This window comes from Tiliqua scincoides, chromosome 1 (genome assembly GCF_035046505.1).
Source record: "Tiliqua scincoides isolate rTilSci1 chromosome 1, rTilSci1.hap2, whole genome shotgun sequence".
NCBI classification, from domain to species: Eukaryota; Metazoa; Chordata; class Lepidosauria; order Squamata; family Scincidae; genus Tiliqua; species Tiliqua scincoides.
Window position 1 is genome coordinate 227,422,237 of NC_089821.1, and position 576,716 is coordinate 227,998,952.

General features: G+C 43.8%; 6 protein-coding genes and 1 pseudogene across 7 annotated transcripts; 4 read left to right on the forward strand and 3 right to left on the reverse strand.

The window, feature by feature from the left end:
* Positions 1–87,660: 87,660 nt before the first annotated feature.
* On the reverse strand, positions 87,661–101,101 carry RHOU (ras homolog family member U). Its single transcript, XM_066616785.1, has 3 exons — positions 100,466–101,101; positions 95,800–95,858; positions 87,661–89,835 (listed from the first exon to the last, which is right to left on the reverse strand). The coding sequence occupies exons 1-3, from the start codon at positions 100,773–100,775 to the stop codon at positions 89,380–89,382; spliced, it is 825 nt and encodes a 274-aa protein (XP_066472882.1). The 5' UTR covers positions 100,776–101,101; the 3' UTR covers positions 87,661–89,379.
* An 18,587-nt stretch (positions 101,102–119,688) lies between these two features.
* On the reverse strand, positions 119,689–125,811 carry EXOC8 (exocyst complex component 8). Its single transcript, XM_066611432.1, has 2 exons — positions 124,278–125,811; positions 119,689–122,118 (listed from the first exon to the last, which is right to left on the reverse strand). Exons 1-2 carry the CDS (start codon positions 125,793–125,795, stop codon positions 121,510–121,512), a joined length of 2,127 nt encoding a protein of 708 aa, XP_066467529.1. The 5' UTR covers positions 125,796–125,811; the 3' UTR covers positions 119,689–121,509.
* A 510-nt stretch (positions 125,812–126,321) lies between these two features.
* SPRTN (SprT-like N-terminal domain) lies at positions 126,322–135,499 on the forward strand. 2 transcript variants are annotated; one of them, XM_066611433.1, is made up of 5 exons: positions 126,322–126,559; positions 127,495–127,594; positions 128,490–128,618; positions 130,805–131,063; positions 133,072–135,499. In XM_066611433.1, the coding sequence occupies exons 1-5, from the start codon at positions 126,336–126,338 to the stop codon at positions 133,824–133,826; spliced, it is 1,467 nt and encodes a 488-aa protein (XP_066467530.1). In that variant the 5' UTR covers positions 126,322–126,335; the 3' UTR covers positions 133,827–135,499. The 2 variants fall into 2 exon arrangements, with proteins under 2 accessions (XP_066467530.1, XP_066467531.1); XM_066611434.1 differs by having other exon boundaries at positions 126,490–126,641.
* A 13,449-nt stretch (positions 135,500–148,948) lies between these two features.
* EGLN1 (egl-9 family hypoxia inducible factor 1) lies at positions 148,949–183,838 on the reverse strand. Its single transcript, XM_066616796.1, has 5 exons — positions 182,556–183,838; positions 158,191–158,310; positions 153,169–153,305; positions 152,230–152,297; positions 148,949–151,453 (listed from the first exon to the last, which is right to left on the reverse strand). The coding sequence occupies exons 1-5, from the start codon at positions 183,465–183,467 to the stop codon at positions 151,389–151,391; spliced, it is 1,302 nt and encodes a 433-aa protein (XP_066472893.1). The 5' UTR covers positions 183,468–183,838; the 3' UTR covers positions 148,949–151,388.
* A 17,879-nt stretch (positions 183,839–201,717) lies between these two features.
* On the forward strand, positions 201,718–230,795 carry TSNAX (translin associated factor X). The gene is made up of 6 exons (XM_066616831.1): positions 201,718–202,003; positions 204,278–204,376; positions 205,184–205,298; positions 209,549–209,679; positions 219,466–219,593; positions 226,865–230,795. Exons 1-6 carry the CDS (start codon positions 201,988–201,990, stop codon positions 227,240–227,242), a joined length of 867 nt encoding a protein of 288 aa, XP_066472928.1. The 5' UTR covers positions 201,718–201,987; the 3' UTR covers positions 227,243–230,795.
* An 8,662-nt stretch (positions 230,796–239,457) lies between these two features.
* On the forward strand, positions 239,458–425,860 carry DISC1 (DISC1 scaffold protein). The gene is made up of 12 exons (XM_066623035.1): positions 239,458–239,617; positions 266,852–267,879; positions 268,691–268,760; positions 294,921–295,068; positions 297,558–297,678; positions 305,008–305,243; positions 308,596–308,650; positions 315,926–316,028; positions 324,196–324,384; positions 382,608–382,671; positions 404,231–404,501; positions 425,729–425,860. The coding sequence occupies exons 1-12, from the start codon at positions 239,458–239,460 to the stop codon at positions 425,858–425,860; spliced, it is 2,577 nt and encodes an 858-aa protein (XP_066479132.1).
* Positions 350,554–350,670, forward strand: LOC136637985 (5S ribosomal RNA; annotated as a pseudogene).
* Positions 425,861–576,716: the final 150,856 nt, after the last annotated feature.

The following is a 576,716-nucleotide window of genomic DNA, read 5'->3' on the forward strand; positions in this document are numbered from 1 at the left end:
CTGATCCCTGGAGAAGGGAAAAATGCACTCCTTTAAAATCAGTTTAAAAAACTGAACAGTCCTTTAACAATAGCCTCCTTAATGAGAGGGAGAGAGTGCAGCTGGCTGACAATCCATCAGTCCTTCTCTCTCCAGGAGACCCCTCCCTTCACCCTGAGCAAGTGAAAGAAAGGTGATCGCTTTGCATTGGTGAAGGGAGGGGCTGAGTGAAGCTTTGTAAGCTCTTGAAGGAGGACTGGTTGATGGATAGTCTTCTTAATGACTCTTATCTTAGAGTCAAAAGGTCAGCAAGGCTGTTTTTAAATCACTTTTAAACTTTTTTAAAATTGATTTGCTATAGTGCATCCACATGAGTACTTGGAATGGAACCCACCCGAATAATTAGTCTCAACCTATATATCATTTTGAAACCTTGTCATAAGCTGTCTTGTAATCTCTTAACTTAAGAGAAACTCCAAGCTTTTTTGGTTGCTTTTGATCTGAAAAAAAGAAACCAGAGCCTTGATCCTCCCCTGCCATCTTCCCTCCCTGCAGAGTCAGAAAGTGCTACCTCCAGAGATGGGCAAATCCAGCATGGCTTGACTCAAGTCAAGTCACGAACCACCACCACCACCCTTAACTCGACTTGAAAAGTCGTCACAAAAGGAAGACTTTCCAAGTCGCCCAGAGCATTTTGGTGACTCTAAAAGACTCAAGTCCTAAGTCTTTTCCATTAAAAAGTCAGCTGTGGAAAAAGATCAAATTTACTGCTGGAGTGTGTGTGTGTGTGTAAGTTTTCTTTAAACACTCCCCTGGTGTCCCCATCCCATCTGTAAACAAGGCAGGAAGGGGTGGAACAAACTGCATGAGAGTGGGGACAGAAGCAGCAGGAGGGAGGAGAGTCACACACAGCAGCTGGGTGGCTTACCAGTATGACCCAATCATTTGCAGCTCTACTCAGAAGTATTTCTATTGTGGCCAGTCAGTCGCAACCCCACCTTCTCTCCTCGCTTGTCCAGGGAAAAAATCTTCATCCAATGGTCATTGGTTCTTTCAGAGATGGACAAGAGAGCCCGTCTCCCTGCCTCCCACCTACTGCTGGATGCAAAAGCGAAGCACTGACCCTTCTCTGCCTTCTGGTTGGAACTTCTCTGCTGCTTGTCCTGTCTGAATGATGGCCCTTCAAGGTCTTTCATGCCACAAAAAAAGGAAGCAAGCACAGCCAGACACAGACAGACTCCAGTCTACATGTGTGGGGGATCAGCACTCAGTCAGTGGCCTCAGACTCGAGTCAGTGCCCAAGTCATTGACACAGATGACTTGAATGTATACGAGTCAGCAAAAAACACATTTTGTGACTTGGACTCGAGTCACCTGACTCGAGTTCCCATCCCTGGCTACCTCTTTGGCCTTCCATAATTGTCTCACAAAAGCAAGCAGCAGCCAGACCCCTATGTACAACCCATTTGAGATGCAGTTACTCTTCCCACCCCAGCTGTGGAACACTGGTTTAAAACAATACAAGATACACACACACTCACACACCCCACAATTATTTTTGTGACTAACGTGCCCTCTTTGAAGGACACAATAAAGCAAAGCAGCTGGCTAAAAACTAGAGTACAGCAGGGAAGGGGGAAACCCTCCTGAGGGACAGACGAACTAAATTGTGGTGCCAGATCATCGCGATCATTGCCGCTAAAGGGAACAGGCTTGCACGGGAAAAGAAACAGGAGAAGCGTACAAAAAAAATCTTTATTTTCTATGAATAAAACATTACTTCATTCATATTGCAACAAAAGGAGGGCTTCCCATACCAATTTTGAAGTAGGTATTTGCTTTCACGAAGAGGGCAGTTTGCTTGGGGTTTAAGGGCTGGTGTAATGAATCATTAATGCTGTGTGCATAGTTGCCATTACAGCTCTCTTCCGTGCTCAGATGGTTACAGTTGATGGTGCTTGGCCATCGTGTCTGTTCGAATCCTTGATCATCTGCGACACTCATGACTCAGTCACAAATGTTTAGGGCCTGGTCGTTTTTAGCATAGGTAATTGATTCAGCAAATGATTAATGGCCCAATTCTATTCCCCTGCCAGGCCATAGAATGTAGCGTCACAGGCAGAGCACATGCTGCCTGCTATAGTGGGGTATGTGTGTGTATGACGAGACAGCCCAGAAGAGGTAAGTAAAATCTTTCCACTTCCCTCCCCATAGGACGCCTGGCCTCCAATGGGTCTCCTCAGACCCACACCAGTTATTTAGCTGGGGTATATCTAACGAATCTCAGGAGGCATATTGGGCCAAGAAAAGTGGGATACAATCTTTGTATGTGCTACTACCACTAGGATCAACCCTCAAACCTCCCCCAAACAATCCCTGAATGGCCTGTGCCACCATTGTACCTGCTCTGGTGGGGTATCCAGGAGCCACTGGCACGACATTGTATCTGGCTTCATCTTTACTCATTGGGCCATCATGGAATTGGTTAGCCTTCGGCTCTTGGCTGGTTCCTTTGGACCTTGGTTAAGATGCCCCATAGGGCTTACCTGGGGGTAAAGGGAAAGAACTTCCACTGGCTGAGCCACCTTCGCACCCTATCTCCTGTTCCAATGAGATCCTGTAAGGTATGGGCCGTGGGGGGGCGGCTCGGGAGGGGCAACGGGGCGTGTAGGGGGCTAGGTGAGGCAGTGCGGAGTAGAGGAAGTCACAAACAGGGAGTGGTGAGGGGGCAGGCACAGGTGCCCAGAGAGGAAAGGGGAGGGGGCAGGACAGGGCAGGGGGAAAGGCCCCGGCACACTCACAGAATGGCGGCAGCTGGTGTTGCTCACAAAGTGCCCTCCCCTGGCAAGGAGCTCCCCGGCTGTGGTGGCGTTGAGTGGCCGGTGGCTCCCTGGTGGGGACTGGAGCCTTTCGCAGGGCCACAGAAAGGCGGAGGGTGAAAGCGCGGCGCTGCTGGCTGCTTGGGGAAAGGGACGAAAGTCCCCTCGAGGAGCCACCGCCAGCTGCTGTGTTGTGCACAGGATGCCACAGCAGCCATTTTGGCGCTGGGGCAGTCCCGGTGTAATGGGCAGCTCTGTATTGGGTCGCCCATCACTTATGGTCTTTACTGCAATAGCATCAGTTATCATGTATGCAAAGTGCCAACTGGACAGAGACAATTGCCTTGGAACTCCTTCTGACAAAGAATTAAGGTGATAATACCTGTGGGCGCAATTTAGTTGAAGGTAAAATACTTTCCCATCCCACTGATTTCAACATACTTAAGACAGAACATATTTAAACGTCCTATTGAAATCTGTGGCACGAATGGTGCTCAACTTTGGCTGGATTTCAGAATACTGTTTTCAGTCATGTCATGTCTTCAGTGCAACTATAAACCTGGAGGGCAGCCTCAGCCCATTTGTCCACTGTCAGTCAAGTGTTTGTTCCCTTCCTACTCATTAAGGAGAAAAGTACAACTATGTTGATTGTTTGCTTTTAATTTGATTCAGCTCAAGTAGCTCAAAGCAGAGAAACGGATGAATCGCTACCTCCCTGCCCACCACCACGGCTTCCCCTGCTTTCAGCCGCTTCAGAGTGGCCAGCTGTGGTATAGCCTTCACGATGATTCCAACTGTGGCAAATTGTCCTGAAATCATGTACGGTTTCGCAATGTGAAAGACGCAAGCAGGATTAGTGGGAGTTCTGAGCTTCCTGTAACATAAGGCCCCTGTCCTCAGAGCGAGGGGGGTATGGCTGCCACCTGCCCAGCCTTACGTAATGCTTTATTATTCTGTGCTTATTTGATAAGGGTTGCCTGTTTTCATTTGGAGCAGGGGGACAGGGAGGCTAGCCTTCACCTTCATTTTCTCCTTAGCTCCTATCTCACACAGACATCTTTCAATTCAAGAGACATATACATTTGAAAGTACACTCTCTCTCCCAGAAAACAGGCTGTTGATAAATAAACAAGGAAGCACCACAGTGCCTGAAGCTGCAATTCTATGCAAACTTTCCTTAGCCCCACTGAAGACAATGGGACTTATTTCTGAGTATGGCCCATCTGCTGTTATAGAATCACAGGGATCCCAAATTTCAGGAGGGGGCTGGATCTCAGCGGCAACAGCGTGCACCTGGATCCTATCCCCATTTTTCCAGCCTGACCTGCTCTTTTTCTTACACCAGCAAAATAGCTTGTGTGGGTCCAAGGAGACCCACTGGTAACCAGACAGCCCCCTGCGAGGTAAGTAAAAAATATCTTTGCTTATCTGTCTGATCCCCTCTCCACCTTAGAATGCAGCATGTGCTCTGGCAGTGAGGCTGTGTGGCAGAAGATGTTGGGGGATAGGATTGGGCCATTTAAGGACTAGTGATCTGGCTTCTCTTTGAATCATTCTAGTATCCTTCTGTGCATTCCGATTGTGCTATTTGCCTTTGCAATTTATTATGTGTGCCAATACACCTCTCCAGGGAAACAAACAACCCTGGATGTTTGATGGGATGACTTCTAGCCAAGCTAGACATGATGATGGAGATGTATAGGTGCATTTTGGTCTCTTACAGCGCAATTCTATGCCTGTCTACTCAGAAGTGTTTTACTATTCATTTAATTTAATGAAACTTGCTCTTATGTAAGTGTGTATGGCCTCACACTTTGTGCTGATGATGGAGTGGGAGCCAGGAAAATCTGGTTTATGATGTAGGGAGAGGGTTTAGCCCCTTCCCCCATGCAGTTTTCTCAATGAAAATCCCCCACCAGCTGCTATTTGCCCAAATACAAAAACGCATGCATGTTTTTCTTTAGAACCTTCTTTGGAGTGCGTGCATCATTTTCATTAGAAAAATTGTGCAGAGAGAAGGGCTGTATGTATGGGGACGTGAGGGTGACAGACGGAGAGAAATAAAGCAAGGGCTTTGGTCAAGCTGCTCCTCATTCTTCTCTCCCCCTCAGGTCATTCAGAATGAGGGCCGTCAGCTGGCAGGCAGATCCCCAGGTGAGTGAAGAGGCGGAAATATGATCCTTATCCTGCATTTCTGGTGGCAGTGGGAGCCTACCTCAGCCTGTGCAAGACTGTACATATATTTCTGATGTGATTGCAGGATAGGGAGAAGCACCAGATGTCCCAGAGGACATGTCCCATAACATGGTCCTTCTCAGTCCTACCCTGAAGATTGCCACATATGTGTTCTCCAATGGTTGGGGGTGGTACCTGTTGCTGTTTTGCTCATTGCTAGTGGCTGGCAGGGAGGAGCCCCTGCAGTGTTGGCCACCCAGTGGCCCTCACCCTACACCCAGCTAAATTCACCCTGGCAGTGCTTCTCTCACCATCCACGTTGGGGCTGAGTGGACGCAGTGATTGACTTCTTGGATATCACAGCAGTGACACATGGATATCACACAAGCGAGGCACCGCCATCACAGCGATGAGACACTAACATCATCGTGATGACACACCAATGTCATGGCAATGATGTGCCCGTGTCACAGCAACGATGCACTGCTGTCAGGACACCATGCCGTGGAGAACAGGCTGTGTTGGTGTTGTCATGGATGCTGGGAGTGTTACTGGGAAGGGCTATGTTGGCCCCTTGCTGCACTGACATCAGTGTGGTGTCACTTTGCAAAATTCCCTTTCTTTGTTCGTTATTCTCACACAGAAAAACATAGGCAAAAGGAAGCGCACTATCTCATCATGACTATAGAAGAGTATAATTTCTAAAGAAGAGTATAATTTTAATCACACAAACTTAAGAAATGATATCTGGGCTCTTGTAGTGACACTCATTAGCCTGCTCATAAATTTGTAATGGGTCTTTTTCATTACAAGCAATAATCTCATGTCTCGCCTTAAGATATTTGCACAGTTCCCCTCATCATAGCCTGTAGGCATCAAGGCTGATATGACTGGATAATTTAAAGAAAAATAGGCTTCACACTTTTTGCTTGGGGGCTGAAACTCCAACTGGAAATTTATATCCAGGAGTCCTTGCTTCACTTTATATGTAACCATTGGACAAGGAGATAGGCAACTAAAAAATAACAATTATCATTAATATTAATGTAATGACTTTACATAAAACTGTGCATGAGTTGAGCATTACAATATTTAGAATCTACTTAATAATAAATATGAAAATGTCTAGCCACACAACAGCAGAATGATGAACAAGTTTGTGCTCAGTACATTATAAGCAGCTTACATCTTATCAGAGTGATTATAGCTTACCCTGTAGTACAATAACTAAGTACATGAATACAGTCTTAAAATTTCTATCAGCCTGTGTCTCAAATGTAAAGACTGTTGCTTGCACTGAAAGACCTGAGAAACAGCATCTGGGGCTCTTCAGTCTAGGAAAAAGGCACCTGGGGGGGGGGCATGATTGAAACATATAAAATTATGCAAGGGATGGATAGAGTGAATAATGGGATTTTTTTAACCCTCTCACACAACACCAGAACCAGGTGACATCTACTAAAATTGAGTGTTGGGAGAGTTAGAACAGACCAAAGGAAATATTTCTTTACCCAGCATGTAATTAAATTGTGGAACTCCTTGCCACAGGATGTAGTGATGGTGTCAGGCCAAGATGCCTTTGAAAGGGGATTAGACAGATTTATAGAGGAAAAATCCATCACATGTTACAAGCCATGATGAGTATATGCAATTTCCTGGCTCTAGAAGTAGGCTATCTCTGAAAGCCAGATGTAAGGGAGTACAGGATACAGGTATCTTGTGTTCTCCCTAAGGCATCTGTGGGCCACTGTGAGATACAGAAAGCTAGACTAGATGGGTCTTTAGACTGATCCAGTCGGGCTCTTCTTATGTTCTTAGACCTGACCACAATCATAAACACACCCAGAAACATTGGGCAAGATTTTCTCTCACACAGAGAGGATGAACAAGACAAGAATTACAAAAAGTTTTGCACAGTAAAAGTACTACTTTTAAAATGTGCCATTCATAATTTCATAAGCCATGATGATACACACAGATTCGTACATTTAAAAATCAGGTTTGCAGCCCTTTGGAAGAAGATTCTGAAATATGTACAGATGCTTCCCAGTGCTAAAGAGCCACATGTGTAACTTTGCTTATGCCCAAGGCAAAGTATGTGCATGCATACAATCCACAAAACTGGCCTATGTTGTCCATTTTGACAGTGCGGATTGCCTGTTTAGGATGAGGAATAAGGAAAATGAACAATTAAACTGGAGGCACTAGGAGAATATCTGCTATTCAACCTACATCAGTTTAATTAGCAAAGCTTCCCTCCCAAGAATCCTGGGAAGTGTCGCTTGATGATGTGCTGAGAAGTAGAGAACAGGTCCCACTCCCACAGGCCTGTCATTCCCATGGCTCCCTGGAGAGAGGGTTTAGTATAGATAAGCCTTTTGTGTCCAAATGATTACAGTATTACAATTAAGGGAAACAAACTCCCACTATTTACTGTGAACTACGTAGTACTATACGTTCCAAAGCTTGACAGAGAGTGTCCAATACCTCATTCAATATCATATTTTGCCTCTGGAAGCTAGATTCTCTCTTGTGCAAATCAAGCCTTAAACCACGAACAAAAGAACGTCTCACACCTTTCTGTGTGCATTTTGTCTGCGAGTGCTGAGCTGCATAAAACGAGTGCTTTGGTTCAGGCTCCGTTCCTTGAAATGGATTTTAATTTTGTAATTAAAAGCACCCCCATGAGCTTACGAGTTTGGAAATAATTTCACAGTTGTGCCAAGAATGGAAAAGGAGGGACTTGCATTGCTAAAAGGCCACTCACCCCACTGAAGTCATTATTTACTAATTAATCTACTGGCAGAATTTAGACTTCCACTTGCAGAAAGAGTTGCCAACTTCACTTTTTCTTTTTCCAAGGAAACATAAAAGTGGGGGGGTTGGACTTCTAACAGAAATATTGTTCTGTCGGGAATCATAAACCAGCAATCTCAACACTATTTCCCGTTCAATCTTCACACTGAAAGAATTTGGAACCATTTCATTAAATTAACTTTATCCCTATCTTTTCCCCTCTGAAAAGTTACATTGAGGCCTACTAAACACAAAATCCCTGGACCGATCATGTGTGATTTCTCAGAATACGTCTCACCTCATTTCTTTCTGAGTTGCACAAACATTACAAAACCACTAGCCTAGGAATCCCTGAAGAAAAAGGAAACTCAACAAAATAGAAAGGAGTAAAGGTGGAGAAGTGAAAGCAAGTAAATGAACGAGGGCACAATCCTAACCCACTTTCCATCACTGAGGCAAGGGCAATGCAACTCTGAGGTAAGGAAGAAATATTCCTTTATTTTGAGGAGGCCTCGTGAATGCCATCCAACTGCAGGATGCAGCATACGTCCCATTCGCACAGCTATGTCGGTGCTGGAAAGTTGGTTGGGATTTGGGCCTGAATCTATGCAGGAAAGTTTTAGAGTTTGGTTCTTTACATTGTTTTGATTGATTGATATCCTGCCTTCCATTCTTACAAATGCTCAACAATTAAACAGTGGCGGAGCTGCCATTAAATGAATGGGGCAAATGCCTCAGGCGTGGAGCCTCACGCACCTCTAGGACTACATGGAAGCCTCCCTGAGGCTCCCAACGCGGTTGGAAACTGCATTTCTTTTTTGCTAGAAGCACAGATTAAAACGTTGGGGAAGCTTCAGGAATCCTGGAGTGGCATGAGGCTCCATGCGCTCCAGGTGAGTGGACAGGTGGACTTGCGTGGGGGGCCATGGCATCTCAAGGGGGCGCCATTGCTGACCTTTGCCCCGGGGCATGGGTCTGGGGAGTTCCACTACCGTATCTAAAAAAAAAAAAAATCTGATAAATGCACAAAAAGCTACAGAGCAACATACCAGGAAGTCAAATTTGTCTCAAAAACTGAAAAAGAAAGTCTTGGAAGGGTGCTAACAACAACAACAAACGTTTATGGGGGTGTATTTTGCAAATATTAAAGTAATAAGGACCTCAGCCACTAATGAGAAAGCAGCTTCTGATACCTAGATATGTGTGAGCAAAACCATGAAGACTCACCCTCCCCAAGCAGTCTGAGAGAAACTAGACTGCCACAAGACAGGGATCCACTTTGCCCCGGCCCCCATTCCACAGCCAGGCACACTAACAGCTCAATCCTATGGGCTGCTTGTACCACACAATACAGCAGTGCTGAAAGGAGCAACAGCTGGATTCTCCTCAAGATAAGGGAACATTGGTTCTGTTACTTCATGTAGAACTCTGCTGGTCCCAATGAGTTTCCTCCTGAGCTGGCACAGAACCAAGGAGGCCCATGTCAGGCTCCGTGGCTCCAGAGGGGGCATAGGATTTGTTGGCAGCTTCTGCCACTATTCCCATCCCCCTCCTAAGCCTTATCTACCTACCGGCCAGCCGGCCCACCCTCCCTGCCCAATTCCACCCCCACCCCACCTTCCCTCACCCCATAAAGCCTCCTCACCACTCAGCAAGGATCTGTACTGCTGGTGCCCTTCGGGTGCTGAGGCCCAGAGCCAGTGGGAAAGTGCCTTATAGGACTTTTGCAACACCCAGCACCAGTGCTTTGAGTGCAGCACCAGCACTGGGAAGTTCAGAATTGCGCTCTAAGGCTGAAATCTGATGCACGCACACCTGAGTTTCAGTCCCACTAAACTCAGTGGGCATTATTTTTGATTAGACACACCTTGGATTGCACAAGAACTGGGCTGCTGGCATCCTGCTGCTAGTACTGCTGTGCTGGTTCTCTCCCAACTGAGACTGCAATCCTATCTACACTTTCCTGGGAGTAAACCTCATTGGACACAATGGGACTTACATCTGAGTAGACATGCATAGGATTGGGATGTCAATCTCTGCAGCATGTTCTCCTAGCTGCCACCTTGCCTTCCTTTATTGCTGCTAGCCAGGCTCATTTCCCATCCGACAAACTGCCTCATGTTTCTCTCCTTGTCTCCTATCCTGCTCCCACCCTGTCTCCTTTGCTCAGCTTTGCTTTTCTCCCAGCCAAATGGCTGCCTGCCTGCTTCCAATCTCTGGAGCATCCTGCTGGGAAGAAGCCATCTGGGTGATAATGGGGAACAGGTTGAGTTGATGAAGGTGAGTCCAGCTCCAGCCCCAAGGAGGCTCCACCTTACCCTTCCACTGAAGAGGAAGCAGATGAGCTTTATGTTCAATTTCACAGTGAACATGGGATTTGGGATCAAGATGCTGCCACACCAAGAAGCTAATAAACATCTCAGCAGCCTTTGTGTTCTTTTACAGAGCCGTTTTACCATCCAAGATAATATACAGATATGCCAGTATTGCCACCATGAAATATCTTTCTACTACATAGAAATTAAAACAACAACAGAAGACTACATTAAGCATTGATTACATGCCATAATGTGCATATTTTTCACTCTCCAGTGACAAAATATAGGCCCTGTTTTGAGGGATGAACATAACGCTGTTAAAAATATATGCAATGTTTGGCCACTGAGAGATTTCATGCCGGCAGCACCATCAACTTCGTGGAAAGCTGAAGTATGAAATAAATCAAGACCCCTTCATCACTGAAGTCAGGCAACAAAAGCCTGAGCAGCCTTCTTTGTGTACTTGTTCCCAGCGTCCCTGTTGGTTTGCTGAATGAATGCAGTAAAACAAACTTCATGGGTGAAGCATTTCACTAAGAGAAGATTAATTTCATGCTTTCTCCCAAGTGCCTCCGATTTGCTTTTGGAGTTGTCAGAAAGATAAGCATTCCCTGTGACTTCAGTCCTGGTCTTAATTTAAAATAAAATATAAGAAATCTAAAAATTTTAAAAAATGCACCAGAGTCCAACACAAACCAGTGCTGCTTGAAGCAGGCTAGCAAATGGCATTAATTATAATATTGAAAACAGGGATTAAGGAACATGGAGCTGAATGGGGCAGGCATATGTTGCGCTATTGACCTGTTCCATATGTGCCTGCTATTGTTGAGCTCCCCTATATTGTAACCTGCTGGCTGCTTGCCGGGTGTTTCTTCTCCATGCTTTTCTTCTCCTGCGCAGTTGCTGAGATGGTGATCCTCTAAAACTTGGCATTTACACATGAATTGTGCAAAGCAGCACTGCCTATGTGACTGGGGCTGCTAAATAGCTTATATATGATTGGCCAGAAACAAGGCCAACTCTGACTGTTAGCTGGAGCCATGCTGGGGTGATAGTGGGAGTGCTTTTATTACACTAAATATTACAGTCTAGCCAGAGGGAGAGCTCTGACTTAACTCATACATTGCTGGCTTTGATCTAGCCAGTGGTACCTGGGGGATCTTCTTTCATTAAATTGCAGAAGGGGTTCTCAGATTTTATTCAAATGAGCTGTATAAATATTACTGCTATTATTATTAACAATAAAAATTAACAGCATTCAAATGTTGAAAGCACTTCACATACAGTATCTTAGCAATCTTCAATATCTTTCTATAACATCTTATTTTCTCCAGATTGCAGAAGACATAAGAAGAGCCACACTGGATCAGGCCAAAGGCCCATCTAGTTCAGCTTCCTGTATCTCATAGTGGCCCACCAAGATGAGCAGAGGCTGACAGAATTGTAGCATACCTAAGATCAACAACCTAGAGTTTGTAGCTGAGATGAGATACGAATCAAGGACTTTAGGTGGGACCTACATTTTAGGTGGGACCCACATTTTTTTTTTAAGCAGTCCCACATGTGAGTGCCTTCCAGATGAGTATGACCCAGGCCAGTAATGTTGGTATCGGGGCCAATGGCAAGAGGCCTTAGATTCACAGACCATGGAAAAGGCTATGCTTTTAACCATCAGAACCATCACCCCGCACCATCACTTGATCTGGCTGGCTTGGATGGTGTCTTGTCTGACATCATCCAAAATTTCTTGAGCAATGCACACCTTGCTGGTGATTTGTGCAAAACTTGGGCTCAGTTGGTTTGTGGCCTGTGCTTTGCATGAGCCAATAGAAAGTTTGTCTGAGTTCATCTGAGTCAATAGTTACAAAGTATTGTTAGAGCCAATAGGCTTACTGTTGTTGTGTAGAGTAACAGGTTTGCTGATACTGGGCAGAATTAAATGTCAGAATTAAATGCTGGGCAGATAGCAAATGTCACGCCTATCTTTAAAAAGGGAAAGAGGGGGGACCCGGGAAACTATAGGCTGGTCAGCCTAACATCTATACCGGGTAAGATGGTGGAATGCCTCATCAAAGATAGAATCTCAAAACACAAAGACGAACAGGCCTTGCTGAGGGAGAGTCAGCATGGCTTCTGTAAGGGTAAGTCTTGCCTCACAAACCTTATAGAATTCTTACAGGCACGTGGATGAGGGAGAACCCGTGGACATTATATATCTGGACTTTCAGAAGGCGTTTGACACGGTCCCTCACCAAAGGCTACTGAAAAAACTCCACAGGGAATTAGAGGGCAGGTCCTCTCCTGGACTGAGACCTGGTTGAAGACCAGGAAGCAGAGAGTGGGTGTCAATGGGCAATTTTCACAATGGAGAGAGGTGAAAAGCGGTGTGCCCCAAGGATCTGTCCTGGGACCGGTGCTCTTCAACCTCTTCATAAATGACCTGGAGACAGGGTTGAGCAGCGAGGTGGCAAAGTTTGCAGATGACACCAAACTTTTCCGAGTGGTGAAGACCAGAAGTGATTGTGAGGAGCTCCAGAAGGATCTCTCCAGACTTGCAGAATGGGCAGCAAAATGGCAGATGCTCTTCAATGTCAGTAAGTGTAAAGTCCTGCACATTGGGGCAAAAAATCAAAACTTCACATAGAGGCTAATGGGTTCTGAGCTGTCTGTGACAGATCAGGAGACAGATCTTGGGGTGGTGGTGGACAGGTCGATGAAAGTGTCGACCCAATGTGCAGCGGCAGTGAAGAAGGCTAGTTCTATGCTTGGGATCATTAGAAAAGGTGTTGAGAACAAAACAGCTAATACTATAATGCCGTTGTACAAATCTATGGTAAGGCAACACCTGGAGTATTGTGTCCAGTTCTGGTCGCCGCATCTCAAAAAAGACATAGTGGAAATGGAAAAGGTGCAAAAGAGAGCGACTAAGATGATTACTGGGCTGGGGCACCTTCCTTATGAGGAAAGGCTACGGCGTTTGGGCCTCTTCAGCCTAGAAAAGAGACATCTGAGGGGGGACATGATTGAGACATACAAAATTATGCACGGGAAGGACAGAGTGGATAGGGAGATGCTCTTTACACTCTCACATAACACCAGAACCAGGGGACATCCACTAAAATTGAGTGTTGGGAGAGTTAGAACAGACAAAAGAAAATATTTCTTTACTCAGCGTGTGGTTGGTCTGTGGAACTCCTTGCCACAGGATGCGGACTATGGCCTGATCCAGTGGGGCTGTTCTTATGTTCTAAAGTGAACAATGTATGACCTTGGAGATGAGCCCTTGAGAGTTGAGGCAGGAGATTTTAGTGCTGAGTGCAAAAGGACTTGAGTGCCCTGTGCAAAAAGGCTGCAGAACCATTGAAGGAAAGTTAGAGGGCTGTCTGTAAATTAGTGCTGTGTGCAGAGCCACTGAGGGCCCCAATCCTATCCAACATTCCAGTGCCGGTGCACTAACCCAAGAGATAGGCACCTGGAAGAGGCCTGTAGCCCATCTGTCGAAGCAACTGGATAAACCATCAAGGGGATGGCCCCCATGCTTGAGAGCAGTGGTAGCCGCAGCTATGATCCTAGAAGAGGCTCAGAAATTGGCTCTTAGGCACCACATCATCATCTATGGACCCCACTGTATTGTTCCTGTCTTGAACACTAAAGGTCATCAATGGATGAGCAATGCCAGGTTGGGAAGGTACCAAACCCTTTTGTGTGACAACCCTGAGGTGGAAATTGGTACCACAACCACCTTAAACCCAGCCACCCTATTGCCAGCATCCACAGATCCCAATGAGCATGATGATCTACAGGTGATGGAAGAAGTCTATGCATCCAGACCAGACCTGAAGGATGAACCCCTCTGGAATGTTGATCTAATCCTCTTTACAGATGGAAGTTCTACTATTGGAGAGAATACATGAAAGAACTCACATGAGAGGAGCAGCATCGGAAAAGAACTTGACTCCTCTAGCCAAAGAAATATCAGAGAAATGTGTAACCTATGCAAAAACAAACCCAAGATTTGTAAAGGCAGGACTCCCTGAAAAAGTGAAAGTAGGCTTTCATACAATAAACATCCTGCAAGTGGACTTTACAGAATTACTCCGAGCACAAGGTTACAAGTACATGCTTGTTTGTGTGAATACCTTAACAGAATGGCCCAATGCCTGGCCTACCAGAACTGAAAAGGCTACAGAGGTCACCAAGATGCTCCTAAAAGAACATGCAGCTTTTCATCTGCAGAGTTCTAAAAAAGGATAAATCAAAACACTGAAAGCCAGTCTTGGTACATGCTGGGAAATTGGATTATCCTAGATCACTCTGTTGCCTCTGGCCCTTTCAAAGTACGTAACTGCCCCACACATATTACTGAACTGATTCCGTTTGAAATGATGTGTGGGAGACCACCTCCCATATAGAAAGGGATAGGTAGGGGAAAAGTCACACAGAAATAGCCCAGGAACCATAGCACTAAGGTAAACTCCTTAATATCATCCACAGGTACATAGGTAGAATAGACTCCTCATAGGTAGCTTGTGCACAGCTTCCAGCCAGTAGATCAGGTATGGAACAACGATTGGAGAGAAGAAGCCCTAAAACCCAAATGACTGTTTTATTAACCTCTCCAACTGTTTTGTCATGTTCCGGAGCAAATGCAGCTACAAGCACCTGAACTGTCAGTCAAGACAAAGACAAACCCCTCCACCTAAAAGAACACCAGACTGGCACACACAGCTGCTGACAAGCCCTCCGTTCCACCTGATAACTTCACAGAGACAAAGCAGATCAGTCAACGCAGGACAGAAGCTTTGAGGATCGTCTGAAGACAACACCCTATGCGTCAGTCACACCCTGGACTGACTGACCCACGGGCTACATATGACATCTTTAGAAGGACCTTACCAACAACATTGATCACCCCACCAATGACTTTGAACTTTGTGACTACAAAACTAAAGCTACTCCATGAAGAAGCCACGTTTTTAAACATTACAAGGAACTGAACTAACAATGAACCAACAGACTATGAAATTTTGGGATTGGATGACATCATGGCTCCCAAATAACATGGTTAAAACAAGTTTTCATTATAATCTTTTGCTTTATAGTGATAAGTATATGATGCTGTTAATGCAAATGTTTGCCTTTTGTATGCTTACGTGCCTGCTTGATCTTTAGCCCTATGGCAAATGTATGAATTGATTAGAAGGGATAAAGGTATTTCTCAGACTGGATTTCTTTCGCAATCAGTCTGAAATTAAAGGGAGGAATGTTGGAAGGTATCAAGGACTGTTAGTTATGGTATAGAATGCTTACCTGAAATGTAAATAGCATGGTTTTTGATCTCCCGATCTCTCTCTGAATGTCCAAGCAAGTTCAACTTGAGTCTCACAAGCATTTGGCTGGAATTGGGCAGCCTGCCACAAGATGTTCTCTTAGAACAATGTTGATACATTTGAATGAAGTCTTCGTCTTCAGAGCACAGAAAAAAAAATCTAGCAGTTTGAATTCGGCTTGAAGTTTTAACATTGCTTTAACGTCCAGTTTGAAGACTTTTAGAGCACTAAGCTGTGCACACACATGCTAGAAAGCACATATGCACACCAGCTCTCATAGAAGAACACTAGTAAGTTTAGCTTTTTTATATTTCCTTGTTTTTCATTTTGAAATCAGTTTTGGGGTACACATAAGTGTGACTAACAAATAGTAATATTTTAACTGAGTTTTAGTGGACTAACAGCATTCTAGAGTTTAAAGAGACATGATATCAAAACACTTCCGGATTAACACATTGCAAAGGTCAGATTCCCACAGAAAATCATTTCGCAGCAGTTTTCAAATAAACACACACACCGTGACGTCAATAGCAAGTATGTTGCATTTCACAGGCTGCACATGAAGGCCACAGTGGATCATGCGATGGTTATGGATGAGGTCAGGTTTGTGTGCAGTGCCATTGGCTAACTGCTGGGGGTATATTGTATATGATGGATGTATAAGATGGCCTATTATAAAACAACGGATGTTTTGAACCCACCAATGAATTGTCTCCAAATGTGTTTCAAGGAGGGAACCCCAGATTGTAATAAAAGTCAGCTAAAGGAGGCGTTACAGGCTTCTCTTCTTCACACTTCCTATGCAAGCAGTCTCCTTTGAGGCTTCTCTTCTTCCCACTTCTGGTGCAAGCAGTCTCCCTTGGGGTTTTCTCTTCTCTCCATTTCTGATGCACACAGTCTCCTTTGGAGATGTGGATGGATTTACAATCTTTTGCTGATGGATTTACAATAAAAGCCTGGATTTGATCACTGTTGTCTACTGAGTTTGCTTTGGTACCTGGGATTACAGTGCAACATCTGAGATCTCTTGTAACATCTAGGCTCCCTTGTAACATCTTGGTTTTTGCACCTTGCAACATGTATAGTGGTGTAATTTCATTTATTTAATACAGGACAAACTAAACTCTTATTGTACAAAAGGATTCTCTTTTAGAACTCTTTTCTTATTTAAATATCATTTCCCTCTGTGTCATCTTAGAGGTTCTCATTATGTTTTGCTGGCTTATCAGGAACTCTCTCATACAGGGTGACCCAAAAAAAACAGAACACACAAACCTTTGAATAAAACTGTCAATTTCAATTTTTCATCTTTTTTCTTTTAGGGTATACAAGTCGACTTTGTGCATGAAATATTGGAACAATAATCTTCCCCAATATGACTTGGTCAACCAAGGAAAAGACATTTCGTGTCTTTTTTATGGGTTCTGTTTTTATGGGTTTTTTTATGGGTTCTGTTTTTTTTTGGGTCACCCTGTATTATCTTGTTCAGCTGTTTCTGCGGGTGTCTGTATCTTGAAAAACTCTATTTTAATTAGCAACAGATTTACTGTCTCTGCCAAGGCCTTCTTCCTCATTAAAGTGCCTCTAACCTGTATATAACCCTTCTTGGTGCCAAGAGATATCTTCCTTCCTGGCTACTTCTTATCTGTCTTTCCTGTATGTTGTAGATCTGTCTCTGAGTTGTAGTCTAATCTCACTTTAAGTTGTATATTTCTCAGTTCTAATTAAGCAGGACCTTGAGTCCTTGAGGACCTTGAGTCTTACAGAGAAGATACAGAGTTAGGAATGTTTTGACTAAGATAAGAGTCTTATCTGTGAGATGTTGTTTTTCTCACATTCCAGGTCTATGAGTTGTCTGTGAGGCAGACCCTCTAATTAATTTCTTGCTAAGGTTGCATTTTGAATTACATCTGAGACATAAGTCTTTTTTAATTTAGCTTCCACTATTCTGTGTATTTCTATACTATTATTTAACTTTCTTAACAGCTAGAATTCACTTTGAACTACCATACATTGCTACTAACATTATTTACACTCTTAAAGACACTAATCATTAAGCATTAAAAGCAAGCAGCCATCATACTCTCTTTGACATGAAATTTCGCTATATTGGCTCCTCCCAGCCTTCAATATATGCATACATGACTGTAATTTTGATTTAAAGAGAAGCCTAATAAAATAATAGTTTTAGAAATCCAAAATGCTTTTTCTTGCCATGATTTAAGGAAGCTTGAATGCAAAAATCCCTTTTCCTTTTTAATTCTCTGTTCACTTGTTTTGACATTCAAGCTTGGGAGTGTATTTTTGATTTAAAATGAAACTAATCTGTTCAGTTTAGTTTCATTTATCATATTACCAATTAGCTTGACAGATGGAAATTCCACCTTGTACTCCCTTTTTACAAACAGTGTTAACTTTATCTGATGTCCTTGACAGTTCTTAAGAAACATTCCTTAATTTACAACCTGTCTACTGGCTGCAGCTTCAGAGACCAAAAATGCTTTCTTTGTTCCAAACATTGCTAAACATAATACTTTTTCTATTTCTTGAACACAGAAATTTAATAACTAATTTTGCTGTAACACCCATAAACATAGCATAAACATTATTAACATAAGTAAACATAAATGATTAGTTTTAGCATAAATGGCTATAAACACTCATAGCATGGTATAACATTTGCTTCATTAAACATTTGGTCTGTTAGCATAAGTAAACATTTGAACATTTTCCCTGTTAAACTTCCTAATGATTTAATTTTTAATTTGTTTGTGTTTGGCTTATGGCTTTCACTAGCCTGTATCACAAGGAGTCCAAGAAGCCCCTGGGGAAAGCCTGCCTCTTGGAAGAAGAGACAACCAGGGAAGGAAACATCCAACCAGCCTCTACCTGGCTTGCCTCAAGTCCTGCTGTCTGCCTGCCTCAGGTCTTGTCTTAATTGGGGGAATTCAAAGCAAGGTCTTTTCACTGATTGGTTCAGGTTCCATTCTTCCTAATAAAAGATCTCAAGCCTGAATTGGTGTCAGTGGTCTTTCTCCTGATCCTGTACAACACTGACATAGCAAATTTCACCCTGTGACTGAAGCCATCTCCCAGTAGTTTCCTGACCCAGGAAAACAAATTGTTAGCAAAACAAAAGGAAGATCTCCCACCCTAGCTGTCCTCACCAATTCCATGCCTATACTTAATCCATCAATGGACCTCCTGAGCTAACTACCACACCCTCAGCCAGGTACTAGAACAAAAGAAGCACCAAATTTAGGTCTGAACAGATGTCCTCTTTTTCCAGGACATAATATAATAATAATAATAATATACAGTATTTATATACCGCCTTTCTTGGTCTTTATTCAAGACTTTATTCAAGGCGGTTTACATAGGCAGGATTATTAAATCTACGCAGGGATTTTTACAAATTGAAAGAAGGTTCTTTCTTTCAAGAACCACTACATTCAAGGTATTACACTCTGATCTGGTTTAACATTCTGGCCTCCATCCTCCCACGCTCCGAGCAGATGGAACAGCTCAGCTGCAGCTTGCCAGCTGCTTCAAGGTCGCACGGTGCCGGTGGCCTCGAACTGGCGACCTTGTGGTTGTTAATCTTCAGGCAATGGAGGCTCTACCCTCTAGACCAGACCTCCTGCCCATGTCCTCTTTTTTAGCCTGATGTCCTGGAAAAGAACTTAAAAGTCTTCCTTTTCTCTGTCAGTGGGCCCCTGCAGGCAGTTAACAACCTTCTTGTAATTAATAAATTTTATGTAATAAATTATATGAAATATTCAGTAGTTTTAAATTTAATAATAAGCAACATAGGCTGCAATCCTAAACCCACTTTTCTGAGAGTAAGCCCCATTGAACAAAATAGGACTTACTTCTGAGTAGACCTGGTTAGGATTGTGCCCATAGTGTTTAAATTAACCACATGGAATCAATATACAAATGTTTTTAGCTTTTATTTTGTCATGTCCTACATTTTTCTTGGATGCCCTACGTTTTGAGGTGTCTTGTCCTCTTTTGGGATTAGGACATTTGGTCACCCTGGGTCTGAGAGCCATCAAGGACTATCAACTAACAAAGAAAGGTCCGTTGTGGTTCATGCCACAAGAGTTCCCATAGGATTCTATGGGTGAAAAACGTATCAAAATCTGGGTCACTAGACTCTCATGTCTTCACTTCATCCTGTCTTTGATATTGGTCTGTTGAACCTGTGGGTGCCGCACTAAGCCACCATTAAGCCCATTCTAGCCATAACCTCACGACCACCATGCCAAGCTAGCACCTAGGAGGATAAGTCACTCCAGCTTCCCGCTCCTTTCCAGTCTTTCTCCCTGCTTCTTTCCTCAAATGCAGCTCATGACTCTGTGCAGGCCCAGGCCAGGCATCCACCCTCATGGGCTGCCTCACAGCACCCTTCCCCCTGGAAAGTAGCTCCTTCTCTTTTGCCCTGCTTTTCTTCCTCAGGTGATTCCAGGGTGAATCTGCAAGAGGGATCTGAAGGCCTTAGGAGTGGACCTCAACAAGTGGGAAACCCTGGCCTCTGAGCGGCCCACTTGGAGGCAGGCTGTGCAGCATGGCCTTTCCCAGTTTGAAGAGACACTTGGCCAAGAGTCTGAGGCTAAGAGGCAAAGAAGGAAGGCCCATAGCCAGGGAGACAGGCCAGGGACAGACTGCACTTGCTCCCGGTGTGGAAGGGATTGTCACTCCCAAATTGGCCTTTTCAGCCACACTAGATGCTGTTCCAGAACCACCTTTCAGAGCGCGATACCATAGTCTTTCGAGACTGAAGGTTGCCAACACTTGATTCCAGGGTACTGCCTAGGTTTTGGGGCTTACTTCAAGGTCCTCTTTCTACCTTTAAACCCCACTTGAATTGAAGAGATTTGTTTGCTCTTGGCGCCTTTGCCCCACAGCTCCTACAATGCCTCCTACTCCATCCAGGAGGTACTGGTAATCTTGGTCTTTGGCACAGCCTTGTCACAGACCCACAAATTCCCCCCATCTTTTCTTGTCTGCTTTGTGCACAGTCACACTGATATGCTGAGTGCTTGTTATTTTCCCCCTTTGTGCTATGTATGCATAATTTTGATCTACTACTTTATTTTTATTCCCTTTCCCTATTAGCATTAATAATCTCCACAATAACATTTACTGGGTTGCACCCTTCACACTGGTCTCTCTTTTCATTCCCTGCCAAACCATTGAACCGGGCCATTGAACACTATGCAGAATCTCAGCACACACAGTTGTTTTCCGCCCTGTGCACATGTTACACATAAGACACCCAGTAACATCATGTAGTGAGACTGGCACCTTCCTGCATTATCAAAATATGTCATGAAGCCTTGGAGCACCTGGCGGTTCCTGTGTTAAAACTACAGCAAGCTGCCCATATGACTGTAATACAGTAGCTAGAGTGCTCTAGCTAGAGTACTCTAGAAGGCACACCCTGCTTCAAGCAGCATAAAGTCAGGGCAACTTTAGCCCCTGTAAACCAGTCAAGGTTGCCCAACTTGCAAACTGGGCAGTGAGATGGTGGTGAAATCAGAGCCTGGCCACTGAATTACGGGAAATGTATAGCAACTCCTGTGATTATCCAAGAGCTGTCGGAAAATGAATGGCAGCATTGTGTGTCAGCTGCTGTGGCTTTCATGAACCCAGCCCACAATCAGTAATAAGCCCACCGAATGCCTTTCCGAGATAGCGGCACTTTAATTGCTCACTCAGTTGGTGGCTTCATTGCAAAAACTGTCGCTTTTGTGCTGCCCTTGTAGAGAGGCCCCCTTTTTTTTATTCTGCTCTTCAAAATAAGAAGAGGGAGAGAGAATGTTTAATTAGGAAGCCAGTTGGTGGTGGGGAAATGCTGATCTGGCTGTCAACACAATCCAGGAGGAACTGCTCAGGAGTGAGCCCCAAAGAAATGAATGGGGCCACTTCCCTACATATCTCACCATGTGGGAGCACTGAACATAGGAAGCCGTCAGCTCTTAAATCAGATCTTTGCCCCTCCAGACCAGGACTGTTATCTCATTGGCAGTGGCCCTGTCTCAGGCAGAAATCTTACCAGCCTTCCTGCATGAGACGGCGGCACTGAACTGAAGAATCTTCTCTGTGTTAAGCATGTGTGCTACCACTGAGCTACAACCTCTCCTCTAAAATTGCTCTAAGCAGGGCTGGCCATCCATGAGGACAACTGAAGCAGGGTGTGAAACACCTTGAGCACTTTGGGAAGATGCCATCATTGGCATCCTTCAGTCTTGGAAGACTATGGTATTGCACTCTGAAAAGTGGTTCTGGAACAGCGTCTAGTGTGGCTGAAAAGGCCAATTTGGGAGTGACAATCCCTTCCACACTGGGAGCAAATGTAGTCTGTCCCTGGTGTGTCTCCCTGGCTCCAGGCCTTCCTTCTTTGCCTCTTTACCTCAGTCTGTTGGGCAAGTGTCTCTTCAAACTGGGAGACGTCATGCTGCACAGCCTGCCTCCAAGCGGGCCACTCAGAGGCCAAGGTTTCCAACCTGTTGAGGTCCATTCCTAAGCCTTCAGGTCCCTCTAGCAGATATCCTTGTAGCGAAGTTGGAGTGTCCTCTCCAGTGCGTTAAGCCTGGGTAAAGTAGGTATGGAGGATAGGCTGTTACCCATGCAGCAAATCCCTCCTCTCCATGTTGCTGGAATGGTCCAATGAAAAGGCAGAAGCCAATATGGTTGGTTCCAGCGGCGTCGCAGAGCATGACTGTATATAGCTACGAACTGCTTCAGGGACTCCAGCTCCACTATCCGCTAAGTGCACAGGATGCAGTGGCAGCCATTTTCGGCACCGCTGCAGCCCCAGGTGCCTGGCAGCTCAGGATTGGGCTGTAAGACTTATCAACCAAAAAAAAAAATGTTAGAAAATCCTTCTGATATTATCAGCTGCCTGTCTCTGAGTAAGATGCATGCATGACACTTTGCTATAGGTGCAACTTCCCAAGAGTGTATCCATATCTTGCAGAGGTAACACAAAAAACAGATTTGAATGCTGATTTATTTTTTGAGGGGGGTGTTATTTCTGCAGACACTCTTCTGCTTAAACAGGTGTTCTCTGATCAGAGCAACCAAGAACCAAATAACAAAAAATCATAAACTCTCCAGACTCCCATAGTTAAGAGAATGGCCTTGATAAAAGGGAGGAAATGTGAGTTGCAGAGATGTAATGGGTGATAAATATAGCCACCACAAGATCATCTACTATTCCCCCAATCTACTGAGAGAAACTGAAAGTAGAAGACCTAAGGAAAATCCTGTTTCTTTGATTAGCAATATCTACCTCTGGAGTGCATTTCTCCAGTCCATAAACCTGAACCTGAGCTAAGCAGAAAACGACTCCCTTGACTTACGATCAGGCTGTACTATCAGTGGTGACTAGTAAGGTGAGATCACCGGGGGGGGGGGGGAGAGGATGTCCTTATAGGTGGATGTTATGTGGCATTTGCAGAGGCCAGGGACAGATGGAGCATAACCCAACAAGCCAATGCCCAGCACTGACCAGCATTGCCACAAGCCAAGAATTTCACTAGCCCAAGCTGGGCACTGCTGGCCTGAGTGGCGTGACCTGGGATGCCACCTGACACCAAAAAAGTATCAAACTGCAAGCTTTCAAATCCTATAGGATTCTCCTCAGGCCAGATGAAGAATTCTGTAGGATTCAAAAGCTTGCTGCTTGATACCTTAAGAACTTAAGAACAGCCGCACTGGATTAGGCCATAGGCCCATCTAGTCCAGCTTCCTGTATCTCACAGCGGCCCACCAAATGCCCCAGGGAGCACACCAGATAACAAGAGACCTGCATCCTGGTGCCCTCCCTTGCATCTGGCATTCTGACATAGCCCATTTCTAAAATCAGGAGGTCGCACATACACATCATGGCTTGTAACCCATAATGGATTTTTCCTCCAGAACAGCAGCTCCCCACTCACCCCCAAAAGTTGCTTCTTGCCAGGCAGCTCAAAAACACTCAAAGAGGTGGATGTGCAGGGGTGGACGTCAGTATGGATGTGTGTGTGTGTGTGTGTATGATATCACAGGCACTGACCAATAGCTACCCCACCCAGCTGGCCTACTCACAGTTCAAACCATTCTGAGCACTCTCAGAACTAGTTCTGCACTCTGAGGGAGACAAGGGTATGTCAATATTCTCTCTCTCTCTCTCTCTCTCTCTCTCACACACACACACACACACACACACACACAATCAGTCAATCTCTCTGGCCTTTATATTTTGTATCTTCATTCACCCTTCTTTGTCTTTCATTAGCAACATTCAAAGCTGCCTCCTTTTGCTTCTCCTCCCACACACCATGCAGCCTCTACTCTGGCAGGTGGGTGTGAGTTGCATTCTTAACTGCCCTTGATTTCCCATTAATCAGCATTCAGTGTTAGCGGCCAAGCCAATAACCAGGAAAGCAGATGGCTCAGAACAGCACTATACACCTTCAGTTATTTTAACAGCAGCATTGTGAATTATCAAAAATGACTACAAGGTGCTTTTTGAATAACAGAAAAAAGTCTTTGCCTATTTTTAATGCTAAATTAAATGAAAATGAGGAGGAGTATGAGGAAGACACTCTAACCCTTGTAGCACCAGCAAGAGCGTGAAATGTGATCCTAGCCAAGCAGTTCTGAAAAATATTATTTTCCTTTCCTGTACTTTTGCACACAGGCTTCAGTACAGCAGGAGCAATTTAAAATCTACTCTTCCCAACCAAGCCCTTACCAAATGTAAACAAAAGATTAAACCGAAAAGGTCCAGATGTGCTCAGTATCAATTGCTGGATTACTTTTTTTTTTAATGGAAACCTAATACATTTAAAATAAGCCACGTCACTGAGAAAAATAAACAAAGATCTTAGCAATTTTTAAACTGCGGATCAGAGTCACATAATAACATCAACATTTTAACAGGATAATCACCAATGAAGTGCAGGCATGTGGTCCACAAATGAAGCAAAACCAATTCCACCCTAACCTGACTGACAGACTATTACTATATGGTTAAAATATTTAATTCTTGGAATACCATGCAGTTCATGAAAAATCTATGAAAGGGAAGCAAGGGAAAAGTCAGAGCAAATGCTTATTTCAGAGACCAAACCATCCATTCAATGATACAATGGCCTCCTGTATCAAAAGCTTGCTTTTCTTCTGTAAATAGCAGATGGGGGGGGTGGCTTAACCATATCAGGACCATGGTTGAGGTGGGGGTCTAAAACCTTGCAACAGTTCAAATCCAGATCCTTTTGGGAGGGGAGAGAGCATCCTGTTCACATGGAAAGTGACTTATTGGAGCTAATGGAGAGTTTTATTTTCAGGGTAAATAGCATACATGGGGCTTGCTTCACAGCTGTCTGTAACTTGGACGTCCATAACTTGGGAATCCAATCCACTATAAAATTAGTGTGTCAGAGATATCTTAAAGATTCTTGTACAAAACACAAATAAAAAATGGCATACATTTTATGCAGGGCTGGCCCATTCACGTGGTCGACTGAAGTGTTGGCCTCAGGCAACAGATTCGTGGAAGGGACTCACCTCCATTGGTCCCGCTCCTCGCACTCCCTGAATTGGAAATGGGAAAGGGGGTTGGAATGAAAGAAGTGTGGAGAAGAAGAGCAGAAGCACTCTCCTCTCCACCCCAATTTCTTTTCTGCTCTGTCCCCTCCCCCATTTCCAATCCAGAGGGTGGGAGAGCAGTGACTGGAGTTTCACCAGGTAAGGGGGGGCAGCATTTGCCATGTTGCTTCAGGGGCCAGGAAGCCTTGGACCAGCCTTGATTTCTCTACTGTTGAGTGACCTTCCCTTTCTCAGGTTCAAAGGAACTCCTTGCCATGTGGGACAGTTTCCATATGGTTGTGTGCTTAAGATGCCCATATTGCAGATTGCATGTGTGAAATGGGCCTGAGAAACATTGAGCTGAGAGGAGGGAAAGGGTGCTCTGAAGCTACGCATGTTATGATCACACTTAGAAAGTAATTCAGATTTCCTCTGTACCCACATTAATCAGTAGGTTGACTGTGTGTTCTATACCTGTCTGGATTCAGATTTCCATTGTGAAGGCACAAGAGTCATTACAGGGTTCAAGTAATACCAATTAGGATCTTCTGTTCAGTGCCATATTTCTTTTTTATGTAGGTATTACAACATGTTTGATAGTCCTACTACCTCCAGATTCTTGCCACATCAAAACAGTTTCAGCAGGATAAAGAGGCTCAATCTCACATCTTGGACTGAGCAGAGAGGATAAGCAGCCAGGCAGCATCTGATGGCTGAATAACCAGATGTTAATAACTTCTCTTTCAAAAGGCATTTTAAAAGCAATATACTTGCAAAATGTCTTGCTCACTGGCAAATTACATCAGTGCCTGATCTACACTTTGCTGCCATCGAAATTAGGCTGCCTGTTTCAGGGTCTCACAATTACCAACCCATCCCCAGTCTCTGACAAAAGCTTTGATTCAGTCAAGTATATTTTAGCCATGCTTCCTTACAGACATCTTTGGAACATGACCCATCAAAACGCCCATTTTTTTGTAAACATTTTTGTTTCAAGGACAATTTGGAAGGGGCTTTGGCCAGGTAGGCAAGTGATGTGTTAAATACTGCTGTTTGGGTCCATGCATCACTCACCAGTGCAGGTCAACATCAGTGGGAATCTGCCAAGGGCCCACAGAAGGGTTCACTGTTAATCTGGGAGACCACTTCTGTGCCCACAACCTTCATGTAGTGGTAGCAGAGGTATTCTCTTGGCTTAGACACACTCTATTATTACCTCCTGTCTCCCATGCACTCCGTCAAGGTAAGCCCTGCCACAAACCTTGGGAGGTACCCATGTAGGAGCTTCTTATTTCATTTGGAGAGAGATACCCCGGAGCTGAATTGGACTATGGTGTGATGATGGAGCCAGGTTAACTCTTGCCTCTTGTGTCATTTTCCTGCCAAAAATAACCCCCAAAGACTATACTACTTTAGTGCATCTGGGCATCTCTCTATTTCCCCTTCTTCTGCCTGCCTGTTTGTAAATAAACGAACACTGAAAAAACAACAACACAGGTCTCCAGTATTCTCCCCTGACAAGGATCCGTAAAAGGCTGTCCTGAAATTTCCTACTTCAGAGGAAAGCAAGGTATGTGAAACAATATTTTAATCTGACTGCATCAAGATAAACAACTAGCTAATAAAGGTGGTAACTGCCCCAGTGTCTTGATGTCCTTTGTTTAGTGTTGGTGAACTGGATGTGTGCAAAAATATTGGGTCCAATTCCTGCAGTACACAAATAAAGAAAATAAAAAGGCAATTTCCTCTTGCCCAATGAGTAGGGGCACTGTCTGGCTCCAAAACATCTGTGTGTTCTTATTGCTCAAGGAAGTGTATAATCTGATCCAGAAAGTGGTTTCGTCTTTTGAAAACTTGGGCCTTATGGCTACCCCACCCTCTCCATTTATGGTATCTTGGTTGCAGTGTTCAGTCTCCTTCCAGATGCTAACAATTAGTTGTGTAAGCTGGAGGTCCATCCAGGGGGCAAGGTGGAAGAGGTAAGCTGAACCACAGCTTTGGTGCTTGTGACATGGAAAGCCTGGAAATCGTATGATGAATCATTGGCTGTGGCCAGCTCTTTGTGGGTAGGTCCAATCAAGAATAAAATGAATACTGTTGAGTGATGAAGCCACAATTCTTGGAAGTGCACTACTCACTGCATCGCACAGCTGCCTGTGTGCAATTTATGTCATTTTTAGCTAGTTAGACCCTGCTGCAGGGCCTCCTTGAAAAAGGTGTTGATGCATGACCATGCTATGTGGATCATACGGCAGCAATATTACAGGTGGGACCATTGCTTAGTGTATAGCACATGTTTGCATGCAGAGGGCTGGTTTCAATCCATGACATGTCCAGGAAGAACAGGGAAAGGCCCGTCTGAAATCCTGGAAAGCTTCTTCTAGCCCAGGGCTGCCCAAACCCCAGGCCGGGGGCCATTTGCGGCTCTCGGGGACCTGCAGTCCAACCCGCGGGGAGCCCCCAGTCTCCAATGAGCCACTGGCCTTCCGGAGATTTGCTGGAGCCCGCTCTGGCCCAATGCAATTGCTCTCAGCATGAGGGTGACTGTTTGACCTCTTGCATGAGCTGTGGGATGAGGGCTCCCTCCACTGCTTGTTGTTTCACATCTGTGAAGCAGCAGCAAAGAAAAGGCCAGCCTTGCTTTGCACAAGGTCTTTTATAGGCCTTGAGCTATTGCGAGACATAAGCACATAAGATCAGCCCCGCTGGATCCTAGGCCCATCTAGTCCAGCTTCCTGTATTTCACAGTGGCCCACCAAATGTCCCAGGGAGCACACAAGACAACAAGAAACCTGTATCCCGGTGCCCTTCCTTGCATCTGGCATTCTAATATAACCCATTTCTAAAATCAGGAAGTTGCACATACACATCATGGCTTGTAATCAGTTATGGATTTTTCCTCCATAAACTTATCCAATCCCGTTTTAAAGGCATTTAGGCCAGATGCCATCACCACATCCTGTGGCAAGGAGTTCCACAACTACACACTGAGTAAAGAAATATTTTCTTTTGTCTATCCTCTCCCAAAACTCAATTTTAGTGGCTGTCCCCTGGTTCTGGTGTTGTGTGAGAGGGAAAAAAGCACCTCTCTATCCACTCTATCCTTCCCGTGCATAATTTTGTATGTCTCGATTGTCCCCCCTCAGGTGCCTCTTTTCTAGGCTGAAGAGGTCCAAACGCTGTAGCCTTTCCTCATAAGGAAGGTGTCCCAGCCCAGTAATCATATAAGACCTTCATTCATTCATAAAAGTTCCATCCCTAATATATTCATTTATGTAAATTTATTCAAATTTTAAATGTAAATTAATTCTTTTTTTCCCCCCGGGGCCCCAACACAGTGTCAGAGAGATGATGTGGCCCTCCTGCCAAAACGTTTGGACACACCTATTCTAGCCAGTATCAACCTAGACAGATCCAACTCAATAGAAGGAAGGCTCAGTGGTGTACCTAGCCCAGGGCAGTGCGCCCAGGAGAGTGGTGTGCCCCACAGCCATGTTGGTCACTCTCATTCCTTTCCTGCCTAGAGGCCTTTGGAGGGCTGGAGGGGTGAGGTGTGGCCTCCCCAATCCTTAGAAGGCCTTGTAAGGCCTTTGGAGGGCCTTAAAACATCACTTTCAGCTTCTCCGAGAATCGGAAGTGTTTTTTAATGCCTTTAGAAAGCCTTCTGAGGGCTAGAGAGGTCTTTCCAGCCCGCAGAAGGACTTCTAAGGACATACTAAGGACCAGAAGTTACTTCTTCAGCCCTCTGAAGGCCTTACAACCCTTTCTGAGGGTTGAGGCGACACCGCCCAGACTCTCCGGCCCTACAAAGGCCTCTGGACAGAGAGGCATTGAGTGTGATGGTGAGGGGCAGCAGTCCAGCCAGTGGGGGGCAGCAATTTGTGGTCTTGGCCCTGGGCAGCACTGGAGCTAGGAACAGCAATAGGCAGGTCCACTGCTGGCCCATCCACCTGATGCCGGTTGCATCAATAGCAGATTGGGAGGGCTTTGAAGGCACAGTGGATTCAGAGTGCCATTCATTCCAAGTCTGCCGCCACCACCTCTCTCCTCACATGCTGCCATGAAACCCACTTGCAAATGCACTGTCCCCATAAGAGACCAGTGGTTCCCAGCCGTTAGGAGCCTGTGGACCACTGAGTCAAAAATTGGAATTGTTAAGAACCACACGCAGCCATAGGCAGTCTGGTCTCTGCCCTCTCTGGTGGTCTGCCTCCTGAATGCTCACCCACAGACTATCAAAGAGAATGGAGAATGGACCTGACACTTCAGTGGCTATGGCTACAGGTGGTCTGCTCCGTCCTCTCTGGTGGTCCATGGGAGATTTCTTGCTCGGTGAGACACGAGAAGTGATCAAAGGTTATTTTTTCCCCTGAGACCGCATGGACCACTTCTCAAGGTCTCACAGACCCCCTGAAGTCCACAGACCAAAGCTTGGGAACCAGTGCCATAAACGAAACTGGAAGTCCCACACTTCCATGTTTCACAACAGTACACAAGGAACACAGTAAAGGGTTTTGTTTTTTGTGGCGAAGAAATTACAGGTTTATTTTATTTCCTTAAGACTGATCCACACATACCCTCTTCCCCATTTTCATTTCCGATATAAAAATATAGTCACTACAGGAGCATGGAATGACAAATGATAGTTTGGGTGGAATGGGCTGGGCACAGGATGGCAGGGAGGCTACAAAGCAAGCTGAAAATCAAACAAACCACTCTTGTGACCTCTCTGAGTGCAGCTGTCCCCCCATATTTTTGGATCCAGTATCTGAGGTTTCACTTATCTGCAGATACTGGGGACCCCCCACACACCCCCTGCGCCCATTAACATTACTTTGTTTTCTGTTAGAAGTGCATGAAGCATAGGTGCTTCTTGTTAAGAAAGGAATATTTTTGCTTAACTGAAGAACGCAATGTGCAATCCCTCTTAACCAGAGAGGGAGACTAACCAAATATTAACAGGAAGCAGGACATTTCCTGCTTCCTGTTAACTTTCAGTTAGTCTCCTACCTGTAGCATGCAGGCAGCCTGCATGTCATGTTCTTCAGTTAAGCAAGAATTCCTTAGTTTTCATATGGGGGGAGAGGGAATGAAATCCCTACAGATATGGGGGGCACCTGTACTTTCCCTACCAATATACTCACATTAGTTCAGGTTCATGGTCTAGCCACCACACTTGGTCCTGCTTTGTATAATCTGTAGTTGTTCACTCTGCTTTACCCAGGAGACTGGATATTGGTGGAGGGAGGGGGGTCTCTTTCCTCCTCTTGAAAATCAGATGGGCTTCACAGTACTGAGCAGGCTCAAATTCAAGTTCTTCATTTACCTCTCATTTGGGAAAGAAGGCGGGGCCAACAATAACAACAATATCCAAGATTCCAGTGACTCAGCAGCTTTTCTAGAATGCTGATGCATCACAGGAGCCTCCTGGGTGACTGGAGGGTCAAACCAGATGACTAATCAACAGAAGACATGAGGGCAAGTCCAGGATTTTCACCACAAAAAGTCTCCACATCTACAAGGCAAGATGAAATGTATCCAGGAAATCTTGCATGCAGATTGCTTATGGAAATCACCTTTCTCCATTTGGCTGGGGAAGCTAATTCAGGGGAATCATATATCTGTTCTATTACATAAAGTTCAAAACTCTCCCTTTAGACACAAACAATTTTGTGGTCAGGCTCTTGCTGTATGTTTCTTGGCCAACACTTACTCATATTGCAGGGAACAACAGGTCTCCTCCGGGGTGGGTCCTCAGCTGTTTGATGGCTTCCCCCTCCCCATTCCTCCCCCATTTCTGCTAAACTGTCAATAGCACTACTTGCTTTGCAAGCAGGGCAGCTTGTTATTTGCTTTTGGGGGGGGGGGCCTTTGCAAGTCACAGCTTTCTACACAAAAGTGCTCCACCCCCCAGCATTTTGGCAGAGGTGATAAAATCACCATCCCTTCAAGCTCACACTTATCAGAAGTTTTGGGTAATGCAGGAGTCACATTTGCACTGCCAATGAGATCTGATGTGATGGAGGTCTAGTGAAGCCACAGTGACAAATTATGACCCTGGAAGGAACTTTTGTGCTCTACTTGAATAGTGTCAAGAGTGCAAAACCTGAAGCAGTGTTTCACTGGTCTTTTAATTCATGGGGCAATTGAAAGTGTCCATGTTAGCATGTCATAAGAATTCAGAAGCAAACAAAGCAGTGGTGAAATTAATGGCTGGGTAGTGCAGGGTGTTCCGTGTCTCTCTGTGTATTAGGTCCCCGTCTTTTGGGGGAGCAGGACTCCGATGCCTTTAACAGCAGTCTGTATGGTGGAAGTGCAACAGTTTCAGCTTTTCCTGAGATGTGTGATAGTGAAAGCTTCAAATGCTGAATTTCTGCCTAATTTGTGTCATATCCACTTTTAATTGTGAACCCTTGAGCAGCAACAGTGACTATTTAGTTGTTCTATGTAAACAACCTCGAGCAGCAGAAGGAGAAAAAGAAGTTATGGAATGTAAAGGTTTGTTACCTAGGGAAAGGTGGTATAAAAATCTCTAAATAAATAAATAACATTCTGGGTAGCAACCAGATTAGGCTGAAGGGACTGAAGGGACTCAGGGCCACTTCACACACAAAACAGGATTTGTTTTGCAAGTTATTTGCGTACATGCAGCAAAACAAACATGCATCTCTCATATGTAGGGCTGCAGTATTAATTCCTTACGATGGAGACTCATACCTGCATCAGCAGCTTTTTTTCACTCAAAGTATTGGTGAAGAATCCATGATTTCTTCAGAGAAAGAATTTCTTGCTCCAAAGGAAATTTCTTTCTCTGGAAGGAGGCAATCTTATCCAACCTATTGAACTGTATGCTGATTTCATCAATTAATAGACTAAGGGCCCAATCCTATCCTGGGCCCACCCAGTGCACAGCAGTGCTGATGCCGTCTCTGCTGCATATTATGGGCTGGCCAGAGACCAGGCAGTGACAGAGAAGTGATTAAAAACTTTTTTACTTACCTACTCCACTGCTGCCTTGTCCCCAATGGGCTTTCTCAGATTTGCGCTGGCATGGGCCCCGCTAGGCTGTTTTCAGCCTGAAGAAAACACAGGTCATGGTTCAGGATGTGGACTCACCTCCCTGCATTACAATCTCTGAGCATGAACTGGAGGTTGTCCATGACTTTGTGTACCTTGGCTCAACGATCTCCGACACTCTTTCTCTCGATACCGAGCTAAACAAGCGCACCGGTAAAGCAGCTACCACGTTTTCCAGACTCACAAAGAGAGTCTGGTCCAACAAGAAGCTGACGGAACATACCAAGATCCAGGTCTACAGAGCTTGCGTCCTGAGTACACTTCTGTACTGCAGCGAGTCATGGACTCTTCGCTCACAACAGGAGAGGAAACTGAGCACTTTCCACATGCGCTGCCTCCTACGCATCCTCGGCATCACCTGGCAGGACAAAGTTCCAAACAACACAGTCCTGGAACGTGCTGGAATCCCTAGCATGTATTCACTGCTGAAACAGAGACGCCTGCGTTGGCTCGGTCATGTCGTGAGAATGGATGATGGCCGGATCCCGAAGGATCTCCTCTATGGAGAACTCGTGCAAGGAAAGCGCCCTACAGGTAGACCACAGCTGCGATACAAGGACATCTGCAAGAGGGATCTGAAGGCCTTAGGGATGGACCTCAACAAGTGGGAAACCCTGGCCTCTGAGCGGCCCGCTTGGAGGCAGGCTGTGCAGCATGGCCTTTCCCAGTTTGAAGAGACACTTGGCCAACAGTCTGAGGCAAAGAGGCAAAGAAGGAAGGCCCATAGCCAGGGAGACAGACCAGGGACAGACTGCACTTGCTCCCGGTGTGGAAGGGATTGTCACTCCCGGATTGGCCTTTTCAGCCACACTAGACGCTGTGCCAGAACCACCTTTCAGAGCGCGATACCATAGTCTTTCGAGACTGAAGGTTGCCAATAAGGGCCCTGCTAAATCCTACAGGGGAGTTTCAGCCCCAGGAGGCCTCTTTGGGGTAAGGGAAGATTTGTTCCCTTCCCCTGGGGTGAGAACCTGTGAGCCTTGTGGGTCAGACTTGCACCACCTGTATAGCTGGTGCAAGTCCATGTTAAGCCGTTTCTGTTTGGTTAACCTGAGAAAGCAGATCTGGCCCAAGAAGATGGTCAGGACTTGGCAAGCACCACCACTGCCAAACCTGTTTCCCTTGCCCCCAAGGCCTGATCTGCCCTCCTCCCCACCACCTTCAATAAGGGCACTTGGCAGTTCTTTCTTTTCACTACAATAAGATTAGGACAGATTCCCACAGCATCTTGGCTAGCTGTTTGGAAGGGCACCATACAGAGACATTGATGGCAAAGGTGTGGTTAATGCCTCTGTAATGGAAGATCAGAAGATCATCAGGTGGATGATGTGGTGTTGCCAGCGATTCCATGTTTTGACAGCTGGTTGACAGCTCTGGGAAGGGCAGGGCTGGCTCCACAGCTGTAATCAATCAAGGCCAATGGAGACCTGGTTGGACACCTGAGCTTCATTTGACCTTGATGGGGCTTTGAATGAGCTAAGGAGGTAGCTCACAGCTGAGCTTCATTTGCTCTTAATGGGACACAAAGGATAAAAGGCAGCTTCAGAAGGACCAAAGGAGCAGGATGCTGGCCCAGCCGGAAGCAGGATGCTGACCCAGAGGAAGATGCTACCTGACCCGGAGGGACCCAGACCTACAGGACAAGGGGACTGCCAGGACTCTGCTGGAGGACACAGAAGACTGGGAAGACTGGACTGTGCTTTGGAGACTGGATTGGACTTGAATTGGAGGCTTCAGACCTTTAACCACTGAGTTAAGTGGAGTTTTGGGGAGGGAAAGCCTCTGGACAAGAGGACTTGCAGGGAGTGTCTGTGTTCATAGCAATAAATTTGGGTAGCTGCTATAGATAAGGAGTTCTGTGTTCATTCCTTTGCACACCACAGCGGTTGTTCTGGAGATAAAGAGGGTGTTAATTAGCCAAAAAGCAGGCATTAGAAGGGAGTTGAGATATTTGGGTGGGACAAATTGGTGTAGTTGGCAGGATTTGAAAATTAGGATAGGACAGCCTCTGAATCAGCCACTGCTGTTTATATGGATACAACAAGCCCTGTAGGAAGTTCTGTATAAAGTGGGTTCCCGCCTGCCCACCAAAGGCAACATCCTCTCTTTTTTTCCTGGGCTGATGCTAACTTTGTTAAGTACCCCAAGATATAGAGATGTGGAATCACTTTCTAGACACAGCCTCTTTTTTTAGCTGCGGTTCCTTGACACTGAAATATAAACACAGTTTTGCAATAATGATCTTAAAAACACTTTGAAATAAAGAGGAGTAGATGTATTGCTGTAAACGTATTCCTTAATAAAGGATTTTTGGTTCTGGTAGCCTGGGAATAAGCCCGTTCTTTCTGAAGGAAGTTTACTGTGGAAGATTAATGGAGAACCTTCAGCTGAAACAAATCACTTGACTGTTTATTGAAGCTTCCAGCCAGGGAGAACAAAAAGCAGCTCTTACAGAGGGCTGGGTTGGAAGATGAAATCTAGATGTCTCCAAGTGTTTCAGCTGGATCCAACCAGGTTTGCACACTTCTAGATCTCCCGCATCTCATTTCCAGCCTGGAATAAGTTAATCTCCCTCCCCACAAAATATTCCAAGCCAAGAAATTCCCTGCATAATAATAAAGCAGAGCTCCTACCCATTCTAATGAAAACAGCTTTTTGATTTATTACCTGTGGTTTGGCAAATCTGCTTTAGTAAGCTACAGGCAATTGTACATAAGAACCGTGTTAGTTATATTAATGAAGGGAGCCTATATGCACCTGATAGGAATCTCATAGACCACCATGAATTAAGCCTGGAAGAGAGAAAGCCAAATGAAACATTTGGGTGAGCTTTCCAGAAGGAGAGATTGCTTGGGTTCATCAGATTCCATTGTTGACGAAGAAGAACAATGAAAAACATGTGCTTTTCAGGATCAGGACTAAGTTTCAGGGGCTTCCACGAATTTCTCTCCGTGGGCTCCCTCCTATTTGTCCCCAAGACAGTAATTCTGTCACCACCACATGAACACTAATGACACAAAAGTGGTCTCAGGGATCCACAGTGGGTCCTTCTGAGGGGTCCTTGGCAGCTGCCTAGCCCCTGATGCCAGTTCTAGTGACCAAAAATAAACTCTGATGCATGCACCTTGAATATCAACTTTGAAATATTAAAAGGGTCTACATGGTTCGAGAGCTGGACTTAGACCTGGAAGATCCTGGTTCAAATCCCTGATCAGCTATGAAGCTTCCTGGGAGACCTTGGGCGGCCAGTGATCATCTCTCAGCCTCACCTACCTCACAGGGTTGTGAGCCCAAAAGGAGGGAAGGAACCAGTTGCGGACCTACTGTTAGGTCAGATGGGGCAAAAGCCCTGGGGACAAATCACTAGGACTCCGCAGAAGCCTCTCTGAGGCTCCCAATGGAGGAGGAAACCGTGCTTCTGGTTTTCTGGGAGCACAGTTTATACCATTGGGGAACCTCAGAGAGGCTTCCCCAACATGGGCTCAGGTCACACAAGGCTCCATGAGCCTCAGGTGAATGGGGAGGATTATTGCACGGGAGGCGGCGATAGTCTGTGGGGGGCCCCATTGCGGAGCTTTGCCACGGGCGCGGGGCTGGGGAGGTCCGCTGCTGGAAGGAACCAATGAACACCACCCTGAGCTCCTTGGAGGAAGGGTGGTATAAAAATGTGAGAAATAAATGAATTAATGAATAAAATTGGTCTCTCTCTCTTGAAGCCTTTATGTAGAGTCACAGCCACTTCTGCATCATGACACATTTAAATTTTCCAATAACAGAAACAAAAAGGGCGCCTGGAATCTTGCTTCACTTAGGGAAGTCCAAGTTCCAAATCCATGTCAGCTACGTGACCAGGATAAGACAGTGCTAAAGATACCTTTGAGAGCTACCCAGCCAAGTTGTGAACTCCTGGGGGACGTGTCCAGAGGTTGTTGCTGCCAGTTTCCCTTGTCCTCTGTCTACCCCCAATTCAGCTGTCTTCTCCTGCTAGCCAATTGGGCCAAAACCACAAGGCCATCACATCCAGTGATCATACCTTGAAAAGTTGTGCCAAAACTATTAGTTCAGCGTGGATTTTAATTTTCTCTTTACATGCCAAAATCAACAGTTTAAGATGTTCCTTTCTAGGGCACACGTTTGGGATCCTCTGCAACCTGACCTCCATGGGCCCCCTCCTATTTGTGTTTACACCTCCAGAAAGATGCTATGTACTGGCATAAAGAAAATTGATTCAGCAACTGTTAATGCACAGGTTACTACATGATAACTGCTGCCATGTGGGACAAGCAAAATCAGCAGCATTCATGGGATAGCAATCCAAAGAATAGCTGTTGGATATGGAGACATCCATATTAGTTTCCAGAATATGTTCTGAGAACAGCTAAGATAGCCCACATCACATCTCTGTAGAGTCCCACTGTCCTTGCAGGAGGACCTGTGTGATTCAGCAGCCCCTTAACCCTCCATGATTGCTCTCATAAAATAGATACCATTCACACCTGCCCACTGTCTGAACCTGGAACCTAGCCTTATTTATGAACAGCTGGCACCACCAGAGTGGATCTACTGGACTACTAAGATGCCTCCAAAAGAGGCACAAGTTTGGGGAAGAGCCATGTTAAGACCTAAAACATCCCTTGTGCCCACCTGCATTACAGCTGTCATCTTTTTTTTCTTTTTAACTGGACTTGCTCTTGTGCCTTTAGCAGCAGCCCAACACACAAAAATTAGCCAGTGAGTGTTTTCTCATCCCTTGATCTTCCTGTCAGAAAAAGGCATTGCTAAATTTCTGTGTGTTAGGTTGTTGTTAAAGGCACAGGAACAGATCAAGTGAAAAAGGTGGCAACCTTGCTAGCCTGGATTATGAAATTCCCTTGGCTCCTTCATCCCAGCAGAGTCCTCCATTAGGGTCCTAAGTTTGGAGGAGAATGCAGGGAAATGATGATTCCTCATTAAAAGGCTAGTCACTCTATAAGTCAGTAGGGTTTGCGTCACCTGGTGTGAGAGCTCCTTGAGTCACCCCCATGATGGACCTCTTTCCATACCAGACCATACAGAATAAATTACAATATCATATGCACAGCCTAAATGCAGTGGCATCACTAAGGTTGGTGGAACCCCTGAGTACTTTCTTTATTTTTAATATGAAACAGTACAGTTCATGCAACAAACGAGTAACCAACCAAAAACCAATGGCCAACTTGATGGCATTCACACAACTGAATATAAATAAGAGTTCTAGTATTCTCTCTGATACATGATATGAGAGCTGACTCATATTAACACTTCTTTGGTTTTCTGCTGTGTCATAATAACGCCTAATTGGCTCTCAGAACAATCAATCTCATGGGTTAGTTTTGAGTTTTAAAAAATCCACTTTTTGTTACACAAGGCAGTTGTGTTTTCCTTTTCTTGTTATTTGGCCATAACTCTTGATAGTATATAGATATTTAAATATGGTTTGTTTTGTGGCACTCTGCATGAAATTCCACATTTAATGATATATAGTATGATGGTATTAATCAAAAATGTCGAAGTCTCACAATTTTGGCCAGTAGTGGTGTCATCCCCCCCCAGTGTGTCACCCCACACCTCCTAGCAACACCACTGACTCACTCCCCTGCCCAAGTTGGTCCTGATACCTAGATGGATGTATGCCTTACAGAGCATCAGCAATTCAGCTTATCTACTCAGCAGGAGATGAGCCGCAGTTTCAGGTTTCAATATGAAGCAGCTTCTCCTCCTCCTGATAAATTCACTGATGGTGGATGGGCTGTAATCGGCTGTTTCATGCAGCATGCTCCTCCATTGCCAGTGGATCAAAGCAAAGTGCCAGTGTGTCATACGGTATTAAATGAACTTCACTGCAAGCTATAAGATGAGATTCCTCTGTTCACAGTGAGATTTATTCTCAGGGCTCTAGTGGGGCAATGGAAAATAGATACTGCAATTCAACAGGAAATGAAGTGTACTGGAGTAATAGAATTTCATTAGAGAGATTGGTTTAGTCCAAAGCCACATTTTTATTTATTTATCTATCTATGCAATCACTTCTACTATAAAATGAATGTCATGCTTGAACAACAAGGTTACGAAAAAGCCACTGGAGGCCCGCTCAGGTGTCTTTTTAGAATGCATCCAAAATGCATGCTGGATTAATGAAGCAAAACTGCCGTGTACGAGAGTCACAGATGTTTTTATCAGAGCCATATGGTAGGTACCTCATCAATCCTTCCATAAGGATTCCTTATCACGGTGAAATGCAAGGCTATCCTCATGTATGGGATATCAACACTCAGAAAAATATACCCATGAAAAAATAAATACCGAAGACAGGATGATATATCTGCTCAGCCGGAAAACCAGAAAAAGAGAGAGAAATAGATTTACAACATGGCAGAAAAGCAATACCATATGATCAACAGAAAAGTGTGTTTTGCTCACTCTATGGCTGTACTGCTGAGAAAGACAGACTTCTCAGCCTTTGTTTCAATGTTATGGCAATAGTCGAAACAGGCTTAATAACCATTCCCCCTTTTCAGGTAACCAAGGGAATTGAAGGTCATGAAATGGCCATGAAATGCAAGAGACGCAAGCTTTAATATATAAGCGCAAGTGACAACTCACAGTAGCAGGAATGCTAATAACCAAATCTTCCTAGTCTTCCTAAGGGTGCAATCCTAATCAACTTTCCAGCACTGACTTAGCCGCAGTGCAGCCCCCAAGGTAAGGTAACAGACATGCCCTTAGTTTGAGGAGGCCCCCTTGACTGCCTCCCCACTGCAAGATGCAATGCATACCACATTGGCACAGCTATGTCAGTGCTGGACAGTTGGTTAGGATTGCACCCTAAGTTAATTAAGGCTGCAATCTTATACACACTTTCTTGGAAGTACGCCCCATTGAACAGAATAGGACTTACTTCTGAGTAGACATGCATAGGATTGTGCCCTAAGACCTGTAAAGAAACCAGTTTCCATTCAAGCCTAAACACTTTGAATCAAACCTCCTGATAAAGTCAAGTTTAATAACAAATTTCTGAATTCTAGAGGTTTGATTTTTCCACCTTTGCCTGATGTGGAGTGTTCCTTAGAACTCCTCCTGCATTCATTAGTTCCCATCATGATTTTGATTGGGTTTCACCTTTATATGCATCAGCCACATCTATTGACCTGAGATTTCGGAGGGAGGCAAAGACAGCATGACTTAAGGGCACTTTGTGGAGATAGTGGAAGTGTGCACCACTGGCGTCGCTAGGGGGTGCAGGGGGTGTGGGCTGCACCGGGTGACACGCTGGGGGTGACGCGTCTGGGGGGAGGACACGCTAACTTTGCGGCTTTCAGAGCTACCCCATCATGCCATACATCGTTGGATACAGAATGTCCAGCAGAGTGCAATGCAAAAACAGAATTGAAATAGCTCCTTTCTTTCAGAAGTTATGGCCAAAAAAACCAGAAAGAAAAAATGCATGGAGCCCAATGGAAAGTGAAAGTGAGCCGCATCGCGCGTTTACTTGCGAGTAGGCATACTTGCCATGGAGAGGGCAGGCTGAGAGGAATCCAACGACACCAGAATGGTCCCGATCCAATGAACGCAGCTCCCAAAAACATGAGAAGGAGGTCCCTGCTCCCCTCCCACCTGCGTCTATTGAGCCGGAAACGAAGCCACGTGGCCACGTTTACTTGCAAGTAGGCGAACTTGCCTTAGTCCAGGCAAGGACTGAGAGGACTCCGGGCAGGCTGAGAGGACTCCAAGGACGTCAGAATGGTCCTGATCCAATGAATGCAGCTCCCAAAAACACAAAAGGGAGAAGGAGGTCCCTCACTCCCAGCCGTATGGAAAGCGAAGCAGCCTCACAGTCGCGTTTACTTGTGAGTAGGCAGACAAGCCTTGGCTGGTGGTCAGGCCAGGCAAAGGGGAATGTGAGGACACCAGAATGGTCCTGATCTGATGGAACTGAAGCTCAACATATGTTCCAGAAGGCAGGCCTCTTCTCCCCCCCCCCCCCCACTAAAAAGGACAAAAAAAGAGGCTTCAACTGGTAAGGGGAAAGTTTTCTATTTTGCACTTGCAAAGCCAGGTGGGTCTTTATCTGGATATGCCTGAAAGAGAAGAACTTTAAACTGGGCACTGGGAGGGCTGGAAATCTCACTGATTCTTTTTGGGGGATGTTATTGCAGGCAGACTACAGAGTAAGCTCCATTGACTACTATGGGACTTACTTCAGAGTAGACATGCATAGGCTTGGGCTCACAGGCTGCAATCCTACCCACACTTTCCTGAGAGTAAGCCCCATTGACTACAATAGAACTTACTTCAGAGTAGATTCACTTGGTGGAACAGGACTGGCTCCCCCTTATTTAATTATTTTTTTACTTTAATTATTTATAATTATTTATTTTAATTTGCTTAATGATGTCACTTCTGGCCATGACATCACTTCCAATGGGTCCTGGACAGATTGTCATTCTAAAAAGTGGGTCCCAGTGCTAAAAGTTTGAGAACTGCTGCAATAAGTTGTTAGTCAGTTGACACGGGATGTGTGTGTGTGAGACTCTACAAGTTTTCAAAATCACTAAAATCAGAATTTGGAGGAATAATACCATCATGTTATATATCAATCAATGCAGAATTTCATGCAGAATGCACTGAAACAAACCACATTGAAATATCTGTGTTCTAACAAAAGGTACAGCCAAAAAACCAGTGAGGGTGGGGCAATGGTACATCACCACACCCACCACCTGGGGCATTGCCCCGCCCACTGCATGGGGTGACACGTAGGCCTCCCTCACTGGGTGACGCAAATCCTATGACACCACTGGTGTGCACTCTCTCTTGCTTTCATCCTAGTTGACTCTCTCCTTTGCACAGGGCCCAGATCATCTGGTCTTGATAAAAGTTGGACTTCAACTGAGCTAGAACATGCAAGCATTTAGTTCTGTAACCTGCAGCCAAGAGCAGGACTCAGTCTTGGAACATGTGAAGTGCTAATAAAGAAACAATGCCTTTGAGCATGAGCAGAATGCCTTTTCCTCACCCCTGAAAAGCAATCAGACTCAATTTGGAAAGGGACGGGGGGAATTAAGCAATGTGTAAGGGGTGGTTACATATTGTTTAAGGAAAATACAGGTGATCATTAACCAAGCAGTAACTTGCCACAGTATTGATGTAAGAACAGTGAGGAAGGTTTTATCATTCTCCATCATTTGCTTCAGGGGCCTGGTAAGATTCTGCTCAAAACCTGGCAGGCAGTACATACGATCAGCTTACTACATGTTTTATGCATGCCTTAAGAAGTTCCTCTTTGGTATATGGTCAGTTGTATTTATGCTCAATGCCACTTTTGCTATCTCTGCATAGCCGTCTGGTATGTTCCTGTCTGATTGGACTCCACATTCCAGTTGTCATGTACCAAAAAAATATATAACATGTGTTGCAATGATCACATGGTTGCTTCTCTACTTGAACCCTTCTTTATTTTTCCCCTCCCCCAGCTCTGGCAGGAGACGTAACCATGTGACCCATACGACCCTGGCAGTGCAACATGCTATCCAAGCACGCTAGCATTGTCTGTAGCAGCCATGCCATGATAATATGGCGGACTCCAAAGGCAGCACATTTGCATTGCAATGGTTTCTATGTGTGATTGTATATGCAGGTCTACAATCTGATGGGGTGCTGCCTGCTAGCCAACTCATCCCCTGACAAAGAATCCTCTTCCTCTTGTACAAGTTTCTGAACGGCTGAATTCATCAGATTTATATCTCGCAATACGCTGGTCCAAATCCAGTTATTACCAACTGAATGGTCTGTTTCAGCTTGAATTCAACTGCTGTGGGTGAAGTGCAAAATAGTTTAGATGTTGTATTTTTTTTTTAGCTTAGGGCAGAGTTTCTCAGACTGGGTTGGGACCCACTAGGTGGGTTGTGAGCCAATTACAGGTGGGTCCCCATTCATTTCAATGTGTATTTTATTTTTAATCTATTAGACTTGATGCTACCATGGTATGTAACTGCATTTGAGGAAATGTTACAGATCTGTACTTATAACAGGCTACTATGTAGCTATGTGCTTTCAACAATGGGGGTACTTACTACTGGGTAAGTGTGGACAGGACTGCAACCTTTGGGATGTTTACGGAACTTTTAGTTAACAGATCAGCAACTGTTTGGCGGGGGGGTTAGGATGGTTCTAATTTATTTTAAATAAATTTTTAAACATTCTTATCACAAACTTTTAATTCACTTAATTGATTGATTTGATTTGATTTTGTCATATGGAGGTGTTAAAAATTTTCCTGCTTGATGATGTCACTTCCGGCCATGACATCACTTCCAGGGTGCTGACAGATTGTCATTCTAAAAATTGTCATTCAAAATTGTCAAAAATTGTCAAAAATTGTCAGATTGTCATTCAGTGGATCCTGCTGCTAAAAGGTTTGAGATCCACTGGCTTAGGGGAATTCACTGTCGATCCAAAAGGAGAAAATAACTGTGATACACATATTAATCCAAAACTTGATCAATGTTATGACTGCTGACAATCCTAGATGAATTTTGAAGCTGTCAAAGATTAGACATATTTTCTGCACTTTCTGGACATAAGCCAGCATATGTTGATTTAGGTGACTGTCGGCATTCACATCTATATCTCTAGTTTTTGGACATTGACCCAGTTAGTCTGGGATTGTCAAAATTCACCCGATTTCAGGCATCGAGGCACACATTGCAAAAGACGGATAAGTAGCACAAGGATTTGAACAGATCTTCATTTGGGATGACTTGCCTGGCATTTCATGCACCTTCTTTGCCATTTGGGAGAGCTGTGACCACCCAAACTCATGCTGATAAGACCTTGATCCCATACTTATCATGGATACCATTTTGTGTATACATGGACTTTTATGTATACATTTGCCAGAGCAGATTTATGCCCAGAGTCCAACTCTCCTCTCACCTCACCAGCACGAATCCCGAAGAAGCTGCTGCAAAGTCAATATATCGTTGACCTACAGTCATGTGAGTGTAAGGGTCTCCTGGTGTATTCTAACTATCTGCAGCAACTGGTACCAAGCGCCACTACATAAACAGTCAGGGCAAAGGAGAAGGTGGCGGGGCTGAGGTTAAATATCTCCTTCCCTTTACAAGACCACCTACAAAATGTTGCAAAGGCTCTGCAACAAAAATAATCTGTCACAATTCCAGTGTTAGGGAAAACATAAACAAGTTAAGTGCACTGTTAAAAAGAACATCTGGGAGGACGTCATGGGCTGCTCAGTTGTTTTCACAAGTTGCTGTTCAGGCAGGAGTATCCCTGCTGAGCTTCCTGTCTATTCCATCTTCTCTGTCTTGACTGTGTTTATCAAAGGCTGGTATAAACACATCTCGATGGCTTTAGAAGCCCTTCTCTGTGTATTATTAATTTGAGAATGAAAGCAACCCGACAGCTGATTTCAGTTTGATACACGCAGGCATATGTGCAATCAAACACATCATTGCTTTCACAATTCCCAGTAGTCTCAGCACAAAATCAACATGCTTTTGATGTTGATGAGGGTTGCGTTTTTTTCATGCAGTCGGTTGCCAAAAAGACGAACATGAGCATAACCCTTCCCATTACATTCAGAAGGAGGGACAGAAGGCACTGATTCAAAAACAGGATTCTGTATTTATGGAGCTGATGAATAATCAGGGGATAACAGGGATGATGTGGGGGAAGTGGGTGCTTGGTGAGTCATAGGGCCCACATAGGCAGTACACCGGTACTATGAAGCAGCTCTCTATCATACCAGGGGAGAGTTGCAACCACATAGTGAACCTTTGTGTACAACGGCTCCCATGCAAGCAGGGCAAGTTTCACCATGCCATTACCAATATTCACACAAAAGTCCTCTGAACAAAGGAGACATGACACAGGAGCATGAAGTATGCATGGGGTGTGAAGAAAGTGGACAGTTCGACTTTCTTTTATTGCTCTAATAACACCAAAACCAGGGATCAATCAGTTAACTTGATTGGCACAAGAGCCAGGACATACAAAAGCAAACCCTTCTTCACACAATACATGATTAATCGATGGAACGCACTGCCACAAGATATGTGATGGGCTCTTCTTAGATGGCATTAAAAGGAGATTAGGCAAATTCATGGAGGACAAATATATCAATGGCTACTATCAATAGTGTCTCACCATGGACAAAAGTGTGTCTGTCAGTGACACGCGAAAGGCCTTCTTTTGTGGTGGCACCCAGATTGTGGAACTCCATGCCACAGGACACACGGTTCTCTCAATTTTTGCCACTATTTCAGCAACAGTTGAAGACTTTTTCTGTTCTGTTCAGTTGCGGGGAGCTAACTTCTGTTTGGCGGTCTGGGCGCTTTGCTTTGCTGTTTCTATTAGTTGTTTTAATAATGTATTGCTTTTTGTGGAGATTTGGTTCGTGCTGCTTGCTACTGAATTTTTTTTAGTTTATTTTTCTGGTATCTTTTAAATGCATTGTTAGCTGCCTTGAGCTCCTCTCTCTATTGGCAGGGGAAAGGTGGAAGAGAATATTTTAATTGTTGTTGGCAACCTTCGGTCTCGAAAGACTCTGGTATCGCGCTCTGAATGGTGGTTCTGGAACAGCGTCTAGTGTGGCTGAAAAGGCCAATTCGGGAGTGAAATATTTTAATTAACAAACTTATTCATGATGGGTAGATGTTGCCTCCAGTTTCAGAGGCAACTGTTTATCACAGTAGGCTGTGGGGTGGTGGTTACCAGTAATTACCTGTAATCCCTGTTTAGAGCGGTTTGTGGAAACAATCAGAAAACTCAAACCTGCACATAATGCCGTTTCAAGCAGACTTATGCAAATCCCCCCTCAGCCACAAAGCTTCCTGGGTGACCTTGGGCCAGTCACTCTCTCTCAGCCTCACCTAACCTCACAGGGTTGTTGTGAGGACAAGGAGGGGAACAGCTGTGTACACTGCCCTGAGCTCTTTGGAAGAAGGGCGGTATAAAAATGTGAAAAATAAAATAAATAAATAAATTTCTGTATCTCCAGTTCTAGCCCATGCCAACAGAGGTCAGTCATCTGGTCTGCCACCCTCTTTTGACAAGTCATTTTGAAAGGACATTTGGCATCAGAGGCCATAGAGGGGATGTGAGCATTTCTCTGTTCAAAACTGGCTCTCTTGTCAGCTCTCATGCAATTTTTAGTTCCTTTTTTCTGGTTTGCATTGTTCATCTGAGGTGAGTGGCATCTTTCTTTATGCGATTGTACATTTTAATTATGTGTTGATGATGATGACAATAAATTCTCATTTTCAAAACACACAAAATCACATAAGCAGTCTAGGCAAAAACCCTGAGCATGAAACCACATTGTTCTCCAAGAATTTTTATTTGTCTCTCCAAAGAAACAGGGAAGCTCCAGCTGGAAAGGATCTGTATTCTTCTGATGCAGCTGGTGAGAGCAATGGAGCAGATGGCTGGTGCTGCTGCTGGCTACAGAGCTGGAGACTGCGTTGGAGGACTGGAGTGGCGTCAGGCTCTTCTTCCCCCCCCCGCCCCCTTCCACTGTGGCTGGCTGTCGGCAGGCAACCAGCATTTGCAGGCATGAAGTTGCTGATTGGTAAATGCTCACACACTTTCCTGCTGGGGCAAAGTCCTGGCAGCCACCAACAGCGTGGCACAAATTTAACATCCGTATGGGTGGAACAACACCGATGGAATGTGGCTAGCTAGAGTTTCATTTCATAGCAAATCTACCATCCAGAATCCTCCCAGATGAGGCACAGTTAAAGCCCCAAAGGATCAAACATGGGACAGCGGGCCACAGAAGTGGCTTGTAGGACTGACCCAGGAGGCACTTTTCCTTGTGGCTCCTGAACAATTGCAGCACTAGATCAAAACTAGAGGGGAAACACCCTAAGAGAAAGAAACAGTGCAAGGTCTTTAGCTCATAAAAGTTGCTATTTTGGGCTGTGTCATCCATACATAAGCCATTTAGTTATTTGATTTTTCTCTGTAAACCGCTTTGTGAACTTTTAGTTGAAAAGCGGTATATAAATACTGTTAATAATAATAATAATAATAATAATAATAATACTGATCCTGCTACACCTTCTCTTTTGGACAAGCATGGAACTTCTTAGGCAAGAGCTAAATGTCACTGGGCTTAAATGCACCTAGAGTTCGGCAAGATTGTGGTCAGTGTCTGTACAAGCCATTATTATTTAGGTTTAAAACCTTCCTTAGTTTTGTTTCATGGAATTCTTTTATGTATGCTTGAAAACATTGCTGTTTGCCTCAAGATTACAGTTGAGACAGGCTAGGAATTGAAATAATAATAAGCCTGCAATCCTATGCACACTTACCTGGGAGTAAGCCTCATTGACTATAATGGGACTTACTTCTGAGTAGACTTGCATAGGATTGGGCTGTAAATCTTCTAATGCCCAAGATCTCTAGTGCCTGGGACAATATGCAAAATGCTGCCCGCATTACCTGATGGTGTGCCAGCTTCCGCTCCTCTGACACTAGTTCACCACTCTCCTCTCCTCCACGCTTCTGTTGTGTTCCCCTCTTTCTTTTCCAATCCAGAGAGGAGGAGGAGGAGGATCAGTGGAGCCAGGCAGGTGGGCAGAAGTGGACACCCCCTGACAGTCTGCTGCTTGAGGCAACTCCTCCACTTGGCCTCATGGGTGGGCTGGCCCTGCCTAGTATGACTGGCACACCTTCCCCTTCCTTACATGGATTTCTCTATGGTGCAATTATCAGACACAAATGGGTTAGATGAGGATGGCCAAATACGCCATAACGTGCAGAGGGCAGATGTTCAGTCTACTCTAGTTTCACCGAAAAGTGCAAGTTCCACCTCCATTCAACACACATTCCCGGTTCCGTTTCAATTAGACACTAAAATTGGGCCGGGGGACGGGACGGGACAAGAGAGACTGTTCTCGCATCTCTGACAACTTACCTATCCTTAAACATTTACGGAATTTAACAGGAAAACCCACAGATATTAGATATGTCTTCGAGACTGCAGAAGCAAACATTTCCAAATCTGAAACAATTCAGTGATGGGGAAAAAAGAATAAAATTAAACAGTGGCTGCTCATGGGGCATATTTGGGCATCTATTGCAGATCCAGTCTCTTTGGTCACTGAAGAGCATTGGCTTTCAGCCCAGAAGGTGATTCACTAATATGCAAAGAGCATGGTGGGGACGTGGCAGACCACATTGCGCACTCCACACTGATATGGTGCCAGGGCCTTATGTTTGATGACCAGCTCTCGATCCTGTTTATAAACTTTTCATGGGATTTTTCTGTCTGCAAAGATTGTATCTTATCATATGCATTATATTGTTTTTTTCTGGTATTTCTGGAATCAACACAGTTGGATATTCTGGTAGGAAAAAAAAATTCAGCATCTGATACCAACAGTGAACAATGACTTTGAAAGGGAGGCCACAAAGTAAACACTATCTGATTGTGAACTTTGGTTATGAGCTGGCAGGAGCAAAATGCTAAATTAACCATCATGATATTTTCTGAGACTATAGATGTAGAATGCTGTAATTAAAACACTCGGAAACCATTCGTTTGCTTTCTCAGCCACTCTGAACTGTGATTTAATTAATTTTGACTTGCTCAAAATATGCTTTTGTTTCAGAGTAACCTTGGAATAAAGATACAGGTACAGAATGGGCAACCTCACAGCAATGCATTTCTTTGTCTTTTGCTCTGGGCTCAGACACATGCGCATGGAGAAGCCACTTGCTATTCCTTAGGCTTAACTTAGTGTTCCTGTGTCAGTCGCTACCCCTGACACCCAGCACTTGTAGTGTTAGACCCATGAAAGCAGAATGCTCAGAATTCCGGTGATTCCATTACCATCGGAGGACGCTCCCATCCACTGCCGTCTCTTGGTTAATTTTGCTCAGTATTGTCAACATGGACTGGAGGTGGCTCTCCAGGCTTTTGGGCAGGGTTTTTTTTTTCCTGCCCTACTTGGACATGCCAAGGATTGAGCTACACCAGCATATCTCAATAATTGTTCCCTGCTGTACCACTTTGCATAGTCCACCTATTGGAAGTACCACTGGAAATAACTGGTGATGATGTCATCACCAGTTCCTTCCAGTTTGGGAAGCTTGACGCAACACGACAAAAGGCTCAGAACAGACGGGAGGTCTTTTTCAAGCACACAAAAAGCAAATGCTGGAGCTCTGCCCACTGAGCTGAGCCTCCTACAGCTGCTTGTTGCACTGCAGTTCTGGTCCAGCTGCCAGGTGGTGGAGGTCTGGGGGTCCCGTGTGTACCACGGGACCTCAAGTACCACTGGTGGTACAAGCGCCACTGGTTGAGAAACACTGAGCTATGCTACAGCCCCACCCCTGCATTTCTATGTAATATCTATCAATGACAGCAGGTGTGGGAGACAGGGTGTTTTACAGCACTAAACACAGAATCCTGTGGCCGGATCTACCAACGTTTCAGTCAGAGGCTCAAGATGTGCCTCTGTGCTGATCAACAAATTCCCAAAATCTGGAAAATGAGCCCAGGAGCTGTTACTGGGGAAACTGCCATTTTTGTCCAATAACAGGAACTGAAACACCCACCACAACTGACTAACAATTCTGCATGTATATTGTACACTGAAATGATCCTCAGGAAAGCCAACAACAGCAATTAGTTAGACAGCTAGCATGGGCTTTCCAGATATCATTTCAGTGTAACCAACGAAATGTAAACTTTGAACTAATGACTTATCATTGCTGTTCAGGCAAGTGTAAAAAGACAGGAGGCCTTTGGCCCCTGGAAGGAGCAGTTCAGTCTGATTTACATGAGAATCTCACTGTCTTCCCCTCTCTGACCAGATCCATTTATTGTTTAATGGGGTGTTGTAAAAAGGGTGGCCAATTAGGTAGTGTTGTCTCTTTCCAGCAAACCTCTTTCCACTGTGTGAGTCATTCTGTATACAGCTGTTCAAGGCAGAGCATGTTTCTCTCTGAAATAAATCTGAGGTCAAAAGTTGGAAGATGCTGGCCATGTGTTAATCCCCATTACTGTTTGTAATTTGCAAGAGCAAAAAGGGGGCAGGTTGGGGTTGTTTTTTTTAATCTCTTGCTTGAAGTATCAAAGAAGATTCAGGAAGCTTGGGGGGTAACAGGAGGGTACAAGTATTAATCATATTTATAACCTATCCTTCCTCCAAGGAACTCAGGAATGGATGACTGCCCTACAAAATCACTTAGTGGTTGAGCAGGGATTTGAACCCAAGTTCTCCTGATCTCATTCCACCACCCTAACTATTATACCCTGGTGGCTCTCTGTAATATATCCTAAGAAGTTATAGTCTTTGTATGGCACTTCAAATAGGATTCAGCCCCCCCACCCGGCCTGGAGACCTGGAACCACCTTGTTCCTACTGCACCCACTAATATTAATTGACTTCATTCCTTGGCATTGCCTTCATACCACATTCCCTGCTACTGACCCCTGCTGACATGGTACCGACAGCCACTACAGCTTCAAGCCACCACTGATGCAACTTGTAAAGAAAATAAAAAATTGCAGCTGTGTCTGGTGAAGGGGCAGCAATACAGAAAGAGAGATCAGGTACCCTGTTTCCCCGAAAATAAGACCTACCCCGAAAATAAGACCTAGTTGTGATCAGGGCTGGGACAGGACGGGGGCGGAATGGATCTTTGGGCAGGGGGGTGGACCATGTGGCCGGGAATGCTGCACTCCCATGCACGCCACCTAGAAAGCGCCTGCTGTGCTACCTTGGGCAGAGGACGCTAAGGAGGAGCTGAGGTGGGAAGTAGCAAGCGAGGCAACCCTGCCTACTTGGCTCTGAGGCTCTCCACACTTTCCAGGGAGTAAGTCCCATTAACTATAAAGGGACTGACTTCTGAAAAAAAAAATAAGACCTACTCTGAAAATAAGGCCTAGTGTGTGTTTTTTGGAGCCAAAAAAAATATAAGGCAGTATCTTATTTTTGGGGAAACATGGTAGTAGTAGCAGAATGCTGGGAAACTAGTCCAGCAGAAAGCAAGTGCGTTGAATACACAAGCCCAAATTCTGAAATAACCAGTCTCAGACACAAACACCTGCCTTGAGCGGAAACCAATATTCTGCAATGATTCTTCTGAGCAGTCTGTGCGGCAGCCGCAAGATCGCAACTTTCTAACTGATCTTCACCATCCATTTCGGCACACAAAGGGTGGGATCCAATGTCTGTTTGCATCATGGTGGCTGCTTATAAACTTGCCACATGGGATCTGCCAGCCTCTGCAGACGCGTGGGGCCTCTGGGAACCCTAAGTGCCTCTGGGACCCCAAGTGCCAGGTAAACTGAGAGTTTAGCATCTGGGCGAGGAAAAGGCAAGTGGACCTCTGAGTTTTGGAGAAGGAGAGGAGGAAGACGACGAGAGGGTAAGTGTACTCTTTCTAACTCTTTGTCTTTCTAACTCCCTGTCTTCTAACCTTAACTTTAACTTTAAATCAACCTTAAAGCAAAATTGAAAGTTAGCACCTAAGGGAGGTACGTAGGTCTACTCTGAGCAGGAGCAGAGTCCTACTTGTGAGTAAGAGCCCAAGGGTCAGGCACTTAAATCAAAGTTGAAAGTTAGCTGCACCTAAAGTAGCACCTAATCGAAGGAAGGGAGGAGGATAAAGTGGAAAGCAGGTTTTTCTACTTTGTTTTAAATTAACTCTATACTTAATCCAAGTTAAACTTAATCTAAGTTAGAACATAGCCTAAACAGTTCAGTAAATTGGGACACAGGATCTAGACAGCAATAAATAATTAAAAACTCAAATAAAAACTAGCTTGAGGTTACAAAACAGTCCAGCCTAAGAGAACAGGAGGGAAAGAACCTAGTAAGGGGCAATTCCCATTCAGGAGCCTGCAGAGTAGGTTACGCCCATCAGCAGCCTTTTGTCTTCCTGAGCTTTTGTAAACTCACCTGGGAAGACCAGCCCCCCCTTTCAATCAGGAGGGAAGGAGGGAGGAGGAGCCAGCCAGGAGCATAAAGCTAGGCCTGCCATCGCGTGAGGCTCTCTGCAGATGTGTGGGGCCTCTGGGAACCCCAAGTGCCTCTGGGACCCCAAGTGCCAGGTAAACTGAGAGTTTAGCATCTGGGCGAGTTCAGCAGCAGGGCGAGGAGGCCAGGGCCCCAGACACTGCCCTTCCTCTTCCCTTGAGAAGAGGGCTGCTAACCAGTGTAGGGTTTATAAAAGTACCCCTAAATAAAACAACAACCACAGCAAAAAAACTATGCAGTCAGACAGCCAGCAGCAGGGTGGGGGCTTTCCAGTGTTCTGCATTGAGTGCCACATGTATGATTATATGCCTCTGGGGCATAAGTCATGGGTGTGTCCTCGGTGCAAGGAGCTCCAGGCTCTCAGGGAACGCGTCCGCTCCCTTGAAGCCTTGGTGGCCGATCTGGAGAAGCACAGGCAGGCAGAGGAGGACCGTGGGAAGACTTCCGGGGACGATCAGGCTTCATCCCAACCTCAGGCGTGCAGCTCCTCAGCTGCCCAGGTGGGAAGCCTCGGGACTGGAGGACGTCATCCTGGAGAGGAGGGAAACAATCCCCTAGGGGGGATCCCTTCTCCAGGGGATGGGCCCGTATCCAAACGCACTCAGGATACTCCTCGGCGGGAGGGGGGTCGGGGGCTTCTTGTAGTGGGGGATTCGATTATTAGAAACATAGAGAGGGGGGTTTGTGACGGATGTGAGGACCGCATGGTGACTTGCCTGCCTGGTGCGAAGGTTGCAGACATCACTTCTCGTCTAGACAGGCTAGTAGACAGTGCTGGGGGAGAAGTAGCGGCTGTGGTGCATGTCGGCACCAACAACGTGGGCAAGTGTAGCTGGGAGGTCCTGGAGGCCAAATTTAGGCTTTTAGGCAGGAAGCTGAAAGCCAGGACCTCAAAGGTAGCGTTCTCTGAAGTGCTACCTGTTCCACGCGCAGGGCCAGCTAGGCAGGCAGAGATCAGGGGTCTCAATGCGTGGATGAGACGGTGGTGTAGGGAGGAGGGGTTTAGATTCGTTAGGCACTGGGGAACGTTTTGGGACAAGCGGGGCCTGTACAAGAGGGACGGGCTCCACTTGAACCAGAATGGAACCAGACTGCTGGCGCATAACATTAAAAAGGTGGCAGAGCAGCTTTTAAACTGATCCCTGGGGGAAGGCCAACAGGAGCTGAGAGGCATCCGGTTCGGGACTCCTCATCCCTATGGGATGAGGATGGGGAGGTTAGAGAACAACAAGACAAAGGCAGAGTAGGAGATGAAATTGGGAAAGGTAGCGTGATGGGATGTGATAGACGGTTTGGCACACTGAGAGGATGCAGGGACAAAGGAGCAAATAAGCAGCCCATCCTAGGGCATTCCGTGTACAAATGCTTTTATGCGAATGCCCGAAGTCTACGAGCAAAGATGGGAGAACTGGAATGTCTGGTGACAAGGGAAAACATTGACATAGTGGGCATAACGGAAACCTGGTGGAATGCGGAGAATCAGTGGGATACTGCAATCCCGGGCTATAAACTCTACAAGAGGGACAGGCAGGGGCGTGTTGGAGGTGGGGTGGCCCTTTATGTTAAGGAAGGGATAGAATCCAGAAAAGTAGAGATTGAAGGTGGGTCCGACTCCACTGTAGAATCTCTGCGGGTTAAATTACCAGGCTTGTGCAGCGATGTAATACTGGGGGCGTGCTATCGTCCTCCAGACCAGAAATCGGATGGGGACCTTAAAATGAGGAAACAGATCAGGGAGGTGACAAGGAGGGACAGGGTTGTAATCATGGGGGACTTCAATTATCCTCATATTGACTGGGTCAATTTGTGTTCTGGTCACGATAAGGAAACCGGATTTCTTGACATGCTAAATGACTGTGGCTTAGATCAGCTAGTCACGGAGCCCACCAGAGGACAGGTGACTCTGGATTTAATATTGTGCAGTACGCAGGACCTGGTTAGAGATGTAAACGTTACTGAGCCATTGGGGAACAGTGATCATGCTCCCATTCGTTTTGACATGCACATTGGGGGAGAATAAAAAGGAACATAAACTGTGGCAAAAGAAATGTAAGAAGGTGATATGGGAGGCCAAGAGAGACTATGAGGAATGCATGGCCAGCAACATTAAGGGGAATAATAAAAGCTTCTTCAAATATGTTAGAAGCAGGAAACCCGCCAGAGAAGCGGTTGGCCCTCTGGATGGTGAGGGAGGGAAAGGGGAGATAAAAGGAGACTTAGAGATGGCAGAGAAATTAAATGAGTTCTTTGCATCTGTCTTCACGGCAGAAGACCTCGGGCAGATACCGCTGCCCGAACAGCCCCTCCTGACTGAGGAGTTAAGTCAGATAGAGGTTAAAAGAGAAGATGTTTCAGACCTCATTGATAAATTAAAGATCAATAAGTCACCGGGCCCTGATGGCATCCACCCAAGAGTTATTAAGGAATTGAAGAATGAAGTTGCAGATCTCTTGACTAAGGTATGCAACTTGTCCCTCAAAACGGCCACGGTGCCAGAAGATTGGAGGATAGCAAATGTCACGCCTATTTTTAAAAAGGGAAAGAGGGGGGACCCGGGAAACTATAGGCCGGTCAGCCTAACATCCATACCGGGTAAGATGGTGGAATGCCTCATCAAAGATAGGATCTCAAAACACATAGATGAACAGGCGTTGCTGAGGGAGAGTCAGCATGGCTTCTGTAAGGGTAAGTCTTGCCTCACAAACCTTATAGAATTCTTTGAAAAGGTCAATAGGCATGTGGATTTGGGAAAACCCGTGGACATTATATATCTGGACTTTCAGAAGGCGTTTGACACGGTCCCTCACCAAAGGCTACTGAAAAAACTCCACAGTCAGGGAATTAGAGGACAGGTCCTCTCATGGATTGAGAACTGGTTGGAGGCCAGGAAGCAGAGAGTGGGTGTCAATGGGCAATTTTCACAATGGAGAGAGGTGAAACGCGGTGTGCCCCAAGGATCTGTCCTGAGACCAGTGCTTTTCAACCTCTTCATAAATGACCTGGAGACAGGGTTGAGCAGTGAAGTGGCTAAGTTTGCAGACGACACCAAACTTTTCCGAGGGGTGAAGAACAGAAGTGATTGTGAGGAGCTCCAGAAGGATCTCTCCAGACTGGCAGAATGGGCAGCAAAATGGTAGATGCACTTCAATGTCAGTAAGTGTAAAGTCATGCACATTGGGGCAAAAAATCAAAACTTCACATATAGGCTAATGGGTTCTGAGCTGTCTGTGACAGATCAGGAGAGAGATCTTGGGGTGGTGGTGGACAGGTTGATGAAAGTGTCGAACCAATGTGCGGCGGCAGTGAAGAAGGCCAATTCTATGCTTGGGATCATTAAGAAGGGTATTGAGAACAAAACGGCTAGTATTATAATGCCGTTGTACAAATCTATGGTAAGGCCACACCTGGAGTATTGTGTCCAGTTATGGTCGCCGCATCTCAAAAAAGACATAGTGGAAATGGAAAAGGTGCAAAAGAGAGCGACTAAGATGATTACGGGGCTGGGGCACCTTCCTTATGAGGAAAGGCTACGGCGTTTGGGCCTCTTCAGCCTAGAAAAGAGACGCCTGAGGGGGGACATGATTGAGACATACAAAATTATGCAGGGGATGGACAGAGTGGATAGGGAGATGCTCTTTACACTCTCACATAATACCAGAACCAGGGGACATCCACTCAAATTGAGTGTTGGGCGGGTTAGGACAGACAAAAGAAAATATTTCTTTACTCAGCGTGTGGTTGGTCTGTGGAACTCCTTGCCACAGGATGTGGTGATGGTGTCTGGCCTGGACGCCTTTAAAAGGGGATTGGACAAGTTTCTGGAGGAAAAATCCATTATGGGGTACAAGCCATGATGTGTATGTGCAACCTCCTGATTTTAGAAACGGGCTATGTCAGAAGGCCAGATGCAAGGGAGGGCACCAGGATGAGGTCTCTTGTTATCTGGTGTGCTCCCTGGGGCATTTGGTGGGCCGCTGTGAGATACAGGAAGCTGGACTAGATGGGGCTATGGCCTGAACCAGTGGAGCTGTTCTTATGAGGCCAGCTCTGCACACCTCACAGCCAATGCTGCTGCCAGTCTTGTTCTCATTGCAAGAATTTGAGAGTATTGATCACACTCAGCTTTTCTGATAACCTGCACTGAGATCTGTTCCGTCAAACCCTTAAATGCCTGGGCGTTGTACCCCAGTGAGAGGGGAAAGAACACTCTGTGCACTCATGTACAATGTGCAAGTCCACATACAGTTTTGTTTTAACTTCCCTTGCGCTACTCTCTGGGAAATGCCACATCTCTAACGTGGAACTGCAGAGCTATGTCAAATATTGATCCTAAAACCTCTGCTTTTTGCATCTGCAGTTTCCATTTCACTCTGTAGCCCACGGCCTTCCATCCTCATTACAAATGTTGTCCCAAGAGATGGGAGATGCCCCAGTTGGCCATTGATCTAGGAATGAAACCCAGGGGCCTACAAATGCAATTTGTCGGAAGTGAAAGCTGGGGGGTTTTTCTCTTGAATTTTATTTTTTTTTTCCATACCAAGCAGTTCAAACTGAGATCCTGCTTTGCCAACTGTGATTATCAAGCCCCCAAAAGGAGGGGGAAAAGGCCTGTGTTGCAACATGTTCGTTTCTAATGATGTATTCACACTGAAGAAACAAGCAGGAATTAGTCATTGCAAGAATGTCATTTCAGATTAATTGCCTCAATATTTCTCCTCTGCAGAGCGACGTTGGTCAATATGTTAACTGACCAAAGGTATTCATTAAACCAATGCACTAACAAAAGCTTTCTCCACTGCAGCGAGTCTCATCTTGAATGAAGACAGATGCCAGGAGAAAATGTTGGAAACTGGACAGGGCCAAATCCCACAGCCACAGCAGAGTCACACGAGAATTTCCTGGGAGGCTTCCTTGTCCACCTTCACAGATAAAATGAATGGGCATGAGCCAACCAAAGGAGGGGTTTGTAAGCTGAACTGATTCCTATGAGAGGAATTTATGCACAAATTCAACAAAAATTCTCCTATTGAAATAAGCAAAACTCTTTTTTTTTTTTTTTGTAAAAAAAGAAAGTCTAGATGTGTCTCTCATCATAGGCCGATGCAATGTGTGCATTAATTCAACACAGATTTTAATCTCCAGCAGGCAAATAAACTACAGAATTGCATAACTAGTTCAGCATTTCACTGGTCTGCACATGTGTCCAACCTGGGCCTTGCACAGTGTACTTCCACAGTTCACATAGCAGAGACATGACCGAAAACGTGAAGCTGCCACATCCTTCCATCACTCTCCCCCAGTGATAAGAAAGGGGGAATGTCATGTCATCGTGCTGCTAATTTCCTAACTTCTGCAAACATGGTCAATGAAGCCATGGCAAACCTCAAAAACACAATGACATCACATTACATGTTCATTTTTACTACATATTATCTGGAGAAAGAGGAGGAGGAGGAGCACCACTGCTGGTTTCAGTGGTGGCCACATGACCACAGAAACAAACATTTGATAAGTCTGTCCTGGATTTGCCCCTGCACCCAATTCTGCAACGTGAAGCAACCAAACCAGCACCCCCAAGATGCAAGATGAGTAGCCCTATAACATCTCTGACAGGACCAAACTCTGAGGATGTTGCCCTACGCAAGCCTTTGAATTACACATACCTGATTATCAAGCCAAACAGGACAATGCCTAATTCCCAGGAGAGCTTAGAAAGCACAGCGTGCAAACATTTTAGTATAAGCTATTTTGTACTGTGATCTCTGAAAAACAGGCCCTGATCACTGACACTGTAAATCAGGACTAAAGCCACAGAACATTTTAAACGCAGTTTTGATTGTTTTGAATGGGCTCTGCAGTCAGCTGTGCAAATACCACTCCTTCATTCAAGCCAGATTCAAGTACAGTTTGAATGGCTGCATTTCACAAATCCTTCAACATGTGGGAGAAATTAGAAGAACAATAACAAGGATTAATTTGACTTTTGGCTAGCAGCAGGCAAATGGACTCCCGATAGGCCAATTTCTGAACGACAATTTTTGTTTGTGGATCCCAAAATACAGTACAGACATCGATAGATCACAGAGCTCATAGCATCATATGGCCCTGTGGTAAATAGTGATACTAAAATGACTTGATGGAGGCCGCACAAGATGTGTTTGTCCAGCCAGAAATTATAATTTACACATCAGCCCTGCAATGTTTCCCTATTACGTACGTAATGTGTGTTTATATAGCCCTGGATCAATGCTAATCAGATAGGCATGTCCCAAGAACATCTGTGAGAACATCATGTGGGAAGCTCAGCATGATAGTGTGTTGTCTATAGCACTGACATATCCCCCCAAGTGTTCTTGTATGCGGGGGGAGGAGCAGAGTGAGCACCCCTGCTGCCAATGTACTGAAGATCGCCCTGACTCGTACAACCATTGTTTGCCTGCTGCAACAAATGTTGAACATGGGAAAAGATGCTAGAAAATGTCTTAGCAACTGTGGAAGCCCAAACTCAACTGTGTTCATCTCTCTTTGTCCATAGATACAAAAACAGCACCTACCAAACAATGCCAGTGAAAAAGATAAATCGTTTTTTCAGGGACTTTGATGATGTGCTATTCTTTTTTACCTGGCAGCTGTAGGCAAGTGGTGTTCCATAACTTTTTCTCTGAACCGGTGTATATCAAATGATTTCTGGGTACCTATCTGGTCCTGCCCATCTGTTTCTTCACTTTCCTATGTGCATATTGTAGTTTTAAGAGTACCTGATATAAACCTTGCAGGTGGAGGTCTCTGTCTAAAACATTTCTCAGAACCTTCTTCCTGTGGGAGGCAGAGGATCAATGGATTGAAACAAAGCGGGTAGCCGATAGATCAGAGCAAGCTTGCCTTTCTGATTGATGAATAGCCCTGTGTAACTCAAAAGCTTAAGCATTCTTATTTAGCAGAAGCTGGTCCAAGAAATCAATCACTTTGCCTTTATTAGATAACAATTTAAGTTAGCCACGTTGGTCCCTTGGGAAAAAATTCAAAAAGTGACCTTTTTAAAGAACCAACTGAAACATTACAAAGTGTGCAAGGTTTTGAGTCCAACAAAATGCTTTTTCAAGCTAGATGTTAAGGAATAAAAAAAAAAATTAAAAGTGCATGGAAAGAAAAAGGATTTGGTGAACGTGATAGAAAAGCATAGTGGACATGAAGAGGCTTAAAAGAATGAAAAAGTGGCAGATTGAAAGTCTTACAATACAAGCCAAGGCATATCTACTCAGAAATAAGTCTCATTAAATTCAATGAAACTTCCTCCCAGAAAATTGTTATAGGATTGCAGCCTTAATGAAGGACGAGAGATGCTCTGTTGGCTCACAATGCAATCCCATGCATGCTTACTCAAAAGTAAGTCCCACTGTGTTCAGTGGAGTTTATGAGTATGTACAGTGGTGCAGCCTCTATCAGGTTAGTTGTGTCTAGTCAAACAGAGTTCAGGTTGCAGCTGGGCAAGTTGAGAAGAAGCTCTTCTCTTGCAAATAAAAACTAGCAGTAATTTGGCTCTGCCTCTAGCACTAGTCGCAACTCATCCGTCCTTTGTAAGGCAGATGGCAGAAGTAAAAAAATAACATGTGAGAAATAACATTGTGAGAATAACTTGAGAAATGAGCAAAACCAGAAATTAATTTTACATGGTGCACGAGGTCAAGAATCAACAGAAACTAAACTGAGTAGTAACTGAAAGGGCATAGACAAAATCCCTCTGTGAAGTGGGAAAACACCAGTGTTAGAATACCTATTGTCGGTTCCTTGATCTGTGGGACTAGCACAGCAACAGCTGCCAGTATTTACACACAGGCTTAAATTTAACTGGCATTTGCTGTCACAAACAAACATTTCACCCACAGTAGCTTTGTGTCTTCCCTGCAGTCTTTCAATCAAAGAAGTACAATTGTTCCTTTGTGGAGGGCTTAGGGATTTTTTGCCTGATTGTATGATAATACATGTAAATAATTTAACCAAATAAAAACTGCTGTGTTTGCTTTTCACAGAGAATAGTTGTGTGAGTCAGAGAAGACACAAAGTGACAACTGGATCCTTAGTTCTGTTTGTAGATTAATTAAAGTTGCAGTTCTCCAGTGATGCTAATCTAGGGTGATCCAAAGTTGCAGTTCTCCAGTGATGCTAATCTAGGGTGAATAGTTTTGGGACTATGGTGTGCCTCAAAAAAGCTAATCAGGCATCCCTTTCCCCTATCAGTAGGTAAAAATCTTAACAGCCATGTTGGTCACACACACACAAAACAAAAACACATAGTGAGTGATTCCTTTATTGAACTAATTAGTCTTCCAAATGATGGAAGCAAACTTTTGGGTTACACAGAACTCTTCTCAAGACAGGTTTCAAACCCAATAGTGACTGATGATATGACATGAACAAGCTAGTGTTAGAAATTTTTCCAATCCCCTTTTAAAAGGCATCTAGGCCAGAGGCCATGAACAATCCTGTGGCAAGGGGTTCCACAGACTAACTACATACTGAGTAAAGAAATATTTTGGGGGGGGCGGGGAGAGTTAGGGACAGACAAAAGAAAATATTTATTCACTCAGCGTGTAGTTAGTCTGTGGAACTCCTTGCTACAGGATGTGGTGTTGGCCTCTGGCCTAGATGCCTTTAAAAGGGGATTGGATAAATTTCTGGAGGAAAAGTCCATCACGGGTTACAAGCCATGATGTGTATGTGCAACCTCCTGATTTTAGAAATGGGCTACACTGGAATGCCAGATACAAGAGAGGGCACCAGGATGCAGGTCTCTTGTTGTCTTGTGTGCTCCATGGGGCATTTGGTGGACCACTGTGAGATACAGGAAGCTGGACTAGATGAGCCTATGGCCTGATCCAGTGGGACTGTTCTTATGTTCTTGTGTTTTTAAACAGATAAAGATTCATATTTTTTTTAAGTATTTAATTTGAATCAGGGCTGAGGTCTGGCACATGGGAAGACTGTTCCTTTGAGAGTGTGCATAAAGTACTTTACAGCATTGTAGAGACTAAGGGCAGGCCATCTAGGTCAGAAAATTTGGCACCACATCAGTGTTGAACTTCAGTGCCTCTTTTTCTTGAATTGTTTTATCAATTTGTTATGAAATAAATCTTTAGTAAGGAGTAGGGATGATCATGACATGATGATGCTCCCTGGCTTGTTAGTGAGCACCACTGTTAACAGAAATGCTATCCCAAATGATATGGTAGTCATAGTAACCCTGGCAAGAAAATAAAACAAAAATCAGATTGGGTATGTTAATACCCCAGATAAGAGTGAAGTGGTGTCCCTCATCAAGGTTTCATTCAAAGTCATAGCATTTGATCTGTAAAAGTTGAGCCTTATCTAGTGAAGCAGTCTGTGGAAACCCAGACAATGGCTTTTGTTTCTCTTTTGGTTATTCACATTGGGCAGGGACTTGGTCTCATCACTTGGTCTCATTCCCTGAGGCTTGTAATTGGAGTCCAGTGGCTCTCTTAACACAGCAGACAGCCAGCCCAGGCCAGCTGGGTCTGGCCTGGCCAAACAGCACGTCGCCCATGTCAGGAGCTATTTGTGTAAAACAGCTGTCTGCATTAGGAGAACACAGTTCCTGCCTCCTCAGGTCAGATGAGTCAAGCAGACCCTCTGTGGTCTGTGTGTCACTGTCCTGTAGGGTGTTTTCTTTCAGTTTCAGTAAGCCAGGAGTTTCTCACCTCTTGTGAGAAATAATCTCCCCAGGAGTGCAGCTGTTTGTTCTCCCCTCACTAACCCCCACCTCCATTTGTCCAATGAGATGGTGCTGGTAACAATTGTTATGTAGAGTCCTTGAAAGGGATGGAGTCAACATTCTGCATGACAGCAGCTTGCAAATATGGCCATTTTAAAAGGGCAAAAGTCACACTGAGCTCCACTGAGAAACAGTATAGTATAGTGGCTAACAGTATAGGCCTTATGCACACGTACTTAAGCCATTTCTACCCAACATTGCATATATGCAACAGGGATCAAATGTGTACACTTGTGGGTAAGGCAGAAATGGGTTAAGGGTAAGCTGCATTGAACACAATGGGGCTTACTTCCAAGTAGACATGCATGGAGTTGTGCTGCATAGGTTTGAACTAAGAAGTTTCTGCTTGAAATGGACTTCAGCCCCTTACCCTATGGCTGAGGTATTCAATCTGTGGGTCTGGCTCCCTAGGGAGGTGTGGCTAGCCTCCAGGGGCGTCCTGAGGCACCTTGGGGAGAGAGGTGGCTATAGCTGCTCAGCTCAGCTCAGCTCAACTGCACGTGCTGCCTCCCTACTTGCTGCTTTGCTGTGGCTGTGAACGCGGTGGGTGACGCAGTGTGAGGTGGGGAGGGCATGTGAGACATGGTGGGGGGAGGTGGGGGAGCCTCCCTGCCAAACCAAGAGTAAGCTGGCTGGGCAGCTGCGGAGGTGCTGCATCTCATCAGCACAGGGTGCACTCCTGGCAGGCTTCAAACTGGGAGGGAAGCCTGACCTAGAGAGAGCAGCATGGTGCTTTCCTCTGCTTGGGAAGGAGAGAGCCCCGCCTGCTCTTACTGGGAGGGGTGTCCAAATGCCACAGCCTGCATTCCTCCGTCTTGCTTGGGGGGAATAGGGGTGGCATCTGCATGTTGGGGTGTATGTGTGTGAGCATGCCCCCAACTACTTTGCTCTGTGTGGCTGCAATCCTATCCACACTTTCCTGGGAGTAAGCCCCATTGACTCAAATGGGACTTATTTCTGAGTAGACTAACATAGGCTTGGGGTCTGTGTCAGCTTAACCCAGGATCTTCACCTTTCTCTTTTTCCTCCCCCTTCAAAAAAGAAAAAAAGCCGCTCTTGATCAGTTAAGCTTTGTCTCCAAAAATTGATTAAAAAATAAAAATACCCATTTCTTTTCAGCCATCCCCCTTTTTCCTCCTGGCTCCTGGGGGGGGGGATACTTCCCATGTTGGCTGCTTTTGTAAGACAAAAGGCACAATCCTAGCTAGGTCTACTCAGAAGTAAGTCCTATTGTGTTCAATGGGACTTACTCCCAGGAAAGTGAGGTTAGGATTCCAGCCAAACAGTCTCTGGGTCTCAGTTTCACATCAGTTTGCGATTAGCAGATACACACAAAACAAAGTCTTCCCTTCCCCCAGCAAATTCATCACTTTCCCACCCCCCTTACAAGAAAGAAAAAAACTTTTCCAAAACCCTTCAGGTGTCCTGCTAATAAACTCAGGGTACAATCCTAACCAGGTCTACCTAGAAGTAAGTCCTATTGTGTTCAATGGGGCTTACTCTCAGGTAAGTGTGGTTAGGATTGTGTTCTCAGAGTACTAGCAGCTGTTTTTTTGTTTCAAGTGTATAATTATAACACCTTCATCCCCACTTTGGGGGTAACTGAGGTGATGTAATGGGGAGCCATGGCCAATAGCCACAAGGATCAGGGGAGCGCGGGCTGGAAAAGTTTGAGAACCACTACCCTATGGGATAACTAGTACTCTGGGATAATAGTTCCCAGTAAGGATCATCTGCTACATAAGGTTACAGGTGACAACCCTCCAGGTTCAGGCTGGAATCTCCAGAAACCTGCATCCATCTCCAAGTGACTACTGAACTGGCAACTCAGGTTGACTGGAGATTTTAAGAGGCCCACCAGGTATTTCCAACATTACAACCTATTGTAAAAATAAAAAAAAATCTCAAGAAATAGCTTCAGTGAGTGTTGGCAAAACAAGGCCATTTTTGAAATATACTATATAAATGCTAAGTATTAGTAAAACATACAACATAACTCTAACCACAATCAACCATGAATCCAGCCCAACTTTTAAAAAAAATCTATACTGCTAGTTCATCCTAAAGCCTTTCTGACTTGGAGTTTACCAGATCTGCAAGAGAAAAGAGCTCCAAAGTCAGAAAGTAAGATCCTGAACATTATCGTATATGATGTAGTGAGGAAAAGTCTGCCCAGGAAGGTGTATATGGTCATTCACATATAACACAGAAATTGGGAGAGGTGAAGCAACAGGAGCATACACTTTTACTTACTGCATCTATTAGCACTTGAATAGACTTTGAATGAAGTGTTGATGAGGGACAATACTTATCGGAATTCTGATCAGATGTGGATCAGTTGATACTACTCGTAAAAACCAAAGCTTTTAAGCCATTTCTGTCCAACGTTGCATGTATACAACAGGGACCAAATGTGTCTATGAGCTGGGCAAAAATGGGTTAACTACAGCTGAGAATAAGAAACAACTTTGAAATCCCACTCATACCAACTGCACTATAAAGGCTTCTCCTTCACTTAAGAACTTCATATATAGCTCCCATCAAGATTTACACATTTTTTCCTCTCCAGATTCTGGTATTTAAAAGTTATTAATTTTTGTGGCAGCCAGACATGAAAGTTTATTTGGATTAATAAATAAGGTTGGCTCGAATGCAGAGCACTCCACTCAAACCCCTTGCCCCACCCCTTGCTCATGTAGAAGTTTGCAGATCCAAATTTAGAGTCAAATAGTGGATCTTTTGGACCACTGCACATCCGATATCCCCTTTAGCATTACCCAGGAAGTTGCTGACATGGCCAAAAGCGCTGGCATCATAAATAACATGCTTGTTTGCCCTTTATTTGAGCTGCAGACCATGGCCTAATAAAGGTAGCAAGCACCTGTCCTATCCTTGATCTATGAAGAAGTTTATGTCTTCAGAAGTGGCCCATGTCATGCCTTGATGCTCTATTAAGGCTCTATCTCCCATGAAATCTATAGATGGAAACCCTGTGTGTTGAAAGTAACATCAGGAGAAATTGGATTAGCCAGACTCTCTCATTTAAGCTGATCGCCGGTCACCAGAAGCTGTTTTTTTTCCCAAGGGCTGAGGTAGAGTTCAGTGGGCTCTAATTGGTGCCATCAGTCTGCGGTTTGGAAGATGCACATAAAGAAGTCATGTTTCTCTGGCCAGGGTCCAAACTGAACCACACAGCGAATGAATGGCCATTGCAAAACAGTCTCCTCAGTGGGAAAACTCAGCTTTTTGTATGGTTAATCATTCATGATGCCCCTCTTCAAGCTGGAGAAATTCAAGAATTCCATTGCACTCAGTCAGGTCTCCTCAGGACTCTTTCTCCCTTTATCCAGGCTGCATTAATGGGAACTGTTTGATAATCTCCATCTGGCAGCAGCAGCAATACCTTGTCTGCACAGCTGGTCCACACCCCACTGCCAGAGGTACACGGCTTTCCAGCTGCTACACCAGTGGCTATGCAGCAGCCCCTGGAGGAGAGACTCCTGCGATAGTGAGGACATCATTCTGCTTGTGTATCAAGTGGTATGCCGGTGTTTCAGGCCCATAGGATTGGGCCAATAATGCCTTTATGACATTGCCATTCTGAACTTACAATGTCTAGTCAGTGCACTGTAACAACCATAAAGTAGATCAGCATTTGAATTCTTGAGAACTGCCATCCAATCATGATCATTAGGGCCTAACCCATGGATCAGCTTAAATTACTACAGGGGAACTTTCAGACAGCAGGCCTCAGCATTAATGTAGATCCAATATTCTGAGAGGAGATGTCCTGAGAGATGTCCTGATGATTTAAGGCAGAAGCTTGAAAGCAGCATTTCAAACTGATCTCTGTGCTTCAGAAATGTCTGTGGTTTTGTTTATTGGAAGGGAGGGGTTTTTTTCTCCATCTCTGAGCAAAAAAGAGCATCAGAGGCACACGTTTTCCCTTGGGATGAGATCAGGAGTTAAGTCTGAATGTGACAGATGTTTGTCATCTTGGCTAATTAGAATTGGGAGGCACTTACATGCCACAGCAATGAGCATAGATTAAGCATCTCAGTAAAAGTTTTCCAGAGTATTCTATTGAATTGAACATAGGCTCTTTTCTTTTTAAAATACTCGTTGCCATTTAAAAATGGTTGCTTGCTGAATGAAAAGCAAAGAATTCTGCCTGGGCTTATTTTCCATGGGTATAAAGCAGAACTTGCCACACCCCTCAGTTACAAAATGTCATAAAATGCCACCCTATCTGAATGAAATTACCTCCACCATACTCACAAGAGCACTCATCTGTTTAAACAGCCACAGTAAATGCACAGTATCCAAATTAAAAGGTCTTTATTCTACTCTGGCTTTGGGTCCAATCAAGGCAATCCTATTAAACCAACACAACAAATCTGCTGGATAGTCGGGTCTCTCTGGATCTGTTCAACCTGGGGGTGAGATTGCCCCACATCAAGATGTTGTAGAAGGCTGGATAACATCCTCACCAAGGGTGGGCTTGGCCCCCTTGAGCACTTTGACTAGGAAGCATCTGCCCTCCTTCCAGGCTGAAAAAGTATGTCTGCCCTACAGAATCTTAGATAAAACCAACAGCAATAAAAACCACCCATTTTGCACCTATAAAGCCTTAAATAACACTTTAACAAATGGCTTGACAAATCTCCTGTAGCCAAAGTCTGAAGCACTATTAATAAGAAGGGAGAGGATCAAGGTGGCAAGACCCACTCCTGGCCCTCAGCCAATGCCCAACTTGGCCCGGCCTTTGGTGCCACTCCTGCTTTTCATACAATTCTGTTGGGGTTAACTACTAAATAATAATAATAATAATAATAATAATAATAATAATAATAATAATAATAATAATAATAATAATAAAACTTTATTTTTATCCTGCCCTTCTCCCCAAAGGGACCCAGGGCAGCTAACAACATATAAAACAGATTAAAACATAATTTCACAACAGATAAAAACATATTAAAAAACACATTAGCAGAACCCATAAAAACAGCAGTCAGATAAAAGTCAGAATAAAAGAGCATAAAACAGCAGTTCTTAGAGGAATCGGGCCTGTAAAAAAGCAACTAAAAGATGTATAAAAGATGTTAAAAAGGTCATAAAGTCAGAAGGCTTGGTTAAACAACAAGGTCTTCAGGTCTCCAGAGAGGGAGCCATTCTCAAGTCAAGGGAAGGGAGTTCCATAACATTGGTGCCACTACTGAGAAGGCCCTATTTCTTGCCGCCGCCCCACGAACCTCCTTGGGTGGCGGCACTTGTAAAAAGGCCTTCTCTGATGACCTGAGAGGACGAGCCGGATTGTGCGGAAGTAGGCGATCTCTAAGATAACCTGGCCCAGAGCAGTATAGGGCTTTAAAGGTCAAAACCAGCACTTTGAATTGGGCCCGGAAACGAATGGGCAGCCAATGCAGCCCCTGGAGAAGCGGGCTGACAGAGTCAAACTGCCTAGCTCCAGTGACCACACGGGCCGCCGCATTCTGCACTAATTGCAGTTTCCGAACCGTCTTCAGGGGCAGCCCCACATAAAGCGCGTTACAATAATCTAACCTCGATGTCACCGTAGCATGGATCACCGTGCCCAGGTCTGCACGATCCAAGTACGGACACAGCTGGCGCACCAGCCAAAGCTGAGCAAAGGCCCGCCTAGCCACAGCCGCCACCTGGGAATCCAGGAGCAGCTGCGAGTCCAGGTGGACCCCCAAGCTGCGGACCTGCTCCTTCAGAGGGAGTGCAACCCCATTCAGAGCAAGCTGATAATCCAGCACCTGCATCGAGGATTTCCGAACCAGGAGAGCCTCTGTCTTATCCGGATTTAATTTCAGCTTGTTAGCCCCCATCCAGATCCTCACTGCTTCCAGACAGCGCTCCAGGCCCTCAACCGCCACCCTGGAGTCTGGAGGAAAGGAGAGATAGAGCTGGGTGTCATCAGCGTATTGATGACACCCCACTCCAAACCCCCGGATGACCTCACCCAGCGGTTTCATGTAGATATTAAATAGCATGGGGGACAGAATTGAACCCTGCGGCACCCCGCACCTCAATGGCCAGGGTGTCAAACAGGCATCCCCCAGCACCACCATCTGGGACCGACCTTCCAAGTAGGAGCGGAACCACCTCAAAACAGTGCCTCCAACTCCCAGCTCGGCCAATCGGCCCAGAAGGATACCATGGTCGATGGTATCGAAAGCCGCCGAGAGATCCAGCAGGACCAACAGGGACGCACTCCTCCTGTCCAGTCCCCGGCGTAGGTCATCCACCAAGGCGACCAAGGCAGTTTCCGTCCCAAAGCCCGGCCTGAAACCAGATTGAAAAGGATCCAGATAATCCGCTTCATTCAAGACCCTCTGGAGTTGGGCCGCCACCACCCGCTCAATTACCTTGCCCAGAAACGGGATGTTGGAGACTGGCCGATAGTTGTTCAACACAGTGGAATCCAGGGAGGGCTTCTTCAGGAGGGGGCGAACCACCGCCCGCTTCAAAGCAGGTGGCAATGTCCCCTCCCCCAAAGAAGAGTTGACCACCCTCCCCGTCCACTCAGCCAGTCCCCCCCGGGCAGCTCTTATCAGCCAAGCTGGGCAAGGGTCAAACAGGCAGGCAGACGGCCTCACACTCCAAAGGAGTCTGTCCACATCCTCAGGCTGCACAAGCTGAAAAGAATCCCACAACACTGGACAAGCAGTTGCCAGGGGGACATCATCAGACATTGTCAATGTGGCATCCAAGTCGTAACGAATGCAATCAATTTTATCTGCAAAATGTTGCGCAAACACGTCACAGCAGCTGACCGTGTATTCCTCCTGGTCCACTGGCGGGGCCTGATGGAGGAGGCCCCGCACCACACGGAACAGCTCTGCTGGACGGCTATCAGCAGACGCAATGGTAGCAGAGAAGAATGATTTCTTCGCTGCTACCACCGCCATGGAGTAGCGGAGTAAATGCTCCCTATAGCATTTGTATAGTGCTTTCAGAGTTGTCTCCCCACAACTCACACACTTTCATTATTACATGTGTAGAGAACCCTGCATGTAGAGCTATAGGTAGGAAAGAAGCCTACTGCTGCTCCCCTTCTACTTGCAATTCATTTAAAACTGATAGAATGCACCCACTTGCTGCACAGGCAGACATCCCTATAAGCAGCATAAGATTATGCCATGCAACATGAAGCTGGGATGTGAGTAAGGGATTTAAAAGAGATGTCCCAATGATTTAACGCAGAAGCTTGAAAGCAGCATTTCCAACTGATCTCTAATACTGTGCTTCGGAAATGTCTGTGGTTTTGTTTATTGGAAGGGAGGGTTTAAGCCTTTCAGGATTTGCATGAAGAATCACAGCAATTCTTGCAATGAATTCTTAATGTTCTGAGTTTCTCTTTGGAAGGCGAAAAAGCACATCACATTTCCTCTCTTGCATATCTCACTGTATCATTCTGTGAAGGCACAATAATGGCACAGATCTTTTTTGGATAAAACCTTTAGAGACATTGTATTGGCAACCTTCAGTCTCGAAAGACTATGGTATCGCGCTCTGAAAGGTGGTTCCGGCACAGCGTCTAGTGTGGCTGAAAACGCCAATCCGGGAGTGACAATCCCTTCCACACCGGGAGCAAGTGCAGTCTGTCCCTGGTCTGTCTCCCTGGCTATGGGCCTTCCTTCTTTAGAGACATATTATCCTTCTTTAGAGACATATTATCTCACAAATAATGATGTTCAGGAAAGAGTTTCCACTCTAAACCATTGATAAATGTATAGGATCATCTCTGAGGCCTCTTTTTAACCCAGAGATGTCCTTCCAATCACGTGCTCTGCAAGGTTTTGCTCTCTTAGTCTAGGTGCAGGTTAATGCCTGGGAAAATGAGCTCAAACTCTGCCCCATCCATGGCTCTATCCAAGTGATTTTTAAAATACATGGAACATTTCACTCTGGTACTTGCACCAGAGCCAGTGAAGTGGCAACAGAACATTCCATACCCACAATCCATGTAGGAGGGAGAGGTAGCCTGCTTGCTAGTTTATTCTCTAGGTGTTTTTTTAAAAAACAAAATAATCACTGCATGGACATCTTTTAATATTGAAAGGGACCCATAACCTTCGAAGTATTGCTTAGATCTAATGAAGTCTGCAACAGTAGGCTGTTCCTATCAATCCTATAGGCCAGTGCACACTATCACTAACTGACAATCTTGCGCTTAGCATTACCAGCTCCAGTGGCTTGGGCTGAATTTTTCAGCAGTTGCAACATTTCTCAGGCTCTTCAGCAGTGCAGCATGTTCTCTGATCAGATTCTGCCCCTGACACCACTGAACCACATTGTCTGTCGCCATCACCAGGTGGCTGGCCAAACTCTGGAGTCTCCAGCAGCCCACCCCCACTGTGGCACCATTGTACTAAGCATGTAGGTTGGAAAGCATCATCCCTGAGAAGTTCTGTTCAGGCATTGGTGTTTGCCCCATGTCTTCTCTAGTGAAGACAGATACAAAGAATTCATTCAGCTACCTCTGTAGTCTACCTGGCCTCTTTAAGTTCCCCTTTTTCTATCTTGTAATCTATCCAACTACTTCCCTGACAGGATTCCTACTTTTTATGTTTTTAAATAAATTTTTATTCTTTGCCTTTTCATTTTAGCCATAAGATCCTCATATTCTTTGGCCAGACTCAGGGACTACACAGATGTGATACAGCCTGGTAGATACAAGCATGGGGGAAAGTCCAGTTAAAGTTAATTTGATACATAAGAGTAGCAAGTAGGGTGGCCAGCTTGCCCCAGAATGATCCTGTTTCCTCAACTTTTTCTTTTTTTCTCAGACGGACTGCAAAGATTAGTCTGAGGCCATTTTGGGGCTGCCACTGGACTCCATCCCTTTATCACCGTGCTCCAGTCTTTACCAGATCTCCATTTTGCTAGAGCTGGCAATCTTGTGGCATCACAGCTTCAGGAATCTTCAGTTTTTTTGATGCTGCCAAACTAGCAGTTCTAGTACCGAATGTTGATATGTAAGAGTTAGTACATCAGAGTTCTTTTTGAGCCCTTTTTCATGCGGTAGTCTTGCATATACACAACATTCAATAGAGACATATAATTTTTTCCCTGGCTTGTGTTCAAGAGTCAAAATCTGCTTTGTTTCCTAACTAGGAAAAGAGGAGATTAAACCAAACCCTACTGAAGTCAGGGAAACTTCAGCTGATTGCTTTGGGCACCAGATCAAGAGCTTATTCCTTTTGATTATAAAGTAGACACAAATATCTATGCTTCCAACTCAGCCTGTGGTTATAAGGAGAAATAAGAATGATATATTAGAACTGAACATAATGGACTTTAATTTTCCTGCTATTGACATATATATCCTAGTCTTGTCTTGGGAAAAGTGAATGGCTGTAGTTTGACTGAAAGAAGCCCAGAGTATTTAAATGCAATGAAATTAAATGCATGTTGAATTAAATGGTATATCAGTGTGACACTGTTTTCAGAGAATCAGCTTCAGCTAGCAATAAATAAAATTCCCCACCTCATTCACTTGTTTGGCAACTAGGCTAGACACCTAGTCGTTAAAAGGCGATTAAATGGTGTCTTTCATTTTAAATCCCATTGCAGCCAACCTTTAAAGGCAAAATGAGCTGAGCTGATGCCTGAGTTAAACTCAGATTAAGACCTAGAATCATGTCTCAATTAAACATCTTCAGCTGAGCATTCAGCTTAGATCAGCCAATTAATAGTGATTCACTGTAGATGTGTATAACTTGCCCTTTATGGTAAAGGACAGTTGGCATCCTTCAGTCTCGGAGGACTATGGTATCGCACTCTGAATAGTGGTTCCGGAACAGTGTCCTCTCCAGTGCGCGAAGCCTGGGTAAGGTAGATATGGAGCAAATCCCCTCTCTTCATGTCACTGAAATGGTCCAATGGAAAGGCAGAAGCCAGTATGGTTGGTTCCAGCGGCGTCGCAGGAGTTGCCAGAACGTGACTGTGTTCAGCCATGAACTGCCTCAGGGACTCCGGCTCCAGATTTTGCCTCGAGGTTGACTCCTGAAGCCTTTTCCATAACTGGATGTAGCCACAAGGCAGTGGAAGTTTGGGATCAGAGTTTTCCTTCTCTCAGATGAGCTGCCTTCCCAGGCTGACGAGTCCCATCTACCCGGTGGCTGTTTAGTCGCCTCTTACGACAAGTACAGCCAAACTGAGTGAGGGCCTATTCTTATCTCATCCTTGTCTCCCAGACAAGGGGAGGCATAACACATACAAAATTGCTAAGCAGATAGGATGGAGAGACGTTTTACTTTTGGAGCACATTTTTTTTGGAAAGGGAAGATTGCTTTGGGGTTGAAAATCTTCCACTTACTGTTCCTCTCCTGCGCCTAAGCTGAAAAGTGACTTCTTGGAGGGAGAAGGGGAGACCTGAAGGTTGCTCTCCTCTACTTGCTGCTGTAGCAGCTGTGTTGGTTTGCCCAGGTGGATTTCTACTCTTGGAGCATGTTTCTTATTGTCTGCTCCTCTTCGACTGTTCACAAAATGTATCTTGGGTGCCATAGTAGTACATTGACTTTTTATGTGACCCCATTTATGGCAAGCGTAGCACCTTCTTAAAGATTGCCTTTTGCATGGGCCAGGAGTTGGTGAAAGTACTGGTGGTGCTTGCATGGAAGGTGAGAGAGTACTTGTATGGTCTATAGAGGTGACTCCTGCAACAGGGTGTGTTCCCTCACTCTCCAGCTGTGTATTAATAGGAGAGCTGGGCAATGTATCCAGAGGAGAGGTTTCCTCTGCTTTTCCTTTTGAATCAAGTTCTTGCTTCAGCTGATTTACTGATCTACTGATCTTCAGCTGATGGTAAAACCAGGGCAAATATTCAAATATCCTTTTCATTTTCAATTCTTGTAACCATTTATAGTTAAACAACAAAAATAACCCCAGCCTTTTGGTACTTCTCATATCACTGAGGGTGAGCAGAGCACCCATCAGCGCCGATCAACCACAGAATAAATCAATGTGCTTAGCCAAACAACTCTATGTTGGGTCGTGGCCATCATGTTTGCCACTCAAAAGTTAGCACGAAACGGCAGCTCCGAGGTTTTTTCCTTTACTAGAATCAATGAGACAGGCATGATAAAAATGAAAAGCCCCAAGATAATGGCATCTTTATTTCCCTTCATGAAGCAAAGAGACTTGCCTTTTATCACCCATCCCAAGGGTCTCTCCCTTCCTCTTCTTTTGTATCTGGTTTCCACACATGCCTATAACTTACTGTTACAGTAACTTGTGTTACTGTTATAGTAAGTAAATAACTTGCGTTTCAGCTGCACAACATGGTTTGTGGCATCTCAAAATGCAACACACTGTTGTGTGCTACCATACTGCTGCTGCAAACAGCAAGAGGCACCAGTTATGCTGCTGCAGCTATCTAGTTTCCCCCCCCTCCCCACACACACACGGAGGGGAAGGGGTGGGCAGGGAAAAGGAGAAACGGATGAAGAAGGAGAGGACTGAGGCCTCTGGGAGGCATGTCAGAGTGGTTTACAGAAGCAAAAGTGCAAACAATATGCTATGCCTCCACCAAGCCTTGTAACCTCCTTGGGTTCACTTGGACTTGCACCTGCCAAAGAGCTAGTGCAGATCCAAGTACATTCATAGGGCAACAGGGGGATTACCTGGAGGTTAGGGAACAAAAGTTCCCTTAATTTGAGGTGCAGGGATGTGCACTGTGGGTGCAGCAGGTGAGGCAGAACTGCTCCACCAGAGTCCTCCACTGGTGCCACTGTAAGAGGTACGCATCACTCACAACCCACAGCGGCTAGAGCACGTGGGCTGTGACTGCTTGTGCACTCACAGCGTGGCAGTGGCACTTTTTGAAGGACTAAAACATGAAGGAGAAATTATCTCTAAGAACCCACAGTAGAATGAGGTGGTGGAGTGTTGAGGTGGTAGACTGGACTGTACAGACAGCAGGTGCAAAGTGTGCAGGATCATATTTTTAAATAGTCTCCTGCAAACAAAAACTTCATGCAGCTAGAAACCTAGCACTGAAAGGAACAGACTAAGAAAGTACTAGATTTCTACTTGCATGGCGCCTTTTGTTTTGCTTTGTTTAAATTCAAGAGAGTGTTTCAAAACACCTGCACATCTGTACAACTCAGTCAACCACCTCAACGATCCACCACTTCATTCTATTGTGTGTGTATAGCAGACCTTGAATGTACAGTACTCATTTGGCCAACAAGTAACATGCTAAAATTATACAAGATGCTAAGGCCACGTGTAAATTTGCCTGTAGTGTCCAGATTAGCTACATCTGCCCTTTCCTATAGTGTGCCCCATACTGTGGTGCCTCTGTAGTATTGTACAACACCACCTCTGCACTTTCTGTTTCATCAGCTGCCCCAGCAAGCAGAGGGCTCATTTTGCCTTGCTATCTTCAATCAATTTCACCTCAACTTGCCTGACTGTACAAGTGAGCATCCCCCACTGATTGTTTAGAAGAGGAAGCAAATGGCAAATGACATCAGGGCCTTTGTTATCCAACTTGCTACTTGCAGAGCAACCCCAACTCTCCCTGCGCAATTATGGAATTGCTAATAAATGAGCCTTTTACTTAGCTAATGAGGCTGCATGTGGCCAAGAATGACCCAGCACCAACTAATCTTTATCAGCTGCAGCTAGAAGGAAGAGGGGGTGAGTGGGTACGGAATATCAAATTGCTCATTCAGAGCTTCTAATGGAAACACTAAAACGCTGGAGCCGAAGACAGAAACATCACTGCTAAGCCCACTCTCAACTCTGTTTTTCTCTCTCTTAATATTGCTCTGCATTGTTTTTTCCTTTCCCTGCTCCTGAAATCTTGCTTTGTATTTGCAAACTGACACCATATCTGACCAAAACAATAGGAGGCAGAGAGAGTGTAGTGCTTAGAAGAGTAGCATCACCTTATTCCAGCCATGCCATGTCACCAGATTAAAATGGGTTTTACTGGGAGATCGCAAAGTGGTCCAGTTTACATAAGTGAATGGCAAAGATGCTTTGGCAGTACCTGGAACAAATGGAGTGGCTTATCCCTTTTCCTAAATGAACTATATTAGTGTGGCAATGTTCTCTATTATCCAGTTCACCTGTCAAGGGTTGGCTTAGGGTGTCAATGCTTGTTGGCTGCGAAGACATGCGAGTCAATTGGATGTTCTTTCAGGCAGAAATGCCAATCTGATTGCAGTACCTGGGGAAATTATAAGCCTGCGACACTGCTCCTGGGAACAATATAGCCACAAAGCAGCATATACTCATACCCACCCCCAACACACACACACACCCTCTTGTGACCCACAGGATTTTGAAAGCCAGATTTCTGCAGCCAGATTTCACCAACCTGATAAGAACAAGCTCATCGCTATAAGAACAAGCTCATAGCTTCTTTCTCAGACGTTAAAAGCTGTCAATCAGTATGGTTCCCAAGAATCCATGCATGCACATGATGTGTGATGCATGCACACAAGTGAAATTGGATTTCTTTGCTTTAGAAAAAAAAAAAGCCCCCCAAAAGTGGCAGCTGGAAAAGGACCAGAGGTGCTGATTCTTTCTTTCTTTCTTTCTTTCTTTCTTTCTTTCTTTCTTTCTTTCTTTCTTTCTTTCTTTCTTTCTTTCTTTCTTTCTTTCTTTCTTTCTTTCTTTCTTTCTTTCTTTCTTTCTTTCTTTCTTTCTTTCTTTCTTTCTTTCTTTCTTTCTTTCTTTCTTTCTTTCTTTCTTTCTTTCTTTCTTTCTTTCTTTCTTTCTTTCTTTCTTTCTTTCTTTCTTTCTTTCTTTCTTTCTTTCTTTCTTTCTTTCTTTCTTTCTTGGGAGATGTGACTAAATTGACATACACCCACCTTCACACTTGCCAGGGCACATGTCTATTTTGTACGTGGGTCTTGGTGCCAGCTGGACGTTTTGCAGGGCCCTTGGATAAGACATCCTCCATAAGTCTCCCTCCTCCTCCCTGCCAGCTGCCAGTTCCTCCTCCCCACCACTGTTGCCTTCCCACTGGCTGAAGAGAGAGAGTTGGGGGGACAAGGGAGTGAACAGCAGCTGCTATTCTTTCCCCTTCTCGCTGCTGTTATTTGCTCTCTCTGGGTCAGAGGAAAGGGAGAAAGCACGGAGAAAGCAAACGCAGGTGTGAGGTGGTGAGGAGGTAGAGCAGCCACAGCAGCATGGGTCCAGGGGGTCTTGGTGGGGGGCCTCCTGCAGAGATGTAGGCCTCAGCAGAAGCCAGCCCCTGAAGCTGGCCTTATGGGTATATATGCCTGAGGACAAAAAGCAGGGTCACCTTGAAGATAACATCTCAACCTGCTACAGGCCTCTTGCTTTGTGCGGCCAGCATTGCGACATCACTCCTACCATGGTCACAGAGCTTGGCATACAGAATATATAGATCCTTACAACCAGGGGACATCCATGCCTCATGTCTAGAAAGATCCAGGCCTGGGAGGTCTGAATACATGATGTTGTGCTGTATTACTTCACATTTTTTGTTCTAACATTTCCTTTGCCTCCTTTGTGGGTCACACATCTGGACCTCATTTCTGCCTGGCAGCTACAGTGAAGCAGGCTCAAGAAATGTATAACAGTTTTCAGAAAGACCCGGCTCCTTCCTCTCTTTGTCATCTATTATCTTCTAAGGAAGATAATCAGAAGGTACTTCAAAGCTCTTTGAAAATGACCAGGATTCTATCTCAATTAGAGGAGGGAGCGAGGATGTCCACAATAGTAACTTGGGCTTAGGCATTGGGAGCCACCTTATCAGGGATGTGTAGCTGTAAGCAAGAACCAGATTTCACCTCCCAGTTATCTATTCCAATTGTTAATCATTGTTGGCGAAAACCCCTTTTTTATTTTAAGTCACCCCAGATCATTGCTGGATATTGGTGAGGGATATGAGAGAGAGAGAGAGAGAGAGAGAGAGAGAGAGAGAGAGAGAGAATGTGTGTGTGGCTCATTTTGCAAAGGAGAAAAAGGCAGCATGCTGAGATAGGCTAGGCCAAGCAAGAAATCCATGCGGACAGCATGAAAGCCAGGCAGTTGGGACAAAATGCCACTTCCAATTACAAATATATTAAACATAACTAGGCTCTGAAATTCTTGCAGGATGTGCTGGAGAGACTGAGACTGGGGAACCCTAATTGGGAGAAGAGAGGAAGCAGTTAGGGGTTCAAAGTGAATGCTGCTTTAAAAGCAGCAGAACCCATAGGAACCTGCCACACAACTGAAAAACAGATCATACATGAACTGGTCAGACAACTGACACATCACCTGCTGTGGCAGCCACTGCTGGGAATGGGTTGCTCTGTTCTCATTTTGTTGAATACAAAATCTGTTCTGCGTAGAAATGTCACAGACCTACTGCTGCCCATGGTATAGTATTTTGGGGCCCACTGTATGACCCTCTTTTTTCTTCTGTACCTATACTCCTGTCACTTTATCAATATCACTTTATGCCACCATATTTATTACATACACATCCCCAGGGCCAGCTCCTGTGGGGCCCAACTGGAAACAATTTTTATGGGGCCCCAGGTTTGCAGAATCTTCAAGATATGAATAAAATTTATTATAGACTTTATGTCCCTGTGATAGAATGGAAAGCAATCAAAACGTGAGCTTAAAAAGGGCATGTGAGTTAATGGACCAAATGGATCTAAGCACATTTTAATAAAAAATTGCATACATGTAAGCCTACAAGAAAACAAACAAATGTGTAGCTTATCTTCAAAAAGTAAATAGTTACAAAACCACTTGTTTTAGTGACTGTGAAGTGATTTGGTAAAAGTATTAATTTTAGGTGGCTGTTGCAATGTGTTGTTGTGTATATTTGACAAGACTAGAGGAGGTTATCCTAGCGCTGGGCCCCCCTAGGCGCGGGGTCCAGTTGGGTGCAATTGGTCCAGTTGGCTTATAGTTGATCCAGCATATCCTTTTCTTCTGTCATGGAGTGCAAGAAAGCATACATGGGAGTTCCCAAGGGATTCCCAGGTGCTGGCACTGCCTGGCCCTAGACTTACTAAGATGCAGCAAGATGGCTGTAGCATGTGCCCTCAGTTCAGATCCATAACACAGAATAAATCTGAGTTAACTAAGCAATAATTGCTTCATTCTAAGTTGAATGGTACATGGGACCCGTTAGCCTGGGAAGGCAGCTCATCTGAGAGAGGGAAAACTCTGATCCCAAACCTCCACTGCCTTGTGGCTACATCCAGTTATGGAAAAGGCTTCAGGAGTCAACCTCGAGGCAAAATCCGGAGCCGGAGTCCCTGAGGCAGTTCATGGCTGGACACAGTCACGTTCTGGCAACTCCTGCTACGTCGCTGGAACCAACCGTATTGGCCTTTCCATTGGACCATTTCAGCAACGTGGAGAGGGGGGATTTGCTGCATGGGTAACAGCCTGTCCTCCATACCTACTTTACCCAGGCTTCGCACACTGGAGTGGACACTCTGTTCCAGAACCACCATTCAGAGCGTGACACCATAGTCTTCAGAGACTGAAGGATGCCAACTGCCAACTGCTGCTAAGTTGAAGAGCTGGGGCTCAGGTCTGCCTAGAAGCCATGCAACTCTCCTGGAAGTCCTTATCCTTAAACCCAGATATCAGTTAGTCCAGCAGTAGAGGTAAAGCATTCTGTACATGTTCAAAAACACTATCTTCTTTAATATTCACAAAGAGCTGTGAGTGAAGCTTATGGGACTTCCTTTTTTTATAGAAATCCTTTTGCCCACCCCTGTATACAGTATCTGCGAATCTCTTGAGCAGCTCCTCCTGCACAGGGAAGAAGCAGAATGTTCCCATCTCTCCCTCCCGCTTGCAAAAGGAGACTTGTCCTTGCCAGCCCATAGATCCAACTAAATAGAAACCCAATAAAAGGGTTTCTATAAAAAAGATATTAATCATAAGGGTATTGGGGTTATTGGATTTGTGTGAAAAAGCAGCACACACTGGACTTCTAATAACTATTTATTGCTTACAACCTACCAGGAAGGTCTAGAAAAATCTAAATGGTAAAATAACAAGTACAGATACAACTTATCTGCCTCTAGTTACTACTTCACTGAGGCCTAGGATTGTTCATTCCTCTGAGGTTCAACCACTCACACAGCCCTCTGCTGCAAACGCTGAAACCGTTTCCTCCAGCTTCTCATATGGCCGGTCTCATTTAAGAGGCAAGCCTGGAAGGCCTCCAAAGACAAAGTATAGCTCAAGAACAAAGAGAAGCAATTTTACTCCGTGTTTTTCTGGACAACATTCCCTTGCAAGCCAACAGGGTAAATTTAAAGTACATTAGCTCATTCCCTATGGGCAGGACATGGAACAACTTCAGGTATAGACATAATAGCAGTTTCCATTAATTACCCAGGTTTTTTATTTGCATAAACTGAACATAAAAAAATAACTGATTTTTTTAATCACTTTCCATTATTCATTAGCTTATATCATTTAATGAGAACAATACATCTGTACTGCGTATTGACAAATCAAAAAGCACCAGCTCTGATTTTCCTTTCCTTGCAAAATTCAACACACCTTCAGAAAATGTAAGGGGAAATCAGGACAGCCAGTTCCTCTTGATTCTAGGAAGTGGCACACATCTCCCTCACCTTGTATTATATTGTATAGATCGAATGCAAATAACAAGAAAGTTGTTGCAATAATGCATCTGCTCTTCCATTCTTACCCAAGCAAAGAGAACAGCAAAATCAGATATACTTAGAACTGAAAAAACTGAAAAGTAAACCATAGTGGGAGGACAGAGCTTCCTGTCTACCCTGGCCTCCTGTGCACACCATCAGAGAGATTTGCTTCACTGTCTGAGAACTCTTGTGACTGATAGTTGCTTATGCCAGCCAAAAATTGGCAACCACTGGTGTAGGCAGGTTTTGTTTCTACCCCTTAAGCTGCAATCAGCAAGGAGCAAGTCCCATTGAAAGAAATGAGACTTAGTACAGAGTAGACCTGCCTAGGATTGTGCTGTAAAGTCTGTGGTTTGTGACTGTCACCTAGGTCCAGCCCAGGTGTCCTGGAATTCCTCAGGAGCAGGGGTCTCCTCATGGGTAGGGGCCTCCTCGGGAGTAAGACCTAAGCACTGTCAGGACTGGGGTCCCAGGCAAGACACCTCCCTGGGAGTAGGACCTAGTGCCTCCTGGGAGCAGCCAGCAGTCAAGTGGGCAGAAGGGGTGGGTCTGGCCCAGCCCAAGGCTGGCTTCATAAGGAGGCTGGACAGCCTAGAGAGAGGTCGCTCCTCTCCAGTTGGGAGCAGGGTCGAAGAGAAGGCCAGAGGGGGTAGCCACCCCGGCCTTATGCAGACGACCCAGGTCCCGAAGGGAACTTTGCTTACCGCGGTCCTGGAGAGAGGGGTTGGGGGCTGGGAACTCCCCGATCCTAGGCCTGCCCAGGCCCCGGGGGTGAGAGCTGGAGAGGCGAGGTTGCAGAACCAAGGACCCAGTACTGACTACCTCCATTGGAGGCAAGCTGATCAAGGGGCAAGCCCGGAGGTACCGGGGGGGGGGTTCCTCTTGAGGACAGCTAAGCTGACCCCAGACAGCAGCACTGCAGCCCTCGGGAATCCATACCTCTGGCCGACAGGCACCAGCCAGAGAGCTCTGCCTAAAACCTCAAGGGGTTGGGAAGGAGCTGGGAACGAGCCTATCGTGTGCCGATGCCACGAGTCTGTGTAAGGCAACAGGGCCTGTGACGTAACAGGCCCCATGAATGTCAAGAGTTTGACGCGAGTAAACCGTCTGTGCAAAACAGCTGTCTGCCTCCCGTCCTTCTTTCTGCCGACGACCACCTTGCCTTGACAGGTTAAGCTCCCCATGCTCGGTCGCACACCATGGGGCGGGGTCTCCACCCCCCATGGACGTTACAGTGACACACTGAGCTTGTTTGAGCCAAGTTGTAGGCATCAGGTCTTCCAAACAGCCACCATTTTTGTCAGTGGGGTGCTGACATGACAGGATCTCTCACTTCCTAGTTTCCGCTCAAGAGGCATGCAGCAGCTTATGTAAGTCTGGGAGCTCTCTCTTGATTTTATCACATGTCAAGAAGTTGCTAAATGCTGGACCCAAATGTTAGCAGTTGATCAGTCCTGTAAATATCCACTCACAAGGCCATCTGTGGTGGGCAATAATTGCCTCTAGGCAGCCATCCAGCCAGCCATTAAGCTTTTGCAAATGTCAGTCCCTATTCTTTTCCTTTTAGGCCACAGTGACTTGCTGCTTCAGACACATGTGAGCAGCAGGCTGGAAAGCAGGTCTTCGAGCTCATAACATTCATGGATTTCTTTGCAAGGCTTCAGTGCTAGGGTGGAGTGATCCCTTCTCTGAAGCAGGAAAGCTACAGCAGGAAAGGGCTATTGGCTTCAACCCCTGACTCTGGGCTTCCCAAGGGCATCTTGTTAGCCATTGTGGGAAGCTGAATGCTGGGCTAGAAGGATTTCAGTCTGATCTGACAGGACCCTTCTTACGTTCTTGATGATAGCACCACTGCCAGGTTGCTGGGACAATGGGGGAAAGCCTTGCACTGGGATCCACATGGCACCTTCTACCGGCTCCCTGAAGGCACACTGGGTGCTACCACTACTGCTGGTACTGAAGGTTCAGGGGCTAGCACAATCAATTGGGCCCTCTGATGGCCATGGACCCAGCTCCCAGTCTGGTCAACCTCTGACTCCAACCCTGCTGTCTGATCATCCTGGCCTAGACATACTCATACAGGGGTCATTCACAAATACGTAACTTCATCTAAGCATTTTCAAACTATGGCATGAATTCTGGTGGACAATCAATGGTGGCTATCTCAATGGAACCTGTTGCTATGAATGGGTTTGATATGCACTGCTACGTTCATAGGGTTTAAACATTAGGCTTTCCAGGGACTCCTGTGGAAAACAGTGGTTTGCTCCACAGCTGTTGAACTCTTCCACACACACACACAAGGTGAATGGCCACTGTATGCTTCTTTTCAGAAACCCACCTTGCAGTAAGGCATTGTCCATGCACATCAAGACCTAGGCATGTCTGTTCCTTCCTCCCAGTTACAACATTTCAAAGCACGTGGTTTCAATATAAAATTCCACCTCTGGAATGTTCATCCATCAGGAAATGACAAAGGCTTTACTGTTCCTAAGAAATCTTATTTACAGTGGACTTCAATGCTTCCAATATTCACTTCACCCAATATTTCAGGTACAGCAGCTGAAAAGGCCTTTTGATCACACCAGCATCCACATGTACAAAGTTACCACAGGGCAAAACATAGTCAGAACTCACTAATCCATACTTGGTGCTGTCCAGATGTGCGGGTGTGGATGGTAGCAGCTTTTAAAGAGCAGCAAAAAAGCATGAGTTGTATAAACTCAGTGCATTGCTTATGTTTATCCAAGCGATGCTTAATATATGAAAGGAGGTTTTGGGGGAAGTTATATTCTTAGCCTTTGGATGAGACCAGAATTTGCTGACACTTTAATCGGCAAACAGGATAGCAGGCTTCCTATCCAGCATGTCAGCATCACATCCTACAATGAACAGAGAGAGGCCTGATCGCCTTTCAAAGACTTACAGGTTTCCGCTTGTATATAATGCAAATGAACGGGCTGACCTACTGGTTCCTCAAAAGCCATGTCCAATGTGATTCAGCAGCAGGTACCTGCCAGAAATTAAAACTGCTGACAGCTCAGACATCTGCTTAGCCATATTTTCATTTGACAGTTTGCCAAGCTAAACAGCATACCTTTTGGAGGTCTTTGCGTTCCTCCACATTTGTGAAATGTGTTGTAAACCTTTATGTGTAGTAAAGGTATATTTACAGCATATTTAGTATATTTAAAGTATATTTAAAACCCAGGTCCAGAAGAAAAGTGCTTAGATCTCTCCAAACAAAACAGAACAATGACTGATCTGCCACCCTCAAGTATGTGGTGGGGGGGGGAGGAGATAATGACACTGGGACAAGTTGCAGGAAAAGAAGAGGGTCAAGGAGATGTGTAGACATTGGTAATGAAAGGAAAAAGCAGAGAAGCAGGGGATCAGAGAGACACTTTCCAGGGGCCAGCCAGGAATTGCTATTTTCCTACACAACACTCTGAAAGCAGAGGGAAAGTGGGCATAAACTGGCCCACAGTTGCATTTCTCTGTCATGTGAGAATGATCAGGCTTGTGTGTAGCAGCAAATATTTGTAGAATCAACACAAGGAATGCTGCCTGAGCTCCTGTCTCTGATAAAGAATGATATTCAACACTTTAAAGAAACTTAAAGAGGACGAGATTATGCTAGGCTCAGCAGTGGGCAGGGCTTTGTTGGTCACATGGCCCTCCTCAGCATCTTGTGGATTTTATCCACAAGAACTTTTCTTCTTTTGTTTAGGTTTTCGGTAATGCAGAGAAAATCCATTGATGCATGTTAAGAATATAAGAACAGCTCCGCTGGATCAGGCCATAGGCCCATCTAATCCAGCTTCCTGTATCTCACAGTGGCCCACCAAATGCCTCAGGGAGCACACAAGACAACAGGGAGACCTGCATCCTGGTGCCCTCCCTTGCATCTGGCATTCTGACATAGCCCATTTCTAAAATCAGGAGGTCGCACATACACATCATAGCTTGTAACCTGTAATGGATTTTTCCTCCAGAAATTGGTCCAATCCCCTTTTAAAGGCATCTAGGTCCGATACCATCACCACATGCTGTGGCAAGGAGTTCCACAGACCAACCACATGCTGAGTAAAAAAGTATTTTCTTTTGTCTGTCCCAACACTCAAATTTTACTGGATGTCCCCTGGTTCTGGTGTTATGAGAGTGGAAAGAGCATCTCTCTATCCACTCTATCCGCCCTGTGCATAATTGTGAACGTCTCAATCATGTCACCCCTTAGGCACCTCTTTTCTAGGCTGAAGAGGCCCAAACGCCATAGTCTTTCCTCATAAGGAAGGTGCCCCAGCCCAGTAATCATCTTAGTCGCTCTCTTTTGCACCTTTTCCATTTCCACTATGTCCTTTTTGAGATGTGGCGACCAGAAGTGGAAGCAATACTCCAGGTGTGGCCTTACCATCAATTTGTACAATGGCATTACAGTATTAGCTGTCTTATTCACCATGAACCCCTGGGGGCTGGGGATAAGAATAGGCCCTCAGTTTGGCTGTACTTGTCGTAAGAGGCGACTAAACAGCCACCGGGTAGATGGGACTCGTTAGCCTGGGAAGGCAGCTCATCTGAGAGAAGGAAAACTCTGATCCCAAACCTCCACTGCCTTGTGGCTACATCCAGTTATGGAAAAGGCTTCAGGAGTCAACCTCGAGGCAAAATCCGGAGCCGGAGTCCCTGAGGCAGTTCATGGCTGAATACAGTCATGTTCTGGCAACTCCTGCGACGCCGCTGGAACCAACCGTATTGGCCTCTGCCTTTCCATTGGACCATTTCAGCGACGTGGAGAGGGGGGATTTGCTGCATGGGTAACAGCCTATCCTCCATACCTACTTTACCCAGGCTTCGCGCTCTGGAGAGGACACTGTTCCAGAACCACCATTCAGAGCGTGACACCATAGTCTTTCGAGACTGAAGGATGCCAACAACATTCACCATGCCTTTCCTAATGATCCCAAGCATGGAATTAGCCCTCTTCACTGCCACTGCACATTGGGTCGACACTTTCATCAACCTGTCCACCACCACCCCAAGATCTCTCTCCTGATCTGTTACAGACAGCTCAGAACCCATTAGCCTATATGTGAAGTTTTGATTTTTTGCCCTAATGTGCATTACTTTACACTTACTTACATTGAAACACATCTGCCATTTTGCTGCCCATTCCACCAGTTTGGAGAGATCCTTCTGGAGCTCTTCACAATCTCTTCTGGTCTTCACCACTCAGAAAAGTTTGATGTCTGCATACTTGGCCACCTTGCTGCTTAGCTCTACCTCCAGGTAATTTATGAACAGGTTCAAAAGTACAGGTCCCAGGACAGATGTTACTTAGTAATGGCTTGCCATGTTAAGGTAGCAGCCATAGGAAGTAATTTAAACTGAACATATTACTTGTTTGGAACAATGAAGAAGCCAGATGCAGAGACTGACCACACTTGCAAATAAAAATATTGGTACTTGGGCAAGGTATAGAGTCAAGTCCAGGGATTTGGGGTAGGTCCAAACAGAACCAAACATAAACAGTCTTTTCATATAATGCCTTTTCAATAGCACAGTTTAATGTCTTCCTTTGGCCTAACTGGAGAGCCAGTTCAATAAATTGGTAAGTAATTCAGGTAAAAATGAATCAGTTGGGCAAGTCCTGTTATAGTCCATTATACCACCCAAAGCCTAGGCATGTTATTACTTTTCCTGGTCAGTTGGCAACCATCGTCACATAGCAGACCAGCGGTCAGTACTCTTATCAACTGTGGCTACAGCAAATATATGTCAAATATGTATCCAAAGAGGTCTACAAGCTAGTCTTTACAGTCCTGATAACTTCCACGTTCCCATTCTTGAGAATGGAATGTTCTTTCCATTCCCTTTTATCAACTGAAACCAGAATTCAGAGGCAATGTATGTATTCTGAGACCTTAGCAGAATTTGCAACAGATGACAGAGAGAAAGCAGTTGAAGAGTTAAATACTGTATCCTTAGTGAAGCCTTAATACACACATTCAAAAGCATACACAGCCTAGAAAAAAGTCTGAACTATAGCTGTAGAATCTCAAAAATAGGAACTTTGGCTTATTCCAACAAGACCCCAAGTTAGAGGGGAAAGAGTTTCTGGTTAGGCTCTACATGTAACAAATCAGAAGATGAATGGAAAATGATCAGAAAAATTTCATAGCAGTGTTACACAGTGACTCACTGAAGCCCTATGTTCAGGATTCCAAAAAAATAAAATAAAAATCTAAAAGAGCTTTCACTCCTCCCAGCCAGTTACCATTTCTCTACAACATCCTTTAGGAATGAAACTTAAACGGCAACTCTTTCAGGGCCACATCATATGTTCTGCAAACTGGACCACAGGAAATTAGGAGGTCTAGCTGGAGGCAAATCCTAGCTCTGAAGGCGATATGCCTCTCTAGTCCCAGCAACACAATCTGAACAGACCTATTTTAGGATTTTAAAAAGAGGAGGAAATGCTGCATGAGATTTAAGCACCAACAATGAAATTGACAGCAGCCCATGAAATGCACCCCTCAGGACATGCAAGTAGCCTCATGCTGACTGAAGGTTATGTAAGCAGAAATCACCCAACTTGGGGGGGGGGGGGATGATGGGTAAAACAGGCAGACCAAACACAGAGATCAGGCTTTTGGTGTTTTTTTTAAACTCAGTTTATAGTTTATAATATAGTTCTCATAGAAAGCTTCTGTTTTTAAGAACGGTATAGCCTACACTTGGAAAAAAAAATTTCATAAGGCACATCAGATTATAGAGCACAGGAGACATCTCCTACTCAAACTTGCCAATTACTGGTGATTTTTAAAAGGAACATTCCTAAGGTTAGGAAGACACAGGGTAGCTTCCAGGATGCTAGGATCAGCAAGATTATTAAGCCACTTAATTCACAAGTACCTAAAGAGCTTCTTAAAAGTTATAGCACTTTTTTTTTTACAAAACAGTAACAAGCTACATCACAAGCAATGCTTTCCCAGACCCTGTGAAACTGGCTACATGTGTATGATGTGTACTCTTTCCAGCCGCATGAGATCCCATGTGTCAGCTGTTCATGGGGATAAGTTCTATTCCTCACCAGCAAGCTCTGTGTTCCTTTCCAACTCTTGGTCAGATTGTAATTATTCATCTTTTATTCTCATTTTACAGAAGAGCAAGAAAGAGGTGGACCTCTTGGACCTTGCAGTCCAGTCAGTATCCATACACCTAAAGATCTTGCCAAAGCATCATATATAGGAATTCAGAAAACCAGATGGCAACTTCCAGCCATTAAGGATTTATTGTTGAGCAAACGCAACCAAGTGAATGTACAAACAGGTTCTGTGCAGCGGAAAGTAATTTTCCAACATATTTGGATGGGATCAGGCTCTTTTCACTCCAGGAAAGGTTTCCATTGTGCTTTGAAGCTTTTTCAATATGCACGTATCTATCGGCATCAGCTGGCAGGACAAAGTTCCTAACACCACAGTCCTGGAACGTGCTGGAATCCCTAGCATGTATGCACTACTGAAACAGAGACGCCTGCGTTGGCTCGGGCATGTCGTGAGAATGGATGATGGCCGGATCCCAAAGGATCTCCTCTATGGAGAACTCATGCAAGGAAAGCGCCCTACAGGTAGACCACAGCTGCGATACAAGGACATCTGCAAGAGGGATCTGAAGGCCTTGGGGATGGACCTCAACAAGTGGGAAACCCTGGCCTCTGAGTGGTCCGCTTGGAGGCAGGCTGTGCAGCATGGCCTTTCCCAGTTTGAAGAGACGCTTTGCCAGCAGTCTGAGGCAAAGAGGCAAAGAAGAAAGGCCCATAGCAAGGGAGACAGACCAGGGACAGACTGCACTTGCTCCCGGTGTGGAAGGGATTGTCACTCCCGGATTGGCCTTTTCAGCCACACTAGACGCTGTGCCAGAACCACCATCCAGAGCGCGATACCATAGTCTTTCGAGACTGAAGGTTGCCAATACAATACAATATATGCATTACAGCACTTAAGTCCCATACTTTCCAAAATGTATTCATATACCTCCCCTCTTCTTGCTGTGTTTAATAAAAAGTAGAAATGTCAGGGGATCTGATAATGGATCTCCTGAATCTTCTGCAGTTTTCCTTAATAATCCTACACAGGATTTTTAATACCCTAGAAAAGGAGAACACTTTCAAAAGCTGACACTTCATTTCATATTAAACTTGGCATGGATGGAGGTAATCGCTTGGAGGCATGCGACACACATGTAGTCCAAATTAAAAAGAGGCTTTAAAAACATTTTTAGAAACCAGTACAAACAAAATAAGCAGTGCACCAGATTGTGAGCTCCTTCTGCTTACCCTGACTATCCCTTACAATCGTAATTCTTTTCCTATTTTCTTTGCAACCTACAGATTTTGTTATATGAAGTGGTGGGACTGTAAAACCTAACAAATGGAGCTGAAAGGGTTCAAGATCTAAGGGCCACATGTTACATTTAATGTGTAGTTTGGTCCTCCCTTTGTATTTTTGAAAATCTAAACAGCAGCTGCAGAGGGGAACAACAGAATCAGACTGCAATTGTTATTTTGCCCAGAAGCAAAGCTCCACTGGGTGGCAGCTAAGGATTAATTGCCCAAGCACTGCACTCTCAAGCCTGAGTCTCCCCCCCCCCCACAGCTATTTAAGTTTAAAACACACCAAATTAATGTAACTTACAGTTTAAACCTAAGCTACAATATGAACTTTATAAACACTAGAAGTAAAAAGTTTCATCTATCTCCATTGTCATCTGAAAGGAACTGTGTGTACCGCTGCTTATTCTTTATTATTGTTCACATTTATTTGTTAATTGACAGGGTTTATTATAAGAATTAAAGATAAAAAATAACATTCTGGTTTAATTGAATAAGATACAGCAAGGCTTTTACTACCAAAAGAAATACATTCTAACAGGGCTAGGGTGGTGAGTCCTGTCCCCCCCCCCCCCCGACCCAGCAAATGTGAGGCATCAGAACCACTCAGTAGTTAAGAAACATTTAAGGAACCAGAACCCTGGGAATTTTCCAATCCAGCGTTGCAGTGTCATAGAGACTATGCAGTGGACTCTTACACTGATCTTGTTCATAGGCCTTGCATATCTGAAGCAGGTCCAGGTAGATTGACCTCATAGGATAAAGATGATAATGGAATAACAGAAAGGTCATTTTAAATGGCAAGAAGAAAACCCAGACAGTATAGAAGATAGATAATGAGAAAGCTTTTACACTCACTAAAATAGCCCTGTGATCATCTATTTGTGTATAGGCCCCCATTAACCAAACTTTAACATTATTAAAATTCACATAGGTAGGTTGATATGGTAAGTAGAGTTGCTCCACACCCTTTAACTTTCGTTTGTTGCAAGGGGAGACCAATTTGTTCATGCTGACCCATTTCTTTCAAAGGTTTCAAAAGCATGTCCCTAAAATTGGCTGCATGTCAACTAATGCTCATTTAGTTCAATACAATATGGAAGACTTTATACAGCAAGTAGTTTTCTTAAATCCAGGTAGTTAAAGGCACTCAAGAGTGGTGAAAAAATACAGAATTAAACTGAAAACATTTAAACTGCCACATGAAAACTGGAAGAAAAAAAACAAACTGGCATATAGTATTTATTTTGAATCAGGGCCAACTCATATGGACATGTGATTAAAACACCCCAATACCATATGGAAGAATGGTACTTACTTCCTTGGAAGTAAGTCATACTTGGAAGAAAGTCCCATCAAATTCAGGTGGATGGATTTCCAAGTGTTGAGGATTGCAACTACAAAGTTCTAACTTTAATTAATTGATGAAGTTATAATCCCATCACCTCCCACCTTATCTTGGATTGGCAGATACCATTTTTAGGTGCTAAAATGGCCCAATCTAAGATATAATTGTGGGGTAGCTGACTGTGAAAAGTGATATAGTGTTGATAGCTTGCTTTGTCACATGGAAAACATGATCACACAGACATAAGACACATACATTTTATGGGGCATTTTACAGATATTTGGTGCAGTCTACAAAAAAAAGGATTGAGATCCTATACAAATTGAATAGTGAACTGTCAAGGGTTCTCTGTATAAAGTAAAAAGAACCCATTGCTATTTAAAATATGATTTTTTTTTTAAAGATTCAGCAAGCATGCATGTTACACCATGGAAAAAGGATCTGCAAGTCAGGAGTCTACTAATAAAATGCAGTTATGCAAGCAGCTCAACATGTTAGATATCCCTACATTGTGCATGAAGTAGGCATATCTCCATTAGAAAAATATATAGGATTTACGTGCAGATTTTGCTCATTCATCAACACTGTGGCTGTTTCTGGAATGCATTTGATCATTTCCAAAGACATCAGGACTGAAAATATGGGACAAGTGGGGAGGGGAACAGCTTTTAAAGCTAAATGTTAGAAGAGGCACACAGTTTCTAATATCCGTCTGTAGGACTCTGTACTCCTATAGTCTTTATCTGCTTTCAAGTCTTAGCAAAAACCTCTAGTTTGGCTCCTCCCACTTCTGTACATAGTCAAGTCCTTTATACAACTTTCCATTTCGCAAAAATCCGGCATGCTGTACCTTGACAAGAGAGTGAGCATGAGGAAGCTCTACCATTAGTGGTGAAACCCCTCCGCAACCAGCTACTTCAAGTTTTTACATCACCTTCTCCTACACGTGGGTGACATCAACATGTACATGGGTGGAATGTCATTGGTGGCGCTCTGGAACATAGAGATTCTGAGCTAATATAGCTTCTAACCACCCTCAGTATCCGACTGCTGTTTCTTCTTCCTTTTGCAGACTTTTTGCACGGATACTATACAAAACAGCAGTACTTTTTCCACCAGGACTTGGAGAGGTTTTTCATTTTGTCCGGAGTTCTGCTTTTTGATTTTTTGGGCTGTTGTTGAGTATCCGAGTATTGAATGCCAGCAACAATGGCTGCATCAAAGACTTCTTTGAGGTTTTTCTGAGTCAAAGCTGAGCACTCGATGTAAGAAGCGGCTTTTATTTCCTCGGCACAGAGCCTCGCAGCCTCCTCTGCCACAGGCTTTTCTTTGCATTTGTCTAGCTCAATGAGGACTTTGACATCCTCCCGGAGGTCCGACTGTGTCCCAACGAGAATAATCGGTGCTTTGGGGCAGTGACATCGGATTTCGGGAACCCACTTTTCACTCACATTCTGGAATGAAGACGGGCTCACAACACTGAAGCACAGCAAAAAGATGTCTGTGTTGGTGTAGCACAGTGGCCGAAGCTTGTCAAATTCATCCTGTGCAAAAGGAAAAGCAACATGAATATTCCCAGACAGTTCATTCAGCAGCACAAATGCCCTCAAAGCCCCACATTAAAAATACTGGGAGAGAAATTCCAACTCCTGAACAGCTCAGGAATGATAACATTTAGGAAGCTAAAGATTCTGGCTTTCCCAAAGGAAACCAGTTCCAAGCCATTGCTCATATACATATGTTAATTATAACCAGATCAGATCTTTTCTTTAGGTCCAGGTGGCAAGCAGATATTCATCATTATTCCTACATAAACACAGTTGATTTACAAAGCAGAACTGCATGCTCCCAAGAATATTGTAATATAGCCCGCTCAGGACTGAGACAACTTAGGATACAGAGGCCGGGAGACGATTAAAAATTTAAATGCTTCCACGTGGTGTTTTTGTTTGTTTGTTTTTAACTGGCACCTTAGAGAAAAGACTGAGTTAGGACTCTTCTCTCTGACAGATCAGGTTTCCACAGGTACTTCCTATATTCACCTCCTATATTCTGAAGTGGTACAATCCCAGGGAGTCAGTACCATATGATTCACTGGAATGTTTAGGTCAATTAGAAGGACTGGTGCAATGAGGCAGAGTGTACAAGTAGTATCAGCCCAAACAGGATTCAGAACTGGTTCAAGGGAAGTCTACAAAGAGATCTGCACAAAGGCCATTGTCCTAGTGGAATTCTTCAGAGATTAGTAAGGGGTTTTCATTTCATTGGTGACCCTAAAAGGGAAGTAGGAGAATAGTGATGAAATGTGCAGATGACACAAAGAGGCACAGTAAATTCCAGAAGGACTGTGAAGTTAAGCAGGATGAATCAGGCAACTGCATAAACTGAAATATCAGAAGGGGAATGAAATTCGGTAAGATCAGCCTAAGTGTGCGCACACACAAACACAAGAGTTACCACCTGGGGATACAGCAGTTAGAAAAGACTGATAAGGAATACAAATTCAAGATTTTATCTACACACAAAATGATTACAAACTGTCAATGAGACTGAGTCACAATAAAGGGGAAATGCAATTCTCAAATGTCTAAGGCAGTGATAAGACCTTGTCTGACATACTGGCCACAACAGTGGCATAGCTAAGGAGGGCGGGGGGTACATTGCCACAAGTACCAGGCCTTGAGAGGGTGTCAAGAAAGCTTGATGCTGATAGCCAAACACCCGTCCCTGGGGCCTGGGGGCTGCCCCCCCTGAAGATGAGGGATACAATTCCAAGGTATGCAACATAAAACAACCCCAGAGGGGGCGCATGTGGGGATATATGTTCTGGGGGGACCAGGATCCAATCTGCGGATAAGTGAATCTGCAGATACGGGATCTGCGGATATGGCCCCCCCATCTGTCTTCTATCAAAAGTTAGAGCCAAGTTACTAGAAAAGGCCTTATGTAACAAAAAGTGATTTTCTTCACTCAAAACTGACCAGTGAGACAGATTATTCCAAAAGTCAATGAGGTGTTTTTACGATACAGCATGGAACCAATAATGTATTAGTATGAGTCGGCTCTCATTTCCATGTATTATAACACGCTTACCCCAGTAACAGGGTAAAGAGGCACTTTTTCAAGTGGTGTTCCTCTTATATTTAGTAGAGGGAGAATAACTGTCCCTCTTCACCCCAGCACAGTATCTTTTCTACAGGCTGCTTGCTGGTATTCTGCTGCTATCTTTTTAGATAGTGAGTCCTTTGGGGGCAGGAAGCCAATTAAGTTATTTGATTGTGTCTGTAAACCACTTTGTGAACTTTTTTGTTGACAAGCGGTTCATAAATTTCCTTAATAATCAGAGCTAATAATAGAATTCCTTATTCAGTTGTGTGTCATCAAATTGGTCCCTGATATGTTGGGACACCTGTGCTTTTTTCACCCTCCCCTCCTGCTTTTCAAGGGGAAAAAAGGCTAATAAGCTGTTGACCACTCAGAGCAGCATGCAGTGCACCCTTATGAGCAGTGCAGTGTAACCCAGAAGTAATTGGCAGTGACATCACCACATCACCGCAATTCCTTCCAGATTTTGTTGTATTGAGGTGTAAAAATTTTTTGTGCCCCTGCATGTGTGATGCCTTAGCTATGCCACTGGGCCATAAATCTAGCTAAGAGTTAGGTGTGCTTAATCCAGGACTACAATTTTTTTTGTTTGCCAACCTTAGAAGTCAGTGAGATTTTATAGGCACCAAACAGAAGAAACTTATTTCTTGACCTCTCTTGCAACCCAGTTGCCCCTTGCTGTAGGTTCCATTCTTTAGGTACCTGTGGCTACTAAGAGCCTGGATTTTACTCTTCTGGCTGGATTTAAGCATACCTAACTCTATGTTTAATGGTAACTAACGTGTCACTTATGTTCAAGGAGGATGAAGTCTGATTCTGCCAAGCACAAGGAACTACTAAGTACAAGACTTTGTACTCTGAGCCAAAACAAAGAGACCTTGGCCTCTTTTAGCTTTCAGTTCTATATATCACAGGTAACACAGGACAGTTATGTGATCTGACTTCCAACCTAAATTTGAACACCACCTTGCAGTCTCTTAAGAATGAATGTTCAACAAGGTTTAACTCGTGTATATGATACTGAAGTACATTGGGGAGGGGGTCAAACAGCCCATCTTAAAGGCAGTGGTGCTGCCAAGTGAAGCAATGCCAAAGCGGCTACTGCTGCATTCTGCAGCACCATGGCAGCCGCCAGTGGTCTTCTCGAAGGAAGGGACCTTAGTGCCCTTTCCCCAGGGAAAGCCCCAAGCCCTGCAATGGGGTTTCTCAAGTCTGCGCCATATTTTCCTTGCATACAACAATGTGGGTAGGATTTTTGTTCGTGTGGACTCATTATAATGAAGTACCATCTAATTCATGCCTATATCATATTGACTAGTTATATGAGTTTGGGGAGAAGGTTACCTTCTACAGCCAATGTGTAGCTTGGCACACCTGTCTGAGTTACCTCAAGCTTCTCTGTTCTGTGGAACCCTGGCCTACGTTTGGGACAAACACTGTAGGGTCACTGCATCAAGATGATCTGTGAAGAACTGGTGGGTAGATGAACTGTTTTGTAAAGATGGGTGAGAGACGGTGTTCTTCCTAAGCTGGAAGGGCATGCAGTTCAAAACCTAGCTCTGCACAGTATGGAGCTTGGCAACCTGGAAGACACATTCGCGGCACTGCACTGGAAGAGAAGGGATCGTTGCACTGGTGGTAATAGTAATAGTAATAGTAACAACTAGGTATTTATATACCGCCTTTCTGGTCATCGGATTACTCCTCTGACTTTATTCAAGGCGGTTTACATAGGCAGGCATTTCCAAATCCCTCAAGGGATTCTCTCTTTCAAGAACCAACAACATTTCAGAATGAATCTTCCTGGTTTGGTCTCACTTCTGGCCTCCCGTTTTCCCAGGCAGGCTGTCAAGCAGCTCCATCTCTCACATGGAGGGCAGCCAAGATGCTTCTTGCTCACACCAAGAGCAGGTGGAATCACTCAGCTGGGCTTGTCAGCTGCTTCAAGGTCTCGCCATTCTCAGCCGTTCAGGGGGCTGACAGTGTCCTCGAACTGGTGACCTTCTGATTTTATCTTCGGGCTAACGGAGGCTCTACCCTCTAGACCAGACCTCCTGCTCCTTACAAGGAAAATAGGTTAGGGAGGTATTGGTCCAAATTGCCTTTGGATCTCTTCCAACTCTCCACCAATTTAGCTTAACTCTTATTTAACTGACTGGCTTACTGAGGACACAGAAGGGAAAATAAAAGCGATAATTTGAATGATTGAGGGAATCAAATTACCGAGGCGCCAACCCAGGCAAATCTTGACACAGTGAGCAGGGGGGAAATGTAGCGCAAAGCAATCATATTCAGTAACCATGTTCAAGAAATCAAGATTTAATACAGCCCTTCAGAGACCTGCTATTTTAGGTTCCGATTTATTGTTGCCATCAATTTTAATGAACTATGCTTGACACACTTCATATGCCATGAATGAAGAACATATCTCATTCCCCGCTATGCGATCTCATCCTCACGCAAACTTTTGTTCTCCTCTCCACCTCATGCTACAAACTCCCTCTTGCAATTCTTTCTATAAAGCAACATTCATAATTTGCTCTGGGATCTCTTTTTCACTTTGTTCAGTCCACACACTGTCCCAAGAAAGAGTCATATTTAACAATAACAGGATTCTATTTGCCAAGTTGCCACCCCTGATGATCGGGAAGGCTTCCAGAACTGACAGCAAAGATTCCCTCCACACACTCTCCCTGTGCACACCAATAGGGGAGCACAACAATCATGACTACATACAGATAGGGTTTGCCTCAGCTGTGGTGGCATTTTAATTAAAATTCAGCATGTTCCTCAGAGGGTCTAAAATTAGCAAGTGAAAGAGCAAATGCACAGCCTGAAATGCCCTTCCAGAGCCAAAACTTTGTCCATAAACCACACTACACATGTTAATTTGTGAGGGGGTTGAGGGTCTTCTTTGGAAAGCTTTCTAAGATGGCTGGATGCACAGTTGGTACTTCAAAACACATATAAAGACATTGCCACAAGTTCCCTTCCACTTGAGTCAATTTCTTTCAGGGGCACTTGCAAAGGGCGACAGTGGTTTGTGAGGCAGGAGTCAGAAGAGCAGGCTTCATTAGTTCACTCATTTTGTAGACTGAAGCCCCTCAGGAAACAAAGCAAGAGCCAAAGACTTCTGTCACTTTGTTCAGAAGCAGGCTGGATGGCACAGCAGCTGCATGCTCCTGTATCGGCCACTGGCACAAACATTTGCACAAGGAGAGCTTGTTTGCTTGTGTGACCTCACAGCCAAAAGTAACAATTGCCACATTAATGACTCCATGCTGCTTAAAACCGGGATGGGTGTTGATGTGATCGAGGTCAAGGCAAGTTAAAAGCCTACAAGAAAGCCCCTGGATAATCAAGAACTCTCCTAATCCCTTATCTCCCACACACAGACCATACAAACAACAGCTCTAGGACAAAGATGTCATGACTCTAAAAAGGCTCTCCCCAACAAAATGGAGACCACTAGTTGACAATAACCCATATTTTGCCCACTGGTCGGGCTATCCCATAATAGTCACCAGAAAACAGGGAGGCCCCAAATGCATGATGCTTGCAGTATTCATTTCAGTAAAATATTCTCAGTTTGATCATACCAAACGAGCCACACCACAGAAGGAATAGGGCAGGGGTGTACTGCCCAGTTTAAATCAACCAGTGGGATACTTCCAAAGTCATATGTTCACAGGCGTGTAGTCCTCTCTCTCTCTCTCTCTCTCTCTCTCTCTCTCTCTCTCACACACACACAAACACACACACACACACACACACCGTACCAGCTCCACCTCCTCTCTGCAGCAGCAAAAAGAGAAAGCTGCCATGCAGACCAAAGAGCAAGTCTCCCAGCCGCCCTGGGTCCCTTTAGGGAGAAGGGCGGGATATAAATAAAGTTTATTATTATTATTATTCTCTCCTAGGAACCACCTCCTGGGGTACACTGGGAACCCCAAGGCCTTGCAGGAGGTCTATAACCCCTTCCCAGGCCAACATGAATCTTTGGGAGGCCCTGCCACCAGAGTTACTCTTGACAAGGAAAGGAGCCTCCTCATTATTCCAAGGGCCCAGGAAGGAGCACTACTGCTAAGGCTCCCATGGAACCATGGGAGCAGTAAAACCCAACCATAGACAGCCACATTCAAGAGATGGAGTCTTAGAAGAGGAGGCCGAGTTGTACGTGAAGGTGGGTGGGAGCAAGAATGAAGGCTGTAGGAGAGTTGCAAGGGGTCAAGAGCAAAGAAGTGGTGTAGGAAATCTGATCAGCCACATGACATGTATTAACACAGCAATCAGACCAATTGGTTATTATTAAATAAGAGGACTTGTTCCAAAGCAGTGCATTTTCTGTTAGGACTTCTTCCCTTTTGTTAGACCACCATTCAGATCCAAGAAGCTTTACTGACCTGGCCAGCTGTATCACAGAGTTGGAGCCTCACCGGTCGACCATCCACTGACACCACAGCTGAAAAAGAAAGGGAGAACCAATGAGACGTTTATCCATTAACGAAGGATTCTGCCTCTCCTCACAGTACTCGCTTACCTTTGAACCAATTCCAGCTTAACAGCAAGAAAGAAACTTGCCCCCAGCTCTGGGATGTGCACAAGCCCTTCAGGGCTTTTTGAATTCATTACACCACAAGGGATGAAGCCACAAATTGCTGAAAGACAACGCTGTCTTAGCACAAAAAGAGCGCTGTTCCAAAGACCCCAAGTTTGGTGGCTCCCTCCACCCCCACTGCTTGAGGATTGATTTTCTTGTCACGTTTGTGTTTTCAAAGGCCTGGTACAAAAGAAACCCCCCAGACTTCTTTGCTTGACATCACAGCCAAGACAATGCAAATATTTACATTTTTCCCTTGGGAAGCCCCTCTTTTTTTTTTGCACTCCTTTCAGTGCTGACTGGAGAATTTATCATTTGAGAAAAACTCTCTAGGTCCATCGCCACATGCAAGCACTGGCTCTGCCAACGACGCCACTATCCTCATTTCATTCTGAGGGTCTCTTCACTGCTTAAGCACAAAAATGCTGTGCTGTTCGGTTCCTGGCAATGCTGTAGATTTACTGCTTTTGTCGCTAGGCTTTGCTATATCAACTGGCAATATTGTGGAAAAATTGCGCCCTTCAGGTATTTAAAAATGATGACATTTTGCTACAAAGCAAAACTGCTTGCAGTTAAGCAATAATCTGCCTTGGGAAGGCGTGATTGGATTTCCCTCACATCAAGTTTCAAAAACTATACTACTCAATACTAGCCACAAACCACTGGACTCATTCGGGCTCTCCAGTTTAAAGCTACAATCCTATGCACACTTACTTTGGAGGAAATCCCATTGAATTCAATATAACTGACTCCAGAGAGGATACATGCACAGACTTGGGTTCCACAGCATAGGAAGCTTCCTTAGACCAAATTCAACCATCTAGGTCAGTATTGCCAAAACAGACTGGTAGTGCCTCCCCAGGATGTCAGACAGGAATTTTCTCTGCCCTGACTGGAGACAGCAGGACTTGAACCCAGGACCCTCTGCATACAAAGCATGTGCTCTCCCTTTTGGAAAGAGCCTTATTTGGCTCTTATCTCCCTTTCCCTTATTTGGAAAGAGCCACAGCCCTTTCCAAATAAATATATCGTATAGATACATGCATGTTTAAGAAGGGGTAGGCCACTTGAAGTGGTTTGTTGATCCACTACCTCCAAGGTAAGTGTGTCACTTGGCTACTTCACGCATTACAGTGAATGATGACTCCCTGTATTTCCACAGCAAGCCAATCACATTTCATATGCAATTTTGCATGTCTGAAAGACATGCAAACCACAGGAGCAGCAGATGATCGAGGCTCCCAGACAAGTGTTGACCATGTGTTTTTCAGATACACAAACGTTCCTCAAACATTATGTAAAAGTTGCACTCAAGGAAATAAGTACATGAAAATGCCCATCTTTTCTGCAGAATGGGAAGTGGAGCGGAGATTCTTTTCCTAAAGTGAGGAAAAGAATGATGACCCAGCAGTTTCCCACTTAACACACAGCAATCTAATTAAAATTGGAGGAGACTGACAGCAGCTATTTATTTACAACAATTCACAAGGCAGGCAGCAGAAAACCATCTATCCACACGCTTTCTCCACAAAATTAATGCAGATCTAAACTAATCAAGAGGGGATGGCATCTGGAAAAGGGTTTACTTCCTTCCCTTCTGAACTCAACTAAAGGATTATGAAATAATGAAAAAGATCTTCAAGATGTTAGGGAAGTGTGATATTCTGGGGAAATAAGGAATAAAATTATCAACCAGCACAGCACACTCAGCATAGCTTTTGCACCAAAGATAAATCCAACCCAGACAACCTCTTGGCCAGAAATGTACTTTGGTCTGTATACAACACTACAAGATTACCTGTAAAATGACCTTTGACCTGTAAGCTATCCCTACAAAACAGTGGACAGAATTCTGAGGATAGTTATTTCATTTGTTTTCAAGTTTCTAGCCCTCATAGTTCAAAATAGCTAAGAAAACGTACACTAGTGGCCAAAATTGTGAAACCTTTTTGGAAAAATCGTATTTATGAGGTTTGATAGCTCATATCAGCCTTTTTTAGAATACCGTAAAATTATATATATTCTGAGTGGCCATTCTACAGCAACACCATGCGCCACTTTTAATGCGTAGAATCTTTGAATGCACCTGCCTCCAGCGGCATCCCAGCTACGTGCAGCTTGGCCATGATGCCTTATGCTGTTGAGAGATGGTAGGAACTGATACTAGTTGCCTCCGGAGGTGGCCAGACCTGCATTTCATACTCCCCTGTTGTGCCAAAGGCCCTGTCAGAGACCTGGGTGAAGCCTCCATGCCTGAATACATGGACCAGCCTGGCATGAAGGCTGCCACCAAGCTGGGGCTAACATAGGCTGGTCAGCCACAAGTCACCTGTGCCAAATACTGGGCAGGGAGTTAGTGCCCCACTATCACTTGCATGTGAGTGAATGCGGCTGACCAGCCTGCACTAGCCCTGACTCAGCAGTGGCCTTCATGCTGAGCTACTCTGTTCAGTTGGCTGCAGAAGTTTCACCCAGGTAGCTGATGGGGCCTTTGGTGCAGCAGGTGTTTCGCGTGGTGGGACAAGGCAGGATGAAGTGCAGCAGGTCTGGCTGCCACCAGAGGCAAGCAGCATAGGTTCCCACCCCCCTCGCAGTAGTGTCAGGTATCCCAGCCAAGCCACACACAGCTGGGACCCCCGGAGACTCTGTCCAGGTTGCCATGCCATGGGTTGGCCACCCCATTATACATAATAAAATATATCTTTTAAAAATTATCTTGCTAAAAATATATTATTTTGTGGTATTATTCAAAAAAGACCGAAGTTATGAGTCAACAAACCTCTTAAACACAAATTTTCCAAAAGGTTTCCACAATTCTGGCCACCAGTATAATGGCAATAAGTGGTTCTGAATCCAGGAAGCAATAAAAAAATACACCCTCTATTTTTCAAAGACTAGGACAAGAGACATTTAACCTGACATTAAGTAAGATATCCCAGAGTAAGTACAGCACATTCACCATTGCATTATGCCTATACATACAGCTAAACATGCAAACAAGCTGTATATATGTTAAGCCCCAAATATATTTATGAGACTTTTTCATTTCAAGCTTGGGGTTTGCATCTCTTAAACAAAGAGGAAGGGTGGTAAGGAAAACTTTCCCCCCTCATGATCTGGATACTCGCAGACTCTCCTTTCTCCACAGAAAGCAGGGCAAGCATCAATCCTCTAAAACAGTGCTTTCCAAACTGTGGGTTAGGACCCACTGGTGGGTCGCCAAAGGAGGATGGAAAGATCAGGTAACTAATTGCCTCAAACCCCAAGGCTGTTAAAAAAAAAATCAGATTATGCAGCTGCTAATTGCTCTGCAAACAGCTCAGCTCCTGCAGTTTGCAAGATAGCTGCTAAGTGCCCTGCAAGGAGCCAAGCTCCTGCAGTTTGCAAACATGAGTAAATATAAGGAGATAAATGCCTTTTTTCTGGTTATTACTAATAAATAAATAAATCCTTCTAGATCTCCTTTAATAAGTCTGGTAAACCTAGGTGGGTCCCGATAAGAGTGTTGTTTAAAAAAGTGGGTCGCAGTGCTACAAAGTTTGGGAGATGCTCTTTCCACTCTCACATAACACCAAAACCAGGGGACATCCACTAAAATTGAGTGTTGGGAGAGTTAGAACAGACAAAAGAAAATATTTCTTTACTCAGCGTGTGGTTGGTCTGTGGAACTCCTTGCCACAGGATGTGGTGATGGCGTCTAGCCTGGACGCCTTTAAAAGGGGATTGGACAAGTTTCTGGAGGAAAAATCCATTATGGGGTACAAGCCATGATGTGTATGCGCAACCTCCTGATTTTAGAAATGGGTTATGTCAGAATGCCAGATGCAAGGGAGGGCACCAGGATGAGGTCTCTTGTTATCTGGTGTGCTCCCTGGGGCAATTGGTGGGCCGCTGAGAGATACAGGAAGCTGGACTAGATGGGCCTATGGCCTGATCCAGTGGGGCTGTTCTTATGTTCTTAACCACTGCTCTTAAGACGCTCTCTGTGGTTTGCCTGCGCCCCCTACCCGCCTTCACGAAGCCCCTCCCCAATGCAGAAGGGTGGGGGGGTTTCCATTCACAATTCCGGCAGGGTCGCCCTTGTTCGCATACACCTTTCCGAATCCCAGCCAGGCAGCGCTCCTGCCGGCTGAGCTCCAGAACGGGCGACGGGGGAGGAAGCCTCCACTGGTGCAGCTGGAAGAGTCAAAGGGGACAAGAGGCGAATCCAGGCAGGGTCTGCTGCCGCTGCCGCTGCCGCCTCCGCAGAGAGGGTCACCACTAGCTTGGGTGGCAAGCCTATACTCTCTTTCCTGAGAGTAAGCCCATTAGACACAATGGGACTTACTTCTGAGTAGACCTGCAAAGGATTGGGCGGGGGTGTGTCAAGAACTAGACCACAAGCAGGCAATCCTGCTGCGCGGACCTGGATCGAGGGCAGCCCCCAGCAGTCCCTCGGACGCCCTCCGCCTCTTCCCCGACCCCCTCACCTGAGAAATTGTCGAAGGCCGTGGGGATGTACTCCGTGGGGTAGCCGTTGGTAGTGTAACTCACCACCAGGCTGGTCTTGCCCACCGCGCCGTCTCCCACCAGCACACACTTGATGCTGCGCCGGGGATCCGCTCCGGCTCCTCCGGCGCCGCCACCCGCTCCGGCGCGGCAGCGGCTCCCCAAGGCGGCCCCCAGCGCCGCCGCCCGGCTGCTGCGGACCCGGCGCGGCGGCACCGGGGGCACTTCGCAGCCGCCCGGCAGCGGCTTGCTGATGTAGCCCGTCTCTCCCTCTTGCTGCTGCGGCGGCATCCGCCTGGCCCCGGTGAGGGAGGCGCCGGAGGACCGCGGGACCCGCCGAGGCTGAGCCACCGGGGGCAGCGGCGGGAGGCAAGGCGCGGGGGCGCAGCCGGCGCAGCTTCCCCGCTCGCAGCCAGCCCAGCCTTCCTCCCGGGCGCCTGCAGCGGCTCCAGAGTCCCTGGCGCCGTCCCTGCCTGCCGGCCACCCCGAAGCGGGAGCAGGCTCTCCGAAGGCAGAGAGGCGACTCCTCGCTCCGGCGGCCGCGCCGCCGATTCTACTGCACGCGCTGCCGCCCTCTCCGTCTCACAAAGAGCGCGCTGCTCCGGCCCGACCCAGCGCTCTCCTGGCTGCTGACATAATACAACAGAGGGAGCGGGCCGAGGAAGGCGGGGCAGACCGCCACGGGGCGGGGCAGAGCCCGGCGTGGCGCCCGGTGCCGGCAGGCGGCGCACCGATCTTTCGGCTCCGATGGGTGCCGGGCGAGCGCACCGAGGACGGGTCGCCTCGTGCAGCAGCCGCAACTTGTGCGCGGCGTGGAACGCGAGCGGCGCTTCTCATTGGCCAGTCCGCTTCCCTTTCGAATCCTGAGGACAATGCGCTGGGCACCTATTGGCTGTCCGTTTGCAGAAGGCCACTCCGCGCTGCGGGCTCCTCCAACTCGGGCATGAGGCCGCAGTCCTCTCCAAACTTACCTGGGGGTAAGCCCCATGGACCATAATGGGACCAAAAGTAGACAGGCTTAGGATTGCGCTCTGAGGCCGCAGTTCTGTCCACACTTACTTGGGAGTAAGCCCTATGGACTATAATGGAACTTACTTCTGAGTAGACCCGCATAGGAGTGGGCTCTGAGGCTGCAATCCTATGCATGTCTACTCAGAAGTAAGCCCCATTATGGTCAATGGGGGTTTACTCCCTGGTAAGTGTGGATAGAATTGTAGCCTTACAGCCCAATCCTATGCATGACTACCCAGAAGTAAGCCCCATTGAAGTCAATGGGGCTTACTCTCTGGTAAATGTGAACAGGATTGCAGCCTCAGGCGTACTCCCCCTGCTTTGGGTGAATAATACACTTTTACTTCTTCCTATGACCTCTAAAAAGAAGTCAGTGTGCTTCTTTCCTTCCTTCTCCTTATCCCTGTTCCTTCCAGCTGCCTTGCCTCTTGTAAATCCATTTCTTTATCTCCCTTCTCTATAGAGCAGCTCTTCTTCAAAGGTCCCTGTCCAGCTCTTTCCACCCTTAATCTGCCCAAAGAATATGGAAATCCAAAACACATTTCCCAGTGTTGCACTTACTAATTCAGGAGGCCCTTATGAACACAAAGAGAGAGACTGTCATGACAATATTGGACATCTGACAGCTTCCCTTGTTTTGATGTCCATTCTCCTCCCCCCCCCCACACACACACACAGCACATAAGCAAACATACTTCTTTCCTCCAGGCCATTTCCTTCTCTTATCCTTTCCCCACCCCCACCGGGTTCTTCAAGGCTTAGCTGTAAAACTGTCTAATCTTATCAAAGCTCAGCCTGTTTCACAGAGGGAAACCAAGTATCTTAGCCAATTTATCAGTATTAATGAGACAAATATATGATGCAATGTTCTTTAGTGTGGCTAAAAGGCACTATTTTTTTAAAAAAGACCACTGTGGTTTTATTTCTTCATGCACTTTGTCATATCTGGATATCACCAGAGTCCTGCCTTTTCTGCAGAACATGAATGATGTCACCTATAATAGCCAATTCCCTTTTCAGAATGTGGGGGATATTAATAATGAGTGACTTCCAGTCTGAAAGACCAATAGTTACTTTGCATCTGCTGCCTAAAAGATCCAGAAACCCCATAATAATTTTCAGACCATAATAACTAATCTATACAGTAATTCATATTAATTAGCAATCTTACTTACCTGATCCAATATCCTCTCAACCTGTCCTCTCAGGCTGTGCAGCCGCACTCATCTCCCTCGTATACTGACCACGGTTTCTTGTTGTTGCTTCTTCCTGTAACTTTTCCTTCCCAGATGAATAACTTGGGCTGCAATCCTATACACACCTGGACGTCAGTCCCATTGTAGTCAATGAAGTTTACTTCTGAATAGCACTGTATAGGATTGCACTTTTTCTCCCCCCTTGTTGGTTAAGTACATCTTTATCAAGTATTTGTTTTAGCCTTCCACAAGCAAAAATAACTGCTCATGAGTTAAAATATTCAAGAAATAATAGGTGTGTTTGTATGTGTGCATTTTTAAGTCCCCGTTACTACTCTCTGGTGCGCTAATCTGTATCTTCAGCATTTGCTCACTTTTTCAGCATTTATTTCAATTTCCCTTGTTTCATTCCTTCCTTAAGAACATAAGAAGAGCCACACTGGATCAGGCCAAAGGCCCATCTAGTCCAGCTTCCTGTATCTCACAGTGGCCCACCAAATGCTTCAGGGAACATACAAGACAACAGACACAACCTGTATCCTGGTGCCCTCCCCTGCATCTGGCAATCAGAGGCAGCCTGTCTCTCAAACCAAGAGCTTGTATGTACCTACTATGACTTGTAACCCATAATGAACTTTTCCTCCAGAAATTTGCGCAATCCCCTCTTAAAGGCATCTAGGCAAGATGCAATCACTATTTCCTGTGGCAAAGAGTTCCACAGACTAATTACACACTGGGTAAAGAGGTGTTTTCTTCTGTCAGTCCTAACTCTCCCAACACTCAACTTTAGCGTATGTCCCCTGGTTCTGGTGTTATGTGAGAGGGAAAAGAGCGTCTCTCTATCCACTCCGTCCATCCCCTGCATAATTTTGTATGTCTCAGTCATGTCCCACCTCAGGTGCCTCTTTTCTAGGCTGAAGAGGCCCAAACATTGTAGCTTTTCCTCATAGGGAAGGTGCCCCAGCCTTCTTTGAATGAAGTTAACTGCTTTAATTTCTTACTCATGTGATCCGGGCTAGCTATCATGTTTGTTTTTTATGCAGTAAACAGGAGCTGAATTGGGCCCACTGCAGATCAGTATCTTGGTGTGAGAGGAGACACAATTTCTCCTGCCATGGTCCTAATTCAGATTGCTGGACCTTGTGGATGTCCTGGGAAAACAGCTCCCCCTGGTGCCAATATAAATAGCAGCCACAGGGGAGGCAATCTGGATCCGGATCAAGATAGGGGTAGAGAATTAAACTTGCCCTCATCTTGGAGAAGGGTCCAGTTCACCTGCTTTCCTGAATGAAAGACACAATCACATTCTTTAAATTACATCATTTGACCCTTAAGGGCACAATCCTAACCCCTTATGTCAGTGCTTTCCAGCACTGGCATAGCCCTGTGCCAATGGAACGTGTGCTGCATCCTGCAGTTGAGTGTCACTCATGGGGGCTTCCTCAAAGTAAGGGAATGTTTGTTCCCTTACCTCAGAGCTGCATTGCCTTTATGTCATTTCTGGAAAGCACTGATATAAGGGGTTAGGATTGCCCCCTAAGTCTCCCTCATCTTAATGCTAACTTTTTCTCATCAACTCCTGAAGGAGTGTAGGTGTGTGACCCTCGCTGATGCTATGTGCTTTGTGAACATAGTGCTGAGTCATAGATGGTATGCACCTCCTTAACACCATCATGAAACATTATCATCAGGAGGAACAAACGACAAACCAAACTCAAGAAGCATCACTGATATGGAAAAGGAGATATGGCACACATAATGAGGGCAAAGCGATGCTGGCAACAGTGCTTTTGAATGGAATCAAAAATAATTTTGGAGGTAAAACAACAATGAAGATACTGTAGGTTTGTAAGGTGGGAGAGAACGAGAGAGAGAAGAGGTGCAGTCCTTTTCTGTTGAAGAAAAATGAACACTTGATTTGTTCAGGGTTGGGGTATGCAAATTCATTCTTCCATCGCTGTGTTGCATTGTAATGTGAACTGAACACAGTAGACTTTTGTTGGGCAAGATGATCAAGCTAGTGGTTGGGCAGCAAAAAGACACCGATTAAACAATTTGTACTCTGATGGCAAATCAAAGAGAGTTTGTTGGTGACAACTCTTTCTAGTACTGAACAAGGCCTATCTGTGTCTAGCAACTGTAGCATTTACTTCTGAAGATTTTGCGATATTTGAGCTTTTGGTTAAACACTGTGAATGAAAGACATGTCCTGTAAAGAGAAAAAGTTCATTCAAATACACAGAGTGGGATCCAAAGAACCCGCCAACTAGTTGTGTAGCCCACCAAGGCTGTGAATGTGTGTTTCTTGAACAACCACTTTTGAAACTGAGCAGGCTTCCAAAGTATCACTGGATTCTGCTGTTCAAATAAGGGGGGGGGGGGAATAAAAAAAATCCCACTAGGCATGTCCAAGTTCTTGAGCAGGCATCAGCAGAGCGCTTTGCAACTGCCATAGAGCAGCCTCTGCTGGAGCAATAGAAGTTATGCCTGGTGGAGGAGGGAGTTAGAATTGAGGCATTACTTTCTGTGACTACTTCTCATTAAAATTCTAATTCATCCTGCATAAGTTAATGACTCTTTTCTGTATTTCTAGGGCACTCCAATCTGGATGAAATCATCTTTAACATGATCCTAGTTCTTCCTCCAAGATCACTCATAAGTATTTAGTGGATGGGAAGCATTTAATCATGGAGCAATTTTTGAAGGTTGTTTTTCATTTCCACTTTATAACATCTTGCTGCATCTTGCCGTTTTAAACTATTTCCTCCCATATTTTACTCTTTCTGCAGTGAAGCCCATTACAGTGTAAACAGTGATTTCTTGGGTGATATTGTATCAGATGTTTGCAAAAACTGAAGCCATGTATTTCATTCATCTAACAAATCAGTTATCTCCTCAGACAAGAATATAAAATTAACTAGCATTGTCAGCTTCTGAGGAGCCATTTTTTTCCATGTCTCTTATTATTTGTTCTTTGAAAATAGGATTGGGGAGAGGGGTCTAGCAGCTCAATCCTATTCACACTTTCCTGGGAGTAAGCCCCATTGACTCTAATGGAACTTACTTCTGAGTAGACATGCATAGGATTGGATTCTAGCTTGCCACTGAAAGATTTAGAGCCCTAGCCTATTCACGTTTACTCAAAAGTCCCATTATAGTCAATGGGGCTTACTCCCAGGAAAGTGTGGATAAGATTGCAGCCTTATTTCTTGAGACAATTACCATATTTACATTACCTTGATTATTGCTACCATATTCTTCAGTCATTAGGTTCTGCTCCAAAGGTACTTGATTGATCAAAAAATCTTTGCTATTAGACCTGCTATTTCACATGCTAGTTTTTGTAATATTCTCAAATGGAGATTATCTGGCCCAGGCAGAAGATTTAAGTGCCTTAAGAGGTTTAAGATTTGTCTCAGCCTCTAATGTATTACCTGCAATTCCTTCACATTCTTTTACTTCAACCACCCTTTGTTTCTGGCAATGCTATATTTCTGCCTTGTAATACTTACCTTATAATAAAAATAATAATAAAACTTTATTTTTATCCCGCCCTTCTCCCTAACGGGACCCAGGGCAGCTACCCGTAAAAACCCCATAAAAACCCCATAAAAACCTTATGGGGTTGTTTCATCTAGACATGAACTGGGCCATTAGTATTTCTATGCATATCATCAATTTCTATGATAAAGTATGAGATAGGTATTAAGTCTGCAATGTGGAAGGGATCCTTTTTTTCCTTTCTCCACCCTCAGCCACTAGAAATCTGTAAGTGATCATGGAAGGCAAGGTGCTTCTCAGAGAATGTTATTCTTCCAGCCAATACTCAAAACCCAACATGTTCTGACCCAGAGTCATCTTTGACTCCCATTGCTTTAGATTTTCTACATCTGTTTTTGAACCAAAGCAGGCAAGGGGGTTGCCATTAGAATCAGGAGCCTGATGTAGGAGAGAAGGCTTAATCCATACCTCCACTTTTTAATCACCCAAAATGGCTCAAAGATGCCAATGGCAGCCCAGGCAGAAAGTAAAAATTGCTCAGATTATGTCATTATGGCTGTGCTTCTCTATACCTGCTTGGATGTACTACCTAGAATCCTGCAGTCAGGATAAAATTCAAATTTTTTTAAAATGCCCTTTTCGCTCTTGCATTTCTGGAGCTAAATTCAAGCCAAGGCTGTTGCTGAACAGGTTTGCATTTTAATTTTATTTGTGTCACATATGACTGATGGCCTTTTCCAGTGAATTTCTGTATCCCCCTATATACACTCAACCAATGTGCAAAGAAACTCTAGTTGTGCTGAAGCAAGCAAATGTGGTTTAACAGGTAAAGTTTATTGGGCAGACTCTATTTTGGTTTTATGTAGCATGTGGCTGATGAAAATGGCAGACCCATTTGAGACGTTCATTGCAGTTTGGTAGATGCAAATCTCCAGGGAACCAAGGGGTCAGAGGAAATAATGAGAAAAGCAGGCATGCCGTATCTGTTACCTATGACACAACTCATACCAGCCTGCTGAACTTCTCATATATAAATTCCAGTTCACGTTCCTGTTAAACAGTTGTAATCCTGCTATTATTTGCTATAAGTATCCTCCCCTATAAAAATATGACCACTGTATTCCCAATTTTTGTTAACGTTCTAAGGTGAAGGCTGCTTCCTTTCAGCTGGCCTATGGGGGTGGTAGGAGGATGAAGTTTCAAAATCCCTTCCTTCCTCCTTAGATTAATAGCCATTTCACACATGACAAGAGTCCTGCCTGTAACTGGTCCTTTCTGTGCAAAAATGTGTGTGAATCCCAGATGCAGGCTATCATGTGGGATGACTCTGCATGCGTGACATGCAAAACCTGTTGTTAAATTTCAAGGTGCACAGGTCTTTGCACCTGTGAAAAAACATGAATTTTGTCTTGAGAGCATGGCTATGCAAACCTGGGTATTCTGACAGCACTTTTTCATGCATCAGGAAGCAAATCCCCATAACATGTCCCAATGTGTATCAGAGCAACAAACAATATCATGTACTAAGATCAATGGAAGTAGATTGGTTTTGGGGAGACCTGCATAGTTAAAGGACTACTTTTGTTTCCATGCTTGCCCCTTTAAGATAATCTGGGGAGGCCTTCTTGTGTGTCCCATTACCTTCATCAGAACTGTTGCTTATGAGTAGGCATGAAAGGGCTTCTTTAATCATCAAGTGTCAGCTAAAGAAGTCTCTGCCCTTGAGATCCATTTGGGTCTGCCTCTACTGCAGTTCAGAGATGTCCCTTGAATACTTTCTTATGTCAGGAGACATTTGTTCTTGCTATGTTATCTTCTTGTCTCTCTGTCCCATTGTGAATCTTGTAACTACTCTCTGCATTTGTTTTTGTTATTTTCATTTGATACGTATTTAAAAAAATCCTTGATGTGAGCTGCCTTGGGAATCCTTTATAAAGATGAAAAGATGGGATAAAGGTGGTTTAATAAACAAATAAATAGGGAGTGTTGGAGTTGGGTAGCAGAGTGAAGAGGCAGGAGTGGCAAGCACAGTGCACAATGCAGCAAGCACATGAAACGTGAGCATGAAGCGGCCAGAGATTTTGGAAATTAGGAAGGTGGTTGATTTCAAAACATGTGAGACTCTGCATTTACAGGAACAGTAAAATAATATTTCTGAAATCACCACTGTTCGTATTGTGATGTGTGACACTCATGCAGTGGAAGTTTACATATGTCTACTCCATAACACTCATGCAGTGGAAGTTTACATATGTCTACTCCAAAGTAAGCCCCACTGAGTTAAATGGGGTTTACTCCCAGGTAGGTTTGTATAAGATTGCAGCTGGGCCGCTCAATCCTGAGCTGCCCGGCACACGGGGCTGCAGTGGTGCTGAAAATGGCTGCCACTGCATCCAGCGCACCCCAGGCAGCCCCTGCTGCCTGTCCCCTTCCCCGGCTAAGGCAAGTAGCCCCACAATGGAGCTACTCGATCCTATGGCGACCCAAGAATCAAGAGCTGTGTCGGGCTGGCCAGTGTCCCAACACGGAGGCTAAGGATCCAGTGTGGCAAAGCTCGACCAGTCCTTCCCACTCTGCTCCATCCCCCCCCGGCACACCTTCTTCCCCACCCTCTCCCTGCCTCCCTCTGCCTCCCCCTACGCTGGAACGCCTCCTCCCTGCCTCCTCCCACTTCCCCACCTACCTCTCCTCTGCCTGGCAGTCTGCGCAACTGCCGAGAGATGGAGCTCCACCAGCATTCAGGGCTGCAAACGTGCCTTATGGCACGTTTGCAACAGTACACACCAGCAGTGAGCCAGTGTACACTGCATAGGATGGGGCCCTTACTCAGGCTGGATTACCAGAACAAACACAATTTTAAAAAAAAAAATTCCTGTTAATCTTCTCACTCTCTTGATAACCTCTCAGCTCTCTCTTTCTGACCATTCTTTTTCCTGGAAGTGGAATTTTCCATCACAACTCTTAAAAATATTGATTTTAGGATTCAGTACACATTTTACATCTGAAGTCAGTCTTTTGAGCATATTGACCAGTCTTTGTCAGCCTCTAGAAACAAGAGAGGTGGAGTTCCCATTCTCCTTGCTGTTGTTTTGTTTTTGCTCAGCTAGTTATTTGAAAATTGTTAACTTTAGAACCATAGCCATTTGTCCTCATAAAGAGTTGTCTGAAGCAAAACACAACTTTGTTATTGTTCTAAATTTTCAAAATTAAAGATGGGAGAATATCCATTGATCATACTGGGGCTTACTTCTCAGAAAACATGCCTAGAACTGTGCTGCACTTTCTTAGGGCTGCAATCCTATATACATTTTCCTGGTAGTAAGCCCCATCGAACACTGTGGGACTTACTTCTGAGTAGATGTGCCTAAGATTGCTTAACTCCTCAGCCCTATGAGGACAAAAGTATTGGCACTGGTGTTATTCAAACTGAATGCAATGTATACACATAATAGAATGCAATGTAAATAAAATAAATATTTTAATTATTATTTTATCAACACCACAGCATTCCATGATTCACCCAAGCTACCAAACTATCATCCAAACACTTTTGATTCCAGAATCTGTGTAAAATGGAGAATGTCATTAGAATGCACTGCAGTGGCTGCCTTGTAGGTTTTTCAAAAAGTCACCCAAACCAGGCACTTATTTAAGCTATGGCCTATGTGAGCTTGATGTGCTAAGGAAATATTCAGATATTCTGCACGAACAGCAGATTGAGACATCTGCAGGGATGCTTTTTTCCCAATCAGTACTGTAAAAAGACAAGTGAATAGCCGGGAAGAAAAGTCTTATTTTGAGCTTCTGTAAATAGCAACTTAATTGCAGAAAGCCTGAAGGCATATTCCTTCAGGAACCCATACTGAAATCTTGGAGAGGAGTGTATGTGCATGCATGTGTGTGTGGACAGAGTGTCAATATTTTCACATAAGCTGACTGCTTAAAGCGCACCATTAAAGGACTTCAAAAAGTCAGAATTGCTGTTTATTTGCTTTGCTCAGTTGTGCTGTGCTTGCATGGATAACCTCTGGTTTATTGCGTTCCACGACCTGAACAAGAAAATATGGGCTATTAAAATTGTTCAGAATGCAGCTGTGATAATTACCCCACCATCTAGCCTGACTTCCTAGGAAATGGGACTCAAGGGAAACGAGGAACTCAACATTTTAAGGATGGTAGAAAGCCTTTGTGATTTCTCAATTTCTCCAAATCCGTGACCGCCCCAAAATCAGCTTGCTCTAGTTATGCCTGTGATCTTCATTGATTTTACTCATGTGGATACACTGTCCGCATTCATGCTAATTAAGAGACTGAAAAGCGATAGCTCCTGAGTTTCTTTTCTATTTTAAAGGAACAAGCTTAGACACTATAGTATAAATTGAGGGATTACTTCAACAGCTATCAACAAACAATGATTCACCATGCTGGTTTTCTATAACCCAGGGTCTCCAAACTATGGCCTAGGGGCCACATCCAGCCTGCCACAAGATTTTTTCCAGCCCTCAGCAACTTAAAACCTTTTTTCCCCAACAATACAGTTGGACAGTTAACACATGCAGTTCCATCCACCAGACTCCTTTCCACATGGCCAGAGTGGTGTCAGCCTGGCTAACCTTCATTTTTACTCCTTATATATCATTTCTCAGTTTAACTACAACATTGTTTCTTCGTAATTGTCACATTCCTCTTTTGTTCTGAATAATACCATTTTTTAATTCCAAAAAAAGATCCAAGTAAAACATATTCATACATTTAAATTTCATTAATTCATTTATAAAACAGATTTTTTCAGCCTGCAAAAGTGTGTAAAATATATGATGTGGTCCTTGTATCGAAAAGTTTGGAGACCCCTGCTATAATTGATGGGGAAAGTCTTTTATATTTAAAACCCTGCAGATTAGTACAATTTCATTCTATGAACCTTGTGTAGTCAACATTCCCAGGTACTTGAGCTTGTTGCCTGTTCTCTGTTCACCATCATTGGTGTTATCAGATGTCAACAACACCTTGTTCTATAGAAACTTTGGATTCTCCACTTCGACAGGGCTTTTTAACAGATATGTCAACTACAGTAGTAATAGTTTCCAACAATGAGGAAAGATGGGGTACAAATATTTTTAAATAAATAGATAAATTGTCACAAATTCTTTTTCCTTCACATTTTTATACCACCCTTCCTCAAGGAGCTCAGAGTGATGTACATAATGTTCCTCCTTTTGTCTTCACAACAAACCTGTGAGGTAGTTGAAACTACCCAGGAAATTGCATGGCTGAGTGGCGACTTGAACGTGGATCTTTCAGGTCTCATTCCCAAAACACCACACTGTCCTGGCTCTCAAATTAGACCCAAGGTGCCATTTAAAGAAGATGGGCAATTACCTCGCTTTCTCCTCTGCTATTGGAGATTGATCACACATGGCCTTTTGGAAATATCTTGACTATATCTAAGAGCTGGCCTTTAAAACTCCCTCTGAATTTTGTGCCCCTCAACCAACTGTCTCACATTCCCAAAGAAACTAAGATGGCAACCCTGGTCAATCCTATTTCTCCACAGAAGGAAGAGGAATCTGCCAACCTGAAAGACTAGAGGAAATCTTGTCAGTACCTTTGACAGTTTCAGTATAGTGGGAGATGTTGCAGCCACTGTACTTCCTATCCTGTTTCATTTCCTCCATCCATCCTGATCTGCCCTCCTTTCCTGTCTGCTGTGGCAAGCAGGAGGATGGGTATGATAAGCTCAGATAGCAATCTAGAAGCAGGGGGCCTGGGTGAGCCCCTGGGTTGCAATGAGGGTCAAATGCAAATGTGAGGGTTACTGTGTAAAAACAAGATGAAGAACAAGAGGAAGGGAAACAACCCCTTTTTGTCCTTCCTGGTGATTGTTCCTATGCTCACAAATGATCTCTTGATGTCTTTCATACAGAGTTAAGAGAATACCAGAAAGAACCATCTCATACAGACTGACCATTTCCTGGTTCAGATTGAAGGAGCCATTTCCTAATGTCCCCCCACACCACCTTGAGGTGGGAATGAGAGCTGCTCTTAGAAATCAGTGAAGATAGCCAGGATTTGGATGTGGGTCTAACTGAGCAATCTCCATCACCAAACAGTAGCAACCACAAGAGGAGCTCCTGCACTTTCTAAATCAGTGAAAGTGAAAAGAAATGTTTCATTATGTCGTTGATGCCCATAGAGAATTATAGGCAATAGCAACCTTCTATTTTGATCAAGAATACAGCCTGTATTATTCTAGCAACCCTAGGGTATTTTATAGCCTGATCCTATGATACCACTGTAGCAGAAAAACCCTATTAGTGACTTGATAAATAGTCTTGTCCTACCAACAACTACGACAAAATAATGGATTTATGTCCAGTTCTAGTGCAATTAATCCATGTCAACAAAAATTAAGTATAGGTTTGTACTGGCACCAAGCAAAGCTGAACACAACATTGCAAGTACTGCTATATCAGCCTCGTCCCTGCCTTGCCCCATGCGCTTTCCCCAGCGTTGCACACAAAAGGCAGCAATATGTTGCCACTCTAGCCGATGGTACAGAAATAGGATCCACTCCCAAGAGCTGTGACACTGTGTTGGCAGGAAAGTCTCTGCACCCAATTCCAGGCACTTAGCTGCAATTTATCTCTCCCTAAACTAAGATAAACTGTAGTCATTTGAAACCAGCTTAAGATCAAAGCCTAGTCAAATAAAGCGTGTTTTGTGCACCAAAGTCCAGTCATTGATAAGGCTTTTGTGACGTGTGCTGTATAAACCATCATCTGTTTGAGTAGCTAAAATGTCCATGGTGACAGAATGAAAAACAAAAGCACATACAAGGATATGACAATATTCCCCTTGGCTTAGTTCTTCCCCAGTGAATGACGATATTTAAGTTTCCCTTCATTCTTGCCTACCACTGCTCACACACTTACAAAGAACTAAATGCTATGCCGGACTGATCCTTAATAGATTGCTATTTAATGTTGCCTGTTTACCTGCTCAGTTTCTACTGCCATCACCACACCTGTGACTTATTGAATCCCATTTAAGAGTCAGAGATCAGACAGGGGGATACTCCCCAGTTATCTCCTGTTAACATACTGCTCTAATAAACAGGCTGTAGCTGCTGCATCTCGCATTCCAGTTTAACTCATCATAAATTCAGTTAAATGACTGACCATTGGGCAATGTCCAGGACTATGATTCAGAGCCCTTCTCTGCTGTTTTACAAAGCTGGTTTGAGGAACATATGCTTAAACCATCATCCTAAGCATCATCATTAATCAGCAAGGAAATTCCAAAACTCCTTTTGACTTACTTCTGAGTAAATATGTTTAAAATGGAGGTATAAGGGATTGGGGAAAGCTCCTATTAAACTACAGTACAAGATCTCTTTTCAATCAAACTCAGATGAACTAAAACTGAAATGTAGTCAACACTTTGCTCACATTCTCCTTAAACGAAGTCTTTGGGCATGTAGAAACAATCTCATGAATCTGACTGCAAAGAAGCAAAGCAGAATCCCTAAGCCATTTCTGCCCAGCGTTGCAAATACGCAACAGGGACCAAATGTGTACACCTGTGAGCCAGGCAAAAATGAGTTTTAAACAGATGCCTGTGACTTTACCATCCATCGGTGATTAGGGAGCACAGCATCCTTTACACAAGAAGGATTGGAGGGCAAAGATCTGGTCAGAGACTCTCGGGGCATGGCAGGCTTGTGCCTCGGCTTCTCTCATTTGATATATTAAGCAACTGAGTCACAGAGTTTTGGAGCAGGTCCTAGTACAAAGGGTGCATCAGCTTAAGTTAGCACATTCCACCCCTTATCTGGCTGACAACACGGGAGTGGATGAATCAGAATGAGGTCACAGCTTCAGCAGCCCAGATTTATTATTTTTAGGATTATTGATTTATTGCTATGATTGCATCTGACCTTTCTGCAATAGTGCTGCATTCAAGGTGCAAACGAAACAAGCACAGACCTGAAACACAAAAACTAAGAACTAAAATACATTAAGGGCACAATCCTAACCAGGTCTACTCAGAAGTAAGTCCTATATTGTTCAATGGGGCTTACTCTTAGGAAAGTGTGGTTAGGATTGCAGCCTAAAGCACACACCACCATTATAACACACCACACTCATGGAAAGTCATAAAAACAGCAGTGACAACTAAAGACCATGTCCATGGGAGGGTCCAGGCTGTTTCAAGCCTGCTCCAGATGTGTCCACTCAAGGAAGTCACATGGCAAACAGGACACCTGCTGCACCTGGCAGCATTATAGATCAAGGGAAGTCATAGCAATTGGTAATCATACTTCAGAACCTCTCAGCAACTTTCATTTCAGGTATAGAATCTATGGGGGGGGGGGCGAGCTATGGCAGAACCTGTCTTCATAGTCCAGGAACAGCCAAAGACTCCCCACTGTGGCAAAGAACTGAAATTGCACTGGCTTCTTTTAATTCCAAGTCTGCACAAGTTGCAACAAATCAAGGCAATGCAGGTCATTAGCGATATGTTGCAGCCCACCTTGGTAAACATCCTATTTTTGCGGCATGCCTGGGATTACAAAATGACATAAAAACACTAGTTGGGACACTACCCAGACAATCTTTTAAAAACCCAGTAAAACACAATAATCAAAAATATCAATTAAGCAATGATAAAAACAGCACTAAGAACATTTAAAGCACAATAAAACACAGAGTAAAACTACCGAGAGTTCCGTATTCAAGATGACAAGTCGTCCCTGCACTGTACAGTAGGAGAAAATGAAAGCGCCCTCTTGGCTCCGGGTTAGCGGTTTGAGACTGGTTTCTGTAACACATCCTGGTACACTGTGCTTGCCATTCTCAACAACAGCGTTTCAGATGGACAAGGCTGCCACCTGCTGCACACATGGAATCACTGCTTCCATTTCAGGCCCGCCAGATGCCCCAACCCAGAGGATGTCACATAGTAACTTTTTTTTTTTTTAATTGGGGGATATTCTACCTCTGTAATACTGGGCAAAGCTGGAACAAGGGATAACTCTGCAAAAGAAACCACTGTAAAACAAAACACCCAGTAGTCTTACCTAACCCTGTTAGTTTAGGCTTGGGTGCAGTCATTGATCCTTTCACCATAATGCATTTTTGTTATTCTTTGCAACCATCACTCCATCAAACATTTCTAGTCTCCTGTGCAGTCTTCATCTTTAGTGTTCTTGGATTTTCTTATGGAAAAATAATAAATAAGTATCTTATAAACACTGGTACAAACCCTGTCACTACATCCCTAGCAAAGATACTTTGGACCAAAATTAGCAATAGTGGGAGAGGGAGGGGAGGAGTGCATCAAATCTGAATTTCTCCTTTCCCAGCTTGTGTGTTTTTATCATCAGTTTCAGTCTTTTTTAAAATGCATAGTATTTACTACTCACTGGTAGTCAGCTTAGTGCCATGTGCTGGTCAGTTTATAGGAACAGAACTTCAAATAACAAACCACCACCACCACATTTTCCACACTTTGAGCACCTAGTCAGCCAATTCTCCTCTAGCGGAGAAACAGGAGCATTCCTTTCACAGCATTTGTTTCGGCGCACTGGTTTCCATGTTTTGCTCTGAATACAATACATGCCCATGGTTGCTCACACTCTGTGCTGACACTTCTCCATTACTTTTATTGTGTAATCACTCTTCATATTGAGCAACGGTCAAAGGAAGAATAAGGAAGGACATGCAGGTATTTTTTTAAGAGAGCACCAAGCCTCTCCAACAGTGAAAAATCCATCACCGGTAGCAGAAAGTCCAAGTTGTTCAGACCTGTGAGTAAACCTGACTTGGAAGCTTTTATGAGGGACAGAGAATATAACCTGACCTTTCCTGATCTAGAAAAGAAGAGACTTCCTTATTGATCTAGTTGGACTCTATTATTTCTTTCTTTGGCCAATCATGGACTGCTTAGTTTCTTGAGATCTCTCACATATACATATGAAATACAATGCTTTTCTTATGTCAGAAATGAACTTTGCATCCCATGCCAACAGCCAATAGTTTAAATCTGTAACCATGTTATATTGAGCAGTTCCTTTCCTTCCCTTCCCATCCCCACAGAAGATATCACAGAGATAATCTGGATGCTGTTTTTTATTGAGAGTCTGCTCTCTAACATTTCTAATATACACATTTATCCAGTCCTACAACACACACACATTCATATCAACCCAGGAGTAAAGGATAACTCATCACACAGTCAAGACTTGAATGGAAGCAAGCATGGTGCAGTGGTTTGAGAGATGGACTTAGACCTGGAAGATTCAGATTCAAATCCCCACTCAGCCATGAAGTTTCCTGGGTAACCTTAGGCCAGTCATTATCTCTTAGACTTACCTACCTCACAGGGTTGTTGTGAGGACACAAAGGAGGGGAGGAACTATGTATACCACCCTGAGCCTTGGAGGAAGAGTGGTATAAAAAATGTGAAAAATAAATGTGTAACATGTGAACAAAGTCTGGACCTAATGCAATGGGTTAAAAAGCCATAGGCCTTGTGACATCATTCTAAACACAAGAAAGTATTTAGCCAAAATACTTTCTTTTTTAAATCAACCGCCCATTTAGACCATCATGTTCTGAATCTGGATCAATTTAAGTGTAAAATATGGAACAACATGAATCAATTGCCAGCATCAGATATTTTTGACAGTGTAGTTTTTGCATGTTGCATGGTGATAAATTCAAATTTTGCCAAACAGCAAAAAAAGAGACTGGTAAAAGTCAGTAGTCTTCCTCCCACCCCCATTTATAATCCAGAGTCCTTTTCCTTTTTCAGACTGTCAGAAATATTAGAATTAATGCCCTGCCCTGAAGCAAAATGCTCAGCATGCGTTTCCTTGGAAGAGAAGGCAATTATGTGTCACTTTCCAATTAACTGTTCCTCTAAGCAATTATGCTGATCAAATAAATGAATAAATGATGGACATGTAAATGAGAGGCACAGCTACTGTCATTCATCTGGAGATTACAGCATGACTTCTATAAGCGCTTAATGTGCCATTTCAAGCTTCAATGAGAAATATAAATACATCTAATATAATCAAACAAGGGAGTTTTGTTTGTCCAATTATAAGCTGGAAATGTAATAATGAAGGTCATTTGCCTCCAGGTTGTTGAATCATCTTGACACTAGTTTGGTTTTCCCCCCCAGTATGTATTCATTCAGCACCCAAATCCCAGAGCATTCTTTTTGAAAAATACAAGAATTCCTAAGCTGAATCATATTGAGGCTCATCTAGTCCAGCAACAGTGGTTTGCCTATGGTAATTGATATATAGGGCATTGATGTTGGCTATCCTGATCTTTGTTCCCAGTATCTTATATTCAAGGATATACCATCTCTGATACTGAAGGGTTCTATTCAGCTATCATGATTAATAGCGATTGATAGATTCAACTTCCATGGATTTGTCTGATTCTTTTCTAAAAGGCACAACACAAGTGGAATTGCTACCGTCTGCGACAGTAAATTCTAGCTCTCCTGTGTCTCCACACAGCAAATGCGAGCCGGGAATATGAGCGCAGCAGGTTGTGTAAGGGCACAATCCTAACCAACTTTCCAGCACGGACATAAGGGCAATGCAACTCCTAGGTAAGGGAACAAACACTGCCTTACCTCGAGGAGGCCTCTGTGAATGCTCCCCAACTGCAGGATGCCACACATGTCCCACTGGCACAGCTATGCCAGTGCTGGAAAATTGCTTAGGATTGTGCCCTAAGTCACATAAGGAAAGAGCAAATGTCAACATACAGAACCCCACAGCCATGTTTTGCTGATAAGAGCATGAGATGTAGCAGAAAAATATGGCATCCTATTTATTGTTTGAGCAGATCAGGAGTAAGGGTAACTGGCTGAATTTGACACCTGTTCTTTCTGTTGGGGTTTTGCCTGGTAATTCAGGCAAAAGATCTAATAATCCTCCATTGCATCAACTGCTGAATGTTTGTGCAGATCAAAGCACACACAATTTGTTCAGACTGCAAATCAAGGCTTACTTGTAATGTATGAAGCCACGTCATCCCAAAACATACTACTACTCCATCTAATGCAGAAACAGCTATTCTGATTGGCCGCAGTTCTCTAAGGCTTCAGGCAGAGTTCTTTTCAGGCCACAGGAAAGGCTGTGCCTATGCAGAAGTTCAATCCAGGTAGGGCAGAGAAAAATTTCTGTAAAGCCACTACCAGTCTATGACCATCCTAAACAGCCCAGTTATTGAACACTATACAGTATAAGGCAGTCTCCTACCAAAACACTTTCTAACCAGATCTGCCAGGGATTTCATTGATGACCTTATGTGTGCAAAGCACACGCTCTGGCATAAGAACAGCCCCACTAGATCAGGCCATAGTCCCATCTAGTCCAGCTTCCTGTATCTCACAGCAGCCCAATTGCCCAGGGAGCACACCAGATAACAAGAGACCTCATTCTGGTGCCTTCCCTTGCATCTGGCATTCTGACATAGCCCATTTCTAAAATCAGGAGGTTGCACATACACATCATGGCTTGTAACCCATAATGGATTTTTCCTCCAGAAACTTGTCCAATCACCTTTTAAAGGCATCCAGGCCAGATGCCGTCACCACATCCTGCAACAAGGAGTTCCACAGACTGACCACACAGAGTAAAGAAATATTTTCTTTTGTCTGTCCTAACCCTCCCAACACTCAATTTGAGTGGATGTCCCCTGGTTCTGGTGTTATGTGAGAGTGTAAAGAGCACTTCTCTATCCACTTTATCCTTCCCATGCATAATTTTGTATGTCTCAATCATGTCCTCCCTCAGGCATCTCTTTTCTAGGTTGAAGAGGCCCAAACGCCATAGCCTTTCCTCATAAGGAAGGTGCCCCAGCCCAGTAATCATCTTAGTCACTCTCTTTTGCACCTTTTCCATTTCCACTATATCCTTTTTGAGATGTGGTGACCGGAACTGGACACAATACTCCAGGTGTGGCCTTACCATTGATTTGTACAACGGCATTACAGTATTAGTCGTTTTGTTCTCAATACCTTTTCTAAAGATCCCAAGCATAGAATTGGCCTTTTTTGCTGCCACCGCACATTGGGTCAACACTTTCATCGACCTGTCCACCACCACCCCAAGATCTCTCTCCTGATCTGTCACAGACAGTTCAGAACCCATTTCTGGCATTTAAGTATTCTTCCTTATTACATGTAGTCAGTGCATGTTGTTTTGGAAATAAGTCCCACTTTGGTCAATTGGGCTTAGGTGCTAGTAAGTGGGTTTAGGATTGCAGCTTTGGTAGCAGAGTAAAAAAGGTAGCCACCTAAAAAATGCTGTCACATCACGGCATCTGACTTCACCACCACCCTACACACACTTTCCTGGGAGTAAGCCCCACTGAACACAATGAAGTAACATGCACGCATAGGATTATACCGAAACACTTGTTCTCACAGGTACACAGGCTTAAGAAAACAAATAATTTAAAAAGAGGTTCAGGGCACACTTATTTTAATTCATAGTTATTTGTGTTAACATACAGAGACTGTCTGCAAGCTTAAGCAGAGATCATTGTTCTCACTCATGAATAATTTGGCCTCCATACATCCCCAGGCATGACATAAACAACAAATTACTGAATGTCAGGACTATTTACTATTGTTCAAATACCTAGAATGGCTCCAAAAATACAATTTGCTGAGCCCCTCCGCAGCAGTGTCCTGAACACCAGATGAGGATCTTGTCTGCTTGTTAAATTACAGCTCTATGGAGGCAGGTGGATGAGTAGTCCCAAGGGAAATCTTCTGGTGTGCAACTGCTGGAAACTGCAAAGTGGTATCACTTGCCCAACTCCACCAGTAACTAACATGATCCCCAATCACTTTGGGTGCAAATGCTCACATCACTGTCACTGCATATTAGGATGAGCCCCTCACCTCTTAAGAATTTTCCACATCAATGCTCCTTTGAAGAGCAACAAACACTGAATTCAGCAACTAACACGAACATGATTGCTATTCAGCCACTGCCAGCTAGAGGAAAGATCATCCTGCTTTCATAAAGCAACTTGCCCGAAAACAATACCCAGCATGCCAAGCAGCCATATGGACAAAACATTTTTGGAATGTGGGGTAAAGAAGAGTTGTTTCCTGTCACTTTGTTAGTACTTCAAGATTGTGTTTACTTTACAGCAGCTTTGATAGTGAAGCTGCTTCTCAAGAGCAAAGGAAACAGATTGCCAGTGTGCTTAAAGGTCACAATAGCAAATTAAGGCCTAATACATTTTGCATAAAATTCCAACATTTCATTTTATATCTTGTTGAATCGCGCTGGCTGCAAGTCTCTTTTTTATAGCCCCTCTGAATATATCCCTTGGCATTACTAGTTCTTGGTACAATGTCTCTGATACAATCACATTATTCCCATGCAATAGAGATTTCACCATATACTAGACAGGATTAGACTTGCAGACAAAGTCCTCACAGTTCTGAGAGGAGAAAAAGCAAGCTGTACCCACATTACACACAGTCACACTGTGTGCGGCACTAAACATAGGGAAAGCTACTATGGTTAGGCCTCAGCTGTTTCCACTCCCTCATCTCAAGAATGTTTCCACACCCAAACCCTACTTCCCACTTGTGGTCACCCAAAAGCTTCTTGATATTTACACAACCCAATTCTCATCTACCCCAAAACAGGCAGAAAATATATTTGATTGTAGTCCTCTATAACGACAGTAGTATTTATCATTTTTAAGCATAAATAATACAAACTGGAACCACTACTGGTCAAGCAGAGAATTTTGTGTCCAGGTCAAGTCTACATTTTCAAATGAACATTAGGCAAGGTTTTTCTGCAGTGAAGTATTTGCTTTCAGTTTTTGCAATTGTTTTTTTAAGTCTGCTTCTGTTTTCCAAACAGCTGCTACTTGGTTTGAAAGCCAGTATAACCACTGGGTGTATCCCATCATTTATACTCCTGCAAAACCAGCTAATACTTGTTAGAGGTTATTCTTTATCATACTCATTATAAACATCTTCTTGGCTTTTGGACCAATGCTCATTATGTCACCAGGTGACCTCCTTAATCTAAAATGCCACACCTCAACCTTCAAAGGGAACATGCTTCTCTAACTATAGAACTTGCATTCATTTGTCTCCCTTTTTATTTGTAGGCCATATTTAGCTAAACAGAGTGTTACTGAATTGCGTTGCTATAAGGAATTTGAAAAAGGTTGATAGGAATACACATACATACAGAGTTATTAGGAACATATACAATTTTTCAAATGAAAAAAACCCCAAGGCATTACATTTCAGACCACAGAGGTGGTACTTTCAGGATTAATGCGCATCAGTCTTGAAGCATTCCTCAGATCTTGCAGCTGCTTAGCTGGCTTGCCAACTCCTTCCTCAAACCTCTTTTCTACAACAGGAAGGACAGTTTCATAAAGGAAAGATGCATTCTGCCTGACGAAGGTTTTCTTCTCTGGGTCCTGTTCACACCGCAAACTGTAATCAACATGCTGGACAGCCACAAGGATGATCTCCACTAGGCTTTCCAGCAGAACCATATGTAGCTCTGGAAAGTACAGTTTGAGAGCTTCCTCCAAGAATGCCATGGTCTGTTTGGTGAAGGCCACCACAGTGTAGCTAAGATTCACCCAACAATCATCGCCAGTGTATTGGTCAAAGGTTGTCACGCCACAGCTCCTCATCTCTTCTCTAAGCTTTCCTAAAGCTTCTGGGGTCATCAGGTTCATTCTTCTCCACATCTCCTCAGAGTTACGGTGCTTTGTGGCCTCGATGATAATATCCTTGTAGCTCTGCAAAGCACCTTTGATATCTTTCACGAGGAGTGCATGGATGATGAAGGTCAGATCCAGACCAATTTCACTGAGCTGCTTGCAGTGTTCCTTTGCCACCTTCAACAACAAGGTATATTATGAATTATACTACGCGTTTAGTAGTTTGCATAAGATATTGCAACACCCTCAAAAGGTGAATAATTGGCAACCTATTATAAATAGCAGCAAAAACTAGATAAAAACAATCAGAATTTTAAAACAATACACTCAGAAAAGAGCGGTCAGCCTCTACTTCTCATCTACACTATTTGCATAACTTGGTAAATGTCTAGTTGTATGAACAATTTCCCCCCCTTCTTCACTGCTTAATGAAGCAATGAAATCTACTTTGCTTTTAAAATAAAACCTAGAGAGTTATTCACTCCACAAGAGACTTTCACAATTGACGTCAGGCTGATAGCTTGACACTTGTTTTCCTACCTGTTATGAGAAAAGTACCCAAGTGGCAAACAACTGCTGTTGGGGGGAGAGATCTAAAAAATAAAGCCTGAAGGCAGGAGGGAGAAAGAGAGAAATGAGTTTATGGTTTGGGGTGAAGCGAAATGCCTAGTGATGAGTGCAGCATACACTTCTGGTTCTCACTCTCTCTGAGCTGTTGGCAACCTTCAGTCTCGAAAGACTATGGTATCGCACTCTGAATGGTGGTTCTGGAACAGCGTCTAGTGTGGCTGAAAAAGCCAATTCAGGAGTGACAATCCCTTCCATACTGGGAGCAAGTGCAGTCTGTCACTCTCTCATCCTAGCATTAAAGAACTACATACTAGAACTATTCTTGTTAATCAAAATCAGAGTTAATCCCATTGAAAAAATGGAGCAAGTTAATTTATTTTTTACTATTTAATGTACTCATAACCTATCTTTCAGAAATTATTACGAGGGTGACTAATTGTAACTAACTTCATTACCATTCCTGTATCCAAAAGAGCTTACTTTCAAGTAAGTGTGTGTGGGATTACAGTCTTAGTCATAAAAAACAAGTTGGATCAGGACCAATCTCTATAATGTTCGGGAGGTCTGGACTAGAGAAGTTCGGGAGGTCTGGACTAGAGAAGTTCGGGAGGTCTGGACTAGAGAAGTTCGGGAGGTCTGGACTAGAGGGTGGAGCCTCCGTTAGCCCAAAGATAACATCTGAAGGTCGCCAGTTTGAGGCCACCAGCAGCTCCATGAAGGGCAAGACCTAGAAGCAGCTAACAAGCTGAGCTGAGTTATTCCACCTGCTCTTTGGTGTGTGTGAAGAAGCGTCTTGGCTGCCATTCAAGTGAGAGATGAAGAAGCTGCTTGTCAGCCAACGTGGGAGGCAACCGGGGGCCAGAAGTGATACCAGATCGTGAAAGATCCATCTGAAATGTTGTACAGTTCTTGAAAGATAGAACCTCTGTTATTGTAAAAATCCCCTCAAGGGTTTAGAGATAACCTCCCTATGTGAAACGCCTTAAATAAAGTCAGAGGAGTAATCTGATGACCAGAAAGGTGGTATATAAACACCAATATTATTATTTTTGGCAAACAGCTTGACAGTAAATCATATCTGGAAAACCAAGAGTACAAAACAGCAATTATCTCCTCCACTGCTGCCATTAAGGCAAGCAAAAAGGCCACCTAAAACCCATTATGCTGTGCAGGCACTGAAAGGGTATCCAGGTTGCACTTTCCTGGCAGCAGAGGCACTGTCAAGGCAGACAATTCTCCAGAAGGCGTAGTCAGATTCCTGCACAAGTGCTATGGTCCAGTTGATAAGGATAAGCCAGCAGCAACAATTCAACCACTCTCCATCCCTAGTCCCACACCACTTCCTCTTTGTGCTACAAGCAGCACACACACCACTGTGTTGTGCACAGAATAGTCTGGATACCAATGGTCAGAGTGATTGCCTTAAGAGAATCATCTCCATCCACCATCAGTCACTTGTCTTGGACAGCAAAAGATGGTGGGATAAGTGGATGGCTTATAGCCCCTACTAGTAATAATTGCCATGGCTTCCTTACATATTGGACATCCTATCTCAGACTAGGAAGCTGGACTACATGATGCACAGACTTTTTCCAACTCTATGTACAACAATGGCCTATGAAAATGTAAAGAAATTACAACAGATAGCGATTGTATCTATCTGATACAATCTATGTATCTATCTGTATCTATCACACATGCTGGAGTATGTGTGACCAAGCACAATTTAGAACCTTCATCTTTTCCCCCACTGAGTTTCCTCTTACCTTTACACACTCAGCAGCAGTAGATAAACTCTCCTTACTGTCAAACACCTGCTTGCTAAAGGCATCTACAAACATCCTCATAGCAGATCGGGCCCAGACAACAAAAGCAGAATAGCACCCACTGTTGCCGGCAAAGTCTGTCTCGAACTCCCTCGCAGTCTCTAACAGGCTTGTGAAGAAGACATGGCAGAGTTTGTGAATGTATAGCAGAGTGGCACCCTCGATGCGTAGCTGACGGATGGCTGTGTGTACAGCAGCTTCCCTGTTCCTCAGGAAAAGTTCACAGGCCTTGGTCGACTGACCCAAGCGGATGAGCTGAGAAACAGCTCGGCGGGTGGCTCTGGGCCCGCCCCGGAGAGACCTATCCGGAGAGAGCTCAAACACCAGCACCTCGGTGAGCTGCCGGATTCTTTCATCGACCTTGACTCTCAGTTCCCTGACTGGCTGAGTGACAGGCTTGTCTCCCAGATACTCGTTCAACTTATCCAACAAGTCAACGGCCCCTTCAAAGTCTCTCTGAGCAATGCAGACATCCAAGTCCTCAGGCAGCTCCTGAATCCACTCCAGGGACAGGTCCACCGTCTCTTCTGGCGGCGCCTCCTCTTCGTCCTCTTCGTCGAAAGGATTGGCTGCCTCCGGGGGGGTCGGGGGAGCGGCCCGGGCCGGGGCCTCCTGCTCCAGCCTGCGCTTCTCGCTGAGGGCCCGGTTCCTCTTGGTCTCCTCCAGCACCTCCAGCCACTCCTTCTTGATCTTGGCGTTCTCGGCCTGGAAGATGCGGCTCTCGGGGAACATGAGCAGCTTGAACATGTCCTTCATGGGTGGGTTATCCTTGACGTTGACCACGGCAAGGCCGTCAAGCGGGTAGAGGGCCTCGTAGCGGTAGGCGCCCCGCCGGTTGGGCAGCCAGGCAGCCACCAGCAGGCAGTCGTTCATGAGGAAGGCATGCACCCTCTGCACCTGCAGCATCTGGTCCGCGTCGTACTCCACCAGGTCGCCGTTGTAGACAAGGAACTTGCCGGGGCTCTCGGGGAGCAGCTCGCGACAGCCCTCCACCTTCTCCAGCAGGGTGGTGAGGCTGCGCTGCCGGCCCTCCTCGCCCGCCGCGTCCTTGGCTGAGAGGGGCAGGAAGGGGTCGGCGGCGCGGCGGGCGGCGCCCAGGGCCGGGTCGTCGCGGTCGGCCTGCTGCAGCAGGGCCTGGGCCACGGCCTCCATGATGCCCTTCTGCTCGGTGAGGATGTGGCTGAGCTGGTACATCTCGCTCTCCAGGTAGCTGATCTCGCGCGCCGTCTCGATGAACTGCCGGTAGTTCTGGTAGACGTTGCGCTTCAGGCTCTGCGCCGTCTCCTCGCTCAGCGCCTGGATGCGCTGCCGGTGCTCCTGCAGGTCGCGGTCGCCGTCCGACTGCTGCGACAGCGCCCGCACGTACTCCTCGGCCGCGTAGCTCCCCGACTCCAGCCGCCGCCGCAGCCGGCTCCCGCCGCCCGCAGCCCCCTCGCCCAGCGCCAGGGCCAGCGCCATGTCCGCGCCTCTGAGGGAGCCCAACCCGACTACGTCACAGCACCCGCGACGCTTCGGCGTCGAGCGCGACAGCCGTTGACGCCACCTACGTGGCGCGCGCTTCAGCTGTGACGCCGCCTTTCTGCGCTGAGGCGGGGTTCACCATAGACGTAGCAAAGGGGTAGACCGCCACAAAGTCAGATCTCTTAGACTGGAAGGCGGACCTTCACAAGGCTGCTGCTGAAGCGCGGCTGCGTTAAAATGCTGGATTTCTAAATGAACCCTTCTATGGGCGCTTCCTCTCCGCGGGGGACCAAAGGTGAGTGAACCCGGAAGTTCCCCATGCAGACAATGGAGGGTTATTCTGGCCTTTTCGAAAGAGTTGTATGCCGGAAGAGCGTGAAAGACGCGCGTGCGCATTGCGGAGTATGGGCGGCAGGGAAGAAAACAGAAAGCGCAGAGCGCATGCGCAGCCAATGAGGCGAGGAGCGCATGCGCGGGGGTTTGAAGAGGCCGGCCGCCGGCTGGCGTTCGTAGAGCTGCCGAGCCGCGCCAGGCGCGATGGACGGCGACTTCTTGCTGGCACTGCGGCTGCAGGCGCAGTGGGAGGCGGAGGACGAGGTCCGGGAGGTGGCGCCGCCCCCGCCGCTGTCCGTGGTGGACGAGACCTGGGAGCTGCTGGACCCGAACCCGGATGTGCGAGGCCTCTTCCTGCAGTTCAACGAGACCCTCTTCTGGGGGCGCCTGGCGGCCGTAGAAGTGAAGTGGAGCCCGCGCATGACCCTGTAAGGGTGGGCACAGGACGCAGGTCTCTTGGGTGCTGCCTGAGGCGTCTGCTGGGCCTCTGCGACACAGAAGCTGCACTAGGTGGGCCCAGCAGGGCTCTTCTTACAGCTCTTCTTACAGCTGCTGCGGTGGGTCTGTGGAACTCCCTGCCACAAGATGTGGTGGCGGCATCTGGCTTGGGTCTCTTTAAAGGGGACTGGACAAACCTCTGGTAGAAAAGTCCATCACAGGTGGACTTGTGGCGTGATGGGCATGTGCAGCCTCTGCTTTTAGAAGGCGGCTGTTCTAACATGGAAAAGTCCATTCAGTGACTATAGAAGTTCCAAGGGATAAATATGCAGTTAGTTGCAACCAAGCTGGGAATTGGGACTTGCCTGGTTTGGACCTTGTCTCTGCCATGAGCTTACTAGGTGGGCCTAAGCAAGCCATGCTCACCCAACTCCAGTTCATCAACAGTAATAGGAAGATAATACATACCTTACAAGGTCATTGTATTACCTTGATGTAGTCCTTGCGTGTGAAGCCCTTTGCCCTCTCATAGCCCAATCTTATCCACACTTTCCTGAGAGTAACCCCCATTGACTCTAATGGGGCTTCCTTCTGAATAGGCACACATTGGCTTGGGCTGTCAGATGGCACTGTACAAAGTACAAGAGTAGTATTTACTTGAGCAGTATGGTTGGTGTGGCTGCTCTGTATTCTTGACAACAGTGCATACAATCACAAACGTTGCAAGCGGCTTAGATGTGACTGTTATAAATCACTGATATTTGATGGTGCTAATTATAAACTAAATATTTTGCAGTATAAATTGCAATGGGAGAGCAGGCTCTTGGCTGCTGGCCTCCTGGGAAGAGTTTCATCCACTTGTATTCAGCAAGTCCTTGGTGTCTAAGAGGCAATGCTAAACAAACTCACGTTTGGTGTTTTCTAGGTGTGCTGGAGTTTGCAGCTATGAAGGACGGGGAGGAATGTGCTCGATTCGACTCAGCGAGCCACTGTTAAAGTTACGACCAAGGAAGGATCTCATAGAGGTATTGCAATATGAAACTGTTGCCATAGATAGGCATGCTAACACTTGTATTTTACTTGTGCGTGCATCTGTAAAACAATAAAATGGTTTAAATTGTGGCTAAAGTTTAGGCATTGCAGCTACCAAATTACTCTTAACAAAAATTTATTTGAATTTTTGAACTAATCAAGTTGTCCAGCTTCCTTATATGAGTAACCTGCTCTGTGTTCTCTGAAACTGTAACAGAATACAGCTCGTCACTGGTTATCCACTCTGTACCAGAACCCCTAGTGGATAAAAAAAATCCATGGATAAAAAAAAAGTGGGAAAATATATTTAAAGGCCCACTTCCGGGTTTCATTCCCCTCCATTGCTCCTAATGGAATAAGATTGTGCCTCGACATCTGGGACTCCCTGCTGCTGCCACATGACATGTTAAATAAAAGTTTTAAAAAATTAAAAAGTGTGTCCCTTTACAATTGTGGTTTAAAAATAGCATTTCTTAGTGTTGTAGAGAAGCAGTCAGCAGTTAGAAATGCTAAGAACCCCTTGCATTTGCCTGGCTCAGCTGAAGAATGGAATGATCGCTTGCATGACTGTCTCTACAACAGTAAGAAAAGCAGGTTTTTAAAGTGATTTTTAAAGGGATGGATTTTTCCCCTTCTCCAGGAATCTGCACATTCCTTCTCATTTGCAGTGGCCATTCATGTTGAATCAAATCCATGTATTAAAAATCTGTGTATAACAAGGTTGCACCTGTAGTTCCCGGGTTGGCACAATGGGACCAGGTGTGTCTTAACTTCAGTATTGATATCTGACTGCTTGCAGTGATGGCTAGTATTCCTCTTTGACCTGAAGCTCATAAATCAAGTTTTAATTCCTAAAAGGTAACTGATAAATGATTATTTTAATTTCAGACTCTCTTACATGAAATGATTCATGCTCTGTTGTTTGTCACCAATAATGACAAAGATCGCGATTCCCATGGTCCAGAGTTCTGCAAACACATGCATCGGATAAATCGTTTAACTGGGGCCAATGTTACCGTAAGCATTCTCTATAATGCTCAGTAATTTGCAGATTTTTGAACACCCCAAGCACAGTGTAAGAGGCCATGTGGCATGACAGGTAGTCAGAGAATAGTGGCTCTGGTTGTATCAGAGTGGCTTAAGGATAGTGTGGGGAAACGTGCAACTTTAAAAGAAAAGTAGTTGAATACCTAAATGATCCCTACTGACTGAGCTTTAAGGAAATGCATAAGCTGAATTTAAGTTGAGATTGTTTCTAGAGAGCACGTAAAATTTTAATTTTAGTTACTACGGCTTTAAAATTGTAAACTTCAGCCCTGCCCACAGTTACTAGTACTTTGACTATTGTATTTTAAATAGATGAAACTAGCTATGGAATTATAGACTATCATCATGGCCAGAATATTTAGACCACTAGTACAAGAGAGAGGGATCTTAGATGAACTCTCAATGAATCTTGGCTTTGCTCTCTTATCATACACTTGATCATTGCACTTCTGACATAGAGAGCCTGCTGTTTAAGGGCAGGGTTAGAAGAAAAGGATGCTAGCAGATATTAAATGTTCTTCATAGCGTAGGCTGAGACCTTGGTTCATACTGTCCACTTCCTGTTCTACTTTGAACCATTCTGTAATAGTTAGGGGGTGCCAGCTCTGGCCTAGTTCTTACTGAGATGACTTAGACCTCAGATGGGGACTCAAAGGATTGAATACTTCTGCATAGAAAACATTTCCTGTAAAAGCTAAATGTGGGGGGGGGGGAGAGAGAACTAGGCTGGAACCTTTTCTGTAGAGGCAGCAGGTATCATGATTCTTTTCAGCCTAAATTAGTACACCCCACTCTTATTACTACCTCCAAGGAAGCTAGACCTGATGGGGAGGGGTGGTGGCCTGCTTTTCATAAACTTGTAATTCTTAATCTCATTCATTTGCAAAGGAACTTACCTAGTAGCTATACATAAGTTGCATTTCACATCTATTAAGCTAATTTCCACTGAGAATGTGAACTGCATCTAATGGCCCAGGTTCAGAATTCTGGGTTGGCAGGGAAAGTTTGTATGTTCTGACCTGGTTCAGAGGTCACACCTAGACTATGAATTGGCTATAAAGAACTTGCTGCTTGCTCACCTCCCTCAAGGATACCAACGTACCTCTCCAATCATACCCCTTTACCCCTTCCTGGTTTCCATAGTTTGCTATGGTATCTGAATTGGGCAAACCATATCACTAACAGTAGTTTACCTCCAAACTAGAATGAGAAACCACGGTTTTAAGTGCATTTCTGATTCTAGTTTGCAGGTAAGTTATGGTTACTAATAACCATAATTTCCTTTTCTCAGATATTACAGCTACTTATGGTTACCACAAACCAGAACTTTGAGAAGGGAAACTGCAGGTCTATAGCAGGGGTGTCCAAAGTTTTTGGCACGAGGGCTACATCAGCTCTCTGACACTTTGTCGGGGGCCGGGGGAAAAAAAGAATTAATTTACATTTAAAATTTGAATAAATTTACATAAGTTTACATAAATGAATATATCAGAGATGAACTTGTATGAATGAATGAATGAAGGTCTTGCGATCGCTCAAGGCCTATAAAAGGCCTTGCACAAAGCAAGGCTGGCCTTTCCTTTGCTGCCACTGCTGCATCACAGACATGAAACAGCAAGCAATGGAGGTAGTCCTCATCCCACAGCTCACATGAGAGGTCAAATAGTCGCCCTCACGCTGAGATCAGTTGTGGCAGGCCAGAGTGGGCTCTAGCAAATCTCAGGAGGACCAGAGGCTTATTGGAGACTGGGGGCTCCCTGAGGGCCGCATTGAGAGGCCTCGAGGGCTGCAAGCAGCCCAAGGGCCAAGGTTTGGGCACCCCTGGTCTATAGGAAAAAGTCAGCACATGAGTTCTCACTGTGCACATAGTGGTCAAACAGCCGTTTGGCTGTTTTATATAAAAAAGGAGTCCTGTTATGAACAGATGTGTTCTATTTACTTCTGTGTTGGGAGAGTTCTGTGAATTGAGACTACCTGCACGGAACTCTTATATTTTGTTCCATGTAGGCAAAGTTCTTGCCAGCAAGGGAGATCTGTGGGCATGTCATTCTGTGTCTGTGAATTGAAGTGTGTGGATCAGTGTGGGTGTGTGTCTGGTTAATACACTATTGAGATGAATGTTCTACATAAAACATTTTTCTCTTGGTTAATTTTAGATCTATCATGAATTCCATGATGAGGTGGATTCTTATCGCCAACACTGGTGGCGATGTGATGGTCCTTGTAAAAGTAGAAAGCCCTATTTTGGTTACGTGAAGCGTGCAATGAATAGGGCACCATCTGCAAATGATTTCTGGTGGTCCGAGCACCAACAGACCTGTGGGGGTACATTCACCAAGGTCAAAGAGCCAGAGAACTACTCCAAGAAAGGCAAAGAAAAGAACCAGCAGGCAGAATTCCAAGCCAATGACAAAGGTACTTAAACATTGGTTGTGTTAAGGTTCCTCTTCTGCAGATTGTGATATATTTAACTGCGTACTATAAACACACATGAGTAAAACACCTTAGGAAATGAGTTATTGGACTGTTTTCATCAGCGGCTCTTGCTCCTTCTGAGAGAGAAACATGCACACAAAAATCTCTGCTAGTTTGGGTGGAAAAAGGCTAAAGGTAGTATCTAGTGCACTGTGCTCACAGAAGCCATCTTCCCCACACCCTCCTCTCTGTTGAAGCATCCCTCATGTGGAGGAGAGAGGGAGGCAACTTCTTGATAAAGGAGGCTACCAAGAAGCCAGGAGGCAGTGGTCTCTTGTGGATGTTGTTCTGCAACCTGTACTGCATCCAAGCCCCTGCTGAGATTCCCTTGACCTTCAGTGTAGGCATTTCAGGGTGCTACAATAGAGGGGTGGGGTGGGGAATATAGCTTCTACAAGAACAGCATTCTGGATGCTATCCCCATTCTGTTCTTCTGATATAATGGATGTATTATTAACAATATATCTGAATTGGAATATCCTAAGCTTTCTGGCACTGCAGGCTACAGCAGTGCTGAAATGGTCACCACTGTATCCTTCAGGGTCAAGGAAGCCACCAGAGATCCCTTTGGGGGAATGGGACATTTGTCCCCTTACCAAGTAAAGCCCAGCCCCCACAGTGGAGCTACTAAAGCACCAGCTAAATCACTGGCATAGACTTGAGAAGCCCCATGCTGGGCTTCCAAGCCCAACATGGAGCATAGGATCCAGCAGAGAAGTGCTCCGTCAGTTTCACTCTCATCCCAGGCCAGTCCAGCTCCCGACCCAGAAACACCTCCTGCCTTTCTCCCCATGCCCCTGTGCTGCCCAGTGCTTACCTGGGCACCAGCGGCAACCAGACCTTTCTCTGTGGTACTGGTGGGATGGTGCAGACCTCCCTGTTGGCACTGCTTACTAAAAGGATGCCACAAGTGTACTTTACAGCATGTTTGTGACACCCATTGTTGGCAATACAAGTTTACCCCCAGTGCAGAGGCTCTAAGATGTTGTTTAAAAAGGAGACAGAAAGCCTACGTATCATTGCACCTCAATTTTGGAGTTAGACCTCAATAATGAGCCTGTTCCTTGTTGGCAGAATGTTTGATTAGACTACTCAATTTAGTTATTTTAAATGTCATTCATTCACTTATCCACAGATTGGGTCTGGGTGCCCCCTCCCCCCCATTCGCACCCCCTACACTCATCGCCTCCAGAGGGTCCTCTGAGCCAGACAGTGGAAAAACTGGTACTTTCAGTTTCTCTGTAAAATGTTTTTAATGCCTTATAAGGCATTGGGAGGCCTGGGGAAGCCCTCTGGAGGGGGGGGGCCTGTGTTCGTGGTTTCACTTAGCTGTGGGGGATTTTGAAATGGAACCCCTGTGAATACGGGGGGCATGTCTGTACCTGAATTTAAACCCATATTTGTAGTTATCATAGCAGAGAAGGAGTCATAAGGAATTGGGGAGAGCTTGTTGTAATGTTACAGAAATTTTTTTCCACCCAATCTTAACAAGGAAGGAGAATTTAGTTGTAATTGATCAACCAACTGATGTCTTTGAAAGCTAATTGACTTGCTTTTTCCCATCAACCACATTCATTGGGCCCATTGTCTTTTGATCAAATCTTCAACTTTCTGAAATATTACGTGAGCATTTCCAAATTCCAGTGCATCCAGCTTGACAAATTGCCTCTTAAAACTCATTTTTGTCCGGCCCACAGGTATACACACACTTAGTCTGTGCTGCTTATATGCAGCGTTGGGCAGAAATAGCTTGACCTAATCAATATCTGTTCCTAAGGTTGTTTATCATCTAGTTGTACCTGTAAGTTAGTAACCCACAGTGGAGAGGCATACTATACACTGTTAACATCTGAGTGTGTGAATTGTTTAATTCATCAATGTTGCTTTTGTAAAAAAGCAGTTTGTCCCAGCTGATTATGATTTTTCATTTTTTCTGATGTTTTTGCAGGGAGAACTCGGGGAAGCAAAATACAAAGTACCATTCCTTTTAGTGGAAAAGGTTATGTGCTTGGAGGAAAACACAGTATGTTCTTATCAGAAAGAACCACAAGTCCAAGCAACAGCAAGAGCAGAGAGTTGCAGATTTCACAGCATGATTTATCTGCTGACTCGGTGAGACTAAATCGCAAAAATGAAACGGACCTTGAGCAAAATGTTCCCAATACAAACATCTTCCCTCTGTTTTCTTGGAGTGGTAATAAAAATAGCTGTGCTTCCAGTGTCACACTTCCTAAATTTTCAGTTGCTAACACAAAAGTGTACACAAATGTCAATGGCTCACCAGCTAGAAATGTTTCTTTTGATAGAGGAAAATCAAATCGAAGTTCAGCAAATGCCAAGTCGGGTTTACTGGTGACTGGGACACCAAAAAGGGATAATCCTGAACAGACTATATCCTCTCCAAGATCCTGGACTACTTCTCAAGGAAGTGATGGCATGCATACTTTTGGTGGGCCACCTAAACGGGCAAAAATGGAGGACATGGCTGCCTTTAAGGCTTACTTTACTAAGGGAATGGAGCCAGGGTGGACTAGCCCTTCTGTGAAGAAAGGAGCTGAAGTTGAACAAATATGCTTGGAAAAGTCTGCTACTTCTGAGAGCAATCAAAATAGAAAAGTTAGTTGCCCTGTTTGCCACTCTGAAGTTTTGGAAGCTAAAATTAATGAACATCTAGACTCCTGTCTCCAAGAACCTTTAAAATGATTTTAATCTTAAAGATTCTGCTCTGCTCAGGGTTCGTCCAGTCATGTTAGTCTTCCCATTTCTTAGGAGAGCGGAATTCACTGGTAACTTGACATTTTATGTGCAAAGCAAGCAGTTAGGCTTCAGGGTAAGGAAATAGTTCTTATCTTGACTCTTGTGCTAATATTGCAACCAACTCTGAACATACCTTATAGCCCTGAGAGAAATAAGTCTTTATAGGAATTTTCAAGAAACGCTTATGCATGTTTATAAGGTTTAACAGGCTCTACACATATTTTTTTAAAACACTAAGCCTGTTTTTTATCATTGTCAAAATATTTGAGCTTATGTGACTGTAAGGATCCTTTTCTGAACATGTGTTAAATATTGCACTTCAGGTCATTTTCTCACAAATGCTTACTAGTTAAAAGCTTAGTTTGTGAACCAGTTGTTCTAGGTGGGGATGGAGCAGTGCTTAGGCAGTTGATATGAATGGAATAAAGATCAGTCTGAATTCAAGCACTCCAACATTGCTTGAATTCGCATCAGACCATTCATCCCTCAGTAGCAGCACCTGTTAGTATAATAGTATCAAGATAATTCTCCTGAGAAGTTTCCCCAAAGCATTACACTGTTCAAGTGGCCCTTGGGATTATGTTGCTGACCCTAAAACTGGCCCATTTCAGTGTTATAAATACTGCTGCCATGTCTTGGGACTAGAGAAAATGTTTTAAGAAAAAGTGAGAAAATTCCAGTTAGATAAAATGGGACAGCTATCATCCCATTTTGCATCTGAGAGCCATTTGTGACATAATGGCTTGTATCCTGACTCTTGGAAAGATAGCATTCATGTGAAAATATTTTGTTTTTGCTAAGGATAGCTCATGCATCTTGAGTGAAGAAAATCCCATTTTCTGAATTTATGGGATCTAGTTAATCAGGGTGACTTGGAGCAAATTCTGTGGATAATCAGGTATATTGAATTCTTTATAATAATTGGGTCTGGTTTTCATAAAGCCACACCCAATTCTTCAGTTCCTTTTCTTGCTCTTTAACTGATGCAGTTTGCTGCTGTTAGAACAGAACTGACCTAAGAGGTAACATATTTTCTATGTATTTAAACCTTCAGTGGGAGAAAAGTCAAATTTTCATGTTGAGAACTGTGAAAAGCTGTGAAGCTTTTCTTGTCCTTTCAAGTTTGTCTACTGATAAAAGTTCCTATATCCCAATTAGTTTTTTTCTGAACCCCAAGAATTGAAAGATCATCATCTTCTAGGATGATTTATCCTAATTAAAAAATGGCTGCATTTTACCTCAAAGTCTTCTCATTTGTACTGTTAAATATTATATTTTGCACAATTAAGTACAGTCAGCTTAGACTGAAGACCGCCTGGTACTTTCCTTCATGTACTAAGCCCCTTTCACAAAGCTTTTTAGCATTTGTAATAACCAGGTGAAAAGTCCAGGTAAATGAAGCTTTCATTTGGGTACACATTCTTTGTTTCTACAAAGTGTACAGCTTCTTTCCTTCATGATGGAAAACTGTTGAGCAATGTGATAAGTAATTTCACACATTCTAGGCTAAAAGAAAGCAAGTACTATTCCAGCCCCAACACGTGAAATGGATTTGTTTTGCAAAAATGCTTTAGAAATTTACAATTTTGCCTATTCTAAATAAAGCATATTGACAACTATTTTGTGTATCTTTTGTGTGTTGTGGTATTTAATCTTATTTGTTCTTGTGTGGGACTCACTAGCTGATACGTTCAGCTATTAAGTCCTCCTGCAGATGTTGATTCATTCTCTTCTAGTGCCTTGGTGTGAAGCTGCTTTTCCGGACTTCATCTTGATTAAGTTACAAGATGGGGCCCAGGATTTGCAAGGTCATGTGTCTGCTCACACCTGCATCCCCACAGTAAGCTCAGCTGTGGCTGCTGAAACGAAGCACTGATGCCAGCCTGCTCAGTGGTGAAAAGAGTAAGGAATGAGAAGGAGCAGCAGCAGCAATGAGGAAGCTAGTAAAGCTTCTGGACAGGCAAGTGCAGTAGCTGCTGCTGGTTGAGCATATGAATGTTATAATGCTATTTGTCCCACTTTCAGCCATCTTCATTGATTACTAGTGTGTGTTTCTGGGCTCAATTCAAAGTTTTTGTTTTAACCTTGAAAGCCCTTAACTGTCTGAGACCTGGATATTTAAAGGGCTGTCACTCCCCCCATATGAATCTTTCTGCTTGCTTCATTCAATGGTGGGTGCCCTGTTGTATGTGCCCCTTTTTCTGAGGCTCACATAGGAGAACTTGTGGCAGGGCCTTTTAGTCATAGCCCCCAGGCTCTGGAGCTCCTTCCCCTTGGAGGTCTGTCTTGGTGCCATTGCTAGTGGTTTTTGTGTGTTTTTTGTTTCATCCAGCAGTTGATCTTTAATTTGTACTGCACAGCTGTAGATCTCTCTTCTTTTAATATTGGCTTTTATACAACTGGGTTGGTGGGAATTTGTGTATGTGTGTTTGTTACACTTTTAAAATGGACACTGTCCTAAGGGACCTGTCAGAGGTAGAAAAGTGAGATATAGATACAAAACTGAGATGTCAGACTTGGTAAATGACACCAGATTTTTTCCATATTTTAGATAGAACTTTGCCAGCTCTTCCTGAACAAGCCAGAGATTGAACCCAGGACCTCTTGCATGCAAAGCAAATCCTCTGTCATATTTTAAAGGGCATGAGGCCTTGAGGAAGTACTGTTCCCAAATCAGTAAAGGATATTCAAAGTGATCAGTTCTGCTGACTTGGGAAGAGCAATCTTTCTCAGACACATGGGGGGGGGGAGAAGAGATAAAACAGCTAGATCGGGGTGTCAAATATAAGGAAGCTCTTTATTGGGGCTATGTGATACTTGGGCTCTCCCAGTGCTGCCACTCCTGCCAAGGCACTGGGAGGGAGAGATGGGAGGAGGCCTCTGAAGGCAAGGAATGCTAAGAAGGAAGAGACCGAGCAAGAAGGGTGAGAGAGATGCTGCCAAGGCACTGGGACAGCTCTGTTATCATCCAGGTCACCCTTCCAGCAGCACTGCTTCTGCAGAGGCATCACTTTGTAGAGCGCACCTCAGCTGCTGAGCTGCAAAGTGATGCCTTGGCAGAAGTGGCACTGCTGAAAGGGCAGCCCATCTGTCAGTTGGACTCGCCCATCTCTTGAACATATTGACAGAGGAGAAAATATGCAAATCATAACATTTTAGCTGAGTACCTTTGTGAGAACAAATTGTTTGTTTCCAGCCATCACCTGTTTAATGGCTATAATTCCGTCCCCCGGCAGGCACCATGTATGCTATTTAACCTGCTGTATGAAATGAGTTTGACGCCTCTAAGCTAGACAAAGGTTTTTTTCTTCAGTTTTAAATAGTGGACTGTGTCCAGAAGCACATTACTTACTCATAAGGAATTTTTTTTGCTGCATCAGCATGATTGCCATTTGTATGTAGCTTGTTGCGCCGTTACAGATTTAAGGGGAACTTCCCAAATATGTAGTTTTGTCTGCCATGTCTGGTAGAAGAATTCCTCTTGTAGGCATATCTTCCTTGACAATTGAAGAACACTGTAAAAACCTCTGCCTTACCAACGAATGTAAGAGGCCTATGTCATGAGGAGAGATTCCTTTTCTGTATGTGTGAAGTCAGTTTGAATTTTAACTGCAGGCTCAGGGCCAGCTTATCCATGAGACCAACTGAAGCAATCTCCTCAGGCAGCAGATTTGTTGTGGGGGGTGGAGGGCTCCCACTTCTATCTACCTACTTTCCTCCACTACTTCTTCTTATACTCCCTGGACTGAAAAACAAAGAGGGTGACAGAGGGGGAGGAGAGTGCTAAGCTCAAATATTGAATACGGGGTGGGGTGGGGGGTGGAGCAGAGCCTGGCACATCAGGGGAATCATTTTGAATCTTGCCTTGAGTGTCTTGGGCCAGTTCCGTACAGGTGTCCCTCCAAAACCATTTTAAGTTTTGAAAAAAAAAGTGTGGGAAAAGCAGTTGCATTTGAAATTCCCTCCCAAATGGCCAACTGACAGTGAGAGGAGCTAAGCAATCCCAATGTATATACTATACATAAGGACAAGCTCATCCGAGCCATTCAGTATGAGGAGCTTGAGCTTACTGAACTGCTTGAGAGAGTGTGATTGCTACCCAAGAGTCCTTTGAAAATAAAACCAATTTTGTCAGAACTGCCTTATCTCTGCTTCAGTTCTGTCCCACATGCTGACGGTTTTAGGGTACCAGAGGGTGAGCCAGAGTTGGGGGTTCAGAATCCCTGAAAGGAGTGTTCCTAATCCCTCAAGTTCTTGTGGAAAGTGAGACCCTGGCATGCTAGGAACTGGTAGAAGCAGAGAGGTTGGCATTAGATATCTCGGGGTCCTGGGTTAGGAAAAGAACCACAGCATGAAAATAAATTTTGTGAATTCTGAGTAAGGCTCAGATTACATCTTTTAAGATTTTTCTGTTAACAAGTAAAACAATCACCTGTCAATGATCTACTCTGTCAATGACCTAAATGCAAAGCATTTGTTACAGATTTGAGGGAAACTTCCCAAATATGTAGTTTTGTCTGCCATGTCTGTAACAGAGTGCCATCTTATGCATGTCTACTGAAGTATGTCCTCTTGAATTCAGTGAGACTTACTCCTAGGTAAGTGGGTGTAGGTTTGCAGCTTTAATTACATATTAAGGAATTCGTCCACTTTGTATGTAATGCACTCAACTTGTTTTGAAAAATAGGTTATTCCAGAGGGATTTTGTTATGCAAAACTATATTTCCAAATAACAGTGTAAAGCAGGCATTTCTTGTTCAACTAGTTAGGCAGGAAACCTTCAAAGATATCAAGGAGCAGTGATCTTATGGATGCTACTAACTTTATTGGTGCTGCTACTTTATTTGAAAACATGATGAGCATGAGGATGAGTAGGGCCCATGAGAGGAGAGTAATTTGTACCTTGGCCCAGGGTCAAAAAGGGGGCCCAGGTGCCAAAGGAGGGAGGTCCAGAAATTTTCTGGATCTTATATTTTCTGATCTGACTCCCAAACTTGCGTGGGATACTAGAGTGAGACTCCTACAGAGTCAGGATGTCTGCCAGAGGTTGACTGGCAGTGCAGGAAAAGGAACTAGCATGGTTTCCACTATGATGAAAACCCTGCATTACCGAGTGTTCTTCTCTTGTTTGCTTCCTTGCCCTTTCTGAGGGGCTCCCTAACTGAAAATGTGCTGTTTCTGACACAGCTAAGGAAAGATGTGTACAGGTATTAGGGGGGTGTGGGGTGCTCAGAGTTCTTGGTTCTCAAACCCTAAAGCCCTCAAGTACCCTCTGCTTAGTAGTACTGCCACCACCCTGTAGGTGCCAGTGCCTCAGTCCAGGGACACTGAGACCCTCTAGGCTTAACTCTATCCCTTGCAGGCACTGAGCTCTTTCTCCAATTAAAGCTTCAGTCCTCAAGTTACTAGACCTCAATGAGCACTTGGTAGCTTGCTGAATGGCTAGGCAGGATTCTAAACCTTTGTGCCCAACAGACAATGAAACAACTTAGTAAAAGAGTTTAATTTATTAAGTACATAAGGTTACATAAGGCAGCAAATGCTAGAGGCATAAACATCTAGGAAACATTTCAGCAATAAAATAATAAAGCTAGCTGGCTATCTCTATTAATCCCTATCTCTCACCTGGGTCAGCTTCTCTTGTAGATCTTTTAGCTCCAGACTACCTGTGAGGCCAGGTGCCCATGGTGGACAATTGGAGCTCACAAGCATGCAGGATGTTGCACCCAAAAATTCAGTCCAAGAAGGAACACCACACCCCTTGGGGCACTCATTATTATACTTCTTATGCTAATAGTGCTGAGGTAACTTCTTACTTATTTAGACTGTCCAATCAGAAACTTTGACAGAACCTTCCCGAAGTGGGTCTGGTTGCAAGCCCCTCATAGTTCTTTACCCCTCCCAACTGGAGATCCATAGCTGCATTCCAATCAGCTTGATCAGGCGTCTCTCCGTCTACTAAGGTGTTAAACATTCCAAGTGGTTGTAATTCTTGTTTATTTACTCACATTCTTGCAGCTGGGAACTGCTAGCCACTTCTTTGTTACTGACTTAGTTTGGTTCAGGCTCCACATGCTAACCTAGGCCTAACATGTACATATTCATGACACAGGGTCAGTGCCATGATTAAGACGATTAGGCAGCTAGGGTGCAGACTTCAGGGGGCACAGGACTGACCTTTGAGGGGCACAGTTTTATACAGATTAGTTTTTTAACTCATGTAGAAATGTAACAGAAATAAATGCACTAAAATATTTTTAAATTAAGATCTATATCACAACATACACAAAACACGTAACTTTTGTGAATTCACTAGATAAGTCAATGATATTGGGAAATGGTAGTGGAACAAGAAAAAGGGGCAGGCAAAGAATGCGCTAGGACAAATACAAAGATGAATGTCCAACAATTGAAAGAAGCTATGCTTGACAGGATAGCATGGAGAGCTCTCACCTAGAAAGTTGCCAAGAGTTGGACATGACTGAATGGAACACACACTCACAGGTGCATCCCCTGATAAAATTCCTCTCAAAGGCCCTGAGGATGAGGATAGATAGCCCATGACCATTTGGCTTTATAATGTGCTTTTTAAAAAGGTTACAGAACTCAAACTAACTGTTACCTGATTCTGTGTTTAAAGCCATATCCAGTATGGGGATATGGCTGAAGGAGACATCTTTCTTTTAAGGAGGCTGAATGGCTCGGAGAGCAAGTGGGAGGGGGTGCTTATGGTCAGAAACCTGTACTTACTCATGATTTTCCTCTAGCTAGGCCACTCTAAGTATGTGGATTGCAGTTCTATTAAGTTTGGGGGCAAAGGTCTAGCATCCTTCCAGCCCTGATGCTTATACAACATTGTTCATTACAGTCAGTCTGCATCTGGCAATGAGGCTTGTGTTCCAGAATTGGCCGAAAAGCTAACATCATGTATGCTTGAAATTGCCTTGAAAATTCCTGAGAAGGCATGCTGTCTCTTTTACAGTGATGAGACATGGCAGGAACTGAGACCAAACAGCTTCACTTTCAGATCCCAGGTTCCCTCTGAGGCATGTATTTAGTAATGGTGGAATGGAATCTCCTGCTCTGTTTGAACTGTGGGTTTTTTGTTTGCTAATCCCATGAAGTTGAATTAGTGTAAGTCTATGGCACGCAACATGTAGGCTGACTGTACTTCCTTCCCCGCCTTGCCACCTCCCCTTAGGCTGATCTTAGATGGTGTTCTACTTAGTGTGAGACTTATGTTCTCAAGCAAATTAGACAAATGGGGAATTCCTATTACTTTTGCATAAAGAGTGCACTGGTAACGCACACACATGCAGAAACATGTAGATTTAAGCATCCAATAAAGTAAGACTCTAAAAACAAGGTCATCCATGACTGTCGGGAAGGTCATACATGGCTGTGTCTAGGTAACCTCTATGTCTAGAGGTGTTAACCATCCTCTAGATTCTTGTTGATAAAGGGCAGCTATTCCTAACTTATATTTTGGTGACTTGTTAGGTCTTTAGAAGCTCTTACCTATGGAAGCATATTTACCATCAAATGTTGAGGAATGTTTCTCCTGCCACAATGTCTTCTGCTTTTCATTTTGGTTCTGCTTGGGCTGGAGCAGTGGTGTACCTAGGTGGGGAGGGGATCCATGGGTGCAAGTACTCCCAGGCAGCATGGCTGGAGGAGGTGTCCCCTAGCTGTGCTGCCTGGGGGCCACCTGCACCCATTGCCACCCTGTCTGGAGGTGTTCGAAGGGCCAGGGAGGCTGCGCGTGGCCTCCCTGACCATCAGAAGGCCTTCTAAGGCCCCCAGTGGCCCTTAAAACATCACTTCCAGTTTCTGGCCTCCAGGCACAATGAATGGGTCCTAGCCCCAGCCAGCAAGGGACCAGGATCTCACTTCAGGTGTTCAAATCGGTGAAGTCTGAGATTATGGCAGTGGATATCTACCAATTATCTCCCTCCCTCAGGCTTCAGCTGCTGAGCTAGTAAATTAATAGAAAGCAGGAACGGGATATACTGGGCACTACCCGCTAAGTGCTACTCCTCTTGGTCAGCATCTGGCTTTCCTAGCTTAGTGGGGGGTACAGTACCCCAATACCCACTATATGAGTGTTGGCAATTTCTTTTTGGTTTTTTGGTTTGGGGAGAACCTGTTTCTTCCCAAAAGTAGAAAGTGTATAGTTTGGCAGCAAACAGCTAAAGTCACTATTTTTTTAAAAACATTTTTATACCACCCTTCCTCCAAAGAGCTCAGGGCGGTGTACACAGCTGCTGCCCTTGTCCTCACAACAACCCTGTGAGGTAGGTGAGGCTGAGAGGGGATTTGAACCTGAATCTTCTAAGTCCACCTCCCAAACCACTAAGCTACCCTGGTGCTCTCTCTAGAGTTAAAACCAAAAGATCTTTGTTTTTATCTCTTGGGATAAATAGGAGGTTGATGGTGATGTTATATCGTGAGATAAGGGTATTACCCAGTATACACTCTTGTGTGGGTGCAAAACAGCATTAGAACATTCTAGAACCTCCTAGAAGCTGGATTTGGGAAAGTGCCATTCCAAAACCCATCAGGAGCCATCCTAGTCTTCCTGAGGGTGCCACCTTGCCTGGCTCAGGATTCCAGGTGGCAAGCATAATGGAGGAGAAATGTCTACAGAAGGAGTGAAAGGCAACAGTAGAACTGGGGAGGAAAAAGTTGACAGCTGAAAGAGAAGAGCAGGAAAAGCACTCTCAGCTGAAGGAGCAGAAATTCTGCCTTGCCCACCAAGCCAAGATGGAGCATATCCGGCAATGACATGTTCCTTTTCCAAACACACCTACATTCCAGCTGTAGACTCAACTGTTCCCTGAGCTTTGCATGGGGGATGATGTGGAGACTTCTCTGGCCAATTTTTTAGCATGGCTGTATAGACTGCAGCATCCCTGAGGAAGATGACTTGAAACCTCAGAGACTTCATCTTGGCAGTATCATTGCAATTAGCTGAACCCATTGAAGAGGGGATAAAGAGTTGGCCCAAGTGGAATGACAGTGCAGACAGAACCAGGGCAACCAGAGTCCCTATTGAGAAAGCAGTTCACTGCCACAAGGCCTCAGTGTGTCTCCCAAACAAGTGCCATCAAGATGGAAGGAATCTTGGAGAAAGACTTCATCAGTACCTTGCACACTCACTCCACAGGCATCCAATAGGACTGATAAAGAAACAGCTGTCCAAAGGAGGTGCTTATTCTGAGCTAGAGTCACTATCCTAGCTACCAGTAAGAGGGTCATTCCTGGTTGCAATCTCTGCAGCAGCTACCCCTGTGTTACAAATGATGTCCTAGTCTCTGCAGGGCCTCTCCCACAAGCATCAATTCCCTGTGGTGGTGAATGGGGAGAAGGCACAATTTCTGGTGCCACATTCATCTCACTTCCTGGCAGCCTTATGAAAGTGTCAGCTCTTGCTTGGGGAAGTGTTTAACAGTCAGCCTTATGAGTGTGGGATCATCTCTGTCCAAAGGTAGAGGCGTGATTAAAGTTCACCAGCAAGGAAGGAAAATGGGTGCTTGCCATGCACACAAATAGTCCTGCCCCTGCCATCTTGGGTGCTGATATCTGCACTTTTGTGGGCCAGCTGAGGGCAGTGGCTACTCAGATGCCTAGTGGCTGCTGGGGGGAGGTTCCTCACTGCAGTGACCCAGATGGAATTGAATCCCCTATTCAAATGAAGCCTGTCCCCAAAGAAGTTGTGTCTCTCCTTCTGGTCTCTCCCATCTATTACAGGAACCAGATGCACAGGCTACTGAAATTGAGGCTACACAATGGCATGTGACCAAGTGAGGAGATCTAGGGAAGTTTTGGAACCACAAGCACAATCCTATGAGAATTTCCCAATGGAATTCCTTCCACGTAATTTCCCGTGTCTTCCACTAGAGGGCAGCTTGAAAATCAGTTTGCCATTTTATGTTAACGGAGGTAGAGTCCTTCATTCATGCTCTTGTGTCTACCATGTTTTGCACCAAGAAACTGTAACTGTACCTTCACAATGCTCGATTCCTTTTTAGTTCTGTATGTGTCAGTTGTAAACTGTTATGTGCCTGTAAACAGCAAAGTCTTGCTGCTCCACATTTTCTGTCTGTACCTTATATCCTCGTGATCGTAAATCTGCAACCTCTGAATAAAAGTATTGTGCCTTTTAAATCTATTCTGAATGGAGATAGCCTATGGAACGGCTTGCTACATGCCTGCTATTTTGAAATGTTTATTTCTCTTGCTTTGAAGAGCTATGAAGCTATGCTATCTATGTATGTAGATATCAGTATTTGAAGCCAGCCTGAGCTGTTCCCCCTACCTAAGCTGTGATCTAAGTAGGGGAATGTGATGAAAACCCTGTCTCTCCCCTGCCCCATTTTTGCCAATTCTTCCTTTAATTTTGTAAATTTTTAGCCCTCCAGAGGAAGTCTTTCCACGTATTTTCCCTTGACCTCCACCAGCATTTGGAATGCTGTGGCATCCCAATGAGACTGCCTGGCACCCTAGGTGCAAAAGCCATTACCCTGGGATACTCCGTGAGGTTCTTTGAAACAACTTTCCCAAAAAGCCACAAGTGCAGAGTGTGGATTAATCTGCCTGGAACCCATTGAAAACAATAACTCCTAGTCAGCCCTCCTGCATGTGCCCACTGACTGGACAGCCAAGCGCACCTGTCTAAGTAAAGGGGTGGGCTCAAGTGGTTTCCTGTCATTCAGTCAGGTACTCTTCACAAGCCTACTGGTTGCACTTCTTTCTGTCCTTCTCCATTTTATTTAATTTCTCTTTCTTTTAGGGTTTTAAAAAAACTGGTCATGTTTTCACTCCTTGCCTGACTCTCCATAGTCACTGGTTATTGTGTGGATTATCTCAACTCTACAACCACTTGGGTTCCCTATGCAATTTGGTTTTGAATGAGAACTACAAGGTTCTCTGAAGAGGAGGAGACTTTCTCAGATGGCCACCCCACCAGCCTGGGATGTTGGCAGTGGATATCTATCAATCTCCCCCCCCCCCCATTCAGTAACTGACACAGCAAAATTAATGGAGCAGAGAGCAGACAGGAATGTGCTGAAGACCACACACTAGGCATGACTCCCCTTGGTCAGTCTTTGGCTTCCCTAACACTTGTTGAGGCTGGATTGGATAATGGGCAGTGTTAACAAGTAATTTGACTTCTTTTGTTGAAGGCCTTATGTTCTAAGGCACAGCCCCATGCCTAGATAGGGCTGAAAAAGTGAGTTTGCTTGTTGTTCCAAGCCGATGGAGAGGTACATTTCCAGCAAAGCACCTTACAAAGTGAGCAAAACTTGTCTTTTAAAAATGTGAAAAGTGTCAGGAAGCATTACTGCTAAAATAATGTTCCACGTCTCTGATAAGTCATACAAAGTTATATTTGCTCTATTTATGTACCCTATGATGCAAGCAGATGATATTGGGGGACTAAGGATGTCTGATCTGATTGCATCAGATTTTGTGTGTCATTACACATTTCTAAACAAAACAGCACAGGTTTCAATCATGTACATTTTAACATGAACCAAAGTTATTTGGGAATATTGGAGAGGGGTCATTTAAATTCCACAGTGAGATCAAGTTTACATGATCAGGTTTCACTTGCATGCACATATAAAAGCTCATCGGTTGCCAAGGTCAGAATCCTGAGTATCTTCCTCAGTTTGGAAAAGTCACCCATGACACAGATTCCACCCATTCAAATGCACTACACCAACTTCCTCCCAGCTGTGAAAGTTGTTCTGTCTCAACCTGCATGGCAGCATGAGCCATTTCCTGAGTTTTCAAACAAGCGGAAGATAAAATGCAGTGCCCTTGTTGACTCTTGTCCAATTTCCAAAACTATTCATTTTACTGGGCAGTGAAAGCACCAAATTGAATCACTCCTTGTTCTCCTGGCCAGGGTGATCACTTGTCACAGGGAATACCAGTCAACTCTTATGCAGAGCACTTGTTTTTCCATGCAACGCCATGTCTGTCAATGAAGGGAAACCCCCTAATCATAACCTCCTTTGCATATTTCATGAACTGGTGTTCTGTTCTGCTTCTGAGGGCAGTTTCCAATTATAGGGAATAAAACTATTCTTTGGTATATATGTGCCTGTGCATCCCTGTGCTGCCAAGCAATAGGAAGCATGCAGATTATCACTACCGGGTAAGAGGCACATCAGTGTGCACATATCCCATAGAGGCATTCAGGTCACACTTAAGGGAAATGCTGAATTGTGATTAACAGATGTGTGAAGCTGTGTGTGTGAGAACAGACATGTAAAGATCTGCTCTCATTTCCTCTGCAGTGAAATAGCAGTCCTCCTAATCAGTCATTCCTGTTCTTATATGGCTTGCTTTGTCTGCCTGATTCAGCCCTTCCTGGAGAAGGCAGACTGGGCCACTTCAACTGACGTCCAGTGGGGATGATTACAAAGCAGGCTATGGGCTTTTCAAGATACTCTTGAAAAGTACAGTATACTTATAGTTCGTTATCCATTTTGCAGTCAATAAAAAGGTACCTACTATGGTACCTGGTTTGGCAACATGACACAGTGGGGTTAGAGACTGTTCCCCCCCCCCACACACACACACAACCATGCCAGGAAATGCTTCAGATGCAATGGAGTATGGTAAAGATGACCCACTTTCCACTCACTTTTAGAGCCAGAAGCAGACTCAGGGTGAAGGGCATTCCAAATGTGTTGCTCCTCCTGCCACCCATCCTGATACAGGTCACACCATCTGCTTTATGGAGGAACTCGCCCTGCTTTGGTCCTACCATAGAATACAGAAATTACTACACTGTTTTTCTATGATGTAACACTGGCCTGGCTTTCTCTAAAGCTGACTCACAAATATGTTCACTGCCACGCTAGTCTAAACACACTTACCTGCAAGTCCCTTTGAGTACAGTGGAAGTTTCTTCTGAGTAAACATGTTTAAAATTGCATTGTTGACTACCAAGAACCTGTTGCTCCTCAATAGGAATGGTGCGACCCAGAATACCACCTTGGGTCTGCCACCTTTCCATAACTGAAGCAGCCGCTTACCACATTCCTTCTTCAGTTGCAGAAGTACAGGGCTTCCAGTTTGATTTAAACTGATAATGTAAATCAGGGGTTTGGGGTCACCATACCCCAGCCCGGGGGCCAGATGCAGCCCACAGCGAGCCTCTATCCAGCCCGAGGTCAGCCTCCGGGCTATGTCAGAAGGCCAGATGCAAGGGAGGGCACCAGGATGAGGTCTCTTGTTATCTGGTGTGCTCCCTGGGGCATTTGGTGGGCCACTGTGAGATACAGGAAGTTGGACTAGATGGGCCTATGGCCTGATCCAGTGGGGCTGTTCTTATGTTCTCTTGTTCCCTGAAACCTCCTGGCCCACTTTGCTGAACATGACTGGAACTATGCTTTGGTTGCATTTGGAGGGTGTACTGAGGGCCAGAGGTTGAATGAATGTGCCCATTCATTCACACATTGAAGTTCCATCTCTAATTTATATAAATTTTATATTTTAAATTTTTTTCCCAGTCCTCAAAACCGTGCCAGACATTTGATGCGGCCCTCTGGCCAAAAAGTTTGGAGACCCCTGATGTAAATGAAGCCCTTAGCTGCTCAAAACCTGTCTCAAAATCCCCTGGGGAAGGCAAGGTCTAGTGGGAATTTGAAGAGAAAGGCATGCTGGCATGGAGTGCACTTGGTATGGATGCCCCCCCCCCCGTCCTTGGTACACCATGATGCAGATGATCCACTTTCCTCTCGCTTTTAGTGCACAAAAAGTGAATCAATGTGGATTGCATACATGGCAGACTGGAGGGAAGTGGCAACAGGAGGACACTCTGCAACCCTCTTGTCCCCCTCCCAAATCTCCAACTGATGCAACTTGAATCAACTAGCTTGAGGGGCAAGGTGCTCCTGCTCCTTAAGAATCAGTTTATGTGAGAAGTTTCTAATTAATTCTTCAGCTGGGAATGTCCCACTCAAGGCACATTTTACAGACTTATGCCAGTTTAAACCAGACTTAATTATTATGGCTTCTTTAAAAAAAACCCTGGGAATATTAGATTTGCAGAGAGTTTTTGGGAGACAGAGAAACACACAGCACTAGTCTTAAGCTGGCATGCAAATCAGTTCACCTGGGGAAATAATTGCAGTGGCTTCTGCATTCCAGTAGTTTAATTGCTGGAGCTAAGGTGGTGTCTGAATCCACATGGATAAAATTGCTTCCTAGTTTTCCCAAAAAGGTAGCACCTGACTGACAACCTCCATGTTTCCATGAGGAAAGTGAGAATGATAAAGCAGAGCACAGGGGATGTTGGTGCTAACAGGGGGGGAGGAGAGTTTTGGAGAACACTGTAGTGGGAGTGGGCAAAATAGTATGCAATAGTATGTATTGCTACACTACATAAAACAGTGCTAGATACTCAGCACTCTACTGCTTTTCGACAAGAAAAGTTTACAAGATGGTTACATAGCTAAATAAAATTTATTTAAAAAATCTTCCAGCAAGGAAGTATTTTCCTTGCACTACAAGCATGAGGCCAGATTAGCAATATATATAGACTGCATTAGTCTCTTGTCAGCTGTGAAGACTAGAAGACTGGTGGAGGGAGAAGCATTCTGCCATAGACAAAGTGTGAAGAAGGCTCTCTGAGCCCCTGAACTTGATCTTAGTAGAGATGTGCTCCAAAGGCCCTTCTAAAACCCAAACATTCCCTGAGCTGTATCCCAATTTACCAGAGCTGCCTGCCATAAAAGTTAGGCTACAACCCTGTTAGCAACACAGAAACACGATGCAGTCTTTCCACATGACCAGAGAATAAATGTTTATACTGGTACTGCTGACTTATAAAAGGCAACAGTTGGTTACTCCCCCCACCTCTTCTACTTTAAAAACAATCACAGCTAGATAATTAAAAACAGGGTTTTATAAATGAAACTAACAGGAGACCCTTGACTGCAGCTGCAGTGTCACTGACTGCTAAAAACAGACATGCACCATCTTATCTGATTACTAATTAGTTGCTGTGGAGTGGGTTTAAAGTTACATAATTACAAATAACCACCACATTGTTTCAAGAACCTTTATACATCCTTTTAATTAGATTAGCTTTACAAGCAACTTCAGAGCTCTTTCAGTAATGAACACTGCTTTTCAAAAGTTACATGACTTTATAGGAAATCTGTAAATAAATCCTGAATTTCTTTGCCTGCCAGATAAAAGTCTTGTTTTACAGCTGGCTAATGTCATGAAATAAAAATAGCATTATGAAGCTTTATCTTTAACCAGGACTAAACACATATACAGGCCATAAGAGTTTAAAAATAGTCCGAAACAGGTTCCTGCTTGGTGATGTCCAAGGCTGAAGATTTTAACCGACACGAACAATTTTCTAAACTGACATTAGAAGACCTGATCTGGAGACATTTTAACAAATTGAGATATTAAAAGTACATTTTAAATCTCCCCAACAAGTACACATGTAAGACATAGATACTTTGAATAGAGGAACAAACAAAAATTTGAAGGCTTATGTTGTGCATTTCTAACACATTAAACAGAATACAAAAGCAGTTGAATCAGAAATGGTGTTTCTTAGGCCTAAGGCAGTGCATTGCACTGTAGACCAGACAGTAAAGAAGATTTGCACTCCTTGGTCAGGCTTGCAGAGGCACTTACAGTAGACAAGTTTTCTTCCGATTTACCAAGATGAAGAAAAGAAACAAACAGCTAAAAAGTTTTGACAGCTAATCATTTGGGGGAAAACAACAAGCAAGAATTTTGCTACAAGTATACTTTCACAATATTGCATTCCCCCCCCCTTTTGTCAGTTGTCATTAAACACAATCCATTTTCTTCATGTTTTACATGAATAGGAAGTCTTTTTTAAATAAAAATTACTGAGCTTTCCATAGAAAAGGTCTCTAGTAAGAGTACAAACTATACAGATGCTAAAATTGTCAAAGGTGTACATTCAAAAAATGTCTGTACACTCACATTGTTTTGATTAAGTCGGGGAATCAGGGACAGATTTAATTGGGTGAGCTCATTTTGCCAACCTTGGAGAATGGGGAAGCTTCTTTTCAGGGTGATATTTTTGAGCACACCCCCATCCCTTAAAAACAAACATTTCAGAATATCTTGTGAAGTGCACTTTGTCCTCTATTGCTTCCTCATCCCATTTTTTTTAAAAAGGAGATTTTTTTTTCTTGTCAAAAACATCTTAGTATTGGTCAGAGGCCAGTGCTTTTTATTGGGAGAAAGTCTCAGCAGTAGGAAAGCCTGTAATGATGTACTTCTGTCTAAATGTGTTTAATACATCCGTGACACTATGTAAGAGATCAAGGGACCAGACTGCAAATGAGAAGAGATACTATAACTCTGAAAACTAAATACAACCTAAGATTTTAAAGGTTCAAAACCTTAACACAGTGTCAGACAGCTTTTCAAATGAGTCAAGACAGAAACTTCCCAGTAAAAAGGATCTTGGTACATCTACAAGTCTAGGAAAGCCCTTATATTAGAGGGATCCGATGGTACTTCTGGGCACAATCTATCTGGTACTTCATCTGCACAAGCCCTACTGAATGGGGAGTTGTCCATGTTGAGCTCATGTGTAATTTTTATTTGGCTTTCAGAAGTTCCCAGGGGATTGCCCCTGCAGTTCCCAACATCAAGGACAGTACAGACAGAGTCAAGTTCACTTAGTGCCAGCCAGTCACTTAGAAAACCGAAATGAAATGTACAGAGTGCTTGTTCTCTGTATTCAACATATAAAACCACAAATTTAAGAAAGTAATTGGCAGCAAGATAGGCATCTGTTTCAGTTAAAAAAAGTTTCATAGAGGACATAGTTAAACACAATACAGCAGCAATCATCTTAAAAAATTCAATTTTAGTGTAAGATATGAAAATAAAAACAATTGAATTCTTAGCTGGTAATTAAAGTGCTCCTTTTCAGACTTTAGGTGTAAAGACAAAGTGATCATCAGTTACTGGCAATTCTTATTTAAATTAGGTTTTACATGGTAGAACAGTGTGAACACAGCAGACTTACAAAAATAGATAAATGTTGTTTGAGAATAATTTTTGTTTTGCTCAATCTTGAACAGCTGTACCTAGTCATACAAAAATTATCTAAAATTCAAACTTTCACCACTTTTTTTTTTAAGGGGGAGATAAATAGTACTGAGTAGAATTACTGATCAGCAAAATATAAATGATGGAAAAATTCTATGTAGGGCACTTCATGTGTAAGCTGTTTCTTCTCAATGCTTATCTTCACATAAGCAGTCACAGAACTGAAGTCACAATCATGTAGTACAATGCTTTAGCGGAAATCCATGTGATGCAACACTGAAATCCAATATTTGTTTATTCAAAATGTTGACTTGGCGTTGATTTATCCCATTATTCACATTCAAAAGTTAATAGACAGCGCCAAAGTCTGTTGGGGGCTTGGAGGAGGGTGAAGAGATGGGACAAAAGGGAATTGCTAGAGTAAAGGCTTTATAAAATGTCTTTCCCATTTGAATCAGAAGGTTTATTAAGTTCAACCCTCACACCTTTTTCACCTGCAAACAAAGGAAAACATAATAAAGCACAGAAAAAAATATGCCATGACAGATTATAGAACTGATCTGCAGTTTTGCTGCCAGCTAGTTATTTTTTTTTTTTAATCTTAGAATGAACATCAATTTTAAATTCAGATCAAATACAAAGTTCTAGTAGAAAGGAAAATGAGACCACACCACCTCCATTACCAGAGTTATTGTTGCTGCTCAGGTAGTGCAAGAGAGAAAATGAAATTAAGGCTATTTCCACTTAACAACTTAAGGCATGTTTTCTTCAAGTTACTGTATGTACTATAGTTGTGACCCTCAGTATCTGTGGATTCCACCATCTGTGGATGCTGAGCCTGCACTTCAGAGGGCCTCCAAGATGACGCATCTGGGAGGTGTTCTGAGGCGCAGGGAAGCCCGTGGCCCACTCCATGGGCCTTCCCTGACCTCAGAACACCTCTTCAATACAACCTGAAGTTGTGTCTGAGATGTGTTCTGAGACTGGGGAAGGCCCATGGAGTGGGCTGTGGGCCTGGCACAGCCTCTAGAAGACCTGTCACAGACCTAAGGTGAGTAACTGTGGCAGTGCAGTGCTCCCCTGCAGATTCCAGCATCTGCTGATTTCGGTATGTGTGGGGAGCACTGGAATGGATGCTCTGTGGATACCAAGGGTCTACTCTATTGTATTGCAGTCTGTCAGTTTCTTTCTGAGCTACGCATAGTAGAATACAGTTCTCTGAGAGAGGCAGGAAGAGAAAACACATGCAAATATTGTTAAGTAAGTTTACCTGTTAAGTACTTTACTTTAGCGCGTGCTCTCTCATCTGCATCAAAATACCACACTGTTATTGCGTACCTATAGAAAAGTTGAAGCAGTAGCACAATGTTTTAAGTGTTTCTAGAGAACCTTATCACAGTTACATTTGACAAACTGGGCAACCTGAAGAACATATCACTTATAAGCTTTGTAAAAGCCATGCCATGATCTTGTAACACAATTACTTGTTTCCAACATTTTTCTCCATAGGTAGCATCCCAAGTGTTTCCATCATTGAGAGCTCACTATGCAAACAGAAGCTTCCTGCACAAATGGAAGGTGCATTCCAGTAAGCAGAACACTCTTTCTGGTCTCAAAGGAAGCTGAAGGCAGATGTGCTTTTCAGAATGTCACCCCATATTGTCAATATTTCCATATTCATCACTGGTGTCATTGTGATATCACTACACCAGGGTTCCCAAAGTGTGCATCATGACACCTTTAGGTGTTGCAGTGAACTCACGGGGGTGCCAAGGGATATCCCCGATGGCCTCTCCTCCCTGTTCTCCTAGGAGCCATCATCTTGGATCTCATGAGATTTTGCAAGATTCAAGATGGCAGCACCCAGCTGAGCTGGGAAGAAGAGTCTATGGGGGTGTCATGACTACAGTAGGTTTGGAACCTTTGCTCTACTATTATTCTCTTTTATACAGGGCTTTCAACATTCAAAGCACAAACTATACATACTGGTTTAACACATTTTAGGATGGGCGCTTGTTATATAGCACATGTGAACCTGCACATCCCCCAAGTCATCAGGAGAACTGGCGAATGCACAGGAAAGTTCAGTTGGCAATCATGTGTGAAAAGGCCTTCTCTATTGTGCAGACTGCCTTGTGGAACTCCCTGCTGGAGAATCTCAGTATAGCCTCCACTCTGGCTATCATTTGTATACATTCATTCACCTTACCTTGTAGCAAATGCAGGCTGCACTTCATGAGGGTTGCGGCGGTCAGACCAGAAAAACAGCAGTCTATCAAATTTAGGTTCAATATCAGCAAACTGGGCTTTGCCTTCTGGAAATATTCGAAGAATACCTCCACTCACCTTAAACAAAACACACACATATTCAAACACAGTCATTCATATTCCTAGTAGTACTAGCCATTCCAAGGTATTAATGTACAAATCACTTTCCTTACATTAAAAAAGATGAGCACCAGTAAGAACTTCTCCTTGACGTGATCCAGACAACAGCCATTATAGTAAAGGTAACTTTGATTCATAAAATGGCTCAACAAAACTTTTGAATGCTATATAACACAACAGTCTCACATTTATATATATTAAAGGCTGTACTTTAGTGCATATGCATGAAATATTTGAATTATGAAGTTTTGTAGCATCATGAGTTAGATATTTAAGGCAGAAAAAACAAATACATTACCTACTCTCATGCAAGTAAAGTTTGTACTCAATCTGCATACAAACATTACCTACTAAGTAAGTGATCCAAGGGTTTTTCTTAAGATGAAGTTCCACTTTATATATTTAAATTATTTTGATCTCCAATAAGCAATAGCGTATCTGCAATTCAATCAGACAGACTACCAGATATTAGTCTTCTCAATTTCTATCCTTTTTCTCCTCAATATTGAAAGTAAACAAAGAAAATACAGAATCAAGGTAACAAGGTAGGAATTAAATTCTAATCATTTCCACACAAGACTAGGCTTAAGAGAAATATTTATCTATCTTACACAATCTATTTTGACTATAGCAATTATTAAATACATTTCAAATGGTGTTCTACATGTCTCAAAAACTTATCAACATTTTCTCACATTTACACATTAATGTATAATGTGAGCCAGTTGACCCATGGCATCACATAAGAACATAAGAGCCCTGCTGAATCAGGCCAACAGCCTATCTAGTCCTATAACCCTATCAAGCTTCCTGTAACTCACAGTGGCCCACCAGATGCCTCAGGGAGCACTCAAGAGAACAATACCCATATCCTGTTGCCACTCCCTTGCATCTGGCATTCAGAGATAGGCTACCTCTAATACTCACAGGTTGCATACAGTCATTATGGCTTATAACCTGTGATGGACTTTTCTTCCATGCTCTGTCCCTTTTAAAGGCATCTAGGCCAGGTGCCATCACCACATCCCATGGCAAGGCATTCCACAGATTACTTAAATATTGTGAAAGAAATATTTCCTTTTGCTTGTTCTAACTCAGGGGTGCTCACACTTCTTTGGCTCGAGAGCTACTTTGAAACCCAGCAAGGCCCAGAGATCTACCAGGGGGGAAGGAAGTGTCTGACAGACACCCCCTTTAATGTATGGAGCCCCTGCTGGAGTCTAGTCAGTCTCCTCAGTTTTGTTGCTGCATGCCTGAAGAGCAGCTAAAGTGTCAGTTTCAGTTTAGTGTCAGCTAAATATGTCAGTTTCGTCTAGTCACTAGACGAAACTGACATATTAACAGTTTCGTCTAGTTAATGGGCAGAATGGGCAGCAAAATGGCAGATGCGCTTCAATGTCAGTAAGTGTAAAGTCATGCACATTGGGGCAAAAAATCAAAACTTTAGATATAGGCTGATGGGTTCTGAGCTGTCTGTGACAGATCAGGAGAGAGATCTTGGGGTGGTGGTGGACAGGTCGATGAAAGTGTCGACCCAATGTGCGGCGGCAGTGAAGAAGGCCAATTCTATGCTTGGGATCATTAGGAAGGGTATTGAGAACAAAACGGCTAATATTATAATGCCGTTGTACAAATCGATGGTAAGACCACACCTGGAGTATTGTGTCCAGTTCTGGTCGCCGCATCTCAAAAAAGACATAGTGGAAATGGAAAAGGTGCAAAAGAGAGCGACTAAGCTGATTACGGGGCTGGGGCACCTTCCTTATGAGGAAAGGCTACGGCGTTTGGGCCTCTTCAGCCTAGAAAAGCGACGCTTGAGGGGGGACATGATTGAGACATACAAAATTATGCAGGGGATGGACAGAGTGGATAGGGAGATGCTCTTTACACTCTCACATAATACCAGAACCAGGGGACATCCACTAAAATTGAGTGTTGGGCGGGTTAGGACAGACAAAAGAAAATATTTCTTTACTCAGCGTGTGGTCAGTCTGTGGAACTCCTTGCCACAGTATGTGGTGCTGGCGTCTAGCCTAGACGCCTTTAAAAGGGGATTGGACGAGTTTCTGGAGGAAAAATCCATTATGGGGTACAAGCCATGATGTGTATGCGCAACCTCCTGATTTTAGGAATGGGTTAAGTCAGAATGCCAGATGTAGGGGAGAGCACCAGGACGAGGTCTCTTGTTATCTGGTGTGCTCCCTGGGGCATTTGGTGGGCCGCTGTGAGATACAGGAAGCTGGACTAGATGGGCCTATGGCCTGATCCAGTGGGGCTGTTCTTATGTTCTTATGTTCAGTTTGGAGAGACAGGGCTCCGCGATCTACTCATTTTGCCTCGCGATCTACTGGTAGATCACGATCCACCTATTGAGCACCCCTGTTCTAACTTTTCCACCACTCCATTTTAGTGATGTCCAGTGGAGTTCTGGTGTTGTACAAGAGGGAAAAGAACTTCCCTCTATCAACCCCATGCATAATTTTATGTGTCTCAAGCATATCCCTCCTCAGGTACCTTAGATTGAAGAGCCCCAAATGCTTTGTAAGGGTATGTCTTACTGTGGCTTACTCTGAGTAAACACAATGGGCTTACTCTGAGTAAACTAAATAACACCATTTTCAAACATGTCTATAAATAAGTTGAATAGCAGTGGTCTGAAGACTAGTCCTTGGGAGCACAATGATTTTTACTTCTCTCCATTATGAAAATTGCCCATTGACACATACTCTTTGTTTCCTGGTCCTCAACCAATTCCTAATCCATAAGAAAACCTGCCTTCTTTCTCCCAGACTATGGAGTTTTCTCAGGTGCCTTTGATGAAGACCTTTGTCAAATGCCTCCTGAAAATCTAGATATATAACATCAAAGGGTTCACCCACATCCATATGTCTACTGGTCTTTTCAAAGAATTCTAAAAGATTTATGAGGCAAGAATTACCCTTATAGAAGCCATGCCAATTCTCCCTCATCATAGCTCATCCTTCTATATATTTTAAGATTTTATCTTTGATTAGGCTTTCCACCATTTTATGTGGAACAGATGGCTGACCAGACTATAGTTTCCTGGATTCCCTCTCCTTCCTTAAGGATTTGCATGACACTAACTATCCTCTAATCCTCTGGCACATTGGCGGTTTTAAGGGACAAGTTGCATATGTTAGTCAGAAGATCAGAAACTTCATTTTCTAATTCCTTAAGAACTTTTCAGCGGATGCCATCTGAGCCTGGTAACTTAACAATAGAGGTGCTTGAAAATGCTGCTACCTTTTTCAGCCACACTAGACGCTGTTCCAGAACCACCTTTCAGAGCGCGATACCATAGTCTTTCGAGACTGAAGGTTGCCAACTACTGTAACTACTACCTTAGTCAGAAGTAAGCCTATTGTGTTTGGCAAGCCAGAGTATAAACCTATCTTACTCACCAGAAACAAACACCTCTACTTATCAATCTTTATTTGTCAATAAGTTCTTACATGTCTTCTCTTTTAACCCTTATTTGCCCAGCCCACAGGTGTACACATTTGATCCCCGTTGCATATGTGCAACATCGGGCAGAAATGGCTTAACATCTATTTGACTTAATTTTTTCATTTCCTCATCATCCAGTGGGCCAACTGCTTCTCTGGCAGGTTTCCTGCTTCTAACACAGTGTTTCTCAACCAGTGGTACAGATACCACCAGTGGTACTTAAGATGATATCTGGTGGTATCATGGCAGCCTGGCAGCGAGACCAGGAACGTGACGCAACACACCAGTAGAAGCATGTTTTTCAGCTCTCAAAACAATCCTCCTATCCACCCTGAGCCTCTTACTGATGTTTGTTGTGTTGCATCTGGCCTCCCAACCCAGAAGTAACTGGCAATGATGTCATCACCAGTTACGTCAAGTAGGTGAGCCATGTGAAGTGGTACGGTGGAGGACAAACGTTGAGAAACACTGTCTAACATATCTGAAGTAGCTTTTATTATTCCCTTTAATGTTGCTAGCCACATGTTCCTCAAGGACTTCCTTGGTCTTCTGTATCACCTTTTTACATTTCTTTCTAACTAGTCTCTACCACAAGTACACACATGTTTAAATGAATAGGCATGGATTCAAAGAATTATATCTAAGGGCTTCAAAATGGCTAGTATTGACAGGCATCCAGATGAGCACTGGCAACTGATTTTGAGGATCACAACTGTACAGTGTGATGGACAAAACTGCAGCTCCAAACACCAGAGGAGGTGACATTACTTATGAACTGCAATCAGTGTTAGGGCAAATTTTTGGGAGCTCAGTGCTTTCGCAGCAGGCAGTAAAAAGAAAAAAAAACCACAACATGAAACTTTTGTGGATGCCTACAAAAGTGACAAACCACTTTCAAACCACTATTCTGCAGGAGCAGAATACCTGCAAGGGCAAGTGCTACTATATTTGTGGATGGGAGCAGCAGCCTACCAGTTTTTCCCCAGAACACATCAGGACTACAGCGCATTCTGGAATACAGAATATTGGATGGCAGTCACGATAAACAGGCACTGCTTGAAGCATTGCTGCCATTCACAAAGGTAGTGGTGTCTTTTTGTTTTAAAAGACAAAAAGAATTCAGCCAGCTACCCAGCTGTCACTTTCACATCTCCCTTCCCAGACAAAAGTAAACACTCTCCACTTTTGCTGGATGGAGGAGTCCTTGCCCAGCAATACTAAGTATGTGCTTAGCAGGTGTTCAAAAGACATATCAAGAGGTAAGTGAAAGAAAGGGTTCTTCCTGTATAATAAAATTATTCAAGTATTCAAATAAATTCCACAATCAATGCCTGCTTCCTCAAGCATGCAGAAACCTCTCTGAATTTAAAGTTACCTTGGCATCCCAGTCTTTATTAAGGTAATATATACAAGTGACACATCTTCCATCTCCGTTTGGATTATCAACATGACGCACATATCCTGTTCCATTGCCTGGGTAGCAAGCCACCATTGCCTGCAATCAAGAAAATCAAACATTTATGAATGGAAAGGAACTTTTGCTTCTATACTTTCATTTTGATTTGGATATAAGGACTATGCAATCCTTTTTTTAATATTGGGGGATGCAGGTCTATATAAAACAGCTAACAGGGTGAAAACCAAATTTAAAATGTATTTGTAAATGCACCCCTAATAAAAAGGCAATAGCATGGTAACAGTTTAGTGGATTATTAAATGCTGAAACATACATCCATGCTTCTTTAGTACACTTCTGTACTCCAGTGAGTCATGGACTCTTTGCTCACAACAGAAGAGGAAACTGAACACTTTCCACATGCGCTGCCTCCGACATATCCTCGTATCACCTGGTATCACCTGGCAGGACAAAGTTCCAAACAACAGTCCTGGAACGAGCTGGAATCCCTAGCATGTATGCACTGCTGAAACAGATGCCTACATTGGCTTCATCATGTCGTGAGAATGGGCGACGGCCAGATCCCAAAGGATCTCCTCTTTGGCCTTTTCAGCCATACTAAACGCTGTTCCAGAACCACTTTTCAGAGCGCAATACCATAGTCTTCTGAGACTGAAGGATGCCAATGCAACATCCATGCATATTATAGATATGCTAAAATCCTGTAATAAGTTTAAAGTTAAGGAAACAGAACTACAATTTTTCAGAACATATCATACACACACCTTTCAAGTAGTAGCATTTCTGTACACCTCTCTGATGTGCAAGAGATTATGTCCAGTCTTGAATACAAGATATACAATTCCATACAGCATTTATGGTTTTATATAAACATGATAAGTAAAAGGTCGCTGTCCAGAGGAGGTTACAATCTACATTTCAACAGGAAGGGACACACATTACAGCATGGTATTTGTATAATGCATATCATGAGAGCACACAGAGAGCCCCAATAATTCCATTATGAATTACCTAGTACCCTTTCCCTCTTTATATATACTTAATCTGTTGCTGAAAACAGATCTTATTGTGAAAATTTGGATAACTGTAAATTTGGATAACTGACCAAATTTGGATAACTGTACAGTGTGTGGTCGGTCTGTGGAACCCCTTGCCACAGGATATGGTGACGGCATCTGGTCTGGATGCCTTTAAAAGGGGATTGGACAAGTTTCAGGAGGAAAAATCCATTACGGGTTACAAGCCATGATGTGTATGTGCAACCTCCTGATTTTAGAAATGGGCTATTTCAAATGCAAGGGAGGGCACCAGGATGGAGGTCTCTTGTTATCTGGTGTGCTCCCTGGGGCATTTGGTGGGGCTGCTGTGAGATACAGGAAGCTGGACTAGATGGGCCTATGGCCTGATCCAGTGGGGCTGTTCTTATGTTCTTATGATTACAATAATTTCAATGAGAAAAATTCTAACTTGCTCCAGAGTCAATCCAAGTTTACCCTAAAATCACCAAGCCTAATAGCATCAGGAAAATGTCGTGTGACACACAGTAAAATAGAAGAACCAACATTATACAGCATCAACTATTCAAGTAGATGATGAAAATGTTTCACAGGTTCTAGCATCACATAATGAGGTTTAGCTCCTCAAACTTGCAAACTATGAGCAATTCTCTTATGATTCCCCTGTTTTTCCACTTTCCCCATGAGTTTTTTCATCTTCTGTTCTTTAGGACCCATATTCACAGTCATTTGTAAAAACACAGCACAAAAAGAGGCACACTGTAGAAATGGGTGAGTAATGCACATATCTTGAAAGGGTAGGGATATGATACCCGTCAGGCAGTATGTCTCCCCTGAAGGAGGCAACCTGTTCCCAAGCCACACTTTGCCCCTCTAAGGGTCCTGAAGAGAGCTTCCCCTAAAACCCACAGGAGCACAATCAAGAAAGCGGGCCCTCCTAGACCTCTGTTGTACCAGGGGGAGAAATCCAAAATTTAATCTGATCTGCTAGAACTTCTTAATGAGCAAGCAAGACAAATTCATCCTGTTCTCTGAAACTAGAGCTCAAAGAACCAAGGCCTACCTTACTGGGTAAAATGGGAAGTAAACCTTACCACCACAAGGGACTTGGTCCCTCCCCCATTTCCAGACATATCGAAAATCTTAGTATGGGTAAATAGGGATATATGCAGTATGGATAAGAGAACTTCTGTATAGTGAAAGTAATTATAAAGAAGGAAGAGTGTATTTAATTATTTCCTTTCTATATTATCCTGTGCTAGACAAAAACTACTTATTAGTCACTAAAGTTATTTGCTCTTTCAGTTTAAAAGTAACTGTTCACAATACAAGTGAATATCTGCCCAAGTGAAACTGTTCAAGAATCACCCATAAAAAAAAGGGTATTGGCTCCTACTGCCCCAAGGACCATTTCCAATTGAAATCTGCTTGGTGGACCTCCAGTAACCACATGAACTCCCCCGTTATGCACCAACTGCCAAACTGTCTTAAAGGGCAGTCCCACACAGGGAGCATTACAGTAGTCTAACCTTGATGTCACCATGGCATGGACCACTGTGGCGGGACATGACTGATGCAGGCATGGCCGCAGCTACCACACCAGCTGAAGCTGGTCAAAAGCACTCCTGGCCACAGCTGACACCTAGGCATCCAGGAGCAGCTGTGAATCCAGGAGAACTCTCAGGCTGTGGATCTTCCAACCTGATCACAAGATAGACACACTAGGAAAAACTGTTGGCATCATTTAGTTAAATATCTGTCTAGTACTTTTGGGGGAGGTTGAAGAAAAATGCTTAAATAATAATGAATAATATTCTACTTGATATTTAGAAAGCCCAGATTTGTTAAAAAAAATTCCAAAAGCTTAATCCAATGAAATGCAGTCAACATCTTCTGTAACAAGTATAACCATCCCTAGTGATATTAAAAACAAAATATCCAAACTGTACAACATGCATTTGCTTATTGCACATAAGCAGTACTTTCAGTAATGAATGAGATTCTACTTAGTGGTATCTTTAGAAAAACACACACGCACACATCACAAGATAGCAATTGGGCATTCGAACATGGGGCTAGGGAGAAGAATTGTTTTAACATTTTATCTAGCACAATGGTCAGCACACTAACCATGACTCAGCATAAAGCAGTAATATGAAAACAGAAATATCAGGCTTTGCACACACTCTGCAAAGTTATAGTTCACAAAAACAGCCACAGTACTGCAGCATCACATTTATCAAATTACCTTCCTTCAATTTGAAAACAATTATGTTCTAAATTAAGGCACAGCCCTATCACTAAATGAAAATTTGTAAGAATAAATCTTTGCATTCATGCATGAGAAGCATTATGTTCTTCTGCTTTGGGTTGTGTCATGTTTACTGAAAATGCTTTTAATGACATTTTTAATGTCAGAACACATTGTTTTTTTAATAGGCGAACACTGCACTTTGCCACCTCTCTAATTTGGAAAAATGTCAGGCAAAAAAGATTTAAAAGCTGTTTTGCCAATGCTTACTGTACTATACATTTACAATACAAAAGATAACATATAAGCGCAAACCTACCCATCACTGAGGGGATACTTTGTGTGGAAATGGTGAATTCTACCATTTAGTCAAGTTTTGGGATAAATTTTCTACTTTCAATACAACCAAACTTTCCCTCAAATTTTAAACTCCACAGTTATTTTGGTATAATATTTTTAGTTGTCCTTTAGCCAATACTCTCAAAGCCTAAACAATGAACATTATTTGGTCTCATCTGGTTAAGTGCCAGCAGCCTTTACAAATTGCTTCTCTACTTGCTACAGGGCTTCAGAGAGGTTTGTAAGTTTTGACTAAAGTGGTAGCCAATTGTTTCTAGAGGACAGAAAGGCTCCACAGAGGTAGATCGAATACAGTATATCCTTATGGACTCACTGCCCAGAAAAGGGAGGGGGACAGTTAACAAAAGAGAAGTAGTAGATGCATTGAATGTTTATAGTAGCCCTTCCCTCCAAACAATGGTACCAATTCTGCTTCCCTTTTTCTAGCAATATTACAAAGATGAGAGTTCTAATCCCCACTCAATAATTGGACAACTTTGGGGACCCCCCCCCTCATGTACACGCTCCATCAAACCAATGTCTTTGTGAAGATACACTGCAACATCCATGTTTGGCACTCTACTAATTTTACTCATGGAAGAATAAAGTATAAATGAATAATCATAATGTTTATCATTATACTTGTGATACAAATTTAGCACAGCACAAACTAATGCAATCATTTCCTTTCAAAAATGGCAATAGCCCTTATTTTCAAGCAAACATGCATAGGATCAGGCTAAAATAGATGCTTCAAATTTATTTTATTTACTGATTTTATACCGTGCCTTTCTCCCACTGAGGACACCCAAATATAGTTTAGCCCTGTTTAACTATCTACTGAATGTAGTCATGTCTGCAGCAATTATTCCTGGTAGAACCATGACCAAATTCTCAAATTTTACAGATAGCATGATTAGTGTTGCCCTAGCAAAGATACACGAACTTTGGTCCAAAGAGCCCTTTGGGTGTGCTCAGTAGAATCTCTGACTTCTTCCTTTTGAGTGGTGAATCCTTATGCAATATCACAAACTGCTTGATATGGCATGAAAAACAGTCACAAAGAAATCAAAGATGCCCTTGGACTGGTCCAGCTTTGTGGATGTGCCCAAGCAGCAATTTGGATCCAAGCCATGTTTGGGAACAGCAAGGAATTCTTCAACTAAACCAATAGAAGGATGTAGAATGCTTACATGTAAATGAATAATCACTCTTGTTGGTTTCAATAAGTAATCAGCCCAAGTTCCCAAACTGGAACAGATTTGAAATTAAAATAGTAAATAAAAATTCACATGTATTGTTCTGAATTCTAATGTAGTAGAAATCGATAGCAAACAGAAAACCAATCTCTACCACACCCTTCAGTCCAATAAGGACTGAAGATCCTATTCTCTATTTTCCTAGACAATTAAAGTCCCAGAAATTAAAAAAAACAAACCCACCATGTTATACTTGAATTTGTACTTGAATTTATTCCCTTGAAAGAATGGAAAATAGATTAGGGTTGCAGATATCAATGATGCTTCTAAAAACTGAGATTTGAGTGCACATGGTTGTATAACAGACATATACAAAAGTATTCGACTTCCTTTAAAACTCACATCTGGTACCACACCCCCTTTATGTCAAAATAACCAGGTTTCCTTCCCTGTAGAGAACAGCTAAAGGCCTTTTCCTGTCAGGCTCCAAAAAATTACAGCAGTTACTTAAACTGTATAAAAATGACTAGCAACGTGAGGCTGAGAGAGCCAACCTAATTATGAATTAGATCAATATTACACAACCCTAAAAATGTTTTTTTTTTTAAATCAGAGTTATCTAACAGTATTTATTAGTGATTAGTCAGTTATCAATTTATAGGTTCCAGAACTGAATTGTGTGTATTCTGCAATGCATGTGCAGAACCATGTTTTCTTTTAAAGATGACTTGAACTGTCCATTATTTTTTCTACACTAAAGAACAAGAGGCTTATTGGCAAGGCAACATCCCATGCAGGAGCTGGCAAACTACAAATATAATTTTCTTATATTTTTCAATTTTTAAAATTATCTATAATCTAGGAATTCCTTAAATAAATATTATTTTGTATTTTACTTTTTACTACCATGAGTAAATGGCAGTGGGGGGAAAAAGCAGATGTATCTGGCACCACCACTCTATACAAAACTACTCCCTTTGTTACAGTACAGAAGAAATAAATAAAATCTTGCCATTTGACTGAAAACCTTGTACTGTGAAATGAAGACCTTTCTCTAGATCAAACACAAAGAAAAGTAAAAAGCTTAATATGGTGGGCAACACCATATCTTACAAAGAAAAATCAGAGGCAAAATTGCAACATAAATCAGATGGCGGTCAATAAATAATTATGTACCATAACATGGCTTTTTAGAAGTACTCAATTCTGCCTTGTAAAATTGATATGTCATCTTAGAACCCAAGTCAACCACTATCACATTTATGGAAAGGGAAGACTATGCAACTTCTTGAACAGTGATATATGAAGTAGCTAGTCTAATTTTTATTCATGGCTCTTATAAAAGCAGGGAATGGGAAATGAGATGCTAAGATACCATGACCTCACAGTATACCGTTATAAAATTTTTTTAAACCAACATAATTTTAGTTCAGAAAAGTTCTAGAAATTACCACCATTTAATGGTAAGTGGTTATCCCAGACATATTCAATATTCCCCCACCCCAAGTTGTCTGCACTTAATGGAATGTCAAGTTCACCATGTATGACACACAAATTTATTAGATTTCCACTAATATATTATAGGCATTTTTTAAAGTTTCTTTCTACCATCCATGCAAACACAAGGCAGTTCTACTGATCTGGACCATAGTCAATGTAGGCCAGCAAGCTATTATCCACAGCACCAACCAAATGCCTTCAGAAAGCCCACAAGCAGGACCATAATGTACTAGTCCTCTCCCATGATTGGCCCTCCACCAACTGGCTTCAGTGGTACACTACTTCTGAACATATGTAAAGTAGATTCCATTTTTCCACACTATACATTTTTAAAAATTAAAAGTTACGGTGCTAATAGTAACACAATTGTAATTGTTTCTGGGAGCACTTAATTATTGTTGTTGGCATCCTTCAGTCTCAGAAAACTATGGTATTGTGCTCTGAATGGTGGTTCTGGAACAGTGTCCTCTCCAGTATGCGAAGCCTGGGTAAAGTAGATATGGAGGATAGACCGTTTCCCCATGCAGCAAATCCCCCCTCTCCACATCACTGAAATGGTCCAACGGAAAGGCAGAGGCCAATATGGTTGGTTCCAGCGGCATCACAGGAGTTACCAGAACGTGACTGTGTTCAGCCATGAACTGCCTCAGGGACTCCGGCTCCGGATTTTGCCTCGAGGTTGACTCCTGAAGCCTTTTCCATAACTGGATGTAGCCACAAGGCAGTAGAGGTTTGGGATCAGAGTTTTCCTTCTCTTAGACGAGCTGCCTTCCCAGGCTAACGAGTCCCATCTACCCAGTGGCTGTTTAGTCGCCTCTTAGGACAAGTACAGCCAAACTGAGGGCCTATTCTTATCCCCAGCCCCCAGGGGAGAAATAATACATACTTAATGTATACTTAATGTATAATACTTAATTTTACTTAATGTATACTTAATACATACTGCTCAAACCACTGTGTTCTACTATGCTTCATCTGGAACATGTAATGCTAACAGAAAAGGAGATAAATGACAAAAACCAAACAACATAGAAATTTAAATGTGAATCCCACCCACACCCCTATCTTTCTCCATAAGATACCCTTAATGTTTCTAGTTATTAACATGCAGGATACCATCTCTCATCCAAGGGAGACCAAGTATTTTGAAAGCTTTCAAAATAGAGCAAGCACTAATTAAGCTCTCCTATGAACTGTGTGGTAGATGAAGTCTGAGAACACAATGTTCTGGATTCTGCCCAACACTGGGAAATAAAGATACTCACACTCTTCCTCTAATCTACTCCTTCAAGAAAAAGGAGGCCTTCCAATTATTAGAAATAGCAGACTATTCTGACTTTTAAAATATACTAATACCCTAAGCAACAATATGAAGATTAAGGGTCCAATCTTATTCAATTTTCCAGAGCCAGTGCAGCCATGCAAATGGGGTGTGTGCGGCATCCTTTTGTGGGAGGCAGTCACAGAGGCCTCCTCAAGGTAAGGGAACATTTGTTCCTTTACTTTGGGGCTGCATTGCAGCTGCACTGGTACTGGAAAGTTGGATAGGATTGGGCCCTTAGAGCAGGGGTGCCCAAACCCCGGCCCTGGGGCCACTAGTGGCCCTTGAGGACTCCCAATCCTCAGGGAGACTCCAGTCTCCAATGAGCCTCTGGTCCTCCAGAGACTTGCTGGAGCCCACGCTGGCCTGATGCAACTGCTCTCAGCATGACAGCCAACTGTTCGACCTCTCACATGAGCTGTGGGACAAGGGCTCCCTCCACTGCTTGCTGTTTCACATCTGTGATGCAGCAGCAGCAGCAAAGGCCTTTTATAGGCCTTGAACTATTGCAAGACCTTCATTCATATAAGTTCCATCTCTAATATATTCATTTATGTAAATTTATTCAAATTTGAAATGTAAATTAATTCTTTTTTTCCTGGCCCCCGACACAGTGTCAGAGAGATGATATGGCCCACCTGCCAAAAAGTTTGGACACTCCTGCCTTAGAGGATTGGCCTGTGTGAATGCAGAACTAGCCACCTCTGCCAGAAAGTTGGATAGGATTGGTCCCTGAGTGATTACGAAGTAGATATCAGGTATAACAAAAAGCCCAGTGATACAATCCAGTCCACATAAGACTTGCAAAATCCATGCTTGTATTTTAATGATTCTAAGGAAAAATATTGTGCCCAACTTTGGATCACCCAAACGGAAGCCAGTCTTATTAGAACAAGAGAATCCATGACTAGCATTCTCTTATATAGAGAACGTCTAGAAACCCAGTGTAAGGAACTGGTAAAATTCTACTGATGAAACTCCAACTTAACCCATTTTTGCCTGGCTCACAGGTGTACCCATTTGGTCCCTGTTGCAGATATGCAATATGGGCAGAAATGGCTTAAAGCACTCAGGAATCCATCAAAGAGTTTAAAGTCTCCTGGTACATAGAGGCACAGAACAGCTGCTAATTGGAATGGTTCCCATCAGAAGGCATCTGCATTATCAGAAGTTGCTAGGCCTTCAAAATCTTGTGCTGAGCCTGTTAATTAGAAATTGGCACCAGCTGGATGTTTCAGGAACAGGGAGGGCAGGTTGCTCCCAGACAAGTTTTTTGGCACACCACTATCTAGGGGTGTCAAACATAAGACCTGGGGGCCGGATGTGGCCCATGGAAGGTTTTTACCCGGCCCTCAGGCTCTCATCTGCTGAGCAGTGCTGCAATGTTACGCCTAAAAGGGCAGACCACATGAAAATTGGGCTGTCCTATACTTTGAAATATTATCAAGATTTGCATATTTTCCTTTCTGTCATTTGTTCAGCTAATGAGTTCCTAAGTGAGAAAAAGTGCTTATTTTTGGTTACGACTTGTTTAATGACATCAATTCCTGCCTAATGACATCACCTCTGGCCCTCAGCAGTTATCATGAATGCTATTCAGCCCTCAGTATGAAACAAGTTTGACACCCCTGATCTAGAATGTTTAGTGGTTTCAGGCCTGTGATTGGCTGGAGCCTTCAGATAGGTACGTGGTGTAATTATCCCCTACCAACATTTTTCTAACTTTTTCAGAGGGTCCCAAGCCTCTAATTCAGCCATTTTCAACCTTTTCCAGGTCACGGCACACTGACAAGGCACTAAAGCTGTCAAGGCACACTACTAGTTTTTAATTACATTATTATGTTACAATTAATTTAATTAATATAACTAAGGGCATAATCCTAACCAGGTCTACTCAGAAGTAAATCCTATTTTGTTCAATAGGGCTTACTCTCAGGAAAGTGTGGTTAGGATTGCAGCCTTAGATTATTACATGACAATGAAAGAAATTCCCAAGAAGCTTGGAGTGGGAAGTGTATGTGGTTTCTGGAAAGGAAGAACAACATTTTGAGGTAGGTCTGTTCAAACTGTTATGATATGCTCTGATATGTCAGGAAGTGTTGGCAAAGAGAGATGAGACTGAGCATGCTGGAGAAATGTGGCGTGAGGGGCAGTGAGGAGATGTGGTTGAAACAAGTGCAGGATTCAGTGGGGTGGGGGAAGAGAGAGAGAGAGTGGGAGGCAACTGGTTCTGAACTTTGGAAGTGGGGAAGAGGGAAGGGAGGGGTAGGGCAGTAAGAGATTATGTAATAATTACACTGTAATTATGATGGGAGAATGTGTGTGCAGGAGGGGTGGGTGGGGGAGAAGAAAAGCATTACTTGCCTGCTCATTTATTCAAGAAAGAGTGCGACCAAGCCTCTGTACAGCTACTCAGAAGTAAGCCCCATTATAGTCAATGAGGCTTACTCCTAGGTAATTGTGGATAGGATTATGGCCTAGCGCCCTTAGTGGCAGAGCCTTGCCAGTGGAGGCAACGCAGGCAGGGTCACTCTGGGGCATTGCAGGCAAGGAGAAGGGTTTCTCAAGGATCCTTATCCAGCCAGCTGCTTCTGGCTCCATACCTGCTTCCACCTTCTGGCTCGGTCTCACTCCCTCCTCGCTCTCGCCACTCGCCCTCACTCCCTCCACCCTTCCGCCCACTGGGACCACTTCCAGGCTTCTCTGGCTGCCTGCCCAATCAGCACACGCAACATGCACCAACAACAGCAGGAGCATCAAAGCCCCTTCGTGGGCTGCCCCTTTTTCTCCTGCTGCCACGCAAGGCTCCAAGCAGCTGCTTCTCCCACACTTGCAGCAGCTGCTGCCGCCTGACTCCTTGGCCCTGCGGCACACCTGAGACAGCCTTGCAGCACACCAGTGTGCCGCGGCACAGTGGTTGAAAACCGCTGCTCTAATTGGCTAGTATCTTACCAAAGGTAGCCTCTCAGGTATTAAAATCCTTCCTGGGATGTGACTAGTGGCCTCACTGTGCTAGACCCAACACAGAATCCAGTCATGCTGTCGTATAGTCCTGTTGTATAATAATAGTAATATATTATAATAAGTATAGTGGCTCAACTTCCTGCACATACTCAGGAGCTATGTTCCCAGATGAGGTTAATTTATGTTAGGTTAGGAACTTAGCTTTGTTTTTGTCTGTTCTGCATTCTGAATAATTACCATAACTGCTTTATAAAAAGAGTCTTATGGTTGTTTTATGTCATGGGTGTCAAAAACAGGCCTGTGGGCTGAATACAGTCCATAGAAGCTCTTTATCCAGCCCATATGATAACTGGGCTTTCCTACCTACTGTGTCTGCCAAGGCTCTGGCAAGGAGTGATGGAAGGAGGACTCAGAAGGCAAGGAATGCTACAGGGGAGGGCAGACCAAGACAGCTATACTGCTAAGAAGCTGGAAGAGCTGCAAATGATGGAAGAGAAAAATATGCAAATATTGATAGTATTTTCAAGATACGGGAGAGCCCAATTACCATGAAGGTCACCCTTTTAGCAGTGCCACTTCTGCTAAAGCATAGCTCAGCAGCTGAGAGGTGCTCTGAAAAGTGACACCTTGGTAGAAGCAGCACTGCTGAATCAATTCCAGCTAATGAGTTCCTATGTGAGAAAAGTGCTTATTTCAGGTCATTTATTTATTTAAGAAATCTGTTCCCCACTTCTCCCATGCCAAAGCAAATGCCCAAGGTGGTTAAGGAAAAATATTGCCATCATCTGCTTAATGATGTCACTTCCAGCTCTCAGCAGGCACCATGAATGTTTGGCCTGCTGTATTAAACAAGTTTTCATACAGTAGGCCAAATATTTAAAATAAGGCAAAATTTTAAGTTTAATGTTTTAATAAATTCTTAATCTTTACAGCAATGTGTAATCCTTTATGTGGGGAAAGCCTGGTTCAACCAAATTCAGTATCAATCACAAAGCTACACCACTGAATGTCTTGCTTGTACAGTAATACCTTGACTTTCATCGCTTTCCTCTTTCAGCAGTTTTCAATTATAACCACATTTCAAATTTTGTCCATGCGCTTTCCTCTTTTATCTAATTTCATCCAACCTTCCATGTTTGTCCGTATGTTTTTTCCCCCCTTTTATTTCTGTTTATTTAGGTTTTGAATGCATTTGTACATGTTATATGGTTATTTACATTTTTCATCAGCTAAAATAAATTTGCAGGCTAAGTAAGGCTATGCTTTGACATTCATCCATTTTTTACTTTTACCCATGCTCTGGTCATGCACATTGGGGCAAAAAATCAAAACTTCACATATAGGCTAATGGGTTCTGAGCTGTCTGTGACAGATCAGGAGAGAGATCTTGGGGTGGTGGTGGACAGGTTGATGAAAGTGTCGACCCAATGTGCGGCGGCAGTGAAGAAGGCCAATTCTATGCTTGGGATCTTCAGAAAAAGTATTGAGAATAAAACGGCTAATATTATAATGCCATTGTACAAATCGATGGTAAGGCCACACCTGGAGTATTGTGTCCAGTTCTGGTCGCCACATCTCAAAAAGGACATAGTGGAAATGGAAAAGGTGCAAAAGAGAGCAACTAAGATGATTACTGGGCTGGGGCACCTTCCTTATGAGGAAAGGCTATGGCGTTTGGGCCTCTTGAGCCTAGAAAAGAGGCGCCTGGGGGACACACATGATTGAGACATACAAAATTATGCATGGGAAGGATAAAGTCGATAGAGAGATGCTCTTTAAACTCTCACATAATACCAGAACCAGGGGACATCCACTCAAATTGAGTGTTGGGAGGGTTAGGTCAGACAAAAGAAAATATTTCTTTACTCAGCATGTGGTCGGTCTGTGGAACTCCTTGCCACAGGATGTGGTGATGGCATCTGGCCTGGATGCCTTTAAAAGGGGATTGGACAAGTTTCTGGAAAAAAAATCCATTACGGGGTACAAGCCATGATGTGTATGCGCAACCTCCTGATTTTAGAAATGGGCTATGTCAGAATGCCAGATGCAAGGGAGGGCACCAGGATGAGGTCTCTTGTTATCTGGTGTGCTCCCTGGGGCATTTGGTGGGCCGCTGTGAGATACAGGAAGCTGGACTAGATGGGCCTATGGACTGATCCAGTGGGGCTGTTCTTATGTTCTGGTCCTAACCAGATGAAAATGCAAGGTATTATTGTTCTCAGGAGGAAGGGAGTTCTGGAGCACTTGAGAGTTTTGGTCTCCTCTGGACAGCTGGGACACCTAAAGGCCTCTTACCATTCCTGAGTATAATGACTGGCAGCAGTGGAGTAGCTAGTAGGAGGCGGGGGCAGTCCACCCGAGCTGGTGCTTTGGGGAGGTGACACCACAAGTGACCAAAATCACTAAAATTGCAGTGGTTAGGAATAATACCATCATGCTATATACCGTTGGATGCGAAATTTACATCAAAAAGCAATGAAAAAACCAGAGTAATCCCTCCATTCTATCAAAAGTTATGGCCAAAAAACCAGAGCCATATCATGCATTTACTCATGAGCAGGCAAATTTGCCACAGTCCTCTGGAAAGGGCAGGCTGAGAGAAACAAGGACACCAGAATGGTCCCGATCTGATGAATGGAACCCCCAGAAAATTGAGAAGGAAGTCCCTCCCTCCAAAGTTGATGAATGTATTGAGTCCTACGGAAAGCAAAACTAGATCACACAGTTGCATTTACTCACAAGTAAGCAAACATGCCTTGGCTCATGGTCAGGTCAGGCATAGGGGAATGTGAGGCCACCAGAATGGTCTCAATCTGATGAACATGGAGCTCAACAAATGCTCCACAAGGAGGCCCCCTCCCCCATAAAAAGAATAAAACAGAGGCTTGAGCAGGTAAGGATTTTTTTTTTTAATTTTAGAATTTAGAAATAGAATTTTTTTTCTATTTTAGACTTGTAAAGCTCTGATAGTGATATGCTTGAAATATAAAAATTTAATTTGAACTGGGAAGGGCTGAAAATCTCACTGATTTTTTTTGTAGGGGGGGTATTATTGCAGGCAGATTTGAGAAAATTCACTTGGTAGAACAGGACTTGCTTCCCCTTATTCAATTATTTCTCTTTAATTATTTTAATTTGCTTGATGATGTCACTTCCAGTCATGACCACTTCCGGTGGGTCCCAACAGACTGTCCTTCTAAAAAGTGGGTCCTGGTGCTAATTGACTGCCTTAACTCAAAACAGACCAATGACACAACCTCAGGTGTCAAATGACCTAGCTATCCACCGACTGGCAGTTAGGGAGTGGTTGTAGTCTACTGTTTGGGGCTTTTAGCCGGGTTGTCAATTCAAGCTAACCCATGACTGACCCCTCAGCTGGAACCTGACAGGATTCTAGAGCAGATGAAACTGGAGGGAAGAAGAGCATGAACAAGATGGAAGAGAAGCCAAAGCAGCACCTGGCACACAAAGCATATATTACACACTCAGGCAGAATTCCTTAGTCACAGTGTTTGCTTATCTGAAGATCACAAATTACTCTGGGGATTAATTCTCTTAAACAAATGTCCTACATCTGCGTTGAAGAAAAAGGCATACTTCTCCAGTATTTAATAAGTGCCCATTTTTCACAGTTATAATATTGCATCTGTTCTAATTTTGATACTAATTTTGACATTACTGCATTCTACAAACAATACTTCTGCAGTCAAATCTAGGATTTTGTCTAATTTTATGTTTCTTATGCATTCTTATAGCATCTTTAAAACTTTCTAGTATTTTACTACACAGAGGCATTCGCCAAATGTTGGCAAAAATTCCCTCATACAAACCATATGCCCAACACTGATTCTAACCAGTCCTAACCAGGTCTACTCAGAACTAAGTCCTATTTTGTTCAATGGGGCTTACTCTCAGCAAAGTGTGGTTAGCATTGAAGTCTCAAACAAACTGAGAAAGATACAGTATACTGAGCCAGACCCTTGGTCCATCTCAGCTTAGCACTGCCTATGAAGAATGGCAGCAGCTTTCCAGAATTTCAGACTGGAGTTTTTTCAACCCTGTCTAGAAATACCAGAGACTGAACTGCATGCAAAACATGTGGTCTATCACTGAGCTATGGCCTCTCTCCAAGACTTGTCCTGCTTGTTTGTTGCATGCTTTCAGTACAGGAGATACTAACTAGGGGATTTCCAAGTACAAAAATGTGTGGAAATAATTTTCAGAGGAATACTACCAAAATAAGAGTGTAAACAAGAAGCCATTCTGAAATGTATCATTCCTGTCACTGCTGCTGTTCACATTCTCAGTTTGTCAAATGTGACAGAACCATTTGGTCTTGATCCATCTGCTATTGAAACTCCACTGAAGTACCTCTACATACAAATACATACATACATACATACATACATACATACATATATATATATATATATATACACACACACACACATACATACATACATACATACATATATATATATATACACACACATACATACATACATACATACATATAACTGTACAACCCAACTGCCTTAGGATGCTTTGCGATTCCACTCCTTCCATAAGATTTTTTTCCTATGATAGGGAAGGAGATCCCCAACTTGCAATCCAATCTGCATTAACGCTTTCTACAATGCAATTGTGTCTTCTTCCCAAGCAACACAAGCAGTAAAAAGTAACCTAGGCCATTACTGCTCGCAACAGGAGGAAGCAGCCTTATGCAGGAAGCCTATTTTGTTCACTGGGCACATGTTCCATTCATCCGCTAGGAAGTTATTCTTCTAGACAAACTGGATCCACCTAATAATTTCTTGCTTTTTACCATCTAACAAACTACTCCTGGTATAATGTGACAATGTGCTATGATTTATTATGGAAGGAACCACCCTCCCCTCACCCTCACTCACTCAGTTCTTGGTAATACAAGCCAAACCAGCAACTCCTTCATTATCATATAATGGGTAACTGAAGTTTTATTGTGAACAAACCAGGAATTTAATAGCAGTAGATTAAATGATTTCTTAACCAACTAGGGCCAGTCAGACAAGGAAAAGGATTTAAAAGGGCACATTTCTGACCACTCCCCTTATCCTAGATGGGTATGCCAAGCCCCCACTGCCATATCTTCCTCTGTTCATGATACAATACCATACCCACTGCATGGAATAGACACATCACCAAAAAAAGCCAAGCGTTAAACAAGGGACATTCTCCAAGTGTAACTGGTATTTCCAGGCAAAGAGTATCATGTCCTTGCCCCCTTTCAGCACCTGAAGGAACAGACTTATTGAAACTCTGAAACTTTAAAACATTTTGTCAGATTCAACTTTGCACAATCTCTGGACACATTTAGTTCCAAAGTACCAGACACATATAGTTACCCGCTGCCAGTTTTTCCTCCAAGATTCAGCCCCACTGCACTTGTTGATTCTCCCTTACTTAATTTTGCATATATGAGAGAGAAAGAGGTCGGTCGTATCACCCACACCTGCTCTGCAACAGCTATAAATAAATCTAATTGAAAAGAACTGAACACACAACTTTTTGTAATCACTGGCAAGTCCACTTAGCTTTATTATCTAGTACCCTAAAAGAGGCTTTTCCTCTGTATCTACAGAACAAGAATGGAGGATTACTATATGGAAGTAGTAAGAAGGAAGGACATGCATCAGGTAATCTGCTCCTTGTGAATAAAACAGTTTTATAAGGTCACCGCAGATACTCAAGTATAAGTCAATCTCACAAGAAAAGTCGAGGGCAGGTTTTGAGCAAAAAAATCATTTTATACGACCCTCGGGTAAGTTGTGGGGGAGTTAAATTTAGAGAGGTGTCTGACTATAATTTCTCTGATTTCACCCAAGGCCAGATCCTGAAAAATAAATGTTTATCAGTGGCGTCACTAGGATTCGTGTCACCTGGTGCAGAATGCCAGCACATTACCCCCATGTAGTGGGCAGGGCAACACTCAGGTGGTGGGTGTGGATGTGCCATCACTCCGCCTCCACCACTCTGCCCCCATTGGTTTTTTGGCTGTATCTTTAGATAGAACAAAGATATAACACATTCTGCATGAAATTACACATTGATTGACATATAACATGATGGCTTTATTTCTCCAAACTGTGATTTTAGTCACTAGTGGTGTCACACCCTCCCCCCAGGGTGTCAACTTCCTAACACCTTATTGCAGCAGTCCTTAAACTTTTAGCACTGGGACCCACTTTTTGGAATGACAATCTGTCTAAGATCCACCAGAAGTGATGTCATGGTGGAAGTGACATCATCAGGCAAATTAAAATAAAGAAGCGTAAATAATTAAAGGAAAACAAATAATTAAATAAGCAGAAGACAGCCCTGTTCCACCAAGTGAATTTCCTCTGCAATCTGCCTGCAATAACACCCCCTCCCCCTCCAAAATCAGTAATTTTTTCAGACCTACCCAGTTCAATTTAAGAACTTTTGTTTAAACCAGATCACTGTCAGGATTCACCTGGCTTCGAAAGTCTCAAAAAAGTTCACCTTATCAGCTGAAGCCTCTGTTTTGATCCTTTTTAGTGGGGGCGGGGGGAAGTTGCCTCCTGGAGCATTTGTTGAGCTCCAGTTCCATCAGATCAGGACCATTCTGATGGATTCACATTCCCCTTTGCCTGGCCTGACCACCAGCCAAGGTACGTTTGCTTACTCACAAGTAAATACAACAGTGAGGCTTAGTTTTGCTTTCCATAGGGCTCAATACATTGGTCTGCTTGGAGTGAGGGACTTCCTTCTCAAGTGTTTTAGGGGGGTGCATTCATTGGATCAGGACCATTCTGGTGACATTGGATTCCTCTCAGCCTGCCCTTTCTGGACTAAGGCAGGTTCATCTACTAGCGAGTAAATGTGCAATACAGCTCAGTTTCAATTTCCATAAGGCTCCATGCATTTTTTGTTCTCCGGTTTTTTGGCCATAACTTTTGATTAGGAGATATTTCACTCTGGTTTTTTTACATTGCATTCTGCTAGAAACTCCACATCCAATGGTATACAACATGACAGTATTACTCCTAACCACCGTGGTTTTAGCATGTCAACCTCCCAGTGCATGTCACCCGGTGCAGCCTGCATCACCCGCAACCCCTAGCGACACCACTGTTCATTTTACTTACTTACTATATTTTTATCCCACCTTCTTCCCTGAAGTGAGCTGAAGCGACTTGTAACATAAACTCGGAATATAAAAACATAAATCACAATTAAAACAAGTCAAAACACTGGTAGTAAATACTGCCAATAATTGCTATCTAAGAACTGTACAGGCTCTATTAAAAATATAGTAAAAGATCATAAAATACATTTTTATTCATTAACTTTTTAAATTCTGGTCTTTACAACCTTTTCGTAAACATTATCAGAAAAAGTGCACTGCAAACATACCAGTAGAACCATTAATCAAATCCTTCTTTAAGGTGCCTAGTGTGTTAAGCCAGAGGCTCTACATATAACATACAACATATAACTAGAAGTGTGCAATTCAATTCACATAGCAGAGAGACAAGCAACAAAGAATGAGTGTGAGCAGGTGCAGCTACACATAGTTGCAATCCGATTTACTCAGAAATAGACCCATTGCTTTCCGTGGGTATTATTCCTAACTAAAGTTATGCTGAATTGTAGCCCTGGACTTTGTTTCAGATGGAAATGAGGACTACATCCTGGTGTTTTAAACACCAGACCTCTGCCAAACATTTGCAAAATGAAATGAGTGTGCAGAAGGGATGGGTGTAAGCCTACCAAAGAAAATGAGGAAGCACTTGAATTAATGGAAGCACTGAGCTCTGGCTTACTTTTTTCCTCAGGAAGAATGAAAATGTTAACTTTGGCTGCAGCTCGCCCAGAGCCTGGGTGTCCTGGCAACTAATTGCCCTGTAGCTTGATTGAAAGAGGGAAAAGAATCTAAGCCTTTTTGAAGAGATTAACAAAGTGTTTAAGTCAGTGTTTCTCAAACTGTGGGTCGGAACCCACTAGCTGGGTCATGAACCAATTTCAGGTGGGTATTTTATTTTTAATATATTAGACTTGCTGCTACCATGGTATGTGACTACATTTGAGGAAACGTTGCAGACCTGTACTTTCAACAAGCTACTATGTGTATTCTTTTAACAATGATAGTAAATGGAATTTACTCCTGGGTAAGTGTGGGTAGGACTGCAGCCTAGGTTTGTTAAAATTTTCCTGTTTGATGATGTCACTTCCAGTCATGACATCACTTCTGGCGCGTTCTGACAGATTCTCATTCTAAAAAGTGGATCCCTGTGCTAAATGTGTGAAAACCACTAGTTTATGCTATACTGTGAACCCTTCCCCCTTCTGTGTAATGCAACAGCCTGGGGGGAAGGAGAAGAAAACTTAGTGAACTTGTCCTCTTCCTCTCCTCTGGGTTTCTCCTGAGTGCCAAGACATCCCTGAACAGCCCTAACCCACAGATAAGACAAAGAGACAAACTATGGCAGAAATTACTTGCCTTATAGGTGAGTATCTACTTATAAGGCAATTCACATGGGGTTTCAAGAAACAAGATTGAAAAACTGAGAATTGTGCAACAGTATAATACATTGATGTTCCTAAAGCAAATTATCAGTTTTATTAGTAGAAGGTAGAAAAATATTTCTAACCAATATTTTAAAAATAATGTGGTTTTAATTACCATAAATAATTTTATTAACCCAAGGGATTGCTTGTGGGCAGTCTAACTGGCAAGCTTTTTTCAAGCTAATTTGTTCCCCTTCTCTCTCTCCTGTCACTCCCTCCCCCCTCCCCAGTTTTAGGCAACATTAACTAAACTAACAAGTTTGTGTGGTTAGGCAAGGTAAATAGTTCTGCAGTTTTATTTACAACATTGAACTAACCTAAATTCAGATCCTTTAAAATAGTAATTACCCCAGCACTATATAACTAGATGGTTGGCAACCTTCAGTCTCGAAAGACTATGGTATAAGCCTACAGCACCCGGTATTCCCAGGGGGTCTCAAGCACTATATGCCAGTACAAGTTCTCCAAATCTGTGATTCCAAGCACATGTCACAACAACAAATTGAAGATGGAGCTGTTCCTATCATCTTCCCATCACTATAAGCATTCTTGCAAGTTATGAAACACATCAACCTGAATTCTTTTGAAAATAATTATTCTTCCCCCTGTCAAATAATGTCACTCCTAGGTTGGCAACCTTCAGTCTCGAAAGACTATGGTATAAGCCTACAGCACCCGGTATTCCCAGGCAGTCTCCCATCCAAGTTAACTTTAAGCACTTGACATTTCATTAAGGAAGATTCACTGACATCTGGTTAATAAACCATTATTGTAAACTAGCAGATATGTACTGTACATGCTCAGCACATTATCTAACACTTCCCTGTCAACTACATCAAAAACACACATGTGTTCAAGTTTCTATACATATATGAGTCAAGTCTTGTAGTTCAAGATTTACTACATTTCATATTATCTACAAATATATTCACTAAGCAGTGAATATTAAATATCACCACAATATATGCATTTAGTGCCAATTGTGAGCTAAATATTGTACAAATACAGGTGCAATAAAAGTTGTACACCTACTGGATGGGGCCAAATTAAATGGTCCTGCCTATGGTAAAGGACATAGACTTAAATGAGAAATGAAATTAGGAACACTGCAAAGCAACAGAAAACAAGATAGGTTAAGACACAGAGATGCTACAAAAGAGTCGACAGAATGTAGCAACTACTTGGCTAGGGGGAGAAAAATGATACTTCAATAAATAAGACAACTTCAAGATTGCAAACCTCAGGGACCAGAGAAATGACAGTATACAACCATAGTTAATTAACAGGTGAGGAGGGAGAAAAGTGGACATAAATGGTCCTTTTATTCCCAAGTTCAATTTGAAATAATAATGGGTTATCACAGGGATAAAAAGATGCAGACTGGATAAAAAAAAAGAGGGACAGCAAGTGGAGTCCCCAGCAAAAGGTGATAGCAGAAGCCATAGAAACAAATGAGATTAATGAAGGAAAGTGAAAAGGACAAAAGTAGATCCAGACCTGCAAGATCCCTTGTTGTTATGGTAAGAATCACCATAACAGAGATCAGTGAAGGACTGCTGTCAGAGAGATAACCACCATCAGAAGGGGACAGCTGTCTTGAATGCCCAAGGAGAAGAGAAACAACAAAGCAATCAGGGTCAAGAATGATAGCTGAAAGGGGGCTCTTCAATTACAAAGCAAAAAAACAGACCATCTTTACTAGAGACATTTCAGCAGACTTGGATTACAAGCAAAATTAAAACAACCAAGATATTTGGAGGTGATGGTAAGGATGAGACTGTGGACCAAGAGTAAAGAAGGGCAGGCACCTGTGCAAGTGAAGTAGGAGACCATTATTTATGAGGCTGTAGAAGTATGGAAACAAAGTAGTACTGTTCAGATGAAGTCCAGAGAAGAGCAAAGGGGTGTACAAAAGCAGGAGTAAGCTATCAGAAAAAAAGAGTATAAGAACCCATTAACATACTAGGAAGTAGTCATTATCTGCCCTAGACTTCAAACTCTCCTACACAGACAAATGGAGTAACCTTTCACACACAAAACATACTTCTGCAATATTTTTGAAAGAACTGAATGAATAAAGTGTTCAGAATAAGATGGTCTCAAAATTTTCAACACTAAATTATGCAGCATCTTGTCTCTTGTAGTAGAGAGAGGAATGGGATGCCCTCAGAAAACTACACTAAGCCAAATCAGTGTCCGGATGACATTTTCACTAACTGCCAGCCACTCTAGCTACTAATGTCTTCCTACATAACCATACTAAGATGAAGTAGGTTTACTGCAGTACATTATCTTGCATTCCAAGAACACATGTAGGATTGTGGTAAGTTTTATGATACCATGAATATAACCAAAGATGGGGCCATGGACACAGATGCTCAGTTTTGGTCCGAGATATGGAAGCACTGGAATTGGTAGTATACAGTATTGTAGTGTACAGTTCATGAGTCCTGAATCAAAGCCACAAAAATATCAAGCTCAAACATCAGTGCCTCTTTTCCATTTACCTGTCTTTGGTTTCAATCCCATATACACTTACCTGGGAGTAAGTTCCACTAAACTCTATAGAATTTACTTGGGAGTAGACATGCATAGGATTGCACAGTTAAGCAATTAACTCGATCATGCCAACTATCAAACCAAGATATTCGATGCCAGAAACACCACAGCACTGTACAGTACTGTATTAATAATCTAACAAAACCTATGTACAGAGGTCCACAAATTTTGATTGGACTTCATAGTTAACCTGAGTTTATGTTGCTGCATGCTTTGAGCTGGGAACAGAAAGAAGGGGTGGTCTGGTGATATCTTGCTGAGTTGCAAAGAAACTTAACATAACCCCGAAGCACAAAGTGTGAAGTCAGAAACAATCTCCAGTCCTCTGCTCAGTTCCCAATTCAGTAGAAAGATGTAGATAAGGACGACTGTCACAATGAGCAATTTATGAATTTATTTTTCCAATACTAAAATTCTGGTGACTTGAGTTATTTCAGGCTTCTCTAACACTCCGGCTATGTTTTTGCCCTATAAAGCTGGCATTTGAAATGGGTCATGTTAGCTTTCATAACAGCAGTGCTGCACAATTACCTCTCTTAATTGGACAAACAATTGGCAATTTTGCTAACAGACAAGTGAAGTGATACAATTTCACAGTAAAGTATATTATTCTCAAGCAATATTTTGAGGTTTAATTGCCTCAGAATAAGGCAATTTTTATAATATTAGTTTCTATAATCCAATAGTCTTCCTAGAGCTTATATACTGAATGTTGTCTACATAAAGACCAAATCAGACCCAAATGTGTCCAAAGAAATTATTCTGTATGGAGAGACCTTTGCACAGGCTGCTGGGAGCACAGAATATCAGGTACAAGTATTCAATATGCACCTTCATTCAAGTTTTCCTTTTCCTATTCTGTTTGCCCACACTTATCATCATGTGTAGAAATGGGAAAACTGTAAAATAGTGCCAGGTCCTATGAACAGTTCTTGCACCTTCAAATAAGTCTATAAAATGTTAGCATTTGAGGAATACATATTGTTCATGTCTGTTTTTGGCCTGCAAATTACCATGAGCAGAATTGTAAAACTGCAGTACAGAATCAGACATAATTATGTTCAAACACAGTGCAGTTTAAATGAGAATGACAACAATTTGTAGTCAACAGAACTAAAACTCTCCATTCCTGAATACTAATATTCTATGAACCAATATGTAATAATCCTAAAAATAAGGTTAAGTTTTAATTTCATGCCTGCCATGAAGTCAATTGAAAATGAGGTAATTTGAGTCTGGCAACATTACACTACCAAATTATCAAGTGTCAGTGACTAGATGTAGTTGTGCAGTAGTGTTTCTGTCATCAAGACTTGCTAGTATAAAACCCAACACAACCTGTTCTGAATGCCAACTTATTGATACAGTGCAGAAACACAGCAAAGGCATGAAAGGGTTTGAGCACCTAAAGTTCTGATCATTTAAGTGTTAGCATGTTAGTGTTATGTTAAAGTATTTCTTAATGCCTAAGAAATGTAATGCTACCATGTTTCTGAGACCAAGGATACTCACAGCATGACCACATATCCTATACCTATGATAAAAAGACAGGGCCTGGGACACCAAGCCATCCTCCATGAATATTTCCGAAATGATATGCAGTAGTCTGTCACAGATCAAATAATACTGCACTGAAGTGAATAATGTGGGGAAACAAGGACCCTGAAGTGAGCAGCTTCCAGTTTTGAGCATAGCACCAGTAAAATAATGATTCAGGAGAGTTGCAAATTCAACAATACCTCATAGACAGCCCAATCCTATCCACACTTTCGTGGGAGTAAGCCCCACCGATTCAAATGGGACTGACTTCTGAATAGACATGCATAGGACTGGGGTATTAATCCATTGATAAAATAGTAGTATCTTTTTTTAATCACACAAGATCCAGGCCTTTAACATTCTAGCATTTTACAAAATGTACACACTTCTCTGCTTTGGCAGACTACTAAAAATTGTTAGTAATACTATTGTCAGAGCAGTGATTCTAAAACGTATTTGACTGATGGCTCCCTTGACCTACTGGGCCACTGGCTGTGGCTCCCCATTAGGGCTACAATCCTATCCTGGTATAGGGAGGTGTGTTTTTCAAGAGGATTCCAGCTCCCCGGCTGGTTTCTGCAGTTTCCCAGGGAGCCACGGCTCACAGTTTGAAAACCACTGCTGTTAGAGCTTCACAGCACGATTTCCCAACAAGACTGCAAGCTATAATTGCAGCTGACAGCTTGACAGGAGAACAGAAATTCATCATGAATGAAATGACAGTACAGTACAGCACACTACTTCCTCCTGACCACACCCACTTTGACTGCCTGGATTTAACTACAAGGCATTGTCAACTTTAAAAGGGCCTCCCTCCCCATTGCTTCAACAAAGAGGTAGCACAGCCTGGGCATTAACTTGCTGAACTGGAAGAACCAAGTGAGTAGACACAACTGAACGCTAACTACACACAGCCCGCCCTTATTGTTTCCCTCAAGAAGGGGTTCAAAAAGAGAAGGCTGGCAGTAATCATGGATGAGTAAAGGGCCAGTACAGCCACAGGTGCGTTTAGTGCCACCAGGAGATGGAGAGAAAGAAAGACTGGAAGAGGGGGAGCCACTCACTTTCGTCCTGCCATTGATTTTGTAGTCGCCCAGCTTGCCGTTACAGTGGCGAATGAGATCGTCCATACTGTTCATGAGCTTCCCGATGGTCCTGCAGCCGGGCTCCTTGCCTTCCACCCAGGTGATCTTGTCCCCGCGGATGTCCCTGGAGGAGTCGCTCTTCTGGCTGACCAACTGCCCGTCGGTGAAGCGGCCGGTGTGGTGCAGGGCGCGCACCTCCTGCGCGATCTGGCCGCCCAGTTCCTTGCCCAGGAACTCGTCCACCACGCAGATGCCGTGCTTGTTCATGCAGGGCACGATGTACTCCAGCGCCAGCCGCTGCGGCACCAGCGACTTCATCTGCCCGTTGGGGCGCAGGGACGCCTCGCCGGTCAGGTTGGACTTATCCCGGTAGAGGAGCCCGGCCTCCCCGGCCGCCGCCGCTTCCCCGCCGTCCTCTTCCTGCCCCCGGGCTTCTGGCGCGGCTTGGGCAACGTGGTTGTTCGCGACCGCCGCGGGGCTCTCTTCCGCGTCGGCGCCCGGCCCCGGCTTGGCCGGCAGCGCCGTGACCTTCTTGCCGGCGGGGGCGGCCGCCGCCCCTTCCCCGCTGTCCCCTCGTTCTGCAGCGTGCCGGTGGCCTCGGTGGCCGCCCCCGCCGCCGCTTCGGGGCTCCACAGCGCCACCTCCCGCCCCCGCGGCGGCGGCACCGGCACCGCTCCCCCGGCAGATGAGCTTGTGCTTCTTCCAGTCCTGCCGCTGATGCTCTTTGCTGCAGTAGAAGGAGCTGCGGCAGCGCCCACAGCGCAGCAGGTTCTCCATCTTCCCGCACAGCTCGCAGTACTGCCGGTCCCGCTCGCTGCTGGCGCCGCCGCCGCCTTGGCCTGCCCCTCCGCCGCTGCCGCCGCCACCACTCCCACCGCTGTCATTGGCCATGTTGGCTCCGCTCCTCTCCCCGGCGCCTCTCCTGCTTCCTCCGCGGCCTCGGAGAGGCGGGAGGCTCACAGCATCATGGCCGAGCCCGTCAGGGCTGCGCCGCCTCGCCGCGCCCCGCTCTACTCGCCCCCGGGCGGGCGGAGGGCGCCGCCCCCCCAGCCTCACGCAGCGCCGCCAGCCGCCGCCCTCGGTCTCACCAGCCGCCTCAGGGAGCTCACTCCAGCCAGCGCCTCATCGCCGCCTCGCCTCCCTCTCGCTCTCCCAACGGCCCCTTCCCGGCGCGAGCCTCCTTCCTCCCCCCACCCCCTCGCGGTCGCCTGAGCCGAAGCCGAGGGGAGGAGTTAACGCCGCCACTCTCCGGCTGCGCTTTGCACGTACGCCACTTCCAGTCACTCACCCCGGCGGGGGAGGGTCTGTGCGCGCCGGAGCCGCGAGGTGGGCGGGGCGGCAGGAGAGAGGACGGGGGCAGGGGCCCCTCGGCGGCAGAGCCTGGGGGCGGGGCTGCTGGGAGCGCCGTCGCTGCACGCGGCGGGGGCCTCCGCTCCGCCCCGCCCCGCCCCGATCCGCCCTTCTGCTCGAGGGGCCAGAGCTGGGTGGAAGGCGAGGCGGCCACGTGGTCCTGGATGGAACGTGGTGACAAGATCGCTGTGCGTTGCGGAGGGTCTGCGCTTGGATGGCGCCTCCCGCACCCCTCCCAGCCAGCAGCGCCCCGCGCAGGCCCTTCACATCTGCAGGGGCATAGAGCGTGGGGCTCCCGGTTGGGAAGCTCCGCCCTCCTCATTGTTTGCCAGCCGCTGGACTGGACCCTCTTACAGCCCAGTCCTGTGCGTGACTGCTCAGAAGTAAGTCCCCTTAGAGTCAGTGGGGCTTACTCCCAGGAAAGTGTGGGTAGGATTGTAGCCTTACTTAGGGCCCCACCCTATCCAACCTTCAGCACCAACACATCCGGAAGGAAAGGGAACAAACATTCCCTTACCTGGAGGGGGCCTCTGTGACTGATCCCCCCCCACCTCAGGAAGCAGAGCAGACCCCACTGACAAGGCTGCATGGGAGTTGGGATAAGGTTGGGCCCTTAGTTCTGAGCAAGATTGGCAGGCTTATTTGGCATTAAGATTCCTTCACCATTGCCAGCTGGGTCTCTGAGAGCTGGTGTTGGGCTCTGGCAAGATGCCTGTATGGGCCCCCCTTCCTAAATTTTCCTACAAACAAAATGTTGCTACATTTTAAAACAAGTTTTTAACTGACAGTTTTAATTTTAATATCATCTGAAATACTGGCCTTCATCTAGGCCAGGGGTGCCCAAACCCCAGCCCTGGGGCCACTTGTGGCCCTCGAGGACTACTAATGCAGCCGTTCGGGGAGCCCCCCGTCTCCGATGAGCCTCTGACCCTCCAGAGATTTGTTGAAGCCCGCACTGGCCCAACACAACTTCTCTCAGCATGAGGGTGACTGTTTGACCTCTAGCATGAGCTGTGGGGTGAGGGCTCCCTCAACTGTTTGCTGTTTCACGTCTGTGATGCAGTAGCGGCAGCAAAGGAAAGGCTAGCCTTGCTTTGTGCAAGGCCTTTTATGGACCTTGAGCTATTGTAGGACCTTCATTCATTCATATAAGTTCATCGTTAATATATACATTTATGTAAACATATGTAAGTTTATTCAAATTTAAATGTAAATTAATTTTTCCCCTGACCTCTGACACAGTGTCAGAGAGATTATGTGGTCCTCCTGCCAAAAAGTTTGGACACCCCTGATCTAGGCCAATGGTCTCCAAACTGGAGACTGCTGCATGCCAGAAATTCTTCCCTGGAGCAAATGGAGGTTACCCTTCTGCCTGGGAACCTCTTCTCTGTGCCTCTAATCACTCCCAACCTTCACGCTGGCCATCTGTTTCCAGGTTCCATCACCCTAGCAGGCTTTACGCCCAGATTCCAGGCAGACACAGCTGGCCAGTATAAAGGTTGGGGGTGATCAAGACACAGGGAAGAGGCTCTTCGGTGGAATGGTAGGCTCTGTTCATCTGGGGGAGGGATTGCTGCAGGTGCTGGATCCGGCCCACGGGCTGGGGTTTGGCAGCCGTTGGTCTACTCTAGGCTATGGTGGTCCAGCATGCAACCCATAGGCTGCATGCAGTCTGCAAGACCCTTTTTGGCTACCCCAAGAGTTTTGCCACAGGCCCCCCACTGCCACATCTTTGGAGGAGGAGCCAGAATGGTGCAGCACTGAGATAGAAAAATCTTGCCTCTGGCTGTCTGAGGCTGCTGAATGACTTCCATGACTCAGAATGCAGAAGTAATTGGTGGTGACATCATCACGTCACCATCAGTTACCTCCAGGTCATCACACCAGGGTCCTGCACGCCTCCCCCCCCCTGCTGCTAGAAGTTGGACTGCTCTGATGTAGGCTGCCTGAAAGACTGTACTCTTCCATACAAACCTGTATGAGAGGATCTTATCCCCACCACCCTCGAACATCCTTACTTTGAGTAGCAGTGCTGCATTTCTGTTTGGCTGCAGTCCTATCCATACTTGCCTAGGAGCAGGGCCAACCTTAGGAGCTACAGAGCCCAATGCAAACAGGGAGTAGGCCATTTTTGTGGGGCCCCCACCCCACAGGAGCCCCTACTCTCCAGGGTGAGTGGCAGCAACAAGACACCCAGCAGCAGTGTCACTAATGATTTCAAGCCAGTCCAAACAAGGGGCTTACAGGCGGGCAGTCTAGCGGCAATGCTCTGCTCCCTGCATTCTCCTCATGATGCCTCAGCATATAAGATTCATGCCAGAGTGTCAGATATGGAGCAAGGTGCCAGCTGCGGCTGTTAGTGCTCCACTTGCTGCCCCAATGTGGGGCCTCTCCAGGTACAGGGCCCAATTTGGCCAAATTGCCCTAAGTCCAGCCCTATCTGGGAGTTAAATCTATTGACTATAATGGGACTTACTTCTGAGTAGACATACATAGGAATGGACTCTTCTACTTCTGCAAAGTCCTCCTCATTTATATTTCTTCTAATAATCCATGAGCATCCACCCTTCACTATCTTCCTTGTTATTATGTGAGCTTTTGAAACAAAGTCCAGGTGCAATAAACTTGCCTGGCCTTTTATTTTTCATTTCTCCCATTTTTTTCTTTGGTCCAGACTTGTACTCCATACTGTTAATTTCACCTTAAAACAGTGTCAAAACACATGTAGACTTGATCCAGTGCCATGTGTTCTAGACACACACTAAAGCAGAAGGGGCAACACTTACTATTGAGGCCTAGGAATTCTGAAACCTAAACTGGGTGACCTACTACTGGGGCCTAGTAGTTTTGGTCTTAAGATGTAAGTTCACGGTCCCATATTTGAATTATACTAATACATGCTGGTGTTTATGGAGAAGACTTAATGGAGGAAAAATCCATTATGGGGTACAAGCCATGATGTGTATGCGCAACCTCCTGATTTTAGAAATGGGTTAAGTCAGAATGCCAGATGTAGGGATGAGCAGTAAGTTTGCAGACGATGCCAAACTTTTCCGAGTGGTGAAGACCAGAAGTGATTGTGAGGAACTCCAGAAGGATCTCTCCAGACTGGCAGAATGGGCAGCAAAATAGCAGATGCGTTTCAATGTAAGTAAGTGTAAAGTCATGCACATTGGGGCAAAAAATCAAAATTTCACATATTGGCTAATGGGTTCTGAGCTGTCTGTGACAGATCAAGAGAGAGATCTTGGGGTGGTGGTGGACAACTTGAAAGTATTGACCCAATGTGCAGCAGCAGTGAAGAAGGCCAGTTCAATGCTTGGGATCATTAGGAAAGGTATTGAGAACAAAACGGCTAATATTATAGTGCCGTTGTACAAATTGATGGTAAGGCCACACCTGGAGTAATGTGTCCAGTTCTGGTTGCCACATCTCAAAAAAGATATAGTGGAAATGGAAAAGGTGCAAAAGAGAGCAACTAAGATGATTACAGGGCTGGGGCACCTTCCTTACAAGGAAAGGCTACAGCGTCTGGGGCTCTTCAGACTAGAAAAAAGGCACTTCATTTTGAATGGAAAAATCCATTACGGGTTACAGGCAATGATGTGTATGTGCAACCTCCTGATTTTAGAAATGGGCTATTTCAGATGCAAGGGAGGGCACCAGGATGCACGTCTCTTGTCATCTGGTGTGCTCCCTGGGGCATTTGGTGGGCCGCTGTGAGATACAGGAAGCTGGACGATGGGCCTATGGCCTGATCCAGTGGGGCTGTTCTTATGTTCTTATGTTTTGTACTATGCCAGGGCCTGCCCTGCATGCACCTTACCCAAAATAATGATGGGTGTTTTGTGATACAGATATGCAGATGTCAGCTAACCACTTCTTGTTGTGCACAAGCATTTGCTTCCATCATGCTGAAGCTGCACTATGCTGAATTCCCAACTCAGCCCTTTAAACCCAGGAGAACCCTGTGGGGATCTTTCCAATTGAAGGGAGGAAACAGCACAGCACTACAATTTAGGCGAGCCTTGGGCAGTGGCTGAAATATCAGGACTGGATATGGGAACGCCAAATTCAAATCATTAATTTAGGAATCTCACATCACATGCTGGTCTTGAGGAAGTCATTGTCTCTTAGCCCATGGTTGTTATGAGTCCAAAACACTGCTCCAGTTTCCTTGGAAGTTGTTAAATGTAATTAATCAAAAAAGCACATTTGATGGGAAATGGGTACTGGAAAACCCAATTTGGGGCTTAATGTCTAAAGAGACATGCTGAGAATCAGGCAGAAAATCAGATGGACAAGGAGCACCCTGCTGATGGTGTTCCGATTTAGGACTACAACTAATCTCTGTACTTTAATTGCATATCTCTAGCTTAACTTGCATGCCATTTCTATGAATACAGTGGAAGCCACTCTACTACTGCATGTATTTTTTCTGGAGGAGTTACTTTCAAAATTGAGAAAAATATTATCATAGCCCCTTAAACCATGAACACAAAAAAGGAAAGGACTTTACAAAATGGATAATTTGAAATTCTTGTCTGGAATTTTTTTTTAATCCTCTTAAGTAGGTCCATGGCCTACTCCCTATCCCCCCCCCCAATGCATATTCACTACACCACTAGTGTACACCTTAGCATTTAAATCCTCCTTCTCCTGCCACTCCTTTTTGTAAAGCGGCTCAGCTGGGAGAATCTACAGATGGGAATCTTTCCAATCCCAGCATTCTCTCCACTGGCCCCTTTTTGAGACACAGTAGTGGACATGGAAGAAGCAAGCCTTCCCCACTCTCTGAACATGTGAGAAAAGGATAACCCTTGCTCATGGTGCCATGGGCAAGAAAGAAGCCAATCACAGGGCATCTCCCTCCAACTTGCTGCTTCCTGTAGCCTACCATCTCATGTGAGCAGTTCAACCAACCTGCTTTTTGGTTGTGTAATTATTGAGTTTATCTTTCACATTCATTCAGGACATGGTTGCAACAGCTGCTACTTAGTGCTAAAATTACAAATCCTTATTTTGGAGCTAGCAAGCTTAAACCTAATGGGTACCCTTGATCAGATTAGCTTAGAAAATCTTGCCCACTTAGAATATCACTGGGCCCACTACCTACCAGTGGGCTTTATTAGTCATATAATTAAGGGCCCAGTGGCCTGATCGGAACCAGAGGTTGAAAAATAAGGATGGCTACAGTCACTTTAAGTTAAAACATATTAAAGGCCTGAACTTATCCAACTTTCCAGCTCTGATGCAGCCCCAAGGTAAAGGAACAAATATTCCCTTACATTGAGCAGGCCTCCAAGACTGCCCTGTAGTGAAAATGTAGCTCAGGTCATAAGAACATAAGAACAGCCCCACTGGATCAGGCCATAGGCCCATCTAGTCCAGCTTCCTGTATCTCACAGCGGCCCACCAAATGCCCCAGGGAGCACACCAGATAACAAGAGACCTCATCCTGGTGCCCTCCCTTGCATCTGAAATAGCCCATTTCTAAAATCAGGAGGTTGCACATACACATCATTGCCTGTAACCCGTAATGGATTTTTCCATTCAAAATGAAGTGCCTTTTTTCTAGTCTGAAGAGCCCCAGACGCTGTAGCCTTTCCTTGTAAGGAAGGTGCCCCAGCCCTGTAATCATCTTAGTTGCTCTCTTTTGCACCTTTTCCATTTCCACTATATCTTTTTTGAGATGTGGCAACCAGAACTGGACACATTACTCCAGGTGTGGCCTTACCATCAATTTGTACAACGGCATTATAATATTAGCCGTTTTGTTCTCAATACCTTTCCTAATGATCCCAAGCATTGAACTGGCCTTCTTCACTGCTGCTGCACATTGGGTCAATACTTTCATCAAGTTGTCCACCACCACCCCAAGATCTCTCTCTTGATCTGTCACAGACAGCTCAGAACCCATTAGCCAATATGTGAAATTTTGATTTTTTGCCCCAATGTGCATGACTTTACACTTACTTACATTGAAACGCATCTGCTATTTTGCTGCCCATTCTGCCAGTCTGGAGAGATCCTTCTGGAGTTCCTCACAATCACTTCTGGTCTTCACCACTCGGAAAAGTTTGGCATCGTCTGCAAACTTACTGCTCAACCCCACTACTCAACCCCATCTCCAGGTCATTTATGAAGAGGTTGAAAAGCATTGGTCCCAGGACAGATCCTTGGGGCCCTCTGCTTTTCACCTCTCTCCATTGTGAAAATTGCCCATTGACACCCACTCTCTGTTTCCTGGTCTTCAACCAGTTCTCAATCCATGAGAGGACCTGTCCTCTAATTCCCTGTGGAGTTTTTTCAGTAGCCTTTGGTGAGTGACTGCGTCAAACGCCTTCTGAAAGCCCAGATATATAATGTCCATGAGTTTTCCCGCAACCACATGCCTGTTGACCTTTTCAAAGAATTCTAAAAGGTTTGTGAGGCAAGACTTACCCTTACAGAAGCCATGCTGATTCTCCCTCAGCAAGGCCTGTTCATCTATGTGTTTTGAGATTCTATCTTTGAGGCATTCCACCATCATACCCAGTATAGATGTTAGGCCTAAGTTTCCTGGGTCCCCCCTCTTTTCCTTTTTAAAGATCGGCATGATGTTTGCTATCCTCCAAACCTCTGGCACTGTGGCTGTTTTGAGGGACAAGTTGCATATTTTAGTCGAGATAATCTGTGCACTCTTCACTTTTCTTGCATACTAATAACTATCAGTGTTAGGGGTGCTTTGGCCCTCACTGTATCTCCATTTTCCAGAAGTAAGCAACATTTGTTTGTCTCTCCAAGGATGAAATGCAACCATTTGTTTATATGGGATAAAGTAAAGGGATTCATTGTGAGGGCACCATTTGGCTGGGAGGAGCTAAACTTGTTCTGGCCATGTTGACTTAGGGCCCAATCCTATCCAATTTTCCAGTGCTGGTGCAGCTGTGCCAATGGGGCATGCACTGCATTCTCCAGTGGAGGAGCAGTCACTGAGGCCTCCTCAAGGTATGGGAATATTTATAGGGCTGCATTGTGACTGCACTGGTGCTAGAAAATTGGATAGGATTGGGCCCTTAATGTTGAGAACTAAGAGTGCAAACCTAACCAACTTTCCAGCACTGGCATAGCTGTGCTAGTGGGGCATGTGCTGCATCCTGCAGTTGGGGGGCAGTCACGGAGGCCTCCTCAAGGTGTGGCAATGTTTGTTCCCTTACCTCAAAGTTGCATTACCCTTATGTCAGTTCTGGAAAGGGGTTAGGATTGCCCCCTAAGCCTACTCCAAGGAACTTAACTCTATTTGCATAACCCAATCCAGGAATATATTTTCCAGCCCCACTAGAATGTAATACTGTGTTGGAACTGGACTTTAGATAAATGATGGTGATTAGATGAATATTGTTACAATGAACAATGTGTTCAGGGTTCTTTTTTGAAGAAGATCTATGTCATGTATCAATACTGTTTTGTTGTTAATTTTGTAGCTACTCTAGGGTTGTATCTACAACTCTGAAACAATGTTATAGATGAGAATTTTGCCAAATCTCAAGGCATTCCTGTATTGCCTTTGTCCTCATTTTAAACTTTGTACTGTGATAGTTCAAAGGCTTATTGTTATGGATGAGACCTTTCTCACTGAGCTACTGCTTTTGCTAGGGGATAAAAAATTCCTACCAGTTTTTACCCTCTGGCTCAAGCAAGTCACAAGCCCTTGAAAATGCTTAAAGTATAATGGGGCAGAAGAAAATGCATGTAAAAAGTATCAAGAGCTTGCAATCTTGCATAAGGTACAAAAGCAGCAACTGTTCTTATACTGTTTCTCCTCTACTAGCCTTGATCCTATAAGAGCATAAGAATAGCCCCACTCGATCAGGCCATAGGCCCATCTAGTCCATCTTCCTGTATCTCACAGCGGCCCACCAAATGCCCCAGGGAGCACACTAGATGACAAGAGACCTGCATCCTGGTGCCCTCCCTTGCATTGGCATTCTGACATAGCCCATTTCTAAAATCAGGAGGTTGCACATACACATCATGGCTTGTAACCCGTAATGGATTTTTCCTCCAGAAACTTGTCCAATCCCCTTTCAAAGGCATATAGGCCAGACGCCATCCAACCACACGCTGAGTAAAGAAATATTTTCTCTTGTCTGTTCTAACTCTCCCAACACTCAATTTTAGTGGATGTCCCCTGGTTCTGGTGTTATGTGAGAGTGTAAAGAGCATCTCTCTATCCACTCTGTCCATCCCTTGCATAATTTTGTATGTCTCAATCATGTCCCCCCTCAGGTGTATCTTTTCTAGGCTGAAGAGGCCCAAACACCATAGCCTTTCCTCATAAGGAAGGTGCCCCAGCCCAGTAATCATCATAGTCGCTCTCTTTTGCACCTTTTCCATTTCCACTATGTCTTTTTTGAGATGTGGCGACCAGAACTGGACACAATACTCCAGGTGTGGCCTTACCGTCGATTTGTACAACAGCATTATAATATTAGCCGTTTTGTTCTCAATACCTTTTCTAATGATCCCAAGCATAGAATTGGCCTTCTTTACTGTCACTGCACATTGGGTCGACACTTTCATCGACCTGTCCACCACCACCCCAAGATCTCTCTCCTGATCTGTCACAGACAGCTCAGAACCCATCAGCCAAACTGTTAACATAACTGGTTTATACAGTAGGGTTTGGAGGAGTATTTTATTGAGATGATCTCTTCAAGACATGTGGTCATAAAGAAAGGAAATACTTTATTTATAGGAACCCCATACTTTGAGAGGGAGGGAGAAATAGCAAACATGTAGAACCTATCCAGCCGGAAAAGGATTTTGGGAAGAAAAAGTAATCGCAGGTAATTTGGTGGGGAGAAAAGGGAGGCTTTTTAACAATCAGCATGAGGATTTTTTTTAGCAGAATGGGCAAGCATAGTAGGCATCCATTAGGAGCAAGTCTTCAATAAATGCCTTCTCAGGAAGCCCAATGTCAACACTTGGGGCCCTCACACTCTGGCAGAGCCTACTGTTAAGGTTGCCAAATCTGACAAAAGCTATTCCTAAAGACCCACCCCCAACATAACATCATTTAGCTAGGGAGGCCCAAGTCTCAAGGATTGCTTTCAATAGTCTCCCAAAGTCAGATGCCAATTCTTGGAGGCTGCAGGTCAGTCCTGGTAATTCTACCCATTATTCAGCTCTGCCTATTCCTGCCCTTGATCCCTGGAGGAGGACTGGGCTCAGCTGCTGGCAGATAATTTTTTCCTTTTGGTGCCCCTGAACAATGCTATATCAGAAAAAAAAACAGCAGCTGGTGACTGCTAATGAGTCCAACAATCAACACTGCCAAGGTAAGTCCCTCCTCAACCTTAGTAGGGGGCCTACAGGAGACCACCTTGCCAAAAGCCCATCAAACATGGAGCCTGCCCTGGTCACCAAGCTAAAGCATAGCTGTTTTAGAAAGGCTTTTAGGCACAGCCGATACTGTTTCCTAGTGTCTATATTTTATTACTGCTCTCATTCATTTGCTCTGAAAGTGTTTTCCATGACCTTGGCTGCCACTTCTGTTGTGCTTTGAATAGTTTTTGTATGTGTCACAACCCTCTCCAGCCACCGTTCAGGGACAAAGTAAAATCTCACCAGGCCCTGCTGTGGGGTCAATTGTGGTTTGTCATGAACAGACTACAAACAAGGCTAAAACTAGCCTTAAAAATAGTAAGATACGCTCCAACTGCCAGTTCTTAAAACCAGGTAGGATGTCTGCAACTTTCTAGCTTTGTGTCTAGAGGAGACACAAATCCAGAGTGACCCTCCTTTTGGATACTTAAACATTCAGTAGCATGACTCTGTGGTCAGTACTGGATTTAGCTGAATCCGACTTTTCTCACCCAAGAATCACACACTGCTGTAAAGTTTAAGAATGCATTAAACAACAAAAGCATAAATAACCATAAGATTCTCAGAGTGCATTTCTGGGAATTATGAAAGAGCAGAGAATAATAAAACTAAGCCCCCACCTAAAACACATTAAGCTCTTCTGGGAAAATAGCTCCTGAGCATGTGCAAAAAGCTAATTCAGCCTGGCTGGCTATAGCACTGGACCAAGCAACTACCCTCCCCCACAAAGGAATTTTATACCTGGGATACTATGTTTAGGAAAATTCTACTCTATCAGAGGTTCAGCCTCTCCCCCCCATGTACATACTTTCTTGAAGGTTCTGGGCAATCATAGCTTCCCTACACCTTAGACCAGTGTTTCTTGAACTTTTTGCACTGGGACCCACTTTTTAGAATGAGAATTTGTCAGGACCTACCAGAAGTGATGTCATGATCAGAAGTGACATCATTAATCAGGAAGATTTTTAACAATCCTAGGCAGCAATCCTACCCACACTTACCCAGGAGTAAGTCCCATTTACTATCATTGTTAAAAGCATATACATAGTAGCCTGTTAAAAGTACAGATGTGTAACATTTCCCCAAATGCAGTCACATAGTATGGTGGCATTAAGTCTAATATATTAAAAATAAAATGTTGAAATGAATGGGACCCACCTGAAATTAGCTCATGACCCAACTAGTAGGTCCTAACTCACGGTTTGAGAAACAGTGCCTTAGCCCCTTAGATGACTATATAGTCACCTAAAGGCCTGTCCATGAGTGACTTGCCCCTACCTTCCTGTAACACCCAGCTGATACCAATTTCTAATTAACAGAACCAGAACATGACCTTGCAAGCCTAATAGTCCTGATAACACAAGCGTCTTGATGCTTGTGTCTATCCTACTAGTGTAGAAAGTATCCTAGTTAACTATTCTCCTAGCACAAATTTTCCCTCTAAGATGGATTCTTGAGTGTGCTAAAATGGAGTCTCAACTGTAGGATTTTAGTTTCTTTACAATAAGCTGCTTTGGTTTACATGGCAAGAAAAGTAGGATAAAAAAACATTTTAAAAAACACCTATCCCTTTCATTTGAAGGGAAGGTATTTGTATAGCCCATATCTAAAGGTTTACACAGATAGAGTGATTTGACAAAAAGCATTTATCCACACAGGTCAAAAAAGTATTATATTGGCTAATGGAGTTAATTACTGAATGTGATTATAACAAACATGCAGATTCTTTTATCTGTTACATTCTTTTTTGAACACCATAGTACTGGATGTGCTTTCTCAGATCTGATTCCAACCAGGTGACTATATGTCACAGAAGGCTTAAAATTTCTGAAAGCTTAAAAGATCCCCTTCAGCAGTAAACTGTTTTTCAAAGTGGCACAAGGTGATCAGAATGTGACCTCTTAACTTATTGTGATATTTACTTAATACAGATGCGTCACTGTGACTCAGAATGAGGACATGTTGATGGCTTGCCCTTTGAAAATTACACCAGAATGTCAACCCATGCTCTGATTGTTTTGCATAAATTTGTTTAATCATTAATCTAGTTTCTATCCTTTACTTCCTATGCTCTGACAGTGTTTCTCCTTTCCTTTGATATTCTTTTACAAGTTACTGCAAAGCAAGGATAAAAACACTATCCTTCTTTTATGTTCTCTTCCCCCCCCAACTGGAAATAAGAAAACTTGATTTATTCATCTATTTGATTAGGAGCACTTGCATGACCTGACCAGTGTTGTGATGTGCTCCAGTGAGACCCAGGAAAAAGACAGAATTGTCCCTGTGATAGTGAGTTCATTGGGGTTGCTATCTTACTGATATATATAATACATAGAAAATGCAACAGCTGCAGTTTTTCACAGAGTGGAGATGTAGGTGTGGAAAAAGCTTCGTGGTTAAATGCATATGTCATGCAGCTGTTTAAATGTACAGAAGTCATGCCAGAAGAATAAGTGCTGACACCTCAGGTTAAACTTTGAGGCTCATGTGGCCTAGATGGAAAAAAAAAACAAGGAGCTAAACAGGGCTAGATTTTGTATGTGCCCTCTGCTTCCTCAGTGGCATTTGCATCATTTCCTGGTGGGTGGTATCTTTCTGAGGGTTCTACAGAATGCCTGTGTGTGCTGCTGCTCTTGAACAAGGTCCATTTTCATAGATTGGGAAACTTGGGTGGATGTTTCTGGGGAAAGAGATGCAAAGCTGCTGAGTCAGGTTCTACAAATGTAACCTGACAAAACTAGGTAGTGGAGATGGTGGAGTGGAAATGACAGATTTATTTATCTGTTCCAGACATTTTGGACAATTAAGCTTGATAACAAGAAACTTTCTTCAGGTTGTAGGTTTGCCAAGCTGCATCTGGGAGATATCTACTTTAGCTTTACATTTGCTGCTGCCTAGAGAGATGAGGAAGCAGGAACTCTTCTTTCTTTCTCTCACCCATTTTTCTTTTGGTCCTTAGGCCTCTTCATATCCCTTTCATTGGAAAATGAATGCAGTGGAGCCCACCAGCAGGCCCTGCCTTGCTCCATAATCCTGTCTCCTACTCTCTTTGTGGATGGTGTTTGTCTGCAAATGCAAATGTCCATGAGAAGATACCCTCCCTATGATTGCAGATGCTCCATCACTAGCACTTGCAATCATGGGGAGAAACACTCATGGGGAGAAACAAATGGACAGATTCCCCATGGTTATAGAACTGGGAAAAGAGCTAAAGTGTCTGCCCACTTCTCCTGGGGCTGAATTTAGGGCAAAGGCCCAGGCCAACCATGCAAGTCACTTGGCTGGGTATGTGTGAAGCATTTTAGTTAAGCCATTTCTGCCCAATGTTGCATATATGCAATAGGGATCAAATGTGTATACCTGTGGGCTGGGCAGAAATAGGTTAAGAATAAGATTGCTAGAAACACATATGTTTGGATTTGCATATGTATAGCACAAATAAATATAGATCAGTGACATACCCATGTGTGCCAGTTTATCATATTGCATGACAGGATTAAATAGTTAATACAGATCATGCATCAAAGTCCTGAAAAAGTCTACAAATGCAATAAAAAAAGGTATTCAATAGCAGAACAAATGGAATAGGCCACCAAGACAGTCCTCTCAAGAGCTAGCATTTGATCTCCCTCTTCCCCAGCCAGGAATGCCACATGGCAGATCGGGGAAGGGGCAGATGATACTGATGAGATACTATCTCATATTTTTTTGTTAATTAGCAGATTTAAAAGGTACCTGTTGACTTCCTGATGTCCACGGAATTTTATTCATCTATAAAGTACTGCATATCATCTGATTTGATTTGCCCTCACAGTTCAGCTATATTAGGCAAATATGGTGGACAGAGTCTTCTCACCCAAGTTGTGGAACTCCTTTGACCACAGGAAGCTTATCTGATACACTGATCTCTATTTTTAGGAGAATCATCAATAATCATCCTTTTCTGCAGGACCTGTGGTTTGAAGTGAGGTTGGGTTTATGACTGCTGAGCAGCCCAAGCTGTTTTTCCCAGGTAGCTGGCAATCTCATGTGGTACTTAAAGCCGAAAACACACTTGCTTATCGATGGACTCCAGCAGAAACTATCAAGCTTCTCTTCTCCCGCTGAGTAGTTGAGAGTCAGAGCTTCTGTTATCCCTTCCACCTTCTCACCTTGTGCATAGGGTTACTACCTTGCAACACTGGAATGAGTATTTATGCACTAACAGCAGCCTACTTGGACCATTCACATCATCATTCTCTGCACGGCCAGATTAAGACTCCAACTTTTTAACTGGCCTATTCATGTGTCTTTACTAAGAAAAATTTAACTAGTAAAACTTCTTTTTCTGGCATGGAAATAAATTGATGGGAAAAGCATTGTTGGCTTATAGAACAATCCTTTGCATGTTCCCACAGATGTAAGTTCCATTGTGCTCAGCAGAACTTAGTATGTATGAATAGAAGTGCAACTAATTTCTGCATGTCAGGCTGAAGTTAAAGGCATGGTAAAAAGACGGCAACCTTATTCGGCACAGAAGAGACTTTAAGGCAGCCTGAGAAAGTGATGAATGCAGTCACTATTGTACTGCATAGTACCTTACTAGGCATCGCATGTGACTGTGCTGCCAGCCGAATGTGCAGGAGCATGTGGGAAGTTTGACCTCATTATTCCAAAATTTTGCAAGCACAACTTAGGTTTTGGCATTAAGCAAGTCTGTTCTTCCAAAAATGTCTACATGAGTAAAACAAGAGGTAGGTATTATTAATACTAACTTTAGACATTTTATATGAGGAGACATTTCATGTCAGACCTGAGGGCCCAGCAAAATGCAGGAGTATAAGAAGGGAAGGGTTGGTTAGGAAAAACAGGATATTCTCCTCCACACCCCAATTTTGTTCCAACAACTACAAGGGAAGCAGGGTGGAGAGTCAGAAAGCCACAATGTTATGAATTACTTTGTTGTTATACATTGGGAGTGAAGGGTGATTGACTTAGATATTGGACATGTCAACGAGTCCTGTACATATTTGCAGTCATAGCTGAGTTGTAGGGTTTTGCTATATGCCTAAGGCAGCCATTTTCAACCACTGTGCTATTGCACACTGGTGTGCCGTGAGTGGTCCACAGGTGTGCCACAGGAATTTGGGGGAATGTCATTTATTAGTAGGGCCAATGGGAGATGTGTGCCTCCCCCCCACTTGGCAGTATGGTGTCCCTTGTCAATTGTCAAAAACCTAGTGGTGTGCCTTGACCATTTTAGTGCCTTGTCAGTGTGCCCTGAGATGGAAAAGATTGAAAATCACTGGCCTAAGGTCTTGAATTCAATTCCTGGCAAGTGAAAGGATTTCAAAGAACAGGGGTAGAGATGGCATCTGAGTAAATGCTTAGCAGCAAGTGTCAAACCTTGGCCTGTAGGCCAGATCCTGCGCCCATGAAAACCCCTCCCCGAGGTGAATGGAGTTTACCATTCTGCAGGGCAGCCTGCTATCTTCTTTCCTGGTCTTCCCTAAACCTTGCATCAGCAAGCCACTTCCTTCATTCCGATGCCCCAGCAGGCTTTCTGGGCAGATGAAGCTGGCCAGCGCAAGATTTAGGGGAGATCAGAAAAGAATCAGGCTGCCCCATGGAACGGCAAACTCTGTTTGTGCCAGGGATGAGTTTTGCAGTGCACAGTTGTCTAGAGTTTGGAGACTGCTGATTTAGAGGATTGGCCTGTGTGAGTGCAGAACTAGCCACCTCTGCCCTGCTTGCCCCACTAGCAGCAGCTTTATCCATAGAGGTGCAAATAAGCTATTTGTGCCACAGCAGCTAATGTTGATCTATAATTAGATCAGACTGTCTGACTTATGTGATCAGACTAACAAAGCTTCAAAGAAGTGGTAGAGGACACTGGACAAAGTGCTTGAGAAATGCAACAAATCTAACTGTGATCAGTCCTCTGCTCAGTCAAATTAACTGAACATTGTATTAAGAAATCAAGACATAATATGGTTACAAAAAACAAAAGTCAGCAGATGTCAGACTATTGAATTGATCCGATTCAAACATCTCATAGCATGTCATCCATCGTATCCCAAACCTGTCCGGACAATGCCACACCAGAGCAACCCTCCCAGTAATGCTGCTGGAGACCTACCCAGCAATACCAACAGCATCAATGGAAACTTCCACACAGCCTGTTGCCCAGGGAACGGTGTCCTGACATCAATACATCACTGGCATGACATGCATGCATCATTAGTGTAATGTCCAAGGAGCCAATTCCTACATCCATCCACCCGCAATGCCAGTGGCCAGAGAAGCACCACCAGGTGAATGGAGCAAGGGGTGGAGGCATGCACAGAGCCATGAGCAGCCAGTGCTGGGTGAGGGTGTTCCCGTGCCAAGCACTGAGAATAAGTATAGCGGCAGTCACTTCTGCTAAACATGGGGAGGTGTCCCAAAGACACCACACACATCAGGAAAGGATACAACTCTGCTAAACCCATCACTCCATCTCCACTCCACCACATTTTTCCAGTGTTGCACTGGCATCCATGATGCATCTGTTGGCAAACAAACTTCTATGCCAGTGGGGTTGTCATTGTACAGGCATACATGGAGACACTCTGGTCTATCTGAGGATAGAACTGGGCCTTAAGGTCAGCCAGTAAAGGTCATCCCTCAGTAAAAGAAACTTTCTAAAACTCATGGAGCTGGAACCAGGGGAAACTGGATTTGGTCCCCTGAATGTAAGCTCCCTCATATTTTATTGGTAACATAAAAAGCCTTCTAGCACTTTAAAGATTGTGACATAAGCTTTCGTAGACTAAAGAGTTCCTTTATCAATTGCATGGTTTATCCTCAGTGGCAGATATACTGTATGTTCGTGTGTATACAGGGACAGTCTAAGCCCTCTTGATGCCTGAGGTGGCATGCCAAATGTTTCTCCCTCTTTACCCTATGATGTGCCGGCCTTTGTTCCTCCTGCTCTCCAACGTTCAAATTCAGTACTCTCCTCTCCTCCACCCTATCTTTTCCTTTCTGTCCCTCTCTTCCAGCTATGGGAGTGGAAGGAGCAGCAGCAGTGGAGGCAAGCAGGTGGACACAGATGGAAGCCTCCTCCCTCTGCTGCCTGAGGCAATTGCTTCAGTTGGCCTCATGGATGGGTTGGCCCTGTGTGTATAGAAAGATAAATTGTAAAGAGCAGGAAGCAATAGGAGATGAACGGCAAGATATATAAATGTATACAGTCTTTGCTTAGCAATATCACAATCTACCACTTGAGGATAACAATTCATGCACCTAGTGAAGTGAGCTCTAGTATCCCAAAATAAATCTGTTAAGACCCAATCCTATCCAATCTTCCAGTGCCGGTGCAGCGGTGCCAGTGGGGTGTGCACTGCATTCAGTGGTGGTGGGACAGTCACAGATGCCTCCTCAAGGTTGGGAACATTTGTTCTCTTACCTTGGGGCTGCATTGTGGCTGCAGTGGTGCTGGAAAGTTGGATAGGATCTGTAATGTACTTAGGGCCCAATCCTATCCAATTTCCAGTGCTGGTGCAACCATGCCAATGAGGTGTGCGCTGCATCCTGTGGTGGGGAGGCAATCGCAGAGGCATCCCCAAGGTATGGGAACATTTGTTCCCTTACTTTGAGGCTGCATTGCGGCTGCACTGGTGCTGAAAAGTTGGATAGGATTGGGCGCTTGCACAACTACTTCTGGGCTAATGCTCTGAGAAGTCAAACTGTACAGAGAGGGAGACTAGAAGTAAAACACATTACCAGGTGCAGTGGCATAGCTAATGATTGTGTAGCCCAGTGCCTAGCTCAAAATGATGTCCAGGAAGTGACGTCATGCCCAGGCTTTTACAAAAATGAAAATGGGGTAAAATTCTCCTCCTCCTCCCTCCTAGCAGCTCTGCCACCTGCCCCCAGCCAGTGGCATAGCTCAGGCATCTGCTACTGGGGTCAAAGAAGATTTTGTAACCCCCCCTCCACAATGAAAGTGAATTTAATTAATTAAGTAAATAAATAAAAAGTGTGCCCCCTATTGGTTAGAGACACTGTGCTGGGGTGATGGGGGACAGTTATTGTCCCCCTGCTCAATATAAGAGGAGCACCACTTGAAAAAGTACCCAGTTAGCAGGGGGCAACTGCATTATGAGACATGGAAATGAGAGCTGACTCATACTAACACCTTATTAGTTTATGCTCCCCCCCCCCAAAAAAAAAAAGTTTGTTGCTTGGTGCAATTGCTACCCTTGCACCCTCTTAGCTTCACCAGACTGAAGGCTTGGTTTGGAATCTGCGTTTGACACTCATGCACCATCAGTGGTGGCTCTTGGAGGAAAAACTACATTTCCCATAAAGCCTCAGTGTAGCGAAGGGCCTGAAGTGTACCCCGGATGTAGGCGAACAACGAATGCCTGTCTTCCGCCGCTTGCAGAAATACCTGAACGTGTGCTGAGAGGAAGGGCGAGCGTGTTTTCTGTCGCGGCCAGAGTGGCCGTAGAAGCAAGAGGCGGCTCGTTGAACTCCGCCGCAGGCACTTGGGATAGACATTAAAAAGGGAGGGGGTCCTGACGAGCTGGTGACCGAAGGAGGGCCTGAGAGAGCGCGCGCTGCAACGCTGCTCGGTCGCCGTGCGGGAGCTCGCGGAGCTTGGCGCGTGGTGGCGGTTGCTGCTGCTGCCGCCCCCTCCCCACATCGCGGCTCCAGCGCAGGCACCATGAGCGGCAAAGAAGGTGGCGGCGGGGTCGGCGGTGAGGGGGGGAAGGGAGGGGGGTCGGGCGGCCTCCCCACGCCTGGCCCTCCGCTGCTACCCCTGCTGCAGTTCATCTCCCCCCTCTGCTGCCGTCTCCCCTCCCTCAGCCCCAGACGCCTGGCAGGGGCGGGGGGCAGAAGCCCCCCCCCTCATCTAGTCCCCCCTCTGTCATGGGTGTCTTTAGGGAGCACTCCTGGGCCTCTGGCAGCTGCGTGGCAAGCAGGGCTGCAGCCAGTGGCAAATGCAGTGAAGGGGGTCTAGGTGGGCTGTTCAAGAACAAGTGCCAGTCCCTCCACTTCCACCATGCCCTGAGCTTCCCCCCACTTTCCCCCCTGCCTGAGCTACCCCCCACTTTCCCCCCACTTCCCCCCTGCCCTGAGCTACCCCTGAAGCTTGAGCTCCTACACCAGTGTTTCTCAAGGTCTGTCCTCTGCCTACCACTTTGCATGGGCCACCTATTCAAAGTACCACCAGGAGTAACTGCACATGACACCATCCCTGTCCTCTCCTGGGTTGAGAGGAGATGCCACATGACAAGCACCAGTAAGAGGCTCAGGGTGGATGAGAGGGCCTTTTCTGGCCGAGAAAAGCATGCTTTAGAGCTCTGCCCACCAAGCCCAGGCTCCTACCATGTTTTGATGTGTTGCTCTCCTGGTCTCACTGCTGGGTGGGAGATATCCAGGGGTACCATAAGTACCACCAGACACCACCTCAGATACTACTGGTGATACCCATTTTTTGAGCATGGAAAAGCACGCTTTGGAGCTCTGTCCACCAAGGTCAGGGCCCAATACTATCCAACTTTCCAGCACCAGTGCAGCTGCAACGCAAGCCCAAGGTAAGGGAACAAATGTTCCCATACTTTGAGGAGGCCTCTGTGACTGCTTCCCCAATACAGGAAGCAGTGCATACTCTATAGGCACAGCAGCACTGGCACTGGAAAATTGGATAGGACTGGGCCCTCAGCCTCCTGCTGCTGTTCATTGTGTCTCATTCCCAGTCTCGTGGCTGAGCAGCAAGGGAAGAGTTGCTTTTTTCGCAGGTACAAACACAGCACATCTAGTGCTTTGAAAATACGTTCTTACAATAGCGGCACACTGTTGAATATCTGTACCACTTCTAAGAAATAGGTAACAAATACACATAGCTGCATTATTTATAAAGGCTAGGTTTCAGTGAGTTATATTGTACATCACATATGTTTCAAAATAAGGGTGCCTATTTACCTTAAAATATCAGATTGTTCCTCTTGAACATCATGGTCTTTGGGTCTCATTTCTGCGAGTATCACCAGGCACCACCTCAAGTACCACTGGTGGTACCCGTACAACTTGTTGAGAAAAACTGTCCTATACCTGCTATCTCCTTGTGGCTAACTACCTAGTAAACTCCCTCTTAAAAGATGGGATATCTGATCAAGCACTGTTCTTTTTTTCTATCCTTTCCTCATTTGTTGAACCACCTGCTTGGTTTCTTTTTTCCTCAGCTTCACTGGTGCTGGGGATAGCAGTTTGTAGCGCCTTGAATACTCCCACCCCATTTGAAAGATGTTTCAATATTGCAACAGTTTTTTAGAATTGGAGCCCATGTTGCCTTTTATGTGATTGGCAGAAAATTCTGTTTACGTACATGTATGTTCTCATACATGGTATGGGAGAAAATGGGACCCAAGGGCCTTGATGAGGAACAATTTGTGATATTTTAATGCTAATAGGCACCTTTATTTTGAAACATATGGAAAATTCAATTTTCCATTCAAAAATCTGACGGAACAGAACACTGTATTTTAGCTCCTAAAATGAACATGATATCGTACTTCATGTTACACTCTCAGTTGTAGGTATGACAATATCTCTTTTGAAATAAATACCATTATCTGTGATAGGAATCCACATGTGGTCACTGCTAGCTAGTGCATTTTCTAATTTGATGAAAACGAAGGCTAGGGGGACCCCTTTGCCCTAACACTGAGGTTGTTCAAGCTACTGGGGTAGCTAAGAGGAGGGGGAGAAAGTAGGGACTTGTACCTGAAGTTGTATTAATTTTGGAGAGGATTCAAATACCCCTGAAGTTCAATGTAATGTCACAATCAAAACTATTCATTATTGGGTGAGGAGTGGTGTCAAGGCTGATAACAAGCACAGTGTTAGCCTATTTCTTGAAAGCCATCCAAAATGTATGGATCCTTGATCTTTGAGAAATAAGTTATGAGTTGATAACCAAAATGCTATATTTTTTTTCTTTATGGTAACAGGTGGTTTCAGAAAAAGAAAGCATGACAATTTTCCACATGGTCATAGAAGAGAAGAAAAAGATATTAATTCTTCTTCAGCTGTGATGTTGTCCTTTAAGTGTAAGTATCTGCTTAAACTCAAACTCCACACCTCACCAGCTGCCACTATGTGGAGCGGTTACAACCATGCACAAGAGCATGTGGGAAAAGAAGTAGCTGATTTGTGTATGTGAACTGCCCCTGAACTATAAGTGTATTTTTTTTAGTTTTTTCTGTTTTTCCATATATTAAGAAATATTAAAAAAATAAAAATCCTAAGTCATAAATTCTTGAGTCTGATAAATCAAAAGTGATAAAGTAGTTCGTTCTGTGAAGTCAAGAATTAGTAGAGCCTCCGTTTGCCTGAAGATAGCATCCACAGGTCGCCAGTTCGAGGCCAATGGCACCGTGCGACCTTGAAGCAGCTGACTAGCTGAGCTGAGTTATTCCATCTGCTCTGAGCATGGGAGGATGGAGGCCAGATCAGAACGAAACATCTGAATTGTTGTGGCTCTTGAAAGATAGAGCCTTCTTTCAATTGTAAAAATGCCTATGGGGATTTAAATAGCCTGCCTATGTAAACCGCCTTGAATAAAGTCTGAGGAGAAATCTGAGGAGCTAGAAAGGCAGTATATAAATACCTGTATTATTATTATTATTATTTTTATCTTAGTAGTTTTGTTGGGTTTGCTGAAGACATTTTGCTTTGGAACATATATGTGTGAGGAATACTTTTGAGTGACTTGAAAGTTTACATCCAGTATTTTGGATATTATTTTATTACAAAATATTGCTTTACTCGTTTTTTGGGATCTGTGGAAGTTCCTTTGTGGTACCGTCAGCAAATGCTTGGATGACCTATGCTTCTCTGCATTCTGTTCTTATCAGCATTTCAGTTGGAGCTTGATACAAGACATGATAAGTATGAGAGGCTTGTGAAACTTAGTCGTGATATAACTATAGAAAGTAAAAGGACCATATTCTTACTCCATAGGATTACTAGGTAAGTAACTGTTATTTTTTAACTTTTAAATTGTTTCATTTCTCTCCCCCACCCCTCTTTCCTTCCCACTCACTGTAAATGCCTTAAATAGGGTGACCTGATACATGGGCTGTAAAGGTTCATGTTCCTTTTAATAATAAAAGGAAGAGTTTGGGTAGGTGTGTCTTGTCATATAGAGTGAGAAAAGAAGCACCTGCTGATGAACTTTCCACTTCTACATAATTATTAAGTTTCATAATCTCAATTTCCTTTTGCAACTGGTTACCCTAGTCTTGCATTGTTTCCTGTTTTTCAGTACAACATCTTACTGCAGTGCAGTATTTTTTTTAACAAACTAGGACACATTTAAGTTCAGGACTAGAGAAAACTGAAAGGGAAATAGCCATAATTTCCCGCATACCTATTTCATTTTGCTTAAAAACATAACACTTAACCTCAGAGTCTCGGTATAACAAACTGAGGGAAAAACAAAATTGGATGATAGTATTCACTGTTGTCACAAATCTTGGAGCGATATTTCTCCTCTTCAGGAGAAAAGAGGAGGAGCCAGCAGTTTGCAGCATCCAGGTGTTTTTTTAAAAGGATATAACAGGAAAAACCAATGGCTAATGAAAATAGAGTGGGCTTCAATTAGTGTGACCAACAGTGTTGCAGAGGTATATATTCTGTACAGAAGCATCTGTGGAAGTCTGGTTTGTAATTTAGTCAAATCAAGCTTTGTTGAAATGAGGATTAATCTGTTGAATATTTTGCTATGCTCCCACTGAAAGTTCATGATCTTTCAAGGAATTTAGAAAAGAGAAACATAGTGGAAAAGTGGATGTTGGAATCTGCTGCCTGAAGGAGTTATTTAAATTGCATTCTGTTGTAAATACCAGGCTTTTCCTAGTGATATTTTCTTCCAATTTTTCCTGATAGCACTAATGCTGTGAATAGTGGTAAACTGCTCGCCATTAAAAAAAAAAAGATTTTATTTTTATCACAAACATACATCAACAATACAAAACGGTACAAACAATACAAACATACACATATATTTAGGAGTGCAGAATACCACTTTTGCTAATTGATCATACAATATCTTCTAATCTAATTTCTCTTCTACTTTTACCTCTTCTTATCATTTATCTGTTTATCCATATATCCATATCATATATAATTTCTTCCAAATGCCCTATACTATACTTTTTAAATATTCATTTTCAACCAAGTGTAAACTGACTTCAGTTGCTCAGTCTGCATCAGTTTTCACTATTGATCCAATATTTCTGAAAGTCTGACCATTTCCGCGACATTCATTATTTTTTCTATTAGTTTATCTTTCATTGGAGTTCTATACTTAACATATCAAGTTCTAGCAACTATTAATATCATAATAGCTAAATACACATCCTTTTCATTTTTTAAAACTATAACATCCAAAGTAGTAACAAGCAAAAATAATTCTGGTTTCAAAGGTATAATAAAACCAACAATCTCTTATATTCTTTACCATTCTCCAATATAGTTACCTTTTTTTACATGACCACCACATATAATAAAACAGTCCTTCCGTACACTTACATTTCCAACAATTTTTTGATACAATTCTAATTTGTTTTTACCAATTTTGTAGGTGTTGCATACCATGTATAAAACAATTATGTCCATATTTAATTTTTACATTAAAAAAAAAACTTTTTTACATTTTTGAAGTAAGTTTGAGTCATTTATGTTGACTGAGTAAATACTCCCAACTTCCTTTAACCATCATGCTTCTTTTTATTAATTCTCCTTTCTTTTTATCTTTTTGTTCTTGTTGCTATCGGTGAATGTCTGCTACTTGCCCCTTTAATTTCTTCCTTCCCCGACTCTTCTGTTTTCTCTGGATCATCTAATTTCACCCCCTCCGATTCCAGTTCTGAATCTAATATTTGTTCTGTTTCTTATCTTCTCACACTTTCTTCCTCTTCTTCCTTTCTCATCTCACCTGTCATCATTGTACTCAGGAAATTTTCTGTTTTCATTATTGGATTTATATAATATCTGTAACTGCTGGCCATTTTAACAGTATTGACTTGCTTACAAGCTTTACTAGACAATGTGGTAATTATAATAGAAGTGCATCAGTTCATTGGCTACATTGAGACACTAGCAATTGCAGCTGGTGATGTTATTGAACATGATAGTGTTGAGAAGGCTAGACAAATAAAAGCTTGTGTGAAAATCTCTGATTACATTACCATATTGCATCCGTTTTTCCTTTGCGTTTTATTATTAGAGACTCTGTGTTTATCCTTCTCAACAATTCTTTCAAACAGGCCAACTGACTTTTACTGAATCATAATTTTTTGTCTTATAACTTGCATCATTAGCAATTGTTCTGGACTGTTTGGAACACTGTGCTATAAATGTTATTATATTCTTAAAAACTTCCAAGGAGTACTGATGCTCTGGTAATTAGTAATACAGTACTTAATTGTGGATAAAGCGGGCTCCTTACGTAGAATGATTGGTGTTCAGTAGTTTTATCTAGTAGCAGTAGTTGTCCTATCAAGATTTACACCCCAACTTATTGTTGTGCATACACAGTCCCCTTGTCATAGTCCTACCACAAGAGAACGCTTTGCCTTCTTATAGTACAACTGTTGTCGCAGACCTCATTATTCAATATCTTCCTCTTCAGTATGTATTTTAAAAACTGATGCTATAACTTCTTCTAGTAGTAAGAATGGTTATATAAATGAAATATTCTGTACAGGTATTTGTGAGAAGTATTTAGATGCTGTTCATACATACCCAGTGAATCTCATTTTTGTACTTTAATAGTAACTTCTACTGAAAGCAGTATGGGTAGAGCATCCATACTCAAATGGGCATTTGAATGTAACTCTGATATAAATCCCTGGTTCCCGATCCAGTATGTGGTACATTCCTGAAAGCCTGCTTCACGCATGGCTCTCCTTCACTAGGTTGGGGTTATGAAGTGTGGGTTGGTGGGTAGAGAGAGAGGGAAAGAGAAAAATTAGGAAAAATTCTTCCTCTGTCTTATCCTTCTTCTACCTCCACCACAGAAGTTTTGATTTAATTCTTACTTTTAAGTATTTGTGTGTTTAACTCAAAAAAATGGGGTTGGATATAGTAAAAGGAAGGTAGGAGCCCAGTACACAAAGTGCAATTTTTTCCCATTTCCATGCTTGTCCATTTTTTATAATGAAAAAAAACAAACAAACTACAGTAACTTATAATTCTTAAGGTCTGACTCCAGACCTGATGAACCTGTGACTGCTTGTTAATAATGAAAACTGAAGATAATGGGTACAGAGGAGCTGTGGAGAACTGAAATCTGTGGATACGGGAGGGGTTGCCTGTAGATAAAATGTCTACTTAATCTACCATAGATACTCAAGTCTATATTGATGTCATAGATAGGGCAGGTTCTGAGCCAAAAATCATGGAATTTTCTATGACCATTGGGAGTCAGGTGGAGGGGTAAAAGAGGGGTGTGTAAAATTCTCTGAATATGACTTACCAGGCATTGTTGCAGCAAAAAGAAAAAAGAAGCTGTTTTAACTTCTTTTCCAATCAGGAAGGGAGATGAAGGTGCTTATGAGAGTTGTAGGCTTTGTGAGAAATACTCTGTGGCACTTCCATAGCAGCAGTCCTCATACAGACTACAATTCCCATAAGCTTCCCACTTCTCTTCCTGTTTGGAAGCTAAAATGGCTACCTTTTATTGTTTGCTCTTTGTTGCTGTCTCAGAACAATTACTGGTAAGTAAAAGTGCTATTTTTTCCCCATACCCCCCTGTTCCCTGCTTCTCAGCCCGGTCCCACCCCACCTCACCAGGCAGCTGCTCCTAGAAACTTTATTTACTGTGTCAACCCATGTTTTCAGGGCCAATTTTAAGGCATAATTTTTTTACTTATACACGAGTATATTTGGTATATTGATCTTGAGCATGTGCTCCAAGTTATTTGCATATGTATGCCTATATAGAATTTATATAAGTGATTTTAGACGTTTGAATTATATATTTAAAAGACATGTTTTACACAGGTTTTAGATGTGTTGAACTTTACAACATGCATTTTTAAAGCACCCTAACCCATTTCTGCCCAGCTCGCAGGTGTACTCATTTGATCCCTGATACGTATATGCAACATTGGGCAGAAATGGCTTAAACACAGAGTAGCTTGTAAGCAATATGCATATTTACACCTTTGCTGCATTTACGACTTTTTAATTTGATTTGTATTCTGTGATCACAGTGCCCCCAATGGAGAGGAAATCCTAATGGAATCTGATGCCAAATTAGATGTTGTAAGACAGAAGATAAAGCAAGTAGCACAGGAACTGATGGGAGAGGATATGTACCAGTTCCATAGAGCCATTTCTCCAGGTTTGTATGGTTCAACTCAGATCAGGTACAACTTGAGACATTTAAAATGCAATCGAAGTCTTGTCTAGTCTAGATTTCATTAGGACTTATTCCTAGATAAGTGTGTATAGGAGTGCAGCCCTAGGCTTCATTCTTATAACACTTACTTGGAGGAATGAGTTCTGGCAAATTTGATGAGGCTTACATCTGAGAAGACAGACCTAGGATTGCATAGTTAGGTCTGATTTTATCTCATCATTTGACTTGTGGAAATCAGTCTTTGATTCTGTTCCTAATGGATAGTTTGTCGTTGTGCTCTTTGATCCATAGAGTATTTGGATTTGTAAATTCATTGTATAGCACAGTTGTTAACAATTGTTAAAGGTCCAGGAGCCCCAAAGTTGAAAGGATAGCCACCCCTGATATAGGATTAAGGAAAGATCCTGTGTTGTAGAGAAGTCTGCTGCAACATTTTATGTGTGATTTCCATTAATAATCTTTGGTTGAATTCACAATATTTACTTTATGGTATTGGTGGTTGCTGACATCAACCTCATCTGAAAGAGGAACTTTCTTACACAGGAAATTTGTGTAAACATCCTAAGAAGCTAAGCAACAAATTGAACACCCCTCTTAATCACAAGAGAGTGAAAAATTGTGTGCACACAATTTGCTTATCCTATATGGGGTTTGTTTGATTTTGTCCTTGTATTTCTTAATAGACAGACAATTTGAATAATTTGTGTTATGGACTGGGAATTCTGCAGAGGTTCTTGTAATACGGTTATTTGGAGTGTGATTCTTTTCTTGATGGTGGAAACTGTCTGAGAACCACAGAACCATTTCTAAACCACAGGAGCATCATGTGTGTGAATGCATAAAAATGCAAGGAACAGGTGGACCCTCATTATTCATGAAGGTTCCGTTCCTGGAACCCACGCAAATACTGAATTTTTCGTGAAACCAAGTCACGCAAAATTCAGGGTCCACCCAGCTCTGAATGCAACCGGAGCCTTCCTCTGGTCATGTCCAGACCTGTTCTGAGGCCTGTGGAGGCCTCGCGCAGTTTCCATGGGCCTCAGAATGGCCTCCGGAGGTCCTAGAAGGGCACTTCCGGTTTTTGGGCAAAAATCAGAACTGTCCTAGGACCTCCAGAGGCCTTTCAGAGGCCCATGGAGGTTGCGCCTCAGAAACACCCCCAAAAGCTTGGAGGCCTCCGGAGGCTCTTCTGAGGACTGTGGAGGCCACGCGCAGCCTCCACAGTCCTCAGAATGGCCTCTGGAGCTCCTAGAGGCACTTTCAGTTTTCTCCCAAGAACCAGAAATACCTTTCTAGGACCTCTGGATACCTTTCTGAGGCTGCACAGACCTTCATGGAGGCTGCACAGCTCCAGTCCCCTCTGGAGGGCTCAGGTGGGGCCAAGTCTGGTTCCACACAGGTTCTGGGAACCCGCATTGAGCCAGATTTGCGAATAGAAATTCCGGGAATAAAGAGGCTCCACCTCTTGTCAGATCTTTTGTTTCAGAAGAATGTCACAGCCAAGTTAATTAAATGTGCTTGAAGTAAGGTGTTTGTGAACAACCAAATATCATTGCCTTTGTCTCTTCTGCATATAGTTTCAGCTAGCTTAGCCTCTTCATTCTGTTACAGTGTAAGCCTGTGAATAGAGATTATCTCTTATTTTGTAGGCTGGCTAGATTTTTATAGGTGTTCAGTAAATAATTAAGCTGGGCTTTTGTAAAGTACCAAGACTGCTGAAAACAAAGAGATAGCTGGGTATCATCACCATATTGATGGCATCCAACACAATCGGTCTCACTGATTTTGTCTCATAGATGTTAAATGATACATGGGCACATAGGAAACCGCCTTAAACTGAGTCAGATAATTGTTTCCTCTCATTTGGTATTATCAATACTAACTGCCTGCAGCTTTCCAGTGTTTCAGACAGGAACATTTCTCTGCACTACTAGGCAATGGTGGGGATTGAATCTAGGACCTTGTGCATGCAAAGTATCTGCTTACCCACACAGGTGCGGCTTTCCTAATAATAAAGAACTATAGGATGCACACCCACTATTAGAGCAGAAGAGCAACATCAATATTTCTCTTTCTAAATTATTTATTTCACACATCTTTATATTACCCTTTCTCCAAAGAGCTCAGGGCAGTGTAAATGGTTCCTTCCCTCCTTTTGTCCTCACAGCAACCCTGTGAGGTAAGTGAGGCTGAAAGATAGTGACTGGCCCAAGGTCACCCAGTGAGCTTCAAGGCTACACAGGAATTTTGAACCTCTATTTTTCAGATCTAAGTCCAGCTCATGTATCAGGAGTTGTACTCTTATGTACAGCTGTTGTAATGCAAGATCTCAAATCCCAACAAAGGAAAAAGGAGTTAAATCATGTGCGCAGTGTTACGTGCTCACTGTTAAATCTAGAAAAGGTTAGAAGGATTCTGAATGTGAAGCAAAAATAAAATATGTGTTCAATATTTCCTCAAATATTAGAAGATTGATAGTGAAGATCTTTTCTGGCACTTGAAACAAGAAGGTTAAAGAAGTAAAGCTGAGAAATGGCTCATGGGAGATAAAAGCAGATCGGTATCATAGAAACGAACTAAAAGGAGGTAGTATGAGGGGACACCAAGAATTAAATTTGTGAACACACAGAAACAAATTCCAGAAGATACTTAATTTTCAAGGTTGAGTAACAAAGAAGAAACTTTTATTTGTTGCCCCATCACAGCATAGTCAACCAAATAAGCTTTATGATGTGGTTTTGTCAGATTTGGCTTCCATTTTCTACCACCTATACCAGTGGTTCTCAGGGAGTTTGAGCCCCACTGTAAGTTCTTGCAGGAGAGGGGGGAGGCAGCAATGCGATTGCCAAAATTGCATTGCTATTGAGGGGCTCAGGGGCTTGCTTCCACTTACCAGAGGCTGGAGCAGGCTCCCGGGGGTGTGGGGAGCCCTGTACCAGTCTCAACAGGGCCCACCGAAGTGCACAGACACTCAAAATAATGATCGCAACCAACTTCTGGTCACAAAACCGGAAGTGGGCTGCGATAGTTATTTTGACAGTTTGGGCGCTTCGGGGAGCCCTGCGGAGGCTATTCTGGTGATCGCATTGCTGCCTCCCTGCCCGTTAAGGGTGCAGAGGCCAGGGTGCTCTGGCTGGGGCATAATGATGCCCCAGTTTGAGAACCACTGACCTTTACTCTAGTTTGTGTCCTTTGGAGTCTTTAAATCCCTCGAAGACCAAGGAAAGGTCAGTTTGTGAAACAAAAAGACGGCATAGGGAAGCTGCCATATGAATGGCCAAAAGCGGACTCTAATTGTAGCGGTCAGCCAGAACTTCAGAGAACTTAATGATATCTGAAGATTAATCTCACAGAGAGTGTTTTGGAAATGGCAGGGTTCTACTATCATCTGTCAGATAGAAAGTAATATCCTGTAAGACCATTTCAGGTTTATCGGAGTTTAAACATTGATTCTTCCTAATAGTATTAAAAATTAATCTTTTTCTTTTTAGAACTGTATTCCATTTCTTAATCAGCACAATCATCATCATGTAAAAAAGCAAATTCATTTATACTGGTCTGTCAAAATGGACTTATGTGTTTGAAACAGTAAAATACAAACCCAAGGTTTGTATCTCAAAAGCAGCTTGTCTAATTAACCTTAGACTTCCTAAAAATGTTATCCACTGGCCCAAGCCCAGACACTGAAATATCTTCTTCTCCCTTTCTCCCTCACTACCCTCTAAAATAGTTCAAGGGGGAAACCTAATTACCCTTGTTGTGGAAAATAGTTTAACTTTTATTATGAAGTTACAGTAGTTGTTCCATTTAGAGAAGGGGTTAAATGTTTGAGATGTACATGTGTTTGGTTTAATCACTGTAAATCTATAAATAGAAGTGCTTGCAACTCTGATGCTTGAGAATATTGTTAGCCGTTTACAATTGTTGAGTGCTTTTTTTGGGGTTACTCCAAGCCGTTGTTTTTTTGACTTAACGATAAAACAATTCTGGCAGAGCACTAAAGAAGTTTCATGCTTTCCCTCATTAAGAGTAGTGCTAATGGCACGCAGAACATTTCCCCAAAGAATACTTGTATGAGCTCGAAACACTGAGTATAGTACTAATAATTGAACAACAACAGAAAGGATGCCTGTTTTCTACATGTTTCTTAACAGTACAGATTGTCCCAAGGGACAGTTAAACAAACAAAGCAATACTGAAATAACTATTAAAAAAATATAGAGCTGCTCTTTCATATTGCTATAAACCTTTTGTGATGACTTTTAAATTGTAATGGAATTTCTGTCTCTCTAGTTTGTAGTATGTAAAATGTTCTGCATGCATGAGGAAGAGGAGTTGCTGGCTATCCAAATATGCCAGTGCAGCTTTTGCAAGTGCCCTTCTGGTGGGGCTCCCTCTGTGGTGCAAGGTCCATCTTCTTCACAAGGTCCATCTGTGAATAGATATATTCCACTTTCTTCCTCAAAAAGACCTCATGAGGAAGGAAGTGTAATATCTATTTCTAATGTGCCCTGGTAAAGAAGGAAGGAGGGTGGAGCAGCATCGCAGAGGGAGCCCTGTCAGGTAAGTGAGGAGGGCTGGGGCCTTGCTTAACTGATGCTTTTGTAAACAGCACACTTATTTAACTGTCGTCTTCACCCATCTGAAGCTGTGGGTGATGATTCTGGTTACCTGAGTTTGGTTAACCAAGTGCCAGATAACGTGGTTTTTCCTGTGTATAGAAAACCTATTCTTATGAACATGAAACCAGTGTGGTTTTAAAACTCGAAAGGTACTAGGAAAGCAGAAGACATGTTTTTGTTCATAGGCATGACATAGTAATAGGTGTGTTCCTTATTTTAATGATGTTGTAACTGAATATTTCAGGTATGCAAATTGTGTTTAGCAAATTCAAGATTAATGAAATTGACAGACTTGCAGAATGAAAGGGGTACAAAAGGCGTACGAGAATGCTTAAGCTCTTCTGTAGGAGGCAGGGCTGGGACCAGCAGTTATGTCAGATTCCAACCCCTGTTCCCACTCCAAGCTGTTCCGCTCTCCTCGAACTTGCTCCACCTCCGGAGGTGGCACGGGTCCAAGAAGACCTGTAGGGGCCAGGGCTCCTTGCCCGGGGTAAGGGGAGAAGTTTCCCCTTGCCTCTGGCTGAGCCGATTCTGGCCCCTATCCTGCACTGGATACAATGCAAGCCTCTTGGCTTGCCTGTTCCAGCGTAGGATAGGATTGCGCCCTTAGTCACATTTGTTATTGATTGGCCTAAGGTCATCTAGGAAGCTGCTTCATGGCTTAGCAGAGATTTGAATCTGGGTCTTCCAGGTTTGAGTCAACATCAGAACCACAACACCATCCTGGCTCACCAAGGAGTTGATTCCCTGCTTTTTCTTATGGTCCAGATGTATGTTTTCCATGAAATTACACTGACTTAAATAAGGCTTACTTTCTATCTAGTGTGCACAGCATTGCAGTTTTGGGCTTGCTTTTAACAAGTTTTTGAGGTAAATTATGCAAAACAAATTAGTCAAACACCTAAGCCTAGCCTCAGCATGAGTGAATTGACTAAGCTGTATGACTGTCACAGGGAAGCTGAGCAGCCAGAAGAACTGCATTGTTTGGTTAATCTGATCCTAAATAGGGATAGGGCAATCAAGGTTCCTGGGAAAGGAAGGGTAAAAGCAAGCTTGGAAGAAGTGGTCCAGGGAAGAGAAGGCAACTGGCTGAAGGGAAGGAAATTTGAAACGAGAATAGGTATGAGTTATGGGGGCAAGGAAGAGTTAACTTCATACTGATGAGAAACAACCATGCAAATCTTTGATTACAGGCATCTATACTGGTTTTATAGAAGCTATATAAACATATATGTTACACAGTGAGTCATTATCAGCGGATTCAGTATCCGTGGATTTGACCCACCATGGGTTCCAAACCCACAGTAGGAGGACCACAGAGGATGTTCCAGACCCAACCAGAGGTTGGATCCAGGAAACCTTCTTGGTAGTGGGGAGGCTGCATGCCGGTTTCCCACGACTCAGAACCTTTTTGCAGGGACTTCCAGTTTTCACAAAAACCAGAGGTCCTTGTTAAAGGGCTCCAGCAGGCATTCTTAGCTTTGGGGAGGCCACTTGTGTGACTCATAAGACCTTCCGGACACAACCTCTGGTCGCATCCAGAAGTCCTCTGTGGGTTGGACTGCTGATTTCTTTATCCATGTTTTTTTGACTTCCGCAGGGATTCCAAGAACAGTACACAACCTGTACACTAAAAAAAAAGTGTGTAAGTTTTCACAGTACTGTGCATACAGGTCTACAGTAGTCCAGAAATAAACTAGTAGTGTACAGAAGACTGACTCGGGAAATGAAATGTTCTCAAATTCATAAAGGGGAACCATTCAATGAAGAAGGCTATTGGTTTGCTGAGCAAAGTGAACAGCACAGTTTTATGAATGTTTACTCAGAAGTAAGTCCTATAGTGCTCAGTGGGGTTTACCCTCAAGATAGTGTATAGGATTGTATCCTAAGAAAGCTGAATAACACAGGAACAGGATGTAGCTGAAAAATTAAACAAGTTTATCTCTTTGCTGTTTTTGAGAGTAGAGATAAGATTCCAAAAGTGGAAACACCGTTTTCCTGCTAAGGCTACTGAAGAAACTAATTTCACTGCTATTTTGGGCTTCTGCACAGTTATTTTAAATAATTTACTTGGGATGTTACCTTTGCTCTAGGACACTTGTGCCTTGTCTCTTCATTATGCTAGAAGTGAACTAACCCCATTCCTGAGAGTGTAACTTGCTTCTACTAAATTACCTGAGTTTATGGGTCTTTCCTACCTCACTCTCATTAAATATAATTCTCCTTTTGGGCTACCATCAGATCTGTCCTTGAGTCAATTACTAAGAACCTGAACAAGTATGCATGCATAGTAACTGATTGCTATAATGATTATAACATTTGTTTGCAACTAAATAGAGCCCATACCCTGCTTGAGAGAGTAATCCAAACTCTTTGATCATGCAGTCAACATGACTTTGGTACTATAAAATTCATAGCAGTATCAATGACTATTTTCCATTGATTCTCTGCACTGGTAACACTAATCTTAGTTGTTAGTTGCTCACTTAGTTTTTTCATTCAACATTGTTTTGTTTTAAAGTTGGTCACTAGTTCTCCATCTTCTGACCTCCACGTATCTTCCGTGGCTTCACATTGTAAGGCTATTGGAAACTGTTCCAAGTTGCACTGGACCTGCAACCCACTTCCTTGGTCCTGTTGTGTCACAGAATATTTTGCATTCACAAGGCATTCTGGGGTGTGATAATGCTTTGCGGCATGATAGGAAAGCACTCAGCGAGCCCGCCAGTTGAAAGAATGTTATTGAGCCCTCCTACGGTAAAATTGGTTTAGTTATAAAGTTGTTTTACTTAAAGTTGTTGTTCACAAGAACCAATTGACAACTTTAAGTGACAGCTTGCTGTACTTAAAAATTGCTTTGAAGAGACAGTTAATATAATTGAACATCTAATTAACTTCTGAAAATTGTTTACTTTGAAAACAAGACACTGATTAAGGAAAGTAACCTATAAAAGGAGTAGGGTTGAGGCAGTAAGTTAAACAAGAAAAGCTAATTGCCATGTTTTAAATATTAAAGATTCTTTATTCTTTCACTTCTTTCTTTTGTGGAGGTTCCAAATGTGGGTCCATAACCATATAGTTACTTGACTTTCTTCTGGTCATCTCTGCCCTCCCAATCCTGAGTGACTTGTTCTCTGAAAGTGCATGGGTTTAATGAGTCTTTCAAAGTCTTAGTTTATCTTAATTATTATCTTAATAAACTATTCAGATATTAAGAACCATGCATTTTTTACTTTATTAGTTTTATGTGCAGTGTGCCACTGCAAATAATCATGGAAAAACTACATATGAGAGTAAAGGGCAGTTGGAGACTATATAGAATAACATCCGCTTAACTGTATAACTGAATTGATCTTACAGGCTCTCTCAGTTCTTCTCAGACAAAAATGTCGGCATCTCTTTATTGTTCTTCTAGCCTGTCTAAAAATGTGAGGAAGCAGTGGCAGATACAATAACAGATTTTTAATTGGACTTCACAGCGTTTATTCAGGGAAAACAAACTATACAAAAGCAACTTTGTAAATTACTGGCTTCTTGGAAAGTACCCAAAACTGAGAGCAGAAGGAAGAAGGTATTGTTGGACGGAATAGTGAAATGGGATGGAATTTTTTTTCACCTTTGGGATTATTTGCCCAAAGAAACGGATGTCCTTCTATTAAGTTACAGTTCAACATATTTAAACATCCTTTTACCTGCTCATTAAAAACACCTTAAGTCAAGGTCGAGGTCATTTTAAATGTCATTTTCAAGCTGCTTTCTGCGGAGAATGACTTCTATAAGGCACGTATTTCATGTCAAGCATATTTGATTCTAATGAGGAAAACAGTAACTGTGGTCATTAACCTGAGTCTTACAGCCCAGTCCTAAAGCCAGCAGCTCCACCGGGTGCAGCGGAGCCAAAATGACAACTGCTGCATCCAGAGGCACTGCCAGAGGTCTCCTTGGGGGAAGAGCACATTTGTCCCCTTCCCCTAGGGAAAGCCCAAGCCCCTCAATGGGGCTTCTCAAGTCTACGCCAGCCATTTTATTGGCGCAGACTTGAGAGCCTCTGTGTTGGGCCTTCTGGCCCAACATGTGGTTCAGGATCTGGCCGAGCAGAGCTCTGCTGGTCCCACCCCCTCTGTCCCGGTTCATATAGGTAGCCAGTGTAATTGAACCGAAGTAGGAGTGTTGCATGGCTTGTCCCTAGCAGGAAGGGAGGAATTTGGATCAGGACTCTGGCATGACATGAACAGGGCTTTAACCCTTTCTAATAAGTTTAAGTTTAAGATTAATTTCTCTACTCACACACACACACACACAGAGTTATAAGCAATGGCTACAATCCATCATAGAGCTAAATGCGTTTTAATCCTTTGTAATCTGATCGCAACCATTTAAAGGTGAGGCAAATAGCATGAATAATCTCCACTGTGATTTCTAAATGACTAGCACACGCTAGTGTTTTATTATATTCTTTAGCTGTTACATATACTTTTTTGGGGAAAAAGTTGCTAGCCAAGCACTGCTCCATGTTGGATGTGCATGCTACTCTATCTTACTATACAGGGTCAGTAAGCTTTCATAGAGTTGGAGTTGGAAGGGCCGTACACGATCACTGAGCCTGAGGCCATTTACAGCTAAAACATCCCTGCTAGTTTATTATCTAGCCTTTGCATAATGACTTCCCTTATTGAACAGTTCTTACCTCTGGGAGGTTCTTCGTTATGTTAATCAAAACCTCCCTTTTTATTATTTAAGCCTATATGTCCTGGTCCTAGTCTCCAGAGCAATTGAGACTGAATGTAGTGGAAGAAAGCTGCATTGCCAATCCCGGTTTACATGGTCAAAACTGGTTGCAATACAGTGGTGGGCATAGGTGACTAGACCTTGAATGATTTGTCAGGCTGTATTATCCATTTAACTTTTGTAAGAACCTTGTATTGGGAAAAGTGTTAGTATAGTAAAATAATGAGGCACTTATAGATCTTGTGTGCTGTTTGACTAATGAAATATTCATTTGTATTTTTATTCTTGGCTATAGTCTTGATTTTCTCCTTGCAAATACCTCATATATCAGTAAAATCATTTCACTTTTATTGCGGACGCATGCAGTGAAATGTCATTTGTTTTGCATCTTTCCATTTCCATTTGCTTCCATTTCCAGGTCTTCAGGAGTATGTGGAAGCTGTCTCGTTCCAGTATTTTATCAAAACTCGGTCTTTAATTAGTATAGAGGAGATCAATAAACAGCTAATATTTGTAGCAGAAGACAAAGAGGAAGAAACTGAAGTGGTAAGAACATTTTTGTCAATTAGATAGAATTTAATTACATTTTTTATTTTATTTCAAGTTGGAGCCACTCTTTGGCTTTTCCATCTTACTTAGTGAAATTTATCAGGTAGTTCTAGATTTAATTCACACTCCTTGTCTTACAATAAAAGTAATGCTTGGGACACTGTAGAACAACTTTAGTAAAGCCCCGTGCAGAATTAAAAACTTTATTTTAAATATTTTATAGCCCTTTCGATAATTTCTGTACTGCCTCAATATTTCTGACACTTAGTAATGAAAAATGGTAAAGGTACAAGCACTTAAAGGCAAAGTCAGGCCTCAGAACCACCACTTTTGGCTTTGTAATAAATGAAGCATTACATGAATACAGTGCTGCCCTTTGACAAGGGAGACTTGGATTCTGCTCTTATCTGAGTCAGAATGTCACTGAATACTTACATGAGTAAGTACCAGTCTCTCAGCTTGAGTTCACTCTTTATAAAATGGGAATGATGAGAGACTCCCTTAAAGGATGGTGGCTAATATAAGGAATGTAAAGCACTCCCTAACGATAGGCCCACCCTAGCTGCTAGCCATCTCACTCGAAAGCTCAAAACTGGTGTCAATTTTGAACTCTCAGCTCCTATCCAATGCTTTATAGGATAATTAGTGGAAGCGTTTCTTATTCCATTTATTCTGATTTCTTGGCTTTGGCCAGAGGTTGAATGTGTGATGTTTTCCATTTTTTGTCACCTCCAGAAAGTCTCATGAGATTTCTTTTTAGGTGAATCAGTTTTGCTTATGTTGGCTCTTTAGGATGTTTGTACTGTACAAAACGCTTTATATGTACAAAGAGTTTGATGGACATAAACTAGAGGTTGTGTGCTCCACTTACAGCATTTTTTTGCATAGCTATACTCTTTTATCAGCATTATCTTTGTCAATGATTTGAAAAGCAAAGTAATTGGAGCAATTCAGAAGTTTAGCGCAAAAGAAGATGTAACCTTCAGAACTGAGCCATCAAGTGTCACTTCCTCCCCAAAAGTGACCTAACCAGTTTGCAGTGAAGTGAAACTTAGCAGCAAGCTAAAAACTTAACCCAAAGACTGTAAAATCAGAGCTCCAATGTTGTTTTCACTTGGATTATTTATTTACAACTTTTCAACAAAAAAGTTTGCAAAGCAGTTTACATTGGAAAATAAATGAAAAGATGGTTCATTGTCAGGTAAGGAGCTGACAAAGAGATAGGAAGGCACCAGTAAACAACTGCTAGAAAATGTACTATGCTGAAATGAATAAGAGTAGTTGCTATCTTGTCCTGTCCCTCGCTTAACCACCACTTTAAAGGTGCCTCTTTGCCCAGTTAGGAGCCAGCCACTTCTGCAACCAGGTCTGCAAGAAAACCTGCTGTTCATCCCAAATAAGCCACTCTGTGTGTCTGTTCTATGATTCATTGACTGATCTAGGCAAACATAAACCTTGGTTTGAGGTATTGAATTCAACAACCTGAGAATCACAACTTTCACCTTTTAAAAGAATATCAGCCTTTAAGGCTGTAAAGATCAGCTTAGTAATGTATGGACAGTGTGTGGTGAAATGTGGGATGAGGACCTGAACATGATTTTCAGTGGACTGGTGGGATGATACAGTTCAGTGTTCTGTGTACATCTTTGCCCTTTAAGCACATTTATATAGGGCACAGACTAGTTGATGGAGAATTTACAAATGTTCTGCATATGTGGGCAGAAAATAGGTTTAAAATAAGTGCTCCTTCACACAAAGTATAATTAATATGTGGAATTTACAGCAATGCAATGTGGTAATGGCCACTGGCTTCAATTGCTTAAAGGGGAATTTGTCTGGAGAATAGGTGCATCCAATGGCTAAGATTCTTTGTGTTCAGAGTCGGTCTGATGGATACCAGTTGCTGATAGCCACACCGGGGGTGGGGTAGAGTGGAAGCTATGATTTTTATTCTCTGCTTGTGGGCTTCCGTAAAGCATTTTGTGGGTTAGAGTGGAATCAGTATGCTGAACAAGAACGTTTGGTCTGATACCATAAGGCTGTCATGAGAAGGACTTCTATATGCTTATCAATGCTTTCACTGATTTTGATCTCTTGGAAATATGAAGGAGTTAAACATGAAAAGTCTCTCAAGTAGCATATTCCAAAAGAAAGGATCCTATCTGTCCTTCATATATTTTGCCTGAGTTTCAGATAAGTGGATTAAAGTTGTTTGATTCAGGAAGACTTGCATTGTGAGAAATATCTTTTAGAGCCTGAAAACTGAGTAAGCATTTGCATAAGGTCTTTGAAAAGCTGGAATTGACTCATAGGTGTAAGATAAGCACATTTAGTCATCTCAAACTCTGATGTTTTAACTTCTTGATGTTTTCAAAATAGTCACGCTCAACTCGCTCCATTAATCATAATGTTTGGCCAGTTTGAGCTGTTGACAAGGGAAAGTACGTGGCTCCTTCTAGAAAAAGCAGCATACCCAGTTCTGCTGTTATGGATGCGTCATGGAGAGTACTCAGCAGAAGACAGATATTTTATTTTTGTAAGCACAGATATCCACTGAAGAAAAACATCCCAGATATTTACTACTCAGATTAAAGTAGTAAGTTGCAGATGTATGACTTCATGACCAGTAAAATAGCAGAAGGATTTTTTTAATATGCCATGTATTTCCTTTCAAATAAAATAAATTATAAAAATTCAGAAATGGGGATTTAGGTGGGAATCTTGAGGAGCATGTTGTGTACTGAAAAAAAGTATTGGTTTCTTTTAGTCAATATATAGATCAATAATGTATTTGATAGTGTTTCTCAAACTTTGTAAAATTGTGTCTCTCTCCCAAAGTTACTAGATCTTTTAGGCCCTAGCTGTTACTACAGAAATTTAACTCCTAGAACCATGTGTGCCATGAGTTGAATCTCATATGATAAAAGTACAAAAAGCAATTTTTGACTGAAAAATCAGCCTTCTCAGAATTTTTTTTTCTGGGGGGAGAGAGTAAATTACCTTAAGTAAGAACATAAGAATAGCCCCACTGGATCAGGCCACAGGCCCATGTAGTCCAGCTTCCTGTATCTCACAGCGGCCCACCAAATGCCCCAGGGAGCACACCAGATAACAAGAGACCTCATCCTGGTGCCCTCCCTTGCATCTGGCATTCTGACATAGCCCATTTCTAAAATCAGGAGGTTGCGCATACACATCATGGCTTGTACCCCGTAATGGATTTTTCCTCCAGAAACTTGTCCAATCCCCTTTTAAAGGCGTCTAGGCTAGACGCCAGCACCACATCCTGTGGCAAGGAGTTCCACAGACTGACCACACGCTGAGTAAAGAAATATTTTCTTTTGTCTGTCCTAACCCGCCCAACACTCAATTTGAGTGGATGTCCCCTGGTTCTGGTATTATGTGAAAGTGTAAAGAGCATCTCCCTATCCACTCTGTCCATCCCCTGCATAATTTTGTATGTCTCAATCATGTCCCCCCTCAGGCGTCTCTTTTCTAGGCTGAAGAGGCCCAAACGCTGTAGCCTTTCCTCATAAGGAAAGTGCCCCAGCCCCGTAATCATCTTAGTCGCTCTCTTTTGCACCTTTTCCATTTCCACTATGTCTTTTTTGAGATGCGGCGACCAGAACTGGACACAATACTCCAGGTGTGGCCTTACCATCGATTTGTACAACGGCATTATAATATTAGCTGTTTTGTTCTCAATACCCTTCCTAATGATCCCAAGCATAGAATTGGCCTTCTTCACTGCCGCCGCACATTGGGTCGACACTTTCATCGACCTGTCCACCACCACCCCAAGATCTCTCTCCTGATCTGTCACAGACAGCTCAGAACCCATCAGCCTATATCTTAAGTTTTGATTTTTTGCCCCAATGTGCATGACTTTACACTTACTGACATTGAAGCGCATCTGCCATTTTGCTGCCCATTCTGCCAGTCTGGAGAGATCTTTCTGGAGCTCCTCACAATCACTTCTGGTTCTTCACCACTTGGAAAAGTTTGGTGTCGTCTGCAAACTTAGCCACCTCACTGCTCAACCCTGTCTCCAGGTCATTTATGAAGAGGTTGAAAAGCACTGGTCCCAGGACAGATCCTTGGGGCACACCGCTTTTCACCTCTCTCCATTGTGAAAATTGCCCATTGACACCCACTCTCTGCTTCCTGGCCTCCAACCAGTTCTCAATCCATGAGAGGACCTGTCCTCTAATTCCCTGACTGTGGAGTTTTTTCAATTGCAGAGTAAGTAAAATCTGTGAAATCCTTAAGACTACAAAGATGGGCTTGGAATTGCCTAAGTTCCCAATGACAGCTCAGAAGCAAGGCTAATTGGATTTTTAGTGGGTAGGCTTCAGCACCCTGCATAGCATTTTATTCTTCCTCATGACACAGAAGCAGAATAAATGATAAAACAAATATATACAGGCTTGTATTAGCATAATTATGTACAGGTCTAGTCTATTTATACGCGGATTTTTTATACACGGATTTGACTCAACACAAATGGCCCTTGCAAATGAGAAGGAATGTGCTGATCCCTGGAGAAGGGAAATATGCACCCCTTTAAAATCAGTTTAAAAAACTGATGTCCACCCAGTCTCCTCAGCATCATCATGTCTTTCCACGAGGACATGAAGAGCACTGTAGTCTTTGATGGCTCCACATCAGACCCCTTTGACATCCAAAGCGGAGTGAAGCAGGGCTACGTTCTTGCGCCAACCTTGTTTGGGATTTTCTTCACTGTCCTGCTGAAGCATGCCTTTGGAACTGCAACAGAAGGCATTTATGTATCTTTGGATCAGGTCAGACGGAAAGCTCTTCAACCTCTCCAGACTGAGAGCAAAGTCCAGCTGAAACGTCTGCATGACTTCCTATTTGCCGACGATGCAGCTGTCACTGCCCACTCTGCCAAAGATCTCCAGCAGCTCATGAATTGTTTTAGCAAGGCCTGCCAAGACTTTGGACTGACAATCAGCCTGAAGAAAACACAGGTCATGGTTCAGGATGTGGACTCACCTCCCTGTATTACAATCTCTGCGCATGAACTGGAGGTTGTCCATGACTTTGTGTACCTTGGCTCAACGATCTCTGATACTCTTTCTCGATACCGAGCTAAACAAATGCATCGGTAAAGCAACTACCACGTTTTCCAGACTCACAAAGAGAGTCTGGTCCAACAAGAAGGTGACAGAACATGCCAAGACCCAGGTCTACAGAGCTTGCGTCCTGAGTACGCTTCTGTATTGCAGCGCATCATGGACTCTTCGCTCACAGCAGGAGAGGAAACTGAATGCTTTCCACATGTGTTGCCTCCGACACATCCTCAGCATCACCTGGCAGGACAAAGTTCCAAACAACACAGTCCTGGAACGAGCTGGCATCCATAGCATGTATACACTGCCTGCGTTGGTTTGGTCATGTTGTGAGAATGGACGGTGGCTGGATCCCAAAGGATTTCCTCTATGGATAACTCATGCAGGGAAAGTGTCCTACAGGTAGACCACAGCTGCGATACAAGGATATCTGCAAGAGGGATCTGAAGGCCTTAGGAATGGACCTCAACAAATGGGAAACCTTGGCGTCTGAGCATTCCGCTTGGAGGCAGCTTGTGCAGCATGGCCTCTCCCAGTTTGAAGAGACACTTGGCCAACAGACTGAGGCAAAGAGACAAGGAAGGAAGGCCCATAGCCAGGGAGACAGACCAGGGACAGACTACACTTGCTGTGGAAGGGATTGTCCCTCCTGAATTGACCTTTTCAGCCACACTAGATGCTGTTTCAGAACCACCATTCAGAGCGGGGATACCATAGCAAAAAAGACTCTGAAGACTGAAGACTAACAAAAAAACTGAACAGTCCTTTAACAATAGCCTCTTTAATGAGAGAGAGAGAGAGAGAGAGAGGGCAGCTGGCTGACAATCCATCAATTCTCTTTCCAGCAAACCCCTCCCTTCCCCCTGAGCAAGAAAGAAAGGTGATCGCTTTGCATTGGTGAAGGGAGGGGCTGAGTGAAGCTTTCTAAGCTCTTGGAGGAGGACTGGTTGATGAATTGTCTTCTTAATGACTCTTATCTTAGAGTCAAAAGGTCAGCAAGGCTGTTTTTAAATCACTGGAGCAAAGAAACCTTGTTTTTTAAATTGATTTGCTATAGTGCGTTTTTTTGCCTTGAGTGCCAAGTGAGTTTTTCCCCAAGTGAGTGCTTGGAACCCACATATAATTAGCAGCAAATATCTTTGCTACTGTGATTTCTGCTTCAGTTTCTCCCACATTGGTAAGTGCATTCATGGGGATCCATCTAAGAGGAACTAGTTAAGGTGAGCCCAGCAACCCTTAAAGCAAATAACAATACAAGTAAGAAATTTACTGGGGTAGGTATGTAGTGAGAATGAGGCAGTATCAGAAGGATGAACTCACAGGTTTGCTCACACTGTTCCTAACTTGTGCTTACAGTGCAACCCCATGTGTGTCTACTCTGAAATAAGTCCTATTAAATTCAGTGGGACTTACTCCCAGATAAATGTTGTATAGGTTTGCAGCCCAAGATTACCAGTACTAAGCTTATGTGCTATTCAGATAACAAAGGCAAGATTATACATTGGAATCCCTGGGTCATATTAGACCACTCGTCCATAAGTCTACTTTCCTTGCTGGATAAACTATGTGCAACTCATGGGTAACTCTCTTATGGAGTCCTAAGTTCTACCAGACATTTTGCCATGCAGTCTCTTTGTCACCTCATCATTGGCTGTACCCTCTCTTATAAAGATCATGCAGCAAGCCATGCAGGTGCTTATATGAACTTCTGAATTATGAACTTATTGTTGAAAAGCAATATATAAATATTCTTAGTAATAATAGTAATAAGGTAGGGTTATCAATTTTTTTTCTTCCGCTGGGACTTCTGTGCCTTTAACAATTGCCTGATTGGCAGGAAGTGAGCAGATGATTGTCTTTTTTAGTTTTGGAAATGTTATGTTTTTCTAAATGCTTTTCCAGGGCAGTTCACAACACCATCACTGGAGACCTGCTAGGAAAATAAAATTGACAACCCTGTTAAGGCAAAACTCTTAGTGAACCAGAAGTATGATATATGGGATAATATCTGCCTAAGTACATAAACATATTGGAAGACATCTTATACTTTAAGCATAGCCATGCATTATTTCATTCAAAAGCCTTACTAAAAGAAATTGATCCGTGGTCTGCCTGAACTCTCTTTAACCAGTCCTGTTCCTGTGTGTTAAGCTTTTTACTCTGTTTTGTTGCTAGGTGCCCTCTGATTGTCACAATAAGCAACACCGTACTTGGAGCCTGAAGGTTACTCCTGTAGATTACCTCCTGGGAGTGGCTGATCTAACTGGAGAGCTAATGCGGATGTGCATCAACAGCGTTGGCAATGGTGATATCGATACCCCCTTTGAGCTGAGCCAGTTCCTGCGTCAGATTTATGATGGCTTTTCCTATATTGGCAACACTGGACCTTATGAAGTTTCCAAAAAACTTTATACCTTGAAGCAGAGTTTGGCTAAAGTAGAAAATGCCTGCTACACATTAAAAGTGAGGGGGTCAGAGATACCAAAGCATATGCTAGCTGATGTGTTCTCTACCAAAACAGAAATAATTGACCAAGAAGATGGGCTTTCCTAAAGTAATCAAGGCTTACCTCATGATCTGGAAGGGAGAGACTGTAAACTGAATCAAAGCAGTTCAATATTTTGGATTTATGTACTGCAAGAAGTCTTAGAAGTATGTTTCTTTTAAATGTAGTCATGTTTTAGGATCAGCTGAAGAAGCAGGGTGATTTAAATCCCAAAACTGTTGGAACTCTGCTTGCACAATGGAGCAGCAAAGCCATTGTTTAGTGAGAGTTCTGCTTTTTTTTTTTGTGCTATTTGCTTTCACACATCACTGTCTATATACCATATCTATATATATAAAGACCCTCCTAATCCACAGGCTTAGTGTCTGCAGATTTCAGTATCTATGGATGCCAAGCCCACAGCTGGAGGACCTCCTCCTGGGTGTGATCAGAACTGCCTTCTAGTCACATCTGGGAGATTTTCTGAGGTCCTCCAGCTGCTAGTTTCATGACTGGTATCTGCAGGGGGGGACCAGGAATGGATCCTCCACAGATGCGGAGGACCGACTTTGTATGCCTCTATTTTATTATTGTGGACCTACTTCAGCCTTGGTCTCCAAAACCAGTGAAGTCACATGGTGCTCAGTATGCTCTCTGTATGTTTTTGTTTTAGCATTTTTTTCTTAGCTCTTTTTAGATTTATTATCTGAATACTTTGTGTCTGTGAATCATTGTTGGGTTTCAAGGGATTAAAAGTAGTGTTTGGCTGAAGAGAAATGTACACGGAGAGGCTAACATACTTAACTGATGCATTACTATGTTGTTTGTGGGTTTTCATATACCTGCTTGAAAGGTCCTGCCTCAATGCTAGCTTTCTGTTGCTTAATGAATATTCAAGGACCTGAAAATGAAGCCAAGCAAAAAGTTTGGAGAATTTATAATAGTTCATAACATGAGATGATCTGACAAGCAAAATAAGCTTCTGCATATTTATATGTTTAGAATAACTTTTGGTAAACTTTTCCCAGTGTGTGAATACAGCACTTTACATGTCCTCAGCTCAATGTGAGCTATGTAAAAGTGACTGTAGAATTGCCTGTGGAAATTTATTGACTTAGGAAACATTCAGATTACCCAAGTGAGATTTGGACAGATAGAATACCAAATGAGATTTAGAGGATCTTCCCTCACGAAGGATTTGGTTTAATCCATTTGAAAGATTTAAGAAAAAAACTATTATAAGCCAAAATGCTTGTAAGACAAAATGAGCTTGCCGGTATATGTGAGACATATACCCAGGTATATGCATCATTTGTGTTCTTGAAAACACACAGAGTATGATACTCTGTGTAGATTAGTTCAGTGAATCACTTATTCTGAATTAAGAATTATTCTTGCTCTTGCTTTTTCTTTATGTACATTGTGCTAGTAGAAAAATGGAAAATAATGTTTATACGTAAAATATTTTGGGTCAGATGCAAAGGTGCCTTATATGAGTAGAAAAATACTTCTGCTCATGCAGTGAAACTCTGTTTCCCCCCTGCAGCCCCTATGCCACATTGCTCGTTGTTCTGGAAAGTTCCTTGATCTTTCAGAGAGGATTTTGGAAGAACCCACATGGGCTGTAGCAGGGAAGAAGGGACAGGAAAACTTGGTTATAGCACTGGAATTCTGCTTGCACCTCTCTGAATTCAACTTATTGTTTTAAAGTCATTTAGGAAACAGGTTCATCCACTATACATGAAAATAGTGAGGTTCCCCCTCTTTGCTCCTGTTATGCTTCTGTGCATATTGATCCTGTTAGCCTGGCATGTTCTCTTTTATTAAGATGTATATATGAAAGCAATTCTTATTCCATAGTAGTGATCAAAGTTTTTTCCATTGTTAATAAGTAGTGTTGGTGTTTGGTTTTGTACAGTAAATTGATAAAAAAGCACATACTTATAATTAATGCTAGTTATTTGCCATCCAGTTTCTCTGCCCACATGGTTAATGCTCTTGAGTATTCATACAATTCAAGTCTTCAGTCAAAGGAATGGTTTGCCCTGATACTTGGGATAGTCCAAATCCATGTGTTGTCCATACTCACTTCCAAATCCACCTCCTGTGCCTGCTAGCACATGAATACTGCACACCTCCCCATCTTCATTGTCCTTCTCCAGCTCCATTGCTGTGTTTTGCAAAGTAGCTTGATGGGGAGAATACTGGGAGCCAAACCCCTCCACTCCCAGTAGTTTTTGTCACCAGCTATACAAAACATAGCAGTAGAGTAGGAGCAGGGGAGGGAGAGCTGTCTCCATCCTCCTCTTGAGCATGCAAGAAGAGGTTGGGACAGCTGGGTGGAGTGGCAGGGCAGACAAGGGTTTGGGGATTGCTGTTTTCAACCTTGGTTCTTTAAGTTAACCTCCAAAGCAGCAATACTCAAACCAGAGCCCAAGCTTTCTTTATGCTATATTAATTTTAAGAGAATATAATGGCCAATAAATTTTATTACTTTCTCTGTCAACACTGCTTCATTAATTCCCTGTACCACCAAATGGCAAAGGAGCACTTCTAATATACTGTTTCTTTTGCAGGGTGGCCACCCTTTGGGCACAGGGTATGTGCCTCCAATTGTTAACACTCACCAAAAAGTAACTGCTTCTTCTGTGGGGTTTGTGCATGGAAAGAAAGAATTGATAGGACAGCAGCAGATTGAGGGAGTTGTCTGTTCTTGGTTTTGATATTTGCTCAGTTTATGTTTTATTTCACAATTAGTTTGTCTGGCATTCAGTATAAGTCTGCTTTTAAAACTTACTGGAAGCACCAGTACCTGCAAGTTTACCCTACCTAGGAAAGAGTAGCTGGGGAGAGAACTATATTAGGAAAATGGCAAAGGTTTCCCTTTCTCCAGTGATGTGGCCCCAATACAACTCCCACCCACCCCTTTTCAATGTAAGGAGATGGGAAATTGATTTCATATCTCATTTGATACTCCTTCACTTCTCACCTGACTTGGTCCTTAACTCTAAGGAAATACCTCTAGAATTGGATAGCAAAATGTTAATTCTATTTGTGTGACTTCCGAGGATATTTAGAAAAGTGACATTTAGCCACAAAACAATTGATGGCATTGTGCCCATTTCTTAACCAGTTTTTAAATGTGGCTTCAGTCATATCCTTGGTAGTGGGCCAAAACCAAGATATTGTTAAAACAGATGTTCAGCAAAGGTTGCCTTGCACGCTAATACCACCTGTCATTCCAGCATTCTGTATATTGGAAGTGAAATCCTTTTGAATGCAAAGCTGTGATGGAGTTCTCTATAACTGAATGTATGTAAATAGGTAAACACACATATAAAGTGTGTACTACAGCTAGGAGTCTCTTTATCATAACTACTGTATTATCATCTGCTTAGTATTTGGAATGAGAACCCCTACAGTCAGAACAAGAGATGAGTCTAGTGTAACACATACTTTGTATTGCAGCTACTGACAATTATATATACGGACCCATCCTTGGAAATTACTGTACTCTCATGTCTGCTGGTTTATACAAGAAATGATGGGTGTAACCAAGCTGTTCCTGGAACTCTGTCTGATGTGTATTCATATGGTTAAATAAATTGGCACAATTTTCTCTCGCTCCTGTGTTTTGAAAGTGGAATATGGGAAGCAGCTTCTGGATAAACATGTGCCACTTTTCAAGACACAGCAATTGTGCTTTATGAAATTCAACACTGACATCTTGTGGTGGTTGGTATCCTCTGCTACCTGGAAGGTCCAGCTTCACTCTACCTGAACTTCGTGCACATCATAGAATGCATGTCACAATATATTTTTTAACTATTGCTTAAGAGTAACCCAACACTGCTTTTCAGTAGGAACATTACACCATCCCTTCCATTTATAAACAGCAGAGGAACAACCAGCAAAGACTGGGCCTGCTGCTCTTTGGAATGAAAGGACAATGTGGCCCTACTCCATAAGAACATAAGAACAGCCCCACTGAATCAGGCCATAGGCCCATCTAGTCCAGCTTCCTGTATCTCACAGCGGCCCACCAAATGCCCCAGGGAGCACACCAGATAACAAGAGACCTCATCCTGGTGCCCTCCCTTGCATCTGGCATTCTGACATAACCCATTTCTAAAATCAGGAGGTTGCGCATACACATCATGGCTTGTACCCCATAATGGATTTTTCCTCCAGAAAATCCCTCCTCCCTCCCTCCTCTCTATACACAAAATTTGCTGCACATGAAGTATAATGGTTCCTCTTCTTGCCAATTTATCCACAGCTAGTAATAAATATACTCCTTGTTTCTTTTGAGGACAATTGATCCCCATATTACATTTGAGTAATTATAAATGCATTAGAGCAGTGTTTCTCAAACTGGGTTGAGACCCACTGGGTGGCCGCAAGCCAAATTCAGGTGGGTCCCCATTCTTTCCAGCATGAATTTTATTTTTAATATATTAGACTTGATGCTACCATGCTATGTACTGCAGTTGGGGACGTTACAAATCTGTACTCTTAACAGGCTACTATGTATATGCTTTTAAGTGATAGTCAGTGGGGCTTACTCCCAGGTAAGTGCAGATAGGATTGCAGCCTTTTGGCTGTTTGGGGAATTTTTTTTAACAAATCAGAGACTATTTGGGGGAGGGGGTGCAGGAGGGTTTTAAATAAGTTTATGGTAAGTATAGGTTTCAAAATTAATTGATTTGATTTTGTCCTGGGGGGGGAGTTAAAAATTTTCCTGCTTGATGATATCACTTCCATGTTAATGACATCACTTCTGGCGGATCCCTATAAATTGCCATTCTAAAAAGTGGGTCCTTGTACTAAAAAAGTTTGAGAACCACTGCACTAGAGCAGTGGTTCCCAAACGTTTTAGCACTAGCACACACTTTTAAAAACTGCACTCTTGTCGGCCTAGCTGGCAGCCTGTCCCCCTAACTTTACGAGAGTAAAAAAATTTATTTTTACAATACTAGTCTCTCAAGCATCTATTTTTATCCTTTTACTATGGTGGGGGAGCTGGAGTGTTTGTTGAGCTCCATGTTAATCAGATCGGGACCATTCTGGTGGCCTTGCATTCCCCTTCATCTGGCTATTGATAAAAGCCAAGGCATGGTTGCCTACTCACATGAAAACATGCATGTGCAACTCAGGGCGTAATCCAGGAAGTAGCACTGGGCCGGTGCAAGTCCCTTACACCAGCCCAGGAGTGTCACAAATGTGTCATAGAGCACATGTGCACCTCCTCCGGTGTCAGCCAGGCCAGCTCAAGTAAGTGCACTGGCTGAGCTTGGCCGGCATAGGAGTCTGGGGGGGGGCATGGGGAGGAGGTGTTTTGGGGTGGAGGGGAGGGTCGGCGATAGGCAGGCCAGTGGATGAGTGACGGGAGAGCAGGGGATGGGGCCAGAATCCGGCACTTGTTCCTGGGCAGTCTGGTGCAGCTCTGGGCTGCTTGGAATTGCATCACCTTTCCAGGTGACACAGATCTGAGTAGTCCCATTGGGGCTGCCACGGCTCTCCCTGGGGTAAGGGAAGTTATTTCCCTAGCCACTGGCTGAGCTGATTTGGACTCCAACCTCACATTGGATACGGGGCAGGCCTGCAGGCCTCCCCATTCCAATGCAACTTAGGATTGGGCTGCCCATTTCATTTTCTGTAGGACTCAATAAATTTTTCCTTGTCAGCTTGTAGGGAGGGTCTTCTTTCCTGAGTGTTTTTTGTGTACATCAGATCAGGACTATTATGGTGGTGTTGCACTTCCCTTGGCCTGCCCTTTGAAGTGAACTGAGGCATGGTCACCTATTTCCAAGTAAATGCACGTGCAGCTCAGTTTCACTTTCCATAGGGCTTAGTACATTTTGTTTGTCAGTCATCAGCTTCAGTTTCACAACTCGCTGGTGGGTCCCAACTCAGTTTATGAAACACTGCACTAGAGCATATTTAAAGTCGTGATTATCAGGGACTATGTCTTACAAAAGACACCAAATTCTATTATTCTTTAATAGGAGAATTGCACTAATGTACTGGCACTTGAACATAATTACTTTTTCTAACAAAAGATGACCCTTCACCACAGTGGAAGTGGTAACACAGTTTTTTGAAAGATTTCCTTAAGCCATTTCTGCCCAATGTTGTATATACACAATAGGGACCAAAAATGTACAGCTGTGGGCCAGGCAAGAATGGGTTAAAAGGAACACAGTACCTTACAGCAAACATTAAGGCAGGATAAATATATCAAATGGCACTTATTTGAAAGGAAAAATAGTCTGGCATCATGTTAAATACAATTTTGTTGTGAATGAACATAACTTTCTAAATCATGGGTCTACTTGTCAGATGCATTAAACTTGACAGATACACACACAGGGACAGATGGGAGGAATTGAAAGCCCACCCCTAACAATGGTATCAAAAGCCAATGGAACAAATGCAAGAGACAGTAGTACAGGTCTGTCATGGTTCTCTGCCAAACACAAATGAATTCAAGATCCATTCCAAGTAAGTGTGATCTACTCTCACTACATTCAGAGGGTGTAATGGTGATGCATCTACGAGGTACATGGCAAGAAAGACGGCACCCACAGTGGAAAAATGGCTTTCAGTCGTGTGAAATTACTATGCTTTTATTTTCTGTAGTGTCATATTTATAGCAATATCCAACCATGAATCATTCATTAAATAAACATCGTACATGGTAACGAGTAAAGTAAAAAGAAAAGATCAAAGTATAGAGTGTCATTAGATTACCATTTTTCACATCAGTTTGAATACAGGGTGACTATTTATGGATGTCACTGTAGCGTTCAATGTGTTGAAGCTTACTTTGATTATCCTCATCGAAGAACCGCAAAGCATTTTTCAAGTATGGCATAAGAACAGCCCTACTGGATCAGGCCATAGGCCCATCTAGTCCAGCTTCCTGTATCTCACAGTGGCCCACCAAATGCCCCAGGGAGCACACCAGATAACAAGAGTCCTGCACCCTGGTGCCCTCCCTTGCATCTGAATAGCCCATTTCTAAAATCAGGAGGTTGCACATACACATCATGTCTTGTAACCCGTAATGTATTTTTCCTCCAGAAATTTGTCCAATCCCCTTTTAAAGGCATCTAGGCCAGATGCCATCACGACATCCTGTGGCAAGGAGTTCCACAGACCAATCACACAGACAAGGACAAAGGACTATTTTGTTTGCAACTATCTGAGTGCATGACAGATAAGTCTTTCCTACAGAATAACAGTACACAAACCATAATTTACTTACATTATACATGTATTTGTACAATATCTGTCTTAATGCAAGGCCTAGAGTAGTTTAAAATCTGCAAATTTTAAAACACTTCAACTTTAAAATATTAGGGCTGCAACATTTAATCAGTTGATCAGTTCAGTACATTCAGTTGGCTGAATGTTAGGCACCAGACTTTTTTTTTTTTTTAAATACAAGTACTTATAAAAATTGCTGGTGTAAAGCAAAAGAAGAATTCCACTGGAGGGAAGGGTTCATCTGATGAAACCTGCTTCCACACTTGTATGCATCATCTAAAAAATAAAGTATCTTTCACTTCAGAACAATTGTTTCTACATATATAAAAACTCAATTAATAACCCAAACACATACAACAGAGTAAGATTTCTATCAAATGATAGTTGTATATATAAAATATATTACTTCTGTCCTGAATTTACTTATAACATTGCTATCCCACATTTCCCCCACTCACATGGGCACCCAAGATGACTCACATAAAATATACATTGTAAAACAAGAATAATAAAGCTATACACAAAATAGCCAGCCAGGAGCAATATTAAAACAATATATGAATATAAAAACAAAGATTACTTCAATAAAAAGCAGCAATAAAAGCAACAAAGAATCATAAAACAGTACACAGTATTAACATCAGTTTAAAAAGTAAAATAATGAATAATAAAATGGGTTTTATTTTACAAACAAAACATAGTAAAAACAGTAGTACATAGTTATTAACCATATGATCAGAAAGCCAATTGGATCACTGAGAGCTGATGTAGCATAGTGGCTGTGAGCTAGGAAGATCCAAGCCTCACCTCAGCTATGAACCTCTTTGGTAATTTTATGCAAGCCACACTCAGGCTCAAGAGTTAACAAAATTCCATACAGAGTTAAGCCATGCGACCTCTTACTATGGCTATAAAAATGTAAAAAGGTCCAGTAGATTTTTAAAAATATTCTGCCATTTCAGGTTGATAACACAGTACTGTGCCTTCATAGCAGGCAAAGAAACAAACTGACAATGGAAGTCAAAATACATAAATACTGTATAATAATAATAATATGCAATCAGCTATTACTGATTGAGCCTCATTATTTGCATGGGTTTCGTTCCAAACACTCACCTGGATGGCAAAAAATGCACTGTAGCAAATCAATTTAAAAAACAAGGTTTCTTTGCTCCAGTTATTTAAAAACAACCTTGCTGACCTTTGTGATGTAAGATAAGAGTCATTAAGAAGAGTCATCAATAAATAAGAGTCATCAATCAGTCCTCCAAGTGCTTACAAAGGGGTTTCACTCAGCCTCTCCCTTCACCAATGCAAAGTGATCACCTTTCTTTCACATGCTCAAAGGGAAGGGAGGAGTCCACTGGAGAGAGAGAAGGATTGATGGATTGGCAGCCAGCTGCCCTCCCCCCCTCTCATTAAGGAGGCTATTGTTAAAGGACTGTTCAGTTTTTTAAACTGATTTTAAAGGGGTGCATTTTTCCCCTTCTCCAGGGATCAGCACATTCCTTCTCATTTGCAGGGGCCATTCGTGTTGAGTCAAATCCGTGATTTAAAAATCCGTGTATAAATAGGCTGGACTTGTACTATGTAAACCGCTTTATGAATGATTTCTGTTGAAAAGTACTGTATGTGTGTAAAATAAAAGTCTGGGGCTGGAGGAGTCGCACATGGATCCTCGCCACTCCACACTGTTGGAAGATGCTGCTCCCTGCCCACCTGCCCCTGGGGTTGTCCATCGCCCGCCCTCCCCCCACCCAGAAACGCCTCCCTCCCTCCTCCTCCCTGCCTTCCCCCCTACCTTTTCCGCTTGCGTCAGCCCAGTGGGGAAACCGGCAAGGAGGCTTATGTCAGCCTCTGCAGGCTGCACTTCTCAGAGCGCCAGCCCAGCTTCCCCTTGAGGAGGCACAAACGTGCTTTACGGCACATTTGCGACCCTCCCAGGCTGGTCCAAGAGACTTGGGTCAGCCTAACTACTAGTTAGGATTGCGCCCAAAGAGTGTGAAATGAAGGTCTCTGGCTCACCTCTCCACATTGCTAGGCATGACTAGTCCCAACTCTCTTTGAGCTCTTTAAAGGGGAAATTTAAACAGGAATGGCAACTCAGAGAAAAATGCACTCCAAGCACAGGGCCTAAAGCAGCTGCCCCAGTTGCTCTCTCCAAGGGATGGGCCTGCCCTTCAGTGTTTGTGTCTGGGTGCCCTATAGTCAATTCTGTGTCTGGGTGCCCATCTGTGTCAAGATGTCTTGGGCCAGCCCTGACAGCAAGGCACATAGTATATGCCCCTAACCTTCTTGTGCACTACTGGGTACTTTGCAGGGTGACTTGACTTCAGTCCAGGAAGTAGAAAGAGGAGTAGTGAAGGCCAGTAAGCAGACACAATCTGCTGCCCGAGGCAACTGCTTCAGTTGGCCTCATTGATTGGGCTGCCCCTTGCTCTTCTCAGTCACTGTGAGCTGACTGCAGTAGCCTCACCAGATTGCCATATATATGCATTCAAAACAGAAGAAGAAACTGCCAAACAACTTCTGTTTTTCTCTGTAGGCTTGGTTACTTTCAGTTGCTGAGATAGGACTTTAGGGAGGAACTGCACCAAGAATCAGGGCCAATGAGAAGGGATGCAGTGGGTAAACTGTATCCGGCCCAGGCCCAAAAAGTGGTCCAGGAACCAAAAGAGGCCCCCCAAGATTTTCTGGGTTCTTACATTTTCTGCTCTAACAAGGACCCATGAGAGGGGGGCAGGAGCACATTATACCTGGGCCCTGGGTCAAAAATGGGGCCCAGGAGCCAAAGGAGGAGAGCCTGAAATTTCTTGGGATCTCAGAAACGTTTGCATATATTGTGTAACGACTACCATTCACTTTTTGTGCAAGCCTATCGTTTTGTATATACTGTAATCTGCAGAAATTGTGATCCAATGGAAAAGGAAGGCGCCCAAAAGAAACTTTGAACTTCTGATAAAACCCCTCTCAGGGGCTCTGCCTAGAACATCTTGAATCATAATCTTGCACTTCTCTAATGAGGGGAGGCAAAGGAGGAAGGATGGGGTGTGTGCCTGGGAAACAACACAAGGCCCATCGTGTTCTTCTGTTTCTGTGACTGTGTGGCTAGGGAGCTGGTCTCTGGAGGGGTGGGGGTCACAGTCACAGGTCACAGTCAGGCAGCACCCTTCCTCCATACACTGGCCTGAAACAGGTCAATACCGACCATGCTCCTGGGCTAACAACCAATAAGGTAGAGCTTCCACCACCCCTCCTGCCGGTTCCTTAGCTGGGTTACAGTCATCCGAGTCCCTGGGAAAGGAGAAAGACTTGCAAACTGCCAAGTCCCCTTCTCCTCTAGTTCTGGCAAAATTGCAGTAATGTGACTTCCATGGTCAGGAACAAGATTTAGACTGGACCAAGATTTCCCTCCACCCAGCAAGCACGCTGCAACGAGGTGGGTTTTATAAAGTTAGTAAAAACCAAATACAGTTTGAGAACCCAACAAGCAAACCAAAAACAACACTTATCTCCTAGCTATACTTAGCTGTCCTCACCTCAGGCGCATAGTCCCCATTCCTCAGCGTGGCCTGCTTCCACTCTCAGTTTGGTAAAATAGGAGGCAAATGGCACATCCCCAGGGCAACATTTTATACCCACCAATCAGGATCCAAAAATCATGGATGATTCTCAAAGATGCTGGAAAAAATCTTTTTCAGCCCCCTCCCAACAAGAAATCACAGCTGAAGCCAATTCCTTGTTTTGTGCAGAGCTTGGCTTGGAGCTGCATGGCTACACAGCTTACAGCAATGGTTTCCAACCTTTAGGAGCCCACGGACCACTGAGGCAAAAATTGGAATCGTCATGGACCACATGTAGCCCTCACCCCCTGTGCACAAAAAAATAGTTAAATTTGTAATATTAGAGATTTATTATTTATAGACAAGACTGTGTTCTTTATGCGTTGTTGCTTTTGATGCCAGCTGCGGGCAGTCCATTCTCCACCCTCTCTGGTGGTCCGTGGGGAGCACTTGCTTAGCAAGAAGCTGAAAGTGATCTTCCTGCTGGTGGTTGTGGTTGAATGGTCAGGGAATTTTTGCTTTTGATGACCACTTGCTGCCTTCTGCATGCAACCAACAGGTTTTAGAGGCAGCCAATCTCTGAAGGCCATAAGCAAGGGAATGGCAACAAGATACAGGTATCCTGTTTTCTTGAGTGGTCCCTGAGGCATCTGGTGGGCCACTGTGAGATACAGGAAGCTGAATTTGGTGGGCTCTTGACCTGATCCTGCAGGGCTCTTCATACCTACTGGACTATACCTTTGATTGGGGAATGTCTGTGCGTGTGTTCTGGATTGTTCCTGGCAGGCCCTTTGTGGTGGGGAGAGGGTGCAGAATGAACTCTGTGATGTTATCATGGTGTTGCAACCCATGCTTGGTGTTACTCAGTCCCTTCCATTAATGACTATGTGTCAGTTTCATCATTCAGTCCCATCATTGTTACTGAATGCCATAAAATTGTCAGACTGTTTGGCAGTGGCTGTAACCTTCAGATGCCCACTGACAGTATTACAGGAAAAGCACTCTTCACTATTGTTCATTCACACCTACTCCACAAGGCTGTTGTGAGTATAAAATGTCTGCGCGTGTGAGAGCCACATACATATGCTCTTTGAAGGAAGGGGGGTAATAAAAAATAAATACAGTCTGCATATGTTCAGAGGCACAATTGAGAATACATCACAAGTGTCAAGGCTGAGATCAGGTTGAGGCACATAAAGAATAGGGCTGAGACACTTGGGATGTGCGGGAAGAGCAGATGCATGACAGGCTACAGCCCAACCGGTGGGGTTGTCTGCAGCAGAGACAGGGGAAGCTGCTCCTGTTGAACGCCCGCCTGCCTGCCCTGCATTTACAGACCGCGGTGCAAACCTGGGGGGGAAAGAGCTGCGGCGAGGCCTCCCTCCGGCCGCTTCCAGGCCAGGCAGAGGCGGGCTGCGGCGGTGGGTCCCTCCCGCCTGCTCCAGCGGATGCGAGTCGCAGCCCGGGGGCGTGGAAGGGGCTGGGGCTGGGGCTGGGGCGGCCCCAGCGAAGCGGCGGTAGCGGCCGCCGCCGAGGATGTGGAGCGGTCCGGCGGGAGGCAGCCCCAGCGCGGCCCCCCCAGCTCGGGCGGGACGGAGCCCAGCCCAGGTGAGCGCCCCGGGCGGGCTTCTCGGGGCTGGGGAAAGCAGGGCTGGCTGCGGACCCCCCCCCCCGGGCTCCTCCTCTGCGTGTCCTGCCGCGTTGGACGCGACCAGCCGGGTCCCTCCTCCTCTCCTCCCCGGTGGAGGGAAGGAGGCGGCAGGCTGCAACTCCCCGGGCGAGCCAAGCAGGCGGGAAGTCCCGCTTCTCCCCCATTGCAGCCCTCCTGGGCTCGCCCGCAGCTGGAGAAGCGTCCTCGGTGCTCTTGGGCAGCCCAGCACCAGCGGCGGCAGTCCTGCAGCAGGCAGAAGTTCAACCGGTGAAGCGGGGCACTCTTGGGGGCGCATCGCCTGTTGCGCTTCACCTGTTGAAGAGCTGGAAGTCCCACAGAGACCAAAGTGGTGTGCGGCCCTCGGCAGGGTAGCAGAAGTGTGTGCAGATGGTTTGCATTCATTAATCCGCACATTAACGGCAGCATCTCCCAGTGTGGCAGTTGCCGCCTGATGTAAAGTAATGATAGGAAATGTCATGTAACAAATCGGTTGAACCAGAGACCAGTTTCCAATGATGTCCCTCAAAACTTTCCTCAACACAAAAGATCCACCCACTGTGCATCTTTTCCCACATACACACCTTGCCACACAAACATGTTGTGGCAACCTGGTCAGATGGGCACCTGACCAGATACCATCATGCTTGAACTGATTCTTTGAATCATTATGATAATGCAGTGATTTTCAACCTTTTTCATGGCACATTGGCAAGACACACCATCAGTTTTTTGACCATTGACAAGGGGGGTCAATGGGGGTTTCACCTCCCCCAATGACCCTATTAATAAATGACCCTCTCCCAAATTCCCGTGGCACACCTGGGGACTATTCATGGCACACCAGTGTGCCACGGCACAGTGGTTGGAAATGGCTGCGATAATGGGTAATAATGCTGCTGAAGTCGTCCCGCCCCGCCCTGGCCAATGCAGCTAACTCTGAGAAGTGTGTTGGGATGCTGAGTGCTGAGTTGACCCAGGCAAGCCCATCTGCACTGATGCTTCTGTCTGGCCAAAACAAAAAAAGCCACCAAACAAGAAAAACTTGCAAAGGTTGCAACGTAAATTATGAGAACTGAAGCAGCTGAGTTATCTTTTGATAACATAAAGGGGATACTGCCATCCTTATCTGACTGCCATACAACAGAGTACTAAAAACAGATCAGTGGAGAAAAAGTGAGAGATCCTAGTTCTGTCCCTCATGCTTGCTTGAGTCTTGGGATCAGACTGAATGAGATGGCTGGGTACCAATGACCAGATCTTCAGCATTTGCTCATTGCACTACAGCAGTGTTTCTCAAACTGTGGGTCAGGACCCACTACATGGGTTGTGAGCCAATTTCAGCTGGGTCCCCATTCATTTCAATATTTTATTTTTAATATATTAGACTTGATGCTGCCATAGTATGTGACTGCATTTTGGGGAAATGTTACAGATCTGTACTTTGTACAGGCTACTATGTAAATGCTTTTACCAATGATAGTCAATGGCACATACTCCTGAGTAAGCATAGGTAGGATTACAGCCTAGGATTGTTAAAAATTTTCATGCTTGATGATGTCACTTCTAGTCATGACATCACTTCCGGTGGGTCCTGACAGATTCTCATTCTAAAAAGTGGTTCCCAGTGCTAAAAGTGGGCTAAAAGCCCACTGCACTACAGCCATGGGCTCTGAATTGGGTTTGGAATGTTGCGCTGGGAGTGAGGGAGTTTATCCTTTCATCTTGCACCAGTTTCCTGCTTGAATCCTTGGGAATGGAAGTTAGCTATGCAGGGGAAAATGTACAGTTGCCATGCAGGCCTGAAGAGCTGGGCATCGTTTTGGTCTTGATTTGTGGGTGAGCAAGTTTCTACAATTTTGCCATGTGACTTGGTGTGTGTAGATCCAACTTTGTGCCATTGTCTAAAGTAGAATTCAGGTATAGTGTGACAAAGCAGCTCACAAGAATGGGAACTAATGTTCCAGAATCATGGAGAGAAAGTGTCCTCATGTTCAGCACATAGACAAGTGCTAAATGCCTGGCCACCTGAGTGATGTGACCGGTGGCATGTAGATGTGGGGCTAGCCAATATGCATCTGTTTCCTCCCCTCCCTTTTGAATTGGAAAGCAATTTTATGTGGATTCATCAAACTGCACAGCACTATGAGTGAGAGTGAATGAGGAATTTGGGTGGAAAGTGAACTTCTCAGGAATCTTGCAAAGTCCCACTCTACTAAGCTCATCAGATTTATTGGTAAATCAACAAAAGCAAAGAAGAAAGACTTACTTAGTTATTTGCATTCTGCATGCAGCTGGTGTATTTCTGTCCTTTAAAATATAGAATATTCGTTCATTGTTTTATCGTGCTAAGATAGGTCAGCATGATCTATTTTGCAGTGTGGGGCTGGAAACTACAATAAGCACACCTTAAAATTGTTGCAGTGTTCTCATCAGAAAGGAGATAGTATATTTGCCAAATACTTTCAGAAAAAAAAATCTAGTGTATTTTATGGGCTATGCAAACTAGTCCCTGTGTTCTTGCCCTAGCATTTGTTGCTTTAATTATGTTGCCTTTTTCGAACTATAACATTTAATGGCCATTTCTGAACTTTTAAAATACAGCTGTCCTTTTCTCTGCAATGCAATTTGTATGCCTGATTGCTAACTGCCTGAATATGTCCTTGAGTGAATTCTTGGGGCTCCGTGTGATTGTTTCAGAAATAATTCTGGTCAAGGTTTTGACCAAGATAAGACATCAAGGGTTTTGAAGTTGACACGGAAGCCTGCAGTTACCTTTCATTTCAGTCTCCTAGGACTGTATCAGTGTAATTGTACACTATAAAGGACCATAGTAAAGTGTTTTCACCTACATAAACAGAGGGGCCATGCTCCAAACAAAGTTAAATGTGCTTCAGTGCATTGAAATCAATGAGCACAGCCTGATTAACTTGGTGGTCAGATAGTACAGCTTGCACTGAAATTCTCTTTGTTTTCATTCCTTTCCCAAACTCCCTAACCTTTCCCTCTAATTAGAGAAGTACATCTGAGTTCCTCTTTTGTTTTCTGATGCTAGATTTAAGAACATAAGAGCATAAGAAGAGCCCTGCTGGATCAGGCCAAAAGCCCATCTAGTCCAGCTTCCTGTATCTCACAGTGCTTCAGGGAACACACAAGACAACAGACACAACCTGCATCCTGGTGCCGTCCCCTGCATCTGGTAATCAGAGGCAACCTACCTCTACCTTCCACATACCTACCATGACTTGTAACCCATGATAAACTTTTCTTCCAGAAATTTGTCCAATCCCCTCTTAAAGGCATCTAGGCAAGATGCTGTCACTACTTCCTTGCACTACTGCACTACGTCACAGGATGCCTTGCACTACTGTGCAAAGAGTTCCACAGACTAATTACACGCTGGGTAAAGAAATATTTTCTTTTGTCTGTCCTAACTCTCCCAACACTCAACTTTAGTGGATATTCCCTGGTTCTGGTGTTGTGTGAAAGGGAAAAGAGTGTCTCTCTATTCGCTCTAAATTTGATATTTAGATAATTGTAATTTGACGTGGAGAATGTGTCTTGAATAATACAGATGTCTTCATCAGTGCATTTTACAACTGATGTTTAGTGTAATCCTGGAAAGTTTTGCGCAGCTAAATGAGAGACTTCTAAAACTTCTCTTCTAAAACTTGCATTTCTTGGATAGGAAAGTGATCTAATTGATTTTATGCCTTACTGAAAATCAATTTATCTTGTATAGGTATGTGCCAGACTAAGGGCCCAATCCTATCCAACTTTCCAGTATTGATGCAGCTGTACCAATGGGGTGTGTGCTGCATCCTTCATGGGAGGATGTTTATTCCCTTACCTTGGGGATGCATTGCAGGTGCATTGGCGCTAGAAAGTTGAATAGGATTGGACCCTAAGTTCCGTGATCTGAGATGCAAAGGTGTCAACGTTTTATGGGACTTGTTTAGAAGTGTTTGTGTAGAAACCTGTTGCTTGGAACTTTTAAAAGCTTTCATACTGCGGGTTCTTTCTTGGGTTCAGGAGTTTACAACCATGACAAAAAATCTAACATCTTTAGACTGACTGGCTGTGTGTGCATGCTTCTGTTGAACAAAAGGTTCAATGGCTTACTCAGGATACAGTGTACTATGCAAATTATATTATGTGTGTTAATGTGAAACAATTTCCTTTTCTTAGGCCCCTTTCTCTTTCACAGTTTAAAGCAGCTGCTTTATCCCAAGAAATTCACCATCTCTGCAAGTGGTGTTCCCTCATTCCTACAGAGGGCATTCTAACCTCACAATTATTTTGATCGCTGCAGGATTCCCAGCGAGGTATTACAGTTTTCTGTGTTCTAGGCACCTAGGACATTTATTCATTATCTGAATGCAAAAGGAAAAATGTGATCACGTCATACCTACTTTGGGCAAAGCAGAATGTCATTCTTGTTCAAGAAGACTTTGAAGCAGTCATAGCTAATCTTAACTCCTATCTTCCCAAAACATCAGGGGTTTGTTGGAGCTTTTACCCTTCTTCCTGTTTGTGTAGTCATGTGAACTGTGCTTGCCAAGAGAAGAATTCTTTAAATAGTGGAATCTTTGCAGTTCCTATTCAGCCTCCTCTGGGTGTTCGTTTTTCAGTTTCATTCACACTCCCCCAAAGAGTCAAAGGGCTTTCAGTTCCAAGATAATGCCTACAGTGTTTCAGTGGAATTTAAAAAAACAAAAACACCCTTCTCTGTCAATAGGCCTCTTTGTCTCATCAGTGGAAGAAGCCCCAGGAAGTCCTTAAGTCAGGCAGATACTTTATTAAATTTCCATAATGCTATCAAATGCCTAATCCAGTAAAGGACAGTATGCCTTGTTGGACACTTCATAACAAAATATTGCCCAGACTGAAGAATCATAGTTGAATGTGTGATTTGAACAACCCTTTCCTCTGCATGCTTCATTAGAAGCAACTCCCATTGAGTTCAATGAGTGCATTTCACAAGTGTATACAAGCAGGGCCTGTTCCCTGGATCGGTCTGTTCTTTTTGTTTTTACAGTGAGCAATTAATTGGAGTAATTATTATTAATATATTGCTTTGCAACAAAGAAAAGTTTGCGAAATGGTTGCACAGCAGAATTAATGAAATAAAAAATGGTTCTCTATCCCCTTCCCAAGAGCTCACAATACAGGACCCGCACACACAGGTCTCAGCCCTCTTTAAAGATTGCATACTTAGCAGAGGAGGATGTGCAAATTGTTAATGTGCCCTACTGCACCTATCTACATGCCTGCCTGTGTTTGATCCTCTAGTTCCTGAATCAGCTGACTATTCCAGACCTGATGTTCTTATCTGCATGCCATTTTGCAGGAATGAACAAGCCAGGTAAGAACACAAGCACTGATAAACGTTTCATTATTATAGTTCAGGCTATTGCCATTGATGCTGATTAGTACATAAGAAGAGCCTTGCTGGATCAGGCCAAGGGCCCATCTAGGGCCAGCTTCCTGTATCTTACACTGGCTCACCAGATGCCTCAGGGAGCACACAAGACAACAAGAGACTTGCATCCTGTTGCCAATCCTTTGCACCTGGCATTCTGGAGTAGCCTACTTTGAGAACCAGAAGGTTGTATATACCCATCATGACTTGTAACCTGTGATGGATTTTTCCTCCATAAATCTGTCCAATCCTCCTTTAAAGGCATCTAGGCCAGGTGCCATTGCCACATCATATGGTAAGGAATTCCACAGATTAATTACATGCATGTAAAGCACGTAACACTCTGTTCTAACTCTTCCAGGTAGCCATATAGGCACCCTTCTGGACTTAATCAAGCCTTTCCTCCTTCATGGAATACACTCTAGCTGGGCTTCTATTGTTGTTGTTTTAAATGGCCTCCATGCACTATGGAGAGATTTGACCTTTTTAACTTTCCTTTCCTTCTAACTGGTCTACTCACTTGTAAGAAGACCACCTTTGGAAATCATGGGTTATGTCAGATTTGCCTGGCCCTTTTCTGGCTGTCATGCAAACAAGGTGGTTTTATCAAGGGTTTTTAAAACTCAAGAAAATGTTTATTAAAAAGTGATTCAAATCATTGGAAAAAGCAGATGGATTTTAAATCATTAACTTAACTTATTTCCCAGTTTGAGATTCATATATGCAGGGTTCAGTTTGCATAAACAAATGTGTGATTGTGTTGAGTGCACAAGTCCAAGGATCAGACTTGTACCCCACTGTATGTATAACCTTCTAAAAATCCTAGCTGTGTAAACTGACTTTGAATTATCCAGGAGTAAGGACCTTGTTTTCACAATGGAGCAACATAGCTGCCTATAACTTCTGTGTATCCAGGACTAAAGGTTCTTCTAGTACAAAGGTTGGTGTGTAGCTGGCAGCTGATGTTGCTGGTCATTTGGAGACTTCCTTCTGACCTAAGGACTAGCTCGGCCATTCAATAAATGTAAAATGTTCTTGCAACCTTTTAAAGTCACATTTTTTATTGGTTGAAGCTAATTTGCCAATCAACTCTGTTGGAATGTTATAATTGTTTGTTACTTCCTGTATTTGGTGTAGACTGAAATAGGAGTAGCCTATTAATCTTGGAGATTAAGGGCACAGTCCTAACCAACTTTCCAGCACTGACATAAGGACAATGCAACTCCAAGGTAAGGGAACAAACATTGCCCTACCTTGAGGAGGTCTCCATGACTGCCCCCCAAATACAGAATGCAGCCCATGGCACATTCTGGCACAGCTATGCTGCTGCTGGAAAGTTGGTTAGGATTGCGCCCAAATTGATCTAACATAATGTCTTCTAGTGGTTTTCTGAAGACAGAGATTAATCCTGAAACTGAGCTTTGTGTTCAGGCAACTGTAAGCGAATGTGCCAAGCTAAAAAGACCCGTGGATACCTGAGCTGTCTGCTACCTTGGAGCAGGGCCCTACAGCTGGCAGTTGCACGCTGGCCGGCTGTTTTGTGTTGACTGGCAGCAGCTGCTCAGCACTTAACTCAAGGGAAAACAGCTACACTGTCAGGTACTTGCGAAAGTGAAGAGAGGTGACCTCTGTCATTTCTGATGGTGTCCTGGCAAGATCCCTGCTCTTTATGTGTGCCCATTTCAGGCAGCTTGTGGATATCCTTGAAGCGCACTATCGACGTAAAATATTTGGGTAACTGAGCTAGGGCTGTTTTCTGTGAACAGAAGTTCCTGCCTCCAACTCTATTTCCTCACCACAGGAATATTTCCAATTTGCATCACCTCCAAGGAACCATGGAGGGTGGACGGGGGGGGGGGGGGAAGAGTGACTCAGACAGAAGATAACCTTGTGCCTTTTTATGGTCAGGCAATCCCTGGATATTCCACTGAAATCCACGCAGGATCCAGGCTGCTCCCATAAAATGTAGGGTGTATTAGCCCTTGTAATAATTCTTGCTAACTGAGCAAAGAGACACCTTTCAAAGTGGTGCTGCTCTTATATTTAGCAGGGGAGAGCAACTGTCTTTCTTCACTCCAGCATGGTGTCTTTTCCAGTGACTGTTGCTGGTGTCTCTTCTATATTTTTTTTGAAGAATGTGAGCCCTTTGGAGACAGGGAACTATTTATTGCTTTATTTTACTATGTAAACTGCTCTGTGAACTATTTCTACTGAAAAGTGGTATATAAATATTCTTAAAATATTATTATCAATCCTGTATTAATAATAACATCAGTGATTGATATCAATAACACAGGCCTACAAAACCGAGGGTCAGAAAGGTTTTTCCCAAACTTTATGGTGGTTTGATATGAATTTGGGGTGCTGATTCCAAAAATGGCATCCATTTTGCCATATCACATCTAAGTTTGGAGATATAGTATAGCCTTTTTAGTGCATGGTTCAAGCAGCTTCTTCATGAGGAAGCCATGGTGTAGGCTTCCTTATGAGGAAGCTGCTTGAACCATTCAAGAAACATGAAACCATTCATGTTTCTAAAACTAGACGTGATAGGGCAAAACGGGTGCCATTTTTGGAATCAGCACCCCAAATATACCCAGGAATTGGTGTAATGCTTAAGGAAGCAAAATGTGTATTGGCCTGTGTAATTGAAAATGGGGTGCCAGGTTGAGAATGGGGAGACATAATGGGCATCCAGTGAACATTGCCAAAGTGTTGCTCTTCTGCAGTCTTCAGAAGCAGGAATGAGATGGGCTGCAGTGGCATAGCTAAGGGGGTGGAGGGGGTAGCAGTTGCACCGGGCATCAAGATTTGTGGGGGCAACAAGCTGAACTTGACACTAGTGGCCAAAATTATGAAAATCTTGGTATGCATGAATAATACCATCATGTTATATATCATTGGAAAGGTAATTTAATGCAGAATGCAATGAAACAAACTGCACTGGAATGTCTGTATTCTATCAAAAGTTATGACCAATGAACCAGAAAATGAAAACAACTGTCTTGTGGAACAAAAAGTGAATTTGCTTAACTCCAAACTGACCTATGAGACTGTTCTGAGTGCCAATGAGATATTATGATACAGCATGGAACCAATAATTTTTTATTTATTTCCTTAATTAAATTTGATTTTATCATGCGGGGGGGGGGGGGCTACAAAATCTTCTTTGTCCCCGGGTAGCAGATAGATGCCTTAGCTATGCCACTGACTGGGGGAAGGCAGCAGAGCAAGTGGGTGGTGAGCTCTGGGGGGAGGAGGTGGGTTCCTCCCAATTTTCACTTTTTAGAAAGCCTGGGCGTGATTTCACTTCTGGTTGTGACATCACTTCCAGGGCAACATTTTGAGCTTGGCACTGGGCTACATGATCATTAGCTATGCCACTGATGGGCTGTGATTTTCAAATGTGGAGTTTTATGGTTAAGCTTTTTCAAAACTGTTGCATGCTTAAAAAGTGCAATGTGTGAAGTGGCTCCAAAGCTGGATGAATAATCATGAAGGTTTTCAGTCTACAACTAGATGTAGGCACCCATCTGTTCCCGAATGGGCGCAGTATTCGTTGGCTGATGGAGAGGCAAGCCACAGACAGGAGAATTCAGAGGATTTCAGAAAAAGCTTTTACTATGTTTTGCAAAACGGGACCACCACAAAGAGGTGATGGACCCTGAAGGGTTACAATGATGTAGGTTTTTAGAGCATTCTGAATAGAGGAGGGGCACAAAAGAGCCCAGAGAAAGAGGGGTAAACATCCTTGGAAAATTACCTAGTAATTGGGCAGAGAGCAAGATCAGCATTCTTATCAGTTTGGAACGCTCTGTTAGGAAGCACAGTACAATGTTCATCAACAGTTTATTTACGTATGGGATGTCCATAATTGACAGTTTGGTAATCAATTACACCACTTTACTCTAGTCCTTTCAGGGTCTCACATCCTTGGTCTATTTGTTTATTGCCATCTGTCCGTCCTTGGAGGCCCATACTAAGGCTTATCTTGTTTAGCCAGCTTGTTTCTGAGAAGGATGGTAGATGCTGACTGGTAGCATTCCTGAACAAGGGTCAGAGAGAGGCTTAAGCCCGAGAAGCTGGGCTTTGAAGCCAGGCATTGTGGGTATCTTGGTATTGTGAGCTGAGCATTTTGGTGACACATCTTTCTTTTTGCTGCAGCTTGTTTAATAAACTGTGTCAGCTTGTTGCTATATTTGGCTTGTGCCTTCTTGAAATTTTGCAGTTGCAGTTTCTTGCAATTTTCAAGAAACCATGCAGAGACGGTCTTGCGCTACCAGTCTTCTGCTGACATTGCAACAAGACTGCCACTTCCTTTTTTTTTGTGAGGCAGACAAGTAGTCATGGGATCCAAATGCTAGTTTTGTTTGTCCTTCAACTTGAGGCCATTTCTCTTAGCTCTTAGTTCTCCTTTATTCTCTCTCTCCTTTGATCTCTTAACTCTCCTTTGTTTCTTACAATGTCATTTCCTGTTTTTGTTTATAGGCATCCAGCTTCTTGCACAGTTAAGTGGCATCAGGCAGCATGCGCAGGGTATACATCTCCACTTTGGGCAAAATTGCTTTCTTTCTAAAAGAGAAACTCGTTTACAGTAGACTGTCAAGCCGAGCAGCTTTTGTAAACCCAGAGAATATTTCATCCTCAGTTCTGTCATCTTCAGTTGTGTTGTGTGCACCAAGTGCTTTTGGCATAACCTTTGTACTCTGTACTTAAACACACCTGATGCATTGTGTACATGAACTGTATCATTGTGCTTTCTGTGTGCTGTCAGTGAGTGAGTCATTTTAGCTACTTTTGCTTATGCACTCTTGTTTTTTCTCGGTCTTCCCTTGATATAATCTGAATCACCACTTGATGATTCTGGTTATCAGGGTTTCTTGGGTTTCAGAGCCAGCAATCTCACTTGGTGATTCTGGTTATTAGAAAGAGGCATTCGTGCACACAGCTATCTTTTCATAGTTAATGATTCCTGTGTTATGAGTCATGGCTCACTGTTGAATTTGAAAGGATACTTTGGTTGGATCATGACCCTGTTGTTTAATAGGCAGTGGATCAAGTGTATGAATGCTAAAAGGGATATGACTTTTGAACCAGATGGAGGGATTGACATGCTGTCAAAGTTTTAACGTGGGTAGCTTGCTTCTGTGCATCATGTTTTGCTCTCTGAACATTGATATGGCATATAAACCTGTCCATCTCTAGCATGTTCACAGCTGGTATAGCAGTTAGTCAACTTCCAGTGACATTCATAAATCGCATGTAGACACACAACATTAGATTTTGGGTTCATTTGCATGTCGTTCTTGAATCTTTTCATTGGAATGGCTGCAAGCATGACTCCCAGGCAAACTTATTGTGGAAAATCTGCACAGAAAAGTCCATCCACGGAAATAAAGTGAACAAACGGTTCACCTTCCAAACCCATCTCTTTTAGGGAGGTTCTTCTAAGGGTGGATTGATTTCAGTCTAAATCAGAACAGTGATTTAAATCATGGTATGAACATCACCTATCTTCCCCCCCCCCCCAAAAAAAAAAAAAAAATCTGGTTTCCCATTTTGTAATTTATACATTTTCACAAAAAGTATGCTTGCCGGCCATTTGTTAGAACAGTTCAAACATGTTGGAAAGCATAATCCAAAATCTTCAGTCTGTGCATCCCACATCTCTTCTGTATTACAGAAGCCTACAGCTGAGGATTTGGCTGTTTGTTTCAAATCATCATGTGGATAAACAGTGGCAAAAGAAATGTAAGAAGGTGATACGGGAGGCCAAGCGAGACTATGAGGAACGCATGGCCAGCAACATTAAGGGGAATAATAAAAGCTTCTTCAAATATGTTAGAAGCAGGAAACCCACCAGAGAAGCGGTTGGCCCTCTGAATGGTGAGGGAGGGAAAGGGGAGATAAAAGGAGACTTAGAGATGGTGGAGAAATTAAATGAGTTCTTTGCATCTGTCTTCATGGCAGAAGACCTCGGGCAGATACCGCTGCCCGAACGGCCCCTCCTGACCGAGGAGTTAAGTCAGATAGAGGTTAAAAGAGAAGATGTTTCAGACCTCATTGATAAATTAAAGATCAATAAGTCACCGGGCCCTGATGGCATCCACCCAAGAGTTATTAAGGAACTGAAGAACAAAGTTGCAGACCTCTTGACTAAAATATGCAACTTGTCCCTTAAAACAGCCATGGTGCCAGAAGATTGGAGGATAGCAAACATTGCACCGATCTTTAAAAGGAAAGGAGAGGGGACAAGGTTAATTAAAGACCAGGCAGCCCAAAGTGTGTTCCAGGTAAGATGGTGGAATGCCTCATTAAAGATAGGATCTCAAAACACATAGATGAACAAGCCTTGCTGAGGGATTATCAGCATGGCTTCTGTAAGGGTTTAGTCTGGCCTCACGAACCTTTTAGAATTCTTTGTAAGGTCAACAGGCATGTGGATGCGGGAGAACCCAGGGACATTATATATCTGGACTTTCAGAAGGCGTTTGACATTATCCCTCACCAAAGGCTGCTGAGAAAACTCCACAGTCAGGGAATTAGAGGGCAGGTCCTCTCATGAATTGGGAACTGGTTGAGGTCCAGGAAGCAGAGAGTGGGTGTCAATGGCCAGTTTTCACAATGGAGAGGGTGGAAAGTGGAGTACCCCAAGGATCTGTCCTGGGACCGATGCTTTTCTACCTCTTCATAAATGACCTGGAGACAGGGTTAAGCAGCGAGATGGTCAAGTTTGCAGATGACCCCAAACTTTTCCAAGTGATGAAGACCAGAAGAGACTGTGAAGCGCTCCAGAAGAATCGCCAAACTGGGAGAATGGGCAGCAAAATGGCAGATGCGTTTCAATGTCAGTAAGTGTAAGGTCATGCACATTGGGACAAAAAATCAAAACTTTAGATATAGACTGATGGGTTCTGAGCTGTCTGTGACAGATCAGGAGAGAGATCTTGGGGTGGTGGTGGACAACCCAGTGTGCAGTGACAGTGTCAACCCAGTGTGCGGCGACAGTAAAGAAGGCCAATTCTATGCTTGGGATCATTAGAAAAGGTATTGAGAACAAAACGGCTAATATTATAATGCCGTTGTACAAATCTATGGTAAGGCCACACCTGGAGTATTGTGTCCAGTTCTGGTCACTGCATCTCATAAAAAGATAGTGGAAATGGAAAAGGTGCAAAAGACAGTGACTAAGATGATTACTGGGCTGGGGCACCTTCCTTATGAGGAAAGGCTACGACGTTTGGGCCTCTTCAGGCTAGAAAAGAGACGCCTGAGGGGGGACATGATTGAGACATACAAAATTATGCAGGGGATGGACAGAGTAGATAGAGAGATGCTCTTTACACTCTCACATAACACCAGAACCAGGGGACATCCACTAAAATTGAGTGTTGGGAGAGTTAGAACAGACAAAATAAAATATTTCTTTACTCAGCGTGTGGTTGGTCTGTGGAACTCCTTGCCACAGGATGTGGTGACGGCATCTGGCCTGGATGCCTTTAAAAGGGGATTGGACAAGTTTCTGGAGGAAAAATCCATTATGGGTTACAAGCCATGATGTGTATGTTCAACCTCCTGATTTTAGAAATGGGCTATGTCAGAATGCCAGATGCAAGGGAGGGCACCAGGATGCAGGTCTCTTGTTATCTGGTGTGCTCCCTGGGGCATTTGGTGGGCCGCTGTGAGATACAGGAAGCTGGACTAGATGGGCCTATGGCCTGATCCAGTGGGCCTGTTCTTATGTTCTTAAAGTGTCGACCCAATGCGTGGAGGCAGTGAAGAGGGCTAATTCCATGCTTGGGATCGTTAGGAAAGGCAATGAGAATATGACAGCTAATATTGTAATGCCATTGTACAAATTGATGGTACGGCCACACCTGGAGTATTGCATCCAGTTCTGATTGCCACATCTCAAAAAGGATATAGTGAAGATGGAAAAGATGCAAAAGAGAGCAACCAAAATGATTACTGGGCTGGGGCACCTTCCCTATGAAGAAAGGCTACAACATTTGGGCCTCTTCAGTCTAGAAAAGAGGCACCTGAAGGGGGACATGATTGAGAAACCTCTTCATAAATGACCTGGAGACAGGGTTGAGCAGTGAGGTGGCTAAGTTTGCAGACGACACCAAACTTTTCCGAGTGGTGAAGACCAGAAGTGATTGTGAGGAGCTCCAGAAGGATCTCTCCAGACTGGCAGAATGGGCAGCAAAATGGCAGATGCGCTTCAATGTCAGTAAGTGTAAAGTCATGCACATTGGAGCAAAAAATCAAAACTTTAGATATAGGCTGATGGGTTCTGAGCTGTCTGTGACAGATCAGGAGAGAGATCTTGGGGTGGTGGTGGACAGGTCGATGAAAGTGTTGACCCAATGTGTGGCGGCAGTGAAGAAGGCCAATTCTATGCTTGGGATCATTAGGAAGGGTATTAAGAACAAAACGGCTAGTATTATAATGCCGTTGTACAAATCGATGGTAAGGCCACACCTGGAGTATTGTGTCCAGTTCTGGTCGCCGCATCTCAAAAAAGACATAGTGGAAATGGAAAAGGTGCAAAAGAGAGCGACTAAGATGATTACGGGGCTGGGGCACCTTCCTTATGAGGAAAGGCTACGGCGTTTGGGCCTCTTCAGCCTAGAAAAGAGACGCTTGAGGGGGGACATGATTGAGACATACAAAATTATGCAGGGAATGGACAGAGTGGATAGGGAGATGCTCTTTACACTCTCACATAATAGCAGAACCAGGGGACATCCACTAAAATTGAGTGTTGGGCGGGTTAGGACAGACAGAAGAAAATATTTCTTTACTCAGCGTGTGGTCGGTCTGTGGAACTCCTTGCCACAGGATGTGGTGCTGGCGTCCAGCCTAGACGCCTTTAAAAAGGGATTGGACAAGTTTCTGGAGGAAAAATCCATTATGGGGTACAAGCCATGATGTGTATGCACAACCTCCTGATTTTAGAAATGGGTTATGTCAGAATGCCAGATGCAGGGGAGGGCACCAGGATGAGGTCTCTTGTTATCTGGTGTGCTCCCTGGGGCATTTGGTGGGCTGCTGTGAGATAAAGGAAGCTGGACTAGATGGGCCTATGGCCTGATCCAGTGGGGCTGTTCTTATGTTCTTATGAGAAATACAAAATCATACAGGGGATGGACAGAGTGGATAGAGAGATGCTTTTTTCTCTCTCACATAACACCAGAACCAGGGGACATCCGCTAAAATTGAGTGTTGGGAGAGTTAGGACAGACAGAAGAAAATATTTCCTTACTCGGCGTGTAATTAGTTTGTTGGACTCTGCCACAGAAAGTAGTGATGGCATCTTGCCTGGATGCCTTTAAGAGGGGATTGGACAAATTTCTGGAGGAAAAGTTCATTACGGGTTACAAGTCATAGTTGGTACGTGCAAGCTCTTGGTTTTGGAGGCAGGCTGCCTCTGATTGCCAGATGCAGGGGAGGGCACCAGGACACAGGTTGTGTCTGTTGTCTCGTGTGCTCCCTGGGGCATTTGGTGGGCCACTGTGAGATACAGGAAGCTGGACTAGATGGGCCTTTGACCTGATCCAGCGGGGCTCTTCTTATGTTCTTACTTCTTCTTCCTTATGTCTCCAACTCCTAGCTGCCTATTTGCTCTCTGTTTAAATTTCACTTTGGGGCCTCTCCCATAACCTTTCTCCTGTTTCCCTTTTTCCTTTGGATGGTTCCTCCTTTCAGCCTTTTTTTCCTAAGCTCTCCCACCTGCTGCCTTCCCCAGGCATGCTTTCTTCCTAGTCCTCTGCTTGCTGCTTCTCCTGCACTTTTATAGGCTCTGAACAGTGGATGGCAGCCAGAGACTGCTTGCCTGCTCTTCTGTGACATTGCAGCAGCTCCTCTGAAGTGGAACATAATGGTCCATGCGGTTTGGTTGACAGTTTAAATATTCATAATTTGCACGATAATAAATACAGTACATGACCTGATGTGTCATATTTTTAATGCTTGACCTCAAAAGCCACACTTTTTGCATCTGTTTTGTTCTTTCACATCAAAAAGATGACTTTTTGACTCGGTCTGTTTGATAGAGGGTCATCGATGCAATTTTAAAAAGTTATGAGCACTGGGTTTGAAATTCAGATTTCATTTTAGGCCAGATTGCTTTTTTAAAAAGTATTTAATATAATAAAATTATTGTGAATAAAATCCATTTTTATTTATTTTAAATCATTAGCCCTGGAGTCTTCTGTGCTGCATACATTGTGATGAGCCCCTGACACTAAGACACCAATCCATTCAGGAGCTTGGCAATATAGCAAGGAACCTAGGAAATGAATGTAGTGGAGCAGTGTCGCAAACTTAGGAGGGTTTGGGGTGCTCAGAATTCTTGGTTCTCAAACTCTAAAGCCCTCAAGGCCCCCTGTCCAGTAGTACTGCCACCACCCTGTTTGTGCCAGTGCCTCAGTCCAGGGACACTAAGACCCTCTAGGCTTAATTCTATCCCTTGCAGGCACTGAGCGTTTTCTCCAATTAAAACTCAAGTTACTAGACCTCAGTGAGCACTTGGTAGCTTGCTGAACGGCTAGGCAGGATTCTGAACCCTTGTTCCCAACAGACAATGGAACAGCTTAGTAAAAGGTATTTTAGTTTATTAAGTACATAAGATTACATAAGGCAGCAAATGCTAGAGGCATAAACATCTAGGAAACATATCAGCAATAAAATAACAAAGCTAGCTGGCTATCTCTATTAATCTCTATCTCTCACCTGGGTCAGCTTCTTGTAGATCTTTTAGCTCCAGGTTACCTGTGAGGCCAGATGCCCATGTTGGACAATGGAGTTCCCAGCGTGCAGGATGTTGCACCCAAAACCTCTGTCCAAGAAAAAGAACGGACCCACCCTTTGGGCCTCATTATTATACTTCTTATGCTAATAGTACTGAGGTGGCTTCATACTTATTTAGACTGTCCAATCAGAAACTTTTGAGGACAGAACCTTCTTGAAGTGGGTCTGGTTGCTAGTCCTCCTAGTTCTTACCCCTCCCAACTGGAGATCCACAGCTGCATTTCATCAGCTTGATAAGGCTTTGCCCTTCTGTCTGCAAAGGTGCTACATTCCAATGGGTTGTAATTCTTGTTGTCCGTCCTTTCTGGCCAGCAGAGGAGAGACAAAAATCTTTGTGTTTGTTTACTCACATTCTTGCAACTAGGAACTGCTAGCAACTTCTCTGGAAGGAAGAATTAATTTACATTTCAAATTTGAATAAATTTACATAAGTTTACATAAATGAATATATTAAAGATGAACTTATATGAATGAGTGAAGGTCTTGCAATAACTCAAGGCCTATAAAAGGCCTTGCACAAAGCAAGGCTGGCCTTTCCTTTGCTGCCACTACTGCATCACAGACATGAAACAACAAGCAGTGGAGGTAGCCCTCATCCTGCAGCTCATGTGAGAGGTCAAACAGTCGCCCTCACGCTGAGAACAGTCGTGTCAGGCCAGTGTGGGCTCCAACAAATCTTTGGAGGGCCAGAGGCTCATTGGAGACTGGGGGCTCCCTGAGGGCCACATTGAGAGGCCTCAAGGGCCGCAAGTGGCCCCAGGGCCGGGGTTTGGGCACCCCTGCATTACATGGTCATGTTCTTCGTCCTTAAAGTAGATTACTGTGCTCTTATTCCAGTTTGAGGATGTGTCCAAAATAATGTAATTTAAAAACTATTAATTTTTTTTGTTTTCTTTTTAAGGATGTTTTAGGGGCAGTTTCCCAATTTTATGCTTTTCTGTGTCATTAGCTATAAATTAATTTCCCTACCCAGCTTTCACAGTTTGACATTGCGTAATTACATCACACTCTAGATGAGAGGTGGTTTGAAGGGGGAAGGGAATCTACCCACATGTAAGAATCTAACTATGATGACTATGGGCTTGATCCACTGAGAATTTCTTTTGTTGATTATGACATATGGGAACAAAAGCATTTTAAGGAGTAATTAACCTTTGTCAAATGATTTTGAAAACAAGCACATCCCTCTTTCTCTCCCCTCCCCCATCTCTACTTAAAGTGTCTGAATAACATACATTGGTTCTATCATGTGGGTCACATTACAAAATTGTTTTGAATATGTTGCAAGTGCCATGAAAGATCGACAAAGTGGTATGTTTTGGGTAATCAGAGAGCTGGGGCAATATTTAGAGAGTATCTGGAATTTTTATTAAATTAAACTGCTAAACTTTGGACCTGTCTGATTTATCGCCCTTGGTGAAACGGGGGCTGCTGTGTTGTCTTATTCTCATTATGTGCAATCACTGTTGAGTTGCTAAGAGAAAATTACTTTCTATTTCAGTAAACTCAATTCTGGTTCCAAATGGACTGTGTGTCAGACGCTTAATTTGCAATATATTCCCTGGGTGAAATTAAAAATTCAAATAGTTGAGCTGAAATGTTCAAACTGTGCTTGCTTCTCAAATTGGCTGCTGTCATGCTGCCCTTTATCTGCCTGATATGTCTTACAGCAAAGCACTCACCAGGTGTTTTGACAGGATAAGGGGGTGGTGTTGGGCCAAAGATTAGTCACTCAGCAGATAGAAGGAGATAAGTAAGCTGTGATTTATTAAATGGCCTTCTAGAAGGGACAAACCTATCAGCCTTTACATCAGCCCAGCATCCGAAGCACAATTCTTTTAAATGTATGGTAATGCTACTATTTCAAATATTGTTAAAATGCATTTGGAGCTTCAAGAAATGCTTTCCCCCAGCCACTAAGCGATTCTGCTTGGTTCAAAATTTGAATTAGCCCAACAAAGTTGTCTTTGAAATAAAAGAGACGCATTTTTCAGGTTGACATCTGCCTGGGACAGATGGCGTATGGAGACCGACTGGGTAGAGAGGACAAGTCGAAGGTGGAAATACTCCACTTGAGTGAGATATTTTGTTTTAAAACTCGGGAGTGGGCATTTTGCCACTTTGAGAAGGAAGAGTTAGGGAGATGTTTTTATTTTATTTTATTTTTTAATCATACTCCATCCTTTTGCTCTACAGAAACTCTCAATAAAATAAACAAGAGCTTGTAGTATGCAGTCTTGCTTTATAAATTTAAGCCAAATTGGTCAACTGGTCTTTGAAAAAGACCATACCAGACTGAAGTCAACCCATCCTTCTAACAGGGCTCTAGAAGAAAGGGCAGCCCCTTTTTAGCAAGAAACATCTGCTGCTATAGACTCTTTAAGAGTGCAGGGAAGTTTACCACACCATCAGTTCTGCCTGCCCCTGACATGCACTCCACATGCACTCTAAGCCCAAAAGTTTGTGTGTGTTCATGGATGAGCTTGGATGGAATTTTTATATGCTGCACTTGTCCTCCAGGGAGCAAAAGGTGGCATATGTAGGGGTTTCCAAGTGGGTACAGTTGTTCTCTAGTCCTGCTGCATCATGTGCCTTCAGACTATGCCATGGGCAAGACTGGGAACAGCGTGGGAATGAGACTTCCGCATTGCAGTGTTGGGCTTGAATTCAGCGGAAGCCCTGGAAGCAGAAAAATAAAGTGGAGAAAACTTATGTTCGGATGCATCCAAAATGTTTTGAATCTGTGCAAATGTTCCTCCTGAAGTCTTACAACTCCAGGCTCTTGAGGTATTTAGTGGTCAGCAAGATAAAATAATCCCACAGGTGTTTTCCTTATTGCAAAGGTTTAACTGGCTTGCTTAAACCAAAGCTAATTACACCAGATGGTTTCTTCTGGGAATAGGAAACTATGAGAAAGATCTTTCCTCTAGTTAGAGTAATACGAATAACAGGAAGCCACTTGCCAGCTGGTGTTCCTTCTGTTTTCCAAAGAGTCCGGTGTCATTGAATCCTGAATGTCATTGAACCCTGATGGACACGGGGCAAGGGAACCCCAACTACAGGAGCACAGGACTTTTTGGTCGATTGGGTGCTTATGTTTTGCACTTATCTGGGAAAGTATTTCTGCGTGCAGTTTATCTCTTCTCTATTTTGTTTTTAAATCGAACTGGCATTATTGTAGCCTTTGTAGCATCATCTTGTATACTGTAGGAAGGCGGTGTATGAGTTTTAAAACACTCTTTATGTGCCATGCTGGGGGTGCTTGGGTAAAGTTCTATCCTGGTCTTCCTGTGGCACCTCCTCATTTGCCCTAAGGTAGAATACCTTTGTTCCAAATTGATTGTACAGGGTAAGCTTGTAACTTTTTCAATGGCATATTGCGGTAAAGGATGCATGCACTTGGGAAAATCTCAGCTGATTCTCTAGTTCTGAGCAACGGAAAGACGGGGAAGGTGTAGGCTGATGAAACTTTGCAAAGTTGAAGAAAGTGTTGGTGATTTTATTTTTTTTAAACCCAAACACATCTGGAAGTACAGCATCATTTCTTGTTGCAGCTGTGCTAGGAGGAGGGAGAAGAAGGAGATAGCAGCTGTTCACTGTTTCTTATAGTTGTCTGGTTCAGACTGGCAAGAAAAAGTTGAGGGGTGGATATTTTAGCGGTTAGGAGAGGAAGGAGCTGCATTTACAGTTTGTTGGAGCTACAGGGAGAAAAGAGGTGAGTTGGGATAATGGAATCTAGAATGATGATGGTGAATGCGGGTTGACTGCATGTGTACTTGGCATGTGTATGATGGGGACTTGGAACATTTGGGATTGGCTGGGATCAGAGGTGGAGTCATTAGTCAGAAGGATTTTGGCTAGTAGGACTGGCAAAAGCTTCTGTCTGAGATTCTGGAGAACTACCGCTGGTCAGAATAGACCAGCATTTCTCGACATTTGTCCCCAGCTATACCATTTCTCATGGTTCATATTGGAAGTACCATGATGTCATTGCCAGTTATTCTGGATTGGGAGGCCAGCTGCCACGCAACAAACACCGATAAGAGGCTCAGGGTGAACAGGAGGGCTTTTTCAAAGGTGCATGCTGGAGCTCTGCCTGCCAAGCTGAGCCTCCTACTGCTGCTTGTCTTGTTGCATTGCTGGTGTTGCTGCCAGGCCGGGGGTGGGTGGGTCTGGTGGTCTTACATGTACCACCTGTCACCACTTCAAGTACCACAGGTGGTACAAGTACCACAGGTTGAGAAACACTGGAGTAGACAATACTGGGCTAGTTGAATCAGTGGTCTGATTTGGTAGAAGGCAGATTCATGTTTGTATGTCCTGATGAACTGGAAAAACATAAGCCCTCAAATTGTTGTCATGGTAAGGGGGCAGCTGAGGGCTGGAATGGAAGCTGATTTGCATATAATGTCTAAGGTTTTTTGGAGGGTGTCATAACTATAAAGGGACACGAGATGTATACGTGAGAAACACGGATTTGGATCATGTAAGTTCCATGGTAAAAAAATAAACTAAGAAGCAGAATTGCGTTAGGGATTGAAGGTTATAATGCAATGGAACTGACTTGGTCACAGAACTGAATGTAAAGTGTAGGAGCAGCTGGACTGTGAAGGGCGCAAGGAATTTTTGTGAATGTGGATGGAACAGAAGTGCTCTTTGCAGCTTTCATGCTGCTTGAGTGAAATTTGCTTAGACTTCTTGTGTTAATGTCAACCAGCTTGAACTTTACTAAGTCTGCAAAATTGCGAACCCAGTTAGTGCCACAATTGGAAGGAAGGCGTATAAAACTTACAGTCTTGTTCCACTCAGAGTTGCACATTCTGAAACGTTCCTGCTTTTTCACTTAGGATGTTAAGAGTTTGTTGTGAGACTTAAGATTTGGTGAAGCCTGAGATGAATTGAAAAGCAGTTCGCTCAGGTTACTATCTTGAATTGTGCAGGCACAGAAATTGAAAGATGCCAAGAAATTTTGTTTGGTGGGCTTTGAACACAGTGCTTCACTTATGGCCCTAGCTGGATAAACACTCATGGTTCTTTCAGGATCAGAGGCAGGGCACACAGAGCAGAACAAGGAGCAAGCCAAGCATTCCAGTGCAACTCCCCAGAGTGAATGAGTGAATATTACTGCAGTGACTCCATTGTCTTCCCCAACAGGTGAAGCTTAGTTATCAAGAGAATGGAAAGCCAGATTGGGAGCATACTGAATGGAAAAGCACCTAGATGAAGGCCCCCTTTCTCATGAACCTGTAATGAACATCAATCACTGTACTATTCATTGCTGCTACACTCTGTTACTCATTACCATTCTTGTATTTCTCTTGTCTTCCCCCAGGCAATCAGGCAGCCATTTAACACACACAGAGGCAAGGATGTTCCCCAATCCTCAGTGTTATTCCAACCACCATGAGTGGGATCTGCGGCAGTCACAGAGTCTGGTAGGAGCTATTTATGGGGTTGCCACTTTTTTGTTCTGCTCCATGACGGACAGTAATGTAGATGCAGCAGCAGAGTGATGAGAGTAGCTGAAACAGCTGCTCCTCTGCTATGTTTCTTTCAAAGGGATAGGGTATGGGTTAGGGGCTTGGTGCAAACAAAAAAGGTTGGCAAGGCCAGTTCTCTGTGATGCTGTCAGAATTTGCTCCACAGCCGATGGCGTTCAGTAAAATATGCTACTTTCTTTAATGTGTGTTTCTGAACAGACATATTGAGAGTGGGCAGGCAGTTCTTCAGCATTGCACCAGGGCTCAATGTCTACATTGGAGGTGTCAAACACAAGGCCTGCGTCGCCTTGTGTAGGCTACACTTGCCGCCTGCGGAGGCTTTTTATCCAGCCCTGAGGCTCTCAGCAGCTGAGCAGTGCTGAGGTGTTACTGCTGTAAGGGCAGCCCACATGAAAATTGGCTCTCCCATATGTTGAATAATCACTTTCTGCCTAATGCCATCACTTCTGGCCCTCAGCAGGCATCATGAATGCTGTTTGGCCCTCGTTATGAAACAAATTTGACACCCCTTGGTCATTACCTTGTGACCCTAAGAAAGGTGAAGGGATAGTTCCTTCTGCTAAGTGGCCTCCGGACTCTTCCTCGCTCTTTATTACTTACTGCTCGTGTGAAAGTGAAGCTTGTTTTGGGTGAAGGGGCAAGGGTGTGCTGGAAAAGCAGTCGGCGGACACTGGCAGTCACCTTAGTGATCATAGCTCAGTGTGATGAAGGGGGCTGTGGAAAGTGATGGACATCCTGGGTTGTGGATGAATTGGACAGTTACCTGGCTGAGGCTAGCTGACCATGAGCCAATCACTCTAATTGCTGTTGGGCTGCATGCTCGGGGTCAAATGAGATTTTGCTTTAAGCATGTGATTGGATTTAATGTTTTTATTCAGTAAATAGCAGCTGGATTACTCTCCACGCCCCTCCGACCCCACACACTGGGAGTATAGAATGGGGAACTGCCCCCACCACTATCCTAATATAGATCTCTCTTTCCACCAGGGCTAAAAAGCTTCCATTGGGAATCTGTCTTGATTGAACTGTTATTGTCACCTGACTTTCCTGTCTTTCTAATGGTAACATTCCTTCCCTTTCCTGTTTTGTCTATTTAATGTCAGTCTTTCCCTGAACAGGAAAATAGGCCTTTGAATATAGTCACTGAACAAGGATGAAGCCATTATGTATAAACTACAATCGAGTTGTGTGGGGGAGGAGACTTGCTTTACACAATACAGGTCCAGCCAATTTATACACGGATTTTTTATACATGGATTTGACTCAACATGAATGGCCCCTGCAAATGAGAAGGAATGTGCTGATCTCTGGAGAAGGGAAAAAATGCACCCCTTTAAAATCAGTTTAAAAAACTGAACAGTCCTTTAACAATAGCCTCCTTAATGAGAGAGAGAGAGAGAGAGAGAGAGAGGGCAGCTGGCTGACAATCCACCAATCCTTCTCTCCCCAGCAGTCCCCTCCCTTCCCCCTGAGCATGTGAAATTGGTGATCCCTTTGCATTGGTGTAGGAAAGGGCTGAGTTAAGTACTTGGAGGACAACTGATTGATGGATTGTCTTCTTAATGACTCTTATCTTACATCACAAAGGTCAGCAAGGCTGTTTTTAAATCACTGGAGCAAAGAAACTTTGTTTTTCAAATGGATTTGCTATAGTGCGTGTTTTGCCATCCTGAGTGCTTGAAATAGGAACCGAGAGAATAATTAGTCTCAACCTGTACAGTAATATGTTGTCCGGAACTAGACCTAGCCGACTCTGGGGGTGGCCTGCCTGGCAAGCATAGGTCCCGTGTACAGGCTGGGAGAGACTAGAAAGGCCTCAACGGGCAGGGTGCTGGCTGTTGGCATGTTAAACAGAGATTGCTAATTGCTAACCGCTGCTAATTGGGTAAGAGGCACTTTTTCAAGTGGGTGTTCATCTTTTTAGCAAGGGGAGAGTAACTGGGCCTCCTCACCCCAGCAGTGTCTTTTCAGGTGGCTGTCTGCTGGTGTTCTTTTGTGTCTTTTTAGATTGTGAGCCCTTTTGGGACAGGGAGCCATTAGTCATTTGATGTTTCTCTGTAAACCGCTTTGTGAACTTTTAGTTGAAAAGCGGTATATAAATACTGTTGTTAATAGTAATAATAATAATAATTAATTGCCTGCCCTTTCAGCAAGGATCTGCAGGAAACTTCCTGTCCCCCAGGAAAGGAAATGTAGGACCCAGAAAGTGACCCGACTGGGTGGGGAAAGGCAGAATGACCAACCAAGGCCAAGAGACTATAAGGAGTGGGCCAGGGATGAGGGCTAGCTGGAAGAGAGATTCCAGAGCCCTAGGAGGCTGGAGAAGGCTTTGAGGCTGATGCGGGGTAGGGTGCTGTAAACCCCTTCCCTGCCTTTGTTCTGAGGCCAGGGGAGAAAGAGGAAGACTGCCCTGAAGAGACAGCCAGGTGGGTGTTGATATCAATATGCCCAGCTCACAATATGGAAATATCCCAAGATGCCTAGTTCACCCATAAGGCTCTTCTCCGACCAAAAAAGCTATCCCTCTCAGAGAACCAGTTAACTGTGGTATGGGCCTCCAAGGGTGAACAGAAAGGTCATAGATAGGGGCAATCAACAAATGAGGATAAAAAGGTTAGGGTAAAAGGGATGAGTCAGAGTACCAAACCCCCTCTAAGGGATATCTCTGTAAACAAACTGCCAATGCATATTGAATTGCCATCCTCAGATCAACATCCTGTACTGATAACATGCCAAATGTTGTTTTGGGTGCCTGCCTGTATGTTATTTTCTTCTGGATATTTTTTCTCTCTTTGTGTCCTCTTGTCCCCCTCCCCTATCAGAAAGACCCTATAAAACCCACATCATTGTAATCCTTTGGGGTCCTCTACATGTGTGTGGAGGTCCCATTTGCAAACGAGTAAACGTTAGAAGTCCTTTGAATTCTCCTGTCGCCTGTTGATTGCCTCTCCAAAAATCCAAAGAACCATGTGTGTGTTCATTCAGGGTCAGTGTGGCCTGGAAGCCCTACGTCGGCTACTGACTGTACACGCAGGGACCCCAGTGCCGCGTCGGAGCCTGAGACCCATGGCTGCCCTTAGGAGCTGCGGGGCCCAATTGGAAACACTTTTATAGGGCTCCCCTCTACTAATACTTTTTAGCTCTTATCTTGAATGGAGCCAGACCAAGAAAAAAAAAATCTGTTACTCTGGTGCAAGTGGATAGGACTCCTGTAGCTTTAGTGATTGTGCAGAATAGGCACCTGGGAGGTCAGCTGGAGGGAGTGCGTGCCCAGCCCGCAGTGCTCCCTGACACTTACCTGTTGGTTCATCCACAGCAGCCCACTCTAGAGTGAGAGGGAGAAGAGGATGGTGCTGGGAGCTGCGAGGGCATGGCACCAATTTCAGGCCAACTGTGGCCAGCAGTGGGCGGGAGCTGCTTTCAGAGTTACCCAATTTCAGACTGATCGGAAGCAGCAGTGGGCAGGAACGCTTTCTGAAGTAGCCCAATTTCAGGCCAACTGAAAGCAGTGGTGGGCAGAAGGGCAGTGCGTAGCCCCCACCACACACAGGGCCCAATTGGGAGAAATCTCCCAAATTGCCTAAAAGCCAGCCCTGCAGTGTCCTCCACGATATGGGCCCACCTACTGCATATTAGGCTTCATTGAGTTGCCGTTTCTAAATCATGATTTGTATATTTCAAGTCCTCCATTAAGTTGTCTAATCATCTTTTCTTTTGCCGCCCTCGTGATCTTGTTCCTACAATTTCGCAAGATACGTTTGCTTCACTAGGCGATGGTTATCCACACGTGATATATGGCCAAACCCACATAACCTGGATGTAGACTGACTCTGGAGGAGGTTTCTCTTCTGATATTATCCATATATCTTTGTTCCTCCACTGTTGCCACTGCTTGATTTTCATTATTTTACGTAAACAGCGTGTTGCAAAGCTGACTATTTGTTGCAAAATTATGCAGGGGATGGACAGAGTGGATAGGGAGATGCTCTTTACACTCTCACATAATACCAGAACCAGGGGACATCCACTAAAATTGAGTGTTGGGCGGGTTAGGACAGACAAAAGAAAATATTTCTTTACTCAGCGCGTGGTCGGTCTGTGGAACTCCTTGCCACAGGATGTGGTGCTGGCGTCTAGCCTAGACGCCTTTAAAAGGGGATTGGACGAGTTTCTGGAGGAAAAATCCATTATGGGGTACAAGCCATGATGTGTATGCGCAACCTCCTGATTTTAGGAATGGGTTAAGTCAGAATGCCAGATGTAGGGGAGAGCACCAGGATGAGGTCTCTTGTTATCTGGTGTGCTCCCTGGGGCATTTGGTGGGCCGCTGTGAGATACAGGAAGCTGGACTAGATGGGCCTATGGCCTGATCCAGTGGAGCTGTTCTTATGTTCTTATGTTCTTATGACTATCTTCTGCTGACTATCTTTTCTTTATATAGATAGATTTTAGTAGTAAGACGTGTGAGTATGTTTGAAAATCATTGAAAGCTTCAGAATTGTTTAATGAAACCTTTATTCTCCCTATTATGTTAATGCTAATACCATGGTTTAGAAATTAAAAAAAAAAAGATAACTGAAATAATCCTAAAATTGATGAACTAAAAATGTCAGCCAAATAATTAAAAGAGATTGGGACCAGTCCCTTTGATAATTCCATCCCTTCTATAAAATATTCCAGGCATACATTTTGCATAACAGTTGTATCTCGATTGAGAGGTGCCGCCAGAATAAAATTGCCGTCTGGCCCATTCTTAAAACCAGTCTACCTGGTTCTGAGCTTGCTCTTGGTACCTTATTCTTTCTAAAATCCAGCTTTAGTACTGATGATGAGCAACTTTAAATGTGTATGCACCCATTTAAATCAACAAATGTGAAATGTTGACCAAAATTGGGGAAGGTGGAAGCCTTATATAGTACTAAAATGTAAGAAAAAATGTAAGAAAGAATGCACAGTACATCAGGGAATCTCTGCAAAGGGCTTGTTGAACTGAATGATGGAATATATACAGACCATAAAAACTTGTGTTATTTTAATTTTACAGTACAATCCAAGGCAGGTCTACTCAAAAATAAGTCCCACTGTGTTCAATAGGGCTTACTCCTAGGAAAGTGTGTATAGGATTGCAGCCTTAAGTTCTATTTCTCAACCAAATTTTGGGCCCAATCCTATCCATCATTGCAGTGCTGATGCAGCTGTGCCAACGGGGTGTGCACTGCATTCTGCGGGGGGGGGGGCAGTCATGGAGGCCTCCTCAAGGCAAGGTAATGTTTGTTCCCTTGCTTCGGGACTGCATCGGTGCTGGAAAGTTGGATAGGACTAGGCCCTTGGTAGCTCAAAACTAAACCAGAGCGCTATCTCAGTATGTTATCTCAGCAGGCCAACAATTTGTTTTGGATGTTGCTGTCTCATTAAGGCAAAATGTTTTTGTAACAGATTTGTTTTTTTTCTTCTAGAGGCGCAGGTTTGCTCACTGCCTACAAGTTCTTTTCGCAAAAAGAAGCTGGCAAAGAGGCCAGGATACATGAGACCCAAAGCACTGCAACAGACAGAATTTCAGCCTTCTTATGACTGTGAACCTTTCAGCCCAAAGGGGCTTGAGCACCATGGCAGAAAACAACACAGAGATTTGAAGAACTGTTTTCTGAAGAGACCATGCGAAAATGACTTGGAAATCCATTGTGATGTATGTGTAAATAGTACCATGGCATGCTCAAATCTGGCAACCAGATCAGCTCTGGCTGAAAATTCAGTAGGATATCTTGGTAATCAGACTGACTGCAAAGTGAAGCAATCAGAAAATCTAATCCTCTCTGTTTGTCCTACAGCTGCATTATGCAAGGAAGACGTCTTGCTTTCGTCCAACCGATATTCGGGGCAAACCAGTTTGCTTGACCCAGCGAAGGAGACTACATGTAGTAGTGGATCACAAGAGAAGGGGAGAATGCATTCTTTGGGTCAGAAAGTGAATGACAACTGGAAATCTGACAGGAAGGAGGTTGTGTGTAGCTCTTTGAATCCTCCAGGTCACTTTAATTCAAGTTTTAGCTTCATACAACACTCGCTAAATTTAGCTTTTGAAATGAGTGGTGTTGGAGGCTGTAGTGAGCCTAAAGGCGTTCTGCAAATCTGTGAAGTAGGAAAAGTGGAAAACGTTAATTTGCATGTGCCTGGGGAGGGACCAAGAACTTCAGAGAGAGAATCCTGGGCTTCATCCAGCCATGTGTGTAGTGAAGATTGTACGTGCCCACAGGAGACTGCCGAAGATGATAAATTGCAGGATTGTGAGACACTCTCATTTTTACATGCTAATGCGAAATTTTCATGTTCTACCGATTCTTTGGACGTAGCCTCTGCTGGCTCTTCCGTGACCTCCGGCTATGAAAGTAGTAACACCGCTAGTGATCACAGCTGGGATTCTCTCATGAGGAAATACGAACCCGTACTACAGGACTGCTTACGGGGCAATCGGCATATAGTAAAGGTTGGAGTTCTCTTTTAGTGCTGTGGGGTTTTCAAAAAATTGATCAGTGGGTTGTAATGAAAGAAAGAAAGCAGTCGCTGTAGGGCTTCTTTCCGGCATTTCTAGTCTAAATTAGAAAAATGTGTTTAATGATGCTTTCGTTGGCTCTGATCAACATGCAGAATTCAGCTAGTCAGCCGTTGCCTCTTTGACCTTCGAGACCCTTTGTTACCAAACACACATTTTCTTATCTAACATATATCTCCACTCCCTTTCTGCAAACTGCACACAGCCTCTTCTGCCATTAGTTACTTACCTTAGATTTTCCCTCATCTCTCTCATGTAGCTCCCTCCATGCTTACTCCATCCCACTATTTCAAAGGCCTCATCCTCTTCTCTCTAACTCTTATCTCTCAGCTCCTTGCATATTCTTTTCAGCTTTCTTTAAAAATGAAGAATTGCAATTTGACCTTTTCTTTCTTTTTTGAAGCATGGAAGGTTTAAGATTCATGGAACAAGTGGCTCATGCTAGATTTATGTTTCTGGATTTGCACGCGAGTGGACACTGTCACATGCATAAACCATGAAACTTTTGACATTTTATAATCTGGGAAATGCTTTTCGAGTGTATTGAATCATTATGCCTACTCTGTTGAACTTTCTTTGGTTATTAGACAAGTAACCCAGGAAATTTGTGAGTAAAGTATGATAAAATAGACATTCTTGAATTGTGGTGATAATATATGTAACTGTAATGATTCAATAGACTGATTGATTCCGAAAATAAATTCAATAGGTAGAATTATTGCTTATTGTCTTTTAATTCATGCAGATAAAATCCTTAATAAGAAAACTCCAAAGACTTCAAGAGAGAGCAGTAGCTGAGGATGACTACGAGAGAGGTGAGTTTTTTCTTTTTCTCTCATATATTTTTGACACTAGTGTTTTGCTACCACCAGACCTCAGTCTTCAGTTGGCTATACTGGGTTTCTTTAAAGTCCCTGCATTCCCAAGGGCTTTTGTGTGGAGGGGTGAGGAAGAGATCAACGAATGAGTGAATGTGTCACTTGCTCCAGGCCACGTAGCTGAGCTTCATGACAACAGAAATTTGCATGTTGGTCTTCCATGCTCCACAGAAGTCACTGGGACTCTATAATACCTATGAACAGGGCTTTTTTTCTAATAGAACGCACCGGAATGGCATTCCGGCACCTTTTAGATAGGACTACAATCTACTGCCTGCAGCAATCAAGACCAGGCAGGACCACAAGGAGAGAGAAGAGGCGCGTGATCTGCCCTGCAATGCTCTCCCCACGAAGTACTCACAATTCCATGGAGGGCGGTGCTTCTCATGGACACGCCCATTTCCTCTCTCAGCCAGTCAGAGTCCTGGGGTTTGCGGGCGGCTGGGCGATTGAGATTCGGCTCTGGGTTGAGGGAGGCAGGGCAGGGTGAGCCAATCATGGCACTTTATGAGTCAGAAACGGTTGCGGGGCAATGGGACTTCCCTCAACACAGCTGCTCCTGGGACAGTCCAGCAGTGGGCCAGTGGGACGTTGTAGATCCCGCTCACCCACCCCGTGCCACTTTCACCCCCCCTTTCCATTATACTCAGCGTAGGGACCAGCATCCGCCATGCAGTCATGAGCAGCGAGCAGGTGAGAAGAGGGTGGAGAGGGGCAGGCTTCAGAGGGACTCATCCTGCCAGCTCAGCCCCTCCCATCAGTGTCTCTGCCTCCTGCATCAGTTGCCAGCCAAGTCCTAGGCATGTCTACTCAGAAGTAAGTCCCATTAGTCAATGGGGCTTACTTCCAGGAAAGTGTGGGTAGGATTACAGCCTCAGAGCCCAACCCTATGCATGTCTACTCAGAAGCATGGCCCATTATAATCAATGGGGCTTACTCCCAGGAAAGTGAGGATAGGATTGCAGCCTTACAGCCCCATCCTAGGCATGTCTACTCAGAAGTAAGTCCCATTAGAGTCAGTGGGGCTTACTCCCAGGAAAGTGTGGCTAGGATCACAGCCTGAAGCCCCAGTGTCCCACACTTACTGGTCAACCAGTTTCTACTGTGAACTAGCCAGCAAAACCGACCTGCTGCTAGTGTGCAAAGCTTTAGCAGCAGGTTGATATGCAGAAATCCAGCTGCTGAAGCTTACCCTGCTGATAAACGCCACTGGAGTAAGAGCTGGTGGAAAAAGTTGGCAGTCTAATCCCAAGGGAACTCAGGCTACAATCCTGTCCACACTTCCATGGGAGTAAGCCCCATTTAATATAATGGGACTTCCTTCTGAGTAGGCATGCATAGGCTTGGGCTCTCAGGCTACAATCCTGTCCACACTTTCCTGCGAGTAAGCCCCATTGGCTATAATGGGACTTACTTCTGAGTAGACATGCATGGGATAAATAAAAGATTAACAAGTTGTGAGTTCCTACACCTTTTTTTTTTTTTTTTTTTTTTTTACAAAAAAAGCACTGCCTATGAATAATAATGCAGAAGCAGCGAGCTTGGCTTTGAAATATCAAGTCTCAAGTAAATGAGATAGGGTAAAGGGCGAAAGGGGTTATTTTTTGCTCTTATTTTTTGCTATGTTTAGTCCCTACAGGAGTGTAAAAAATTTTAAACAGTTTATTATTGGATTAAAGGATATGGAAGTCCAACGATAAGACAAATTCTTTACCCTTGCAAGTCTGTGAAGATGCTCTCTCAAGATCAGAGGCATATCTAGGGTATGGCAAGTAGTGCACATGTCCTGGGCACCACTTGAAGGGGTACGCCACTGAGCATAAGAAAAAGAGCCCTGCTGGATCAGGCCCAGGGCCCATCTAGTCCAGCTTCCTGTATGTCACAGCTGCCCACCAGATACCTCAGGAATACACAAGATCACAAGATACTAGCATCTTGCTTCCACCTCCCTACATCTAGCATTCTATTTACGCACACACCTCCCAGCGAAGACACCAGATTGGGTTGAACTTGTGCTACTTTATTAAACACAGTGACCAGTTTTTAATGCATGAAAACTACTTAATATACCTTCTCTCCCTCGCCAGTCTGGGGTAGGTGAAAAACTGCCATCCACGGCCAATTTGGATGACAGAAAAAAATTCCTACCCGGCCCTCATAATGAGCGACCAGCTAATCTCAGACTGTACAAACCCATCATGGCTTGTAACCTGTGATGAGGTTTTCCTCCAAAAATCTGTCCAATTCTGTTTGAAAGGCATCTTAGCTGGATGCCATCACCACATCCTGTGGTAAGGAGTTCCACAGACTAGTTACATGCTGGGTAAATAAATATTTTCTTTAGTCTGTTCTAGCTCTCCCGACACTCAGTTTTAGTGAATGTCCCCTAATTTGGGTGTTGTGTGAGAGGGAAAAGAGCATCCTTCTATCCACTCTATCAATCCTCTGCATAATTTTGTATGTCTCAATCACGTCCCCCCTTAGGCATCTCAAGCACTGCAGCCTTTCCTTGTAAGGGAGGTTCCCCACCCCAGTAATCATTTTGGTAACTCTCTTCTGCACCTTTTTCGAGTTCCACTATATCCTTTTTAAGATGTGGGGACCAGAACTGAACACAATACTCCAGGTGTGGCTTTACCATCAATTTGTATAATGGCATTATAATATTAGCTGTTGGGTATTGTTGAGCTATAATATTAGCTCAATCCATTTTTTAATGATCCCTAGCATGGAGTTGGCCTTTTTCACTGTTGCCGCGCATTGGGTTGACACTTTCATCGACCTGTCCACCACCACCCCAAGATCTCTCTCTTGAGTTGTCATATAGACGGCTCAGACCTCATTAGCCTATATGTGAAGTTTGGGTTTTTTGCCCCCGTGTGTATTACTTTACACTTACTTGCACTGAAATGCATCTGAGATAGCAGCTTTCTGGCTGACTCTCGGCTTCCACTGAGCCACTGCAAACTTCCAAGTACAGCACTGCGCTCAGGGGCCTGCAGTGGCTTGGCTGAAAGTCGGCCAAGAAGCTGTTGGAGGAATGGGGGTGGCAGCCACAGTGTGAAGCTGCCGCCTCCTCCAAATCAGGAAGTGATGTCATAGGTAGGGTGATCTTTGTACCATGCTGCATCTGCTGTTTCCACACACAAGCACTCTTCTGTTCTGTTGGCAGTCAGTAGTCTCACTCGAGTCAAAATTCATGGAAATGTAATGCCAGATATCTATCAGTCATGCCTCTGTTGTGTAGTTTCCAGAGCTGCCTGTGTAAATGTTTGCCTTGAATGTATTTCTAGGCTGCACAGCAGTGTCTTTAGTTATGATCATGGTGTGCTGTACACAGGTAGGACTCATGTCAGAATGTAGTTAAAAAAGCACACTTAAGTTTGCAGAAGCAATACTAACCTGAATTTTTCTGAACTTCTACTGTTTGTCCTACTTTTCCTATCTCAATTTTGCTATTCTCAGTCAAGTTTTAGGTCTGTCATATGAGCAGACTTCTCAAGATCTTTTGTGAAATCCCCATTGTTCATCTCAAGGGAAAGCTTCTGATCTTGAAAACTGAGAGCAGCAAGAAGAATTAAATTCCTGACCTTCCTTTTCCTTTGTTGTCATACCGGTTTCAGCTCTGTTTGCAGAATGACTTTGTCTTTGGGTGAAAATAGCAAAGCCCACCTGATGGAAAGCTAAGTTTTAAGACTCAGTAAAGTACTTGCCTCATACTAGTTTTTGGAGAGCTTTTTTTGCAAAATGGCGAGTTATGTATAAACATCCTTTTTGTGGTGTGAAAAAAATATCACTTGTTGGTGCTGATGGGGCAGGAAGGAGATGACTGAAAAGAACTTGCAGACCTCCTATAATAGGGCAAGTATTTGGGAGCATGTTTGGGAAAACTTTATAAGGGGAAGGGCTTAAAAGAAACCTCCAGATAAGGGGGAGGGGAGCCTATATGATAAAATAGAGGTTGGTTTAGAACAGGGGTGCTCACACTTTTTTTGGCTCAAGAGCTACTTTGAAACCCAGCAAGGCCCAGAGATCTACCAGAGTTTTTTTACAATGTTCGCGCCATCATAACATATAACATTTATATGTACAATGTATGTTGGTGTACCTTGCATAACCGCATGAGCCAATATTGCACAACACAACACAATTAACTATAAACATTTTTTGTAATTACTTGAGTTTACTTTGATGACTTGCACTGAAGTGAATCAGCCAAGGATGCATAGTCGGACAGTAGCTGCTGACAGCCAGCCTCAAGCACACTTCCAAATGTTCATCAATCATGGTGGAATGGTACTTGGACTTAATGATCTTCATGTAGGAAAAGGCTGACTCACATAAATAAGTGGAGCTCTCATATCCCTGAGGGCCCTATTGCCTTCAAGTGGCTGCAGCTGTGCAGCACACTCTGCTGGATGTCCAGGCCTTACCCTTAAAGGGGCCACTGCTGACACCACATCTACCTCCTCACCAGATCTTCCTCAATTCCAATACAAGTGGGGGGGGGGAGCAGATCTCTATACAGACCAGAGCAAAAACAGGGGAAAGGTGTGGGGGAGGGAAGATCTCTATATAGACATCACAGCAAGACCAGTGCAAAACCCCTTGCACACAGAACCAACATATGGAAGTTGGGGGGGGGCAGATCTCCATACATACCAGTGCAAAAACAGGGGAAGATCTCTGTATAGACATCACAGCAAGACCAGTGCAAAACCCCTTGCACACAGAACCAACAGCTGGAAGTTGGGGGGGGCAGATCTCCATACATACCAGTGCAAAAACAGGGGAAAGGTGTGGGGGAGGGAAGATCTCTGTATAGACATCACAGCAAGACCAGTGCAAAACCCCTTGCACACGGAACCAACAGCTGGAAGTTGGGGGGGGCAGATCTCCATACATACCAGTGCAAAAACAGGGGAAAGGTAAGTCAGCCCCAGTAGAGTCAATGGGGCTCACTCCCAGGGATGCGTGGACAGGAGAGAAGCCTGCCAGCGGCTCCTCTCCCAGGGAGGAGCCTGCCAGGTGCTCACTCCCTGGGCTCACTCCCTAGGCTCCCTGGGCTCACTCCCTGAGCTCACAAGCCTGCCAGGGGCTCACTCTCAGGGATGGGTGGACGGGAGAGAAGCCTGCGATCGACTCATTTTGCCTCGTGATCGACTGGTAGCTCACGAACGACATATTGAGCACCCCTGGTTTAGAACAACTTTAACTTTTCACCCTACTAATGCCCTTTAATTTTCACCTTACTAATGCCCTCTCATATAAGGTGTTGCTATAAAACTTCCTTGCCTGTAAATAGTGTTTTCACCAACATCCATTGTGGTTTTGTAGTGTATTGCCTCCCACCTATACTTTTGTGTATGCTTTGCAGTGGGTCATTGCTTTTGACCTCCTCAGCCCATTTTCCTCTTAAAACTGCAAACTGGATTGAGAATCTGTGGGGTGTGTTTACAAATCTTCTGGGTTCAGGAGATTTTGCTTATGGGAGGAATTGCTAACTGGGAACAGAGAGCATGTAACTTACTTTTTGAAGAAAATGTTTTCAGAACAGCATCTCCTCCCCATTTTATGGAGAGTTGTTTTATTACTTTGTATGAAGTGCTGTGCTACTTAGATCTGAATAGTGGCTTTTCGGTACAGTTTGTCACAATGCAGTACTGTACAACCAAGCATGGGTAGAGTGATGTGTTGACACCAAGGTTCCAGGATGTGCCAGGAATTAATTAATTTAGAATTAATGCAGTGGAGAGGAATCATGGGCCAACAGAGATCCCTCCAGTCTTAGTAAAGAATTAAGAGGGACTTCTTCCATGTATAACTTTCCAGATGACACCTGCCTGAGAGACCATGTCCATCCTTTCCCTGGCCTCCCTACTGGGCTGTAGCCAAGATGAGTGGACTCCATTCCAGTGAATTATCTAAGAAAATTCCCCAGCTATCTCCCTCTGACAAGGGGCCCACCAGTATGTGTCTGACTGGTTGCCTAGCGACTTGCAGGTCAGACTGGGGCTGTGCCCTCAGACGTATTGTGTTCTATTAACAAACCTGACACCATGCAATTAGAGAGGACTGTTCTTAATGGAGATTGCATTTTTTTTTTGTATAGTATATCAGAGTATACTGCTGAATTAGTATGATTAAATACAGCAATTTTAGACCTCTATTTCAGTTGTTGATTAGGGAAAAAGGACCATGTCAATGAAAGTAAAATTTGTCAATATGTTGAGAGATGGATGTATTGGTAATTTATTTTCTAATTTACTGCATTAGGACAAATAATTATATTCACTATAATTAGGATTGCTGAATTAATTTGGCGATTCTGAGTTCAGGTAAAATAATTCTGCTTTTTGGTAATGGAGAAATGCATTTGTTATTAATGACTGATTGCGAATCTTCTTATCTACAAGATCCAATTATCTATTCAATATTGTTTTTAATGGGTAATCATTGCAAAAACTGATTCGTCAGCATTCATGATGTCTTCATTTAGATTTATTTTCAGTGTTATATTGAGGAGTATGTGTCTCCTAGAACTGGGTGGTTATTCCCTTGAACTGATGTACACCTGGTAATCCTTCTGTGTTGTGAGGTTCTTTTCATTATTTCCTCTTCATTTCCCAGATACTCTTGGCACATTGGACTATTCTGTATCTGGACATCTCTCTAATCCACATGCACACACACATTGTCTCCCAAAGGTGCTGGGTCACATATCTTGGTATGCATTTTCTTGAGTAAGGAAGATGATGAATTGTTTTTGCTTGGCTGGCGCTGGAGAGATTTTTTTCCACGTTTCTAGTCTGTCGGAAGCATTTGCCTTTGATAAAACTTTTCTGGAAGAGACTTTCCCAGGACAATAAACTGGGAATTAGTTAATACTCCTTGCTTGGAGCTTGTGCTTTGAACAACAGCAGAATAATACCTTTTGATGAATTTGACTTGCTGTTTCTAATTAGCAAGCAGGGATCTCCTTGGTGTACATAGCTTGATAGACTTTTCCCTGGCTACTGAAGGCATTGTTTCATTACTGTGAATGTGGATTTTTGGAAGATATTTCCCTCTGGACAAGGTTATATTCATTCAGGTGTTTATGATGTCGTGCTTGGGATTGCTTTGCTGTAACAGAAGGTAATGAATTTATTTTGATAAATTCATTCTTTTCCCCCTTTCTGTCCCTAGCTTTCTTGGTAATTTTAATTGAGGTTTGTCTTCTGGTGAAGCAGATCCCATTTGCTGTTATTAATGTATTGTAATAAGATCCCATGATAATGAATGATTAATTCATTGAATCTGATGTAAATGGAAGGAGTTCCCCAGAAATGTTGATGTAATAGCAGTACTTGGCAGTATGGGACTGATTTGATTTGTTGGCAGCTGTTGCCTGAGTTATTACAGGGCAAGCTAGGTGGATAGCATTACTTCTGTGAGCTGTATCCTGCCACCTGTAGGCTTTCTATCCAGCTGACATGGCGCTATACTGCTGCCATACATCTGTGGGGTAATGTTGCTAGCAAGGCAAGATATTTGTCTGAAGGTAATGTGGTGAGTCCTCTGTACAAGGCAGTTTTATGTATCCAAATGGCTGAACCTCTAAAAAAAAAGAATTAGCAATGTGTTTATGTTATTATGGTGAATGGAATTGATTTGCACGTAATAAAAATTAGGTAAAGGAAAAACAGTAAAGGAGGAGGAGAAATTCCTGGGAGGAAGGACATTTTCTAATTTGGTAAAGAGAAAAATGGCAGCTTTTAAAATGAGGCACTTTCTCTCCCCCAAACAAAACAAAAGCACCCCACCTTACTGCCAGAATTTGGAATGTTAATCAGGGACCATCAGTGCCTGGATGGATTGAATGTGGCTGTGTCAACTCCTTGGTCAGTGACATTTCATGTGAAGTTGAGATGATGAGGCCTTGGAAAGAAAAAAAAAACTTGCTGTAGTTAAAAGTGATTTTTGAATTGTTTTATTTAAAATGAACAGTTCGCTTAGGATGTAAACCACGGCCTTGCAAGGTCCATTGAAGTGATAGATTGCATCTTTAGCGAACAACTGCAAGTTATATAGATTTTATAGAAAATCGATATTATCAGGAGCTTCACAAGAGTGACTACTGCTTTAATGCAGTTTTCCCCCCTATAATTTTTGTACGATTTGGCATGCTGTAAAGAATAAGATATTTAAACACCAATTAAATGAGTGCCTAATGCCAATAAATGAAGGCACAGAATGCATGTCCGTCACTGTGTCCTTTTCTTGCCTACTGGTGACCTCAGAGTCTTATACCTGCAGTATATGATTTTGTATTGGGAAAATATGCCACCAAAATTTACACCAGAGAATGTTAAATTACTTGGATGGACATGAACTTTGTAAATTTATTTGAAGCCAGTGTATGTGCCTCAGATATAGATTATTTTAATAGCTATTTTGGCTGCTTAGGCAACAGTACCTGATCTGTTTTTTAAAATACATGTTGTTATTTTCAGTAAACACACAGTGCCTGGTTTACTACAATTTTCTCCTTGATAAAACTCACTGAAATGAAAGAGAATTGCACATGATCCTTCTGGATTGTCCCCAAAACCCATTATCACATATATCCATAGTGGTCTCAGACCTTTTCCCCAGACTTTGCTTATTTTAAATACAAATGCATGTTTTCATATGCAGATGTTTTCCCACTGACTATGATATATGTGGTTGAGTGCATATTGGGATATAGATTGTTCCAATCTTGGCTTTAATTTTCAGCATAACATGTTTTTTGTGTTAGGATTTATTACACAGTTTGTTACCCAATTTACAGGCTATGTGATGAAATGTTATGGAATGTCTCATTTGTCTTTGTACTTACGTGTAACTTCCTCTTGATGGCCACATTACCGTATATTTTCCTAGCAGGTGGAATGTCATAGGAAAGCAACAACAACATTTTTCCTTACGTAGCATTGAGGAGAAGTTATTCTGTTGTCCGAGGACGTTGCAGTGTTGTCACGGCTCATTATTCATGATGGATCTTGACAGCTCCAAGGTTAAACTTGCTGCTGAGATCTGATTTTCATGGGGCTTTTTTTTGGTTTGTTTTTTAAAGGATGATATCTATGGGAGGTACAGTAGAAGCACTTTCTTATAGCAGCTTGGTGGTTCGTATGGAATTTTTTTGCAGGCTGCGCTTTATTTTCTTTTCATTTCTTTTCATTTTCTTCAGGCTCTGGGCATACGTAGGTGTGAAAAGGGCATGATTTAGAGGCAGGTGTGCTAGCTAGCTTCATTGTTGAGAGGCTTCCTTTGCCTTCTTATCTGCCTGTCTCCAAAGTAAAAGTTGACAGCTTTATTACCATTTTCACAAAACTGCAAGGTTATAGGAGCTCCTGTCCAATATATTTTAAATATATAATTTCAATTTCTTTCACTTTTATTTGTAGTGTTCTGTATATACGATCAGAACCTGTATATCTAAATTTTTGTGCCAATATTGCCATATTTTGAACTCTTTTGGGCACAATCCTAACCCCATGTCAGAAGTTTCCAGCACTGGTATAGCGGTGCTAATGGGACATGTGCTGCATCCTGCAGTTGGGTGTCACTCACGGAGGCCTCCTCAAAGTAAGGGAATGTTTGTTCTCTTACCTCAGAGCTGCATTTCTCTTATGTCACTGCTGAAAAGCACTGCGCCCTTTTTCTCTATCTTCCCCCTTTCCCCTCTCTTTTCAGATTAAAAAAAAAAAAAAGACTAATCAAGCAAATCAGTTTTGCTTGTATCCTAGTTAGCTGTAATTGGGATGTCCTTTGTATAGTTCAGTGCAGTGTTTCTCAAACTAGGTGGGTCACGAGCCAATTTCAGGTGGGTCCTCCATTTCAATATTTTATTTTTTATATATTAGACTTGATGCTACCATGGTATGTGACTGCATTTGGGGAAATCTTACGGATCTGTACTTCGAACAGGTGACTATGTATATGCTTTTAACAATGATAGTCAATGGGACTTAAGCCTGGGTAAGTGTGAGTAGGCTTACAGTCTAGGATTGTTAAAAGTTTACCTGCTTGATGGTGTCACTTCTGGTCATGACATCACTTCAGGTGGGTCTGACAGATTCTTATTCTAAAAAGTGGGTCCCGGTGCTAAATGTGTGAGAACCACTGGTTCAGAGTATAGGCAAAACAATTCTGGTCTCTTTCTTTTATTGTGTGCTTCACATGTGGAAAATCATTCACCTTCACATGTAAATCCATGTGAGTGAAAACCATTCATCTTCCTGGACAAGTCATTTGTAGTGAACACCTCTGATTTTTCCCCTGTTTTTGGCCCATGCATTGCTACTTTGGATTCTTCTAGCTCCTTTGAGGCTTCTAAGATACTGTAATTTATCTCAGAAAGAGAGCAACCTAAAGAGGCTTCTGAGCCATCCGGATGCAGTAGTTCTTGTCCTGAGATTCTTCCCGGAAACCCCTTGAAATGGCATGGCAGGAAGCCAACATGGCCAGTCAGGTAACAACCAACATTGTGGCTTTATTGTCTTCTCAACTGGCTTCACCAAGAACAATAGTCCCAGCCAGCCCAGCTGCTGGGATTGGCATGCACCAGTTGCTTGGGCATTCAAGCCCACCTAACCAGGTGAAAGAGCCAGTAGGGATGCCGGAACCAGCCAACTGGGTAGATTTATGACATCATCCACCTCAGGTTTTTTTTAAGTCAAGGATACGTGTGTGTGTATTGCCCAGGACCATTGTTGGAAATAGCTACTGCTTCACAGAGGCTTACCCACTCATCTTGCGAGTAAGGACCAGAATGCTAGAATAGCATGAGTAATTTGTAGGGATTAGTAAAGTAGGAATTGTACCCAGTTATTTGTATCATGGTTTGCATTTATTTTTAGCTTGTCTTTTACTTCCTTGACCACTTTGCCAACAGTCCTCCTTACCTTGCCCAAGACACTGACCATATTTGATCAGTGATTCTTTCCATCCGTTGTTTAAGTGAAGAGCCTTAAATTTTTACTCCTCTGGCCTGAACTCTAGGTTCTCTCCCCCTGATGCCCCAGTAAATGTCCACCTGGTGTGTTGCATGTGATGTAGGGAAGATAATGGCCCCTCACGCGTAGGGAAATGGTACCTCTGGAAAATAAAGGTGTGATGCCACCAGGGGTCTGGTTTTGGGGATTTCTGACTCAAGGGGCTCCTGCTGACAAACTCACTGTGGAACCCGGATCCAGCACAATAGCTGCTAGACTGCTGTCTTCCCTGACTGGTCACCTCTTCTTCCTCTCATGACTGTTTACAGCTGGCATCATGACAGATTACTATTTGAAGGACAGCTGTAGTTTGACTTGGGAAAGAAGGAATGAGAGGTTCACTCTTATTAAGTATTGAAACCTTAGTAGAAGCATATTTCAACACTTCGTATTGTATTTATGGATAACTTTGAATGTCTTATGTTCATTGTGGTATTGAGAGCAGAGAGAATGGTAAATGTCAGGGTCAAACTGTATGCTATTCAAGAAACCAAGCAATATATGTGCATGAATTTGTATACTATACGTTCTGAATAACTTTCTTTTGCCTGATTTTCCTGTAAACTGAATTTACTTGCATATTTCTTGTAGACTTGATGTTCATGCAACCTGCGGTAGCATACATTTCTGTTTATCCAGATTTCTGACTGTGTGAACTTCTGGCACATTCCCCAAGCCTTGTCATAAATGAAGCACTGTTGTAGTTTCAGAAGTCTTTCCTCATGGAGCAAATCTGAAAATTTGCTTGTGGATTTGCAGAGCTGCAAACTGCTAAGCCAAGGATCTATTGAGGATATGGATGTCTCAAAACAGATGTTCCAAATGCATAGAACAATCCTCTATAGATGTGTTCAGCTATTTAAATGTAGAAAAATATGCAAAAATCAATGAAATCTGTTTCGGCACAAATTAGCTGTGCTTTGTAACTGCTATAGAGTTTTGCAGTTATTTTAAATTGAAATCTCATCATTTGCAAAAAGTAATCTAAAGTCCATAATTGAATCGGAGAATTCTGAAGAATAGTTCTGCCCAGTGGTATCGCTTGTCAACAAATCCTGATAACCAGTGCTTAATTAATTTGTAAAACTGGAGTTGGTTTAACTCGTGCCTCCCTGGCCAAAACTAGACTTCATTCTTCTTGATTGTCTGCTGTGTTTGACACTGTTGATCATAAAGTCTTTGGATCCCCCTTCAATGTCTTTATTTTTTGATCATCTGTGATACTATTTTTGTAACAAAAAATACGTACGTATTGCCAATTTAAAATCTAAAGCAAAGTGAAAACTTTTCTTTGCTAACAAAATTGCTTATTTCCCCCTCTCCTCATACCTGTGACAAAGTAAGGATGGGTTAGCTATCATCTACTTGGCATGGTGCCTTCTGGCTTGGAATAGCTAGTTTCTTTATTGTCTCTTGCAAAACATTTGTGTGTGTATGGGGGTGGCATACAGGCAGGGTCGACATATCATGATCACAAAACCAGAAGATCACTTATTATTATTCTACAACTTGAGGAGCCCTGCGGAGGGCTCTGCATGGCTCTCCACACCTCCTGGAACCCGGGACGTCCCCCTGTAAGTAAAAAATCTCTCCTTCGCCTCTGTTAGCAGCGTGATCTTGGGAATCACATTGTTGCCTTTCCCCTTCCCCTGCCCCTTAAGGGGCCAGAAACTGAGCATCTTAGGCTGGGGCATTGTGGTGCCCCGGGCTGAGAACCTCAGGCTCTACACCTGCGGTTTTCAAACTCTCAGGGAGTTTGAAGACCGCAGTAAGTCCTTGCAGGGGAGGCAGCGGGAGGCTGCAGGGGCGGGAGGAAGGGGGGCTAAGGGGGGCTGCAGGGACTGGGATGCACTCACCTGTCCCTGCAGCAGCCTTCCTGGGGTGCGGGGAGCCCTGCATGAGCGCCTGCAGGATTCCCTGCAGCTTAAAAAGTGAAAGTGGAGCGATGGTGCTCCATTTCCGCAAAACTGGAAGTGAAGCGCGATCGCTCCACTTTCACTTTTGGAAGACTGGGGAGCCCTGCAGGCACCTGTGCAGGGCTCCCTGCACCCCAAGAAGTCTGCTGCTGGGACTGGTGAGTGCATCCCAGTCCCTGCAGCCCTCCTTACCGACGCAATCCTGGGGATCACATCACTGCCTTCCCCCTGCCCCGTTGCTTAAGGGGGCAAAGTCTAGGGCTGTCAACTGGGACATTGCAATGCCCCAGTTTGAATACTCTGCTCTACACCATCACTCTAGTGTCCTGCTAGGCATTAGTTATGCTTACGTAGTGGATTCATAGATAGGGTATGTTTGCTGTGGATGGTCTATTTTTATTTATTTATTTATTAGATTTATACTCTACTTTTCTCTCCAAAGGGCACCCAAGGTGGCTAACAATACATTAAAATACAGAATAAATGTATTGAAAAGTTATCTAGTGCCCACTGTGTATATAAATAGAGGTTTGCTGGCATGCACTCTTATCATCCAACAAAGCTGGAAAAACCCACTTTTGAAGGAATGTACCAAACCAAAAGAACTTACAGAGAGAATGTAGTTTATTGGGTAATAAAGTGAGTTTGCTCTCATAGGAAACTGAGTACCCTTCAGTATTAATGAAACTTACAGTGCAAACTTTTGCATATCTACTCAGAAGTAAGCCTCATAGAGTATAATGGGACTTACTGCAAGGTAACTGTATGTAGGATTATAGGAGATCACTTTGTAGGATAAGGTCTTGGGTTTTTACTGAATCTGGGGAGAAGTATAAATTCTGGTTTGCAACTCAAAGAAATGATGAAAAAGAAACTGAATTAAAATCTTTCACACTGTAGATCAAGGATTACTTGAAGATCTTTGATACAAGGTATAAACTTAACTCTTGTAAAAGGAAAGTATAGTAAAGAATTCTGAAAAGTGAAATGATCACCGTCAGGTGTCTTGTTAAGAATCCTATCCAGGAAAATAGAGGTCTAATTAATTACATTTTCTTTATTAAAAAAAGACTTTGTTCAAAGATAATTTGGTTCTGGTATGCTACTGTAAAGTGTAAATGACAAGGAGAGGCCATCTTTAATATTTCCTAAAAATTAGTGTTTGTTTACTATAAATTGACAACCTAAATTATTGCACTGTATATTCTCTCATGTGTCATTCAGTATCTTAAAAAGTAGAGATTTTGGCAATGTACACATGCATTTCAATTAGATGTAGGTTTTTTAGTAATTACCCTTTTTTTAACTGACTCACAGCCCAATCCTATCCACACTTTCCTGTGAGTAAGCCCTATTGACTCTCATAGGACTGACTTCTGAGTAGAAGTGCATAGGCTTGAGCTGTCAGGCTGCAATCCTAACCACACTTTCCTGAGAGTAAGCCCCATTGAACAAACTAGGACTTACTTCTGAGTAGACCTGGTCAGGATTGTGCCCTAACTGAATAATCATTGGAAATGCTGGTGATTAAGCAGATTTTAAAATAAGTTGCCAGAGATTGCTTGCTTATGCATTCGTCAAATTTCTCCTAATAACTGAATGTCAGTTCCAAGCAAGGGAAATCTCAGGACTCAGGTTTGCAACACAAATTTACTTGCGAGGCTACATTGTTATACCCTTGGAGATGAGACCAATAAGTAACTAGATGATAGCTGTAACTGAAAATGATTTATTATTTTTGTTATGTTTTGGACTACTTTGCCACAGGAAAGTTAATTACTTTGGCTTTATGTCTTTTTTCCCCCCTAGATTGCTTGGATTCTTTGATCTGTTTTGCATCTTTGGATATTTGCAGTTCATTATTTAGTCAGCTTGTTGCCTCAAGGGCTTTAGAATAAAACTACTCTCACTGGTACAGTATAGCATATCCCACAGGCTAGTTTAATTGCATGTATTGTTTTCCTTGCTATTTTTTTTTAAATATTGAGCATTCTGAACTTATTATGCTTTAGGCAGGCTCCTGGAGTGACCTGTAATATGACTTGAAACAGCACCTCCTGTCTTTTTAGAACTTGTTATGTCGTTCTGTAAATACTTGCATGCAGTTGAATGTATTCTTATGCCACATGAGGCAATGAGGTGTACATATGGATGGCAAAGATGGTTGCCTTTTTGCATTCTGATGAGCTGAATCTCAACTTGAATGGCACAATTGCCCAGGGCAAATCCTTGTTTACGCCCTATTGAAATGGAATGGGATTTACCTGTTGTCTTGAACAAGCATATCTCCTGAAGACTCCCCCCTTGGGTCCCTAAATGACAGCTCTCTATGTATGCTGAGACTCACCTAGGACTCAGCCTGTCACATCCTTCATTCTTTCCAGACATCTGGGTCATATATTACAGGTAACAAACGTTATGACCGTCTGGTATCCCTGAGAAGCAAATGCTTTGACTGAAGCCTTACTGAATCCCCACTGGGTTTAGCTCTTAGCTAGTGCTTGTTCCAGTCAGCTCACCTGACTCAGGAGTGAGAAATTTGAACATCTGTTAGTTTCAAACCAGCCAATGGAGTTTGAGGGGCTACTCTCCTTCATATGAGATAAATGAGAGCAAACCAGCTGAGCTAAAGGTGTGAGATGCCAATCCAGTAATGAGGAATGCTGAGGAATGTCTAGTTGGGACAAGGTAATTTTCTAAGCTGTCTCTTTGGTCGAGGATGCTTCAGGACACTGAATTTGTAAGTTGTCTATAGCAGACAGGGAAATGTACAGGGGGCCCCCATAACCGGGGTATTGGCAACCTTCAGTCTCGAAAGACTATGCTATCGCGCTCTGAAAGGTGGTTCTGGCACAGCGTCTAGTGTGGCTGAAATGGCCAATCCGGGAGTGACAATCCCTTCCACACCGGGAGCAAGTGCAGTCTGTCCCTGGTCTGTCTCCCTGGCTATGGGCCTTCCTTCTTTGCCTCTTAGCCTCAGACTGTTGGCAAAGTGTCTCTTCAAACTGGGAAAGGCCATGCTGCACAGCCTGCCTCCAAGCGGGCCGCTCAGAGGCCAGGGTTTCCCACTTGTTGAGGTCCATCCCTAAGGCCTTCAGATCCCTCTTGCAGATGTCCTTGTATCGCAGCTGTGGTCTACCTGTAGGGTGCTTTCCTTGCACGAGTTCTCCATAGAGGAGATCCTTTGGGATCCGGCCATCATCCATTCTCACGACATGACCAAGCCAACGCAGGCGTCTCTGTTTCAGCAGTGAATACATGCTAGGGATTCCAGCATGTTCCAGGACTGTGTTGTTTGGAACTTTGTCCTGCCAGGTGATGCCGAGGATGCGTCGGAGGCAGCGCATGTGGAAAGCGCTCAGTTTCCTCTCCTGTTGTGAGCAAAGAGTCCATGACTCGCTGCAGTACAGAAGTGTACTCAGGACGCATAACCACATATTCATAACCCCATAACCACATAACCCCATAACCCCATAACCACATAACCCCATAACCCCATAACCACAGATTCATTTATCCGCGGATCGGGTCTGGCACTCCTGCACTCACCTACTATGGAGGTGAGAGGAGATCCACTCCCCTTGCCTCTGGAGTGGCCTGTGAGCTCAGCGGCCAGAGATGTCAATCCCCCGCCTCCACTGAGCTCAGACTTAACTCTAAAGTGAAAAAAACGCAACTTCAGGATTCACAAAGAAACTGGAAGTGATGTTTTTAATGCCTTATAAGGCATTGGGAAGCCTGGGCAAGCCCTAGACGGTCTCCTAATGACTTATAAAACATTAAAAACATCACTTCCAGTTTCTCAGTGAAAAGAGAATTTGCATTTTTTTTTCACTTTAGAGCTTGACATAGGTCAGGCACAGAGGTCCTCAGCCTCTGCTGTGCTCAAAGGCCCCTCTGGAGGCGAGAGGAGCCCTCTGGCCTGCTCCTCTCACCTGGTAGGGGGACTGGAACTGTGGGGATGGGTGTTTGCCTATATCCATGGTTTCAGGTATCTGTGGCGGATTCCAGAACGAAACCCCCACAGATAAGGGGGCACGCCTATAGTGAGAAACTATTGTTAATTTCTTTTGAATCTTGTCTGTCGCTCTCATATAGAATTTGATTGGGTGTGTCTGTCTTAAATTTACTTTTCCTCATTTGATTCCAATACACTTTTTATTTCTTCGGATTTAACAAACCTACCTGCTTCTTTGACTTAAAGAAAAATTTGCCTCCCGGTCCCATAAGGCTTGGTCAGCCAAAGTGCTAACTAGGAAAGACTTGGGGTAAGCATATAGGAAAGACTTGGGGTAAGCATATATGCCTGTGTAAGAATTGAGAGAAGAAGATGTTGGTCCTAGAAGCTCTCTTCCTTAAGTTTCTAAAACACACTAAGTGCGATGTGGAGTTTACCTGTAGTACAAGGGAAACGTACTGGGAACTCACGCTGGTGCTCAAGAAGATATGAGAAGTCTTGAAGCCCCAGCATGCTTCCCTCATAGCACATGGGAACTGAATGTTATACTGTTTACTGCATATATTGGTCTTGCACTCACTGGAAACTGAAACCGGCCACTGCATTGCCGTAGACCAGTGGTGTCCAAACTTTCCTTTGCTGCCGTTGCTACTTCACATAGGTGAAACAGCAAATAGGCCTGCAGCTCACGCAAGAGGTTGAACAGTTGGCTCTCATGTCACATCATGTCATGTCATGTCGCGTCATGTCAGCACGGGCTCCAACAAGTCTCTGGCAGGCCAGAAGATCTTTGGAGACTGAGGGCTCCCCAAGGGCTGGATTGGGGGTTCCCGATGGCCACAAATGACCTCTAGGCCGGGGTTTGGGCACCCCTGTCATAGACAACCAAATTATTGAATGTTTCATGAGTGTTAACTAGTAGTTCCATTGCTACACTAGAGTGCTTTAAGGTAATTACATGAATAGTTGACAAGGAATTGTATTGTTTTCATAATTAGGTATTGTTCTGTGCTCTATTTGGGTCAGTTTTTGGGCTTTGGGAGTGAATTTTTGGCCTTTGGAACCAAAAGGAAATTATGACCTGGGATCATACAGGGAAAACCATGCTCACTGTATAAAATTTTGCCTTGTGAGCAGTTTGTGGAATGAGTTCAGCTCATATAATGAGGAATTACAGTTTCTAATTAGGTATTGTAGTAGCCACCTCAGAGTACCTAAGTTTGAAAATGTTGCCCCAGGGGAAATTTTCCTTATTTGAGAATGCATTTTATTTAATTATCTTCCAAAGTAAATTTTGATTCTGTAGTAAGAATAAGAATTAGTGGCTTGCTGGAGAGACTATGCTACTGTTATAACCTGCTCCCTCCCTGTTCCCATGTCTCTAGGGAAATTCTGCAAATGCAATTATATGAGATCCCTAAAATCTGAGACTATCATGAAAATTCCATTCCCTGTCCTGCCTTGGTAAAATGGTGAGAGGGGAAAAAAAGGTTTTTAATCTTGCAGAAGCTGGACCTGCATGCATGATATTCCACTGCCTAATCAAATGAACCAATCCACCAGGCTGTCATGAGGATGGAGAATGGCAGCTTTTCCTAACCGTTTCTAGTTTGACAGCACCTCGGTGTTGCCAGGAATGAGCCTCTTTGAACACTTAATTAACTGGACCTTATTATAAACATTTGTCAGAGAGCTAAACCTCCTGCTATAATAGTTGTCTTATACCCAGAATGAGTTTTGTTGATAGGAAAAATTCTATATTTATTCACTGACATTCATTTTTAGATTTCCAGGAACTGTTTTTCTGATAAACTCCCATGGAAAAGGGATGGGTCAGGGAGTATTTCTGTAATACTACAGAATTAAATGCTGGTGGCGGATTTGGAAACATGAACACCAAACTAACAGATCCATAGCCCAATCCTAACCTATGCTGGCACCGTGGGGTCAGACCCGGAAGGGGGATTAGGATATGGCAGAGGTGTCCTCTGGATCCCACCCCTCTGGGGCCTGTCTCACCCCCATTTCTAACCTCTCCCTGGCCAGAAACACCCCACCCTGCCTCTGTTTTGCCCTCCCACTGTCCAGCCCTGCCCCTCTGCTACTTGGTGGAGTACTCATCTCTGTTGGTGACTGAAAATCCAGATACAACACCAGTGGGGTGGCTCAGGCCTATTCAGTGCTGCCTATTCTTAAGTTGTTCAACTAACTCTGCTAACTCTGGCATAGCTGCCATTTCGCCCCGCTTTGAGAGACCTGGATTGCGCTGTATTGCGATGTATTTTTTGTGGGGATAGTGTTTTGTAAAAGATTTACAGAACAATCCTAGCTATGTTCACTTGGAAGAAAGTTCCACAGTGTTTACAATGTTTAACGTGGCTTACTCCCTTGTAAGTGTGTTTAGATTTGTAACCTCCACAATTAAGACAGAGTTGAACTAAAATGATAAAGTTCTTGGGTGTTTTTGTTGGTCTTTATAAACATTTTGTATTATAACTACGCAGCATACTTTATAACTACATCAGGGTTGATACTATAAGAGATAATTGTAAGATTTATTTATGCTCTTACCAGTTAATCTCTAGACTGATTTTGGTGCACAACCTCCTGATTTTAGAAATGGGTTATGTCAGAAGGCCAGATGCAAGGGAGGGCACCAGGATGAGGTCTCTTGTTATCTGGTGTGCTCCCTGGGGCATTTGGTGGGCCGCTGTGAGATACAGGAAGCTGGACTAGATGGGCCTATGGCCTGATCCAGTGGGGCTGTTCTTATGTTCTTATGTGAGATGGTCCTTAATACTGTTTGTTTGGGAGCATACATTTAGAAATTACTTTCGTGACTTCATGCAAAACATATATAGGATCTTCTTAATTTGGCCCAGGTTTAAGACCAGATGACTAAACACAATTGGAATTCTTGTACATTTGATGCATTTATTACACAAGTACCAAATGGCTGGATGTTTGGATGCAAACATAATGACAAAATCCAAATCAAAATTGCTGGAGGAAGAAAAAGGAAATTGGAAATGTTATCCTTAAAATACTAATTTAATTTGCAAATGGGCTGCAAAGATTTCAGGCTGTAAATCCTTTTGCAGTCATTTTAAGAATGCAACTTCATGCAAAATAAACATCTAGCTCTTTTCACATCCAGCCCCTCTGACCTGTGGGGCTCTGAGTTGCACTGAGATTCCTGTACCGGTGAACTACACCCCTCCACCCAAATTGTACACCAAAGACCTGATTATATGCATAGAACTCTGCACATTGCCATGTGTGCAGGGGAAGGACTGAGTGGTCTTCTCAATATCTGGCAATACATTTGTGTGTGTGTGTGTGTGTGTGTGTGTGTGTGTGAGAGAGAGAGAGAGAGAGAGACCATTGAGTAATGAGAATCTTTGCTTGATAAACCAGCAGATGTAGTTCTTGAAATATTGCATACCATAGGTGCAATTGATTCTGTGGAGCTTTAGGAGCCAGTCGTATCCAGCTTTCCAGCACTGATGCTCCCGTGTCAGTGGGGTGTATCCTCTGGTGGGTAAGCTGGGCAATCACAGAGGCCACCTCAAAGTAAGAGAATGTTTGTTCCCTTGCCTTGGGGCTGGATTGTGGCTGCACTGGAGCTGGAAAGTTGGATAGGATTGGACCCTTAGTGAAATTTACTGCATGAAAAAGAAATGTTAACTTGCTTCTGAACAAACATTAGTCGAAACCAAAGGTCTTTATAGTTTCCTCATCATGCAGACTTTCTTTTTCTAAAGCAGCTGTTGGGCAGAATGACCTTTACCAGTTGAGGGTGATGATGTAGTGGAAGGGACATTTTTCCACTTGACCTTTATACAATGTGTCATCTTGTCCTGTAGCACAAAAAAACAAGATGCAGTTGACGAATTTGATAGAGTGGCAACCTGACAGAAGCTTATTGTTTGGAAGAAATGTGTTGAAATGGGGACCCCACAGCTATGGCATGGCAAGTTTTCCATGTACCAGTCACTATTAGGGAATTGATGGTATAGAAATACCTACTAGCTGTACTAGCTGGCCATTTTAATTTTAATTAACAAGCTCATCTCTTTGTAAAACGGATCATGATTATTTTTTCTACGGAGCATGTGTGACAGTGAAATGCCTGTTCAATGGGAGTATGCCTATCCTATAAAGGATATTTAGAGGGAATTTATAAAGGATATTTATTTATTTATTCCATTCTGCAGCAATCTCGCGGGCTCCCAGTTGGTCTCTGGGTTCAATTCAAGGTGCTGGTTTTTATCCTTAAAAGAATATGGTGGCCTGGGACCAGCAGCACCGTCTTCTTTCTTATGAACCTACAGGCACACTAAGGTCATTTCCAGAAGTCCTGCTTTGTGTGTCTTCCCTGCCCTCCCTGCTAGTCTTCTGAAGTATGATAGTTAATTGCATGAGTTAGGCCCAAATCCTAACCCACTTTCCTGCACTGGCAAAGCTGTGCCAATGGGACGTGTGCTGCACCCTAAAGTTGGGGGGCACTCACGGTGCCCTCTTCAGAGTAAGGGAATGTTTGTTTCCTTACCTAGAAGCTGTTTTGCCCTTATATTGGTGCTGGAAAGTGGGTTCGAATTGTGCCCTTAGTATCTCTTCAGTAGTGACACCAATTCCAAATAGTGGAATTCCCTCCCTACAGGGCTCAGCTTGCTTCCTCCTAATTGGCTTTTTTGTTGCCTGACATGTCTGTATACTTGTGTGCATGGTCTAGGTGCATGCCATGCATAAGTTTGACCCAGACCATCATTGTGCCATCTTGCTTGGGATGATCAGGTTCCACAAGCCTTTAGGGAAAGGCTTAACTTTGGTTCATCTGAGCACCCCTCACCCCCATGCTGGCTGGCTTAGGAGCAGCCTTGCCTTTGGCAAATGCTGTGACCAGCTGCATGTTGCCCGTTTAACAAATTCAAACTTGCAAACAATGCCATATCCTGGGAGCTTATTGACTTTGAGGGCTACCTGATCATTAGTAATCACAAAACAAGTGCCTCAACTTGTCTCACCAGTTTCCTTGCAAATTCAGTCTTGGATTGTATGTTAATTGAGGCACAGACCTCTCCAGCAATCAAGAGTCTTCCACTGCATCCTCCTTTGGGACAAAACAGTAGAGGGCACCCATCTCAAACTGGGGATGGGCCATCAAGGCACAAAAGGAATGATCCTTGATGAGCTCCCCTCATAATAGCTCGAGTGTTGCCCACTGGGGATTTGAGCCCTCATGTTACCTGATGCCTGTGCTTCCTGTTGCTGTCCACCTGTCTACTGTCACAGTTCCTGCTTCCCTTTGTGGATTGCTTGTGCACTTGTTGGTGTTGCATGAAGCACACCAATTCCCTCTGCTACCCAAGAAGCACTGTGCCAGTTGGCACCTAGGATAAGGATCAAACCTTTCTCTTCTCTTTCTAGCTTTTCCCTCCGACTTTCTTCTACCCAGCTTTGGAATGCTACTCCACACCACAGCTCAAGCACCTGCTGAATAGCTCTCCAAGAAACTTTTCCCTGAAAAAGCAATCTCTTCCCTTGTTTTGCTTCCCTTCCTGTATCCACCTAATGCTGAGTTTGCCTATCCAACCCTGTTCTGCCTCTCCCCATCTTTGATCAGTGTATCTTGACACACTAGCCTTGCGATCCTTGCAACAATGCAAGCTTCCCCTTAGCAGATCTGGATAGGTAACCTTAGCTTTTGGCAACCCGACTGTTGTTGCCAAACCTCCTTTCTGTGTCTTGTGTCAACCCTTCTGTGTCTTGCTGATCAAAATTGTTCTCCAGCTGCTTTCCCATCAGTGGGGAAAAGACACTAGTGACCATATATTTTTCACCTGCATGGAGGAGTTCAGTTGAGGGTGGAAACGGAGCAGAAAAATGGTCTGAGGGAAAGGATTAAGTATCCCCCATCAGTGCTTCTCTCAGATTTAAATACTTCTGGCAACTGGATTTCTATGTCAGACAAACAAGTTAAACTTGGGAGGCTGCTTGTGCTTCTTCCAAATCTAGTTTGGCCATCGAATTCTAGGTGAACATTTCTGCCCCCTTTTCAGTAACCTCTGCAAAATCTCCAAAATGTGCAGACTTTTTTTTTTTTTTTTGCCTCTAATGCAAATACTCATAAAAATAGCATCTGCTTTTCAAATTGCCCTAGATTAGATGGCTTTTCTTTTCCCCTGAGCACCTGGGCAGATTTACCTCTAAGAAGGTAACAATGGTTCTGAGAATAGCTGCAGAGCTGAGCCGATAATCATATTATCAAAATGAAAAATGAGTGGTTGTAAATGATGAAAGAACTGGAAGATCCTTTGTTACTCAAAGAGGAAAAAGAAATGAGTTTTACTTTTGTTTGAAAGGACTATATTAAAAAGCACTTTTGAAATTATAAAGCCGATATAAAAGAACAAAAAGGGCACTATCTTTTTAAAAGTGTCAGTTACTAAGGAAAAACAGACACTTTCTGAATACAGTGAGATTTTAATATATTTTTTTGAGTATGTCACTTAATCTAAATTTTCAAAGTTTTACCAATGTTAATTCAGTCTAAATTCCCAACAGGTAAGTAATCAGATAAGGAATTTGACTTACCCAGAGTAAGATGACATAGTAAGAAAAGAGTCAGTCCTGAGAGTAGACCATATGAGATGTAATAAACAGGTGGAATAGTTCAATTCAGTTACCCAAAAAACCACACTCTTCAAATCACAACATAAGAGGTTTACTGCAGTTTCAGGAGCCTTACAGCTCAATCATATGCATATCTACTCAGAAGTCCCATTTTAGTCAATGGGGCTTACTCCCAGGTAAGAGTGCATAGGATTGGAGCCATAGTCTGTGAGGCTGCCCGAGAAAGGGTAACACCTGGAGTTATGCTTGTGCACCTGGTATGAGTGAAAGACATTCTTCCCCACTCCACTCATTGCTAGAGTACCCTGAGTACCAGAGTGCCCCGAACCCCAAGTACCCTGAAAAGCTATAGCTAAAGATCAGGGGAACCTTGGCAGTGACTTGGGATAGGGCATGGAGACTTTCAGGGGAATGGGGAATAATAGGAGATTGGGAGAAAAAGGTGTGATATAGATGGAGGTGTTTTTAGCCAGTGGGAAAGCTGACCTGGAGCTGAGTGGTCAATGGGTTTATGATGGAGGAGTACTCCCCACAAGAGATCAGGCCTGTAGTTTGGGAATGCTTCTGGACCCAGGCCTGCTGCTAGACAAGCAGGTGGGAGCGGGATCCAGGGCTCTCTGGGAAGGCCGTTCTCCCAGTATATTGATAATGCAAGACTGGATTATTGCAATGCAGGCTACATGGTGCTACCCTTGAAAGTCATCTGGAAGCTACAGCTGGTCCAAAATGGTGTGCCGTGCGTCCTAGTGAGGGCTTGTGCATGGGAACATATAACCTCTATCTTACCTCTGTTCCATTGGTTACTAGCGTATTTCTGGTTTCAGTTCAAGGAGTTGGTTATAATTTTGAAAGCCTTAAACAGCCTGGGATCAAGATATTTGAAGTGTCACCTCTCCTCACAAGAATCTGTGTCCCATTTTGGTCATCAGTGGGGAACACACTCTGAAGGAGTATTTCTCCGCCTTCAGAATTGTGGCTCCCAGGCTTTGAAATTCTCTTTTATTAAAGGCCACTCAGCAATACCTTCTGCCACTTGCCCAAAGGTTTCTTTGTTTGCATACACTTTTTGTTATGTTCCCCCCCTTTTGTTGATATGGTTTGCTTTTTAATAATGCCTTATTTTGTTTTTAATTTATTGTTTTATGATGTGTTCATTATATTTTGTGTTTTTAATAGAATGTGGGCCACCTTGAGGGCTTCTTTCGAGGTGGAAAACTGTCATGCGACACCCAGATAAAAATCAATCAATAGACGTGAAATATGCAAAAGTGTCATTAGTGCTGACTCAAGATTTCAGTCTCCTTGTGAAAGGCAACCTCAGACAGGGCAAGCAAACTGAGAATTCACTTGCACTGCCTCTGACTTGGATTACAAAGTGTGAATAGTTGGACTGTGCACTCATTCCTGCTCTCACATTCTCTAGCAAATGTCTGATCTTTCTATAATTTGCCCTGCATATTGTGCTGTGGGAAGACTGGGGGACTAGCTTGAGGTTTTTGAATAAAGACCTTAAACCAGTGGCGTCACTAGGGTTTTGCGTCACCCGGTGTGGTAGGCCAGCATGCCACCCCCATGATGGACCTCCTCCCGTGTAGTGGGCAGGACAGTGCCCCTGGCAGTGGGCGTGGTGATGCACCATTGCCCCAACCCACTGGTTTTGGCTATAACTTTTGATAGAAAAGAGATATTTCAACATGGTTTGTTTCAGTCCATTCTGCATGAAATCACACATTGAATAATACGTATATAACAGGATGGTATTATTGAAAAGTACTAAGATTTTAAAAAGTTTTACCAGTAATGGTGTCACTCCCCCTGTGCATATCACCTGGTGTGGCCCACACCACCCTAGTAACACCACTGCCTCAAACTAAGGATTGATGTGAACAATAGCTTGCAAGACAGACAGTTGTGCATTTCCCCAGTGCTCCTATTAATAACTTTTAGTGGTGACAGCTTGCAGGAAAAACATCTGTCTAAACACACAAGAGTTATCCGATATTGGCACTTAAGGATTGTGAGGAAGTGTCTAGAGCAGAGCTAGGCAAACCGTTCAGCACTAATGGCCACTAATCAGGAATAAATCATGAGCCAGAAGGCTACTAGTAATTCTGCATATTTTATTTATTTATTTTTCACATTTTTTGTACCGCCCTTTCTCCAAAGAGCTCAGGGCGGTGTACACAGCTCCTCCCCTCCTTTTGTCCTCACAACAACCCTGTGAAGTAGGTGAGGCTTAGAGAAAGTGGCTGGCCCAAGGTCACCCAGGAAGCTTTGTGGCTAAGGGGGGATTTGAACCTGGATCTTCCAGGTCTAAGTCCACCTCCCAAACCACTACACCACCCTGGCTCTCTCATTTTGGTTGCATATACAATAGTTGAGAAGCATATTCTGCAGGTTTCCCAGATCTTGGTACAAATTTCACCCAAGTAAGCAAGAGTTTCAAATTAAAAGATTTTCTTCCACTAGATGTGTCCTTTTTGTTTCTAACTGCATCAACTTTCTTTCAGAGTCAATTAGCTCTTTTTCATTTGGTAACTTTTTATTCCTCTTGTTTTCCTAGCTGATAAATTTAGAAGAAAACTTGAAGAGCTGGTGAAAGAAAGAAATTTGCTAAAATTTCAGCTTCCTTCCCGTCACCCTTTCATTAGCAGCTTTCTGGACAGATTCAGAACACAGGTTCAAATGACCTTGTATGGGGATATTCATCGGTAAGTTTGCTGGATCCTGGTGGTAGATGGCGTAATCTTTTAGGCTTCTCCAAAAACTGTGATAGAATTTGAGAACATTGGATGTATTTTAGCGCTCAGTTGAAACTAATGGAATTTAATGAGCTACGATTATGGGCTGGCTAGCATTTTCTTTTAAAAAACCCACACAACACCAGTACAGAGAACTAAGGTAGGTCACTGGCAGAGCAGCTGTTCAGTGAACCAGAAAGGCTCCAGTTAAAATATTGTCTTTTCCATGAATTCACTGAATTTTCCTGAAATCAACAACTACATCTCAGTTTCATGTATGACATAGTGATGCTGACCTGTATCTTAAAAGGTCAGTGTAAGATAATGTGTTTTGAGTACTTCACTTAAAAAGTTAAAGTACATAAATACATTGTTCACTGCATAAATGCGAAAGATTTATTACTTGCTTATTTTATGCCACCTTACTCCTAAGAGCTTAGGGGGGCATAGATAGTTCTCTCCTCTTCCCCTACTTCTATCAACGTGTCTTTAGTCAAATGCATAATTTTAGTGAGAAAAGCAAGCAACTACCTCATTTTATCTCATTTTACCTCATTTTACATTTGTGTCTGGATGATTTCTCCAAGCTGTGCTCAAGCCATCTCAGCAGGTCAGGCATTGCATTCTGGGAAACCTGGATCTCGGAACGTGCTTCCATGCTCAACTACTAGTTTTCAGAAATGATTTTGGTAGGCATAGAACTAAACTTTGGTACAGTAATTGGAACCAACTGTAGTAGTCTTTTAGTGGACATTAAAGAATACTTATCTGCAAAGGATGCATCATTTTCTATCTAGGGAGATTCTCTGGCAGTGATTTGTATTCTGTGTATAAGCAATGTATTCATAAGCTTTGCACAACCAAAAAGGCTTTTTTTTTTTTTTTTTAAGTTGCTAACCATGGAAAACTGAATTCCTAATGAGCAAAAAAAGAGACTAGCTGCCAATATAACCCAAGGGAATGAGCTTATGTTTTGTGTTTTCTGGGAACTTTTCTGCATATTTTCTATAAATAAGTACTGATTTCATGAGGCACTAGTGAGCTGGCAGCATGTCCACCTTAAAACCCCATTTTCTTGTGAGTGATTTTCTTGTCAAGAGTAGGCCTAGTTACTCTGTGGTGAGGTATCTGGAAGTAGGACATAAGTCCTCGTCAATCAGTCAAACTAATATATCCTTTGGAAACCTGTTTTGAATTTTTTAAACTAAGATGAAATCACTCAAGAGCTTTGGGGAGTTCTGGGTGCTTGGCTGGTGGTGAGGTAATGATTTATCATCACTTTGTGTTAGGCACGGGCATGTTAACGGCTCGGTCCTTAATGAGGGGGGAAAGGTACACATTGGTGATCTGTGGTACTTTGGGAGCATACGGTGTCTCTTGTTCACAAAGATGTTCTTACAATATTGTTGCCAATATCTGCTGTAATGTGGAATTTATATAAAATTATGTAAGAAGGATTTTTGTTGCCATTGATTCAGGGAAGCAGGGATTTGATGTGAAAAGGATTGTGATCTATGTTCACTTTCCTCAAAATGTCCTACGCATCCTGGCCACTAACTGATTTTCTTTTAGTGCATAATTTGGGAGAAAGTCTGAAAACATGTTCCATAACATTTGAATTTGCTAAATGCACCATCAAGTGTCCATCACTCACTGGACATGTTGATTCTAATGTAAGTAACTATGTCTAGGCTTCTACAATGAAGTCATTGTCCTTCCTATATGCAGTTGGGGGGGGCAGGATTTTTCTGCCTGGCCCACTTGTTGTGGTTATCTTGCATTACCTTGAAGGATGATGCTATGTGGTTTTAACTTGAGTCATGAGGTTGATTCCTGGACTGTGTCTGGAATATTTCATGCTGTTCAGGCCTAACTTTGTTTGGATTTCACAAGAGTATGGCCTATTCAAACTTTATGACTTCATGGATGTTTGGTGAGACATTCATGCCTGGTGGTTGGAAAGATGCAACCTTGTTCCCACACTGTTCACAGAGAGAAGGTGATCACCTGCTCTGTCCCTGTTTTAAATTAAACTATAGATCTTGCTTGAGGGAAATATATATATTGGCAACTGTTTTCTCAATTAAAAATTAACAGATCTCAGTTCCTGACAACAATTACTCACATATGGGTTCCATTGACCTTGGCCTGTAATAAGCAACTAGGTGTGGCTTGGCAGCCTTTCTGTGATGGAATATAGCCCTGCAGAATATAGAATTTTAACTTTCCTATTTCATGGCCTGTGCCAGGCACTCAAAACATTTCCCAACCTGAAACTACTAAACTACCACAACACTTTAAAACAAATGTTCAAGCTTGACTCTGTTTTCAGGTAATGGGACACTGTGGCCTGGCAAATTGTGTGTGTGTTTCTGAATTTTCTAGTTCTGCAAAATGTTTAGGAAGTGACTGCAAGTTTGTTAACGTAACAAATGTCATTGTATTTAATTTTTTTTAAGGTTTAAAAAAGAAGAAACACAGAGAAATGAAGAGAAGCTTTTAAGTATTCCTTACCATGAAAAGATACCGGCTTCCACTTCAAAACGAGATCAATTGATTGAAGAAAAGCAATGGATACAGGTTAAGAAGAATTCAGTTTACCAGGTTGCGTGGGGCACTGTTGAGATTCATGCAGAGCTAAATGATGGATAGTGTAGTTAAGTGGCTCTTGGCTTTAGTCGAACTTGCTGTTTAAAAATAACAGAAACACAGGAGCTGTTGAAAGGTAGGAAAGTGTTAAAAGAGTCAGTAACTCATGAGTAAATGTTTACTTTCCTAACTTTCTGATTCTAAGAGTCAGTGCGGCTAGGGTTACAACAGGTGTTAGACTACATCACATAAATAAGCTACATCACAGAGTTGTTGCGAGAACACAGTGAAGCCAGGGGGAGAGGAGAGGAGAGGAGAAGAGAGGAGAGGAGAGGAGTTGAGTTGAGTTGAGTTGTATAAACTACCTTAAGCTCCTTGGAGGAAGGGTGGAATATAAATGAAATTAAGAAAGAAAGAAAATATCAAGTACTATATATTGATGGTGCTCAAAAGTGTAATAAAGAGAGGGCACAAGCCTAACCAGGTCTACTTAGATGTAAGTTCCATTTTGTTCAATGGGGCTTACTCTCAGGAAAGTGTGGTTAGGATTACAGCCAAAGTCAATTAACTGGTAATTAGAAATTGGCTTTGGAGGGGGTGGGGGGTGGAATACATTTTGACAGTTTCCAGTGCCTGTGTGTTCCTTGTCAGATTTTATTAACAGCTTGTGATCTGTCACCTTATGTTCATGCAATAGTTACATAGACATTCTGAGAACAATGGTTATTGTTAAAATGTCAATACTGTAGTACTGTTTCTACTGCAGTCTTTATGGTCAGCATAGGAAGTATCCCCTTTTGGTAGAATAGGAATGATCTCTGTGGTCATAACTGGTAAATCAAATACTATTTGACACAATATTCAGGTGCTACTTTTTCTGTTTCAAATCTTGTTTCCAGGAAAGGAACAGGAGCTTTGGGTTGTAAAACTACAATGTAACAGTTAAACGAACAATTAAAAAGGGAAGTCACTACTGATGAATTGCTGTGATCTGTTGCCTTCTGACTACACAGTCCTACAAACATTTTTGTTGTCGTAAAAGTTAGACCTTCTTGTCTGAAATTTTCCCTTAAGATCTTGCTTGAATGCAGTGGCAGCTTTGCTAAAGAAAACCTTAGCTAGGGTTAGGCCTGGTTAGTGTTAGAGGATTTCTCTTCCCCTTTCATCCAGCGGCTTGGAGCAGCTGTCTCATTTCGGGGTGGGGGACACAGGGTAACTCAGATTCCACAGAAAGGGAACTAGCACGCTACATAGGAGATACTTAATCAGGAAGGAGTGGGAGGATGAGGACCATGCCTCAGTGTGGCTTTCTCTGTCCTCCATGTTGTGTGAGAAAGTGCTGTAGTGGTTCTACACTACATGTGCCACTTACTATTGTTTTGAATGCTGTATCATCACAACTGGAAGCCTAGGAAGCCTGGAAGCCTAGGAAGCACATCATCACAGCCTAGGAAGGCAGCTCATCTAAGAGAAGGAAACTCTGACCTCAAACCTCCACTGCCTTGTGGCTACATCCAGTTCTGGAAAAGGCTTCAGGAGTCAACCTCGAGGCAAAATCAGGAGCCGGAGTCCCTTAGGCAGTTCATGGCTGAACACAGTCACGTTCTGGCAACTCCTGCGACGCCGCTGGAACCAACCGTATTGGCTTCTGCCTTTCCATTGGACCATTCCAGCGACGTAGAGAGGGGGGATTTGCTGCATGGGTAACAGCCTATCCTCCATACCTTCTTTACCCAGGCTTCGCGCACTGGAGAGGACACTCCAACTTCGCCATACGGCGTCGGCACAACACGGGAAGCAGCAGTTTACCGGTTATAAGTCTTTGCTCGATTGGCGTAGAGCATGACGCCAGGGGCTGCTTCCGACGGTGGGAGAGATCATTGCATCTCATTGGGCAGCTACCGCCCGCCTTAAGCTGGGCAGTCCCCAGCCAGTAAGGTGTTGCCTCGCCACGGTCCGTTAACCTCATGTGGTGCGTGGGGTTTAGGGTGAAAACCGACAAGCGGATCGACAACTCTGCACCATGCAACAGAAAACAGAAAACTACTGCCCTAAAGCTGGGCACCTGGAACGTTAGGACAATGACACCTGGCTTCTCTGATGACCTGCAAGAAATAGACGACGCACGCAAAACAGCTGTCATCGACATGGAGCTGAGCAGACTGCAGATGGACATCGTCGCCCTTCAAGAGACTAGGCTGCCAGATTCCGGATCTGTCAAGGAGAGAAATTTCTCATTTTTCTGGCAGGGAAAACCACCAAACGAAACCAGGGAACATGGCGTTGGCTTTGCGGTCAGAAATACCCTGCTGAAATCCATCATCCCACCTACTGTGGGAAGTGAAAGAATTTTGTCCCTGCAGCTCCAGTCATCAGCAGGACCTATCACTCTCATCAGTGCTTATGCACCGACTCTGTCGTCTCCAGCAGAAGCCAAAGACAAATTCTATGATGACCTGGCCACCACTGTCAAGAAAATCCCTGTAAAAGAGCCATTGTTCATCCTCGGCGATTTCAATGCTAGAGTTGGTGCTGATAACAGTTCATGGCCCACTTGCTTAGGTCAGTTTGGCACTGGGAGGATGAACGAAAATGGCCAACGCCTGCTAGAGTTTTGCTGTCATCACTGTCTCTGTGTCAGCAACACGTTCTTCAACACAAAGCCCCAACATAGAGTCTCTTGGAGACATCCAAGATCAAAGCACTGGCACCAGCTCGACCTGATCCTCACCAGACGCTCCAGCCTTCCCAGCATCAAGATCACACGCAGTTATCATGGTGCTGCCTGCGACACTGACCACTCCCTGGTGTGCAGCAGGGTGAAACTGCAGCAGCAGAGTGAAACTGCAAACAAAGCGACTGTATCACACGAAAAAGGAAGGAAGACCTCGCATTGATACCAGCAAGACCCGGGATCAGAGAAAAGTGGAGGAATTTGCACAAGCGCTTGAGGAATCTCTTCCAGGCCCGGCCGACGCAAACGCATCCAACAGATGGGAACATTTCAAGAATACCGTTTACAACACCGCCTTGTCCATATTCGGCAAAAAGACCAACAAGGCGGCAGACTTGTTTGAAGCCCACTCTGAGGAGTTGACACCAGTCATTGAGGAAAAGAGGAGAGCTCAAGCAGCATACAAGGCCTGTCCCAGTGAGCGCAACCTGCAGGTCCTCCGAACTGCTCGCAGCAAAGTCCAACAGACTGCCAGGAGATGTGCTAACGACTACTGGCTCCAGCTCTGTTCCGAGATACAGATAGCAGCTGACACTGGCAACATCAAGGGGATGTATGACGGTATCAAGCAGGCCCTAGGTCCAACACAGAGGAAAATTGCCCCTCTGAAGTCTGCCACAGGCGAGGTCATCCAGGATCGGGCGCAGCAGATGGAACGCTGGGTGCAGCACTACTCTGAGCTATATTCCAGAGAAAATGTAGTCACCGAAGAAGCACTGAACAACATTGAGTGCCTGCCTGTGCTGGAAGAGCTTGACAGTGAACCAACCCTAGAAGAACTTCACGTGGCCCTGGACTCCCTTGCCTTTGGCAAGGCACCTGGAAAAGACAGCATCCCTGCTGAAGTCCTAAAATGCTGCAAAGAGATCATCGTCACTGAGCTGCATGAAATCCTCTGTCTCTGCTGGAGAGAAGGTGGAGTACCTCAAGACATGAGGGATGCAAACATCATCACGCTGTACAAGAACAAAGGTGACAGGGGTGACTGCAACAACTACCGCGGCATCTCTCTCCTTAGCGCTGTAGGAAAGCTGTTTGCCCGAGTTGTACTAAAGAGGCTCCAGGTACTTGCAGAGAGCGTCTATCCAGAATCGCAGTGTGGATTCCGAGCCAACAGGTCCACCACTGATATGGTATTCTCCCTTAGACAACTGCAGGAGAAATGCAGGGAACAACGACAGCCACTCTTTATAGCCTTCATAGATCTCACAAAGGCTTTCGACCTGGTCAGCAGAGACGGCCTCTTCAAGATTCTCCCCAAGATTGGATGTCCACCCAGGCTCCTCAGCATCATCAGATCTTTCCACAAGGACATGAAGGGCACTGTTGTCTTCGATGGCTCCACATCAGACCCTTTTGACATCCGAAGCGGAGTGAAGCAGGGCTGTGTTCTTGCACCAACCTTGTTTGGGATTTTCTTCGCTGTCCTGCTGAAGCAGGCCTTTGGAACTGCAACAGAAGGCATCTATCTCCGGACCAGATCAGACGGAAAGCTCTTCAACCTCTCCAGACTGAAAGCAAAATCCAAAGTCCAGCTGAAATGTCTGCGTGACTTCCTCTTTGCCGACGATGCAGCTGTCACTACCCACTCTGCCAAAGATCTCCAGCAGCTCATGGATCGTTTTAGCAAGGCCTGCCAAGATTTTGGACTGACAATCAGCCTGAAGAAAACACAGGTCATGGTTCAGGATGTGGACTCACCTCCCTGCATTACAATCTCTGAGCATGAACTGGAGGTTGTCCATGACTTTGTGTACCTTGGCTCAACGATCTCCGACACTCATTCTCTCGATACCGAGCTAAACAAGCGCATCGGTAAAGCAGCTACCACGTTTTCCAGACTCACAAAGAGAGTCTGGTCCAACAAGAAGCTGACGGAACATACCAAGATCCAGGTCTACAGAGCTTGCGTCCTGAGTACACTTCTGTACTGCAGCGAGTCATGGACTCTTCGCTCACAACAGGAGAGGAAACTGAGCGCTTTCCACATGCGCTGCCTCCGACGCATCCTCGGCATCACCTGGCAGGACAAAGTTCCAAACAACACAGTCCTGGAACGTGCTGGAATCCCTAGCATGTATTCAATGCTGAAACAGAGACGCCTGCGTTGGCTTGGTCATGTCGTGAGAATGGATGATGGCCAGATCCCAAAGGATCTCCTCTATGGAGAACTCGTGCAAGGAAAGCGCCCTACAGGTAGACCACAGCTGCGATACAAGGACATCTGCAAGAGGGATCTGAAGGCCTTAGGGATGGACCTCAACAAGTGGGAAACCCTGGCCTCTGAGCGGCCCGCTTGGAGGCAGGCTGTGCAGCATGGCCTTTCCCAGTTTGAAGAGACACTTTGCCAACAGTCTGAGGCAAAGAGGCAAAGAAGGAAGGCCCATAGCCAGGGTGACAGACCAGGGACAGACTGCACTTGCTCCCGGTGTGGAAGGGATTGTCACTCCCGGATTGGCCTTTTCAGCCACACTAGACGCTGTGCCAGAACCACCTTTCAGAGCGCGATACCATAGTCTTTCGAGACTGAAGGTTGCCAATACAATATTCTGGGTTTCTGCCTGCCTTCTATCTTTTTCTGTTGAACTCTACTTTTCTATACTTTCTTTGTTCTGAAGTTTCTCTTTACGAGTGTTTCTTATTCCAACAAATGGTAATTAGTACACTTCAGTTGGAGATGGATTCTTTGTTAACTGATGACTATTGAATTTCTGGCAGTATTCCCAAATCGGTAGTACAGAGAATAAATTGTTTGTGTTACAAGACTGATTTGATGCTCAAAGTAAGAGCCCTGATGTTGTCCTGATGACCTCTGTTATCTCCTTGACAAATGCCTGTGTGTTTTATGTTGAAACATTAGCTGCTCTGTTTTCTTGCTGCTATAGCTTAAGACAGGAGGAACTATACAATGAATAACATATGTTTTGGGCAACATCAGTGTAAATTGAATTTGTTGGACTAATTATTTTAGTACAGAAAAAGAAGTACTTCTTTCTAAGGTCATGGCTACAATAGCCATGTTTAATGAGCTTCTATAGTTTGGCATAAATGTGAACTTCACGAAGTGACTGATTGCTGCTTTGATTCATGAAGTTTTAATTATTTATTTAGGAAATTTATATCCCGTCTTTCCTTTGCTGAAGGTGGTTTACAAGTTTCACAAAAAAAAGCAAGGCTTAAATAGAAACAATAAATACAAAAATAGAAAAGCAGTTTTAAAAAAAACAGTTGGAGGATCAGTATAAAAAAGAAAAGGGGGTGGTGGTGGAATAGTAGCAGTCAAAGGAAGCAGCCACCAGCACATCCAAAACACACTCAATCATCACTCAAACCCTTGATTAAAAAAAACTATTTAAAATAAGTATTTATAAAAATAAAAAAGTTAGTTTATACAGGTTGAGTCTTGGCACCCGCAAAGGTTCCGTTCTTAGAACCTCTGTGGATAACAAAAACTGTATTAAATGAAATCCATTTAAAAAATAATGTCCCTTTCCTCAGCCATTTAAAAATAGCCTCGCTTACCATTGTAATGCAAGAGAGCAGCAGCAGGCAGACAATCAAGCCATCTGTTAATCAGTCTCTCTCCAGACACTTAGAAAGACTTCACTCTTATCTACAAGTTGGATAATCATTCATTCGTGTGCTCCAGGGGGAAGGGAAGGGTCACTTACCTTGGAGTGAACTGAAACTATGCTGTTCTAAGTGCCTGGAGTGAGAGATTGTCTGCCTGCTGCTGCTGCCCTGCATTACAATGGTAAGCGAGGCTCAGTAAAAAAGGGACATTTTTCCTTTAAATTAAAGGGCTCTTCTCATTGTGTTGAGATAAAATGGCAGGTGAAAAATCCATGGATTCTGGTATTTAGGTTATACCTGTATAAATTGGCTCTAGTTCAGAGTAAGGTAGTTATGCTAAGACTTCTCAAGTAACTAAGAGCATAATCCTATGCATGTCTATGCAGAAGTAAGTTTCATTGTGTTCAATTATGCCTGCTTCCAGGAAAGTGTGTATAGGAAAGTGTGTATCAGTCCTATCCAACTTTCCAGTGCCCATGCAGCTGCAAAGTAAGGGAGCAAATATTCCTTTACCTTGAGGAGGCATCTATGACTGCCCACCCACAGAATGCAGTGCATAATCTATTGGCACGGCTGCATGGGCTCTGGAAAGTTAGATAGGACTGGGCCCTAACTTGATGAACTTTCATAATCTGAATCCACCTTTTTGAATTCCTTTGGAAAAGGTGTCACTCTGTTCCTTTCCATGTGCATATTGAGTTATGCAGGAGCCATTTCCCCATAGTGCTACTTTGCCTTATGTCTGTGGTGTGTTTGTGCGTACTGCAACCACATGGGTGAGGTGGAATGGTGGGAAAGACTTACATGATAGAGCTCACCCATGGTTTACACAGATCTTTATATTCCTCTGGGATAGAACCACAGGGAAAGTGTTCTCATATGGCTTGGGTATCTCTGCGTGTGAAGAGGAGGCTTAAGATTCTCTGGATTTGGGCCATTTTGTATCCTTCATTATTGTACATGCATTTTTTGTAAGCAGGACATGCAATAAATTGTGCATTCACTTCATGCAGAAAGAAATTGAAATTTTGAGAGCAAGGCTGGTTGTTCTGGAAGCTAAAGACCAACAGTTAAGGAGAGAAATTGAAGAGCAAGATCAGTTCCTTCATGTGCAGGATTGTGAGTTGTCTACCCTTCTCAGCTGGATATCGCTTGAAGAACTGCAAACAATAGGCAAGGCACTGGCTGAGACGTCAGAGGCATCACAGCAAATCCCATGCACTCTGGATTTCCCAGAGTCTATTAAAAGGTATCATCATATGACACTTCGAAATCTTCTTTCAAAACGTTTGTTTATAATTTTGCCACTAATTTATTATAGGTGAGCATCACTTAATGATGGAGATGCGTTCCCCAATCCCCACTGTTAAGTGATACTATTGTTAAACCGTGTCACCTGTTTAAAGCCTCTGTAGCCTCCCCTGCGCTCCCGTCACCTCCGGAGGCTTTCTGAGCCCCACAGAGGTTGCGCGTGTCCTTCTGCAGCCTCTACAGGGCTCAGAATGGCCAATTTGGCCCCCAAAAATGGCCCCCCAAAGTGTTGTTTTTATGCCTTATAAGGGAAACTGGAAGTTTTTATGCCCAGGGAAACTGGAAGTTGTATTTCCACAAAAAACAGCAAGTAGCATTTTTTCTTCCGAATCAGCCATTCCGAGTCCCACAGTTGTCTTTTTTCATTTCCCCTGGAAATTCCGCATCCAACGGTATATAGCATGATGGGGTTATTCCTAACCACCGCAATTTTACGATTTTGGTCTGCCCCCCTCTCCTCGCTAGCTATGCCACTGCGCTCAGGCAATGGGTCCAGGTGAGATAAGATAATGTAAGATCCCAGGAAATTTCTGGAACCCCTCATTTGGCCTCTTGGCCTCCTTTTTGATCCTAGGCCCAGGTACAAATTATCCCCTTTAACCCTCTCTCATGGGCCCTGATGTGGGGAAATGACAAGCTGTTGTTATGGAGCAGCCAGCTAGGTTAGAAGGCCTTCTGTGACTTTTTAGTGCAGATCTGGTGGAAGGCTGGTGGAAGGATCTCCCCAAATGTGTACAACTCAAGGCATCTTGAGTTTTGAGTGTCTTTACTTTCAGGTTTGTCAATAACCACAGTTAAAAGGAATGAGAACTAAAAAACCATGCAAATGTCACCTCCTTGTGGTTAGAGTGTGTCCTGGCATTTTCAGACCAAATGGTGACTGATCATACTTTGAATGCTTAGGTCTCATATGGAGCTGTTTCTGGGTTAACAATTATGCGGTGCCATTTAGAGTAAGGAGTAACTTTTACGAGGTAAAAGGATTTATAGAGTGAGTGCAAAGACCTGGAAGGAATCCAAAATAAGTTAACCTCATTTTTTGCTATTTTTTAAATATTACACACTTCAGAAGTTCACATTATAAAATTGGTACAAGACGCATCCTTTTGGTATAATCTGTGATATACAAAAATGCACACCATGGTACTTACATTTTAAACTTTAGCTTAACTTTGACTACAAAGCTGTGCACTTGCTTGTTAAAAGACAAACAAAATAGCACACTGAAAAATTCAGAGATGGGAAACTGTGCCAAGGAGTTATTGATTCCCTGATTGATTCATATTGTGCAGACTTTGCTGAAGGGCAAGGAAATCACTCCATTTCAAACTTTTAATAGAATTTTGCTATATATTTTCCACTGATGTTAGCTTCAGCAGATAGAATCCCCTGGGGTCCTGTGCTTTCTTCTTTTAAGGAGTTAGATTAGGTCTATTTTTGAAGGTCATGGTTTTCAGTATGCCATTTGTGGAAAGGTTTGGTCAAACTAGTTTGTGTCTTGGCAAGGAAAATCCAGCTTCCCACACGTGTTTTCCTCCTCCTGCTTGCCAACAATTCTCTTCATCATTATGTGCAAGGGTTAGAGTTCTTATTGCAGCAATCCGGTCTAATCTGTGGGAACTGGTGTTGAGTGGCCTCGCACTCTGCAGAGAGAAATGCTGGAACGCAGCATCTCCTTTGTAACTCTGCCCCACCACGGTGAGTTATCTGGGGTTTCTTCATGCTGTTGTGTTTGAATGCTGTTTTTCCTTGGAAGATCTTGGAGTAACATATAAGAGGTTTTCAGGTGGTCTCCCTGCCAGTTATTAACCAGGCCCAGATCTCCACCATTGTTGTCTCCCTGGAATACAGTCTATCAAACTCAGTGGGACTTAAGAGGATGTGATCAGATAGTAATATAATAATGAATGAATGCATGCAAAATTCAATTCACATGCTTTCTGCTCTTCAAGATTTTCAGTCTAGAAATGTTGCAGGCTTCAATACAGGTCACCCAAAAGCATTTCCATGTGGACAGTGGTGTCACTGGGGTTTTCGTCACCCGGTATGGGTGGACAGCGTGTCAATCCCATGATGGACCTCCTCCCATGCAGTGGGCGGGGCAATGACCCAAGCGGTGGGCGTGGTGATGTACTATCGCCCCGCCCCCACTGGTTTTTGGGCTATACTTTTAGGTAGAACACAGATATATCAATGCAGTTTGTTTCATTGCATTCTGCATGAAACTATGCATCGATTGTTATATAAAATGATGGCATTATTCCAACAAACAGTGATTTTAGCTATTTTGGTCAATAGTGGTATCACCCCCGTGAAGGTGTCAACTTACTAACACCTTATTGGTTCCATGCTGTGCCATAATATCACCTTGGCTCTTCAAACAATTAGTCTCATTGGTCCATTTTGAATTAAGGAAATGTACTTTTTTGTTACATAAGACAGTTGTGTTTTTGTTTTCTGGTTTTATGTTCATAATTTTTGATAGAATATAAAATATTTTGATAGAATTGAGATATTTCACTCCAGTTTTTTCATTGCATTATGCAGTAAATTATGCATCAGATGGTATATATATAACATAATGGTATTATCTCTACAAACCACAATTTTAGTGATTTTGGTCACTAAAATCACCCCCCATGTGCGTCATAGGGGGTGACGCACCCCCATGTGCATCACCCAGTGTGGTCCAGACTCCCCTAGCCACGCCACTGCATATGGAGGTCTCCTTTTACTCATAATCTGTTTATACTGCAATCTCCAAGACAGTTGATCCATTTTAATTTCCTTGCTTTGACCAATCAGGGGTCATCAGTGTTTCTTAACAGAGTTTAACTGGAAGTATTATTTTGGGAAAATAAATGCTTTCCAAAAATAACCAAAAGATAGGTCTGCTTGTTTTAATATCTAGCCTGCCTCAATTCAGAGCTTCTGAAAGGAAAAGATCCAATTAAATGAATAAAACAATATATTACTTGGAAAGATGAAATGCTGTAGACACAATGCAGCCAATCTTGAGCAAGTCTTATTAAGTTCAGTGGGTGGGGAAAAAAATCTCAATACATGGTGAACTCTCTTTTTCAAATGTGTGTGTTTTTTTTTTGAAATGCTTAACTTTGATTACATCCTGAATATTAAAATTAATAATGGGCTGTCTGATGTAAGAGATAAAACAGATTTATTTTAAATGCTTGAGTTTTATCTTAACAGTGGTGTGTTTTGGCTGTGGTATTAACAGACGTTGATGATCTGATCATGGCAAGGTTTTAATATCAATTTAATTCTTTTAGGCTTCAAGAAAAAGAGCAGTCACTCAATATGTCCATTAAAGATACTGCTGCCAAAGTAAGTGCACTTCAACTGCTATATTTTTTTTCTGTAATTTTTAAGGCACTAATGAGGCTATTAGCTGCATCAGTGTAAGTAAACAGTCTGTGAGTGGCCTTCTAAGAATGTTTGTACATGCAATATTCAGTGATTGTGGGTTGACATTATGCTAACCAGTTCAGTGCATTCAAAGTGAAAATGCATCAGCCAAGGAATGGGATGGAATGGCACATTAGCAGTCCAATCCTAACTGGGCCTTGTGCCACCAGGACACTGTCACAAAAGGTGATAAGCTGTTTGGCGTGGCCTTGCTATTGCTACAAGTGGCAAACAGCTGGCTTCACGTGCCAGTGGACTGGGGGCACCCACCAGTAAGTTCACATGGGCATTCAAGAGAGACTGGGAAAGGATAGATCAAGACTGGAAAGGAGATGGGGCAAGGAACTAGGTGGATCAGGATCATGAAGGAGGCAGGATTGGCTGCCCCACTGCATGCGGATACCCTAACCCCCTTCTTAGCCTCAATTTCCTGACCCGTCCTCTGACTTGTGCCAGCTCTATAACTGGCACAGGTCCAAATACATGCAAGAGGGTGGTGTGGTCTTACCCTGGGGTAAGGAAACAAATCTTCCTTTATCCTGAGGAGTCCTCCAGGTGCCAAACCCCCCCCCCCACAGGATTCAGCTGGTGCCTTGCTGATGCTGCTGTGTTGCTGTGTGTGGAGTTAAGTTGGATTAGACTGTAAAGACTGCCATCCTAAACATACTTACCTGGATGTAAGCCCCATTGGGACTGAGTAGACACACACAGGCTTGTGCTGCTTGTATCTTGTTCCTCTGCTTGTGCTAAGAAGGAAAGATAATTATCAGTGGGCCTCCGGTTGAAAACTTTTTCTCCTTTATGAAATTAAAGTGGTCTTCAGGTGGAAGCTGGTGACTTGCAACATGCTTCTCTATCCCTGAGCACAACAGTTACAACAATAGTTATTGTGGCCTTGTACAAAGTAAGAGCAACTGAACAGCTCTGTCTCATCTGCTGGAAAATGCAAGGATGCCCATTCCTATTGCTTCTAACTGGAGCAAAAGTACTCTGATGTTAGGAGCTCAGAGCTACTTAAGCAGCCTTTTGGACAGTTCCTGAGGGAAATGAGCAGTGCCCCTTTCCCCACAACTTCCCTACATTCTTCATCATGTACCTTCTCCAACCTTCAAGCAACAGTGCCTGTACCTGTGAGTGTTGTGTCAGTGCAATGTATTGGTCAGACTTGCTATACTAAAGCAAGCCAGAACCCTACTCCTCATGACAGTAGGGGAGAGAGATCAAAGTGCCAGAGTTGATGATAAATGTTTTAGGGCCAAATCTTCTCCAGTTTTCCAGCGCTGCTGCAACAGTGCCTACAGGGCATGCGCATCATCCCTTAGTAGGGGAGCAGTCATGGAGGTACCCCCAAGGTAAGGGAATGTTTGTTCCCATTCCTCTGGGCTGCATTGCAGCTGCACCGGCACTGGAAAGTTGGATAGGATTGGGCTCTTAGTCCCCACTTAGAGGCCACTGAGACACACTCCATAGTACCAACTTCAGTCTGCTACACAGTCTGCCTGTTACACATTTGTGTGGGTAGCAAGTGGACTTAGTGCTGGGCAAACAGAGCAAATGCTCCGGGCGCTGAGCCCGTGTGACTCTAAAACTACACGGGAAGCCTTACTGAGGCTCCGGATGCAGTTGGCAGCTGAACTTCTGGTTTTCCAGAAGTACAGTTTAAGATCATGGGAAGCCTCAGAAGGCTTCCCCAGTCTAGTTGCATGAGACTGTTGCTCTTTGAAGGTGGGGGGGGCAGCATTGCAGAACTTGCTCTAGAAGCAGTGAGGGGTAAGTCTGCCACTGTGTGTGGGAAACGTGAGATGCAACTGTGCAGCTGCCTCCTACGTCACAGGGTTTCATCTTAAAGGCACAGCGGGTTCACTACTCTGTAGCATGTGAAGCTGACAATATTTAGGACTGCCTCTTTAAATGAGAATAGAATTTTGCCAACATAGTGCTCAGTTGCTACCTTTGTTCGATGGAATTCAGACACAATACCTCAAAATTACAGTTCTTTTCTAACATGGGTGGTTCTGTGACACTTTTCCAGTTGAGACACCAAAATTTTCTCCATGCAGCACTTAATTGCTAATCTAGCATTAATTTAGAAATAAGTGTGATAAAACAGCAAGACGACTCTTTACTTTTGTTTGGGTCCACCGTTTCAGGAACCTCCCTGAAATGGGGGTATCCCCAGCAGTGCCAAGGCACTACTGAAGCACCAATTTTAAAAAAGAAAATTTTTTCTCATGTAAAAAAATTTAATGTGTCCCTCCTCCCCCTACTACATTGGAACAGGTAATCTGCATTACCTTACACATTGCAGTTTTGCATGAAGATGATAAAATCCTGGTGCTGTATGCTAATAAAATGACCATGCCCAATTGATTCATGCCCCTAAGAACAAGCAATGTCAGGCATTCAGCCCAGCTCCTGTTGCCTTAATTTTTCTAAGTGATTGTTATAGCAAATTCTGAGGATAGAATGACATTTTGAAAAGTAAGTTAATTTTAGTAGTGTAGCTTACCTGAACACATCCACTGTTTCTTCTACTGTTGAGTAACTTCCTTGCGCAGAGACAACACTGTGATAAGTCTGCTGCTCTGCCCTGATTAACTTGCTTGAATTCTGGGAATCCATTCTAGAACTAAGACCTAGTAGCAGTTAACTAATGGAGACAATTGGTTTGGTGATTTCAGAAGATGTTGACGTCCCAACAGCAAAACCTTGTATGTAACTGGAAAAAAATGTTGATTTGAAGCAGTCTCTGGGTCTTACAGTTTGTATTGTATCCTATGAATAGTACAAAATGATGTCTAAATTTACTCACTTTGGACTTGATCCTGTAAAATTTTACTTATGTGAGTTCAGTTGATCACACTTGGATTGTATGTAGAAAATTGAAAATGCAAATATGTTGTGATGAACTGATGTGTACTTCAGCAGCCCTGTGGTATCATTCCATTTTGTATATGGGGAAATACAGCTAGTGACCACCCCTCTGTCCCGTTTGTTCACAACTGAGTTGAGATTTGGACTAGAAACCTCCTCTTGCCACAGCTCATGTCGTTAACTACTGCAGAGTTTGTGTATATTTGTGTATATTTTGTGTATAACTTTGTGTATATTTTCCTGTGTTTCTGGAGAGAACCATAAACAGAAACTAGAACAGGAGAAGTGTTCATCCCATTGTCTGTGAGAATTTGAAATATGTCTCCAAGTGATTGACAATATTGAAACATAAGAAAAGCCTTCCTGGATAATTTAGTACTCATCTGGCACTATAAGTGTGTACAGCACTTTCCACAGAGAGAAAAGCTCCAGTTCACGTACATTCTAGACACTTGACAGAAGAAAAAGGAAGGAAGGGAGTTAAATAGGGAAAACACATTTAAACTTGTGGAAAGACGGCTATAGTGTTGTGTCAAAGGCTTCATGGGAAAGGTGAATTTTAGATTAGACCAAACTTCCATCTAGTCTAGCATCCTGCTTCCCACCTGCTTCATGTGCCCCCAGGAAATCCACAAACAGGGCATGAAGGCAGTAGCTCTCCCCGCCTACTCCCCTCGCAGTTTCTAAATCAGCAAATGCCATAGCTACCATGGCTAAGAGCAATTGATAGACAAATTCATAGAAAATAACTCTAATCCTTTTTAAAGATATCTCTGTTTCGTAGCTTAGATACATTTAAAAAGGTTTAGAGTTATTTTCTATGAGTCCAGCAGTCTAGGTTTATCTCTGGAATTGTGGGTTCAATTCCAGCAGAAACCTGCTGTATTTGGAGTAGATAGTATGGGCTGGGGTTGCCCCCAAAACGATCATATCAATATTTATGGCTTCAAATAAGTGGATATTATTATTAATTTCATTTTCTGAAGAGAAATACTTCTGTACTTGCTGGACAGATGGACAAATCGCATATTTCCTGCATTTGTCAAGCAGCTCTCAAATGCCAGTAAGTGTAGGCATCTCCAGCATCACATTTTATTAATGCAAATCTTATGTTTTAAGATACGTTGTCAGGCTCACTTATAGAATAGTAAGTTGTGTATTTTCATATAAATTGATTAAAAAGACAGGTTATGTAGACTGATTTCCGGGCTGTGATGTGAAGGAAAATCATAGGATACCTAAAAATTGGCACACAGTTTCTAATGAGACATCAACAGATATCTTGAGATGGATTTTACTATGTGATGATAAAGCATAAGGAACTGTTCAGAGGATTCCCTTGGGATGAATTTCAAGAGCTTCCTTGAGATGCAAGTTCAGAGATGGGCTCTAAAATGTTGTGTACCAAGACAGAAAATCTAAATAACACCCCCTCCCCAAGTTGGTAAAATATAATCATAAACAAAATCACTAACGATCAGCTCTCTCAACTGATCTTTAAATTGTATCCATTTACTCTGCCTTCATGGTAGATCATGCCTTGACAAGATTTTTTATATTTTCTCTAGAAAGAAGAAGAGGACCTATACAAGAAAATTGGTTTAAAAATTGAGGTGGTGGGGGATGGAGATAGGTGACTTGGAGTTGTCTTCAGTTTCTTAAAGCTTATTTAAGTGCGTTTTTGGCACTGTCATGAACTCAATACAGTTGTTGGACATTTTTAGATAGAACCCAACAGGGAAAATAGAGTGGAGTATCTAGAAACTGAAAATAATTCAATCACTTACAGCAGCTTGCAATTTAATAAGGAGATTTAGGATCTTGTTATGCAGTTAACAGTGACAGTTTGAAGGATAGATTTGTTGACTAAAGGAATAACAAACCTGGAGTTTTCACTTGAAATTTCATTTTGGATCTGGGCCTCTGAGGCTTGCTTGTTTCTGTAACCTACTTTAAGAGTGCAGGATGGTTAATTCCCATCTAATCATATCCATCAAATGCTAGCTCAGATGTTTTCAGGGATGTGAAGAATCAGCCAATCTATCGCTGCTGTTGATAGTCACAACAGAGAACTCCTCGTCCAAGTTCCAAACTTCATAGAATGTTGTAGCCTTGGAAAAGGTTACAGATTTCAGATTACTTCAGGAATTCAGACCTGTGTAAGTTGTGTTTAATATAAAATGTGGTCTTCTGCCTGTCTTCGCTGTGGTTTATAAATAGTTTTTCCTTCACTCACTTGCACATTTCCTGTTCGCCAGAGATTTTGTCTTTTCTTTCTTGTAGAAGATTTTGTTTGTTTTGCTGGAAATCTTGTAGTAATCTTCAACCTTTAGTCACAGGCTGAAGGGGGCAGTGTGGATTGGAAAATCGGGAATAATATCCAGCATGTGCTATCCCCTCCTGCCCTCTTTCTTCCTCTGCCCTCCCCATCATGAACCTCTGCTGAACTGCCCACGAACCATCCCCTCTGCCACCTTCCCTGTGCTGTTGGAGCATCCAGATGAGTCTGGCACGTCGATGGAGCCTATAGGCTATTTCTGCCAGTTGCTCTATCATTTGTGATGGTGGCATGATGTTTGCACCATCACAGGGCAATTTACAACAGTATATTGATAGATCCACTTTTGTAAACGGCCCATAGGATTAGGCTGTTAGGCCGTAATCCTAACCAATTTTCCAGCACTGACATAAGGGCAACGCAACTCTGAGGTAAGGGAATGAACATTGCCTTACCTTGAGGAGGCCTCCATGACTGCCCCCCAACTGCAGGATGCAGCACACACCCCACTGGCACAGCTATGCCAGTGCTTGAAAGTTGGTTAGCATTGCGCCCTAAGTTTTTTAACCACATTTGCCTGTCTTGTCCTCTCTTCATTCTGCCTTTATCCTTGCCTTAAAAAATCAAAAGAAAACAAAGCCTTTAAATCAAACAAAAACAACCCCACCTTTAGTTTTGGTGCATGTTGTAACCCTCTATCAGAAGACCACAGTGCTCTACCACAGGGGTGTCCAAAGTTTTTGGCAGGAGGACCACATCAGCTCTCTGACACTGTGTCAGGGGCCGGGGGAAAAAAAGAATTAATTTACATTGAAAATTTGAATAAATTTACATAAGTTTACATAAATGAATATATTAACGATGAACTTATATGAATGAATGAAGGTCTTGCAATAGCTCAATGCCTATAAAAGGCCTTGCACAAAGCAAGGCTGGCCTTTCCTTTGCTGCCACTGCTGTATCACAGATGTGAAAGAGCAAGCAGTGGAGGGAGCTCTCATCCCACAGCTCACATGAGAGGTCAAATAGTTGCCCTCATGCTGAGAGAAGTTGCATTGGGCCAGTGCGGCCTTCAACAAATCTCCGGAGGGCCAGAGGCTCATTGGAGACTGGGGGCTCCCTGAGGGCCGCATTGAGAGGCCTCGAGGGCTGCAAGTGGCCCCCGGGCCGGGGTTTGGGCAGCCCTGCTCTACCACATCCTAAGTATGATAATGAATTTACCAATTTAGAAGCTGCTACAGAAAATGAAGCAGGCAACCATGTAAGCTTCATTCGGTCTATCTCACCACAGTTGGTTACAGTATGTTAAAACGGTTGTTTTCAGAGGAGGGGATGGAGATGGCATCTCTTTTGCAGATAATGTTTTGTCTGCATTACTTGCATTTGGCTATTGTGCTCTGTTGTACAGGTTCAGGCGCTTGATTCTCAGTTCTGCCAGCGTCCCAGTTCTCCAGCACCAGCAGAGATCTGTGCAAGTGAATCTCTTGCAGTAAGAGAACTGGGTCCTATTTTAAGGAATGCTGGTCCAGACTATGTGGCTCTGCCTTGAGTGTCTGTCTTTCCCTAGGATACTTTTTTAGCAGTTCCACCATGGCAGCTAAAGTGGAGAGTAGGACTGGGTTGTTACTCTGAATCACTAAACCCTCATTTATTTTGATTTCCAGCAACAGCAGACTGTCAGCAAGAGATTTACACAAAGCGCAAACATCTGCAATGCTTTGCCAGCCTTGGCTTTTTGCCTGAAATTCAGTCTCAGAATATATGCTCCTCTGCTTCATTTTCATGATGATTCCTTCCCCCCCCCCCCCCCAATTTTGGGAACTGCTAATGCAGTTGCTATTTTTGTGGACTGTGTCAAAACCGTTGAATTGTAGGATCCATGTCTTGCGGCAATATCACCCATCACATTTGATTAACCTTTGTTGTCTGGCTATGTAATGACATGTCATGTCTGTAAACCCAGACAATTTGAAGCCCTTTTTATATTATCTTATATTTTTACATGAATGAATTATATATCATGGCTGTCTGCCTCCATCTAGGTATGTACCAGTCAGAAGCTTTGTAGCACATTAAAGAGGAAAATGAGTGATATCGAGGCTCAGCTACCAGCTCTTCTTGAAGCCAAAATGCTTGCTGTATCAGGTAATTTTTGATGGGATAAGACAATGTAATGCAATGACTATTCATGATTGTGATGTGGGTTCTCCAACATAGTCTGAATGTGTCAGGAATCAGCAGTGAATTCTTCTGGTCGACACTGGCTTTGTTTCATAAACAAATGAACACAAAGGTATGCAAATTAACATGTAACTGGTTTAATGACACTTCTCTGTGGAATACGGAGTTGTAGTTGGCAGCAGCTGTTTATTGATCTGAATAAGCAACAACTGTTGGCAGCAAAATGGCTATTTGTCTTTGGGGTGACTGTGTCTGTAATTGACTAGCAAAATACTGATATGTGAATCTGGAGTTCATGGCATAGGAAGCTGTTATGAGCTTTTTATTATTCATAACCACTTTTTGTGCCATGAACTTTTGATTATTCCTCTTCCTTGCCCTCCCCCTTTTTGAGAGAGAGAGGGTGGGGTTGGAAAGAGAATTATGCACAGTCGTGTTTACAATTTGCCGAGTTGACAAGCAGAAAATCTCTCCATTAGGCAAAGTTCCATCACCCTGAATGGGTGTGTGGTTCAAGAAGGTCTCTCATCAAGGAAAAGTGTGATGTCTTTGTTTTATGCATGCCAAGAGCGTGATTATAGCCTGCGCTCTGACTATAATATTCTGACCAGTATATACAGTGTTGTGGAATAGTGCTTTGAAAATGGAAATAAGTGAAAATGGAATAAGGCACTTTCCATCAGCCTTGGATATAATTTTGAAAGAGTTTTTCACCTTTGCTTCACATACTTGGGTGCCTTCCTCACTCTCACCTGCTGCTGCTGCTCAGATCTGTTGTTTCTTCAACAAAAACGTTTTTGTTGTTGTAGAAGAGTGGTCTCTAAATATTCTACATAGTAATAGTATTTGTTCCCAGGCAATTGTCAGTGTTTTGTCTTCAAAGAGCTGGAAGCATTTTCTTTTCTGCACCCACCATGATCTTTAGTGTAATTTTGCTTTTAACAAATAGTTTAAATCATTTCCTGATTTTGTTTTAATGTTAGCAATGTGTATGTTGTATTGTTCAAAAGTACCTTCTGTTTGGTGTGATATATAAATGAAATTATTCTCATTATTTCTAGTGGGGCAGGGGAAGGCAGACAGAAAGCGTTGTAGTTGCTGCTTGCCCAGGGGCAGCTGCTATTCATTTCAGCCAAGTACAAAATTGCATGGTTGAGCTAAGAGCACAGTTTACGTCAGCCAAATTTATGTAGGTCTTCGTCATGCAATTTGTATTTTTGCCACTCTGGTACCCTGCTTTGAACAGCTCAGAGTATAAATTGTCTGAACCCGGGTCCAGCTGACTGTCAACAGATTGATGACTGTTCCATACTCAACCAGGGTGCCTCTGGGTTGGCAAGGATTGGGATCCAAATCTTCCATACGCATCAACTTTCTGCTGTTTCTGTAAACAAGGCAGCACGAAAATGAATTCCAAAAAATAAAAGTTCTTGGTACCATCAAAGCAAACAAAAATGCAATTGAAACTACAAAACATGAAGCAGTATACAGTCACCTCCCTGCATTACAATCTCTGAGCATGAACTGGAGGTTGTCCATGACTTTGTGTACCTTGGCTCAACGATCTCCGACACTCTTTCTCTCGATACCGAGCTAAACAAATGCATCGGTAAAGCAGCTACCACGTTTTCCAGACTCACAAAGAGAGTCTGGTCCAACAAGAAGCTGACGGAACATACCAAGATCCAAGTCTACAGAGCTTGTGTCCTGAGTACACTTCTGTACTGCAGCGAGTCATGGACTCTTCGCTCACAACAGGAGAGGAAACTGAACGCATTCCACATGTGCTGCCTCCGACGCATCCTCGGCATCACCTGGCAGGACAAAGTTCCAAACAATACAGTCCTGGAACGAGCTGGAATCCCTAGCATGTATGCACTGCTGAAACAGAGACGCCTGCGTTGGCTCGGTCATGTTGTGAGAATGGACGGTGGCCGGATCCCAAAGGATCTCCTCTATGGAGAACTCGTGCAAGGAAAGCGCCCTACAGGTAGACCACAGCTGCGATACAAGGACATCTGCAAGAGGGATCTGAAGGCCTTAGGGATGGACCTCAACAAGTGGGAAACCCTGGCCTCTGAGCGGCCCGCTTGGAGGCAGGCTGTGCAGCATGGCCTTTCCCAGTTTGAAGAGACACTTTGCCAACAGTCTGAGGCTAAGAGGCAAAGAAGGAAGGCCCATAGCCAGGGTGACAGACCAGGGACAGACTGCACTTGCTCCCGGTGTGGAAGGGATTGTCACTCCCGAATCGGCCTTTTCAGCCACACTAGACGCTGTGCCAGAACCACCATCCAGAGCGCGATACCATAGTCTTCCGAGACTGAAGGTTGCCAACAAGAGATACAGTCTCTTAAAGCCACTTACAGCCCAGTCCTATCCAGTGTTGGCACAGCAGGGCCACTGGGCCCACGCTATATCCAGTGCTGGATTTGAGCAGGTGGGAGGAGTCCTTGGGGTAAGGGAACATTTGTTCCAGATCCCAGGTCCGAATAGCCTGTTCAGTGTGGCTGTTCGATTCTGCACCAGCTATTTAGGTGGCACAGCACTGAGTAGCCCCATGTAGGGCTTTCATACCCACCTTGGGGCTTCGGATACAGTGGAGGCCTGCTTCACCACTCTTGCCCCTTCCAGGCCTGAACTGCCCCCTCCCCACCATCTGGCACAACACTTACCTGCCCCAGTTGCTGTTGTGTGGGATGTGGTGCCCCTGAGACAGTGCAGGCTTTCCCTATGGCGCTGCTCACTCTTTGGGTGTCTAAAAACACTTTGCGGATTTTTTATAGCACCAGCACTGGCTGGCAATAGAATTGAGCTCTTAGTCTCTTCCCCTTCTGGAAGCATCTGAACTTCACATCTGTTGAAAATTTTTGCTTAACATCTACTTGCAACACTGGTCACTTGATTTACCTTCACATTAAAAATGTATGTACCTGTGCATTTATTCATTCATACCAAATTAATTTGGTCACACGTCTGTGGGACTTCCTGGACAGCCTGTATGATAATTTCACCTGTGAAAGGCCCATGAGCATACTGTAATGCAACTGTAAATTAGACGCAAGCAGCTGAGTGCTCTTGCTGGGCAGCAGACCTACAACACTCAATCAGATCCCCAGAAAGTATTTTCACTTCTCTTTCTGCATCTCTCATTCTCAAAACAGTCAGAGCATTACTATCTATCTCCTAATCATTAGCTTCCATAAGTGAAACATCAGCCAACTATCCTGACCCTTAACTAGTCATCTGCCCAATAAAATAAATGACTAGTCATCAGCCATAACAATGTGAAATGCTGATTTAAAAAGCAAAGAAATGGTGCACCCAGAAGAAATATATACTGCAGGCACTCGCTGATAAGTCGACCCCACAGATAAGTCGAGGACAGGTTTTGAGCCAACAATCATGGAATTTTTTATGACCCTCAGATAAGTTGGGAGTTAAACTTAGGGGGGTGTCTGACTATAGTTTTGTCTGATCCTGAAAAATAACCTACCACTAATTGTTACCTAAGAACTATAGTCTCTAATTTACTAAAATAATAAAAAATCATAAGATACATCTTTATTCTTTTTTAAATTCTGGTCTTCACCACCTTTTTGTAAACACTGTCAGAGTAAGTGCACTGTAAACAACATACCAGTAAAACAGTGGTTCCCAACCTGGTATTCATGTACTCCCAGGGACACTCAACAGGACCTTTAGGGGTACTTGAAAAAGAATGGAATAATGGTAGAAAAAGGCAGGTCGTGCTCCAGAATGCTTTGCAGAGCCAGCAAGGCAGGAAGGAAGGTAGCTAGTTGTCTGTGAAAGCCCCACCAATAGCTAGTTTTTGGTCATCAATTCATGTATGAACCAGTGATTGAAAACCAGCGCAGTGAAAAAGCTGAAACATAATATGGAAAGTGATCAATCAGCCAGAATTTCTCAGGACGCTTCTGGTGCAAAACAGTGCAAAGGCAGAGTCTTCTGTTCTTCAAACAGATGAAAAGAGAAAACACTGTAATAGATACACGAAGTCTGGTTTTTCATATAGAGGAGATGAGGGCTTGTATTATTAATTACAAACATTTTGCTAATAGGAAGGGTACAATTTATGGAAATGGGCTGCCAAGGGATATGCCAGTGAAAAAGTTTGAACCATGAATCAAATCCACCTTTAAGGTATCTGGTGTGTTAAGCCAGAAGCTCTACGTACAACATACAACCCATAACACATAACTGGGAGTGTGCAGTTCAATTCACAGCAGAGAGATGCAGCTGCATATATTTGCAACCCTTTTTACTCAGAAGTAGACCCACTGCTTCCCATGGGTGTTACTCTGAAGTAATGGTGCACTGAATTGTAGCCTAGGAAGGAGGGTCCCATCCTGGTGTTTCCAAAAACAGACCTGCTTTGCAAGCATTTGCCAAGCAGAACCAGAACCAGGCTGCCGCAGAAGGAAGGGGATGAAAAGGTGAACTTTGGCTGGAATTTCCCAGTTGACATAGAAATGATCTCTGCCCTGCCTGCCGCTTGAGAAACCAAACTGTTCAAAGGCTCTGCCCTCTGATTGACCCGGAGATCAGGCAAGTGAGAATTGGAGCTTGATTACTTGGCAAAAATTTCACGTACTATACATGAGTAACTATGGTAATAACCTTATATATGTATGCAGTTAGTTCCTGTTAACGTTTTGTAGCTTCATTAATAAAAAGAATTGGTGTGATGATCAGTGTGATGGCACCACTTTCCATGAATATGTATATTTAGATGTAGTTAGTTCCAAGCGACGAATCAAGCAGCAACAACAATCCTCTTCACATCTATGCCCTCAGGATTACATCCACCAGATGTATCTGCACTTCATCAACTGTACCTTTGTTGCTTCCGGAGCCTTGCATGGCTCCAGACCAGATTCTGAGACCTGGGTTTTGCTGCCTCTGGAATTTTGTGCCTCTTAGAGAAGTGGATGTTCTTATATTGCATGCAGGAATATAAAGTGACTTAATAAGTGTATAAAGCTAGTTAATAAGAGTTAAGCAGTTTAATCTCTGGAGTATTTGTGTACCTCTGAGCTTTTGTTTGTTGCCAGGACTCAAGCTCATAATTGCTCTTGAGCTGCTGGCCCACGGGATATCAGACAGGCATGTTGTCCATGCACCACTACCCAGCTAATGAAGGGAGACAAGCTATATCAAGGAAGAAAGCTGCTTTACTTCGATAAGTCCGAAGCAGCTGAAGGTGACCCCCCATAAAAGCTTCTGAGTTAAGCTTGTTCACTTGTTTGCAAGCCTAAGGGACCTCTGCTTGCTGGCTAGAGATAGCCTTTGCCTTTGAGTTGTAAGCGCTACTGCCAGTTCTGACATAGCTGCATTCTGTATCTCCAATGATACTGCTAGGCTTGCAAAAAGAGAAGATTGTCGATCAGGGCAGCTGAAGAGGCTTCTATCCCTAATCTACACTTAAATCCCTACTCAGATGGGTCATCTAGGACAGGCAGCAATTTACTGAGATCCACCTGATCGAAGGATAGTTTCTTAATAAAGGGATGGATAAAATTGTTAATAACCGAATCCCTAGTAGGCACCCATTGGATTAGCACTGAAAGCCCTAGCTAATGGCATCCTTGTCTGGGATTGCTGCTTATAGTCACCGTTTGTTTCTTATACTGGTGCACAAAGAGATCCCATCTGTGTGTTTCAGTACTAGAGGAGCGCACTGAATATCTATTCTCTTTCTCACCGAGTAGTCCTTTTGTAATTGGTTGGTAGGTAACTTTTCCCCTTACCTCCAGGTAAGACACCCTTGCCCCATGGGTCTCCTTGGCCTTGCGCCACCTCCTGAGGTGGCGCGTGTCCGAGGAGAGTGGAGCAGCTTAAAGCGGCTCTGAACTCCCTGGGAACAGGGGTTGGGTTCTGGCATACCTGCCAAATCCCAGCCCCGCCTCCCGTTGCCTGCCCATCCTCCCCCGAGGCGACCTACTGCCCACCCTCCCCCCGCCCAGGAATGCCTCCATCCTGCCTCCTCCCCACCTCCTCCCCAAAGCCTTGTTTTGGCCCAGCTGGGCCGATGCAAGTTTCACCCCAAAAGCCACTGAGGCTGGATTCAGCCTCCGTGTACCGGCAAACCTTTGTGCGCCAGCTCGGCTTACTCTTGAGGAGGCGCAAACGTGCTTTACGGCATGTTTGACCCTTCTTGTGCCAGCCCATATCCTCCTCTGGATGCATCCTAAGTGGTTTACAGAGAAAATTAAATGACTAAGTAGCCATAACAGCAGCCTGGTGGCGTGAAAGCAACATTGCAGGTAACTTATGTAGCTGCTGTAGTTGAACTTGGTTCAGACTGCTAGCAGTTTTGGGTCTTTTTGGTTCAGATGCTGAAGGAATGTTAATGAAGGTAGTTGCAACCTTGCATTTTGAAAAATGCTGAAACTGTAATTAAAAAAAATTGAACATCTTCATGGCATCTTGAGCTTTTGAGGAAGATGTCGTCTTTTCAAATTTTGGAAAAACAAGTACTGACTGCAGTGGTACACTGTTGGAGATGTTGCAACAAGAAAGTAAAGAAGTAGAAAAAGGACTAATAGCGCAGTGCTCTGAATGTTTGCTTGTCTGTAAGTCCCATCATGTTACGGAGGGCTTATTCCCTCTGTAAATGTGCCTAGCTTCAGTGCAGTTTGCATAAAACATAAATCGGTCATGGAAATGAAGATTTGTAGTCACGGAGTATTATTGAAATGGAATGTTTTCCCTGAAGAGTAGATTTTCAGCCACCCCAAATGATCTTGGTCTATTTTTTAAAATTCAGAATGCCATTATTATTTTGCAGGTTTGTCAGGGAGGCAGATTTGTGTATATGTTTAAAAAGCAACCCTCGTGTGGTATTTAGAAAGTGCCAATTTTGGTTACTGTGATTGAGGTCAGGAGTTCACTCCTGGCACTTAAAGAGAGTAGTATGCTGATCTCTTGATGAGTTTTTGACTTTTCCTCACTGACTTGGAGGCTTATTCCTTCTGTCAGGAAAATGCTACATAGGGCAGATTTGCCTCTTGGGCATATATTAGAGGCAAAAATGCTTATAAATTATTAACTGAGATTCAGTGCTTATTTCTTCATCGTTTCAAGTTTTGATACTAACCTTCCCTCTGGGAATTAAGAATCCTTCAGTATGTATAAAACTTTAATAGATAAGGTAGGAGTGTCTTGCTTCCTTTTTAAAACAACAGGAATAATTATTAGGCTACTTAACTTTTTGAGTGACCACATGCAGAACAAGTCACAGCAATGGAGGGCCTGAACCCTTAATGGAGTGGGGCTTTCTGAACTGGGACTCAATTCTGAATCCACCCCCATTACTACAATACGCACACTTCTGTCACTGTAGTATAGTTGAATTAATTCTGGTTTCTGTGAAATAGACACAAAGAGTTGAGTTGGCAAAGGAGAATGACAGGAACCACAAAGGATTCCTTCCACCAGGCTGTTCTGTTGTATACACAGTGTCTAGGGAGGGGAGGGGGATGCATGGTTTGTAGGGAGGGGCTGTGTGACTGGGGGCTGATGATTACTCTCACTGGGTCATTGCAGAATAACATGTCCTATGCATGTCTACTTGGAAGTAAGTCCCATTATAGTCAGTGGGGCTTACTCCTAGGTAAGTGTGGATAGGATTGCAGCCTAAGAAGTGGCATACCCAGGGCTGAGTGTGTGAGAGGGAATGCTTAATACACCTAATGAGCAAGGGAAATTTATTTCAGTGTTTCAGAGGCATTCCTATCAATAAATTGTTGTAATGTGTGGGTCTTATGGACTGCAGATAATGATCCGATCAGTAGGTAATTTTTTAAAATTAGTTAGCAAATGAACACTTTTAAAAACAAATTTTAGTTAGATAGCAGTCTGAAACAAAAATAACTCAGATTCTATCATAGACTGTGCAGGGGATATATTGAACTCGGGTAATGGAAAGTGGTTAGAAAAATGGAATTTAAGACAGATTCCCGTAATTTCAGTACTCTGAGATCGCCTCCTCTATGCAAATGATTATAGCTAATTAATTGTCTATACCTTATTTTTGGTGTTCTGTGTGATGTATAAATGTTTTGTTTCTTTTCTGTCTTCTCTCCATAATGTCCTTCAACGGAATCCACAGGAGGCAATTTCTGTACCGCTAAAGACCTTGTAGAAGAAATGAAATCATTAACAGCAGAAAGAGAACACCTGGAGAGACTTCTCCATGAATGGTTGTCACTGAGTGCCAGAAATGTCCAAAAATTAGAGAGAATGAAAGATGGTTACAAGAGACTGAAGGAAGAGGTGGAGCAAGGGGAATCTGCCTTTGGTAAGTAGAGCACTTTGCCGTTGGGGTGGCATTTGTGGTGATGGGTGCCATCCAGGATTCTGTCTGATTTGATGAGCAGCCATCTAATTTATGAGACGTTTTAAAAAATAGTTCTTTGATGGGCAATTATGGCAGGACCTTTGATATATACCAGGTTGAATGCCCTGTCAGTCTGGGTCTTTGTCATTCTTGACTGGCTCTTGTTTCTGACTTTGTATATGTGAAGATACTGCATGTTTTCAGTTTATCCACCTTGCCTCTTTTTCTTATAGCAGGCTTCACTGCAGGTCACTGAGAATGTCTTGTGATTCATAGCTCTTGCATAATATGCTAGTAGTCTGTGCATGGAATTGTTCAAGCTCGGGATGAAATACTAAGAAAATGGTAGGCCTTGCCAGAGGCGTAGCTAGGTCATTTGACACCTGGGGCCCATAAATTTTTGTCACCCCATACAACATGATTGATTGATTATTAATTATATTATATTATTTATTATTAATTCATTCGTTCATTCACATTTTTATACCACCCTTCTTCTAAGTAGCTCAGGGTGGTGTACATGTTTTCTCCCCTTATTTTGTACTCACAACAACCCTCTGAGGTAAGTGAGACTGAAAGATAGTAATAGTCATGACATGAAATTAATAATAATAATGGCCAGAAAATGAATGCAGTGAATATTTCCCCACAAGCAATGGATGAAATTCTGCATCAAATGGTATATAACGTGATAGTATTATTCCTAAAAGCCACGATTTCCTGAATTTTGGAATTCTAGGATGTCATCCCCCCCAGGATGTCTCATTGGCCTGTTCTGAGAACCCAGGCAGTGGTTCTCAAATTTTTAACACTGGGACCCATTTTTTAGAAGGACAGTCTGTCCAGGACCCACCAGAAGTATGTCATGGCTGGAAGTGACATCACCAAGCAAAATAAAATATTTATAAACAATTAAATTAAAGAAAAACAGATAATTAAAAAAGGGGAAGCTAACCCTGTTTCACCAAGTGAATTGTAGCCTGCCTGCAATAACACCTCCCCCCCCAAAAAAAAATCAGTGAGATTTTCAGCCCTCCCCAGTGCTGACCTTACCAGCCAGCTCAGGCCTCTGTTTTATTCTTGGGAGGGGGGTGCTGCCTTCTGGAGCATTTGTTGAGCTCCACTTTCATCAGATGGGGACCATGCAGCTAGCTTTGCATTCCCCTTTGCCTAACTTGACCAGCAGCCAAGGCACGTTTGCTTACTTGTGAGTAAATGCGACCATGTGGCTTACTTTTGCTTTCCATAGGGCTCAATACATTCGCCTGCTTGGAGGGAGGGACTTCCTTCTTGGGTGTTTTTTTGGGAAGCTTTCATCGAATAGGAACCATTCTGGTGTTGTTGGATTCCTCTCAGCCTGCCCTTTCCGACGGACTAAGGCACGTTCGCCCACTCACAAGTAAACGTGCAATATGGCTCGGTTTCACTTTCCATAGGGCTCCATGCATTTTTTTGTTTCCTTTTTTTGGCTATAACTTTTGATGGAAAGGAGATAATTTCCTATGGTGTTTTGTACTGCATTCAGCTGGAAATTCCACATCCAACGGTATATAGTATGATGGGGTTAACTCCAAACCTCCCCAATGTTAGCGATGTTGGGGCATTTGTGGTGTCATCCCTCCAAAGGGTGGTACCTGGGGAGGACTGCCACCCCCGCCCCTTGATAGCTACGTCACTGGGCCTTGCAGACCATTTTCGTCTAGGAAGTGCAATTTGTCTGTGCACAGGTCCCAAACAGTCTGAACGAGAACTAAAGGAACATGCCACAAAAAAACTGAGGCATTCTGAGATCTGCTGTAGTCTATTTAATATCTTTCTGTGTGTTGATTAAAATAAGTAAACTGACATTTGATTTTCTAAATATTTCTGTACATTTCTGTTAACCTAACATAAGTAAAATAATAAATACTGGGATTCCAAAATAATAAAAACAAGGTAGGCCTGGATTGACTTCCCTTCCTGTTCCTGCTATAATCCAGAGAAAGCAGTAGCAGTGAGGCCATCAACTATCTTTAGTACACAAGGTTTTTCTTCTCTAAGCAGATTGTATAAGGCTATAATCCACCACAAGTGCAATGGTTTGAAAGCAATAAGTCTTTATTTACATGAAAGATGAAGGTAGATGTAATCAGTTTAGTGAACAGACCTGTCCTGGAAATGTAAATATGGTTTGTTGTGTACTGTTTTCAACGAGGAGTGAGAATATTTATATCTTTAATCATCTCAACTGGAAATTCTCTTCCATGGTTATTCTGGAGTCAGCGAGACTTGTAATATATGAGTGTATATATAATACCAGACAAGGCTATGTAAAACCCTCAAGCATGGGAGCCAAGCAAGTTCTTTAAAAAAATTTTTTTTTATTTTTAATTGACAAATACAGACATACAAACATATAACATACATTTAGGAGTGCTAAATACCATATACCATTACTCATTAATCATACTGTATCTCCTAATCTACTACTCATCTACTTCTACCTCTTATTAATTTATCCATTTATTTATATAATATATACTAAATTTTCCTAATGCCCTATACTATATTTTCTAAATTTTCACTTTCTATCTAACATAGACTTATTCATTAATAAGACTCATTAATATTAAAACAAAATAATCTAATTACCGAAATATAGCAACATATAAAACAATTCTTCCATCTACTTCTGACTCTTCTACTCATTTATATATTTCTTATATCAAATATAATAAATTCCTAATTCCCTATATTATATTTTCTAAATATTCACTTTCTATCATCTCAACTAATGAATATCAAATGATATTTTAATTTCCAAACTATAATAAAATCAACAATCTCTTATAATGTGTTCTTTACTATTCTCCAATTTAATTCTCCAGTTGGATTACTTTTTTTCCCCTTTAACATAAGAACCACCTATAAAACAATTCATCCACATGCTAACATTTCCAGCTATTTTTTTCTAATTCATTCTAATTCATATGTATCAATTTCATATGTATTTGTTTTTTAAGTAGATTTAAACCAGTTATTAACTAAATAAAATCCTCCATTTTCTTTAACCCCCAGGTTAACCCTCAGGTTTCTTTCTTTCTTTCTTTCTTTCTTTCTTTCTTTCTTTCTTTCTTTCTTTCTTTCTTTCTTTCTTTCTTTCTTTCTTTCTTTCTTTCTTTCTTTCTTTCTTTCTTTCTTTCTTTCTTTCTTTCTATTTTTTCTCCTGTAATATCTTTAATTATTTTTCTCTACAACAGAATCCAATAGGTTCACACTTTCTTGTATAAGGTATGTTCATTCTTCCAATTAACTGGGATATGTTTTCTTCTTGTTCCAACAAATTTTGTATTTTGTGCACCCATATTGCTCTGTCCAGCTTCTCTATCTTGATCTCCATCAACGTCCCCTCTAGATCCTGTTGATTTTCCACTCTTCTAATTTCTGTATCCACTCTTCTGATGGTGATTTCATCCCTCACCATCATCTTTTCCGCTTTCTCATTCCTTTGTTTATCTTCGACTTGTTTCTTCACGTCTTCCAATTGCTCCTTGCAGACAACTATCTGTTAAGAGAGAGTCTTTAAACTGGCTTGAATCTGCAAGGACTGACTCAGCTTCTGTCGTTCCATCTCCAGCAATCTTTCCATATTTGTAAACATCATTTGAATCCAAAAATCTGGAACAGGATCCATCTTGTAATCTCTCTCTAATCCACAAGATGTCCACCGCGTATTATTCTCCTTGCTTGCACCATGGCACTGCTCTATCAGCCAGAAATTCCTTGCATACCTTACATACCTCTTGCAGATAACAGTTCAATGTGGTTAATGGAGAGAGAGACAAAAAAAAAAAGCAGTCTCAAAAAAACACCAAAACTCTTCCAAGTTTAATGAGAGTTATGCCCCAAAATAATCCTGGATTTTAGTCCACACACCAAGTTGTAATTTTAGGCCACCACCTATTTATTCCATTACAAAATAAAAAGCACTTTCAACATCCTTAAAAAGTTCTCATTAACGCCTTCCATGTATCCAGGGCTTTTAGCCAAATCAGTCAATCAGAACCGGGGACAACACTGACACGTACTTATCTTGAATTTCAACTTAAACTTTACACTTCATGCTTTTATCCTTCATATGATATCTTAGCACGGAGCCAGCAGCTTAATTGCAGATCACTACACTGCTCCAAGGGAAGAGGAGTTTCCCCTGCTTTTATCCCTCTGGGGGTTACAGCCCTGAGATGGGTCCCAGGCAGCCACCTGCCAATACTGCCGACTCATCATGCCCCCCCCGGGCTTTATGGGACTGGTCAGCCTCTCTTGATCCTACCCCTTCCTCTCTGGTGAGGTCATAAAGGGGCCCCAGCTCCCTTTCCCTGTTTTTTCCTGGTGGCTAGCAGCGCCTCCCTCCTCCCTTGCAGCCTGTCTCTCCCCAGTCAGTCTGCTCCCTTGTCTGCCTTGCTGGGGTGTGCCTTCTGCCATCTGCCATGTCAGGGAGGCTTCCCACCTTGTGTCACCGATCTCCCCCTGGTGAGAGCAGCTCGGGGCCGCATGTCTGTCCCCAGTGCCGGCCCACTGGGTTGTCTGCCTCTGGCGTCATCAGCTGGAGATGGCCCAGAGTTCCCTTCCCTTCCCACTTCCCTGCTGGAGCGGTGAGGCTGGGCAAGGCGCAGGGGGTGGACGGACGCTCATTCCCCAACAGCCACTGCCTATGTTCTCACCCTCCTCCCACTGTGTCTCCTCTGCTGAAGCCAGTCTTGGGGATAAGTTGGGGCTTCACCCAGACCTTGACAGTTTCACTTGTTCACCCACTACTCACCTTCTGCTGTACTGACCAGTACTGGTCCATGGCCTGTGGGTTGGGGACCCCTGACCAAGAGTGTTGCTAACCAAGCTGCTGCACTGGACTGACAGCCTAGAATTTCCTAAGTACTCGCTCCCTTCCGAGTTGTTAGTCTTCCATAAAATAAAGAAAATCATTTGTGAACAAAATGAATATGTAATCTTTAAATATGCGTCTCTTCTTGTTGCCAGAATGTTCTGTGAAAGGGAAAAATAATGCTCTATAACATTTTCTTTAAGGGTGCTTTTCTCAGATCTGTTCTCATTTTTCTGAGAGTTTATCTTGAGTTGAACTTCCCAAACTTCTCTTTAAACTCCCTTGGGTTTAAAATGCAGTGTGGAGATTTGGAAGGAAAGATTTTTAGTGAGGAAAGAAGCAGGTAGACCTGCTCAGTTTTTCCCCTGTGAAAACTGGCTCCCATAATGGTTTTTGACCTTGGGGGCATTTTTAAAACAGGTTTTAGGGATTTGGGGGTGGCATCTTATGAGGGGAATGCAATTTTGGGTGCATGCAAAAATGGGAGCTAGGATCATTTGCCGTTTGCTTTTGTGGAAGTCTGATCATCCTTTGATTAAGGTGTGAACAAATAACAACATACAGTATCTGCCACTTTTTTAAAAAAATGAACCTTGCACATTATGTGATTCTCAGGGAGTGACAACAGTGCCTACATTCTCCTGTATAATAAAGCCCAATGGGGCACAAATGGCTCCAAGCCGTATAAATAATTAAAATGTGCGATTTCCTCCCCTCACCCCTGCTTACCTCCTCTGTCATCTCTACAGCATGTCTCTCTTTAGGCTATGGTAATTTGTCTAGGTCTGATTACATTAAGCATGTGATGGGTGTAGCAAATTTAGTTTGAGTCAGGCTTCTGGTGACATTTTAAGGATTCTTAAATGAAGCTGTCCCAATTACTGAAATTATTATATATTATGAATGTCTTTGATTTTCTCCTCCATTTTATCTTTACTATAGAAACAACAATACCATGTGTTTTATACTTATAGAAAACAATTTTCTTAGGGATTTGATTGCATTGGATAGTTTGTGTTCATAAGTTGTTCTATATGACTTGTTCAGAGAATTCCAAATGCTTCTGTTACATTATTTATAAAAGCTTACAACAACCCTTCAGGGTAGGTCAGTCTCATTATCTTCACTTGCACGAATTCTGCCCATGTTGATTGAGAGCGAATGGTTCACCTAAGGCAGTGGTCAACTGGGGGTAAGTGCTTGTGGGGGCGGGGACTGGGATGGGGGGATGTCCCAATGACACTGCAGCAATTGCAATGCCACAGGCACCCAGGAGCATTTCAACATACCTGGGGGACTATGCAACCTCCCCGAGGGTCCTGGAGGCTCACCGAGGGGGCTGCAAGCCTCTAAGACCCTCCGGGAGGCAGCACAATCGCCCAGGTTTGTTTAAATGCTCCTCGGTACCCATGGTGCTGCGATTGCTGCTGTCGGAACACCCATTTATGGGTCACTCCCCTTAAGGGGAAAGTAACTCTTTTAAGTTCCAGTGGTAGGTCGCAACCCACCAGTTTAAGCACCACCCTTAAGTTAAGGGAACTCATAGATGATATGGAGTTTGACCCAGGGACCCCAGAGCTCTTGGCCCCTAGTCTAGATTTGGGTGTTTGAGTATTGCTGGTTCCAATACTGTACCATGGATCTTTGCTGGGATTAATTTCTAGCAGTTTGTGACTGAAAAGAGGTGAGTAATTAGGGGTGATTGACCCAGAATCCCTGTGTCCTGTATGTGGTGACATATTGTTGGAAAAGTTTATGGAACTATTTGTTTATTAAATTAACTTACAAGATTTATTAGTATTAGTATTAGTATTAACAGTATTAACAGTAAATTAAATGCCTTTGCAAAAGATCAAGGCAGCATGAAGCACATTTGGTAAAACAAAATGATATTGAAGTTTAGTTATAAATTCTCTAAAATGTACCTAAAATTAAAAGTATAATAGTTCATTATACTAAGCATTTAATAGGTGAAACAAACTTACTGTGCAATATCATGCATGTCTATTCAAAAATCAGACCCATTGAGTTCATTGGGATTTACCTCCCAGGTAGCTGTGTTTAGGATTGCAGCCTTAGAACATGCCACCAAATGTGTGTGTGTGTGTTTTTAAATAAGAATTATTTAAAAAGAAGTGTTGCATAATGAAAATTGAATTTATTTTTTTCTAAAGTTTGGGCGTAGCAAGATAATATTTTGCTGAATTGTAGCTCTTCAATATAATGGTGAATTAGTAAGGAATGACGATTGGTATATAGGTAGGACCTCGGTATCCACTGATTTGACTCACCACTGATACTGAGATCCACCTTTAAATGCCTTGTAGCAAAGAAAAAAAAGCACCAAAAGCCAATTTCCTGCCTTTGTACTATTAAATAATTATAATTTCATTCCACTAGATTCCATTATTCACTGGAAGTGGGTCTTTAAAGCTATTTTTCTACTGATTTGGTATCCACTGGGGTTTTTGGAACCAAACCCCAGTGGATAACAAGGCATGACCTGTAGTTGTATATCAAAACTTTATTAAATAAATGAAATATCTGTTTTAAGTCATAAATATACCAAAGAACAATGATCCACTCACCTTCCAATAATCCCAAACCCTCATCATGATTTCCCTTCCCTCAGATTTTAATAAAAAATGATAGGAAAAAAAGGATTAATCTTGTGTGTGGGTAATGAGTGGAAGAATGGCCACATATTTCAATATGTGTATGGCTGTAGAATTGATTGCAAAATTAGATTAAGCTTCTCTGAAGAACTGCATTTAAGTCTATTTCAACTGTGTCAGTAGATTTATGGCTCTGGATAATTAAGTGAAAATGGGAGTTGTAAATCTGCTGAAGCAGATATAATGGACTTAAGTGCAGTTTTCCACTGTGAATGTGCAATATTTCTCCCAGACTCGTGGATCCATTGAACTTCTGGATGATTTAGGTTCTGACTTCAAGCTGCCTGACATGTATTTGGATAGCCAAACTTTTGGATCATTAACATTTAAAATGATCCAGTTGTGAGAGATACTGAAGTGCTGAAACATCAAATCACACTGAAAACACAACCAAATATGCTGCCTTGCATATTTAGATTAGACAGTTACTTGATTTGGATACTTGATTAAACTCTTTACAAGTCGTCAGAGAAATATAACTTACAATCAGGACTCTCAGTATGTGAGTATCCATTCCTCCCAAAAATTGTGTATGGCCACATTGGATCTCTGAGTTTTTACACACCGTGTAAAAAGATCACATTAGAGAAGAGCAGCCGTTGATGGCCAAGCTTTCCTTTCTGCCAGCACAAGTTTAGAGGCCTTCCAAATGTAATTGTCATGACCCTGAGGCTGCCCACCCACTTAGTGAAAGCAGTTGTGCTAATTCTAGGTTGATACAACTTGGAACCATCCTGTAAATTCCAGTTCTTTGCACTTGGCAGTAAGAAAGAAGGCATTCTGATAAATGTGTCCATTTGGAAAGATGAATCTTCCTTCATCAATTGCACGGTTTTTGTTTTGGTAAATACAACTTTCCCAAATTCATCAGAGCACAGGGGTGAATGACTTGCCTCACAGTTGAAGCTCTGCAGCTCACCCCTCACCCCAAATCCCACCTTTTCTGAAGAACTGGGCAGCTACACATCCACAGCTTGCCTACTGGTATGCTGTTGTCCCAGCTATTGCACTTGCAGTGGGGGTGGGCCGTCACTACTCTAAATGGTTGCAAATAATTGTGTGTGTGTCTATAAGTGATGGTTTGGCCATCAGTCTTTGAAACAACTTCCAGAGGGGTAGACATGTTAGTTTTGTTTGCAGCAAAAACAAAAAAGAGCATCAGCATGCCTACTTTTGGTTGCTGCCTTTCTGTTGTTGATTTTTTTTAAAAAATTGTTACTGGGATAGAAGAATTCAGAAGTCAAAAGAAGAGATTTAATCACACAATAATCAGGGCTGGAATTTTAAATGGGACACATCATTAGCATGTTAATGAGTTTCCTCTGCTTGTTGCCAGCTGCTGTGCCTAAAAGGTTGCAGAAGCAGCACAGAGATGTGGCTTTGCAAATGTGTTTGTTCTCTGATCTGTGCATACATTGTGGAAAAGAGCCTCTGATATTTTAGAAGTATTTTACTGACTTTGTTTTGAATGGAAAAATCCATTACGGGTCACAAGCCATGATGTGTATGTGCAACCTCCTGATTTTAGAAATGGGCTATGTCAGAATGCCAGATGCAAGGGAGGGCACCAGGATGCAAGTCTCTTGTTATCTGGTGTGCTCCCCTGGGCATTGGGCCGCTGTGAGATACAGGAAGCTGGACTAGATGGGCCTATGACCTGATCCAGTGGGGCTGTTCTTATGTTCTTAATATGCATGGCATCAACTCATGAACTAAATATACAGACCACAACCCAACACACATTCCTAAGTGCACTTATATCTCATTGGATGCAATCCAGTGGTCCGTTTGGCTGCACAAGCCCCATTAAGGTGAACTGGAGCTGTGTAGTTGAGCGTGTGGCGCATGTTGAGCAGTTCCCATTCATTTCAGGGGGCTAGCATAGGAGAACTTCCTACTGACGTGTGCCTCTTGGAGTCAGCATGTGTATCCAAAGATCTTAGTTCCTCCCAGATGGTGTGAACACCGTTGTGCTCTGTAACTTTTGATCCTGTGATATTGTTAAATAAGTAGTCTATTCCGGTAAACACAAAAAGAGCCTCGAGGCACCTTAGAGATCAAGGAGCATATTCCAGCTAGTGCTTCCACCACTGGGAGCTCTTTCTGTGAACAGAATGCTCTTTTCTGCTGGCACATGGACCACTTCTGCTTGTGGAAGGACCGCTTTGTGTGAGTGGACTGCTCCCAAAGTCCACAAAGGAAGCTTCCGTTCATTGAGGGAACACCGACAATATAGCACTACCAAGGTGCTGCCCAATAAGGTCTATTGTGGCATAAACTTTTGTAAACTAGTGACAACTTTATCCTATGTGTTAAGCGCTATCCTTAGCTGGCCTTTAATATATTTTTAGTTGATATATACAGTCGTTCTTTTGCTGTAGAATGGTGACTTTCTTGTCAGTGCAACGCACTGCACCCTTCAAAAACCAGTGGGAGGACATTTCAATCTCCCAGGACACTCTGCTGCTAGAAAATTTCTGTTCTTCAGCAAAAGACCTTCAAAGGGAGACTCTAGCATGAAACTGCTGATCTAGAAGTTTCAGTAAGGTTATTAGGTTTCTTTTAGGACTCAATTGAGATCAAGGTTCTTCCACTACATGTGATTAAATTACTTGGCTAAAGCTAGGAAGAGAGTGTTATTGCCAGATTGTGAATGCTTCCTGTGCTTGGAAATGTCACAGGTGGTAACGGTAGCATTTCATGGCCTTTGTGGCCATAGAATTTTTTGATATATCTATATAAAACCCGCCAACTAAAAATAGCACACTTACACCGGGATAAATCTGTTGGCCTTTATTTTTCCACTGTTTGAACTTATTATGTGCTTTCATCGCTGATTTGCACAGCAAGAAACTAACTAAAATGTTCATTCGCCAAACATGTGAGATGTTTATACCATTAAACAGTGCATTATAAGATGTTCAGCGCTTTTTGCAAAGAAGGTTAATAGTGTGGAGCCGCTCGTGGTTGCCCAGTTTATAGACTTATGCCACATTCCAGTGAAAGAACTGGACTGAAAAGAAAAGGGGCTACTCTGTAGTTGGTTATGTAAGATGAGAGTTCTTCTTATGTACCCTGTTCATTGTTAGTTCATAGACAGCGATGGGGGATCTTCTTGGCTAGTAATTCTTCTCTAATAATGAGTTCAACATTACAGCCTTACAGCAGAGTTGTGTACTCAGCAAAATTTCACCACACAACATACTTACAGTATACATGAGCGGGTACACACCTACACAGTACTGTATGCATAGTTCTGCTATAATGTGAAAGGGTTGTGCTTGATTTGTTTAGACTGTACAGTATGTTCAAGCTGCAGACAACTGCCCTGGGCTCATGCACTGGGGAAAAAAAAACCGAGACAAGTATGGCTCATGTGTAGGATGGGGAACACCACAGGTATACGTTTACAGTGAGCAGCTCTGAGGTAAACCTACCCAACAGGTTCCGACAATCTTGATTTGGCATGTCATCTCTGAGTTGGCAGTTCTGAAATTCTGGACAAATCTTTTTCTCTCAATCTTCTTACCCCAAGCCACTCTAAAGATCTTACCAGACTTCTGAGGCCTGGATGTGGCACCTGAATGGCTTTTGTTAAGAGAGCATTCTATCTCCCTCAATCTCAGATATAATTATAGGTAATTAAAGAGCAGTTCCTTAAGTGTCATTCCCAGCTCCTGTGTAGTTCAGGGTGGGGCAAATCAAGGGCAATGTTGGGACAAGGTGAAAGTGCTCTGTAGTTAGCAATAACAAGCATCTAGGATTAGGACTGTTTATAGGAGTCCCAAGCTGACTTTTTAGTATGAGGAAGCTTCATTATCTGGACTCAAATGTATGTGTGACATCAAAACCTTAGTATTATCTGCTGATGTACACGTAACCCACATTTGGAGCTTTTCTTTTTTCTTTTCCGTTTAAATTCACAGAGGATCTTGTATAGTTTAGCATTGTATTGTGGTCAAAATGCTTTAAGAGAATAAAGATGAGTGGCATTGTAATATTACATAGTTATTTTTAAAAGGTTTACCACATTGTTGTGGATATAACCCAAGAGTTATTGGTTTTTGTGTTGATTGATTCTTTCTGGCTCATGTGTGTTGCTGCGTCTGCCCACATTCAGCATCTTTATATTTCCTAGATTTCATTTTATGCTTGATAGGGGCTATTAGATGCTAAATTGGAAAGATTGTACTTCTGATTGCATCTGCCTAAATAAATCATTAAAAGAAAATCACACAACCCATATAACAGATGGGTTTCCATCTGAAGGTAACAGCTTTTACGAGTCCCTTCTTCACTTATGATTTGAGCAAAGCCATGACGTTCCCTCATATTCAGAAGAGCTTATCTGATAAGTGCTTGTGTTTTTAATTGATCAAAGATGTTTCATTGCTTTCATCTGAAGTCATCCAGAAGAAGTGGAGATTCTGTCAGATATTATAGATACAATGCAGTATCTAAATCTGCAGTCTGGCTGTTAAAAAAGGAGAATATAGTGAGTAGGTGTCTAGTTTTTTATAGTTAGTTGCAAAATATGGGGCTGTTTCTTATTACAAACCTGGAGACAATCAAATGTTGTCTTATGGCCCAGTCCTATACAACTTTCCAGTGCGAATGCAGCAGGGCCAATGGGACATGCAACTGCATGCTGTGGTGGTGGGAGGAGGGTAGCCATGGAGGCCTCCTCAAGATAAGGGAAGTTTTGTTCCCTTACCTTGGGGCTGCATTGTGACTGCATCAGTGCTGGAAAGTTGGATAGGATTGGGCCCTTACTCTTTATACAGTATGTGCCTTCTGTATAAAGTTTTTGAGTCCTCCTGAAGATGCATTTGGGTTGTGTCTTCCATAGCCTGATACTACTTTCCTTCAGTTTTACTTCAACACTAAAATGTGTTGGATATCATGATAAACACAGGTGGGCACATGATGTTTGAACATCTTGCCTAAACTAGACTGCTGTCTGTGCATGCAACTAGCCTGCACACTACAGAGACTAACAGGAAGCTGGAGTTCCTCCTGAGTACAGGCTGATTGCCTGCATGTTTGGCTGTTTAAGCAAGATGGTCAAACAAGAACACTGTGCTGCAAGTGCTTCTCCAGAAGGTAATTTAATGGGTGTGCAGGGGGGCATGCTGGGTGCAACATATTTGCAGTCCATGAGTAACTGAAACAACAGATTCGGGATCCACATATACGGGGACCTGCCTGTATATCACAAATTTATGTAGCGGTTAATATCTTTTTTTTTTTTTTTTGCAATGGAGTTCTTTTAAAGTACTTTAAAGCATTTCATACAAATGAAAACACATGGTCTACTGTTCTCCTGACATTAATTGTTGTCATGAACATAAAGACTGGAAGCGATTAGATTTTATCATAATAAAATTTGCCATATGTCTCAAGTCACTTGCAATCATTTTTGTCATAAGGATTGTTAAAAATGTCATCTTGTTTAGAATTTTCACCTAATATAAATATAAAATGTTTCAAGACTGCATCTCTGGATTATTACAGGGTGCTCACATGCGAGGCTACAAAAAGCAAGTTTCATGTTTATTAAATTTATTTAAAACATTTATAAGACAAATATTAAATCACTGTAGATACTTGCCTATAAGGTGAGAAATTTTTCCCAAAAAAATCCAACGTAGACCATTTCCTTGTCTTATCTGTGGGTCACTCAGGGGGTCAGTGGCAGCTCAGGGTGTTATGGCAGCCGGGAGAAGCCAGAGGAGCAGCAGGCATGTGCTCACCCGGTGCAATGTCACATTCTGGCTGGCCATGCTTTACCTCTCCCAACAGCTCCCTCCTGCAAGGAGACGCTTTGCAAGTAGACAATATGTGACTCGGCAGGCAGGCAGGCAGGCAAGCAGGTGCTGGGTCTTCAAGCCTGCCTCTTATAAATTCAGTACTTACAACTGCAAGTTGGGAAAAAATTCCCCTTGCTCCCTTCCTTCCTCCAGGCTGTTTCATTGCACAGAAAGAGGGAATGAAGAGTAAGTACTGCATAAGCACCTTGTTAATTTCTTCAAAAACAGTGGGGCGGCTTAGATTCTTTCCCCCTTTCAATCAGTCTCCAGGGCAAGCTGCAGCTCTTCCTCACAAGTACCTTTTCCTAAGTTTTACTCCTGACTTATCTGAGGGTCATGGAACATTCATGATTTTTGGCTGAGAACCTGCCCTTGCCTTATCTGTGAGATTGCCTTATAGATGAGTGTCTATGATTTGGTCTGTCTGTCTGTCTGTCTAAGTCCAAAACCTGTTTGCTGTCAGCTTAGTTAGCATTCATAATCTGCTTTTCACCTTTGTCAGGTTTTGGTCCCAGTTTTGCCCGGTGTGGATTCAGCCTGGAGTGGGTTGTGGTGTGCTGCTTCTCCCATTTTAAGTACTCATCAGTGGATCTGCTGATCAGTGCTTGGAAATGATTATAGTACAGGCCATCATGAGGGTTCCCAAACCTGTTTTGCCATTTTATATTGGTTCTTTGATAATTAGTGGAATCATGGTTTTGGGAAACAAAACTTTACCCCTTATGGCAGTTGCTGTGCAGCACCCCAACTTCAGGTGTCTTCTGGCATTTTCGGCCTCAGAGACCCCAGAAAGGGAGGAGGGGTTTGTCATGCACCTGTGTTCTTCCTCTCGTCTCTTAGCCCTCTCATTTTGGGAAGTAGAGGCTAAAACTGTATCCTCCTTGAATACTTCCTTGTGACTTGGAATAACCTATCACTGTGAGAAATTGAGGCCCACTGAGAGAAGGAGCAGACCCTGCAGGGGTGAAGTCCCCTGCCAGTAGACCCACTGTATAGCTTCCTTTCTTCTTCCGCTGGCTGCATTGGGGAGGGGGGAAATGACCAAATATAGGATAAATTATCCCCAGTGCAGTCTTGCAGGAGCAATGATAGGCTCTTTATTTTGGGAACAGAAATGTTATCACAGGGTCAGCCTGCAGCTCCAGCAGCTTTTGCTGGTTCAAGCATTATGTCTCAACCCGTAAATCACTGAAATAGACGTGCTGCTTCGTGTCTCCCAAGTTTTAAATATTACTACAGCTTCTGTTGTCATGGTCTGCCACTTTTAATGAACTTTTTTTGCTAAGGAATGGTATCTGGTACCAACCTTAGATGAGAAGATCCATCACTAGAAAGAATTGGTTCTTCATCTATATACAAGTTGTCAGTGTGAGCAGGGTCTGTTGTGATTTTTTTTTGAAAGATACTTTCTCAGGTCCTTTGACTCTGTAAATCACCCAAGAAAAATTCCTTCCTTATTTCTTTTCTGCTTTACTTCTAGTCTTAAGATAGTGCCCTTTGAGAATGTTTCTAGCAGTCATAGGGCCCAATCCTATCCAACTTTCCAGGGCCGGTGCAGTGGTGCCAATGGGGCGTGCGCTGCACTCTTTGCTGGGGTGGCAGTCACAGACGCCTGCTCATTTTCATTTTCAAAGAAGATTAGAGAGATCTGGTTCATTTTCAAAGAAGATTAGAGAGATTTAGAAATTTATTATATAACCATAGGTCATTACAATATTGAAAGCACTTATAGCAATGTATACATATAAAAACACACAATAGCATCACAGCCTACGAAACATGGCAAATGAACAAGGGGTTTAATACTAAACATAGATCAAAAAATTTAAGACTGCAAAAATTTGGCTCTTATTTTCTTTGCCACAAGGCCAAAAATAGCCACTTTATGAGTGACATCAGGGTCAGAATCAGCAAGAAGCCAGGAGATCAAGGCTGAAGTAGATCTCTCCTGAAACAAAGCAATGATATTAGACAGATATTTGGCTCTGGGAAGCTCATATAGAGGACATTTTAATAAGTAATGAAAAATATCCTCTATTTCACCAGAATTACAAATACACGTCCTAAGATGATAAGGAATATTTTTATATCTGCCTTCAAGAACCATCGTCTGCGTACACTGAAAACGCAGAGCAGTAAAAGCTTTGCGCAGTGGTGGAACTGTAAGGTAGGTTAAGTAATTTTCTAAAACAAAAGATAGCTTGTACAGTGGAAGCCAGGATGAAAAAGGTGAACTGGAGATGTCACACAAGTCACGTCGCATATGGTAAAGACGGATTTTGTCTTTTACCATGGCCTTAACTTCCTTAGATATATAGGAGGGCATAGCATCCGTGACTATTTCGTATTTCTCCATGATCTGTTTTACTAAAATTGCCCAAGAGAACCGAGCAGGGTTAATAAGTTGTTCTCTAAAACAGATCTTAGGGAGACGAGAATCATCCATTGCAACTAATTTACACCAGTACAAAGCTAACGCAGAATGGCAATGAGCTTCTATTGAGATTAGACCCACTTCCGCTCTAAGGAGAGGGGATAGAGTTTGCCGAGGGACGCTTAATAATGAACATATAAAAGCATTTTGGGCTGATTCTAGTGTACATTTTCAAAGAAGAAAAACTTCATATTAATTTTATCTTTTCTGCACATTGCAGAGAGATGGGCTTTACTGAACTGCAAGAAATTTGCTTTTTGTTGTCCCTTGTGTAGGATGGTTTATAATGATAACCCTTTAAAACAGGACCACTTTGCCACATCTGACATAGTAAGCACAATATGATTTAAATTGTTCAGTACAGCAGAGAGACAAGAAAGGAATCCACCCATCAAAGACCCATGTGCAAAGATGGTGCACATTCATAGTGCACCATCTAAAAATACCCCTTTAAAAGTGGCACAAAACTTGCTTTTATTTCTAAATGCATGTTTGTTTTATGTGCATTTTTTCCCTGTGCATTCAGTATGATCATGGTAGTAATCCAATACTACCAAATTTCATACTCATCAGTGCAAACACGATGCCTACTATTTGCCCTGAGTTTAAGCTCCAGTTGCTGACCTGGGCTTGTTACTGCCTGGGGCACAGGACTGCAAAATACTATCTCCTACCCAAAAATGGCACTTCTGGTTTTTGTGGAAGTGCTCTTTTTTGTTTTGTTTTAATATTTCGAAGACCTCAGTAGGTCTACTGGAAGCTGGGGAGGCCGTGGGCAGCCTCTTTAGCCCTTAAAAAGCTTTCTGTGGCCTTGAAAACAGGCCCATTTCAGGTCTGAAAAAAGAAAAAAATGGCACCAGGAAAGAGTTGTGGTGCTGTCCCCTCAAGATGCCACCTGGGGCTTTTGCTCCCCCTGGCCCCTCCCAGGTACGCCATTATTAAGTTCTCTATACTGACTCTGCAAACCCAAGTTAATAAGCTTGTTGTCTATATGGGTGGGTGATTTTGCAACAAACCGCCATGTTTTGTTGGTGCGCCCATAACTTGTGTCTGTGATCACATAGGCAAATGTCATTGGCTGATCCCCAAAATATTGGAATAAGAAAAAATTTCACACCAGACCGAGGGAGTTCTGTATCAAGGTTAACAGAACTGTACACATTTGTACCCTGCCAGTGAAATTGCTTTTTTGCGTGAATGAAAATGTGACCGTTTTCTGGGATATGAAATTTCATCTTTGCTCTGACTGGAAAGATGATGAAACATCAGCTGGAGGCATGAAAGTCGAGGCCAAAAGAAACCCTTGGGAGACTTTCCTGTATGAGTATAATACAAGATGTCATTCATTTTATGAAAAATGGTATTTGGTTTCATTGCTGCTGATTGCTTCACAGTAAGGAGCTGTGCCTTTCTTCACGTTTACGGAATATGTTCCACGTGTGTTTATTCACTGAAAGTTTTAAATATTAAGAAATATTTGGAAAAGGTTTAAATAATTCTATGTATTGAAAACCATAACATTTTATTTTCAGGGTCCAAAGTTATTTGCAGTTCTTCTCAAATATCCTCATAACAACCATGAGGTATCGGGAGGTGCTTGACAGACATTGATTTATTTGTGTCTGATCTGTCAGACTCTGACAGGTCTCTGCTGTTGAAGAGCCAAACCCCTGCAGTGGCAAATGAAGTGCTTATCTTCAGGTTCTGTGCTGGTAGTACTGTGGTGGCTGGAGCAGCTGCCATCTGGAAAGCACCCTTAGAGTTGTCTTCTGTTGATTGCTATTTCCAAAGAACTGTCTTCTCCTCCCCCACCCTTTCAAATTCCTTCCACACTTGCAGTTTGTATTTCCATTATTGGAGTTTGGTTCCTCCCTATTCCTACATAACCCAGCTTCTTTTTGTACCTTAAGATGTAAGAAACGCTTCAGGCGAACATAATTCATACCGAAGAAGCATAGATTATTGCGCCGACTTGCACAAGACACTGTTTCACACCTCATCCGTGTTTCTTCCTCTTTGTCGTTCCAACTCTGTAACTTTTCAAGGTACCGCTTCTGAATCTTCGCTAACATAACTGTGATTTAGAGTGCAAGTGTAGCCATGTCTACTCAGAAGTAAATCCCATTTTTTTCAGTGGGGCTTACTCACAGGAAAGGGTGTGTAGGATTTCAGTCTTAAACATTTCTGTCTACCTCTGTAGTGTTTGCAGAGTTTTCCTTTAGGGACTGCAGTGGGACTTGAGTGTGTTTAAATTCCGATGAATTGCACTTGTTTTTTACCCAGTGCTGCAAGCTTGATCCTGTCCCTGGAATTCAATTAGCGTTAACTGGGGACAGGATTGCAGCCTAAGGCTACCTGGATGCATTTTATTAGCAACTACTTTCTCTGTACAGTACAGAATATCTCTTAATTAGAATGCCTGTTGTAATTTATAGCCTTGAATGGAATTCTGAGAAAACCTACCCATTTTTGGAAGCCTTTACAGTTGTTTGTCTGGAAAATTTGGAGTTGATCTTTCATGACTGGTTTAGCTTACTTTATTTTTTTACTTGTAAACTTGTGGCTTTTTGTGTAGCATGCAGTTTTAATTTTCAAAAACATATTTTAATTAAATGCTCTCTCAACATGTAGGGCAGCCTAAGATCCTGGATAGTTTAAATATACTACATATTTAGAGCCCAAACCTGTGGTCTGCAGCACGGCTCTGTGCCCTGGACCACAGTTGCAAACATGCCGTAAGGCACGTTTGCGAGGCTTACTGCCGGGCTCCCGCCGGAGCTAGCCCAGTGCCAGCTGGAGCTGGGCTAGCATGCAGCGGTCACCCAGGTTCTGCGGCTTGGCGGTCTCCCGGACTGCCGGGAGGCGGAGGCATGGCAGGGGGCGGGGGGAGGCGTGGCAGGGGCGGGGGAGGCGTGGCAGGGGGCGGGGAGGCGTGCCAGTGGGCAGGTGCGAGGCGTGTCAGGGGGAGGGAAAGAGGCGGAACTGCGGAGCTGAGCTCCGCAGGATCCAGGGCGCTCATTCAGGGCTGCGCGCCCTACACAAGCGCCTTTACTTTAGCACCAACCTTTTGGTTGGCACTAAAGAGAGTAGCCCCATTGTGGGGCTGCTTCCCTTACTCGGGGGAAGGGGGCGAATGTCCCCTTCTCCCGAGGAGCCTCCCGTGGTAGTGCGGGAGGCGCAGAATTTGGCAGGAGCCCTCCTTGGAGCCGCCAAGCTTGGGCGCTGCGGGCAGCTCAGGATTGGGCTATCGGTTAGTTGCAGTAGTGCTTGAATACTGCAGTTGATAAACACTCCTTTGCAGTACTTTTTCATGTTGGTGTATGTATATGTGCGCGTGGGTGGATGGTGAGAGAAAGCCACACTTTCTTTTGTAGTTGGAGTTATTGTGTTTGAATCATTGCTCTCAGGTTACATCTGGAGCACAGCAAATTGGAGATTTGGATCCACATCTAATCTGCTCTGCAGCGCACCTGATCCTCAACATCTGCATACCTAATTTTTATTCTTGCTCTGCAGATGAAAATTGTTGTGGGGTATGGCGTTGGGAAGAGTGGGAACCACTTTTACCATGGAGTCAGTACTGGTTTCCTGGTGCTGAGTGCTTCCATCTTAAAGATTTGATATCCTTTCTTGTTTTTTATCTGCTTCCTTCCAAACAGGAGAGTGAGAGATCTCTGGGAACTTAAAAAAACAACAAAGTTCTACAGGGATCAGTAGGGCTTACTTCCATGGAAGTGTGCATGAGGGTGTGAGCTTGGTGATGGTTGCATCTGTGTAAAATAGCTGTGCTGTAATGGGGTATAGCTTTTACCATCAACATCCTCCTTCCTAATATGATAGTCTCCAGTGTTGGAGGAGGATTGTTTGTTTGAGAGGGATGGGACCTAGAATGGGAAGGTATTTCAAGAACGCATATGATATCGAACCTTTGATTATACATTACCACTGAACTGTTGATAACGATTAACAGTTGTGCTGGCCTGTGATTTGAATACACAAAGCACTTTTACTGCATTTTGTCCATGTCCAGTACTGGTGCCAAGGTTGGAGGGGGCCCACTTGCTCCCCAGCAGTCTTGCAGAACACCTTGTGGTGTTCTGGCAGTGCTGAGTGACATCTCTCTGTTTCTCTGACCGGGGTGGGGAAATGGAAAGAAATTATATTTGTATAATTACTCTTGATGGGAGAGTCTCTGATTTGGGAAAGGGGAGGAGAAAGCAGAAGTCACCTCTCTCGTACTGGGCAGTCTTTTGAGTTGGGGAGAGGAGCAACAGGATGATATTCTTTCCTTAGTGTTCTAGAAGTGCTGAGGGATGGGCACCCAAGCAGCCTCTGCTCCTTCACAAATGAGCTTCATCAGAGACCCCTGAATCACAGCAACATCACACGAGGAAACCCTATTGCAGATGTTGAGGATGGAACAAGGCCGCCTTTATCACTGCTGCCTGCATTTGGGGCTTTTCAGGGTTGACTGGTTGGGCTCTTTGGAGTCTGTGGGCCCTTCCCAGTGTCTGTCCTGACTGACCTCTGATGCTGCCTTGTCCCTTTACATCTTGACCAGTGCACAGGAAGAAACAAATTGACTTCATGAAAAGGGAGAAGCCTCTAACCTTTAGGGAGTGCTGCGTTTTTTTGGGTAAACTGTAGAGAGTATCAACCAAGTTAAATTAGAATAATAGCCTTATCCTTTCCATTTGATTTTGGTGGTTTTTTTTCCTTGTTGTTAATAGTATTTTCAAAAAGCGCAGTTGCTGTAAGTAGAAACCTGTATTCTCTGGAAATAGTTCAGGAAATTGTGCTAGTTTCAGTTTCATAAGAAAAATACCTGCTTTTAGAAGAAATCCCATTTTTCATCCAGTTCAGTGAAGTATTCAGTGGGGGTTGCTCCAATAGGTATTGTTAAGGAGTTTTTATAGAAACAGACAAAAATAACTTTCTAGTCGGTGATAGAGTGTCTGTCCAAGAATAACTTTGCCAAGGCAAGATTTTACAGAGGCAAATCTGATCCAGCTCTCTGCTAGTAAAAATTGACTGGTCTAAGGTGGGATTAATTTAAATAACATTAAAACGCTACTTTGCTGCTCAAGGTATCAGTATACCAAAGTAATACTCTTAGCATTGCTCTGCTTATGCTGCATTACTTAAGGGTAAGATGACTCTTTCACTGTAAACTTTGGAGAGGTGTGCTTTAAAACAACTCATGTGCAACCTCTGTTTGACCATCTTGTTTGCAGATCAGATAGTGTAGTTCATGTTGGTGGCTAGATGTTGGATTTCTAGGGCTACAGTATTTTCTGTCACTCTCTGTTTACTGTACTTTGCTTATTTTGTGAGAGGGCATTAGCCAATGTTCTGCAAAGCTCCACTGGGCCCACACAACTCCATGGGTGCATAATTTGCCCAAGTATATTCTTTATATAATAAAATGGAAGCTCTTGCTTGTACTGAGTGTGGTATACTTGGAGGACTGCCACAGGTGTTCTGTATAGGTGGTTAGGGTGTGTGCGTTTTAATACATTTTTCTACCCTGGGGCTTTAGGACAAAGAAAATATTTTTAACAAAGAAAATATGTGCATTGTGATGTTGATGAAATGACATTTAGCAAAGAGGACCAAGTTGGGAATATGTTTTACCTTTGGCATAAATATTCTGGAAATAATGCATTAAATGCAATCTGACAATGGAAGTTTTTTTTCTTCTTTTTAAAATATGAAGGCACTCACAGATCAGTTTTCAATCTAGCACAGCATGGACTGTAACACACATGAAATTCTTTGTCATCAGAGTAAAATATATTGAGCTTTGCATTTTTAAAAATTAGTCAGTTTTGAACTGTACTGCCTTCCAATCACCATAACCTTCATGGGCTCTATAAACACTTTTCCAGACCTTGCTGGAAGGTGGTAATGAATCTGTAATTAAATAATTTCAGTGGAGAAAAGAGGAATGTCACTGGCAGCCTTCTTGCACCAGAGGTCGCTGTTGTAGCACAACAGATGAAGACTAAAAATTCTTTGCAGATTACAATCCTGCTCATCCCATGAAACTTCAAAAGAAGTAACTCATTTATCAAGTCCACATAACCAGTCTTCATTCCTGCAACTTGTGTGTGTGTGTGTGTGTGTGTGTGTGTGAGAGAGAGAGAGAGAGAGAGAGAGAGAGGAATATCAGATACACCTTCACAGTTCTGCTTTGCTATGAAGACCGCTTATTTCTTTGAAGGCCTGCATTCCGAACAGTGATCTTTCGTTTCAAATTATGGTGTGTTTTAGTGTTGATTATTGCTTAATGCCTCCTTTACTGCAGTCCTCAATATGATTGCCAGCTTCACAATAGATAAGAATTAAGAATAGTAATAGATGATCGTGTATTTAAGTTGTTAATTTTTCATTGCCTATTCATACGCTATCCATCTACAATCCCATGGGTAGACCTGTTGGAATTTTGAAATGACTGCCCTTAAATGAGGATGTTCTGTTTGGTGACATTTTAGAAACCATTGGCATGTAGAAAATCTGTGATTGTGTAGAGAAGTTTCCTATAGTTCAAATACTTAATTCATAGTCCTTGCTGGTCTCCTCAGTGGTCTGCCACTGAATCCACAGAGAAACACTACCACATTTGTCCAGATCAGAAACCACAAGCAGATTGCAGCCCAACCTTGCATCAGTGTTGCCACCACCTATTTTTCATTGTTGTCATTGTTTCACTTTTATTAAATTAAGAAAGGGGAGAGTGAAAAAAAAATCTTAGAATGGTGTGGGAAGGGGGAGGTGGCAATGTTGTGTACCTTTTAGAAGTGGCTTAAGAAAGGTTTAGTGCATGTAACATTTTCCATCCTGTCTGATGAGACTCACGTGCCAAAATGTCACCATCTATACAACGCACAGCCAATCTTAACTAGCAATGGTGTAGCCAGGCCACATGACTTGCACTGTATCCAGTGCAAGTCAGGAGGTGGCTGGAGGTTTCCTCAGGGTAAGGGAATACTTTCGCTCTTACCCCAGCCTGTCCTATGTGGCCTAGTTGGATCTCCACCAGCTGAATAGCTGGTGGAAGTCCCAGTGGCCCTGTGTAAGGCTACTTGGGTCAGGAGGAAGGATAGGGTGCAGTGGAGGAGGCCTCCTCTGATCTTGTCTCCCTCCCAGGCCTAATCCAACCCCATTCTGCCCTCACCCATCCAGAAATGCCCTTTCCCCGCTGCTGAAACGCCCTCCTGTCACCCTCTCTCAGCTCCTGCACTGGTTGGCTCAAAACTCACCTCTGCTGGCTGCCAGAGGCTCGGATCCAGTGCTGGTGGGCTGGCACAGGCTGTCCCACCAGTGCTGCTTGCCTGTGAGTCACCATTTAACACTTTACAGCACTTTTGCAATGGCTCGTGCTGGCGCTTTGGCAAGATAGGATTGGGCAGTCAGTTAAAGAAGCTGTGCTCTCCTTTGCCTCTAGTCACCTGAGAAAGACAGAGAGAAAAGGAGGATCAGGAAAAGCAGGGCACATATACAAGAAACATTAGAATGTGTCCCTTGTTGCAGACTGTTCAGTGCAATTCCCCAAACTGAAGGACTAGTGTAGCATCATCTGCAGTTTGGTATGTGCGTGTCTTATTAAGAAAAGAGATACATTGGAAAGAGGCATTCCTGGAAGGGGGGGGGGCAAAACAGTAAGTGTCTTCAGGCGCCTAGCTGCCCATGTAAAGCAGCCCCTCCCCCCTCTGCTTGTGAGCCATTTGGGAAGGCAAGAGCAAAGCAGAGGGGATGCCTCCACTTCGCTTTCATAGCCGTGACTGGTTCGGAAGGGGCTGCTTTACATGGGCATCTGGGCATCTGAAGACACTTACTGTCCCCCCCCTCCCCTGGAACACCTCTGACATTGGATGAATGAGAGAAGAATGGTTGTGAAGAGAATACATATCCCATTTAATGAGAGTTGGGGAGAATGCACTTTTATCTGATTGTGCAGCGCCATAGTGCCACTTGAAATGCCAGCTTCAAGCTTGTTTCATGTTACCCATTTTTACACTCATGTATTAATGAGCAGTTTAGTTTTATTAGCTGTTAAATTAATTTTAATAAATTGTCCTTAATGCTAAAGTAAATAAACTTCTGTTAAAGAGATCTTTTAAAGCCTTTACTTTGCCTGTATCATGTAGCACAGTGGTACTCAAACTTTACCGGCCAGTGGCTCCCTTGACCCCCGTGGCTGTTGGCCATCTCCCCATCATGTTCCTGAGGGCTGGAAGTGTCATCATTAAACAGGAAGTGGCCAGAAATATTAACTATATTAAATATTAAATATTAAATATATATATTAACTATATTAATATTAATTATATTAATCATATCATTAATTAAATGCAGATCGTAAAAATATATTATTAATACACAGCAATATACATGCTTTATAAATGATCAGCTGCTGCTCACTGTTGGAGACAGGATGCTGGAGTAGGTAGATTTTGTCTGGTCCAGGAGGACTCATTTTTTTAAACTTTGTAAGCATACTAGTAGAATTGTTTTATCAAATGAACTTTGTGAACCACCAGTCTGACAAACATTACACACACCCCGCCCCATGGACCCCAATCCAACTAGTCATTTCTCCCATTCTCCTTGGATAGGATTGAACCCTTTATTAATTTAATGAAATTAAACTTTTCCAGCAGCTGGTGGGGAAAACAAAGATAGACCATGAAAATATATCAGAGCTGATAAGGGTTTGGTTAGGAAGCTGATTTATCTCCTATAGTAGGAGATGCACAGCTCAAGCCTATGCATGTCTACTCAGAAGTAAGTCCCATTAGAGTCAATGGGGCTTACTCCCAGGAAAGTGTGGATGGGATTGGGCTGGCAATCACTTCATCAATGTATTCCCTTCAAATAGCAAGAGTCATCACTTTAAAAATACAGCCTTTCCTCTTCAGTCAAACAACAAGATTAATAAATCACTTTAAAAACAGTTCCCTTCTTCTGCTCCTAGCCAAGTAAAGTGTGTGCTTGTATCCCTCCCCCCCCTTTGCCAACTGCATGGAAGCAACTTTAAGACCCCTGGTGACTGGTAATATGGGAAGTGTTTTATCTGGGGAGGGGGAGGAAAGTGGAAAGGTTTGGAGATTGAAAGGGGGAGTGGAAGGGGGTTGAAAAGAGAGATTTCACTTTGATGAGAAGCGATCCCAGGCTGGGAACTAGGAATCAACCAGACAGGGATCAGCGAGGGTTAAGGACTGCAAGCTGAGCATGCCCGGAAGAGGGCGGGGCGGCAGCAGCCACTCTCGCAGCTGAGCAACTCCCTTTCTTCTGCTTTAAAAAAAGCGCAGAAGGTGGGCGGAAGATGGGCTCGTATTCTGCCCAGGGGTGTGACTGTATCGCTGCAAGAGGACATCCCGCACCTCCCCTTTGAGTTCCTGGCACCGCCCTAAAGAGCTGCGCCTCACAGTTTGAATAACACTGATGTAGCATATAATATGATGCACTATATAAAGTGAACAAACAGTGAAATGTCCACTTCATAAGTTCTATTGAAATTTATTCCTGCCCCTGGCAGTGTGGATGGTGGTGTGAGAGTCTTGGAGAATAACTTTAGTAGTCATTCATCTTTGAATGGCATTGGCTAGGGTCAACCAGTGAATGGGTCATGACTGTTAATTTTTGCCCGGCCCACAGGTATACACATTTGGTTCCTGTTGGGTATATGCAACGTTGGGCAGAAATGGCTTAAGTCAGGGTCATGGAGCTACATTATCAAAGCAAACACGTGCTGATATGTTATTTTGAATCTTTTGATTCTCACTTCCCAGATTATTCACTGCCATCCTGTCAGGAGTGGTTGGTGTGGATCTGCTCCCCGCAGATCCCCTGCCCTTGCTAGATCATACTCCTCCTTGAAAATTTCCCCTTCTTTTATTGGGTTGTGCACATGTTAGCCCTGGCGCTACTGCATCAGTGCCTGCCCATCTGTTTAAGGAAGGAGTTGGCTGACCAGAAGATGGGAGTGAAGCACAGTGATCCTGGATTGCCCCCATCCCCAACTCCTGATGCCTTTAACTTGTTCTTGCATTGAAATAGACAGGCAGAGCTGGGCAGACAAAGAGCTAGTTGCTCAATGGAAGAGTGCATGTTTTGCGCACAAAAAGTTCAAGATACAGTCTTCAGCACTTCTAATTCAAAGGATCTCAGAGCTAAGAAAGATGTCTCTCTGCAGTTTTGAAGTGCCAATCACAGCAGGTTGTCCTGGGCTAAATGGAGCACCGAATTGATTCAGTCTATGGCAGCTTCATGTTCTTATGTGATTTTTTTTCATCATCTCCAAACATGTACCCACACAGCCACCCATCCTGCTTATTTCACTTAATATCCAGCAACTGTTACCCTGCACATACCTGATCTCATCTGATCTTGGAAGCTAAGCAGGGTCAGGCCTGGTTAGTACTTGGATGGGAGACCACCTGGGAATACCGGGTGCTGTAGGCTTATACCATAGTCTTTCGAGACTGAAGGTTGTCAACCATCCAGCTTAAAGAAGAGTTCTGGAGAACTTCCACCCTTGTCCAGTACTTTGTAATATATTGCTTGGTTCTAATTAGACTTCTGTCTTTCCAATGTAGCCCCCGGAGAAGCGGACTGACAGAGTCAAACCGCCTAGCTCCAGTGACCACACGAGTTGCCGCATTCTGCACTAATTGCAGTTTCCGAACCGTCTTCAGGGGCAGCCCCACATAGAGCGCGTTACAATAATCTAACCTCGATGTCACCGTGGCATGGATCACCGTGGCCAGGTCTGCACGATCCAAGTACGGCCGCAGCTGGCGCACCAGCCAAAGTGATACTGGCGCACCAGTGATACTGTCCACAAATCCTGCCAACTGCATCCTGAACAGTTTCTCCAGATAAACATAATTGAAAACAAATTATTTAAATGCTTCCATTTGACATGTCAGTCTTTAAAGGAAGGAGCATTATCCTGGAATGAATTTGCATTCCTTTTTTTTTGTCTATGCTACATGCCTATTTTTTTAACCTGAGACAGTTGTAGCATTTACACATGTAGCTCAAAGTTTCAGCAAACTGATTTATGCGCTCTTCTAATCAATGGACCGATGACATGAAATATGTCTTGAGTGAAAACATTATTGTCCCAAAGAATCAATACAACTGTCTTGGACAATAATTTGTTTCAAAACTTATTTCGCACAATATGTTGGGTTATATATCTGTTGGTCCCCCTAGTATGACTCCTCATTTTGCTTCCTGGTAATGAAAAAAGTGTCTTATTAAGTCTGCGTTGTGCAGTTATTCTTTTCCATTTGTCCCAAAGTGCTTTCATATATTTCCAAATCCACTGTATTGATTTTACTGAATCAGTGCTCTGCAAATGTCAGTCATTGATCCAGTGTTTTGTATTATAGTCCCTTCTTGCAAGTCAAGGTCACTCTGATTCTTATCTTATTTCTTTGTCTACTTTGACTTATAAGAGAACTCTTTCTGCAGCAGGGAGAGAATGAAGTATAGGAATCTGCTGCTGTTGAGATGAATAATCCATCACAACTGCAAGGATGAAATATACATTTTTTAAGGTTATTTTAAAGTGCTTTTCTTTGTTTGGCTTTTTTTTTTTTTTTTGCAAGCCTTTCATGCAAGCCTACAATTATGTTTCCTAATATTTCTATGAGAAAACTATATACATTTTTTAAACCTCTGGAAATATTGGGGAAAAAATTCTCTCTCTCTATCCTTTCCTCCTTCAACACTTGGAACAGGACTATGCCATTGATTCGTAGTTATATGCAGGGTGGAGGGAACGGAACTCAAAGCGGAAGACACTGATGGAATTCATTACCAGATGTTATGGTGATGGGCAATAGGTTAAATGGCTTTTTAAAAGGATTAGTCAAATCATGAAGGCTAGATCTCTGGATATACAGCACTGCCCTGACTGCCAAATGCTAAAGCAAGCAAGAACAAATGTTGGGGTGGATCAAGCCCTGCTTCTAAGCTTCCCATGAACAGTGGGAAGTACTGTAGTATTACCTTGCTTTCCAACCATTAGGTAATACTACCCCGATTTGGTTTGTTTTTTCTCTTTACCTAAGGCTGCAATCCTAACCACGCTTCCCTGAAAGTAAGCCCTATTGAACAAAATAGGACTTAGTTCTGAGTAGACCTGGTTAGGATTATGCCCTCAGTTTGCTACCTAAAATTAAACTGCAGTTTTTGCCAATCTTAAAGATTACCATGTTTCTCTTTTACTTCTACTCTCTGCCTTGCAAGGGGTCTGTGTGTTCCAAGTTGTGCTGCTGTCCAATCTAAATGCTATATTTTATATTTTTAGCATATAAGGGAATGGCCATTCAACAGCCTTCTGTCACACAACCAAAAAAGATGAATGAAATAGGCGTAATGGTTAGAGCAGGGATGCCCGAACCCCAGCCCTGGGGCCACTTGCGGCCCTTGAGGCCTCTCAATGCAGCCCTCAGGGAGCCCCCAGTCTCCAATGAGCCTCTGGCCCTCCAGAGATTTGTTGGAGCCCGCACTGGCCCTACGCAACTGCTCTCAGTGTGAGGGCGACTGTTCAACCTCTCATGTGAGCTGTGGGATGAGGGCTCTTTCCACTGCTTGTTGTGTCACGTCTGTGATGCAGCAGCAGCAGCAAAGGAAAGGCCAGCCTTGCTTTGTGCAAGGCCTTTTATAGGCCTTGAGCTATTTCAAGTCCTTCATTCATTCATATAAGTTCATTTTAATATATTCATTTATGTAAACTTATGTAAATTTATTCAAATTTAAATGTAAATTAATTCTTCCCCCCCTCCCCCCACAGTGTTGGAGAGTGTTGGAACCCAACTGGCAGGTTCAAATCATCATTCAGTGATGAAGTCCACTTGGTGACCTTAGGCCAGTCACTATTTCTGAGCCTAGCCTACCTCACAGTGCTGTTGTGAGAATAAAATGAGGGGAAAGGAGAACAGGAAACATGTATGAGGTTGGAGGAAGGACAGGCTGTAAGTGTAATAAAATAAATAAAACATCTTGCACTCCTTGTTATTGTATTGTATTGGCAACCTTCAGTCTCGAAAGACTATGGTATCGCGCTCTGAAAGGTGGTTTTGAGAACAAAACGGTTAGTATTATAATGCCGTTGTACAAATCGATGGTAAGGCCACACCTGGAGTATTGTGTCCAGTTCTGGTCGCCGCATCTCAAAAAAGACATAGTGGAAATGGAAAAGGTGCAAAAGAGAGTGACTAAGATGATTACGGGGCTGGGGCACCTTCCTTATGAGGAAAGGCTACGGCGTTTGGGCCTCTTCAGCCTAGAAAAGAGACGCTTGAGGGGGGACATGATTGAGACATACAAAATTATGCAGGGGATGGACAGAGTGGATAGGGAGATGCTCTTTACACTCTCACATAATACCAGAACCAGGGGACATCCACTAAAATTGAGTGTTGGGCGGGTTAGGACAGACAAAAGAAAATATTTCTTTACTCAGCGCGTGGTCGGTCTGTGGAACTCCTTGCCACAGGATGTGGTGCTGGCGTCTAGCCTAGACGCCTTTAAAAGGGGATTGGACGAGTTTCTGGAGGAAAAATGCATTATGGGGTACAAGCCATGATGTGTATGCGCAACCTCCTGATTTTAGGAATGGGTTAAGTCAGAATGCCAGATGTAGGGGAGAGCACCAGGTTGAGGTCTCTTGTTATCTGGTGTGCTCCCTGGGGCATTTGGTGGGCCGCTGTGAGATACAGGAAGCTGGACTAGATGGGCCTATGGCCTGATCCAGTGGGGCTGTTCTTATGTTCTTATGTTCTTATGTTCTGGCACAGCGTCTAGTGTTAAGGCCACTCCATGTTAAGGCTGTTACAAATTTCAGAAATTGGCTAGAAAACATCTTCCCTGGAGAAGAGTTCTAAAAACTTGAAGGATTGCTGGCCACTTTGTGATACTTCAGTTGTTCTTTCTTCTTCTTTCCTAGATTCATAAACAACCCTACCTGGTATAGTGTACATTTTAAATTATTATTTAACTTGGAAACTACTTTGAGAGCCTGTCCTGACTGAAGATCAGGGTAGAAATGTCTATAATGGAGCAACACAGCTACATTGGCTGGGGAGAAAGACAGCATAAAATACTTTTAATAAATAAACAAGGGATTCTGAGTTTTTCAGAGCAGAATAGGTATACTTCTCTATGGCTCAAATCCTAACCAAGTTTCTAGCACTGGCATAGCAGTGACAATGGGGCATGTGCCGCATCCTGCAGTTGGGTGGCACACACTGAGGCCTGCTCAAAATAAGTGAGTGTTTGTTCCCTTACCTCAGAGCTGCATTGCCCTTATGTTGGTGCTGGAAAGTGGGTTAGGATTGTGCCCTATGTTGTCTAGCTAAGGCTGCAATCCTAACCTCACTTTCCTGGGAGTAAGTCCCATTGAACACAATAGGACTTATTTTTGAATAGACCTGGTTAGGATTGTGCCCTAAATCTCTTCTATTGCATCCAATTTTTCTCCCACCCCCACTGCAAATAAGCAAACATTTCTGGAGTTGCCTTTCTTATGAAACTATTTAGCGATCAGGATGCGCCAGCAAAATTGAAGGAAAAAATACAAAGAATTTTCCTTGCACTGTCATGCGAACCTCACTGGCTGCTCCTTTTTGTTTTCAAGTTCTTAGGAGTAATTCTGTGCTATTATTGCTTTCCTGTCAAATACAGAGGAGATTAAAGTTGTGTGAAAGTATTTGCAGAGACCACTGGAATTTGAAATATAATTAACTTTCTCCTCTTGAAAGAGTTCATGACATATATTTATTGCAAGAAGTTTAAGGAGTGCTCAGCCCTCAGTCTTAAGAAAACTGAGCAATTGTAATTGAGTTTATGGCCCAATCCTGTGTGGACTCATTGGTGCTGGTATATATCCTAAGCCTGAACAGGCAGTGCCATGCTGGAAAAGCCCCTCCCCAATAACACTGGCACAGCTGTTTCTAGTAATGCCGTTAATATCTTGGAATCTACGGCTTGGGATCTACGGAGTGGCATCCTGATGTCACTGCGACATCAGTGTGGCATCGGACTAATGTATAAGGAGCCAATCACTGTGTCTACCAAGCGCACAGTTCCATAGAAGCACTACCATGGTGAATTGTGCAAGAGGGCAGGCACAGGGCCAGTGTGCGGCCACCATGGAGATGGCCCCAGGGCATGAGTAACACAGTAACATTTGTCACAGCCAGTCACGGGGAGATTTCCTAATGACTTCCCTGTGACTCAGAACATCTCCAGGCATGACCAAAAGGTGCCAGCGTGAATGGGATGTGACTTCTAGTCACGTCTGGGAGGTCCTCTGAGGCCCTCCAGCCATGGGCTCAGCAACTGTGGATGCTCAAATCTGTGGGTGCCAAGCCCATGGATGAGGAGGCCCACGTTGTGAGACATGGCTATGGGGTTGTGATATGTAAGCATCGCAAAAAACTTCTGCACTTCAAAATTTAACACTGTACCACGGGTTCTCAATATTCTCTGGATCAATGCATTGATACAGGACTCATGGGGGAAAAAAATTTCCCATGCTTCATGCTTGGCAGTGGAAACTCCCTAGGTCTTGAAATTCAATTTGAAGCTTAAATTGCATCTTAAATGTATTAATATGGGCCCCAAGGTGAATTGAGCCCAAGTTAGCACTCTTTGGGATAGTGGTTTTGGACATTTATTTCATTCACTCATTCATTCATCATTTTTCATACTGCTCTTCCTCCAAGGAGCTCAGGGTGGTGTATATAGTTCTTCCCCTCTTTTAGTCCTCACAACAATCCTATGAGTTTGGTGGGGCTGAGAGAGAGAGAGAGAGAGAGAGAGAGAGAGAGAGTGTCACTGGCCTAAGGTCACCCAGGAAGCTTTGTGGCTGAGCAGGGACTTGAATCAGGATTTTCCAGGTCTAAGTCCAGCCCCCAAACCATTACACCATCCTGGCTCACATGGGACACCTGAGTTCAAATCCCTAACGTAAGAACATAAGAACAGCCCTACTGGATCAGGCCATGGCCCATCTAGTCCAGCTTCCTGTATCTCACAGCGGCCCACCAAATGCCCCAGGGAGCACACCAGATAACAAGAGACCTATCATGTTGGCAACCTTCAGTCTCGAAAGACTATGGTATCGCACTCTGAAAGGTGGTTCTGGAACAGCGTCTAGTGTGGCTGAAAAGGCCGATTCGAGTCCCTTCCACACAGGGAGCAAGTGCAGTCTGTCCCTGGTCTGTCTCCCTGGCTATGGGCCTTCCTTCTTTGCCTCTTTGCCTCAGACTGTTGGCCAAGTGTCTCTTGAAACTGGGAAAGGCCATGCTGCACAGCCTGCCTCCAAGCGGGCCGCTCAGAGGCCAGGGTTTCCCACCTGTTGAGGTCCACTCCTAAGGCCTTCAGATCCCTCTTGCAGATGTCCTTGTATCGCAGCTGTGGGCGCTTTCCTTGCACGAGTTCACCATAGAGGAGATCCTTTGGGATCCGGCCATCATCCATTCTCACAACATGACTGAGCCAACGCAGGCGTCTCTGTTTCAGCAGTGCATACATGCTAGGGAAGAAACCTATAAGAACATAAGAACAGCCCCACTGGATGAGGCCATAGGCCCATCTAGTCCAGCTTCCCGTATCTCACAGTGGCATACCAAATGCCCCAAGGAGCACACCAGATAACAAGAGACCTCATTCTGGCGCCCTCCCTTGCATCTGGCTTTCTGACATAGCCCATTTCTAAAATCAGGAGGTTGCACGTACACATCATGGCTTGTAACCCGTAATGGATTTTTCCTCCAGAAACTTGTCCAATCTCCTTTTAAAGGCGTCCAGGCCAGATGCCATCACCACATCCTGTGGCAAGGAGTTCCATAGACCAACCACACGCTGAGTAAAGAAATATTTTCTTTTGTCTGTTCTAACTCTCCCAACACTCAGTTTTAGTGGATGTCCCCTGGTTCTGGTGTTATGTGAGAGTGTAAAGAGCATCTCTCTAGCCACTCTGTCCATCCCCTGCATAATTTTGTATGTCTCAATCATGTCCCCCCTCAGGCGCCTCTTTCCTAGCCTGAAGAGGCCCAAACACAGTAGCCTTTCCTCATAAGGAAGGTACCCCAGCCCAGTAATCAACTTAGTCACTCTCTTTTGCATCTTTTCCATTTCCACTATGTCTTTTTTGAGATGCGGTGACCAGAACTGGACACAATACTCCAGGTGTGGTCTTACCATAGATTTGTACAACGGCATTATAATATTAGCCGTTTTGTTCTCAATACCTTTTCTAATGATCCCAAGCATAGAATTAGCTTTCTTCACTGCCACTGCACATTGGGTCGACAATTTCATCGACCTGTCCACCACCACCACAAGATCTCTCTCCTGATCTGTCACAGACAGCTCAGAACCCATCAGCCTATATCTAAAGTTTTGATTTTTTGCCCCAATGTGCATGACCTTACACTTACTGACATTTAAGCTCATCTACCATTTTGCCAGTCTGGAGAGATCCTTCTGGAGCTTCTCACAATCACTTCTGGTCTTCACCACTCGGTGTTGTCTGCAAACTTGGCCACATCACTGTTCACCCCTGTCTTCGGGTCATTTATGAAGAGGTTGAAGAGCACCAGTCCCAGGACAGATCCTTGGGGCACAAAGCTTTTCACCTCTCTCCATTGTGAAAATTGCCCATTGACACCCACTCTCTGTTTCCTGGTCTTCAACCAGTTCTCAATCCATGAGAGGATCTGTCCTCTAATTCCCTGACTGTGGAGCTTTTTCAGTAGCCTTTGGTGAGTGACCATGTCGAACGCCTTCTGAAAGTCCAGATATATAATGTCCACAGGTTCTCCCACATCCACATGCCTGTTGACCTTTTCAAAGAATTCTATAAGGTTTGTGAGGCAAGACTTACCCTTATAGAAGCCATGCTGATTCTCCCTCAGCAAGGCCTGTTTGTCTATGTGTTTTGAGATTCTATCTTTGATGAGGCATTCCACCATCTTACCCAGTGTAGATGTTAGGCTGACCAGCCTATAGTTTCCCGGGTCCCCCCTCCTTCCATTTTTAAAGATTGGCGTGACATTTGCTATCCTCTAATCTTCTGGCACCGTGGCCGTTTTGAGGGGCAAGTTGCATATTTTAGTCAAGAGATCAGCAACTTCATTCTTCAATTCCTTAATAACTCTTGGGTGGATGCCATCAGGGCCCGATGACTTATTGATCTTTAATTTATCAATGAAGTCTGAAACATCTTCTCTTTTAACCTACAGAGCCATGAGCAGTCACAAAGATAAATTTAAAGGATAATTGTAAAACAGTTGTAAAAATTTGTTCATTGAAAGATCCTTGAAATGAATATTAATAATTAGATGAATATATATTTTTGAAGTCTAATTTTAATTAGCTACTACTGCAGAACTTGGTAGATGGTGATCCTTAAAAAGACCAACTGGTGACTATTTGTGCACTACATCGCACAAAGCCATCTATGTGGGTCAGTTAGAATGAATCCTTGCCTGATTATGCTGAACATTACAGAGCTTGAATATGAAAACGCTAGGATAGAATTTCATTCCTCAGCAAAGATGTTACTTTCATCCCAGAGTTGGCATATGACTGACAAAGAATTTCGATCTGAGATTATGGGAGATAAAAGTATCAAAACTAGGCAGTAGATAATTACTGTTCCTAAAGATAAAAAAGTGGAAAATATTTTATGTAGTAGTTTTTGCAGAATAAAATTACTCCTTGCTGGAATGTGTGCTATGTTGACTCATCTGTGACTTTTGGTAACTTTTTAGTGAGCTGCACTGGGTAATGTGTTCACTTGTGCACTCTCTTGCGCGCTCTCTCTCTCTGTCTTTCATATGGATTAATCTATATTTCCTATGGATGCTATGCTCAGCATTTGTATGACTCCAGTGCAGCTCCCTTAGCAATTTTTCTGCATTGCCTGCCCAGTGATTCATGCTATTAAGCTGATGCTGCAAGGGCAATTTTGACATCTTTCCCCCACTCTCATTAATAGATCTGGAAAATTTTGAGTAATATTCTCTGTACAAACAGGTCTGCATAGTAACTATTTTTCCCACTGTTGCAGTCTGCTTTTTTTAAAAATGTGAGCCCTTTCGGCATTTTTAACAGAACAATGGGATATAAATTCCTTTTGCAAATATACAGAATGAGGCCTGTGACTGGGGGAAGGGCTTTTTATGCTTCATCAGGGTGCTCATCAGTTACTTCTCATTCTTATGGCAAAGTCATTTGTTCTTCCTTTTGGTGATGGTGTTGGGAAGGAGTTCTACTGCCTGAAGACTGAAGTTGATATGTGAGGTTGTCACATATCACATATCAGTCTGATCCCAGGTATGGTGTTTTAAGTTATAAATGTTTCGTTATAAGCAACAAGTGCTGTGGGCGTCAAAGGGATAATATTTTTCTCAAGTTCTTGGAAGTATAGTATGGACCAGGGGTGCCCAAACCCCGGCCCTAGGGCCACTTGCGGCCCTCGAGGCCTCTCAAGGTGGCCCTCAGGGAGCCCCTGGTCTCCAATGAGCCTCTGGCCCTCTGATTTGTTGGAGATTTGTTGGAGCCCACACTAGCCCGACGCAACTGCTCTCAGCATGAGGGCGACCGTTTGACCTCTCACGTGAGCTGTGGGATGAGGGCTCCCTCCACTGCTTGTTGTTTCACATCTGTGATGCAGTAGCAGCAGGAAAGGAAAGGCCAGTCTTGCTTTGTGCAAGGCCTTTTATAGGCCTTGAGCTATTGCAAGACCTGCATTCATTCATATAAGTTCATTTTTAATATAGTCATTTATGTAAACTTATGTAAATTTAAAATGTAAATTAATTCTTTTTTCCCCTGGCCCATTAAAATGTAAATTAATTCTTTTTTCCCCAGACACAGTGTCAGAGAGACAATGTGGCCCTCCTGCCAAAAACTTTGGACACTCTGGTATGGACCATTGGGCAAGCCAACCCAGTTGTTTTTTTCTAGTCAAGAGGGCTTAGAATATAATTGACAAGTGTCCTTCATTTAATTGAGTGTATTGGAATCGAGGAAGATCTGGCAAGGAGGTAGATGTGGTGTCAGCAGTGGCCCCTTTAAGGGTAAGGCCTGGGCATCCAGCAGAGTGTGCTGCACAGCTGCAGCCACTTGAAGGCAATAGGGCTCTCAGGGATATAAGGAACACCTGAGGCAGGAAGGGTTTGTGGGAGGAGTGAATGTTTGGAGGAGACTAGACTAACTGGCATCTGACCTTGGACTGTGACCTGGCATATCATTTCTGGACTCTGATTTGGCACCTTGCATTGACTAACTGGCTTACCTGGACTTTGACCTTGGACTGTGACCTGGCATATTGACTTTGGACTGTGATTTGGCAACTCTCATTGATTGGACTGGTTTACTTGGAATCTGTGGACTGGAACTGGGCTCTGACTTTTGCTTGCTGCGCTGGTGAGTTCCATAAGGGAAACTAATCAGCCTTAAGTGGGTAGGAGGCCCAGTGGGGAGGAGCTGTGGCAAGACATTGAGATGTTGCTGAAGCTTGTAATTTCCTGATTAAATACAGTTTATGAAACGTCCAGCTTGTAATAGAACTCAACTATGTTTTGAGCACTATGTCCATGAGAAGTTATTTTTAGGCTCAGAATGCTAGTTTTATTGATGTCCACCAGTTTTGGAAGCCCCATCTCAGTCCTTACATGCCCTCCTGTGGTGGATCAGAACTACACCAGCAAAAGAGCTGTCATAGATCTGAGTAGTCCATATGGCAATGACCAGAAGTAAAAGAAAAAGTAAAATTTTTCTTTACTTATCTCTCCTGGTCAGCATGGTCCCCTGCTGGTGCTCTGCATACCACGGAGGCTGTGCTGGTGGCCCTAAATCTTGTGAGCCAGTAGGGGATAGGACTGGACCATTAATGTGCAAAACATGTCCATGTAGAATAGTCTCTTTAACAAGTGAGTCAGGACTCAGAAATGGATTGCGATCTGATCAGGTGGACTTATGCTGTGTTTGTTTTGATGCTTTAGCCTACACTGTTTGAACAATAGTCAAGGCTAGGAGTCCTAGATGAGATAAATTCTGCCAAAAATTCTAGCTTTGGATAACAAACTCCACCAGTCTTCATGGGGCCAGTCTTCCACTGACCCCTGCCACGGTGCTTCCTCTGCTGTCTGCCTTATCTTGCCACACACACACTCCGCCTTTCAAAATTGAGTGAATGCTCTTCACCATGGCAGTCTGCTGACTGGGAAAAACAGAACCTTGACCACATGGAAGTGAGGTTTGAGTGGGTTGCAGCTTTTGTCAAGTTGAAGACCACTGATCTTGGAAGATACATAGTAATTTATGAATATATGTGGGGTAAGTTGCCTTGCATGGCATCTGTGTAGTAGACCAGGGGTGTCCAAAGTTTTTGGCAGGAGGGCCGCATCAGCTCTCTGACACTGTGTCAGGGGCCGGGGTGGGGGGGGAGAGAATTAATTTACATTTAAAATTTGAATAAATTTACATAAGTTTACATAAATGAATATATTAAAGATGAACTTATATGAATGAATGAAGGTCTTGCAATAGCTCAATGCCTATAAAAGGCCTTGCACAAAGCAAGGCTGGCCTTTCCTTTGCTGCCACTGCTGCATCACAGATGTGAAAGAGCAAGCAGTGGAGGGAGCTCTCATCCCACAGCTCACACGAGAGGTCAAACAGTCGCCCTCACGCTGAGAGAAACTGCATTGGGCCAGTGCAGGCTTCAACAAATCTCTGGAGGGCCAGAGGCTCATTGGAGACTGGGGCTCCCTGAGGGCCGCATTGAGAGGCCTCAAGGGCCGCAAGTGTCCCCCCGGGCCGGGGTTTGGGCACCCCTGTAGTAGAATATTCAGTTGTCATAAAATGGTGCAAGAGTGCAACCCGTTTACCCACGTTTTCACATCCTCTTTGCCATTCTAACTGCATTCACTATTCAAAAGATAAGCCCCTGGGTTGAGCTAATGATCCAAAGCAATAGTAATGAAAAGCAGATCATTTTTTTTAGCCACAGTTTATCTTGATTATTGAAATCATTAATGGTATATTACATACCATAAAGACTAGCACTAGTGTCTGATTTTGCTCATGACTACACTATTCACAGAGGAAATTTTGAACAAGTTAGAGTTACCTTGAGTTCCACGTTGCATCCCATTTAATTATTTTGTTGTACTTGGCCATATGGCTCAGCACCATTCTGAAATTAAGGCTTTTTAAGTAACATGAATCTTTCACCCATTGAATCTGTTGCATTAGCAGAGGCTCAGTTAGTGGCAACATGGGACAAGGCCTTCACCATTGTGATGCCCAATACAGTAGAACCTCCAAAGTTGACCACCTCTCTATATTGACCTCATTTTCACAGTATGGACAGAAACTGCATATACACTATGGGAGACCAACCTCTCTATATTGACCACCTCTGTAAGTTGTATCTTGACCACTTTGACCATTGCACAGAGTATTAATTTACCCTCCGTAAGTTTCCTACTGAACGCGATACTGTGGGCCTGTGTTTTGTCTGGTTTGGCCCATCTTGATAAAGCAAGAAGCCACATGACAATCCCTCCCCTACGCCTGCTAGTGCGTGTGCGAAAGGGTTTTTATAGGTGGGCACACTGCACATAGCCAACAGACCTGTGCTGGCTGCCAATTGTACCTGGACATGTACCAAGTTGTGAGGAACATGAGGTTGCTTGTGCATTGTGAAACCACTGTCCTTTCACTTTGGTTCCCATCACCAGTGCATTACTTTACACTTATATTGAAACACAACTGCTATTTTGCTGCTTATTCTCCCAGTTTGGAGAGATCCTTCTGGAGCACTTCACAATCCCTTCTGGTCTTCACCACTCAGAAAAGTTTAGTGTCATCCACAAACTTGCCCATCTCCTTGCTTATCCCTGTTTCCAGGTCATTTATGCAGATGTTGCACCAGTCCCAGGACAGATCCTTGAGGCACTCCACTTTCCACCTCTCTCCACTTTTTTTGTCAATTGCACATTGACACCCACTCTCTGTTTCCTGGTCCTCAACCAGTTCCCAATCCATGAGAGGACCTATCCTCTTATTCCCTGACTGTGGTGTTTTCTCAACAGCTTTTAGTGAGGGACTATATCAAACACCTTCTGGCATTTAGTGAATCTGAGGAGACCCAGTGGAGGCCAGGCAGCCTAAGTTAAAAAGTGTTTGTTTTTTAAGCTGTTGGGGCTATGTAACATGCTACATGCTGTGGGCTGACAAGGGATAGCATTGGTCTGCCTGTCTGCTATGAAACCAAGTAGTTTTTTTTTAACTTCCAATTTTTTTTAAGCTTATGAATTTTCAGGGGTTTTTTTAAACACTGATAGTGGGCTGTTTATTCTCTGTCTCTTGACATAGATGATATAAATAGTCACATCACAAGAGGATCAATTCTCATTGATATTTGCAATAAAACTTTTTAAGAATCCAATCTAAATAATAACTTGGCCTTGCATTTGTTGTCCTGGGAGCTAAACATGATAATATTTAAATGCCTTTTTTCCCCATATGTTGACCACTTCCCTATGTTGACCAATTTCTCCAGTCCCTTGGGTGGTCAACTTAAAGAGGTTCTACTGAATATGGAATTCTTTCATCCAGACTTAGATTGGCCCTCCTCTCTGCATGTTACAGCAGTCTCTGAAAACCTGTTCTCCTCTGGTGTTTTGTGTTGACTCATTTTGGGGGTGGAGTAATTTTTTTTTTTTTTTTGAGGTAGTGATGTGATGGTATTTTTTCAGCTTGAAAAAAATCATGTTTGAATGAAGCAATGGTCATAAATTTTGCACACAATGTACTGATTAAGGACCCAATCCTAAACTGATTAAGCTCCACTGGATCCAGAGCTCTGTGTCATGCATGGCCCGACATGGGATTCCTTGATTCTGTGGCAGCTAAAGAATCTTAGTAACCCCATTGCGGGGCTACTTTCCTCACCCAGGGGAAGGGGACGAATGTCCCCGAATCCCTGGAGTTGCTGGCAGTTGTCTGGTGTGGTCAGGATGTCACGGCAGCCCCGTGCACCAGGCAGCTCAGGATTGAGGGCTAAATCATTTCTTCCAATGGTAAATTTGAGAAAAAATGTGTATAATCTGAAAAAAAACTTCCTTGCAATAATGTTCTTTTTTTCTTTCTGTCTGTCTTTCTTTCAGAAGTTCAAAATGTAATCTCCACATTTGGGCTGCTGTCAGCACTCTGCACTCAAACTATTTCAGTTTTTTGTAGTCTCTCCTAATTTGCTGTTTGAAAAACACCAGTTCTTCTATATATATTTGTGATATGATCTTCATCCAACTGGAAAAAGAAAAGAAACCAGATATTTAATTCTTCCCACTATAGGAATTAGAACTTTACTTGAGCTTCAAACCACCCAGAAATACGACAAAGGGCTATAATACAAGCTACTAAATCACCCCTTTTCCCCAACTTCATGTTTATTGAAGACTCTTCTTTCCCTTACAGAAAATGTGTCTTAGCCTCTAGACAGAAATGGGTCTTTAGATCTATTGGACGGAGTGCATTGATTATTTAAGCCAGGGGTGTCCAAAGTTTTTGGCAGGAGGGCCACATCAGCTCTCTGGCATAAATGAATATTTTCGAGATGGAACTTATATGAATGAATGAAGGTCTTGCAATAACTCAAGGCCTATAAAAGGCCTTGCATAAAGCAAGGCTGGCCTTTCCTTTGCTGCCGCTATTGCATCACAGACGTGAAACAGCAAGCAGTAGAGGTAGCCCTCATCCCACAGCTCATGTGAGAAGTCAAACAGTCGCCGTCACACTGAGATCAGTTGCTTCGGGCCAGAGCAGGCTCCAAAAAATCTTCAGAGGGCCAGAGGCTCATTGGAGACTGGGGGCTCCCTGAGGGCCGCATTGGGAGGCCTCGAGGGCTGCAAGTGGCCCCAGGGCCGGGGTTTGGGCACCCCTGATTTAAGCAGATATCTGCAGCACAAATGTGTTTTGCTTTTTCTACCTTTTGTTAATGAGAGTTCCCTTCATGATGACCAACAAATAATGGAAAATTTTATCCTTGCCATGTATAATTGCATGACACTTTATGATTTCATAGTGAAATGCATATAATAAAGGACGCATGGATGAGCATTTGCACTTGAGTTCAGTTTCCAAACCATCGTCCAGATGCAGTCTAAGATGCAACAAAGATGGAAAATTTGTCTGGTAATGTTCATCCTGGTTCTCAATCATCCCGCCTCCCCAAAAAACGGAGAGGAGCTAAGAACACATGGATGTATGATGTGTTCTCAAGGGTGCTTGAGCAGTTGTGCAGGCATGAAAAGCCTTCAGGGTGGGGGAAAGTAGGAGAAGGCACTGTTAGATCAATTGCTACATGTCACAGTCAGCATGATGGATGGGGATTGCAGGCTGTTGTCATGTGCTGATTTGGAGAGGATGACTTGGTTTCCTTGCCTGGTCAAGGACAACTAGGAAGGGTCTGGAAGCAGCTTATAGTGACCTCCTGTGGAAATATTGTGAACCTATTTCACTACAAAGTTCTGTATAAATCCCATTTAAATGAATATGAGCAGCACCCATTGATACCACCTGTGGTGTAAGACTCTCATTTTTTTTATGGCCATTACTCATTTGTCAGCTGTGGCGGATGTGTCACAGCCCAGAATGCCTTGCAGCAGAATGCACTGGCGCAAGGCATTCTGGAGTGTGATGCAGCAGCCTACAATGTGGGTTCCACGCAAGTGCTACCAGAAAGCTGCAAGGCATGGGTTCTGGATTTAGTGTGACCCAGAATGCCTTGCAGTTTCTGGCTCATGGTGGCCCTGCAAACAACCAAAAATCGGGTCATGGCCTACTTGTGGGTCACAACCCACCATTTGAGAAACACTGTTCTAGAGTATATCCAGAAATTAAAAATCAACAAATCACTCGGTCCAGAAGGCATCCACTTAAGAGTCCTTAACCCATTTCTGCCCAGTCTAAAGGTGTACACATTTGATCCCTGTTGCATATATGCAAGTTGGGTAGAAATAGCTTAAGTAATGTAGTAATAGCATGTCCAGTTGAGCTACAAAGAGATTGAAGTGGATTTCTCATTGTTACTCTTGTTGGCCTGGCTTAACCCATTTCTGCCCAGCCCACAGGTATATTTGATCCCTGTTGCGTGTATGCAACATTGGGCAGAAATGACTTAAAGTGAGAATCATGGAGACCTGAAGAGAAGGAGAAGGTTGTTCATGTCTTCAGTATTCTAACCATTAGGTTCACCAGACACGTTAAAAACTATGAAAACCTGACTAGCCCACTTAGAGCCCAGTCCTGTGCTCCGTGGCATGGCTCCGTGCTGCCAAGAACTGTCGCAAACATACCATAAGGCATGTTTGCCAGCCTCACAGCCAGGCTCCTGCCTGTGCTAGCTCAGCACTGGCCGGTGCTGGGCTACGCGGGACGGTTGCCCAGCTTCCGCGGCACGGCAGTCTCCTGGACCGCCGAGCAGCGGCACGGCAAGTGGGGCGGGGAGGAGGTGTTCCGGGGAAGGGGGAGGCTGGCGGGGGTGGAGAGAGGGCAGGGAGAAGGCATGACAGGAGGCGTGACAGGGGGAGGGGGACGGGCTGGAGGCGTGCCTGGAGGAGGGATGGGAGGCGGGTCCACGGAGCTCCACTCTGCAGGATCCAGGGCATTCTTGTAGGGCTGCGCGCCCTACACGAGTGCCTTTATCTTACCGCCGACCTACTGGTCAGCGGTAAAGTGAGTAGCCCCATTGTGGGGCTGCTTCCCTTACCAGGGAGAAGGGGACAAAAGTCCCCTTCTCCCAAGGCGCCTCCCGCAGTAGCCGAGGCGCAGGATCCGGCGGCAGCCCTTCTCGGTGCTGCTGAGCCTGGGCGCCCAGGGCAGCTCAGGACTGGGCTGTTAGTTAAGATGGGCATGGAAGGGAGGCCTCATATATTAATCTATGTATTTAGTATATACAGTAAAAGGGTGGTCTTTATGAATCCCCCGTGGCATCTCTTTTCCCTCAAAGCTGTTGTAAGAGGTGATTTAGGATCCATGTCCTGTACTAGGGGCTGCAGTGGCCCTTGGAGCTGGTCGACAAACTCATCCTTCAAAATTTTTTTATTTTTCACATTTTTGAATACTTCCCTTCCTCCAAGGAGCTCAGGGCAGTGTACTCCTAGTTCCTCCCCTCCTTTTGTCCTTGCAACAACTGTGTGAGGCTGAGAGAGAGAGAGAGAGAGAGAGAGAGAGACTGCCCGAATGTCACCCAGAAAGCTTTGTGAAACTTTGTGAAAGAAACAAGCATCAGGGACTTGTTTAAGTCCAAGTCCCAAGCCACTACGCTATCCTAGCTCTTGAATTCTGACAATTTTTACATAAACCTTTATACTCGTATAAATGATGAGAGGTGTTCATATCTGTTATGTACATTAATATTTTTTATTTAACCCATTTTTATTGAAACCCCAGATTATTCTTAATTTCCAAATCACACTCAGAGGGTGGTATACTTAGTAATCACACATGGATTTTGTTTTTTCCAGTGCATCACCACTGATTTTTTTTTTTTATGCCATCAAGTGATTAGCCAAAGCTGGTTTTTGCTCCTGATACATTTGTAAAGTTATTAGTGTTAGCTGCATAAAACACATTTATGTTAGTTCTGAGGGAAAACTGTTAATCATATTTATTAACTTGAAAGCTACACCAGAGGTTTTGTTAAGCCATTTTTGCCCAACTTTGCTATGTGCAACAGGAATCAAATGTATACATCGGTGGACTGGGCAGAAATGGGTTAATTCACCCAAGTTCTTTTCCATCCTTGTCTTCATTTTCTGATTGCTTAAATGATAATGTGCCTTGTACTTGAATAGCCACATTTCCTGTGTCATTATAGTGAATATAGAAAATAGCATTATATATTATTCAAGTTAAAACCATGTTACGTAACATGCATTACTATAATGTCGTTCTTTCAAAGAGATTAGTGCCATTGGTTCAACATAAATATTTCAGATTCGTGCAGCAGAGAAAAATCTGGCTCTCCCAGTTTCAAAACACTGTCATAACTAAGGGCAGACCAACACATTATCAGAAACACAGGGCTGCCACTGAAAACCACCTGAGGCAGACAGTGATTATGTGGGGGGCAGATTCAGGAGAGGCTTAATGCGTTTATGTACTGTTTATGTTGCCTACACAATATGGAGGGGCAGAAGGTTGTCGCAATCTGTTTCACCATGGGTCACACTGGGTGCATACAATAGTGTTTGCATTTAAAAATAATGATGGAAATGTTCTTTTTCCATGGTATTGAAAATGTATGTTAAGGTTTGGACAAGATGGGTGCAGAAGGGGAAATAAGTAAGGAAAAATAAGATTTGGAAGTGAGATGGAAATGAACGACCAAAGCAACATGGAAAATGTTGGAATATACTAATCTATTTTTCTAACAAGCCATCCTCAAACTTTTGGTATTCTGCATAGTTCTGTATAATTGCTATACACTTGAGCTTACATCAACACTCATCAGATCACATAGTTCCCTCCCATGCCAGTGGAGCACTGATGTTGGTGACACAGATGAAGAGGGATATAAGCGTGGAAATCAATGTGTTATTTGAGCTACCTGATAAAAAGGTCCATCATGAAGATGAACCAGTGGGGAATGGTTTTTCAACGACTTAACATGCAACAATAATAATATGTACTTGGCTTTCATCTTTTTTGAGGGTTGATTCCAGAGTTCACTTGAACTCTGTTATCAGGTACAAATCTGAAGACTCCTGGACCACATTTTTCCTTCCACCAGCTAGGTGCTAATTTTATCATTGCCTTTTCTCCCAAAATAACACATAAACATTTATAGATAATGTACTTTCCTTCCTTTTGGAATCTGAGGGCCAAACTAATAGTGATGGTGACTAGTGTGTGCTGAAACATAGATTTACCTCAATTCTGTAGAAACATGAGGGTGGGGTTCATTTTTACACAGCAAAAGGGTTATATGGATAATGAGTGCAGAATACTCCCCCTCCTTGCTGCTTACCAGGACACATCTCCTCTCTCCAAACACTTTTCTTCCAGGCAAGCACAATTCTAGCATTTGACCTCAGCTGAGGACAGTAGTATCAGAGGGGGACAGCATGTAGGGAGGCAGAAGGAGGATGTTTCTCCCCTCCCCTGCATACTCTCCCCCCTTTCTATATGATTGTGGCAGATCCACGTTTAAATGCACGGGTCTTCCACTGTCAACTATACTTTGGCTTTGAGGATGCTCATTTGAATTTAAATCACTATACATTTTTCCCCCTTTTGGCTTAGCTGCTAATTGACCTGATGTTCTAGTTTCAGATTTGTGGTTGTAACCCTCTGAACTAATTTACACACTGTGCTTTGAACAGAACATTCTAATGCAAATATAATATCCTATTAGCAAACGATGAATGGTTGCTGTTGGGGTTTGTACAATGACTTGAGTTCATTATTACTGGCATTCAATATCGTAGATGAACGAAAAATAATTAAGCAAAACAGCAGAGTAAGCCCCATAAGGAACATCAAATCAACATAGATTAAATCCTAGCAGGCTTAACTTGTATTTAATATATATGATCCTTTGGGAAAGAGAGTGTGTGAATATATAGGACATAGCTGCCAATTTAATTGGATTTTAAAAAAATGGGTACCAAGCAAGTAATTTCTTCATAAATCTATCTTTTCTGCATAAAATCTCATGTGTAATGTTACAATGAAATAGTTTTTAAATGTTACCCTCCAAGAGCCCCCTAAATATAAATTATATTTCCAAATGGCTGCTTGGGAATTTAGCCAAATTAGGACATTTGACTTTATTGAAAATTCAGCTACCATATTTCACATGCTGATCTGATAATGTGTATATGTCTAGTGGGATAACCTTGTGCATTAAGAGATATAAAAATGGACATATTTTTTTTAAAAAAATGGTTATTTAACTTAAAAGAAATTGATTACATTAACAGCCCAATCCTATTGTTCCCCCCCCTTGCACTGGTGAAGCCGTGCCAAAAACGGGTGCACTGTATACAGCAGGGGGATGGAATTGGGAGGCTTCAGAGCAAAAATGAGATTTAAATAGACTTGTACCTCCATAAACCTCCCACTTCACAATGGATCTCCTGGGACCTGTGCTAGCCATTTTGCTGGAGCAAGTCTGAGGAGAGAAAGGGGGTGGGGAGGCTACACTTGGTCCAAGTCCACATGCGCACTTCCTTAAAACTGCATGTTTTTGTGAAAGTTTTTGAAACAGCATCTCAGGGCGAAATGATGTTCTGACCAATCTAGCAGCCCTTCGTTCTGGAAAGTTCTGGGTACTTAGGCAGCGATACCAAGACCCTGGGCCTAGGCTCATGCAAGGGGGCTTGTGCTTGTCCTATGGAATTTTCTTTGAACTGCTGACTTTTCTGACGTATAACAAACTGCTTTTGTGTACACGCTGCAGGGAGCCGCTGGTAATCATGACTCCCTGAGAAATAGTGTTTCTATATGATACATGATTCAAAGACGTATGTTGAATTCACACTTTATATTTTTTAGGTATCCTCTTAAACTTCTGAGGTGGGCACCTAAACATACAGTGTGTGAAGTAGCTTTTAGGCTTGTGTGTTGCTGATTCTCTCAGTGCTTCTTTCCATGCATGCAAACACAGCCATGGTTTCTGTATTTGCCAAAATGTAGTGTCTGAGGGCCCAATCCTGAACTGTGCACACCAGCTCACCTGTGGCATGCACTGTCGCAAACATGCCATAAGGCATGTTTGCAGGGGTGGGCGCCAAGTAGCACTGGAGTTGGCCCACTGTGAGCCCACACTGGGACAGCACCGATCAGAGGCCGGTGATCCACTGCCGTGCACTCTGTGCGAAGCACCTGACGGTGGAGAGGTAAGTCAGGGCGGAGGGGAGGCAGGGAGGAGGTATTCTGGGGCAGATGGCAGGCAGGGGGAAGGCATGGGAGGGAGCGGGCTGGGACCAGCGGAGCGGAGCTCTTCCGGATCTGGAGCCCTGTGTTAGGCCGTGTGGCCCAACGCGGGACTCCTTGATTCTGCACTGGCTAAAGAGTCACCTCAGAATCAAATAGCCCCATTGTGGGGCTACTTTCCTTACCTTTCCTTCCCAAGGAGTTGGAGGCAGCTGCCCAGTTGCACTCAGGATGTCGTGACAGCCATTTTTGGCGCCATGGCAGCTCCACGCACCAGGCAGCTCAGGATTGGGCTTTGAATCAGCCCGTTATGTACTGATTCATTTTTATTCAGTCCTCACAAAACAAGATATATTCAGTCTTGATTCATGGGTGTTTATCCCAAATCAAAGGGCAAATTACTCCAAAAAGTACAGAATGTCAGTGTTCTGTCTGATAGTAGTCCTGGGTTAAATGTATCTTGAGAAATACATTTCAAATATCTACAACACAAATGGTCAGGTGAAAAGACTTTCAAGAGAACACATTGAAGCTTAAAACATGCAAATGTACCTGAGGAATTATTTTGTTCATGACCTGAATAATTCAGGTTTGACATCTCCATAAATTGGGGTGTATATTCTTTGTGCAAAAGAAACAGCACAGTGTTGTGGGGTGCAATAAAAATGAAAGGCTTTTTCTTCCACATTCACTAGCTGCCCTTGACACCAATGTTAAGGGCGGGATTTCATTTTCCAGGCTTGATTTCCTTTCATTCCTGGGTTTGTTTGGCTCCTGGATATTACTGTAGAAGAGCTTTTGTGGAATAATTCAAATAAATGATTTTCTACTGGCCTTGAAACTGTCCATTACGATTCAGAGGGAGATCTTTTTGAACACGTAATAGGATTGCTTCGTTCATTTATCTCTTTAAACCCAAATATTATTAGCTTCCTCTTTTTGTCAAAAAGGTTACCAGCCAGCTCAAATATTTCATCCCTGGTGATAAGAGAAAACTGCAAATTTATCTCCAGCAGTGTGACAGAAAAGTGCATCAGGAAAGAATGATCCCACATTCCTTTACGCAACAATCTAAGTTGAACTTGTATGTAGTAATGAGTGCAACTTTTTCTGTCCTCCGTGAAAATTACCATGTTTTATTGAAGGAGCTGAATCTAGGTTTTCATTTTGAAGTGTGCTTTATGAGCTTATAAAACATTGCTTCACTGGAACCACTTAAAGCTACTTCCACTGAGAAGGCCCAGCCTATTAATCACTTGCATAATAGGGCACGAGCAAAATCTGTCTTAAGAACTCTCAGGTTTATAATATTGTTTATAAATCAGCTGATAATCGTACATTCATGGACATGTTTGAAAAGTGGTTTGTGCCCCAACTATTTATGTGAACCTTGTATTTATAAAAACCATAATTTATGCTGTGGGGAAGCATGAATGTAATTAGTACATCATTAACACTTCTTCTGGAAGGCCAGCTGTGTTACTTTTGGAACAAAAACAGCACAGAGTCTTTGGGCACGGTGAAGGCAAACTAATTATTGTGGCACAAGTTTTTGTGATTCAGAGCTGACTGTGTCAGATGCATCAGAAAGTGGCCTTGCTTGGTAGGACAGGCTGGCAAGCACAGGGTCAGAAAAAAACAAATCCGTAGAACATTTGCATTGCCTGGAACTGTGTACCCAGAGCTCCATATCCACACAGTGCCATTGTGGGCGCAATCGTGGCCCTGAGATAGGCTGGCGTATGTCCCTTGGGCTGGCCTTAGAGTGTCACAAAAGTGCCGTAAAGCACGTCTGTTATGAGGAGGAGCCAGTAGGCCAGCATATGGACGTGCACTGGCCCCTGGAGGCTGCCTCCAGCTCCATTATGCCGGAGGACAGGTAGGTTCACGCTGGCCGAGTCAGGCCGGCTTGGAGGCGGGGGAGAGCAAGAGGGAGGTGTTCCGGGGTGGGCAAGCAGTAGGTAGGCTCGTGGTTGGGCCATGGCCAAATTGGGGGATGGGACCAGGATCCGGCACTTGTGCCAGATCCTAACCCCAATCCTGGGTGACCCAGAACAGCTCTGGGCCACTCGGATGCGCGCCACCTCTTTAGGTGGTGCAGATCTGAATAGGCCCATTGGGGCTATTGCGGCATTAACCGGGGTAAGGGGAATGAATTCCCACTGCCCTGGGCTGAGCTGCCGGAAGCCTCAATTCTGCTCTCAATGTGGGGCAGGCCAGTTAGCCTGCCTGCTCCAGGGCAGGTTAGGATTGGGCTGTGAGACTGATTTTGTCATGAGGTGCAGTTCAGTCCTTGGCCATGATCTGAGAATACAGGTGGTGAATACAGAGAACCCAGTGGGGAGCTCCACTGAGTTATTATGTAAGGAACAGAATTTAGATTCCTCTTTATGTTGGCTGACACAACACACTGTCTCAGCATGACACTTCCTGTGCACATTTACTGGCGCAGCAGCAAGTTGCCATGATGTGAAAGCAGCAAGTTTGATGTGAAAACTACCTTATTGAAACACACAGAAGGCCCATGGAGAGATCAAACTAACTTTTCATTCTTTCACACATTTGTAATGCTGGGATGCGACCATTGTTCCTCCAACCTGCTCCTAACTTGGTGCCATTTTTGTTTAAACTTGACAGGACACTGCCTGTATTCTTCCCTTCCCCCCAGTCCTGTTGCTCTGAGTTGATAAGCATGTTAAGGCACATTAAAAGAGTCTTTTAAAAAACCATTTCTGTGAGCAGATGCTCATAAACACCTCATCTTGGAAATAATTGCAGAGTGAAAAGTCTCTCTCTCTCTCTCTCTCTCTCTCTGCCTGTTGCTGTGCAATAGTTAACATTAAAAGGCCTTTCGAAGTCCTGTTGCTGAGCTCTGATGTACATACATGCCTCAAGACTCTCCCTACAGTTTTCATGCCTTTCAGATACTCCCCCCAATAGTAGCACAAAATGGTGGGTGCTTTTCATAGGAAAGAAACTCAAGTCTTGGTTCAAATCAGTAGCAGTATACACCTTGACATGGGTTGAAGATCCTCTTAACTTAGTGGATGTCTTCATGTTGTCCGGGACTGTTCTCCCCCTGTGCATGTGGGCTACAAAAGACCAGGGATTAATGGGCTCTTCTCTGCCTCTATATTTCCACACCAAGGCAGAATAACATTCATTGCAACTTTGGGTGCAATCCTAACCAACTTTCCAGCACCTAGGTAAGGATAATGCAGCTCTGAGGTAAGGAAACAAACATTCCCTTATCTTGAGGTGGCCTCCATGATTGCCACCAACTGTAGGATGCAGCATATGCCCCATTGGCACAGCTTTGTCAATGCTGAAAAGTTGGTTAGGATTTGAGCCTTTGTCTTCAAGGACCGGCTCTGTATGCAATACTTTCTGTAATCGCATCCAGCATATATTGTTGCTTCTTGTATAGGAAGCACATTTTGTAATATCTATTTTTATCATCAAAAAGAAACAAAGAAGACACTCAAGCAAGATAACACATAATTGGGGAAACCAATTGCTTTCCCATTTGGTCCAAGATAAAACCAAGATCAGTTCTTTATCCCTTTGATATCCCCTCGCATCTTTAACTAATCTTGAATTGGCAATGCGAACAGCACAAAATGGTCCATGGCTCTGTCTCATTAGGTTGGTCAGGGGTTAGGCATCTGAAAAAATACACTGACGCTTGTACGCTTACGCTTAGTTGTCAGTTTGCATTTCTGTTCTGCCACAGTACCGGTTCATGGTAGGTGCTGATGGTTTACAGCTGTGCACCACAGAAAGCAGCTTTACTTCATAGTTTTTAGTTGTGGGATCCTTTGCAAGGAAAACTTCTGAGGAAATGCAAAAAGCAGAAGATTGTCTTTCAGTAGAGGACATGAACATCTTTGCTAGGGTTGATGTCATTTCAAGAGCTTCCCTTCTTTCCTCTCCCAATAATTAGCAGTATTGATTGTTCTTTTTCTTATAACATTTTGAACATGTGCCACTTTGTTCCTTGCTTAAATACCGGGTTTTTCCTCATTTTTGATTTAACTTGGACAATGACGTATGTGTGTCAGTTTCCCTCACCCGCTGACAGTGACTACCATGGTTTTATTGATGTCTGGTGAAACACGCTCACACTCGTGCTCTTCAGTATCTGCTTGATTAGCTAGAATTTGGCATTGAGGCTTACGTGACTCAGTAACGAATGAAAATCTCCTGGCTTTTTATTGCCCAAAACTGCATGTTATTCTCTTGGGCGATGAAGAGCCTCTGAATGTCGGGAATCTCCCCAATTCTCTCCTTCCCAAGAGGAGCTGGCCCCGTGAGCAGTGGTACAACTCTTGAAAAAGAGAAAAAAAAGGGAACTTGGTGTGGGATTCTGCCAGTTGACTCCTTCCTTTGAGTGACTTTCTGGAGGGGGTGCTTCTGACTGTGATTTGTATTTAACAGAAAGGCTACTGTGTAGTTACTCATGTGAGATGACGTAATCCAGAATTTAAGACTAAATGACCTTCAGGTGCTACACCTTCCACGAACACAAGAGGCATAGTTACATGCTTCCAACACGAATACAAGCATAGTTGTACAGGTGTCATGTGAAAAGGTTCGAAGTCTACTGTTGGCTAACTTGAAAACTTTATGCTTCAACTGTAGCAGCTGAAGAGGCAAGCCAATTTTTAATCTGCTGAGTGACATGCATTTTTGGCAGGGGGAGCAGCTACAGGAAAAACATCAAATAATTATGTGCTGCCTGCCCATGCACATTGCCTATAACTTGCTGGGCAACATAGACTGGTCACCTAACCTCAAGGAACCTATGGCTTACGTGTGGGGTCTGCCAATCATGCCAAAATTTCTGACCTGGGGAAATCCATCAGAACTTAGCACAGACGTGCACCTGTTCTCTCTAACTACCATTTTCAATGTGCCAGCCTTCATTGTGCAAAATTATAAGCATTTTTTTAAGGTGATGTTTTGTCCCAGCATAAATGTCCAAAGACAAAACATTGTTTAAGACATAATATTTCTGAATGCTGGGTGGGGGGGGGGGGGAAATAGGGGAGGGTTGTTGCCTCCAGACCCTATTGGTGCTTTCCAGAAGTATCTGGCTGACCACTCTGTCAGGAGTCACGAGCTGGAGCTTCCAGCAGTCGAGCTGCGGTGTCTTACCTCCTGTGCACCACCAGCCCTCTGGTTTTGCCACAGGTCTGGCAGACTGAACTATGTGTTGGAAGGGGCCATCTCCCCACAGCACCAGCCTGCCTGCGTATTGTCAATAGATTTCAAAGGCCACTCCAGATCTCCCAGGCCTTGTAAAGCTGATCCTCAGAGCTTGGTTCTCAGTCTCAGCAACTTTTCTTTAGTGTGAGAATTCTACCAAACTTGCTCCTGTTTTCTTTTTTCTGATTGCTGCATTGGGTCTGATGACTTCTGTGGATGTGGGTCCTGCAAAGTTCTGGCTCTAATCTTTTTATAGATTTCTTGACAGGGGTTTCTGAATGGCACACTTAAATGACGGGCTTACACAACTGAATGAGTTTGAAATCTACTCCATAGTACCCATGTCATACTTAAGAACATAAGAAGAGCCCTGCTTAATCAGGCCAAAGTTTCTTCTAGTCCAGCTTCCTGAATCTCACAGTGGCCCACCAAATGCCCCAGGGAGCACACAAGACAACAGACACAATCTGTGTCCTGGTGTCCTCTCCTGCATCAGGCCATCAGAGGCAGCCTGCCTCTAAAACCAAGAGCTTGCACATACCTACTATGACTTGTAACCCTTAATGAACTTTTCCTCCACAAATTTGTCTAATCCCCTCTTAAAGGCATCCAGGCAAGATGCCATCACTACTTCCTGTGGCAAAGAGTTCCTCAAACTAATGACACGCTGGGTAAAGAAATATTTTCTTCTGTCTGTCCTAACTCTCCCAATACTCAACTTTCGTGAATGTCCCCTGGTTCTGGTGTTATGAGAGAGGGAAAAGAGTGTCTCTCTGTCCGCTTTGTCCATCCCCTGCATGATTTTCTATGTCTCAATCATATCCCCCCTCAGGCGCCTCTCTTCTGGACTGAAGAGGCCCATACGTTGTAGCTTTTCCTCATAGGGAAGGTGCCCCAGCCCAGTAATCATTTTGGTTGCTCTCTTTTGCACTTTTTCCATCACTTCTATATCCTTTTTGAAATGTGGCAACCAGAACTGGACGCAGTACTCCAGGTGTGGCCTTACCATCGATTTGTACAACAGCATTACAATATTAGCTGTCTTATTCTCAATGCCTTTCCTAATTATCCCAAGCATGAAATTAGCCCTCTTCACTGCCACCGCGCATTGGGTCGACACTTTCATTGAGCTGTCCACAAGGACCCCAAGATCTCTCTCCTGATCTGTCTCAGACAGGTCAGAACCCATTAGCCTATATGTAAAGTTTTGATTCTTTACCCCAATGTGCATGACCTTACACTTACTGACATTGCAACGCATCTGCCATTTTGCTTCCCAGTCTCCCAGTTTGGAGATCCTTCTGGAGCGCTTCACAGTCTCTTCTGGTCTTTACCACTTGGAAAAGTTTGGTGTCATCTGCAAACTTGACCACCTCGCTACTTAGCCCTGCCTCCAGGTCATTTATGAACAGGTTGAAAAGTACAGGTCCCAGGACAGATCCTTGGGGCACTCCACTTTCCACCTGTCTCCACTGTGAATTTTGCCCATTGACACCCACTCTCTACTTCCTGGACCTCAACCAGTTCCGAATCCAGGAGAGGACCTGCCCTCTAATTACTTGGCTGTGGAGTTTTCTCAGCAGCCTTTGGTGAGGGACCGTGTCAAACGCCTTCTGAAAGTCCAGATATATAATATCCACAGGTTCTCTCACATCCACATGCCTGTTGACCTTTTCAAAGAATTCTAAAAGGTTTGTGAGACAAGACTTACCCTTATAGAAGCCATGCTGATTCTCCCTCAGCAGGGTTTGTTCGTCTATGTGTTTTAAGATTTTATCTTTGATGAGGCATTCCACCATCTTACCTGGAACAGACGTTAGGCTGACAGGTCTATAATTACCCGGGTCCCCTCTACTTCCCTTTTTAAAGATCAGTGTGACATTTGCTATCCTCCAATCTTCTGGCACCATGGCTGTTTTAAGGGACAAGTTGCATATTTTAGTCAAGAGATCATCAACTTCGTTCTTCAGTTCCTTAATAATTCTTTGGTGGATGCCATCGGGGCCTGGTGACTTATTGATCTTTAATTTGTCAATTAGGTCTGAAACATCTTCTCTTAATCTCTATCTGACTTAGTTCCTTGGTCAGGAGGGGCCATTCAGGTAGCGGTATCTGCCCAAGGTCTTCTGCTGTGAAGACAGATGCAAAGAACTCATTTATTTTCTCTGCCATCTCTCCTTTTATCTCCCCTTTCCCTCCCTCATGATCTAGAGGGCCAACCGCTTCTCTGGCGGGTTTCCTGCTTCTAACATATCTGAAGAAGCTTTTATTATTCCCCTTAATGTTGCTGGCCATGTGTTCCTCATAGTCTCGCTTGGCCTCCCGTATCACCTTCTTACATTTCTTTTGCCACTGTTTATGTTCCTTTTTATTCTCCTCATTAGGGCAAGACTTCCATTTACAGCTTCTTACTTCTTAGAAGCTCAGTTAGTATTAAGTATTGCAACAGTCTATTCAACGTGGCTACAGACGTGATGAACGAATTTAGCCAGCCTGATGTGTACCTGTTTCCCATATCTTACTAAGAGTGTATGTAATATTTCCTTTGGACGTGAGGAACAAGTGCTAGCACCACACTGAGGGAAGTGACCATGCAGTTTGCTGTTGTTTTCTTTCTCACATCCAAAGCAACTCTCAGTGTTACATGATTGTTTTTTCCAGATAAAAAATGAATACTATAAAAGTCATCACTCTAAGCATTTATATTTATGTGTGACAAAAGTATAAAACTTAACCTTGACCTTCTGTATTGCAATATTTTACCATATCTGAGCCATGGCTTTTCCCATTATTGCAACAAAAAATAATTGTGGTGTGAATGGCAACTGAAGCAGATGCATGTATTTCCCCCCTCCCTAATTTTGATTCCTGGGGAAAACCTTTTTTTTATTGCATCAAACGCACTGATGTCTTCCATCAATATTTGTAATACAGTATTTACATGGGGAACTTCATGCAGGATCTGTAAGAGACTGGAAGACTGGGACAGACACACACTTGAAAGTACACTCTTTGATACGTTTGCACGCTGCAGTTGTGTAATTTCTTCTCATCCTCCCCTTACCAACCCTATGTAGTACTTTCTTGGCTAGACTAAGGAGGTTTGGGCTCTAGCCATTTGTCCTAAGCAGCAACTATCAATTTGCATTAAATTAAATCTTCAGCTCAATAACTTGTCCTATATAGTAAGTAGATCATCCAGAAGTAACAAAAATTCCAATTCTTTTCCTGGTGCTTCCTTCCATTTGTCATTAGGAAAGAAGAACCATTAGGATTTTGATGCAGTTTCAAGTGAAAGTGCCCAGTTATATACACTGGAAATTAAGGGACATAATACCTCTTCCTGAGGAGTAAAGAGAGTCAGACGATGCTTTGGTCCAGTGGTCTTCAACATTTATCATGCCATGATCTCAATAAATAAATACATTATGAGACTGGGGCCCCACCGTTGATCCCACCCTCCTCCCAGGACCCTATCTTCCCACCCCTGCCCCACTCTCTGCCCAAAACTTACACCCTCCCAAAACTGTTCACTGTAACCAAGTATTCTTATTAGAGAGGGCAGAGAAAGTTACCCTGAACCCTGGCACTAATGAAAGCGATTTTAGCTGATTTGCTAAGAACCTGAGCAGGACTGCAACAGCCTCCTGGTACCTGAAGTGGTTCACCAAATGCTTCCCCCTTTAACCTGGTGGTGTTCTAGTCCCATAGTCTTCCGCCATTTTCATTCCCATAAGTTGCCGCCACCCCACAACTGAAGCTTCACAACCCCGTTGAGTTCCTGACCCTGAGGTTGAAAACCACTGTTTTACTCCTTTCCCATCTAGCTGAAATGTTTGACAGAGATGTGAGTATTTCCTACCTGTGTTTCCTGGGGAACTTACAGCTGACCTACTTTTGCCCACTCTTATGCGTTACTTTTTTGTCATTGAACATTGCTGATTTATTAAGCTATATGCTTCAAGGACATTGTACAATTGCGTGGAGAGAATCGGACACAACTGTGAAAAGTGAGAATTACTGTATCAGATAATATCCAATTAAAATCTAGCTAGCACAGCAGGAGAAATTGGAACTAAGGTTTATCCTTCAAGTAACATAATACATTGTGGTATTAGCTGGAAACAAAGTAAGTGTGAAACAGATTCCCTACCTTCCCCTCCAATTATTAACATCAATTGACATTTTATATCAGGATGAGAGAGACTGAGTTGGAATGTCGCCTTCCAAGGGCGTATAATGAGGCGAATAGGATGAACAGCTTGAAAGGCAGGAACATAAAAACTAGCCATTATCAAAGAACATATCACATGTTTAAGTGAAAATGTTTGCAACTGTCACATAAGAAGAGGCTGACAAATTGGTTTTTACTTTTGCTATGTGACACAAGGAAATTATTATATTTTTGCCCAATCTTTGTAGTTTCACAGTCCAGGGCTGATCTGCAGAATGGAAAAGGATCAATTCTACTAAGAATTAGGAATGGGTAACACATGACCTTGGACTGTGGGAGGGAGCACACCTCGGGAACACAACCTTTCAATATAGCATAGAGACCTTTTGATACGAGCGAGGGGCATCGGTGAGTAAATGCATAGGCAATTATTAATTTGTTCACCCCTTTTTCATAGTAAAAGGGTCATGTGCGGGAGGCCTACTTGTGTACAAATTGCCATGTGTAAGCTCCTGTTCACATTAACGTGCATTAATGAGGGGGAGAGTACAGAAGCTCAAGGCTCACGTTTGCTCCCCATTGCATATATATTCTAATAAGAAAGGTATTTCACATTTGCATTGCACTTAATGAGTGTGTAAAAGCACCTCATGTACCATCATATTACATGAATCATAGTTCTCACAAGTCAACTGCAGTTGGGGAAGCTAAGGCTGAGAAAGAGTGACATGTCCAAAGCTACCTACTATGTACCTGGCAGAGGTGAGATTCAAATTGGAGAACTCCTCATGTGTAGCTTAACCTCTTAGCAACGGGCAGCCCAATCCTGAGCTGCCCAGTGCACAGAGCTGCAGCGGCACAAAAGATGGCTGTCACTGCAGGCTTCTCTCCCGTCCACGCATCCCTAGGAGTGAGCCCCTGGCAGGCTTGTGAGCCCAGGGAGTGAGCCCAGGGAGTGAGTCCAGGGAGCCTAGGGAGTGAGCACCTGGCAGGCTTCTCCCGTCCACGCATCCCTGGGAGTGAGCCCCATTGACTCTACTGGGGCTGACTTACCTTTCCCCTGTTTTTGCACTGGTATGTATGGAGATCTGCCCCCCTCCAACTTCCATCTGTTGGTTCTGTGTGCAAGGGGTTTTGCACTGGTCTTGCTGTGATGTCTATACAGAGATCTTCCCTCCCCCACACCTTTCTCCTGCTTTTGCACTGGTATGTATGGAGATCTGCCCCCCCCCCCACTTGTATTGGAATCGAGGAAGATCTGGTGAGGAGGTAGATGTGGTGTCAGCAGTGGCCCCTTTAAGGGTAAGGCCTGGGCATCCAGCAGAGTGTGCTGCACAGCTGCAGCCACTTGAAGGCAATAGGGCCCTCAGGGACATAAGAGCACCTGAGGCAGGAAGGGCTCCACTTATTTATGTGAGTCAGCCTTTTCCTACATAAAGATCATTAAGTCCAAGTACCGTTCCACCATGACTGATGAACATTTGGAAGTGTGCTTGAGGCTGGCTGTCAGCAGCTACTGTCCGACTATGCATCCTTGGCTGATTCACTTCAGTGCAAGTCATCAAAGTAAACTCAAGTAATTACAAAAAATGTTTATAGTTAATTATGTTGTGTTGTGCAATATTGGCTCATTCGGTTATGCAAGGTACTCCAACATACATTGTACACATAAATGTTATATGTTATGATGGCGCGGACATTGTAAAAAAACTCTGGTAGATCTCCGGGCCTTGCTGGGTTTCAAAGTAGCTCTTGAGCCAAAAAAGTGTGAGCACCCTTGCAAAAGAAGGTTGGGAACTACTGATATAGAGCAAGGGTAGCTTCTTAGTTCTCAGAGAAGCTACATGTTGTAAAGTGGTGTGGTTGATGCCTAGAATAATAGTAGTGAAAAATTTGTGGAAGCCTGACCAAACAGGAGTTTAGAGCCCTTTGAATTGCCTATAATATAAAAATTAAAATGATTATAATTTGTGTAAGGTATCCCACTCTTCTGTCCTCTTTCTTAATGAAAATAACTTCAATTTTTGTCTTACAGAGAAAAAGTTGAAGGAAGATGCCTACCGATACATGGAAGTGCTAGAGGAAAAGCACTTGAAAAGGTAAAGGCACAAATGTATCTTTAAATTACAGGTGTGGGCCGCTTAACAACCTTCCCCTTAACAATGAACCACATATACGCCGGTGATCAAAGCACAACAAAGAGGCTCTTAATGCAATGAAGAGGCAATCTATTTCTAGTAGCCTGTGCAGCCAGCTAGTGTCTGGCAGGGAGTGTCCTGGCAGGGAGTGTTTATACAACAGAGGCACTAGATTGTGCTAAATGTTCACTTAATGACCTACTCACATAACGACGGGGATTGGAAAACGTATCCCTGTCGTTAAGTGGTGCTGTCGTATCCCCATATTTTTAAAATTTCAGTGTATTTCACCTGCTAAAAGATTTATTAGATTTAGTTTTGTTCCATTATCTGTGGTGTTTGTTTTTGGTCTTCTAGGTATGATATGAGAGACTTGTAGTGGCATTGCAAGGGATGTGCAGGCTGTACCAGGTGAAGTGCACAGGGGGTTAAAATAGTTAAAATCTTGCTATTTTTAAATAATACCTTCATGTTATATATTATTTGATGCAGAATTTCATGCAGAATGCAACGAATCAAACCGCATCAAAATATCACTATTCTTTCAAAAACCAGCCCAAAAACCAGAAAAGGATTTCCCCAACTCAGAATTGACCAGTGAGACTGATTATTCCAAGAGCCAATGGCACAGCTGGGAACCAACAAGGTTTTAGTATGAGTCGGCTCACATTTCCATGGATCAGAGCTAATACAAGAACTCTTATTCAGTTGTGTGTCAACAAGTTGGCCACCGGATTTGTTGTTAGTCACTGATTTCTTAGGGTGACCGGTACTATTATATATTAAAATAAATAAATAAATTTAATGGTGTTACACCAGCCCTAGTGATGCCACTGCATTTAGGCTGCACATATGATGTTGTAATTCATTCTGCATGGTCTGGTACGGGGGGAGATCCATCTTGGGGGTGATGCAGCGAGCTCTTGTACTGGGTGACCAAACCCTAGTGATGCCTCTGGAGCCATTCACCAAGTGTTGCACTGTTTGTTTATTTGTGTATTGTAATTTAAAGGTGCAATTTTAATGATGCAGGGACAGGGCAGTGATGTGACCCACTGACCAGGGAGCGTTGCCCCTACCACAGCATGGGAGGAGGTCCATCATGGGGGTATTGCTGGCCTCCCATACTGGGTGACGCAAACCCCAGTGACGCCACTGGGGACTCAGTCTTCAATCCAATGCACACTTTCTTGGGAGTAAGTCTATTTAACTCAGTGAGACTTACTTCTGAGTAGACATACATTGCATTGCACAATGTGTTGACTCTGCAAGGCTCTTAACAGCTTTGGGATAACATATCTTATCATTGTAAATGGATTTTGGTAACGGTCTCTTTTTCAAATAAGACGAAACAAAATATTGTTTTCAAAAATTCCATCGAGAAGTCGGTATACAAAACAAGTGTGAGGCTGCAGAGTTTGGAAGACAGAACAACCTCCTTCCTAAGCTATTTTTCTCTGTGTTTTGTATTGACCAAAAAGGCGAGATGCACAAAGAGTTGTCACCTTGGGTAATGGGGTTGGACAGGTCACCATTCCCTTCAGGCCTTACAGAATCCTGCAGACCCAGCAGATGGTCTTGCTCTCTTCTTTTTTTTTGCTTTTGTCTGTCAGTTTTTACTTTGCATTCCTTTTACTCAGGGGTGGATTGGTGGGCAAACATTTTGGCAGGAGGGCCCCATCATCTCTCTGTGTTGGGTGCCGGCGGGGGGGGAATTAATTTACATTTCAAATTTAAATAAATTTAAATGAATTTACATAAATGAATACATTGGAGACATATCTTATATGAATGAATGACGTTTACTGAGCTTATTTAGAATACGCATGATACATGTAGAATACACAGGCATGTAGAACCACATGAGAACTATGAACTGTTTGCCACACACCTTTTGCACAGTGAAAACATACAGACCAAGCCAGAAACACATGGAGACATATGTTGTTCAGAGGCATGGGGGAGGGGTTTAAAATCATCAAGGAGAAGCAGAAAACACTTGGAGACTATAAATGTCCTTGCTCTAACTCGGCCCGCAGCTCGAGTCTGGCGGTTGTAACTGCCAGGGGGATTGGGGGTCCCAGAGGAATGCAAATGGCCCACGGGCTGGGATTTGCCCACCACTGGAAGGGGAAAGGGGCTGTAAGGTGCAGTGCAAGGCACTGGTTGGCTAAGAAAAGGTATCAGCATGGGGAAAAGCTTCTGGCCTAGTCACATGACTAGTCTTTATGATGCTGCTGCAACCTGTCCCTTGGTACAGTGTATTTGTAAGTCCCTGTATGTTGGTGGGCTGAGATGTGGCTGTGCCACCTGGTGCTGCCGTTATGTCAGGTTTGATGTACAGAAGCTTCCTTTCCTTGATTTCTGGTAGGCTGGAGCTGCTGTTTTTGAGGTCAAGCAACAACCTGAGTTGAAGTTGTAGTTTCATGTTGACAGACCAATGATGCAGTTTGAAATGAGGCAATCTGAAAGTGCCTGTTATGCTCTGGAGGAGATGGGGGAAAACCCTAGATATGGGCATAAAGCAACTATGCTAGCAAGAGACTGGCATTGGACAACCATTCCTGCTTATTTTCTGTTGGCTTTTCAGTCAGTACAGTTCAATGGTCCTTTTCCAGGGCTTGGTGGCTGTATCATAATTTGTTTAGCGACACTCCATCTGCTTCTGAAGAACTTTGCAGTTCATGAATTTTTCATCTTTATATTCCAGCTTCAGAAATGGGAAGCAAGCAAACAATATCATTGTTTTACCCATTAAATACTTATTCAGAAATTTCTTTTCTATTTTCCTTTCTGGAGCTGCTGCTGAGATTAATGTTTAATTGTCTTTCTTTGAAGAGCTCTGGTGCGTCCCTCAAGGCTTTGGTTGCCTCTCGGAGCTTATCACTTGGTGTGGTGTGGTGTTTATAACAGAATAATCTTTACATTTTTTGAAAGTCTCTCAGATGCTACAGTTTATATTTGGGAAGAGTCTGGGCCCTGTAACTAAACATACATCTTTAGTAGTAAAGAAGTACTCTGGGGATGCCGAGCTATTTCAAGTTTGTCTACTCTAAATGTGTGGCATGGATTAAGGCTGATGTGAGGTAGCTAGAGAATGACCAGTGCTGTCTGCATAGCCAGTACATTACATAGGAGCTGAATTACCATACTGAAAATTTCAGTATGTTGGGAACAGTTTAGTTTTCCTTTATGAATGTACAGGTTGGGCCTCTTTATCAGCGGTTTTGGTTTTACCATATCCCAAGTCCTGAACTTGCGGATCTCCCAACCTGTTGTCCTCCAAACATGACTGGAAGCCCTTCTGAGGACTGGGGAGGCCATGAGCAGCCTTCCTAACCCTCCGGAGGTGTTCTGGGGCTTCCAGAAAATCGAGAAATTGGGAACAGAAATAGAAAATTGGGAATGGATCCCCTGCAGATACCGAGGCACCACCTGTATGTCAGTATTGATGCTTTGAATAGGTCAGCATGATGTGGGCACCAGTGAAAGAGGCTAAAACCTTGTATGCTAAACAAAGATTCCACTCAGTAAGATAACTGGGAGGGGGAGTGGAGGGGAGGATGAATGTTGAATGTGAACTACAACATGTGGTAACTTGGCAAAGGCACCTTTTTAAAAGTGATGGCTCTCTTACATGAAGCAGATAGAGGAGAATTGTCTTCAGTTCAAGCATAGCTTCACCTGCCCTGTCCCTCCTCCTCATAAGAACATAAGAACATAAGAACAGCCCCACTGGATCAGGCCATAGGCCCATCTAGTCCAGCTTCCTGTATCTCACAGCGGCCTACCAAATGCCCCAGGGAGCACACCAGATAACAAGAGACCTCATCCTGGTGCTCTCCCCTACATCTGGCATTCTGACTTAACCCATTCCTAAAATCAGGAGGTTGCGCATACACATCATCGCTTGTACCCCATAATGGATTTTTCCTCCAGAAACCCGTCCAATCCCCTTTTAAAGGCGTCTAGGCTAGACGCCAGCACCACATCCTGTGGCAAGGAGTTCCACAGACCGACTACACGCTGAGTAAAGAAATATTTTCTTTCTTTCTTTCTTTCTGTGGAACTCCTCGCTGTTGTTGGTGTCTGCCTTGTGGTTTGTTTTAGATGGAAAAATCTAAAGTCATCTTGAGACATGGAACCATCTTATTCTTTCTGCTATATATCAACTACTCTGAGAGATCTTTGTTGTTGATGTTGAAAAGTGGTAAATGAATATTCAACAGAACACAACATAATTTGCTGACCAATAATTTGGTTTTCACATGCCCTGAAAATCAGTTGATCAGAAAGGTAGCTGTAGCAAGGAATACAAGTTAGGAATACAAGGAGAACAAACCGGGGGCATTTGGTGGACCACTATGAGATACAGGAAACTGGACTAGATGGGCCTATGGCCTGATCCAGCAGGGCTGTTCTTATGTTACATATATTTCTTGGGAAAACCCACATCATCTGAGTCAGAAAACTTGCTAGGAGTCTGTGGATGGCTTTTGTCAAAAGATGAATAGCATCTGAAGCACCTGAATTGTTCCTGAACCCACTCTAAGGATAATCATTGGTAGGAAGTTTGCGAGTAGTGCAGTGGCGTTTCTGAATCCAAGTAGGAAGTCCACAACAGTGGTATTTAATTTGGATGTTGTTTTTCCCCTCTAAATACAATATTTGAGTATGTATGATATGTCCAAACAACCATGATAGTAAAACTTGCATGGATTTAATGCTTGTGTGGTAGATTCACGGCACATTTAATTCATAGACGCATGTCTATGAACGAATACAAAGGAGCAAACTCACAAGAATTAAATTTAAAAGCTTTATTTGCTAAAAAAAAAGTTACTCCTTGTTTACTGCTTTTGGTTGTTTACCATTTGTTTTAAAATGTTCTCTGAAACACTCCACCCCACTAGGTTTTAAAAATCTGCATGTGTTAAGTTCTTAGTGTCTGTGTCCCAAATGTGATTATTCTTGGGATGGTGTCAAACCCCTGGATAATCAACAAGCTTAGCAGTTTATCTTAAGCACCCACGTGAGTGTTGATGACCATTATATATTTCTCACTCTCTTTTAAATTTAGCACTTTTCATTCATTATCGAATCTGGCGAGTGAGATCTGCTGGATGCGTAATGGGCTAAGAAATTCTTTCATGCATCAAATATTGCTCAACCCACGTTTCAAGATCACCTGGTATGTGTGAATGTTATTCACATCCCCTGCCACTCTAAGCATGACTAATCTAAGGTGCTAATGGCAATTATCTGCTCCTATAACATACATGTGATCAATCTGATGCACAGAAATTGTGTTTGAATACACTATGTGGTATAAAGGTAGAAGCAGTGGGAGGAGAAGGTAAAATTCTGCAAAGAAAATTGTATTTATCAATTAGGCAAGTTATTTCTCAAATGTAAAATGGTGTGTTGAGGCAAATTATTTTGATTTTTGGTTTGTCACACAGCTAGTCTTTTAAATGAGAGCCTCACAGAAGTTATTCACAGTACAGTTCAATGAGACTGAGAGTGCAATCCTGAGAAGTACTTGGGCCAGTGTGTCACAAATGTGCTGTAAGGCATGTCTGCCATGACTTGGGAGTTGGAGAGTCTGGCACGAGGACTAGTGCCAGCCTCCCCATGTCAGATCCCAGGTGGCAGAAGGTAGGTTCTTGCTGGCCTAAGGAGGCCAGTGGGGGGGGGGGGTTGGAGAGGGTGGCAGGAGGGCAGAACGCGGGCATTTTTGGATGGGGGAGGGTGGGCGACAGGTGGGCTGGTGGGCAAACCGGGTCCAGGAGAAGGGGGGGTTTGGCACATCGGCCGGATCCTAATCCCCCTCCTGAGCAGCTGGCATTATACCAGGTTGTTTGGATATTTGCCAGCGGTTTCGCTGGCATAGGTCTGAGTAGCCCCATTGAGGTAGCTGCCACATAACAAAGGGTAAAGGGAAATAAATCCACTTACTCTAAGCTGCGCAGGATTCACCTCCTACCCTGTCTGGATACAGCACAGGCCGGCCAGCCTGCCTGTTCAGGCACAGGATAGGATTGTACTGTCATTGTCTGGTAAGTGGGCTGAGGATTGATATTAGGTGGCAGTCTTGTGTATACTTACTTGGGAGTAAACTCCATTGAATATAGTAGGACTTTCTTGTGTGTACACATGTATAGAATTTTGCTGCTCAGTTTTTCTGCAATAGAAACATTTATTTTTCTGAAGCCCAAAGTAGTGTTCTTTCCCTTATCACACCCCTCAGCCTTTGTTCTCTAAACAGAGTAATAGAATCCATCTATGGCCAGATGAATGTGTTAACAGAGCAGTTTGTGGACCTGCAATTTGTTCAAAATTATAGTTTAATTGTTTATAACTGTTGTTGCCTTAAACGGCTGTGCATAAAATTAAATGTGAACTAACTAGGTTTTACAGTCAGATTACCTGCATCAGTATTAAGTACTGCGAAAGGACAAATAAGAGGAAATTAGTAAATGTTGTCATGCGTGCTCACAAAAACCTTTATAAATGCAAGGATGTTTGGCATGACTGTTAGGCATATTAATTTTGATACTTTAAATATTTCATATCCCCAGCTTGTTAGCAAAACTAATTTTATTGGAACCCCTAAAGTGGGAAATTCTTAATAAGAAAAAAAAATCCAAGCTGATCTTCGTTATTGGTGTTAAATGAATATGCTGCTGAATGTGAATTAAATTTAGAATATTATTATTATTATTATTATTATTATTATTATTATTATTAACATACATAACTATAAATATAACTAACATATTATCGTCCTAGCAATTCCATTTTGTCCGTGTCCGATCCTTTCATTTGATACCAGCCTGAATAAGTGTTTCCCTAACTGTTGCCCATCCTAAGCTGTTCCAATAAGATGGGTTTAAGAACCTTGACCAGTAATAGCCACAACTGCAGACTCTCAGCCACTCCTAGCTGGAACATGGGAGTGAGAATATGAGACATAAAACCATGAACATCATCCCCTCTATATGCTATTAACTGCATTCCGTAATATCTCATGGGCCACATGGTGATGGCTCCTAAATCCCTTATCACAGCTGCCTCAGGCATCAAACGCCTTTTTTTTTATTTGTCTCAGTCAACATCAATATCACATTTTTGGAGCTGATGAAATTTAATGTGATTATGCTGTACTCCAAATCTCAAAAAGATTACTCTGTGGCTTCCATTCATTGTAAATAAAATAAAATAGGGATATTTAGCTGCTATTACTTAGTGGGATGACTTACTTTGAAGGATAGCTAGTGACAATTACACAAAGGAGCCTTACTTAGCTATTCTCTTTCAGCATTTGGAAAGTGGGAGAATAAATGAATATGAGCCCTAATATGCTTCAGCATGGAGATTCACATTTAGTTTACTGTGGAAGATTGACAGTGATGCAGTATCCTTTAGCTTTGCAAATGAATATAAAGCCTTCCTCCTTTAACTGATTTCCTTACTATTTGTCTTCATTATTTCCATTCAGCTTTATCTTTATTTAATTTAACTAGTGCACTTGTCAGTTCTTGGGTATGCAGCTGGATTTTCCAATTTTGAAACAAGACAGCGTGCTCACGTGTACTTTATCAGCCATCAAAGCCACAAATGTTTGTTTTTTGTGCTGCAAAATGAACACTCCTGTTGTAGGTTGCAGAGTATCTTTTTGTCAATCTTGCATATCTTTATATGATTAAAGGGGCTGCGACTCAGTGAGTAGGCTGTTGGAACATATGAGATCCCAGATTTGATGTCTGGCATCCCCTGTTAATGGATCCTAGGGAGCTGAATCGGAAGAGACATCTGCCTCAGCCCCGAGAGAGCTGCATCAAATTTGACAGTAGTGGGCTAGACTGTCCACTGAAGTATCACAGCATATGGTGGCTCCTTGTATTACTTGCGCTTTATGGAAACAAGTGCAGTTTTATTAGTTTGGAGCAAATTTGACTAAACAGGAGCTCCCAGATTTCTATATTTTATTTTACCCAAACCCCTCTTTTATTATTAAAAGCTTCTGGCCCCTGTACACCTTCCACTCAGGACCTGGATAGAAAGACTGTACCAAAGTCAGCATTGTCCATTGCTCACCATTGCTTAAAACTCCCTTCTTTCCATTTCTGCATTATCCACAACTATCAGTCTAATCCAGGGGTGTCCAAACATTTTGGCAGGAGGGCCACATCATCTCTCTGACACTGTGTTGGGGGCCGGGGAGAAAAAAGAATTAATGTACATTTAAAATTTGAATAAATTTACGTAAATGAATTTATTAGAGCTGGAACATGTGAATGAATGAAGGTCTTGCAGTAGCTTAAGGCCTATAAAAGGCCTTGCACAAAGCAAAGCCAGCCTCTCTTCGCTGCTACTGCTGTATCACAGACGTGAAACAGCAAGTAGTGGAGGGAGCCCTCATCCCACAGCTCAGGTGAGAGGTTGAACAGTTGTCCTCACGCTGAGAGCAGTTGCGTTGGACCAGCACAGGCTCCAGCAAGTCTCTGGGGGGCCAGAGGCTCTTTGGAGACTGGGGGCTCCCCTTGGGCCTGATTGGGAGCCCCCAAGGGCCACAAGTGACCCCAGGGCCGGTGCCCCAGGGTTTGGGCACCCCTGGTCTAATCTAAGCCCATCCTCTCCCCGAGGAGATGCTTATTCTGCTGACAGCTGAAAGTGTGTTTTTGTGGTTTTCATGTTGGGGGCTGAAGTTTTTGGTGGAGACTGGTGAATCTACTCTGTTGTTCTTGTTCACTGGCACTGTTTATTAACCTTGTTTTTTTTTTATTTTGGTGGTTGTATTTTCTTATGTTAGCCAGCTTGCATGCCATACTATCTGGAGCAGAAACGGGGTGTAGGTAGCTAAATAAAATATTTATTTAATTCAATTTGGAATAGTTCGCTTGAGTCTTATAGCACAAAGTTCCTGTTTAGGAGGTTAACTCAAAACTGTTTTTGTGTCAGAGCTTTGCTGTTGCACAAAAGATAAATAGAAAGCTTCACTTTTTTCTTTTTAAATTTTGTTCCTCCAGAGTTTCAAGTTCATGAACACTCGACTGGAATTATTGATTATTTGGAAAATAAAAAAAGCATTAAATCACCTTGGAGCTAAAAAATCTATACCGTTTATATGTTCTTGGCAATGGTGCAGGTCTTTCTATCAATACAAAATGTAGGTCAGATTTTGGGACTCAGTGCCCTTGACAGTGCCCTTTGAAGTTTGCAAGCAGGAAAGCACCACTAGCCATCCCTTTGCTAGCTTGTAATTATTTACAAGCCAGCAAACTTGGTCCAAAGTTGCTTTACTGAGGTCTCAATCAGAGTTTTATTCTCTTTTATATTCAGTTTTTTATCCCTTTAGAAATACCGATTGCTTAAGATGTGGACTTAGGGATGCGAGTTGATTCTCGTGTATGAGATCCAAATGCTTTCTTGTATACCAGGGGTGCCCAATCCCTGGCCCTGGGGTCACTTGTGGCCCTCAAGGCCTCTCAATACAGCCCTCAGGGAGCCCCCAGTCTCCAATGAGACTCTGGCCCTCTGAAGATTTGTTAGAGTCTGCTCTGGCCTGAAGCAACTGATCTCAGTGTGAGGGTGACTGTTTGACCTCTCACGTGAGCTGTGGGATGAGGGCTACCTCTACTGCTTGCTGCTTCACGTCTGTGATGCAGTAGCGGCAGCAAAGGAAAGGCCAACCTTGCTTTGTGCAAGGCCTTTTATAGGCCTTGAGTTATTGCAAGACCTTCATTCATTCATATAAGTTCCATCTCGAAAATATTCATTTATGTAAATTTATTCAAATTTGAAATGCAAATTAATTCTTTTTTTCCCTGGCCCCCGACATAGTGTCAGAGAGCTGATGTGGCCCTCCTGCCAAAAACTTTGGACACCCCTGTTGTATAGCATTGAGGGAAACATTGCAGAGAAAGAGTGGATGTATCCTCATCACTTGGGATGCATCAATTTCAGTTTTTAGTTGTCCTGGGGGGGGGGGCAGATTTTCCTAGGGAATGCTGCAACTGTGAATCAACTTCCCTTTTCCTAACTTCTCCACAGAAACCTATTTCTGTGCATATGTAGGAAGTACACATAATGCACACTTCTGCTTTTTGTGTTCATCCTATAATATCAGAAGGGAAATGTGTCCATTGGAATTGAACCCACCACAGAGCAAAGTCCTGAAGCTCCTCCATCCCTCCGCTTCCTCTCTGTTTTGTGTCTCCCCCAGGCCATCATTTAAAAAAAACAACATGCAGCCCACCAGGCCACATTTTGTGTTTATAGGTACTCCCCCCAGCCCTGAATGGTAGTGTATCAGCAGAATTCTGAAAAAGAAAGCTGTGTCATGTAAGCTGTGACTTGTGTTAGCCAACAGCTGTCCCAAGGTTTTGTCTGCTAACTTAGAGCCCAATCCTGTGGTCCATGGCACGGCTCCGCGCTGCGGACCACAGTCGCAAACGTGCTGTAAGGCATGTTTACGGGGCTCACCACTGGGCTCCCACCGGAGCTAGCCCAGCGCTGGCCGTGCTGGGCTAGTGTGTGGCAGTCGCCTGGGTTCTGTGGCTCTGCGGTTTCCCGGACTGCTGGGCTGCGGAACAGGAGGTGTGGGCGTGGCATTCCGGGGAGGGGGGAGGCATGCCAGGGGGCAGGTGGCAGTCGTGTTGGGGGAGGGAGAGAGGCAGATCCACGGAGCTTTGCTCTGTAGGATCCAGGGTACTTGTGCAGGGCTGCACGCCCTACACGAGCGCCTTTACTTTAGCGCCGTCCTTATGGTCAGCGCTAAAGAGAGTAGTCCCATTGCGGGGCTGCTTACCTTACTCGGGGGAAGGGGGCAAATGTCCCCTTCTTCCGAGGAGCCTCCTGCGGTAGTGCTGGAGGCTCAGGATTTGGCGGCAGCCCTTTTTGGTGCTGCTGAGCCTGGGCGCTGCGGGCAGCTCAGGATTGGGCTGCCAAGCAAGTCATTGCCTTGTCTTGCAGAACAGACTTCTGAGGGGAGAAAAATGCATTTTTAAATATGTGTACAGAAGCATTAATACTGTATAGACCAGGGGTGTCAAACATAAGGCCCAGGGGCCGGATGCGGCCCAAGGAAGCTTTTCATATGGCCCTCAGGTTTTCAGCTGCTGAGTAGTGCTGAGGTATTACTACTGAAAGGGCAGCCCACATGAAAATTGGGCTCTCCCATATCTTGAAATATGATCAAGATTCGTATATTTTCTCTTTTGTTATTTGCAGCTAATGAGCTCCTAAGTGAGAAAAAAGTGTTTATTTTTTGTTATGACCTGTTTAGTGACATCACTTCTTGCCTAATGACATCACTTCCGGCCCTTAGCAGGCATCATGAATGCTATGTGGCCCTCCATATGAAATGAGTTTGACACCCCTGGCATAGACCTTTTTACAAAAAATTCCAAGCATTATGCACTAGATTATATCCTTTTAAAAAGGAAATGTAAGTTACTGTATGTAGTGTACAGGTATAACCTAATTATCCACAGATTTTTTTACCTGCAGTTTTATCTCAGCGTGATGAGATGGGCCCTTTAAATTTTAACTAATTTTAACAATAACCTTGTTAATGTGAGAGAGGGCTGACAATCCAGCAATTATTCTCTCTTCAGGCACTTAGAAACAGCTTCACTCCAAGGCAAGCGACCCCTCCCTTCCCCCTGAGTTCGTGAAAGAAAGTTAATCACTTTACTCTGGTTGGAGGAAGCCTTTCTAAGAGTCTGGAGCAGTGATTTTCAACCTTCTTCATCTTGCGGCACACTGGCAAGGCACTAAAATGGTCAAGGCACACCATCAGTTTTTTGACCATTGACAAGGCACACTGTGCTGTCAATGGGGGCTCACATCCCCCAATGGTCCTATTGATAAATGACCCTCTCCCAAATTCCTGTGGCACACCTGGGGACCATTCACAGGTGTGCCACAGTGTGCCACGGCACAGACCCACAGTGTGCCACGGCACAGTGGTTGAAAATGGCTGGTCTGGAGAGAGACTGATTGATGGATTGTCTGCCTAATAACTCTGTCTTACATCGAAGTTCAGCAAGGCTGTTTTTAAATCACCAAAGGGACATTCTTTTCAAATGGATTTGCTTTAATGCGATTTTTGCCACCCATGTAAGTTCTGGGAACAGAAGCCTCATGAATAATGACACTCAACTTGTACGTATATGTAATTTATGTAACATATGAATTTGTAACTTCATACGATAAACCAATGAGAGAGTAAGCTCTAACAAGGCCTTGCTGATTTCCTTGTAAATTAGTTAATTTCCTGCTTTTGACAATCCAGCTCTACAAGCTTATCTTCTTCACCTTAGAAAGAAATCAAAGGAAAAACAATCAGCTACAGCAGTCTGTCATTTTGTGTTTCCCGTGGAGATAATTTAACTATAACACAGTGACATTGAACATTGATAGGAAAATGACAGGCTGTGATTAAAGTTTTGTCCTGGATGAAATGAATGTCTGGCAGATGAAAAGAATACAAAAAGGAAAAAAAAATCCAGCCCCACTCCCTTGCTCAAATGCTTTTTTATGACTGTATTGCCCAGTATTATGTGGTGTGTTGTTTTTAATAACCATAATCAAACATCCATTATTGGTTTTTAGCAATAGAAAAATTGTTCTTCTCCCTTTATTTTCTCAAATGGACTTATAGAGCATAAGACACGGTTACATAATCTATACTCTTTCATAAATCCAAAGAGCCTGCTCTGCCCTCAAAATATTGATGTCAGTTTCTTCATTCTTTTGAGAGGAAGGAAAAGGAAGAAATAATTTTGTCAGGCTATTTTTGGATTTCAATTTAGATTTCAGAGCTTATGTAGTGTACTGGGGGGGAGGGAGAAGTAGCTATTTGTTATAAGCCAGGAAACGGGATAGTCATTGTTGATATGTTTGGTATTTAGTAAGGAAAAAAGTCAGCTGTCCAGAGTCCACTGCACAATATTTGGCTTGAAGGTCAAGCAAGAAAACAAAAATATTTAGGATAAAAAATGAACATTGCTAGGATGCACATGCAGATTCTATCCTTTTTATTACAAGTGATACATCATGATTTCAGTGAAACACTCTTGATCCTATCCACATTATCCCAAATGGTGTTTCATTGATTTCAATGGTGTTTATGCATGAATGGTTGTTACTTCTGTGGACAGATAACTCTGTGCAAACATCCTTTTGCTCTGTACTCTTGGAAGTGTATGTGAAAATTCTTGTCGATGGTACTGTTCCTTAGAGGTACAATGTCATGAAGATTTGCTGGATCAGACTGAATGCATGTGATCCAGCTACTCTAATGAGTAAGGGCCCAATTCTATCCAAATTTTCAGCACCGGTGCAGCCACAATGCAGCCGCAAGGTAAAGGAACATAAGAACATAGGAACAGACCCACTGGATCAGCCATAGGCCCATCTAGTCCAGCTTCCCATATCTCACAGCGGCCCACCAAATGCCTCAGGGAGCACACCAGATAACAGGAGACCTCATTCTGGTGCCCTCCCTTGCATTGGCATTCTGACATAGCCCATTTCTAAAATCAGGAGGTTGCACATACACATCATGGCTTGTAACCCGTAATGAATTTTTCCTCCAGAAACTTGTCCAATCCCCTTTTAAAGGCATCCAGGCCAGATGCTTGCGGCATCCTGCGGCAAGGAGTTCCACGACCACATGCTGAGTAAAGAAATATTTTCTTTTGTCTGTCCTAACCCTCCCACCACTCAATCTTAGTGGATGTCCCCTGGTTCTGGTGTTATGTGAGAGTGTAAAGAGCATCTCTCTATCCACTTTATCCTTCTCATGCACAATTTTGCATGTCTCAATCATGTTCCTTCTCAGGTGTCTCTTTTCTAGGCTGAAGAGGCCCAAACGCCATAGCCTTTCCTCATAAGGAAGGTGCCCCAGCCCAGTAATCATCTTAGTCGCTCTCTTTTGCACCTTTTCCATTTCCACTATGTCCTTTTTGAGATGTGGCGACCAGAACTGGACACAATACTCCAGGTGTGGCCTTACCATCGATTTGTACAATGGCATTATAATATTAGCCGTTTTTTTCTCAACACCTTTTCTAATGATCTCAAGCATAGAATTGGCCTTCTTTACTGCTGCCGCACATTGGGTCGACAGTTTCATCGACTTGTCCACCACCACCCCAAGATCTCTCTCCTGATCTGTCACCGACAGCTCAGAACCCATTAGTTTTGATTTTTTGAAGTTTTGATTTTTTGCCCCAATGTGCATGAGTTTACACTTACTGACATTGAAGCGCATCTGCCATTTTGCTGCCCATTCTGCCAGTTTGGAGAGATCCTTCTGGAGCTCCTCACATCTGGTCTTCACCACTCGGAATAGTTTGGTGTCGTCTGCAAACTTGGCCACCTCACTGCTCAACCCTGTCTCCAGGTCATTTATGAAGAGGTTGAAAAGCACTGGTCCCAGGACAGATTCTTATTCCCATATCTTGAGGAAGTCTCAGTGACTGCCCCTCCATCACAGGATGCAGCACACGGCCCATTGGTACAATTGCACCAGCACTGGAAAATTGGATAGGATTGGGCCCTAAAGCTCCAATTGTGCCGGAAAGCTTCCTATTCTAGGAGTACAAAAAACTTGATTGTATGCTTGGGAATGCCCATTTGAGATGATCTGAGAAATTTCTTATTTATTCTCCCCGTTTTTGGAAGACTGTTGGCTTTGTCTACTGTCATCACTTCAGTTGCCCCGTCAAATAAATCTGGGGGAGAGGAGAGGGAATCCTGTAGGAAAAACTTCAACTGTGTTCCTGATTGCTGTCCGTTAGTTCCTCAGTCAATGGGTCCTATTGACTTATATAGTAGAAAATAGCATAGGCACATCATAGAAACATTTCACTTGTATCTTCATATTAGTGACTTTAGAAGATGACAGTCAGTAACTTTGGAAACCGGTTTTTCAAAATAAAAACTGAAACTCCATAGCTTACTATGTCAATATGAGATGTTCAGCAATTCCTATTTGAAAGATTCCTAAGGATCAAAAAGTGTCTGGCCACAGTAAAATACTTAACAGTCCAATCTTCACCAACTTTCCAGCGCTGAGGTAGTTGTGCCAGTGGGGCACACACTGCATTCTGCAGTGGGGAGGCAGTCACAGAGATGTCCTCAAGGTGAGGGAATGTTTGTTTCCTTGCCTTGGGTCTGCATGGCAGCCAGTGGCTTCAGTAGGGGGTTGCAGACCTCACCAGGTGATGACTTGGGGGTATGTGACACCACCACTGGCCAAAATTTTGAAATGCTTGATATTTTCAAATAATACCATCATGAGCTAATACTAGAACTTTTCTTCAGTTGTGTGAGTGCCATCAAGTTGGCCATTGGTTTTTTGTTGGTTACTGATTTGTTCAGTGTTATAGATTTAAATAAATAAATAAAGTTAATGGGGGGTGACACCTAGTGATGCCACTGCATTTAGGTTGTGCCCATGATATTATAATCAATATGATACAATGAACTCTCGTACCGGGTAATGCAAACCATAGTGATGCCTCTGATTGTGGCTTCATCAGAACTAGAAAGTTGATTAGGATTGGGCTGTAAGCTGAATTATTTTTCTCAGATAAATCTTATTCATTCTTTATGATCCAGTTACTGCCATTTCAATGTCATCTCTGGCCTTTACTAAATAAAAGATTAAATTTTCAAGAGAATTTTTTCTGTGCATTTAGGCAGACTGTAATAACCACAGAACTAAAACAAACTGCTAAGAAATTGTATCCTATTTACCAGTTTCACAGTGTTTTATCAACTGATTTGTTCCTGCAATTTAGAAGGATACCTTAGAAAATCAATATTTAATTGTACTGCAGTTATGAAATACATTTATAACAATAATAGTGTGCAAGTCTTTTGCTTTCAAAAGTTAATCATTAAACAAAATAATATGCTGGGTTAATATATTTTTTCTACTACTGTATACTTTTGTACATCCACTCATGCATGCCATCCTTCATATACATTAAGATCATAAAGGTCATTGCAAGATGTCAGGGAAAGGCGGCTCCTAGGGAGTTGACCAGAGAAGTAGAGTCTAGTGGTTAGTGCACATGTACCCTTTCCTTCACCCTTGGTCTTTTTCTGCTGCCACTATCTTCAGGCCAGGACCTAGGAGAGGGGGGTAAAGGGGGTAATTTGTACCTGGGCCCAGGGTCAGAAAGGGGGCCCAGGAACCAAAGGAGGGGGCCCAGAAAGTTCCTGGAGCCTGATATTTTCCTATCTCACCTGAACTCGCTGCCAGCACATAATGCTGAGACACAACCATGTGATTGCAGTGTTAACTGCTGCTGCAAGCCATACACACCAGGCCCAGGAAAGCACCCATGACCCTCCTTAACACAGTGTCAAATCTGGGAGGAAACTGGCCTGCTACAGTTTGTCTTGTGGATCCCATAACCATGAAAGAGTGTATAGAAGCTCAGAGACCCAGTTGTGGGGCTACAGCTGCTGCAGAAGTTCATTTTGATCCATTCTAGTGTGAGCCTAAATACAATGATGCTAATTTTCTGCAATCAATTTTCTGTATTTCAAAAATTTTAGAGAGACTTAAGAGTGTGTTTGGTATTCCATATTACTTAATTTAGCTGCCAATGCTGCGTGTTCGGGTAGACCTGGGCTCTGCATCAAGAAGCCTAGTAGACCTGAGCTCCAAAGACTACTGTGGCTGTCAACATCCTCTCCCTGCCCTATTTTGCTCCCCTCCCAATCTGCCTGCCCCCGTTGCCCCCCTTCCCCTTTGGGAGGGCCCCGAAGAAACTTTGTACCCCCTGCTAAAATTCCTCTCATAGACCCTGGTCTGGGCACAGGAGGGCTATCTGAGAAAATTCCCCTTCCAGGAAAGCACTGAACCCAAGGAATTCTTACTAAAAAATAAACCCACAGTAGCATCAGCAGAGCAAAGTGATGTGACAATCCACTGTTGTTGGCAACCTTCAGTCTCGAAAGCCTATGGTATCGCACTCTGAATGGTGGTTCTGGAACAGCATCTAGTGTGACAATCCACTGAATTACTTATGAACATGGACCAGGCAAAACACGGGTCAAAAGGTAACTAGTTCATTAAAAAACTAAATGAACATTGAATTATATAATATGGGGAAAAAAGGTGGGCAGTAGATCTGCAAGCAGGTTGATGGATATTGCCTGAGCTTAGCTAGCAGGCAAAAAAAAAAAGTTTTCACCAAAGGGATATAATACCATTAATGCCCAGCAAATGGAGCTGGGATGCTGTTCAAACTTACAGGCCTCATGCCTGTAACCCCTCCCCCCCCAAAAAAAGTTTACAGTCTGGTTTGAGTCACTCAGAAGACAAAGCAACAAAAAGTTCCTAATTGCAAGCTAGCTAGACTGTCCCTAGCTTAAACTACTTATATTGCTCAAGGAATTCCCAGTCATTGCAGGTGAACAAGTGGGTGCTCTTCTCTGAGCTTCCAACAAATGGGTCATTTAGGTGACAGGCAGAGAACAACCTTCACTTCTTGTGATCTGGGAAATACAGGTTTAGACTCCCTAACTATGGATTTAGAATCCGTGGTTTTAACTAACCGTGGGTTCCAAACTCATGTTGGAAGCCAGACCTGAGCTCCCGGATGTCACTGGAGATGTTCTCCAGTGATGTCCAGGCCTCAGAAAGGCTCAGAATGTGTCCTGAACAAGGTTCCAGTTGCATTCAGAATCATTGTGGGTTGGAACCCATGGATTTCATTATCCATGGGTTTTGCTATCTTGGGGGTGGGGGTCTGTGAATGGATGTCAAGACTCCACCTGTATATAACTTTGCTCTGATGATATCATCAAATTACCTGATTGGAGAGGTGGAACCAACCTCGTCACTATCCCACCCTCTTCACCTAGATGGACAGGTTTGGCTGCCCAATTTTATTTATTAGTTATGGTGTTTATATACCAACTTTCTCAATAGACTCAAGGCAGTTTAAATAGACTGAATATAATTTTTGCAATGAGATGTTTACAAGTATTATTCCATAAGACAGCCTCATAGAACCTCCACTTCTCCAGGTGTTTCCTTTCATAGTGTAATCCATACCCTGGCTGCCCAAGCTTGCACTTTCCAAGCTCTTGCAGACAGATGCAACCAAGCTTCCAACCAACTTATCAAGGATGTTACCTGTATTTTTTTTGTTTTGCTTTGTTTTTTGCCAGCTGACTCCTCCATACTCCAATCCTCCACACAGACACACCAGTCGCTTCTCAGTCTCCCATCCAAGCAACAAATCCTGTTTAGCTTTTTCAGACAAGGTGACAGCTCAACCTCCAGACCACACCTCCTGCCCTAACAATTGCTAACTGCATTCCAATCTCAGTACTCCAGACATGGAGATATTTCCCCAATCTACTAGATCATGACCCACTGGTGGGTCATAATCCCAAATACAGTGGATTGTGATCTGGGGCCTTCCGCCCACTCTTGCAGTGGTTTGGCTCCAAATAGGAGCCATTCCAGAATCCTTTTACTTAACAAAGTCTCAGGAGGCCTTTCCTGGTCCAGCAGAATGGCCCTCAGAAGCCTCCATATGCTTCTCCATAAGCTGCTTGCTTCTGAAAACTGGAAGTGCCTTTCTGAGGCTTCTGAAGGCCATTCTGAGGCTCACAGAGGCCTGTAGAGTTTGTTGCTGGGCCCAGAGAGGCCTCTAGCACCACCAGGAGCATTGCAACCCACTGCAGAGGTGGGTTGTAGCACTGCAGAGTTTGGGGACCCCTGTACAAGATAATAATAATAATAATAATAATAATAATAATAATAAAAACTTTATTTTTATCCCGCCCTTCTCCCTAACGGGACCCAGGGCGGCTAACAACATATTAAAAAACAATAGAATTTAAAAAACATTAATACAAACAGATAAAAACATTTAAAAACACACTACAGGGCCATAAAAACAGTAGTCAGATTAAAAGAGTAAAAGAGCAGATCACCGAGGAATCAAGCCTGTAAAACTAAAAGATGTATAAAAAGTTAAGAAGGCCAGAAATCAGAAGGCTTGTTTAAACAACAGTGTTTTCAGGCCTCGCCGAAAGCTCTCAAGAGAGGGAGCCATTCTCAAGTCAAGGGGAAGGGAGTTCCATAATGTTGGTGCCACTACCGAGAAGGCCCTATTTCTTGCAGCCACCCCCCGGACCTCCTTGGGTGGCGGCACTTGCAAAAAGGCCTTCTCTGATGACCTGAGATGGCGAGCCGGATTGTACGGGAGTAGGTGGTCTCTAAGATATCCTGGCCCAGAGCAGTATAGGGCTTTAAAGGTCAAAACCAGCACCTTGAATTGGGCCCGGAAACGAATGGGCAGCCAATGCAGCCCCCGGAGAAGCGGGCTGACAGAGTCAAACCGCCTGGCTCCGGTGACCACACGGGCCGCCGCATTCTGTACTAATTGTAGTTTCCGAACCGTCTTCAGGGGCAGCCCCACATAGAGCGCGTTACAGTAATCTAACCTCGATGTCACCGTGGCATGGATCACCGTGGCCAGGTCTGCACGATCCAAGTACGGTCGCAGCTGGCGCACCAGCCGAAGCTGAGCAAAGGCCCCCCTAGCCACAGCCGCCACCTGGGAATCCAGGAGCAGCTGCGAATCCAGGAGGACCCCCAAGCTGCGAACCTGCGAAGATAACATAGAATCACCCAATCTCCTAGATCAGGGGTCTCCAAACTTTTTGGCCAGAGAGCCGCATCAAATATCTGGCATGGTGTTGAGGACTGGGGAAAAAAATTTAAATATAAAATTTAAATAAATTAGAGATGGAACTTAGATGAGTGAATAAAATAATTAATGGGCTCATTCATTCAACCTCTCTGGCCCACAGAACACCCTCCAGACACAACCAGAGCACAGCTCTGGTCGTGTTCCGTTGAGTGGGCCAGAGGCTTTCAGGGGTCAAGAGCCTGGCTGCGGGCTGGATAGAGGCTTGCTGCGGGCCGCATGTGGCCCCTGGGCCAGGGTTTGGAGACCCCTGTCCTAGATAAAATGAGACTAGATAATGGCGATTCAAACAAAGCTTATGAAGTATGATTATAAAGGCAGCTTACAAAGTACGCCCCAGCAGTTTTTCACACCACTGAACCTGCATAGGAGCTTCTAAGCTGTTAAAAGTGTCCAAAAACACAGAAAAACAGGTAAAAAAATAGGGCATTAATCACACAAGACAATAAAAGAATCCAGTTAAAAGCTCTGACAAATAAACCATTTTTAAGATGAATGTGTGCTGTATAATGCTGATCTAATCGTCAAAGCCAATTATGAAGTACAATAAAAATGTTTGATGCACCGCTTTTCATTCAAATGTAGCTTAAGTATTTATTTAAAAAATTGAAGTTCTAATGCATATTGGGAGAGAAGCTCAAGAGTTTTGTTATGAATAGTAAATCATACAGTGAAAACAACTAAGCAATCAAGTTGAAATAAATAGGTCCAACCCACAGCTTAGACAGGATTTTCTGTACCTAGTCCATACCTGCATTAGTGCCATGAACTTATCTGTCTTATGCTGTAATCCTATATGCACTTACATGGAAGGAATCCCATTGATTTTGATAGAAGTTATTTCTCTGTAGACATGCATAGGATTGCACTATTAATCTAGCACAGGGGGCCCCCGTACCCACAGATCCCGTATCCACAGTTTCACTTAACAGTGGATGTGAGTGGGTCCCCTGCACCCTCCCTCTGGGACTTCTCCAGCCCTCATAATGTCTTTTAAAGGCATAAAAGCATCACTTCTAGTTTAACAAACAAAAAAAGTTTTTTTGTTTTTTGCCAAAAGGGTCTGTCTGAGGCCTGCAGACACCAGTAGCAGATGCAGGTGTCCTCTGTGGGGCTCAGAACACCCTCTGGAGTAGCTGTGCTACCCTCGCCTCTGGAGGGCAGGGATGTGTTCCTGATGTCAATGGTTTCAGCTAACTGAGGGCGCAATTCAGCCCTTGACTTGGGCTGGCACAAGTCCCTTGCGCCAGCCCAGGAGGGTCGCAAATGTGCTGTGGCAGCTGGCTTGCTACTGACTAAGGGGTGTGTGTGTGTGTGTGTGTGTGTGTGTGTGTGTGTGTGAGAGAGAGAGAGAGAGAGAGAGAGAGAGAGAGAGAGAATAAGAGATTTGGCACATCTCTTCAGGCACCAGGAGTTTTTGGGTGACCCTGTTCATGGAGCTTGAAATCCATGCTACCCAATGTTACCCATTATTATTAAAACAGCTGTGAGATTTGGAATTCAAACCAGGACTTACATAGCCTAATAAGCATCAGACAACAGTATCCTGTTGCAAGGTCTCCCTTGACATCTAGCTGGTAATAAGTACATTTACGACAACTGAGACTGAAATAATTGGTCACTATTCTGAAAAAAGACTCATTGTGAGGACTACCATTTCTATCACAACACAACACAACAAGATCACCCCAAAGCATTACGTAGGATGCAAACTATTCTCCCCAAACAGACGTCTTATTTTCTTTTGGCTTTTGTTTCAGCTGTGGGAGCCAGCTTCTTGAAAGAGTGTGGGAAGTTGACTTAGAGGCCTGTCAGCTGTTGCTCCGAGGGTTTCAGCTGAACGAAGCTGGTGGTTGTGATTCCGAGGGAGAAGAGAGCCAAACAGATGAAGCAGAGGAGGCTGCAGATGCCTCTTTAAGCACCAAGCAGGGACAATCAAAACACTTTCCAATTACAGACTCTGAGTGGAGTGCTCTCCAGCATCGTGTAACCCAAAGCAAACACCCAAGTGTACACTGGGAACTGAAAGAGGTATTTGTGGTTCTTTTGGTTTTGTATTGTCTCTTGGTTTGTTTTCCACTGATGTCATTCTTTTCAGTTTCAAGAGGGAAGAGTCTGCAATGGCTTAGAAGTCCAGCAACACTGGTTAGGAGTGAAATTTACACTTGGAATCAGCTGATGAAGCCAATAGGAACTGCTTTACACATTACAAGTTTCCTAAATGGAAGTTGTTTCCACATCAGAATACTCCCTGTTACCCATGCACAGATCATACTGCATAGGAAAATTCTCTCCACATGTAAATATCTACATTTATACAGGACCTGCAAGGAGCTTCTGTCTAGTATTTGGTAATCTGGGAGGCAATCCTTCTGGTACCACTATAAATAGTTGTGGCCTCTTCTTGCTGAAGGACACAGTGTACTGTGCCAGAATTTGGGCAGAGTGGAGGGGGGAAAGCTCATCTGAATTCAGAATCCAAGCTCTGTTGTCCCCTGTCTTCCCTGTGGCCAGTTTTCCTGTGATCCTCTTTCCCAAACTTACCTTACAAGGGGCGAGCGGGAAAGAAACAGGTTGCAGGGAAGGCTTCCCTCTATTGTGAGCCCACCCTTCCTATCCCCCAAAACTTACCTATAGCAACAGTGATGGTAGGTGCCCACTTTGGGCCTTTTGGGCTCTAAAGTCTTCTGAGCCCTTATAGTGAGAACCTGGAAGCCCTGACAAGCTACAGTTCCTTGGGGTCTTTGTGCTGTGAAATTCCTGTTGGTAAGGCTTTTGAGCCAGCAGTCTTCAGCCTTTTTCATGCCACAACCCAGTTAGATAGATTAGATACTGGGGACCCCAGTATGGGGATTGGTGATCCTTCCCCCTTCTTGGGACCCAATTCATTTGCCCGTAACCTCCCACCCCTGCCCTGTTTCCCCCTATATCTTGTGTCTTTACAACAACCCTGTGGGGTAGCAGCCTGCGAAGGGCCAGCGTTACGAGCTGCGGGACAAGACAGCGAGAAGGGGCTGTGCAGCATTATATCAAGAACTCAGTTTTGATAAGGCAGTACCATGATTGGATTGAAGCCAAGCCCTCTCTTGCACAGCGGTTTGAAAGGTTGCCACAGCCCTCCAAATGAGGCTTTGCAACTCCACTGAGGTCGTTACCCACAGGTTGAAGAACACTTTGTTTGTTTGTTTGTTTGTTTGTTTGTTTGTTTGTTTGTTTGTTTGTTTGTTTGTTTAAGAAATTTATATCCCGCCTTTCCCACACCAAAGCAAATGCCCAAAGCAGCTAACAAAGCTTTATAATCAAGTACAAAGTATAGCAACTGGTAGAAACATCAAATAAGGCAGTAAAAACATTAATTTTCACATTACATGTGACCGAATACATTACATTTTAGACTGAATAAGGACTTCACACTCTTTGTGAAGTCAAGGAGCTGCCCTTCCATTTGGGCCCTCTCCATCACTATTGTTAGAAGGTAAGTTTTGGGAAAAGAAAAAAGAATATCAGAAGGAGGAACTGTTTGGAGACACTCTAGGACTAATTGCATTCTATACTAGATAGATCAAACTTGGAAACTGACGGATGAGTGGTCCCCATGCCTCTGAAGGGAGAGGCCTTGACTTAGAAGGTCTTAGAGTACATGGCATCTTTATAGTTTAATGAGAAAGGTGTACCATTTGTCAGCTCCCAGCCAGTCCTGAGTCAGGGGAACACCATCAGAAAGGTGTTGCACTGGCACTAAATGCTGTTAACTGATTGTGAAGTTTAATTAACTAAATATTTCATTTGTCTGTCAGTGATGTTGTAGTGTGGCTTCAGTATTTATGACTTTGCAGAACTGTTAGGAGAAACATTCTGAAATCTTTCTATAAGCACTATATTTATTTTGCTAAAACCAGTTTCCATTCTTTTTAATACCTTGGCATCTTGTTCACAAAAGTTAAACAGGCACTGAAGAGCATGCAGGTTAATAGCAAATGAACCCTGGGTTATATTAATGCTGCTTGATTGCATACTAACAGCAGAGATTTGCCAAAAGGCAGGCCACTGAGGATCCCTGGCTTACCTAATGAAATTTAGTCCAGACTTAAATTGTAAATGCTAATTTTAGCCTTTTCGATACAAAGGATTTAGGTACCTGAGTTGTTTTTCTCACAGGAGATGTTTTTGAGTGCTGTGGCTTTTGATTCCACTGCCTTCTCTTCTTGAACCTGCAGAAATGGTCTTAAGTGATACAACTGCATGTGGCCTCTGAAGCCTAAACATGGAACAGACTTGTCAGATAAGGGCGCTAAGGACACTTGTCCTTAATAAATGGCCAATAAATGCAGGTTATTTATTTATTTAAAGAAGGCAGTGTGGTACGAGTACCTGTCACAATAAGCATGCAGTTCAATAAAGTGCCGGTCAGTCCATAACAAATGGAAGTATTCAGTTGAGTAGTCCGTGGAGAGGGTTAATCCTACTGTGAAACTCTGTTCCTGCCTGAGTTGGCCTGGTCAAGAAAGTAATGATACTTTACTGTACTTACATGATTCTGCATAAGTGGCAGCAGAGTTCCTTTCCTCTCCAACTACTTGCCTGTGTGTGTTTGGGAGAATAAATTAAATCCTACAAGCAGCAAATCAACAGAAAATTACATTGGTCAAAACTTGTTTATATTTTCTTGTTGTTCTGTTGCATGTCTGGAGCTTCATTTCCACCAGGGCTGCTGGCCCCAGCTCAGAGTCTCTGCCATGGGAGCTATTTTAATCACCCCTGGCAAGCCACTTCAGTTCAGATTAGGGCCACCCTAGACATTAGTCCTGGGCTATCCAGGCAATCCACAACTTTGTCCACATCATAGTGGTACAGTCACTGGCTGAAGGGGAAAAGCTTTCAAACAGACAGAAAAGATTAGAAAATTGGTTTTGCAGTTGCATGATGACAATAAAGGCAGGCTAAAAATGTTGAATAGCATTCAGTGCTAAGCACTGTAGGAAACAGTGCTTGGAATTTACTTCATCTAGCAAGTCTTCAATGAACAGAAGAGTCAACTATTCATAGCCCAAGAAAAATCAGCAACATTAGGTTACATCCTAACTTACGTTAGATTGCGCAAGGAACCTTTCCCTCTCTGTTCTTGGGTACTGCTAACCCCTGCTAACTGGGTAAGAGGCACTTTTTCAAGTGGGTGCTCCTCTTTTTAGCAGGGGGAGAGTAACTGGCCCACCTCACCCCAGCAGTGTCTTTTCTAGTGGCTATCTGCTGGTGTTCTTTTGCATCTTTTTAGATTGTGAGCCCTTTTGGGGGAGGGAGCCATTAGATTTTTCTCTGTAAACCGCTTTGTGAACTTTTAGTTGAAAAGCGGTATATAAATACTGTTGTTAATAATAATAATAATAATAATAATAATAATAATAATAATAATAATAATAATAATAATAATAATAATAATAATACTGTGTGTGTTTGCATGTGTGTGTATTGCCTGACTTCCTGAATCACTTTTGAAAATCAAATGGGCTTTATGATCCCATGACCTGACTCCCTCACTCTGTATTCATACATTGATGAGACAGCTCAGTTGAAATATATCTTACTAGTTTTATCTCAGATGAAGCAATATGAATAGGGAGGAAAGGAAAGGAAGTATCCTCCATTTTGGAGCCTATAGAATCTAAACATGTAGATGTAAGAATCATCATAAAGAAAATTGGTCGCTGCATTATTTCAGATGACATGCAAAAACTTGTTGAGGAGGATATTGGCAACTGATTAGCTTGACATCAAAGTGTTGGAATTTAGCTCTTCTTTAACTGAACACTTTAATTATAGTTTCCATGACTACTTAATATACTTCCATTTTCCAGACATTTACTTCATTACCTGGACCAAACATTGTAAATTGGAGCCTGCTTTCAGGCCAGGCAATTTTAAGTGCAATTTTCTCACGTGAAATTAGGTTTCCATTAAGGTTTGATTGAAATGTTACTTCTGTGTTCCGAACAAATTGAGACACAGAGGAGAAGAGCAAGGGTAGTTCAGATACGGTTTTATACGTAGTCTTTGACCATACGGTACTGTGCTGGCAGATATCCATTATAACATGCAGGGTTTCAAATTTCAGAGCCCAATCCCATCCTTTCTCCTGAACAGCATGCAGCCGCACCAAATGGGTGCGTTGTATACTATGGCAGGGCAGATCGGGAAACTTGGGAGAAGAAAGGGAAAATATTTTCCCTTACCTCTCCATAAGTCTCCCGATCACTGATGCTTGGAATGTACTCCTCAGACCTGCACCAGCTCTTTAACTGCCACAAATCCAAGGAGACGAAGGGGTCATGTTGGGAGGCTAGGAAGGGGATAGCATCCAGTACAAGTTGCCCACTCTGGGTGCCACTCCCTCCCACCTCCGACAGGCCTCCGTCCAGCTCTGTTCCTCCCCCCCACCTTGTTTCTCCCAATCAACCAACCTACTAATACTCCTGTCTCTGCCACTGCTCACAGGGTTAATCCAGCCTCGTGTGCTGTGTTCTGGAAGTATGTGGTTTTGCACTCTGCTGGAGCACCATTTGTGGCAAGTATAAAGCAGCTACTGCTGCCAGAATGCTAGCTCCACTAGTTCTGGCAGCAGTAGACCACAGCTGCGATACAAGGACATCTGCAAGAAGGATCTGAAGGCCTTAGGGATGGACCTCAACAAGTGGGAAACCCTGGCCTCTGAGCGGCCCGCTTGGAGGCAGGCTGTGCAGCATGGCCTTTCCCAGTTTGAAGAGACACTTGGCCAACAGTCGGAGGCTAAGAGGCAAAGAAGGAAGGCCCATAGCCAGGGAGACAGGCCAGGGACAGACTGCACTTGCTCCCGGTGTGGAAGGGATTGTCACTCCCGGATTGGCCTTTTCAGCCACACTAGACGCTGTGCCAGAACCATCTTTCAGAGCGCAATACCATAGTCTCTCGAGACTGAAGGTTGCCAATACATAGAACTAAATAGGATTGGGTTGTTCAGGGTGACCAGATATAGTGGAGGACAGAGTGCCTATATCTTTAAGCATTGTATAGAAGAGGGAATTTTGGCACATGCGGCCTTCCATATTGAGCTCTTCTATACAACCTTTAAGCGCTCTGTCATTTATTGTATCTGGTCATCTTGGCGCTGTTAAATTTGGATATGTATTGAGCATATCAATCCCACCATGATTAGCACAATTATTCTGCATTTGCAGAGACCTTTACTCTTCGTGATATGGCTATGCCCCTAGCAAAGAGCAATTACTTAAACTTTGTATGTACATAAATATATTTATCTTTATGACTTTTTTCCCAGTTCTTGTACTTGTACAGATCATAATCCTTTTAGTTCTGCTTGTACTGAACTCTCAGTGACTCCTATTTCACTCTTCAGTTTTTCTCTGTCTTACTTAAAATATCACTATAAGAACACAATATGTAGCTTGTAAAAAAAAGAAAAGTAAAGGCAGTGCTGGTTCAATCATGAAGCAAAGTGAGGCTGAGGGCACAATCCTGAGAACTACTTGAGCCGGCACAAGTTCCTTGTGCTGGCCCAGGAGGGTTGCAAACATGCCATAAAGCACACTTGTACCTCCTCGGGAGTAAGCCATGCCAGTGCATGGAGGTGTGCTGGCACATGGAGGCTGAATCTAGCCTCCATGATGGCTTCCTCAGCAAGCTTTGTGTCGGCCCAACTGGGCCGTTCCTGGATGGGGGGAGGGTGGGCAGTGGGCGGCCCTGGGGGCGGGTAAGTGGGAAGCAGCAGGCAGGGCTGGAATCCTGCATAACCCCTGTTCCTGGGGAGTTCGGAGCAGCTGCAAGTCGCTCTGTTCTCCTCAGTCTTGTGCCACCTCAGGAGGTGGCTCAAGTCCAAGGAGACCCATTGGGGCAAGGGCACCTTACCTGGAGGTAAAGGAAAATGTTTCTCCTTACCTCTGGCTGAGTTGCTTTGGGCCCCTATCCCTCTCTGGATACAGCACAAGCCTCTTGGCTTGCCCGTTCCAGCGTAGGGTAGGATTGTGCCCTGAGTGTCTCTAGTGGCAGACTGGCACAGGCCAAATACTGTGTCCATTAACCACCTCCACAACCACCTCACCTTGCCCCTTCTTCTGACTGCAAACTACCACTAAAATGGAGCTGTAGAACAAGGGGCTAGATTAGAACAAGGAGTGTCCTTGCTAGAAGTGAAGAGGTACTTTTCCTGACTTCCATGTTCCAGCCCATTCTGCTTCTCTGTTTCAAAACAGCAACAGAATGAAGATGGAGGAATAAAAAGTTTAGAAGGGTTAGCATTGGACAGGTAAGCTGGGGACCTGTCTCCAGTGCCAAGATTTGGAAGCAGTGCTGGAGGAGCTGGGAGGAGGTCACTGCTACTGCTACGTTCTCCTCCTGGCCAGGCAGCAGGATATTTCCAGAGCAAAGGAATTTTGTGTTTGTGTGTGCATGTACTGCCAGGTACTGGTTTGTGTGCATACACACAAATACTGGCCAGGGAGGCAGCAGAATTTGGGGTATGGGGCGGCACACAGTGGCTGTTTGGGCAGTGAATCAGCTCAGATCACCCTTCTATATAGGGATTGAGAAAAAAACACACGCATAGAGACACGTCAACCAGTCCAATGACTGCAGTGGCAGCAATAATATGTTAGCCAAGTGCTGAGCTAGAAAATCCTCTAGTTCCAAGCCAGCTACTAGGAATAATGATGCAATCCTTTTCCAACTCTAGATCATATGGTAACAGCTGAATCGCTTCAAATCACTGGAGAAAGTTATTGAATGCCAGCTGGAATTACTGAGTCATAACTTCATGGGTGATATTAGTTCTTGCTTTTTCTATTAATCCTTAAGGGTCCTTTCCTTATTGTTTCATAATTGCATAATCAAAATGCTTGTTTATAGCATCAAGTAATGGGTTTATACATTATGTATTTGTTCAAGGAATTCCTGCTTTGATTGTACTGCTACCAATGCTTTTTTTTTTTTTAACTATAATTTCCTCCCTTCCTGTCATATTTCTACCATTTTTCTCTCGGGATGAACCAAAACCATCCAAAAAGTGGGCATAGTTTACAGTGATGTACAAAATACATGCATGTATCATGTGTGTTGTGAAGGGTGATCCACATATATACACAACCAGGGTGACCAGAGGTCCTCTTTTTCCAGGACATGTCCTCTTTTTTAGCCTTGTGTCCTGGAAAAGAACTTAAATGTCCTTCTTTCCCCTGTGAATGGGGCCCTGCAAGCAGTGCATAACCTTCTTGTAATTAATACAATATACGTAATAAATTATATGTAATATAGTTTTAAATATAATAATAAGTAATATAGTGTTTAAATTAACCACATGAAATCAATATATGAGTGTTTTTAGCTTTTATTTTGTCATGCCCTATATTTTTCTTGGATGTCCTACATTTTGGGGTGCCTTGTCCCCTTTTGCGGTTATGACATTTGGTCACCCTGTACACAACTGCTTTTAAAATACACCTCAGGAGGGCTTCATCCAACCCTTTTTTGGACTGTGTGTATTTCAAAAGAGAAGACCACAATTTCTACATTCAAAAGTGACACAGTATTAAATTTTGTATGGAAGAATCTATTTCTTACTACATACTCTTATGGCCCAATCCTATCGGCACTGTATGCCACCAGAATGAGCATTCTGGTGACGTACAATGCTTTCCAACTGCAGGAAAAGGTAACATGCCAGAGCATGCAGCATGGCTACCACTGCAAGCACTGAGCAATTGGCTCCATGCACCAGCAACCTCTGGACACCCGCTGGCACAGTTGCATGTGCACAAGGGAGTGCGAGGGAGGTGGGCAGCATGGGACAGGGGTAGGAAGGAGGGTGGATTGGGATCAGGAAGGGGAAGGGTTCATTGGCAGCATTGTATACCAGATCCTAACCCCCTTCCCAGCTATAGAACTGGTGCAAGTTCAAGTAGAACCAGTGGCCCGGCATGGGCTTACTCTGGGCCAAGGGAACAAATGTTCCTTTACTTCAAGGAGGCCTCCAGAGGCTAAATTTCCCCAGTGGGGTACAGCAGGCACCACACTGACACAGCTGAGTCATCATGCAGGGAGTTAGTTAGTATTGGACTGTTCGTTAATGCTATGATTTTCCTGGACCTAGGAGTTGATATTGATATTTAGACCTTGCATGATTAATACTATAGTCGTATGTTCTGTTCGCATGAAAGAATACGAACGTATTCATACGTATTTCATACGTATAGTCGTATGAAATCTGTTCCAGAACCACCTTTCAGAGCACGATACCATAGTCTTTCGAGACTGAAGGTTGCCAACATGATCGTATGTTCTGTATAAATGCCCTTCCCTATCATAACCATCTTTGATATTCTGCTTGACTTTTCATCACAGTGTTGTAAACTAGTATATCAGGCCAAGAACGTCATGATATCCCAGCCATCAAATATTCATGTTTTGTCTAAATATTTTATAGCCTAGTGAGAAATGTTTTGGCTCGTCCACATCGCCATCACCTTGCTCCGGGCAAAGTGTTTCAGGAGTTCTTTGAGAAATGAAAAGGAGCAGGCCCATTTTGATCGAGTCATAAAGAAGCAGATTGCAAGACAGTTAATCCATAAACCGCGGTAATGTACAGTGGGGCCATGGTGTTATTTTAAACAGTAGGCAGTAAAACATTTGCATAAAACAAAACAAGAAAAATGTACAGATGCTGGCAAAACAAATGTAAGATGATAATTAGGTAAGCAAAACAAGAATCTGGAGGTATATGTTCCTAAAAACTTTTAACACAATAAAAAAAACCTTTAAATACATCTAAAGCAGGAAATCTGCCAGGAAGGCATCTGGAGTGCTTGATCACAAAGGCGTGAAAGGATTACGTTTTGCAGCTGGGAGCATCCCAGCAGTGGGGAGGAAAGAAGCGCTGACACTGTTGGCTGGAGTTAAACAGGACACAGCTTTTCTTGGTTTCAGCTACTCAGGGATCAGGCAGAGCATAAGGTGAGGATCCTGCTCCAATGAGCTGGTTGCAGTCAGAACAGCAGTAGTTTCCCCAGTCTGCCAGCTGGGGAGAGTAACAGTAGCTGGAGTGGACGGAAAGCCCAGGCCACTGCCAGTTGGTGCAGTTCTTGAGATTCTCACCACCTCTCATGTTTGGCCACTCAGCCCTTATGTGCAAGCTGGCCAAGTGGCACCCGAGCCCCTTATAGGGACACTCAGCTATGAGATTATATAGGGAGCCCATTCAAAATCACAGTCTGACAAGGACTGCACATGCTCAGTGTTCCCCCACCTGAAATACTGACATGTCTGTTTGAAAGCAAAAGAAGGGGTGGAGGGGGTAATTGACCTGCCTGAGCATTGAATAAATTACCCTACATTTATTCAGGTTTATTTATTCAGGTGGGCATTCAGGTTGGGGCAGTGCAACGTTTAGCCATGCCTGCTTGTTTTAAACCGTATTTTGTGGAGTGTATCCTGAGAGGACAAATGCTTATTATTATAAGGATAGTCCGCTTTGTAGAAGTACATTAATTTTTAAAGTAACGGTACAGGAAAGCCCCTCATCACCACTGTCCAAGGCTATCTGCAAGGCACTGTAGAACAAAGGGGGCATTTCTGTGGTCAGCTACAGGCTTCACTGCCTTTCATGTTACCTGAGATCAGACCTGCATAGTGCTGGTTTATACAACTTGCGCCGCCTTTATTCCTTGACCTTTATAGACGTGTAGCCATGTATATAAGTAGACATGGCTATAGAAGCCTAGGAATGCTTCTTACTTATAATCTCATCCATACAGTTTAACATAACAATGAGCTATTCCTTGCAAAAAAAAAAAAAAAAAAAAGAAGCTTTATCAGTGTGGTTTTTTTTAAACCTCCATTGGTTTGGTAGAACTTTTTTCTTGTTCACCTCCCTCTCGCTTTGTACCTTCTCATATGTCACATGAAAATACTTCATTTTGCATTCTGCCATTCTAAAGCATGTCTTAGCAAACCAACTGTGACAACTTAAGGAAGTAAGCGAAGCCACATACGATGGGAACGAACAAAAGAGCTGACTGGGTGGGATAGACTGCATTTCAAGGTGGGAATGGAAAAAGGAAGGTCAGAGAGGTCTGGAGTCTCTAAAGATTTTAATTTGACTTCTATTCTTCTCTGGAAAGAAAATCGTGTCGTATCTTGCAGTACTTAGTGATTATTAGCCAGCTGTAGTGCCTTTGTCAGCAGACTACAGCACGTTCCCCTAGATTAAAATAGACTTAGTCCAGGGAATTGGCATATAGGGTGTAAAGGGCAAAGCATATAAAAATCTGTGTATGTTTAGTTTTTATTTAATTAAATCTCATATGTGTAGAACTCCAAATAATTGTTTAGAGGTTCTACATTTATCACTTCCTTAAATGTCAGTGTTGAGCATCAGTGAAGGTCAGTATCTAATTATGAATTCAGTACCCATAATCCTACATTGCAAAGGGATTCAGTAACAAGGCACTTGACTTGCATAAAATGAGCTCTGAAACACCAGAAAGTCACAGTCTTCCCAGAGTTACATCATGGTCTCACGGAAAAGGCTACTGCTACTTGTTCTTGCTATGAAGCAAGACTGCTGTTATGTCAGATACCACTGACTATCATACCTTTTCAGTTTTACCTTTGTGAGATTATTGCTTTCTTACTGTTGACCTGATCCACCTCTGCTGTGCATATTACAAAGAAACATTTGCAAAAGTGTAATGCCCCAATCTCAGTGGTAATTTGGATGCCTTCGGGCATGTTCTTGTGGATAAAAATGCAAGATCACTAGGGCTGCCTCCTGAGTAAGCATGTACCTTTCAGCACATTTATATGGCAGTCTTATGTTCACAAGAAGTGCACAGAGCATCCTAGAAATGCATGGGTGCTTTCTGCCAAGACACTCCTAGACCAGCATTGGAATGTCAGTCAGATAGACTCTACAGCAGAGGGAGAGGCAAACATGGGGGCCACATGGGGGTATGAAATTTGTTTGGAAGATAGGGGCAGCAAGCCTCTGAGTACCATTTGCAGGGAAGCAGTGGCAGGAGACAAGTATGCCTTTCTCTCCTGCTTGTGAGTTACTCAGAGGTGGTTGGTGGGTCACTCTGGGAAACAGGATGCTAGGCTAGATGGATCCATTTGGCCTGATCCAGCAGGGCTTTTCTTATGTAGGACCATACTGCATATATGATGTAATTGACATCATTAATTAAAGCTCTCTGGGAAAAAAAAAATTGCTTTCTATCCTTTTTGGACACACAAAAATCACTAGGGAAGTTTTCCTTCTTGATCTCTATTGTTTACAGCAGTTCTTTTAGACCACTGTTTCTCAAACTGTGGGTAAGTGGGTCACGAGCCAGTTTCAGGTCCCTATTCATTTCAATATTTTATTTTTAATATATGAGATTTGATGCTACCATGGTATGTGACTGCATTTGGAGAAATGCTTCACATCTGTACTTTTAACAGACTATTATGTGTATGCTTTTGACAATGATAGTCAATGGCGCTTACTCCTGGGTAAGTATGGGTAGGATTGCAGCCTAGAAAATTTTCCTTATTTGATGATGTCACTTCCGGTCATGACATCACTTCTGGTGGGTCCTGACAGATTCTCATTCTAAAAAATGGGTTCTGGTGCGAAAAGTTTGAGAACCACTGTTTAGACCTTTACTGCTCCTAGACAAGACACATGCTAGCACATGCTTACCGGTGGGTCTCCTGATACCCGCTGGCACATTATCAGCTTGCACAAAGGACAAAGGGTTTCATAGCTGCTTGTGCCAGTAGAATGTGTGCTCCATCAGAATGACTATTTATGTGGTGCATGTAATCAGGTACATAAAGGTACTACAGGTGCACACATTTAATTCATAAGTAGAAACTTCAACTTCAGAGGTCTTGGAACAAATTACCAAAAAATATTGTTGAGTTCATGTTACAATTTCACAATTCAGTGGTGTCTCTTTGGAACAGATCACTGTTGTAAAACGAGGGTCTGCTGTAATATGGCATAATAATCGGGAAAGTTTTTATTATTTGCTTTGTCACATCTTCATTGTATTTTAGCTATGCAGGTGATATCTCTTTTGTGTAAACTGACCAATGTTATTTTCTGTAAGATTTGTTTTTATAAACAGAGATATCAGATCTGGCAGACTATGACTCACTTATGGTTCGCTTTGACCCCCGTTGACATTGAGGTTAATTTGGAGTAAGTGGTTTGAAAAGATCATCTTAGGCCTATGAAAAATATACCTGAAGTGGCTATGAAATAGAAAAAAATAGACCGAGATAAATTTTCCTTTGAAAATGTAGTGAAGCATATTCTGTTGAACAGATTGGATAAGTAATAAATGTTGGAATAAGAAAAATTTGTCTTGGCACTAGCTGCACATTGAGATCTAGCAGATACATATTATAGCATGGATAACTGAGGTTGGTTTGAAGGTATTTGCATGTGAAATCCCTTACAATGTAAAGGTTTCTCAAACTGTGGGTCAGGACCCACTAGATGGGTCACAAGCCAATTTCAGGTGGGTCCCCATTCATTTCAATACTTAATTCTTAATATATTAGACTGATATGTGACTGCGTTTGGGGAAATGTTACAGATCTGTGCTTTTAACAGGCTACTATGTATATGCTTTCAACAATGATGGTCACTTCTGGGTAAGTGTGGGTAGGATTGCAGCCTAGGATTGTTAAAAAATTTTCCTGCTTGACGATGCCACTTCTGGTCATGACATCACTTCTGGTGGGTCCTAACAGATTCTTATTCTAAAAAGTGGGTCCCGACGCTAAAAGTTTGAACCACTACTTTACATTATCTAATGCTGTTTTAATAGCATTATGGTAGACTTCGGGCCAATCCTATCCAGTGTTCCAATGCCAGTGCTGCCATGTCAATGGGGCGCGCACTGCATCCTGTGGTGGGGAGGCAGCCATAGACGCCTTCTCAAGGTATGGGAACATTTGTTCCCATACCTTGAGGCTGCATTGTAGCTGCACCAGTGCTGGAAAGTTGGATAGGATTGGGCCCTAAGGGTATACTTCTTAACTGCAATTGCTGCTGTGTTTTTTTTTTTTTGCAACTTATCTATTATGTTCCTTGAAAATTTTAATGCGTTGTAGGTGCCTTGAGCCATAGAGAGGTGGATTAACAATATTGTTTTAAATTAATCATACTTTTTGCACACAGGCAGCTTCCATCCCCCTGACTCTAATGTGAATGACTGCAGCCCTTGTAACCTAAATTCAGAAATACTAGAACATCTTGTATTGCATTTGTAGTGTACCCATTGGGACAACATTCATTCCAGTGATTCTAGGAGCCATGGGCAAACAGGGGCCGTAAGTGTGAAATAACACCTTGCCAGGACTAATTTTAGCTTGCTCACAGGATGAAATTCACAATCCTTAATCCAAGAGCTTATGCATGTTCAGGGATGCTCATCCATATACCATGTGGAGGGGTACTATAGGAGCAGTAATGCTTTTGGGATAGGAGTTTTTCAGTCATTTCAGAAAGTGAATGGTGACGAACAAGCAGCCTGTCTTGTTCATATGAAGACACAAACGTGCTCATACACTGCTATTAGAAAGTTTCTCTAGTCCCCTGGGCACCAGGCTAACAGAAGCACCTGTTGTCAGAAAAGTATGAAAACAATAGTTCATAGTTGATGTCCAGCTGCCAGCCGCTGGGAGCTGCCAAAGGAGCAAGAGCCATGCAAGGTAGCTGGAGGACAACATATGGTCTCCAAGACCAGGAATGTCAAATGCCTTCAACAAACTAGTACCCATCTGTGATGCCTGCAGAAAAGGCAGGATAAGTCCCTCTGGAGCCTAGAGGGGCTTATCAAGGGCCCCACCACCACAAAACAAGCAAGTCAACTCAGTATTTCATGTGCTGCAATATGACAAGCAGTCATAAATCAGTTTCAGCAGGGTAGAAGAGAAGGTCACTACTTGTAGGATGATCTTTTAGAAATGTCTTCACACAGGCGCATGCTCCAGAGACTGTATACCTGTCCTCCCAACAAGGCAGGACTGTTTTGTTTATTAAATATGTTTCTTTTGTTAGTTCAAATATTTCTAAGCTGTCCTTTGGTCCCTTTTAATGGACCACCAAGACAGCATACAAGGTACATTAAAACCAGTAGAAAGCAGTCTTTAAATAATCAATAATAGGATAAAAATGATCAGAAAGAGGAGCAGAGCAGATAAACACAACAGCGGCTAAAAGAGAAGGCAAGCTGAAATGAAACATTTTCAGTGTCTGTTTGAGTTTCAGCTACAACTTAGGCTGTGAGTGATTCTCATATTACTTGTTCGTATTCAGGCGACCTGGTAGCTAGCCACAGATACAGAACCAATTTATATGAAAGCAATGGTGTAAGAAGGTCATTTGGCACCCAGGCCCCCATAAATTTGTCCCCATGACAAAATTGTTTTCAGTAATAGTCATGATATGAAATGAATAATAATAATGGCCAGAGAAGGAGCGCAGATAGTGAATATTTTCTTTTATTGAATTTATATAATAATAGGTTTCACACATGTAGTGAATATTAGAGATCATAATCCAAAATGAAACAGGTAAGGAATGCCTATCAAGATAATATGCAGTGGGCTTGTGGTCTATCATACATACAAAAGCAGTTTTGTTGTAATATAGAAGAAAGGCAAAACATATATACATTTATGAAGAGTACACTTGGTTTTCTGAAATGCTTGCAACAAGCTATTTATTCCTAGTGGTAATCCCAGTGTAATCCACTTTTTGTTACATAAGGCAGTTGTGTTTTCCTTTTGTAGTTTTTTGGTTATAACATTTGATAGAATAGAGATATTTCAAAGCAGTTTTTTTCATTACATTCTGCAAGAAACCACACATTGAATGATGTATAACATGATGGTATTATTTGAAAATATCAAGATTTTAAAAACTAGGAGACAGCCTCTGTCACCCCCCCTGCATCTTGGCACCTGGTGCCAGTGGCCTCCCAGCCCCCCCATTTGTACACCACTGTGTGGAAGTAACAGTGGGCAATTGGGGGGGCTGGCACACAGTGCAGCATCTGGGAAGTGTGAGTTACTTGATGTCTTCTTGAGTGAGCTGCTGAAAAGTTTGTCATAGCTACTTTAAGGCTATAGACAGGAGGACGGATGGGGAGAGGGCCTTGGAAGATATTTCTTTAGTAGCTTGACTACCTGTAGCTTCCTGCTTTATTACTATGATATAAATGTGTTTGGAAATAGAGCGGAAGGGATTGCATGTAGTTATAGCACGTACTCACCAATGGAAAAATATGCCACTCTGCCTCTCACAATTTCCTTATAGAGATGAATGAGAAATAGAGTTTCTGGGAACTGAGCTTCTCTGGGGAAAAAAAAAATCATACTGCAATGTTCTGCAAAGCAAAACATGCTGAAGCCTGAAAAACACACCTGCCAGTTGAAAGTCACTTTGGAGTTATAGGGAACATGGAAGTTAATTACATCTGTTTTGGTTCTGCACAGATAGAAATACTTGGTAGTACTGCTCTCGCATATATGAAAACTGACCTGTTTTAGTGCCAAGTAGACTGCTGTGCAGCAGATTGCACGATCACTATGTAGGTGAATTTGCTATATTTGATATCCTGTTTTTTTACAATGCTGCTTACCTAAGAAACTCGGAGTCCAATCCTATCCTTCCCCTTCCCCGCTGGTGCATTGTGCATTGTGTTGGGGTGTGTGTGTGTGGATCAGGAGGCTTCAACAGGAAAAGGGGATTGAAATCCCCTTAACCCTAGGTAAGCCTCCCGACCTGCAATGGATCTCCCTTGGACCTGTGCCAATGATTTTGCCGGCACAAGTCTGAGGAGAGAAAGGAGGTGAGGAAACTAAAAAAAATAGGGGATCGCTTCCTTGCACCTTGTTTTGCCACCTCCCGGCCCCCAGTGCTGCCTCACCTGCTTTGGTGAGTGTAGGCAACCAATAGCTGTTGCTGGGGCTTTCCCAAGGGCAAGGAGACAAATGTCTTCCTACCCTGAGGAGACCTCCAGCAGCCAAATTCCGGTGGGATTTAGTGGTGACTATACCAGTGCCACTGCATTGCCACATGGGGGGGGGGGTTAAGTAGAATTGGGCTATTTGACTAATTCGGCCCAGAGGTTGAATAGATCCGATTTGATCAGCTGCATCTTTTAAAGATGTCTGGGCACTAAAAAACTGAAGAGTAAGACCAGGCCTTTGTATTGCTTCAACATGCACACAAGGTTAGTGAGTGTCTTGTAATCTGCATGTGGCAGTAAAATAAAAGCCCGAGGAGGAAGTTAAGAGACTTTCCTGTCAACAACAACATATGTTGCATGTAAGGAAGAAAAATGAGACTGTCTGCTTCACAGTGGAAAGCAAAGAACACCATGCTGTGGCCACCAACACATCTTTCCATGGTTTTCTGCAGTCTAGACCTTTCTCTCTGTGGGAGGAAGGGGGAATATTTGGTCAAACTTATCTCATGAGAAGCCAGGCTCCCCATAAGAAAAAATTTCCGCTTTCACATAACACACCAGACTCCCCTTAGCAAGCAGTATTCAGCTTCCCCCCCCAATGCTGTCAGTACAAAACCACACCAATGTTTGAAGCGTTCTCAAGGCTACAGCTCGTAGCTTGCAGCAATGGACAAACCTGCAGCTTTAGGATTCCCATTCATGCATGGGGCTGGGGACAGGGGCGAGGTCCCTTTCTGTCTAGGATAGCTCTCTGCTGGGTGCGCTGAGCTGTCTTCTAACCAGGAAGTGTTTAAAATAGTTTCTGTGTCGCTGACAGTGTATTGTCTGCTTCTATATGTATGTGTCAGATAAAAATATGAGCAGTGACATTTATAGGCATACACGATGCCAAGAGGCATTTTCTTGCTCAATTTTTGAAAAAAGCGAACTGTTATCTTTTCGTGTGTTCTTGAAAGAGAATTGTTCGATTTCTGATATGACCCAAAAATATGAAACCTTTTTTTATTTAGAGCTGTCACATCATTTAAAGAAATCCAACAGTGCAATCCCATACCTGTTTACTTAGGAATAAGTCCCTAACATAACCCTTAGGCTGCAATATATGCATGCTTATATGAGAGTAGGTCCCATTGAACTCAATAGAGCTTACTTCTGAGTCAAGATGTATAAGATTGGGGTGTTAGTTGACTTAGGCTGCAATCCTAACCACACTTTCCTGAGAGTAAGCCCTATTGAACAAAATAGGACTTACTTCTGAGTAGACCTGGTCAGGATTGTGCCCTAACAGCACAATCCTAACTATGCTAGTACCTGCGGATGGAGCTTGTGCCATAAAGCATATTGCAACATCACAGATGTTTATGGGACCAGTGGGAAGACTTGTGCTGGCCAATGGAAGACCAGCATGTGCCTCCAGAGGATCTAGGACATGGGGGAGTGTCTCCAAGATCCACGGTTTCACATCTCTGTGGGGGGTTCCAGAACGGAACGCTTCAGAACCAGGGCACGCTTGTACATTGCAGTAAAATTCTAAGTATTGCTAGTACTACTCCTCTTTCTGAATGAAGGGCAGGGAGGAGGCGGGGGTGGGTGAATTGGGCCCTGAATGGGGTGGAATCAGCAGCAGTGCTGCACGCTATATTCTATCCCCCTTTCCAGACCAGATCCACCAATACAAATCCACTTCGACTTACACCAGCAAGTTAACTCACACAGGTCCCATGTAGATCTGTTTTCATGGCTGAGGCTTACCCCGGAGTAAGAGGATATATGTCCCCTTACCTTGAGGAAACTGCCAGCCTTTCAGCTTCCCCCATAGCATGCAGTGGAGGCTGCACTGGTGCTTCTGCATTGGCGTGGGAGAGGTTGGATAGAAATGGGCTGCCCAGACTGTTTTCACTTTAGAAACATTTGCAACTTGTGCTATTTTTCATATACAAACCGCAAAACGTAACGTTAGAAAAAGCCCTAAAAGCTGTGATCTCTAAACCACTTTGTGCAGAAAGTGCAAAACCACTGGGGGAAGAGGGAGGCAGCCATAAGGAAAAGGAGATTAGCAGAAGCTAAAATAAATCCTTGATGGCGGGAGATCTAATGTGTGGGTTTCTTACAGTAGTCCCAGGTTGAAATACTGTTCTCAAATACTGTGTAGTCACATTAAGTTTATTGTTGAAGTATTTCAAGACCGGCACAGTATTTCAAAATCAATTAGTTGGCATAGTAAGTTGAAATTTGTTTATACCAAGTGAGCTTTTCAAATCAGCCATGGAAATCTGTTATTTAGTCGCAGCAGGAACTTGATCTATAACCTAATGTATTAATAGCTAAAATTACAACCATGCACTTGAGTCAGATCCAGCTAAACTGCTTAACAAATCAGCACTCTAAAGTATCAGCTTTGCTTTTCATTCTTGAAAGAGAAAGAAAGAAACAAAACATCCCTTCTCTGTGACCTGAATTATGCTGATTTTTCTTTGCTGATGTTCTCAATCTCAGTGGTATGGTGGCCAGAGCTGGAGAATCTGGTTTCATGCTCAGCACCCAGTTGTTTTGGAATGACTTTCACCCACTTTAAGGGGAAGATTTTGTATTTTTTTTCTTTTAATGCATCTTGAATAAAAGTGGTATTCTGAGGTGAATTCTCCAGTTAGTAGTCAGTACTGTGAAGGATTTTTAGAACAAACAAAAAAAAAAAGTGATGGGCAGCGCAATCCAACTCCCAACCAGCACAAGTCCCTTGTGCCAGCTTCCAGCCATTGTGAACATGCCATAAAGCTAGTTCAGCAACTCAGGAGTAGGATAGGCCAGTGCATGAATGTGCACTGGCTTCTCAGAGCCAGTCCCCATGCCTGGAGGCGGTAGATTTGTGCCAGTACAGGCAAACCAGCATAGGGGGTAGGAGGGGGGAGGAACAGAGGCTGGGAAGGGGCATTTCTGGGCAAGGGGAGGATGGCCCAGCAGGCGAATTGAGCCTAGGAGGGGAGTGAGATCAACCACAGCAGTGCAGTCTGGATCCCAACTCCTGGCCCAAACGGTGTTACTTGGGCTGCTCAAATTTGCACCTGCGAAATCAAGACTGCAGACCAAGTAACCCCATAGGGCTGCCTGGGGCATTTCTCAGGGTAAGCTGAAGGAAATCCCCTAGTTGTGCCCCAGCCTGCATCAAAACCATGCTGGATACAGCACAGGCCAGTCAACCTGCCTGTTCCAGCACAGGTTAGGATTGCACCTGACTAACCTCCTTATAAGCCTGCAAGAGAGCAAAGTTTGCCAACAATACTGTCATCTCTTCTCATATTCCAGTCACAAAGGTATTTTCTATTAGTTTTCCAATCTTGTAAATTGCTCAGGTGTCGTCCCCCCCCCCCAATCTCTCTAAAATATGCAGGATCCTGCTGGGTATTGAATAACAATTTAACAGCTTGATGGATGAGTTGTTCTTCATTGTTTTCTTTCACCCCATACCAACACAAGGACATTTAGTGCCAATATATGAAGGTCCTCCCCCACCCCTTCAGTCTGACAGTCCATGGATTTAAAAGCTTAGGCTGTATTGATTTCTGGTGTAAACTCATTTTCACTGGTGTTTTGGAACGAGGAATCCAGTCAAATGTGATTATTGTGAAGTTCTATAGAAACCATTCTTGGAGACCAGAAAATGGTTGGCAACCTTCAGTCTCGAAAGACTATGGTATAAGCCTACAGCACCTGATATTCCCAGGTGGTCTTCCATCCAAGTACTAACCAGGCCTGACCCTGCTTAGCTTCCAATGCTTCAAGTTTTATTTGTGCCCAGTGATGCTCCATGCAGAGAATGAAGATGTCCATCCCTTCCTTTTATTCATACATATAGAATGTGTACCACCGCCCCCCCCTCCAGCTCATTCTCATCTGTTCCTCATGTAAGAATGAAGTCAGTTGGGAGATATGCAAAAGATTCACTGTTTTCAGGAGATGTGGTGAGCAGATAAATCAAAATGGTGCTATGTGTGTCTAATTTGGAAAAGACACATGAAGATTGTCTGTGCTTAATCTGTTATGGTTGCATAGGACCATTTGGTTGATCCATCATCTGGATCTTGCATCTCACTCATGTTTTAGAATTTCCATACGCTTGCCATTGTCATTTTCTACAATCCACTAGAAACTGCCAACAGCTGAAAGAGATCCAAGTAACCTTCTCTCTGCCAGCCTAGTATGCTGTGTGTTTCCCTGAATTCAGGAGCCTAGAGGCAATGGCCTCAAAGGCTTCTCTGCAACCAGTCACAAAACGCTCCAGGATTATGTGTTTACATTTTCCATCTTGAGTCCCCATGGCATTGCAAAGGACTCCACATTCCTGTTGTTCTTTCATTACAGCTTTATTGTATCCTGTAGCTCTTCCATCAGTAAAACTCTGCATTTGCTTTCTGACCTCTTATCTGCACCAAAAGTGCAACAGTTCTTTTCCATAATAGCTGCCAAGGCTGGCAACTCACCATTGGTCCTAGTTAACTTCTGGAATGACCAGGGCAATGGGTCAGATGGCTCCAGATTGATCTTTGTCTTGTCACAGACTTGTGACCCAATCCTATTGGGCCTATGCTGGACCAGCGCTGGCACTCAGTGTCGCAAACATGCCACAAGGCATGCCTGCAACATTTACCGCCGAGCCAGCTTGTAGAGCCTGAGGATATGGCAGTGGCATCATAGGGGAGGCAATGGGGAAGGCTGCCTCCAGTGAAATCCTTGGGGGTGGGTGACACTGCCCTTCTGGGTCCAACTGCCTCCTCCACCTGCTGTTGATCGTGTTTTCACTGCTTGCCAATGAGAAGTGTCAGGGTCCAAAGATCGCTGAACAGAGAGGCAATCTGGAGGCAGCCTATCACATTTAGGCTGCAATCCTAACCACGCTTTCCTGAGAGTAAACCCCATGGAACAAAATAGGACTTCTTTCTGAGTAGACCTGATTAGGATTGTGCAATAGCCCAGAAGGTCAGGGGCAACATGATGATGTCATTACATCACTCCCGAACTTCTGGGATGCAGAGCTCTTTAAGGTAAGTGCTGCCCCAGGTAGCGCCTACATCAGGGACATCTCTGGAATTCTGAATTCTGACTGAATTCGGAGGGTCCTTTGTCCTTCACAGGCCACTACCTTGTTCTCCTGTCCCTTATTTTCCACATTAGATACAAAATGTTATGGCATCAACACCCCCCTTTTTTTTTTTTTTTTAAATAGCATTTATAACTATTTTTATTTACTTGTAGGAATTCCATATGCATTCTACAGAACTTGAAGAAAAATGTGAAAAAATAAGTGAGAAATTGATGCACCTGGAAGATCAACTTCAAACAGCAATCTGCAGCTGTGATGAAAGCCTTGTTCATATCCTTTTTTGATACCAGGTGTTTGATGTTCCAGGTAGAGTCCTCTGTTCCATGGCCATGTTTCTGAAACTTCCTACTGAAGAGAGCACTGTTCTCGAAAAACATAAACTATGAAAATAATTATTATCAATTATTATAAATATTATCAAGTGATAGGTTGGGGTTGCCCTGTGATTTGTGAGAGTTTTATGGGAGGTCTGCCAAACTGCTTATGTTGTATGTTAATTCTACTCAAGGTGACAGTTGTATGAGGAAGTACTATGGCTTCCCACCTGTCTGCACTATAGTTGGGGATGATAGTGGGGTTGATAGTGGGGTTTGTGCAGGCTGTGCTGTCTGCACCAAGTTTGCCCAGTTACGCATAATTAGTTAGGGCTTTTTCTTCCAGATATCCAATTCCATGCTAAATTACCAACTGCATATCATGGAGCACTCCTGTACATAGCTGACCTGAGAGGACAGTCAGACTCACTTATCCAGCTCTCACCGAAACTGGAAAGAGACTTACAACTGACTCAATCCAGAATTAGGTCAAACTGAATACATGTTGACTAATGGCTCAATTCTAACTATGCATAAAAACAGCAGGTTGTAAATGGCCAAATGGCGACGCATACAGTATGCTGCTGGCCGCCATTTTAGAACCACTATCGCAAACAGGCACAGGGTTGGCAGTGTTGGCTACCACAGCCAGCTACCCATGTGAGCACAGGTGTAGGAGGAATGGGAGAGTGTAGGATCCTATCCCTGTTCCCTTTCCTCTCTCCCTTACTGTCCTCAGTTCTGCACCAACATGATGGCTAGCACAGATCCAAGGAGACCCAGTGGGACAGTGGAGACTCGTCCCAAGGTAAGGGAATGATTCCCTTATCTTGAGACCTCCGCGACTACCCCTTCCGTGCAATGCAGCACATGGTCCCTGGCACAGCTCCATCAGTGACTGGAGCTTAGTTAGGATTGGGCTGTATAACTGTCTTCGTACATGATGTTTAAAAAGCGCACTTGAGCTTTCTTTGTGCTATTTGTGTCACCTGTTAATACGGAGGAGAAAATGCAGAATAGAAATTGGCAAGATAAGTTTGCATTCGCTTTATAGACTGATGCCTGACCTGCAGAGCAACGCCCCCAACCAGATTGTTCTCAGTTTCCCTGCAATGTTTGTAACACCTTCATTTCAGAAGACATCTAGGGAGAGGTACCCTCTACGCATGCAGAATTCTGCACTTACAGAGGGAGTCACTTAACAAAATCTAGTGAACTATCATTTGCTGCCAAAACAGAAGCAGCATATTTTGGCAAGATATTTTCCTCTTAAAATATTCAGGAGCTACTTAATGAGGCATATTGCCCTATTGTTTTTATCTTCATACAGTTCTGTACAGTGTGGGTAATCGCAGCAGGATGGGCATTTTGGTGCTCTTCCAACTGAAATTGCTTGAATGAGGAAATGGGAATAGCTAAAAGGCAGATTAAACCAATTGGCATATGGATGGGCTCTATGAACCTCCACTTAGCTGCCTGTCATGCCTCCATAGTAATGGAAGGATGCAAAGGTGTTTTTTGTTTTTTTTTAAAGGCGGGAATCACTGTCACATGCTTCTTCCACAAATAATCTCTAGGAAGAGAAATCTTAAAATGGGATGCGTATAAAAACAAAGTCAGATATGCAAGACAATGTTTAAAGAACAAAGAAGAATGAGCATGAATAGGAGAGCTTAACTGTTGTTGCTGTAATGCTTCCACCTGCCTTGATTTGGGTCAATACAGAAGGGTGGGAAAGGCATTTTTTTCTCACTAAGTAACTGAGCAAGAAAAGGTGACATTTCTTTTTACTCGTTTGGATCATTTGTCTAAATTTAATTCAGAGACTCAAAGTAGACCACAATACAGGCGTGCCCTGATATTCACAGTGTTCCATTCCAGACCCCCCTGCGGATACCGGAGATCCACAGATACCATGGATACATCCCACCATTCCTCGTGGCTCCCCCCGCACCCATTTCATCATTTTAAACACTTACCGGGAGGAAAAATAGAGCCAATTTTCACGCCAGTAAGTAATGGGCGCAGGGGGCAACCCCCCACTCCCCGTGCGTCCCCCCTGCACGCTCTTTAAACTATTTTAAACTCTTACTGGAGGTGCCTACTTCTCTGAACAGCCTTTGCAGCCAAGAAATGAACAGCAGTGAGACCTTCCTATTGACCTAACTAGTGTTCCCTTTAACCATTTTGGCTGCTTAAGGAGAATACCACTTCCTTATCTTTAAGCGTTCAGACGTTTTGGCAGGAGGGCCACATCATCTCTCTGACACTGTGCCAGGGGCCTGAAAAAAAAGAATTAATTTACATTTCAAATTTGAATAAATTTGCATAATTGGAACTTATATGAATGAATGAAGGCCTTGCACCTGCAACATTTAAAATAGTTTAATGGGTGCATGGGGAGTGGGGAGTTGCCCCCCCTTGCCCGCATTAAATCACTTAAAAAAGTTACTCGCTTGTTTAAGCAAGCCGATTTTCGCCCTGATGATTTTTAAATTTTAAAATGATTTTAAAATGATTTTAAAAATGATTTAATGGGCACATGGGGGGCACGCAGGGTACGAGGAGGCCCCTACATCCGTAGATACCTGAAACCATGGATACAGGATCTGCAAATATGCCCCCACATATTTTAAATATATCGGAAATACAAAAGAAAACTTGAATGGAATTATACTGGGTCTAAGCTTGCTGCTCCATGTCTCCTTCTGTCTCTTCCCAGTTGCTTCTGGTGTTATGCAGCAGGCAACATCATCATGCTCTGCATTTCCCCACTCAGATCCTTGGCTGTAAAACTGGATGTTAGTCGCAAGAGAAGGCACAGAGCTGCAGTGATTCAGTGATTCAGTGATATCAGTATCTTGTGAGGCAACCCTAAAACGGCAGAGTTAAAAAAAACTCTGCTCAGATTGGTGTGTTTCCATCACCCTGAAGCACTGCACTTCTTGAACACATGCTGCACGTTTTATTTGTTCATTATGTTTAAATACTCTTCTGTTTGAGAAGCTTGAAGTGTCTCAACAGGTAGGGTTGCCAGCTTGCCAGAAATACCTCTGCTTTACCAGCTTTTTCATCAGGCAGGACAGCAATGGTTAATCTCAGGCTGTTTGAGCATCTCCCTGATCTCTACTTGTTGACGACTGCCCCCCCCCCCACCCGATGCCAGGTCCTTCCTTAGAAATCTCAGGTTTTTGCATGCATCTAACCTTTCAACCCTGTCCGCATGCAGTGTCCCATTTGGGCACTCATCAGGCTGAGACCTGCTTCACTTTAACAACATAATAGTGTAAGCTGTCCCAAGACCATACCTTGGATCAGATCTGCACAGCGGTACAAGGGACCATCAAACTAAGCATGGCAAACGGGCTATTTCAGGTGCAGTCACATTTTGCGTCTGAAGGAACATACAAATGCAGGAAAGGATAGAGAGTGCAGGATTGGATCATGTACGCAGTATGACAAATGGCATATTTTTGTATTGTCTTAAAACCCAAGGCAAAGTCACATATTAGTTTCACTTGCTCTCTTTGCACTATCAATGTTACCTAGGAGGAGCGGGCTCAGGTTGTACAAGCAGGAGTTTCTCGTTTCAGAGCACAACTGGGGACGCAATCCTAACCAGCTTCCCAGCACTGAGGTAAGGGCAGTGCAGCTCCAAGGTAAGGGAAAAAACATTCACTTGCCTTGAGGAAACCTCCATGACTGCCACCCAACTGCAGGATGCGGCACAGCTGTGTCAGTGCTGAAAAGTTGGTTAGGATTTGGGCCTGGATCATTGAAGCAAAGTTCTGAGAGCCATCTGCCATGTTTCAGTGCTCTCACAAATGAATCACTTGCCCTATCAATTAAACTGTCCTGGAGGACTGATGAGAATAATGTCTGAACCAGCATTAACAATTCAGAGCCCAATCCTGTGCATGTCTACTCAGAAGTAAGTCCTATTAGAGTCAATTGGGCTTACTCCCAGGAGAGTGTGGATAGGATTGGGCTGTCAGTCTTTAAAGCGAGGGAATAGGGTGCTAACAAAATCACTGGTGGTATCTAAACCAGTTTCCATATATTTTCTTGGTTAAATCAACCATTACAGTAGACGTACCCAATCTGAGGGCAAGATGGGTACCCAGAAGCATGGTCTTTCAACAGCTTGAGGGCAGGTATGAGTACTTTGGTTTAAATGAGTTGAAGAATGCAGCCATTTTATCTTTAATGAAGAAAAAAGGGGGACATTAAAGGACTTCCTCTGAGAGAACCCATTTCCTAGTGCTTTCAAGCAATGCTGCCAATATTTAAGCACACATTGTGGCTTTGATTAATAATTAAACTTCTATTAGAAGAAATAAATCCCAGATGCCATTGTTTTTCATTATACGTTTTTATGGCACAGAATACTGGAATCAACCAGCCTGCAAGTAGGACATGAATAACACACAACACAAATGAAGGCAGAAGCCAGCACTAATGCTTAGCACTGAATATTTACACAGGCCCACAAGGGATTTTTCTTTAATAATGTAGCTTCTCAAAGCAAATATTAAGCAGTCGCTTTGGCATTGGGGGATGGATGAGAGAAGCAAACAACAAAATTAAGAGTCAAACTTGCATATCTCTCTGCATCTGATGAGATTGTTGAATACTAGGTACCATGGTGAAGCAAACTCACCAAATAGTCAGTGACTATTAATCAGTGGCAAGCATATGAACATAATCTGAATCGTTAATTGGGAGAATCAACCGCAGAGAGGTGACTCATTGCTGGTGTCTGAGGAGTTGATGAGAGGTGTTACTTTACTGACAGGAAAGGCCTTAGCATTCCCAGTAAAATTAAATGGATTTATATTATAATTTCATGGTCGTTCTGGGTCTTAATTAGCATGGTTTGACAGACAATTTGGGTGCATGTAATAGTTTCAGATAAAATTCTTCTTGGTTGCAAGGAGCGGATTGGCTATTTTAATTTTGCATGCATAAAATTCTTTTTTCTACACCTTGCTAAAAACTATTAACGATTGTGAATTTTTTTTTTCACTTGTCAGTTTGAGATGCCAGTGGAGGCATAAGCAAGCAAGTCACACATTTTCAACTCCTTAAACCTGTAACTTGCCTCTTTATCTTTCTGGAGGAACTGGTCCATGCTCTTAACTGAGTTTAGTTCACTCTCACAGGGTCATTCTTTTGAGCTGGTTTTGGTCACTTTGTGCACACCTGCAATCATCAACTATTTTTAAATCCATCTCCTCATATAGCTGATACAACACATGTGTATTGTACTTGGGTTTAGAACTCTTGTATGAAATTCATGTCCTTAACAATTAAAAATAACTACAGGTTGGCCTTTGTTATCCACAGGGAATCTGCTCCTGTGGATATCTACTTCTGGGGATATTTAAATCCACTGAGGGGCCCTCATAAGACTTTTGAACATGACCGGAAGTGCATGCTGGTTGTGTCTGAGGGTGTTCCAAGGCACAGGGAAGTTCTCGGAAGCCTCCGACCATTGAGTGAAATCTATGGATTCTGAATCTGTGGACACAGAGGGCCCACCTGTAATCCTACCCTCAGTAACCAATTTCATTCTTTGATCAATTTGTCCACTACTAAAAAATCTGTTTGTTACTGTAATAAATTATGTTCTTTACATACACAATATATATTGTTATTTAGTTAGGGCCCAGTCCTTTCCAAATTTTCAGCACCGGTGCAGCTGCAATGCAGCCCCAAAATAAGGGAACAGATGTTCCCATACCATGAAGAGGTCTCTGTGACTGCTGCCCCACCACAGACACCATTGCCGTGCACACCCCATTGGCACAGCTACACTGGCACTGGAAAATTGGATAGGATTTGGCCCTTAGTTAGCCTTCTTTTTGTCTTTTCTTTCCTGTATACTTCTTGCTCTATTTCTCCATACCAAAGCACATTTTTGTAATTTGTAGCACACATGCACTCTCTCTCGCATGCACACACACACAAGCGTGTAATCTCAGAAAGCGTATCAAGAGTAATTAAGCCTTAGAAATACTCAATGCTTATAGCCTGCTTAAAGGTCTGCTCCTGCCACTTGTGGTCAGACTACAGCCTTGTGATAGCCAATACAGTGCAATGCCATTTTGCTACCTCTCTAAGGCAGTGATTTTCAACCTTTTTCAACTCACTGTGCACACTGACAAGGCACTAAAATTGTAAAGGCACACCACCAGGTTTTTGACAATTGACAAGGCACACCATGCCAGTGGGGGCTCACATCTCCCATTGGCCCTATTAATAAATGACATTCCCCCAAATTCCTGTGGCACACCTGTGGACCACTCGCGGCACACCAGTGTGCCACGGCACAGTGGTTGAAAATGGCTGCTCTGAGGTATCACAAAAGATTCTGTTTCCCTGGCACTTCACAAAATGTTTTTGAGAGTTTGCCATAAAGATATTTGTTCAGCATCTTCTCTGTGTTTGCTTCCAAATTAGAAAGATTAAAGTTAGGGCAAAATTTGATTTAATTTTTCCCCCCCAAATATTAGTTTCTCTTAAAGTAAAAAGGGAGAGTCCAGCATCAGTGCAAATGTATGTAAGTTACACAAAAAGATGAAATCTTGGGGAACCTTTAATAGGATCAGAAGCTGCCAAAAGGCTTTTCAAATTGGTATGTATGACAGTCTGGCATTTAAGACATTTGCATAACTTTCCCATGATTCCCTATAGTTACTTTTTTCCCCTCTTAATAAAAGGGGGAGGGAAGCTGTTTAATTTATCCACTTCGTAATCTCATGATATCTTTTCATCTTGACATTGTTCTTCAGTAATGTGGCATTTCCTAATAGATCACAAGCCTGAAGAAAGATAAAAAGCAAGAAAGCACATCAGCAACTGCTTGTATTATGCCCTCTCTCTGTGTAGGGAATTCTTAAACATTTGGTTTCAGTCCAAGATACTTAATTTTCCTTGAAGGACGGCCTCATATTCATTATTGTTATTATCCTTGTTTGAAAGGGAAAGTGGCTGCAATTTGACTATTTCCTTGCTAAACTAGTTGCGTTTTGCTTTTTGGCTCATCTTGCATATTGTTCCATTTTGAAACCTGTTAACATTTGGAAAAGTTCTTCTGTTCTTTTTGATGCAACTGCAGAATTAGGAGTTCAGATAACGGAATTTTTCTTTATGAGTAATGCTGCACCGTTGATAGGGGATACATTCTGCTGAAATAATTTTATTTTCATGTACATGATCAGCACATGAGCTTAGACTTGCCCTTCACTTAAGTAAAAGGAATAATCTTTTTTGTGGTGGTGGTGTGTGTGAGTGAGAGAGAGACAAGAAGAGGGGGGGGAGAGAGATGGATGGGAGGATTCTGTATGCTAACTCAGAGAGGGGAATCTCATGTTAGTAAGAATTACCATCCATGACTTGAAGGTTTGGCACAGAGACACAAAAAGTTCTTTATATTCATTTATATTCCTCTCAAGCTGAGATCTAAGATTATTCACGCTGAATAGTGACTGCAATATTCTCTTTGTATCACACACTGGGATTTGCAACAGCCACTCACACTTACCAGGAAAAAAAAGTGCTGCTCATTTCTTACCCCTCAAGCAAAAAGGCAGCAGAAAGCTGTTTGTTGCCTGCAGGCCCAAGGAACACAGGCAGGAGGGAGAGGCAAGTGTGAAATATGTATTAATATTTAATCCAAGCAATTTGGATGAACTTGATGCTGCAATTAGCTAGCATTGCCCATCTGTTGTGCACACGACAACAACAACTTATTAAATAACTTGGAGAGGGGAAAGGAGCTGCCAATTACCTTTCAATTTATTCCTTAATAAAGCAGATACAGTCTCTACAGAGAGAGATCCAGATGGTGAAGGAAACTCTCCAGGCCATGCTGGTGCAGCTCCAGCCAGCTAAAGAGGCAGAAGAAGCTGCTGCTGCTGCTGCTGTGGACTTCCTTGACGACAGCTGGTGTCCGGGAAAGCAAGGCTTATGAGAATAATGAGGAGGAAGGCGAAGGGAAGAAGTGGAATTTCCAAGGACTGCTTTCAAGAACATGTTGCTGCCTTCACAGCAGCAAGGCTTGGAGGATCCCTCCCATCTCTGCTTAACAAATGCTAAGTTTGGCAAAAAATGGAGCCTGGAGGTCTCGACTGACGAGGATTGTAGATTACACATTTACTGGCCCAAATTTGGAGACAGCTTTCAGATAAAGCCTCCCTCCTACCCACCCCCAAAAGGCGGAGATTCTGAACTGACACATTTGAAATGATGCCTGACAGTGAGATTTTGGAGACAAAGCTGTGACAATCAACTTCTGAATTTCTTGGTGTGCTTCCCCCCCCACTTAACAATGCAACGTGGAAATCTGTGCATTCCAAAATAATTAGAGGTTTTCCTGACAATGGAAAGACCAGATGCTGTTATAAATACTAAAGTAGTTCTAGCTCTGCTCCTGTGCCAGCGACACTGTATTTCCCATGGCTGCTAGGAGAGAGCCTTTTCAGTGTTTGCATATTGAGGGTGATTTGTGCAAAGAGACTAGAGAATGGGAGTGTTCAACTGAAGAAAGGGGAGAAAAATAGGGAAAGAAAAATCCTGCATGTGAAATTCCTCAGACAGTGTGCATCAAGAATGGCTTGTCGTACAGCCAGCCATTAGGTGTCTGTAAGGCTCGCACAGTGCTCACTCAGTTTCCCAGAATAGTTTGAGGGGGAACAATGGGTGGAATTGCATTTCCCTATGTATGTAACGCAACTGCTTGAATGGCATTCACTGAGTTCACAAGAATGAATGCACTATTCACATGCATTCCTGCTCAGAAAGCACCATCTGGAAATGCCCTGAAAACTTTTGTGAAATGTATGCTTTTGAGGGAAGAAGAGTGACAGGGTTCAAATAGGTGCATCACCTATCTAATAGTGACAGCTCACTCTCCCCACTGGTCAGCCTGGGATTCTGTGGTAGGTTCTATGCTACCACTGAAGACTGGGAGATCCAGACAGGAAAAGGATGTCTTAGGAGAGCCTCTCTTTCCTGGTTAGTGAGGAGCCCCTAAATCTGAAGGGGGATCCCACTTAAAACTAAACAGTAGTGAGATGGGGTGGGTGGGAAAGCGTGACAATCTTCTCTCTCCCTAATAAACTGAGACCAGGCAGGTAATCAGTGAAAATAAGGAGTTTATTGGCATGACTTGCATTTTTACCCTCTGGATCCCCTCCTATTTTAATTCAGTCCTGAATAAACAACAGATAAAAAAGAAAGGGGATGCAGAGGGTGAAAATGCAAGACAGGTATCCAAAGTAAACAGGGCTGACCAAGACAGGTGGTTGGCCGCAATCACATTGCTGTGGGTGGGTGGGTTACACCAGGTGACGTGCACAGGGGTGTGTGACACCACTGTTGGCCAAAATTTTAAAAATCTTAGTATTTTTGAATAATACTATAAAGTTATATATCATCCAATGTGGACTGCAAAGAAACAATTTCATGTGGACTGCAATTTCATGTGGACTGCAAAGAATCAAACTGCCTTGAAATATCTACCGCAGACACTCGCCTATAGGTCGACCCCACAGATAAGCCGAGGGCAGATTTTGAGCCAACAATCATGGAATTTTCTATGACCCTCGGATAAGTCGGGGGTTAAACTTAGGGGGGTGTCTGACTATAGTTTTGTCTGATTTTACCCGAGGCCAGATCCTGACCAGATCCAGATCTAATAACCTACCACTAATTGTTACCTAAGAACTGTAGTCTCTAATTTATTAAAAACATAATAAAAGATCATAAGATACATTTTTATTTTTTTTTAAATTCTGGTCTTCACCACCTTTTTGTAAACACTATCAGAGTAAGTACACTGTAAACAACACACCAGTAAAACAGTGGTTCCCAACCTGGTATTCATGTGCTCCCAGGGACACTCAACAGGACCTGTAGGGGTACTTGAAAAAGAATGGAATAATGGTAGAAAAAGGCAGGTCATGCTCCAGAATGCCTTGCAAGGACCAGCAAAGCAAGAAGGGAGGTAGCTAGTTGGCTGGGAAAGCCCCACCAATAGCTAGTTTTTGGTCATCAATTCATGTATGAACCAGTGATTGAAAACCAGCACAGTAAAAAAGCTGAAACATAATATGGAAAGTGATCAATCACCCAGAATTTCTCAGGACATTTCTGGTGCCAAACAGTGCAAAGGCAGAGTCTTCTGTTCTTCAAACAGATAAAAAGAGAAAACACTGTGATGAATAGATGAAGTCTGGGCTTTCATATAGAGGAGATGAGGGCTTGTATTATTAATTACAAACATTTTGCTAATATGAAGGGAACAATTTATGAAAATGGGCTGCCAAGGGATATGCAAGTGAAAAAGGTTGGGAACCACTGCAGGAGATCCATGAATCAAATCCACCTTTAAGGTGTCTGGTGGGTTAAGCCAGAAGCTCTACATACAACATACAACCCATAACACATAACTGGGAGTGTGCAGTTCAATTCACAGCAGAGAGATGCAGCTGCATATATTTGCAACCCTTTTTACTCAGAAGTAGACCCACTGCTTCCCATGGGTGTTACTCTGAAGTAATGGTGCACTGAATTGTAGCCTGGGAAGGAGGGTCCCATCCTGGTGTTTCCAAAAACAGACCTGCTTTGCAAGCATTTGCCAAGCAGAACCAGAACCAGGCTGCCGCAGAAGGAAGGGGATGAAAAGGTGAACTTTGGCTGGAATTTCCCAGTTGACATAGAAATGATCTCTGCCCTGCCTGCCGCTTGAGAAACCAAACTGTTCAGAGTGGAAAGGCTCTGCCCTCTGATTGACCCGGAGATCAGGCAAAGTGAGAACTGGAGCTTGATTTCTTGGCAAAAATATCACGTACTATACCTGAGTATCTACAATATATTCTATCAAAAGTTATAACCCCAAAACCAGATGAGGCAGGGCAGTGGTCACCACACCCATTGTCCAGAGCATTGTCCAACCCACTGCATGAAAGGAGGTCCATCATGGGGGTGACACGGTGGCCTCCCACACCAAACCCTAGTGATGCTACTGGTTGGCCAAAGGCTAGCATAGAATTTAAAAAGCAAGCAGAAAATAATGTCTGACAAATAGCTGACTACTTTTCCCTATTCACACTGTTCCAGGAGAAGGGTTTGGTGGTGGGTGATCCCTTTGTGAATGCACGGATGCAACACATCAGTGACAAAGCAGGCGCAACAGCTCCAAGCAGCCTCATGCGTGAACTTAAAAAATTGAGGGTTGATGATGCCATAGGATCCTTTGATGGGATGGTTTACAACCACCTGAGCCCTTTTACTTACCCCTCCCAACCCAGTCAGGAGGACTGAGATGCCCAACCATCTGGAATGTGCCAATCTCAACAGGAGAGTCGGCCAGAATCCTTTGTTTGAGGGAAATCCAGTCAGGAAGACATAATACTCATCAGGCTTGTCTGGGATGCCATGGGGCCTTCTGTAATAGAGCTGAGTTAAAAAAGGACAAGTGGTACTGCAGAAGGGTGACGCAGCAGCTTTTATGATGCTGAGATGTCCTAGAAGCCTTGGGGAGGGTGTCAGAACAATAGGGGAAAATAAATAAAAATAGGGGAAAACCAATGATTTCTCACTACAACTCTGTTGCACTCTTTAGAAAACGATCTCCTCACCAAATTGTGTTCAGAAATGTTAAGGAGGGAAGGGGGAAGAGAAGGAAACCACTAAGTTGTAGCTAATAACCAAATTTTGCTAAATGAAATGAGAACTGTACATTGCCAGTGGCATTCAATATAGCAGTGATAATTAACATCAAAGGGTCGCATAATAGCTTTTAAACCATTTTCATTTAGTGTTGCAAAGTGAGAGCAAATGCTTGTTAATTCCAAAGGCAAAAAAATTATTTAAAGCAATAACCAATGATTTTTGTAAAATAAATTTTAAATCCCAGTGTTGCATTAATGTAATTAAAAGTTGCCTAGATGCTTCAGATTTTTCTAATGTAACCACTAGATTTTAATAGTAGTATTTGTCTACAAATATATTTTTAAAAAGAAGCCTATATTTTTTTAATTGGTGCATTGTTTAACAACATCGATCAAATCAAGAAGGTGACCAAAACTCCATTTAATCTTTAGAACTAGATTCCTTGGATGAAGTCTGAGCCAGGGTCACTTCTGCATTGGTAGTCTCTAGACCAGGCCCATCCATGAGGCTAGCTGAAGTGACCCCTGTGAGCAGCAAGCTGGGCAGGGGAGCAGTGAACTGAAGAGGGGTTTCTCGCACCTTGCATCTGCCTACATCCCCCCAGCCCACTCCATTGTTTCAGTGGGTGATGCACCTCTTACTTTCTGAGAGTGAGTAGAAAGAGTTTCAGGGTGGTGGCAGTCTACTCCTTCCGCCAGTGATATTTGTTGCTGAGAGCAATTGCAGTGGCAAGCAGCAGCACCGCAGTCCTCTTTTGATCACATGTATTCCATGAGGAATCAGAACAGGATCACTCAGGTCCACCTCATTCTCTCTCCTGCCCTTGCAGCAAGAAGACCAGGTGGGTGAGGAAAAGGAGGCAGACACCTCCTCCTTCTTGTCTTCAGGTCTGTCTGTTGCTCCTCCTGCTTGCTGTTCTGGCCCTGTTGAAACAAAGGAGGGTTGCTGTGTGCTGGAATACCCATCCTGTTTGTTTCAGTAGAGCCAGGCAGAGCAAGTGGAAGGAGATGGTGACAACTATGAAGGGGAGGAGGAGGTGGTAGGGGGCTCCAGATTACCTTACCCCCAGTGTTATTCAAACTGTGAGGCGTGGCTCTTTAGGGCGGTGCCAGTAACTCAAAGGGGAGGTGCGGGATGTCCTCTTGCAGAGATACAGTCACAACCCCTGGGCAGAATACGAACCCGTCTTCTGCCCGTAGTCTGTGCTTTTTTTTTTAAAGCAGAAGAAATGGGAGTTGCTCAGCTGTGAGAGTGGCTGCTGCCGCTCTGCCCTCTTCTTCCTCCACTCCGAGGCTGCCACCTTCTGTGTTCGCTCTTCAACTCCAACCAACATCTGGCAAGTACTGAGCATGCTCGGCTTGCAGTCCTTAACCCTTGCTGATCCTTGTCTGGTTGGTTTCTAGTTCCCAGCCTGGGATCGCTTCTCATCAAAGTGAAATCTCTCTTTTCAAACCCCTCCCTCTTCCACTCCACCCTTTCGATCTCCAAACCTTTACGCTTTCCTCCCCCTCCCCTTAAAGTTGTTCCCATGCAGTTGGCAAAGGGGGAGGGGAGAGACAAGCACACACTTTACTTGGCCAGGAGCAGAAAAAGGGGACTGTTTTTAAAGTGATTTATTAATCTTGTTGTTTGACTGAAGAGGAAAGGCTGTATTTTTAAAGTGATGAATCTTGCTGTTTGAAGGGAATACTTATCAGCCATTGATGAAGTGATTGCCAGCCCAATCCTATCCACACTTTCCTGGGAGTAAGCCCCATTGACTCTAATGGGACTTACTTCTGAGTAGACATGCATAGGCTTGAGCTGTGCATCTCCTACTATAGGAGACAAATCAGCTTCCTAACCAAACCCTTATCAGCTCTGATATATTTTCATGGTCTATCTTTGTTTTCCCCAACAGCTGCTGGAAAAATTTAATTTCATTAAATTAATAAAGGGTTCAATCCTATCCAAGGAGAATGGGAGAAATGACTAGTTGGACTGGGGTCCACAGGGGTGTGTGTGTGTGTGTGTGTGTGTGTGTGTGTGTGTGTGTGTGTGTGTGTGTGTGTGATGTTGGCCAGACTGGTTGTTCACAAAGTTCATTTGATAAAACAATTCTATTGGTATGCTTACAAAGTTTAAAAAAATGAGTCCTCCTGGACCAGACAAAATCTACCTACTCCAGTATTCTGTTTCCAACAGTGATCAGCAGCTGATCATTTATAAAGCATGTATATTGCTGTGTATTAATAATATATTTTTAAGATCTGCATTTAATTAATGATATGATTAATATAATTAATATTAATATTATAATATTATATTTAATATATTTAATATAGTTAATATTTCTGGCCACTTCCTGTTTAATGATGTCACTTTCAGCCCTCAGGAACATGATGGGGAGTCATGGCCAACAGCCACGAGTGTCAAAGGAGCCACTGGCCGGAAAAGTTTGAGTACCACTGCCTTACCCCTATCCTTGCCTAAGCAGCTGGGCAGGTGAGGAGGAGGCAGCAGCAGTGATTGGCAGGGCTAATACATGCACATGGTTTCATCATTTTTTGTTTTATAGGAGAGGTCAAAGTGGCAGGGACAGGTGAGGCGACAGATTCACTCAGGCTGCTCCTGCTCTAGCCCAGTGGTTCCCATGCTTTTTAACACTGGGACCCACTTTTAAAAATGACAGTCCATTGAGACCCACCTAGTTTTACGAGACCCTGCCAACATCCTGTTCTAACTGGCAACACAGAAATAGATACCACAAGAGCTGGATCAAGGTATATGTTACAAGTGGGCAGCAACACTCCTACATGGCAAAATATGGAGTGTTGGTTCAGCTGCTTAGGCCAGTGGTTCTCAAACTGGTGGGTTGTGACCCACGAGCCCGAGAAGCACTTCTTTCTGCCCCCTTAAGGGGGAGGGGGGATGGTGGCGACATAATCCCCAGGATCGTGCCACCACCAAGGACAGAGGGGCTTTTCTGTACTCACCCTCTGTTTGCGCCAGGTGGTGCGGGGAGCCCCACAGAGCCCAGTGCAGGGGTTCCTGCACCTCAGAACTTTGAAAAAATGTGATTGCAACCCACTGAAGGTACTGTAAGCATAAAACAGGAATGCACGAAAGAGTGGAATTTTGACTGCTCTGTGGACCACCTCCATCAATGGAAGCTTTTGCATCAAAAATGGAATGTGATTAATATACAGCCTAGCACTAGTTTTTCCACGCCTCTGTTCTCAATTGTTTCTTGAGGAGCTCTTAAGAAGCATTTGGTTTTGTGTTTTTATTGGTTTATTAGGAAAGGCCTCTAGAAGACAGAAAAGTGAGGTATATGTTTTAAAAGAAATGCAGTACATTTAATGCAGGGAGGTGGGTCCACATCCTGAACCATGACCTGTGTTTTCTTTAGGCTGATCGCCAGTCCAAAATCTTGGCAGGCCTTGCTAAAACGATCCATGAGCTGCTGGAGATCTTTGGCAGAGTGGGTAGTGACAGCTGCATCGTCGGCAAAGAGGAAGTCACGCTGAAACAGAGACGCCTGCGTTGGCTCGGTCATGTCGTAAGAATGGATGATGGCCAGATCCCAAAGGATCTCCTCTATGGTGAACTCGTGCAAGGAAAGCGCCTTACAGGTAGACCACAGCTGCGATACAAGGACATCTGCAAGAGGGATCTGAAGGCCTTAGGGATGGACCTCAACACGTGGGAAACCCTGGCCTCTGAGCGGCCTGCTTGGAGGCAGGCTGTGCAGCATGGCCTTTCCCAGTTTGAAGAGACACTTTGCCAACAGTCTCAGGCAAAGAGGCAAAGAAGGAAGGCCCATAGCCAGGGAGACAGACCAGGGACAGACTGCACTTGCTCCCGGTGTGGAAGGGACTGTCACTCCCGGATTGGCCTTTTCAGCCACACTAGACGCTGTTCCAGAACCACCTTTCAGAGCGCGATACCATAGTCTTTTGAGACTGAAGGTTGCCAATGTACAGTACATTTAAAAGTAGTCTAAAGCCTAAGGTTGGTGGTACCACAAGCAAAAAGTCTAGGTACCACACATTCAAGTGCCTGCAGATATATAGCTCCATGTAATTCATACAAAGCAACCGAACCACCTAGTATGCGGGAAGGCAATGTTGGCTTCAGTCAGTAGCCATCTAGGTGGTATAGTCCACTAGTTCCAAAGTGGCTTGTGCAGCAATCCTGTGCAAGCCCTGTTTAAAAGCATGGAGAGTGCACAGCAGTAGTGCTGGGTGGATCACTCTAGCAGGCCTCAAGACGCTTTTCCAAAGCAAGCTCCATGTAATAGGCTTGCTGAGGTGGAGCAGTTTGAGAAATGTACTGTTAGTCAGTGAGTGAAGCACTCAGAGTTGGAAACAGTCCGACAACTATCCTACATTCCTTCATGTATCATTTTTAATGAGATAATGATTAATCGCTGGGCTTTAACATATGTGGAAAACTTCCAAAATTTAAGAGCATTTTCAAACTTGCCTAGCCTGTCTTTAAATCATCTGCTGAAGCAAACTATTTTTGATGGCAGCATATAATTCATTCTAAATATACTACTTTGCATTTTATTTATTAAGTTGGGCTTAAAAATCACTCATTTTGACGGCACTATCACTGATTGTTTCATAACGATGGGACTCATGTCACAGCAACATTAACCGCTGTGCTACAAGCCGCGAAGGTGACAAGGTGTGCGGTTTTTGCTTCTTTTTTATCTTTTGTTTAAATCCTTGTGCTACATTTTCTACTTCAGAGCATCGATTGGCAAAAGATCATCCCAGGAAGCTGTGATGAACAGAGTTACAGTTGCATCCAGAGATGTCAAATCGTAAGGGCAAAGCTCAAGTGATTTGTGTAGTCATCCATTCCTCTGGGTGAAATTAAAGCTCTGTAAGTCAAACATGACTGGCTTTTCTCTCTGCGAAATAGATGGTGTAAATGAGGGTCCTGGTGTAGAGCCCTGCATGGGCTTCTTCTTCCCTACCCTCTTGCTTTGCAATTCCAGGCTTTGAGCAAGCATTTCTTCTGATGCCCATTTAAGTTACCACTTCCTGCCCTTTCTCTTACCTTCCACTTGCTCCACGTTTCAGTGATTTTATCCTGCCTCTCCTCTATCTTCATTGTCCTTTCAGTGAACTCACTGGTAGCATCTAATTACTTCAAGATCCTTAGGTCTAGTCTACCTGTGCTATGGAATGAGGTCATAGAAGAATTGCACCTCACTGTAAGTGGAAAATTAGCACAGGCAAGAATGAACCAGACTAGAACCTTTCTCCTTGTGTTGTATTTGTTATTACTAGCTAGCAGGGGCGTGTGTGCTTTTTACACAAAGCATTTGAAAAGGTATCTTTGGCCTGCATTCTGCTCTCTTTACCATCTCAGGAATCTACCATTTTCTTTTTCTGCATGTGTAAGCCAGAGCTTAGCGATATTAACTAAACCTGGGTGCCCTTCATATGTCACTAAACTAAGCAGAGCAACTTTATTGCTCCTCTTGGGACTCAATTCAAACTGGACCAGCTTTGCTTCTTGCTACTGGACTGTAGTTCAGTGGCAGAATCCTTGCTTTGCATGCAGAAGGTCTGTCCCGTCCAATACTTTCTGTCTCCCAATGCCCGCTTTTTGGCTAATTAACACCTCCTTTTCCAAGAACAGCAGCTGCAGTGTGCAAAAGAATGACCACAGAACTCCTTATCAGTTTGAGCAGTTAACAAGAATTTATTGCTACATACACACTCCCTGCAATTCCTCTTGTCCAGCAGCTTTCCCCTCCACAAAACTCCTCTTAACTTAGCGGGTAAAGGTCTGAAGCCTCCAGTCCAAGTCCAATCCAGCTTCAAAGACACAGTCCAATCCTGCAGCTTCTCCGTGTCCTCTTCCTTAGATGAGTCCAATGCAGCAAAGTCCCTTCCTCTGTGTCAAAGTCCTCCAGCAGGGTCCTGGCAGTCCTCTCCCCCCGGGGTCCGTGTCCCGTAGTTCTGTCCATGTCCCGTAGGTCTGGGTGTCCCTCTGGAGCTGCCTTTTATCTTGCAACCCCTTGTTAAATCCAAATTAGGCTCAGGTGAGCCATCTCTTCAGTCCATGTCCATTCAAAGTCCCATCAAGGTCAAATGAAGCTCAGGTGTCCATCCAGGTCTCCATTGGCCTTGATTGATTACAGCTGTGGAGCCAGCCCTGCCCTTCCCAGAGCTGTCAAAGCTGTCAAAACATGGAATCACTGTCAACACCACATCATCCACCTGATGATCTTCTGATCTTCCATTATAAGGTCCCAGGTTCAATCCCTAGCATCCCCAAGTTGGGCTAGGAAAGACCTCTGAAAACTTGGAGGACTGCTGCCAGTGTAGACAATACCAAGTGAGATGAGCCAATGGGCTGATTTGGGATAAGATCACTAGCTTCCCATCTCCACTTCAATTCCTCCCAAAGAATTAAAGCATATCCTAAACACTGGGGCGTCCAGATTCATCACAAATGGTGCTGACTCTACTGATCCCAATAGCTGTATGGGTTGTTTGTAACCTGTGCCACAATATAGCAGTGAAAGCACTGTTACACGAGCAGCCCAATCCTAACTTGCACTGGAAACGGGCGGGCTGGCAGGCCTGCACTGTATCCAGCGCAAGTTTGGGGCTAACTGCAGGGCAGCAAGGGGAAACATTTCCCTTTACCCCGTGTCATGCTGCAGCAGGCCCAATGGATCTACTCAGATCAGCACCATGTGGGGAGGTGGTGCAAATCCGAGTGGCCTGGGACTGCTATGGGCCAGCTGGGAATGGGGTCAGGATCCAATATAAGCACCAGATCCTGGTCCCGCCTCCCGGTCCCAGTCCACCCATGATCCCACCCACCACCCACCCTCCCTCAAAATGCCTCCCTCCCACTTCCTCACTGCCCCCCAAAGCCCCCCCCAATCCCTGTGTTGGCCGAGCTCAGCAGGCACAACTAATCCTCTCCACGGAGCCCGTGACTGTACAAGGAGGCTGGCACACAGCTGTGCACGGACCTATTTCCCGGAAGAGTGGCACAAAAGTGCTTGACAGCTTAAGGGACTTCAGTCGGCCCAAGTGAGCGTCAGGATTGTGCCCTTAGAGTTCTTTCATTCAGTTCACATTAGAAAAGAAAGCCAGGGAGAGCTACCTAAGGTTTCTTTGGGAATGCTCCCCACAGGCAGCACAATTACTTGAAGAAAGAGCTGATGAGTAATCTCTGTTTAAATTAGGATGCAATTACCCCAACTTTCAACACCTTTAAAACCACTGTGCCTTCTCCCTCTCTGTGGCAGCCTCTCTGTCTCATCATCCATGGCCCTCATTCATGTAGACAAAGCCTTGGTACGTTGTTGTAGTTTAGCCATGTTTAGTAAAGCCAGCTTGTCACTCACGCCTCAGTAAAGGACTGGAAGGCCCCATACTGCATAGACTGCATTGTAAGCTATGAGCCACTTTGCAATCAGAACCCAAGAGCCCAATCCTATCCAACTTTCCTGCACTGATGCTGCTATGCCAATGGGGCATGCACTGCATCCTGCAGTAGGGAGGGGAGTCACAGAGACCTCCTCAAGATAAGCGAACATTTGTTCCCTTACCTTAGAGCTGCATTGTGACTGCAAATTTAGATAGGATTGTGCCCTATGTATGGCAACGTTTACCAGGGACTACTCTGCAGCTTGTAACTCATGACTAGGTGAAATACTTATAGTCCCATTCCCCATATATTTTTCCTCAGAAGTAAATTCTTCAAAAGTCAATAGGATTTATTCTCAAGTAGGTGTGAATATGATTATACCTTGAATCCACTTCTTTTGTCTGGCTGTCTATAGAGTGAGTCTGATCCAGAGAATAATCTGATATAGGCCTAACTCTGTATATGAGTCTATCATCTTGGAGTCTCCTGCCACAGCTGGAAAATACCAGGTCAGGTCTCTCATGCCACTAATTGAGGGCATCAGCTGTGCTATGCAGGGCACAAAGGCCACACCGATCCCACACAGAACCACCTGGTCATGGTCTGTTGCAGCATTGACCCTATATTCTGCACAGCCGGTTTCCTGCTCAGAGTTCAGAAATGTCCCAGGGAATGAACTAATTCTTAGCTGCCCTTTTCAACTATCGTACTCACACTTCACTGGGAGTACCCAACTGAGGATATATCAACATGCGTACATGTCCCACGAAAGCACTGCAGTGTCCTTACAAAAATGTGCATACCGGTTTCCACATGCCTGTCTAATGCTGGTTCAGAGAGCCCTACCGGAACCCATATAGACTTTTTTCACCAGGACTGCGAAAGGCTGCAGCTCAGGCAGATGGCTTGGATTAATTTATGAAAAGCTGCGGTTGGTTGCATTCCCATTTATTATTCCAAGGAATGGTTCTTTTTAATGCTAAAAATGTATACAAACCACTGTACTGAAGCTCTGTTTTCTAGAAGATGAAACCACCATCACTCAGGATGTCCCTTTCCATTTAATGTTGTGTAGATGACATCTTCACGCTACATTTCCATGTACTTTCCTCTTTGTCATGGGGAATCAAGAGCCAAACAAGAAGTTTTCTAACTTTTAGAACAACAAGAATAAAAAGACTTATTGTTTACTACCTTCCAGTTGTTTTTTCTTAGACTCTATAAAGGCTACACTTTTCTGGATGAAGAACATTTTTTTTAAGTTGGCCAATGCTGCAAATGTTTCCCCAAGTAGTCATTATTATGGGAAAAGCTATCTGGGACTACTTTCCCCAAGAAGGAGAAATGGTGGCTTAAGAGAGATAAAAGACATAGTCTTGTCCTCCTTTTTCAAAAACAGTGCTGCCATTGGATGTCGATTGATAAGAAGGAAATATAATATACAATAAATAAATAAATAAATAAATAAATAAATAAATAAAGCCACTCTTTAATAGCCCTAGCCCCCTTGGGTTGATTCAAGGTAAGAGAGCTCTACAGCACTAAAGTACTGTCTCTATATTTCTATAAATAATTGAAATAAGTAAAAGCCCACAGGTTTGAGGAGATGCACTCTTGAAGTAACTGGCTATAGGAAACCTTTTCTGCCATAGATCTAGGCCTGGCGTCGCATAATAGGGAAAGGCTTTGGCCAACATTTTTGCTTCTCTGCAATATGTTGACGGCTAGAGACACGTATGTCTGTCAATATCTGCTGTTCCTTCTGTTCTCCTGAAGTTCATATCTCACCTGCCACCCGGTAATAGTGTCAACCAATTGCCTGCCTTGTCACAAACATTCCTTTCTTTTTAAGATCGCAAGGGCCACTGCTGTTTTTCAGTAGCAATCAGGGAAGCAAGGAGCTGCCTGCTTTCCTTTGCTCATGGCTTCCATGTTTGCCTGAAGCAGTGATATTAACACAAACTGCAGTGGGAAGATGGGGGAACAGGGAGGGATGTTCAGTGTTAGGGAGGGGTGCAGGCTGCATAACAGGTTGAGCCCAATGGAGAGTCAGAGCCGTGCATCTGGAGCTAATTGGGGATATCTGCAGACAGTTGGCTTGCTAATTTTTCTTTTTACAATGGATACAGACAAAGGAAGCTGAAAGGCATGATGATTTTTTATACCACCCCCTCAAAAGCACAGAATAAAAGAGAAAGAGGAGATCCTTCTCAATAAGTCAGTATTTCTAAACAGAATGAAGACAATGCCTTGTCAAAATGTTTAGGAATATTTGGTTGTGGAATACAAACACTCGCTAGCGCAGGCTGCATTTTTCACAGGCTCTGTTCCGGAAAAGCCGCCATCAAAGACGGGTTCTGCAAAAAGCACCCAGGTCTCTGGCACAGCATCACCGTGTGTCCTGGTGTACAGAATTAGGCAACAGAGACCCAATACCTGTTGGGGACCAGCCTGCATCAAGATGCCTCTACACAGAAAAAGACTCTCAGGTAGAAAAAAAATGCCCATCATTAAAGTCTATTACCCGTTTCAGGCCCAGACAGAAAGAAAAGGTGCTGAAGTCCAATATTAATGAATCATTCATTTTATGTGGAACCTGTGCCCAGGGAAGAGCTGAGCTAGGAGCTATTTCTTCAGATTTGAAGATACTTTAGAACTGGTTTAGGCCATTTAAAGACTGACAATAACATTAGTATCTAAGGTACTAACAGGATTTTAATCTTTGTGGTGTTAGAGATTTACGGAAACAGAATTATCAGCCTTACTTTTGGAATGCCTTCCTTGAAAAACAGGCTTTAGTAGTGTCTGGGGAGAATGTCGATCTCTACTAAAGAGAAACATTGCTCTCCCACCCCCCACCCCCACAACAGTGCAATCCTATGTATATTTACTGAGAAGTACGATCTATTGATTTCAATGGGCCTTACTCCTGGGTAAGTGTGTATAGGCTTGCAGCCAGAATTTCCCTTCTATCTGCTACATCAGTGAAATAGGTCTTCTAATCTAGAGGAAGTTGTGGCTGTAAATAAATTTGATAAATTTCTAATCACTTTACAGCTGTTTACCAAACACATTGGAAGAGAATAAGTTTTTCATGCTGATTATAAACACTTTAAATACAGTAAATGGTTTGCTCTGAACAGCAGAAAGGGGGGAGGACATACCTGCCTGAGGATGCTTGTGATCCAGCCTAATATTTTTGTTCCAATTAATTAGTTAATCCCTTTCCCACAATTGCTTGTTTAATCGAGATAAGCACCTCTTCACTGGAGAAGCAAGAGAAGGCCACTCAATAATGGTTACCTAAAGATACCACAGTTCTTGGAGGGAGCTACTGGGCAAGATCAGAATAATCCTTGTGTATCCTCTTAGTCTGATATCCTATTAAAAGTGAGAGTGGAACCGGAAGATTTTTCATTTTAGAGATTTGCGTTTTAGAGATTTGCACAAACTCTAAAATCTATGCAGAGGGCTAGGGTTTTTTCAACCCCTACACTGCCGAGAAAGACAGGTTTTAAAAACCTGGGAGGTCGAGAAAGCAAGTTCTGACTCATTACTATCGCTATCCTATGTGAAGGTCCATGTGGCTTTGTCAGTGCAAGGCTGACATCCTCTTTCACACATGCTTGTACTGGAACAAACCACGACCTTGGGCAGCAGAATAACCTTCTGACATCCTTCACTGTTTCAGTGCCAGGTGGTTTAGCTCCCGTTTCCTGTAAATGAATAGACCTGCATAAGATGCTCAGAAAGAAAATCTGCTCCATGGGGAAAATGTAATATATAATCTGATGCCATTAAGAGAAGGGCATAGTCCAGCAGCGCAGCATGATTGGTACCTGTTTACTGTGAGCAATTGAAAAGAACCAGCAGGGCTTCCAGAAATATGCCTCACTGAAAAGTCCAGTTGCTTCTTAAATATGTTTTGTTCATAACGGATAATCCACTTTAGAGGGAAATAGAGCCAGGTACTGAGGCTGGATTCCACATGACCTTTTCCAGCATTAAGCAAAATGCTGTGAGAAAAAGCCCCATTGAACATGGCATACTTCTTGTTCCATGAAAAGTGTGCATAATGCAGCATAAGACTGTATTTAATACAGGGTTTGGAAATGGATGTCCTCTTGGGCTTTCAAATACTCGCAAAAAACTAACCTACCTGTGTGGAACTAGTGGGTTACATTATGCATTTTTGGGGACATGTTATGCAAAAAGCACTATTTGGTCATGAATCCTGAATGCATTTTCATGACTCTTTTTAAAATATGGCAATAAACTATGAACCCTCATTAGCCAGGACAGACTATATAATTCAAACTATGGGTAATATACAGATGGGGCCTCGGTATCCGTGGATACCAAAAAATATGGATAATCAAATCCACAATCTTTGGCCCCTTAAGCCCCCCGAAGGAGATCGGAGCACAGCTCCATCCAGGGGCTTCCCTTGGCCTCAGAATGCCTTATATGGCATCAGTGTCACTTCTGGTTTCCCATGGGAAACTGGAAGTAGCATTTTTTTCAGCCAAAAAGGCCAGTCTGAAGTCTACAGAAGCTGCAGGTGGATGCATGCGGCCTCTGCAGGCTTCAGAATGCTCTCCGGAGGCTGCCAAAACACAGCTCCAGTCGGCTCTGGAGGGCTCAGGTGGGGCCAAGTCTGTTTCAATGTGGGTCTGGGGAACCTGTGCTGAGCCAGATCCACAGATGCACAATCTGCAGATACGGACGCCCTACCTGTAGTTCACAAATCCCAGCAACATGTCAAGAGCCTCAAGGGTCGCCATGTGGAAGTCATTCAAGCAAATGTGACAAGTGAGGCACCTAGCCTAAACTTTGCTTCAGCTATGGTATCTGGAACCCAAACTTCACACTGAGCTTACCTTGTGATAGATAGTACTATGTGATGGTTTACCATGTGATGATTCTGTCTTTCTTTTACTACTGTGTAGCAGCCATATGAGACTGTGGCAAGGATCAGAACTGGGGCACAGAGACACACTTCACTTAAAATGCCATGGCATTTTAAGGGTTGAATAACCTCTTTGGGTTAAAAAAAATTAGTTGGGGGGAATAAAGTGAAGGCAGGAAGGGGTTTGAATTGTGCCTTCCTTCCTAATTTCAATCCAGCTTCCCATATCCACAAGAACTTATCACTGGTGCAACTCTGTTGGGCCAGCAGGGGCTTTCCCTGGGGCAAGGAAACAAATGTTCCCTTGACCCGAGGAGACTTCCAGAGGCAAAACTCCCCCATGGGATGCAGTGGGCACCATGCTGGCACCACTGCATCACTGTGTGGGGAGTTATGGTGGATTGGGCTGTAAGGGATTGATGAGTGAAAATACTGCAGTGCATCCAAGAACCCCCTAATCAAGAAGGGAATCATCATCCCCTACCATCTTGCACCTTTAGATGTTACCCTTCAGCCAGTGCCTGAAGGCAGCTGCCTTGAGAGGAGCAGGAGAACCATCTAATTACCCCCAGGACTAAATTCTCTGACACCACCAAACCAAGTTCTCTAACTCAATGGTTCTTAACAGTGACAGCCAATTGGGAAGTAGGTCCAATAATAAATGTGCCCTGGATTATAGCCTCAGGTGCGGTCTACCAACCACAAATGACTAACACACATCTCAAAGATGCTGGGAACGAGCAAGAACTACTTGTTTTCTTATCTGGTGTGCTTCCTGGGGCATTTGGTGGGCCACTGTGAGATACAGGAAGCTGGACTAGATGGGCCTATGGCCTGATCCAGTGGGCTGTTCTTATGTTATGTTCTTGCATATGCACTACAGGTGCACCAAAGCGCTGAAATTTTAAAAGCGCAATTTTAGATGTCTTTCAAATGGCTTCCAACACAGCAGCTGTTACATAAGAAAATAATTCGCTTTTAGACGTATTACTGCTGTTTCAGCGATCTGTTGTTTTGCTGGGCTGATATTTAAATTGTTTGATTTATACAGGGTTTTTGTAGTGTGGTGTTTTTACTTTTGCTGTACTCTGCCATGGACCCCATATTATAGTGCAAAAGTTGGGTTAAAATATTTTTTAAAAGTAGTAATAAATGTGCTGCTTTGCCAAGAATAAATGCATCAGAATAGTAGTCTGCCTAGACTACTAGTCTGCTATATTACAGCCATGCTTGCAATACTTGGTGTGTGTTTAAATGCATGAAGAGTCCAATCAGCCACTCGTGCACTGCAAATTAATCCATCCGGCACTTGTATCTGATGGTCCAAATGCAGCTAATTTCCCCAGAGTAAGAGTTGTGAGTGAAAAATTAGCAAGCATTTGTACCTTCATTCCATGAATGCACAATAACCAATCATTTTTAGAGCACTGTCATGTGCACAGTGCTTTAGAATCTTGTCCACTCTCAGAAACCCATTAAGTAAGCCTTTTAAAATTCCATCGTGCATATAAGACTAAAAGAGGCTGGCTTACCCTAGGCAAAGCACTGCATCCTTGGCTGAACTGAGATTTTGAACACAGATCTGTCAGTCTGACCTTATTACACTAAAACCAGAACAAGCCACAAGTGTCAATGTTGTTGTAAACATGCTCTTTGGTTTTGCAAATTGGTCCTTCCACCCTCCATTCTTGTATCATAGTGGACCACATGCTCCTGTGTTATGACATTTGGGCAGTGGTTACTCCAAGAGGAATTTTATCAGGGTACAAAGTTTCCTTTGGGCCCCTTCCCAAAGAGGGAGGGGGAAAAAGCAACCAATCGGAAGGTGGCAATAGGGCGGGCAGAATGGGTGTGGGGATGGGGCAAAAACAGGGCAGGGGAGGGTGGTGACAGCCAGAATAATCTTTGGAGCTTCACAATGTTGAGCCCAAGTCTATCCACCCATGCAGTATTGGCAGCTAGATACAGTAGTATGGAAAACCAAACACACTCCTCAATCTTTCTAAAATGTTTTAAATATAGAAACTCTTACAGAAAATTAGCATCATTGTATTTAGGCTCACACTAGACTGGAAAGTGTCCTGTGTGCACCAAAACTGACTTCTGCAGCAGCTGTAGTCGCACAACAGTATCCCTGAGCTCCTATACTTTATGGCAGTGGTTTTCAAACTGGGGCGTCATCAGTGGCGTAGCTAGTGAGGGCAGGGGGGGCGGTCTGCCCCGGTATCACCCTGGGGGTGTGTGTAACACCACAACTGCCCCAACATCGCTAACATCACGCAGATTAGGTGTAACCCCAATCATGCCATATACTGTTGGATGCGGAATTTCCAGCAGAATGCAATGCAAAAATCCAGATTGAAATATCACGTTTCCATTAAATGTTATGGCCAAAAAACCGGAATCCGAAGATGCATTGAACCCTATGGAAAATGAAACTGAGCCCTATAGCACATTTACTCATGAGTAGGTGAACTTGCCATAGTTCGTCAGAAAGGGCAGGCTGAGAGGAATCCAATGACACCAGAATGGTTCCTATCCAATGAAAGCAGTCCCCAAAAAACACACAAGAAGGAAGTCCTTCCCTCCAAGCAGACGAATGTATTGTGCTGGAGGAAATTAAAAATAGTTTCCTCTTTGGGGGGAAGCAGAGTAGCTTAAGCAGCAGACCCCCCCCCCCTTTTGGGTATCACCTCAGGGAACCTCCCTTATGCGGCTGACTGCTATTCAATAAAAAAGAAGAAGAGGCAATGACTTGTTAAAGTTGCAAAAAAGTTATTTACTTACAGTTCCATTGAGTGTATATTTACAGCATCTGATTAGAATCAGAGGTTCAGCTAACACTTAGAGATAGCAAGGCCCTGGAGCTGCCTCGCCCTGCATGCCTTGCGCTCAAGATGGCCTGGGCATCAGAGCCCTGGTGTGCCCATCTTAACAGTGGGTCAGAGGACAAGACAGGAAATGCTCAGAGGAAGATTAGGGAAGGGTTAGGGCCACACCCCACAAGGATCACAGAGAGAACAGGTAAAAAGGTCAGAGTCACTGGGCCATAGCTTGACCCCTTCTGGACAGCAGAAGGAGTTGCATCAACTCCAACATATTGAGCCCTCTGGAAAGCGAAAGTAAGCCACATGGTTGTGTTTACTCACAAGTAAGCAAACGTGCCTTGGCTCCTGGTCAAGTCAGGCAAAGGGGAATGTAAGGCTAGCTGCACAGTCCCCATCTGATGAAAGTGGAGCACAACAAATGCTCCAGAAGGCAACCCCCCCCCCAAGAATAAACCAGAGGCTTGAGCTGGTAAGGTGGGCGCTGGGAGGGCTGAAAATCTCACTTATTTGTGTGTGTGGGGGGGTGTTATTGCAGGCAGCAACCCCCCCCCAAAGAATAAAACAGAGGCTTGAGCTGGTAAGGTGGCACTGGGGAGGGCTGAAAATCTCACTGATTTATTTGGGGGGGTGTGTGTTATTGCAGGCAGGCTACAGAGAAAATTCACTTGGTGAAACAGGGCTGGCTTCCCCTTATTTATCTGTTTTTCTTTAATTTAATTATTTATAATTATTTTGTTTTGTGCGATGATGTCACTTCCAGCCATGACATCACTTCTGGTGGGTTCTGGACAGATCGTCATTCTAAATAGTGAGTCCCAGTGTTAAAAGTTTGAGAACCACTGCCTTAACTCAAAACAGGCCAATGAGACATCCGGGGGGGGGGGGGGTGACACCCTAGTGACCAAAATTCTGGAAATGGTGGCTTTTAGGAATAATACCATCATGTTCTATACCATTTGATGCAGAATTTCATCCATTGCTTATGGGGAAATATTCACTGCATTTATTTTTCTGGTCATTATTATTATTCATTCCATGTCATGACTATTACTATCTCTGTATCACCTACCTCACAGGGTTGTTGTGAGGACAAAATAAGGAGAGGAACCATGTACAACACCCTGAGCTGCTTAGAGGAAGGTTAGTATTAAAAGTGAATTAATTAAACAATATAATCAATTAATTAATTAAGTCATATGGGGTGACAAAAATTTATGGGCCCCGGATGTCAAATGACCTAGCTATGCCTCTGGGCGTCATGATGCCCCAACCAGAGAGCCCTGGCCACTTTCCCCTTAAGTGGCGGGGGCAGGGGGGAGGCAGCAGTGCGATCCCCAGGATCACATTACTAAGGGGGCACGGGGACTGGCATTAACTTCCCAGTCCCTGCAGCAACCTCCCGGGGGTGCAGGGAGCCCTGTGCAACCTTCTGCAGGGCTCCCCAGGTCTTAAAAAGTGAAAGCAGAGTGATCGCACTCCGCCTCCGCAAAACCGCAAACCCCCCCTTAGCGATGCAATGCTGGCAATCGCATCGCTGCCTTCCCCCGCCCCCGCAAGAACTTACTGCGGCTCAAACTCTCCTAGAGAGTTTGAGAACCGCAGCTTTATGGTAAGCGGATCCACAAGCCAAAGGGCTACTGTAGCAGGCCAGTTTCCTCCCAGATTTGACACTGTGTTAAGGACTGTCATATATACCCTCCTCAGCCCAGCGCATATGGCTTGTAGCAGCAGCTGCCATATGCCCACACTAGTGCCCCAGCATCCTGTGCAGGCAGTGAGTTCAGGTGAAATAGGAAAATGTAAGATCCCAGGAAATTTCTGTGGTCCCTCCTTTGGCTCCTGGACTCCCTATCTGATCCTGGTCCCAGGTATGAATTCTCCCCTGTGCCCCCTCTCTCGTGGGCCCTGCTCTAAGCCACTAGGATTAGTGCCAGGAGCCACTTCCCTGCATGGCAACTGAATGCGGCAGACAAGAAACAGCCTTGATCTTGTTAGGAAAAACAGGTGAGGGTCTTCTGGATCCCAGAAGTAACTTCCATTATGCTTGAAAGCTGGGTTTACATTGCTTGGGTACAGCCTGTGAGCCTGGTTTGCCTGCTAGTGCTTACTTCCCATATGCTCAGTATATGCATTTGTAAATAAACAGCTTATTACCACAGGCACCATAAGGTTCTAGTATGTTTTTCTCCCAAGGGAACTAACCCCTCAAACAACACTGCCCTGGGATCTTCATATCAGTTGGAAGAATGGGGAGTGTGAAACACACACTCTCACTCTTGCTCTTGCTCTCTGTTTCCCGCCCCGCCCCCAGAACGTTCAAATATATGCACAGAAGCATGTCTTGCATGCCAGACTAGTTCCAGTTGTGAGAGATGCAGCCTCTCTCTCAGGTCCAGCACACATTGGCAGAGGAACTATTAAACCAGCCCTCTGTTCTGTGCTCTTTGGGTACTGCAAGATGCCCTGCAAGACGAGATGGTCCCAGGCTTCCCATGTTACCCCAGAGGCACGGGAAAAGAGTGGCGCTGAAGCTGCTCCCATGCCACTGAGGTCACATCAGCCATGAGCCGTGAGTTGTACATGACTTGTCATTGCATATTTTCCACAGTGAGCTATAACAACCCTAACTGGTCATGCTGCATTAATCCTATTACAGAGAAGAATAGTTCATCTCTCCCTCTTTGGAATTGTGATTATTTCTCTTCCTCTCTCTCTCTCTCTCTCTCTCTCTCTTTTTTCCCTTGCAAGCAGACTGTGGCTGAACTGAATCTGTTGCACTGTTTGAAATTTCAGCTCAAACGTTTCCAAGGCAATGTCCCAATAAATAGATATAAAGGCATTGTAATAATACTCCCTACTCATGGAAACACAGCATCCAGGGAACAGATTAGTCTGCCCAGTCTTCTTCATGCAACTGTTTCATGAGAGCTTAGCGGCGTGACATTGGAAATGCAGTATTGATTCGTTCTGCTAGATGTCCATGTTTAATAAACCCATTAAATATAAAATTGAATTTATGTAGTGGAAGAAATAGAGGACTGATATTGTCTCCTAGCTGATGGATTAATCACTATTTCTAATGAACCCTCACTCCAGTGCAGCATCAATATGTGAGGAAACCAGAGATTTGAACTATCTATCCATATTGAGGTGAAGAATTAACATAGTGGTGCCACTAATTTTTCCCATAGAAATTTTTTGGGAGGATATCTGTTACATTTTATACTTGCAGTTCAAAAAATTGTGTATTTTTTGGTCCTAAGTATTTAAAAACTCACATAGCTCTCACCTTTGCTAGTCAATAACTGCAGTCCAAATAAGTTAGAATGCAGAGAAAGAGAGGTGACACTGTGGGAACACATGATCAATCTGGAAATGCTCTCGCTGCATTCACTCGTACCTTTCTTCACAAGGGTGAACTCTGGAAAAAAAAAAAATGGTTTGGCAACTTTGCAGCAAAAGCCAATGCTGCCTGGTGCCTGCCAACTCAACAATATTCATGACATCACCAAGAAACACTTGCATCCTGGACAACTGTGTCCTGGTCAATACATTCTGGTCATTGGCATCCCTGGACATTTGCGTCAATTTTTTGTGTGTCCCAGTCATTTGCATCCCACTATAACTGAGCAACAAACCATAAATGGGTAAGAAACCCCATGTTGTATATCTTAAACCTCTTATCTCATCTCTATCCCTACCTTGCATTTTAAAAATAAGAAGTATAGGTGGGATCTCGGTATCCACCAATTTGGTATCCACTGAATTGACTAACCACTGATACCAAGGTCCACCTTTAAATGCCTTGAAAGTAGGAAAAGAAGCACCAAAATCCAATTTCCTACCTTTGTGCTGTTCAATATTTATAATTTCATTCCATTAGATTCCATTATTCACCCTATCTAGAGGCTGAATGTGGTATAGCATTCATACCAATGCATTCTGGGGTGCCAAAGGAGGAGCAAGAAACCAGAAGTGGGACTTTAAAGCTATTTTGCTATTGACTTGGTTTCCACTGAATTTTTTTAAAATCCACTGGGGGTTCCGGAATGGAACTCCAATTGATAACGAGGCACAACGTGTGCATCTAATATAAATATACATGTATTGGGACACAAATGCCTAGGATGCAAAGAGAACAGATGCAAATGTCCAATATTGGGATGCATTTGACCAGGATACAGTTGTCCATGCTGCAATGGTCCTGTCACTATTTGCATCACAATCTCAGAAGCCGATTCACAATTAGATACATGTACTTAAGGCAATTTTAGCCCATGAGGTGGAAGTGAATCTGCAGACGCGTGTGGCCTCTGGGAACCAAGTGCCTCTGGGAACTAAGTGCCAGGTAAGGCACAAGAGTTTAGCATCTGGGCAAGTTCAGCAGCAGGGCGAGGAGGCCAGGGCCCCATACACTGCCCTTCCTCTTCCCTTGAGAAGAGGGCTGCTATCCAGTGTACGGTTTTTAAAAGGACCCCTAAATAAAACAACTACAACAACAACAAAAAAGCTATGCAGTCAGACAGCCAGCAGCAGGGTGGGGGCTATCCAGTGTTCTGCATCGAGTGCCACATGTATGATTATATGCCTCTGGGGCATAAGTCATGGGTGTGTCCTCGGTGCAAGGAGCTCCAGGGTCTCAGGGAACGCGTCCGCTCCCTTGAAGCCTTGGTGGCCGACCTGGAGAAGCGCAGGCAGCCAGAGGAGGACCGTGGGGAGACTTCCGGGGACGATCAGGCTTCGTCCCAACCTCAGGCGTGCAGCTCCTCGGCTGCCCGGGTGGGAAGTCTCGGGACTGGAGGACGTCATCCTGGAGAGGAGGGAAACAATCCCCTAGGGGGGATCCCTTCTCCAGGGGATAGGCCCGTATCCGAGCGCACTCGGGATACTCCTCGGTGGGAGGGGGGTCGGGGGCTTCTTGTAGTGGGGGATTCGATTATTAGAAACATAGAGAGGGGGGTTTGCGACGGATGTGAGGACCGCATGGTGACTTGCCTGCCTGGTGCGAAGGTTGCGGACATCACTTCTCGTCTAGACAGGCTAGTAGACAGTGCTGGGGGAGAGGTAGCGGCTGTGGTGCATGTCGGCACCAACGACGTGGGCAAGTGTAGCTGGGAGGTCCTGGAGGCCAAATTTAGGCTTTTAGGCAGGAAGCTGAAAGCCAGGACCTCAAAGGTAGCGTTCTCTGAAGTGCTACCTGTTCCACGCGCAGGGCCAGCTAGGCAGGCGGAGATCAGGGGTCTCAATGCGTGGATGAGACGGTGGTGTAGGGAGGAGGGGTTTAGATTCGTTAGGCACTGGGGAACGTTTTGGGACAAGCGGGGCCTGTACAAGAGGGACGGGCTCCATTTGAACCAGAATGGAACCAGACTGCTGGCGTATAACATTAAAAAGGTGGCAGAGCAGCTTTTAAACTGATCCCTGGGGGAAGGCCGACAGGAGCCGAGGGGCATCCGGTTCGGGACTCCTCATCCCTATGGGATGAGGATGGGGAGGTTAGAGAACAACAAGACAAAGGCAGGGTAGGAGAAGAAATTGGGAAAGGTAGGGTGATGGGATGTGATAGACAGTTTGGCACAATGAGAGGATGCGGGGACAAAGGAGCAAATAAGCAGCCCATCCTGGGGCATTCCGTGTATAAATGCTTTTATGCGAATGCCCGAAGTCTACGAGCAAAGGTGGGAGAACTGGAATGTCTGGTGACAAGGGAAAATATTGACATAGTGGGCGTAACGGAAACCTGGTGGAATGCGGAGAATCAGTGGGATACCGCAATCCCGGGCTATAAACTCTACAGGAGGGACAGGCAGGGGCGTGTTGGAGGTGGGGTGGCCCTTTATGTTAAGGAAGGGATAGAATCCAGCAAAGTAGAGATTGAAGGTGGGTCCGACTCCACCGTAGAATCTCTGTGGGTTAAATTACCAGGCTTGTGCAGCAATGTAATACTGGGGGCGTGCTATCGTCCTCCAGACCAGAAATCTGATGGGGACCTTGAAATGAGGAAACAGATCAGGGAGGTGACAAGGAAGGACAGGGTTGTAATCATGGGGGACTTCAATTATCCTCATATTGACTGGGTCAATTTGTGTTCTGGTCACGATAAGGAAACCGGATTTCTTGACGTGCTAAATGACTGTGGCTTAGATCAGCTAGTCAAGGAGCCCACCAGAGGACAGGTGACTCTGGATTTAATTTTGTGCGGTACGCAGGACCTGGTTAGAGATGTAAACGTTACTGAGCCATTGGGGAACAGTGATCATGCTGCGATCCGTTTTGACGTGCACGTTGGGGGAAGAATACCAGGCAAATCTCTAACAAAAACCCTTGACTTCCGACGGGCGGACTTCCCTCAAATGAGGAGGCTGGTTAGGAGGAGGTTGAAAGGGAGGGTAAAAAGAGTCCAATCTCTCCAGAGTGCATGGAGGCTGCTTAAAACAACAGTAATAGAGGCCCAGCAGAGGTGTATACCGCAAAGAAAGAAGGGTTCCACTAAATCCAGGAGAGTGCCCGCATGGCTAACCAGCCAAGTTAGAGAGGCTGTGAAGGGCAAGGAAGCTTCCTTCCGTAAATGGAAGTCTTGCCCTAATGAAGAGAATAAAAAGGAACATAAACTGTGGCAAAAGAAATGTAAGAAGGTGATAGGGGAGGCCAAGCGAGACTATGAGGAACGCATGGCCAGCAACATTAAGGGGAATAATAAAAGCTTCTTCAAATATGTTAGAAGCAGGAAACCCGCCAGAGAAGCGGTTGGCCCTCTGGATGGTGAGGGAGGGAAAGGGGAGATAAAAGGAGACTTAGAGATGGCAGAAAAATTAAATGAGTTCTTTGCATCTGTCTTCACGGCAGAAGACCTCGGGCAGATACCGCTGCCTGAACGGCCCCTCCTAACCGAGGAGTTAAGTCAGATAGAGGTTAAAAGAGAAGATGTTTCAGACCTCATTGATAAATTAAAGATCAATAAGTCACCGGGCCCTGATGGCATACACCCAAGGGTTATTAAGGAATTGAAGAATGAAGTTGCAGATCTCTTGACTAAGATATGCAACTTGTCCCTCAAAACAGCCACGGTACCAGAAGATTGGAGGATAGCAAATGTCACGCCTATTTTTAAAAAGGGAAAGAGGGGGGACCCGGGAAACTATAGGCCGGTCAGCCTAACATCCATACCGGGTAAGATGGTGGAATGCCTCATCAAAGATAGGATCTCAAAACACATAGACGAACAGGCCTTGCTGAGGGAGAGTCAGCATGGCTTCTGTAAGGGTAAGTCTTGCCTCACGAACCTTATAGAATTCTTTGAAAAGGTCAACAGGCATGTGGATGCGGGAGAACCCGTGGACATTATATATCTGGACTTTCAGAAGGCATTTGACACGGTCCCTCACCAAAGGCTACTGAAAAAACTCCACAGTCAGGGAATTAGAGGACAGGTCCTCTCGTGGATTGAGAACTGGTTGGAGGCCAGGAAGCAGAGAGTGGGTGTCAATGGGCAATTTTCACAATGGAGAGAGGTGAAAAGCGGTGTGCCCCAAGGATCTGTCCTGGGACCGGTGCTTTTCAACCTCTTCATAAATGACCTGGAGACAGGGTTGAGCAGTGAAGTGGCTAAGTTTGCAGACGACACCAAACTTTTCCGAGTGGTAAAGACCAGAAATGATTGTGAGGAGCTCCAGAAGGATCTCTCCAGACTGGCAGAATGGGCAGCAAAATGGCAGATGCGCTTCAATGTCAGTAAGTGTAAAGTCATGCACATTGGGGCAAAAAATCAAAACTTTAGATATAGGCTGATGGGTTCTGAGCTGTCTGTGACAGATCAGGAGAGAGATCTTGGGGTGGTGGTGGACAGGTCGATGAAAGTGTCGACCCAATGTGCGGCGGCAGTGAAGAAGGCCAATTCTATGCTTGGGATCATTAGGAAGGGTATTGAGAACAAAACGGCTAATATTATAATGCCGTTGTACAAATCGATGGTAAGGCCACACCTGGAGTATTGTGTCCAGTTCTGGTCGCCGCATCTCAAAAAAGACATAGTGGAAATGGAAAAGGTGCAAAAGAGAGCGACTAAGATGATTATGGGGCTGGGGCACCTTCCTTATGAGGAAAGGCTACGGCGTTTGGGCCTCTTCAGCCTAGAAAAGAGACGCTTGAGGGGGGACATGATTGAGACATACAAAATTATGCAGGGGATGGACAGAGTGGATAGGGAGATGCTCTTTACACTCTCACATAATACCAGAACCAGGGGACATCCACTAAAATTGAGTGTTGGGCGGGTTAGGACAGACAAAAGAAAATATTTCTTTACTCAGCGCGTGGTCAGTCTGTGGAACTCCTTGCCACAGGATGTGGTGCTGGCGTCTAGCCTAGACGCCTTTAAAAGGGGATTGGACGAGTTTCTGGAGGAAAAATCCATTATGGGGTACAAGCCATGATGTGTATGCGCAACCTCCTGATTTTAGGAATGGGTTAAGTCAGAATGCCAGATGTAGGGGAGAGCACCAGGACGAGGTCTCTTGTTATCTGGTGTGCTCCCTGGGGCATTTGGTGGGCCGCTGTGAGATACAGGAAGCTGGACTAGATGGGCCTATGGCCTGATCCAGTGGGGCTGTTCTTATGTTCTTATGTTCTTATGTTCTTAAGTGGTAAGGTTGATGGAAGACCTGGCATTTGGTGAAGCTAATTGTGAAGCAAGGAGAAAATAAAGCTCACACTACTGTGAGAAAGCCACTGTGATTTATCTCCAACTTCCACATCTATCTTCACTTTCAGTCTCATAAGGGTGTTTTAGTGTTTGTTTTGTATTAATAGTTTCATTATCCTGCATCAAAAAAAATTCGTGTTCATTCTTGCCCTAAAAAAAATGTTGCTCTAAAATGGCCCCTTAAGCAAGGCTAGCGCAAACAACCTAACCATTGTTGGGGGCAGTGACCCACAATTGTGCTCATATATGTTTAATCAGCTAATGCCTAGAGAAGGGTGGAAACCTTCATTTTGCCCTAAGCAAGACACTTGGCTGCTTTCTGAGTGTCTCTCAAGTGAGTATGAGGTCAGAGAGAGAGAGAGAGAGAGAGAGAGAGAGAGAGCGCTGCTCCTCTTCAGGCTCCAGGGAAGGGGAGGAGGTCTTTCTGACACTGTGCTGAGAAAGATGTCTCACTTAAACTAGCCTGTCAGAGAAGACTCCCTGTCAGAGCAAGATATGAAGGAGTAACCAGATATGCTTCCTCAGTAGTCCCAGAGGTGGATGAGTGCACTCGCAGCTAGGAAAACAGCTTGGAACTGGGGAGCAGGGATGGGACTGCTTCTCAGGAGTCATGCTGGTTCTGCTCTGAGCTCCTCTGAGGCTTAGCGCCAATCCTATTCCTTGCCACATTATAGCGTGCAGCCATGCCAAGGGAGGTTATACTGCTATGGTGGGGGGGGGGAGAATCAGACAACCTGAAGGAGGTAAATAAAAATATTTACTTTAGTATTAAGTAAGTACAGGTAAGTTTTAAGAAAATGTGTTTATTTACCCACTGGTAGGCTGCTCAATTGCCTATGGGCCTCCTGAGACATACACCAACTGTTCAGCTGTTGTAGGAGAACTAGGGCATAGAGCAGGCATAAAAAGAGGATAAGATTCGGCATGCATGACTGCTGTCAGATCCACCTCACCCTGCCCTTGTACGTCCCCCAGCTCCTCCTATAACATGGCCCATCGCTCCCCCCTCCCTGCCCACGACTTGCCTCCTCTGCCAGCTTACTAGTGCCAGCAGAGTCTCCTGGAGCCACTGGCCACACACACCACACTCTTATCATTTGCGGCAACAACAGCCCAGCTTTCATGCTCTTGTGAAGGACTTATGCTACCAGAATGCTAGGATTGGGGCCTTTGTGGAACATCAAGAACTGTCCCCTTTTGGGAAAGGGCTGAGTCTTTGGTGAGCACAGGCTTTGGCTGGCTAATGAGGGCAGCAACTGTTACCCTGCACATGCCTGATCTCGTCTGATCTTGGAAGCTAAGCAGGGTCAGGCCTGGTTAGTACTTGGATGGGAGACTGCCTGGGAATATTGGGTGCTGTAGGCTTATACCATAGTCTTTTGAGACTGAAGGTTGCCAACCAACCATATGAGGGAAGCCAAACTTTTATAGACCTCCTGCGCTAGAGCCAGCAAATGGTCCGGGACAGCCTTGGGCTTAATGAAGTAAGCGTTCCAATACAATCAACATTTGAACCCTGGTGACTGGGGTCAAATGATCCTCAAAGCTTGGAAGCTATAACGTGTTCACAAAGCCAATATTTGTGTTTACTTTTTAATTCCTTTACTTACTGAAAACAGTTGCAGGCCAGTTTTTTCCCCCAACCATATGTCCAACAGCTGGTTAGCACGCAAAGTGCAAAGTTCCATGCCTCCAAGCAGCCCACGCAGCTATCTCAGCCGGGAGGGCAATGGCACAACCATATGCTACACTTCTTTGGTCACTGTTTACTGACAGTGGGTGGCTCATTTGAAATGGGAGTGATCACACTGAGTTTTAAGCTACTATAGCTGCACAGCTTAGGAAAGAGTCTCCATTATTCTAAAGCCCCAGATTTATGGCTTTCCCTGTAGACACCTCTTCTTGTGGATGCCAAATATCATAGAAGAAGCTGGAGGAACAGCAGCCAGTCAATAAAACTACAACTCTAAATGCGCTTACCTGACAGCAAGTCCCACTTAATTCAGTTGAATACTTCCAAGGAAACATGGAGCTCAGCAGAGGCTTGGGCTGAAAAGGTAAAAAGCAAAACTCTCACTTGTTGTTACAGGAGGCATTTACTGCCAAACAAGAAGACATTCAAATGCACAAAAACATTGTATAGGTTTTTTGTAGAGGCATCATTGCGCAGAGAAATAGTTTTGAAGGTATCATTCTCTGGAGCAGAAGTATCAAACATAAAGCCTGTGGGCTGGATGCTCTCCCCGGAAGCTCTTTATCCATTCCTCAGGCTCTCTCAGCACCACCATCAGCTGATCTTTGCTCCTGAGCTGTGCTGAAAAGGCAGCCCGCTTGATAATTGGGCTCTCCCACATATCATGAAAATATCAAGATTTGCATAGTTTCTCTTCTGTCATTTGCAGCTAATGAGTTCCTGAGTGAGAAAAATGTGCTTATTTCTTGTCATGACTTGCTTAATGATATCACTTCCTGCTTTATGACATCACTTCCAACTCTCAGAAGGCATCATGAAGGCTATTCAGCCTGCTGTATGAAATGGGTTTGACACCCCTGCTCTAGAGCTTGTGTATATATTGATTGGGGTGTCAAACTCGTTTCATACCGAGGGCCAAACAGCATTCATGATACCTGCTGAGGGCCAGAAGTGATGTCATTAGGCAGGAAGTGATGTCATTACACAGGTCATAACAAAAAACAAGCACTTTTTCTCACTTAGGAACTCATTAGCTGCAAATGACAGAAAACACACAAATTTTGATCATATTTCAAGATACAAGAGAGCCCAATTTTTAAGTGGGCTGCCCTTACAGCAGTAACACCTCAGCATTGTTCAGCTGCTGAATGCATGAGGGCCGGATAAAAAGCTTCTGCGGGCTGCATCTGGCCCCCGGGCCTTATGTTTGACACCCCGGGATCAGATTGATGAACTAGCCCCAATAGGCCATTGGCATTGGCTCACTTTTAAAAAAGTAATATGACATTGAAGCAGAAAATGTGGCTTTGGAAGAATCCAGTGAAAGCCACAAATGAAGACAGAAAGGGTGAACAACAGTGGCTTGCATTGGGAAGCTGCCACAGGCAGAAAGGTGCTCAGGCTTCTACTGAATGCTCTCTCTCTCTCTCTAAATGGGGAGTCCTGCCCAGCTAATCCATATGCAGTTTCTCCTCATTAACAGGCCAACAGAACCTTCTTTGCCTTGTCATTGATGCTAGATGACAATGAGGTGAGGTGAATGGATAGGATTAAACCTCAACCTTTCCATTTGCAAATATGCCGTGACACTTTCCAGGCATTTCTTATTCTGTTTTCTCCACTGAAGAAACATTCCATGAGATTTGATGAACAAGGACTTTCCTCAACTCCAATCCCAGAACGAGTGTAAATAATTGTGCAGCATTCCGGCAGGTGCCATTCACATCAATTACTTTGGCAGGTGGTGTCCCTTCCCTGCTGCCTTGCCCACTTACTGATTGCCTGCACTTGACTTCCTGCTGTCCTTCCCATCTGCCAGCTACCTTCTGTTGCCCTTTTGTTACCAGTCCAGTACTTTGCATGGAAGGACAGAGAACTCCCTCCACCAATAATACAGACACCTCCTAGATCGCATCTATGGCTGAGAGATCTTCCATGTTTTAAGCACTAGCCTCACTAATGGCTTCCTGCAAAGCTTGGAAACAAATCCAGGTTTTTGTTGGTATAAACAACAGTTGCATTTGGGATTATTCATACTGGGCAGCTAAGAAATGAAGCAAGGCTTAGTTCACAAGTTATGCAATGCTACCATCTTTTACACGATACAATTTATAATACATACCATAAAATAATAACTTTTGATTTATCATATATTCCTTTTTTAGTTTAGAGTAATGTAAAAAGACCCATAGTTATTTTAAGTCAACTGACTCATTGGCAACATGTTGTTAACTATAGGTTTTTGACTGCAGGATTAAAAGAACATATACATGTCCAACCTTGTTATACACTGATTTTTTTATACACCGATTTGACTCAGCATGAATGGCCCCCTGCAAATGAGAAGGAAAGTGCTGATCCCTGGAGAAAGTGAAAAAATCCATCCCTTTAAAATCATGGTTTAAAAAACTACTTTTTACTGTTGTACAGAGACAGTCATGCAAGTGATTACAAGTATAACCTAATTATCCACTGATTTTTCAGGGGGAGGGGGAAACCACAGATTTTTTTTTATCTCAAAGCTGATGAGGATTACCCTTTAAATTAAAGGAAAACAGTTGTTTAATAATGCCAGAGAGTGCAGCCAGCTCACAATCCATCAATCATTCTCTCTCCAGGCTTCACTCCTCCCTTCCCCCTGAGCACATGAAAGAAGGTTAAATGGCAGTGATCATCACCTCCATTCTTTCCCCTTCACTGGGTCTCCTAGTGAAGCCTAAGTGCCTGAAGAAAGACTGATTGCCTCTGTGTGCATTTCAAAAGGTCAGCAAGGCTGTTTTTTAATCACAGGAGCAAAGCGGCTTTGTTTTTTAAATTGATTTGAAGGGAGGAGTCCTTGCCTCAGAGTGATGCCTTTCTAAGCACCTGGAAAGAGTGATTGATTGGCTGTCTGCCTGCTGCCTCTGTCCTGCATTAAAAAAGGTAAGCAAGGCTATTTTTAAATGGCTGAGCAAAGGAACATTGTTTTTTAAATGGATTTTCTTTAATACAGTTTTTGGCATCCATGAGGGTTCTGGGAATGGAACCCTCATGGATATTGAGACTCAACCTGTAGTTGCCTTAGGTATAGTAAGAACATAAGAAGAGCCCTGCTGGATGAGGCCGCGGCCCATCTAGTCCCAGCCATGGACCTCTGCAGCTTCACACCCGGGGCAAAGCTTTGCAACGGCGCCCCCCGCGGGCTGTTGCAACCCCCCTCGGGCAGAAATTCACACCCCCACCTACCAGAGGCTCACAGAGCTTCATGCAACCTCCTCCCACGCCAGGGAAACCCCTGTGAGGTTCCTCGGCACTATAAACTATGCTTCCGGCAAACCGGAAGCACGGTTTCCGCCCCCATCGGGAGCCTCAGAGAGGCTTCCATTGGGCTCTAGAGGCTGGCGCTTGAGGCATTTGCCCCAGGTCAGCCTATGGCAGGCACGCTGTCAGGCATTTGGAATCCCAGGCCCTGAATTGTTGTAAGCCAGGATGTGGCAGGAGGGGCCTTGATGTCCAGGCCCGGTGTGAAATGCAACAAAGGAGCAGATGCACTGTATATGCTGATTAGCAGTCAGCTGCACCTGTTACAGGTGGGAGTCACATGACCTGGGGAGAAATGTGTGCAGAGTCACATAGGCTATGGTGGAGTGGTGCAATGCACCATAAGACAGCCAATCAGAGTGGGTCACAAGACTGTTCTTGTGACTATGAGGTCCCCCTACTCTGATTGGCTGACCCCGGTATATATGGGGCAAGCACAGGCACCAAGGTGTGGGGTGTTGTTATGGAGTTTCTGTATTGATTTTGACTGCCTTCTTGTGACTGTGAGCTGCTGTATCCCTGACTTCTGGACCATTTGACTGACTACTCTTCTGCCTGCTCCTTTTACCAATACATGCTTCCTGCCTGTACATGTTGCCTGTATTTACCAATACAGGCAACAAACAAGCCTGTGGCTGCTCCTTTGGCTTTGTTTGGGATCACCTGCTTCTTGTGCTGTCTTCCTACGCTCCTGTGCCACTTTGCTATTGGGAAAGCAAGGGCTATCCTCCCCTGCTGACCTGACACACGCAACCATCTAGTCCCGCTTCCTGTATCTCACAGTGGCCCACCAGATGCCTCAGGGAGCATACCACCCGATGCTTGCATCTTGCTGCCACTCCTCTACATCTGGCATTCTATTCACCCTCACACCCCCTCGCCCATGACAAAATAGGAAAGATATCTGTATTCTCTTAAGTTTGGGTGAATAAGTCTACTGATTGGTTTCCAGATCATTTTCCACTCTCTGTATTCTGTGCAGGCTTTTTTCCTCCAAGGTGGCATACTTCTCCACTACTGTATCTCTTTATATATATATATATATTACAGAGTTGAGGGCACAATCCTAACCAATTTTCCAGCTCTGTCATAGCTGTGCCAGTGGGGCATGTGCTGCATCCTGTGGTTGAAGGGGGGCAGTCATGGAGGCCTCGTCAAGGTAAAGCAATGTTTGTTCCCTTACCTCGGTGCTGGAAAGTTGGTTAGGGTTGTGCCCTGAATCTATGCCTTCTTCTAGCTATTCTTCCTTCCAAGTTCTAGACAGTTACATTTTGCACTAGTTCACCCATTCTGAGAATATGAATGATCATGCCTGATTGCCTCTTCTTCATGCTTTGTCATCCAATATCTCTCTATTGGTGTTTCTTTCTACTCAACTCATGCAGACATTTTTCTCCACAATATTCTATTTCAAAGACTTCAGGTTTATCTTTTTTCACCTACCTCATCTCTTTCCTTCACATCCTTATAGAGTATATCAGCAGTTTTCAAACTCCCAGGGAGAGTTTTAACTGCAGTAAATCTTGGTGGGGGCGGGGGAAGGTCCCTGCAGCAGCCTTCCTGGAGTGTGGGGAGCTCTGCAGGACTCCCCAGCTTGTCAAAAGCTCTGCAGGGCTCCCCAGCTTGTCAAAAGTGAAAGTGGAGCGATTGCGCTCCACTTCCTCAAAACCAAAAGTGGAGTACGATCGCTCCACCTCTGACAAGCTGGGGATCACGTTGATGTCTCCTCCCTGCCTCCTTGCTACCCCTGCCCCTTAATGGGGCAGAAGCCAGGGCCTTCAGGCTGGGGCGTTGCAATGCGCCAGTTTGAAAACCACTGGAGTATATGGATGTAAAATAAATACTGTACCATGCATGCATGGCCTCTACAGCCCTTTGTTAACAGATCTGTCCTAAGATACAGGCATAAACATACACATGTGGAGGACCAAACACATGCGTAGGAAGTTTTCACAATTGAGTCATGGCATTCCCAATAGTTTTTGGCATTTGACAAGAATAAGAGAGACAGAAGTATGGGTGTGTCGTAAACTTCATGCACTCCCAGTGTTTTTGGGGGTGCTCAGAGTTCTTGGTTCTTGAACCCTAGAGCTCTCAAGGACCCCTATTCGGTAGTACTGCCACCACCCTGCATGTTCCAGTGTCTCAGTCCAGGGACACTGAGACCCTCTAGGCTTAATTCTATCCCTTGCAGGCACTGAGCACTCTCTTTAATTAAAGCCTCAGTCCTCAAGTTACCAGTCCTCAATGAGTATTTGGTAGCTTGCTGAACGGCTCGGCAGGATTCTGAAACTTTGTCCCCAACAGACAATGAAACAACTTAGTAAAAGGATTTTTACTTTATTAAATACTTAGGGTTACATAAAGTTACAAAAGGCAGCAAATGCTAGAGGCATAAAACTTCTAGGAAACATATCAGCATTAAAATAACAAAGCTAACTGGCTATCTCTATTATTTTCTAACTCTCACCTGGGTAAGCTTTCTTTTGTAGACCTTTCCTCCAAGTTACCTGTGAGGCCACATGGCCTTGGCCTGGCTCTCGGCCTGCAGGATGTTGCACCCACAATCTTTCCCACCAAAAGACCAAGACACCCTTTTGGGCTTTGTTCTTATACTTCACATGCTAACAGGACTCAGGTGACTCTGTCTTCATTTAAACTGTCCAATCAGAGACCCTTGGGGCCAGAATCTTCCTGAAGTGGGGCTGGATGCTAGTCCCTCTCAGCAATCCCCTCCCCTCCGGAGGTCCATGGGCGCCTTTCTGTCTGCTTAGGTGCTACATTATCACCTTCTATTGAGTTGTAAATTCCTTGCAGCTAGGACTGCAAGCCACTTCTCTGTTACTGGGTTACTTTGGTTCAGGCTTTGCAATGCTACTAGGCCTAAATTGTACATATTCATGACAGCCTGTTACACAGTAATATTTATTGTGGGGATAGGTGTACAATGGAAAGGAGGGGGAAATCAAGATTTCAGAGGGAGCGAGTGGTGGGTGCGAAGCGGTTCGTGATAAGAGACTCACAGTAAGATTTTAATGCTACCCACAGATATTTTCAAGACTAAATGCAAAGGAAAAAAGACCCCAGCTTCTCTTTTATGAGGGTTTTGTTGTGGTTAGCCATTTTATACTTCATAACGACTATAGCAATATTATCCACACAGGACAAACAAGCACCTGTTTCCAAAAACAAAGGGATTTGTGTGTTTGGCATGCATGCTGAGCACTCAGGCTGCTTTTATTGTTTATTGCAAGCCACTCTGTGGGCTAAATCTGTGACTTGTGACAAACCTGTGAATTCATCAGCCCCTCCTGATGAATAAGAAATGGTTACAAAAGTGGGGAGAGGGAAAGTTACCTTACCCCTAAGTGGGGCTTCTGGGAACACTTTCCTATTTAAGCAAGTTTCTAAGCGTCACCCATGTGTGGAGTGGTCAGAAAATGTTTTTAAAAGGTTCACAATTATATTTCTCAATGGGGAAAAAAAAACTAAGAGAAAGTTTATAGTGGGAAATACAGCAACCGAGCTCAGTATAGCACTTTATGTCAGTGTCCACCATAGACTTAAGCCATTTCTGCCCAATGTTGCATATACGTAACAGGGTTCAAATGTGTACAACTGTGGGCTGGGCAAAAAAAGCCCTTGGATTCTTTACCGAGGGCAGAAACAAGGCAAAAATCTGTGTTTCCTCAGTCCTGTTAGACCTGGTCCCAGGGGCTTCCAAGTTTGTGGATTATACTAATCCATATAAATGTAATTATACATCTTTATGGCGCTCTGAAATCTCTGCACATTAGCACCACACAGGAGTACGATCATGCCTCTAATCCCATTATTCTGATCTTTGCAGAGAATATTGCTGGGAGCTTTGCTGAGAACAAAATGTGATGCCTTTTATCTGGGAGGATTGTGGCTCAGCTGATTCTAGCTCATTGATGGTGTGAATGTGAAGGTCAGTGCACGGCTTCCCCTTAGGTTACAAAGGGAGTCCCATGGGAAAGGGTAATGGAAAACATTCAGTGCAGAGGGCAGCAAACATTTAAGGAGAAGTGAATATGAATTGGATCCTGCTTTCCAGGCTGCCAGTTTCATGGGTGCGTTAGGTACCAAGTGGGGATATTATCTAGCCTCAAACTGTCTGACTGTGCTGTTTCCTTCTAGTCACACCCTTGAGGGAAGATAAGCCAATTTGTGTGACCTCCTATCTCTATTGTCCCCATTGACTGTATCTTCCTTTGTAGCCTCCTTTGTATCACCTCCTGCTTGTATTTGTATCTCTCCTCCCATGCCAGGTCTGTATTTTGCTTGTCATACTGTAAAACAACTGCATTTTATCTGCTTAAATGTTTCAATGTAACCTCCTGCTTGTACTGCTTTTGCTATAATGCAACCCTATCCCCATAAATCCTCCTGGCATGGGAGTGTTTGCATTTAGCTGTTCCCAATATCCAGTCTTAGGGAACTGTATTGCCAGAAGGGCAAAGGTTCTTTCCTGATACAGAGACAAAGAGCAGAACAGTGAGAGACAGACAGAAGCTGGGATTTATTATCCTGCACAGGCAAACAATTCCCCTCAAACAGATAACAACAAAACACAGTGTTCTTGAGTCCCTCCAGGTCAATGCGGTCTTCTTCTACTTGACATAGCCCTCTTGTGAGCGGGTTTCATATGGCTCATCTGCAGCCAGCCATAAACAATTTTTTCTGTTGATGCTATTGAATGGCATCTCAAGTCCCTTTTCATATCATTCAGTGGAGAAAGTAGCTGATGACACTCCAGGAGGATGACTTCATCCAGGTGCTTGATCTTGGCACACTGCCCAGAATGCCTTGTCATAAGGTTAACAGCATGAAGCATGACTCAGTACTTCTCTCAAAGAGTAACCCAAATATGGACGGACAGACTGACCATCGAGGAGAAACAGTGCAGATCACCAACTCCTCAGCATACACAGGTCTTCCACAATCTGCCAATGCAGCAATATCCCCTGTCCTTCCACATTCTGATTAGAAGGATTTCCCTTAATTGTGGGCCAGGAACAGGCGCACTAGCCCTTATCCCATACCCATTCAGTCACCAAGTCACACATCTGCACACTAAAACAAGGTACTCTAGGCGTCATTCTTTTTTCCTGATAGTATAGTTAATTAGCTGATCCCCAGAGCTGCACATAGCACTATATATGATCCAATATAGAAGGATCTTGAACAGCAAACTGTTACTCTTCCTGTGAAAAACCATCTCATGTGTGTGTGTTGCAACTGGACAGTCTCCACACCACTCAGAATCTCTGGATCCCTGCAAGTTCTCTCCAAAATCTTCTTCAGGAATGCAGGTAGCTGTATTGTACTTGGAAGCAATTGTGCTTTGTGTTCTTTGCCACCCACCTTTCCCTCATTTCTATGTCTCCCTTTAAACCCCATAAGAACAGCCCCACTGGATCAGGCCATAGGCCCATCTAGTCCAGCTTCCTGTATCTCACAGCGGCCCACCAAATGCCCCAGGGAGCACACCAGATAACAAGAGACCTCATCCTGGTGCCCTCCCTTGCATCTGACATAGCCCATTTCTAAAATCAGGAGGTGGCACATACACACCCCATGCAAGGACAGAACACAGTGAGGAGGTAAGATGTTTTTTCTCAGTTCTTTCAGTTCTTCCAGGATCAAAAGAAGAAGGGGGGGGGGAGAGACTGCTGTGAGCCAGATCACCTCTCCACCTTTCTTGGAGTTCACCCCCTTCCCATTACTTATGTACAACAGGGATGGCCAACTTTTCATCTTTAGGGCTCCTGGACTTTTAACAATTGTGTAGAGGAGGGAATTTCAGCAGGTGCAGCTGATCATGCTGCACCTGCTGAAATTCCCTCTTCTACACGGTTGTTAAAGGTCCAGGAGCCTAAAGCTGAAGTCTACCACCCCTGATTTATGAGGCGTGTAACCTGCCTGGTCCATGTCACTTCTGTTTGATACAAGCAGTAGCATTGCAGGCTGGGAACCAAAACTGCACCACTTCCATTCCAAACAGAACTGCAGCAAGGACCAGGAGGGCTGCTGATTGCACTCCTGGTAAGCAAAAGGATGGGGTGCGCAAATGTCAAGTGAAGAATACTTTCAAGCAGGTTGTTCTTTCTCCATTTAAAAAAAATGCAAAATACTGCCAGAATAACCACAAATGATAATCCGCTGCTCCAAATTACCATGGGCATATGAGGTTTTTCTTCTTTTTTTAAAGAAGATGATTGCCTTGGGCACATGCCATTAAAATGTTTTGCCACCCCTGGTCTTGGGGCAAAGTTACTGCAACAGTCATCACAACATGTTTTCCCCTCCTCTGGTAAGCAACGCAGAACCCCCCCCCCCCAAAAAAAAAAGTCAGCGGATACCAGCTGCAGCAGTGCTTTCAGGTTCTGTCATTGCTTTGCACCATGGTTTAGGGTCCCTATCCAAACACAGCTCAGAGTCTCAGGGCTAAACTAGATCTGACTTTAAACATATTGTTTGACCCTGTATGTGCATGATTTGGTACCTATTAGCTGGGAAGGGGAAGAATCTGGACTGTGTTTACTGAAGGAGCAAAGGGTTAAATTTTACCACCTCCTCACTACTTTCTTGTTCTGCCTCAGTCCTTCTCTCCACTACTTAGCAAACAATGAAAAACCAAAAAATATTCACCAAAAAGCATTCAGGGTCAAAGGATGTACAGATGTCCGCCGCTTAACAACCTTCCGCTTAATGACGGACCACATATATGACGGTGGTCAAAGCACAACAAAGAGGCTCTTAATAGCCTGTAGCAGAGTGTCTGTTTACACACCAAAGAGGCTCTTAATGCAAAGAAGAGGCAATCTAACTCCAGCAGCCTGTGCAGCCCACTAGTTTCTGGCCAGGAGTTAAGCCACAGAAGGAGAAACATCCATATATGAACCCACCTTTAGCCTCCTGCAAGGGGAATAAAGAAAGGTGTTCCTTTAAAGAAGGCGTTCCTTTCACCCTATCACAGGCTTGTGGTAGCTGATGCTGGTATCAGTGCTAGCAAATCTTTTTTTTTTTTTGCAAAAATACAATGATCCAGTCAATCTATCAGAGTATTCCGTGACTTCTTCCCACAGATGGCCTTTTCCACTCAAACTGCCAGAAGAGCAGCATGACCACATGGTTAAAAACTAAGCAGAGGCCAGCCTCATCTTTTATCTGAGAGAATGGGAAGGACATTTCCCTTTATTTCCATCCAGTAGTAAAACTGGAATTGGACGTTTTTTCGGCTGCTTTGGGCTGCCTCAATATAATTCCAAGATCAATTGACCAGAAGCACCACCAGTTAGGTCAGTGCCCCCAGTTGGCAAAACAGATTACTTTTACTAAAGCACAGAGCATATTAAGCTCCGACTGATTTCAGAGGCCCTGCAAGAAAGTAAAATTCAAGATGGACTACCATGGATGTGACCAGTGTGAAGATTAGACTTTTGAAAACCAGGATCCAGAGGACCAAACATTTGAGGCTGGCAGCCTGCCTTTACCGAAACAGCCAAGTGGAAATGGATCCCTATTGTTTTGTCTGACTTTGATCAGAGAAGACGAACCCGGGGCTAGCTTGCAGGTGGTCATTCTCATGCCTCCAAGCACTTCTGGGTTGATGCATACTACAAATTGAAATTGGCCTCTCTCTCAGATATTGGGCTAATAATTGTCTGGTATACACATCTTTGTCTTTCCCTGTTCTGTTGTTCTTTTCTTTGCCCTAGAATAGGCAGGAGATGGCACAATGTCTTCTATCTAAATCTGGAATGTCAAATCTGCCACAAAAAGATGGCTTTGTATATGGTAGTCCCAGAACAAAACATTTGAGGGCCCAATCCTATCCAACTTTCCAGTGCTGTCACAGCCACAATGCAGCCCCAAGGTAAGGGAACAAATGTTCCCTTACCTTAAGGAGGCCTCTGCGACTGCCCCCCCCAACTCAGGATGCAGCGCACACCCTGTTGGCACAGCTGGATAGTAATGGGCCCTAAGAAACCTCAGTGCCAGGACAACAAACTCTGCCACGGACACTGTCATTTGGTCCAGTGGAGTAAACGTAGCAAACTAGTCAAAAATACTAGTTACAGGGCAATCTGCTGGCATATGGCCATTTAAAAACAGCACATACAAAACTCACAAATCAGAGCTGTTCTGCATATTCAGAAGGAGCATGTGCTACAACCCCTCTAAAAATTTATTTCATTACTTTGGGGATGGGGAACGTCACCACATGATGGGATGATTACCTCCCATTAGGCTCTTCACGCATGGAATGCTACTTTAGTATTTTTTTGGGAAGTGTTAATTGGCTCAATGTCCAACTAACCCTGCAAGTAAACTAGAGTAATACATGAATGAAACAGTAAATGGGAATTTGAAATTTTGTTTCTTCTCTAAAAGTCATTTGATATTTTCCTTTGACTGAAGCTATAAGGAAGGCTGATTTTGCAGTTTTTCAAAACGTTGACATCAGAGTCCATCAGAATGCCACTTATGGTTTATAGAAGCAAACTGGGATTGGCTTTCCCAAAATCAGAACTGGCTTTGAGAGGCTTCTGCGGGCCATTCTGAGGCCCACAGAGGCCTGTAGAGTGGGTTACAGGCCTTGCGCAGCCCAGAGGAGGCTTCCTTACCCTCCCAGTAAGTAAGTCAGCTTCCAGAATGGCTCTAATTTGGAGCCAAACCAGAGCAAGGATGGATGGGAGGGTCCAGGTCACAACCCACCACAGTTTGGGGAAACCCTGGGCTAGAGCATTGACACTCTAGTGCACCTCTTCTCTGTCACATTTTCCCTTCCTCTCTATTTCCTCTCCTTCCTTTTCTAATTCAGGAGCAGTGGGAAGAGGAGCAATGGAGGCAAGTGGACAGATTCAGGTGGGCAGTCCCCCTGCCCACCTGCCAGTCTGTTGCCTGAGGTGACTGACTCAGTAGGCCTTATGGATGGACCAGCCATGATATTAACTCATGTGTAAATGGGTGGGTAATGATTAAAAACACATTTAAACTCTGGGCTGCATGATTTGCAAAATGTCATGTATTCAGTGCAATTATTTGTACTCGTATATTTACATCAACCCTTCTTTTGAATGCAAAGCACACTTTGTGCCTTGTGTTCTTTGTTTTAGAGAGGTGGCATGTATAACTAAATCACAAAGGACTCCGAATTTTACAGTGCTTTGCCTGAGAAAACCACAAACAGTTGGATTAAGCTGGACTCCCTCTAAACCTTCCGGCACTACATGGTTGCTAGAAATGTTAGCCCACAGTTGGATGCAGATAATCCATTGGAACACACCATGATGTTAAGCTACTATAAAAATAGCTTTAAGTCCAAACTTCAGAGCAGATGTCAGCCTTTGAAGATCTTTTCAAGTACAATGTGAATGGCTCAAATCAATCTCACCATAAACAAGAAAAAATAAACTACAAACCAAATCAGCCCCAAAGTGACACAAGGTAGGGGGAAGTCAAGCAAGGCTTTAAATCTTTGAAAATTCCACCTTGAAAGCACTGTGAATGTGTATATATATATACACACACACAAACACACATGTCAGTCTCTCTTTGTTTGCACCACTCATTTAATTTTCCTTTGCTATCGGTTCAGCAGTGGAATGCCAAAGGGCAGCACTGAACTGCAGGGTCCATAGTTAGCACATCAAAATGTATGCACTCGAGGCCGACAGATCTTTCCTATCAATGACAAGAAAGGGAGTTTTAAGTACAGGTTCAGGATGGAACATGATCGAATCTGTCAGCATACTTGCAGGGTGAATAAAAATCATTTTTTTGTTTATGTTCCATTATATTAAGGGTCCCTTGGAAAAAAACAAAAAACTGGTTGAAAATATTCCACTATGCAGTATACTTCTTACAACACTGTGGATATGTTCCTGGAGAACGCCGTACTGTGTGAAGCAGTGCCATGGGAGGTAATTATAACACTTTTCCAATGTAGATGCAGTATTGCAGGGATGGGAACTCGAGTCAAGTGTCTTGAGTTCAAGTCACGAAGATGCGTGTTTTTGCTGACTCAAGTCATGCATGCCAAAGACTCTGGGAAACACTTGAGTCTGGGGCTCCTGACTCAGACATCGCCATGGGTTTGGGCGACCTGAGTTGCCCACAAATGGCTAGGGGTTGTGCCACCTCTGTCTCACCCAAAAAACCTCTTGCGTTGATCTGGAAGCTTTGCATGCGCGAGCAGTAGCACCAGCAGGAGGGCATGTTATGTTCAGAGACAAGGGCTGGGGGGGGAAGTGAAATGGTTAACTTTTTTGTTTGGGTTTAACACTTGCAGGGTCTCAGGTTGAAGAACTTGTAACAACTTTTACAAAAGTATTGATTTTAGCTGAGTACTCCACATGTAGGTCCTGCATAGAACACATGCGAGGGAGGCGCTTCTTCTTGTCCCTGGACGATCCTGCCTGGACGATCCATTGGATGAAGGATGTGTCTCTGGGAGAGGAAGAGGGAGAGGAGGAGCCATTTTTCACCATAGGGACAAATGGGTTTTGCAAACAGGAGGGGCTGGAGTAGGCTGGGGGGGAGTTGGTTCGGTCAGTCCACCTGCCTGCACCCAGACTGCCTGTGTGTGCATTTCTCCATCCTGTGCCTGGCTCAGCCTGTGTGGCACAGGCTAGGCTGCAAAGAAGGAATGAATGAATGAATGAATGAATGAATGAATGAATGAATGTCCACTCACTAGTCTCCTCCTCCACAGTCACTTGAGAGGAAGAAAAAGCCCCTGTCTTTGAATGGCACAATGAGACTCTCAGTGAGAGTTCTGAGTACAGCTGCAAAGGAGGAGTGGATGAGTTGTAAGCTAGCTTCCAGCTCCAGATGTGTCCTACCTGCCTTCTGTCCCCTCGCTCAATCGCTCGTGCTGCCCCGTCCCATCCTGCCTTGGTGAGCTGGGACATGTTTTCCCTCCCTCCCTCCCTCCCTGTAGGTCTACCTGTGCTCGTAATGTGAAGGGAGGTGGGTTTTGTCGTGACTGGAGTGGGATTATACAGAGGGAACCGATCGGCACATTCAGCACTGTTGTCTTACAGGTGAGATGGGTGGGGACAGCAGGGGAGTGTTTAAAGAGAACTCTGAAACACACACGCAGCCCAGCAGCATACCCATTTTTTCCCGTGAATCTGCGGCTGGCTTTTTAAATGGGAAAGATTCAAGACTCGAGTCTTTTCAAGTCGTGAAACCTCTCTGGGTAACATGGAAAGTTTGTCCGTTAGAACTCGTTTTTGACTCGTTTTGGGGTGGAGACTCACAACTTGGCTTGAGTCAAGCTGCACTAGACTTGGCCATCCCTACAGTACTGTACTCATCAGTGCAGTAGCTTGGAGCCTGCTGTCTGATTGACAGGGCTGGCTGAAACTGTTAGGTTGCCTGAGACAGCATATAGCTCCCTTACCTGGCTCCTTCATTCTCACAGACTCTTGAATCAAAGCAGGACATGGGAAGAATGCCTTCCTCGCTCCCAGAGCACTCTACATTTCTTCCTTTTTAAAAAGAGCACATGCAAAAGAAAAAGTAATCTTGTTCTTTCCTTCACTGGCTCTTTTCAAGTGCTCCAAGAATTGGAATGCAGTGATCCGCTCTCCTTCCTCCATGTGGGCTTTTTACACAAAGCAGGAAATGTGGGGCACACTCCTTGCAAATCCTGTTTTGATAAAAAGCTGCAAGGAGGAAAGGGCTAGTAAGGACCCTGGCTCTGTCTGCAGAGGTAGAGTGGTGGGGGGGGGGAGTGATCTGATACATTTCCATTCTGGAAATAATTTCTCCCCAGATAGGACCACAAATGGAGAAATTTGTTGCATTCCATCACTGTGATATACTTCTTAGCTCACCGGATGGTTAAAGCGATCTGGAGGAATAAACACAATATGGAAGGCAAATGAATTAATTCATCCATAACATATATTATTTTGTTATGGTAAGGTCCATTGAGCCTTCAACCTCACATCTTTCAATTCAAGAATGAGTTTACATCTATTTTATGTACAGCATGTCTGGATTTAATCAAAGACATTTGATGGCCAAGATAAGGTTAATCTAGTCATGTCTTGGAGGGTGGAGTCACTTTTCTATTTTTGTAAGCAAAAAATATCCTTAAGGTTAGCATTTTTATTCTCTGAGTAGATGCATAAGCTTTTATTTGCAAACTCTTAGATTAAATCTTCTTGGCATCTGATTTTACACGTGTTAAAATTCTGTATTAAGAAAGTCTTGGCATTTCCACAGCCAGATAAACAGATAGTTCTTTACCATGTGCAACAGGCACAGTCTTTGTGAACCTCGCCCACAAATCCTCAAAAGTGGTTTAGTGGAGAGGTCTTCTGGAGTCAGCAACAGACTTGTCATGCTCAGGTATGGCTGTCAGTATTTGCATATGTTCCAGAATGATAAATATCTCATTCAAGTGGTATTACTAGAGCTTAATATTTGAATAGATCTATTCTTAATCGACTAGATAGGCCTTGTTATGTGTATGAAGCAATGGACCGTCTATTGCACAGCATGTTGAAGAGATGGGACCTGTCAGAAATGATATAAAAGGTCAGCAGGACTATCTGGAAATCTGGAAAGTCAAGTCTAGTTCACACGCTACTGGAGCAACTTCCCCGTGGCTACATCCCAGAGGGTTTGGAAATTGTCTGGGAAATTGACTCATGTGGGGTCACTTGCATCATATGACTTTTGCGAATTAACTGATCCTGGTGAATTTAGTAATCATGAGACTTGACTGACTTCATGTGAACAGTAATACATTCAGTGCAACTGAATGTATTGCCACAGTCATAGGTGATGATACATGATTGAATGAATGACATTTGAGGCTTTTCTTCAAGGATAGGTCACTAGCATTTGTGTCCTGTCCTTCCAACTGAGCCCTAACTACGTAAACCTGAGTGGTTTACATAAATGTGGCTTATCTCACTTGACATCTCCCAATATCCCTGTGAGGTAGGTGCAGGGGCATATCCATGAGGCAAGGTGATGTGGGTAGTATCAATGCTGGATTGTGGAGGGGTGAGAGGGCAGTAGATTCAGGGTGCCCAAGTCTGCCTCTGCCATCTCCCTCCAGCCCACCATAGGCACAAGGCATATTGATCCACTTTCCACCTGCAAAATCAAGGAGAAACAGGATCACCTTACTGTGCTCTTCTTGTGGTTTCTTCAGACACAGAAGTGTGGGACTTCCAGTTTTATTTTCAGGGACTGTATGAATAAAGAGCTCCGTTCACTTGGTCCCTGTAAATAAAACTGGCTCCTGCAGTAAGAGGCTATTCTTTGAATATTGTAGAGGAGCATCAGCAGTGGATCTGAGGCTGCATGAGGCAACATTCCAGGTCATTTTACCCATAGTAAGACTGAGGAAAGCAAATGGTCCAAAGTTTTCCAGGGAGCTGCACAGTTGAGCTGGGATTGAACTCCAATTTCCCTGGTCACAATCCAACCACTCCACCACACTGTCTGTCACTATAGGTAAACTCTAATTATTTAATCAGGCAATTAGAGTCTAATTTTTGCATTATGCAGTCACATTTTATTACACCATCACTCAATCTGTTTCCAAAACCCTTGTAAGCAGAATTGATGTAATTGTAGTTGTAAGCAGAATTGATGTAAGCTGTTTGTGTTCAGTTAGACAATAGTTCATTATTTGCAGAGAATTTGAGATCCTTCAGAGTTTTCCAATGAAACTGGAAAAAAATGAACCCACTTAGCATGGTTCACTTATAAATGTGTTTTGTGGACATGAAGGGAAGACTCCCACTTTCTTTAACAGAGAGATTATTTCTCACAGTAAATCTGTAATGGGAGGAACTCCTTGACACACAATTCCCACCCAGATGCAACCCAGGGTTATTCATCATGCTTGTGAACCACACAAAAGAATTGGGAAAGCCATCAAAAGGTATCAGGATTTAGGAGGAAAGGCAACAAACCTTTTATATTACCCAAGAGCTAAAGCAGTCTGCATGGAATATCCTCCCCACCTTCAGTTTTGCACAACGAATGAGATTGAGCCATTCAAAATCTCCCCATTTTGAAACCATTGCATGACTTTTAGAACCATTGCAAAGTCCCAGAAGACATGTGTCACGCTTTTCATGGCAAAATGGGGCATGTCATAACCTGTAGGGCAACCCTCAGTTCTTACACAGTATAAACTTTTTTTCTTATTCAGGAGGGACTCCCATGGACTTTGGGGAAATCTTTTGCTTCAGTAAGCAACTTGCTGTTTGATCGCAGCTATTTCTGAATTATCATTGTCTGAGAAGAGACAGCCAGCACCTCCCCAAATTAAATGTTGGCATTCCTAAATTCTCATTCCATGGGAAAAGAGCAATTCAAAGTCAGCACAGTACAGATCCTTAGAATTATAGCAGTATTTCCTCTGTGGGGGAAAAAAGGTAAATAAAAAAACAAGGGTACTTTGGAGTAGTCTATAAAACGAACAGTGTGATTATGTCATGTTCTCCAACATGTTACAGATAAAAAGAGGGACGCTCGTGCATGAGGGGGGAAACCTGCAAGCAACTGATTCTGACAACACCAATAGTGCGACCTGGTGGAACATGGTAAATCCAACACAGTCCAGGCTCAGCTGGGCCATAAGCAGGAAGTGAGAACTATGTGTGCATGCAAGCACATGGCTCCAGATGGCAAGGGACAGGATGAGTATGTGCAGTATAAGATACATTTATGCACTGAACTGTATTTGTGCCATTTAGTGGCCGTTAGACCCAGTTTACAGCTGAGGAACACTAACACGCAACAAGAACTACTTGTTCGTGGATAGTAGTTCACCAGGTGGATAGTGGCCCCATCACAGAAGATTCTTAAGCAGAAATAACAGCTAAGTAATGGTCTTTGAGGATATGCACACTGCTTTTTCAAAGTGAGCATCATACCTCTCAATCCGTAGAGCATGGTATGTCTCTCTCCCCAATGAGCAACTGCAGCCTCTCTCCACATATTAAGGGCCAGAGATTGTCTGAACATACAGAGTGCTGTTCTCTTATCACCAAGCAAAAGCAGTTTATCGCCTCCCCAAATATTTAGAACTAAGAAGCAGGCTCACAGAGTGATGGGATCTCTCTCGTACAGATTAAAATCCCAGGGGCTCCCTCTGAAGAAGCTAAGCACTGCCTCCAGAATGCAGAGCATGATGTTTCCCTACACACCTAATTTTTCTTTTCACTTTTCTTCAGAGACTCTTCACAAAACCAGGTACTTTCCCCGCAGCCTTCCTCTCCCCACCTTCTTTCTACAAGCAAGCTAAGTTCCAAAACACCTCTGAGCATGTGCCACTTGTCTTCCATCCACATTGAACAACCCCAGCCTTCTGCTTTCTCATAAACTTGCATGCAGGAGCAGGCTGCCTTTGAGCATATGCTCAGTCTGGGGTTTTGAAGATAAGAGCTACTAGGCCAATAGTCTTTTCCTTCCATTAAAAAAAAAAATCCTCTTCTAGTTTCCTCTCCCCCAGCAAACTTCTCTTTTTTCCAATAAACAAATTCACAAAATAAATGTATCCTTCTAGCTCTCTCCACCCCCTAGTAACCTAGCAAACCTAGCCCATGGAAGCTTGAACTTTTTCATTCTTTAATGTTAATTGCTAGGGGTGTTAGAATTTTTTTTTTTGCAGATTTTATTTGAAAAAAATGAAAAAGGCAGAATGCAGTGCTATGTGTTTTTATTCAAAGTTCTCATGCAAAGTTCTCATTTTTATAAATTTTACACTTTAAAAGTGTGCAGGTGGCCCATGTCACCCACAGATTTGGAACCTGTGGATTTGATCATCTGCAGGTTCCGAATCCTTGGTTGGGTCCAGCCTGTCCCCTCCAGAGGCAACAGGAGCTCTGCTCTCTCGCCTCCAGAGGACCTTCTGAAGCCTTTTGGCAAAAAATCGAAAGTCACCATTTTCAGCCTTCTGGAGGCCTTACAAGGCTGGCCCTCAGAAGGTCCTCTGGTCAGGTTCAGGAACCTGAAATCTGTGGATTTAATCATCAGCAGATTTAGGTATCCTTGGGGGGTCCAGGAACAGAATCCCCTTGGATACTGAGGGCTGCCCTGTACTGGGTAGGTGAAATAGGTGATACGGTGTCAGGAAATGCAGCCACAGTATTATTTCTAACTTGAAAAGTAATCTATTTTAATTTCTGGAAAATATCTTAAATACCAACATGTAGTGTTTTGTGTTTTTATTCAGATATTTTACAAAATGTGGTGTTTGCATTTTAATGTGTTTTTAACTTAGGGCACAATCCTAACCCCTTATGTCAGTTCTTTCCAGCGCTGGCCAGTGGGACATGTGCTGCATCCTGCAGTTGGGTGTCACTCCCGGAGGCCTCCTCAAAGTAAGTGAATGTTTGTTTCCTTACCTCAGAGCTGCATTGTCCTTATGTCAGTGCTTTCCAGCACTGACATAAGGGGTTAGGAATGCGCCCCAAAACAAACACTTCTATTAATTGCTGATTAAGACCCCAATCCTAAATAGTACTCCACCACTGGTGCCCACTGTCACAAACATGCCGTAAAGCACATTTGCGAGCACTCAGTGCCGGCCCAGCACCAGAGCTAGCCCAGTGTCAGCCAGTGTTTTTATGTTGGTTTCTTTGCAGGCATCAATGAGAATGTAACATAATTTTTGTACTGCCATAGGACAACAAATATCAGTGACACAGAGGGTGATATACAACTCTGGTTGGCTATGTCTTAGTAAGCTGGCTGACAATCCATCAATCATTCTCTCTTCAGGCTTCACTCCCATTCCCCCTGAGCACATGAAAGAAGACTAAATGGCAATGATTATCACCTCATCCATTCTTTCCGCCTTGCTGGGGCTCCTGGTGAAGGGAGGGGTTGCTGCCTCCTAGTGAAGCCTTTCTAAGCACATGGAGAGAGACGGATTGTCTCTGCGTGCATTTCAAAAGGTCAGCAAGGCTGTTTTTAAATCACTGAGGAAAGGGACTTTGTTTTTTTAATTGATTTGCTTTAGTGCGATTTTGTTTTTTGCCATCCATGTGAATTCAGGGAACAGAACCCTCGAAAATAACGAGACTCAACCTGTACAGTCAGTTCTCGTTATTTGCTAGGGTTAGATTCCTGGAAACCCTCATGGATAGTGAATTCGCAGATAACAAACCATTGATCCAATGGTTGGATCAATGGGGGTAAGCAGAAGGGGTACCATAATGGGTGAAGGGGTACCCTCCCTGCCATCAGAGGAATCCAACAGCGAACCTCAGAAAGCCAGCAGACTGCAGCAGGAAGTGCCAAAATACATCTGAATGCTGCAAAGACCTTCCAGAGGCTGCAGGGACCTTTGGGATGGCACCCGCAACCAGTGCAGACTCCTTTAAAATGACCAGCAGAAGCTTCCACTGTCCATTTTAAAGGGGTCCTTGCTGGTCACAGCCACTATTCTGAAGGTCTCTGCAATCTCCAGAAAGTCTCTGAACAGCAGATAATGAGAACAGAGGTGCAGATAATGAGAGAAGGTAGCAATTCTGCCTCGCACAGATAGCAAATTCACATATAAAAAGAACTGGCCCTGTGAAAATTGTGTGTCTGTAACAGGGCAATTACCATTTCTGTAGCACTTTATTGTGATCAAAGCACTTCACATTCATTAGTTTAGTAATTTATACAAGAAACCTATAAGGCAGGTCAGAATTTTTTCCACTATATTATTCTGGGTGGGGTGGAGATAAGGCTGATAGATAGTAGTTTGCCCAAGGCAAAAGTGAGTGCATTGCTGAGGAGGGATCTGGAAAAAAAAATTGTGTTTCCCAATTCATACATAGCTCAGGCTCTCAGAGCCACTAGCTCTCCTACTGAATGTTCATAGGGAGCTCTAAAATTTGCATAGGGAAAATATAGAATGGCACCTAACAGTAACTGTGAACAAAGGTTTCTTCTTTCTGAATTTCCTGCATATGCTTCTTCGGGGAAGCAACATCATAGCAAGGAACATCAAATGTGTCTCATCTTGCATTTGATCTCTGTAAGAGTTTTGTTTTCCCAGAATCATAGGAAAGCCTATCGCGTACCTGCAGTTTGTTGGCCCACTGTGTTGAAAGGAGCAAGAAAGCGCCTGCATTCTGGGCTGCTGATCACTCATGTTCCTGGAGCCAAATGGAACAGATGAGTTCCTTTTGAAACTTGGGTGGCCTTGCATGCACTCAAACAAAATGTCTTTCCAAAAAATGCATTTAGTTATGGAGCATCAAGTTGAGGATCAGTTTTTATAAAGAGAGTACCTACCTATCAGTGAGTGATCAATAAGGTCAACACAGACAAAAACACCTTCATGATTGCAGTGATTTTAAATTGCTCCCTGAGTCTGCTGTCTCCAAGCAGCAAGTCATATGTATGTTTGGGGGATTTTCTCCCAGTTTGGGAGATTATATGGTGGTGGTGGTTCCACAGCAACCTCTCCCTCCAGTGGCAAGGTGCCTAAACTGGCATTGCAGTGGCCCAGATAAAATCTCCCAGTCCAGATGGCCAGCCACTGTACAAATGGCTTTCCACTCTCAGTATCAGCTACCTTAAGGAAGAAGTCATGGGGCCATTGGGATGTGCTCAGCAATGCTTTGCCTCAGACACAATCTGGAAATGTAGCAGTTCCTCAGAAAGGTACTTCCTAAGGCAGCTATTCCATAGAAGCCATGAAAAAGTTATGCCATTTAAAAAATCAGAGTCATTTTACTTATCAGACTTATCAAATACCAAAGCACACCAAAGCAGCTATTGCACTTTTGCAAATATGGCCTCAGTGGATACAGGCTTGAAATGACCTTTTTGTGAGCACTGAGGCTATGCTTTAAAAAAAGAAAACCATTCACGAGCTTCCTCACAAATCTTCAGGTCATTTGGAGCCCAGGCAGTTCACAACAACATCGTAGAACAGGATCATGTGGTTACTGCTCGAATGCAATGTTACAGATACAGTACTGTATCTTTAAGGATTAGCCAATAGTTACTCCAATACAAAGGTGGTTTGATCCTTGGGTGGTACTTTCTAGGATTTTAGAACTGCAAATCTACTGTCCCACTGCCCCCCAAAGTTTTTTTTTAAAACCTCTAATGGCCAAAAAAGAAAAGAAAAAGTTTGACTTTTAGATAAAAATAATGCTTGACCTTGGAAATTTTCTGGAGCTTTTTTCCTCTGGGATTTTTCCTGAAGTTATGTAAACGGACACTAGCTGGCTGCACAGGCTACTGGAGAAAGATTATCTCTCCAGTAGCCTGTGTTAGTCATGGTGCAGTCTCATGCAGGCTGTTCTGGTTAAGGAGGCTTACTCCCAGAAAAGTATGCATAGGATTGCAGCTGAAGGCCTAGAACAGGGCTGGGTAAACATTTTGGCAGGAGGGCCACATCATCTCTCTGACACTGTGTTGGGGGCCAAGAAAAAGAAGAATTAATTTACATTTCATATTTGAATAAATTTACATAAATGAATACATTAGAGCAGAACTTATATGGATGAATGAATTTTATTGAACTTATTTATAATACACACAAAAACTATAACACAGTCAGGTAGAACCACATGAGAACTATGAACTGTTTGCCACACACCTCTTGCACTGTGAAAACATACAGGCCAAGCCAGAAACACATGGAGACATAAGCTGTTCAGAGGCAATTGGGGTTGGTGGTGGGGGGTTACATAAGAACATAAGAACATAAGAACAGCCCCACTGGATCAGGCCATAGGCCCATCTAGTCCAGCTTCCTGTATCTCACAGCGGCCCACCAAATGCCCCAGGGAGCACACCAGATAACAAGAGACCTCATCCTGGTGCTCTCCCCTACATCTGGCATTCTGACTTAACCCATTCCTAAAATCAGGAGGTTGCGCATACACATCATGGCTTGTACCCCATAATGGATTTTTCCTCCAGAAACTCGTCCAATCCACTTTTAAAGGCGTCTAGGCTAGACGCCAGCACCACATCCTGTGGCAAGGAGTTCCACAGACTGACCATGCGCTGAGTAAAGAAATATTTTCTTTTGTCTGTCCTAACCCGCCCAACACTCAATTTTAGTGGATGTCCCCTGGTTCTGGTATTATGTGACAGTGTAAAGAGCATCTCCCTATCCACTCTGTCCATCCCCTGCATAATTTTGTATGTCTCAATCATGTCCCCCCTCAAGCGTCTCTTTTCTAGGCTGAAGAGGCCCAAACGCCGTAGCCTTTCCTCATAAGGAAGGTGCCCCAGCCCCGTAATCAGCTTAGTCGCTCTCTTTTGCACCTTCTCCATTTCCACTATGTCTTTTTTGAGATGCGGCGACCAGAACTGGACACAATACTCCAGGTGTGGCCTTACCATCGATTTGTACAACGGCATTATAATATTAGCCGTTTTGTTCTCAATACCCTTCCTAATGATCCCAAGCATAGAATTGGCCTTCTTCACTGCCGCCGCACATTGGGTCGACACTTTCATCGACCTGTCCACCACCACCCCAAGATCTCTCTCCTGATCTGTCACAGACAGCTCAGAACCCATCAGCCTATATCTAAAGTTTTGATTTTTTGCCCCAATGTGCATGACTTTACACTTACTGACATTGAAGCGCATCTGCCATTTTGCTGCCCATTCTGCCAGTCTGGAGAGATCCTTCTGGAGCTCCTCACAATCACTTCTGGTCTTTACCACTCGGAAAAGTTTGGTGTCATCTGCAAACTTAGCCACTTCACTGCTCAACCCTGTCTCCAGGTCATTTATGAAGAGGTTGAAAAGCACTGGTCCCAGGACAGATCCTTGGGGCACACCGCTTTTCACCTCTCTCCATTGTGAAAATTGCCCATTGACACCCACTCTCTGCTTCCTGGCCTCCAACCAGTTCTCAATCCACGAGAGGACCTGTCCTCTAATTCCCTGACTGTGGAGTTTTTTCAGTAGCCTTTGGTGAGAGACCGTGTCAAACGCCTTCTGAAAGTCCAGATATATAATGTCCACGGGTTCTCCCGCATCCACATGCCTGTTGACCTTTTCAAGGAATTCTATAAGGTTTGTGAGGCAAGACTTACCCTTACAGAAGCCATGCTGACTCTCCCTCAGCAAGGCCTGTTCGTCTATGTGTTTTGAGATCCTATCTTTGATGAGGCATTCCACCATCTTACCCGGTATGGATGTTAGGCTGACCGGCCTATAGTTTCCCGGGTCCCCCCTCTTTCCCTTTTTAAAAATAGGCGTGACATTTGCTATCCTCCAATCTTCTGGTACCATGGCTGTTTTGAGGGACAAGTTGCATACCTTAGTCAAGAGATCTGCAACTTCATTCTTCAATTCCTTAATAACCCTTGGGTGTATGCCATCAGGGCCCGGTGACTTATTGATCTTTAATTTATCAATGAGGTCTGAAACATCTTCTCTTTTAACCTCTATCTGACTTAACTCCTCGGTCAGGAGGGGCCGTTCGGGCAGCGGTATCTGCCCGAGGTCTTCTGCCGTGAAGACAGATGCAAAGAACTCATTTAATTTCTCTGCCATCTCTAAGTCTCCTTTTATCTCCCCTTTCCCTCCCTCACCATCCAGAGGGCCAACCGCTTCTCTGGCGGGTTTCCTGCTTCTAACATATTTGAAGAAGCTTTTATTATTCCCCTTAATGTTGCTGGCCATGCGTTCCTCATAGTCTCGCTTGGCCTCCCCTATCACCTTCTTACATTTCTTTTGCCACAGTTTATGTTCCTTTTTATTCTCTTCATTAGGGCAAGACTTCCATTTACGGAAGGAAGCTTCCTTGCCCTTCACAGCCTCTCTAACTTGGCTGGTTAGCCATGCAGGCACTCTCCTGGATTTAGTGGAACCCTTCTTTCTTTGCGGTATACACCTCTGCTGGGCCTCTATTACTGTTGTTTTAAGCAGCCTCCATGCACTCTGGAGAGACTGGACTCTTTTTACCCTCCCTTTCAACCTCCTTCTAACCAGCCTCCTCATTTGAGGGAAGTCCGCCCGTCGGAAGTCAAGGGTTTTTGTTAGAGATTTGCCTGGTATTCTTCCCCCAACGTGCACATCAAAACGGATCGCAGCATGATCACTGTTCCCCAATGGCTCAGTAACGTTTACATCTCTAACCAGGTCCTGCGTACTGCACAAAATTAAATCCAGAGTCACCTGTCCTCTGGTGGGCTCCTTGACTAGCTGATCTAAGCCACAGTCATTTAGCACGTCAAGAAATCCGGTTTCCTTATCGTGACCAGAACACAAATTGACCCAGTCAATATGAGGATAATTGAAGTCCCCCATGATTACAACCCTGTCCTTCCTTGTCACCTCCCTGATCTGTTTCCTCATTTCAAGGTCCCCATCAGATTTCTGGTCTGGAGGACGATAGCACGCCCCCAGTATTACATCGCTGCACAAGCCTGGTAATTTAACCCACAGAGATTCTACGGTGGAGTCGGACCCACCTTCAATCTCTACTTTGCTGGATTCTATCCCTTCCTTAACATAAAGGGCCACCCCACCTCCAACACGCCCCTGCCTGTCCCTCCTGTAGAGTTTATAGCCCGGGATTGCGGTATCCCACTGATTCTCCGCATTCCACCAGGTTTCCGTTATGCCCACTATGTCAATATTTTCCCTTGTCACCAGACATTCCAGTTCTCCCACCTTTGCTCGTAGACTTCGGGCATTTGCATAAAAGCATTTATACACGGAATGCCCCAGGATGGGCTACTTATTTGCTCCTTTGTCCCCGCATCCTCTCATTGTGCCAAACCGTCTATCACATCCCATCACCCTACCTTTCCCAATTTCTTCTCCTACCCTGCCTTTGTCTTGTTGTTCTCTAACCTCCCCATCCTCATCCCATAGGGATGAGGAGTCCCGAACCGGATGCCCCTCGGCTCCTGTCGGCCTTCCCCCAGGGGGTTAAAATAATGCCCAGGGAAAAGCAGAAAACACATAGAGACTATAAAAGGCCTTGGTCTAACTCGGCCCACAGCTTGCATCTGGCAGTCGCAACAAGCAGTAACGGGCCAGTGCGGGCTGCAACAGTCTCTGACGGGCCAGAGGCTCATGGGAGACTGGGAGCTTCCTGTGGGCTGGATTGGGGGGCCACAAATGGGTCAGGGTTTGGGCACCCCTGGCCTAGAAGATTGGGTTTGCTCATGTCAGTGTGACTTGTTCATCTGAAACTCTCTGCCAAGATTTTAATATTCATCAAGGTGCAGATGTATGAAAAAATGCAGTAGCAGCTGGTGGGGCTGTAGGATGCGTACATGCAGTGGCATAGCTAAGGAGGTGCAGGGGGTAGCAGTTGCACTGGGCATCAAGCTTTAGGGGGGCAACAAACTGAGCTTGATAGTAGTGACCAAAATTGTGAAAATCTTGGTATGTATGAATAATACCATCATGTTATATATCATTGGAAGGGTAATTTAATGCTGGATGCAATGAAACAAACTGCACTGGAATATCTGTTTTCTATCAAAAGTTATGGCCAATTAAACCGAAAATGAAAACACAACTGACCTGTGGAACAAAAAGTGGATTTGCTTAACTCCAAACTGACCTATGAAACTGTTTGTTCTGAGTGCCAATGAGATGTTATCATGATACGTTTTATTTATTTATTATTTATTTATTTAATTAAATTTGATTTTTGTCATGCTACAAAATGTTCTTTGACCCCAGGTTGTAGATAGATGCCTTAGCTATGCCACCGACCGGGGGGAGGCAGCAGAGCTAGTGGGTGGTGAGCTGCTGGGGGGAGGAGGTGGGTTCCTCCCAATTTTCACTTTTTAAAAAGCCTGGGTGTGACGTCACTTCTGGTTGTGACATCACTTCCGGGGCAACATTTTGAGCTTGGCACTGGGCTACACGATCATTAGCTACGCTGCTGCATGCATGTGTGCACGAGCACATGTTCTATATATTCTATATATTTGCATGTACAGCATGCACCACATCTGTACCTATGCCTGCTTTTAGACAACCCAGCCTCCACCCGATGAATAATCACAGCCATCCCCACCCTTCTTCAGGGATTATATCTACCAAATCACAGTCAGCATTACTTAGGATTTTTCAGGCAAGACAAAACCTCTGAACGTATGCAGAACACATGTCCTCTGCTACTGAAAAAGTAAACCAGGTGCTTCCCCTCCCCCATATGCACTTCAGGTCATTTATGACCCCTCCAACAAAATTGGTGTGTGGAAATGAATCATTTCATCACTGCCAGAGCCAGATTGAGCATAGCAAGAGATAAAATGCTCCCCGATGTTGACACGCCTGCTGGCCCTGGCTTTGAAAGCAGCACATTTGGCATGGTGAGAACAATTCTTGTGTACAGTCTGTTTCTCACTACTACTGAATGCACTGGCACCAGAGCATGTCGGGTGCATGGCCGGTGAGTGCAATCCCATACCCCTCCCATACACTCGTTGAAGATGTGGGGGCGCATGAGAAACCTGTTTGTGAGACAGTGTGAAGTCAGGTGAAAGTTCTTTCTGTGATAGTTTGCAAATATGAGTCATCATGTGGTGTGGCCATCCCCAAGTGACAAATATACCTGTCTAATCACATAACGAGGGCGGATTCCCACTATACCCTCTTCTTAGGGACCCATTCCTGAGTTCAAAATAGATTTGTGTTCTTTTATGTTTACAGGGTTTACGGATGTCAAATTAGGAATTTGTCTCTACAGGAGTAAGCACAGGCGTGCGCTGCTTATCAACCTTCTGCTTAAAGATGGACCACATATATGACAGTTGTCAAAGCACAACACAGAGGCTCTTAATGAGACTGTCAGGTTTCCCATAGCCTGCAGCAGAGTGTCTGTTTACACAACCAGGAGGCTCTTAATGCAATGAAGAGGCAATCTATTTCCAGTAGCCTGTGCAGCTAGTGAGTGTCTGGCAGGGACTGTCTGTTTATACAACAAAGACAATAGATTGGGCTGAATGTTCACTTAATGACTCAATCGCATAACAACAGGGACTGGAGAACACATCCCTGTTGTTAAGTGGCAGACACCTGTGTACTGTGCATTTTTTTTTAAAAAAAGGTTATTTATAGCTTAGCTTGTGGCAGCCTCCTGGGTTAGAATGACCAAAGGAGAACATCTGACATACTCTGGTTTACAGCTTTAAAATCTCACTTTCATGTCCACATCTCAGGTTAGAATTGCTTGTGCACCTAACAGTATCAGCAGGCCAGTCTGATTTGGTTCTGTGTCTTCTCTGAGGATGCCTTCCATTTGCACCTATTTGTGTTTGCAACTAGGCTATATTCAAATGTCATTTCCCTTGTTTCTACTCTGCCCTTTTCTGCAGAGGTTTCAACAGCCTGGCTCATTAAAGCCAACAACACAAGTTGATGACATACTGAAGGACTGAGAGCAGAGGCAGTGGGATCTGTGTGAAGCCAGTCTGAACACAGAAGGGAATGAATGATGTTGATGCCGGAGGAAGAATCCATGGATAAAAAAAATGCAATATCACCTGATTGTATGAGTGGATTAGATTTAAGCCCCTCTGAGCTCCTCTGAGCCTGACAAAATAGCAGGCTTTTGTTTTGTGGTAGGTTTCAGACCACACCTTTTGTTCTACCTTGTGCTGAATTAAATTCGTTCCTTCAGAAACACACCTTATTTAAAAAAACACTCTACGTGGACAGGAGAGCTGTTTTGATGCAGGTGAAATGACTCCTCCGAGTCTTGTCTGCCTTGACAACAAAGCAAGGGGACTGCTCATTCTCCGAGGGAGTCATCGTTGAAATGTAGGCTGAGAAGATGCATCACACACCTGGTTGCCTGACATCTTTTGGATCTGACATCCAAAACAGGAAGCTTTGCAGCTTAATCCCAAATGTGTTTGCTCAGAAAGAAGTCCCACTGGGTTCATTAAGATTAACTTCCTATTAAGTATGCTTTACAGCCTGATCTGAACCATGTTTATTCTGATTTAAATTCCAGGGACTCCAGGGGGAATGACTGTGCATAGATTTCCTGATTAGCTCCTTCTCAATATCTTCTCTGTTCCCTCCTTGGCCCATCATCTAAATAAAACCAAAATACTAGTGCAGGGCATTCTCTGGACTATACCACTAGAATTCAGGGAATTGCAGAATTGATTTTTTTTTTAACCCTGACTGTGCTCCTATACCTCCTGTACTTTTAACAGCTATGTGGCAGTTAGGGATGGATGTCCACCCAGGCTCCTCCAGGCTCCTCAGCATCATCAGGTCCTTCCACAAGGACATGAAGGGCACTGTAGTCTTTGATGGCTCCACATCAGACCCCTTTGACATCCGAAGTGGAGTGAAGCAGTGCTGTCTTCTTGCGCCAACCTTGTTTGGATTTTCTTTGCTGTCGTGCTGAAGCAGGCCTTTGGAACTGCAACAGAAGGCATCTATCTGCGGACCAGATCAGAGGGAAAGCTCTTTAACCTTTCCAGACTGAGAGCAAAGTCCAAAGTCCAGTTGAAATGTCTGCGTGACTTCCTCTTGGCCGACGATACAGCTGTCACCACCCACTCTGCCAAAGATCTTCAGCAGCTCATGGATCGTTTTAGCAAGGCCTGCCAAGATTTTGGACTGACGATCAGCCTGAAGAAAACACAGGTCATGGTTCAGGATGTGGACTCACCTCCCTGCATTACAATCTCTGCACATGAACTGGAGGTTGTCCATGACTTTGTGTAACTTGGCTCAATGATCTCCCATACTCTTTCGATTCCGAGCTAAACAAACGCATCGGTAAAGCAGCTACCACTTTTTCCAGACTCACAAAAAGAGTCTGGTCCAACAAGAAGCTGAAGGAACATACCAAGATCCAGGTCTACAGAGCTTGTGTCTTGAGTACACTTCTGTACTGCAGCGAGTCATGAACTTTTCACTCACAACAGGAGAGGAAACTTCCCACATGTGCTTTCCACATGTGCTGCCTCCGACGCATCCTTGGCATCACCTGGCAGGAAGCAGTTCCAAACAACACAGTCCTGGAACGAGCTAGAATCCCTAGCATGTATGCACTGCTGAAACAGAGACGTCTGCGTTGGCTTGGTCATGTTGTGAGAATGGGCAATGGCCGGATCCCAAAGGATCTCCTCTATGGAGAACTTGTGCAGGGAAAGCACCCTACAGGTAGACCACAGCTGCGATACAAAGACATCTGCAAGTAGGATCTGAAGGCCTTAGGAATGGACCTCAACAGGTGGGAAACCCTGGCCTCTGAGCGGCCCGCTTGGAGGCAGGCTGTGCAGCATGGTCTTTCCCAGTTTGAAATTTGGCCAACAGACTGAGGCAAAGAGGCAAAGAAGGAAGGCCCACAGCCAGGGAGACAGACCAGGGACAGACTGCATTTGCTCCCAGTGTGGAAGGGATTGTCACTCCCGAATTGGCCTTTTCAGCCACACTAGACGCTGTTCTAGAACCACCTTTCAGAGCGCGATACCATAGTCTCCCGAGACTGAAGAATGCCAATGGCAGTTAGGGGCATAAGAACTCTGCTGGAGGGGTGGAGAGAGAAGTATTTTTAAGATTATAAATAGAAAATTAATGAATATAATTTTCAAAGAAGTGTTTCTTTATAAAGGCATGTTATAAACAAGCATCTTATGGAGCTGGCTGACATTCTACCTTAACATCCCCTGAAAAGCACTTCACCTGAGATGCTGTAATATTTTGAATGATCATTTAATTAGCCAGCGATTAGCTAATCAGTTAAAAGGCAGACAGTTAATTCAAACAAAAATAACTTTAATCAGTCGACATCTCCCCACCTTCTTTAATAAGCTTTAATTGAGTCTGCTGTTCATTCACATCAATATGATTAAATCTTCTTTTCCTTTCAAACTTCCGGGAGATCACAAAGCAAAGCTCTGGAAGACATGATCAGACAAATGAAGACATACAAGTGCTTTCCTGACTCACCAAGGGGTAGTTATGAAGAAGTGAAATGATTGCCAAACCAATATAGCTTTCCTGCTGCCTCTGATGCCTCTCCTGTTGCTTCCCACTTCATTTTGCTATATGGGTTCTCCAGGCCAGAGACAAGCTTCCTGGAGGTCCACCTGCATCCCCACTCAGTGGCCTCAGAGCTAAAAGAAAGCTAGAGAGTGATGGTTAAGAGTTAAAACCTTGTTGCAGTAGCAAAATCCACCACTGGTGTTCCTGAAGGGGGGGGGGGGCAAAACATTTTTTCAGGCGCAGGGATCTACCACTAAGTCGCCAGTGCTTGTGTCAAAGGCAACCCTTCATCCTCTGGATCTGCCAATGGCATCAGCCAACTGGGGGCATGAGTTGCAATTGGTGCTGCTTTATCAGCACTGTGAAAAACCCCTTGCGCTGTATCAAAGAGCTACACAAGTGGCTTTTGAGGATGGAGTGAGGGTTCACCAATTTCACTGTGGGCTGTGTCTTACAAGTGACAAGAGCAGCCAGTAAGGAAGATGATGGAAAGGGTTTTTAAAAAATAGAATTGGGAAGCTTTGTCCCACATATCTTCAATAGGACTGGGAAAACTGAATTAACAATTGTTAACTTGGCCACTTATGCATATGAGTTGCCACTTGATAATGATCATTGCTGAGTGCACAGACATGCATGTGTCAATGAGGCTTCACAGGATAGAATAGTGATCAATAAGTTCTGTAAGGACAGTGCAGGTCAAGGGGTGGCTGGATGATTTCGTCTGCAGTAAAAGGTGTGTCTCTAGGAGATCAGTCTCTTTATATTCCACTTGGCTAATAAATCCTACAAGACTGATCCAATAGTTAATGTTAGGGAACACCGGGTAGATGTTGCCTACCTCCTGGAGAGTGTCAACCTCTTTCCCTAAATATTTGGATAAGCCAGCCACCCATTAGCCACAGAATTATATAATTACACTGGATGCCGTCCTTAAACAGATGGTTGCAATGTTTTGGTTTACAGCATAACATATTTTCCTATACTTCTCCCATTACATCAGATTCGGCACATCAAGATGAAGGCCCTCATTTCCCACTGGGAGCACGGCCAGGCCCACAGCACCCAACTCAAACCAGCCAACTTCAGAACTGAACATTAAAAGCAGCAGCAACAAAGGCAGCGCTTAAATCACGGCAAGTCGCAGTGAAAGACAAGCGCTTCCAGAGTTCAGATGAGACACACGGGGAAGCTTTTTTGAAAGGTCTAAATGCTGGAAAGGGATTTGATCTTGACTGAAAGCACATTGCAATCTAAATGAACTACAAAGGCAAAAGGATTAGGCTGGCCCAGATTGAGTTGATTAAAAACAGCTTCAGGGTTCAGCGACAAGGATCTTTGTTGGCAATCTCCCATCTGAAGAGAAAAAGGAATTGGGGCCCCACTACTAATTTTGCACCAGCTGGAAGTGGAATGAGGAGGGAGGTGGTGTCACAGTGCAGAGAGTTACAAGAACTTAAAACAGAGGAGTAATTTCCAGACGGATGTTCAGCAAAACCAGGACCTCTCCCAGAGGGCTGAGTGGCAAATTGCTCATCTGATGGCTATCTGTTTCCCAGCTAGGCTGATTCTGCATGCACACTGCGGTGAATGGCTTTGCCACTGGCCCCAACAGGGCCCACATTGATCTGGAGCGTCGAATGGTCAAGCGATGGCTGTGGCGGGGCTTCAGCACAGCGGTGGGGAGAACTGCCACCCGCATTTACTCTGCCAGTACTCGGGGAACACATTACATGTGGATTGACTTGCCAACTGCTGCTCCCGTTGGAAGACCATTGGTGTCAGAATCACTGTGGCCTGAGAGTGAATGCCGCATTGACCGTGCCACATCCGCAAGCGAATGCCACAGGATGCTGCAGCAGCGGGCCGGAAACAAAACTCACTTCACGGGGGGGACGGGGACGGGACGGGACTCGTCCTTCAATTATTGAACTCCAAAGGGCTCCAGTCCTTTCAGTTCTTGAATAGTGCTCTTTGGAACTGCTGGGCTCTGTGAACTGAGAGAAGACTTTGGTTCTTATCATTACTAAGGTACAGTTAAAATACAGGCCCTTTTTGATTGCTGTCCAGTTGGAAGCCCTTGTAAGGACCCAAGTGCAGGGTTTGGGGTTAAGGCCAGTGCTGACAGAGCTCCATCCGAAATTCTTTTACCAAATGTCTGTGAAAACATTCAGCTCAACTGTCCTTCCTTATATTTATGTTACGACAGCATGTCATGCTAATGCTACACTTTATGATGTTAAGCTTATAGACTTGATGATCTTTCTAACTGGAAACTCCCTTTCAGAGAAGGTGAGTCACTGTGCACAGCGGATTTGTTTCCTGGTGCAACTGCTGACCTTCCCCCAGCTTTTCTTATTCAAGGTCTGTTGCAAAAGAAGTACAGCAATGGCTTTGTTGATCAGCACCCATGGGATTGGGAACTGACTGTCACCGAAGTATGCTTAACAACGTTTTAACAAGTCCACCTTCCAGCTCTCCCCAGAGAAGGTTCCTTCTGCTCTCACCATTTTGTCCAGCTTCCTCTGTGGTGCTGCCTACAGGAGGATGGGGGAAGGGCGTTCCAGGGGGTGGGCGGGCAGTGCAGGAGGCAGGGCTGGGACCTGACTGTGATGCCAGATCTCAACCCCATTTCCTAAGCAGCACGGAGCAGCTCAAAGCCGCTCCGTTCTCCTCGGAGTAGTGTCACCTCCTAAGGGGGTGTAAGTCCAAGGAGACCTCTTAGAGCTGTGGTGGCTTACCTGGAGGTAAGGGGAAGAGTTTCCCCTTGCCTCTGGCTGAGCTACTTCTAGCCCCAGTCTCGCACTGGATAAAGCACAGGCCTCCTGGCCTGCCTGTTCCAGCACAAGATAGGACTGTGCTGCACAATGCCCTGTTCAGAAAACCAGCAACAATTCCTTTGCGACCTTTTCTGCTACAGTGTTAAAGTCAAGTGGCAGAAGCTTTTAATCTCTGTTGCTGCTACATGCAGATTTAGGAGAAAAGCCCTGTGTAGCAGAATTCTCATCAGAGTTTGAAGTCACTTTTCTTTGCAAATTGGATGTAGATTATTGCATTGATGTGCATGTGTCTCTGCTGTCTCCAGCCTTCGGTATGGGTTTTTGCTGATAAAGCAAAAATAACTTTTAGTTTACTGGAGAGAGCATACAGCTCACTGATCCAGGATGTGCTCTTCATGTCTGAGATCGCAGGTTCAGTCACTAATATCACCAATTCTTCTTTTTTTCTTCTTTTAAGGATCTTTATGGCAAGACACCTGGGAAAACCATCTGCTTCTTATGTAGCCACTGCCAGTGAGACTATAGACTGTGCTGGGCTAGATGGACTGAGATTGCCGGACTCGATCCTGTTGGATAGAAAGATGAGTATCAAAGTAAAGTATTATTGTCTGGGCTCTGGATTGGCTCCTAATGGTCTTCTCCAGGTAGACAAAAACTCAGCATTTGTTGTAAAGTGGAACTCTGCGCTCCAATTCCTGACACTGAAAGAAGCTTGAAGATTGTATCTCTGGCTTCTTTAAATGTGTTTGTGGTCATTTATATGGCAACACATTTATAGGCTGTAAATCAAGGACAGGCAATTTGTTTGGCACTGGGGGCATGTACGGAATGCATCAGTCACAAATCCCAATATGTGACCAGATCTTGTTACACTTATGGTTCCCAAGCAGATCAGCTACAAGAGGATCAATAAATGGAGGGTTAAAAATAGAACCTTTCAAATTACTTGCAATGAAGTACTGCAAAATATTCCGCAGGGTTTCAGGGAGAAAGGAATGTCTGAAACGTGTCTGGATCTTTACACAGGGCAAATTCCAGTGTTAACTTCTTGCTACATTCATCTTTAAGATGCATGTAAGAAAGTGATGAGAAAAAGACCACAAGCACATATTTTTGTGGTTAGGTACAATTTTAAGATGCTCTTGTCATCTTGGGGCAATTCTGGCAGCATACAACCAATGGAAACAACATTTCAAGGAGCTTTGCTAGCGGCACCCATCATTCTTGAATCTGATCATTCCACTATTGCCAGGACTCTTGTTCGGAACTGTCTTCTTTTCATTTCCCTCCACACAGGGGAAAAGTTTCCGCTGGATCAATGTCTTGCTACATAGTATTGCATGAGGACGAATAAACAGGGAAGAGAATGAAAACACTTCCTTATTCTACCAGCAAAGGTTCTTGGGAGAGTTTGCACCCCTTCCTTCCCCGATATGTCTTGGACTGTACGGGGAACAGCCTGCAGCTGGTTTCAGCCCAGTTCAGGCAACCCTCCAGGTTTTGGTATTGGGAGTGCCAGCTGTGCCTCAGGGAAGTTGTTCCTGCAATGTTACAATGTCTGAACAACAACAACAACAGTATTTATTTACCGCTTTTCAACAACAACAACAAAAAGCCTTGAAAAAGCTTTTTTTTCACTTGAAAAAGCGCCTCTTAACCAGTTAGCAGAGGTCAAATTTGAACAGAGTGCAAATTTACACACAAGGAAATCTGCACTAGAGACATTCCATCCAATTCTAACATACTTACTCTGAGCTCATTCCCATTGATTTCACCGGGAATTACTCCCCAGAAAAAAAGGTGCATGGCATTGCTGCCTTCTTTCAAATGTCACATTTATTCTATGTGGTACATTATTCCTCAACTGATTTTTGCACAATGTGGGCTGCAAATTCATCAAGAGCAATAAAGGAGAATCAAATCAGAGATAAGAGCCAAATCAAGACTAGACCAAAAAACAAAACAAACACAAAACCATAAACGTACCACAGAGAAGCAGCAGCTTTTTGTTGGGATACCTCTTAGAACATACAGTACACTGTTCTTGTTGTTTTAACAGTAGACAGCATGTGGGCTGTGACACACTGTGGGCAAATGACACTGTCTTCTTTATGCAGGTGTTGCACAACTTTGCCATCTAATGCGTGCCTTTGAAAGTGCTTTGCAGAGCCTTTTTCGGAGCCTTTTGAGGCCATTCATCCATCTGGCAAAAACTGCAAACAAAACACTGTTGTCGACAATACAGTGTGCTTGACAGAACCTTTTTTCTATGGTGTCATCTCACAGTCTTTGCAAACTGGGCATACTCAAGCTAACTGGGCAGAGGCATTCTTTACAGTAGTACCCCTGTTTGGCAGTGGGACAGCGAGAGATCCCATTCACCACTGGCATTGCTAGGGGGTGCGGGGAGTGCGAGCCGCACCAGGTGATGCGCCGGGGGGTGATGCGCCCTGGGGGAGGACACACTAACATTGCGGCGTTAGGAGCTACCCTGTCATGCCATACACTGTTGGATGCGGAATGGCCAGCGGAGTGCAGTGCAAAAAACAGAATTGAAATAGCTCCTTCCCTTCAAAAGACATGGCCAAAAAACCAGAAGGAAAAAAATGCATGGAGCCCTATGGAAAGTGAAAGTGAGCCGTATACTTGTGAGTAGACGTACTTGCCATAGTCTGTCGGAAAGGGAGAGGGATCCAACGACACCACAATGGTCCCGGTCCAATGAATGCAGCCCCCCCAAAACACCTAAGAAGGAGATTCCCCCCAGCTGTGAGTCTATTGAGCTAAAGCAAAGTCACATGGCCACGTTTGCTCATGATTAGGTGAACTTGTCTTTGTTGAGGCAGGCTGAGAGGCTCCAAGGACATCAGAATGGTTCTCATCCAATGAGTGTAGCCTCCAAAAACACCTGAGAATGAGGTGTTCCTCCCTCCCAGCTGCAAGTCTATGGAGCCCTATGGAAAGCAAAGCAGCCTCATAGTTGCGTTTACTCGTGACTGGGCAGACTTGCCATGGCTGGTGGTCAGGCCAGGCAAAGGGGAATGTGAGGAATGGTCCCAATCTGATGCAGCTGGAGTGCAACAAATGTCCAGAGGCAGCCCCCCCCCCCCCCACTAAAAAAGACAAAAATGTGGCTTGAACTGGTAAGGGGAAAGTTTTCTATTTTGCACTTGCAAAGCCAGGTGGGTCTTTATTCTGATGTGCCTGAAACAGAAGAACTTTAAGCTGGGCACTGGGAGGGCTGGAAATCTCACTGATTCTTTTTGGGGGGTTGTTATTGCAGGCAGACTACAGAGTAAGTCCCATTGACCGCTATGGGACTTACTTCAGAGTAGGCGTGTATAGGATTGGGCTCACAGGCTGCAATCCTACCCACACTTTCCTGAGAGTGAGCTCCATGGACCACTATAGGACTTACTTCAGAGTAGACATGCATAGGATTGGGCTCGCAGGCTGCAATCCTACCCACACTTTCCTTAGAGTAAGCCCCATTGACCACAATAGGACTTACTTCAGAGTAGACTCACTTGGTGGAACAGGACTGGCTCCCCCTTACTTAATTATTTCTTTTATTTTAATTTAATTATTTATAATTATTTATTTTAATTTGCTTGATGAAGTCACTTCTGGCCATGACATCACTTCCAATGGGTCCTGGACAGACTGTTATTCTAAAAAGTGGGTCCCAGTGCTAAAAGTTTGAGAACTGTTGCAATAAGGTGTTAGTAATTTGACACGTGTGTGTGTGTGAGACTCTACAAGTTTTCAAAATCACTAAAATCAGAATTTGGAGGAATAATACCATCATGTTATATATCAATCACTGCGTAATTCATTCATGCAGAATGCAATGAAATAAACCACATTGAAATATCTGTGTTTTAACAAAAGGTACAGCCAAAAAACCAGTGGGGGCGGGGCAACGGTACATCACCATCCCCACCTGGGGTGTTGCCCCGCCCACTACATGTGGTGACTCGCAGGCCTCCCGCACTGGGTGACAGGAATCCTAGTGACGCCACTGCCATTCACTTCAACATAATGTCTTTTTCAGTGACTTCATTTTCACAGAGATTCCAGCTGAGTATGCAGATTGTATCTCATCTGGACTGTCATCATAATGTGGTGATGTGGCCGAAAGGTGCCTATCATGGCATCACTCAAGTGTGCATAATAGCCCTCCCTGGTGAGGCTGCCCTACATGCAACACTTAAATGGCTCACCAACTCCTGCAGTTGTCTCAGAGTGACCTTTCTGGAGCAGGTCCACATAGCCAGCAGTTCCACCATAGTCATCAACTTCTCTATCAGCAGGCCAGTACAACCCTGCATAGAGTCCAGCTCAATTCCTAAAGAGGTCAAGCAAGTGGTAGGCCCGTTTCCACTAGCCAAGGAAAACCCAAATCTCTGATCAGAGAATAAACTCATCCAATAAGATGCCGTACTGTCCTGAAGCACCTGAATCTATTAACAGAATATATTGGTGCTAGGCCCTGATGTATATCTTCGTCCTGCACCTCGGTGCCCATTCCAGCATCAAGCTGAATTTTTAAAATGCTGCGTGCATAGGGACAAGTGCTGAGTCAAGAGGCCCTTGACTCATGTGTTCCACACATGTGACTTGAGTGTACATGAGTCAGCAAAAAACAAGTCAGCTGATTTTCATGACTCGGACTTGAGTCACCTGACTCTAGTTCCCATCCCTGGTTTCTAGGTCAGTCAGATGCCACACAGATCACTGCTGCCAAACTGGAGTTTGCACGTATGGGCAGAGAAAACAATGAATGCCAGAGTTTCTAACTGCAAAACCAGATCCACTTGACCAGGCAATAAACAAGAGATTGGGATTGCTGCTGTGCTGTGTGACTCTATTTAAAGACTCTTTACACAATTTGGTATTGTCTAGGGAAAAAAGCCCTGCATGCAGCTCTTATTAGTCACACATTTCCTGCAAGAAGCAGAGCTTTAATTACAATAACGAGATTTCCATTCCTAACATATTCAACCCCCACCTATTTTGCTTTAGAACCTGTTATTTTCAATCATGGCCCCAAAAGAAGCATCTAATTATTATAACTGTGTTGTTGCTTCACAGAATACCATGAGGTTTATTTTTCCTTCTGGCTACAAGAATTGAAGCCTTTTTCAAACTGCTTCGATTTTGGCACAGTAGCTTTCTTGTTCGTCCATAATCTGGCAAATCAGAATTATAAATGATGCAAACATAAAATGATGCTGGAACCATCTTCCCAGCTGTTTTGTGGAATCCTCTGGCTTGGAACAAGAGCGAGATAAGAGAATGAAGGTCCAACAAAGACAGGAGCTCCATGTTCTAATTAGTCACTAAGATACAAATCTTTTCACAAAACTCAGGAGTTTGGGGGACATGTGATACTCCCTGCAGTCTGCAAACTACATTATTATGGCACTATGTTAGAATTTCTCTTACCCAGTAGCCTACAACAGTTTTCCCCTTCTCTCCAGCATGACTGAGAGGACTGCTTCCTTTATATTGTGTTGTCATTATAAAAAAAACCCAAGATGTTACCAGGGCAAATTTTTACAGCTCCCTTTTTTACTTGACCTTGTTTGCCAAGTAGTTGTCAAGGAAACATGTTCAGTCTATTTTACATTTCCTCTTTCTCTGACTCAAGATGTTGTTCTTTTGCAAGTGGCTTCTAAGCAAATGTGAAGTTCTAAAAGACACAGAGAAAGAATCACTTGTTACCCACATTTGTTTCTTGCTAGCCCAGTTTTGAGGGCTTTTAAATTAGGTTCATGGTTAGCCAGGACTGGTTCAAGATATCACTAGAACATTAGAAGAGCCTGCTGGATCTTCCTGCTGGATCTTCCTGTCTCTCACAGTGCTCCAGTGTCACAAGGAGCACACAAGACAGCAAGAGACCTGCATCCTGGTGCCACTCCCTTGCACAGGCGGTTGCACATACCCTTCATGGCCTGTAATGAAATGTGATGAAATTTTCCTCCAGAAATCTGTCGAATCCCCTTTTAAAGACATCCAGGCCAGGTGCCATCACCACATCCTGTGGCAAGGAGTTCCACAGACCAATGACACACTGAGCAAAGAAATATTTTCTTTTGTCTGTTCTAACTCCCCTGACACTCAATTTTAGTGGATGTCCCCGGTTCTGGTGTTGTGGGAGAGGGAAAAGAACACCCCTCTATCCACTCTATCCATCCCCTGCATAATTTTGTATGTCTCAAACTGTTGCTGATGACAACAGTGGTGTTGCTGGGCTGGCTGAGCTGGTGGGATATTGCTTGGGCTCTGCTATCTCCCCTCCTCCCCCAAACTAGCCGGTCAGGGTTAGGGTGAGGAACATTGTGCGTGTATCTGCGTGACATCAATGCAGCATCCAAATAGGATTGGCATTTAATTTCTTCACGCATGAATGAAAAGGGATTTAGATAAGAGATTTTCAACTGCTGTGCTGCAAAAGTTATGCAGGTGTGCTGCAGGAGTTTGGTACACAGCAATAAAAATTGCTGAAAAACCTGTCTGGGTTCTGCGGCTCTGTTTCTAGGGCAATGGTGTGTACTAACAAATTGACTGCGCCTCTTCCTGTGCTGTCCAGAACCCAGACAAGTTTCCCAGAAGCCAGAAGTGATATTACAAGAAGCAAAGACCATAGAGGTCAGTGTGCCATGAGAAGAAAAACACTGAAAATGGCTGATATAGATATTCACACAAAGTGCTCACATGACATGCTATTTTTCATATGTGGGGAGTGTTTGTGTGAACATGCCCACATGCAGGCAGGATTCCCTCATAAGGTGAGAGTGTGAGCCAGCTCTTAGTAGCTTCATGGGGCCATCCAAGGCCCTTGTTAGATTTTTTTTTTTTCTCCCTTGGTCTTTAAAATGAAATTATGGCTGTTTTGGTTTAAAAACTAATTTATGTGCATATATTATTTTATCCATAATGTTTAGAATAGTAACAATAAAATCACAGCAGACAATTTCCCAAAAGGCCACTGCCATTAATTTTGAAAATAACTGTAAATTGTAATGCAATTACCATAGCCATGTGGGAAACAAAGAGACCAAAACTCATTTAAAAGTCTGCAAATATTTTGCTGGCTTTTCCAGCTCCATCATAAAATGTTCCCCAAACCAGGAGCAGAAGTTGTCCCGATCAAGAACAAAGCAGTCTAAAAATGCATTGCTGGCTTACCAGGAATGAGTAGCACTTTGGGCACTTTTGCATAGTCTTCCAAAAATCAGGGATTTTTGCTCTGAGCAGCACACAGACATCTGTGTTGCCACTGATGTGGAGACAGAGCCGTCCACAGAAGAGTGCAGGCAGGCGTGGGAGCAACTCAACCAGTGTGGGGCACCCCTATTATGGCCGCATATTGGTCATGAAAGCATTGGGCCCAGGGCAGCTGCCCTAGTTGTCCTACCCAATAGTATTTGTCCTACCCAACTCTGCATAGAGACATATACAGAAACGTATAACAGCAAATTGTGTAGAAAACAAGGAAGAGCAAAGAAGGAGGTGAATTTGGCATTCTAGAACAAATACAAGGCTTGTAAAAAAAATAATGAAAACCATGTTTAACTAATTGGACCCTAGGCTACCATTTGACTTCAATGATGTGGTTATTGCAAAAGTATAAAGAGCATCTCAAAAATCCCTTGGTGCAGAGCTTCCATCCATTTGGTATAATGCCAATAGAACTAAGAAAACTCCAGGGACAAACTCAACCTTAGGATGTTTGATTCTAGAAGGAAAAAAATAAAATAAAATCAGTTGCTCAGAGCAGTGAGCTTTCTCCACTGTGGGTCCATTGCAAGAGGCTGAACTGCAATTTCACAATATGTTCAACTTCACAAAAGGAAGGTTGACCAGGAACAAATTTCAGAACTTGGTGTTATCAAGTGAAGATTCTAAGGAAGCCTACTGACCTAGCCTCAAATTGTTATACTCACGGCCCAATCCTAAGCTTACCTTACACCAGTGCAGTGACTGCTGAGTGGGCCTAGAGTGTGGCAAATCTACCATAAAGCCCATTTGTGGCACCCTGGGCGTGCCATTGTGTAAACTTTCAGAGACGGAAGTAGCAGGTAGCCTGATTTTAACTAAATTCCCCTGCGCTGATGCAGCAGTGCCAATGTGGCTTCCACTGCATCCTGCAGAGGAATTTTGAAGGCTGGAGGTCTCCTTGAGGTAAGGGAACATTTGCTCCATGCCTTGGGGTACACTCCAGCTGACACAATAGGACAACTTGGAATTGTGCCAGCAATATCACTGGCACAAGTTCACATTGAACTGTATTGGCAGATCAGGGCCAGGAAGGGGGACAGAACACAGCTCACAACCAATACCTCCTGATCTGCCCACCCTGTCCTAGCCCTCCCTCCCCCCCACCCCAAGCCAACCCCTGTGCCAGACCTACCTGCTCCAACGGATGTAGCTAGGGCCGACAGAGTGCTGGCAAAAGTGTGAGTGCTTGGATTATTAGACATTAGTCATTAGTTCTGCGGATGAAAACTCAACTTTCAAGGTCTTGGAACAATTAACAACAAAAAAAGTGCATTATTGGGTTGACATTACAATAGTTTCACAATGGTGTCTCCAGAATGGATTACCATTGTACAGCAAGGGCTCCACTGTATGTACTTTGCACACGGGCTGCAATGGTGGGGACAGATCCGTGGATTTTCTTTTCTATTGAGCAGCTACCTCCTTTGAAATAATTGGGAAGGTCATGTTGTGCAGGAGTTCTATATGCACACTAGAGACCCTGAACCTGCAAGACTATGCTTAGTTGGGGTACCCGTACTCCCTTCTCTAAGAATAGGGGGAAGCTCAGCATACACTGTGGAGTACACTGTAGAAGCACTTTCTATTCCGATAATAAGAAGGGACAAGCCCTTGGGCACTCAGGGCCTAGAATTGTGTCCCCAAATAAGAAAACAAATCATGAAGCCAACACAGGTCTTTCCTGAGTTTTCCTGTCTGCTTTCTGTCTTTCTTTAAGTTCCAACTTTGTAGGAGGGACAAAGTTTCTTGTTATTTCTGCATTTTTCAGTACTAACGAAACAGCGATGAGCTCTCTTAATTGAACTGCGTGGATGACAACATAGCAGTCCTAAAGATTAATGACTCAATTTTGGAGACAAGGGAGAATGCAAAGTGAAATTGATTGCATTAATTGTTTCACCGAGAACCTATCTTGTTCGGCAGTATCCTGGAATATACTCTGTGTTGGAACATCAAGGGTGGTCTTGTTACCTGTGTTTTTTTAAAGACTTTGGCATTATATTAGATTTACTTTTAAAGCAATTTCCAAGTCTCTGGCTGACAATAATTGCACAGAGCTTCTGACTGAGAAAACGATAAACGGAGAAGCTTTTGGAGTGGAAACCTTAGTTATCAGTAGATCACTCAGTAGAAAGAGACAGAGCATGAAATATAAGGCAAGGATGACCTGTCATGCTGGTCTTAAACATAAAACAACACATCTGTTTCTCAACTTCATGTACCAAAGTTTTCATAATGGTACATTGCCAGCTAAAGAGTTCCCTTCATTAAAATGCAGACCATCAGATTAAAAAGGGGGAAAAAAAAACAGCTACTACTGGCCTTCTGTCTGTCTCAGATTTTATTTATGATTTGTATCAATATGTATAGGCTTACTTTCTTTCATGATGGAGCTCAAGGCAGCATAGATAAAGGTCATGGGAAGTTGTCCATCTAGCCATTGACAGAGCCAGAGTTACATAATATGCCTTGAAAGCCCCACCTATTCTAAGTGTAGCCCTCTCCTCATCTATGAACTCAGTGGGTGGCTTTCAGGGAGACCCTTGCACTATGCAAGAAGATGCCAGCTTGAAATTGCTGGACTAACATAGCAAGCTAGATTCCACCCATTTAGGTCTCAATCAAGACTGGGTTATCTCTTCTACTACAAATGTTAAACTAGCATTGGAAACTAGGAAGATTGTATGGGTTATTGCAGTTGGGAATGGTCACTGTGCTTATTCAGATTTTGTATAGTAACGGCACAGAATATCTTGCATTTTATGGCCTTTGGCTTCCACAGTACAGGTGTGTGCCACTTTGCGACCTACCGGCTTACGCTGTGATTGCATAACCAGTGACCATGTGTGGTCACGTGATTGTCAGGAGCGCACACCCCCAAACCTCCAAAAGTGCGGAGAGTTCCACGCCCCTCCCCTCCCCTCCGGAGGGTTGTCTGAACCTCCCAGAGGTTCCTCCTTGAAAGCTTGAAGCCTTCCTCCATGAAACTGGAAGTCGCACGAGAGACACAATTTCCCCCAGTCTGAGCTCTGCAGATGCAGCAAGTGGATGCACGCTGCCTCTGGGAAGCTCAGATGACCCTCTGGAGGGGAGGGGAGCATCCCCTTCCCTGTGGAGAGTCCAGATTGCATCAAGCCCCACTTGATGACAGGGATTACGGTCCCAATCCCTGTCGTTAAGTGGCTCATGACTGTGTTCACTTATCGTATGTACGTGGACACACACAGATATCTCCCAACTGAGAATCTACCATGCATCTGATGAAGTTGTCTCTAGTCCACAAAACTTATGTCACAATAAGTTGTGTATTTAAGATGATACAGGGCTCATTTGTTCTACCATCTGGAATACAGCAAATCCTCAGACTTGTTTCATTCACCATTGTTTTGTTTTAAAGTTGGTCTGCAGTTCTCCATCTTCTGACCACTGCATCCTACATGGTTACACATTGTAGGGCTACCAAAAGCCACTATCGGGTCATGCTGGGCCTGTGACCCACTTGTTGTCCCTGTTGCACCCCAGATTGCCTTGGCAGTGCTTGACAATGCTTTGCAGTGTGATAGGAAAGCGTCCAGTGAGCCTGTCCTTGGAGAGAGTGCTATTTTATTCATTTAATTTTATTTGAAACATTTAAACCCCGCCTTTCCCAACGCTCAAGGCGGCTTATTGAGCCCACCTATGGTAACATTCATTTCATTATCAGTTGTTTTGCTTAAAGTTGCAGTTTTCAAGAACTTGTTAACAACCTTAAGTGAGGAACAACTTGCTGTGTGGGGATCATACTCCTTTCCAAGTTGCTCTAAGAATTACTGAGATGCATGCAAATCATTTTGAGCACCCCAAAGTGCTATATTAAGGCCAAAGGTGGCTGATCTTCCGCTAGTCCCTGGAGGGCAGCTCGATCTGCAGCAATTAGCAGGTGATAACGTTTATCTCCTTGCTATGAAACACTTCACTTTCTAATTCCTGCAGATTGTGGTGAAAGGCAGAGCACAGCCATCAAAGCCAGATGGAAAGTTGGAAGCCGTAAGCACTATCTTGGTTCCTCTGCCATGCTCGTTAAAACATTCATGATAATTTCAATTATCGCTCTGATCAAAACTTGTCACTGTTGCAGTCAAACTTACTAGGAGGCTGTAGGAGGAACTGTTCTCTATCTCTTCTGTTCTGTTTTGTCCTATTTCCACTTGATCCATCTTTAGGCTTCTCTTTTTCTGCCCACTGCCTGTTTTGCATCCTTCCTTTCGCCACGTTCCAGCTGATTTTGCATCCTTTAGCTTCCCAATGTCCTGGAGTTTTCCAACAGTTTTCAGTATGCCCTCCAAAGCTATTTTTGTTCCTAGGGTTTAGGTGGGCAAACTGGCAAGTTTCCTTCCCCTCACAGAAGCTAGACTGAAAACGTTCTGAGAGCTTTATTCTCAGAGAAGCTGGAACGTGTGTGAAAAACACAGTGCTATCACACCAGCTCAGCCAATGAATGTCTGAGGAATCGCCACCAGAAGTGAAATGCAATATGGACGTTGGCACAGAAATGATTTCTGCTGACCATGTCCCATCTGAGTGGGTTAATATTATCCCCTCTTCCTGCAATATCATTTACTTTGTCATCCAGCTGCATTCCTCTCTGTTTGGCTCCAGTGCATAGGAGATAACATGCATAGAGAATTGTTCCTTCCCATGACACTACCGTATCAGGTTGGAAAACTGATGACCCAGAGAAGACAGAGCTTTTATAGTCAAAGGCCAACAAATCATTGGGAGGTTGTTTTGGGTAAAGGCCAAGGACGTTTTTTCCCCCCCCCCCCTGAACAGTCATCAAATCACATCCTGGTATGACCTGATAACATAAGAACATAAGAACAGCCCCACTGGATCAGGCCATAGGCCCATCTAGTCCAGCTTCCTGTATCTCACAGCGGCCCACCAAATGCCCCAGGGAGCACACCAGATAACAAGAGACCTCATCCTGGTGCTCTCCCCTACATCTGGCATTCTGACTTAACCCATTCCTAAAATCAGGAGGTTGCGCATACACATCATGGCTTGTACCCCATAATGGATTTTTCCTCCAGAAACTCGTCCAATCCCCTTTTAAAGGCGTCTAGGCTAGACGCCAGCACCACATCCTGTGGCAAGGAGTTCCACAGACCGACCACACGCTGAGTAAAGAAATATTTTCTTTTGTCTGTCCTAACCCGCCCAACACTCAATTTTAGTGGATGTCCCCTGGTTCTGGTATTATGTGAGAGTGTAAAGAGCATCTCCCTATCCACTCTGTCCATCCCCTGCATAATTTTGTATGTCTCAATCATGTCCCCCCTCAAGCGTCTCTTTTCTAGGTTGAAGAGGCCCAAACGCCGTAGCCTTTCCTCATAAGGAAGGTGCCCCAGCCCCGTAATCATCTTAGTCGCTCTCTTTTGCACCTTTTCCATTTCCACTATGTCTTTTTTGAGATGCGGCGACCAGAACTGGACACAATACTCCAGGTGTGGCCTTACCATAGATTTGTACAACGGCATTATAATACTAACCGTTTTGTTCTCAATACCCTTCCTAATGATCCCAAGCATAGAATTGGCCTTCTTCACTGCCGCCGCACATTGGGTCGACACTTTCATCGACCTGTCCACCACCACCCCAAGATCTCTCTCCTGATCTGTCACAGACAGCTCAGAACCCATCAGCCTATATCTAAAGTTTTGATTTTTTGCCCCAATGTGCATGACTTTACACTTACTGACATTGAAGCGCATCTGCCATTTTGCTGCCCATTCTGCCAGTCTGGAGAGATCCTTCTGGAGCTCCTCACAATCACTTCTGGTCTTTACCACTCGGAAAAGTTTGGTGTCGTCTGCAAACTTAGCCACTTCACTGCTCAACCCTGTCTCCAGGTCATTTATGAAGAGGTTGAAAAGCACCGGTCCCAGGACAGATCCTTGGGGCACACCGCTTTTCACCTCTCTCCATTGTGAAAATTGCCCATTGACACCCACTCTCTGCTTCCTGGCCTCCAACCAGTTCTCAATCCACGAGAGGACCTGTCCTCTAATTCCCTGACTGTGGAGTTTTTTCAGTAGCCTTTGGTGAGGGACCGTGTCAAACGCCTTCTGAAAGTCCAGATATATAATGTCCACGGGTTCTCCCGCATCCACATGCCTGTTGACTTTTTCAAAGAATTCTATAAGGTTTGTGAGGCAAGACTTACCCTTACAGAAGCCATGCTGACTCTCCCTCAGCAAGGCCTGTTCATCTATGTGTTTTGAGATCCTATCTTTGATGAGGCATTCCACCATCTTACCCGGTATGGATGTTAGGCTGACCGGCCTATAGTTTCCCGGGTCCCCCCTCTTTCCCTTTTTAAAAATAGGCGTGACATTTGCTATCCTCCAATCTTCTGGCACCATGGCCGTTTTGAGGGACAAGTTGCATACCTTAGTCAAGAGATCTGCAACTTCATTCTTCAATTCCTTAATAACCCTTGGGTGTATGCCATCAGGGCCCGGTGACTTATTGATCTTTAATTTATCAATGAGGTCTGAAACATCTTCTCTTTTAACCTCTATCTGACTTAACTCCTCGGTCAGGAGAGGCCGTTCGGGCAGCGGTATCTGCCCGAGGTCTTCTGCCGTGAAGACAGATGCAAAGAACTCATTTAATTTCTCTGCCATCTCTAAGTCTCCTTTTATCTCCCCTTTCCCTCCCTCACCATCCAGAGGGCCAACCGCTTCTCTGGCGGGTTTCCTGCTTCTAACATATTTGAAGAAGCTTTTATTATTCCCCTTAATGTTGCTGGCCATGCGTTCCTCATAGTCTCGCTTGGCCTCCCCTATCACCTTCTTACATTTCTTTTGCCACAGTTTATGTTCCTTTTTATTCTCTTCATTAGGGCAAGACTTCCATTTACGGAAGGAAGCTTCCTTGCCCTTCACAGCCTCTCTAACTTGGCTGGTTAGCCATGCGGGCACCCTCCTGGATTTAGTGGAACCCTTCTTTCTTTGCGGTATACACCTCTGCTGGGCCTCTATTACTGTTGTTTTAAGCAGCCTCCATGCACTCTGGAGAGACTGGACTCTTTTTACCCTCCCTTTCAACCTCCTTCTAACCAGCCTCCTCATTTGAGGGAAGTCCGCCCGTCGGAAGTCAAGGGTTTTTGTGAGAGATTTGCCTGGTATTCTTCCCCCAACGTGCACGTCAAAACGGATCGCAGCATGATCACTGTTCCCCAATGGCTCAGTAACGTTTACATCTCTAACCAGGTCCTGCGTACCGCACAAAATTAAATCCAGAGTCACCTGTCCTCTGGTGGGCTCTGTGACTAGCTGATCCAAGCCACAGTCATTTAGCACGTCAAGAAATCCGGTTTCCTTATCGTGACCAGAACACAAATTGACCCAGTCAATATGAGGATAATTGAAGTCCCCCATGATTACAACCCTGTCCTTCCTTGTCACCTCCCTGATCTGTTTCCTCATTTCAAGGTCCCCATCAGATTTCTGGTCTGGAGGACGATAGCACGCCCCCAGTATTACATCGCTGCACAAGCCTGGTAATTTAACCCACAGAGATTCTACGGTGGAGTCGGACCCACCTTCAATCTCTACTTTGCTGGATTCTATCCCTTCCTTAACATAAAGGGCCACCCCACCTCCAACACGCCCCTGCCTGTCCCTCCTGTAGAGTTTATAGCCCGGGATTGCGGTATCCCACTGATTCTCTGCATTCCACCAGGTTTCCGTTATGCCCACTATGTCAATATTTTCCCTTGTCACCAGACATTCCAGTTCTCCCACCTTTGCTCGTAGACTTCGGGCATTCGCATAAAAGCATTTATACACGGAATGCCCCAGGATGGGCTGCTTATTCGCTCCTTTGTCCCCGTATCCTCTCATTGTGCCAAACCGTCTATCACATCCCATCACCCTACCTTTCCCAATTTCTTCTCCTACCCTACCTTTGTCTTGTTGTTCTCTAACCTCCCTATCCCGAACCGGATGCCCCTCGGCTCCTGTCGGCCTTCCCCCAGGGATCAGTTTAAAAGCTGCTCTGCCACCTTTTTAATGTTATGCGCCAGCAGTCTGGTTCCATTCTGGTTCAAATGGAGCCCGTCCCTCTTGTACAGGCCCCGCTTGTCCCAAAACGTTCCCCAGTGCCTAACGAATCTAAACCCCTCCTCCCTACACCACCGTCTCATCCACGCATTGAGACCCCTGATCTCCGCCTGCCTAGCTGGCCCTGCGCGTGGAACAGGTAGCACTTCAGAGAACGCTACCTTTGAGGTCCTGGCTTTCAGCTTCCTGCCTAAAAGCCTAAATTTGGCCTCCAGGACCTCCCAGCTACACTTGCCCACGTCGTTGGTGCCGACATGCACCACAGCCGCTACCTCTCCCCCAGCACTGTCTACCAGCCTGTCTAGACGAGAAGTGATGTCCGCAACCTTCGCACCAGGCAGGCAAGTCACCATGCGGTCCTCACATCCGTCGCAAACCCCCCTCTCTATGTTTCTAATAATCGAATCCCCCACTACAAGAAGCCCACGACCCCCCTCCCGCCGAGGAGTATCCCGAGTGCGCTCGGATACGGGCCCATCCCCTGGAGAAGGGATCCCCCCTAGGGGATTGTTTCCCTCCTCTCCAGGATGACGTCCTCCAGTCCCGAGACTTCCCACCCGGGCAGCCGAGGAGCTGCACGCCTGAGGTTGGGACGAAGCCTGATCGTCCCCAGAAGTCTCCCCACGGTCCTCCTCTGGCTGCCTGCGCTTCTCCAGGTCGGCCACCAAGGCTTCAAGGGAGCGGACGCGTTCCCTGAGAGCCTGGAGCTCCTTGCATCGAGGACACACCCATGACTTATGCCCCAGAGGCATATAATCATACATGTGGCACTCGATGCAGAACACTGGATAGCCCCCACCCTGCTGCTGGCTGTCTGACTGCATAGCTTTTTTGTTGTTGTTGTTGTTGTTTTATTTAGGGGTCCTTTTAAAAACCGTACACTGGATAGCAGCCCTCTTCTCAAGGGAAGAGGAAGGGCAGTGTCTGGGGCCCTGGCCTCCTCGCCCTGCTGCTGAACTCGCCCAGATGCTAAACTCTTGTGCCTTACCTGGCACTTAGTTCCCCAGGCACTTGGTTCCCAGAGGCCACACGCGTCTGCAGAGACCACACGCGTCTGATGATCACCAACCACTCAAGAAGATGCTGCACCAATAGTGTAGCTACAGAGGGGTCACAGCACTAAGTGGCCCCACCCCCTCACCATTGTAGCCATTCCGGGGGGGGGGGTAAGAACAAAGTGAAGGAAACACCACTTCAGGAATAGCTCCAATGGAGAGGGGCAACACGTAAAGCATGTTGAGGTGCCCTGCAAAACTTAGTTCTGTGACCCGCCTATAGCTATGCTACTGCACAGCACAGCAAGGCAAACAGCCATGTTATCACATGCAGCCATGTCAATGGAGTCTGCTGTGGTGGGATATTGATTGGACAGCCTTCAGGAGGGAAGGAAAAATATTTACTTACATAAACAAAAAGTTTACTTGTCTTCTAATAGACTGCCCAATCACCTATGATCCACTCCTTCCCTACCCTGAAATTTCCCTTCCTTCCCCTTTCCTGCCCTTGACACACCTCCACTGCCAGCTTAGTGGCGGCTGCTGCCCAGGGTGTGTTGGATGCTGTTTTAGCCATTTTTGTGCCACAGCAACCCTGCACTCCGGGCAGCTCAGGATTGGGCTACTCGTTGCAGCTGAACTGATTGATTCTGGCATGAGCTTTTGGAGGCAGTTGCCTATTTCATCCTATACTGCACATGAGGTGAACTGAAAAGGGCAGGTATTTCTTGTTCAGTGCTGGCTGGAATTAAAATGAAGTACTAATGAGAGAGTAGACCTGCTCTCTCTCAAACGAATGACCTACCAAGCCAAATGCACTACCTCAGTTGTGTGCTGTGTCCCTTCGCATGAGCTAGTGCTTGCCCCAGTCTACAATGGCAGGCCAGAAATGTTCCCTGTAGTCTGAAGTGCTTAATGCACAGAAATGTACTGCCCAGAGGATTTCACTGAGATGACCCAATTGTGATTCTTGTAGCAATGGAAGCAAGCCACCTCCTTGCCAAAGCTCAAAGAACTTTACAAGATGCTGAGTTTTATTGTGATGGGAATAGCAGTGATCCTATTAGGAGTACAGTTTCCATCGTTACTCTGAAAAGGCTCAACAATCGTGCCGACAGCTGCAACTTCGATCTTTGTTTCATTTAACTCCAGATGTACCTTAAATAACAAGAGATGGGATGGAAACCTTCTGGCTTTCTGTGCAAGAAAGTGCTCCATATTTATGTGTAATAAGAATCGGAGATTTAGCTCTGCTGCCTTTTGCTTAGTCCAGGGGCTACTTCACTTGTTTGGTGAGTTGCACCTTTAAATGTGTCGAGCTGGCAGAGGAGGATGGAATGTGCCTCCTTGTCAGCAGTAGCGCGGTAGCACAGTGGGGTAGCACCGGAAGCAACCAGTCCCGCACAAAGCCACAGACACAGATACAGGCTTGTTGAGTATAGAAGCGTGTATGTGACAGTCTTATGACCTGCTCTGATTGGCTGCCCAGTGGCGCATTGCACCACTCCTCCATGGACTCACATCACATACCCTGAGTCACACGGCTCCCACCTTACACAGGTGCATGCAATTACCAATCAGTGCTGCAGTAACATTGTTTACATCACACCGGGCCTGGACATCAAGGCCCCCTCTGCCACATCCTGGCTCATAAGAATTCAAGGCCCGAGGGATGCCAAAGGCCTGACAAAACGTGATCTTTGCTTCGCTCCTGGTTGGCTTCACTTTATGCCAAACTAAAGCTCCTTTGGGATGAAGCAAGTTCAAAATGGCAGCATGTATTTACTTATAAAATGAAACCACGTCAGGGTGCCTACCCTGCCATCCCTCTGTGCTTCCTTCAATCATTGCTCTCTGACGAGGAATGGAAAACCTCCTAGGTACAATTTGAATTGTCTATATTTACCTGGCCCCAGAAGTCGATAATGAGGAGCCCATCATTCAACGGGAGGAGCCCCTCCTCAGAAGTCATGCATATGCTTTGCATCCAGGAGATCCAAGGTTCAGTCTGCAGCATCTCCAGGCAGTGGCATAGTTATAGGGGGTGGCACAGTAAGTACTGCAGGTGCCGCAAAGCACCATGTAAGCAGCCCATTCGACATCAGAACCACTCTGGGCAGCAAAATGCAGCATGCAGGAGATGCCATTTGGTTCAGTGTCTCCTGTGAATTGCATTTGGCTGCCTGGAATGGCTCTGACAGTGAATGGGGGAGCACTTGCAGCACCTGCAGTACTTACCATGTCACCTCCCTGTAGCCACGCTACTGTCTCCAGGTAGGGCAGATGAGAAATTGCAGCCTGAAACCCTGGAGAGCTGCTGCCAGTCAGCGTCAACAGTACTGAAGTACCAATACCAGCTGTTGGAACCCACAGTACCAATGGTTCAGTTCAATATAAGCTGGATCTTCCTTATGCCTGTGACCCACTATGGACTAAACTTATAACTGGATAAAAATAATGCCGTGCCAACTAGTTCTTCATTGCAGAAGACTGAAGTACTGCTAAGGAGAGTTTCCTTTGAACTGCCACCTGTGCGTTGGTGTGCAACTACATCAGACTCCTTACTTGGGTCACTAACAGCCAACAGAGCACATGCTGCATGCAATGGCAGAGGGGGGCAATCGAAAGGCCAACCAGAGGTAAGTAAACTTTTACATTTACCTCTGGGTAGGCCTACTGGTCACCTATGTCACAGATACCTATTTTGCCGGCATATGTCTGAGGAGAGGAAGGGGGTTGAGCATGCTAGAAAATGGGAGATAGGATCTGGTGTGCACCTTTGCTGCCAAGATCCATCCCCTTCAGCCTGTTTCCTGCCCCCTAAACTTCCCACCCCAGAATTCCCCTAAACCTCCCCCTCCTGGTACCTGCCACCAACTTACTGAAACCAGTGCAGCCTCTGGGAGCCACTGGTATACATGTTGCACCTCTGGCCATTTGTGTCAGTGGCCTGGAGGCATGTACTGACATCCTGGCTTTCACATCACCACAAAGGGCCTTGCATTGCCAGAGCACGAGTTCCAGCAGTGCAAGGCCCAAATAGGATTGGGCAGCGTGTGTAGTGTATATGGTTCAGTTGAGTCATTACTCTAGCCATCTCTGGAGTGAGAGTATCAACTCTCCCCAGCTGTTTTATGGAGAAGATCTGATTCAATTAAACAGTGAGGAAATGTTGAATATGTAGGCCATGACGACCCAGTTGGCGATTTGCCAGGAAACTGGTGTCAGTGCTCCCAGTTTTGTTTGTAATGAATGACAGGGGATGCTCCATATCTCCAAGCAATAAAATTGCTGATCTCACTTGTTCAGCTCATTAAAAAGGCAACACCTCCCACCACTGTGTCTGGGAGTACAATGCTAGGAAAATAACTAGCTATGCTTCTTCAAAGCAACCAGACCTCCTTGCATCTCCAGAGTTGTGCTGCAATTTACACAAATTAACAACATTGCAACACTCAAACAAGCAATGTGTATGTGTTACATGTGTAGGAGCTAAGGATTCTTGGGATCTCAGTTGCAGGGCAGAAAGCCACAAAATTACTGTATAGCCACAAACATGACTTGAGATACACGATTGTTGTCTGAGTTGACTAAATATGAATTTTGCAAGGGGAAGAGAAAGATGTCAAAAGGACAAAAGTGTTGGGAGTGGACTGGACATGAATATGAGCCATATGCAGAGGACCCCATTCCCCATAAAAGTTCATCCACAGTGAGGGCGATGAGGGAGAAGAGGTCTCTGTTAAGCCCTATGGCAGTTCATCTGTGGGTGGCTCTGTGCCAATGAAACAGTGCACTGCGCATATCCCTAAACTTTGCTAATATTCTGAAGAGAAATGAATGTTTAGGACACATAGGGACATGAAGGATCAAATAAATGTTCAGAACTTCAACACAGAGGATGGGCTCTGGCAGACCTGGGGCAAACCCCTGTATTAGAACCCGTCCCCCCCCCCCCCCCGTGCCCAACCTGGCTGCAGCAGTTGTGCCTCTGAAGGGCCCTTTAAACACTACTTCCGGTTTTGCTTAGGGTCCATCGGAGGCTCTGAAGCCTTTCTCGGTGCTCTAGGATGCCACATAAGGCTCAGGAGTGCCCAGGTATGTGATGGGGGCACACCAGCCTGGGGGGGGGGTTTCACTCTGGCCCTGGGTATGAAATTGCCCAGGGTTGCCACTGCCTTGCTGATCCTGGGTGCCAACCCTGAAGGGGTCAGAACTGCAGTGAAGGAAAGTAAATCACATCAAGGAATGCTTCTATGGGAGAAAACCAGCTCTCAGAAGGTCCTAAGCAAAAGGAATGATGTGGTTTATAAACACTGATCAGTTCTGCTGCCTTTCCTGCCTCTCTAAGAATTAGTGCATATTCAAAACCTCAGCATGTTCTGCTCCTTAGCAAAGCTTTCTGGAGATGCTGTGAAGTGATATTCTTTGGCTTAAGGTCATCCATCACATCACTGATGTTATTCTTTCACCTCCTAATGAAAACAAGACGTACATTGTGCTGGAGGAAAATTCATGCTGACATCAAATTCTTAACCCTTATTAATCATGCTGCACTTGCAGAGTGCCTACTGACACCGCATATGTCCAAACATATGGTTTATGGAGTGTGTGGGCATCCTTGGAAGTGTATATGGGTATGGTGTGCATGAAAGCTCACTCAGCAGAAGAGATCAGGGAGAGACCAATGAAGATAAAGCCTTGAAGCCTTCACAGATAAATGGAAGAAGCAAAGCCAAACCAAAACCTGAGGGCTTCCCATTCTATAGCTAACATCAATATCAAAACATCAACCTGCTTTCATAAAAGGCAGAACTGACTCAGGAGAGCAGGGAGATAATAAAATGAATAGACGTGATACAAACTACAGTGTGGGAAACAGAGAGAGGTTCAGTCTGCAGAAAGCTTAGCCTTCACAGTATTTAGCAAAGCATACAGGTCTTTTAGTACTCTCAGCGGAATTACGCCTTTGCTCAGAGGAATTATTTGTGTATTTATTTAAATAATTGATATCCTGCCTTTCCCTCTGAAAAAGGAAAAAAAAACCAGTAAAATGCAAAAAAAAAAAAAAAAAAAGGAACAAAATAAATAGTGCAATAACTGTAAAAAAAACAAAACCCACAGGACGCTTCTCTGCAGATGCAATAGTGGCAGAGAAAAAAAGCCATCACTGCCACGGAAAGGGTTCCAGCATGAGCTCTAGCCCATGTTTGATAGGGCTTGTGAGTTTTTTGCAGCTGCCATTCCAGACAACTGCCAAGCTGCTTCTGAAAGAATGACTGAGGATACCACAAATGTAGAGGTTAGGCAACTAGTTCAAAGTCGTGCAGTGAAAGAGTGACAGGATTTGGCTCTATTAATCTGGACTTTATTTCTTGGGGTAATAAAGTCATCAAGAGTTCCAGCTGCATTCTTCCAACCTCTTTGTTTCTGAGAGGCTAAGCCCTGATGGGCTCTCACCTGGCTGTCATCTTACACACAGGCAAAGTAACCATGAATAGTCAAATATGAAAATCTAATCTGGTTTACTAACATACAGTCACTTCTTTTCACATGTGGCCTCGCACGTTCAGCTGCTCAGCTAGAACAAGCTAAAGATTGCTTTCAAAGTCTTAATTCAATTTCAGAGAGCTTGATGTGAAATCTCACAGAACAATAAGAGTCTCTCGCTAAAAGGAAAAGGCCACAAAGCTCTCCTGATGAGTTCTTTGATTTCAGATTCACATATATTCATACCATTCAGCAGAGATGCTTCCTTTAAAACATCTGGGGATTGGGGTTCTATCCAAACAATACCCTTTATAACTTTCTTATAACTAATTCAAGGAAAACTTTTTTTTATGAATAAGACTTCACCCCTTCTGTAAGCTTCAGTGAACAATGGGAGAATTAATTGTTCCTATATAAGGAAAGAGAAATTTCATCTTAAGAGAGAGAAAAAAATTCACAATGGCATCCTCAGACAATGTAATCTTTAGACACTGAGGTATCATCACTGCATATTTCCATAGGTTCATAATTACTATGGCTATTAACTCTTCTGAAGAATTTTAGTTATCTAGACTTCGGTCTGATGTGCACATACCTCATTGTAAGTCTCATTGAACATACTGGGGTTTACTTTTGAGTAAACGTGCACAGGCTTGCTCTGCTTATCATCTTTGGCCAATTGAATGGTTAATTACATTTAAGTAATATACATGTTACTCCATCGCAATCTAGATGTGTTTTTGAAATGTTGAATACAGGTGGGGCCTTGGTATCTGCAGGGGATTCGTTCTCAGACCCCCTGCAGATATCGAAAATAGTGGATAAGCTAATCTGAAATTTTTGGTCCCTAAGGGAGCCCCTCTAGAGGTGCTTTCTGAAGTCCACAGAGGCTGCAGGCAGATGCTGTGGGCTCCAGAAAACGCTCCTTAAAAAGGTTTTCAGAAAGGCTCCTGGAACCAAAAAGATGCAAATTCCAGTTTCCTCAGGGAAACCAGAAGTGCCGTTTTAATGCCTTTTATGGAGGGCTTCCTAGGGCCTCAGAATGCCTTAAAAGACATTAAAACTGCACTTGGTTTCCCTCACATGTGGCCTCTGCAGAAAGCAGCTCTGGACCCCTTCAGAGGGCTCAGGTGGGGCCAAGTCTGGCCCAATGCGAGTCCAGGGGACTCATGTTGAGCCAGATCCATGGATGTAAAATCCACAGAAGAATAGGCTCCACCTGTACAGTGCTTTAAAAACACAAATTTTTTTCGGGGGGGGGGGGGAACCAACGAACTACTATCTGCTGTTAGAAGCAAAGGTCAAAAGTCCTCTCCCTATTGACGACCCTATTGACAACCTAGTGAGATCTTTGGACTGGTTTAGACAACACTTCCCTTCCCATTACATGGCTCGAGTTCATTGTGAACATGAAAACAGCTGCCCCTTCTGCCCACTCAGTGTACAATTCCTGTCTCTGTTGGCCCCAGCAATCTATGGGCAGGGGCAGAACATCTGGAAACAGCCTGTCCAAGCAAAATGCAGTATGCATATGTCAGTGTCATGTGGGGTCACTGCCTGGAACAATCTGGTATGTAACCCTGCAATTTTGGTCTATAGGCATAAGCTGTGTTTGGAATGTAAACTTTCCCATGAATGACTGGAGTTGGAGCTGGCACATCTGGTGGACAGGCAGGTCAGTGCACTCAGAATTCTATCCATGCAGCCTGGATCCAGATAGGCTGGACCATGTCAGGGAGCATATTTCAATCTGTCAGCTTGGTAATCACTGGTCTAACTTGAGAACCATCATTCATATCCAAGCTACCTCAGAAGCTCTAATCACAAGTAGCTAATCACATGGTAAAACTGGACTATATCACTTCAAACTGCAAGTGAAGGACTGTATAACTGCACGTTCTCCCACAAAACACTATTTTTATGAAACTTAAAAAAATGTGTCTAGAAGAAGGCTAATGAAGAAGAAGGCTAGAAGAGAACCATTTCTCCTAGGATCCAGCCTTTTATGGGCAGGGTGGCTTTTTAAAAATATTAATTCATGTTCCAGATCCAACTTGAAGTGGTACAACCCAAAACAATTTTGCTTTGCGATGAAATGCTTGTGTAGAGAGCCTTTAATAAGAGCAAAGACATCCAGAGCCAATTATGAGGAATCCAACTGGATTGAGCCAGCATTCCAAATTCCTGGCAGAATACCCACCAGGCAAGGAAAAGGAACTGGAATATCTTTGCACCATCCAATGTGCACTACAAGCATCTGCTCTGTAACTTGGTTGCCAAAATAGGCAGCAAGGCAACCACTACACATCTCCTGCCATTATGTTTGCCCAGCAGGGCTTCTTGAAAGAAGTCTGTCTGTACTTGTCCTCCAATAAATGATTCCCTGAAGCAACCTTCAATGACTGCAAGGAATTCCTGTGGTTGTAGGAAATGCTATCGGGAGTGGCTTCCCTTAGGATATGTGCAAATGCACCAGAGCTGGGACACCTTCCCCAGAGAAGCCTGTAATAGCAGCTGGTGTACCTCACCTGCAGGTTGTTTCCTAATAGGAAATGACAGGCAGACAGGTGTTTTTTTTTTGGGGGGGGAATCCTGCATGTAACCTGGCCCCCCACTCACATGTCCAAAGAACTGGAGAACATCAGATGCATCACCTCATTCCCACACTCTCAGGTACATTCACTGTTAGTGCAGATGTTAACAAGTTCATTGGAAAGAAAGTTTTCTTCAAGATAGTTTTTTGCAAGCTGGAGAAGACAAGACAGAATGTTATTTATAGCTTTACAATATTTGTGGGACTTCTCAGGCACCATGGTGTGTAGCGACACCTTGACAGCTGTCATCTCTCAAGGTGAAGCATTTGTGCTCAATGTATACCCTTGGCCAACATGTTCCAATCTAGGTCTGTACCCCTTGCTTGAAAGACACTGGTGCCCTTCATCTGACCTTGCTATCCAATGCGTCAGGCATTAAACATCAGGACCATTCTGAAAAGCTAGTGATTGTACACTACTTGAATACTACTTCCACTACTAGAAAGCAATCACCATTACCTCTTTCACACTGCTTATTATGTTCAGATCACTTTCTTTTAAATTTCTTATCAAGATCTGTTACTCTCATTGCTCACCTCCTGAGTTAGAAAAGAGGGCAAGAAATGGGGAACTTTCTTGTAGGCCCAAGCCATTCTGTTTCGATTCCTATTTTACCCATTTGTTTTACCCTACTTCAGTGGTTCCTAAACTGTGAGCTGTCACTCCCTGGGGAGCTATGGAAACCATGGAATCCTTGTGAAAAACTGACCATCCTATACAAGGTATGGGATTGTAGCCCTAATGGGGAGCCACGGCCAATGGCCCAGTAGGTCAAGGGAGCCGCCAGTTGAAAAGTTTGGGAACCTATATGGAGCATTTGAAGTATACCTTGAAAAATATAAAGTGTGACTGCAGCATGTATTACACAGACTTACTTGAGACTCTGCAGCAAAGCTGGCCAGAGAGCTGTGATTGACGGCAGTACCCTTTAGCATGTACTGTATATTCAGTGCTTCGAAGTCTACATCCTAGTTTGGATGTGTGGCTGTGAAAAGTGAATTTGTCCATAGTCTAGTGTATACAATGCCCAAAGTCTAAAGTGCACAAATCTGTGTGCATTGTGCACAACTGAGAAAGATGTACAGGATAGGGTCCAGTAGTGCTCCTTAACAGTCACCCACTTGCCAGCTCTCCATTTTGAGTGCTGGAGAAGTGATTGCAGTGTCAGACTAGAACTGGGGAGATCTGGTAGCAAATCTCCTTTCAGCAATATGCCTCACTGGGTGACCCTGGGCTGATCGCTAACCCTCAGCCTAACCTCAACCACGTAGTAGAATTCTCATCTCATAGTATTGTTATGAGAATGAAATGGGTGGTGGTGGTGGAGAACATTGTATGGCACACTGAACTCTGTTAAGAAAAGGGAAGGTAGAAATATAATTGAGACTGAGAATAATTGGAATAGGCTAGAATAGAAATAGCTGTGGGGTCAGTTTTAGGGGAAGTAGCATTTTCTTCTCAGGTTCATAGAGATTTGTCTTCAGATTTGCGGAAACCACTACAGATGAAAACTTTTAGTTCCCCATGAAACTGGGCAATTTGCCTCTTCCCTAGATGGTGCTCATTCATAATGTTTTCCTGGAGCCGATTTAGAAGAAAAAAGATTAAACAATACCCAGTGCACTTGGTAGTTTAGTTGGAAGATAATACTGTGCGATTGTGCCATTTTCTCAGATACTGACATGTTATAATCACACAAAAATTAGTGTCTAAAATTCAGGACATGCCAGATTGCTACTATAGTACAACCTGTCTAGTCCTCCAATTACCAGTCGCTTATTTTAGCATCCCTTATGGACATGCCTGCCTCATTTTGGACTTCTCAGTGAATTACTGCTAGCAAAAGGAGTGGAAAAATTAATAAAGTACATTCTCATTGTGGACCCTCTAATCTGAAAACCACATTTTGGCCTGCTAGATTGCTATGAAACCTGCTCAAATAGCTTTCAGATGGTTCAAAGACACTGTGTGATGAATACCCTTGGCTAAAGACTATCCACCCAGGAATATCATACAAAACACAGATTAACAGCAACATTGGTTGCAGTGCAGGCAAAAATGCAGTGCATTTCATCATTCATCATTTCAATGACTTTTCATCATTCTACACGTATATTTTATATAGCTTATGCCCTAATCTTATCTCATGATCTAGCACAGTAAGTCACTGTAAGTCCAGCCACCAAAGACACACCACTCTCATGCACAAATGGCTGGAGGCACAAATGGCTGCACAAATGGCTGTGAGACTCACAGACACCTCACTGGAATGAGTAAGTTGATGGCAGGGGCAGTTGGTGGTTGGCAACCTTCAGTGTCGAAAGGCTATAGTATAAGCCTACAGCACCTGGTATTCCCAAGCGATCTCCCAAGTAGTAACCAGGCCCGACCTTGCTTAGCTTCTGAGATCAGACAAGATTGGGCATGTGCAGGGTAACAGTTGCTGCCATTTGAGGGAGAATTGTGGGTACAATGGGATGGGGAGTAGGCTGGGCAGGGGGTGGTTTAGGAACAGAAGGGGTGGATCTTCGCAACAGTGATGTGCACCAATATTCTATCCTCCTGGCCTGACACATCCCTTGAAGCTCCTCGGACTTATGCCAGCTATTAAAGGAGACTCATTGGTGACTGGGTGGTTTACAGGGAGGTAAATAAAAAAGATTTTTACTAACCTCTCCTGGATAACCCTCACCAAAGCACGAGTGTGTGCTCCATCAGCAGTGCTGGGTGCAATGGGCTAACAGAGGACAGGATTGGGTTGGCTGTGTAAAATTTTGACATAAGGTTGTATCCCAAGGGGCACACATGGAAACATGATGGTATATTGTGTGGTAATACAAACTCATGTAGAATAAATTGCACAACAATGTGATACTGACAATTTTATGTGTGACATCTTGTGTGATAGCCTGTCAAATGTGTTGCACAAGTGCAAAACCAAGTCAGAATTCTGTGTGAATTTCTGTGTGCAAGAAACTTGCATGATCTTTTACTTGTGAAGAAAACCCCCATATGTGCAAGGAAGAATAATAGGATATAACCCAATAACACCAAAATTATTGTGAGTACCAGTTGAAGACACTTAACGCTAGTTTAATACATTTTGTTGTATTTTGTTTAAAACATTTTGTGGTGTTGTGTAAATGCATAGCGATGTTCTGATTTTGCACAAAATATGTCAACAAAAAAAGTACATAAAAGTTATTGGTAGAACTCCAGCAAAATAGACAGCGTTGTGCGGGCATGCAGAGGGAAAAAAAAACAAAACCAAAACATGAAAAACATTGAAAAGTGGCCTCAGGCAATCTCCTGAACTGAACTCTGAATAACAAATCTGCTCAGGTTTGTCCTAAATAGTACTGTCCACAAGAGGCTGCAGATTTCTACAACAAAACAATTCACAAATATAAGAGCAGCATTTTCACAAAGGAACCAAGGGCAGGTTGTCAGTCAGTTGCAGGCATCTATGGCCCAATCCTAACTTACAGTAGTGCCGGTGGAACAGATGTTTTGCTGGCACACACTGCTGCAAAGCAGCTGTAAAGCACTTTGCAGCAGTACAAGCAGCTGGCATGCCAGTAGAAAGGCCAGAGTCTTCCTGTGTGCACCCGCCTCCTCCCAGGCCTGGACAGCCCATCCCTACCCCATCTTCTCCCCGTTTTGCCCTTGATCCCCCCATTCCACCCCATTCCTGCCCTCCCTCACCCTGTTCCACCCCCTGTGCTGGACCCACCTGCTCTGTCAGGAGGCCTGCCAGAGCAGATAAATCCAGCTCAGGGGGTGGAACAGGGTGAGGGAGGGCAGAATGGGGTGGAACGGGGGGGCTCAAGGGAAGAATGGGGAGGAGATGGGGTAGGGATGGGCAGACCAGGCCGGAAGGAGGCAGGTTTGGTGGCAGTAATGTCTGCCATATCCAAACTGTCTGATCCATTTGCATGTGTCAACACGGACTTGCACCAGCAATATGGCTGGTGCAGATTCAAGTTGATCCATAATGGTTGCTGGAGCTTACCCTAAGAGGACCTCCAGTAGTCAAAACTCCTCTTCGGGATGCAACAGAGGCCTCACCAGCACTGCTGCATCGTCGCATGGGAGTTTAGATAGGATTGGACTGCTAGATTTATTCCAGGCCTGAGCGTACACCACTGTCAATGGCAGCTTGAACATGAGGGGCATCATGGGAAGCCCAAAGCCCATGGGCCTCCCATGATGCCCCTCATGTGCCTTTTGATCCCACTGCCACAAAATCATGAGGGTTCGGTCTGGCCATGTGGGCCCTTAGCCAGTGCTAACCCATGGCATACTTGGCATATCCGGCTTTGTGGTGCTTTTGCAACAGCTTGCACCAACAGAACATGCATTCTGCCCATGCAAGTCCGACATAGGATTGGGCTGTAAATAAACAAGCTATAAATACAGCATCTAAGATGATAAGGTTCTCAGGTCTATTTTACAGTGACAGAAAGGCAGGAAAGATTCCAGTAGGCTAAATGCAGCTTCACTCATTCAGGCCCACACTGCAGCCATTTCACTAACAATAGTAGTTACTATGCCGGGTAAATGTCTCCTAAACTGAATTAGGAACAAAATAGCAGCAAGAAGAGACAGTCTTTTTTTCCCTCCTTGGTTATTTAAGATGATAGAAATTTTTAGGAAGTCTGGTCTAGACAGCAAGGGCACAAGTATATTCATAAAGGTTAAGTTATTTTAGCTGCAAATATAATTAATAGGTATGCCTAGACAAACGTTAATAAAGAGAATGAAAGATGTCAAATGTGGACATTACTCCTCAAGATGCCTATTTTTCTTTTGCTCAGTGGTTTGAATCTCATCCATCAGAAAATATGTTGTTGAGTGCACTGAATGTTTCTAGACATAAGCTGTGAGATTATTATTTCTAGACACCCTTACTTATCATTAAGATGCTAACTTAGCGCTGCTTCACATGCATGTATACACTGCTTGATTTCTTGTCAGCTGATGACTCACTACATGGAATTTACAGGAGACAGATCGATGAAAGTGTTGACCCAATGTGCGGCGGCAGTGAAGAGGGCTAATTCCATGCTTGGGATCATGAGGAAAGGCATTGAGAATAAGACAGCTAATATTGTAATGCCATTGTACAAATCGATGGTAAGGCCACACCTGGACTATTGTGTCCAGTTCTGGTCACCACATCTCAAAAAGGATATAGTGGAAATGGGAAAGGTGCAAAAGAGAGCAACCAAAATGATTACTGGGCTGGGGCACCTCCCTTATGAGGAAAGGCTACAGAGTTTGGGGCTTCTCAGTCTAGAAAAGAGTCGCCTGAGGGGGGACATACCATATTTTTCGCTCCATAAGACGCACCTGACCATAAGACGCACCTAGATTTTAGAGGAGGAAAACTTACTTTTAAAGTAAGCCTGCCCTCTCCCTGTGGCGCCTGTGCAAATGAGGACCTTGCCCCCAGTGCGGACCTTGCCCCCTTTGTTCTCCGCCTGCCCTCCCCCTGTGGCGCCTGTGCAAATGAACACCTTGCCCCCGGTGCAGACCTTGCCCCCAGTATTCGCTCCATAAGACGCACACACTTCCCCCCCCCCCCACTTTTTCTGGGAGAAAAAGTGTGTCTTATGGAGCGAAAAATACAGTAATTGAGACATACAAAATTATGCAGGGGATGGACAGAGTGGATAGAGAGAAGCTCTTTTCCCTCTCACATAACACCAGAACCAAGTGACATCCACGAAAGTTGAGTGTTGGGAGAGTTAGGACAGACAGAACAGAATATTTCTTTACCCAGCGTGTAATTAGTTTGTAGAACTCCTTGCCACAGGATGTAGTGATGGCATCTAGCCTGGATGCCTTTAAGAGGGAATTGGACAAATTTCTGGAGGAAAAGTTCATTATGGGTTACAAGTCATAGTAGGCATGTGTAAGCTCTTGGTTTTAGAGGCAAGCTGCCTCTGATTGCCAGACGCAGGGGAGGGCACCAGGACACAGGTTGTATCTGTTGTCTTGTGTGCTCCCTTGGACATTTGGTGGGCCACTGTGAGATACAGGAAGCTGAACTAGATGGGCCTTGGCCTGATCCAGTGGGAATCTTCTTATGTTCTTATGTTATGTTCATATATGTAATATAACATGTCATGTGGTTGCATAGGCAAGTATGTCCAGGACTTTTGTTTTTTGAGGGGGAAAAAGTTTGTGACTTGTGCCTTCCTAGAAATGCCAGGGATTGAACAAGGGATTATCTGCATGCAAAACATATGCTCCACCACTGAGATACTGCCTCTTCCCTTTGGCTCTTTTGTAATGCAGTATACTCCCAGGGCCAGGTCATCCATGAGGCCAGGTGGCTGCCTGAGGCAGCAGGTTGGCAGGGGGTGCCCACCTGCATCTGCCATTCACAGCCCCAATCCTATCCAACTTTGCAGCCATAATGCAGCCCCAAGGTAAGGGGCTAACATTCCCTTAACTTGAGGAGGCCTCTATGACTGCCTCCCACCACTGAATGCAGCAAACACTCTGTTGGCACAGCTGCGTTGAGCCTGGAAAGTTGGTTTGGATTGGGCTCCTTTCTCCTCCTCTTCTTCCAGTTCCCTGGATTGGAAAAAGAAGAGAGACAGAGCAAAAGAGGAAGTGTGGAGGACAGCTGAAGAGACACTCTAGTCTACCACTCTCCTCTACACATCCTTTTCCACTTCATTCTCCAATCCAAGAAATGGGAGAAGCAGAGGCTGTCGCATCGCCACACAAGTTGTCACAGGTGCTGGCCTGACCCAACATACCCTACAGCAAGACTTCCTAATACCTTAGTTACTTGTCTAAGCCTGAATCTAGTCTCTTTTGTTTTGGATCATAGTGAACAAGTCACTTTTCCTAGATACCCTTTAAGTGTATTCATCCATTAGAAGAGTCAAACAAAAGCTATGCATGTATTATGTATCTAATGAAGCTAGCAGAGAGAATATTAGAAATAATTGCTGCCTGACTTTTCTGAGATTGGTGGTGGTTTGAAATCTACAGTGCAATTTAGGAGCAATATGCATTGCCTTTAGACTCTTATGTGTGAAATTATGATATCATTTCTTATCACTGATTCCATAGACAAAGTTGCACACCATTAAGATGACTCACTGGCACGTCTTATGCCTTCGCAATTTGTGTCTGAGCAAAAGTGTTCTAATGTGGTGAGAATGTTGGCTAGACAAGGTAATCTGAGTATAAATAATCATCGTAAAGGGAGGGGTAAAATATAGTGAATAATTCATTCTCTTCCCTGGAGTGTCTCTGATGCTGTTTTATACTGCAATCTTGTTTAGTGAATTGTTTTGAGTCTTGGTTGCCACACCTCAAGAGGGATATGATAGAGCTGGAAAAGGTGCAGAAGAGGGCAGCCATAATGATCAGAGTGCTGGAGCAGTTTCATTACAAGGAAAGGCTGCAATTCTTTGGGGCAGTGGTTCTCAAACTTTTTAACCCAGGACCACTTTTTTAAATGAAAATCTGTCAGCAACCACTGGAAGTTATGTCATTCACCTAAAAGTGATGTCGTGGCTGGAAGTGACATCAAACAGGAAAATTTTTGACAATCGTAGGCTGCAATCCTATCCACACTTACATGGAGTAAGCCCCATTGACTATCATGGTTAAAAGCATATACATTGTAGCCTGTTAAAAGTACAAATCTCCCCAAATGCAGTCACATACCATGTTGGCATCAAGTCTAATATACTAAAAATAAAATACTGAAATGAATGGGAACCCACCTAAAATTGGCTCGCAACCCACTTAGTGGGTCCGACCCACAGCTTGAGAAACAAAGCTTTGGGGCATTTTAGCTTGGAAAGTATGCCTTTATCTCCTGCTTGTGGGCTTCCCAGAGGTGGCTTGTAAGTGCTGGACTAGATGAGCCTTTGGCCTGGTCCAGCATGGTTTTCTTAGGTTCTTATCTAAAATGCCTGTATAAACAAGGAAATAAAAGGGAACATCACATACGCAAGTTTACATTGTCATGGGAAAATATAGCACAGACACTGATGGCATGGAATTGTTTCTATACTTGAAGTTGAGGCAATGAGGAGTCTAGTGTATTTTCCACTGTTGCCTGACACACTGAATCATGAGTGGGTGAAGAGGAAGAGGGCTGGGTAGCAATATGTCTCAGCTGAATAATCACACATAAGCAATGCATAATTTCCAAAAGGTCTCAAGATATTGCATTACAATCCCTTTCATATCTTCCCTCTCATCCTTGAAAACTAGTGTTGGTGTAGAGCTGGCATTCAGACATAAAACATAGTAGTATTTCCTGGATATAATATGATTTCGTTACGATAGCTCAGTCTTCAAGGGTGATATTATACTGTGGTGTGTTCTATGATTTTCTTGGCTTCCACGGGGATGAATGTGGGGGCTGAACTGGGTTCAGACTGGAAATTTAGAATGGTGTGCTGAACAGATTTACCAGCTTTCCATCTCCCTTCCCCTCATATCTCAGTTTTCAAGGTAGATGATGATCTATTTTGTATTGTATTCCTCCTTTTGAAAACATGTGCAAGATTTATGGACCCACTTTTCAGACATCAATATGGAGAGGGGAAGAAGATGCAGACTGAGAAATGACATTGAGGAAGAGGTTTCTCCCCACTGAGGACGTAATCTGGATACCCCCATAAAGCTGTTGTTTTCTGTAGGAGGGAAGCTTCCATTGGCACCAACAGAAGTTTTCCTTTCCAGTGGAGTTGGGGAATAGCAGCTGTGAGGGGCCCCAATCAGGATTGGGACCAGAACTGTGGAAGATGAAAGTGTTAAAGCTCCCCTCCTCCAATCTTTATTGCCTGCCATGTGCTGTTTACAGAAAAAAAAATAAAGCACAGACGCTTTATTATACTCTTTCGGTATAGGGCCAGGATCAAGCCACACTTGGAGGCTGCACTTGAAAATGGAGCATACATAAAATCACTGATACAACATGCAGCTCCACACATCCACTGTGTCTCCTGCTCCATTCCTATAATGAACAGCTCTGCTTTTCTCCCTACTGATATGTACATTGCTGGTAAAATATGCCTAAATTCAAAAAAGATTTTTTCTTAGGACTGGGCACATCACTTTCACAAGTTTTGTTGGCATCCTTCAGTCTTGGAAGACTATGGTATCGCGCTCTGAATAGTGTTCTGGAACAGTGTCCTCTCCAGTGCGCGAAGCCTGGGTAAAGCAGATATGGAAGATAGGCTGTTACCCATGCAGCAAATCCCCCCTCTCCATGTCGCTGAAATGGTCCAATGGAAAGGCAGAAGCCAATATGGTTGGTTCCAGCAGTGTCGCAGGAGTTGCCAGAATGTGACTGTGTTCAGCCATGAACTGCCTCAGGGTCTCCGGCTCCGGATTTTGCCTCGAGGTTGACTCCTGAAGCCTTTTCCATAACGGGATGTAGCCACAAGGCAGTGGAGGTTTGGGATCAGAGTTTTCCTTCTCTCAGATGAGCTGCCTTCCCAGGCTAACGAGTCCCATCTACCCGGTGACTGTTTAGTCGCCTCTTATGACAAGTACAGCCAAACTGAGGGCCTATTCTTATCCCCAGCCCCCAGGGGAAACTTTCACAATATGTAGGAGAATTTCTATGGCATGTTAAGCAATACATGCTTGTGGTTACAGTGCCATTGCTTTGCATTTTATATATGTGTGTTCAGCTGTAAAAGGAAGTCACTCAAAAATAAACTCTAGCAAGCGATGAGTCCAAAATATACAAAGACTCATTGTTATGAAAAGAAGGGCATGCTCATCTGACAGTGCTTGTTTTCAGAACTGCTTTATGATATGGCACTTCAAAAACAGCTGCTCCAGTGGGGCTTCAGACAAATGCTTATTTACACAATAGAGGGTGATTGTGTAATCAAAGATGTGTGTTCTTATTTTGTCATCCTGCCTATGGAACTCTTCTAGACACTGGACACAGCAAGAAGTGTTGCAGATGTTCCACTGATCGTTAATTTTAATCCCTTTGCAGTCAGGCCTGGCTTGCGCCAAAAACTACGTGTGTTGTTCTCTCACACTTGTTGTTCTCACCGCCCAAGTTGATGAAGTGGGGAGGATCTTGGGTGTTCTGATCTGTCCCAGAATCCTCCCCACTCATCCAATTAAGACGTAAAGAGGCAGCGGGAGGCAGGTATCCTGCTTCTGACAGCTGGAAAGAAACTGGGAACAGAATGGCAGTGGCCAGCCCTACCTCCTTCTCCAGCATGATGGAAGAAAGGTGAAATAGAAACATAATAAAGAAATAGACCAGTTGCTAGTCAGTTTTTGAGCACGTTCCAAGCAGGGATGTGCAATGCAGGGGCAGCAGGTGAAGCAGAACTGCCCCTGCATTGTCCATTGAAAAGCACCACAGCTGCCCTGCCTGCTTACTCCCAAGGAGGCGCTCCTTACTCCTGAGAACACTCTCCTTACACCCAAGGAGGCCCTTCTTACACCCACTTTCTTGGGTGTAAGGAGGGTCTCTTCAGGTGTAAGTAGGTGGGGTGGCAGTGGTAATTTCCCATAGACTATGATGGGGTGGTTCTCAGCAGCGGACCTCCTCAGCCCTGCGCCCGGGGCAAAGGTCCATGATAGCGCCCCCCTCAGGCTATCGCTGCCCTCCTGTGCAAAAATCCACACACCCCCAATCACCTGAGGCTTACAGAGCCTTGCACGACCCAAGATGATGTCGGGGAAGCCTCTCTATAAACTGAGCTTCCAGGAAACCAGAAGCAGTTTCTGCCCCCGTCAGGAGCCTCAGAGAGGCTTCTGCAGGGTCCTAGTGGCTAGCGCCTGGGACTTTTGCCCCATCGGACCTAATGGTAGGTCCGCAATTGGTGGTTCTACCTCACCTGCTGCCCCTGCACCCAACATCCCTTGTTTCAAGTGTTCATGGTTACCCTTAAAGCTCTTTCTAGTTTTGAACCTGGATATTTGAAGGCCGACTACTTCCACATGAACCTACTTAAATGCTTAGGCCATGTACTGAGGTTCTTGTCTAGGTGCCTTCAGAGGTTAGGCAGGTGGTGATCTGATAAAGGCCTTTTTCATTTGCGGCACCCTTCCTATGGAATTTTCTCCAGCTGCTCATGAGTCCTTTTGGCTCCAGACCCTTTATTTTAGTTATCCAACCATTTATATCCTGCTTTTCCACCCAAGTCCCTCAAAGCAGCTTCCAGTGCAAAATTTAAAGAGAGACCTATTAAGAATATTTTCAATAAAATAAAATGCCACAAGAAAATCTAAAAAAAAAAAAAACCGCCACAAGAACATTTACAACAGCAGCAAAGAAAATGAGATCAGACTGAAAGCTTTCTTTAATAAATAAATAAATCCCATTTTAGCTGATTCTTAAAAGACAGGCAGTAACGGAGCCATCTGCCATCCCCTTCTCTTTTTGTTTTGAATGCACTCAGATCTTTTCAAAATACTGCTCAAACTAGTTTTCATTCTGCTGCTGATATGCTTTTACTGTTCTGCTGGTTTTATCTGGATTGCTTTAAATTTCTATAAACTATCTTGTGCCTGGTAACACAGAGAGGAAAGAAATAAACCTACTACAGATACTCGCCTATGAATCGATCCCACAGATAAGTCAAGGGCAGGTTTTGAGCCAACAATCATGGAATTTTCTATGATCCTCGGATAAGTGGGGGGTTAAACTTAGGGGTTGTCTGACTATAGTTTTGACTGATTTTACCCCAGGCCAGATCCTGAAAAATAACTTACCACTAATTGTCACCAAAGAACAGTACAGTCTCTAATTTATTAAAAACATAGTAAAAGATCATAAGATACATTTTTATTCTTTTGAAATTCTGGTCTTCACCACCTTTTTGTAAACACTCTCCGTGCACTGTAAACAACATACCAGTAGAACAGTGGTTCCCAGCCTGAGATTCATGTACTCCCAGGGACACTCAATGAGACTTTTAGGGGTACTTGAAAAAGAATGGAATAATGGCAGAAAAAGGCAGGTCCTGCTCCAGAATGCTTTGCAGGGCCAGCAGGGCAGGAAGGGAGGTTGCTAGTTGGCTGTGAAAGCCTCACAAATACCTAGTTTTTGGTCATGAATTCATGTATGAACCAGTGATTGAAAACCAGCACAGTAAAAAAGCTGAAACATAACATCGAAAGTGATCAATCACCCACAATTTCTCAGGACACTTCTGGTGCCACACAGTGCAAAGGCAGAGTCTTCTGTTCTTCAAACAGATGAAAAGAGAAAGTATGTAATGAATACATGAAGTCTGGGTTTTCATATGGAGGAGATGAGGGCTTGTATTATTAATTACAAACATTTTGCTAATACATTATGAAGGGTACAATTTATGGAAATGGGCTGCCAAGGGATATGCAAGTGAAAAAGCTTAGGAACCACTGCAGGAGATTCATGAATCAAATCCACCTTTAAGGTGTCTGGTGGGTTAAGCCAGAAGCTCTATGTACAACATACAACCCATAACACATAACTGAGAGTGTGAAATTCAATTCACAGCAGAGAGATGCAGGGCACAATCCTAAGTGTGCCTTATGCCGGCCCAAGTCCCTTGGGTCGGCATAGGAGGGTCGCAAATGTGCCGTAAGGCATGTTTGTGCCTCCGTGGCTGGGAGCTGCATCAGTGCATTTACATGCGCTGATACGCAAAGGCAGGCAGAAGCCTCCATGGCAGCTTCAGCGCTGCCGCTTGTGTCAGCACTCTTGCGCCGACACAAGTGGCAAAAGTAGGTGTGGGGAGGGGGCGTGGGGAGGGAGCATAGGGCTTTTCTGGGCAGGGGGAGGACAGCCCCAGGGGCGGGCACACGGGAAGCTGGGGGGAGGGCTGAGACCCAGCAGTTATGCCGGATTCCAACCCCTGTCCCCGGGGAGAGTGGAGTGTCTTGGTGCCGCTCCGCTCTCCTTGGACTTGAGCCAGCTCCGGAGGTGGTGCAGGTCTGAGGAGACTCATTGGGGCATGCAGCCCTTACCCACGGGTAAAGGGAAGAGCTTCTCCTTGCCCATGGCTGAGCCGCTGCACCCAACGAACCTGTGTTGGATGCAGCACAAGCCTCCCGGCTTGCCTGCTCCAGCACAGGTTTGGATTGTACCTGCAGCTGCATATATCTGCAACCCTTTTTACTCAGAAGTAGACCTGCTGCTTTCCATGGGTGTTATTCTTAAGTAATGGTGCATTGAGTTGTAGCCTGGGATTTTGATTCAGATGGAAAGGAGGATCCCATCCTGGTGTTGAAAAAAAACAGACCTGCTTTGCAAGCATTTGCAGAGCAGAACCAGGCTGCAGCAGAAGGAAGGAGAATAAAAGGTTAACTTTGGCTGGAATTTCCCAGTAAAGTTGCTGTAGAAACAAATTGCTTCTAATGAGAGGTGCCTGCCTGCTGCTTGAGAAAGAAATGGAATTTTTCAGAGTTGAAAGAATCTGCCCTCTGATTGACCCGGAGATAAGGCGAAGTGATATTTGGAGCTTGATTACTTGACAAAAACTTTTAAGTACTATAGGCAAGTATCTACATAAATATACAGTCAGATTTTGTGAATGACCCAACATCTGGGCAGTTGGGCACTGAAGTTCCCGCAGGCTTAAGAAGTTGACCATCCTGAAAGTTATGAATGTGTAAAAAGGCAGTTCATTTGCAACATAGTTGGGACAATATTGCCTTATAGCACATCATCTTGTCACTGAACCCTTGCAGCAGTAAGTAGAATAATAGCTGCCTCAATGAATGGCAGTCAGGTGTTCTATTTCACTGCTGTGGAAACATCTGTGATCACCATTAGCAGTGGATACTTGAATGTGAGTGAGGTTTATGTGGAAGGAGAAATATAACGCTTAATGAGCACCTGAAGTTGCCAGCCAGCCGAAGAGGAAATAAGGAAAACTGTGTGGAATGCACCTGATCTCCACAATCTTATCAGTACAATATATAGCTTTAACAGCCCCAGTGTATCATCAGGTTGAGCTGACAGATCTTGCATTCGGGCAGTGCAACCTAACTTACAGCATTCCAAAACGTGACACCATATAGCCTGCTACCAGGCTGCTGCCAGAAATGTCAAGTGCTGCCTGCCGTGCGGCAGTGGTCTCCTTACATCCCCTGGTGCCAGTATGACAGTGGAAGAAATAGGCCATGGGTGGGGAGGGGGAGGATCAGGGATTTCATGGGAGGAACCAGTGGTTGGGGAAGGGGAGGGAGAGGGTAGATCTGTCAGCAATGTTGCATGCCGGATCTTATCCCCTCTTTTTAAAACCTTACCCCCTTTTCCTTCCTTGGACACAGGCCACCAAAATAGATGGCGTAAGGCCAAGGAGACCCATAGGTGCAGACCCCAGGGGTGGGGTGGAGGAAGGCGGGGGAAGGCAGGGAAGGGTGAGGAGGGGGTGGTATGGGGGAGATGGGGTGGGTAAATCAGGCACGCAAAGGAGGTGGAATCAGCAGCACCGGTGCACGCTGTATCCTAACCCATTTCCTAGGACTGTTCTGCCTGCATGGCTGAACTTGGTCCTTGTGCCAGTGATATTGCAGCTGCTGGGGCTTACCTTGGGGCAAGGGGACAAATGTCTCCTTACCCTGAGGCGGCCTCCAGGAATCAAAATTATCCTGTGAGATGCAGTGTCGCTCACTCTGGCACAACTGCGTTGCTGCACAAGAGTTTACTTACCATTGGTCTGTAAATGGTCCACTAAACATGCCCAGCTCTGATTGAAAGGGGTAGAAAGAGGGAAAGCAGTGGATATGGGAGCCGTCAACGTTGGTCCAGTGGGGACTGAGGTGCACAGAAGCCTGCGGAGAAATCTCAGATTCAGTATTTTTTTTTAAAAAAGGATAAGGTCTAAAAGGCTTCCTTTAAAGGCAACAGAATTGTCTGCTTACCAGTGTTGCTTTTGAAATATTGATATACTTCTCAGTGCATAGGCACAGGACTTTTGAAGCTCCAAAAAGGAAGTCTCCACAGGTTAATAGTACATGCTGTTTTACCCTGTGTAATGGCTACTGCCTGCTGCATAACAAAAGTGTCATCCAAACATCTGCATCTGGGTAAATTTCGGACAAAATTATGGCATTAAGTATATCACAAATAGACATCTGACTGTAGTTGTGGAAGTAACCTGCAAACAACAATTGCATTCAGGACCATAAGAACATAAGAACAGCCCCACTGGATCAGGCCATAGGCCCATCTAGTCCAGCTTCCTGTATCTCACAGCGGCCCACCAAATGCCCCAGGGAGCACACCAGATAACAAGAGACCTCATCCTGGTGCCCTCCCTTGCACCTGGCATTCTGACATAACCCATTTCTAAAATCAGGAGGTTGCGCATACACATCATGGCTTGTACCCCATAATGGATTTTTCCTCCAGAAACTTGTCCAATCCCCTTTTAAAGGCGTCTAGGGTAGACGCCAGCACCACATCCTGTGGCAAGGAGTTCCACAGACCGACCACACGCTGAGTAAAGAAATATTTTCTTTTGTCTGTCCTAACCCGCCCAACACTCAATTTTAGTGGATGTCCCCTGGTTCTAGTATTATGTGAGAGTGTAAAGAGCATCTCCCTATCCACTCTGTCCATTCCCTGCATAATTTTGTATGTCTCAATCATGTCCCCCCTCAAGCGTCTCTTTTCTAGGCTGAAGAGGCCCAAACGCCGTAGCCTTTCCTCATAAGGAAGGTGCCCCAGCCCCGTAATCATCTTAGTCGCTCTCTTTTGCACCTTTTCCATTTCCACTATGTCTTTTTTGAGATGTGGCGACCAGAACTGGACACAATACTCCAGATGTGGCCTTACCATAGAATTGTACAACGGCATTATAATACTAGCCATTTTGTTCTCAATACCCTTCCTAATGATCCCAAGCATAGAATTGGCCTTCTCCACTGCCGCCGCACATTGGGTTGACACTTTCATCGACCTGTCCACCACCACCCCAAGATCTCTCTCCTGATCTGTCACAGACAGCTCAGAACCCGTCAGCCTATATCTAAAGTTTTGATTTTTTGCCCCAATGTGCATGACTTTACACTTACTGACATTGAAGTGCATCTTGACCAGATCAAGACCCCAGAAAAGCACTGAAAATGTCAAACGTAATTTTCTACCTATCTCAGGCAGAATCAGTCAGCTAATTATAGATATGCCTGAGCAATGCACTTAGGCAGGGGCATACTAATGTACGTGCAAGAGAGAGTAAATGTTGTTAACAGTTTCATATGGGGCATCCATAAGAACATAAGAACAGCCCCAATGAATCATGCCATAGGCCCATCTAGTCCAGCTTCCTGTATCTCACAGTGGCCCACCAAATGCCCCAGGGAGCACACCAGATAACAAGAGACCTCATCCTGGTGCCCTCCCTTGCATCTGGCATTCTGACATAGCCCATTTCTAAAATCAGGAGGTTGCGCATACACATCATGGCTTGTACCCCATAATGGATTTTTCCTCCAGAAACTTGTCCAATCCCCTTTTAAAGGCGTCTAGGGTAGACGCCAGCACCACATCCTGTGGCAAGGAGTTCCACAGACCGACCACACGCTGAGTAAAGAAATATTTTCTTTTGTCTGTCCTAACCCGCCCAACACTCAATTTTAGTGGATGTCCCCTGGTTCTAGTATTATGTGAGAGTGTAAAGAGCATCTCCCTATCCACTCTGTCCATTCCCTGCATAATTTTGTATGTCTCAATCATGTCCCCCCTCAAGCGTCTCTTTTCTAGGCTGAAGAGGCCCAAACGCCGTAGCCTTTCCTCATAAGGAAGGTGCCCCAGCCCCATAATCATCTTAGTCGCTCTCTTTTGCACCTTTTCCATTTCCACTATGTCTTTTTTGAGATGTGGCGACCAGAACTGGACACAATACTCCAGGTGTGGCCTTACCATAGAATTGTACAACGGCATTATAATACTAGCCATTTTGTTCTCAATACCCTTCCTAATGATCCCAAGCATAGAATTGGCCTTTTCCACTGCCGCCGCACATTGGGTTGACACTTTCATCGACCTGTCCACCACCACCCCAAGATCTCTCTCCTGATCTGTCACAGACAGCTCAGAACCCATCAGCCTATATCTAAAGTTTTGATTTTTTGCCCCAATGTGCATGACTTTACACTTACTGACATTGAAGTGCATCTTGACCAGATCAAGACCCCAGAAAAGCACTGAAAATGTCAAACGTAATTTTCTACCTATCTCAGGCAGAATCAGTCAGCTAATTATAGATATGCCTGAGCAATGCACTTAGGCAGGGGCATACTAATGTACGTGCAAGAGAGAGTAAATGTTGTTAACAGTTTCATATGGGGCATCCATAAGAACATAAGAACAGCCCCAATGAATCATGCCATAGGCCCATCTAGTCCAGCTTCCTGTATCTCACAGTGGCCCACCAAATGCCCCAGGGAGCACACCAGATAACAAGAGACCTCATCCTGGTGCCCTCCCTTGCATCTGGCATTCTGACATAGCCCATTTCTAAAATCAGGAGGTTGCACATACACATCATGGCTTGTAACCCGAAATGAATTTTTCCTTCAGAAACTTGTCCAATCCCCTTTTAAAGGCGTCCAGGCCAGATGCCGTCACCACATCCAGTGGCAAGGAGTTCCACAGACCAATCACACGCCAAGTAAAGAAATATTTTCTTTTGTCTGTCCTAACTCTCCCAACACTCAGTTTGAGTGGATGTCCCCTGGTTCTGGTATTATGTGAGAGTGTAAAGAGCATCTCTCTATCCACTTTATCCTTCCCATGCATAATTTTGTATGTCTCAATCATGTCCCCCCTCAGGCGTCTCCTTTCTAGACTGAAAAGAGCACCTTTCTCTCACATGCTCAGGGGGAAGGGTCGCCTGGAGAGAGAAGGATTGATGGATTGTCAGCCAGCTGCCCCCCCCCACTAAGGAGGCTATTGTTAAAGGTTTGATCTCGGAAGCTAAGCAGGGTCAGGTCTGGTTAGTACTTGGATGGGAGACCGCCTGGGAATACTGGGTGCTGTAGGCTTATACCATAGTCTTTCGAGACTGAAGGTTGCCAACCAACCTTTGTTAAAGGACTGTTCAGTTTTTTACACTGATTTTAAAGGGATGTATTTTTCCCCTTCTCCAGGGATCAGCACATTCCTTCTCATTTGCAGTGGCCATTCTTGTTGAGTCAAATCCGTATAAAAAATCAGTGTATAAATAGGCTGGACCTATAATGTAACCAGTGGACCACTACACACAAGAGGCTGTTCCTTTTCCTCATATGATTTCATCCCCCTTTACCCTATTCTTCCCTCTTTTTCCCTTGCATGTATATCTGCCAGCAAAGTTGTAAATAGCTCCAGACCACAAAACCTTACGCCATGCGAAACCTATTAGTCTTTAAGATACCACCAAATGCTTTGCTGAACTTGAAAAGACTAGTTAAGGTTCTGTGTGTGGGAGGGGGGAGTATTTTGTGCTCCATTTTTCCCCCTTCATAACTGTTTGACAGAGTATCTCTCTGGGGGACAATCAATGGAAAGAGGAGGAAAAGCAATTTAAAGTTGGTAAATAAAAAGTATGAAGAACTTTAAGATTGGATGTGAAGTTTTGTGCAGCACATCTACCTCTCACCAGGACATCTTGAAAAGCAATTTGTGGCAACTGTGCACTGCTAGGTAAGGCTAGAGGGCTTACCTGGTACAGCTCCAGATGTCAAAGCAGTTGAAGGCGAAAAGGGCAAATGCAATTGAATGTATTCTCCTCACAAATATAATACTAGTGTTGCTAGGGACTGGAACATTCCACATGGGAGGGACGCTGGACTCTGGTCACAGAAAAACTCCATTGTTTGACTCCTCCAGTTACTTCATCTCTTGGCATTTCATCTCTTTTAACGACTAACAAAGCTGAAATGGAAACTTGTGTTAATGTAGCCTCTCATGCTAATGTAGACTGGCTGACCAGGCATGATCGCTCAGAAGAGTCTGGCTGCAATCCTCTACTTGCTTTTTCCGGAAGTAAGCCCTACTGAACACAATGGGATTTACTTCTGAGTAGACACACATAGGATTGTACTGTTCGTTTCTTACAGACAACCTACAGAATATGTTAAGCCTATCGTTGAGAGATGGACTTAATGCTGGAATTGTTTCTTTTTTCACACAAACAGCATCAGGGACAGTCATTGCAGGGAGTGGGAAGGGGGGGCGTTTACAGATACTTTCTCCTGTGCCATTTTCCCATCAAAAATAACCCCCTGAAAAGTAGCTATTTGCCCCCAGAACAAAGATTTGCAGTTGTGTTTGTCCTAGGTAGGGGTGTGATCCTTAAGGAGGGCCCATGACTTTAAGAGAAGAATGTGAAGGCCAAGACTCTAGATTTTGTATGTGGAGTTTAGCAGCTCCTTGACCGTCCCAAATGCATACTCAAGAGCATCCAATCTCCATTGGCTGCCTGGGCCACATACACAGTTGTATGGGTGAGATAGTGGACAAGTCAGGAATTGTGCCGGGATATTGAGGCCCTTATGCACAGCGAGCTCAGAGGTCTTGTGCACACACACAGAGATACTCAGGCTGCCCTACCCTTAGTTTACTCTCCCTGGTGCCTAGGTCCCAGCTCACTTGGAGGCTGTGGAAGTAATTCCTTCCCTCCCTGACATGGTCTCTGGAAGTGACCTTGGCACCAGGGAACATCACTGCATCCAGCAGTCCCAATGCTCAGTTCATTCCTATGCTACATTCACATATGTAGTGAAAAGAGAGCTCAGGTTCAATGCGCAGTGCCTTAAGCCCCCTTTGGATATACTTCTAGGAGAAAGTGTGCATATTCATTTACAAATTATTTTTCCTATCTTGACCAAAACCTCAGGCTAAACTACTTAGGGCCAACCTTACTTTTCCTTAGTTGCATCTTGTAGATGTGCCCAGGCGAAATTGATGGCAGACAGCTGAAAAGTGGCTGAAGATATAAGACTTAAAAAAAACTGAATGGGTAACGTTTGACAGAACAGTTCTGAGAAGGTTTGCTAAGATGACTCCAGTGCTATATTCCTCACCTTTAAGGGATGGTACACGTGGTTTCTTATCTGTCTCATGGTTGCTTCTGTTTCGTGACTGCATGCAGGAGTTGTCTCAAGTATCACTGCTTGTCAAGTAGAATGTGGAGAGTTTCTACACCCAGCGCTGAATTCTCCTGGAGGTGTCCATCACTGTCATGGAAATGCTCCAAGTCACTGCCATACAAGAAATGACACCTCGCATTACACTTTGGTGTGGAGAGTCATCACAGCCAGAACACATTTGCGCTAGACCTTAGACAGGTATAGAGAAGAGGGAAGAAGCAGCTGAAGATACAAGTCTGTGTAATGCCAGGACAAGGTCACAGTTCATCTGTTAAACAGAAGTGGTCATCAAACATGGACTGTCGTCAAACCTTGGCCATTTGCCTTCTTGCTTCCCAATAACTGTGTTAGAAGTCTAAGCAGAGAAAAAGTATTATTGGAACCAATCTTTAGGAGGAAATTCAAGTAAAAGACAATGCTGAATGCCACAGCCAACTTGAAATTCTCCCTTGTTTTGCTGCCTCTCTGAAAACAAAAATCTAATGCTCAGTCACCATCACGACCAACTCTTTATCGTATGATTTGGATTGTGTTTGGACTTTCCAGTCATCAAAATTGCATTAAGTTTTCACTGGCGAGACTACAACTTGCACTCACTGTTTGCAAGTAAGGACGGTAAACAGACCAAATCAAGGCCTGCAACTGGCATTTCAGCAGTGATTTCAGCAGGAGTCTCATACCCTGTTTCTCCTTTTTTGTCAGCTGCTAACTGAGAGCAAGCAGGTGTGTCACTCACTGCACAGGAGATGGGAGGGGGAGTGTCCTGGTGCTCAACTTTTCTTCAGTGCTGAAATGTAATCCCTGCTGTTTATAGTTTGATCCCTTCAAACCATTCCTAGCCGCTAGGTTAAAAACATGAGGTGCATGACATTTCTTAACTCTACAGCATGCCTTTCTCATCAGAAAAACAGGAACATAAATTAAAAGACCAAATGTTCTCTCAAACCAGGGTGAGGTTCTAAACAATTGTGGTGGTAGGATAAAGAAGACAACCTTTTCCAGAAAGGAACATTTGAAGGCTCACAGATGAAGGCAGAAGGTAAGTTCCTCCCCATAATGCACTGGGAAAGTAACCCTATCACTCACATGAAATCCATGTGGGTAGCGGTGACTTTACCTTCAAACCTATGCCGAGTGCCAGAGATCAGCAGTGAACTGCATCAAATAAATGAGATAGTTCTGAGCATGTGTGAAGTGCACTCTCACCACTAAGCAGCCAAAGCTGCTCCCACTGCAATATCCTAAATTGGGGGAAAGGATTTCCGGGTGTCATGGTTTTCAAAGAAGCACACCCAATTAATCATTAAGATTAAGAAGGCAAGATCATGAAAAGTGATGAATGTCTCCTTTGCTGAAACACTTCATTTTTAGTATGGTATAGAATCAATATGGATGAACATTCTGGTTGTGCTAATGCTTACCGAGTGTGTTTGAGAGAAAAGTCTTTGTAGATGATGTAGTTCATCTTCCTGCCAAGCCACCACTGTTCACATTAATGCGATTTCTGTTCTATAAAATACAACTTCCAAGGATGGAAAGCATCCCTACTTTCCCTTGAGATATTAGTTTACATTTTAATGGATCTTGCTGTCAGACTATGTTTTCTTTGATGTTTAGATTGTTTTCAATTTCTTTTTTTTCAACATGTTACACCATTTCATATCATCCTAAAACTTACTTTGCTGAAATGTCTTCAGCAACTTGACAAAGGCCCATGGGTTTTTATTATTACATTTTTAATGTTATATTTAGCCAAGTCTTACAGATTTAGCTCACAGTTCATAATTGGTCTTTTCCTTCTCTGGATATCCACTGTCAATTTTGTTATTGTGATGGCTGATACAGAGAAAGCCCAAGTATTGTACTCCTGTAAGGGTGCTTCCACACTAGACATTTACTGTGAAACTGTCACACTTTGTTCATTCACTTTTTATGGGGCATCTGCATAAACTATAATCATGTTATAAACATGATTCTCCTATGTTTTCCCCATGTTTCCTTAGCATTTGGGGAATGAAATTAGAGATGGAAAAAAAATCTGGTGGGAGGAATGGTCTCCTGATGATGTAGTTGGTGATGTCACATCATTTCCTGTTTGCAGTGCCAATCAGCAGTGTTATTTTTCAATGTGACTTTGCCAACATTGAGGTGCCATTGAGGGAAGATGCAGATGTAGATCGAAAAAGGAGCTAGACCTCTTAAATTTGAGATTGGTGACTTCGTTTAGGTGAACTTACCCTACCGAGTCAGAAAACAACATTACAGATATTCATGCCTTTTGCAAATTATGGACATCCAAGCTATGCTTCAAGATGGAAAAAAATGGAACATTTCCAGATTTGCCAAAGATCAGCAAGCAGCAGATGATGCTGCTGCTTTGGACTTCTCCTTTGGACTAGAAAGCCTAGATGATGCTGATAGTAGACACGTTGAGGTTCCTGAATTTAGTGCAGCTTCCAGACTTCAGATAACTCTCTGGCCTTGAAAAGAAGAGGAAGATGCAAGAAGCAGCCTTGAAAATTTGAAGATTTTGCAACTAAAGTTTGATCACAGTTTATGGTTTGTTGCATTGTTCTGAAGAAGAGAGATGTGATGTACTATTATAGTTGCAGTTCCTCTTTTATCTGTTTCTTATAAAAGTCTGTCCATACAGGCCCTTTGTAAGGGAGGTGGAGGGCAGAAAAAGAGCAGAGAGAGGGGGGGGCCTATAACCATGTCTGTGAATAGAGAACCAATATTGGTGCTTAAATCTTGTGTGCTGCACCAGTTACAAAGGTGTGGTGTGCCCATACTGACAGCTCTTGGGTTTAAAGTTGGTACCTCTCTATCTGAGAAAACTGATGACAGCGGACAACAGTGAGCAAAAGAATATAGGCCAATATAGTTTCTCATACAATTTCAGTTTGGTTGTGTTCAGTCAAAAGGAGAAATGGGTTTCCATGAACGTTAATCAGAAAATTCATTTTATAATGGCCAGCCCAGGTTTAAAACAAGGCTGCTGCATCGTTTTCAAAGGTAGTTCCTGGGTCATTCATGTGGAAAAGTGCTTATTATCTTCTGAAATTTCAGGGTGGTCATGTGTGGAAAATAGATAGGCCTTCCCTTTAAAGAACACAAATGGTCCTGCTGCAGAATTACATCTGCCACAGGTAAAAACTTACTGTTACTTCTGCCTCATTTTCAATCAATTCTTTGGTTTATGGGCCTAAAGACCTTCAGGGAATGCCACAAAGCCACATGCAGTCCCTGCATACTCCATCTAACATTTGGAGCTCTGATTTAGATGACAGATGTACACAGCCATACGTAACAGCCAGACAACTTCCCATTGACTCCACGTTTGAGGAGGCTCAAGAGGGCAAGTTATTCCAGCTAAGATCAGCATTAACTTAAGTTCAAAAATATCCTGACCGCATCCACCTGTTTCTGACCGAAGCATTCCAAGACGAATGGGAAGGGTTTGTTTGTGCCTCCAGTTCACCTCCCCCTCTCCCACTTCTCCCTTTCACATCCCCTTTTGGAGCTCCTGCCATCACAGATGCAAGTTTCAATTCAACACAGGATCTGTTTACAGATATTAAAGGAAAACTGCCATTCTTAACACATGGTGGAAAGTTATTATTAAATGCAGAAGACGGAGCCTGTGAGAAGTGCAGAAATATTCTCACTTTACCTTCTCCAAGAAATGCTATTTGTATCAATACATGGACAGCAAACAAACAAAAAGAAATCACATTCCCTCCCCCATGTGAAATTATGTCTGATGAACTGAGCTCTCAAGTTCCATACATACTCATAAGCACCCAGTCATGCTTTTCACATTATTCTTTGAAGGCTTGGGATGACGGTTGTCGGTGAGTCACGCTCTTCTTGGAAAGGATGTACAAATAGCTTGTCTAAATTGTGCTGCTAACTCTGTCATTTTCTGGCAGGATTTTTTGGTGCTTTGAACAGCTGCATGAATTGCAGTATTTCAGCAGGTGGGGCGTTTTTCTAGTACAAAATGCAGCCATGGAAAAAGTTTCACTTCCTGCATTTCTGCTTTTTGGACAGCTTTGAAAGCAGAAGAGTTCTGCCTGAAACAAAGCTGGCAGTCAAGTGGCCTCCTTTCTCACTCCACTCTTCGGACTGATCAGACTGGGGTTATTGGATAATTGCTAGTGTTCCTTAAGACTTTTTTTGTTTCAAGAACACAAGAGCTGGGCTGGATCAGGCCAAGGGTCCATCTAGTCCAGCTTCCTGTATCCCACCGGGGCCCACCAGATGCCTCTGGAAGCATGCAAGCTAACAAGATACCTGTATCCTATTGCCAATTCTTTGCATCAGGTATTCAGATACCTCTAATGCCCAAAGGCTACAGATAGTCATTGTGGCTTGTAACTCAAGATAGATTTTCTCTCTACAAATCTGTCCAATCCCCTTTTAAAGCCATCTAGACCAGGCACCATCACTACTTCCTGTGCAAGCAGTTCCACAGATTAATGACACTCTGGATAAAGAAATTGTTTTTAAAGAAAGAACTTCACTGTCTACTAATCATCACCAGCTACTCCAGGAGATATTGGGGCTGCTGTTCTTGGGTCATGATACTGTTCCCGTTTGCCTATAAAAAGTGTTCGCTTTCAAATTGCCAAAATGATCCTAGATAGGAACTACAGTTATGATAAGGTATCATCAAATATGTACAGTATTTGCAATTTGAATAAGCCAGTGTTTCTCAAACTATGGGTCGAGACCCACTAGGTGAGTCGTGAACCAATTTCAGGTGGGTCCCCATTCATTTCAATATTTTATTTTTAATATATTAGACTTGATGCTACCATGGCATGTGACTGCATTTGGGGAAATGTTACAGGCCTGTACTTTTAACAAGTACAGGTGTGCACCACTTAACAATGGGGATCTGTTCTCCAATCCCTATTGTTATGCGACTGGGTCATTAAGCGAACATTCAGCCCAATCTACTGCCTTTGTTGTATAAACAACAATCCCTGCCAGACACTAGCTGGCTGCACAGGCTATTGGAGATAGATTGTCTCTTCTTTGCATTAAGAGCCTCTCTGTTGTGTAATCAGACACTTTGCTATGGGAGACCTGACTGCCTCATTAAGAACCTCTTTGTTATGCTTTGACCACCATCATATATGCAGTCCGTCGTTAAGAGAATGGTTGTTAAGTGGTGCACACCTGTATATTCTTTTAACAATGATAGTCAATGGGACTTACTCCTGGGTAAGTGTGGGTAGGATTGCAGACTAGGATTGTTAAAAAATTTCCTGCTTGATGATATCACTTCTGGTCAAGACATAACTTCCGGTGGGTCCTGACAGATTCTCATTCTAAACAGTGGTCCCAGTGTTAAAAGTGTGAGAACCACTGCAATAAGCCATTTCTTCAGAATGGTTTGAAACTGCAGCTGCAAGATGGAGCAAGTTCAATAACTATAAGTTTCTCATGCACAGAAGTCAACGCTGAGGGCCAGTGCTCATCTCTGGCAGCTTTCCTGGCCACGTCCTGAAAAAAACTAAATTTCCTGATTTGCTGCAACAACAATAAAGAGAACACTCTCTCCCTCACAGCAGGCAAACATTCTCTGCAAATGGCAGTCACTGTGATAACAAAAGCACCATTCCAATTAGGAAACTGGAGACATTAGCGACATCAGCAGAAACCCATCAGGACTCTGCTTTATGAGCTTTGTCAATGACAGACCTTTGCTCCTCCCCAGCCTAACTGCAAAGTGATTGCCAGAGCCTCTGGGTTGAGCCTGATGCGCTACCCAGCATCCTGACAATCATGTGACACCAGGTGCCCTTGGAAATGGCAAATACGGAAAGATACACAAACATATGAACTTAGGTAGACAGGCACAAAGGCTAATTCGGAAAGATGTGGAAGGCAAATATCAGCCGCAGCAGTAACCAGCCCTGGACAACTGAGGTTTCTGATATTTTAATTTCAAGACTGAAGAATAGAATCAGCTGGGAGATCTTTTGTTTTTCAAGTGAGCATATCATTGTGACAGGTACTGCATGGTCAGGCACTACTTTCATGTAGCAAGAGATTTCCTTCGTTGATAGTGCAGCAGTGATAGCTGTTTCAAACTACAGAGCTATCATGTGATAGTTGCAGTTATCACAGTCTAACCCAGGGCATGTGAATTGTCCTTCAGGTCGAGTGTTTAAATGACCGCCTTCTTCTTATCATGTGATGGCTTTTCACTTTCCAGGTGGGACATTTGGTGGGTATGATGTTGGTATGATGTCAAAAAGCAGTGATGGCTGAGACTAACACAGCAGCTGATAATTTAAAACCACAATTGAAAGGGTGAGTGAAGGGAGCAGTTAGCATTTGAACAGCACCTCTGTAAATCTGCCTTCAGAAAGCAGCACAAAAATACAAAGCACACCTGATTTGAGATGACAAACTGCACTTACACATTCCAGTTTTCTATCAGAAGACCACTATAATCCAACCTTAGTACAAGGTTATTTCCAAGTCTCTACGCATTTGTCAGACTACAAAGAAACAATAGACTACATTTGCTGTTGGAGGCCCAGTTTTCTAGATAAGGACTTTTATCCTTATCTAGAATTATATTCCTTATTTGAATAAATTCAAAAAATATTTTTCATTCTTGACTCACAAGAGTCCACAAATATTACATAACAGCAGAACTTTTCAGGGGAATTGTCCTGTGCTCCTGACACACCTCAACCCACAAGCAGTTAGAAACTCTGCTGACAAATAAAAATGAGTTTAACGTGCACCTTGGACATACACGGAGGCAACCAATTATTTGTCAGCGCATGAGGAGGATCAAGGCAGTCACTTCATGTGGTGGATCACTGGGGGTCCATGTCTGGCCCCGGCTGGCCACCTACCCTCAGTAACTTTCCTGTCTGCCAGCTTCCTTTCTTGCCCCCCATCTGCCCATCCGGCACTGCCCACCATCACCATCCGCCTCCACCTTTCCCTTTTTCCTCACTGCATTTAAAAGGAAGTGGAGGACAGAGAGGAAGTGGAAGTGTGCAAGAGAGGAGAGGAGAGCAGTGGACTAGAGCTCTAACCAACTGATCTCCTCTCCTCCACACTTTCTCTTCCTGATTTCCTTTTTCAATCAAGGGAGTATGGAATGAGGAGGAGAAGGAACAGCGGCAGCAGATGTGAAGGCAGCAGAAGCAGAGCTAGCTCTTCATGCCTTTATGCACTGCCACGTAAGGGAGACGGTGACAGCGACTGGTGCCCCATCTCATGCGCAGCTTGCTGTTGGCCCGGGCCTGCATGTGCCAAGCAATGCATCAAACTTCCCCTACATTCTCAGTCAATCTGAACCCTGTGGTCAGACCTGTCCGTTTGGGCATTCCCATTTACCATAAGTATAATGCATCTACTGTACAGTGGCGTAGCTAAAGGGGTGCAGGGGGTAGCAGTTGCACCAGGCAACAAGCTTTAGGGGGGGCAACAAGCTGAGCTTGACACTAGTGGCCAAAATTGTGAAAATCTTGGTATGAACAAATAATACCTTCATGTTATATATCACTGAAAAGGTAATTTAATGCAGAATGCAAAGAAACAAACCACATCAGAATATCTGTATTATATCAAAAGTTATGGCCAATTAACCAAAAAACAAAAACACAACTGCCTTAAAGAACATAAAGTGGATTTCTTTAACTCAAAACTGACCTGTGAGACTGATTGTTCTGAGAGCCAATGAGATTTTATTATGATACAGCATGGAACCAATAAGGTGTTAATATGGAGGGGGCAGGTTTACACCCCCCCCCCACACACACACATGGACACAAATATTTGTGTTGGCATCCTTCAGTCTTGGAAGACTATGGTATTGTGCTCTGAATAGTGGTTCTGGAACAGTGTCCTCTCCAGTGCACAAAGCCTGGGTAAAGTAGATATGGAGGATAGACTGTTACCCATGCAGAAAATCTCCCCTCTCCACCCATCCCATCGCTGGAATGGTCCAATGGAAAGGCAGAAGCCAGTACAGTTGGTTCCAGTGGTGTCGCAGGAGTTGCCAGAACATGACTGTGTTCAGCCATGAACTGATCAGGGACTCTGGCTCCGGATTTTGCCTCAAGGTTGACTCCTGAAGCCTTTTCCATAACTGGATGTAGCCACAAGGCAGTGGAGGTTTGGGATCAGAGTTTTCCTTCTCTCAGATGAGCTGCCTTCCCAGGCTATCAAGTCCCATCTACCCGGTGGCTGTTTAGATGCCTCTTATGACAAGTACAGCCAAACTGAGGGCCTATTCTTATCCCCAGCCCCCAGGGGAAACAAGGAGAATCCAAAAAGTTAGATGCAGAGGGTTCAATGAGTGCTAAATTGTGCTGATTCTGAGAGATGGAGCTGAGCACTTGCACTTGAGGTTGCTAAGCAAAGGTGCAAAGTTAGTAAAAAAGAAATCCCCAAAGGACCCAAGGAAGAAAACTGGAACAGTGGGAAGTAGATTGGATACCTGTTATATATAATTATTTCGGAGTCTCTTGTGGTGCAATACCATTACGTGTGCCATCAGCACTAAACACATCTGCTCACACAATGCAGCCTTGGATTCCTTTTCCCTTTTTCCTTTCTTACAGACCATTGAAGGATTAATAGAAACCTTTTAAAAAGGTGCATTTTCTTTTCAGATTTGTACTAAATGACTTTTCAGGCTGTGGGAGAAACAGTCCCAACATTTATGTGCAGTGCTATCCTTGGCACCCGGAGTGCAGTAATCAGTCCCACATTATGGATGGGGCCGGAGGGGTTAGTCAAGTGACGGGGAGGTTATCCTTGGGGATCGTTGTGTCACTTTTTCAATTCCTTTTAAAGATTCCCTCTCGAAAGCCTTCCCACTAACTCGATTTATCTAGCTTCCTTAAATCCCAGGGGCTGAGTGGGCATTGTGAGATGAGAGAACAGACATTGCTTTTTGGTTTTCCAAAAGCAAGCGACTTCTGAGTGCTGCAGCATGGATGTACAAACCTATTCATGATAAAAGTGTAAGAGATCTGACTTTCAAAGCATTAATTGGTGCAGGCACAGCAGGAAAAGGTAAAAGATGGAAGCTTGCCTTTAAGGATGTCCCATAGGTATCAGTGATACACTAGCATCCCTTCTATTAACATCACACGTCCAGTGGTGCTTGGAGGTGAATGGAAGGAGCCGTGGATTCCTAGAAGTTCAAAATGACACTTTTGTGAAGCAGTTTCACTTTCCAGTGCAACAAAATCTGCATTCTTCCCAGCAATTTGGCGACTAGCAAATTTTTTGTTGCCTGAATTCTAGTAAAGTGGACTGTCCTTTGTTTTGCGCAGGTTTCAACTTCTGATGATTCTGGGTGAAGTTTACGAATATTTTTCTCTGTAAACTGCTTTGTGAACTTTTAGTTGAAAAGCGGTATATAAATGGTATATAAATACTGTTAAAAATATATATACTAATTCAGAGGTTCTCACACATTTAGCATTGGGACCCACTTTTTAGAATGAGAATCTGTCAGGACCCACTGGAAGTGATGTCATGACCAGAAATGACATCATCGAGCAGGAAAATTTTTGACAATCCTAGGCTGCAATCCTACCCACACTTACCCAGGAGTAGGTCCCATTGACTATCATTATTAAAAGAATAGTAGCTTGTTAAAAGTACAGGACTGTAACATTTCCCCAGATACAGTCACATACGAGGGTAGCATCAAGTGAAATGAATGGGGACCCACCTGAAATTGGCTCGGGACCCACCTAGTGGGTCCCAAACCACGGTTTGAGAAACACTGTACTAATCAAACAAGTCACTGGAAAAGAAGACCTGTTCTAGAAAAACCCCCTGATGTTTTCTGTCTTGATGTTGCCAGTAATACACTTGTTGTGAAAGCAAAGAGGAAGCGCCTTTGTATATTGTCTTTGGCATTTTCTCCTGGTACATAAATAATGATATCCTGTTTCACGTAATGTACTGACCCAGAGGAAGTCAGAGTCTCTTCTTTCCATCTCCGCAGAATGGAAACAGATAACTGAAGTGACCACAGCAAGGACAATTTCTTTTCACATTCAGCACCTGAGTTGGACTTTACTAGAGAAAGAGACTTTGGCATATGGATAACAACACCAACAGCCCAATCCTATCTGAACTCCTGTCCCGCCAATGCAGTTGCACCACTGGAGCACGGCTGGATCCTAAGGGGAGAAGATTGGGAACTCCTCTTCAGGTAAAGGAACATTGGTTTCCTTGCCTGGAGGAGTAAGACTCTGCTGCCATGATGGGTCTACTTAGATTTTGCTTTCACAATTCAAATGAACTTGGGAAGGTGAACTGAGTCCGGGAAGGGGGATAGGATATCAGTGGAGCTGCGGCCACCAATACCACCCCTTCCTCGCTTTGATATCCCCCCTGGCCCTGATCTCTACCCCATTCCTCCGCCTCCCTGCCCCATTCTTCCAGTTCCCCGCATACTAGTACTGGGGCTTTTCTGGAGGCCTCTGGCACATGGCTTCTCTCCACTTAGTGGTGGCCCAGTTGTATGGAATGGCGGGTTGTGTTTTGAAACCATTTAAATTTAAATGGTCTTCTATTCACTCTATGATTATAATGATTTACACTAGAAGTTTTGCTTTTTACCAACCTCAAGTTCAAATTATTTTCAGACTGGAACCGAAAAGGCTTTCACAGACTGTGGAATGAATATAGCTCAGTGATGTAGCTCAGAGTTCTTATTTTACATGGGTAAAGTTCCAGTTTCAATCTCCACCATCTCTAGGTAAAGATTTTTGCCTGAGACTACTTCCAAGCAGAAGAGAGAACTGACTCATGGTATAACTCAGCATAAAATAATAATAACTCAGTATTGTTATTATCTCTTTATATTGTTTTTCTGTCTTGTACATTTTAGCGTGTACTTGTAAGCCACCTTGGGCATTTGCTTTGACATGGGAAAGGCAGGATCAAACAAACAAACAAACAAACAAAGCACCATTGGAATGTGAGTTCCAGCAGCTCAGTGGGCCCTTAGCAACTGGGCTGTGAAATGTGCAAAACTGGGGGAAAAATTGCCACAAAAATTGGCATAATAGTCATCAGACACCTGAAGGGGTCAACTGAGTGGATAGGTATATATAGCATGGGTACAAAGAGGAAAATAAACAAAAAACACATTTTTTTACAAAGGGAACCCAGAAGGCCAAGCAAAGCAATAGGCACTAGTTGGCATGTCACATTAACTATGCAGAACACAAACATTTACAAGGCCCAGTCCAAGAACGAATCCGTCATAGTCACTAACCCAGATCAGAAGTCATATTCATGGTTTATATATGATCTCTGCAAACTAAGAAAAGTCTAGCCTTTTACCTCTCTTTAACTATCCTGACAATGTCAGCAAAAGTTTGGGTAAAAGGTGTTAAATGGAAACAGATCCATGGAAAGTTGATTGTGTGAATGCACCGAAGGCACCTCTTGCTTCATTCCATGAGAATAAAAATGATTCACAGATGAAACAAAATCAGCTTCAAACAAAATAGCCCTTTGGCAAAGGAACCCAAAGACCTTCACAAAGAGCCTCCACCAGGATTATGCTTCCATGAATGGCAATAAGGGATTGCACATTACAATCCTTGAAGTGCCTTGGAAATCTCCTTGGAAAACAGTTCTACTTCTGCCTTTGAACATCTCTCTCTGAAATCCTAGTGATGTCACTCCTCTGAGGAGTGGGATTGGATATATCTCAGCATTCCAAGCACATCTGTTACAAGGTCCTGCTTTTCATGTAAGGTGAGAGGAAACAAGATAACTATATATCTGGCAAGCTGAGTTGCTTGCTGATGCATTGTGGGATGGCTGTTACATCATCAAATAGCAAGGCAACAGCTTTTAGAACAGTGAGAGTTCAGTGAGAGAAAGAAAAATACTGCTCCAGGCTACAACATACAGCAGAAATGTGTTCCTGTGTGACAGTGTAATGAGGCTTATCTGTATGTGAAAAGATGCCCCCTGCTATCTAGAAAAACATTATCTGTGAATGAACATACCCTAGGGGTCTGTAAAAGAGCAGAATTTTTCAGTTTATTCTACTTGGACCTTTGACCCTGTCTTTTCCATCTTCTGCCAGAACCAGACAATATTTCAAATGTGTGTGTGTGTGTGTGTGTGAGAGAGAGAGAGAGAGAGAGAGAGAGAGAGAGAGAGAGATATTCTGATCCACAAAAATCTGCACAAAACTCAGGATGCGACTGTTTTAAAATGACTTAGGATGGCGTGGGAAGCTGTGTTCAGGGTTTTCTCCTACAAAAATAACCTCTTTGTTCTTAACAGGACTGTGGTCTGTTAACTTTCACCATATTTCTCCTATGAAAATATCCTGGACCTGGATTTTAAAAGCTGTGCGCAGCTGTTCCAAATTCATTTACAGTGTTCAGAGGCTGAAGCTGCTGGCTGAGACCATCAAAACATATTTTTAATTTAGAACATTGGCCAAGACTGAGCCTATTTTAGGCATTCCCCCCCCCCTTTTTAAACCAAACCATGGGGCCTCGTTCAAATTATGTTACACAGAAGATGAACAAGAGGCAAGCAAATTCATACATAAATCTAAGAGACAGGAGAATCCACGTTTAAAAACAACCCTGCATATATTAGACATATATGGAAACTTTATTCCAGACCTCCCACCAAAGCCAGATTCACCGCCTGCTGTTTTATCTGCTGAATAAGATTTTCAGTGGTCCAGTTTTCCATTCATATGTGTTTTTAGGGCGATGCCACCTGCATATTACAAGGAAAACCTGGCTGATTCCATCATTTAAGAAAAGGAACAGGAAGCCTTATTGTTTCTTCTTACTCTGTTGGGATTAATGCGAGTTGATTGGTGAACATGCATGAACACTTGTGTTTGCACATTCACAAGAAGGCATCAGCAACATCCAATAATTGACAGTGTCCATAGAGGGGCAGCGCAATCCTAACCTGTGCTGGAACAGGCAGGCCAGCGAGTTTGGGGTGGTCTGTGGCTCAGCCAGGGGAAGAGAAAACTTTTTCCTTACCCTAGGGACAACTGCATAGACCCCAATGGGTTTACTCGGATCTGCACCACCTCAGGAGGTGACGAAGAGCTGTGCAGAACAGAGCAACCTGGAGCCATTCCGCACTATCCGAATGTACGCGATCCAAATGTACACAGTACAGTGGCAAGTGTCAATCTGGTAGTATGTACATTAGCCTATCAATGTACACATTCCCTAAGGACTAGGCATATTATCTTGGCAATGCACAATATGGCACAGCTGAGACGCTGTACATTCACCCAACAGTACTTGCTGAGTTAGCAAGCAGAGGTTACAATATGAAAAATCCCTATGCTGCTGGCTCAGCCCCCTGGGCATTGGCTGGAGAGAGCCTGTAGCATGTGGTGATGGCTGACAATTACAACACCTATTGCTGAGCTGCCCCACACCTCATGGTAGCCACTCATGGCTGAATGACTGGCTCTGGTATCAGCTTGTATATGCAGCTGTGGCCAGCAGAGGGGAGGAATGAGGAGGAGACAAATAAGGAGAGAGAGGAGGAAAACAGAGATGAGGAGGAGAGCACTGAAGGAAGAGGACAGAGAAGGAGGGCCAGGGACAGCCCTGCAGTCCACCACCTGCCAGAACCTGCTTTCTCCCTACAAGGCCACAGGCGAGCCCTAGGAAAGCCATGAGAGGGAGTGGTACCCTCCAGACTCTCAGACCCTGCACCAGTGCTCCATCTGGGCTCTCCTGTATCTTCAGCAACTCTAGCCCCTGGCAGAAGGTGGGAGCAAGAACAGGACCTTTGATGGGAGTGTGTGTGGAGGACATGGGCCAAAACTGAGGTGGATGAACCCACAGGAGGGGACAGTGGAAAGATCCCTTTGTGTTTCCCCCCCCCAGACCATTTTACCAGTAAATGGTGAACCTGAAATCCTAACTTTGCCTCGGTACTCTTCCTATCAACCCATGTGGCCTTCTCAAATCTCCTCCTGTAGAAGGAGGCAGACTTTCACCATCCCCTTCTCATGCAGTCACTTTGTGCATGTTTTCTATCTTCCTATGAACATGCATAAACCCTTTTATTTATGCATATCTTCACTGAACTAAAACCTGCACGGGCACTTTTCCTTGGAGGTATTTATTCTTCCTGCCACCACTCCCTTCAAAGGTTCTTAACTGAGGGTCTGTAGCTGAACATAACCGCACATACTTTGCATGCAGATATACAGGCTGGCACAGCATATTTATTTATTTTTAGATTTCTGTACTGCCCTTCCTCCAAGGAGTTCAGGGTGGTGAGCATGTTCCTCCCCTTCTTTTGTCCTCACAACAACACTGTGAGGTAGATGAGGCTGAGTGATTTTGATTGGCCTAAGCTTACCCAGGAAGCTTCATGACTCCGTGGGGATTTCAACTTGGATCAATCTCTGGTATCACCAGGCAAGGCTGGGAAGGGCCTCTCTGAGGGTTGGACCTGTCTGAGAGCTTAGGGCAGTGGTTTCTCAACCTTTTTGACTGGTGACTCCCTTGACTTATTGGGCCATTGGTCGTGGCTCCCCATTAGTGGGGAGGTCGTGGCTCCCCACGTGGTTATGCATTATATAGGGTGACTGGTTTTTCGCAAGAATTCCGCAGCTGCCCTGACAGGTTTTCATGGCTCCCTGTTGAACTTATGTTGAACTTGATGGATCAGTGGTGTGGCTCATTGTAAGGCAGATTTGTAGTTAGCCTTCACTCTGGACTTGGCAACTGTTTTCATAGTGATTAAGAAGCAGAGTTAACTATAATTCACATATACAAACGTATAAATGATTATGCCATAAGGTAAGAGATGGGTTACTTTTTCAAAGCAGGTATGCTTATGTCAGCTAAAACCGAACAATTCAATAAAATTAGTCTTTCAGCTCAATAACTGGGTCCCAAACTTGAAATGAAGACAAGGTTGTGGTTTTATAGACCCCTTTATATATATTAATGAGTCATTTCCTTATGCATTTCATATTGAACTGAAATGTAAGGGTGATGGAAAACAATAATCCTCACCTTTTACCCCTCCTGTGCTTTTAGCTGCTGTGTAGGAGGAAGGAATTCAAAAGCTGCAGATTTTCCTTGGTGCATCTATTCTATTGCATTCTGGCCAATTACACAGTGCCTTTCTAAAGGCACAGTGCCTCTGTCAGAAAACTACAACTATTTATGTGTATGCTATCAGTTCTAGTCCTGTCCTCAGGCCTGCTGTCTCTTAATTAAGTCTTCCTATCTTCAACTACATTGCACAACACAGTCCAAAAATCTAAATGCTGTACAAAGTTCAGCTTTCAGGTCTACGATAAGCCAAGCAAATTGAATTGCTTTGGGTACCATGAGCACAATTGCATACCCATTTTTTGGTCATTTATTCTGAGCACAGGGATTGTAATCTCTTAGCACACAACTTGGATTTTTGTGGTACAGAATTTGGCACAAGATACAAAAACCACATAGCATACAAGAAGATTATTTTGCAAGCATACAAGGAGAAGATTATCTTATTTATTATAAGAATATTCCCACTAGCCATAACACTGGATTGCTTATGGGCACAGATGTTTCTGTGAGTCAGCCTGGAAAGATGTCAGATGCTTAATGCAATGGCCCTGATGTGGGTAGCCAGAAATATCCACTCAGTTTTCTAATATCTTGTTATTGCTGAAAGATAAATGTCCCATGTCCGTTTTTCCTGTTTACTGAGTATGGAACAGATGTGTCTCTGGTCAAAACTCTACCCAAGTCTTGTAATGGTTTTACAGGTGACTTTGTGCTTGTGTTTCACAGAATTAGCAGTAAGCTGCTGATTGCTCCCCAAATGCTCGTGCCATTAATAGAGTCACAAGGCTCTTTACAGTGATGAAGCAACAGTAGCTCTCCTGACGGGACCAGGGGTTCCTGAATCATTCCTGGAAGAAATAAATGTGGATGTGTTAGTGGATGTATTAGTAGTGACCAGGGCTTTTTTTCTAATGGAACGCGGGGGGACGGAGTTCCGGCACCTTTTTGCAGGGGCCCCTCCCCTTCGGAGGCATTCCAGGAGGGCGGGGAGCAAAACAGAGGCAGAATAGACAGGCACAGGGTTGTACTCTAAGGCTGCCATCCTATCCACAGTAAGCCCCATTCACTAAAGTGGACTTCTGAGTAGACATGCATAGGATTGGGCTCCTATGTAGTAGGAGCTCCTACAGTGTAGAAAAAGTAGCTAGGGGGAAGGGGATGTGGACATTGACAGCCCAATCCTATGCATGTCTACTCAGAAGTAAGTTCATCTTTAGGGGGGAAGCACATAAAAATATTTTATTTCTCCAATAAAAAAATGGTTTATAAATAACTAAATAACTAAATAAATAAAAGGTTAACAAGTTGTGAGATCCTGCACATTTTTTTCCACAAAAAAAGCACTGGTAGTGACTATTCACCAGGTCAACAGTCTGGGAGTTTCAGTGTCATTTTTAAGGTGTGTGGTGTGAGTCAGGCCTTGAGATGGGAAGAGGCTGGAGGCAAAAAATATGAATCACAGGCAGGCAGCCATTTTGGGGGGGGGGAGAACTCCCCACCATCTGGGAAAGAAAACACTCTTCTTTCCCCAGTCCTTAGATCTTTGAAACCTCCAGTAAATGAACAATGCAACCCACAACCCAGATAACCTTATAGAATTCTTTGAAAAGGTCAGCAGGCATGTGGATGCGGGAGAACCCGTGGACATTATATATCTGGACTTTCAGAAGGCGTTTGACACGGTCCCTCACCAAAGGCTACTGAAAAAACTCCACAGTCAGGGAATTAGAGGACAGGTCCTCTCGTGGATTGAGAACTGGTTGGAGGCCAGGAAGCAGAGAGTGGGTGTCAATGGGCAATTTTCACAATGGAGAGAGGTGAAAAGCGGTGTGCCCCAAGGATCTGTCCTGGGACCGGTGCTTTTCAACCTCTTCATAAATGACCTGGAGACAGGGTTGAGCAGTGAAGTGGCTAAGTTTGCAGACGACACCAAACTTTTCCGAGTGGTAAAGACCAGAAGTGATTGTGAGGAGCTCCAGAAGGATCTCTCCAGACTGGCAGAATGGGCAGCAAAATGGCAGATGCGCTTCAATGTCAGTAAGTGTAAAGTCATGCACATTGGGGCAAAAAATCAAAACTTTAGATATAGGCTGATGGGTTCTGAGCTGTCTGTGACAGATCAGGAGAGAGATCTTGGGGTGGTGGTGGACAGGTCGATGAAAGTGTCGACCCAATGTGCGACGGCAGTGAAGAAGGCCAATTCTATGCTTGGGATCATTAGGAAGGGTATTGAGAACAAAACAGCTAGTATTATAATGCCGTTGTACAAATCTATGGTAAGGCCACACCTGGAGTATTGTGTCCAGTTCTGGTCGCCGCATCTCAAAAAAGACATAGTGGAAATGGAAAAGGTGCAAAAGAGAGCGACTAAGATGATTATGGGGCTGGGGCACCTTCCTTATGAGGAAAGGCTACGGCGTTTGGGCCTCTTCAGCCTAGAAAAGAGACGCTTGAGGGGGGACATGATTGAGACATACAAAATTATGCAGGGGATGGACAGAGTGGATAGGGAGATGCGCTTTACACTCTCACATAATACCAGAACCAGGGGACATCCACTAAAATTGAGTGTTGGGCGGGTTAGGACAGACAAAAGAAAATATTTCTTTACTCAGCGCGTGGTCGGTCTGTGGAACTCCTTGCCACAGGATGTGGTGCTGGCGTCTAGCCTAGACGCCTTTAAAAGGGGATTGGATGAGTTTCTGGAGGAAAAATCCATTATGGGGTACAAGCCATGATGTGTATGCGCAACCTCCTGATTTTAGGAATGGGTTAAGTCAGAATGCCAGATGTAGGGGAGAGCACCAGGATGAGGTCTCTTGTTATCTGGTGTGCTCCCTGGGGCATTTGGTGGGCCGCTGTGAGATACAGGAAGCTGGACTAGATGGGCCTATGGCCTGATCCAGTAGGGCTGTTCTTATGTTCTTATGTTCTTATAAGTCTCAGTGTTTGGTTTTCGGTGGGTGGAATTTCACTGAAGTACATGGTACTAAAGCAGCTTGAACATAAGTATTCGTACTTAACCCGGATGGGATGGGAGGACTGGAATGGACTGAGTTGTGAACTGAAAGGAGATTGCTGTTACTTCATCCACTTAAAAATGTCATTGTTCCCATTTGCATCTTATGGACCATAAATTCCTGGACGTCCCTCCTAACCACTTCTGATCCATTCCCACAATGAGGTTTAAGTGCCATGACATCAGCATGTGGATGCCATTTTAGAGCTTTGTCCGTAACAACTGTGAGTTATTACTGCCTTGTTGAAAGCTTTTTAGACCATCACGGTTCAGACAGAAATGGATCTCTTTCACTTTGATTTTCAATAAGGGGAATTGCAAATGCAGGTCTTCAAATGCTAGCAATTGTCTTTGAATGCTGATCTCACATGCGTGCCTGCCAATTTGAAAAGCAAGGAGAGTATTTCAACTCTCCCCTTCTCTCTCGGGTTTGGCTGAGGACTCCGGGTTTCTTGAAACAAGTCACACCTGCTCAGTTAGCACCAATAAATCAAATCTGCACTTGCTAAAGGCAAAGTGAAACCCCCAGATTACAAGCACAGGCGTAGAGATTCATTGGCAGGAGCTGTAGTAAACAAGGATGAAGGATTTGGGCAAAAGCACTTTCTGTTTTTCATTTGCTCCTAGCCCTGGGACTGTGATGCCATTCAAGGTAATGTACTTTTCCTAAGTACCTCATTTATGCTATTCACTGCAATAGAGCCTCAGCAGAGGTAGTCCTATACAAAGGCTGCTCTTAGCAGTTGACCAAGAATAGCTCCAAGCATCCTGGTATTTTCAAGATAGCCCTGATAGATCACCAACTTCTCTTTAAGTCAAGACAGAGAAATGGCTCAGAGGAATGTCCCAAAATTGTAAATGAGGAGTCTTGAATTTATTGTCCCTTGAGTTCCATGACCATCCTCCTTGATCACAACAATCCGTACTGTTGGAATACAGATGGGGAACACCATCTACAGGACTCTGGAGGGAACCTGAGACCAGGTACCCGAGACCCTTTACTTTGTCCCCTGTGGTACCTTAAGAGATATATTCAAGCAAAGTAACTGATCTCTTAATCCAAGTAAATGTGCCTTTTCCTTGTTTGCCTATATTTCTTAATAAATCTTTGAAAAGCTCTGTCTCGGGTTACTGAGAGCCTAATTTAGAGGCATTTTGAGGTTGTTCACACTGCTATCTATATGTGGCAAAGCTCAATACCAGTGGGAAAGTCCAAAATCAGACATTAAGTCAGATCCGAAGAGCCTTGCTACAGGTTAATGCTAGTGTTCATTTGAATAAAGTGAAGAATGGCCAGCTGGGATTTCAATGATCCACGAGATAGTGTTGAAACCAAGATTATATATATTGGCAACCTTCAGTCTCGAAAGACTATGGTATCGCACTCTGAAAGGTGGTTCTGGCACAGCGTCTAGTGTGGTTGAAAAGGCTAATTGGGGAGTGACAATCCCTTCGACACCGGGAGCAAGTGCAGTCTGTCCCTGGTCTGTCTCCCTGGCTATGGGCCTTCCTTCTTTGCCTCTTTGCCTCAGACTGTTGGCAAAATGTCTCTTCAAACTGGGAAAGGCCATGCTGCACAGCCTGCCTCCAAGCGGGCTGCTCAGAGGCCAGGGTTTCCCACTTGTTGAGGTCCACTCCTAAGGCCTTCAGATCCCTCTTGCAGATGTCCTTGTATTGCAGCTGTGGTCTACCTGTAGGGTGCTTTCCTTGCACAAGTTCTCCATAGAGGAGATCCTTTGGGATCCGGCCATCATCCATTCTCACGACATGACCGAGCCAACGCAGGCGTCTCTGTTTCAGCAGTGCATACATGCTAGGGATTCCAGCACATTCCAGGACTGTGTTGTTAGGAACTTTGTCCTGCCAGGTGATGCTGAGGATGTGTCGGAGGCAGCACATGTGGAAAGCGTTCAGTTTCCTCTCCTGTTGTGAGCAGAGAGTCCATGACTCGCTGCAGTACAGAAGTGTACTCAGGACGCAAGCTCTGTAGACCTGGATCTTGGTATGTTCCGTCAGCTTCTTGTTGGACCAGACTCTTTTTGTGAGTCTGGAAAACGTCTGCTTTACCGATGCGTTTGTTTAGCTCAGTATCGAGAGAAAGAGTGTCGGAGATCGTTGAGCCAAGATACACAAAGTCATGGATAACCTCCAGTTCATGCACAGAGATTGTAATGCAGGGAGGTGAGTCCACATCCTGAACCATGACCTGTGTTTTCTTTAGGCTGATCGTCAGTCCAAAATCTTGGCAGGCCTTGCTAAAATGATCCATGAGCTGCTGGAGATCTTTGGCAGAGTGGGTAGTGACAGCTGCATCGTCGGCAAAGAGGCAGTCACGCAGACATTTCAGCTGGAATTTGGACTTTGCTCTCAGTCTGGAGAGGTTGAAGAGCTTTCCATCTGATCTGGTCCGGAGACAGATGCCTTCTGTTGCAGTTCCAAAGGCCTGCTTCAGCAGGACAGCGAAGAAAATCCCAAACAAGGTTGGTGCAAGAACACAGCCCTGCTTCACGCTGCTTTGGATGTCAAAGGGGTCTGATGTGGAGCCATCGAAGACAACAGTGCCCTTCATGTCCTTGTGGAAGGATCTGATGATGCTGAGGAGCCTGGGTGGACATCCGATCTTGGGGAGAATCTTGAAGAGGCCGTCTCTGCTGACCAGGTCGAAAGCCTTCGTGAGATCTATGAAGGCTATAAAGAGTGGCTGTCGTTGTTCCCTGCATTTCTCCTGCAGTTGTCTAAGGGAGAATACCATATCAGTGGTGGACCTGTTGGCTCGGAATCCACACTGCGATTCTGGATAAACGCTCTCTGCAAGTACCTGGAGCCTCTTTAGTGCAACTCGGTCACTTTCCTACAATGCTAAGGAGAGAGATGCCACGAAACCAAGAAATGTTCTGGTTAATTAAAATGAACGGACAACAGCAAGTACTGGCTATTTTTGCAACTTAAGTTCATGGCCAGGCATTGGACTCTGATAGAAGGAAGGGTTTTGTTCATTGTAAGCGTCCATACAGTACACCATTCACTTCTGCAGACTTCCTGAAAAAGTCTTCTTGGTGCTGGGCTGAACTGCTTCCCACCCTGGAGTCTGATTGTCTACAGTTGGTTTCCATTCCAATCACTTACATTGTGGAAGAGGCAAACTGCTTCTCAGTTTAATTTTTGGAATGTAAATGGAAAGTGGACTGCCATGTCCATGCGCAGTGGAAACTTGGAGTCACCCCACAAACCCAGCTCTTCAGCATTTGTCTCTTTCATTTCCTAGTGGTCTCAAGGATCAAAGTATGAGAAAAGATGGTCTTAGCTCATTGTATTTTTGGTTTCCATTCTCATAAGAGCAGTTAACTTAATCAGTGCTGCTAGACATCTGAGAACAATATACATTGTTGCTTGAAGAATGATGAAACAGACCAGAGATTGCAGGAGGAACTCATTTGTCCAGGAAAGGGCAAAAGGAAACAAAACCACAGGGGTCTCTGCATAAAAAAAAGACCATCAATCATTTGTCCAAGAAAATTTAACCAACATTAAAAATGAGTTTTCTTGACCCACCAACCCCCAACCTCTGCAAATGACCAATCCTGAAAGTCTCTGAAGCTTCAGAAGGTAACACAAGTAATTCATCCATGTGTTTCTTCATGAGTTACTTGCTTCTGTACATATGTGTAAGTTAGTCCCAGTGCCACTGGGCACACGTAGGCAGGCAAGTAAGTTAGCAATGAAAAGAAGCAGCGGAAAACTACACAAAAGGGCAAATACAGTCTCCTGTAGTGGGGAACTGGTAACCAAAAACACTGTGTGGAAATGTTGGAGTATGCGTGGAGCTCAGTACGGACAAAGAATCCCCATTATCCTCTGTAGAAAATATTCGCACATTTAATTTATGATTTACTATGATACATTATCTCAGACACAAAGACAGGCCTGATGCCAGGTTTTAGTAGCCAGCCAGGCAAAGCCTTTGTCGTGGTGCTCAGTCCACTAATGCCCCACCCTCCTGGCTTCAGCTCCTGATGTCTCCATGGCTCACATGTCTGCTGTTAGCCCAACTGTTGACTGTTGGCCAATGACTGTTAGCCCAACAAGCTTACTGGGCAGATACATCAATAGATCCTTCTTCAGTGCTGCTGCCCATGGCCACCTCTAGATGTTCTACTCCCTTGATGACATTGAGAAATTCTGAAATGGTGCAACTGTAGACTGGGGGGGGGGGGTAGAACTGAAGAAGGAGCCGTCATCACCCCTGCCTGGTAAATTTCCTGTCCTGAGATCTGCTAAGTGACAACAACCTCATCAATGCCTCTGTGCCACACAGCACTCTCGGCTTATCTCATTCTCTGACACACGCCAGGAGGCCAGGATGTCCACAAATTCTAAAATAAAAACATTGATCCCACTACAGGTAATAGCACTGAAGCACAGCTGCCCACTTGCTGCTCCTGTCCAGTAAGCTTGCCCAGGCCAGGAGTGGGCACCAGCAAACACTTCTCCCTTTGCAACAGCACAAGCAGCTCGAGCAGTGACAATGGAGTAACTAGTCATCTTCTACCACTTCATCCATGAATGGGCTTCTTCCAGGGGTCTCTAAGGATATCATTTGTGGAGAAGGTGAGAGCAAAGCAGCAACTCTAAGGGCACAAACCTCACTAACTTTCCATTACTGACACAGCTGTGCCAATGCGGCGTGCACTGCATCCTGCAGTGGAGAAGCAGTCAAGGAGGCCTCCTCAAGGTAAGGGCATGTTTGTTAACTTACCTTGGGGCTGCATTGCGGCTAGATCGGTGCTGGAAAGTTGGTGAGGATTGTGCCCTAAATTGCACCACTGCTTATTGTGACACTTGGCTGGCGGGCCTTGGGGACTGGTAGTGCAAGTGCTGGTGGCAGCAGGTTCTCCTGGAGTGCTGGGACTCTGGCATTTGCTCATGGGTGCCGTGTGCTGATGTTGGCCCTGACAGAGTAAAATGTATTGCTGGTGCTCATGCACATGAAGTGATCTGCACACACCAGGTGTTCATACTTGGGGCCTTCACACTTGAAAAAAGAAGAATCCTCCAGTAACAATTCCTGCTGTTGTACACTGAAGAAAATATCCTTTTGCTTGCTGTTCCATTTCTGTTCACAGCTGGAAGCGGAGTGTGAGATGTAGACACTGCTGGGGTTTGTCAATATCCCTTGAATCCTATCCCCAAGGGACACTAATTACCCCAATAACAGTTCAAACAAGGTTGCCAAAAAGAAAAGTCTCTTTCTAAATGATGCTATTTTTTAAATTACCTGAGGGTTGCCATGCTCTTCAAAGGATTGTTTGATCAATTCTGTATGCACAGTAGTCTAGCTAAAGTTCAGGCAGTATTAAATGAACTGCTCCTAGAAGCTGAATATGCCTGTTTGGATGGAAGATTTTTAGAAGATTCAAAAGGAACTTTCTGCTGGGTAACAGCTATAGTTCCCTTCTCCTTTGCAATCACTGTTAAGATCAGAATGAGCCCAAGGTATGCCTGGGATAAATACATAGTTCATCAAGTAGTGCCATCCCTACCAACTCATTTGAAGATATTGTTGGAGCTCATGTTGGTGGCCCTTCACATATGACCCCCAAAATCAAAGATGTAGAACAATGAAGTATCTTCCTTTTAATGAAGTAGAACTTTTGTTCAGGAGTGTCTACAGGCAAAAGCGAGGTGACATTTCTGAGGCCCAAGAGGTTAAGCCATCATCCTTTCAACATTTAGCACAACTGTATACTGTAGAGTTGTATACCGTATTGTACTGTACTTTACAGTGTACTATACTGTACTGTACAGCTATTGAATTACATATACATTTGCTCCTCTCTTTAAGCATCCTTGCATTTAAAAAAAGCCATGTTTTGTTTTGCACAGAGGAAGATTATAGTCTTTTTTTCAGTGAGCTGCATGTGGTTTGAAAGCAGTTTACTTCCTATGCTCATATCCTATTTTCAAATAGGTTTTGGGCCCAATCCTATCCAATTTTCCAGTTCCAATGCAGCTGTGCCAACAGGGTGTGTGCTGTATCCTGTGGTGGTGGTGGGCAGTCACAAAGGTCTCTTCAAGATAAGGAAACAAATGTTCCCTTACCTCGGAGCTGTATTGTGGCGGAAAAGTTGGAAAGTGGCTGGAAAGTTGGATAGGATTGGGCTTTGAAAGTTTTTCAAGAACTTACAAAGCCTGTTTGACCATTCTTTCAAAGCCCAATCCTCTGTGATGCTTTCTGAAATACTCTCCCTCACCCCAATAAGAGATGTCCTTTTCCAATCTGGTGTGGAGTCAAATGTACCCCAATGTAAGTTGTACAAATAATAACCTGGGTGACTTGCCTTCATCATGACATTAGCTTAAAAAAAAAAATCAGCTCTGCATTAAGCATTTTCCTATAGCAGTGCAAGAACAGAATAGCAAAGATAATGGGGTTGATAATTACTTTTGTACATAGAAAAACAACTGAAATGAGCATGTGTGGGTTACTTTCCATTCAATTCACTGAGGTGCAAAATGACACTGACCCACCCAGAACACACACTGCAATTTACCAAAAGTTACAAGAAGGAGACATGAACCTGTTGGATATGGGTGTGATCCTAACCAACTTGCCAGCAATGACTTGGCTGTGCCAATGTGGCAAGCACTGATTCCTGCAGTGGGAAGGCAGTCAAGGAGGCCTCCTCAAGGTAAGGGCATGTTTGTTACCTTACCTTGGGGCTGCATTGCAGCTAGGTGAGTGCTGGAAAGTTGGTTAGGATTGTGCCCAAAGGGTCTAACTTAAGCTGAGTCATATAGTGGAAGACTCCTTTTTTCTGATTGCTCCTCACCAACCCCTGCTAGTTTGCTGCTAACAATAAAAGAAGGGCAGATGCAGTAAAAATGGTTTTAAGAGGGAAAAAATTAAATTTACAATTTAAAGCATATCGTCTGTAAAGCATGTCATCTGTTCCATGCGGCTGTCAGAGCTCATGAAGGGAAGTCCTGTTTACTGAACGGCCAGGAGGGAAGGAGGGAGGAAGTAAGGGAGGGATACAGCTCTAAGGGTCAAAGAGGACAACGTAAGCAAGGAGACAGATACTCCGAGTGGTGTGGCAATTGGCCTCATAAAGACTGAGGAATCCCTGGTGTTATAACAAGATGAAATCAAAGTTCTACCTTTTTCTTTCCCCAGTTTGATCTCATTCATCAAGTTAATGGTTTTCTGTGAGCTAGTTATGAAAGAGTGAGTTGTCCAGCTGATGTGAACCAACCTCTGTAGCTTTAGAAATGTTGCTATGTTGATGTTTCTAACATATGATTTCAGTTCAGTTCTTAACAGTTCACTTAGATGTCTTCCTATTACTCTGTCTAAATGGATGCTGAAGCTCACCGAAGCAAGGAGGCATCCCTGACAACTGTCTGAGTGACAGTGAACCACCAGCCTTCCATCATTTGCTCATACAACAATGCTGCTTGTCATTCAAGGACCACATCACATTAATTAAAACAATGTGTCAAATTAGTGGTGGCCAAACATAATGATGAGAATCTTCTTAGGCTGTGACAAACACAGTACAAAACGTGGAAAATATACTGATTTCTTCCTTCTATCACATGGACTCAAATACTTTCACATAACATTGTCACGCACATAGCTCCAATATCTGAACATCCCATAAGCCAACCAGAGCTTCGGTATCTATCTTGTCCCAGGGTGGGAGTTCCACCTCCAAGAGCTAGGGAAAGGGCATTTGAGACACAGGGGTAAATGTACTGCTTTTACTAATGCTTTAGGGCAGTGGTTCTCACATTTAGCACCGGGAACAACTTTTTAGAATGAGAAACTGTCAGAACCCACTGGAAGTGATGTCATGACTGGAAGTGACATCATCAAGCAAGAAAAATTTTTGACAAGCCTAGGCTGCAACCCTGCCCAGGATTAAGTCCCATTTACTGTCATGGTTAAAAGAATATACATGGTAGGTTGTTAAAAGTACAAGTCTGTAACATTTCCCCATACACAGTCATAAGAACATAAGAACAGCCCCACTGGATCAGGCCAGAGGCCCATCTAGTCCAGCTTCCTGTATCTCACAGCGGCCCACCAAATGCCCCAGGGAGCACACTAGATAACAAGAGACTTGCATCCTGGTGCCCTCCCTTGCATTGGCATTCTGTCACATCCCATGGGAGCATCAAGCCTAATATATTAAAAATAAAATATTGAAGTAAATGGGGACCCACCTGAAATTGGCTCGCGAACCACCTAGTGCATCCCGACCCACAGTTTGAGAAACACTGCTTTAGGGGATATATTGGATATACAAAAGTACAACAATCTGAATCAACTAAGCACAGTTGCTTCTCCTAGGGATGGGTCCATCAGGACTTGTCTGATAATTGTGTCTTCCTAATCCCAAGAGCAGAATCACTATATTGAGGAGTTCATCAAGGGAGGGGAGAATGCCATAATATCCATGCGGGCACCAGCAGCAGTACAACCCAGTAAGCTGCCCAATGCCTCCTCAGGTCCACTGCTGTTGCCTTTATACTATAAAAAAACAAAATATGGTGCTCTATGCACTGGTTCTTCAAATGCAAAAAGGCTGAACTTCCTGTTTGAGATAGATCACTTGTTCCCAACCTGTGGTCCGTGGACTACAGGTGGTCTGCGAGTCCCTTAGAAGTGGTCCATGAGGCCTTGGGAAAATAAAAATCTCCTTTGATCACTTCCAGTGTCTTGCTGGGCAAGCAATCTCCCATGGATCAGCAAAGAAGGTGGAGACCACCTGCAGCCACAACCACTTGCCTCAGTGGCTCCTAAAGGCTGGGAACCACTGAGAGAGAGAGAGAGAGAGAGAGAGAGAGAGAGAGAGAAATTAAAGGGCCTGCATGAATGAAGAGGCTCCTTTGTTTGCGTGGTCCCAGGCTGTAAATGAAATGCATTTCCGCTTTTGAAGAAACTGTGTGAAGAGCACAGTAAGCAGGCAGATGATACTTTGTCCTTGCTTCTAGCAGGTGGAGAGTTGATCAAAATTGCTCACAGCTGCAGATAGAGGCAGCAGTGGCGGCAGACTCAGGGTGAAGGGCATCCCAAATATGCCACTCTCTCCTGTCCTGCAATCTACTGCTGATGCGACCTGTATCACCTGGCTGAATGGTTGGGCCATCCCTGGCCGGCACTCCACATGTGTAGACTCAGCACACAGGCAGGGCAAGGCGATACACTACACAATTCTTTAATGGAGGCTCCATAAATGCCACATTTCAAGCATCTGTTTTCACGATGGTGGTAGTTGAATGAGGCACAGTTTCAGAAGATAGCAAGGTTGCCTTCTCTGTAACTGAAAGAGGCTCTGTACCATGATAGGCAGAAATCAACCGGTGAGAATTTTCCCCGCCACTGCATCTCCACATGTGCAATTGTCCATTATATACATGTTAGGTTTTTATGTACTTTATGTTAAAGATAATCTCTAGGAATATTTCACCTTGAAGGGTACAGACTCATCTATAAAAGTCTGTGTCTGATTTAAGACCATATCATAAAAAGATGTCCACATAGCTCAACAACTGGTGAATAACTTTTCTTTCAGCTAAACCTCCAAGGTAAGTGTTAACTTTGTACAAAACAAGGCATGAAAGTTTCCGCTCTGTGGGAATTTTTTTTTTAAAAAATGCTGACTGATGGGAAACAGAGATTTCTAGTGGAAGTTCCGACATAACCTCAGCTGAAATGCGTAGCACCAAAGAGAGTGCTGCGAGGGAGGAAAGTTTGGTTCTTATATAATACTGTCATTCCATTAAAACCCCATGTTTGTGTAGTTTCCCCCTCCATAAAGGATCATGTGAACTTTAAAGAGAGTAGAGAGGAACAAAGACATAAATATTATAGCTGTCAAAACAAAATAATGTTTAAGTGAACTCAGGCTCATTTCAATGGGCTAACCAACACATGCTGTCCATCAAAACAGTCTGGAAAAAACAAATCAGGATGGTTATATTTAGGCAGATATGTTATCCAAACCAGACCAAGTGAAGCAAACTGTACTATACACACTGGTGTTGAAGAATATGAAGGGGCTGTGAAAACTGTGAGTGAAAAGTACAAATCGGGTCTTCAAAAAGAGGGCCTCTTTTTTATGTTGCAGTATGCAACATATTGGTTGGAAGCTTTTATGATTGGAAGGATTTGCCATTTGCTATTGCGCTAGTCCCTGTCATAAAGTGGTTGAAGCAGCTTTGCTAGAAGTGCTTTTTCCATGTATCTCACTCTGATGCAGAGATCCATTGTTACATACATGTATTTCTGCAAATTCTGACATTTGCTGCTATCTGTGGAAATTTCTGTCTTCCTTGTGAGTGGTCCCATTTGGGCTACACATCTATTGGTACACAAATCCTGAATTGAAAATTCAAGGTCTGTTCTCTTTATCCCGATTTGGAACTCGCAGTTTTAATTCACTGCAGGTTCCAAACCCACAGTGGAGCGCTGAACCTGAGCTTCCAGGTGCGACCAGAGGTGTTCTCCGGTTACATCTGGGAAGATTTCCAAGGCCTACAGAAGCCGTGCGTGTCCGCTGTGGGTCTCAGAAATGCCTCTGGAGGTGTCAGAAAGGCACTTCTGGTTTTTTGAAAACTGGAATTGCCTTTCTGGCACCTTTGGAAGCCTTTCTGAGGCCCACACATACACCTCCAATTGCATCTGGAGGTAATTCTGGACTGACTTGGACATTCCCTTACTTGCCAGTTTTGGTATTTGTGGAGGATCTGGAGACAGATCCCTCATGGATACCAAAGTCCAACCTGTGTAGCAGTAGTTTTGTAGCCACCCTCGTCATAACACCAATTTAATAATTTATTTTGCAAGGATGCGCTTTATCCTTGCAAATCACAATGAGGTAATACCAGTGCTTGGACAACACTTGCTAGAACACCACTCAGGAACTCACTGCAGCTGAATGTGTGAACTTTCTCTATTGAGTTTGATATCAGTTTTTATTAAAACTTATATCTCTGGGGCTTGGTTTGTGACACATCAAGTCATCAGTTTGTGTTGTAGGCCTTGAGTGATGACCAGGTATGACTGAACAGGCATGTGCTTACCATGATTGGGTATACATTTTTCACATCAAAACACTAAAAAAATATTTTGTGTATGTATTGATGACTAATATATTCCATCCCTTAGTTTTTGCAATATGAGGTTAAACACAAGGGTATAATTATCAAGAAGAGAGTTCACGTACTCCAGGCCATTTCCTTAAGCAAAGAGCCTTCCCAGCTGCTTTGGGATCTCACAGGGCACTTAGTTGGAAACAGTGATTAAAAGCCGTAATATCCATCATGGAGTCATTTTTCAAATGGTGTCTGCTTAAACCATAAGAATATGCCATTTAATGTCATGAAATACATGCGGTGGGGTAACAACCTGAATCTGCTTCTCTTCTCAGTTGAGAATATCTTCCTTCTTTTATTGTTTCAGAAGTTACAGCTAGGGAAGATTTTAACAGAATACAAAAGAAACATTCCTAAGGAGGCTGAAGACTGCTCACATATAGAAGAAAATACATGTAAATGAGCCTTCTGAAGGAATGAGCTTGATTGTTTACCAATTCCAAAGAACTTAAATCTGTAGAAGACATTATCAGTGCAGACACAGAGTGGCATTTGTTCCCTGAGGCCATTGACAAATATACCACTGAGTTCCTTAATTGTCAGGTTCTACAAATATGGAGAACACAAATAAGCGCAGCGCCTTACGGTTTTCAATTATTTTGGGAAGCAACAAGAACTTGTGGGGGGTTCCAAAAGGCATTGTTTCTCTGGAAAACAACTGCAACAGTGAACAAAAAAAAGTTCCTTCTCCACTGGACTAATTTAATATTTGCATTCTTGCAAATTTGCATATTTGCATTCGACATGGTCGCTAGACAAGCAGGGTAAAACTTAATTGGCATCTTGCTTTGTAATGCTGCATAGAGTTCAGCCCAGGTGGCAGAGAAAAAAGGGTTCACAAAGTAATGATTTGTACTGGCAGTTGCCAAAGAGAAAACTGCAGAGGCTAGAGGTGCATGTGGAGTCGGAAAAGGAAATCTTTGCTTTGAGCTGGAGTTTTCTGTGATGGCTTTCTCAAGACTTGTTTACATAAGTAGCATCTTGTGATGCTATGACAGTATTCCAATGCCTTCCGGTCACACCTGGTTATATAGATGGAATCCTTCACATCATGGGGCCCACTGAAGGGCACCTTGCCTAGAGCCCTTTCAAACCTGCACGACCGATCCTGATGCAAAATCATTTTGTGAAATTAAAAAACTGGACAACTTAAAATACCCAGCATTTGATGGCCCAATTCTGCCTAAATCCCCCTGAGGCAATGCAGCAAGGGCTGGCATGGCGTCTGCTGTATTCTGCAGGATTTTTGGCTGCGGAAGGTCTGCTCAGGGTAAGGGGACACTTGGCCCGGGGTAAGCCCTAGCTACGGGTTGCTATGGGTCAACCCAGACCAGCACCAGCTAAGGGTCCAATCCTATCCAATTTTCTAGCCCCAATGCAGCACCAGGGTAAGGGAACAAATGTTCCCATACATACACAGAGGAGGCCTCTGTGACTGCTGCCCCACCACAAAATGCAGTGCATGCCCCATTAGCACTGCTGCACCAGCCCTTGAAAATTGGATAGGATTGGGTCCTAAGTGTCTGGTGCAAGTTCAAGTTGATTCCTGGAGGTGGATCAGACCTGGGAAAGGGTTTGGGATTTGGTGAATGCTGCCCCTGCCAAACTCACCCACCTCCCGGAACTGACCCACCCTGGTTCCCACTCGCATTATCAACCTGTTAATCCTACCCCCTCTCCTGTTCTGCACTCCCCCTCTCCCATGCCACCTTCCCCCAGCCTAATTCTACCACTTGCACCGCCTTCCCTGCTCTGGTGGGTCTTCGGCCATCTGCTGGCATGCGGGAGGCCACTCTGGTCTCCATGCCAGTGGTCCAGCAGCAGACATCAACAGGTGCTGCTTTTCAACTGTGATGGCCTGTGCCCAGTTGGCATAGGATCGGGGCATTATTCTGCTCCAATTAAGAAAGCATTTGTTTTTGTTGTAATTGCTATCATGTATTCTTAACAAGAGATTTAAAAAGTGATAAGTGCAAGTATGATATCAAGAAATGAATCCCCCCCCCCCCGCAAAAAACATTAGAAACTAATGAAAGCACCAGAGCAAAACAAAACAAAGCAATTAAACAGCCTGAAAGAGCTCATTTCTTTTTGCTGAGGGACTTTTCCTCTCTCATCACCTTCTGCTTGGAGCTCTCTGGAGGCTCAAGTTTTCCGCTTCCTCTCTTTTGCTAGCAGGGCCTAGATGGAAAATTCTTAGTAATTGCAAAGCATCCCTTAGCCTGCACCAAAAGACCAGAGCTCGTTAGCGATCAAGTCATCAGGACATCCCAAGAGGCCAACGCATTCCAGCTTGCTGTATGAGGACCTCTCTATAGATCTTCTCAGTATTACCATATACATTTGTTTTCTTAGTTTGAAGGAATAAATGCAATGTAATTCAAAGGGGAGTTTACTTTTAGTCAAATGTAAGGACATCTAGTTTGCTCTCTGAAGCTTGATGCCAGCAATAGAGGCCCCATCCTATCCATAAGAACATAAGAACAGCCCCACTGGATCAGGCCATAGGCCCATCTAGTCCAGCTTCCTGTGTCTCACAGTGGCCCACCAAATGCCCCAGGTACCTGATAACAAGAGACCTGCATCCTGGTGCCCTCCCTTGCATCTGGCATTCTGACATAGCCCATTGCTAAAATCAGGAGGTTGCACATACATATCATGGCTTGTAACCCATAATGGATTTTTTTCCTCCAGAAACTTGTCCAATCTCCATTTAAAGGCATCCAGGCCAGATGCCATCACCACATCCCGTGGCAAGAAGTTCGACAGACCAACCACACGCTAAGTAAATATTTTATTTTGTCTGTCCTAACTCTCCCAACACTCAATTTTAGTGGATGTCCCCTGGTTCTGGTGTTATGCGAGAGTGTAAAGAGCATCTCTCTATCCACTTTATGCTTCCCATGCATAATTTTTATGTCTCAATCATGTCCCCCCTCAGGCATCTCTTTTCTAGACTGAAGAGGCCCAAATGCCTTTCCTCATAAGGAAGGTGTCCCAGCCCAGTAATCATCTTAGTCGCTCTCTTTTGCACCTTTTCCATTTCCACTATATCTTTTTTGAGATGTGGCAACCAGAACTGGACACAATACTCCAGGTGTGGCTTTACCATCGATTTGTACAACGGCATTATAATATTAGCCGTTTTGTTCTCAATACCTCTTCTAATGATCCCAAGCATAGAAACCCAATAGACTCTTCTAATGATCCCAAGCATAGAATCGGCCTTCTTCACTGCCGCTGCACATTGGGTCAACACTTCATCGAGCTGTCCACCACCACCCCAAGATCTCTCTCCTGATCTGTCACAGACTGCTCAGAACCCATCAACCTATATGTGAAGGAGATCCTATAAAGGATCTCCTCTATGGAGAACTCGTGCAAGGAAAGCACCCTACAGGTAGACCATAGCTGCGATACAAGGATATCTGCAAGAGGAATCTGAAGGTCTTAGGAGTGGACCTCAACAGGTGGGAAACCGTGGCCTCTGAGCGGCCCACTTGGAGGCAGGCTGTGCAGCATGGCCTTTCCCAGTTTGAAGAGACACTTGGCCAACAGTCTGAGGCAAAGAGGCAAAGAAGGAAGGCTCATAGCCAGGGAGACAGACCAGGGACAGACTGCACTTGCTTCTGGTGTGGAAGGGATTGTCACTCCCGAGTCGGCCTTTTCAGCCACACTAGGTGCTGTTCCAGAACCACCATTCAGAGCGCGATACCATAGTCTTTCGAGACTGAAGGTTGCCAACATGCAAATATGTGAAGTTTTGATTTTTTGCCCCAATGTGCATGATGTTACACTTAGTTAGATTGAAATGCATCTGCCATTTTGCTGCCCATTCTGCCAGTCTGGAGAGATCCTTCTGGAGCTCCTCAGAATCACTTCTGGTCTTCACCACTCGGAAAAGTTCGGTGTCATCTGCAAACTTAGCCACCTCGCTGCTCAACCCTGTCTCCAGGTCATTTATGAACAGGTTGAAAAGCACCGGTCCCAGGACAGATCCTTGGGGCACACCGCTTTTCACCTCTCTCCATTGTGAAAACTGCCCATTGACACCCACTCACTGTTTCCTGGTCTTCAACCAGTTCTCAATCCATGAGAGGACCTGTCCTCTAATTCCCTGACTGTGGAGTTTTTTCAGTAGCCTTTGGTGAGGGACCGTGTCAAATGCCTTCTGAAAGTCCAGATATATAATGTCCATGGGTTCTCCCACATACACAAGCCTGTTGACCTTTTCATCCCTGAGATACACCAACATATCTCTAAGTATTCTGGCACACCAGCAGCCCCACTGGTGTAAAAGTCCGCCCATCTACGAGTGACACGTATGAATGTGACACAGACACTGGTGCAGCATCGGAAAACTTTGGGCCAGTGTAGCTTGGACATCACTCAAACACCAGCACAACTGCTCTGGCAGAGGAAAGGCAAAAGGAACAGGACATGGGAGGGACATGTTATTGAAACTTTGAAATTATGGAAGACTATGGTAAAAGGGTGGCTACATGAAGTCAGAAATATGATTACAGAGTAATGCAAAAAAAATTATAGGGAAGCAAATAAAATTAAAGGGAACCTCACTATGTGATTTGGGGGTTTCTTGCTCTAAATCTAGTGAAAATTGTCATAAATTAAACTTTGATAGTTTGATGAAGATAGTCAAGGGAGAGTTAAAGGCTGCAACTCTATGCACACTTTCCGGGAGTAAGCCCCACTGGGGAGTAAGCCCCACTGAATAAAATGGAACTTACTTCCGGGTAGACACACATAGGCTTGCACTGAAAAAGTTGTTGCAGTGAAAATGGCAATATAGCCTAAAATCAATGTTCTTCTTCAAAATATCCTATTTGCTATTTCAGTGAGACAAATCTGAGAGTGGCACAAAATACTGAATGGCTTTATTTGGGAAGGCAAAAAGCCTAGAATTAAGTTCAATTCTATCTGTAGACCAGGAGGTAGAATATCCAGATGTGTCTTTTATCAGGTTGCTAACTATTTAAGGACCCAGTCCTAAGGTCATCCAGCACTGGTGCTGAGCCCTAGTGCTGGTGATGGGTACAATTAACATGTCGTAAAGCATGTTTACGACACCTGGTGAGTAAGAACCAGGTCAGGGTTAAGAAATTATGTTTGGGCTTGTTCCCGGATTTAGTAAGCATAAGAAGGGAATTATACCAAGACTGGATTCCTGATAACCAAACGTTGGTGTATAATTAATTGACAGAAGTTTATCCCACCCCCACTTTTATAGGAAAACATCCAAATAAGACATCACCATAGGACACGGATTCATGTGACAGATGGGATAATGAAATCTTTGACAATATTTGAAAAAGTAATTGGATGTCGTGTCTTGTCAATTATTTATCAGATTTTACTATATCGCAGAATGAGATCTTAAGATAATTATAAAGATAAGAGAACAAATTTATTCAGAATTGTTTTTAGCTGTACAGGAATGGGATACAATTTGGACAGATATCTTCAAATATATAAATGCTTCAACTTGAGGGGAAAACTGCTATGAAGTTTTGATATTTCTCTGCAGTGAAGCCTCTTAGATATATGGGCAAATGAAAGCAGACATTATATACTGCTGATGGACATGTGCAGCCCAGTTCAAATTAGCCTTCCAGCAGAGGTTGACACTTGATGGCATTGCAAAATGCCTGCCGGAAGCTCATGGGGCCATGTGGTTCTGGGCCTCTGCCGCAGATGGCGGGGAGGATCCTGCACACA

Coding starts and splice junctions, on each gene's coding strand:
- RHOU (XM_066616785.1), bottom strand. CDS start 100,775: ATGCCGCCGCAGCAGCAAGAGGGAGAGACGGGCTACATCAGCAAGCCG. Junction 95,859..100,465: donor GGCCTTCGACAATTTCTCAG/GTGAGGGGGTCG, acceptor TTTCTTTTTCAG/CTGTGGTGTCAGTGGATGGT. Junction 89,836..95,799: donor TCTGTGATACAGCTGGCCAG/GTCAGTAAAGCT, acceptor CCTTTTGCACAG/GATGAATTTGACAAGCTTCG.
- EXOC8 (XM_066611432.1), bottom strand. CDS start 125,795: ATGGCGCTGGCCCTGGCGCTGGGCGAGGGGGCTGCGGGCGGCGGGAGC. Junction 122,119..124,277: donor CTGCTGCTGAGTGTGTAAAG/GTAAGAGGAAAC, acceptor TTGTTGTTGAAG/GTGGCAAAGGAACACTGCAA.
- SPRTN (XM_066611433.1), top strand. CDS start 126,336: ATGGACGGCGACTTCTTGCTGGCACTGCGGCTGCAGGCGCAGTGGGAG. Junction 126,560..127,494: donor TGGAGCCCGCGCATGACCCT/GTAAGGGTGGGC, acceptor GGTGTTTTCTAG/GTGTGCTGGAGTTTGCAGCT. Junction 128,619..130,804: donor TAACTGGGGCCAATGTTACC/GTAAGCATTCTC, acceptor GGTTAATTTTAG/ATCTATCATGAATTCCATGA.
- EGLN1 (XM_066616796.1), bottom strand. CDS start 183,467: ATGGCCAATGACAGCGGTGGGAGTGGTGGCGGCGGCAGCGGCGGAGGG. Junction 158,311..182,555: donor AAATCAATGGCAGGACGAAA/GTGAGTGGCTCC, acceptor TCTTGATTGCAG/GCAATGGTGGCTTGCTACCC. Junction 152,298..153,168: donor CAGCCTGCATTTGCTACAAG/GTAAGGTGAATG, acceptor ACTTTTCTATAG/GTACGCAATAACAGTGTGGT.
- TSNAX (XM_066616831.1), top strand. Junction 204,377..205,183: donor TGTGATGTTGTCCTTTAAGT/GTAAGTATCTGC, acceptor TGTTCTTATCAG/CATTTCAGTTGGAGCTTGAT. Junction 205,299..209,548: donor TTACTCCATAGGATTACTAG/GTAAGTAACTGT, acceptor CTGTGATCACAG/TGCCCCCAATGGAGAGGAAA.
- DISC1 (XM_066623035.1), top strand. CDS start 239,458: ATGCGAGTCGCAGCCCGGGGGCGTGGAAGGGGCTGGGGCTGGGGCTGG. Junction 239,618..266,851: donor CGGGACGGAGCCCAGCCCAG/GTGAGCGCCCCG, acceptor TTTTTCTTCTAG/AGGCGCAGGTTTGCTCACTG. Junction 308,651..315,925: donor TTAAAGATACTGCTGCCAAA/GTAAGTGCACTT, acceptor GCCTCCATCTAG/GTATGTACCAGTCAGAAGCT.